This window comes from Sander vitreus, chromosome 5 (genome assembly GCF_031162955.1).
Source record: "Sander vitreus isolate 19-12246 chromosome 5, sanVit1, whole genome shotgun sequence".
Lineage (NCBI taxonomy): Eukaryota > Metazoa > Chordata > Actinopteri > Perciformes > Percidae > Sander > Sander vitreus.
In genome coordinates, this window is record NC_135859.1 from 9,838,753 (window position 1) to 10,415,468 (window position 576,716).

General features: G+C 40.9%; 5 protein-coding genes, 1 long non-coding RNA gene and 1 pseudogene across 15 annotated transcripts; 4 read left to right on the top strand and 3 right to left on the bottom strand.

Annotated features, from left to right (window-relative positions):
• Positions 1-10,269: 10,269 nt before the first annotated feature.
• LOC144517586 (uncharacterized) lies at positions 10,270-11,475 on the bottom strand. Its single transcript, XR_013501946.1, has 3 exons — positions 11,329-11,475; positions 11,043-11,135; positions 10,270-10,907 (listed from the first exon to the last, which is right to left on the bottom strand). It is a non-coding gene; the product is annotated as an uncharacterized LOC144517586 (long non-coding RNA).
• A 5,200-nt stretch (positions 11,476-16,675) lies between these two features.
• Positions 16,676-360,002, top strand: LOC144518011 (netrin receptor UNC5D-like). 3 transcript variants are annotated; one of them, XM_078250346.1, is made up of 17 exons: positions 16,677-17,078; positions 177,485-177,700; positions 221,254-221,397; positions 224,252-224,355; positions 242,748-242,928; positions 243,715-243,882; positions 261,277-261,441; positions 262,771-262,803; positions 264,639-264,824; positions 268,930-269,292; positions 281,142-281,226; positions 314,246-314,417; positions 331,985-332,212; positions 342,805-342,954; positions 348,120-348,284; positions 351,445-351,623; positions 354,924-360,002. In XM_078250346.1, exons 1-17 carry the CDS (start codon positions 16,994-16,996, stop codon positions 355,183-355,185), a joined length of 2,886 nt encoding a protein of 961 aa, XP_078106472.1. In that variant the 5' UTR covers positions 16,677-16,993; the 3' UTR covers positions 355,186-360,002. The 3 variants fall into 3 exon arrangements, with proteins under 3 accessions (XP_078106474.1, XP_078106472.1, XP_078106473.1); XM_078250348.1 differs by lacking the exon at positions 243,715-243,882 and having other exon boundaries at positions 16,676-17,078; XM_078250347.1 differs by lacking the exon at positions 262,771-262,803.
• Positions 89,209-122,056, bottom strand: LOC144517515 (uncharacterized; annotated as a pseudogene).
• A 7,774-nt stretch (positions 360,003-367,776) lies between the features above and the next one.
• On the top strand, positions 367,777-400,258 carry hdr (hematopoietic death receptor). 3 transcript variants are annotated; one of them, XM_078250349.1, is made up of 10 exons: positions 367,777-367,918; positions 384,624-384,777; positions 384,983-385,111; positions 385,240-385,351; positions 385,511-385,602; positions 385,800-385,898; positions 390,570-390,610; positions 394,416-394,679; positions 398,498-398,534; positions 398,852-400,258. In XM_078250349.1, the coding sequence occupies exons 1-10, from the start codon at positions 367,895-367,897 to the stop codon at positions 399,145-399,147; spliced, it is 1,248 nt and encodes a 415-aa protein (XP_078106475.1). In that variant the 5' UTR covers positions 367,777-367,894; the 3' UTR covers positions 399,148-400,258. The 3 variants fall into 3 exon arrangements, with proteins under 3 accessions (XP_078106475.1, XP_078106478.1, XP_078106476.1); XM_078250352.1 differs by having other exon boundaries at positions 367,778-367,918; positions 394,416-394,505; XM_078250350.1 differs by lacking the exon at positions 367,777-367,918 and having other exon boundaries at positions 384,657-384,777; positions 384,994-385,111.
• Positions 400,259-417,239: 16,981 nt separating this feature from the next.
• cyb561a3a (cytochrome b561 family, member A3a) lies at positions 417,240-421,709 on the top strand. Of its 5 annotated transcripts, none has more exons than XM_078250356.1 (7): positions 417,240-417,373; positions 417,914-418,051; positions 418,819-419,023; positions 420,589-420,797; positions 420,954-421,108; positions 421,206-421,353; positions 421,438-421,709. In XM_078250356.1, exons 2-7 carry the CDS (start codon positions 417,914-417,916, stop codon positions 421,462-421,464), a joined length of 882 nt encoding a protein of 293 aa, XP_078106482.1. In that variant the 5' UTR covers positions 417,240-417,373; the 3' UTR covers positions 421,465-421,709. The 5 variants fall into 5 exon arrangements, with proteins under 5 accessions (XP_078106482.1, XP_078106480.1, XP_078106479.1 ...); XM_078250354.1 differs by having other exon boundaries at positions 417,241-417,373; positions 417,911-418,051; positions 421,203-421,353; XM_078250353.1 differs by having other exon boundaries at positions 417,241-417,373; positions 421,203-421,353.
• Positions 421,710-429,001: 7,292 nt separating this feature from the next.
• loxl2b (lysyl oxidase-like 2b) lies at positions 429,002-491,251 on the top strand. The gene is made up of 14 exons (XM_078250359.1): positions 429,002-429,134; positions 432,073-432,432; positions 432,790-432,965; positions 448,390-448,601; positions 463,891-464,107; positions 471,997-472,180; positions 475,554-475,705; positions 476,986-477,153; positions 479,535-479,700; positions 480,194-480,434; positions 483,403-483,518; positions 485,009-485,145; positions 485,286-485,397; positions 486,936-491,251. Exons 2-14 carry the CDS (start codon positions 432,084-432,086, stop codon positions 487,004-487,006), a joined length of 2,301 nt encoding a protein of 766 aa, XP_078106485.1. The 5' UTR covers positions 429,002-429,134; positions 432,073-432,083; the 3' UTR covers positions 487,007-491,251.
• Positions 491,252-511,677: 20,426 nt separating this feature from the next.
• LOC144518015 (golgin subfamily A member 7-like) lies at positions 511,678-560,623 on the bottom strand. Of its 2 annotated transcripts, none has more exons than XM_078250361.1 (6): positions 560,535-560,623; positions 554,914-555,039; positions 538,801-538,953; positions 527,922-528,023; positions 523,249-523,301; positions 511,678-513,338 (listed from the first exon to the last, which is right to left on the bottom strand). In XM_078250361.1, exons 1-5 carry the CDS (start codon positions 560,541-560,543, stop codon positions 523,260-523,262), a joined length of 432 nt encoding a protein of 143 aa, XP_078106487.1. In that variant the 5' UTR covers positions 560,544-560,623; the 3' UTR covers positions 511,678-513,338; positions 523,249-523,259. The 2 variants fall into 2 exon arrangements, with proteins under 2 accessions (XP_078106487.1, XP_078106486.1); XM_078250360.1 differs by having other exon boundaries at positions 511,678-513,341.
• Positions 560,624-576,716: the final 16,093 nt, after the last annotated feature.

Genomic DNA, 576,716 nt, shown 5'->3' on the forward strand with positions numbered 1-576,716 from the left:
GAGAGGGGTTGCAGTTCGGTGGGCTGGGGATCTCATCGCTGCTTTTTGCAGATGATGTGGTCCTGATGGCATCATCGGCCTGTGACCTTCAGCAGTCACTGGATCGGTTTGCAGCCGAGTGTGAAGCGGCTGGGATGAGGATCAGCACCTCTAAATCGGAGGCCATGGTTCTCAGCAGGAAACCGATGGAGTGCCTTCTCCAGGTAGGGAATGAGTCCTTACCCCAAGTGAAGGAGTTCAAGTACCTTGGGGTCTTGTTCGCGAGTGAGGGGACAATGGAGCAGGAGATTGGTCGGAGAATCGGCACAGCAGGTGCGGTATTACATTCAATTTATCGCACCGTTGTGACGAAAAGAGAGCTGAGCCAGAAGGCAAAGCTCTCAATCTACCGGTCAGTTTTTGTTCCTACCCTCACCTTTGGTCATGAAGGCTGGGTCATGACCGAAAGAACAAGATCCAGGGTACAAGCGGCCGAAATGGGTTTCCTCAGGAGGGTAGCTGGCGTCTCCCTTAGAGATAGGGTGAGAAGCTCAGTTATCCGTGAGGAGCTCGGAGTAGAGCCTCTGCTCCTTCGCGTCAAAAGGAGCCAGTTGAGGTGGTTCGGGCATCTGGTAGGGATGCCCCCTGAGCGCCTCCCTAGGGAGGTGTTCCAGGCACGTCCAGCTGGGAGGAGGCCTCGGGGAAGACCCAGGACTAGGTGGAGGGATTATATCTCTAACCTGGCCTGGGAACGCCTCGGGATCCCCCAGTCGGAGCTGGTTAATGTGGCCCAGGAATGGGAAGTTTGGGTTCCCCTGCTGGAGCTGCTACCCCCGCGACCTGACCCCGGATAAGCGGATGAAGATGGATGGATGGATGGATATATATATATATATATATATATATATATATATATATATATATATATATATATATATAATAAAAACTATTTATAATATATTTAACATGCCGCAGCGCCCAAAATTTCTCTGGCGCGCCGCTCTCACTATGGAACCGGCAGGAATCAAGCGTGTCTCCCCTGGAGTTCTTAGTTGAGCCTGCCACTTATCAGCCAATCAAAAAAAGAAAGGGGATACACAATAGCCAATCAGAAAATAGCACTATTGTATCTGGGTAAGATTTAACGCAACAACCAAAGAAAAAAAAAGCATAGAGCAGCATACAGACACTTCCCTAAACGTTCGCTCATTCAGAGACCAGAGACCCAAACTGGGCTCTGTGTCTGTCAGAAGGTCTGAGATCTACCATATCAGCACAGCCATCACGTAATGCACAGCAGACTATGGTGCAGGTAGATTATTTTCTGAAATATAGTGACTATTATAACATTGTTTTTCTCAAAATATCACGACTCCTCCAAATCTCCGAGAGCACAGATATATTTTGAAGGTGCACAAAGTTTTGAACATGAGCAGAAATCTTGCTCAAACTTAACAATATTACAGTCCAGGGGTTTATTAATAAATTAAAATTAATTAATGTATCATTGAGGTGAATAATGCACGACGTTACTTCCTCAACAAAAGATACAAAAGAGAAGGGAAGAGTAAATGATGCTAGGTTACATGTGTGCTGACTCAGATATAATTAGAAAAGTCGATCAGGAGAATAAATAGATGAAAGCAATACAGAATGCCTGAGAGCCTTATTGCAATATATTCCATTATGTTTTTATATTTGGATTATAATCTATGTTTCCCTTTACATAAAGATATTTCCAGCATAAATTCATTCAGAAAAAGGTAGAAATAGGTGCATACAAATTCACCAGAATGCCGGAAATGAAGTGTTTAATGCTCAAACTTTTCTGGGGGAGGACACCCAGACCCCCCGCATCATTAGTCAGCATGCGGAAATGGAATAAATACTTTGTATTTGGTTGAATTGTCAGTGCCATGTGTCAAATCTTTTCTTCTGCAAGTCTGAGCAATTATTAACAAAAACACTAATAATAATAAACAACCCCATTCCCGCGATTCGTCTCCGTATCCGAATGTCACTCTTGCCTGTCTTCAAAACTTGAGAGCTCTGTATGTGTAGTATTTTATTGTGTTACCTCTCAGTTGAATGTTAAGAGGAAGTTATAGTAGAACAGGGCCCTATTTCAGGTAGAAGGTTAAACAAACTCTGAGTCTAACCCTGATGTCTGAGTTGATTTACTCTGAGATGGGAAACTCTGAGTTTTCAGTTTCAGAACAGCTGATATGAGTTGGTTCAATCAACTCAGAGTAGGTTCACGCGCATGCCCCACCACAATAAAAAGGCAGCATAAATGGAGCCATGATTCTACGATTTACCATGGTAACAACCACAAACAAAGGGTCGGCGGAAATACTCATGCGCACATACAGCGAGTTAAAAAAAAAAGCAACACAGTGGCTGCTGCAAAAGAGAGAGAATTTGCGTGGGAGAAAATTACTGCTAGAGTAAATGCGTATATTCCAATATAGTCCATTTTTTATCATAAGTAGCCTATAGCCTAACATTACTGGTGATATGGTATTGAACCTATAGGCCTAATCTATTTCATTTAGGTGCAATCCTGCGGGCGAAAAAGTCCTAGGTCTACTAATCCCATTCTGAGGCTGCAGCACCCTCATTAACAGAATTATAATCCATAATCTTTTATTTCAAAGGGTTTACATCATTCACCTGCAATACTGTGGAACTCCTTTTAACAACGTTTAAAACACGTTTCAGAGCGAGTCACCCTCTTCTGACGGCGCTTTGCTACAGTGGCTTTACTAATATGCTCCGCATCACCAGTGTTGTAAAGACAAATGCCGATGGCAAAAAAACGTAAGGCGACACAAATAATCTGCTGGGATGTAAGAGCATAGATGGGTGACGTTAGTGATATGAGGACGGTTGTATAAGGTTGTAGGCTACATAACTGATCGACTGGGAAGAAAAACGATCAAAAATGCTTAAATAGGAAGTTATCTGGAAATTAAAATGTCGGGGCTTCAATATCATCTCCCGACGTATGTTTAACTCCCTGTGAAGTAAAGCAGCTTCTTCATCAATGGGATCGTAGACAAAAGGAAATGCCATGTTTTGAGAAATAAAATATTATATATTATAGTCTGCCTAACATGTTTTTTTTGTATTCATGCCGATAACAAACTGCACTAAAATGCGCCTGATACAGACTGAATGAATGAGGAAATGAAAGGGCGCTGTGTCAGAGGGCGGAGACTGAGAGAAACTCAAGGTTTCTTGAAGAAAACTTGCTCCCGACCAGGTTAGGTTCACAGGCTCAGTTACCATAGTAACTGACTCTGTGAAGTTACCTCTCTTTCTGAAACAGAAAACTCAGTTTTTGAAACTCAGAGTTCACAAACTCAGAGTTTTCACTAAACCTGCTTTCTGAAATACCACCCAGGTTATAGTAGAACAGGTTCTACTATAACTTCTCAGGACTCAGGAGTCTAGGAATAGGGCTGCGTAAATGTTTTATTTCATCGTCTACATCGCAATGTGCGCATGCACGATAGTCACATCGCAGGACGTGCGATGTTAACGCTACACCTTTTTTGCTGCTTGATAGAAAAGTAAACTTTGACCGTTATGCTTTTACATGATTGTTAGCGGCCGACCCTTCCCTTTTAAGATGGGTGGCCATGTGGGCAACGTATGTGACGTAACATTAGTCAGACTGGGTTTGTTATGGGAAGTGAGGCTCTCCTGTGTGAAGAAAAGTACTGTAAGACACAGTGATGCACATGCTTTTCCATGGGTAGTGAACCTACAGTAGTGTTTTATGTTTGCTGCAAATACGAAATAAATCACCTGATTAATGCAATGTTATCACAATGTCTCCCAGACATTTTTCACCGCAGGGCTGCCAGAAAGCCACTACCATATCCAAACTAATCTCTATCACCATCAGAAACTTGTAGGAGGAAACACAAGCAGCCCAAGCTGACCAATCATAGTTTTTGCACTTTTTGAGGAGGGGCATAACAACTATGGCCTAGCCTACAACTGTTGGTTGGATGGTTTTGGTATGGTATGGTTTTTGTGTTTTGTCTTATTTTGGTAGTCTGTTTTTCTGTTTTGTATTTTGCTGCGTTTCCTGTTTTTCTGTTTTGTATTTTGCTCCGTTTCCTGTTTTATTTTGATAGTCTGGTTTTCTGTCTTGTCTTGTCTGGTTTTACTTCCTGTCTTGTGTTTTCCCGCCTTTTTTGATTGTTCTGCCCAGCCCTAATGTGTTTCACCTGTTTCCTTACCTCGTTACCCTGTGTATTTAGTCTTTGTGCTTTCCCTTGTCCTGTGTCAGATCATTGTATTGTTTTTCTGTTTGCTGTGTCTGTTGTTAGTCTACCCGTTTAGTCTCGGTGTTTTGGTTCCTGTAAATCCCGTTTTGACTTTTGATTTTTGGATGTTCCTTGCCTGCTGTTTTGCTGGACAGCTTGTGTTTGTAAGGATTTTTATTATTAAATATTCAAGCCTTTCTCTGCCTGCTGCCTCTGCCATTCTCCGGAACACAACAAAATGATCTGACCACAATATGGACCCAGCAGAGAGGCGTCTCTTTAAGGAGAGGGTGTCAGAGTTTGACCGGACTGTGGAGAGTCTCTTAAGTTCTAAACCAAACCAGCATGCCCCTATCCTTAAGAGGATTTCCACACAGCAGCAGTGGTTTGAGGAGAGGCCTTGGGTGAGGCACTTTGTTCCCAACCTTGATGTTCTCAAGGAGAGACTTGATCTTTTCCTAAAAACTAGCCATCATGACTCACCAACCAGCCTGCCTGTTGCTCGACCTTATAGCATCTTAGCTACAGGTTCTTTGTTTTTGACCCGGCCTGCCCCTTTGCCTGCTTCTCCCAGTCAAAAGGTTTCTCTACCAGGAGCAGAGCCAGAGACTTGTATGACCTTGTTTCAATATTTTGCTGTGTGTGCTAGAAGGACTGAGGAGGCCAAAGCAGCCAGCCTTCAAACTGGTAGAAAGAAGTCCAGTACCTTTTTAATAGCAGCTCCCCTGAACTCCTGTCTGTCGGATCTACTGCTACCTGTTTTGCTGCCCGCAAACCACCAGCAATCATTTGAGGGTACCCGCCTGGCCATATTCCCTGGGACCCGTGGAGGCCATAGACGGGGAGAAGGACGACATGGCTGCCGATGCCATGCACGACCTCTCTTCAGCCCTGAGTCCTCACTGTTCTGCGGTCCAGAGCCCGAGCTGACCAGTGTTCCCAAGCTGACCAGTGTTCCCGAGCTGATCAGCGGTCCCAAACCCCAGCTGATGTGCAGCAGTCCCGAACCCCAGCTGACGTGCAGCCGTCTAGAAGCTCAGCTGACGTCCAGCCGCCCAGAGTCTTCGATGACCGCTCTTCTAGAGTCTACGTCGACTTACCTCCCAGAGTCTACGTCGACCGCTCTCCCTGAATGTTCATTTACTGATGCCCCAGTGACTATGCCGGTGTCCCAGAGACTGCCCCTGAGAATTTGCTGGTCTCCGGTGTCCCAGAGACCTTGTCGTTGCCCGGATTTTCAGAAACTGTGTCCTTCCCCGGCATTTCAGAGACGGTGCCGGTGTCCAGCGTCACAGAGGGTCCTGTCCCCAGTGTCCTGTCTCTTCCAGAGAGTCCTCGATGTCTTGCCCGGCCTCCAGAGGGGTTTCGTCTTCTCCGCCAACCGTCTCAGAGTCCTCAACGTCCTGCTTGGCCGCCTGAGGGGCTCTACCTTTGCCAACCTGTTCGGCCGCCTGGGAGGCTTCGCCGCCGGCTGCCTCAGAATCCTCGACGTCCTGCTCGGCCGCCTGAGGGGCTCTACCTTCGCCAACCTGTTCAGCCACCCAAGGGGTTCCACCTTCGCTGTTGTCCGCAGGCCTAGCTGGCCGCAGCACCTTGGACCCAGGCCCCTCTGTCCCCAGTTCCCTGGGCCCCACTGTCCTCAGTTCCCTTGCCCCGTTGGCTCTTGTTCCTCCCTTCGCCCTCCGGGGTTGCCTTTCTTTTTGTTGTCCCTCCTCCGGTCCTCCACCACCCTCCCTGGGTTGGCTTTTGCTTCTTGGTTGCTTTTGTACATCTGGGATCTATCCCTTTGGGGGGGGGGCACTGTTATGGTTTTGGTGTTTTGTCTTATTTTGGTAGTCTGTTTTTCTGTTTTGTATTTTGCTCCATTTCCTGTTTTATTTTGATAGTCTTGGTCTGGTTTTACTTCCTGTCTTGTTTTCCTGCCTTTTTTTGATTGTTCTGCCCAGCCCTAATGTTTCACCTGTTTCCCTGCCCTTGTGTCACCTGTCTCGTGTTACCTCGTTACCTTGTGTATTTAGTCTTTGTGTTTTCCCTTGTCCTGTGTCAGATCATTGTATTGTTTTTCTGTTTGCTGTGTCTGTTGTTAGTCTACCCGTTTAGTCTCGGTGTTTTGGTTCCTGTTAATCCCGTTTTGACTTTTATTTTGGATTTTCCTTTCCTGCTGTTTTGCTGGACACCTTGTGTTTTGTAAGGATTTTTATTAAATATTCAAGCCTTTCTTTGCCTGCTGCCTCTGCTTTTGGGTCTGCCATTCTCTCATAACAACATGCCCTCTGAGCCTTTGTATGTAAATTGTAACCCCTTAATGCAAAGGTATAAATCCAGCTTCACTTTTCACCTTGTGTGATAAATAGCCAGCTTTTTTTTTTTTTTTTTTAAAAGGAGAATTCTCTCTGTGAATTGGCCGTTGTGTAGTGTATCTTCCACGGTTTGGCATTCATTATCTTAAATCTCAAACTTTGTTAAGCATACCAGTGCACTTCGATGGAGGGATCTGCTCTGATATCTTTCTTGTAGTAATCCCTTAACTTCAAGTATCTGTAGAATTCTTGTATCCCCAAAAATCCACATTTCAATGTTTTGTTTGTCAGATTCTGGAAACTCCCCATCTCCTCTTCTTTTTCCAGGGCACACCAGATTGTAACTGCTTATGCTGTCCATTGCTTAAACACTTTATCCTACTGAGTTAGTTTGGAGTTACAATTGTAGATTATGAAGATATAATTCAATGTATTGTATTTATAGTATCAAATCATAACAAGAGTTATCTCCAGACACTTTACAGATAGTGTTGGCCTAGACCACACTCTATAATTTACGAAGAGACCAACAATTCCAGTAATTCCCCCAAGAGCAAGCATTAAGTGGCGAGGAAAACTTCCTTTTAGGCAGAAACCTCGGACAGACCCAGGCTCTTGGTGGGCGGTGTCCGACGGTGCCGGTTGGGGGTGTGATGAACAGTGGCAATTATAGTCACAAAGATAATGGAACTTAATAATTTTAGTAGTTCATATCAGGGCACTGTAGGGCGTTGCAGGACGTAGCAGCACATAAGGACTCCGGGGGAAAAGAGCTAGGTTAGTAAGAGCTAGAAAGAGAGAGGAGAGAGGGGCTCAATGTGTCAAAGGAAGGAAGTTCCCCCAGCTGTCTAAAACTATAACAGCATAATTAAGAGCTGCTGCAAGGCAAACCTGAGCCAGTTCTATAAGGGTTGGTAGGTGAATCTGACGACTATGACGAGAAGCAGGTGGGCCTGGCTAGGCGGACACTGCAACTCCTCACTCCCTAACTATAAGCTTTATCAAAGAGGAGAGTTTTAAGTTTACTCTTAAATGTGGTGATGGTGTCTGCCCACCGAACCCAGACCGGAAGCTGGTTCCACAGGAGAGGAGCCTCATAGCTGAAAGCTCTGGTTCCCATTCTACTTTTAGAGACTCTAAGAACCACAAGTAACTCTGCATTCTGGGAGCGCAGTGCTCTAGTGGGACAATAAGGTACTATGAGCTCTTCAATATATGATGGTGCTTGACCATTTAAAGCTTTGTAGGTCAGGAGAAGGATTTTAAATTCAACCTGGATTTTACAGGAAGCCAATGCAGAGAAGCTAATACAGGAGAAATATGATCTCTTTTCTTAGTTCTTGTCAGAACACGCGCTGCAGCATTCTGGATCAGCTGGAGAGTCTTAAGGGACTTATTTGGGCAACCTGATAGTAAGGAATTACAGTAGTCCAGCCTGGAAGTAACAAATGCATGGACTAGTTTTTCAGCATTGTTTTGAGACAGGATGTTCCTAATTTTGGCAATGTTAAGAAGGTGAAAAAAGGCTGTTCTTGAGGTTTGTTTTAAGTGGCCGTTAAAGGATATATCCTGATCAAAAATAACTCATAGATTTCTGACAGTAGTGCTGGAGGCCAGGGCAATGCCATCTAGAGTAACTATATCTTTGGATAATGAGGTTTGGAGGTGTTTATGGCCCAGCACAATAACTTCACTTTTGTTTTTAGTTTAACATCAGAAAATTGTAGGTTATCGATGATTTTATATCTTTAATGCATGCTTGAAGTTTAGGTAACTGACTGGTGTTGTCTGGCTTGATTGATAATTATAATTGGGTGTCATCCGCATAACAGTGAAAGTTAATTGAGTGTTTCCTAATAATATTGCCTAGCACAATACCATATAATTGGTCCAAGCACTGTGCCTTGTGGAACGCCATGGCTAACTTTAGCATACCTGGAGGATTTATCGTTAACATTACCAAATTGAGATAGATCAGAGAAATAGGACTTAAACCAGCTTAGTGCGATTCCTTTAATGCCAACTGTTAAATGTTTTTGGCAAAAGATATTCCCCAAAATTATGCATATGCCTATTTTTGAAAAGTGCTGTAGTACAATCAGCAGAAGAGTAATTATCTGTGAGGTAAGTTTAGAGACACAACTCCATTTAATTATTAAAATATTAAATGTTTTTGGCAAAAACAATCCCCAAAATTATATTATGCTTATTTTTGAAAAGTAACTGCTGTAGTACAACCAGCAGGGGGCCTTCTATGTGCGGAGTAGTTTTGGAGACATGACTCTCTGTAATTATGACATATATTAAATTCTTCTGGCAAAAAATATTTACCAAAATTATGAATATGCTCATTTTTTAAAAGTAAGTGCTGTAGTACAACTAGCAGGAGGCAAGTTATAATTGAGGTAAGTTTGGAGACAAAACTCTATTTAATTATTAAAATATTAAATGTTTTTGACAAAAACAATCCCCAAAATTATATTATGCTTATTTTTGAAAAGTAACTGCTGTAGTACAACCAGCAGGGGGCAAGTTATAATTGAGGTAAGTTTGGAGACACTACCTTATTTAATCATTTAATTAATACATATTTTTGTTGTATCTCTTTTCGGTGTTGTAGTTTGTAGACGGTCCCTAAGCACTCGTCTTACTGCTGTCTCACCGCCGGGTGCTCGTAGAGACCAATGTTATTTCTCCAGGTTGGAGGATGGCTCATTTTGATGAAAATTAGTTTGTAGCTTGTTGTTAATCTAACTACGTTAGGAAAGATGTGTCGTTTGTGATTTAATAATATTTCACTAGAGTAATGATCCCGGAAGTTCGAATCTGTGAATATCTTTCTAACTTTGCGCACGTTTATAAAACCGAGGGAACAGATTTTTATTCTGTGCGTACGGTTTAGTTTTTTTTTCTCAGCTGATCCCAGGGGGGCTCCGTATGAAAAAGACGGGTTAACCAGTATTTTGGTCAACACAAAAACTGAGAGCTAAGTGGTGAATACACTATCACCAAACTAATTTGGAATTCATTATTTACCACAAACTAATTGAACCTGGAGTCTTTGGGACCCCTGAGGGTCTTGGGCCCCAAAGCAGTTACCCACTTTGCCCAGCTGTTAATCTAGTTTTGCTGCAGGGCCACTTCTATTCACATGGTCATGGTTTATAAAAATACATTAAATTATGACAGAAATCAAAGCATAATCTGTGCCCCAAATACATCTAAAGATTCTGTCATTTTTAATTATGACTGAAAAACAGAACAAGAATGCCAAGAAACACTTCTTACAAATGTACTTGGCAGCCAGGGGTATTGATGGCCAGTGTGTGCTCTGCTCTGCCTGCACTCTTAACCCAAATTAGTTGACTTTACTCGCAAATCGCGTGAAAACCCGTTGCCCTATCCCACTTTAGTTTTTACACAAGCTGAAACTAAACATGTTGAGTTGTATCAACACGGAACCCTAACTTTTTACCCAAGCTGAAACTAAACATGTTGAGCTGTATTACCATGGAACCTTAAGTTTAGTATTTATATTTATGTGTACTCAAAATCAGCTATTATGACTTGTTATTGCTACTCATCATTTATTACAATTACTGTATTTTCCTCTAATTTAATTAGCTTTTGATTTTTTTTTAAATATGGTATAAAACATTGTTTCAATTAAATTGGATGGAAAAAAATAAACACCTCTAAATGCTGGAATGCATTTTATTTGGCAAAACAGCTCAACATCAACAAGTCCAACCTAAAATGATTAATCTGAAAAAGGTAATTTCAAATCACTGAAACAATTATGTGTGGCTGTTGCCTATGTGTGGGTGTTGTCCGTGTTTGTTGTGTGCGTGGGTGTTGTTCGTGTCTGTGTTGTGTGTGTGGGTGTGTGTCTGCGTTTTACGTGTGTCTGTTCGTCTGCTTGTTTTACAGAAAATAAAAAGGTTTACCCCACAGGTAAGAAAGTGTTTTACTGGTGTGGCAAAAAAAATTGTAGTCAACAGCTTCTTACAGTAGACTTGACATCTCTTTACATTGCGAGCTGATTTTTCAAAGTCTGTAGCTTCGGCTTTAGGTCAGTGTGGCCTAACAAGAGCAATACCTGTTGGATGACCTGAAATGTGAGCTTCATAGTCTTGGGGTTGTTAAGATGGAGTGCATACATGAGTCCAAACAGAATGTACATTGCTTTTGGCAGATCTTGAATGTTGTCCATCACGACTTATCCCTCAATGATGATTTTCAATGACACTGGACTGAGATGCTGGGAAGATGTGAGCCCAGCACCTTCACGCTCAATGAGAAGTAGCCCAATGTCAAGGTCATGAAAAGAATCATCATCATCGAATTCCTAAATAAAGAATAACAAAAGAGCCCAATCATTACATTAGATTTCTCATTTGAAAAACAACTTTAATCAATATAAGAGTGTCATGGTGAAAAATAAATAATGGTGAAAATTATAAGAAAGCAAGAGCTTACTTACAAAGCCTGCTTTGAAGAAGTTTGTGGGGTTGTCCCCAAGGATGATAGGAAGCCCTCTGAGCACCTGTGTCCAGATCGCAGTTGGCTCTGTAGTCTTTTGGGATTTAAACACAGTACCACAAGTTAGCTAGATAGCTAAAATGAAAAACAAATAATCATCTATAAGAAAGCTTAAATAAACCAAGCAATGTTTGGATTGAATTATACAACTAATAGAGTAGCATTATATGATGTTTTTACAAAACCTGTGAAAAACAATGCCAAGTACATAATGTGTATGGACCTACATTGGTCTGTTGTGAAATCTGTGTCAACAACTGTCCAACATTCCCTCTCTTGGATCGAAATAACTTAAGGAGATGAGGACCGTGCAGGTCGTTGCTCTCATAGAATTCCTGCTTGAGGTTCTTGCCCACAATCCTGCTGAACTCCATGAAGACCTGACAAATACAGAGAACAAAAAAAATGAACTTAGATCAACTGAACTATACAAGGCCGCTAAGCCATCTGCAAAGTAGTGCTGAAAAACAAATATGAATGTCCTTTTTATATGATTTGAAATGTTGTTTAAATTAAAAAACATCATGCCCCAAATTAAAAATACCAATGTTTTCCTTAAAGAGGAAAAGAGTAAATGTGTACTGCGCAGGTGAGAAAGACTGCTTCTGTGCAGAAAAATCACATGACTGACAGTGAAAGGTTACTTGGGCAGTTTCACTCAGATGTGCACCCTGGGTTTTCTGGTGAATCTTTCGACCTTAACTGTTACCGCTCAACAGCTGTTGCGCATTTTTGAAAGCTGGATGAGTTTTCGCCGGCTTACTCGCTTCAGTTCGTCATGGATATCCTTAAGTGGTTGAAAAGCCCGCCAAAGGTCTCCTCTGCCAAATTGGATACGACACCGACACCTCCTGATGTTGTAGTTGGAGAAGGAGACCCTGGACGACAGTCTGAGCCTGATGCTAGTAGCTCCGTGGAGCCTGACCCTGGGCCTGGCAAGACCTGCAGGTCAAGTGCAACCGCAACTCGGGCAGCATTTGGGCCACAACTGCCTGTTGAAACAGTGTGTGTGAGTGACCTTGGCACGGACAAACCCAAACAGGTTGTGTTGAGGAAATAGGACAGCAGCCTCCACTCAAAGTACCGGTAGGTTCAAAGTCTCTGTGCGTGTGTATGTACGTGCGTGTGTGTGTGTGTGTCTCATGGCAATGCATATCCCTCTGTTGACTGCTTTAAAATGCAATGTTTGAGAGACGCTTCTGGTGTTACATCTAATATGTTGTATAGTCAAGTGTTTTATGGATATTCATAACATTGCTTCTATGTAATGTGGTGTAGGCAATAGGCTAGCTGGTCATATTGCTGTTGGTTATGTTTAACGTGATGATTACGTGCTGCGTGAATAGAGTATACGATTATTATAAATATACGTACTGTAGGCTAATAATAATTGTGCCCTCCCATGCATTTCATATGCCCCCCTTAAGACTGAGGTCTGGCGACGGGTCTGCTCACACCACAAGGATCTGTAAAAATATAAAACAAGAAAACGTTTAGCTCAGCGACTTAGCTCAACAATGTCACTGTTAAATACAACTAGAAAATGCATTTCCTGCAGAAAATGCGTGGGAATGCTGAATAGCTGAATTGCTAAAGCTAAACTGGATGAATAGCTTAAATCAGTAAGAAGAAGTTGAAGTAGAAGAGACAGAAGGAGGGAGGGAGAGAGAGAGAGACAGAAGGAGGGAGGGATAGACAGACAAGCGGGAGGGAGACAGAGACAGAGAAGGAGGTAGAGAGACAGAGAGAGGGAGAAACAGACAGACAGACAGACAGAGACAGACAAACAGTGACAGAGAGAAACAGACAGACAGAGACAGGGAGAAACAGAAACAGACAGACAGACGGACAGAGACAGAAACAAACAGAGACAGACAGACAGAGACAGAAACAAACAGAGACAGACAGACAAGAAGAAACAGAACCGGACAGACTGACAGACAAAGACAAGGAGAAACAGAAACAGACAGACAGACAAACAGAGACAGACAGACAGGGAGAAACAGATAGAGACAGACAGACAGAGACAGAGAGAAACAAACAGACATACAGAGAGACAGAGACAGACAGAGACAGAGAGAAACAAAAACAGACAGACAAAGAGACAGAGACAGACAGAGAGAGACAGAGAGAAACAAAAACAGACAGAGACAGACAAACAGACAGAAGTGGAACGCAAAAGATATACCCTAATGTTCATATTACTGCCAGAGACAGACAGACAGGAAGAAACAGAAACGGACAGACTGACAGAGACAGACAGAGACAGACAGAAACAGACAGACAGAGACAGAGACAGAGAGAAACAGACAGACAGAGACAGAGACAGTAAGAAACAGAAACAGACAGACAGACAGAGACAGAGAGAAACAAACAGAAATACAGAGAGACAGAGACAGACAGACAGACAGACAGAAACAGACAGAGAGAGACAGAGACAGAGAGAAACAGACAGACAGAGAGACAGACAGACAGAGACAATGACAGGGAGAAACAGAAACAGACAGACAGACAGAGACAGACAGACAGAGAGAGACAGAGAGAAACAAACAGACATACAGACAGAAAGAGAGACAGAGACAGACAGACAGAGACAGAGACAGGGAGTAAAAGAAACAGACAGACAGACAGAGACAGAAACAAACAGAGACAGACAGACAGGAAGAAACAGACAGACAGACAGAGACAGACAGACAGACAGAGACAGGGAGAAACAGGGAGAAACAGAGACAGAGAGACAGAGACAGACAGAGAGATACAGACAGAGAGACAGAGACAGACAGAGAGAGACTGAGACAGACAGAGAGAGACAGAGAGACAGAGACAGACAGAGAGAGACAGAGACAGACAGAAGTGGAACGCAAAAGATATAGACTAATGTTCATATTACTGCCTGTAGTATTCAATTCAACTGTCTGTGAAAGTGTTGTCATGGTATGTATGACCAGTGAAAACACCCTTTGAAGTCTGTGATGAGATCTCTTTGATCTTTAATCAGTTAACGACCGTGTCACCTGCTAAAACTGTCAGCTGTGCCACACTGCAGCTATTCAAAGACACAGAGCAAGCTCTCAAATAAAGGCTCAGACTGCTAAAACGATAAGGGGTATCAGTGAAATGATGTAATCGTGACCACCACAAGGCCTTTGTGAACGTATTCATGTAAAATTTATGTTGATAAACTTAAAAATGTGAGCATATCAGCTATTTAAAAAAGTGGTTCGCTCTGCGTTTCGCTCAGAAATGTGGAGAATGTTAAACAGGGTAGCGAATGGAGGAAGATGTGGAACTCTTGTCATTTGGAAGCTCACCGAGCCAAAAGTATAAGTCATATCGCATAACTGAATAAAAAAAAGCACATTGCCTGAAACTAGACAAAAATACCTACGTTTGGATGTATAAATTGTGTATGACAAGTAGATATTGTGGGCGTGAGAGCAACTTATAGAGAAGGGACAAAGATACTTTTTTAAGGCTCTGTGCTCTGGCGATGACATCACACACACTCATTAGAAACGCAGAAAAATCCTGAAATGATCACTAAACTTAAACAGCTTTTTCACAAAAACTGTAAAAGATATCAAACTGAAAGGATATAGCCTAATACCTGAAGCTTATGTGAACATTTTAAAGTTTGTTTGGTGTCGGGAGCGGAAGAAGATTTTAAGGATTTGAAGCATGCTCTCATTTACTTCAATGTTAAACAAAGTGTTAAAAAGCTTAATATTTTAAAAAGTATAAATAGTAGAAAAAAAGTTGAAGAAGTCCCATCATTAGCTGAAAGAGCTGAACATTTTAAAAGTTGAATGGTTTTAATAGCTGAACGTATGCAGAAGTTACGGAGAGCCAAAAAACGTACGGAATAATAAAAATGGCCGAAAGCAATAACAATAGTTGGAATGCTGCTGAATCAGCATTCCCACTAATAAGGTAATAGAACCGAAACGATGCCTGTGTTACAGAGAAAACCGGCATGTAAACAAGCGTGTGTGTGAGAGTGAGTGAAAGGGAAAAAGAGAGCGGCCATGGACGGGTCGAGTGGATCAATGCACTGCAAGCACCTCGCGGTGTCCACAACGTAAACACCTCCACAACGCCTGCTACACTCCTTTGCCCCGAGAGCGGTTGAATCGCTTTTCTATTGCGTAAAATGACGGTTATATAAATGATATAGTCGAGCTTACTCGCCGGTATGTGAGCCGTCCTCAGACTGTTAACACTAAGCTAACTTTAACATTCAGCTGACACTTTTTCGAGTAGCTAGTGTTAGCAATAAGCATGTATTAACACCATGCACAGGTTCAAACAGTAACATTAGACAGAAAAAAAGCTGCGTCAACAAATTATCTGCAAGCTTTTGGGTATTAAAAATCCGCACAAAGATAACTAGGCTACAATAGTAGTAGTAATTATTTTACATACTAATCATTCCACTTGGAGTAAGGTTGCTTCCTGGTCAGGGTACTGTCTGCTGCCGATGCCTGTGCAGCTCGTCCGGCCAGGTGTAGAGCCCTTTGTACGCACATTACAAGACGCTGGTCTTGTCACGTGACCAGGCAGGTTTTTGAATTAGCCCCCTCCCCTTTCTTATGAAAGTAAACATAGCAAGTTATCTCTGCTAAACCTGATTAGTGCAATGAATCTTTCAGCTAAATAGTACAAACAACTAAGATTGTTTAGTAATGATAGCAGGTTTTTACAAAACATAAAAGTGTAAGTAATGATCACTCGTAAGTTTAATTAGAAACAGAATCGGGGTTTACAGTGTGTGATTGAGGAGGAAATAATAACATATTATACTGACCACATATAAACTTTTCTTTTGAAATGTATCACCAGGTATGGACATTTTACTGGACTATCAGACACAGCTTTGTCATATTTATTGATTAAGTAAAACTAACTCCTTGCATACAGTGTTTCTACTTTGGCCAATAATCCCTAAACTTAACTGTATAGCAACGACCAGGGGCGATTCTAGGATCAGACCTTTAGGAGGGCTCAGCCCCTAATGAGAATGTGACATGGATACAATGCCTTGCAAAAGTGTTAACCGACCTGCTAAATCAGTAATTTCACTGGATAACAATGCATGTATGTATTTATTATTATAACAGAGGACAAATGCAAAATATTGAACATATGAAAAAACTATGAAAGTCCCTTTATGGACTACCAGAATCAAATGAAATGATAATAAGGTGTAAACAATAAATAAATAAAAAATAAAACTTTCCTTGACTGGGTTACAGGTGCATAGCATTGGCGACAGCGACACAGGATATTAAACCTGTTTGTCTGAACCTGTAATTGTTTGCCCTCTGTCACTAACAGACAAGTTTGCAATATCTCACTTGAAGCACTAACATTGATTAAAACATTTTTTTTTTATTATTATAATTTTTAGGGGGGCTGAGATGAAATTTAGGGTCTAAACTCGCCATGACCCTGCAGTCTTAGACTTATGACTGATGCATTACAGTTATAAGAAATGTTTGAGTGATTAGGCTTACATGTAGCCTACCTCTCGGTCTCCTCCTCTCTGCCTTTCTCACACTGCCATTGGTTAGCATTAGGCAGGCTCCGGGATGATGATGCCTGGAAAGGGGGGTAAACTCGGAGCGCACGTCTCTCCTGCAGCGAACACACGAACAGCAAAAGTGAAGTGAAGATGCTTCTTCCCTTTCGATTAACAGTTCAGCTCGTGAGCCAGTCACTTCTTCTTCTTCTTCCTTTTCTTCTTCTACCAGAGCGCCAAACTCTCCCCTTTCCAGGCTTACAGGAGGAACTTGTGCAGCCGGGCTCGTCCAGCTCGGAGGAGGCGAGAGGAGGCACCAGAGATACGGAGCATTGTCCCCCCTATAGCGTATCGCTGGAGAGCTACGCGTCGTTATGGGTGCGCTGACAAAAGGACGTTACCTCTCCATGACGGGCCTCCTGCTCCTTGTATATTACACAGTCTCAGTGTTCTCCAAAGGTAAGAGCTGTGTCAGTGTATATACTTGGCTACTTTCTGTCTCACAGGATTTAAAACGCCATTTCCTGCTGTTCTTGTTGAGCCATTACCGTGGTTACGCACCACTTGTCACGTTTTATTTGTGTTGGATATTCCTGAATGTTCGCAAATATACCACTGTGCACATTCAATTTTCAACGTGTTTTTGATTCATACTCGGGACTTAGCCTACTCGTCACAGTTTCAGCTTTCTCTTTATTTCCCAATGCGCAGCAGAGGTTCTGATATTGATTCATCAAGCCGCAGCTCACCCTGTCAAGTTCCCAATCTTTTTCATACACCCCTCAAATCGAAGATAATTGCCCCGTTTTCACTCAGTTCTCGCAATCTTTAATGAATCCAACATCATGACGGCGCTGCATTCAGTAGTAGGCTTTGATAGAGGCACGCCTGTGCAACAGGCATGTCAACGTATTTTTTTGGAGTTAAATGTGCTGATTCCTTGGATGTCTGTCTTCATTTTTAAAACTATCCACTCCCGTATATCCTGAACTGGATACACTTTCAGGGAAAATAAGGGAGTATGAAAAGCTGTTTTTTTCGGGGCAAAAGGACAGGCATTTATGTTATGTTCAAGCATAAAATAAGAAAAGCATTGCCACTGACACCATAAACGATTTTTGAAAGGAGAGGAGAGCTGGATATCAGTTGGGTGCCATGGATTTTGCGGCGGCATTGTGATAATTTGTCAAAAGCCATATGCCCATGTTAACAATACAGATAATTAACATGTTTTACATATTTTGTAGGTAGAAATAGGCCTACACTTGTGTTAATCAACATTAGAATAAACATAACATGAACTTGGCATGCAGCTTCAACTTCACTATAGCTGCCAGGAATACCAAGTTTATTTCCTGTGATCTGTCTGCTCATGGAAAGCCATGAACAGCCTCATGGAAGTGATATTTGACATTTTTTCATAAACAAACAAAATTTGGAAGTAATTTGATGTTTTCAAAGTCATACTATTAAGCTGCGACAGAATCCATGTTCTGTTAGCGGCACATTTGATCACTTGTTCACAGAGCACACACTTTGCATCTTCATTGTTCAATCTTCTGAAGTATTTCCTCGCAAAGCTGGTGGCAGACATTGTGTTGTGTTGGCCTGATTTAGATTGTAGAGCCTATATTAGATAATTTTTTGGTGAGCAAAAAGGAACCGTTGTGCTGCTGAGTTTTCTATTCCTTCCGACTCAGAAAATTGCATCCATGTGTGGAGGACGTAAAGGACTCACATAAAGGAATTAAAAATGTCTGCACTGATACGCATATTTTGTACATATCAGCCTATTTGTTTACGTCTAGAATGTAACTAGTTTGTTTGATTTGAAATCAGAGAATGTTTGGTATTTTTGCTTAAAAATTATTGAAACGATACTCAATAAAGATACATGTTCTGTCCATTGACCAATCAATCAATCAATTATTTTAGCTTCAGACGCAGCTGCATAAAAATCTCACTTAATGCTTGAAATCTTGATTGCATCCATCATGTCTGCAGGAATCAAAGTGGCCTTGCCATTCATCATGTCTGCAGGAATCAAAGTGGCATTGCCAGCCCCCTTATGTACAGCACAAACGGCTTCAGGGTTGCCATTTCTCTGCATGTCACATCATTCTCAAAGGCCATACATGTAACAACAGGTGTCACACGGACCCCACAGCTTGACTCTTTGAACCAAACCGCAGCAAACACAGCGTTACAGCCACAGCAACACTTGCCAGTGCTAGCTAGCTATATTTAATTAATTAAGCTCTTAAGGATCATTGGTGATTTCCGCAGGCCCCATTGGATGGAAACAAGACTCATGCGTCACGGCTGTGAGTAAGCATGGTGTGGCCCAGAGGGAAACTTTGAAAGGCTTTGCAATCGTGTTTCACAGGACAAGTCATGAAACATATTTTAAGATACAGCTTCCTAAGCAGTGATATTAGATGTGACTTTCTTATAGATCAGGTATTGATTATTACCATATACCATTTTCTTCCAATGAAGCCCTACTTAGAGATGCATAAAGGCTTACTGAATGCACTGATATGTAATATCCCTTATAATCTGGCTTTGGATGTATTTGGTACTTGATTTGATTGACTTGATTTATATGATGTGTAATTTAGCAAGCAAGCGGGTGTGTAGAGGAAAAGAAATAATAAGGAAATGGATGATCTGATATTTGATTGAGGATTGTTGTTGTCACCCAGTTCATTTGCCAGTTATTCAACATGCTCTGCTGTACGTTTTCCTAATGCTATATGTGATTATAAAAATATGTTATGAGATTAGGGTATAGAGCCGCTGATGTTTGCCTTGCTGGAAAGAGTCAGATTGCACACATGCTGGGACCCCTGGTGGTCACCTAATTTGATAAACATTAGAAGCAAACAGCATCTTCTAGCTCCACAGATGCACAATTATGTCAAGACTCGCTGAAGTAATTATCGCCACATGGTGTGTAATGCCGTGTCTCTCTCTTTTCTGACATGTGGACTCGTCAATTGTCCCTTAGGCTTTTGTACACCCTTGACCTTGCACTGCATATTGTACACAAGATGCACAAAACTGTGGCTACTTTTGTTTTCTAGAAAAGAAATCTCAAGTTTTTATTTTATTTTGCTGTGTATACGGCTTTCATGAAAACACACAACGGTCAAATCAGTTGTTTTCCCTCAGAAAAAGTTAAGGGGCTCTTATATTTTTCCCTGCCGATCCAAAAATGAATCATCATAGTCAGGCTGCCTTAGGTGACAACTTGCGCAGTTCAGTGCCCAGATTTACATTTAAATGAAACCAAATGGCTGAACATTCAGAAATGATATACAGTAATGATGATGGTAATAAAAACAAAGTCCTCTTTCATATTGGACTGGCTCCTGCTTGGGATTGCTGTCAATTGGGGACTTTGCAGGTACAGTCAGTGAGTTATGTATTTGCTATGTCAAGACTACTGTATTACCTTCACATTTCAACGAGTGAATTCATCAATGTGCTGCTTTGTAGTCAGCAATCAGCCCAGCAGGTCATTGTGTTCTACTGTCCGCTATGTAGCTGAATGGTACTTAAGACATTCAACTTTGTCCAGCGTCTGTGTGTCATCTGTAGCTGTAAATTTATGCTGCAAAGGCCCTGACACATTCAAGGTGTCTAATGACCATAGAGTGTAAAAATAGCGGATGTTGCCTTGAGTTTGGCGATATGGGCGTTGCCATCTTGTCTTTTTTGCAACTGGATGTGATGATTTATGATGACATGGTGGAGCTGGGGAGGATGATGCGGCCAAGCCGGTGTTATTTAAGGTTGCAATGGCGTTGCGCTAAAGCTCGCCATTGCATTATACTAAGCTTTTGGGTACTGCCACCATTCATCTGCATATACAGAAAATCTGCAAGCTTTCCCTCAAGTTACCAGCTAGCGGTAGCGGTAGCTAGCTAGCTTGGTTCGCATAACGCTGAACAAGACATTTTTAGATGACCAAATGCTCCAATTAACTTTGATGAAATGAAAACACACAGTGAAAGGGTCAACGTTTAAGACGAAAACATGGCCAACACAAGTTCACGGCGATTTAAATACACAGCGCCATAGTTAGCATTAGCGTGTAGCGACGCCCCTAGAGCATCCTCTACTTTATCATCAATTCTAAAATTAATGGGACCATAATTTACAAAATGTACATTGAAGACTTGAAAGTAGCAATTGAGGCATAAACTCGTAGAAGGGCAATTTTCCCATAGACCTTTATAGAAACAGATTTCTTTTTAGAACTAGTGGTGTTGCCCCTGCTGGAAATTAGGCACTTTCGCATTGGCTTTACTTTTCAGACCCAGAAGCTTTGTCCATTATTTTTACTCTCTATGCTAATAGTCTAGTTCCAAACCTGTGTAGGTGGGATCATCTGTGGATGTCATCTTCCTGTACCCAAGCAAGAAAACAGAAAACCCAAATGCCGTCGATAAGCTGTAGGTTGTTTTCAGTCAACTTACATAAATAAAAACTTAAAAAAATGACTATAATGTGAAAGATGTTTCTGGTAGTGAGGAATTCACATGTGCAAATATAGTCATTTTCATATTTTACAACAACACTAGTGTGTACAAGTCACAGAGGTGTGGGATACATTGATTAACAGACAGAATGAATGTGCAATGTTTTTGATAAACGATTAATCATAATTGTTTTTAACATTCAAGATTCTTAAATGTAAGGATTATGTCTATTATGTATCACTTTAAATTGAATATCTTCATTTTTTTGTTATTTCTTGAACTAGGTTGACCAATAAATTCCTCATAACTTAAGGTGTACTTATATTTTTTCCGGGCTTTAAACTGCATGTCACAGTCCTCCTCAACAGATGAAGTTTACCTAGACTGAGGAAAACCATGAGATGCAATTTAAATCTGCAGAAAAAGCTAGTAAGTGAACTTTGAGTCTAGATTTAATAGTCCAGAAATTTAAAGATATTATTAGTCTCAGCTGCAGATGGGACAAAACTGTTTTTGTGGCCTGAGGTTTTGGTCCTGATGCACCGCAGCCTCCTGCCAGAGGGGAGTGAGTCAAAAGGTTTGTGTCCAGGATTGGAGGGGTCGGCCACAATCTTTTAGGGTCCTGGAGGTGTACAGGTCCTAGAGGGTTGGCAGATTGTGAATGCAGTCTGCCCTTGTCCTTGGCAGCAGTGTATCAGATGGTGATGGAGGTGAGGGTGTACTCAATGATGGCAGTGTGAAAGTAAGCCATAAGTTCATCCTCTGTTGTGCTTTCTTTTTTTTGTGATGAACGATTTTTATTTTTTAACAACATACAAAACATATAACTCGCAACATGAACACACCCCTCCGCCCCCCTCCCCTTCGTCATCACCACCCACCTAGTCTATATCCACGACTTTCCACTTCCGGGATTGCTCCGGTGCCGCAGGAAATTCTGCCGGATGTCTTTTCAGCGATTCCTGTTTCCTTTCGCTTTATTTGTGTTGGAATATCAACTCCATCGATTTATGAGGACTATGGTTAACTGCTCTCCAGATCTCTGCATGGTAAATTGAGACAGCTAGCTAGACTATCTGTCCAATTTTAGTTTTCTGTTGCACGACTAAAACAACTTTTGAACGTACATGTTCCACCAAAACAAGTTCTTTCCTCAGGCTATTTTGCAGCGGCTCCGATAGGAGCTTAGCATCGCCCATGATGATTGTGATTGCTTTAAAGCAATGCCAATAAACCAGAGCACGTTTTTCTCCCATCCCGGAATGGTGTGTGGACTAGCCAGACCCTTCTCCGCAGCGCTGTAGAGGTAGTTCTGGCAATGCGAGACTACCACCCACCCAGACAAAAAGCAAGAAAAGATGACACAGTAACTACAATATTCAAGACCATTCAACAAAATAGTAACAAAATAAACAAACCATAAACTAAATAAACATATGTATAAATGACAACATCATTAGCCCATCATACACTCTCTCTCCCCAGCACAAAGCTTCTTAGGAGCCCTCCAGAAAGCTCAGGTACTTTACCCATTTTCTAGTATAGACATCTCTAGCCATCTCACAAGCCCACTCCTAGATGGATGTTTATGGTCTTAACCCCGCTTGCCTGCACTTCCTATCCGGGGAGCTGTGTTAATAGACCTCGGCAGTGCTGTTGTATTCGGTCTTGTCACAAAATCTACCACATTTTGTCTCGGTCTCAGACAAAAAGGACAGGATTTAACACCAAAACTGCGGAATATCACTTGAATGCCTGTACACTGATTTATTTGCATTTGCATTGCATACATCAATGCTGATGTCAGCTCCGACATTTGCCACCCACTGCGCGGTACCGCTCCCTCACTTGGGCGAGAGAGGTAATGTAGAGACGGCAGAGAGAGAAGACTGCTTCTTTGAAAAAAATTACGTATAGGCTGCTAAATATATAACTATTTACCTCATAAAAACAAATAGTGCTTGTGTGAGTGTTGTGAGTCCATCTGTCTCTGGCTCCCTCATCACTCAATATTTCCCACACTGGGTGTTAGATAGTTAGATACCCCCCCTTTAATGGAAGTCTTATCACTTAGATATTGAGTTCAGTGTAAACAAAAAAAAAGACAGAGAGGAGTAAGGGAGACCCTGTAAGGGGCTGAGGCAATAATAATGTTATAATTGACACTTTGTTTACATTTCTGAATGTGCATTTGTTAAGCACCATTCAATTAAAATATGACTGTGAACTAAAATAAAACAGCACATTGTGTGTACACTGTATGTATCCCCAAATCAGTAAAACAGTTAAAATAGGGAAATGTGAAAAATTGCGTTGCAGGTGGATTTAAGGTGTGTGCCCCTACATTTTCTGCCTGTGCACCTGAAAATGTTTTGAATGGAACCTGGGTCTCTGCAATCCGACGTAGGTTATCATCTATCCTGTATCATGTATAAAATTCCTGGACCTTATCACAGGACCATAGGACATGAAGTAATTGGCCGTCCTCTGTATTACATTTCCAACAATTTGGTGTCTGGAGGGAGTCCAACAGAAGCGATGCATGATTTTGAACTGAATAAGGTGCACCCTCACATCGTGTGACATAGTTTTAATATTCCTACAGATTCTGTCCCACATCTCATCATCCAGTGTAATACTCAGATCCCTTTCCCGTGTCTTTTTGAGGGCTGTCCAGGCTCCATCCACCAGGTTCTGCATAAGCATAGAATACCGAGAAGCCTCATGACCTTGTCCATTGTTGTGCTTTCTTGATGTTGCTGATGTTCAGCTCCCACTTAAGGTCCTAGGAGATGATGGAGATGATGGAGCCCAGGGTGATGATGATGCCCAGGAAGCGGAAGACTGGGAGGCGACTGGGGAGGCGACTGGGGAGTCAAACAGGGTGGAGGGGGCGGGAAGGGGTGTTTTCTTCTTAAAATCTTAAACCAAGTCAAGTCAACTTTATTTTTAATTCTGCAATATTTGCCTGACATACAGAGCAATTGAAAATACGTTTCTCTCCTACCCACGGTGCAATAAGGACACGTACAACAAGTATAATATAAAAGATAAGAAATATATACAAATAAAGATAAAACAGATAATATGTACAAATAAGATAAATAAAGATAAGTAATATATACAATACAGTAATAAATTCTAAATAGTCTTCAAAAAAGAGCGAGACAAGGTGCAATGTGTCTGTGATAAAGTTTATCGACATCTGTATTCATATTTCATTCAATATTTTTTATTTTTTTTACACAAATTTAGGGTAGCAATGATCCAATCTTAATTGTGTTTGCATTGTTAAGTGAAAATATAGCCATTAATATGAAGTGCAAGGGTCAAAACAACAGCCAGACAGCATTAGCAAAATATATTATATTGCAAATATCCATGGAATATTCATACATCATAAATAATAGATTAGAACAGCTAAGTAGAAAAAGTAGTTTTTCCATCCCTGTTTGGGTGATATTACTTGTACAACCACCTAACCACACACATAACCGTAATACATATACAAAACAGTGCTTAAATATTCATAGCTATTAATTGAAAAAACATCTTTATTTCTGTAATATGATGAAGGTTCTTACATGTGCTCCAAATAAACACTTTACTTGTACTGAGCAATTACTCATAAGCATTATAACAAGTAGTACACGGTCTTTATGAAAAAGCAGCTCTAATGTGTGTTTTTTTCTCACATGGTCTTTGCTGTAGAGCAAATGCTGGCACTACATCATTGCGGTAATATACTCCCAATTTAGAGGTGTCAGGTTGCACAGGTTCCATTAACTTCTTCATATCTGTGTTTACAGATGGTGCGCACCAGTGTGTGTGTGTGTGAGTGTGTGTGTGTGTGAGTGTGACTGGGCCCATAGTAATTAGGAAACTATTTTTTATTATATTTGATAGCATCTGGGTGTGAGCTTCCATAGAATCAGAGTCAAGTGATAGGCGAGGCCTCATCTCTTATCAAGTCGGAGAGAATTCAATATTGTTATCGAAAAACATGTCCCCTTGATGTATGGGCCATGGCTGAAATCTATGTCAGCTGATCTTAAGTAAATGGCCTTTTGGAGTTTTTAAGCAAATCTCACATAGTCTATCTTATAGAAATAAAATGGATAGAAATGCCATTGAACTGTTTGCCGTTGTCATTTGATTAGTACAAAACAAAATGACAACATGTAGGGTCGTAAAATGTGTCGCAGCTCGCTGGGAGGAGAGTGGCGAGACACAGCTCGAAAGATGTTTTCCGGAGCGGCACGGAGTGAGGATGAGGGACAGTTAGACCCAGAGGCAGTGGGGCAGCGAACCGTAAGACCCAGTCCACTGTTCGGCTCATTCTCTGTAACCAATGTAGCATGAAAGCAAGGCGGAACCAGCAAGCCAGCCAGCTGACGAGTTCTTAGTTGGCTAGCGCCCCCACACCCCACCTGTTACAGAAAACAAACCAAACAAAGCTGTCACTCTTCTGGTGATAGCAATGTGCTTTGTGTGGATGAAGCATTAAGTTCTTAAATTTGACTCATTTAGCGGCTGGCTCTCTGCCTCGTAATGTTACTACTCCACTGCTCGTTTTTCCGTTACTGCAAAACCTCACCACCGCAACTTTCCACAAGTCACTTTATATGGAAGATTATCCGTTGCCATGGCAATGGTACACATGGAAATAGCTGCCGCTCTGACCATTTTGCTACATTGATTTGAATGAAAATTGCCTTTGTATCCATTTCATTTTTATGGTCCATCCATTGGAAGATAAGGGAGTGTTTCTGTTCTGTGAGTGTGTCATTGTTCTTTATTTTGCATCGAATCAACCACTTTTTGTTTTCATTAGCCATGCTAGGTTTTTTTAAGGATATATTGTATTGGCAGTTCTGCTTTATTGGATAGTGATAGCTTGGAAGGAGACAGAAAAGGCAGAGGAGAGAGAGAGTGAGAGACAGAGAGCGATGATAACATGCAGCAAAGGGCCCAGACTGGAATCGAACCCATGCTGCTGCTGTAAGGACCCAGCCTTGATACATGGGCACCATCTCACCCACCCATTTTTATTGATAATTAATTAAATTATTGTAGAATGTGGCCGGTTAGCTCAGTTGGTAGAGCGGGCGCACATATGCAGAGGTTTATTCCTCGACGCAGAATGTCCAGGGATCGAGTCCGACCTGTGACGGCTTTCCTGCATGTCTTCCCCTCTCTCTCCCCTTTCATATCTCAGCTTTCCTATTGAATAAAGGCAGAAATGCCCAAAAAATAATTGTAGAATCCCTGCACTCTACTGTGGCTATTAGCAACAGTTGTTTAATATTTAAAAATAAGTTCTGGGCAACACTGTCATAAGGGAAAACTGATAGACCATGTTGATTCGATCTACTACAAAAGTAAATCCATAACTCTCTGAAAGTTTGTGTGCACATGGGCTCAGAAGCCACTTGCGTTAGAGAAGATGTGGTTGCAGGAGAAAGTTTGAAGAAAAAGTGTGGCAGTGGATCTCAGCCACAGGGTCAGGGGACAGAGACAGGAACATGCAGGGGAAAAGTAACAGAAGGGGAAAAAAGAAGACGTCTAGTGTTGTCTCTCCCTAAAGGACTTGGTCTGAGAGCAGTGTCAAAGATCACTCTGACCATTCCCTCATCCTAAACTTTATGACGTTTTATTCTCCTGAACTAATCTTTTCCTTTTGGACATTAAATATCCCTATTTTCAATACCCAAGTCTTCCATAATTGAAACCTAGAGATATGTAGCTGAATGTAGAGTCAGAATAATTTGGTGCATACATAAACAAACTACACTATTAATAAGAATAATGTCAGTCATGGGCCTTGTTGGTGAGGCTGACTGCAGAGGGGAAGAAACTATTTGTATGGCGTGAGGTTATGGTCCTGATGGAACGCAGCCTCCTGCCAGAGGTGAGAGGTTCAAACTGCTTGTGTCCAGGGTGAGTGGGATCGGCTACAATCTTTCCTGACTGCCTCAGCGTCCTGGAGGTGTACAGGTCCCAGAGAGACGGCAGATTGCAGCCAATCATCTCAGCAGAGCGGCAGTCTGCCCTTGTCCTTAGCAGTGGCTGCAGCATACCAGATGGTGATGGAGCAGGTGAGAATGGACTCAATGATGGCAGTGTAGAAGTGCACCATCATTGTCTTTGGCAGGTTGAACTTCTTTAGCTGCTGCAGAAAGTACATCCTGTGCTAGGCTTTTTTGATGAGGGAGCTGATGTTAAGCTCCCACTTGAGGTCCTGGGAGATGATGGAGCTCAGGAAGCGGAAAGACTCAACAGTGTTGACTGTGAAGTTACCCAGGGTGATGGGGGGCGGGTAGGGCTGTGTCCTTCCTAAAGTCCACAACCATTTCCACTGTCTTTGGAGCGTTTAGCGCCAGGTTCTTCTGACTGCACCAGGTCACCAAGTGGTCAATCTTCCACCTATAGGCGGACTCATCCCCACCAGAGATAAATCCAATGAGGGTGGTGTCGTCCGAACTTCAGGAGCTTGACGCACTGCTGGCTAGAGGTGCAGCTGTTGGTGTACAGAGGGGAAAGGATACAGCCTTGGTGGGAACTGGTGCTGATGGTCAAAGAGTCAGAGATATGTTTCCCCAGCTTCACATGCTGCTTCCGGTCAGACAGGAAGTCTTAACCACCTGCAGGTGGAGTCAGGCACCTACAGCTGGGACAGCTTGTCCTGTAGCAGAGCCGGTAGGATGGTGTTGAAGGCAGAGCTAAAGTCCACAAACAGGATCCTGGCATAGGTTCCTGAGGAGTCAAGGTGCTGTAGGATGAACTGTAGAGCCATGTTGACTGTGTCGTCTACAGACCTGTTGGCTCTATAGGCGAACTGCAAGAGATCCTGTCCTGACTTGAAGGAGGCTGGTACATGGCATGTCTCCAGTAGGGTGTTAAAGATGTCTGAACACACAGCTGATCAGCGCAGTGCTTCAGGGCGAAGGGAGAGACAGAGTCTGGTCCGGGTGCTTTGTGGAGGTTTTGTTTTTAAACAGTCTGTTGACTTGTCTTTCCTGAATAGAGAGTATTGTTGTAGTGGAGGGGGGCTTTTTTATTTGCAGTTGGTCTGAGCCCCTTCCAGACAGAAGCAGAGTAGTTAGCTGAAAACTGTTGTTGGAGTTTCTCAGTGTACAGTCTATAGCATCTCTCACAGCGTTGCTAAACCTGTATTTTTACTCTTTAAACCAGTCCCTGTCTGCACTCCTTAACGCTTCATCCTTTACCAACCTTAGCCGTCTAAGTGGTACGTATTGGTATACAGCTGTCCTCACAGAAGCTGATGTATGACATCACAGTCTCTGTGTACTTGTCCAAACTGTTGTTAGCAGTCCTGAAAACATCCCAGTCTGTACAGTCCAAACACGCCTGAAGATCCGCCACAGCTTCACTGGTCCACTTCTTAGATGTCCTCATAACAGGTGTAAAAAGTTTTAGTTTCTGCCTGTATGAGGGAATCAGGTGGATCATGGCGTGGTCTGAGTGTCCCAGTGTAAGGTATCTTTTACACACTCAGCTGCTGAGACATTTTGAAATGGTGTCGGCGCAATGAATTATGAGCTTGATTCCTGTGATCATTAACATCCTCTGCTCTCATGTTTCACCATAAAAAAATGAAGCATAGTGTAAGTTCTGGCAGGTCATGGAGTCAAGCTCTGCTATTACCTCAGCTCAAAGCTGACAGTTTCTAAGCCAGCACACCAGCTGATGACTTAGCTGAGTCCCTCTTTTGATTGGATTTCCAAATAGCGTGCTCTATTTAAACTGCTTTTCCCATCCTACCTTGCTGCATCTCTGCTAGCGCTTGCAACCCATCTCCACCCCATCTCGTCCTTTTAAATTCATGTTGTCTATGTCAATATCGTGGATGGGTAGCGTTGCATTTCCCCCCGACTCATTTCCTGGTTCTCCTTCTCCATAAACAACATGAAATCAAGGAGAGGGTTAACTTTTCCTGCTAAAGATTTCCCACCGTGGTCAGAAAACACGGGAGACACTTTGTTTCTCTCACTATGACTCTAGAGTCGGTACTCACTCTGAAGCTAATCACTCTCTCACTTCTCCCTCGCTCTATCATCCACTCCCCACACACACACATACACACGCCGGCTCGACACACACACCAGTTCACAAGTATAAACATCAGGCCACTTACGTAGGCTACGGCGAAAGCGCTGCGTGGAGCCACCGCAGAACCATAAAACAGGCTTTCCATACATGCACATGGAAGGGCAGAGAGGTGTGCTCTCCCTGCCTCATGCTTTCCACGTATGCACGTGGAAGTGCGGGGAGGCCCCAGAACAGAGCCATACCGCCAAATACAAATTGCAGGTAAATGAATATATTTTGACAAAGTGGTCCTGACTGAACTATATAAATAGAAGACCTCCGTGGTGTGCACCATTATCGGGCTGCTCCCTGGTGTGGACAGTTTCACTGATTAACAATGAACACAGACCTCCGTCAGTCAGTGAGACAGCAGAGAGACACAGAGAGACAGACGTGCAGCAAGAGCGGACAGCAGTTTTGGACGCCTGAATTAATTAAAGGTCCCATATGGTGACTCTGAATCTGTACTGTCTATATGTGTCTATTAAACACTAATTTAATAGTATTCATGTTTCCATCAAGGTAGTTTTATGCGCATTTTGAAGTATCGCATTAGAAAATGTTGATGGAAACGGCAAAATTTGTAAAACTTCCTCAAATTCGCAAAAAAAAAGAAAGAGTTAATGCACAAAATGGGAGATGGAAACAGCTTTGACGAATAAGTTGTGACGTAGCGAACATGTAACTCACATAACTATAGTCCCGGTATCCTTCAGATGGGGAAATGGGTCCCATCCAGTGCGCCGCACACCGCACTGTGCTATTGCCTGTGCCTCAGCCATGTCGGGTAAATTGACGAATTGGTTCAATAGCTTGAATCGTATGGCCCTGCACACCGCGTATACACAGCGGCTCTGCCACAACCCTGTATTCTGCACAGGTGGCCAACTTGTACAATGCTACCTCTCACCATTTAGCCAAAGAAATTAGCTTCTAAACCTTTTGATTTAGCAAGCGGTTTGCATCTATAACCGGACAGCAGGATGTTTCAGAGTGGTAAGTTGAATTTTTATTTTATTTATGCATGTACCGTTTTAGATCAACTCAGCTAGACAAGTAGATAGGAAACATTAGCATAGCAAGCTTCAAGCTTGGTAGCTGCCCAATACATCAATGTTGATGCCTCACTAATCAATGTGTTTCAATGTTCATGTGCTGGCTTGGCTTGACTCGGTTTGTCAGCCCAGCACGGCAGGGATATGCGTCTCCAGAAACAAGACTGCCGACTCTTACCCCCGGTTCTCCCCGGAGCTCTGTGCGCCGCAGTTGCCTGGAAAAGCGGCCGTGAGCAGCACGAACGTCCCCGGTGACGATAACCTTATATTTATTATAGTTTCATAAGTTTACGATTATGTAGGATGTAAAGACATTCTTGTTCTTACGTCGCAATGTCTGCTGTTGCTTTTAGGAGCCGGGGAGCCAGAAGTCAAAAAGGTCAAAAGGTGGATAATAAATGAGCCATTTTTTGTTTCTATGATAAACATTTCCTATGCATTCTCCAGTCAGTGCTAAATATTTGAAAACATGCGGGTCGAGCCTTAAAGTGAATTGTCCCAAAGACATTACTTTATTTTCCACAGAGAATTAAACGACTTTACGGTTTGAAAAGGAGACTACTTTTCCTGTTTCATGCTTCAGACGATGTTTAATGTTACTGCAGGTGCTCATGTGGACATTGCAAGCGGATGTTGTCATCTGAGGTGGAAAATGTGTGCTGCAGGGAGATACCTCAGGTAACGTTATTATTGTCTGGTTTATATCACTGCACCCACGTAAATAATAAAAAGGTGAAATAAGTTGACTATATGAAGCTTCTGCAGCAGTCCTCTACATTTAAACTATTTAGCCAGTGTTTTCCAACAGATCCTAAATGATAAAAAGTGATAAAATAAAACATTTTATTAGTCACCATTATATTGTCAGCCCACCTTATAAAGTTTAATCTAGTGGAACTCATCTGTGTGTAAATGTTTTCTTGATATTAAATCAAATTATCCAAAAAGCATAGTTTGGGCTTGTGCTTATACACATAAAACTAGATTAGACCAAATTACTTTTGAGGTTTTAATTATTGAAGCAACCAGAAAACTCTGTTGCACAGCACCAAGGAGCGCAAAGGCCACAGCAGAGCAACAATGGACAAAAGAAGCTTACAAATGTTCAATTTCATTTTATTTATATTGTCAAATCATAACAGAAGTTATCTTAGCCACAACATTAACATATATAGTAATTATATGAATATGACTAAGTCATAATTAACTAACAACTAGTCATTGTTGCTGTCGCTCCATCTCTGCTGCCTGCCTCCGTTATGTCTTGTATGTGCTTTCAATGTGGCCTCAGAGACTTTTATCCCTTCTTGTGATGGCCTAAGCCACACAGGTTAAACAGCCAGCAATGGTCCTTCCCGGTGCAGAAAAGGTGTGGCCAAGGGTGAAGGACTGTTATATACTATGGCCTGCCAATTGGGCCGTACCATCAGATGCCATGCTGGAGGGGGGATTTAGGTTTAGGTTGGGTTTATTTGTATTAGTTTCAATTATGTCCATTTTGGTTTCCCCTGTGTGTGTTATTTGGTTTGGCCCAGTTAGTATATATGTTCCCTTTTGTCTCATTCAGGGAGGGCAGTTTTTTTTCACATTTATTTTTGTTGTAGTTATGTTTGGTTTAAGTTATATTGAGTTGACCTATTTTAGAGGTTTATATATTAAGTTCTTGGTTTTATATTGTTTTGTGCATTTTTTGGGTAAATAAAAACCCATTATTTTCAACAAACTCCTGTTTTCCTAATTGTCTTACTGCTTGGTCCCTCACAATTGGTGGCAGTGGTGGGATCATCCAGTTGAGGAAACAGGAGTATTTTTTTTTTTCTCCCTCCCAACCCAAGAAGAGAAAAATGCCTCGAGGAAAAGGTGGAAAGAACCAAGGGGGACCGGCAGGCCTAACAGTTGCTCAGGAAGGGCAAGCCAATGAAGAAGAAAATGGAGCTTCTGGAGGGGTAGATAGCACAGAGGGTAAGGAGCCAACTTTGTCGGATGTGATGGCCATTCTTCATGCTCATATGGGGCAGCAGGAGGCCCGAGAGGCAAAGCAGAATGAGGTAACTGCAAGACAAGAACACCGTTTTAGAGCGATGTAACACCAATTTCAACTTCTGCAGTGTGAAGTTCAGACCCGAACATCTCCAGATCTTCTTTCAGTCGAGTCCGATCCTCCAGAGCAGGGAGTTCAAACATCCACCCTACACCCTCCGCCAGCCCAAACTGAGTCCATGGTTACCAATCAAACAGCGGCCTCTGCAGGTCAGGCTTGCTCACATCATCAGCCCAGGTTGGAAGAATTAACTGATACTGATGATATGGAACATTTTCTCATTACATTTGAACGCATTGCTGTAGCATGCAGGTGGCCAAAAACAGACTGGGTTTTTCATTTAATTCCATTACTGACAGGCAAAGCTAGAGGTGCATATGTGCACATCTGCAGTCCTTGCTAAATATGACATTAATCCTGAGACATACAGGCAGAAATTTCGCTCCCTAGAGGTCAACCCTGATGAGAGCCCCAAGGAGCTGTATGCAAGGCTCAAGGAGCTTTATGGGTATTGGATCCAGCCAAAAGGTAAAACCATCCAAGAAATTGGTGAAATGATCATATTTGAGCAGTATTTGAGAATGGTGTCCCCAGAGCTTCAGGTCTCGATCTGAGAACATGACACAGATTCAGCGATGGAGGCTGCAAGGCTGGCTGATGTTTTCGTGGCTGCACGGCAGAAGGGACAACCATGGAGCTACAACCTATGGAGAACAAAGGACAACTGGAAACCAGCCTACCAACCAGTGACTGGTGTGGGTAAGCATCCCATGGGGGAAAACCAGTCAGTTAGCAGAGCATTACAATCCTCAGGAAGAAAGCCAATCTGTTATCTATGTGGCGTAGAAGGCCATACAAAACCCATGTGCCCTAAAAACTCTGCTAAAATGACACAAATGTGCTTTGTACCACGCACTCAGGAAGAACCTGAGCTCAAGAAGGACCAATCTATTAAAATGACAAATATTGAAGTGAATGGAACAACTCTTAAGGCTCTGTTTGATTCTGGAAGTGATCAGACTCTTGTGCACAGGAAGTTTGTACCCCCCCCACATAATCAGCACCCAAGACATCATACCTATCTGTTGTGTAAATGGAGATGAGAAAAGATATTCAACAGCTGACATGTACATAAAAGTAGATGGGCAAACTTACCTGTTGAACGTTGGAGTTGTTGATTGCTTACCCTTTTCTGCTGTACTAGGGCGAGATCTTCCAGTGCTTTTTGATTTGTTGGAGTTAGACCAAAGCCGGAAATGTAATGCGGTTGTTACCAGAGCACAGGTAAATAAATCAAATGACCATGCTGAGACTCTCTGTGCACTGCCTTTCTACAATGATGAGATGGAGACAGCACCCGGAAAGTCTCGTAAAACTCATAGACAGAGACGGCAGGAGAAGTTCCAACACACTGTTGTGAAACCACTAACCAATCCTGAACCAGACTTACCCTTAGGATTTCAAATGCCAGTGAACATAATTGAGGCGCAGAAAGCTGATCCATCTTTAGTGTCTCTCTTTCAGAAAGCAAAGGAGAAGGAGCCAGAAGCTGAGCTGGACTTCAACAGAGATGAGTATATTCTGCAAAATGGCATGCTCTATCATCAACAGGGGTCAGTGTTGCAGCTAGTGGTTCCCCAAGCAGTTAGACCGAACATACTTACCTTGGGGCACTCTGTTCCCTGGGCTGGCCACCTGGGTAAGCACAAAACCACAGCACGTGTCAAACGCCATTTCCACTGGCCGGGTCTGTGCAGAGATGTAGCTGAATTCTGTAGAAATTGCCCTCAGTGCCAAATAACATCTGCTAAAACTCCATCCAGAGCTCCTCTCCAACCTCTACCCATCATTGGCACCCCATTTGAAAGGCTGGGAATGGACATTGTGGGCCCCGTTGAAAGGAGCAAAGCAGGAAACCGTTACATGCTGGTCATAACAGATTATGCTACAAAGTACCCTGAAGTCTTTCCACTTAAATCTATAAAAGCCAAAGCAGTTGCTTTCTGTTTGGTGCAGTTCTTTGCCAGAGTAGGTTTCCCTCGGGAAATCCTGACTGATCAAGGAACTAACTTCATGTCTTTGCTGCTGAAACAGGTGTACCAGCTACTTGGAATAAGAAGCCTGAGGACTACACCGTATCACTCCCAAACAGATGGACTGACGGAGCGCTTTAATCAGACCCTGAAGCAGATGCTCCGGAAATTTGTCAACAGCGGTACAGACTGGGATCAGTGGCTGCCATATCTCCTCTTTGCATACAGGGAAGTACCCCAAGCCTCTACTGGCTTCTCTCCGTTTGAACTTCTGTACGGGCATGAAGTGCGAGGTCCTCTCTCACTGATGAGAGAGATTTGGGAGGGAGGAAAGGTGAGGGGGGAATCCATTAATGTCATATCCTATGTTGTCCAGATGAGGGAACGACTGGAGAAAATGAGTGAGCTTGCCCAAGCACACATGGTGGAGGCCCAGCAACAGCAAAAGTCCTGGTACGATCGGTAAGCCCGGCAGAGGTCCTTTAACCCTGGACAGAAAGTGCTAGTGCTCCTCCCCATTGATGACAGAAAGCTTCTGGCAAAGTGGCAAGGACCGTTTGAGATTCTCAAGAAACTAGGGCCCACTACATACCAGGTGTCAACCCCAGGGAAGCCACGGTCAAGTAGGATACTACATATAAATCTCCTGAAGGAGTGGGTGCAGCGACCAGAAAGAAAAGAAGTGATGCTCATCAGAGGTGTGCAAGAGGAAGAGGAAGTGGATGAACAATACTTACCTTCAGCTGGGGCTCCAGTGGACCACGACCTTGACCACCTCTCTGAAGACAAGCAGCTCCAGGTGAGAGACATCTGTAATTCAGAAGTATTCCAGGAGAATCCTGGTAGGACAAATATTGTTGAACATAACATTATTGTTAAAGAAGGGGCTTCAGTTACAGGATCCCTGAACGCCTACTGGCTTCACTGGAAAAGGAGAGTCACCTGATGTTGTCCCTGGGGATCATCGAGACTTCAAGAAGTGAGTGGTGTCACCCAGTGGTGCTGGTGCCAAAGAAGGATGGCAGCATACGGTTCTGCATTGACTTCAGGTACCTAAATTCAGTTTCTCAGTTTGATTCCTATCCTACACCAAGAATGGATGAACTGCTTGAACGACTGGGCAAAGCAAAATACTTGACCACATTAGATCTGTGCAAGGGTTATTGGCAGGTAACCCGTAGGTTTTGCGGCTGCATATCTGGATGACATTGTCATTTACAGTACCACCTGGAAGGAGCATTTGGAACATCTGCAGGCTGTCTTGGACCATCTCTACTCTGCTGGGCTGACCATAAACCCATCAAAGTGTGTCTTTGCTGCTGCAGAGATGGCATACCTGGACCACATCATCGGAAATGGTGTGATACGGCCACAAGTCAACAAGATCCAGGCCATAGAGTCATGTCCTTTGCCAGAGACAAAGAAACTAATTCAATCTTTTCTGGGCATGGCAGGCTTCTACCACCGCTTCATACCGCAGTTCTCCAACAGGGCAGCTCTTCTCACAGACCTGACTGGATCCTAGTGTCCCAATCAGATCCTGTGGACAGAGGACACAATGGCAGCTTTCTATGACATCCGACAATCACTGAGTAAGGAACCAGTTTTGTACAGTCCAAACTTTGATGAACATTTTATTCTGCAAACAGATGCTTCCGACAGGGGTCTGGGGGCTGTGCTTCTCCAGGGACCACCCGGCCACCGCCATCCAGTTGCCTACATCAGCAGGAAGATGTTCCCAAGAGAGGTTCGGTATTCAACAGTGGAAAAGGAGGCCCTGGCTATCAAGTGGGCTCTCGACTCCTTGCGGTACTACCTCCTAGGCAGGGAATTCACCCTTGACATGGACCACAAAGCTCTTCAGTGGATGGAAAGGATGAAGGATAGCAATGGCAGAATAACCAGGTGGTACCTGGCACTCCAACCTTTCCGCTTCAACATCCAGCATATCTCAGGCAAGAACAACCTCACAGCTGACTACCTCTCTCGCAGTTCCAGCGAGAGTCCTGAAGGGGGGGCGTATGTGATGGCCTAAGCCACACAGGTTAAACAGCCAGCAATGGTCCTTCCCGGTGCAGAAAAGGTGTGGCCAAGGGTGAAGGACTGTTATATACTATGGCCTGCCAATTGGGCCGTACGGGGGGATTTAGGTTTAGGTTGGGTTTATTTGTATTAGTTTCAATTATGTCAATTTTGGTTTTCCCCTGTGTGTGTGTTATTTGGTTTGGCCCAGTTAGTATATATGTTCCCTTTTGTCTCATTCAGGGAGGGCAGTTTTTTGTTGAGTTCACATTAATTTTAGTTGTAGTTATGTTTGGTTTAAGTTATATTGAGTTGACCTATTTTAGAGGTTTATATATTAAGTTCTTGGTTTTATATTGTTTTGTGCATTGTTTGGGTAAATAAAAACCCATTATTTTCAACAAACTCCTGTTTTCCTAATTGTCTTACTGCTTGGTCCCTGACACTTCGCTTGTCTCCTTTGTATTGTATTAACTGCATGGACTGCTTTAATGCCTTTTCCATTATCTATGCTTGTTTGTTTGTGTGCCACTTCTTTGTATGTTTTAACACTTTTTGCTTAGGCCTGCTTTTATTATAGATGTAATGTAACTCATTTAAATGTTAACCATTGTATTTTAGGATGCCTATTATCAGCTGGCTGGGGACTACAGCTCGAAATTAGCCGTTGAGGCTAAAGCTGCTCCTTTTACTGTATAGTTAATTAACGGGGACTGTCCACGGCATTATAAACTAATAAACTAAACTAATTATAGCAGTGGGTCTAATAGAATGCTATGAACAGTAACAATAATAATAGCAATAACAGCAGCAATGGTACTAGGAATATGACTAATAACAATAGCAGCAGGCACAACCATTGCCGTTACTCCTTCTTGCACTCCTGTCGTTGAGGTTGTCGGTCCAGCTGAGCTCAGACTGGCTCCACTTTCTGAAGACAACAAAAAATGTACATGAAATATTTAAATATTGCTGTTTTAACCTGTAACCTGTGTAACTATGTAATAATATTTCCAGGTATTTGGTGCTGGGGTTTCCTGGTCGAAGGGTCAGGGTGGTGTATGCAGACGTTACCTACATTGGTTTTCAACCTGTGCTGGATTGAAGCGTGACACGTATCCTACGATGGCCTCTTCCATGGATGGCACAGAGAACTCAGCACAAAGATCATCTGGAACCGTGATCTTCTGAAGCTCTTCAGTAAAAGGTGCTGGGTCAGGGACAACACTTTCTAGTGTGAGGGTGATGGGTTCCTTTACAAAACCTGTGGAATAAACTAGTTATTAGGGTAGTTGTTTTGTTTTTACACTAGTTAGTTAGCATCAGCCTTTCAAAAACTCATGAAAATATTTTAAACTGACCGTTGTCGATCTGAAAAACAGATTCAGCAACTGCATAGCTTATTTCTCGCTTAAAATGTTTTCAGAAACACGTTTCGGTGAACTATTTTCGTAAAATAAGAGGTGTATTCAAAACAAGCAGACATTATGGTCGGTTTTGAAATCCGGGAGCCCCTCGTGTAGCGCTCGTCCAATCAGGTGCAGCCATCGCGGTTGTAGGAAGGTGTAGCTTGTTTTCTTGTCAGTGGTCAAAGTGAAGAGAAACAGATAACTGCTAGAGGCTGGGAAGTAATTCTGGGAAGCGGGGCGATGCCTGCCATGAAAACAAAGCTTATTTGGGCACTGTGTGAATCTTTCCTCCACCAGACAGCAGCAGTAGTAGTAGTCTCTCCTTCTTATCGCCATGGTTACATATGTGCGCCAGAAAGGCAGAGAGCGCTCTCTCTTCCTATTGGTAAATGTCAAGAAACACATCATAGAACATGTCACACTAGGCGGAAAAAGACAAAAATTCTGACATGCTAGACTTTCTGCGTCGTGGTTGTGAAGCGTCCCAGACGTTAGATGGATTTTTGATTATGTCACACAACGAGAGGTAAAGACACACTAAACTAACAAACATTCAATTTCACTAACCTCTGCTTCTGACATTAGTCCTCACAATGTCCCAGAATAGTTGGGTTCCAACAGGGGTAAGTCTGGCAGCCAATACTCCAGGCCTGGGAACAGGGTCTAATGGATCCCTAAGAATAAATTCAGATATTTTAGGGAATGGATTGGAGATAGGGTGGCAATATTAGTAGTTATAATCTAAGACAGTTTATTTGTCATTGTAGGCATATAACAAAACGTGTGGTAACTATCAGAGACCAGCAGCAATAGAACACAAGAAAAAAAAACAAGATAAATATGATAAGGTAGCATCCTTTATCTACTATAAATGATAAATAAATGCACTTGGATGAGGCATGTGACACTAAACAGTAGGGTTGGGCATCGTTTGGATTTTAACAATTCTGATTCCAATTCCAGTTCTTCCTTTCGATTCCGGTTCTTCTCAATTCTCGATTCTGATTTGAGGGGTGGAGATGAAACGGGTCACATGCCTATTTTCACAAATAAGAGGAACGTTTTATTTTGATTCAATGGTGGTTTGCAGTTTTACAGGTTTTTCAACGTAAAATAAAGCCACATAAGAGCGCCGCTTACTGTGCTCCAAGGCTGCAACACAACAAGCGCCTGGCTGCTTCGGAAACCAAAACTTGGGCATATTAAATTGGGAAGTAATGATCGGATTTGAAACCAAAACCTCCAAATGATTCCAAACGATTCCAATAAAGAAACGATTCCGATGGAATCGTAATTTTTGAAACGATTCCAAGTAGGAATCGGTTCTCGATGCCCAACCCTACTAAACAGTGACAGTGCAAAGTAACAGTGCAGTATAACAGCAGTATTTAACAACATTTTAGATACAATACAGATGCTATGTCTATTTTGGAACAGACATGTTCCATGTCAGGTTGGTTACCTGGTTTCTATGTAGCAAATACATCAAATTTTAATTGCCCCGTTTAGCTGGGAGGCGGTCTAGTTTTGTGGGGGGGGGGGGGGGGTGGTATCTGGTATCAGTACACCGAGCCACGTCTCCGTGAAGCACAAAATGGCAGATGAAGAAAAGTCACTGTTTTTCCTTAACAGTGTCTGTAGTTCCTACAGTTTATTGCACAGTGAACGCACGTTGGAAAGGAATAGCCCAGGTAGTGAAGTGCGAAATCCCCGTCTGCGCAGATGGGCAAGCGCTCCGGCTCTTCTTCCTCTCCTACAGCAGAATAACAACAATCAAATCATTGTAAACATCAAACCATTAAAAAACAGTCACATTACAAAGGCATCAATGCATTCATATATATATATATATATATATATATGTGCACCGATTACAATTTTCTAGGCCGATTCCGATTTCCGATTTTTCATTGAGTTTGACCAGCCGATACCAATTTTAGCTGATTCCGATTTCATTTTTTCTAACCACTTTACAGCACACACAAATATGTATTTTCTGTCTTTTCTTTAATAGAACATTTTACATAGAACATTTTGATAATAATAATAATAATAATAATAATAATAGATATAGATAATCGATCGCTATAAAATAGAACTATATAAATTACTCCTGGTGTGGGAAATTAACACACACATCTAAAGTGCAATGTTATGGAAGAACCATTTCCTTCTTTTCACATCCAATATCCAACAAAAAAAATGGATATATTTAGCAAACTAAACTTCTGTATGTATGAAAACAGGGAAAACAGGTAATGGCAATAAAATAATAAATAACAAATAAAAATAAAATAAATATAGCCTAAATGCATATATATATATATATATATATATATATATATATATATATATATATATATAATATATACAAGGGCTGTCAAAATAACGCATTAATTTCGATTAATTAATCTAATCTAATCTAGAGAGAGCGTTATTTTTTCTCAGATTAATTAATCGGAATTAACGCGTTATTTTGACAGCCCTATTAGGGCTGTCAAAATAACGCGTTAATTAGTAAAATAACGCGTTAATTTCGATTAATTAATCTGAGAAAAAATAACGCGTTAAAAAAATTAACGCAGATTAATCCATTCCATATTGATGTTTGCATACAGACGAAAATCTGGTGCCACTGATATGTCTGCGCTTCTCTCTGATGCTCTGAAACAGACGTTACAGGAAACACAAACACCGCTGCATGTGACGCTAGTTAACACAATACTCAATACAGCAGCTAACGTTAGCCTACCGCTAGCTAGTAGCTGGATTAAACACGGTTACAATGCTGACAGCTAACGCTAAACGGTGTAAAGTTTGACTGTGTTTTACTGTAGAGGATTCAACACTGGTATGTAACAATCTGCAGCTGCCGTCGGAGAAACAACACAGCCGGTGCATTCAATGAAACTGGTAAACTACAGCCTCGTGGTGCATTTGAAGTTATTGTAAATGTCCTTTTCCTATCTGGTTGTTGTTTTTGTCATTCAACAGCAATTTACTAGTGAAATAAGTTATTGTTATACATTATTATTAAATCATTTAATTTTGACCATATGGCCTAGCAATAAACAAGCCGTTCTTTAATGCCACCAACTGTTGTTTAGTACCGTTTTTTTTCCGTATTGTATCGGTTCAGGCACCGTTAATTATGTATGCGATTAATTTTGATTAATTAATCACAGAGTATGTAATTAATTAGATTAACATTTTTTAATCGATTGACAGCCCTAATATATATACACACATACACTACCGGTCAAAAGTTAGATCAATTAGAAATTTTCATTCCACTCCATTACAGACAGAATACCTGAGATCAGTTGCATTGTTTTTTTTTATCAGGGCAGCAGTTTTCAGATTACATTATGTGCTTATTTGCAAAAGGGTTCTCGACTGTTGTAGAGAGAAGTGGCTGATCTTTAATGCAATATATACATTGCCCATTATCAGCCACCATTCATCCAACGTTCCAGAGGCACATTCTGTTTACTAATCTGATATAATTTGAAAAGGCTGAGAAAACATTGGAGAACCCTTTTGCAATTATGTAAGCACATAATGTAACCTGAAAACTGCTGCCCTGGTTAAAAAAACAATGCAACTGATCTCAGCTGGTATTCTGTCTAAAATTTAAATTCACATGCTTGCTTGCATGGGTGTTGAATTAAATGTTTCCCCCTCCTCCTCTGAGGAGTACAGGGGGTTGGGACGCTATGCGTTGGAGCACGCTCTTCTCACAGCAGGACAGTGAGTACTTTTTAAACCCAGTTCAGACCAAAGATACGCAACGAGACAAGTTCAAACTTGCTACTACTTGCAACACACCGGTTGGCAGCGTTCTGAAACCTGCCAGTTTACACCATTGTGACGAGACGAGTGTATCATCCCCATAGGAAGTTAATGAATAATAAGAGATAAGATGTGTGTGTGTGTATTGGCTGCAGTAATGTATGTGTGACTAATACTACTAAATAATATTTGTGGTACTTACCATTATGGTTATAGGATGTGCAATACCTGATAGGGTACTGGCGCAATATTTTTATATATGTTTATGCTATGTTATATTTGATATGGTATTATGCAATTGGGCATTGCGCATACAGAAGTTATTGACCACAGATGGGAAATGTGCAATCATTATCAAAATTAAGTGCAATACGAGGGGGGAGAATGTGTTGTGGGTTCTCTTCTGTTCTGCGATTGTGAGGAAAGGTAGGGGGGTATGGTGTGAGGTTTAGTAGATGTTCATTGAAGCATTGGATGAGATAATGTATGATTATGTTTCTACGTAGGTTAACTCTATGTTTATTGTGCATTTATGTGCGATGGGTCGCCATTTCGTTTCTCTCGAATTTCTCCTATACAACAACATGACAATAAAGGTTTATCTTATCTCTCATCTTCCGTTCTAACTTCAGGTATTAAAAGGTCCCAAGGCATGAAAATTTCACTTTGAGGTTTTTTAACATTATTATGAGTTCCCCTAGCCTGCCTATGGTCCCCCAGTGGCTAGAAATGGCGATAGGTGTAAACCAAGCCCTGTGTATCCTGCTCTGCCTTTGAGAAAATTAAAGCTCAGATGGGCCAATCTGGAATCTTCCCTTTGTGATGTCATAAGGGGAAAGGTTACCTCCCCTTTCTCTGCTTTGTCCGTCCAGAGAATTTGGCATGAATTGAAGAAGAATTTGGCCCATGAGAAAGAGAGAGACATCATGGCTTGCAAACGAGTGAAGCATGGCAGTTGGTCAAGGCCACACCCCCACCCTCCACCTTGCGCCCCCCTCGCTCCTCCTCAATAGCATTTAAAGCTACAGACACAGAAATGGCACGTCCTAAGGAAAGCTCATTGTGGGACTGGCTCGTAGTGGCTGTAATTCTGCACCAAGGCTGAATTTCGGGAAAGAGACTTCAGATACAGTATTAGGGGACCACTAAGGCCTATATAAAAGCATCCCAAAAGCAGCATGTCATAGGACCTTTAATGGACTTTGGCGGAGGCAATGACAAGGCGTGAACACCTCGTCGGGCATTAACCCTTACTTATATACTGTACATCATTTCTTTCAGGAGTACCTGGGCTATCAGGATATGTATGCTGCAGGGATGCCACATGAATGTATAAATTGCTATATGACTATAAAGACAAAAGAAATAACTAAACGGAAATGGCATCTCACTGAAATGTATTGAAATCACACAGAACAATAACTAAACCTTTTGGCTTTTGAAAATTGTTTTAGGTGTTGGAAATCAGGGGAAACAAAAATGAACTGACTAACAAAAATATGAAACTATTTAGATTTTTTCCAATAAAAGTCCAAACGCTTTTATCCAAAAAGTTGTTTCATCTTCAATAGTAGGCCAATCACACTCATTTCAGCCTCCAGGTTTCATTCTGCCGTCTCTGTTGGCCTCTGTATTCTTCCAATACACACACAGCCCTAGTATATAAGGCCCTCCTCTAAGGGCTCTCTATTCACTGAGCAAACTCGATGAGCAAATTACTTCATGTGATTGGTCAACAGTGATGCCAGTAACGTGTTACTTAGTAACGCGTTACTTTAATCTGACCACTTTTTTCAGTAACGAGTAATCTAACGCGTTTATTTACTATTTCCAAACCAGTAATCAGATTAAAGTTACTTATCCACTGTGCGTTACTATTTTTGTCATTTTCCTTAGTAAAAATATATATTTTTGCTTTCTTCTTGCGTCTTGGGGAGTGAAGTAACGTATGCGACAAGTCACGTTTTCAGCATGTGGACAGTTCACTTGTACCACGCAGCGACACAAACGTATACAACAATGGAGGGAGGAGAGAGAGATGCGCGTTTTCTAGCTGGAAATAGTCACTATTTTGAGTTTGTCTCAGCTAAAGACGGCAATATTAAGGTTCGTTATACACTCTGTGCTGGTGGCGACAAAGTGCTATCTAGCTACAAAAACACTACGTCAAATTTGAAGAAACATTTGGAGTCGCAGCACTGCAGTCAAACTTACAGAGAAAGTCCCACCTGGTGGTGCGAAGCAGAGAGCAGGAGGTCTCCCACCACCCAAACAACAAAAGCTGGACCTCGGTGCAAAACCAGTAAGTGGGGGAGAGTTGAAGAAGTTGATCGGGCAGTATGTTGTAGCGGAAATGCTGCCCTTAACACGGTTGACTCGCTCTCTTTCGTGCCATAATAAACAAGATCCCTACTACTGGCAATGCCGAGCTGCCTCACAATAAACCGGTTGTGATTTTTATGTTGAGGCTGTGGGTGTGTTGTCGGCAGTTGTTCAATGTAACTAATAAAGTAATCTAACTTTGTTTCTTTTAAAATCAAGTAATCTCTAAAGTAACTAAGTTACTTTTTCAAAGTAACTGTGGCAACACTGTTGGTCAACGAAGCTGTCAGTCAATTTGCCACTATCAAAGATGGCAGCCGGGTTTCGTACAAAACGATGAATAATTACAGTAAATAGCCATTCAATCGTGGTATTGCTCTGTAATTATTGTGCAACATTTCCGAAAAGTCCCCGTTTTTTCGGCCGGATTACTAAGCTTCTGGAAGGGCAACGAAGACACAGAAGGCCTCTTTAAAAAGGGCTAGCTCTCGGCTAACAAGCTACGGCAAGACAATGGGTCCAAAAGTCGCACATACGCAAGTTGATTTTTGGATTCATAATTACTTATTTATGTTACAAAGACACTGTAATTCCATGATGGGTTAAAAAAGCTTCTGGATGGCCTACAATTGTCAGATGACCTTGTTGAAACGGCGGATTGAAGTGGAATTATTATCCTGAGTTTTCCACTACTGTTGACTGAGTCTCAGCTTAGTCCAGTTCTTGATGAGTTCAGAAACTCACCAAGAGTCATCAAGTTGTAATGTGTGAACAGTTAACTTCATTTATTATAGTATGTGCTGCTTTCTTTTGTGGGGTGCAAATGTTTCACCAAAACAAGTTCATTCCAGAGTCCTTTTTGCAGAGCCACCATCGCGGTGTCCTGAGCTTAGTGCCGCCCAAGACAATAGTGATTGGTTTAAAGAAATGCAAACAACCCAGAGCATTGGTTTCTCCTATCCAGTAATGGAATTGTGGGGCCAGGCCTTAATGGAGATAGGTCTGGCAATGCCAAACGAACGCTACAGTAACTAAGAATACTGCCAAGATGGTAACACAACAACATGCCTTTATTGACAGGCCAGTAGTTATAGTGAGTAGTAAACCTAATGTATGACCTTTGACATGCCAACCCTGATGGTTCTCTGCTTTTGCTGTACCCACTTTCACGGCCTTGGGTCAGCCGTTTAAACCTGTTGATCCATGGTGTAGCAGCGGGCCTACGGGAACAGAATAGTGCTGAAGGACAAATTGTGATGAATGGACTGCTAAGCTCCAGTCTCAGCTCACAGTTTCCTGTCCTGCTTTGAGGACCTCTCTGTCTCGCTGGTGGGTACATGTACAGTACAGTCATTGGATCATACTGTTTGTAACCAGTGACACACAGGTGCTGCTGAGGCCTGTACTACGAAGCAAGATTTGGCGTTAACGAGATAACTTCAGGTTCAACCCAGGGTTTTCTGTACCACGACGGTGGATCACTTGTTACTGGGTATTGACGCTAAAAGTCTCCTTTAGTGTTATATAACGCGCTTTAACTAAACGCGCTTGGTCGGGACTATTGGCGTCCCTTTTGACGCAGTTATGTTAAGGAAAAGGTCGTGGGTGGGCTTATGTTTCCATGACATGCGGGAACGGGACAGTTGAGTTTAGGAAAACACAGGACTTGTTACAATCGCCGTGGTAACTTATGCTGAACACCTAACCTGGTCGGGAGCAGGTTATGTTGGAGATTAGAGATCAACTGGTGTAAAAGCACCGCCTACTGACCAACACTCGACTGAAAATTAGGACGGTAAGATCAGGCGGAGCTCGGTGCGCGGAGAGGGGGAGAGAGAGGGAGAGAGGGATGCGCTCATAAAAGTTAAAACATTTAGAGAGCGACAACCCTGTTCCCTGTTTTTATGAAATATATAGATTTTAATGGGAGGGAATTACATATAGGCTATCGGCATCTTGAGCCGTGTGTTGCCAAATGCGCACATCGGTTTGAATTATGTTTTTATATATTTTATTTGCTCTCACGATCGCTTCCACTGCCAGGGTTGCAACTGAAATAATAGGCTAAAGCAACGGCAGTTTATGGAAAGCACAAGTGTAATTATGGTCAGATCTTGTGCCTGACTGATGGGGAAGATATTGATAAGCGTTGTGATTTTTTTTTTTAAATCTATTTGTTTTGCCAGCTTTCCTCCTGTTTTAGGAAGCAGCGACTGTATTGCGTTTTGCCTGCAAAACCGTGTCTGTGTTCTTCATATTTATGTAGAATTATAATTTGCTCTTCTTATATAAAATATGCGGCTCTGGTACCGTCGTGACACAGCTTATGTGGGACCGCGGTTGTTAGGGTTAGTGAAGCCGGGTAACTGAAATAAATCCAGGGCATGTTGATCTTGATTCAGAAAAGGCCAGGAAAAGGGTTAAATTGTTTGTTTTTTTTTGTTTTTTTTGTGTATGTGTATGGTGATTTGTTAATAATCCTTTGATATTGGGTTAGAACACAGTGTACCCCCAGTATGATGAACACAGCTATGTGAAAATAGTATAAAAAAATCAGATTTTGAATGTAGTTCATTTAAAAGCCCTGTATGTAGATAAGATAACCTTCTTAATCCCAATACAAAATTGGAGCTACAGCAGCTAAGTCGCATATTAATCACAAAACAAAGCAAACAACTTGAGGACATACCTCAAGTTTACCCTGAACTTTTACCCTAAAATATTACATTACACAGTCGAATATTGATGCCTTAAAGATTCTACACATGTATTTTCTAATATTTTAGAAAGCTCCCAGCTTTGCTTCCATCCTCAAAGGCACCTTCTTGACCGCCTCCCTGTGTTATTTGTCTGTCGGTATTTGACAGTCTGTTCCCTCACTAGCTACATTTCTTATATAACATTACTCACTGCAAGCATCAACCTAGATTGACAAATGATCAGTACCAGCCTCTCAACAGTCGCAGCCACTATGAAATGGAGGGTAATATGAAAATACATTTAAAACCTATCACCATGGCAGATACATCAGTCAGTTTACAGTGTGCAGTGTTTTTTGGTTGTATTTAAAGATGGACTTCTGGACAGGAAAACAAGGTAGCAATATTTTGATGACAGTATACAACTGCTGCTGTTTCGTGTTCCTTAATTGAAAGGTGATGAAACACCTGGTATGTGTTCACCCTCCAACCTTTCACTGGCTGTTCACAACACATTTTTTCACCTTATACATCATGACATTAGCCTTTGAGCTTAACCATATTAAGCCTGTTTTCACTTTGTTTTAATGAGTATGGAGTTACATGGGGGAAACAGTGAGCCATTTCAGTGGTTTTCTGTTGACCTAAGAGCTCCTGACAGCTCGGTTTGTGACCTGGTTAAGCATTTAGTATGTAAATATTCCATTGTACTCCACTGTGCTTTGTCTTGGCTGGTGGGTAGTGGCTGTGTAACTCTTCAGTTCCGCGTGTGCCTAAGGCATCCTCCTACTAGCTCCTTTTCATGCTTAAAATGTTCTCTCTCAACTCATTTTGGCTTTTGATACAATCTTAGAGTACTTTAGGGTCAGCACCACTGTGGATCACTTAACCCTTCCATGTAAACCCACATGCATTTAGCTCAACCTTGTTGGCCATGCTGCATCTTTGCTGATTTGCTGTGGCTTGTGCCCATACAGCATCCCGCGGAAAATAGTTCTTTTGTTGCCGTTTATTTTTTTTAAGTTGAATTACCGTTAGTTTGAAATAATAGCAGTTATGTAACATTGTGGCATGTACTGTACTATTGGCCTGAAGCTGCCTCTTGTTTGCTTCATGTCATGTCAGCCGCTGACATCTGTATGATTCATCATGGCTCTTCCTACAGTTTATGACATGAACTGCCATCCAGATGAATGCTGTCTGAAGATATTGTTTTGCTAATTGGATCATCAGCAGTGAGCAGTGTTCAGTCATGATGGCAGTCATGCTTCTCTGTCTTTCTGCAAGTACTTTAACATGTTTTATAAAGCGAGTCCCTCTGGCCATCACCTTTGATATGTTTGATGTATACTTTTTATTACCATGGCATGCTATTTGGGAACAAGTATAGTATACCTATGTTGTATTTGTGGCAAAGAAATATAGATCTCATTATTGTTCCTTTTATTTTAATATTATCTGAGTGTGAATGAAATATGCTGTAGGTGTTTCAAAACTATGAAAAAGATTTAACTGGATATGTATAGATCCATAAATAGAGAGACTTGCCATCAAACAGAGAACCTCAAAATTCCAAAAACTTAGCCTACATTTTCAGTTACATTTTCAAAATATAGGACAACAAGGGGTATACAGTATTTATCTATAATAACATTGCTGTTATGGCCAATAACCAACCGATTTTTACTTATTCCGATATGATCTGTATAAACAACCCGTTCTCACTCCAAACTCGTAAAATACGGACGTTTGGACAGTGGCTGTCAGCGCCTGAAGCGACAAAAAAGGCGTCCTTCAGCGTGTATAACGTACCGGAGAGAGCAGGCAGCTACACGGAGTTTAGCAAGTAGTATGTAAGGCCAAAATTCTGCATAGGGAGGTTGGATGGGGTGGCGGATCGGTCAAACACAGGACTTTCACCCAGGAGACCGGGGTTTGTCCCGTTCTTCCCACGTGCAACATGGCATCATGACTTTGCGTAAACATACACGCCACTTTCCTAAAGCCAAATGGCGTGTTATCTGTATGCATTTTGAGCTATCCACGTGTATGTCTACGCTGTATACAGCGGATGTAAACATACATACACAAAAAAAATTAAAGGTTGGGTTTAGGGAAAGAACATTAAAGGCTTTAGTAACACTCAAAAACTACAAAAACACGACGGTGACTAACGTCACACGCTTAGGAAAACAATAAACAGTTGGGTTTAGGAAAAGAACATTGGGGAAGGCTTTATTAAAAAAGGGTTGATAAACGCCACACGCGGGACGCGATCCCAGCTCTCCCACGTGAAAGTCCTGTGTTTTCCTAAACTCAACTGTCCCGTTCCCGCGTGTCATGGAAACATAAGCCCACCCACGACCTTTTCCTTAACATAACTGCGTCAAAAGGGACGCCAATAGTCCCGACCAAGCGCGTTCAGTTAAAGCGCGTTATATAACACTAAAGGAGACTTTTAGCGTCAATAAGAACGACAAAGGCACCTGACCAAGTGTCCATATTTTACGAGATGGGAGGGAGAACCTGTTGGTATAAAACAAGTTTCTATGATAATCATATTTTGTACATACTGAAAAACACTTGTAAACACTTTCGAAAAAGTATTGTCTTTTATTTGAAAGATATAAATGATAGAATTACTGCTTTTTTCCCCTCTCAACAGGTTACAGAGCCACTTTGAAAAACACAAATAACTAACAGTGTTAGTGTTAGGTTACTTTTATAACTTGTAGTAAGTGTATAACATAATCAAAATCCAGTTAACGTTTGGATATTAAATCAAGAACTAAGAATCTTAAAACAAAATATCCTGTTTAGGTTTTATAAATCATTAGGAACTGCTTTTGTTATGATTTTGGAAACCTAACTTCATATAGTTGCCGATTAGTCATTCAGATTTGCTTTACCCGGACTTAATAAACCTAAGCACACCCCATTTACTGATGGAGAATGTGAGATGCAGACAAAATCTCCAAATGTATGGAGTTGAGATTATTTTTTCACATATTAATCATTATGTTTAGGTTTTTCTTTCAAAAGTAATTCAGGTGATTTTGTCTGTTTATCAATGATTACCATGCAAACAGGAACTGCTAGTAGCTATCAATCGCACCGATTCACCAAATAGCTGTCTTGCCATGGAGACAGCTTAATGTCTTCACAACAACATTTTACCTATTGTATAAAACACTTAAAGAATAATGGGAACCCTGGTTGGAGAATTGAAGAACATATTCATCATACAAGAACACACAATAGGAGTGCAAAATCTATGAGAACTTGCCATTACTACGACATCCTTGGAACACTTCATCCACTTTTATCCATTCATAGATTTGCAGTGTTTTTAAAACCTGTAGACATACCGTGAAAATGACATATGAGAGGTAAAACTGAGCAAAAACAGCCAAGAATTCAAAGGGTTAAGGATTCAGGATGTAACAACTATATATAAAAAAAAAAAATGTCATACTGCTTAAACTGTCAATATATCCAGTACTAAGTACTACATGAGATTCTGAGCAAACTCATTTTGCAGCTAAATGGTACAATAAATGATGTTTCTGAAAACATTTGAGGTGAGAAATAAGCAATGCAGTAACATAATCTTGATTTATTTTTCATCAGCGCTGGCTAGTTTTAGGCTAGTGTGACCGCAGTTCACAAGCTGTCATTGACACTGTGTTAGAGACTCCTTGACTCTCCTTATGTCATTAGGAGAACCAAGAGGAGGCAGAGGAATGCCCGTTTTTCACAGATGTTTTTATTTATGTAGTACTGTCAGGACATAGTGATAATTTGAGCTAATATGTCAAAAAGTTATTTTTGCAGTGTTTTTAAAACCTGTAGACATACCATGAAAATGACATATGCGGTCACAGGTTGGGGCTGGGAGCAGCTGGGGAGCTCAGGGAGAACGGGGAGACAACAGGCGAGGAGCTCGAGGAAGGCGCTGGAAGCCGGGGGCCGAGGAGCGGGGAGAGGCGAGGCGAGGAGCGGAGGTAGTGTGGAGTAGGGAGCTGCGAGGAGGGGACTGAAAGATGAGGCCAGCTGACTGGAGACAGAGGGATGGAAGTAATGACTGCAGGGAGAGAACACAAAGAAAGGGATTAGGACAGAGGAACGGATAACGCAGGAATGCAATGGTGATCTTGAGGAGCTGGGAGCTTGTGTCACCGTGAGGGATGAAACAATGATCAAACGAAGATGGTGAGTAGATCCGGGGTAGATGTAGTAGATGGCTGGCAGGTGTGTATGGCGGGAGGAGTGATGGTGAGATGGCGAACAGGTGTGCACAATCAGCTGGCTGGTGCAGGCAGGGGGAGGGGGGAAAACAGAGAGACACAGAGAGGCAGGGCCGACACAGAAACTGACAGGAGAGCATAACAGAAAATAGCAAATAGAAAACAACACAGAAAATCACAGCCGAGAGGGCATAATGGAAAACAGAAATAACAAATACAAAACAAAACAGAAACTCACAGCCAGCCCAACCATCACAAGTTTGAGCTAATATGTCAAAAAGTTATTTTTATGAAAGATACCAGATGTATTATTTTTATGTATTATTGATGATATAAACAAAGAAAAAAAGAAAATATTTTCTTTTAAAATGCTGAAAACCTTTAGTTGATATAATTAATTGATAAATGACTCACTATGAATACAAATCATGAATATCATACATTTGTTCACTGTTTATAATTGATAAAACCAACAAATACCTTTAGCCCTTCTCTTACACATTCATTAGCTCAGATACATCTTAAAAAGTAAAAAAGTTTGATATAAAGCATCAGTCAAATTTGTCTCTATATAGGAGTAATTGCATCCTTACTGTAAATAACAACACCCTTGGTCTTTGAGAATGGCAATTTAATGTCATGTAATTCCTCTCTTTTCGCTAACTTTGCTCAGGGAATGTGACATTCTTATCTGCTCTGCAAGCCAAAGATCTCCTGCAAAGTAACAGAAATCACCTCCCAATACTAAAAAGCTTTTAACATCACCCGCTAGCAGGTCAAGGATGCACTCTACTATTAGTGTGAGTATTGAAATGGAGCCAGAGTTCGGGTAAGGAGTATTTCAACATGATTTATAGGCAATGGTACTTATCTATTAGCAGCAATATGAATTTCGAATGAAGCCTAATTAATGCAAAATCATTGATTGGAGCTGACAAATCCATCAAACAAACAGTGGGATTTACTGTATATTCAGTCAGAATTTTCACACCAGGTGGCATATCAGGAGAAATATCAGGAAATAAAGCCACTGTCATAAAATGTCACTACTGAGTGCATCCATTGTGAGGTAGCCTACTGTAACTCAATAGATGTATGCTGTATATGCAGACTGTGGAATAAATTGAAGTAGTCTATCACTACCTCAAATCCTTGAGTAATGAGTAGCCCACAGGGCTGTATGGAAAGCAGAATGGTAATTGCAGAATAGAATATTCCACATTTAGTTCTGCCTCTATCCACCACAGTGGAGGACAAGAATAGACAAACACATGTTTTCCATACAACAGAAGTGAAAATGCACAAGTAAAAAATAATAAGACAAATATCCAGTAGAGAATTAAGAGGCATTATGGATTAGATAAAATATAAGGTACAAAACCTTAAATCCATGTAATTTCTTATAATCCCCATAAGCTGCTTCTGCTTCAGAAATATCAAGTGTTACAAAATACACTGCTGCACTGACTAATAAGACGGAAGCTGACAAAATAAATAAATGACTCAAATAAATTAATACTCTATTAAATGTACCATAATAACATAACAATATCTGTAGGTATTAATTAATGAAATGTGACAAATTGATATGTTTTTTTTATTACTTTGTCTTAGTGCTGGGCGGTATGAATAAAGAATTGGTATCACGGTATTTTTTAAGATTCTGGCAGTATCACAGTATATTCTTTCTTTTGCATGACCGGGGTTTTACATTTTTTAATGGCTTATTCTACTATCAGGAGTGTCATAGAATAGATTTTATGAATATTGAATTTTTTTTTTTTTAATGTCACACTAACATTACACAATATATGAAGGGAATTAGAATGAATGAAACACAGAATGTAAACAAGTTTTATTGTGCAAACTGCAAAGTAGTTTAATAAATGAACTTAAATTAAAGGTCCAATATGTAATATATTTACTGTAATAAATCCAAAAATGACCCCAATGCGTCATCAGATATTAAGGAAACATGCTAAGTTGAAATACTATCTTTTCTGACAACAATGCTAATGCCAGTATTTTCTCCTTTTGAAATTTTCGTTCCATGACGGAATTTCTGTTTGTGTTTTGGCCTGTTTGTTGTTATCAACTGCCCAGTTTGACAGCCAGGCAGCCAGATTGCCAGATATACCTGTAAAAACTTAAACCCAGCGCGCTACAGCTGCAAGGTTAGTACAGCCATAAAAACAGCAAACAAACGAACAGGATCAACGGAGATTGATTTTACCCGACAAAAAAAACGGCATGTTTCTAATAGTTGCGTGACCAGAGACGTAACAAACCCGTCTGTGTAAATATTGGAGATGTATTTGAAAGATGGAGACAGCTTAGAGCCCAAAAGGACGCAGAGTTGGCTAATTTCCTCCTGAACAGGTAAGCATTAGCTTCAGGCTAATTTATCACAGCTACTAGGGACTAAGGCATGGATACCCGACCCGAGCCCGACGGGTCCCGACGGTACTCAACGGCCCGGGCCGGGTTCGGACAGATATTTAGAAATTATGGTCGGGTTCGGGCCGGGCTCGGTCACATCAGCGTGATAACACATTTGTTGTAAAATGGTGCTGCGGCTCCTTTAAGAGAGCTCATGTGTCTGTGTGTGTATGTGTCTATGTGGAAGCTGGTCAGAAGAGAGAGAGAGAAAGAAAGAGGAGCAGACGTGTAAATGCGACCGGAGCAGAGTTATTCATGTTATAACGGCGGCCCTGGAGGTACCGAGTCTCCCCTGGTTTTCTGATCATGGTCGGAAACGAAGCAAGCAGTGAAGGTTAACACATTTACACATTTTAACAGCTTATTAACGTGCGCTTGTTGCCCCGTGTGTGCTGATTCCTCATCTGTTGACATTTCTGAATGCCTTCCTACAGTTGTTTAACAAAAGCTTTCCACACAAACATGTTAACGTACATGTGTCATTAGTATGAAAAAAAATGAGATTTTAACTGTGTCGGGCTCGGACATAAATCTCTTGATGCCTGTCGGGCTCGGGCCGGGCTCGGTCACGGTTCTGTCCGACACGGGCCGGGTTCGGACAGAAAAATTCGGCCCGATCCAGACTCTACTATGGACGGGCAATTTATGTCATTTCAACATTTGTGTAGCTACTCACATTGAATTATATAGCTAGAGTACCCGAGTTGGTTACTCGCAAAAACAATTGAGACACAGCCGGTGAAGTGATCCCGACTGGTCCTGGCTAACGGCGCCATGCTAACCCTGCTAACTGCTAACCCTGCTAACTGCTAACGTTACCAGGACCAGGCAAGCAGCCACGGCTGTTTACAACGTGTAAGCGGCTGTAGCCGACAACGGTGAGTTATTTGAAGCCAAGAGAGGTGGGCTGTAAATCGGAAAGAGAGGACCTTGAGTTTGCAGTGTGTTTAGCGATTATTTCTGTAATTCTAAGCCAATAAAGTGTGTTCAGTCGGGTGGAAAAGGACAGCAAGGTAGTGGTATTTTTAGCGGTTCCTATCGTAATTCTAAGCCGAGGAAGTGTGTCTGTCTGGCGTGTGGAGAGGATGGCGAGGTTGTGGGATTTTTAGCAGTTCCTACGGTAATTCTAAGCCTAAAAAGTGTGTCTGTCAGTTGGGTACAGAGCTCCAAGTGAGCACAGGCTTTTATGACTGTCAATATAGCCAGCATCTAACGTTAGCTACTCCGCTGTGCTGTGAAGTAATGTCTGGCTATGTGAGACAAGCGTCTAGCAAAAGTATTGTTGTGGATGCTCCGGTATCAGCCTGGCAACCAACGTGAACTTCGAGTCTGGGGAGGAGGGGGCAGGGGAGACGACTCTCTCCAGTATTTTGAATTTGTACTGCAGTAACTATTTTAAACACTAGCTGTCAGTATTACATATTGCACCTTTAAATAAATACACATACTAACAACTTTAAAGTGCTTCCTTGTCAAAACAAAATATTGTAAGATAGTTGTCTAAACACTACCTTGACCACAGGTATGTTGTAGAAAAATGGGCGACTAAACAGTCCCTCCAGGGGCTTGCATGATTTCATAATCCCCGCATTTTCGTTGCAAAAAAGTCACATATATCTTAGCAGAAAGTTGAAAAATTTTGCGTTTACTTCACACAAGAGCAGCCATTTTTCCCCTGTTGCCATGGGATCGTTATGAAGTGATGTAATTACGCGACGTAAACATCATCAAAAAGCTGCAAACCCCGCGATGAAGCCATGATGAAACCACAGTTTTTGCAAGTTCCCGCAATTTTTGCAAGTTCCTGAAATTGCATTGTATAAAATTACATAAATATCCCGCATATTCCATCGCATTTTTTTAAGAAAACGTGCCACATAATCAAGGATTTTTGCCCGCAACAATCACAAATAAACTTTATTTTTACCCCAGCAAGTTAGTTGTGCATTATTAATTGTTGTGTTATAAAGTTACAACAATGACTGAGAAGGGTAAGCAGTTAACAGGGGTTCTGGTTTACCTCTGACGTAGTGCTCTCCGCAAATATGCTTCGGTGTAACGGTATGTGAAAAATTCATTTAATTCGGGAAATTAAACCTGGTATACGGTTTCAACCGGTTTACCGCCCAGCACTACTTTGTATTAATTCCCCTATTAATTAACGTTTGTATTTATTTTTCCCAATTATTTATTTGTATTCATTTGAAAAATAGGTTTGATTTAAAATGTAGTTATTTTTATTTATTCAACATTTTCCCTTTGCATATCCCGTCCTATTTATTTCCCAATAAATTATTTCTGTATTATTTTCCTTACACATTTCTTTATACATATCTTTATGCATGTCTTCTGATTATACAAATAAGGGGGCTGTCATTTAAATGTCATGTGGTCAACTTTTTCCTCAGTTCTCGAGCGATCTCTTGACCAGAGGAAGGAGATCACTTGAGAACTGAGGCACGTAGCACTGCGGTCAAGGCAGCTGACACCGTGGTCAAATCAGCCTACGCTACCCATATTCTGGTAAATGTCATCAAACGGCCCAGATTTCCCAGACAGGGAGAGCTAGCGACGGACTTGGCGAAGTTAGCAATGATATACATGACTACATCCAAAATATAGAGTTAACACAGGGTGTATACAAAATACATACATGGAAATAGGGCTAATTGGATTATATTCACAGGAAGTATAAAACATGTCACAACTGTTCCTTCATTCAAAATAAAAATGCAAAAATAAATGAATAAATAAATAATGCCTGAAGCTAGCAAAAACATTAGATTTAAGCACTTCAAAGGATTATTTTAGCAACCTATGTCTACCAGAGATGACAAGTTAGCTGATATATATAGCTGCTAGCTATGTGTTAGCAAGCTGGCACTCAAAAACATAATACTGCATTGCTTTCACTGCTTAGCTCAACTTAGCTCAACCTAAAACTGAAATATGTGATGACAAAATGTCAGTGAACAAGTTAACGTTAGGCATTCTGAATTTCAGAATCCCACAGTTCTCCCATTCTTCCTGCTGATGACTCACATCTTATTGCCTGAATCCAGTTCTGTACTTTTGCACAATCCATTCATGCTAGCTAAAAAAACTCCATAAACTGTCTTGAGCTCATGCTCAGATATGAATCTTGTTTGCTGAAGCTCTGGTCTGAAACAGTGCTGTATACATAATGGTTCTTCTGCCTGCAGACTTTGACAATTGACTAACTCCTGGAAAACTAATTGCTTTAGTCGCCTTTAGTATGTTGCAATAACTTTAGGTAATTTAAGTGCGCACAGAGGTTTGGCTATCTCACTTATCCTCTACTGCATCTGTCCCCCGAGCAGCCTACCATTTATCGTTCTATGTGCTTTGCTCTGGTTTGTTTATTTGAAGGAACAGTGTAATTTAATCTCCATTTGCAAAGAAAACAATTAATGTGGAACAGGGTTGCTTAAGAGTTGACATTTAATGGTATGGATGTTGTTGTTTTTATTGTTGAGTCCATGGCAGCATCAGTTTCAGCATCCAGTAGCTGTTACAAAGTATTACATCATCCTCCCAACAGCAAATAGCGTCAATTCGGAATCCATAGGTCTCAATTTTTCAGATATTTGCAACTTCGCCATCTGTTAGTGGGGATTTTTGGATCCAGAGCTTTACCAACGACGGCACCAGAATGTTTAAATAAGGTGTTGTTGAACTATGGAAAAGGTCATGAGGCTACTGGGTATTATTCTATGCTTATACAGAACCTGGGGGATGGAGCCTGGTCAGCCGTCAAGAAGACATGGGAAAGGGATCTGAGTATTACACTGGATGATGAGGAGTTGGACAGAATTTGTAGGAATATTAAAACTGTCAGGTTGAAGGCTTGGACCCAAGTGCAGGAAGGCGAGGAGTGAGCAGCAGTTGGAATAAATAATTTAATGAAACACAAAGAGACTAACAAACGTGTAAGCAGGAGAAAATAATCCAAAAGAAACAAGAACGGAAGGAACGGGGAAAAATCCAGGAGCACAAAAACACAGTAACAGCCCTCTTTACAAAAGACAGACGATGAATGATGATAAACCACCAACAGACACAGAAAGCACACAGACTAAATACACAAGTAAACGAGGGTGGAACAAGGGACAGGTGACACAAGGGCTGGGGAACAGGTGAAAGTCATCACGGCAGGGAAGACAATCTCAAAGGCGGGAAAGAAAGACCGGATGTAAAACAAGACATGACATGGGAGAAACAGGGAGACTACAAAATAAAACAGGAAACAAAGCATGAAACAAACACATAAGGAAAAACACAGAAGACAGAAAACATGAAAAGTGAAACAACAAGGAAACAGAACAAATAAACACAATAAAACAGGAAAAAACTACAACAGAAACCCACAATTGTGACAAAAACTATTACCCCGTTTACACGTACATGGTTATTTTGAAAAACGGAGACATTTTCCTTAGTTTGTGCCCTTCTTTTACACGCAAATGGAGAATTTGCCTCTGAAAACGATTCTTTCTAAAAACTCCGGCCAGAGTGGAGATTTTGGAAAACTTTGTTTGCACGTTTGCATGTAAACTGGGACAAACAGAGCTTTAGGCAGCCGAGGAAGTGAGGAAGAGAAGAGAGAGGAAGTGATTAATTGCTGTTGTTGCAATTTTCGGGATTCTGATTGGCTAACGTGGGCTTGAGCTTCTTGTTACACTGCCACCTACAGGTTTGCCACGCTCTTGACGGCATTGACAGCATATATACACGGGTAAGTAAACAAACACTTTTCTGAAAACTTACAGCTGTGCACAATGTTATTTTTTGAAAACGGAGAGGTTGAAATGTCAATGTTTATGAAAATAGCCGGCCATGTGTAAACGTAGCATAAGTCACGCGATGTGAGGTTGCGCCTCATCCAGTTCAATGTTATGCATTGCTTCTATTGGACTCCCTCCATATTGTTTAGTCTTGGTTTGAAAGACACATCAAATTGTTGGAAATGTAAGACAGAGGACGCTCAATTACCTCATGTCCTATGGTCCAGGAATTTTGGACGGGGATACATGATAACCTATGTTGGACTGCATGGACCCAGGTTCCATTCAGCCCAAGATTATTTGTTCTAGGAGATGGATCAATCCTAAGCGGAATAGATAAGCACATACAAAGTTGGATCCAAACTAGTTTAATGATTGATGAATGCCAGACAGATTCTTTTAAGATGGAGGATGGAGGAATGAAGGGGTGTACAGTACAGTACTTGAGTAAATGTACTTAGTTACATTCCACCACTGGTGTTAAGATTGTGAATTTGAGATGCAAGACTTGCAGATAGAGTAGAAGGAGAGCCCACAGTGAGTAACAATGTGATAGGAGCCAAAAACGCTCAGGAATGGCTTGGTGTAAGGAGGGTTAATAAAATGATGAAATAAGTAATTTAAAACAAAAGAACACAAATGCATTGGTCTTCTTGAACTTACATTCCCTTTGTTTGCTACCCCTTTAAAATACTTAAAACCAAGTATCTGCTGCAGTACAGAGCTTTAAAGAGGCACTCTAGTGATTTAGTTTTCCACAAAGTTGGGGGACTTGTGAGAGACAGATTAAAAAAAGAATGAAGCAGCAAATGCTGAGATGTTCCTACTTTTAGTCCCTAGTATAGACAAACCTAATAAAAACACTGGATTATACACTTCCAATAATGCAATTCAATAGTGTCTATGCCCATGTCTTTCAAACACCTCAACCTCAGTTTGTAATACAGGCTTTTCTTTTTAAAAAAAAGAGTGTAATTCCCAGACCCAGTCTGAGATTACCCTGGACATGTCACTGTGATGTAATTAATGTGTTTTGTTTTAGACTTCAAGGCTAAAGGGCTGTATAGAAAATATTGTCTCTATAACTTCAGATTCAGCCTAGTTACTAATAATTTGAGCCACCTGTTCACTGATAAAGAAAGCTCAGAAAAAGCTAGTAAGTGGCCATTTAAGTTTGTGCAGGTGTTTTATTTTGTATCAAAAGTAATCCAGGTGATTATTGTGTGTTTGTCAATGCCTGCTGGTAGCTAATTGAGCATGATTTTCTGTGGTACAGATTTGCCAAAGTGGAAAGAAATAAGCAAGGTGTGAAGCAATAAAAGCGACAAAAGCCATGAATATTAGCTTTCTTTGGATTTACACCATAAATATATATTTTTAGATAACTAAGGGTAAGAAAGCAGACTCATACAAGTGAGTCCAGCTCCAAAAACACTGGATCATACATTTCCCATAATGAAACTCAGTAGCATCTTTTAATATACCTTCCTTCCCTGTATAGGCAATGCGAATGCCAAAACTGTACATCTCCAGTTTGTAATACAGGCTTTCTGTTAAAAAAACAACCCTGATGGCATCATTATGACAACATCGGGGTTCATTTTTCAGACATTTGAAGTATTTATCAAAAGGTCCAAGAGACATTTTACAAAAAAATTCTTAGGCTGAATATATTGAGTTTAGCAAACTGAACATGATATGTAAAAGGAGTAGAGTCCACCTTCAATTTAATATCTAGGCTGGTGCAGATCTGTACTTTCATCAAAAGTTACAGTTTTGGCTTTTAGTTACATTTCATGAGGCTGATAAAGGTTCCCGTCTAGACAGGCAGTGAGATTTCAGATGATGTTCTAATTTAATAAATGGCATATCCCACTGTTGACAAATGTTACTTTATTGGGATTGTCCCTGGTTCAAATGCCTCTTTTAAAGGCCATGTTTGTCATAATCAGTTATTTGCTTCTAAATGTAGTAAACTGTGCTTATACAGGAGAAGACAGGAGCTTAAATGTCAGCCACAGACTGGGTAAGAATCCTCTGCAGTTTGGCAAGGACATCTTGTGTGGCTTTCTAAGGCAGCCGGCAACTTGAAGTAGTAATTGCTTTTTAGCATCACTGGGGTTTGAAGCCAGAGCGAATGTAAATACGATCAAATGAGATACTGATGGTGGTCTGAGAGGCAAAGGGGGTGAAAAGTAATAAGAAAAAATGATATCACTGGGGAGAACAAAGTGCAGTGATTACATTTATTTCCACTGGCCTATTACTGTAACACTGGGGGAAAACGAGCGCTGAGCTTTCTGTTTTTGCAGTAGGCCACAGGCTGTTAAGAGCCCACAGGCCTTTTTTATTCGTGACATGTCAGAAAAACAGCTCCCTTTACGGTGGTCCTTTGAGAGTTCTTGGATGATTTAGACTGAATTTATTTATGGGGGAAAGCATTTTTATGCTTCTAAATTTCAATTCTGGTTTAACATATCCAAATGTAAGTCGGTAGAGGATGAATGTTTAAATTATTACTGCAAATTACTAGTGCTAATGCATTATTAACGCGTTAACGCAAACCTATTTTAACGGCGTAAATTTTTTTATCGCGAGATTAACGTTCTTTTTGGCCTAGCAAACTTTGTAGTTTTTTTCACATGCTGTTGCAACAACTAGTAACGTTAGAAAAACTACAACACCACACTAGCTAGACCGGAAACAAAACAACAGGCACGCTGCACACACTTGTTTGGGCTTGCGAGCCGGCCAAAGAGTAGTAGGCTAATGTTACGTTTTGAGTGGAAGGCGAGCGCGAGACGCCGAAATGGATGCCAATAAGATTCTGAATGGAAAGTTTACTTTTAAAAAGTTGTCGAGGGGGGACAGTAGTTTCACGCATACACATCCTGTATGACACGGAGAAAGCAGCTCAACTGGAACTGCTGCAAAGTGCTGCAAACGCTGTCTCATTAACCGGTGATCACTGGACGTCACAGAGTAATCCAAATTATTTAGAAGTTACTGCACACTATACTGACTATGTATATCAGCATACGGTTTTAGGACTGTGTTGTTTGTATCGTTTTTTTTTTACTGTTTTTGTCATTTGGGACATTGTCCACCCCCTTTTCTGTCCAGGAGAATTGTTACATTCCTTATTAGAAAAACGTAAAGGTTACAAATGTCCTGCTGTGGCATCCGGTTTTTGGACCATTTTGTTTGTACTGTATAAGCAAAGTGTTAGTGTTACATCTCAGTTAGGTTAGGTACTTGTAGGAATTGTGCAATAATGACAGATTCACACATTTTTCTTTTGTTTACAGTAAATAAATAATAAACAAGATCTGAAAGTCAAGTTCATAAAGTAACTTTCTTGCATTAATTTGATTCCCAATTAAGATACACTGGTAAGAATGGCTTTCCATTGTTAATATGTACTTAAACTATTGAATTAACTATATAAATTTGGTAATAAGTTTGACAGCCCTACAAATTACCCCTTTACCTGTTATCAAATCTGCCAGTGGGATGAGTACTTGTCATCTATTAGGTCCTGCTACTCACCACCTGAAATAGACTCAAAGTGGTTGTGCATGTCTGAAAACTCTGAGGCCTAAATCAACAGTCAGGCCTCTTTAAGTATTTGCATTCTATCATGTCTGTAATAGGTATGTCATATTAGGTATTGTTAAAAAGTAACATTCGTCGTAATATTACTGAAATCCATTTTCAGATTTTAAGCACAAACAATAATGATTAATTTATTGCATCATACTGGACAAAGTAGTCAAAGTTTCTACATTTATCATCAGCTTATTTCCAGGTGTTCACAGTGTTATCCTTATTGCTCATGCACATCATGAGTCTGGGTGGCAGTAGCAGTGGCAGTTGCAGTGTCCCTACTGGCAGACATGATAGATACCCCTATATTATCAGGGCGTGCTTCTTTGCCCCTCACCCTGTAGAACCAGTGCGAAATGTGTTAATAGACTGCAGATAATTTCTAATAAAACAGCAGAAGTGCCACGGCTGCACCAGAGTTCTGGAATGACATACATACAAGACATGATGCATTGCCATTCCAATGCTTTCCCCTTTTGTCATAGTTTTACCTTTCTTGAGATTTTCTGCCTCTCAAGCAAGTGCTTTTTAAAGGCATGGTATTGTTTTGTGCACAGCATAGTGTTTTGAATTTGCATTGCTTCTCCCACATGCATTCTATCATGCTTTAAATATGTTGTGCAGTGTTTCTGGTCTTCAGCATCTGCACTGTCGGCCTCATTAGCTAAGCTGCACTTTACCATGCCAGAAATCCAATAGAAGAAGAATTTTACGATGATAACCACTTCTAAACCAAAAACTTCACAACCACACATGTTCCACTGGGAATCTGATCCAAAAATGGGGAGAACTCCACTGGGTCTTCACATACTCAGATGATGGGAGTATATAAGGAGTTTTCGGTTGGTTCTTGCAGCCAACAACAGAACAAGTAGTATGCTTTGCTTGTGCAGTGTTACCAGGTCTGCGATAGTGAGGTAGTTACAATTGTGCACAGCAAGGTCAATTCAGTAGGTATTCTGCGGGATGGGATAGTCACCTAGATGGTAGTTGGTGGTTCTATGGCAAACACACCCCATAGGATGTCATATCCAACTTCAAATTTTGTACATGTTTTTAATCTCTAACTGTAGCTCCACCCCAAGTGCTGCAGGCCACAGCGAGGGATACTGTCAGCTTTGGCTCATGATGAGCATGGGATTCGCTTTTTGTTCATTTCCTTATCACCTTTCCCATCATCCACAAAGTCGTGATGTTCCAGGACCTCCTGCCCATGCCTAGTGCCCTTTATGTCATTGTAAAATCCTACTGGAACACCTTGCCAGCACATAAAAACTCCTGTACTTTGCCAGGCAGAATAATGCACTGCACCCCTTAGCAATAATCTACTTACAACTGAGTGATATATGCATATACAATATTACACTTTGCACTTCCCTTTGAGTCATCATTGTTTGCCACTGCCTTTTTGTGGAGCTAGAGGGCATGACTCACAATCATGGCGGGTGGCTTTATTGTTTTGCCAACAAAATTCGTAAACGCAAAGCAGCACACAGGATGGGCCAGCAGCCAAGGCAGGAAATAGCTTTTTATTAGCCTAATATTCCTCCCGTGCATTGGCTCCTTTATATGCTCCTGTTTCTCTTGCCGAGGAGACAGATAGAGGCAGTGATAGGGATATGTAGCAGAACCTCTCGACCTTAGATTTAAACAATTTGAAATATTCCCTTCGTGCTGTAATAAATGACACAGATGTATTAGTTTATTCTCTATATATCTACTATTTGGTGTCCACAAGCCAAGGAGAACTTGATGAAACGTTTATAACTCTATTTTAGCAGTTTGGTTGGTTGTTGTACCTAGGGCTGTGATGATAACCGCATCACCGCAATACCTGCGGTGACGTGACACTACCGCGATGATGACATCATCAGCGCCATCACCGCATTTTTAATTTTTTAATTTTAACTTTTTGCTGGTGATAGTTATAGGAGAACAGATGTCGTGTAATATCAAATATAATGGAAACAATAATCATTGTTTAGTTATCCTCATTGACTGTCTTCTATCCTATATGCAAGAGATTATGGAGAAAAAAAACAAGTTGCTCATCACTTCAGCTTTGCACAAGAGGGACAGTCCATTAAATATATGGGGGATTTCTTTTGTGTGTCTGATTATTCTGAATTATTTCTACAGGAAACATTCAACCCTCTGGGGTCTGAGGGCGTTTTCAGACACACAGATGATTTTGGCGTGCTCTGATATTGTTGTAAATTTAAACAAATCTAAGCAGTATTTTCAAAGTACCATGCCTTTTTTATATTCAGCACAAGTTCAGCTACAATAATATCTTAGTAAAATGTATTTCATGATTGTACTTTGTTTTTACATTACTGGTAAATAAACAAGTTGTAAAAAGTAGTTTTAGAAGTTTGCTGGAATGTGTGAAAAAATATTACCTTACCCATTGTGGCGAACTGTTTTGACCACTTGAGGTGATTGTGTGAAGACTTTGGTATGTAACAAGCACAACCACTTTCGTTTTGTTCAATTAAAATATATAACTAATTTGCTAAAATCGAGGAAGGGATGAAGTGACCCTGCCCGGAGGAAGCCCGGGGCCCCCGTCTGGAGCCAGGCCCAGATGGAGGGCTCGTCAGCGAGCGTCTGGTGGCCGGGTTTGCCACGGAGCCCGGTCGGGCACAGCCCGAAAAAGCTACGTGGCAGACATCCCTCCATCCCATGGGCCCACCACCTGTGGGAGGAACCGCTGGGGTCGGGTGCGCTGCCACATGGGTGGCAGTGAAGGTCAGGGGCCTCGACAGACCAGACCCGGGCAGCAGAGGCTGGCTCTGGGGACGTGGAATGTCACCTCTCTGTGGGGGAAGGAGCCGGAACTTGTGCGGGAGGTGGAGCGCTACCGGTTAGATCCATTGAACCTGAGTGGACAATGTTCAAAGTTTCCATTGCTGAAGCTGCGGTGAGGAGCTGTGGTCTTAGGGTCTTAGGGTGCCTCAAGGGGCGGTAACCCACGAACACCGTGGTGGACACCGGTGGTCAGGGAAGCCGTCCGACTGAAGAAGGAGTCTTTCCGGGATATGTTATCCCAGACGACTCCGGAGGCAGTTGCAAGGTACCGAAGGGCCCGAAGGGCTGCAGCCTCTGCCGTGAAAGAGGCAAAGCAGCGTGTGTGGGAGAAGTTTGGAGAAGACATGGAGAAGGACTTTCGGTCGGCACCAAGGTACTTCTGGAAAACCGTTCACCACCTCAGGAGGGGGAAGCGGGGAACCATCCAAGCTGTGTACAGTAAGGATGGGACGCTGTTGACCTCAACTGAGGAGGTAATAGGGCGGTGGAAGGAGCACTTTGAGGAACTCCTAAATCCGACTAATACGCCCTCTATGGTAGAGGCAGAGCTGGAGGATGAGGGGGGATTGGCATCAATTTCCTGGTGGAGGTTGCTGAGGTAGTTAAACAACTCCACAGTGGCAAAGCCCCAGGAATTGATGAGATCCGTCCAGAAATGCTTAAAGCTCTGGGTGTGGAGGGGTTGTCTTGGTTGACACGCCTCTTCAACATTGCGTGGAAGTCTGGGACGGTGCCTAAGGAGTGGCAGACCGGGGTGGTGGTTCCCCTTTTTTAAAAAAGGGGGACCAGAGGGTGTGTGCCACTACAGGGGTATCACACTTCTCAGCCTCCCGGTAAAGTCTACTCCAAGGTGCTGGAAAGGAGGGTTCGGTCGATAGTCAAATCTCAGGTTGAAGAGGAACAATGCGGATTCCGTCCCTGGTCGTGGAACAACGGACCAGATCTTTACTCGCAAGGATCCTGGAGGGAGCCTGGGAGTATGCTCCAACCAGTCTACATGTGTTTTGTGGATCTGGAGAAGGCGTATGACCGGGTGCCCCGGGAGATACTGTGGGAGGTGCTGCGGGAGTACAGGGTGAGGGGATCCCTTCTCAGGGCCATCCAATCTCTGTACGACCAAAGCGAGAGCTGTGTCCGGGTTCTCGGCAGGTTCTCGGCAGTAAGTCGGATGCCAGGACTAGAGTGACTGCAAGTCTCTCTTGTAAACTTACTGGGTTAAGATGAATTATTTTATGGTGAATGAAAGGCTTGAATCCGACAAAGTAGGTCATTGAATCGTTGTGCAGACATTCTGAAGTATTGAAAGTAGGGCTGTCAGCGTTAACGCGGTAATCGCGATGTGATTAAGGGCCATCGCGATGCGATTCATTTTTTTTAATCGCATTAATCGCATACCGGCATTTATTAATCTATTTTACACTTCACTCGGCTTCGCGTCGTGCTACTATTTTGACCCTTTGCAGCACCGTTACTTATCATCAAGCTGCCACTTCCTCCTAACACATCCTGCTGCTGCAGGCTGCAGGCATGATGGAGAAACACAGCAGCAACACAATCTGAATGGAGCTTTTTATTTTCCAAAACTCCCAGACGGCTCGTAGACAAGTCGAAAGCCATATGCACGTTGTGTAAAGCCGAATTAAAATATCACCGAAGCACGTCAAGCTTGAGCTACCACCTACGGAGCTAAGCATAGTAGCACAGTTAACGTGATGCTACCCGCTAGCATGCTGGAGAGTGCTACTTGCCGACCTGTGGATGAAACCAAATCCCAAATAATTACTACAGCTCTTGCGAAACGGATGGCAACTAACTGCAGACCTGTCAGCATCGTAGAGGACTCGGGTCTTAAAGATGTACTACGGTTGGCATGTTCTGACCTGTTTCGTTGCCGTCGAGGGAGACAGTAGTTTCACCATACACAGCCTGTACCACACGGAGAAAGCAGCCACACTGAAACAGCTGCAAGGTGCTGCAAACGCTGTCTCATTAACTGGTGATCACTGGACGTCAGTGAGTAATCAACATTATTTAGGAGTTACTAAACACTGTATTGACTCTAGTAAGGATAGGGATTTTTAGTTTTTTAGTTAGGTACTTGGAGGAATTGTGCAATAATGACAGATTCACACGTTTTTCTTTTGTTTACAGTAAATAAATAATTACAAATCTTAAAATCAAGTTCATAAAGTAACTTTCTTTGCATTCATTTGATTCCCAGTCAAGATACACTGGTAAAAATTGCTTTCGATTGTTAATATGTACTTAAAAACTGTTCTGAAATGCAAAATAATAGAATTTTAATCATGTGATAAAATATGCAATTAATCACGATTAACTTTAGAAATTCAGCGATTAATCGCGATTAAAAAAATTTAATCGTTTGACAGCCCTAATTCAAAATGCTTATCTTCGTGTATCATCCTCATTTGTTTCACGAGGATCTTGAACTCACCATATTTATGTCTGCCGTTATTCAAAGGACGAACATTCTACCTTCTTTTTCTTCGTTTCTTTGTAAACAGGCTAAAAAAAGAAGCGACTGTTGACATTGACGTCAATGCTGCTGCCAGTTCTGCCATTGTATACCTTTTTATTCTTCTAGTCCGTAGAAAAAGCCAAGTCTGTAGCCTTTCCTCAGTTGCGACACCTCTGTTCAGGAGAAGACTGCAACTAGTGTCGCGACCACCACGCGCGAGTATAAATACTTACGGCACTCCCATGACGTCACACTGTCGCGCGACAGGTCGGGAATGGCGAGTATACCGCTCGCTTTAGAGTGGCACTGAATATGCAAAAAGGTTTGCAGCTGATCCCAGGTAAATGGGGCCGGATATTTCCCTGAGCTATTTTCAATAACATAAATCATATACTTCCTGATATTAAAATACTGAGTGAAGTTTATAAAGATGAAGAAAGCAAACATTATGATGACGTCATTCACATGCATAATAAGTAGCTATGTGGACAACGATGATTTGTTCACGGCAGCAGCTAAGTGTACAAGAAATTTCAAGATTCGTGGGAAACAAACGTAAACAGTTAGACTACAAAACGACAGCTTTTGTTTTAGACTGTAAAGATTCGCTAAATTGCAGACAAGCATGGTGTGGTTGTGTAACAGTGTGGCAATGAGAGAAGCTGATTGAAATATTGCTTTCTACATGTTTATGCATGTTGAACAGGTAAGTAAGTATTGATAAGTATTGGCTTCTTACTCACAAAGGTTTTGTTGTACTTACAGTAACAAGCGTAGCGTTAGTTCATCTGCTCCAGAGCTGTGGATAATCCTCTTTGTATCGTTCCAAGTAAGGTACATGTGCTGCGTGCTCTGTGTGTGAAGCGCGGACATCGGCGTTAAGAATCCCGTCTATCTTCTGAAACACAACACTAATCGGCATCTGAATAGAGATGCAGATACGGGAGGCTGGGTTTGCGCTCTCCTTGTGGAGTATTACCTGCTGATTAGAAAATCTGGAGGCCATTTGACCAGTTTGTAAAACAGAAGACATAGGGGAGCTGCTACTGTGATAGTGTCATATAATTTGCTTTTTGTTTTTTGATTGTTGTAATACGGCAGAGGTCGAGAGAGACATTTTGGTGTGGGTTGGGCCAGAGGGGGGGGGATTTAAATTGTAACTGCAATGAAAAATGTATAAAATCATTGTTAAAAAAAAAGACACTTAAACCACATAAACCACGCACAAACAGGAACTGCGTGGCCTCGTAAAATAGGCAATGGTTCATATACATTTTTGGTCATTTAAGATATTTAATTCAATTCAATTTTATTTATAGTATCAAATCATAATTAAAGCTGCAAGCAGCGATGGACAGGCCCTCGCTCCTCTGCGCACGTCGGGGTTACTGGCGTTCGCCGCTCCTTGCTACCGTGCAGGACACTGCATCATCACTAATGAAAAGGGAACTCCCTGCTGAGTTCAATGATACCTCACACAAGACTCTACGTCATTAGCTGTGACAGGGGGCGTGGCTAAAGCATAGGGGGCGGGGCATCATGACCACTGAAAAAGGAAGTCTCTGCTGAGTTCAATGATACCTCACACAAGGGTCTACCTTAAACGGTTCAAATGTTATGAAAGGGGGCGTGGCCTGATTACGTGGGTGTGGTTAAAGTATAGGGTGCGGCTCAGTATCCAATGTCGATCACACATTGTAAGTTTAATGTAAATCGGATGATGTTTGTCATATAAGGCGCATTTCCTGTTGCCAGCGGGGGGTGCTATTACCAAAAGTAAATATTGGCCTGTAGATGTCCTCAGACCTGGACCCTTGTCAATCGTGAGAAATTTCGGGCAGATACGACAACGTACATTCAGGTTACAACAATTTAGTTGTTCATCGCTAAACACTCAAAATGTCCGCCACGCCACGCCCACACCGTTTGACGAAAAGTTTTTCTTTTAATAACTTTTCATCTTTAAGGTGTTGAGGTGGTACAGACCAAATTTGAAGTCCACCGGATGAAATCTCTAGGAGGAGTTTGTTAAAGTATAGCACCTTGACTTTTAGGCCTACTTCCTGTTGCCACTATGGGGCGCTATGACTTTAAGTAAATATCGGCCTTTATTTGTCCTCAGGGTTGGACTCTTATGAATCCTGAAAAGTTTCGAGCCAATTGGACAATGTACACTCAAATTACACCTACTTCCTGTTTTGATGGCGAAACGCACAAAATGGCCGCCCCGCCACGGCCACGCCCTATGACGAAAAGTTTTTCTTTTAACAACTTTTCATCTTTAACGTCTTAAGATGGCACAGACCGAATTTGAAGTTGATCGGATGAAATCTCTAGGAGGAGTTCGTTAAAGTACGACGTGGAAATGGCCAAATCACACTAATTTCGAACTTTTAAATCACAATGGCAGACTTCCTGTTGGGTTTAGGGTATGGCTCCAATGAAGTTTTTTTGTACATCTTGACATGTTACATATGTTTCCCAAGTTTCGTGAGTCTGCAGGGGCTCAATTTCTTTATCTTTGTAGGGGGCGCTAGCGAGCCATTTTTGTGCGCCTATTCCCGAAACCCTTAAAATACGTAAATTGTCACGAGACTTGATGCGACCGCCAATTTTGGTGAGTTTTTGAATATGTTAAGCCCCTCAAAAAGCCAATTTATTTGCCGTAATAATAATAATAATAATAATTCCTTCAGTTTCAATAGGGCCTTCGCCGCTGTCGGCGCTCGGGCCCTAACGAGAGATATCGTGGGACACTTTACAGATAGAGATAATTTACAAAGACCCAACAATTCCAGCAATTCCCACAAGAGCAAGCATTTAGTGCGACAGTGGCGAGGAAAAACTCCCTTTTAGGCAGAAACCTTGAGTGGGGCGGTTGTCTGCCGGTGCCGGTTGGGGGTATGATGAACAATGGCAATTATAGTCACAATAAAGATAATGGAACTATGACTAGAAATAGTAGTTGTTGTAGTAGTTCATGGCATAGCAGGGCACTGCAGGGCGTAGCATTGTTTAGCAGGACATAGCATGACATAGCAGGGCGTAGCGTTTACATTTGTTGTCCTGAGTCCATGGCTGCAGGTACCTGCGTGCTTTGGCATAGAGGGTTGGATGTCTTTGTTGGAGAATCATGTACTGCTGATAGGGAAAAGGCTGAATTAACAGCCACCCAACGTTAAATTATCTTTCTAATCTTTATAACGTTATACAGTCTATGGTCGTAACTACTTGGCACTTGTTGAGGAAAAAGTGACTCAGGACTAGGTGTCTGGTTTGAAAATGATGGCTGAACTTGAGGTGATTTCTTTTCCATGTGTCCCTCACAACATCTTTTTGTGACAAACATAGGTAAACAGCTCAATTTTGCCATTAACGGAAAGCAGGCTGCCGAGCCTGGGCCACCCACAGCTAGCAGTCCTAGCAACTGTCTGTAAGACCTTCCAAGTTCATAAATGGCAGGTCTTAGACACATTTGTCTTTGCATATATATTTGCCAATAGAATAAACTGTGACATTCAACTCTGCCAGCTTGCTAACCCACTCTGAAAACTGTGCTTCAATGACTGCGCCCATGGAGGTTTAACTTAAACAAAGAAATGAATTGTGCCCCCAGAGCAGCTCTGCCTCTGAGAAATATGTGGATACCTAAAACTCCAATCTACTGTGAGAATACAAATCGTAGTGTTGTGTGATTCTAGCTTGAATTAAGTTGATTCATATAGGCATATAAAATTATGTCTTTTCTTACTGTGGAAATTGATAAACATGTAGTTAACAGGGGATGTTATACTGCAGGCAGACACCTTTCTATGATAAAGCTGCTCTGGGATATTCCAATTCTTAAGACAAAGGGAGTTTAATTGTCAAGATAAACAGTACATGAGCAATACTTCACTAAGTTGCATTGCTTAGTTAATGGATTGTACTTTGCAAATTGGCTTATGCGTTTTGCTTAAATGGTTCCTTAGCTTTTATCACTAACCTAAGAACAGTAATCCTAATTACAAGGCAGCTTGTGTAGCACAAGCTGCCTTTCTGTGCTACACTGTTCCTAGCTCTGCATCTAACGAATCAGATATAATTAATTAGAGGGATAGGTATCTGTGTGCCTAAAAGGCACAAAGGCTAGGGTCCAATGCTAAGGCTAGAGTTGGTAATAATAATGCAGTGTCTTTGTATACAGTTGGGTTGAATTCCCTGTGCTTCCCAGTCTGGAAATAAACATTTCCTCACTGATAATGTCTAAATATGTTCTTCGTGGGTCTGTGGACAGGTCTACAAAAAGTGGCCAAGTCAAGCAATTAGACTCAAAAGAGAGTGAGGGAAGTGACATTACAGAAGCATCATTTGCAGAGCTCGTTTCCCCATCTGCTGCAATTGGATGTGAAAAAATTCTTCAAGAATTACAGTGTGAGTAGTCTCACATTGCCAGAACTATCTCCACAGCACTGTGGAGTAAGGTCTGGCTACACCACAGATACAGTCTAGGATAGGAGAAAAAAACAGTCTGAGTTGTTTGCATTTCTTTAAACCAATCACAATCATCTTGGGCAGCACTAAGCCTTGAATGCAGCGACAGTGACTGCAAAATAGTCTTGGGAAACAATTTGTTTTTGTGGACAATTGCACCCCACACAAAAAAAACCGCCACATAAAATATTAAATGTTAACTGTTCACACAATACAGTAATGAGAGCTTTTTAAATTATACATATATATTAATTAATATTAATAATATATATTGATACATGGTTAAATGTAACAGTCAGGTCTTGACATTAACTTTTTTGCTCACCAGCTACTGTGGCTAGTGGTCTTCCAAAGCTACTAGCCACTCAGCATCTTCACTAGCTGCTATTTTGTGGAACATTATGTTTTATTCAGTTTTATTTGAATATATTTGACTATAGTGTGCTAAAATTAACTTCAAGAACCAGATTAACAACCCTTTTAAATGTAAGTGAGCACTGAAAACACCCAAATCAAGACTACATAACATATAACAATTCAGTCATCAAATATTCAGCTCTGATAATGTGTGTAAAGCTCCTTTTTGTATGAAAACATGCAACCGAATAAGACACAGACATAAAAAGAGTAGCTTCCTATAGGCTAGGTGGTGCAGGGGTGTAGAAGATTAGTTGAAAGTAGTTGAAAGTGATTTGGAGCGCGCTCGCGTGTCACTTAGCAGCTGGCACGCGCCCTCAGTGAAGGGAAGCGGAGCGCACAGACCAAATGTCCTGCTAAATTGTCCTGTTGCACGCACTCTCTGTACTTCTTCTACAAACCTATACCTTTTACAGTCTATGACCTATACAGACGCAACTGTTGCCTCGGCTCGCCATGTCACGTGCGCGTGGCTCGATGGTGTTTTAAGCCCCCAACGTCTCCTTCCAGGCAGCGCTGCGACCGTTAACTTCAAGGCACCTAACCCTAACCTTAACCCTAACCATAACCATAACCATTGCCTAATCTACTTTAAGGCAGCGCTGCGACAGTTGACTTCAAGGCATCTAAGCCTAATCTTAACCCTAACACACTTGGTCACAGCTGTGTTCCTGTGGGGCGGCGGCACAGTGGCACAGTGTTCCAGCCACCAGTGTTACAATATAAAGGCATGCCACCCGTCAAAGTGACTAGTGAGAGTGACTGTGTTACCCGCCACTGCCGAAATCTACCCCACTTTGGCGGGTTGGTGGTTGCTAATGTCAATCCCTGCTTACAGTGTATTGAAGTTTGTTTTTGTTTCCCAAAGCGAATGGATTCTGAGAACGGCAACACACAGAGAGCAGAAGGTGAGGGACATCCAGCGTCTATGCCACGTGCCGGGTGTCAGGCTTTATTATGGGCTGAAATATGTGCCACCAGAAATTGAATTTGAATCATTTATATTTTAATTTGAATTGCTAAACTTGAATAATTGCATTGAAAAACTGAATTTGAATCACATAATTTGAAATTGTATTGTTTAATTTGAATCACTGCATTGAAAAACTGAATCTGAATAGTATAAAATGAAGTCCAATAAAATTTGATCCTCACTGAAAATTCAATTATATCTTCACATTTAGTTCTCACAATTCAAATTCAGTTCTCAAAATTCAATTTCAAGTTACTGTGACAGACATCCGGGTAGTTGAAGGACGAAGGAAGTGCAATCGAGCGCAGATCAGAGTTCAGTGTCGCAGATACACAGGACTCTTCTGCGGCCAATCAGCACCTACGTTTTGGAGCACAGTTCACGTTCCCAAATCACCCACAATCCTTTGCCGGCTCGTTAAAAAAATAACAATGGCGGACAAAAGCGGAGTCAGAGCGGCATCGCTGATGGCACAATAATCATTTAAATGTAAGTATCTTTAGTGTTTGCCGTACATTTGTTATCCCCGTTAATGTCTTACATCAATGTAAAGCTAATGCTGGTACAAATTGCTATTAATAATTAGGTAGATACATCCCGAGCTAATGTTAGGCTAACTGAACCTATCATTTAACATTAGGCTGTTAGCTGGGTTGCTGTCTTTTGTGCCTCTTGTGTTTGTAAAGTTTAATGTCCAGTGGCATTTTCATCTCTTTTTATATGCTGTTACTGTATATGCGTAACATTAGCAGAGATTTAGAAATCGGGGGGGTTTATCAGTTGTAGCTGCAAGATGGGAGGGAAAGCTGCACCTTGTTAACTTCACTAGCAACGTTAAATGAAAGCTAAAAAGTATGACGTTACGTAATGTGACGTTATAGCATTCATAACGGTAAACATCTTTTTCTTGTGTTTTGCTGTCTTTAACAGGGACTAAGGAACAAACGGAGGCGGTCACTGAGGATGGAAAAACCACAGCAGCAAGTTGGCCCTGGTTTGTCAACATGGATGACGCATGAGGGCAGTCTGCAGCAGTCTGATTGCCCCGATCCAAGAGGACAAACCAGGGCCAAGTGCTGCACTATCATAACCAGAAGGGAGAGATGAGGAGGAGAGGGAAAGCAAAAGACAAGAGAGTAGGGAGACAGAGGCCAAAGAGAGATGTTGAATAGATTATTTGCTATAATCTAGAGATCTAGAGATTGACATAAAAAAAAAAAATGCATTAAATTAACTGTTTTGTCTGTGTCTTTAGGTTTTTGGGTGTGTATATAATATAAACTGTTTTTCAATGTATATTTTTCCATCAAATTATGACCTGGACATAGGAAACTTCTAACTGAATAATTATATTCAGATGCTACCTGTTTTAATAACTTCTTAGGTATACAAGCTTTAAAAATACATTAACGAAACGTGTATATTTATTATAACATTTATTCAAACATTACTAAAATATATATACTGTACACAAGTATATTCAACATGAAGCGGCGGTCTGACTTAGCTGCCGATGATGGTGTTGCTTCAAGACTGCAGATAGAAGGAGAAAGCTTTAGGTTAGTCCAGTAGGTATCCAACCTGTCCTGCTAAGATTTGAATTGTATTACATGTATATTTAAGCATACTGTAACATGAAGGTACTTCATGTAACTGTGTGGTGGTGTAGTTTCTTCATCATGGTCTTAACTGACAACTGTTGACCATTTAAAGGAATATGCCGTTTGTTGAAATAGGGTAATTCACCGTCTCCTCTATATTTATATAGGTGGGCAAACGCATTTTTGTCTCAGTGCATGCATTGTCTTAGTCCGGCAGCGCCGCCGCTAGCTTAGCTTAGCGTAGTGAATGGAATCCTATGTTGCCGGTTAGCATGTCGTGCGTAAAAGTGACCCAACAACAACAAAAACAAAACCTAATTATTTCTTGTGTCCTGCGTATTCACGACGAGTACAAATAGCAATGCAGATTAAGACTAGATGATTTCCTAGGCAGATATTGACTTGGGACTATATTGGGTGGAAGTAGGCTACAGCTGAAGCACTGCTACTTGGGCAGAGAGATATGCAGCACCTGAAAACCCCCAACTTCCGTCAACATACCAGCGTGAATATTAGCTTGCTATTTTCCTACAGTAGACAGTGAATGGCGATGAACATGGCGGATCGATGCATTCCTCGACTTTTTTTTCAGTGCGATAAAGTCAACTGGAAACAACGCCGAATGGACCCAATAAAGCTTTTGAACCGTTTAAGGTAGGGTCTTGTGTGAGGTATCATTGAACTCAGCAGAGAGTTACTTTTTGATTGGTGATGGTTTGACCCTCCCCCTATGCATTAGCCACACCCATTTTCATAACTAATTACCCGTTGAATGTAGAGTCTTGTGTGAGGTATCATTGTACTCAGCAGAGAGTTTGTTTGTCATTGGTCGTGGTTTGGCCTGCCCCCTATGTTTAGCCACGCCCCTTTTCATAACAGGTGACCCATTTAAGATAGACTCTTGTTTGAAGTATCATTGAACTCAGCATAGAGTTCCCTTTTCATTGGTGACGATTTGCCCCGCTCCATATGTTTAAGCCATGCCCCCTTTAATAACAAATGACCCGTTTCTTGTACACTATTGTGTGAGGTATTATTGAACTCAACAGAGAGTTCCGTTTTCATTGGTGATGGTTTGGCCCACCCCCATATGCTTAAGCCACGTCCCCTTTCATAACATTTGAACTGTTTAAGGTAGAGTCTTGAGTGATGTGTCATTGAACTCAGCAGAGAGTTCCTTTTTCATTGGTGATGTTTAGGCTCGCTCCCTATGCTTCAGCTACGCCCCCTTTCATAACTGGTGGCCCATTTAAGGTAGAGTCTTATGTTAAGTATCAATGAACTCAGCAGAGACTTCCTTTTTTATTGGTAAAGGTTTCCCCCGCCCCCTATGCTTTAGCCACGCCCCCTTTCACAGCTAATGAACTGTATGACGTAGAGTCTTGTGTGAGGTATCATTGAATTCAGCAGGGAGTTTCCTTTTCATTGGTAACGATTTGCAGTGTCTGAGTGCTGCGCAAATGCACGGTCGCAAGGAGCACCGTTTGCCAGTACCCCGACGGGCGCAGAGACGCAAGGGCCCGTCCAACGCTGCTTGCAGCTTTAATTAGGGGTCCAAGCCCGAGTCTGGAAGAACCGGCGGTAGCAAGAGCTACGCCGTTCGCACAGCAGGGCTGTGGAACCCTATTGTTTTTTCTAAAGATTGTTAGGGGTCCAAGCCCGAGTCTGGAAGAACCGGCGGTAGCAAGAGCTACGCCGTTCGCACAGCAGGGCTGTGGAACCCTATTGTTTTTCTAAGGATTATTTTTAGGGGTCCAAGCCCAAGGGCATGGTTCACATCTCCAGCGGAGCTGTGGAACCCTATTGTGTTTCTACTGATTATTCAGCATCACCATTTTTATTTTTATTCTCCGCCTAAAACTCCAACTACAGCCTAAACCATACATGGTGGGGGGTTGCCATTTTCAGGACTGGTCCGAAACTCCGCAAGGACCTCAGGCGCCACAATTGACCCACTTACACCACTAGGTGGCGCTATAGCAGGAAAAAACCGTGTTTGTCCCTATAACTCCCACACCTACACTAGGGGTGGAACAATACACAGAAGTCACGGTTCGGTTCATACTTCGGTTCAGACATCACGGTTCGGTACAATGGAGGGAAAAGCAAAACAAAAATGCAGAAGGCAATTTTTTTATTGTGCATGTCTCAGGCTGTACCACCTAGTTTCATACAGTCTCTCCCCTGAGCTAGCTGCAACAGCCTGAGTGTATAAAGTATGATGTAAACAGTAAGTACCCCACATCATCTCCAGACTTCATCTGGAACTTGTAAACAAAATAAGACAATCAGCTAGCTAGTAGTGTGATATGGGAGACAAGCGCTGCTCTCATATGTGAATGTGCAGAGCAGGGATGTTAAAAAAAGCAGCTTTGGTTACACAGAGCAGTTGACGAGTTTTGGCGTTAGCTTAACAGCCGAGCTAACAGCTAACAGTGGAGCTAACAGCTAACGGGGGAGCTAACAGCTAACAGCGGAGCAAATAGCGAAGCAAACGGGCCTGAAGGCCATTTGTGCTCGAGGCAAGAAGGGATACAGCTACGTCCGTGTTTGGTTTGGAAGGGACTAGTTTGCCTCATGTGGCCCATGGTGTGTGGATTCACTGGACCGACTCGACATGTAGGTAGGCATGGATGTATTGTAGGCGGAGCTCGGGAGCTTCAGAGCTAAGGGGGGGGCTTCTTTAGGTGTCCCTAAAGAAACGCATATCTAACAGTCGTTCCGCATTACATTAATTCATTTGCACGCAAGTTTTATTTATTTTTATACCATGTATTCTCCTTGTAAATTCATGTCCCGAACTGAGACGCCCTTACCATTTCGGTTCAATACGAATACATGTACTGTTCCACCCCTACCCTACACCGGACATTCAAAAACCATACATCTACGCGTTCCCTGGATGGAACTGAATCACGTGATATAGGCCACGCCCATTGCCGCCTAAACTTTTAATGCGTGAAAAATCGCGATTTATCAAAAACCTACCTTTTCGATCTCCTCCTAGACCGTGTGACCGATCTGCACGAAATTTGGCAGGCAGCATCTCCAGATGGCCTGACAAAATGTTAATAAAAAGAATTTTGATAGGATAAAAATTGCGCATATTATGCACAAACAAATTTGTGTAGCTAACTATGAAAAAAACAACTTTGCCATATCTCGACCAAAATAAATGCTATCAACGCCAAACTTTAGATTCTTCTTTGCCATGGCCCTCTGGAGGTCCCCCACGCGTTTTACAAAAATTGGTCACTAGGTGGCGCTACAAGTACAAAAAGTTTATATCTCATGAACGGCTCATCTGATTTTTACAAAATTTGATGGGTACCATCTAGGGCCACTCCTGAGGCCAACCCTTGAGTGGGGTACTGAGGGGTCAAAGTGGGCGTGGCCTATGGGACCCAAGTCTAGATTTACCACTTACACTAATGTGAACAACTTTAAATTTACAGTGTAGATGGACAATGGACCCTGGACCACACCTACCAAAAATTACACATGTGGACCACTAGGTGGCGCTATAATGTTTTTTTGCCTTTAACTCCCACATTACACATCATTATCATTAGAAAACCGCACATCCACGTGTTCCTTGAATCAAGCTGAATCACATGATATAGGCCACGCGCATTTCTGCTTAAAATCTTTTTCGCAATATCGTGCAATGCGCAAAACCAAGTTTTTCGAACTCGTCCTATGCCGTGCGACGGATCAGGACGAAACCTGGTAGGTAGCATCTCCAGATGGACCTGACCAAAAGTTATTAAAAGAATTTTGCTACGTTGTATGTAGTAGTAGTATGCACATTTGATGACCAAACAAAATTGCTATCAACACGAAACTTGTGATGCTTGTTCGGCATGCCACTCTGAGGCTCTGTACCAAATCTGGCGAAGATCAGCCATTAGGGGGCGCTATAGTCAAAATTGACCAGTTTTGGCCCTTTTACTCAATCAATGTTAATGGGATATTTGCAACGGCAACGTACCGCAGACCTTGCGGCTCATGCCCTCGATATTTCCCAGCGTTTGCCTCCACACCGTCATGCTTTGGGTCCCGCTTTCGCGTGCTCCCCGGTTGTTGGGGGCAACTGGCATTGGGGGCGACTGGCGCCGGGAGGCTTGGACCCCGTCATAACTGCTTGCAGTTCTAGTTGTTATTTTTTGTTCAAAATAAAAAATAAATAAATAAAGAAAGAAAGAAGGTATATAACAATGTGTCATTAAACAATCTCATCTCATTCAATGCATAACAGTCACTAGAACTCAACAATAAAATATTCAAGGATTTTATTAAAGGTGCTCTAAGCGATGTCACGCGTTTTTAAGGCTACAACATTTTTTGTCACATACAGCAAACTATCCGCGAGCTGTCTGTCCCCTGGGGATGAGGGAAACTCTGGGTTTTCAGAAAGGGAGGTTAATCAAACCTGAGAGAGAGGGGTAACTCCAGCCCGTTTCAGAAAGAGAGGTAACTTAACCTCAGAGTCAGTTACTGAGCCTGTGAACCTAACCTGGTCGGGAGCAGATTTTCTTCAATGAACGTCGAGTTTCTCTCAGTTTCCCCCCAGTCTCTTTATTTTCCTCATTCATTCATTCAGTCTGTGTCAGGCACATTTTAGCGCAGTTTGTCATCTACATGAATAAGAAAACAGGGTTGGATTATTAACTGTGAAAGACTATGAAACATATTTTTTTCTCGAAACATGGCATCTCCTTTTGTCGACGATCCCGTTAATGAAGAAGCTGTATTATTCTCAGGGAGTTAAACACACATCGGGAGATAATATTGAGGCCCCAACTATAGAGTATTTTCATTTCCAGATACTAGCCTATGAGCGGTATCGTTTTTCTTACTAGTCTGTCGGTTATGTAGCCTACATAACCTTATCCGTCCTCAAATCACTAACGTCACCCATTGTGAACATGCTCCCATGATCACAACACATTCTTTGTGTCGCATTACGTTTTTTTGCAAACGGCCGCTTTCTTTACATGGTGATGCGGAGCATATTAGTAAAGCCACTGTAGTAAAGTGCCGAAGAGTGCGACTCGATCGCTCTGAAACGTGTTTTAAACATTTTTGTAGTGTTCCCTGGACGCAAAACAGTAAGAGCCATTAAAAAGGAGTTCCACAGTATTGCAGGTGAATGATATAAACCCTTTGAAATAAAAGATTATGAATTATAATTCTGTTAATGATGGTGCTGCCGCCTCAGAATGGGATTAGTAGGCCTAGTACTTTTTCGCCCACATGATTGCACCAAAATGAAATAGATTATAGGTTCAATAGCATTTCACCAGTAATATTATACTTAATATTTAAATTAAATATTAAATATGATATTAATACACTATATTGGAACTTACGCATTTACTCTAGCAGCAATTTTCTCCCACGTAAATTCTCTCTCTTTTGCAGCAGCCGCTGTGTTGCTTTTTTAACTAAATATATGTTCAAACTCGCTGTATGTGCGCATGAGTATTTCCGCCAACCAGTTTGTTTGTGGTTGTTACCATGGTGAATTGTAGTATCAAGGCTCCATTCATGCTGCCTTTTTATAGTGGTGTAACACACGCTTAACTCTGAGTGAACCTACTCTGAGTTGATTGAACCAACTCACATCAGCTGTTCTGGAACTGAAAACTCAGAGTTTCCCATCTCAGGGTAAATCAACTTAGAGTTCAGGGTTAGACTCAGAGTTTGTTAAACCTCTTTCCTGAAACGGGCCCCTGAACACACTGTAAAAAAACGCGGTCTGTGTAGACAGCCCAGGTTCCACAAACGGCAACAGAAACAAACTGTGCCAACCTGCACCACGAAACATAAAGTGTTCCAGCCAATAACCAACAAGAAGGATTTGGGGGTGGGGGTTGGGGGGTTAGTGTGCGGAAGGGAGAGGGAGGGGACAGGATGAGGAGGGAAAGGGGCGAGCTAGCCTCCATTTTGTTTGAAAATACTTCGACCGTCAACAAGAAGTGACATCACCCAACATCGCTTAGAGCACCTTTAAGTATAGTAATATCAGTCTTACAGTACAGTACATTAGCAGGTGGCTGTTTAAAATCTATTCACATGTATTAACTACAGTACATGCGGTATATCGACCTACAGTATTAAATGAAAAGATCAAACATTTGACATTTCAGTTTTAAAAGTTAGCATTTTCAAATGTGATTTTGTTTCCTGGGTTATGTTTCAGAAAGCATGGTTAGTAGTAAAATCAACTCACATTCAAACTACATTTTGAAGCTGCACTACGATCCTGCTCAGTCAGAAATATTAACATATAATCGTCCAATATTATAGTAGTTATGTTCCATCACTAATCACATCATGCAGAGTGCATATAAACCAAAAAAGGACATGTAGCCTACTGTACAGGTTTTATTCTATGTTACTTCCACTGCCTGCAGTCCTGTACACGCACCTACTGTAACTGCTGCGGCTCTGCACTGCGACATATATTGCTCAAGTTTCTTAAACAATTCACTTTAGTCAGTCTCTGACAAATGTTAATGGCGTGAAAAAAATACTATAACATGAAGTTAAGGTTATACTTCAGTGTCTTTTCGACCTCATTTCAGCTAACGCTAATTAGTGTTTGACAAATAAACGCACGATTAACAGATTTGGCTAACTAGCGTTGGCTGAAATCAGGTCCAACTTTGAAAAATAATGGAGTGGCCTATAGCAAAAGATCCTCTATAACATATTTAATTTCTTACCGTTAATGTGGTTCCATAGCTGAATTAATGTGATGTTTAAGTAAGGTTAGCAGGTCTACCAAAAGAAAGTCTTGTGAATTTCATTCATGGGTTGTCAGAGTCATGGGTTTATTCTTAAATCCTAATATCCTGTCAACCATTCTGTCAACAGGAGTTAAGCATTCTGCTGCCACCTACCATCCAAGTCACCAAGTGCATTTTAAACTTAACCCTTGTTCACACGAAGGACAATACAAGGGTTAATCCCCTGTTTACCGTTGCCGCGGCATTGCTGTAAGGTGGCAGCAAGGTCATTAAATAAAACCTGTGACATCTGTATAAGTGTTTTTCTGTTTGTGCTGTGGCCCTGATGTGAGTAATTCCAATAAAACTTGGAATTTTGTTTTCATTGGCTGTGTGAAATAATTTGGTACTATAATGCAGTTGACTTCTTTTATTGCTGCACAAATCCTTTGAGTTGCGTGTACTTCTCTTTTGACGGGGCGTTGGCTTGTCTAACATCTGACTTGAAGTTTGTCTTAGTATATCCTCCTAACAATAGAAATACAGTTATTTACAGTTAAAGATACAGCAGCACCTAATGTAAATTTAGCTCTGGAATTCAAGGAACGTGTTATTCTGAATCATTATTTTTAATTGTAGATGGTGCCATTTAACACAGCTTAAAAATAAGAAAATAAGGGAAATGAATTGATGTGACCATAACCTTGAAACAGTCAAGCTTCACACCCCTTTAATTTTACTTTTAGACCAACCTTGAGGTAAATATCCTACTCTACAATTCAACCAGTGTTCGTAAGCTCCCTCTGCACTGCAGAATCCATCACTCCACGCTGTAACGCCTATCATTTCAATGTGTCACATATAGGAAGAAGGGTGATACATAACTGTTAGCTGCCATGTCAGGACGTTGTTCATCACTCAGTGTGAGTAGTGAGAGCTGTTCATTCTTTTTGGCATCTCAAAAAGGGACCCTGTGCTTTGATGTTCCTCCCATATCCCTGAGGAGAAATGAACACTAATAAAATGGTATGAATGGAGACACTGGCTTTGCGTTAAATGTGTAGGTGTATGAAAAAGCCTGTAGAGGATGATGCATTTGTCTGAGGGCACTCATTGGTTTTAGCTGTGAGTGAAATTCGCCCTCAAGTGCACAAAGCACCTAATTGAATCAAGCATTTTAGATGGCCGTCGTTGACTTAACAGGTGGTTTTCCACTGACAAATATAGCACCCTTGGTATAAAGTAATTATCATCCATTTAGATAGTCTATAGTTTGCTGCATCTCAGGTGAGAAACCCATGAATGAAATGTAATGAAGTTGATGGGTGTCTGAATCTGTTTTGTTTTCCATAATAAGCAGTTTTTTTGTTTTGTTTGTAGAGATAATTCTTGACCTTCTCTTTTCTTAAAATAGTCATTTGTATCACACAATATTTACTGAGCAATATACAGGAAGACATGCTGCAGTATGTTGTCGAATTTATGTGAAAAAAGATTGTTATTTTGTGGCTTGATGAGAGACCTCCTTGGCTGTGGGATTGTATTACATTTCAGTGAATATAATGAGAATTAAGGAAACCTTTAGCTAAAAGGAAGAAAAAGTAATGTTTTGAACACTAATTATTTTTCTATGCATATTCGACCAGCATAAGTATTTTAACTGAGAGGCAGATTGAAGATGATAAAGGAGGAGAAATTAACCCTTTGGGTCTGATTAACATTTTCGTGATTAACATAATATTCTCCACTTGGATGTCACATCCTATTTGGCTCTTTTTTTAAATTAAACATCAAAGCTAAATTGGCTTGGAGATATCCCAAGTCTCCCAATTTAGTGAGAAGGATGCAGACCCCGAGGACCACCATCAGAGACAATCAATGATGGGATAATGAGGAAGAGGAGGTGTCAAAGGCTCCAAAAGGTCCTGCATTGAGAGATTATTACTCTAATGGCACAGCTTTCTGCCCACTGAAGATTCATCCTTTAGTCATTTTTCAGACCAAAGACAGTTTGTGTTATAGACCTCATCGTTTTCACTTCTGAGAACAGTCTGGGGCCTGCTCTCCTTCAGGAATATATTGAATTTTGAGAGTACAGTGGGCTCTGGTGTCACCGCTTCATCAAATAACAGTGCTAACACTGGGATTTATACTGACACTGAATATATGTAGACGAAGTGCAGTTTTTCTAACTGTAAATCTAGCTCTGTCTACTGGGGCTAGACTGATGCATTTGCCAATATGTCAGGTCAACACCAGCTGGCCATCCAGCTCTGATATGATGAATATGGTGCAGATGGATTGATTCCCCAAAACTACACTGGTCGTCTATGGGAAGCCCTTTTCCTGAATTGATCAAATTACATGTAAGTTTGCATGAATATTAGGGCTGAACATTTGCAATAATATCGCAATATGTTAAAACGCGATTTCCTAATCGCAAAGGCTGCAATTTGGTCACGTGACTCACGAGAGCAAGTCACGTCTGCATGCCGCAGAGAAAGCATCAACTTAGCACGCTAACGCTACGCCGTACCTTGAGCAGATTTCTGTCATTCAAACAACTCTGAGTTGTAGTTTAAAACTTTTACAGCCATTTTAATAAAATGAAGGGTTTTATTCGGGCATGAGTCCATACATGCAGTTAATGGATACAGGCACGCAGAACTGAAGGCTTGGTTAGCAACGATTAGCTCTGATTAGTGGTTGCTCCAGTTAGCTAGCTCCGTTATAAAGATATGGAGTGGAGGAGACTGCCACGGTGAGGGGTAACAACCAGACTCTGATAAATGACGTTCGGGGAGCTTTCACAGCAGCGTGGCTGCGTTGTTTCAACGGTTTTATTAGTACAGTTAATCCCACGACAAGACCAGCAGCACCATGCTACTACTAACGTAACGATAGCCTCTCTGAGCAAGTGCAACGTTGACGCTGTCATGCACGCGGCACGCAACTTCATGAGGGGAGGGAGGGGCTGGAGGCAGCTCCTCCGTGTGCACTGTAAAAAAAATACACTGTTGTATATACTGTATATACTATATTTTTACTTATTTAACTGTCTAGTAAAGTTCAAAGACAGTGTTTAAAAAGTGCAATCCACATGTTTACATATGTTTATTTACAGTAAATAATAATTAAATAATCTAAATATTACTAAGTGTGGTAAAGCCACATATTTGTTTTTATATTTCTGCAATCTGCACTTTAGTTTGTGTGATTTGTTTCTGACTTAAATATGAATGTTTACACCAGAAAGAGTGCTGTGCTCAATATACTACTGTGACTGAAGTAGTTAAATAAAAGATGTCATTCATATAAATTCATGCATCACCTAATTTCATCATCACATACAGGCCTGGCCTTCAGGAAAGAACAGTTTGTTTAATCTATCTAATATTGTGTTGTTCATACTATACAATGATTTATTGCTTGTCTTTGTTGAATAATACAGAAGACAAAGAGCTTAAAAAATAATCGCATATTAAATCGCAATCACAATAATTTTGAAAAAAATTGCAATTCGATTATTTTCAAAAATCGTTCAGCCCTAATGAATATGGACACAGCCTTATTAACCTGCTTGGGAGTCCTGGGTCAAACATGGACCATAGTAACCCTTCTTTCCAGTATTACACAGCTCCAGGTTTACTCTGTGGTAATTTCATTACAAACAAATACATTCAGGATTATGCAACATTATTATTATGGATTATGCTTAGTAGCATCTGAAATATGAAAAGTATTTTTCTTTTTGGTTTTCACATGGCCCCTCTTCAGGACAGGGGATAAAGCAGGACCCACATTAAAGAGTAACTTCATTTTTTTCAACCTGGACCCTATTTCCCTATGTTTTTGTGTTGGAGTGGCTGATGGGAACAACAATCTTTGACATTGGTCCAGTATTAAATAAGATCGCTGCAGTCGGCAGTCAGCGAAACGAGCTACAACGTAAGTTTTGGGCAATCGTGCACCTTCAGTTTACATCCACAAAAGTGCTTGTTTTTCCATTGACATGCTCAGATTACTGTTCCAAGTGTCTGACAACATTATGAAAGGATTCCTTCAGAGTGTAATGTGTAATGTCCACCAACATTAGCGATGTCATGTACTGATGCCTTTTTGGCTAATTTGAGCAAAGCTTTTTACTACACTATGAAAACTATTTATTATAATTATTTATTATTTTATATAAATACCAATGCAATGGTACAAGTATTATTTAACGTTACCTCTACATGCTTGCACAGATTCGAGATTTTATAAGCTGCTAGTTTGGTCTCTTTGGGCAAACACAGCTTACACTGCATAATAAAGCTGTTGCCTTTCTTGCACCTAAAGATGAAGTGGTCGCTCAAATATGGCCAGGGCTATTGAGACAAGCGTCTAGCAATGGATCCTGTGGTCTCACACAGAAAAATCAGCATATCCAAATTAACACTGTCAGATTTAATTTCAACACTTTTAAAGTGTCTATATGGGTCCGCGCCACAAGTGTTTATTTAACTGTTTTTGGAGTTAATATTTAACACTTCTTAACACCAACCAGTGTTAGACATTAACTCTCTCAGAGGATCATTTGTTGACTATACAAGTGTTAGCCCCATAACACTTAAAAGGTGTAAATACAGCTCCTCCTGGAAATTATATTTAAATTAAAGTTTGCTGAAATAAAGGTGGACGTATCTTGTGTTTTACAAATAAACATTTATTTAAATACTTGCACCACAAAAAACTAAAATTACATTAAAAAATGTAACAATATGGAACAATATATGTCCTTTCACTCTCATTAGAGTATTGCTTCTGAAATGGTCTAAAGTAAGTTAACTGGTCAACAAAAATCAAAGCATGTCCATTATTTTGTTCCTGTATACAGTATGCATGAAAATGTTCATCGAAATAAAATGTATCAACAGTAGAGGCTATAATTAAAGCACGCTGTTCATGTAATATTATATTACAGATTTTGTTGAATACAGGTAGGTCATTGGATGTTCCAGTGCATACAAACAAATCAATCTGGTACTGTGCCATAATTTCTGACCCAACTTGCAGTTGAAACATCTGAACATGGATCCAAACGTAATGTTTGACTGAGTAATTCTCCACCTTCCAAGCTATCAATGCTTTTAATTTTCAAAGGACCAATCTGAAACCGCTTAAAATAATAATTTTCGTAGTAAAATGCCAGTTGACGCTGGTGTTGCTTTACAAGAGATTTTGTAAGATTTTTTTACATTTTTAACAGACTTTTTAAAAAAATTGTGTTTTGCTTCAAATCGCATACACCACATATGTATAAGAGGGCAAATTGTTTTGATACACCGTGGATCAAAACAATTTATCATTAAGTGGTATTTGGGAATCAGTTTCTTATCAGGGAACAATGTTTTGAACATGTTATGGGTGGTCACAAATCAAATGTTTTAGGTAACATATCATGCCAGCAGTAAGGACAGGGGAAAATACTATATTGACAATTTGTATCAAGAGGAGAACTAAGTTCCAGTGATTGTTGTTTCTTTCGACCGCATCACCAAAGATAAGTGGGGTATTTTGGAGAATACACCATGATTGATTGCCGTTTAAACCTAAGTGCTTGCTGTTATCATCCATTTTTAAGCCACTTGGTTTGTTTTTACGTTCCAGATGACCATAATTAAAACTGTATATCCTGTCTGACAATGTGTTCAAAGATATGTATCCATTTTTGATCAGGTACTGAAAAAATAGCTTTAACTCATACTGCACGATACCCTCTAACAAATCATGCATGATATCCACAGCGAAATTGTCAGTGCTGTGAAAATATTGTAATGTATTGAATACACAAGGTTTTTTAACACCATAAACAGCAGGTAGAGAAGGATCTTCACTATGTTAAATATGAAGCTCTTTGGAGCGTAGAATTAGTCCAGGGTTATCCTCAGTAAATAAAGACTGAATTTCTTCCGTATTTGTCAGACAGAACATACAACTTTGTGCTGCACTGAAAGATTAAACAAAACCAAGCAAGCCATTTAAAGCAAGATTATCTCCTGTAACTTGAATTACAGAGCCAAACAATGGTTCATCAATAAATGGAAGTTGGATTCCTTTTGTTTCTAAAATTCTCAAATCGTCAATTAGAGGCTTTAGTATTTCTTCGAAACCATAAGTTATTAAATCTTGTGTATAGAACAGAGTTGCCAGATGCACATTCATGAGTACAGAGTTCAACTTAGGTGGGAGATTTTTTTGTGTAAAATAAACACAACCAAGTTTGTGGGTCCCCTTCTTAGAACCTAAAGGGTTATCCGTTTCAAAATCATCATAATAAAGCAAAATCTGTAGAGCATGCCTCTGTTTTGAGAAAAGAGGATGGTTTTGATAATATAATCCTTCATTAATATCTTTGTATACCCCATTTTTGCAGTATTTCTTTTGTAAGAAGATTTCACTGTTTTTGAAAATGGATTTCAATGTACCTAAAATGGGGACATACGTGTACTTGTCTGTGACAGGAATTTGACTATATGCACCTGTAGTTCTATCTCTACGTGTATCCATTCTCACACCAAGGACAAACTCTTCAGTATAAAATTCAAATTCAAACTCAAAATGTTTTTGTGAGGCCACTTCCTGGTTAGTATTAACTGGTTAATCATTATGAACAGTGTTCGGGTGCTTTCTGAAGCCATTGTACGTACAAAAAGATGAAGGACATCCTTGCTCTCCACATTTCAAACGAAGGTTTTTAGCTGGATATAATCCATGCTGAAATTTTAAATGTTGACAATGGACTGAACAATTTTTGTGGTGCATTTTACAAACAAAACATGTGAACATACTCAGACAGTTTTTCTAACTGTGCTCCAACCTTTCTGAACTGGTTTCCCTTTTAATGGTCTTGTAGTAGTCGTGCTCTCAGTTCCTTGATTCGTGGGGTTTCCTTTGCATTTCCAACATCGATGTTGTACACTGTCATTTGGATGAAAGTGTAGAATGCGGAAAGCGCTTCATCATAGGAGAGACTGAAGACGTAGTGAGCTTTGAATAGCACATAAAAAGCAGCCACTGATGTCTGAGCCTTGCATGGGATGGCTTTCTGGTCCACAACAATGCAGAACCTTTGGATTTTCTTCTTTTGCTCTCCGGTGCAGAGGAGGAAAGGCTGTCTTGCATCAACTTTATCCAGGAATGTAGTGAGGCTGGCTCCTTCCTGAAGTTTGAATGACACATTTATGCATATACTTAGCACAACATACTAGATTAGCAGCAAGAGGGGAGGAATAAGATGAGAAGAAGCTAGGAAGAGAATGAGAAATGGAGGAGGAAATAAATAGCATGTACATTCAAAGTTTTTCCAAAACATTATGTTAATTCCAAACCATTACCATGCCTGGAAAACTATGTTTCTAATTTCATAACTCTTATGGATATTTCTTGACTGTGGGAACCCTGGTGGTAGGACAAAAAGCTAATGGTACTTACCTTAAGAAATCTAAGAAGATGGTTGGCTGCCTGTGCTGAGCTTATCTTGGGTGTTATTTTCTGGCCTCTTGATGCAGAAGATGCAACAGCAACAGGATAGCAGACATATCACTAGCCCAGCCTAGGAGACAATATTTGACAAAGAACATCAACAAAAGCATTAGAAAAAACTATTATTTCTTGCTACTGCAGCTGCCATTTAGCTAAAACAGCCCTGTGATTACTATTCCCTTCAAGAAAGAATAAATGAGGTTTTTGTTGATTAACAAAATTCTACTTAGTATTTTATTATTAAAATGACTAAAGAGCTTAATTTATTTATTTCATTTATCTAGTTTTGGTCTACTGTTGCCTGTTGGACTTGACAATGACAATGGATTGTATTTTGGATAAAGAAAAACTTCATATTTACCATAGTCATTCTTCCAAAAAACTTTGCCAATTCCCAATCTTGGAAAAATCCTGTTCAATCTTTAAACAGAGGCACAACACCATATAAAGGTTATTTAAGTACATTTTGAATTTTGAAGGAATCCGTTTTCAAATAGTATTTCTAATACTAGTAATAATCTCTACATATCCTTACCAGTCCAGGTATGTTAAGAAAGAGAGGGAAGACATCCAACACTGAAGCTGTTGTGTCCTAGTCACGAACCAGCTTCTGTCTGTATGCAAAGGTGGCTCTCATCTTCTCTTCAACCAGGGCTGTATCTGTTGAGTGGCTCATTATAGAGAGAGCCCCCTTGCATTCTTCACCAAAGAGCTGTTCACCAATTACCAGAGATTCTTGCTGGATTGTTGGGCTGTCCTGGAAATTAGGCCTTTAATGCCCATGGACGCCATTATAGGTGTTGCGTTGGACTGTCTTGAGTCTCCAGGCAAGATAGCCAGAATTGGCCTCAGGATCATAGAAGTGTTCCTGGTAACACATGCACACACATTATTAACATAAAGTAGGGATGTTCAACTTAGGTTACGGACATAGCATCACCATTGCATCGAGCACTTAGTTGAGTATTAGGGCATAATTGAAGCATCATTTTATCAGCTTGTCATATTGACAAAAAATTCCATTTAAAGCTATTATTAGCTGATATTAAGATTGTGCTAATAATATTGTGCATTCCTAATATAAAGCAGAAATATAGTCTAATACAAACACTACAACATATTTTCGGACTACAAAGACACATTAAAACTTACATATCCATGTTTTGAGTAAGGATCTTGGAGATATGGAAAAAGGGTCACAATTCCCAATGCACACTTCTTGCTGGAATCCTCCTTTTAAAACAAAATATTTATTACATTTGTGTATTGTTGGATTTTCTTTTGTCATTTCATTAAATGATTTCTTACCCATATGATTCTATCATTTCTGCGACCAGAATGTTGACCATTTGTTTGCGTGTTGCATCTGACAGCGTTTTAGTTTTGTCATACTCTGAAGATTTCTTCACCCTTTGGATTTGTGCTCAGAACACTTAGAACCTTCTGCAAAGACAACATTTATTTTTCAAAACTATCAGCTTCATGCTTTAAAATTAATTTTGTATTGACAGCCATTTTTGTTAAATTTAGTTTAGTTTGACTCATTACATCTAACTGGTATGAGTTCCATTATAATGGTTCTTTAGATAGATAATTAGATAAGTGCTACTTATCTAATACAAGATGGTTCCAAGGTTTTCCTGTTTTGCTTCATTGCGATCCAGCTCTGTCATGGCCCTCTTCCTGTTCTTAGTGGTTGAGAGGATAATAGTAGACTCTGATGAACAGGAAGAAGATGGTGATGCTGTTGAAATGTCTCGCAGTGAAGCTGACGATACTGGGGGGACAGGAGTTGATGCTGGAGATGCCGATGGGTCTGGCTGTACAGATGATTCTGACTCGGATTCAACCAAAAGAACAGCAATATCTAAAATTGGGCACAGAGGAATAAATTAAAAAATATATATATTTTATTGATTAGTGGAAATATATCATTACAATATAACCTTACCTGTTACTAGGTGCTTGTGGTATCCAACTTTGAAGTTTCGCACCCCTGATTTGATAAGCTCATCAAATATGTCTGCGTAAACCTCAATATCTGATGTGTCAGTCAAGCTAAGGACAGTCACAAGTTGATCCTGCGGACAAAACTTTAGGTTACTGGGAGAAATAAAGAAATTAGATTAAGCTATATAATCAACCATGTCATTTTGTCAACCCCCCCCAATCTGATGCAGCATAAAACCTGAAAAACAGAGAGAGAGACATAGTGTACATACAGCAAAAATGTATATAATAATAATAATATAATATGTGGAGACAAACCTTCTTGAAGAAACTGGCTGAAATCAAAGTTTTCATCTGTTTGTGGAACTTTTATATACTTTATGACTCCTCCATATTCCACCTTTGCCAGCTTTTCTGTATGAATTTAGTAAATTAAAAAGAGAGGGTAGCTTACTGTACAATTTATATCCACTGTAATTAAAATAAATAGTCAATGAGAGTCAACTTCTTTAATAATCTATAAAGTATCTTACCACAAGAAATGCCAGAGGCCATTAATCAACTGTATTTTTTAAAGTCTTTAGACAGAAAAATATTTCATGTTAGTCATTTACGGTATGTCATCTAAAGGTTTAAGATGTCACAAAAAAATAATACTTAACTCTTTACAAAAATGTATGTAAACAATGCAAAAAACAAACAAAGCAGGTAATATATCAATATTACTTAAAACACAAACAATATCAACTTTAAAGATAGGTTTAGCTCAGCTATTGTTAACAATTAGCCAGTAACTGGCTAACTGTTAGAAACATGCAGGTTTTTTTTTTAGGTTGGGTAAATAATTTCAAAAGGAGAAAATACTGGCATTAGCATTGTTGTCAGAAAAGCTAGTATTTCAACTTAGCATGTTTCCTCAATATCTGATGACGCATTGGGGTCATATTTGGATTTATTACAGTAAATATATTACATTTTGGACCTTTAAGTTCAGTTTCAGCAGAATTTAAAGAATTTTTTTTTTGTGGCATTTTAGGCCTTTATTTAATAAGATAGCTTAGACATGAAAGGGGAGAAAGAGGGGGAATGACAATGCAAAAGGGCCGTAGGTCGGAACCAAACCTGCAGCCGCTGTGGCAAGGACTAAGCCTCTACAAGGTGAGCTACCCAGGCATCCCAATTTCAGCAGAATTTAATGGGGTTTTACTTTTAGCTTGGTCTGCACCACTGGTGTCTGACTTGTCCGTCTCCATTCTTCTTGTGATTTTAGCACTAGTAAACACAAACTGGTGCTGCTATCATTCACTGCAGTAGTTTACAGGCACAATCTTTTCCTTTACATTTTTTTTTATCTCAGTAACGACTGTGATTTAAAATGTAGCTAGTACAATTCTTCAACCATAACATACTTCGGTAAAAGTAAAAGTACAGAATTTAAAAACTAGTACAGAAAGTACAGAAATAAACTACTTAATTACAGTAAAGTAAGTAAGTAAGTGTAAAAGAGTGAACTTACTTTCCACCTCTGCATACAATTGACTGATTTTCAAGTGAAAATATGCTGGCTCTATACACCCTTAAAGTATTGTTTATTTAGTCTGGTGGGTTTGGCGATAGCGCTCTAGGGCTGTGTCTGGTTAAACAAAGAGGATTTTACTCTTTAAGAAAACACTTATAATAACAATCTGAGCATCTCAAAAACAGCTCTTTTAGTGGATGGAATGGATGATGCATATTTGCATAGTTTTTGTGCCTAAACCTAACCAAACTGCGACTGTTTCACAAGTAAAGGATGTGTTTAGTTGTAAAAGTGTTTTTTACTGTGGGCCCTCCCACTATTTTTTGTCTTACTTCTTAGTTCCCATAATGCTTTGGGAGATGTAAACAGTAAATCTAATAATAATGACATCAATAACAATAATACATTTTATTTGGAGGTGCCTTTCAAAACACCCAAGGTCACCTTAGATAATGTTGCTGTGAATTCAGTGAGTAGGCTGTGGGCACAACTTAAGCCATGGGGCCTTTCCCAATTCCAGAATTTGTACCTCCTCAAATGCACCATCATCCTCCGGCTGTTGTTACCCAGAAATCATTCTCAGCACACCATCTTAAAGTGCCCATATTATGAAAAAAACACTTTTTCTGGGATTTGGGGTGTTCTTCTGTGTCTCTGGTGCTTCCACACGCATACAAACTTTGAAAAAAATCCATCCATGCTGTTTTGAGTGAAATACGGTTTCTGAATGTGTCCTGCCTTCAGTCTCTGGGTGAGCTGTTCAAAATCGGCACGGCTTGTGATGTCACAAGCCGAAACGAGCTGGCTAACCACAACTGTTAGCTCGTAGCCTAACGCTAGCATGCTACCTCATTCTCAATAGCAAAGCACTGCTACAACACACACAAGTTCACCATAATCTACAAAAGAACTACTTACATGTGCACCCTCATTTAGAAGTCTTCCAGCTAATCCTGCCTTGTAACTGACCGAAGTTGGAGAAACAGCCATTCTTTTACTGTCTATGGAGCTAGCTAGCTGACATGATCTACATCTGAGCTACTGCGCATGTGCGAGTGCAATCAAAGATAGTACAGAAGAAGAAGAAGAAAAGAGGTCTCACTCTGTAGCTAAAACAGAGACCAGGTGAAAAGAGGATCTGCAGCAGTGAGAGAGAGCTGTGCAGTACAACAAAATATGGTGTTTTTTGAAAATTAAACCATGTAAACCTTTTCTGGTACAACCTTAAAATACAATTATGAACCTGAAAATGAGCATAATATGAGCACTTTAAAGCACGTCCATAGTCCTAAATATGCACATCGAGGCGAGAGGGCACTCGCCTACGGAGCTATAATCGAGGATGCACTGATGACTCAGCGGAAGTCTTATCACCCGTGGCATGTAAACAAAGAGAGAGAGAGAGAGAGAGAGAGAGAGAGAGAGAGAGAGAGAGGAGAGAGGAATAAAATATAGTTATATCCACATGGCTAATCCATGGATCGGGCTGGTTGGATCATATAAATTAACATTCTGATTAATAGTGGGTGAGTGAAATAATACATAATTAATGAGGAAAATATTAATGACATTCTCCACAATGTGAATAATCAGAGCATCAGCATTCATTATTATTATTTCAGAAGCGAAAGTTTTTGTTCTGTTTCCTCTGTCAAGTTTATAACTACACTGTTTAGTTTTGCTGCTTAAATGTCCCATGTTATTAGCTGTAGTGGCATTACTGCACAAATGGGAACATTTTACAAGCAGTCTCTTGAAAAAAACAAACACTTACACATCAATACAGTACCATCATTTAAAAAAGCAGTGTAGCCTACAGGCGTAGAGGAGCAATAAAGCGTCCATTTGCATCTCTAAATGGAGAAAATCATTAATTTAGAGTGTGTTTGTGTGTATATCAGAGGTGGGAGTAAATCACACATGTGCAAGTCACAAGCAAGTTTCAAGTCACTGTGTTGAGAATCAATCAAGTCAAGTCAAGAGCCTGTTATAAGTCAAACAAGTCACAAATCATACAAAATTCTGATGATCTACCTCAGTTTAAAAAACTATCTAGGTAATTTTAACCCAGCCAAATTATTTATTTAAAAAGACACATTCACGTACCTTTCTTTTTGGGTTTTGTAGTGACGGATGAAGTTAGATGTTGTGGTGGTCGTGTCCATGATTTTTTTATTATTTTATTATATTTTATTTATATATGACGGCAACTTACTAATTACTACTTACTAAGTTAACAAAGCACAATAATAATTTAAAAACAACAATATAGACAGACTAACGTTACATTACTAATAACACGTAAATGTTCTTCAGCTACATTTACCAACCTAAAAGAATGATAAAAAAAAAACAATCAGTCTGTTGGCTGGTCTTCTGTGGCAAATTTACTTGAATGTTTGACGTTGGGCCAACTGCTCAATATCTTGAAAAAAGGCAAATATTACTTTGTATTACATTATTAAAAAGTCAAGTCTTTTCGAGTCATCTGTCTCAAGTCTAAGTCAAGTCTCAAGTCTTGATTACCAAGTCATAGTTAGTCGAGTCGTTTATTAATGTCAATCAAACAAGTCTCAAGTCCTCAAATTTGCGACTCAAGTCTGACTCAAGTGAAGATTTGCGACTAACTCCCCCACCTCTGGTGTTTATAATATGTATATGTATATATATATATATATATATATAGTTCTTTTCATACAATTGTAGTTCTGTACAAAAGTAATTATAGCCTTTAAGGCTATATATGTATAGCCTTTATACTATATTAATGTACAACAAACATCTGTACATTCTTGTCACATCTTGCCACGTTGTGAAATGAACACTCTTCTGCTAATCTGACAGAGATCATAAAATACAGCGAATGACTAAGATGTGACAGCAGATGCACGTCATATTAATTAAGGTTAATTAAGGTCATTTTAAAATGACGGCTCCGGGGCAACAACGACGCGAGGACAGGAGGTCGAGGAGAGGAACCGTAAATGCACAAACTGGGAATTGGGAAAGGGCCATGTTGTTTAGCCTATATTTGTTTACATTTTGGCAAACTGGCACAATTAAAATTATGCTGAATTAGCTTTTAGCAGTTCCTGTTTGCAATATACCCATGTATTTACAGACAACTACAATTTAATTACTTTGATACTAAAGAAAACTTAAAACGTTTTGGAGGTATAAGGTCTTTTTTTTTTAAATGAATTCTATACCAATTTATGGAATTTTTTTCATGATGTACATCAAAGATAATGGTATCTTTGGAGAGTGTAAGTAACCCTTATTTAAAAATATGTGTATTGTGTTGTGGATTCAAATTTGATTGTGTTATGATTCACGGTTGTTGACGCAAATTGTGGTAATCAGGCACAAGTATCTTGTATCTTAAGTATCTTGCCTCCATGAGCTGTGTGTCAGTCAGTACTGTGAGAACTAACTTGCCATTGTTTTTAGAACACCGGCATAGACCTGTCCTGACATCAAAACATCTTTCTCTCACGTCTCTCCCTCTGCTCCCCCACTGCAACTCTCCCCCCTTACAGTTTGAAAAGGTCAGTTATAAGATTTCAAAAATCTCCTCCCCAAATCACTCCATTCTGTCTGTGTTGAATCTGATAATAACAGACTGGAGTTTTGTTTTATTCTGTTCTATTTATCCATTCATCTGTAATGTGTTGACATGAAACTTTTTAAATGATTTGAGCTCAGTCATAAGGGAACGTGGAGTTACATGTTCTAATTTAGTTAAAATCCCAGATGTTAAGTGCAGGGATTGCCAAAACAACACATTCTCACTCCCAGCTCGTCCGGTGCCTTTGGCATTTGTTATTGAAGCAAAAAGTCTCCTTTAGCGCCGCGCCCTTTGGCGTCATATTCAGACGCGCTTGGTTGGGACTCTTGGTGTCACTTTATGGCGCTCTGGGTCAGCATCACTTTTTTAAGCTCTGGGTCGGGATTCTTGGCGTCACTATATGACGCTCTGGGTCGAGACTTACGTTTAACTGACGTGGCACAAAAACACGACAGTTAGGTTTGGGAAAAGATTGTGGGTGGGGTTACAAAATGTACGTTTCAGTTGGGGACAAGAATGGAACATGAACCCCGCTCTCCTGGGTGAAAGTCCTGTGTTGACGCGGATTTTCGGTCTTTCATCTCATATTAATGTAAGATAACTTGGATTTATTCTCCAGCAGATAGTTGACTCAAGCTGTTTTCCAAATAAAGTCTGAGGCATTAGGGGGGAAATTTTGTTAGCCTCCCAGTTTGTGGCTCTGCTGTATGTCAAGTAAGCAAGCCTATACCACTGACTCCTGGCAATATTCATACCCCAGCACCTCCACTTATTTATTAAGCTCATATATTAGTTATTCCTTAGGTCAAGACCTTATTGCTTACCTTTTCCCTCACCCCCTCCATCCAAATGTGATGGCTGCCATGCTACAATACGGCCTTGACACTTTGACTCCGGGGCTGTTGATATGGAAGGTCTTGCCTGGGTAGTGAGGACACAGCCATCTGCAGATTTCGGGGGGATGCTATCTATCTCAAGGTGAGAGATGTACCCTTCTGCAAGGTCAACCTGATAGGTTGACAGAGGAGGATGTAAGCTGTTATGGAAGGAGGCAATGCTCTTTGTTCTAGCCTGCCAGCGTGCTTTGCAGTCCAGCCGGACTGAACAGAGCTGTCTGCTGGGTCTCTGTGTGCAGTAATCAGTTGCACTGGGAATCCAAGGTGGTGTCTCCTTCAGGTATATGATTGATGCATCATGACATACACGATTGATGCAATTAGTCACAGGTAAAGTGGTAAATATCTAATGTAATTACCACTGCAGTGTAAAACTACTGGGGATCAGTTTCATAAATTTTAAGACATAAAAATGGAGTCCGTAAAATGCGAGTGTTCCACAGTTGCAAATGAAAGAATAAGGCACACAAAACCTGATCATGATATTGTGCCCCTTGTATGGAAAAATAGATTTATTTTCTTTTCTGAGATAAATGCCCAGTGGTTTGAAATATAATTTGCCAAGCACATGATGGATGTGTCACATGGCCTATTTGACGAGTTAATTGAAAGCTGTGCTCTGTCCTCGACTAGATTAAGTGCTCCAAATGACGGGTTATTGTCATTGAACAGGACAAATGTACCAGCCATTCAGTTAACTGGAAAATCAGTCATCAGAGTTGCAAAGGAAATTGTTCCATCTCAAGAATGCCATTCACATAATTCTGTCAGTTGCTCCATTTGCTTAATTTGATTCACATGTAACTTATTCATTATATTGCAAAATAGCCTGCAGTTATCTAATGTTGACTCAGTGAATATTCTGTATCAAATTGGGATTAAATTATTAACTACGGTTATTTTCTGTGGAGAGTTTGGAGAGTATTGGCTGCAATTTCTGTTTTTTTTAACGGCATCTGTGCAAGGTAGACATGAATTACAAAAAGATGTCTATATGTAGTATATTTCTGCCTACAGGAGTTGCTGATGTTTCTTTCTCTTGTTTCCTTGAGTGCTTCTGAAGTCAATTTACTATATGGTCCCCCATGAGCAGGTACATTGAGCCTCCAGCAAATGTATAGAGCGCTCCATGGAGAGCCGGTGCAACTGACAGACTTCCGATAGCCAGCCGGCATAGAAACCCATTACAGCCTTCAGTCGGTACTGGTGAAATCCATTATATGATCACCAAGATCAATCCATAAGGTAGTTTTTTTGATGTCTAAATTTGAAGCAGTCCAGAGTGATGAATGATTTTAGCCTTCGGTTTTCAGGAACCTGTTTGAAATTCCACCTTTTTCTCAGATTGGCTAGTCGATATGTTCTCAGAAGCCGCAGCTCCACATCAGTGTGTCTAGGTGGAAGCGTAGATACAATACTATTGGGAGAAAAAAAAGGAAACCATGAAAGCATGTTTTATGAGGTTCAGGAGATGGCAAACTTATTATGGTCCACCACTGCTTTCCTCAACAGACAAAACAGTCTCCTCATTGAACAACTCCATTACCATAGCACTCTCAGCATAAACATATTTTCTTCCCTGGAATGTATTGACATGACATGATGGATTGCCAATGAAAATCTGCCATCCATCAAGCCCACACAAGCCTGTATTATTGGGGTAGTATTATGACAATATTTTATTTCTCAGAGTTTAAATGCTTTTATATAATTGGCGGCATCACAGGCCATTATTTTTCCCAAATATCCAAGATACCCAAGTCTCCCATTTTATTTTTATCTTAATGCATTTTACTGCAATATAAGGTAATTCACATATGTCTCTGGTGATGTAATTGAGCAGCGATGTAAATGCATGTTGACTCCTCTGATTTGGTGAGTTGTCACACTCCATAAAAGGTATAGTAAGAATTATTTTTCAATATAAAAGCTTCAAATCAGACACGGTTATTAGTTCAAACTCTGACATTATCCAATGACTTTACATTGTTCAACAACCTGGGAAGAAACCTTTAAAAAAATCATTGTCCAGAGTAACTGCAGGGAATTGCTAACTGGAGATGACTAAGAATTCAGCGAAAATTGCCTGTTGTAATGGCTTTTTGCAAGAATTGCTGTGCACCATAATCATTAACATCGAAATATCCCTATTTGCTGAGTGTGGAAAGCCTATTAGCCACCAGAGTCAACCCCAGTCCTCCTGCTATGTGCATTGCCGTGCAGCAAACAACTTGTGTGGCTCTTGTAGCACTGTCTAATGACCCTACACAAATGAGCTAATGGGAATCCAGCACAATACCTCTGTCCTACCTCCAGGCTTCATCATGCATAGCTAATTGCCACAAGCCTAATGACCACCTAAATATGCAAAATAGAATCTGGACGTGTGTACATGCTAAGACCGAGGGGAGCAGTGGGGATGGCATGGATTTTCACACAAAAACACATGGACCATAGACAAACGGGTGCCATGCAATCCTGCCAATTTGTCTGTGCTGTTTGGTTAGCATGTCAAGCATCCCTTTGACACAATGTGATGTCCAGATTGATTATTTCCAGCTCGGTGCCACGACGAGACCAATCTTGATGTATTTCTCACTAGGTAGCAGCTTTCCCCACGTTTCCAGCAGGACCCCCTCCTTTGTGCTGCACTCTGAACCAGAACCTATTGCTATATTCAGTTTGCAGAGCTGGTCAGCTGCAATCTCTAAAACAATAGCAGTTATTTGTATTTGTTTGTGGTCCCTGTCCCATTTTCTGGCACGCTGAACCAGAACTGAACCAATATGGTCTGTTGCCAGGTGCCACCCAATGTTCTTCCCTTCTTGAGTGTAATTCGATATGGTGCTATTAATCTGGGTTCATTCTATCTCAGATCAGTGGGATCTATAGGAGATTTATTATTGACTCTTTTTCATACTTCGGAGTGCCTAGAATGGCAATGAGAATAATGTGCAATATTGCATTAAGAATTTGTTACACCTGGCTTATCAAGACCACCATAGACAGAGCAAAATGCTGTGATCAAAATAATAATCACACATCAATGTGACTGTAGAACAGTCAAAGCTATTGTTTTCTCTGAGGTACACCACCAAGGTCATTATACGCTGGATATTAACATTTTGTACATTTCCAAATTACACACTCACATGCAGATACATTCTTGTTGTTTATAGACAGTGCAGTGGTAATGATGTTTAAGATGCATTTGAGTTGTGCCATCTTTTAGCCATAACTACACTGATAAAGCGCATTTTATACAATGCACGCACAGAGAAAAATAACAAATGAGAGATGCAGACACCCGAAATCAGTCCTCTTTCTGCCCTTTAGTGTGCCAATTAGCATATGATAATTAGTTATGGACAATTGGCCTCCTGGATGGTTTCATTAATTAGTATCACACTGGGACCTCATTAGCACGCTAATATAAAGGTGAACTGTTAGACCTGTCTTACTCTGGCTGGATCTCGTTTAAACTGGAGCAGTGTGATCAAGGCCTGAGACATTTGAAGTCTCCTGTAAGGAGTGTCAAGTGGTGCGTTTGATTTATTCATGTCTTAACTTGTTTTTTTAAGGTTTTATGAATAACTGAGCATTATGTAAAATGTTCATAGAATGTTCATCATGTGCTCAATATCCCCGGGCGTGTAATTATTCATGGTGAATTGACGGCCACCTTGATAAGCAGAGCCAGGAGAAGACAACAAAAATGGTGCTAATTTGAAAGAAGTCAAACATGATGCCTCCAAGTCCCCCCCTGCTTCTTTTAGCATCTGTCATTGATGGAAAAGGTTACTGTCGCTTGCTGCCAGCTGTGGGGGATGCAGAGAGGGAGGGAAAGGAGTCTCCCTGGATCTTATCTCTGAGCCTTTGACAGCTCTAGGTTGTTCCACAATAAACCAGAGGAGGCTGAGCATGGAGAGTTAGAAATAAAGTCGGGTAGTGAGATGGAGACGGTGTTGGCAGCACTTCCTAACAAGATTTGTTTCATAACAGGGAAGGGGGTTGAGCTGTGAGATGAATTATTGATATGAACTCGACGGTGACCCGCCACAGATCAGGGCGCAAAAGTTCAGTGCTGCAAATCCTTAACAGCACTCATTATAAGACTGAGCCAGCTGCAGCAATATGCCCCTCAGTACCTTTGTTGCTCTTCAAATGTTATTGGGTGTCAGATGGTAAAACCAGTGCAACAACAGGTAAAAGCTAAAGCTGCTAGAAAACACTGAACTCTGTAGTGCAAATTGCACAACAAAATCTGAATCTGAATGTATTATTATTATAGCACTATGGAGGTGATTTACTCTAAGATTTAAGCTACTTGAAGAAGCCACACAGGCTTCGGAAATATTCTTTAGTAGCTCCACAAAGAAAAATGGCCTTATGTGAAACTGCATAGTCAAAAAAAAAAGTCTTATTTTTCACAATTATTTTACTTAATTCCATTTAAACTGTGCCATCTAAGTCATAAAGGCAATGGTTGCTCACAACAGTTTGGAAAATGGATTATTCATGAATTTCCTTTACTGAGCACATAGCATCGACTGCATCCAAATCTTGCAGTAATGCCATCAACGTTGGCCCCTCTGATTGAGTGCTGACTGTGTTTAGCTGGGAGCATAGCACATCTAACTAATAATCACATTCTCTGTGATGAAACAGAAACAGCCGCACGGAGAGTGTCATTATTCAAACTAATACAGTGGATGCATACTCAGTAATCATAAGGCAAAGCCCTGCCAAGATCTGACTGATCAGAGCAGCAGAAGACAATGGCATCTATCATGTTAATTTCAGATAATTGTCTTACTTATTAAGTCACCAGTAAAGTGGCTGTGTAAATGTAATTGTCTGACCTTAACCCTTGACCCTTGGATATGCTTTATGCAGCCAGGCTGGACATGATAAAGTACAGGAAATGCAGAGGAGGGAATTAAGGAACTCAAGCTAAAGGCAATAGTGGCAGAAAGTGCAACACAGCCATTCATAACAGCAAGTACTGCACTTGAAGTAAAAGTGGTTTCCAGGACTCCGCATAATGGAAGTCATGAATAAAATCTAACACTCGCTGTGTGCGATGTACTGCTGAAAATACAAAAGACTATAGGCCTATATACTGTATATATGAAATCCCAAGGGAGCTGATATCCTTGTGCCTAAAGCAGTGAATTTTAACAGCTTATTTTATTTACACCCAATATAACCAAATCAGTTTAAACTTACAATATGTAATTTTCTGCCGCTAGTGGTCTCTCAATCGAAACCATGCATGTACAACGCAGACTTTTGATGAAATTGTGAAGTTGCGTGGGATCATGGGAGTCGTCTTCATTGTTAACCACCATTGCCAATAAAATGTTTCTGTTCACAGACAAGTTATTATAGTTTCATACACATTACATGTAATGTTTATTCATGTCATTTTAATGAAATGGCCGCAGTTTTTCCCACATAACTACTCAGATTCTATTTCTGGTAGGAGCTGACTGGTTATCGAGCAGCTAAAACCACAACATCACAGTATATTTCACATCAGTGTCCCCTCTCAAATGTTTTTAGCCCCGTGGGGAAAAGGGTTTGCTGTAGTTGCTGGCTGGGGGCTAACTGTGGCTGTGTCACCGGGGCTGTTCATTCTGACTCAAGTCTCTTAGCGCTGGGGAGTGAGGTAAACAGACCACTAGCTGGCTAACTTAGCATTACATAAACCAACTACCCATACAGCTGACGTAACATGGCAAATTTAACCGTGGATTAGCCCAGCTCTGTTAACTGTGGCCAAAACAATTAAACTACATAAAAATTATGAGTGTGTTGAAAGTTGTAAGGTTTAGCCACCAAGCATTAGCATTAGCCACTTGTCAACGTCGCACATTGTAGTAGTAAGCTGGGTCGATATTGAAATATTATATCAATAAATTAGGTCTCTACTGTAATACTATGTTGCAAAGTGACATATAATGAATTGACATTATATGATTTACAGTTAGTTTCGAATGTATCATCTGGTGTTTTTCCGTGTTTCGCTGGAAGTTAGATCAACTAGAGGGGTCAAAGCTTATATAACGCCATTGACAGGCAACTAGGATGCAGTCCGTGTCATTGATTAAAATTATCAAAGTTCTTGGGCGACCTCTAGCTCACCCAGTAGAGTGTGCGCTCCATGTAGGCTGAGTCCTTAGCAGGGTTCGAGTCCAGCCTGCTGCCCTTTGCTGCATGTCGTCCTCCCTCTTTCTTCAAGCTATCCTTTCAATTAAAGACCATAAAAGCCTAAAAAATAATCATTAAAAATAAGGTATAGTAATTTTTAGACATTTTATTGCAGAAATATTACATATATCTTTAAGGCTTTGATAATCATTTTATATTGAGGAGCTAAACTCTATTTATGTCTCTCTCTTTATTTTTGACAAAAGGACACATTGTGGGCTCCTATTAAATGATTATTCAAGTTTACTACAACATGAGATTTATGATTATAGTTTTGGACATCCTTTCTGTCAGTATTAATATCATTGTACTCAAGAGTTAAAGGAATAATTTGACTTGTGGGGAATACCAACGTTCCGTGAAATTACAGCTTGTGGTTTTTACAGATTCTGTTTTTGTACCTAAACAAATAGATAGGTGTATGTTTTGAACTTTGGACAGAGCCAAGCCAGCTGGTTCCCCACTGCTTTCAGTCTTTTTGCTAAGCTAGGCTTATCGCACACTGGCTATAGCTCCATACTTCACATAGATGTGAGAGGGGTATTGCTTTTTTTCATCCAACTCCCAGCAAGTATAAGTAATAAATGAAACTGATTACTGAAATGTAGCGATGTGGCACCGCTGCTGTGACGTTAGATGGGGAAATAAACACAAGCAGAAGAGTTTTAAACAAACCTCCAGGTCAGCCAACCTTATTTGGAAAGTGAATGTCCATTCTTGACCTTGGAAATAGGACTTTGACAAAATAATCTTAATAAAAGGCCCACGGTCAACTGCTAGCTTTTTCCAGATAGAGTTGGCAAAGCAAATTCCTGAGCTGACCCACTTTGCTGATAAAGACTCACTAGCAGCTAAATACAACCAGCAACTGCCGCTTGGAATTTATTGTTCTATGGCACTATAGACTGTTCATGTTACAGCGCTTTACTTAGTATAAAATACTTCTATTTTAGGTAGGCTATACAATATATGGTCTGTTGGTGAAGTAGCAATGATTACTTTGAGGGGGGGTACATTTTGTCCCCACCGGGGATAAAAATAATTCAGCAGCCCAGAAAGGGGTAAATCCCACCCTGGAAAATTGCACCCTATATATATGACCAGTCACTGTTTTTTTTGCCACATAGGACTTCTTTGTAGCTTTGTTGCATTCCCAAATTCCAGCTATTGGTAATGATGGTCAAGAAAAAAAGTTATAATAAACCTTAATTATGCTTGAACCCAGAGGAAAATTTGATTGCTCAAGGGTTGCTGTTCTACAGTTCAGGAAACAAAACTGACTCTCAGTTCAGCCTCGTTTTAATTTCAATTTTGTCTGACCCATTTCTTATATGTTGCTCCTAAAATTCACTAGGAGAAATAGGTGAGACAGAGCAATATTAGCAGGAGTCATAGTTGAGGAGATAACTTGCTCGTTATTGGCTCATTTTGTTCTCCTTAGGAAAAGAAAATGAGCAGTACCAGAGCTAATATTGAGCAATATATAAGTCATATATATATATATCTATAAATGATATCAATAAAATCAAGGAAACTTTCAACAATGGACCCTTTATTAAATGTTAAAAAGGATCTTACTCTTTGACAAAAAGGTCTCTCTGTAGGGATCCTTCCCATAATGTTGTCAGACTCTTAGAATAATAATCTGAGTCTGTCAGCGGAAAAAAAACAGCACTTTTAGTATTTATAGTATGTGTTCCTGTTTGTTTACTCCGAAACAGCTCCAAGATCTCTATTGCCAAACCCTCCAGTAAATAAACGGCAGGTTTAGTGGTATAGAGCCAGCATATTTCCACATGTAAATGGGTGAAATAAGGCTTTATTTCAACCAAACCAGAGTGGTGATTGTTGAACAGTGGAAAGATGAACCAAGACGGTATAAAGTAACAAAAGATAGCCGGTGCAACACAGATGTGAACCAAGACGGCTTTTGATAGTTGAATGAAGTGCGTTTTACGATGATAAAATTACTGTTTATTTAAATGAGTTTGGTGATGGTGATTTTGGGGCTGTTTCATGTTAAACATAAAGGATCTCTTTAACAAAAAGTTCTATCTCTGTAGGAATCCTTTCCATAATGTCAGACACTTTCAAAAACAGCACTTTCAGTTTACGCTAACAGACACTGAACATTTGCAGCAAGAACTTCTGAAAATCTGAACTCAACATATGTCCACCTCTCTGGTGTGTTACTTTCAAGAATATATATTGTCTATGTCTTTGCAGTCCTCATGCTGCATTTGGTAATCAAGGCTTTTTTGACCTTGGCCTTCTCCACAGGTGTCCATCCATCTAGAGTTCCACAGCGCATGATGTAGGCTGCAAGAATAAAAGAAAGCACAAATTAAAGACAAATTCCTCTTGCATACTGTAACCATGGTGTGGAAAATCCTGTCTAAATTGTTACCAGGGAAATAGTCAATGTCCAGTTGTTGCCCTGATATACCTCTCACACACACACCTTTTAGGGCTGAACGATTAATCACATTTGCATTAATATTGCGATATGTTAAAACATAGTAAAGGCTGCGATTTGGTCACGTGACTCGCGAGAGCAAAGCAGTCCGCACTCCGCAGAGAAAGCATCCACTTGGCACGCTAACGCTACGTTGTACCTTTGATCTGTTGTCCAACGTCAACAGATCAACGTCAAAAGTCCAACGATTTCAGTATTAATAACTAGGTTCAATGCTGCAAATCAAGTAGCTTTTTAACTTGTATTTATAATTAATTTAGGCTTTCAGGTAGTGTGGTAGTCAGTTCATTGTGGCCCTAATCCTAGAAACTAAATATAGATTATTATCATATCATCAAAAATAAGTTAAAATTAAGAAATATTTATTTAAAGAAATAACATTACATTAAAAAGATGTGCAGTAAAATGACCATCCTGGTCATCTTTGGGTGAGCTGTATCGTTCATACAGTCTCATCTTCTTCGGTGGTATGCGTGCTCTTTTAGGCTCATCTTTTTTAGAATTCTCCTCTTGGCAATCCATTCTGTGACATACATAAAAGTACAGCCCATGTAAATGAAAACGTAAATGCAGTTCTAGGTTACTCGTCGTCTCAGAATATTTGCACTGATACCCTTTGTGACACAGTGCTAAATTTAACCATTTTACAACACTAATTTTACAACAAGAATTGATAAACATGCTCAAATATACTTGAAAAATACCAAAATAAGACACCAAGCACTTAAGGAACAACTAAGAAAAAATCATTCTGTGACTTGATATCAAAACGTTTGACAATTGATGATTTTAGAGTATGATCTGCATTTTTAACTTCATGGGGGAAAAAAGAGCATTTACTTGGGTTAGCTTTTACCTAATACTGCATGTTATTAACATAAAAAGTCTGCAAAGGGGCGACAATGCCAATTTCTCCCTGCCAAAGTATAACTTTGGAAAACAATTTATCCCCATGACAACCTGCTAGTCTAGTTAGGTTTAGCTAGGAGCTGTCTTAAAATATGAGCCCCCTGAGGTAGTTAAGATAGCTACCAAATAGTTAGCGTTAACATTTACAAGTGCATAGGCATTTGGTCTAATGCTAACTTTAGCTAACCTTTGTAACGTTATGTGCCTTTGGCCGAGGTCGCGGGTTTCCCCGTGGTTTTTTAAGAGGTTCATAGCTACTTAATAGTTAGCTAATGTTAACATTCTCATGTTGATAGCCACATAGTCTAGCTAGGTTTAAGGCTAACGTATGTGCCATATACAGTATGTGGACCATTTTCTTCAAAAGGTTTCCTAAACTATTTCTGAAACTTACTCATTTCCAAATAAATACCTTCTAACTGTTACAAAAGTATACTTAGCAAAGACGTATTTTACCTTTTGCGAGTGCTTTTCTCCTCCATGTGGTGTTTCTCCTGGCCGTTCTGTGCTCTGTGTTCCCCTTACGTTAATCAGCCCACTTTTCATATTAAGCAATCACGATGCAGCATGTGTAATTGACAGTGCTCTTGTCCAATGAAATGTCCTGATGCTGGTTCAAAGTTCACATCTTTTTGCGCTAAATTTGTTCAACCACAAAAGTGGAAGTGGATAAAGCTTGATATTGCTTTGACCAAAAATAGATAATTTATTGAGAGTAATCACATGTAATTATGAGCTTACTAGAAGAGGACAGTAGTTGCACTTGAAAGTATGGTTTATTGATTTGTCCTCAATGCCTGGTAATCGTGTTTTCTGCACATTTCCCCAACAGACTTGAAAGGGACTGAACATATTTTGAAGTCAAAAGGAGGTCATATTCTGAACAGAAGAGCCCATGATTTTTGCAACTAGTTCAGATTTCCTATGGAAAATGAGAAGTCTAAGTTGATAGACAAACATGACATATTTGTATTGTGACAAACAAATAATAGTGATCTCGCAGTGGTATTATTGTAGGCATATGTTGTCACAAATAAAAGGTCACTTTTGGGCCCTGTATGATAAGATAAAAACATCTGAATATACTACATTTACACCAGTTATGAACAAGTTCTAAGATTTTGGTCCATTTTGCTCAGATACAACTACAATGCTGTCTTGTCCTTGTCTAAAATGACTGCATGACATGAAAGTGATAATTTTATGAACTTGAAAGACACTTGGAGCTGAGTGATATTAATGACAGACGAACTGGTTATCATCCTCGTTACCAGTTAGCTGTTTTCCATGTCTATTTGTCCTATTCAAGAGCAAGTAATATTGATAGATTATTGATTTTGAAATATGCAGTGAAAAATATTGTTACATTTGCTTTTGTCTGCATTATGTAACCCCAATTTTCACCATGTAAATATCAAAACATCTGTTTAAAATGTCATGGGAATTTGTTTTTCGTCATGGACAAGCATATGGGCAAGTTGAGTTCATTTTCTTTTATTTTTAAAGAAAACAGTAAATCTGGATGAGAATTCAGAGAGTGCTTGTGGAGAGCTCTTTGTTTGCTCTGTCTGAGTGCAGCATGAGATGCATGAATTAGACTAGGATGTGAATAGATTGAGTTTATAAAGAGAGCTCTCTGATATCTCTGCCTGAGATCAAAAAGAGCCACAAAACTTAAGAAAATCTGAGACTTATTTCAGAGCTTGATGAGATCTATTTTGAAACTCAAAAGGAGACTGATTTGAGATTTTGTGAGGCTTTTTCTCAGGAGAAAAACATGAGAAACAGGAGAAATAAGCCATAATCTCGTTTTGGTTTCACACATACCTCATTGTTGTCCACGAGAAATGCATGAGACTATTTTGAGAGCTCTTTTCTAGTTTTCTTTTCCTCTGGGAAGCTCCCTGTTATTATGAACTTGTATTTCCTTTGGCTTCAAATCACAGACTAGCCTAGAAATATTGTCAAATACGGTTTTGATGTATTTTGTGGTGCTCCTAAAGTAATTCACCCTATTCTTTTTCCTCAACAAGTATTAGTTGGAACAGGGATTTTGATTGGCTACCCCACAGAAACACACCCGATTTACTTGGCAGTTAAACATGCATCCCATCCCGATGGGATGGGCCCTGATCGCTGGTCAGACCGAGGAATGTGAAGGAAGTATCAAGATACTTCAAGTTTCATTCCCAGTGAACATGAAAGCTGGTCATGAGCAGAGACTTTAAAAGCTCTTCTGAAAATAGAGCTGCTTTGTGATAGTCTAAATGGGCTTTTCTTGTTTGCTAAAATCCTTCTGCTCTCAGGTGCTTCAGCTTTGGAGAAATTTGTGCGGATGCAGTGGGACGTACACCCCATGGATCTTTGCACTTTACTTTGTGACTTTATTGCTTCAAATTTGGATCCTTTGAACAGTTTTTCTTGCCAGTTGGTATAGCATACACAATCTAATTGTGTCTTTACTTAAGATTCTTTAAAATGTTATCAGTGGTCACATCAGATATGATCCATATATTATGCCACAAAACTTTAAGACTTAACTTTAAACTCCCTGGCTTCTAACATGGAGTACCAAAGTGGTTTCTATGTACATTAAAAAAAACAGATTTTGATTAATGTATTCTATGGAGTGCTTTTCACAGAAGCTTGTTGCACCATATGTAAATTACTTAGACTATTATGCAAATTAAATCACTAACCAATCTGACACTTTCTAACTGCTGAACTGGACACCAAATCCCAGATGAGAGTCTCAAATTATCATACAGATTGAAGTGATTTCAGCTGTGTGATTTTTCTGATTTCCAGTACATAAGCTGGAGGCAGGAGGTCTGGTAACCCTGAATAGCTGGTGATCAGCTAAAGGATGCAGAGCTGCTGTAGGAGAAACCCTGCAGGATCCTGGCCTGAGAGGATTTTTTGGTGGTCAGGGTGACATGCAGCAGCAGTTATGCAAGGATCACTGGTGGTCACTGACCGGTCATTAGAGGCAAAGAATAATTAATGAGGCCAGGAATCACCTTCCCCTTAATATTACAGGAGAGAAAATACGTTTTCATGATTATGTTATAGAAGCTCCAAGACTGTGAAGAGTGAAACATTTCTAGCTGGTTGCCTTTTAGTTTGGTTTGGAAAATGGCCTAACTTTGGAACGTTATTATATTTAGCCCCCATATGAACAAGCATGACATGGTTGATATCAATGGATTCCTTAGATTGTCTAGTTTCTTATGATACCATTTACATTCACTAGCTTTACAACTAGGCCCACTAAAAGTCAGTAATATCGGCCGAGATCACCGATGGATTTAAGCAGTGCTAAATAACATTTTAGACTGCCCATTCCATATAAAAGACCAGTACAGGGCTGACTTTAATGATAGCAACGTTAGCCCAGCTGTTCAAGCTGTACAAGACTGCTAATGTCAGCATGCTCCAAAAAGTAGCAAACTGTGACTGTCGCCATGAGAACACAAAGTAAACTGCAAATACACTGCAACAATGATGCTGAAAACTTACATGTAATTTATTAGACGACAAAGTGGTAATAATATCAACCTACCAAGCAGGTTGTAGGCCAACCATCTCAGACACATGTGACAAGCATAGACAGTGAAAGAAATGGACACAGCGACGCCATAGACTTGCCCCCCAATTGCCTGCGAGCTTCTTCTGACTATATGGTAATTCCTCTACTGTGCGACAGAAAGTCGTGTGGTTATGACACAATCGTTAGCCTATTTTTACAAAAACGGCTGCTATGGGGCCATAACGTGAGATACAAGGTAATGGAGCCTTTTATACATTGTTGTGTTTCTTTAGAAATAAACAATGGACAAATAGAGTCTTTAAACGCTTCAGATGTAAAGTTATTCACTGTCAAAGTGACGCCAAAATGAATGGGAGTCACTGGAATGATAGCGGAAGGTGATGGCTTGTTAGCCTCAGAATTTCCCCATAGGAGGTACGCTTTCCGGATGCTCGCTTACCCCCTTGGTGACAAGGCTTCGTCACCTTCTTCATGTAGTTTAACTGTGGATGGCATCCATAATTGTTGCATTACCGCCATCTACTGGAGAGCGTCAGCACTTCACTTAAGATAAAAATTGTTTGTGACAAACGGCACGGAAAAACAGTTTCAAAAGAATCCACACAAATAGGAGGTTTACAAATATATTTCCATTGAAAAATACTAAGTTGATTTACAGATGAAATTAGAGACACAGATACAACACAGATTTACAGATACAAATCACTCTGCATTCATTTGTGCATTGTGTTTACACATACAAATCACTGTGCATAAATTGTGTTTACAGATACAATGCATGTATTTGTGCATTGTGTTTCAGGAGTTTCAAATTGATATGAGACTGTTTTAGCACCATGGTAATTGGGCAGACTTTCATATGCAAGACAATGTTCATGTCCTGTCACAGACCTGCAAAAGACCTTTGCCTATTCATTTACTTGTTTGTTATGTTTTAGTTGTTTTACTGGTAGTCCAGGGTTATTATAAACTCAAAAAAATAAGCAGTGAAGAATATTTTTAGTAAACTTCTCGTGACATTAAACAGAAATTGAAGGAATTTGAAATGAGATGGCGCTGTTTCAAATTTGATTAGGAGTTAACTAATTAACTAATGGTTCACTAGCAATTAGTTCCTCATTCATTTTTCATTTGTTCCTTGGTAACTACTCAAGACGTGTACCTTATTGTAAAGTGTTACTGAAAAAAGGTTGTTGATGGTTTAACCATATTGTGTTTGCCATATGCAAAAATGGTAGAAAGCAAGAATGTTTGGCACCACCAAAGTACATCGACCATACTATTATTGTTAGACCTATCATTCTTCAAACTTTTGTTGAATATATATTTTTGTTAGCTGGTTTTTCATTGTGTCTTATGTGCTTTCACCGTGCTCATATTTCATGTCTATTTTTATGCTTAGAGGCCAAGTTGAGGCAGCAAATAAACAACCATGCTTGTTCATTTATTTTTTGCTGAGATTACAGCAGGCGTCTTTCAGATTTTCTGTCCTCTGCGCCGATTCCCCCGACAGTCATTTAGATGATGCGTGTAAAATATTTCCATCAAACCCTTTCCCTGACCATACCTAAAACTGGACCAGTCATACAGGATTAACATGTTGACTTATTTTGCGTAGTCTGAACAAGCAGCAGATGCGTATATTCTAAGACACAGGAGGTATTGGACATGATTTATGTAACTTCTTGCCAAGAAGCCAATGACAAAAGCCCCAACTTTGTTCAGAACACTGGAAATTAAGTGCTCTCCGTTTTGCTGCCATCTTCATTCCCATTTGTTGTGTATTGTTGAATGGAGGGAGGGCTGTAGGGAGGTAGCTGTAGTGTAGTGTAGTTCTGTGTTTCCACGCCAATGTTTTTCCTGTATATTCTTCCTGAATAATCCCAGGGAATGAACAACGCAGAGTGATGAAACAAACAATATTGATTAAAAAACATTTTCCATCTTTCCTTATTTCTTTACTTATACTAGCAGGGATGAAGATGAAGAGGTTATACTAAATATAAATGTTCAAGCACTGGGTGTAACATGCTTCCGTCAGCCAATACACGTAGCTTGTGATTTCCTTTCTTTAAATTATGTCTTGACTCTTTTACATATGCACATAATTAATCCGACTTTCTCAATGCTGGGATCTCTTGCCTTAGGTAACTGGATGTTTTTTAATCGTCGCAAACCCAGACATTTTGTTCCTGACACCCATGAGAGTCTTTTCTTTTGCATATTCTTCTCAAATACGAAACAGACACCTATCTCCTCTGCCCTATTTTAGGGTCTATTGCTAATACTGTTAATCTCTCTCTAAAATGGAATATGATCATATTTGTCTTTTCTCTGAGCTGATCTGGGATTAGCGTGGCCTTTTAAGTTATGAATGAATACTCCTGGGACTTAGTGAGTCAGCACATTAAGTAGTTTGAGACACTTATCGACCGATTTACTGGGGAGTTTCAGTAGACGAGTGACTGTTATGACCACAGCCAGATATTCCTTTTATTAGCTTTATAATTATTAACTAAAATGTAACCTAGCTACCTGCTTAGCCTGTCTCTCCCTGTAATTTGAATATGCTTTGCAAGGTGTTTATTTAGCAATCCACATTAAATGGCCCATTGCCTTCTTTTATGTTAATGGTGATAATGATCATGATAAAAGCTTCAATTTCTGAAATGGCGGTCGCCGTTGGGACCACCACAAGTGGCTAGCTAATTAGACAAGCTTCTTCTTAGCACCTCATTTTGTACCTTTGACAAAGTTAGATAGGAGCGTATCAAATGGAAAGGAAATAGGGAATTGCTCATTAAAAGTGAACCCAGTCAAAGGGAACGTAACTACAACATAACTAATTCACTTGAGGATTTAATGGAGGACTTAATCATGCAGCCTAACCAACATGCATGTTCACTTGGGTGCTTTTTGTCAGTCCTGCCGTAACTGTGAGGCTACGGCAATTGAATCAAACACTTCTGCTACATTTGGCAGAAAAAGATTTCAGCTAACAACATTGACATTAACACCTTTTAAAATCTGTACAGAATTAAGGCATGGTGGAAAGAGAGAGAAAGAAACATGGAGGGAAACAGAGCACATTTAATTACTCTGAGCTTCCATGTGGTGTAATAGCCGCCTGCTGTTCAAACAACTAGCAGAGCCTCTTCAGCCTTCCAACAATGAAAGATGCTGATGCCGCAGCTTTACTCCCATCTAGAGTCTTTGCTCTCAATCTCTTTTGATCAGGAACTACAGAAAAAACGTGTAAAGTATTGCATCTTTCAGAGCCTTCAGCAGGAGAGGATAGCCCATGATATTCCAAGTAATTCTGTCGGTAAATTACCAGAAAAGGAAAAAAAGCTAGGCAGTAGGGATGTAACGGTATGAAAATTTAACCTCACGGTTATAGTGACCAAAATTATCACGGTTTTCGGTATCACGGTATTTTTAAAAGTGTGTTCAATATGTTCAGAAAGCACTGCTAGGCCTACACAAGCTGAAATAGTTTCAAAAAGTGTAACAGTGTTTATTCTATTACAAAAATATAGGCAATAGGCTTGTAAAAACTATTGAAAACTGGCTGCTGAATCACTGGCCCGCTGTAGGGTGTCCGGTAAGAACTTGAACCAGAGATGTCTGACTTTGAGATCCAGGAAGATTTATTTACAACTCGAACATGAAGTTAACTATGAAGTTGTATTTGACGTTACATGTGAAGTTGGATGTAGTTCTAAAATATAAGCAAATAATAACGCACATTAATAAGCATCTGACTTACTATGAACATTATTTACCAAAACTAAATGTTATAGCCACCAACATATAATAAGAAACAATACTAAGAATGTCATAATTTCTCTGTAATAATTAACATAAATGCATATTGCTCAGTAACAAAAACTGAGACTAAGCCACATTTATTACAGCACACATATCCATAACAGAGCAAACAATGTAATACACCTTTAATAGCTAAGAATGTGGCTCCACAAATGCTAGTTTGTCCCTATTTATTGTATTATATCTTATACTGTATCTTAATAATTGTGATGTATTTTGTTAGACACCCAGCTAAAATCATTATTCAAGAGTATTATAACTTATTTTCAGATAATAACCTTGTCCGTGCACTGCAGATTTAAATGGTGATGTTACATCAATCGAGGGCAGTTCTTCCTTTCAAGATAATAGACACTTAACAGTAAGACAAGTCTTCTCCTCGACAGATAACTGAAAAACAGCACTTAAGATGTTCAACCTTGAGAAGACTTTGGCTTATGTACTATGGTCAAGAACATCATAGTAGCCTTTCAAAGTCAATTGAGTTTCCACTGAAGAGTTAGGTGGTTCTTTTTTCCCAGCTCAATCTCCAAGGCTATTTTTATCCATCCGACTGACAGATCAAGTGGCACTGATCAGCACACCTGCTTCTCTGTGCTGAGGGGGAGAGGGAGCAAAATCTGGAGCTCATACATCAATGTGTCACCGGCCAGGACTGTCCAGCAGGCCTTTGGGAGCAAGCTCCTACCTCTAGGTCATGACCAGAGACCCACCCAAACTCGCACATCCAGACTGTGCTGGCCTCAATGCCACAATAACTGTGAATTTGAAGGTGGGCGAACTGTTAGCTGCTGGCTTGACCAAGGTTTTATTTATTAAGTGGAATTTTAAAAGAATGTGAACAAACAGTTGGGGCACCCTGAGATGCCAATGCAGTTTTGATTAAAGCTCCTCAAATGTATTGCAGTGGCTGTTGGCTACAGTGGCCGTTTATGAAGAGTGATATGACAGTGGTAGTGCACAGGTCTGACAGATGGAGGACTTCTGACTCCATCCCCTGCTGGACAGGTGAAGCCTTCTAATTGGGACCTGCAGAGGCCTTGTCACACCATGGCTGAGTGCTGATGGTACAAATGTTACAGCAGACAGGGCAAGATCGAGCAACAAAGGGCTTTCAAAGCATTGCTTGTTACATTACATTGCAAGAATACTGCTGCTTAGTACTGGATGCAGATTCTTAGTGCCTGAGTCACAGAACCTCAGTTAGATTATATAGCATATTTTTAAATTGGGAGTCATTTTTTAATCTTGAGGCTGCTTATGTGTTGCAAATGTTACCAGAGATGGGGACTCAAGTCTGAGACTCGGACTCGAGTCGCACTTAAGTCGCACATACAGCTGACCTCAGACTTGACTTGTGACTCGACCCAAAAGACTTCAGACTTGACTCGGACTCGAGCTTTGAGACTTGTCAACAACCTGTTTTCATGCAATTATTGCTTTTTAAATCTAAATTTATTCATGTATTTCTATTTTTTTTTTATTGGCGCATATACGTTGGGGAAACGTATGACGAGCTGCATGTCCCCTGCCCTTTGCCATAATGTGCAATGTAACGCATGCGCTATGCCTATGTGCGCGCACTCACATATCAAAAAATGCATTGACGATGGCGAAGCTTGGCGAACCTTGAAAGGCTAGCCGGGTGCTTCAGTTCAATGTGCCGTTTCAGGTTTGCTGTGGATGTGACTGAAGTGCGGATTTTAATTTTGAAAGCGGGCGGGCAAAGTTTGCACAGAAATATAAGATTTTTCTCATCCTCACCGACCTTGTCATAAAACTTGTTTAAATGATCATACGACGCCTCCTTTCTGCTTTGTCGCCTCCATGCTGCTGTCGCCTCCATACTGCGCTTTGTTTTGATGACGCATGCGGCGGTGCGACACTGGTGGCTGGCGTTGCCAGATTGGGTGTTTTTTCCGCTACATATTAAGGCCTGTTTACGGTGTGTTTTAGCCGGGTTTTCACCTGGAAGGCTCTATAGAAATCTGGCACCCTATTGAACGAAGTTAAACTGAGAGAGCGTGCCGTTCACAGACACCAGAATGAACGAGTTCACAGTAACGTTCATCAGGCAGTAATACAGTACGCTCAGTTCACGTTCGCCCAAAATATGAACGAGTTCATGAACTATCGTTCAATGAACGTGTTCAGGCACAACACTGACCATCGCAAAGTGTTGTGCTAATGCTGGGAACAGGCAAATTGTATCTTTATAGTTAGTAGTTGCTGAGGAGGCGGGACGCAGGGATCCATCTCCCCAGGAACAAATGCTGTGTCGAGTGGGCAAACTCATGTGATGCATAATTGATCCGTGGATGATTTGTAGACTATTAAATGAACAAGGTGTACCCGGTCCACCAAACACTGGGCCGTCTTGACTGTCACTGTGCACATATTTCTGTTAGTCCTATTTACTATTTCATTATTTCATCCATGCGTGGCGCAGCGGATCCGTGCGCACTGTCACCTGCCGTGGAGATGCTGGCTAGAGGGATGTTTTAAGTAGACCCCATAAAGTTATCCCACAACTGACTTTGATACTGTACTGTATGGATGGTAGCTACAGGACATGCTTTGAATTCATAAGATTTAACAATACAGTGTTAGGGACAGATCAGATGGCCAGAGACTTGAGACTTGACTTGGACTCGTTGCAAAAGACTTGAGACTTGACTTGAATTTGCCCCTCAAAGACTTGAGACTTGACTTGGACTCGAGCTCAAAGACTTGAGACTCGACTTGGACTTCCAAGAAATGACTTGTGAACATCTCTGAATGTTGCTAATGTATTTTTTCTCTTCTCTTTCCACTCTCTGCTGCTGCACTGTGTCGTTATCCACCGATCTGTCAATCAGGTGAGTAAGCTTTACTAGATATTGCTGTTAACATACATACTACAGCTATTTAGGTTGTTCAGCAAAAAGCTGCTTGTCCAAGGCTTTTAAGATAAAAGTCTTTACAATGTAATACATTGTGTGACATTACTAAATTGTGCTGCCTGAGATTTAGAAGGAAAAAATCTCATTCATCTTGACATTTCAGAACTACAAACAGTTTAATCTAATTTCAATAGTTGGAAGTACCCTTTGAAGGTACAACAGATTTTCCTCATCTTTATTGTATCACTCAAGCACGTACATGATGTTGTTTTAATTGCCAAAGGCAGGCTGCTTTTAATATTTCAAAGAGGAAACCTCTAACATGTCGGAACACAACAGCTAAGTACAAATCACTCTACAACCATTTCCAGTGCCTCAGCCTAATTCTGCACCCCACTCCCCCCATTAATTTGTTGACGGATAGTTATTTGATCAGTGGTGTGCACTCTATAGAGTCACTTTACTAGGATAGAATGTCTTTGTGCATTCCCTTGTGGTCATCCCTAGCTGAGGTCAAATTATCTGGTCACCTCTCAGCTGACCTGTTATACTTCCTCCGATAAAGCTCAGTGTGGACAAGGCATAAAAACTCCCCATGGTTGCCCTCTTCTCCTGTTGTTGTTTTTGCTGTTGCCATGATGTATTGGCCTAATAATCAGTGCTACCAAGTCGACCAAGAATATATTGTGAGACAGCTGGCGGTGCCTTGGGAGAATCTGCTTTATAGTCAAGAGTACATTACATATTATTGAAAGAGTAGACAACATGCACCTTGAGGCTTGTTGCATCAGACTTGGGGGACATATAAATCTGTTCAGCTTGAAGAGAATTTTCGCATATAGTATATTGAATCCTGATCTTAAATTACAATCTACTCCAGTCTATCTGAAAACTGGAGTTCAAACAATATGGCTTAAAAGAGCTGCACATGTTTTTTCTGTGAAAGGAAAAATGCTGGTGCTTGTGGGGTTGCTGTGCATTTGAGTGTGTGTGTGGGTGGGTGTGTGCGGGTGTGTGCGTGTGTGTGTGTGTGTGTGTGTGTGTGTGTGTGATTGGTTGTCAGTATATTGTACCAAATAGCTAAACTGTCACCACTAACACTGGCACAGATTTCCGATTACTCTGAGAGAACAGAGCAGCATATTGGCTTTTTACTGCATTGTGGATTTGGCTCATAGAGACGGTTTGATGAATGTCTTGACACATCTGTGACCATTATTTTAGAACACTCCATAAAAATCAATAGTGTTTTCTCCGGCTGCCCAAGGCAATGATACCCATGAATGCTTTATTTACCTCTTTATGCGTGAAGATTTGAAGTGCTATGCAGTGATGACTAATGAATGAACTGCCCTGCTAAACACTCCAACTATGGTGCACAAGAGTATCTAATCACCTCCAAATGTCACTCTGGCTGTCTCCCATTCATATTCCATTCACCCTCAACCTCATCAATAATAGGTAAGGAGTACACTTAGTGGGGATGCAGCGGGGAGAATGTGTGTGCCTGTGCCCCCGTGAGGGCCCACGGAGGCCTGGAGGCGAGGATAGTCGCTAGCCTTCTCCTCCAGTTTCTCTGAGTTAACGAGGCAGATGTCAGTTAGGCCAAAGGAGCTCCTCCTCGGTGCATTGAATTTAGAACCAAATCAGGGCCCACATCTATAATTGGCACCTGATGTGTCAGATGAGCTCATTGTGCTGACATTCAGTACACTTTATAATGCACTCTAGGTTTTATGCACCCCTCTCTAATCAGCTGTCTGCCCACAACCTAAATGCCATTAGGCTTCACAGCCAGGCTGTCAAGCATTACTTTTGACACAAGTCATCTGTGGTGGAGGAGCATGCAAGAGTAAGTTATTTGTCCACTAGACTGTCCTGCCTGCTTGGCCATCCATCACTTCACTGAGCTGGAGAGAGCCATGTTCGGCTAAAGAGTGATCTCCTCCAGCCTGATGTAGTTATACCCAGGGTACAGGCAACCCTTTCAGAAGAATGTATGATTATGGCTGGCTGTCATATGGGCAGCATCAAGACAGCCTTATCGGGCTGAACCTACCATCATCAGGTGTGCTACTATTGAGCCATGTTGGCTCCTGCTGTCAATCAGAGCCAAGTGGACCGATGTCCCTGCCAGGACGCCATCGCAAATGCCGAATCCGGAACACTCTGCTGGCAATACTGGACCAGCCTGTCCTCTCCAATCAGGCTTGAGTTCCCCAGTATTGCTGTGTGTGCAGGAAGTGTGTCTGGGGAGAGCAATGCTCCTTCAGCTCAAGGATCAGGCCCTGCTCTGCTGGAAAAAAAACACAACCGTCTCCAATTCTGCTCTTTCCACACTTTCCGGGCAGGGCATGAAGGGGGGATAGTGTGCTAATAGTGTTACTTGTCACACACTTTTTTCTTGACCTGATATGTACATAAAACATATGTGTAGCTTCCTGCATAGTATAATCCTTAAATGGTATGATGAACACAAAGAAAAATGTGATTTTTCCTTTTTATATCATCGTATTATTTGAGTAGTGCACTTGGATGACAGGTTTTTGTCAATTCAGTAGCCAGCGGAAGAGATTCAAGTAGGCAAAAATGCACCAAGTAGCACATCAATAATTTTTTTCTCTATCTTTTATCTTTTAAAAGCAGCAACCAGTAGGTACTGAACTAACCACTGGTACTCTCCTACTGTTACCCCTTTTGAGCCTGAAAAAAAGGATGCTGAACAATGTTGGAACTGAGACCAACTCCAATGCCATAAAGGATAACGATGCCAATCAATCTTGCCAGCTCTCCCATCCTCATGGAAAAGTCAAAAACTCACCATTAGAAATATGCAAATTCTGTGCTGAGCACTAAACACCGAAAGCTCCAGATTTAGTGAGAGACAGCCTGCCTCTTTGTATTCGCATGTCTTTTTGCAGTGTGAGGCTACTGTGCAGCTGCATGGACTGAAACTCTCGGCTATGTCTGCTGAGTCTGACCAGACACTGATTCATTGTCAACATAATATAACTCACTGTATAATCGGCACTATTGATAGCAGAAGTGAGGGATTTACAAAACAGGTGTTTGACTCTGGGTGTATAAGTAAATATGCATGTTACAGACATTCACTGTTAGAAAACAGGACAGACCCCATACACATTAAAATACCAATGCTAACACCACAGCTAGCATACATTAGAGGTAGGCCTGCTAAGATAAGCTACTGGCTAAAGATAAGCTTCAAACTAAACCCCCATTCACATATTCCGTCTCAAAGTAGGTAATTTACACACTCACAGCTATTTTCTCCCATAGCTGCTATACTTATGCACAACTTAATTTCTAAGTCCCAGTAGCTTGTTTGAGTGATGATACCATATTGAATAGAGAAGCCTTTTATCCTTCTTTTTTTCAGGATGTGCTTTTCCCTTTACACTGATGTAACATAATTGGTAATGATCAAATGATGTACATGATGTGGAATTTCTCTCTAACCTGTTATGAAATATGAAGGTAGGTAACTATGAAATGGCTTGTAAGTCATCAACCCGGTCTCACACCAGTTTGTGAAATGGTCACGTTATTTTGATTTATTGATTCATGTACAGGTCACGATTTTCTCGTTTATTTCGTGTACAGGTCACGATTTTTGAACGTGACCATTTCACAAACTGCCATGACACTGGGCTGCTACACACCAACGGGGAAACGAAACGGCACAACGGGGAAATTAAACGCCACACGCCGGTGACAACAACGGGACGGACCGCCACACCCGGGACGCAATCCCCAGGCGCAGGGACACGATCCGCGGTCTCTATGGCACACAACAACGGGGACATGAAACGCCACATGCCTGCCACAACAACAGGACGGTTGTGGTTAGGAAAAGAAGAACGGGGAAAGGTTGTACGCGATTCCCGGTGTGAAAGTCCTGTGTTGTTTGACCCATCCACTACCCCAACCAACCTTCCAGTGCAGATTTTCACCTTATCAATACTACTCGCTACGGTAATCGTTCTGTGGTCACAAAATAAGCTTCCTATTGAAATACATTACTTTAAAATTTGTGCTCACCACACAAAAATTACGACATTAACTTGTTCAGTACACGAATAGATTCATCTATAAATCAATAGATTCAATAACGTGACCATTTCACGAACTGCCATGAGACTGGGCTGAATTGATACGGTATTGATAATATAGCTAAATACAAAGAACTTTTGTCAGCAAATCAAGCAGAGTGAAATTAGGAGGGATCTAATGATATTCATTTACCCTTTCAATAATGAAGCCTCATGTGTCTCAGCTTATGAGAGCACAAAATGAATGCAAGACTATAATCATTTCCATTAACTGATTGTGCAAGAATAGTATATAATCACACTGTGGCTTTTTGTTTGATCATCAACAAGCATTTAAGTTTATTGCACAGACTAAACCTGACAAAGGATTTAATAGGTTTAATCATTACCAATTTATTTTAATCTGGGCTTTTCAGAAGGAAAATTCCTTGCATTACAATGAGGCATTATGTATTTATTCATTAGCACAGCAGTGAGTTAAATGATAGTCAATCGTCTTGTAGGATCTTTGAGGGAAAGAAATCGGATGAATTTTTGTTTCTGATATTGAACTGCACAATAAAGGCTGTCAGCAAATTCTAGGCAAAGTGGAGCAGCTTAGATAATGATTGGTGTTTTATTCATCTGCAGGAATGAATGCTGACCAGTGTTTGTTTGTGTTGAACTCATTGTGTTTGCAGTCAGAACTGTGAATTTCAGAATTTCAGAACTTTGTATTTATTCTTGTTGATGAGGTGACCAGCCACAGAATCCTTGACTGGCAAGTTAACTTCTTGTGTTGTTTTACAATACATGTCATTTAGCTGACACTTTGATCCAAACGACTTTCGATAGGTACAAACTCAGAATAGCAAAAATCACATAGCAGTTAGCTACAAACAAATAAGCCAAACTACAAAGACCCACTTGTAAGTGCAACATGTAACGGCAAGTTTAAAAACAAATTATTGTTATTTTATTTATAACCATCATCTTCTTAGCCAAGGAGCAGTCGGAATAGATGAGTTTTTAGCCTGCGCCAGAAGATGTGTAGACTTTCAGTTGTCCTGATTTCAATGGGGAGCTAGTTCCACCATTTTAGGAGCCAGGACAGCAAACAGTCTTTTTTTTTTTTTTTAGTGATTAGGTGTCCCTCACAATGAGGAAGCAGCAAGCAGATTGGTTGCTGGGGTGTAAGGTTTAACCATGTCCTGGATGTACACTGGGCCCAATCCGTCTGCAGCACTATACACTATACTACACAAGTACTAGTGTCGGATGTGGGCAGCAACTGGTAACCAGTGAAGGGAGCGGAGGAGCAGTGTAGTGTGAAAGAACTTGGTCGAGCTGCTGCATTCTGGATGAGCAGCAGAGGACGGATGGCACATGCAGGCAGACCAGCCAAGAGGGAGTTGCAGTAGTCTTGGCATGAGATGACAAGAGGATCAACCAGAACATTAGCCGACTTCTGGATTAGAGTGGGGCGTATCCTTCTGATGTTGTGGAGCATGTATTAACACGATCGGGTTGTTGCAGCAATGTTGGCAGTAAGGGAGATTTGGTTGTCGAAAGTCAGTCGATAGTCGTTTAGAATGTTTAGAGTCAGTTGGTCGTTCCAGCTTTGGTTCAGACTAAAACAACCTAATAACTCTTTTTAAATGATTTGCCACCATATAGGGTGTTGGGCGATTCCCTGCAACTTTCCTAGTGTCTGTATGAGGTTTGTAATGTCTTGACAACATTTGGGTGGATTCCCATGAAAGTTGGTTCAGACATTTAATATCTTAATTGAGACTATACCATGGTATCTAGCAGGTATCAAGTCAAAGGTTCAATTTGGCCAACACTTAAGCTAAATACTTTCCCATCAGCCTCCTCCCTACGAGGTTGCAAAGGCAGAAAAAGAGTGACATAGATATAGGGCAGTCCCTATATCTATGTCACTCTTTTTCTGCCTTTGCAACTGAAAAACAACATTCCGGACCACAGGAGGTTAAAACAAATGACCAATGCTGAAGTCATTCAACAGGAAATGTTGCGTTTTACAAACTTTTACGAATAGAAAGTCCAAGAAAAAGATGTGGCAGTAGGCCTACTACTACAGTCTTTGATTGACAATGAATCTCTGAGGAGGTACAGTGCAAAAACACCATAGTGTCCAACAGAACGATAAAGACACCTAATTAAAATGATGTAAACACATTTTCCCCATGATAAAAAAATCAGTTAAAAATCAGTATTCCATAATCAAGGCAGAGTAAGTAAAACGTATTTTTTATCTTACATTTTCTTTGGGAATTTTTAGGCATTTATTCGACAGGACAACTGAAGACAAAAGGCAGAAAGGGCTGCAGGTTGGAATTGAACTTGCAGCCGCTGTGGCAAGGACTGAGTCTCTGTATATGGGGTGCACGCTCAACCAAGTGAGCTACCCAAGCACCCCAGATTAAGTAAATCATTAGCAAGACTGGTCGTTGTTTAATGTTTATAATATTTGGGTGGTTTAAATGTTAATTGTGCAACAAAACAGATATATAATTTGTATTTGAGAGTCCTGTATATGGTTACATACCAATGCAATTACCTTTTAAGCACCCACAATGTTACCAAAATTAAGAAGAAAAGAAAGCAGATTGTAGAGAAATAATTGTTAATTTCCTGTTATTCGTGAAACATTTCCGTGCTATGTATTTTTATAGGTGGCTGCACAGGACAAGCAGCCTACATGAAACAGCCATGCCCTCTGTGTACTTTTGCCCTCTGTTAAACTTGGCAATGAGCAGCACTTTCAAGTCTGCTGAATGTGGGTCACACAGCTCTCTGCTTGTGGTCTCTGTGGTCTTGCATAAATAACAGCACATCAGTAGCTACTTCAAACAAGCTCCACATTGCTGAGACAAGACTAACTATGCCAAACATTGGTGTAGACTTTCTTGTTTCTTCAACTCAGTCTACCAAAGGCTTGCTTTTGGACACATTGCTAAATTGTTGATATTGGCCCAAACTCTGTCTGAGTGAGACGTTGAAGTCTTGAATTAAATCTGAACTTGTCATTGGGTATGCTGCTGCTCTAATTCCACCTACATCAATTATAATACATGTTTAGGATATATAGATATGGCATATTTTTCAATCCAGTCCGGCGAATACACATCATCTTTGGTTTGACAGTCAAAGCTATAACCTGTCTTCCCCTCATGCTGTATCTTGCTCTTGAGCAGCTTCTCTGGAAGATAATGAGGCCGCCAGTGGAGAGGTAATGTTAAATAAGTGGGATCCTCTCCTGGATCTTGTTAAGTGTCAGTGAAATGGAGTGAAAACATTTGGCAAAGCTGTCCACACCAACATGAGATGAGCATATTTTTATTAAGGCATTTTAAAGCCCTGTCTTGATAACATTTTTGTCTGTCATGGTAGAGAAATTCCATTCACCTCTTAAACTGCTTTAAAAGACAGACACAGTTTGTTCATCACAGCACGTCTGCCATTCTTCATGACATTAAGTAGTAAGTTGACCTGGCGTAAAGGTTAAAGATGACAACTTCAAGATGAAAGTTCAGTGTTTCCTGGTGGACAGAAGCAGCTTTGGCAAAGCAGAGAAGCACTTTAAACAAAAGAATCAAGATCAAGATCACATAGCAAAGTAAAGAAAACTGCATTGCCAACAATGATTGTGATAATTAGTTCTCTTCAAAACATACTGTTATCCAAGGCGGCATGCTTCCCCCACATATACCGTGGTGATATGATGCAGGATCGTTCACTGCAGAATTGCATTTTCAAATAATAGCCAGCTGTTCGAAATTTACTGAAGGGAACAAGTTCTCAGATTAATGACTTCTTATGCATGTGCAATAAGTTAGCTTCACAAAAACGTGGCATGGAGTAGAGCTTAAGATCTTTGCCCGAACCCGATGGGACCCGACAGGAGCCGATGGGTTCGGGGGGATAAATAAAAGGGTCTTTTGAATGGCAAGTTGTATTTCAAAGACCTTCCAGATGATTAGTTATTTGTATGTACTGGCGATGTGAACCAGTTACCAACAGAATACGTCCAGCCTAAATACCACTCAAGCATTAAAAAAAAAATAGCCCTTTAAAAGTACATTTAGAACAGATGCAAAATGTGCGATTATGTGATTAATCGTGATTACAATCTTTTAATGGATTGACAACCCTATAATTGATTAATTGCTTTAAGCACAAACACATTTTCTTGTGTGGCTTCTCAAATGTGAGGATTTGCAATTAATCTCTTTGAATGTCATTGTAAAATGAAGCTGTTTTTGTAGTGGTCCATGACTGGTCAGACAAAAAAAAGATATTTGAAGACCGCAGGCTCTGGAAAAATTGTGAAAACATCCACTTGTATTTCTTTTTTAATCATTTTATGGCTATAGATATTTCACTGTGACATCATTAGAGGTCACCTGAGAGCCTGCAGCTCACCTGTCTTTGCCCAGGATTTGATGCATGATACTTACAAACAAATTAAGTAGATTACATGCTCATAACTCAGCTCCTGATCCACTTGTTTAAAAGGGTATAGGGTTGGAGGGGTAGGGGATGTTAGTAGGATGGAATTGTCGGATAGAATGGCATTTTTTAATGTTTCAGTCCTAAATGTGGGATATCAATTAAGAAAGCAAACTGCAAAAAGCTGCACTTCTAATCTTCTTGTGGCATGACAAAAAGTCAGCTTTCTTCTATTTCTCTTTACCAGATTTACTCTGTCTCTGTCTTGTCATTCTATTCTGTGCTGACTCGGCACTCCTCCTCAGAGAGTGGAGACATCAACAGATCCAGATCCGGGTGTTCAGAGAGTGCACCCCACTCCCCGTATCTCTCTCTCTCTCTGTCAGCTTTTCTTTCTTACTTTATGTGTGATGCAGGAGCATTGTTTAATGCCTAGATTACACTACGCAACTTTGGCCCTGCTATCAGCGTGGGCTGGCTGCTTGCAAATTAATGCACTGTGAACTGTTCAAAGATACAAGTCTCAGATGCATCGCAGACACATAGATGCATCCCATAAAACATATTTAACACTGCAGAGAAAAACTCAAGGTGCTTCCACCACAGTCACACAATCACAGTTAGTGACAGAACACTGATAGTTTCTATTCATTAATGCAACCCTCTCACTTGACTGAAATTGTGTAGTTTCCACTGGGGCAAAACAGTAATTTGAGCCTGCTGTTTTATAATCTAAACATTTTTGTTTTTCAGGGTCATTGTGCTTGAGCCTATGAATCAGAATCAGAATCAGAAAGGGTTTTATTACCAAGTACGTTTTTAACATACAAGGAACTTGTTTCGGTGTTGTTGGTGCACGGCACACATTCTCTAAATGGAATATTAAACAATATAAGTATAGGTATAAACAATATAAGTATATGTACACAGTATGTATTACATTTAAAATAATAATAATTATATTGATAATAATAATAATAAATATTAAGCATATGGCCAGTCGGCAACGGCCGGCCTTGTCCCGAGATGGGCCAACCGACCCAATCAGAGGTTACTCAAATTGGGACGTTCAGTCAAAATCAAGCACATCATCAGAGAGAGTGCAACACGAGCTAAAAGCTGGTTGTCAGTAAAAGCTAGATAATGGACCGTAAAAAGAGAAAAGGTGTTGCAGAAAAACTTTGAGAAAGCAAAAAAAAGGGCTCTTAAAGCAACACTAGAGAATTTTTCCCGCTTCAGTCCCCCTACAGGTTGAAAGCGGAATTGTCCATTACATTACATTATGCAAGTTTGCCAGATCGAGTAGCGGATCTGTAGTTCAAATGAACTGGACAATGTAATGTAATGGAGAATTCCGCTTCCAACCTGTAGGGGGACCGAAGCAGGAAAAGTTATCTAGTGTTGCTTTAAAGATGCAGTAGGTAAGACTTATAAAACTAACTTTCTGTTATATTTGCTGACACTGACCCTATGTTTGAGTAGAACTACATTAGGCAGGTAATTGAAAAAAAAAATCCAGCTCCTCTGGCACCACCTACAGCCTGTAGTACAATTTGCAAAAATCCACCGCTCCCTGTTCAGATCCTCCAATCAGGGCCAGGGGCATAGCTCCCTGGAGCTATGTTAGTAACAAGCATTTCTGTGACACGAATACACACAGATGGAAAGAGAGAGGAGAGAGAAGCTCAGTGTGTCCAAGGAGGTACTAACTATAAACTATAAAACTATAACCGCATAACTAAGAGCTGCAGAGAAGGGGAGATAGGGAGGCTGTGTTCCATGATTGTGACTACACACCTTCCCCTGCCGGTCTAGGCTAATGCTGCGACTCATTACTCCCTAAGTATATGTAAGCTTTTTATGGGGAGAAGCAGAGATAGGGTGGGGGTGCGCCATGACTGTACACACCCACCCCCGCCGGTCTAGGCGAACGCTGCAACTCTTCATACCCTAAATATAGTAAGCTTTCTATGAAGAGAAGCCGAGTTAGGGAGGCGGTCCGTCATGACTATGGCTACACCCCTTCCCCCGCCGGTCTAGGCGAACACTGCAACTCCTCACTCCCTAACTATAAGCTTTATCGAAGAGGAGAGTTTACTCTTAAAGGTGGTGACGGTGTCTGCCGCCCGAACCCAGACTGGGAGCTGGTTCCACAGGAGAGGAGCCTGATAGCTAAATGCTCTGGCTCCCATTCTACTTTTAGAGACTCTAGGAGCCACAAGTAACTCTGCATTCTGGGAGTGCAGTGCTCTAGTGGGACAATAAGGTATTATGAGCTCTTCAAGATATGATGGTGCTTGACCATTTAGAGCTTTGTAGGTCAAGAGGAGGATTTTAAATTCAATCCTGGATGTTACAGGAAGCCAATGCAGAGAAGCTAATACAGGAGAAATATGATCTCTTTTCTTAGTTCTTGTCAGAACACGCGCTGCAGCATTCTGGATCAGCTGGAGAGTCCTAAGAGTTTTATTTGAGCATCCTGATAATAGGGAATTACAATAGTCCAACTTGGAAGTAACAAATGCATGGACTAGTTTTTCAGCATCGTTTTGAGACAGGATGTTCCTAATTTTGGCAATGTTACGAAGGTGAAAAAAGGCTGTTCTAGAGGTTTGTTTTAAGTGGGCGTTAAAGGATATATCTTGATCAAAAATGACTCCTAGATTTCTGACAGTAGTGCTGGAGGCCATGGCAATGCCATCTAGAGTAATTATATCTTGGGATAATGATGTTTGGAGGTGTTTAGGGCCCAGCACAATAACTTCAGTTTTTGTTAAACATCAAGAAATTGTAGGTCATGATTTGATATCTCTAATGCATACTTGAAGTTTAGCTAACTGACTGGTTTCGTCTGGCTTGATTGATAAGTATAATTGGGTGTCATCCGCATAACAGTGAAAGTTAATTGAGTGTTTCCTAATAATATTGCCTAGAGGAAGCATATACAAGGAGAAAAGAATTGGTCCAAGCACTGAGCCTTGAGGAACGCCATGGCTAACTTTAGCGTACTTGGAGGATTTATCGTTGATATTGACAAATTGAGATCGATCAGAGAAATAGGACTTAAACCAGCTTAGTGCGATTCCTTTAATGCCAACTAAATGTTCCAGTCTCTGGAAAAGGATGGTATGGTCAATAGTGTTGAATGCAGCACTAAGATCTAATAAGACAAGTATGGAGACAAGTCCTTTGTCAGCAGCAATTAGAAGGTCGTTATTAATTTTCACCAGTGCCGTCTCTGTGCTATGATGCTTTCTAAATCCTGACTGAAAGTCCTCAAATAGACTATTCCTATGTAAAAAGTCACATAACTGATTAGCGACTACTTTCTCAAGGATCTTGAAGAGAAAGGGGAGATTAGATATAGGTCTATAGTTGGCTAAGACCTCAGGATCGAGGGTGGGTTTTTTCAGAAGAGGTTTTATCACAGCTACGTTAAATGACTGCGGTACATAACCTGTTAATAAAGACATATTGATCATATCTAGTAATGAAGTGTTAACCACAGATAACACTTCTTTAAGTAGCCTCGTTGGGATGGGGTATAATAGACAGGTAGATGGCGTTGCTGAAGAGACCTTTAGCATTAATTGTTGAAGGTCTATAGGAAAAAAGCAGTCTAAGTATATGTCAGGTCCTGTCGTTCTTTCTAGCACTCCTGCTAGAAAGAACCGTTAGAAATTAAGGGCAAAAAGTGATGAATTCCATCCCTAATTGTTATAATTTTCTCATTAAAGAAACTCATGAAGTCGTCACTACTCAGAGCTAGGGGAATAGATGGCTCAATAGAGCTGTGGCTGTCAGTCAGCTTGGCAACAGTGCTGAAAAGAAACCTTGGGTTGTTCTTATTTTCTTCTATCAATGATGAGTAATAGTCTGATCTGGCATTTCTGAGGGCCTTCCTATATGTTTTCAAACTGTCTTGCCAATCTAAATGAGATTCTTCCAATTTGGTGGAACACCATTTACTTTCAAGTTTTCGTGAGATTTGTTTTAATTTGCGAGTTTGGGAGTTATACCAAGGTGCTAGTTTCCTTGCTTCATCATCTTCTTTTTGAGGGGAGCAACAGAGTCTAAAGTCGTCCGTAGGCAGGCCGTAGCACCGTCTACAAAATTATCAATTTGGGAGGGACTAAACTTAACATAAAGGTCCTCTGTTATATTAAAGCACGACATTGAGTTAAATGCTGTTGGAATATTTTCCTTAAATTTAGCTATAGCACTGTCAGATAGGCATCTAGTGTAGGTTTTATTTAATTTCGTATAGTCGGGTAGTAAGAATTCGAAAGTTATTAAAAAATGGTCTGATAATAAAGAATTCTGTGGAAATACTATTCAATCTTCAATTTTGATGCCATATGACAGCACAAGGTCGAGTGTGTGGTTAAAACAGTGCATGGCCTTATGCACACTCTGACTGAAACCAATTGAATCTAGTAGTGAGTTTAAGGCAGGCTATTGCCGTCAACATCCACATGAATATTAAAATCACCTACAATAATTATTGTATCTGATTTTAGGACTACACATGACAAAAACTCTGAGAATTCAGATAAAAATTCAGAATACGGGCCTGGCGCTCGGTAAACAACAACAAATATAATTGGCTGTAATGTTTTCCATATCGGATGTTCAAGATTAAGAACAAGACTTTCAAACGAGTTATAATTAAGTTTAGGTTTACGATTGATTAACAGATTTGAGTCAAATATGGCTCCAACTCCCCCTCCTCGGCCTGAGCCTCTAGGAATTTGAGCATTAATATGACTGGGAGGAGTGGCTTCATTTAGACTAACATATTCTTCATGTCCCAGCCATGTTTCAGTAAGACAGAATAGATCAATTTGATTATCTGATATCAAATCGTTTACCAATATTGCTTTAGAAGACAGAGATCTAATATTTAATAGTCCACATTTGATTCTCCTATTCTGTTCTATCGTTGCAGTGGTTGTTTTAATTCCAATTAGGTTGTTAAGTATAGCACCTCGTTGGTTTACGTTTGATTTTACCGATCTCAGTCGGGGGACAGACACCATAGTTATGGGATTATGAATGGGTGGCTGCTCCAAAGGAAGCACAGAGGAGTGTGTAGCGCTGTACCTGTGATTACTGATATTATTGATTCTTACTGGAATGATATAGCTGGTCTGTGGGTTAGCAGAGTTATTTGTAAAGGAGTGAGAGCTTATGGGAGAGTGAGACTGGGAAGTGCCCTTGTGCGTGTGTTTATGGGGTGCAAACAGTCAATCAAAGGTCTTGGTCTGCACGGCGTGCCGCAGATTCTCACATAGCATCTGGCTGCTGCGTCTATTGGGATGAATCCCGTCCCTGCTGAACAGGGAGCCACGTTCCCAAAACAGATACAAATTGGATGTTGCATGTATGCTGGAGCCAGGTGTTGAGGATGAGTAGTCTGCTAAAAAGGCATACTCCGCGACCTCGAGATGGAAGTGGGCCCAAAATAAAAATCTTCTTCCCAGTGCTTTTTAAAGCTTCAATGAGAGTACCAAAGTCTTTCTTTGTGCGCTCACTCTGCTGATAGGACATGTCGTTATGTCCACAATGGCCCACGATGCGTTTAATAGAGGTCGGGAGTGAGGGTATCAGGTCCACAGCTTTAGCCAGGATGTCTGCAACTTTGGCTCCAGGAAAGCAGTGTGTGACAGCATTAAAAAAACGTATATCCCGGGTGATGGAGTCACCAATAATTATTGTGGTTGGGTGGAAGAGCGGACGAGGAGTGGGGGGGCGTGAATGGCCGGTGGCAGGAACAAAACAGCCAGTATCGGTTTCAGATGGACAAGGAAAAGAAGAGGAATATTGCTTACCATTCGGTGGGGAAGATTGTTTTTGAGGAACGTTGTCATTTGGCCAGTTCAGGCAAGAGAGGCCATCCGTCTGACTACCGCATCCCTCAGAAGTTTTCGCCGCGAGGCAGCGGTCCTCTCCTGTAACGATAGCTGGTCAGTTGGCTTTGAAGCGGGGCGAGTCCGGGTAACCACATCAGCCGTTACTGGGGGAACATTCGGCTTCGACAGGGCATTGAAGCGACTGGAGAGGCTGAGGGCAGGAGGCGATGGAGCCCTACCCGAGGCTCTCTTTCGGCCGCAAACCACTTTAGTCCAGGATGGCCTGATGGTCGGTGTCGAGCAAGAAGATGGATGTGGGCCCAAAGCGCAGTATCCTGGAAAGCCGCTGAGAGAGTTGTGATTTTGAGCGATTGATTTTGAGCAACGTCCAGGTAGGCTGTTAACAAGGCATCTTTGGTTTTTAAGTCCTCTGAGAGCCGAAGAACTTCTTCCCTAAGTTCAGAAATTTCTTTGTTTGCATTTTCAAGCAACGAGGAAATCCTGTGGGGAAATGGGGACTCACCAGGTGTGGAGGTAGCCATGGAGCTAGCGTTAGCCTGAAGCTAATGTTTACTACTCGTAGAAAATGTGCGGTCCTCCACGCACAGGTACGTAGATTTGCGTAGATGCTGGCTCTTTCTAGAGACTAAAGGCTACCAGGGGGCTAATAAGAAACAAAAAACTAAGCAACTAGTACAACATTTTTCTCGAAATAATACTGTTTTCCTCCGTCTGTCTTCTCTCCCTCCACACTCTCACACTGCATTACCTTCAAAAAGCTCAAAGTTCAAAGAGCGATCCAGCAAAAAATTTATCGACAACCCTTCTGCTGTTATTAAAGACAACGCTCATACACAGGAAGCTCAGCCTGCTGTACTGCTCAGCTGTCGAATCCAATAACTTCACTCCTGGAACATAGCAAGTAGTTCTAGTTTAAATCAGGTCTGCAACAGGGGATCCGGGACCCCTAGGGGGTCCTCAGGGTTACTGCAGGGGGGTCACCAAATTATTGTTCATTTATTGAACGCATTTACAAAGGCTCAGTCCTTGCCGCAGCGGCCATGGGTTCAATTCCGACCTGCGGCCCTTTGCTGCATGTCATTGCCCCTTTCTCTCCCCATTTCCTATATACAGCTGTCCTGTCTAAAGGCCTAAAAAATGCTTTTAAAAAAGTTTATAATGTCTTAACATAATTTCAACATATTATTAGCTATTATAAATCAGCCTATTTGTCTGAACTGGATCCATATCTAAATACTTCATCAAGTGTTATTGGTAGATCTCCCTTTTTTACAGGGATTGCTTGGAGAAGGGAGTCACACTGGGGGATCTGTATCTCAGTGGCAAATTTAAATCCATTGACGATGTGGTACAGCAATGTGGAATCCCTAGGTCTCAATATTTGAGATATTTACAACTTCATGTTGGGATGGGATGTGGGGATTTTTGGATCCAGTTCTTAAGCCCAGAATGCACCAGAGTGTTTAGATAAGATGTTATGAGGTCATGAGGCTTCTGGGTATTATTCTATGCTTAAGCAGAACCTGGGGGGTGGAGCCTGGACAGCCCTCAAAAAGACATGGGAAAGGGATCTGAGTATTACACTGGATGATGAGGAGTGGGACAGAATCTGTAGGAATATTAAAACTATGATATGCGAGGGTGCGCCTCATTCAGTTCAAGATTATGCATTGCTTCTATTGGACTCCATCCAGATTGTTTGGAATTGGTCTGAAAGACACACCAAATTGTTGGAAATGTAAGACAGAGGACGGCCTTCAATAACTTCATGTCCTATGGTTCTGTGATGAGGGCCAGGAATTTTGGACTGGGATACATGATAACCTATGTCTGATTACAGGGACCCAGGTTCAATTCAGCCCAAGATTACAGTACAGTGGGGCAAAAAAGTATTTAGTCAGGCACCAATTGTGCAAGTTCTCCCACTTAAAAAGATGAGAGAGGCCTGTAATTTTCAGCATAAGAACACTTCAACTATGAGAGAGAAAATGAGGAAAAAAAATGCAGAAAATCACATTGTAGGATTTTTAATGAATTTATTTGCAAATTATGGTGGAAAATAAGTATTTGGTCAATAACAAAAGTTCATCTCAATACTTTGTTATATACCCTTTGTTGTCAATGACAGAGGTCAAACGTTTTCTGTAAGTCTTCACAAGGTTTTCACACACTGTTGCTGGTATTTTGGCCCATTCCTCCATGCAGATCTCCTCCAGAGCAGTGATGATTTGGGGCTGTCGCTGGGCAACACGGACTTTCAACTCCCTCCAAAGATTTTCTATGGGGTTGAGATCTGGAGACTGGCTAGGCCACTCCAGGACTTTGAAATGCTTCTTACGAAGCCACTCCTTCGTTGCCCGGGCAGTGTGTTTGGGATCATTGTCATGCTGAAAGACCCAGCCACGTTTCATCTTCAATGCCCTTGCTGATGGAAGGAGGTTTTCACTCAAAATCTCATGATATATGGCCCCATTTATTCTTTCCTTTACACGGATCAGTCATCCTGGTCCCTTTGCAGAAAAACAGCCCCAAAGCATGATGTTTCAACCCCCGTGCTTCACAGTAGGTATGGTGTTCTTTGGATGCAACTCAGCATTCTTTCCCCTCCAAACACGACGAGTTGAGTTTTTACCAAAAAGTTCTATTTTGGTTTCATCTGACCATATGACATTCTTCCAATCCTCTTCTGGATCATCCAAATGCTCTCTAGCAAACTCCAGACGGGCCTGGACATGTACTGGCTTAAGCAGGGGGACACGTCTGGCACTGCAGGATTTGAGTCCCTGGCGGCATAGTGTGTTACTGATGGTAGCCTTTGTTACTTTGGTCCCAGCTCTCTGCAGGTCATTCACTAGGTCCCCCCGTGTGGTTCTGGGATTTTTGCTCACCGTTCTTGTGATCATTTTGACCCCACGAGGTGAGATTATGCGTGGAGCCCCGGATCAAGGAAGATTATTAGTGGTCTTGTATGTCTTCCATTTTCTTATAATTGCTCCCACAGTTGATTTCTTCACACCAAGCTGCTTACCTATTGCAGATTCCTGGTGCAAGTCTACAATTTTGTTTCTGGTGTCCTTTGACAGCTCCTTGGTCTTGGCCATAGTGGAGTTTGGAGTGTGACTGTTTGAGGTTGTGGACAGGTGTCTTTTATACTGATAACAAGTTCAAACAGGTGCCATTAATACAGGTAACGAGTGGAGGACAGAGGAGCCTCTTAAAGAAGAAGTTACAGGTCTGTGAGAGCCAGAAATCTTGATTGTTTGTAGGTGACCAAATACTTATTTTCCCGAGGAATTTGCAAATAAATTCATTAGAAATCCTAAAATGTGATTTTCTGGATTGTTTTTTTCTCATTTTGTCTCTCATAGTTGAAGTGTAACTATGATGAAAATTACAGGCCTCTCTCATCTTTTTAAGTGGGAGAACTTGCACAATTGGTGGCTGACTAAATACTTTTTTGCCCCACTGTATTTGTTCTGGGAGATGGGTCAGTCCTAAACGGGATGGATAGGCACATAAGAAGCTGGGTCCAGACTAGTTTAATGATAGCCAGACAGATTATTTTAAGAGGATGGAAGAATGAAGGGATGTTGTCAATCCAGCAGTGGGCTTGTGAGATGGCTAGGGTGGCGGCGTTTGAAAAAATGTCATATAAACGGTTTGCCAGGTTGGTCTATACTAGAAAATGGGGAAAGGACCAGAACTTTCTGGAGGCTCCTAAGACGCTTTGTGCTGGGGAGAGACGTGTTTGATGGGCTGATGGTGCCATTTATACATACGTTTATTTGGTTTATTGTCTATTTTGTTACTATTCTGTGAAATGGTTTTGAATTTCAGCTGAGGTGAAGATACTCAACACTACATGTAGACAGAAAGCCAGCCGGCTCATCCCCACATTCCTCAGCTTGCATGTGGGTAGGGCATTTTCAGTAAACACTCAAGTATGCATTCTGCATTTTTATCAGGTGACACATTCTTTGACTGCTGTGTTAGAGCAACAGCAAGACGTGATGCAACCTGTTTAGTAAACTCAACAAGGTCGACGTGCATCCGAAGACAGTTGCTTTATTTAAAACTATACATTAAGAAATCATTAACATACCTGGTATGTTTAAAAGTTTGGCTCCCACACCGAGCACTCAGTGCTGTGTGGAATATTCACAGCCAATCAGAAGCTGCCAATTAATTTCATGTCCGTCTGAGCTGAGCTGGCCAGCATGTTGTCTTTGACGGGAGACATGGGCTCACCTTTCTTACAGGCAGCCATCTTCTGGGGATCTTTTTTTAAGCTGAAGTTCTTCCAGAGGCTGCTGATGGTGGCCTGGGCTCCAGGGTTATTCTCGTTATTGGACAAAGAGGTTTTCCTCGCAGAACCCACAGACTTCCTGCTCAGTCCACTGGCCCTGGCCGGGCCCAATGTTCGCACCTTGGCTGCTGGACGCTGGCTGCTGGACTTCAGCTTCAATAGACCTGAAACCTTTGATCTCAGCATGCCAGGTTTCGTGTCTGCTTCTGTTGAGTGTGTGGGACTCTGCTCTAGCTCAGAATCTTTGCTTAAATTCATTTCCAATGCAGCATCCTGCTGGTGGGAGGAAGGCTGGGACTGGGAGAAGTAGGCGCTGTCCTGGGAGGGAGGGGAATCTGGGAGGTCATCCTTTTCCTCCACACAGATCACACTTACACACATACAAACATGTAGCTGCAATGTTTACATCTTATACTGTGTTCATTAACTAGGATGCTGCTGGAATCAGTACAGCCAGAGACCCCTGGTCTTCCAGTACCAATGCTGTGAGGAAGGATGCTACTGTAGGCCTAGCAGAGACAGGGAGGAGTGTGATAGAGATAGGAAAAAACCACAGTAACACACAAATGTACTTTGGGTTTGTAATTAACTCTACAGTAGAGGGGAACACATATGACAACAATCCTAATGATGTCTATTAATAATTATTTAATTATAATTGCAGAAGTTAGAGAGAGTTAAACGGATGAAAAGATGGAGAATCAGACAGACAATATGTACAGTGTCAATAGAGAGAAACATACTGTAGAGAATGACAGTAACAGCATAAAACGGCATAAACAGACAGCACACAGACTCTACAACATCCTCAGATTCTTTTCTTTTGTTTTTACTGTATGTGTAAATTTGTTATAAACATGTGCTCTTTAAAAAGTAGTAAGCATTATTTGCCTGTCACTTACATTAAATGTTTAAAAATCTGTTACATAAGGTACTGCTTATATCATTTCACCATCTGTACACAAATGTAATTAGTGAATGCATGTGTCATGCATGGGCGTGGTAATGTGGGCTGGTGTGGCTACAGTGCCAGGGCAGAATTTTTGTCCCAGTCCACCCCTGTCTATCCTAGACATTTTAAGTGGTTCAAGTCTTGTATGTCTTTGGATTGTAAAAGAACCCTACAATCACATGTGCACATATAAAACAAAAATTAATAGATGACAGTACTAACCACCACAGTACTTGTTTCATTTGGTCCGGACCAAAGAAATAAAAATTATACATTGTTTTAATCAGTTAGATATTCACACTAACTTATTAGTAATAATGAGTGTGATCTTGGAGGTACATGGACTGACCAGTAACTTGTTCAGATGTTTAAGATGTAATCCTGCATCTTAACTATGGACCTATTATAGAACATTAAATCAATGTGTATTCTATTTCGTATAGGCTTTGCCCTCTAAGGGCTGTCGCTATTGGGTTAACCCCTTCGTGCATGCGCAGTCGTGAAGATTTCTTTCGCGCCCTGTGCCCCGCACGGGCCTCTCTTACGTCCGCAGATATCGTATATTACAGTGGCGTGACCAGAGATCTGTGCCGGGCTGGCACCCCGCCGGCAGTTCTGCGGTCCTTTATCGCCAGAGGAACTGAAGCAGCAGACGATGGCAGCCGAGCGGACAGTCAATTAAGGTAAGGATACCACCAGCGGCGACACCCACACAGCCGGGAAGGGGGCCTCTTTGGCAGGCACGAGTCCGCTGACTCAATCCCCAGAAGACGGTTCCCTTGCCGACCCTCCCTCCCTCCTCCCTACGGAGCCCTGCTACGGCAACTGTCTCCGTTCCAGGAGAGGAGCACCACACCAGCGGCTTTCTCCGTCTTGTTCTCGACCTGTGTGAATGCCGAGTAGCATTCCCCTAACCCGGGAGATGGACGGCGGTCCCGCCACGGCGGCAGAGCTGGGCCTCCATCCCACTTCCGACAGCCCCTTTTTTCGGCCGACGGAAGCCCACACTGCCGTCCCCCCCCGAAACCAGGTCCATGCTCACTTCACTGACTGCGCGTACCAGTGTACCGCCTAGGTGGCCGCGGCGCTGAACAATACCGTTTTGCTAGCATGACTGCTAGCTCTGCTGTCTTCGCCATGACCGCTAAGCTTTGGCTGTTCTCCGCTGAGGCTGGGGCAGCCACGAGCTGTAGGTAGTGGAGGGGATTCGGTAACACACCTCCTAGAGAGCAGCGCTTCGGCCACAACAGCTACACCTACGGCGGCGCGGTCATGAGGTCCGGCGGGCAGCACCGACCTGGTCCATCCCACTCGCCGAGCCGCAATGGCAGCGGCAGTGACAGTGACGGGGCACCAGGAACGCGTGTCACACTCCAGCTAGAGTTGGAAACGTTTTTAAGGGACACACAGTTCCCTTAAAAAGCAGTTTTTCCCTCTCGGTCAGTCCGCCTTGTCTCTCCTGAGCGTCTTGCGGCCGCTGGACCTCATGTTTCACCTCACACACACTCAGAGTGCGTGTTTATAGCCTACTCAGTTTTTTTCTCCACCTACCAACTGATTACGCAGAATGGTGAGAATGTTTGAGTGAACGGCTTCTGAGAATCGAACTACCACCTTTCACAGCGGCGCGGGGGGGCGATACTCACTGCTGTGTAAACAGCCGACACACAGGCATGCGCGTGCCGCTCTCTCGGTCACGTTCTACCATGGGCTGTTATGACCGGGCACTCGCTCCTTACAGCGTGGGAAGGCTTAGCGCTCTCTGTTGCTATGGCAACAAACAACATATACGCCTCAACTCGCCAGCCTTCCCCCGGCTCTTACCGGCGTGGTAAAAGCTATCATGCTATCTCGAGTTCAGATAACAGCTCTGACGCCTTGCACACAGGTGGTGCCGTAGGCGGAGCCCGGTCACTTCCGCACTGTGTAAACAGCGGGAGCGAGCGCCCACTCAGTATGTGCATGCTACACAGTCACTCCTCCCCCCGACCGTCTAGCGGGATGGGGAGAAATCTGACTCAATGACTGCCCCGCCATGCATCCACAGAATATCGCTTTCTGTTGCTATGGCAACATACAACACACGGATGTGCGCCCGTCCGCCCTCGGAGCAGGGCTCAGTGTGGGAAAACTTGCCACCCTGGAATGCATGGCTGTCAAAGCTTATCACAAAAAGGCTATACTCCCCAGTTTACCAGCCCTCCACCTCCTTTTCAACGGTGTGTTGGAAACAGCCGCGTCATCTCAGGGGACGTTAAAGCTGGCAGAGTTTATAGACAATAAAAACATGGTAAAAATAATCAATAGAAGAAAATACAAATACAACAGAAACAATGATCAAATAAATAAAAGACATAAGCTACCCAAAAGCTAACCTGAACAAGTGAGTCTTCACTTGTCCCTTAAAACAGTCCACATTCTCAACAAACCCAATGCTGGTTGGTAGTGCATTCCAGAGTCTAGGTGCCATAGCCTCAAAAGCTCTATCCCCACATGTCTTCAGACGAGTGCGTGGCGTGGATAGCAGATTTTGATTAACAGACCTGAGAGACCGGGAGGGGGTGTGTAAGTGAATTATGTTGGCAAGATAATCAGGGGCCTGACCATGTAGAGCCCTATAGGTTATGGTGAAAATTGAATCCTGTAGGTTACAGGAAGCCAGTGAAGGGAGTAGAGTAAAGGGGTGGTATGGGTGTGCCTGTTTGATCTAGTAAGAAGCCTAGCAGCAGCGTTTTGAATGGATTGCAGGCGGTGAAGGACAGATTTATTGAGTGAGGAGAAAAGTGAATTGCAATAGTCAATACGGGAGGAAATGAAGGCATGGATGAGCATCTCCAGTTCTGACTGAGAGACCACAGCCCTTAATTTGCTAATATTGCGTAAGTGAAAAAAACAGGATTTGGTCAATGATTTGATGTGAGTTTCAAAAGATAGGGATTTGTCAAATGTCACCCTGAGGTTCCTTAGACTGGGCCGGACCGTAGATGACAAAGGCCCAATGTTCTGCTTGATCAGAGGAATAGCACTGTCTGGCGCTATGATTAAAACCTCGGTCTTATCTGGGTTCAGCTGCAAAAAGCTTTCAGCCATCCAGTTGTTTATGGCGTCTATGCAATCTAGGAGCCTAGTAAGTTTGGATGTCTCATTTTGCCTAAAAGTAAAATGGAGCTGTATGTCATCTGCATAAAAATGATAAGAAATGTTAAAATTGCGAATAAGCTGACCTAGAGGCAACATATATAAAATGAATAATATTGGGCCCAACACTGAACCCTGTGGAACACCACAAGACAAGGGCGATGATGCAGAATGGCAATCCCCAATAGCGACATCAAAAGTAGCATGCAAACCAGTCCAAGGCCACACCTGATATGCCCACCCATTCATGTAATCTCTTAATCATGATATGGTGGTCGACTGTATCAAAGGCAGAACTGAGGTCTAAAAGTACTAACAGTGAGCATAGACCTACGTCTGAGGCCATCTGAAGGTCATTATGGACTCTCACCAGGGCCATCTCAGTAGAATGTCTCTTCCTATAGCCTGACTGAAATTTGTCATATATCTCCAAATTCTCTAAAACAGCTGTAAGTTGATTAGCCACAGCCTTTTCAAAGAATTTTGGACAACAATGGCAGCTTTGAAATGGGGCGATTAAATTAGGCTTCTTTAATATAGGTTGGATAGTGGCATGTTTAAAATAGGACGGGACACAGCCTGTGGCCAATGAGGAGTTGACTATAGCCACTATACTAGGGCCAATGGCAGGAAGTGCTTTTGAAAATAATGAGGGTGGTATTATATCCAGTTGACAAAAGGACATTTTCATTTTCTTGGTCAAGTTTAGCAACTCCTGGAGGCTGATTGGTTGGAAAGATTCAATGGTAATAGGCCTAGGTGAAGAAAGGCGGTCTACATGGAGGTGTGGCCCAGGCTGAATATTTGATCTAATAGACTCTACCTTATCAATAAAAGTTACAGCAGCTTATTACTGTCATCTTGCGAGCATATTGTTGTCACAGTGGCAGGAGGAGAGACAATATTATTTATAGTATCAAATAAAACCTTGGGGTTTCTCTTGGAAGAAGAGATTAAATTAGAAAAATAGGCCAACCTGGAATTCTTAACTAAATTATTAAAATCCTGCATAAGCTCCTTAAGATACAGACGGTGTACTTCAAGCCCAGTGGATTTCCACAGGCGTTCAGTCCTACGGCACCTCCTCCTTAGACAACGCACATCGTCCATCATCCAAGGCGAGGCGTTACAGATGGGCTTAGATTTTAACTTTAAGGGAGCCACTTCGTCCAACACAGAAGAGCAGAGGTCATTAAAAGATTGCATTAAGAGCTCAACATCATTATTACCCATAGTATTAAAATCACAGCCAAACCGGGAGATAAATTGCTCAACAGTTGTTTGAGTAATAATGCGCCGACATGTCAAACGTTTCCGGCAGGGGGGATCAGCAATGGTAGAGAGATTAAAAAAGATACACTTGTGGTCACTAATCAACATGTCCTCACAGCATATAGAATTAACCTCCAGACCTAGTGTGAAAACAAGGTCTAATGTATGACCACCAGCATGTGTGGGCCCGTGAACATGCTGCTTTAGAGTGTGTGAGTCAGTAATACTAAGGAAATCTTTTGCAGCATGGTTATCGGCAACATCAGTGTGCAGGTTAAATTAAAAATAGCTTTTAAAATGTAATAACAGATGACATAAAGTCTGTGAACTCAGATAAAAACTGCCCAGCAGGACCAGGGGGGCGATAAATAAGAATGCAATAGAACGGCTTTATCCGACCAACTCTAGTGATTTGCAGTCCAAGTTTTGTCTTACAAACAGGTCATTCAAAACATGCGCCTTGTTCGCCACTGAGCGGGCATTTAACAAGCACATATTCACAGATGCGATAACTGAATCTTCAGAGGTAGAAGAGGATGTGTACTTGATAATGCTGAGCGTAGGCAGGCCACAACGATCCCGGCCAAGGTGTAGGGGAGGTGGATCCCTGTTCAGCAATCCACCGGGCGCATCCGGAAACACTGCCCGCAGGTAGGATGATTTGGCGGGGCTCCGTGACCAGGCAACGCCTGGTTGGTAGAGAGATGTGAGGTTACAATCCAAGAGCAGACAGTCCGTCCAGTTGCCAGCATGGGAATATTTCCATAGGCGGCGATGTTTAACTTGGAGGCCCGCTCTAGTCCCTCGCCTCCTCCGTTTACCACGTTACTTGGGCGGGTGTGCAGGATTCCTTCTCCAGTCAAGGTGCAGCGTGAGGTCGTGGCCCGGTAAGCACAGGCGGACACAGGGTGATAGTGGGGGTGGATCACCGATTCCCATACAACTGGACATTTCAGCTCTAATAAGCAACAGCATTTGTCGATCATAAACCAGCGCCGCTGATACATTTGTGGACAAGAATAGTGGCATTAAAAGGCATATTACAATAAGTATCTGAGACCGAGAGACAGCGAGGGCAGCGGAAAAGCCAAACACAGGTGCCATTGCCAGAGCGTCCAAGTGAGAGAGCGTGTAGTGAAGAGTCAATCTACAGTTAGTGCAAGTTACAGTCTATTAAGTGATGTAGATCAGTAATAACACTGTAAGCAGTAATCAATCTATATAAATGCCACAGGATGTTTTTATGTTAGTTGAGGGCAGTCAACTCTGGGGTGAACCAGGGGCTACACCTACTCTTGGTTCTAAACTTTTTAAATGGGACATGCTTATTTAGGACAGATAGGAAATCAGTTTTGAATGACATCCAGGCATCCTCCCCTGTCGGGATAAGGTTGATGTTCTCCCAAGCTACACGGTTCAGGTCAGTCAGGAAGGCTTGTTCACAGAAGTGTTTTAGACAACGTCTGACTGAGATGAGTGGGGGTCGTTTGACCGTGGACCCATTACGGATGCATGTAATCGGGCAGTGGTCACTGAGATCCTGGTTAAAGACAGCTGGGTGGATATAGAGGGCAGGTTGGTCAGGACAATATCTATGAGGGTGCCTTTGTTTACGGATTTGAGGTTGTATCTCGTGGGTTTGTTTATAATTTGTGTAAGGTTGAGGGCATCGAGCTTAGCAAGTAGAGTGGCTGGGGGGTTGAGCATATCTAGGTTTAAATCTCCTAACAATAAAAATTCTGCTGTTAGATGGGGGGTGATTAGTTCGCAAATGGTGTCCAGGGCACAGCTTGGGGCTGAGGGGGGTCTGTAACAACCAGCAACAGTGATAGCCTTATTTCTAGAGAGTTGAATTTTTAGAAGTATACGTTCAAATTGTTTGGGTACGGACTTTGATGACAGAGCTATGTAAGCTGTCGCTACAATATATTTCAACACCTCCCCCTTTGGCGGTTCTGTCTTGACGGAAAATGTTATAATTGGGGATTGCTATTTCTGAGTTATTAGTAGATTTCCTGAGCCAGGATTCAGACATGGCTAGAATATCAGGGTTGGCTGAATGAGCAAGGGAGGTGAATAAATCTAGTTTAGGGAGCAGACTTCTGATGTTAAGGTGCATAAAGCCGAGGCTTTTGCGGTTGCAGAAGTCAGTGAATGAAAGCGCCTGGGGGGTGGTGAGGGCAGTGGGGCCTGGGTTTAGCTCTATGTCTCCTGAAGAGCAGAGGAGAAGGAGGATGATTACATGGGCCATGGTTTTAAGAACTGGTCGATTAGTCTGGTTAGTAGAATGAAATAAAGTTATGGGCGTGGAAAAGAAAATTCAGGGCCGCATAGGAAGCTAGGGGGATAACGGGATGAGTGGTAAGTGCGGGTAAGCCAAGGTGTTTAGTAACAAATAAGGATATTACTGGATAGAAATTGTAAACAACAGGAAGTCTCAGAGGGTACGTGCAGTGGGGCAGTGGGGTTAATAGTGTTAGTATTAAAATGCAAGGAGCTAAGGAATCTGCATGGAAGTAAGACGATGGAGGAGAGCAAAAACAGCAAAACACGAGTCATGATTTTAGATGTAGGAAAACAAATAATCACCCAGTGTTCAGAGCTTAGCTTGGGCCTGGCTAAGTATATGGACAGAAATACCGTGAGAGACTGGTGTCCAGTGATAGAAGGGCTGTGGTGTGACGGTGTTGTGGAAGATGGTAGTCCGAGGAAAAACACCAGTGAAAATAGCGAACGCTGTCCGGCCGTTGTGGCTAGCAATAGCTGGTTCTGCTGGTGACTAACAGCAGCTGGCTAGCCATCAGAGCGAGAGTGACAACAATAAATAGTCCAGAGAGGGATCAGAGGAGCAGCAAGAAAGTCATCGAGGTAGTCCAGTGATTAAAGTCCAGTAATACAGCCGACGTTGTCCGGAGGATGAATGTTGTCCATCCTGTTTGGGCCTGAGGACGATGAAGCAGTAGCTAGATTAGCTAACTGGCTAGTCAGATAGTGAACGGTGGGAGCAGAGAAGATCCAAGGCCGGAGCCGGTAGATTCCTCGCCAGCCACAGACGACTACAGTGAGTTGAGCAGAGCAGAATGCCAGGTGGAAGTTTGCACAGAACTGGAAGCCGGGATAGACGAGAGTAATAGACAAAAACAAAACAAGTACAAAACAAGTAAGTCCGGTGATACAGCGGACGGAGTCTGGGGAAGATGTGGTCCGCCCGAGAACAAAGGGGAGCAGCTGCTAGGAGAAGCTAATGAGCTAGCTATCCAGCTGGAGCTCCGAGGTGCGGGGAAAAAAGTTGCAAAAAGTTACGAAAGTGAATCCGTAGCCTACCTCACGGTACAACAGACGTTACATGTAGAGCAAACACAGCAATATGCCAGAAAAAGTTTGCTCGAAACTGGATACCGGGGAAGATGAAAAGACACTATTTACAAATATAAACACGGGACAGATACAAACACACGTCCGCATGCTACGCCATCTTGGATTCTCTTTGCAGGCAAAGGTTGCCTTTTTCCCCGTGTCCCTCCAGTAGAAGAGAACAACGTTTTTTATTCCCGTTACTTCTCACACCGGGAAAGACGGATGGAATGAGACCCTTCTTGACCTGTCTCAATTTGACTGGTGCATTATGAAGCGGCCATTCCAAATGCTGACGATCAGAGATACGCATATTTTCCACGTTCTCCAAATGCATGGAGACAACGTTACAGCCGTTACGCAGAAAAGGGATCAAAGTCCTTTTTATTTGGACGATTTAATCATTATGGCTCCTTCCCAGGAGAGGGCTGTGCTCCACACAATGGAGTTCGCGCAGCACCTACAGTCACTGAGCTTTGCCAAACTGGCAAAAGAGCTCGCTGGTCACAGACAACCACTATGGGAGCCAAACTGTCAGCGCCAAGGCTGGACACACGCATCACACCTCACACGACAGTGTCGGCACTGTGTCTCCTAGGCATGATGTCTGCGAGTCACATGGTGGTTCCTCTGGGTCTCCTCCACATGAGAAAGATTCAGAGATGGTCCGGTTGAATGCACCTAGACCCGATACGGCATAAGCGGCGTATGCTGACCATCCCTCTCTACAGTTGGACCTGGCATATTGGGGAAACCCCCGGACCCTGTCATCCGGTTTTGCCCTGGGGAGAGTGACGTCACACACATTACGGTGTACACAGACCTTCAGCTGGGGAGGCATGTGCGAATTACAGGTGGTAGGGGGGAAATGGCCAGTTTCCCTTCTTCCCCACATACTGCCTGGAGCTGTCCATGGTGCTGAAAGTGTTGCAACATTTCGCCCAAGTGGTGGCAGGGAGGCATGTAATCGTCAGAACGGACAACATGACTGCGGCGACGTACATAAACCGTCAGGGTGGCGTGTGCTCGGCTCAGCTGTTGGAGATAGCCCTGAGCCTTCTACTGTGGGCAAACAGTCACCTGCTGTCACTCAGAGCGGTGACATCCTGGGGGTTTTGAACCGCACAGCAGACCTAATGTCGAGGGGGCGTCCCCTCTCAGAGCGAATGGAAATTGAATCCACTCTTGTGCAGAGGCTATTGAGCAGGTTCAGGAGAGCGAAGGTGGATCTGTTCGGATCACGAGAAAATACACAGTGCACACTGTGGTTTTTCTGTGAACACACAGGACAACCCACCTCTCGGGGTTGACGTCTTTTCTCACTGACCAGGGCCCAGGGCTCTCCTATACGCTTTTCTCCTGGACCCTCTGATTCCTCATCTCCTGGCACGCATCGAGGAGGAGTGTCATTATGGTGGCACCGGAATGCGCGAGGTTCCCGTCCCTGGTTCAACTACTGGTGGGGCCCCCATGGCATCTGCCGTGGCAAGGGGATGCACTGTCGTAGCTGATCGGTGCGATATTCCACCCCCCGGTGATAAGCCAGCGGCTATGGGCCTGGCCGCTAAGCAAGAGTGCTTGGAAAGGCTAGGCTTGCCCCCTGCCGTTGTGCGCACTATCCAGGGTGCAAGAGCAAATCCACCCCCCCCACCCAACTGCGGCGTGTTACGCAGGGTGGTGGGTCCGCTTTCCAGCGCTGGTGTTAACTACCTCCAAACATTGGTGGATAATTATTTGGTTCCATCTACAGTTAAAGCCTACATAGCGGCCTTTTCGTCCTGCCACGAGGGCTATGGAGAGAGGTCAGTTGTTGCGCACCCCCTGGTAAAACATTTTTTTTAGAAGACGGAAACCTGCTGTGCGCTCTGTCACACCTCAATGGGTTTTAGCCCTGGTGCTCTGAGCTCTGGGGAATCCTCCTTTCGAGCCTCTGGCGCAAGACCCTCTCAGGCCCTGTCCTCACTGACAACAGTGCTCCTCCTCGGCTTTGACGTCGGCTAAGAAGGGGAGTGATTTATGCGCACTGGCGGCCACTTTACAACCAAATCCATCATTACACCAAAAGTTTTAACAATCCTTTTCGGGCGTGGGAGTTTTTCCCTCCGCCTCATAACAACGACGCAGAGGAGGCGTCTCACCGACTTGCTCGGTGCGCACATTATTCCAGTATGTTTTACGCACGGCAGACATCAGACGAACACAGCGGCTGTTTGCTCACTACAGAAAAGAGCAGACCCGCTCTTTTGGAGCAGCATCTGTCTCATTGACTGTGTGAAGCTATCACCCAGGTCTATAGCACGGAGGGAGTGGAACCCCCCTCAGAACATTCAGGCACACTCCACGAGAGCAGTGCCAGCGTCCGTGGCCTCCTCAGAGGCATGACGGTGGCCAACGTTTGCGCAGCAGCTTCCTGGGCATCCCCGTGCCTGTTCATCCGTTTTTATCTTTTATCTGCGTGGTGCGTCTGAGTCCCCCATGACTCACACAGTTTTACCCGCACTTGATGGCAGATTTGGTTTTGCTGCTGTCTCCATCCTCCTGCACTTGAGTGGCTTGGAGGAATGCAGGGTTTTTTGCAGTTATTAATTTAATTAATAATTCATTTTGTGTCACCATAAAACAGTTTCACAATCCACATGACATGAGCCTCACAATCAGTAGGCCTACTCATGATGATGACAGGGTTTTCTCATCAAAATAATTTGTTTTGATTAATTAAACCTTGTTCAGTGGGAATAGGAAGACAATTAGTCTATGTTCTGCTTGTGGACCTTGTGTCGCAGGTGGCATTGACTACATCAGCTTCGCCCTAACCCAATAGCGACAGCCCTTAGAGGGCGAAGCCTATACAAAATAGAACGATAGTTACGTATTGTAACTCCAGATTCTATGAGTATAGGCGTAGCCCTCTAAAGTTCAGGCCACCTGCCCCACTAACATTGGCTGAAGAAAAATGCTGATGTTGGGAGCAGATCTCTGGTCGCGGCACTGTAATATACAGTATCTGCGGATATAAGAGAGGCCCGTGCGGGGCACAGGGTGCGAAAGAAATCTTCTCAACTGCACATGCGCGAAGGGATTAACCAAATAGCGACAGCCCTTAGAGCCTATACTCATAGAATCTGGAGTTACAATACAGTAACAGTGTATGCTGCACTTTGCTCTGCTTGAATCCTTTGTTTTTTTCTCTGGTGTTCACAAAGAGCTCATGAAGAAATGTGATTGGAAATATTATAAGTTGAAACTGCAACTAAACCTCATTGGGAATAAACAATGATGGGCAGGTGGAAACGGTTGTCTTGTACCATAAAACATCTTTTTTTTGTCATTGAGGGATGTCAATGTGTGTCTCAGTATCAGTCATTCAGTTTATCACTTTGGTCCAGACTACAATATCTCAACAACTACGGGGTGGATTAGTATGATTTCTTTTAAAGACATTCACGGTCTCTGGGAAATTAGTTCTACTCTCTGACTCCCCTGACTTCTATTCTAGCACCACTATCAGGTCAACGTTTTTATGTCCTTTGAAATATCTCAAAATCTACAAGAATAGGCACACACTTTTTGTACAAACATTCATGGTTCTCAGAGGATGACTACTACTGATGTTGGTAATCTTCTGACTTTTCCTCTAGCGCCACCATGAGGTTGACCTTTGTGCTTTTTTATTACATTACATTACATTTAGCTGACGCTTTTATCCAAAGTGACTTACAATTGCTATATATCAGAGGTCGCACGCCCCCGGAGCAACTACGGGTTAAGTGTCTTAAGGACACATTGGTTAATGTATCACAGTGGTAATCAAACCCAGATCTCCCACACCAAAGGCATGTGTCATATCCACTGCGCCATCACCACCTTGAGTGAAATGTCTCAACTACTATAACAAAAAATGTTCATGTTCCCAAGATGACCCCCATCTCAGGATGAAAAATTACTTTGATGATCATCTGACTTTAAATCTAGAGCCACCATCTGGTCAATATTTTAGCTCAAAGCACTGCTGTGCCTAAATATAGCCTCACAAAGTTGCTAGAATGTCTATAGACTCTTAGTCTTGTGTAATGAAGAACTGTCAAAATACATGGAGTATGACACACATCTGTTTAAACCCCTCTTTACTTTCTGATGTATCAGGGAAAATCCCTGCACTCGTGCTGATATGCATATAGGGGGCAGTAGCTCAATCCGTGGGGAGTCAGGGAACCGTAGGGTCGCTGGTTCAAGTCCCTGCACGGACCAAAGTACGGAGTGTGGACTGGTAGTTGGAGACTTCACCTACTGGGCACTGCCAAGGTGCTCTTGAGCAGCTGCTCGGGGCGCCTGTCCAGCAGTCGCAGCCCCCTCACTCTGACATCTCTCCATTTGTGCATGTATAGAACCTGTATACTGTGTTCTAACTAAGTATTTATTATTATTATTATTATTATTATTTATTATTAATTAATTATTTTTTTATTAATTATTATTATATGTAGTAACCAAATGATCTTACATAATTAAATACATCACTTGAAGTTCCAATTATCAGTACAGAAATTGTGCAAATGTAGTAGTTGTTGCTGTTCGAATTTATAACGTGATATGTCTAGTATCACATAATCCTGTATGTGGTCCAGTTTCATTTGCACCATAAAGGAATCAAACCAAACTGGAAGCATATGAAGAACAACCTTTTCAGCCTCTGTGAAGTGTGATCCACACCAAAGTTCCAAACCTAACCCTGTAGCACAGGTAGAGAAGAGTAATACACACTGACTCAGTAATGTCGGTTTCACAGCAATATCTATCTTAACTTTGCTAACATCAGTTAGCATTAGCCTACAGAAGTTACTGGTAATGCCAGACTTTATTTATAAAGCAGTAGTAGAAATCGTCAGTGTTTTGAATTGAGCAAGGGTACATTTTATAGCTTATACATTTAACTTGTCATTTGCATGATGATATTTAATCTTTTTCTTCTTCCAAAAGTTGCAAAGTGTAACTTTAATGTTTGCACAGTTCAGGGGCAACCTCTAGCTCACCCAGAGTCCTGCAGCGGCGCAGGGTTCGAATCTGACCTGCTGCCCTTTGCTGCGTGTCATCCCCCATCTCTCTTCCCCTTTCATGTCTATCCACTTTCAAAATAAATGGAAAAGCCCCAAAAAAAATCTTAAAAAAAAATAAGTTTGCACAGTTGTAGATCATGCTCAAGAGATCATGCTGACCCATGATTATGGAGGTTTCTTCAGCAGCACATACTGAATAAATGGGTATAAATTCAAATTCATCTAACAGTTGGGAGGGACAATAAACATAACATTTCTCAAGAGCTTCTTTTGAAGGGGACACAAATAATACAGCGGGATATGTGTAATCATGGAACTCCAGTAATTAGGCTGCCAAGGCTATTTTATTCACTTTAAACATCAAATGAAGTGATTGTTTTCATTAATACAGATGATGCTAAGTAAATTAGTCATGACAAAAATATTACAATAATCAATGTATTTTTTCATGAGTCCACTATGTTAGTGAATATAACATTACCTAGCTTGTATAGCTTGTTTAACAGCTTGTTAGATATTAAGTCATCCACTAAAACGTGAACATGTGTAAACTGATATTAGGCTTATATTGTAGATCTATAGTTGTATTGGGTTTTGCTCAATATGATGTTAAGTGGCAGTTCAGTGGGCTTGCTGCAGTTTCATATATATATATATATAATATCTAACGTCAAGTAAGAGACGTCCTCCATTTTGGTTCACTGAATATGACAAAATGACAGAGAAAGGAAAAATTAACATGAGGTCATGAGGTCCATTTTTATTGGTCATTTTCTCTGGCCAACAACACAAAGCGATAGTTGTTTAAATATGAGTTAGGTTCATAGGATCACCATGTGGTCATATTAAAATTAATCAATTATCTTGCATCCTTCACATAAAGATTAGGTTTCGTCTGGACAGAGTACAGCAGACTCATGGAAAAATACATCGGTTATCATAATTTTTTGTCATGAATAATTTATTAATGACTCAGCATTATCTGTATAAAAAAATCACTTCATCCAATGTTTACATTGAACTTCGTAGTTTGTTCTCTCCCACCGGACTTGTGTGTGTAGGTGACGTAAAGGGGGAAAGCAGGCAGTGGACCAAACCATTGCCTGGGATGGGTGGACTCAAAATGTTTCTAAACTTAAAAAAACTAAAACGCTTAAAAAAATGTTTTGTCCTGTTTGCAATGGTATATATGTTTTTTAATGAAAATTTAAGGGGGGGTGGACAACCCTCAGATGGGGTAGGTCCTGACTCCCCCGACCCACCTGTGATTTCCGCCTATGCCTGTATGTCTTCCTCAAGCTTAAAAGAGCAGCAGGGATGTACTGTTGTGCCCACTGAAATGTCACATCTGGAAGTAAATCAGAGGAATCTGGTAACTTTGGCTTGAACATAAAGATAAAGGAAAACTTAATTTGCTCCAAAAGCCAATATGCCAGTCTCCCTGCAACGAAGCATTTTAAAGCAGCTGTCAGCTTCATCCCATTGATTTATGAATATATCATTTATCAATTGATTTGGTTGTTTGCTGGAGGCCCTTGTTAATATTTCACTTGACCTCTCACCAAATTTGAGTTTATCATATCTGACAGATGACTTGGCTGTCTGAAGGAATGTGAGATGTGAAATGAAAGATGTTGCTCTGCTCTCCATTTCATTAAAAATGCAACACAGAACCTGCTGGAGGTGAGGCATAATGAGTGGGAGCAGGCACCTGGGTCCTCAATGGGTCCTATTCATAAATGCTACCACACCGCTTTGTCTGGAAAAATGTTCCATGCTTCATCACCAGGGGTTAGCATATATCTTTCCTGTAGAAAATAATTAAGATCCAATTGGCAGAACACTTTGCATACAAACCAATCATATTTCATTGACCTTTATATTTAACAAAGAATATCTCTGAGTGTTCAATGTACTGTATATGTATTTATGCGCATGTCTATTTTATTATGTAATAAGTATGAAATATAACAAGTAGTACATCAACGTACAGTACATGCCAATGATATGTTATCATACAATATTTAGCAGGACTTATGTAATATAAAGGCTGGGTGCTATCATATCCATTAAAAAGTGGATAATTCAATCTTCATTACCATTCATTATGAGCATCATCACATTATAATTTTGTAAAATGAAATCATAACATGAGGCAGGAGGAGGAAGGGGAACTGATAGGCCTGTTTTGAAGTGCTCCCCCCAGCAGGGAAGGGATGGTTACAAGTGGGAAGATATTATCTCTTCTGACACCCATTGTGCAGCTGACTCCTGCTTGCTTCTGCTGAGGCACAGGCCTGGAAGCATTGTTGGAATTGATTTAGTGAACGGGGCCCAATCTTTGGACACTTTGCTGTTATTGACTGTGGCTTCAAATCAGAAATTCGAACAGAACTTAGTCGGGGATTTAATTAAAACTCAAAAGAGGGAATGACTGACGTTGTGGACAAGGTATTGCGAGAAATCAATTGTGCAATGCAAATTAGTATCAAGTCCCCCCCTTCGCCTTCTACTATAATTATTTATTCATCTTTTTTCTCCTCGAAGGCTCTGTGCTGTATTCCTAACCTGGGACACCACTCTATCTTTAAACAGCACTTAAGAAGATAAGCAAATGGTTTTAGGTGTATTACTAAAATGTGCGGCATTATGATTGAATTTCCACCCCATTTTAATGTCATTGAAAAAAGCTTGTCTAATATCCAATTACTGCCAATATAAAAAGGAGAAATCCACCCTTAACCTTTTCCATCGCCCAAAATGGCTATTGGTATTGTATCATGGGTCCGTTTTGTTGCTTGCTGGTGTATTTCTTTTCTTTCTTTTTTTTTTAAGATAACCAATGTAAATTAGATGTCAATATATTTTGAGGACAGCTTCTGACAGCAGAACATAATTCAGCTATCTCAAACATCAACAACAAACATTTTGATCTCAGTCCCTCGAAATGAACTCAGTAGGTAAAGTTGTCTAAAAACTATTCAGGGAGAAATCTATCCTAGACAGGTGCTTGTTGGGGAGGGGGGTATTGCTATACCTAACTATTCCTATTACATTCTCCACATTGGAAACCACTTGAAGAAGAAGTAGACAAGGCAGGCTGAGAAAAAGGGAGCACACCAAAAAGGCCAAAATTACTGTCACCTGGCAACGCCAACCTACAATTTTCGCTTTGCTTATTGTAGTCTGGCAAGGCTGAATAGGCATATTGCTTGGGAGAGAAGTAATTTCAACTCGGCTGTACAGAGAGAGAATGGATGATGGACATTTCTCTTTGCTCAAACAACAGCAGCTTGCCATTGGTTTCTGCTTTTGTCAGTTTAGTATCTTAACATAACCCCCCCCCCACCTTTTTGAGTTAGTCAATTACATGTACAGTCACGATAAATTAATTGTGTCAGGGTTCTAATGCATTTTTTTTTAATTTGTAAATGGAATACTAAAAAGTAAAATATTCTGATTCCATTTTAAAATGTATTAATCAATTCATCATTTAAAGAATGAATATAGAAAACCCATAAGCCATGCACTCTGAGGGATATTTTCTCTTCCTCCAACATTTTTTTTACAGGTGCTGTTTGTGAATATTTATATTGCAGTCATGAATTGATGTTATGTTCTCTTTCTCTGCTGTGTCAAATAGTAACTGAAAATGAATATGCAATGAAAATGCAATACAATATTTACATTGTTAAAATGACAGAACAAGGAAATCATTTATTAACTGGACAATTTAAAGATTTTAATGTTTTTGATGTATAATTTAAATGCAAATGTTATTCATCAATTCCTAATAATATAATATAGTAAAATATTTTTTTTATGTATTAATTCTTTGGAATTTAAAAGTAATTTTTCCCACTGCCACACTGTTAGGCTCAATTCATTATCTATGGATATTTTCCAGGCAGAGAGACTACGGCAGATGTAGTGCAATAAATGTAGAGTAACTACATTGTATCAAAAATAACTTGAATGACTGCAATGAATATCACTTTGAAGTCTAACACTGCTTGGCTTCAGAGATCAGAAATAAATGACAGAAATTCATCGATGTTGTTCATGTTGGTGTGATCAAGAATAAAAATATGACTACAATTCAGTGAGGTTCCTGCTGGTGACCCATTTCTAGCTCAATGGTTATATCATAAATATGTGGGGAAAGTTAGCTTCATTGCTATGACCATGAATGTGATTTCTACTGAATAATGTCCAGTGAAAAGGGCCAGCCTTGACCCTTGTCACCTTCCCAGTAGCTAATAGTGCGTAATTATTGATAATTGGCAGCCAGGAGCATTTACAAAAGGGCCAGTGATTAATGCTAATTAGGAATGGAAAATGTGTGTGTAGTGTGGGTGTGTTGTCATGTGGGAATGAATACTTGTGCATTTGACCTTGCCTGTTCTCAGAGTCCCAGCAGCGGAGTTCAGCCCTAACAACCAGCATGACGCAATTAAATAAGGTGTCTGGGCTGCAACCTGCTTGCTTATGCCTAGTTCACACTACACAGTCATCAGATCGCAGTACTGTTCACACTATTAGATGCCTAGATATTGCCTAGATATTGCCTAATAGAGGCCTAGCTACTGTATGGTAGAAAAGTCTGTCTACCTCTTTGGCATGTTGGTAGCGTCTTAGCGGTTCTGGTACAGCATTGTGTGGGTCTGTTATGTGTTGAGGGAAAAAGTGGACCCAAATGCAGGAAAACGTTTGAGCTTGAGGATTTATTTAAACGAAGAGTCAATACGAACAAAAAGAATCCAACAATCCAGCAGGCAAAAACACAAGGAGTCAAAAGAAGCAGGCAAAACTAAAGTCCAAGAATAATGACAAAAAACACAAGGAAAAGGCTGATAACCAAAACAGAGACTGGAAGAAACTAACAGCGAAAAAACTTACAGAAACACAAGATCTTAGGGAGATTCAGACTGCAGGCACAAGAGTGAAACATGCTGACAAGAACAAACTGACAAGAACTAACACAAAACACAAAATGTCCTGACACCGGACAGGGAGAAGACAAAGACTAAATAAACAGGGTAACGAGGAAACACAAGACAGGTGAAACACATTACGGCAATCACATGGGAGGGAAAACACAGGAAGTAAAATAAGACAAGACAAGACAGAAAACCAGACCGTCAAAATAAAACAGGAAACAGGGCAAAAATACAAAACAGAAAAAACAGATTACCAAAATAAGACAAAACACACCAAACCCATAACAGGGTTTGTGTTTAAACGTAAATGCTGGTTTGCTGTTGTTGTGGGTGTGTGTGTGTGTGTGTGTGTGTGTGTGTGTGTGTGTGTGTGTGTGTGGATCTGACTTACTGGCAGTTATGCTCTAATATAATTTGTTGGTGACCCTCGACTACAAAAGTTGTTGTGTGGTACATGCCCCATCAGCTTGTGTAATGGATTGTATTTATCATCATCTACAGATAGCAGACTATAAATGGAGGAATCTCTGTGTGTTGGCCGGGAGTTGCTACACCAATGGAGGGTCCAAGAATATCTTCGCAGTGGGTCTGGTGTCGTGCCAAAAAGTGATCATCTGCCAAAAACTGATTGCTGTCTACCCTGCATACAAATGATGAAACAAATCGCACACAAACACGTGTTAGATGAACGCCCAGGCTCTTGGGCTCTCCAGCACGGTTTTGTTGCCGGTGGTTGGGTACATTTCTCCGGCTGTTCTGCAGGCTGTAGCGGATTTACCAGCAAGCTGAGCCGGGTTCCCTGCTTCCTCCGCCAGGGCCACATCACTACCTGGATGTGTGACGGCTATACGAAAAAAAGGAGACACGCTGAATCTCTAGATGAGATGCGAAGATTGAAGTATGTGTTACAAGAGAAGCTCAGAGCGAGAATATCTTAGAGTGAGAATGGCAGGTGTGTTGAGTGAGTGTGTGGTCAAGCTAGGAGAGTGAGCGGTACCAGAGTGAGAGTAATTTAGCGTATGAGTGCGGCTGTGTGAGAGAAAAGTAAGAGGGAAAAGAAAAAAGCAAAGATAGCAAAGACGTAAGATGTAAAGTGAGAAACAAGTTTCTCAAGACATGGTGGCTTCATCTGTTGTCAGTACTGCAGGTACAGTGAAGGGTGTTACCCCCGAAGGAGCATCGGTCCTGGAGGGAACGTCTCCCCTGTACTTCCTGACCACAGTCTGGGAGCCTAAAACACAAGGGGTGTAACACACGTTTATAATTAGATAAAGTTGTGGGGAAAAAATACTGAATAGATCTACTTATTATGTAGATCTATTCTGTCTATGAAAGTTGTGTTATGCGAGAGAGAGAGAGAGAGAGAGAGAGAGAGAGAGAGAGAGAGAGAGAGAGAGAGAGAAAGAGAGGTGACCCGTACAGGGATATGAATAACCTGATTTCCTCATAACCAGAATATTCATTTTGTCGGGCTAAAAATACAAAAAATGTACAGTGCGCTGTAGGCATATGCATTGGCCATTATTATTCACAGTTCTGTATACACATGTTCACTGTAATGTTCCACTTATGAGTCGAAAAGAAAGGTTAAGTTCTTACATTAACCGGTTCATTAAACCACTCAAAACAGTGACAATAAAACTTACAATAATATATTTTTCCAAGTGGACAAATTACATTATTATCATTAGATGTGTTGCAATGTCTCATAGAAAAAACGCACAGTGCGTACAGGAATAGGGCTGCCGGCACCAATGACTGCCACACAGAAAGAAACAACTTAATGTCATACAGTATGTATGCCAACTTTACAGCAAGGCACAAATAATTATGAATTTGTCGTAGACAGTGTTTCACAAAATTTACAAGAGAACTGTCACTTCCTGAAACGCCACTCACTTTAACTCAAAGATCAGAAATAAACAAACTTTTTTAAGCTGTGTGGAGGTTTGATGTGGTCATTAAACCCTCTGTAGCACAGAAATTGCAATTGCAATTGCAAATTTTCCATTTAAATTCATTAAGTTATTGGCCAAAACGCCTTTACACTGATGATAGCGCCCCTAAAATTATTTTGCTTACTTTTGTTTAGGTCCGTCTGGAGATGCTACATGCCAAGTTCTGTGCAGTTCAGATGCTTGACCTAGGAGGAGTTTGCACATTTTGCTATTTTGCGTAAAACTTCTTTGTGGAAAAGAACATGGCTTATATCATGTGATTCAGCTCGATTTAAGTAACGCATAGATGCAATGTGTAATGTGCAAGTTATAGGCCAAACCGCGTCTACGTTGATTATAGCGTATATACTGTACATCATTTTTGGTATGTGAGGTCTTTGATGCATTGTACATCTACCCTATTAATTTGAATTTGTTCACTTAGTGTAAGAGATTAATTAAAAAAAAAAAAAATGTTGTGGTGTAATAGGCCACACCTACAATAGTGTACCGAATAGTCAAAATGGGCGTGGCCTAATGTATATTTTGGGGTATTCAGAAATGTCCCTAGATGGTACCCTCTAAATTTCGTAAAAGTCTGATGAGCCCTTCATGACATATAAACTTTTCGCATTTGTAGCACCAATCTTCGCCAAATTTGTTGGCCAGCCTGAGAGTGTCATGCCAAACAAGAATCTAAAGTTTTGCCTTGAAAGCATTTATTTTTATTTTTATTGGCTAAGATATGCCAAATTTCTTGTTTTCATAGCTGGCTACACACATTTCTTTGTACGTAATTTGCGCATTTTTGAACCGATAAATATTCGGGTTAGGGTTAGGCTTAGGGTTAGGGTTAGGGTTAGCAGGAGATTTAGCAGGTTTAGCAGGTTTAGCAGGTGATTCAGCTCCATTCAGGGAACGCGTGGATATAAGGTATTTAAAGGTGCGATGCACGGTATGGGAGTTATAGGGTAGTGCATCAATTTTTATGTCAGAGGTCCTTCTGGCAGTCCTAAAAATGGCACCGCCCCACCATGCACGGTTTAGGCTGTAGCAACACTTTTAGCAACGGAAAAATAAGAAAAATCGTAATAACCACTCGTACTGGGATCCGCGTTGCCTTGCATACGCGGGATCCTAGCCCCCTTGGGCTTGAACCCCTAACAATTGAATCAGGTAATACAACATTTCCCTAAGGGTACACATGTATATACAATACAGGAAAAATAGAATTTGGGCTGCACATAATTCATACAAATATATATTTACATTTTAACAATGTAACTGGAATGTAATGGAATGTAACTAAGTACATTTACTCCAGTACTGTACCTATGTATACATTTATGGTAATGGTACTATATTTCAGTCTTTTCTTTTCATGCCACTTCTACTCCACTACATTTCAGAGAGAAATATTATATATAAATATTATAAATTATTAATATACTATAAATATAAATATTATCTTGTATATTATTAGTGTTATAAAGTTTTCTCATACATTTCAGTTCACTGAGAAATGGCTTGTTAGCATTGTTAGCCGTCCTAAAGGATACCGATGGTTCTACCAGTAAGCCGTGGGCTCATCAGCATTACATTTGGGTCTCATGTATAAACATGAGGGGTCTACAGTCCTAATCCTTACAATACTGCTGAATCAATCCACCCTTTATTTGACTTCAAGCCACTATAGAATTGTTGTTGCTGGAAATACTGATGACACTGATTTACATATTACTACAAAATCTATCCCTGGCATGGATTGTCTTGTAGCCGAGCTTACCTTGCATTTATGGCTCATCAGATACAAAATTAATCCCAAGGCATAAAACAGGAATAGACAGGTCTGGTTGTCAGGTTGTTTGACCTGTAGGCAGCTGACACAAGCCTTGTGCTTTGAAGAACATGTCTGGTATATAATCTTACAAAGCAAATCAAATTCATTTTATGTTCAAATGTCTTCTGTTTGATGATCCAAGGTGTTTAAAGAGCATTTGGTAGCTAAATTAATTTGCTTCTAGTAATTTCTCTCAGTGAGATGATAATCAAAGACTACCAATGTTTTAGAGAAGGTAGATTTATACTTGCTGGAAAAATAGAAAGTATTAGGGCAGTGACACATTTTTGTGTTGGCTCTACTGCAGCATACTAGATTTGAAAAGAAACAATCACTGTGAGGTTAAAGTCCAGAAATGCTTTATTTTAGTTTCTTTACATGCTTTTATTTGAGTGTTGTTGCATCCAATGCTCTTTTTGTACAGTACCCCCCAAATCGAGGGGACAGAATGTAATGTGACAGTTAAGATACACTTGCTTGTTCTTAGACCTTCAGTCTGGTCAAGGAGGGAAAAACGTGAAAATTGGATTAGGCTTTGGTGACTAACTTTGCTAGTCAAAACCATTACAGCGTGTGTAGCATCAAGGGGTGTCACGATTCTCCAAATCCTAGAAGCGATTTGACTTTCTATTTTAAGATTCAGTTACATTTTGTAATAATTACATTTTAAGGGGGCAATCTTGAAATAAAAATTATATCAAATGTTATTCAGTTACTATGAAAATGAATCATGACATTTGTTTTTATAGTAATGAGTTGGATTTTTGTTGGGTCATTTATATATTCCCCATAATGAAATAATATGTCTAGCCTAAACACTTTAGGATTCCATATTTGAAATCCTTATGGGGTTGCATGAATTCTGCCTTTGAGTCACAGAAATGTTTTTTTTTCTTCTTTTAATGTGTTGATCAACACTGAGCCGCTGCTGCTGGAGGCTGTTTCACAAAAGCAGAATTTATAAATCCAGGAAAACCGATAAAGTGAGGCTTGACCTAGTCTAATTTGTGCATCCTGGCTAGGTGCGTTTCACAAAGGCCAAGCCAGGCTGAGGAGGTGTGACTAGGTTGAGCCAGGATGAAGTAATTTGGATAGATGCGCATTCACGGCTTTCTTTAACAGACCGCGAGGTCGATCACAGATTTACTGATGCTAAAGTGTAGAATACGCATTGTACATACTTTACACAGAATGAGCAGCAGCTTCTTATGGAAGTATGATAACTTGAAACGGACCAGATCTTCACTCTCGCAAGGATCCTGGAGGGAGCCTGGGAGTATGCCCTACATGTGTTTTGTGGATCTGGAGAAGGCGTATGACCGGGTCCCCCGGGAGATACTGTGGGAGGTGCTGCAGGAGTATGGGGTGCAGGGATCCCTTCAAAGCGAGAGTTGCGTCCGGGTTCTCGGCAGTAAGTCGGACTCGTTTCAGGTGAGGGTTGGTCTCCGCCAGGGCTGCGCTTTGTCACCAATCCTGTTTGTAATATTTATGGACAGGATATCGAGGTGTAGTCGGGGTGGGGAGGGGTTGCAGTCGGAGCTGGTTAATGTGGCTTGGGAAAGGGAAGTTTGGAGTCCCCTGCTAGAGCTGCTGCCCCCGTGACCCGACCCCGGATAAGCGGACGAAGATGGCTGGATGGATAACGTGAAACACATTATTTGTAAAAAAAAAACAAGCCGCTGTAATGAAACAACAAGGAAAGCATGGCAGACGATCTCAAACCGACTGAATGCGTAAGCAGCCTAAATATATACATTAACTGACCGCTGCTCTGAATTGAAACGGTCATAATCATACCATTCAAGGATTAGGCTACTAATCATTTGCACAAATTAACAGTTGTACTTTTTGCCTTAAAAGTAAGCAGAAGATAATGTTACTCAGCAAATTTACCATGAAGATCCATTTTCTCTCTCATGGGCTAAAATATAAATTACCTAGGTCATATTAATTCCACTGCTCGCTTTTAATGCAAAGTGTACAACTGTTCGTTTTTGCAAATGACAAGTGACTCATTGAATGCTTTCAGTTAAGAGCAGTAGTTCATAAATGTATATTTTTAGATATATCATTCAGTTGGTCTGCTATTATCTGCCACGCTTTTTCTCACGTTTTTTCTTTTTTTTACAGAGGCCGAATTTCCTTCTTTACATATTATATGCTTTGCTCTCTTGTATATATGGACATAGAAAAGAAAGAAGAAGACTGAAGAAATTGGACTCTAAAATCTAGAAACTAAAGATAATTAAGTGATAAATTCCATGCACACTGTAAACATGAATGTAACAGAGTGATAATCATCAGTTATTTCCCCCCAGCAAAATATAAGGTCAAAAACCATTGGGGTGTCCTCTCCCTGTTGTCACATGAATGTACAGTACAGTAGCCTACAACACTAGATAGGTAGTGGTCCAGTGAACTAAGTCTATAATTTGGGAGGATTGTACAATTAGAATATGTAAAATGATAAAATCCCAAATTGTAGTCCCAGTTTACTGGACAACACAAATGGTGTGCTAAGAATGCCAAATACAATGCACATGGTAGCGGAACAAACATAATCCTTTATTGTTAAAGAATAAAAAAAATGAATCAACTAAAATAATTCAAGGTGCATTGGTCCACTATAAATAGACTATGAAATATGGGCCGTTTTACAAAAATGTATGGCTAATTGCAAATTTGGTTTGACTGTGTCGGAGTTCAGATGCTCAGACACGGACAAGAGGCATTTATTTCCCTGATCGTTTGTTTAAATAACTCAACACACATATCCATTATAAGATTAACTGGAACCTGTGGTTTTTCGAAGTTATAATGCTCCACAAGAGATTGCGGGCGTAACAAGCTCGCTGACTCGCTATCCCCCTTCTGATCAGTGCTGCTGTATATAGGAGAAAGCAGAGAGGGGAGGGGCTGCTCCTCAGTCAAAGAACAGAAGAAAGAACTGACTGTTTTTGCGGACACAAGAGATAAATACCTTTGCGTGCTCGCAGGACAATACTGGCGTCTTTTCTACAGAAAGTCGCCAGATTTGTCGCTAGTCGCTTTTTTGAAAAAAAGTCGCTAAGGGAACTTGTTACTCTGACATGTTAATAATTCCTCAAATGGACTGCAGCTTGTGTTCATTTATATAGGGCAGGCAAAACGGACTGACTAAAATTAACATGTGAAGGTCCACTGTAGCAGGGCTCAAGCACTTTGAACATATTTAAATCCAGTATTTTCTATGACTTAGTGTGGTCGCATATAGGCAGGAGTAAACAGTCCGTAGCTTAGTCATTACTTGGGCATGGTGTGAATTTGCAGTGGTAGGCTGCCTGAAGGCTGTGGGGAAAAGGACTCGATTTTCAGTCTGTTTTTCTTTTGTTCCGCTAAACGACAGATTTAGCGTAGCTGTGGTAAATAAAATGTTTCCGTCCAGTACCGAAATGGTTCAGGAGGAATTAACGTACCGTGACAACTTGGGCTGTCAAACGATACATTTTTTTTAATCGCGATTAATCGCTGAAGTTCTATAGTTAATCGCGATTAATCACATATTTTATCACATGATTAAAATTCTATTATTTTGCATTTCAGAACAGTTTTTAAGTACATATTAACAATCGAAAGCAATTTTTACCAGTGTATCTTGATTGGAAATCAAATGAATGTGAAGAAAGTTACTTTATGAACTTGATTTTAAGATTTGTAATTATTTATTTACTGTAAACCAAAGAAAAATGTGTGAATCTGTCATTATTGCACAATTCCTCCAAGTACCTAACTAAAAAACTAAAAATCCCTATCCTTACTAGAGTCAATATAGTGTTTAGTAACTCCTAAATAATGTTGATTACTCACTGATGTCCAGTGATCACCGGTTAATGAGCAGCTCATTTCTGCACAAGTCCGTGTTAACACAGCCCGTCTCCACTCTTACCTGGCGACAGAGAAACAGGCTGGATAGTCCGGTACACTGTTGTTTCCACAACAACAAAAACACAGCAGTCTCTGAACTCGTGTTGGGAGTTTCGTTGAAGTTGGATGTAGTCCAGTTTTTGTCTAATGAGCGGACACTTGCAAGCAGGATTGATGGAACAGGTGGCCGGCAAGCGTTAGCTTTCCACCTAGCTAGGTTATACTCCAGCCCCTGTTCGCGTTTAACCACTGAGCATGTCCCCCCGTGATCGCCCACTCCAGCTGCTGCCCGCTCCGGCCACCGCTGCTGCCCCCCCCGGCCACCGCTGCTGCCCCCCCGGCCACCGCTGCTGCCCGCTGGTCAAACTAACCTGTACGGCGGGCCACAGCAACCTCTTATTTCCGAACATTCATCTCTCCCCTGCCCCCCCGAGGGCCGGTGGTCTAGCATCATGTTAACTGCACTACTATGCTTAGCTCCATAGATGGTAGCTCAAGCTTGACGTGCTTCGGTGATATTTTAATTAGGCTTTACACAATGTGCATATGGCTTTCGACTTGTCTACGAGCCGTCCGGGAGTTTTGGAAAATAAAAAGCGCCATTCAGGATTTCATTGCTGCTGTCTTTCTCCATCATGCCTCCAGCCTGCAGCAGCATGATGTGTTACGAGGAAGTGGCAGCTTGATGATAAGTAACGGTGCTGCAAAGGGTAGTAGCAAATAGTAGCCTGTTAAGCACGACGCAAAGCCGAGTGAAGTGTAAAATAAATTAATAAATGCCGGCATGCGATTAAAAAAAATGTATCGCATCGTGTCGGCCCTTAATCGCATCGCGATTAACGTGTTAACGCTGACAGCCCTAGTTACAACCCATAAGACTATAGAACTGTAAAAAATAGGCTACCTCAAATTATTCCAAGGGAAATACATAAGGGAGTCCCAGATATATTCTCTATCTGGTAAGGTTTCCTTGGCTGAAAAAAGATTTACAACCTCTGTAATATACTGTAGATTCCAGGTTTAAATGCCTTAAGCTGTTTGACTGCACGTCCAAGCCATTCTATTATAATACTAATTGTGTTGTATTTTGTCCATTTGTTTAAATAATGCTAGTTGTTAATGGTGTGGCTGGTTGAGTGTTGACATTTACAGCAAGCGATGGTTCACCAGTAATGTCATAGTTAATGGTATACCACACTAGCTTTCAGTGAAATTGCAAATGCTCACTTACTTGCATTGAAAAAGGCTTGCAATATCAACAGCATTAAACTTGCCCTCAGAGAGCTCCTTCTTTTGAAAGCATTGCCAATATGTATTGGACACTGACTGTGTTCTCAAGTATCAGTCCCATAACCCATTCCTCTTCTCCAACTCAACCTTCAACTCAAACCAAAACACAAAAAAAAAAAAAAAACAGCTTTGGTAGGCCATGTGTGCGTAACGTTATTTCCTGCAAATTACAGATTTTGTTATTTCCTATGTCTAGTTATTTATTAAAAGTCAGATTTCTGCCTTTTGCCCTTAAACAGAACCAAAACCGACATAATGAGGCATTGTGTTTTACAGCTATCTCTTTAATGGTACAGTTTTTTTATACATTACAGTTTGTTGTTTTGTTGTTGTCTGTATTTCAGGAAGGAGCTGTGTGAAGTCTGATAAATGTCCTCAAGTGATATCACTTGAGTCAGTGTCGGTTGGGTCTGAAGACTACAAGTCTGAAAATGGAAAAACACATCCCTATTGACAGGACATTGCTGTTTTAAAATTAAAACCATTTTCTGATCTTACACAGCTAGGCACAAAACAGACTTGGTTAGGAAAACATTGTGGTTTGGATTACAATTACTACTTTGTTAAGGTTTGGACCTTTGTCATTATGGTTTCAAGTTAGGGGACGACACCAGTCAATGATAACTGTCAGTGGAAAAATGGAAACAAACAGCAGTTCCCATGTCAAAGTCCAATGTTTTGTTGACCCACCGATACATCCAACCTCCTCCCTATACAGACGTTGTTGCTCTGTCATAACATCACCCAACTTTCCTAGTTATAATTACTACAGCCATGAGAGGACGTTGTCATTGGAACGTAAACATATGACTTTTTTGGGCATTTGCTGAAACGACTGATGCTCTCCTTTTTTTGCAACAGCAGTCTATTTTTCATAGTCACAATTTCCCAAGTTGACATCTTTAAATAGCTTGTTTTGTCTGACTCACAGCCCATAATTAAAAGATATTCAGTTTACTATCACATAAGGTGAAGACAAGCAGCAAATGTTGAACCTTAAACTAGGTAACGTTTGGCATTTTTTCTTGAAAAATTACTCAAAATATTCGTCAGTTATCAAATTAGTTGCCTATTAATTATCTGTCAACTGACTAATTGATTACTCGATTAATCATTTCGTTTCCACGTTACTTCAAATCGTGATATAAAGAATAATGAATCTAAATTGATTCTCAGTTTTGTCTTTTGCCATATTTCTTTTGCCTATTTCTGCCAGAATTTACCGCTGACCCAATCTCAGAATCCATCGTCTATCTGTCTGACGATGATTTAGTCTCTGGGGGCAGCGGCCAATATTTCGAGGGTTCCGGTGTAGCCAGCGGATATCTGGGCTAAGACTTCCTCTTCTATGCACTGGCCATTGTTTACAGTCTGATAAGCAACTTGAGGTGCGAGAATGGAGTTGGGTTAGGGTTAGGGTCAGACACTCAACTGCTGTTATTACACACATTTGAAGTAATCACAGATATTTGCCTCATTCATGGACTCATGGCAGTTAATGACCGCCAAAGTTAGCGTTGAATGGCAGCATTGCTGTCTCGTCATTATTATTTTTAACGAAATTACTTAACAAATAAATAACGAAGTCGCATTCAGGCGGCAGCCCTAGTTTATTTACACAAAAGTATGTCAAACGATAATACACAGTGGCCTCCATGTTTTCTTCCTTACATTAGTGTACTGCGTGTAACGTCTTTGTTATTGTTCTTTTGGGCATGCAAGTTGGACAGAGAGCCAGACAGTAAGCAGGACAGAGAGAGATTTGTTCCTCTTCTAAATAGGTTTGGTCACTATTAAAGGTACAATATGTAACTTTTCTGCATTAAAATGTCTAAAAACAACCTTTTTTAGTTGTGTAGTTACACTATCCCAAATGTTTCCATCAAATGGCAAACCCAGAGAAATCTGTTATTTTATTTTCAGACACGTCACGTTTCATTTAGTCGCCCTGTCAGTGGCGTCATATAACCTTTCACCATCTAGTTACTCGTAACTTCCGTCAAAACATGGGCACCCAGATGATACGTTCAAGAGTAATTGTAAATCATACAATGTCAGAGAAAGAAATACTTGTAACACTGCTTTTTCTGCCAAAAGGCATCATTTTGTGATTAATTGCATGCCACTTTGCAACACAGTAATACAGCAGAAACCTTATTTATTGATACATATCAATACATATACATAATATTAATCCATTTTAATGTTACTACAATGTATGTGCTGTTTGACAAGTAGCTAACATTAATGCTAGCTAATGCTTGGTGGATAACATGATAGGGTTACAAGATCGTTCATCACGCTCATGAAGTTATTAGTAGTATGATTGTTTTGACCATGGATAAAAGCAGCACTGCGCTAACCCACGAATAAGTTTACTAGTAATGTTAACGTTAGCTGTATAGATAGACGATTAATCTAATGCTAATTTAGCCAGCTAGCACACCCCGGTCTGCCTGCCTCATTCCCCTGGCACAAAAAGACTTCATTCGGGATGATAGCTGACAACACAGCCGGGACATGTAGCAATAGCTAGTTGCCGTGTGCTTACGACGCTAACGTCAGTTTAATGAAGCATCGGGAAACAGAGAATAGCAGACCCAGGCATCCTAGTCACAACATCGGCGATCCATAATGTTAGCTAGCTACGTCTCCGTTAGCGTTACCGGTGTTTGTACTGTAAATCTCCTCCCTGCCGAATTTCTCCCCCCTTTGCGTTTAGCTGTCTTTACAGTTAGCTAGCTAAATTAACCCGACAAAAGGTGGGTTAAGCAACAAAATAGCATATAATAGAATAGTTAAGATTATAGAAAAGTGAAGGGGGAGATCGGGCAGCTGGGAGATGTTCTCATGCTACTGACAACAGCAATCGCCGTCCTGGAGAGTCCCCCTGCTATCCCCACCCACACCCATCTCTCAGCCTCGTTGAGTAGCTAGCTAGCTAGCGTTACAACAAACCCCGTCCGCCCGGTAAAATCCAAAAGGTGACATTGGCATGTGAAATATACTGTGATAGTGTGGTTTGCTAACGTTAGCCACTAATGTTAGCTTGCTGGTTCACTAGCTAATTGGTCAGCTAGCTACCAATACAGATTAAATCAAGAAAAACATAATTATGATTGGGAAACTGCAGCTATTTTATTAAAATATAATTCATGACATGAATAAACATTACTAAACGTAACGTGAATAAACTTGAATGGGTAAACTCGTCCGTGAACAGATGCATTGTAATCATAGACAGTGTAGTCGACGATAGCGTTTAGCAATAAAAACTCCCATAATTCCACGCAACTTCCCTACGTCATCAAATGTCTGTGTTTATATCCATTGTTTTGGTTGAGAGACCCCTAGTGGCAGAAAGTTACATATTGTACGTTTAAGACTGGTTCAAACTTAGTGCAGGATTTTCCCAACGTATTATTTTAGTAAAGGCAATGAAGCTGTTTGGTTCTGACATTTAATTATTCTAAACAAACTGCTGTATATATTAAACATATCACTGTCTGAGCAGCAGAGGATTTTTCAGTCAGCAGTAAGTTATATCAGCAAAATTAGTATTTAATCATTTGGAAAAGTTGCTGTAAATGGATGAATGGTGTAAAATGTGCACACTTTGTATTGCTCATATATTTGGCCATTGAAGTAGAGTCTCAGCAGACGATATCATAAGTGGCAGATATTTAATAAACAGCCAATATCGACCCATCAGTCCATAAGAAACACCTTCAAATAATATATAGGAAAGCATCCCACTTCAAGACTAAGTAGAAACCGGATATGTGAGCAGCCCTTACATGGGGATTTGCTTCCCAATCTCTCTCCCTCTCTCTCTGTTCCCCTTTCTGGGAAGTGCAGCAGCCTGTCAATAACTGTCAGAGGCTGTCTCAGTCAATCAGGCCTGTAAGGCAGTTGGGCCTCTGGTGTAACAGGAGGATCTAACAGAAACAACCTATAACTGACACAGCTCCAGATCTATGCTCTGTAATCACTGGGGAGTCCACCTCTCAAACTGCAGCCTTGGCAGCTGCCTGACAGTGGACACATGTGCCGTGTAATTGCTTTTCGTACCATTCAACCTTTTAAAATTGATTACAGGCTATGTATTAGGCTTCACTGAGAAGCGTACACCTTGGGGGTGGTGGAGTTAGAATATTGCTTGACAATTTCATGGTACAAAATGTGCATCTGTAAACAATGTGACCGGCTCCTCTTTCATGCAGTGAGGCTGCACGTATTGAGCCATCACCCACAAAGGTTCTGATCCCCTCAGGCCTTGACAGACCAACTAGCAAATTAAAAAAAGCAAAATCTCTTGCTTCTTTAAGAGTTTTTTTCTTCTCAATTAGAAGCAGCTGCAGCTGCTCAGCGCTGATGTCTTTGTGCAAGTGGGCATGGTGGTGTACATAAAAATATGACTGTGTACATCCTTTGTATGGATACCTGTATTACATCCTGTGTATGGATACCTGTATTTGTGCGTGTGTTTTTAGTTGGGTCAAGATGGGTTTGTGTGCACTTCTGTATATGCTTATTATGCAGCTGTTAGTCATCAATAGACTAAGAAGCAAAATACTGCAATGCACACATTGATGATCCTCACTTTATTAAGGGTTTGGACTGTCTTTATGGCTGACACTAGGATGACATTTAGGTTTGTGTCACATGTTGCTTACTTTCATACCATTGGTATTAATCTAACTATATATCGAGGAACCTCTCTGTGTGTGTATTTGTGTGTGTATGTGTGTCTTTCAAACGATCCCGTTGCGCAAAGGTCGTCACACGCAGCATGCTGACTGAGGAGCAGCAGCAAGCCTACAGGCGCGTCATGTAGTGGGACAGCGCCTTGTATGGTAGCTATGCCACCATCGGTGTATGTCAATGGTCGAATGAGAGGCAAATTGTAAAGGGCTATGTCTGGAAAAGTAGAAAGGTGCAATATAAATGCAGTACATTTCGGATGAGTTGTTCTCAAGAACGGGCACACCACCCGAAAACGCTGCATGCAGCATTACTAGGTGCCAAGCAATCGGCCTGTTCCGAACAGGCACGCGCAAGGTCTTTCTCTCTTGCAGCCGCCACAGTCGGCAGTCCGGCCTAAAAAGGAAGGACATCCGGCGGAACCGGAACAGTCCCATAAATGAAACATTGTCGATATAGACTACTTCTAATTAAATCTCTAAAAAAAGTTTTGTTTCTATATCTACTTTATTTTACGTTTCATGTTCGCTTAGGAGTCATGTTAAGTTACTGCTGATGAATACCCGGCCTAATAAGTAATAACATCCATGACACAAAATTCACTCTCAGTGGGTTGTTTTTTGACATAATAAATACTTTGAATGAATACACAGTTCTGCTCACAATTGAGTAGATAGTCCTACATGTGGCCCTGGACACACGTACACACTGCTGTAAGAATGTGGCCAATGCTTCCTTTTTTGCATTCACACCTGACCTGTCTACTTGTGATACGATTACTCCGATCGGATTTTAATACCAGGTCAAATAGGGGCCATGACTGTAGGCTTCATTTGGCCTGCCCAAGCTCCATCCATGCTTCAGCTCTTTGCCCATTACCTGGGAAGTAAACTTTAGAGACCAAACCCATTTTTTTTGTACCAGGCTACATGTTTATTTCAGTTTTTTAACATTGAGGTCTATTATGATTGACTCGCCTCAATTGGCCATTTGAGGAACTGCAGTTTAGCCCCGGAGCTGCCGCTTGAATAACATACATGACAAACATAATTTTCAGCATCTTACTTATATATTACTTAAATAAAAAATACTTTACCTGACATAAGCTAGCGTTAGCTTAATTTAGGATCAGGAATGTAACTTAATTTTATGTTAGCTTAAAAGAAGGATTTACGTTACCTCTTGTGGTATTAAAATTCAACATGTTCGTAACAGTATTATAATGTCAAATACCTTTTTCCATGTTGCTTAGCTTTTGCATTTCTTTCACATGAACTTCCAAAAGCATTACAAAAGCCGCAAGTCGTAAGAGGGCAGTGATTTAAAAAAAAAGGCCATTTTGAAATAAAAATGTCTGGAATCAAATAATAAAATCCAGTAAAACAGTTATAATAAAAATGGTTGCTATTTATTTCATAATTATTCCATTCCATCTCCTTGGATTATTGAATATTGGTCTTTGGGGTTCTATACTTTACAGCAGGTCATATTAAGATCAGAATATATGTCACAGTATATATTTTATCGGATAAAAAAAAAAAATAATATCCATTTAATTGTTTTTGGTTACAATGCCATTTACACCTAAGCAGCATGTCCAGAATGCTCCAAAATGTAAAGATATTGAGTTTACTATCAGGCTAAGTAAAGCAGCAAATATTAATATTTGACATGCTTGAATCAGTGTATTTTTAAAACAATGACTTAATTGGTTAGCAAAATATTTGCCAACAAATCTTCTGTCAGTCAACCAATGAATAATTGAATGTTGTCTCAGATCTACATCTATGATTTGAGAGTAGGCCATCAAATAGAGACACATTCATGAGCCCTGTCAGAAAATCAAACTCAGAAGACTAACAATAAGTAAAAATGGATTTCATAAGTGGCATACTGTGAATTTGGTCTTCTTGTAGGGTTTGCTTTTGGTCAGCCAACTCATGTCTCAAATGTTGCTGTTTCCCATAACTTTGTGAGCAATTAGTGAGAATCGTTACTGCTCACAACTGCATAATTACGCAGTGATACGTGACTTTGACTTTAACAAATGCAACTAAATGCACTTTTATGGATTACTGTACCTATCTCAAGCAAGTCTGTTTTATACTATACTAGAACAAACAGTAACAAGAAGAAGCCTGCAAAATAAGAAATGTATCTTAAAATAGATGGTAAGCTTTGGGAATTGGTTGGCAGTAATGTAAAGTATACACAGCTAAGCATACAAAACTACTGTTCCTTCGAGATTTGAATCTGATTTCTCTTCGAGTTCATGTTGCGGTTAACGTGTGAGAGAATGTCAGTGAACAAGTAGCACAAATGGGAGTGTGTGTTTTTGAGTCCTGTCCTTTTAGTGTCTCCAGCACCTATTCTCGAGTTCACTCAGCGGTCTCCTAGTTCTGGCGCATGCATAGCCTCTTTTTGCATTTTAGTTCAGCCAATCTTAGTGTCAAGGATTAGTCTGACACCTCCTCACTCTCTGCCTTTCAAATGAGGAGCTGCGAGGGTTCTCACCATGTAAAGCACTCACACTGCTGACGCTCCTCATCCTTGCCCTCCGCCTATCTCAGCTCCTGTAAAAAATTCCATGAGAAGTCCCCAGTGATTCTGGAGATGGGAGAGGACTTTGGCTGTGGAGTGGCTGTGTGAAATAGTAATGTCCAACTCAGTCAGGAGGCCCAGCAAGGAAAAGCGTATAGTGCTGTCAGCTTGATCTTTCGGGAACCCTTCACTTCCAGTCAGCGTTTTCGTTATCTTACCCTTTTTTTTACGGGGAAAATCTGTTGAAGTCTGACATATCTAAAACTCTCTGGTCATAATATACAGTGAAAATAATTTGATTTACCATCGCTGTGATTACTGTTAATAGGGTTCCCCTCTCAATACACTACACAGTTTGTACATAATGCACTACTAAAAAATATGTCCTGTAGGTCTCAAGAGCTTGCACTCAACACTGCACTTCCTTGGGTCCTCAGCCAAGTGTAAAGTCAATTGGATGAATGGTTGGACGGACAGACGGACTCCCAACATTAAATTTTATAATTTCCATTTGCTATAGCAAATAGGCTCAACGCTAACAACAATACAGTTGCCATGTTTTAAACTGCCTATATTTGGAGCAATTAATTTCTTATGTACCACACATTTGAATCATGAAACAATGAGATAATGGCTTGCAATATAAGTTCCCATCTCTCTCAATAAGGGGTACAACGGATAACAGAACTCACGGATCGGATCACGGTTTTGAGTCATGAATCAGATACATTTTCGGACCAGCACAAAAAAGGGGGGAATTTAAATGATTATTAAAAATGTAATAATAACTTTTAACAATAATTACTTCTTTCACCAGCAATATTGCTGTTAAAAGAGAAAAACAGATGAGAAAAGGGTATTTTACAATAACTTTGAATGCACCACAAGGTTCATTAAACGCAACATTAAGTCCTGTCTGTTTTGTTTTTCCGACAACAGCAGTGACCAGTACTAGTTTGTGTCTTTTTGCTCATAGCTTTAGCGGCAGACTGTTGTACGTCCTGCTGTTGGAATCCTCTACAGTGAAATACAGTCACACTACACCGTTTAGCTGTCAGCATTTTAACCGTGTTTAATCCAGCTACTAGCTGACATTACCTGCTGCCAACGTGATATTAGTGTTTACTAGCGTGACATGCAGTGATGCTTCTGTAGCCTCTAACGTCTGTTTCGGAGCATCAGAGAGCAGCGCAGACATTTAGATGGCACCGTAATGAGGCACCGGAATCCGCGTTGCTATTCCGTCCAGTAGATACCGGGCACCGGTGCCATATTAGCACGGGATTTTAACATACGCAGAACAGAAAACTGCATTGCCTGTATCTTTTCACGGCAAACACGCGTATGGAAAGCTGTGTCACAACAGCTGAAATATTGTGTATTGTGCAAACATCCAAATAAAATAGTTACTTCTTTTGAAATAAGATTTTCCAGTATTGTAAGTTTTGACTTGTTTTTATATATTAAGAAAAACACAAATATTGAACAGGTGGTTGCCAAAAGGGCAACCAGAGGCCACGAAATGGTTGCCAATTGACTCAGTCTGGTTGCCAAGGGCAACCATTACTGTCGAGCCCTTGCTACAGGCAGATTTGTGAAATATTTATTTTATTTGGGAAAATGAAAAAATGGGAGATTTCATGGCTTTACAAAAAAGGTCTAGATCAAAAACCATGATATGTAGACAAATCTGGACTAGATTGTCCCAGAGAAGCCAGAGAAGCTTTAGACAGTTTAATTTTTGTGAAGCCTTTATGGCCTTTGTTGTTGTTGTTGACTCCATTTCATTTCGGATTGCCATGAAGATCTCGTCTTTCTCACTTCAAAACAAAAGTAGAAAAGTTATTTTTACCTTTTGAAAAACAATCAAAACATCTCCATAGGCATTGGTCAGTTGTTTAATTTACTCCTTAAATTCTTCTTTCAAAAAAGAAAAAAACTATGGTTGTTTTCTCACCTTTCCTCTAACTGGGGATTAGTTAGTTTCCTCACTTTTGTCAAATCCTTTACCAGGGCCTGTGTTTGAAGAAGGGGTTGAAGTGGGCTGGAACAGTCCAGAACTATGTTCTGGCACCTTCAATTAACAAGTAAATGTATCTGATTGGCAGTTTAATACATTGGTGTTTAATTCTGCACCGGCACACTGCCGTTCATCATGTAAGGAACGTGTCTATCTATCCAACAGTTGTCGTGACAGTTCATTAAAAAAATCTGATGGCCTCAGAGGAACATCATTGTGATTAGGATTCGTCCTCTGGGGACCATTAATATCTGTACAAACGTTTGCGAACTCCTTCCCTTTTGAACACTTCTCACCAAAATGCAAACTTTTCACACAAAACATCTAAAGCCTTGTGCAAAATTTTTTTGCACCAACTGGACTGTCTAAACACATTTTTGAGATCTGAGGCAGACAGCCCTGAGATGATGCAGAATCTGTCACAATGGGTCGCCTGGTTCCAACCTCTTTGAGAAAAGTCCCAGTTTCTATTGCTGCTTCAGATGTTTTTCTTTTTTATTGTATCAAAATCAAGATGACCTTGAAGTTTGAGCACCTTAGAGCAGTATCCAATAACTGGGGAAACTGGTCAACTTATCAGTACAGGACCTTGTCTGAGATCAGTTGTGTAGTTTTTCCACCACTACACCATCATGACATGCAGTTTTGCATAGAGATTGGCTGAGCATATTTAAATGAAGAACCCCATGACCTCAGATTCAACTTCACAAACTTGTCAATATGTTGTTTGTGGTCCAACACCTTTGTATTGTGGGATGTAATGAACATAGCAGCCTCTAAGGCCCACTTGAAGAGCTTGTTTCCTAAGGAATGGTTTTGCAGTCAATATTCCAAAAGTCCAAAGCTGCTCTGACTGTACACGCCACCATTGAAATCTGCACTGTCTCAATCTGCACTGTCTCAATCCTTCCTTGCATATCCAAACAGGCCATGTAGTGCATATTGCCTGGCATGTCTCTTAGAGGGTGTTGATTTTAATCTGTTTTTTGTTCAACATCGTCCCCTGGCTCCCAGGCATTGTCAGCTTGCCTGAGCCAACAGTACCACCGCCATGTAATCTTTGTCCCTGTATGCATATTGATACCCAGGGCATTCATCAGCTGCAGGTCCCCTGCACTGAGCCTCATGTTAAGTCAGGTGGAAACCTGTGACTGGCAGCAGATAGGATGAGAGAGCATTTTAGAGGCCGTGTTAAAATTAACCAGCGTAATGAGGAAATGACTGACTTATTGGTGGCACAGTCATTTCCTTCATTAAGGCTGATATTTATGAGCATCCATCACGAGTGGAGCAGCGAACGCTATGGCTCCAGGTTTATGGAGCGTGGATTGTCACCTTGTTCCAATTATCTGCTACCTTTGAATGTGCTGAATGTTTAAACATTCAGAGAAAAGGACATGGCACATCATTAGTTGTTGTGCAGTGTGATAAAGAGTGAAAGGAGAGGCCCGTTTTGGCTCAGTGGCGTTGGGTTACTTTATTCATCATAGCATAGCATATCATTAGCTTATTAGAGTAAGGATGCTCAATGGGGAGGGCGGTGTTGGATGGAGGAGAATTACATGCCCCAATCATTAAATGTGTTAGTGCTTTAAGTTATGTTGAAGCAGCGTTTATTTCTCGTTGAACAATTTCAGTGTTATTAGCAGGCTTCCATATACATTTGTGAAAGCAAAAAAAAAACTCTTTTATTGATCTGTAGTCAGCACTGGCATTCATGCTTCTGTTTCTGACGTCGGTAATTAACAGGCTAAAGACAAAAAAGAGGTTTGACAAAACATATTTTATAAAACAAAAAAGACTGGTTACTGGTGGCGCCTGTTTTTCAAATTTACTGGACAGTAATCCTCTAAAGATTAGATTGACATGAATCTAAAGCTTTTGGTATCTTAAAATGAGGATGACATTGCAAAAAAATTGGAGTCTCAAGGTATGACAACTCATTAAAAAAGAATTGATTGGGTTAATACAATGTATTACATACAGTATATACTGTAAACACCATTGGGTGAAAATGTAAGTAGAATGAATAGCATTCTCCCAAAAGATGTTTCGTCACTTGGTTTTTTGATGATGGTGGTGGTTGATGATGGTGGTGGGGATACCTGTCTTTTTAACGCTTTAAAACCTCCCATAGGTGTTCAACTGATTTGTGGTCTGGTGATTGTGAAGCCCATTGCACAGTGGTTCCCAAACTCTTTGACTTGACCCCTTAAAATTAAGCAATGTCTACTTGTAACCCCTCATCACAGGTTGCATAAATTTTATTAATCTAGCTAGTTCAAAAACTTCCTAATCCACGGAGAAGTATATAATCCAACATACAGTAAAATTATAACATAAAAAAGACAGGGACCATTGTGTGAATGTTATTTTCTTGGCCTGTTCTGTAATCAACCACCAACCCAAACCCTGTGAACTGGAAGAGGATAATTTGTGTACTGTCACTGTCAAGGAGATTTAATGCTCATTGTTTTTTTCAAATTGCATTTCAGTTAATAGTAGCCATTATTTATCCACACTGCTTGTAAGTATTCCACTTATATATTTATATAGCAAAATTGAAATTCAACGTGATATACTGAATGATATACTGAGATCTAAATATCTGTTAAAACGTGATGCATAATGCAGCACATGTAAGTGTTGTTTTGGTTTTCTTATTAGTGTGCGTTAGGAAGACAAACGTTGCTCTTTTGGAAAAAATGCCTCCAAAGTCTGCTGGAGTCACAGCCCAGACAGGCACCACCGATGTTCCTTTGAAAATAGCTCTCCCACAGATATGTGTTAACAAGGCACATGTTGCACCAGGTTACACAAAGTTCTTACATTCTTTGAGAATTCAAGTTTGCCTAAATATGAGAATGCTAATTACCTGCCAGGTGTCATAATAAACTGTTCATTGTAAAAAAGAAAGACAAAAAGAAATATTTGATGCAGATTATGCTTTAATTTATACAGCAAAGAGCTGAGATAAAGACAACCTCAGTGTGTGGGGAAAACAGCTTGCAGCTGGCATAGTAGCTTGCCTCCACATGGTGATATATGGACAATACTGTTCCATGTCATATACCTGCTTTTACAGCAAAATCTTTCAGCATGCAACCAATGAAAAAAAAAAAAAGTTTATTTTTAAACATAACATTTTTACATATATCACCTAATGAAGATTTTATCAGAATAATTTAGTTTATTATTATTACTTTATTTGACAGTGACATATTAATAACATTCCTGAAATAGGCCAGAGCTAGCCAGAAAGGCAGATTTTCATCTGTAGTCCCCGGGTGGGCAATAGTTAAAAGCACAAGACGTTAAGAATAAAAGCATTGAAAATACAATCAACAATAAAAGCAGTGAAAAATATGCAGACACAAACAGAACCTGCACTTCATAGACACAAAAGAGACAGCTCTTATTACACAGAATCAACAATAGCATGACAACAATCAATCAATAATCATGTCCTGTTTGAAAATAAAAGTAAACAAAGTTTTTGTTAAACTGCGTCACGCTCTGTGTCATGTGCGTAACCGGAAGTTAAGAATTCTAACAAATGTAATGGTTTCAACCCAAACCATAACCTTTTTCTAAGTAGTTGTGTTGCTTAAACCTAAACCATTTAGTTTTTGTGCCTAAACCTAACCAAACTTTGACCGTTTCGCAACATTAACGATTTGTTTAAAACTGCAATCGTTACGTTTAGCTATGATGAGGGAAAACTCTCCTTTGGGTCGTATTTTTTGCCACCGCAGAGGGCGGGGTCTCTGCACAGACACACTCAGTGGGTCAAACGTGATAATTGAGAGGAATTACTTTTGTATTAGTCTATACATTATTTTTTAGGAAAATCCTACATATCATACCTAACATATAATGTAATTTATCATGCCAACTAATGGAGGATTTTATCAGATTACATCAGCAGCAGCCCTGTTAGTGCCTTGCTTTTTTCATTATTCAGGAAGAATTGAACACAAAGGAAACAGGGTATAATGGACGTATGAATAGCTAAAGGAAGTGTGTCTAGTAGCAAAATGTTAAAGCCATCTACCTGTTCTGCAGTAGGTAATGTCAGCATATTATTTACATTCATTCACCTTCCTGCCTGTTTGTTTTATATGTGGCCTCTCTTTACACCTGCATCCATTCATTTAGCCATTTAACAAGGACAACATTGATTGAGAGAGTTGGTGAGAGGACCGATTTGATTTCAGGGGAGAGAATTGGATTTGATGGTGGGGCATAATAGCTTTCATGGGCTTTTACGGCACTGAATAGCTTAGCTGCAGCTGCCTTGATGGGACTAAGGTGTAATTCTGAGAAGGATACTGGGCAGTGGTGTAGTCTAGTTTTTTGTAGTGAGTATACTGTGATTTCTCCCTCCCAGCTTCATTCTTGCCCATCCCAGAGCGACACATCCCAGAGCGACACGTCCCAGAGTGACACCCGATGCGCATTTTGTATCGATACTGCGTATAGCATCAGCCTCATCTGGCTCATTTTCAATATTTTCTGAACATTAACGTCTGCTGCAGTGTCACCTGAAATGGCAGTAGCTTCATTGGCCGGCTGAAAGAGTGTAGTTGAAGTTCGCTTTTGTTTTATATGTCCTATATTCTATAGTGATTCACTTTAGTTAATTTTAAATTTGCACGGAGAATGACCGCCAAGCAACTGTGTTGTTGTTCCTAAATGACTCACAACACAGATGGGTGAATTTATGAATGAAAGTGTGATAGTTATGTCACAAAACAATCATCGTTACCTATCCTCAGGCTTTTGTAAGTGGGTATATGGAAATCCTTGACCTTTCCTAGTGGGTATACGGCGTATACCTGCGTATCATGTAGACTACACCACTGATGAAGAAAGGGGGTAACCTGCTGTGAATTGTCGTTTAAGACACGGTGGCACGTTGGCGACAGCACAAAGGCTGTTTATGTGTGGACCAAAATCCGGGCCTTGTGGCTGAGATAGGATGTATTCCGAGTCCACAGCCAGAATTTAGGTAATCAGTCCCTCCTTATTCCTCGCTACTTGATCCTCTCTGATTTCATTCATCTGCAAATTGCTCTGAAGAGAATAGTTTTGCAGTGTGTCCTTTGCCTTTCTAGAAAGTATAATATATTCACTTTTGAATTCAAAACATTGTCCACTGAGCAATCATTTCAAATTTGAAAGCAGTTGCTGTTATACTGTTGTTTGTAAAAGAAAATGCAGTTGAAAGTAGTTTCACTGCTAAATTGTGTATCTAACTGAAAGGTATTTGGCTTGCCTTTGTTTCTGCCTTCATCTAAGACAGATGTGGGATGATAACCAAGGTGTTGGTTTGCAGGTGCCACCGGTGATGCTCAGCCTGATGCACTTCCCTCAGTGCAGGGCACCTTGCCACACTTCATCCAGGAGCCAGAGGACGCCTACATCGTCAAGAGCAACCCCATTAAGCTGCGCTGTCGAGCCGCACCCGCCTTACAGATATTCTTCAAATGCAACGGGGAATGGGTGCACCAGAATGAGCACTTTTCCCAGGAGTATAAGGACCTCAACACTGGTAAGATAAAGTGTTGTGGCCTTCTTCCAGCAATGCTAACATGTAACATAAGGATAAGGTTGTGCAGCCATCTGATGATTTGATATGATACATAATAGAGGTGTCACAGCTAGTGTTGGACACGAAGAACTGAAATGGCAGTTGTTTGATCCTTGTCAGAATGTACTCAATTTTCCCAGGAAAAATATATGCAGGAACCTGGGATTTTTAGCATGTGCTTGTTTAGTTTGACATGCTTAAATGATGGTAATGTAAGTGAATCAACTACTCAGCTGCAGTGGTTTCTTCTAATTCATTATTAATTAATACTTCCAACAAATGGAGTGCAAGATCTGATAACAAAAATGTAGGTGGCTCACCTGACATTACAACTAAACATCCAACCACAACTCTGCTGGTCTTCAAACCACAGAAACAATACACGGAAACGGATGCATTCAATGGATTTACCTTCGCTGCCACTGCAGGTTAGAAATGTTTAAATGGTCATATGCTTCCATAGACCTACTTAGACTTTGGTAGTTAGCAGAGGATATTCTGAAATTCAGTTTGGTTGGCCTTGTAATCTTTCCTCTCCAAAGATTTTAAGACTTTTAAGAAGACTAGTGAAGAAAAACGTATGTGTTTCTTATTTGTCTATTAAACAAACACCTTGCTTTTCAGATCCTTATTTTCATAAAACTAAACAGGAAAAAACTAAAAAAAATTGTGAGGTTTGGCCTCCAGAAGATCAAATGTCCAAACTTGGTTGGGTTAACATCTATGAATAATAAAGAGGTCACAGTGTTTTCATGGGTTTCATAAATTGTGAAGGACCTTTTTTTCCGCGATGATAAATATGTTTAGTTGCATATCTCAGTTCAATTCCTCATTTGAATCCACTGAAAAAACTGTTTTCTATATCTTTGACTAGTTAAAAGTTATTATTAGAGTGCAGGCATTGTTTTCTCTGTTAACACCTACTTTCACTAACAAGGTGAGAAGTGAGATTGTAATTCAGCAGCACAGTATAATAACATTTGGAGAAAGCATGTGTCATTTAGTATCCTTGGGAAGTGTATGAAGGCCACAGGCTTTTATTCTGTATTTGATACAAATATTTTGTCCACTCACTGAAAACACACAAGATAATTTAATTTCTGCATTCATTAATGTGGCATTTCACTCTGCATGTAGATGGTTTCAGGCCCTGACCGCAGCTACTTAGACTAACCTTCAATAAGAATATCACTATGGCTTCTGATGTTTTAAGTGTAAAAGCCAACAATGGCAAAGCAGCTTCAGTAATCATCGTTAGGCCAAGCAATATGTGCAGTATGTGCTCATTTTAAGCCCCTTACATTGCTAGATGGAGGGGGATACTGTACCTCATCAGCACAAATTCAGCTAGTTTCACATGAGTCGTCACTAATAGAAATGTATAGTACTGATTTTCAAATGCGTCTCTGTTATAATCACATACACTGGTAGTTCCTCTCTGACTGCAGCACAAAAACATCTAGTAAAACTGCAAGTTTATTGAACATTAGAATATATTTCAGCTCCAAAATAACATTTTCTAATTAATTTTATTTAATTAAATTAATATTAATTTTAGGGTAGCTACCTTAGACCATTACCAGTGAATAGGTGTTATGGGTCACCCTGCCTTAAAAAGCCTACCCCTAAAGAATGTCATAAGTGTGGGTGGAGAGTGTAGATTTTCATTAAATTCTGGGAGGGAATATTGAATACCTCTTAGTTTGACATGCAAATAGAAAACGGACACTGACACATTAACTGCAAAATTGGTACTGGTTTAGCAAGTCAAAAGCCCACTTTAAACCATTGAAGAGAGCACAGTCAAAACAGCACAGAGAGTAATCTGTAATATGAAATATCCCAACACTTTTCTTACTTTGTTTATGTGGGATAATCTTAGGGAGAATGTTTGGCTGGATAGATAGATGGGTCAACAAAGCATGTGATTTAGACGTGAAACGTTAGCTGTTTGTTGCTGGTTTCCTACCAACAGTCAACTTTGGTTTCCTTTTATTGACCTTTCCCAAACAAAAGAAAAATATTTCTGACACGGTGCTTTAACTCTGAAGTACCGTTTTAGAGATGGAGAAAAAGCCATCTGCACAACACTGCAAACGTTTGATAGAAAATCTAGATATCAAGGGCAATGTTGGGCAATTTATGTCTCTTTTTACGTATTACTTTCGTAAAAAAGTAATAATATTACATTACTTATTACTTAGTATCAAAAGTAATGGTATGTTACTCTTTATATTACTATATTACTTTGGCGTCCCCCCCCCCCTCCCCCAAAAAAAAAAAACACACACTAAAAAAAACGCATAACCTTTTTAGCCTGCTCCTTTAGAACTCAGTCCAAACTCTGCCGCACTCTAAATTTGGCCAAGCGTACACGTCATTATATAAGAAAGCCTACCTAGGACAAAAAACATATCACATTCTGGTAAGGCAGTAACGCAGCATTACTGGTTTTCTAACTGTAACAGTGTTTTCCATACATAGGTTCTACTTGGGCGCACCTCCCAGGTAAATTGAGATTCGCCCAGGTAGATAAAATCCGAATTCAATTTTCTTTCCGAACAACGGTGTATTTTTTACAACGCCAGCTGCCTCCAGGGGCGGTGTGTTCATTAGGGCGATATGGGCGACGCACTGCCAAACGGCCAATTCTGTCATGGCAACAGTCATTATCAGTGTTCTAATCTAGACGTTTGACCCCAGAAGTCTCTCATAGACTCTCATGTAAAATAATTTTTTTTCAAATATCAGAGCTTTCAATACAATCTCTATGGGTTCTGGGAAGGCTTGCACTTACGCGCTTTCGTCATACGTAACTAAGAAAAGAGCAGCTTCAATCAATTCACATACTACTGTCAAGATGGCTAGCGTTCAGTGCAACTCGATTGTCTGTTTGAAAGAAGTTCCTTTTAGTCTGCAAACGAATCACGATAAATTGGCAACGAAACAATTAGGACCTCCCTGACCAAATTTAAACATTCAACAGGTTTCTACTAAGGGGGTGGAAATCCTACACCCGAGGATTTTCCAAAAATTGATACGAACAAATAACCTAGCTAGCAGGCTGCTGTCCGTCACCACAACAATGAGGTGAGCAAGAACCGCCACATCCTCAACCGGCTAATCCAGTGTGTGAAGTTTTGCGAGTGTTTGAATTAGCTTTGGGAAGCAAAGATAAAACTGAGGGCTCCACCAACCCTAGTATTTTTCTTGGACTGGTCAACTTTGTGGCACAGTTAGATGAGGTGTTTGATGAGCATCATAAAAATGCTAAAGTTTTCAAGGGCACATCAAGACAGTTCAAAACAAGCTACTGGAGCGTATGCTAGTGGTTGTGAGAGAACATATTGTGGAGGAGGTGAAGTTGGCGAACTATGTAGCCATCCAAGCTGACGAGACCACGGACATACCCACACAGACACAGCTGGTGCTTGTGCTGAGGTACATCGGTAGCAACCATAACGTGCAGTAACGCTTTTTTGAGTTTCTGCTCATCTCGGAATCATCTTTTAGAGAGACTGAACGGTCTTTTTGCAGATGACGAGAAAGTCATTGCGCAAGCTTACGATGGAGCCAGTGTGATGAGGGAAGAGAAGGCTGGAGTGTAGCAAAAGGTGCATGAGCATTTCAAGAATGCCCATTTTGTGCATTGCTATGCGCATCAGCTGAATTTGATCATGCAGCAAGCTACTTCTCGCATCAAAAAAGTGAATATTTTCTTTTCCGATCTGAGCGGGATTGCAACTTTTTTTTCCCGGTCACCCAAACAGACCAGCATTATTTACTGGACTGTTGCACGAAGACTGCCCAGAGCTTCATCCACACGGTGGAACTTCAACAGCAGAGTCGTGAACACTGTCTACGAGAATCGAGACAACCTCATAGAATGTTTTGAAGCCATCAGGATGGGTTCATTGGGTTTATTTGACCTGTGAGAGAGGCATCTGGCTACGTGAGGATGCTACATGATGAAGATTTCTTTCCTGTGGCTTTTTCACAAAATCATGCCCCACGTCAATATCCTGTACCAGAATCTCCAGAAGAAGGACATCGATGCTGTCTTCATCAAACGTGCCCTCGACAGCTTCACAAGCAGTGTGCAGGCCATAAGGTAAGATTAAACAATATAATTTGATCGTTCTCAAAGCAGAGCTTTGTCATTTGAAAATGTATGCATGAAAGGAGACTGCATTTGTGTTAGAAATTCTTCTCATTATATATGGCCAGTGGTGTAATCTAGCTTACTTGATATACTGAGTATACTGTATACTGTGCTGAACATCCAGGCTAGGTGAGACACAAAGGCTAACTTAAACACTAAAGACTTTATGCATCCCTGCCCATTTTAAGTGGGTATACTGAAATCTTTGTACTAACATCTGAATGCACTGGCCATGCTTTCCATGGAGAGGGAACTAGTCTTCAACATGCCTGATTTCAATGAGAAAGTTATTGACCGCCTTTGCTACATTGAAAGAGAGAAGAGCACAGTTTCAGTACAAGTAATGTAGCCTCTCTCTCTCTCTCTCTCTCTCTCTCTCTCTCTCTCTCTCTCTCTCTCTCTCCCTGTTTGTCTGTCTGTCTCTCTTTAACGCACACACACACACACACACACACACACACACCTCAAATCAGTTCACAGTTGATGTTGTTTTAAATAGTTATTTTTCATTCATTAAAAAAAGATTCTGTTCATGTTCATTTTTACAAATCTATACAAATGGCCAGAATATGGTTGTTTATTTTTTACAAATCTATGCAATTGGCCAGAATATGGTTGTTCATTTTTACTAATATATACAAATGGCTAGAATATGGTTGTTCATTTTTACAAATCTATACAATTGGCCAGAATATGGTTGTTCATATTTACAAAGCCATACAAATAGCTGTGTTTACCTTTCTAGAAATTATTTTCAAATGCTGTTTTCAGGCAAAATGTCTATCACTATTCATGTTCATTTTCATAAATCTATACAAGAGGGCAGAATATGAAAGTCTATACAAATTTCTTAATACCAATAACTTGCATCAATGTTTTCAGTAGCCTCTATCAAAAGCTCCTGCTCGCTTGTTGTGAATTATTCTCTGGTGCACATATTTCCAATTCAACCATGAGGCCTTTTTGAAGTAAGTAATTAATGTGTATATCAGAATTTTTTAGTTAAAGTTAGCAGCACCTCATCGTTGTGGTTTGGTCTTCAATGTGTAAAGCCAAGATGCACAGACCACACTAGGTCAAGCCTCACTTGTTCATTCACTTATTTGGGATGTTACTTTGCTTTTATTAAGTAGCACATTGGTGATATCCTACATTCCAGAAAATGTAGTTCTAAAGATCCACTTCTCTCAACAATTTGTCTACTTGTTATTGCCATGCTGTTATTATTTATTGTTTAAAGTGTGCACTTCCCTTTAATCTAAAAGATTATTAGGCTGCACTACCTTTGGAATGTTGTAAAGGTGGTTAAAGCTCTTGCTGATCCTGCAATCTGAACAAATACCAAGATGCTGTATTTTCAGCTGATTACATATTTCATTTGTTTATGGAAATGCAGATTGTTTATGCAGTGTTGAGGAATGTGAAATAACACCCTTGATTATTTGTATTTCTATATACCACTGTGATAACTTATTTTGCTTTTGTAAGCCAATACTTTCGAGATCAGTCAATAAATGCTTCTGGTATTGACTTATATGCTGTCTTTATGTTGTTCCTGGACATATCTTTTTAAAAATGTGTCCTGTTTAGCTATTATACATCACACAACATTGGATTAATGTAAGTAATGAATAAGTGGAATAATTCATTGTGGAGCCATGTCATTTTTGCTTATGAAGGCTCCTGGATGCTAATTTCTTACATAGCTTTCCACCTGTAACTTATGTAGCTAGAGGGGAAATCTTTCTGTTGTGTGTTGCTATCTAGTGGACACAAAAGGTATCACTGTATGAGTTAATCATCTAGTAACTAATTAAGTAAGTAATTAGTATTGTCTTGCTTAATGTACCCATTGAATGGGTCACCTTAATCATTATCAGAAAAATTGCCCCCCCCTGAGATTTTTTCAGGAGCCGCCACTGCTCCAGCCCCTCCCCCTCGTGAAGTTGCGTGCTGCGTGCATAACAGCGTCAACGTTGCACTTGCTCAGAGAGGCTATTGTTACTTTAGTAGTAACATGCTGCTGGTGGTCTTGCAATGGGATTACCTGTACTAATAAAACCATAGAAACAACGCGCCCACGCCGCTATGAAAGCTCCCTGAACATAATTTATCAGAGTCTGGTTGTTACCCCTGTCCGTGGCAGACTCCTCCGCTCCATATCTTTATAACGGAGCTAACCACTTACGGAGCTAATCGTTGCTAATCGTTGCTAATCGTTGCTAATCGTTGCTAATCTCCGTAGCTGTACCCATTAACTGTATGGACTCAAGCCCGATTAAATCCCTGGCTGTACACATTTAAACTACAACTCAGCAGGGACGTGCACAGGTACGGGCTATTGTTGCCCGGGCAACGGCCCGTTTGCCCTGATTGGCTTAGTTGCCCCTCTGGTGAAAGATCCTAAATAAACTTTTCTTTCTTTTTGCTGTTGTGGCTGCATTAATACGATAATACGCCCATGATTACTAAAGTTAAATCAAATGAAATCGCTATATCATCCAATCTTGCCCTCAGCGATGCCCTCTGCCCCCTGTAGCGTGACTTCGTTTATATTCTCACACACGAAGCACCGCAAATGAAAGAGGGAAAGCCAAGCCCTTCTGCCTTCACGCGAGTTTTTAACGTTATGGAGATTATGACAAATGCCCTGTGAATAGTAACCAAAAAAATCCACTTGAGCTTTGAATAATGTGCAGCTTCAGCTTTTAACATTTGCATCACGTCGCGCAGCATTGCCTTATATTAAGGTAAAATGCTATGTTATCAACCAAAGCTAATGACATAACGCATATTGCAGCAGCAGGCTAACGTAGCTACGTTACGTTACATTAGTGTGTTCTGTAGAGAAGAGACAGGGATGTGATGGTTTGGGCTCTTGAATCATGCTAGGTTATACGTTGTTTACAGTCACTATGATACGTGAGTTTTCAACCAACAATCAGATGTGACGTTAGTGAAAGGCGCCTTATTTTGTTATTAGATGATAAATTAATGTCCCAGTTGGTAAATGTAATAAACTTTGTATTTAAAAAAAAAGAAGCAGCTAAAAGATTTGCAACTTTGCAGAGCTGGATTAAAACTGCTGCAGGCCAACTGTGAGAGAAGCATTTGATAATGTCAAGCAACCATCCTACATTATTCCTTTAATGTGAAGTTGGCCTATTTTATCAGAAGCATTTTCTTTAAGTTGGAGTAGGGTAATAACTCATTAAAACAAATGTTTCATTTAATAATAAATGCACAGTAAATTGTGTCTGTGCCGTGTATAGCATTGTGAATTAGTTATTATTTTATGTATACCAAAGTTCCAGTTCACAGAGCATTTGAGAACCCTGGGATCGTGTAAAATACTTTTAGCTTTAGTCATGTTGTAATTGTTCTTTATAATAATAATAATAATAATAATAATAATATATATATATATATATATATATATATACATATATATATATAATAAGCTTTAAAACACAAAAGTTCAAAACTTTTGTCAATATGGACATGCTGTACAATATGACATGCACGTTAGATTGGTTAAATTCGCTGCAATTCAATCATTCAGTTCATTTTATTTAAATCATAAGCACCAAAGCATGATTCATAATCTTAGAAAAAAAAGGAAAAAATGATGAAGCTTCCCTACTTGTAGGCTGTCCTAAATGCTGAATCAGGGTCCAAATCTATTATTATTATAATCTATCATTTATATTCCTCTAGTCTAAGTGTCCATAGATCAAAAGAATCACAAGGGTTTTCTCAAAAGAATTAATCAAGGTTATTAATATTGTCCTGTAGAGTCCATGCTAATTGTCTGCTAACTTCATTTGCCGATCTTGTTCTGACTGAAATAATATATTTCTCCATGCCCTACACCATGTTGTTTGTTTTCTTCAGGTTGCTGCCTAGTTTTCACCCCGGGGCACCCCCCGACGTCCAGCAAGCGCTCCCTGATCCAGCAGTCACATACAGTTGTGTTCAGAATAATAGCAGTGTGTTTAAAAAAGTGAATAATGCTCAAAATCCTTAGAATAGCTTTTAATTCCATAATATCAATGCAATCGGAACACTGCACATTCAATTCCAAATCAAAACATGACCAAAATTGATCAAGTTTGTGTTATACCTTTACAGAAAGTGAAGAAAAAGGAATATTAGGCTGTTAAAAAAAATAGCAGTATTTGCATTTTTCTTTACAAACTCAAACATTTACTGTATAAACTGAAAAATGTCTCAAGGGTTTGCTTTACTTTGAATCACTGCACTAATATTTAGTTGCATAACCATTATTTCTGAGAACTGCTTCACATCTGTGTTGCATGGAGTCGACCAACTTCGGGCACCTGTGAACAGGTATTCCAGGCCAGGACGATTGAACTACATTCCACAATTCCTCTGCATTACTAGGTTTTGCCTCAGAAACAGCATTTTTGATGTCACCCCAGAAGTTTTCTATGGGATTGAGGTCTGGGGATTGGGCTGGCCACTCCATAACATTAATCTTGTTCATCTGGAACCAAGACTTTGCTCGCTTACTGGTGTGTTTTGGGTCATTGTCTTGTTGAAAGACCCATTTCAAAGGCATTTCCTCTTCAGCATAAGGCAACATGACCTCTTCAAGTATTTTGATGTATTGAAACTGATCCATGATCCCTGGTATGCGATAAATAGGCCCAACACCACAGTATGAGAAATATCCCCATAACATGATTTTTGGAACTTTATACAGGTATTGTTGACAAGGTGAGGAAAGCATGTGTTGTGTTCTGCATTGTGTGGCACAAAATATGTTATGTTAAAGTTATTATTGTTCAAAAATTAAATTTTCTTTAGACGGGGACCAAAATAACTATTTTGAACTATGTTTGAACTGCTGTAGTATATTGTGTTTAAATCACATACTAATCAAGCACATTTTCAGAAATTAGAAGAATTTAGGTTTCAAATGAAGCCTCATACATGCATTTTGGCCTTGCAGTTCTTCTGTTATAAGCTTTACCCTTTGGTAAAGGGAAATAGGCAAAAATCTGTATTTTTAGATTTTTTATGTTGAATTATCCTGTGAAAAATATTGTTATATTTGCTTTTGTCTGCATTATATAGCCCAATTTTCACCAAGTAAATATCATAACATCACTAGAAAGACCAGCATTCCATTTACTCCTAAAACTGCAGAGCGATCCGTCGGGGAAACAGACCATATCGCCCCAGGCATCCGAGTCTGGCTGGCCTTTAGCAGTCTTGTTTACAGTTAAGTTTGACTAACAAATGGTGACTGTCCTGCGGCAAAACGGTTAGGTTTAGGCACCAAAACGAGTTTAAAAAAAGGTGAAGGTGGGGAGAATTCCGGCAGCGACACCCGCCAGCCATCCCATGGATGTAAACGTATCCACGGCTGCAGAGTATCTCCGGAGCCGAGGCTCGGCCAGCCCAGAAGATACTCGGTGGCCAGCCCCAGCCGTGAAGTAAGTCTCTCAGTGGTGTTGAGTAACGTTACAACAAACCCCCGGTGCTGAAAACATCCAAAAAAGTGATACTGACGTGAAATATATAGTGATATTGTTGTTTTAGCTGCTAGTTAATATTAGCTTGCTTGCTCGCTAACTGGTAAAATCAAGAAAACGTGGGGGAACTGCAGCTATTTTGTCAGAATGAGATGAATAAACGTTACTGAACATTACTAAACACAACGTGGATAAAACTGTAATAAAACCTATCCGTGAACAGATTTATTTTAATCGGCAATTGTGTTAAACAATGAAACTACAACTCCCATAATCCCATGCCACGTCACAACGTCACCAAAAGTCCGTGTTTACATCCATTGTTTTGATTGATAGACCCCTAGTGGCAGAAAATGACATATTGTACGTTTAAAATAAAATAATGTTTGAATACTGTAACAACAAGGTCTACAGTCAATATTGATGTGAGTTTCAGGTCGAGGTTGTGACTTGAAGTGTGAGGGAAGCAGTGGCGGACCATACCAATTAGTTCACATAAGTTTTTGTGTTAATTAGAAGACCTGACTGAGGCCTCCTGAAGGGATTTCAGGCAAACAACAAAGCCAATGTGACACCTCGGCTGGAATGCTCTGTGATTAGAGGCTGTGAGAAAGGCATCTTTCTTGTATTCATGAAGGTCCCTCCACAGGAAAGGGGCTTTAATTGCTTTTGAAAGTTAATTATAGTGTGATTGCTGTGCTGTGTCATAAGCTTTATACTTGCAAAATGAAATTTAGAACTTTAGTTGTTTGCTGTTTTGTGTGCAGAGGAATATTACAAGAGGAAGTTCACTTGCTGGTAATCATCGGATCACTTCATATGCCACATAAACACCCAGCATCCAGCAGGAGGGAAGCTAATCAGTGGATTTGACAGATAAGAGTTTAAAACTCTACCAAAAGCCTGCTTTGCGTCAAGGCTACAAAATGCAGCTGCTGTGTTAACAAACCGCCAGTAAAATCTGACATTTCTGAATTAGAAATTAAAGCAAGACCATGGAACCTTTAAAAATATCAAATAACACATTCTTCCTCTTATCATTTAAAAGTTTGATTCATAATAAGCAGAGGTGGGTAGAGTAGCCAAAAATTGTACTCAAGTAAAAGTACTGTTACTTCAGAATAATATGACTCAAGTAAAAAGTAGTCATCCAAATAATTAACTGTTAATTATTTAGTAACTGTTGAGTAACATCTGATTTATTTTTTTAACACAAGCATTCAATCATACAGACAAAAATACAAAATAATCATCTTTAGGCAAAATAAATTAAAATGAATTAATTAATTACAAAATAGCTTAAATTAAAATAATCCAGGTAAATTCAAGTACTTAAAATAAAATCAATAAAATAATAAAAAATTAAATAAGCACAAGTAACACAAATTTCCAAACCTTTATACTTATTTTACCAGGCTACTAGAACTAGAACAAAGCAGCCCATAAACTCTCATAAAGTGTGTGTGTGTGTGTGTGTGTGTGTGTGTGTGTGTGTGTGTGTGTGTGTGTGTGTGTGTGTGTGTAAACATGCAGAAACAAAGCAGTGAGAAATCATTTCTGTGGTTCTCTAGTAAGTCTGTGTACTTAGTTTGTTTGTTTGGGGTGAACCCTCTGTGGATAAAAAAAAAGAAAAAATCTGTGAGGCTACAGGGAGATCAAGACATTAAAAGAGACTTATCACATCAAATTTGGATGGATATATAGATATACATATACATAGGAAATGTTTAAAACATATGTAGTAGTCCTAAAAGACAAACATTCGCCTATCCACAGCAAAAGAAATAAACAAATTTAGGAAACTTAGAGTTAGATGTTGAGTTTTTGAATGCTGAAATGTCCATTTGTTTTGGTAGACACAGAAGACACCGCATAATGTAGCTGCTGTTTTGCACTTTTACTAAGGTAAACATGCTTTCAATATGAGGCCAGGGATGTTCCTCCTCGTCTGTGTCTGCACTGCCGACGGTTAATTCTGACATTTTTGTTTTGCTACGACTGTAAAGCTAACCCGTCCCGCCGCTGAGATTGAGTATGGTCACGTGACGGGACTGAACAACTACGTTTGATTGGTGAAACACAGTCACATGGTAGAGCCTTTAGCGGAAGTCTCTCTCTCTGTCAAAATACATAGAAAACATAGAAATGAGGCGTACGCGGGGGGGATAAAAACAATGACCCGTAGAATACCAAAGAGGTAAAACTTACTCAAGTAAATGTAACGGAGTAAATGTAACTCATTACTACCTACCTCTGATAATAAGTAAAACACACCCTTCAATAAACAGTTTTTGCTGCCATGGCTGTCTGGCATGACCACTAGCTTAGGGCTAAGTGAGAGAATGTTAGCAAACTTTAGAAAGATACTGTATTGCTGTGTAACAGACATTATTGGGTTTGCTGATTTTATAACTCTCTTACTCGTGCTACTTTTACAATATGTTTCAGCATGTCACAGATATACAAAAAATGTGTTTCGTAAAACCAAAACAATGAGCTGAAAGATGCTAAAACGTTCTGTAGATCTGAGGGGAGCTGCAGAGTTGGTGATAATTCTGGCTGCATTTATTAATCTAAGAGACCATTACACAGACGGGAAAGAAATTCACATTTGCGGCTGCCGATCTACAAAGCATGCCCATGAAGTTTAGCAGGTTAGTGCAATTTGCCCTTTCTTCTGAATCTGATTGCAATTATTCATGTGGAAAAGTATAAAGTTTGCCTTGACACCAAAAACACAGTAGATAGAACAATGGCATAGAGAAAAAGAAAAATTACATTTTCAGACCGCGAGCTACAGGTCCTCTGCACCTTGTCCATCCTCAGGCTAGGAATTTAAACGTGGCAGAAAGAAACTGCATTTGGTTGGCTGTTAGAGGTGCATTTCACCCTTTGCTGGTGCTTTGAGAGTTACACTTCACCTTTTTCTGGTGCTTTTAGAGTTAAACTTCACCTTTTTGGGAGGTGCTTTGAGAATAACAGTTTGTTTTGTCTTACTTGTGCAGGTAAAGCCACGCAATCATTTTGTAAATCTGCCTGATAGTCTTTTAATGCATTGTCAATTCTTTAAAGACAAACTGGATTGTTATTCAATGCTATTTCAGCAGGTTCTGAGGAACACCATTTCGTACACAGGGCTGTCAAACTTATCACTAGTTCAACAGATATGTCAATTTCTCTGGTTCTTACGTGGTTCTGACATAAGCAAGAATGCTTATGCAAACAAAAAGCATCTTTAATTAATCATCTGATATGCCCAATAATAATAAGTCCAGTAAGGCATTACTCTAAATTGTTTACATGAGGACGGTTCTATTAATATTCCTGTTTCCATGCTACAGAAGTGTGATTAATGGCTGAAACACCAACTCTAGTGTGATACCCTTGTTTCTATCTTTGTGCAAATACTGGTAAACTGTGCTTTGGGTAATTATTTTTCTACATAGGGTGGAATACACACCAGTCTGTAAATGGACTCCATAGCACCACAAAAAGTTAAAAGAGATAGCTTTTATCCTCTTATCTACACAATAAGAAAAAACAATGAACCACAATCGAGGGACAATGCTGAACGTGTTTGCCTTTTTTTTTTTTTTTTAAAGAAAGACATGTTTAATTACAATGTATGTTTTACTTTTTAGGATAATTTTTTGGGGGCAAATTTAGGCCTTTAATTTTTGACAGGAGAGCTTAGACAGAGAGAGAGGGGGAATGACATGCACCAAAGGGCTTCAGGTCAGAACCGAACCCGCGGCCAATGAATCGAGGACTGAGCCTCTGTATATGGGTGTGCGCTCTACCAGGTGAGCTACCCAGGCGCCCAATATAATGTATGGTTAAAGATACCCATTTAGGTTAAAACGTGACCATGATAGCAATGGTCAAACTGGGCAGTTGATAACAACACATAGGTCAAAACACAAACAGAAATTCCATCATAGAACAGAAATTTCAAAAGGATAAAGTACTGGCATTAGTATTGTTGTCAGAAAAGATAGTATTTCAACTTAGCATGTTTCCTTAATATCTGGTGACGCATTGGGGTCATTTTTGGATTTATTACTGTAAATATATTAAATATTGGACCTTTAATAAAGACTGTTCCTCAAAATAAGGTGCCGGGACATAAACCTGACCAGCTGAGTGGAGGGAGGTGGGACTAACAATAATAAGAAGCATATTGTAGCTTACCGGATAAGCGGACGAAGATGGGTGGATGGATGGATATTGTAGCTTCAAAACCATGTAATGTGAGGCTGATTTAATTTTGTCAGTTAATATGGGTTATATAAAGGTGCATGACTAATACTGAAATTGGTGAGTGAATACATTACGTTCTTTAGCATCTTGTGCAACAATAAATTCAGCATTTTGCATGCATGCAACGTGATCTCAAGCAGGAAAACACATTGTATAGGTCTTTTACACAAGCAGAATAGTTGCACAACTAGAAGGACAGCTGTAAAAATGAATGTGGAAACAATTGCCTTCCGTATCTAATAAAGCTTGGAAAGCTTTGTATGCAATCAAATGGAAATTTGTAAAAAATAAATATCCCCACAAGAATTTGGTTAAACACCAATAATGCTTTATGGAAGCGAAATCTGGGGCCCGATTTCAAAACCAGAATTTAAAAACTGAAATAAAACTCCCACTGAAAAATTACAATTGAAATTCTGTAAAATTATTTTAAAAGTTTCCCCAAACAATGCATGCAGAGCTCGGTATATTCCCTCTGAAAAATAAAATCCAAAAAAGTTCAATTATATTTTGGCAGCATTGTAACCAAACTGATAAAAGTTCCATTGTCTAAAAAGCTCTCCTGAGCAATCAGCAGTCTTCAGATGTCCACCCTCTACCAGCTGGCTCGGAGGTACTGTTACGGCCGACCTAGAACACAGAGTATCACAACACGGACACAGAGAAGAAGTTTTAAATGTCTTTTAATGAACGTCGCCAAAAAAACTAAGCAGCCAAGGACAGTTAAGCTGCGCTGGTGGATGAGACAGGACAGCAGCGGGGGCGGGCTGTGTGGTGTGTCCGAAAACTCTCTCAGGAATCCGAGCAGGGAGGTGGCACGACAGAAGGGTGATGGGCTGGCGGAACAGCAGTCAACGGCAACAGGTCTAGTGGTGTAGGTTTTAACACGAGGAAAAAAAGTGAGGCAATAAACTGACAAGATCAAACAACGTAGTTTTCAACTGGGAGCCAAGTTACCACATTGGTAGCTGTAACGATCTGGCGCCGAAGGCAGGTTCCGACCGGGTCTAAATACTGCAGCCTGGTTAGTGGAATCTGCAACAGCTGAGCAGATTAAGATTGCAGAATCGCCGTGCAGGTAGGTAGATCGCCCGGCCACGCCCCTTGACCTACTTTCCGCCGCTCCTTATGTATAGGTCCCAAAAATACAGAATTCAGAACCAAATATTTCCAAAAAAATTTAAAATGTATGTCAGGCTTCACTGCCTTCACGGAGGAGAAAAAGCTTCCTTTTTTATTAGATGAAGATAAAAGTACGACATGGCTAGCAGCTAAATATCCTGCCACAAAATAAGGCAAAATAAGTAGATAATTGTAGATTAATTGTAGATTTTTTTTAAACTAAGAACTAGACAAGTTAATGCTTGTGAATGCTGAAAAGCTAATTTGCTAAAGCTAAACTGGATTGCTGGCTTTAATGCGTAAGAAGAAGGTGAAGTAGTGAGAATACTGTAGTAGGAAAAGGGGAAATGGTTTAAATTAAAATAAATTTCATTGAATGTTAAATAACACCAAAAATGTATGAAACAAAATAATATATTAAATGGTTCCACTTTGAGTGACCGAGGTAGAGATGGAGTGACCCTGCCCGGAGGAAGCCCGGGGCCCCCGTCTGGAGCCAGGCCCAGATGGAGGGCTCGTCAGCGAGCGTCTGGTGGCCGGGTTTGCCACGGAGCCCGGTCGGGCACAGCCCGAAAAAGCTACGTGGCACCTATCGCTCCATCCCATGGGCCCACCACCTGTGGGAGGAACCGCTGGGGTCGGGTGCGCTGCCATATGGGTGGCAGTGAAGGTCAGGGGCCTCGACGGACCAGACCTGGGCAGCAGACGCTGGCTCTGGGGACGTGGAATGTCACCTCTCTGTGGGGGAAGGAGCCGGAACTTGTGCAGGAGGTGGAGCGCTACCGGTTAGATCTGGTGGGGCTTACCTCTATGCACAGTCTCGGTTCTGGAACCATACTCCTGGATAGGGGTTGGACTCTTTTCTTCTCCGGAGTTGCACAGGGTGTGAGGCGCCGGGCGGGTGTGGGGATACTCACAAGCCCCCGTCTGAGCGCCGCTACGTTGGAGTTTAACCCGGTGGACGAGAGGGTCGCCTCCCTACGCCTGCGGGTTGTGGGGAGGAAAACTCTGACTGTTGTTTGTGCATATGCACCAAACAAGAGTTCGGAGTATTCGGCCTTCTTGGAGACCTTGAGTGGAGTCCTGCATGGGGCTCTAGTCGGGGACTCCATAGTTCTGCTGGGGGACTTCAACGCGCACGTGGGCAATGATGGAGACACATGGAGAGGCGTGATTGGGAGGAACGGCCTCCCTGATCTAAACCAGAGTGGTTGTTTGTTGTTGGACTTCTGTGATAGTCATGGATTGTCTATAACGAACACCATGTTCGAACATAGGGATGCTCTTAAGTGTACTTGGTACCAGAGCACCCTAGGCCAAAGGTCAATGATCGATTTTATAATCGTTTCATCTGATCTGAGGCCGTATGTTTTGGACACTCAGGTGAAGAGAGGGGCGGAGCTGTCAACCGATCACCATCTGGTGGTGAGTTGGGTCAAGGGGTGGGGGAAGACTCTGGACAGACCTGGTAAGCCCAAACGGGTTCATGTTCAAAGTTTCCATTGCTGAAGCTGCGGTGAGGAGCTGTGGTCTTAGGGTCTTAGGTGCCTCAAGGGGCGGTTACCCACGAACACCGTGGTGGACACCGGTGGTCAGGGAAGCCGTCCGACTGAAGAAGGAGTCTTTCCGGGATATGTTATCCCAGAGGACTCCGGAGGCAGTTGCAATGTACCGAAGGGCCTGAAGGGCTGCAGCCTCTACCGTGAAAGAGGCAAAGCAGCGGGTATGGGAGAAGTTCGGAGAAGACATGGAGAAGGACTTTCGGTCGGCACCAAGGTGCTTCTGGAAAACCGTTCGCCACCTCAGGAGGGGGAAGCTGGGAACCATCCAAGCTGTGTACAGTAAGGATGGGACACTGTTGACCTCAACTGAGGAGGTAATAGGGCGGTGTAAGGAGCACTTTGAGGAACTCCTAAATCCGACTAATACGCCCTCTATGGTAGAGGCAGAGCTGGAGGATGATGGGGGATTGTCGTCAATTTCCCTGGTGGAGGTTGCTGAGGTAGTTAAACAACTCCACAGTGGCAAAGCCCCAGGAATTGATGAGATCCGTCCAGAAATGCTTAACGCTCTGGGTGTGGAGGGGTTGTCTTGGTTGACACGCCTCTTCAACATTGCGTGGAAGTCTGGGACAGTGCCTAAGGAGTGGCAGACCGGGGTGGTGGTTCCCCTTTTTAAAAAGGCGGACCAGAGGGTGTGTGCCAATTACAGGGGTATCACACTTCTCAGCCTCCCCGGTAAAGTCTACTCCAAGGTGCTGGAAACGAGGGTTCGGTCGATAGTCGAACCTCAGGTTGAAGAGGAACAATGCGGATTCCGTCCTGGTCGTGGAACAACGGACCAGATCTTTACTCTCGCAAGGATCCTGGAGGGAGCCTGGGAGTATGCCCAACCGGTCTACATGTGTTTTGTGGATCTGGAGAAGGCATATGACCGGGTGCCCGGGAGATACTGTGGGAGGTGCTGCGGGAGTACGGGGTGAGGGGTCCCTTCTCAGGGCCATCCAATCTCTGTACGACCAAAGCGAGAGCTGTGTCCGGGTTCTCGGCAGTAAGTCGGACTCGTTTCAGGTGAGAGTTGGCCTCCGCCAGGGCTGCGCTTTGTCACCAATCCTGTTTGTAGTATTTATGGACAGGATATCGAGGCGTAGTCGGGGTGGAGAGGGGGTTGCAGTTCGGTGGGCTGGGGATCTCATCGCTGCTTTTTGCAGATGATGTGGTCCTGATGGCATCATCGGCCTGTGACCTTCAGCACTCACTGGATCGGTTCGCAGCCGAGTGTGAAGCGGCTGGGATGAGGATCAGCACCTCTAAATCGGAGGCCATGGTTCTCAGCAGGAAACCGATGGAGTGCCTTCTCCAGGTAGGGAATGAGTCCTTACCCCAAGTGAAGGAGTTCAAGTACCTTGGGGGTCTTGTTCGCGAGTGAGGGACAATGGAGCGGGAGATTGGTCGGAGAATCGGCACAGCGGGTGCGGTATTACATTCAATTTACCGCACCGTTGTGACGAAAAGAGAGCTGAGCCAGAAGGCAAAGCTCTCAATCTACCGGTCAGTTTTTGTTCCTACCCTCACCTATGGTCATGAAGGCTGGGTCATGACCGAAAGAACAAGATCCAGGGTACAAGCGGCCGAAATGGGTTTCCTCAGGAGGGTAGCTGGCGTCTCCCTTAGAGATAGGGTGAGAAGCTCAGTTATCCATGAGGAGCTCGGAGTAGAGCCGCTGCTCCTTTGCGTCGAAAGCAGCCAGTTGAGGTGGTTCGGGCATCTGGTAAGGATGCCCCCTGGGCGCCTCCCTAGGGAGGTGTTCCAGGCACGTCCAGCTGGGAGGAGGCCCCGGGTAAGACCCAGGACTAGGTGGAGGGATTATATCTCCAACCTGGCCTGGGAACGCCTCGGGATCCCCCAGTCGGAGCTGGTTAATGTGGCTCGGGAAAGGGAAGTTTGGCGTCCCCTGCTGGAGCTGCTACCCCCGCGACCCGACCCCGGATAAGCGGACGAAGATGGATGGATGGATGGATGGATGGTTCCACTTTACTTGACTTCAAGGATATTATTCATGACACCGTCATATAAGCATTTCATGATGAAATCAAACTTCATGACAAGGCCCAAATTGTTTCACTTTACTTGAAGGAAAAATATTCTTGACACAATTATAATGCTCTCACGACAGCCAATTTAAAAACAACCTCTTAATGACAGTTTAATGTAATGTTAACACATAAAGCTAAATAGTTTATTAAAGTTTGATATTTGGGCCTGTCATGACATATTTATGACAGGTTGTCTAGGTTAATGTCAAGTTGTCGTTACAAACACATTGACAGGTTATATTGTCTAGTTTAATGTCAAGTTGTCATAACAAAGACATCTCGGATGATGCTAACTTTGCATTAAAAGTGTCATAATTTACTGAATGACATTTAATGACAACAGTCATGAATTCTCAAAATGACTCCCTCATGTTCATGACAGGTGTCATGCCATAATAATGATGGTGTCATGTCAGTCTTATGCACACCTCTTCAAATAAAGTGTTACCAATGTGATCCAACTGGGAGATTGGCAGTCAGCTCCTTAGCTCGAATTAGATACTGTACGTATTTTCTTGCCATTGTTTTAGTAGTTGTGGGTGGTGTAGCTTTGTCTGCCTTACGTTTACCTGACAGTCCTTTCACAAACATGTCCATGCTTTGCTAGAAGTGCAGCAGAACCATGCTGGGGGTGGCGCATCGCCGCACCCCCCCCTTCCTGTTATAATTACGGGCCCCACCTTGGGAGTGCACCCCCCAGTTTGGGAACCACTGTACAAGAGTGTCTTTTTTGATACAGTCAATTAGGGCACCAAAGTAATAAAATAAAGATCCTTTATATAAGGGGCTTTAATTCAAGTTTAATTCACTGGAATTATCCAAATTAGGTAGTCCCTAAAGTCTATAGACTAATGTGTGTAACATGAAACTAAACACTGACTAGTTATTGCATATAATTTCCTCTTTATTTTGTTGTGCTTATAGGAGATCATTTTAAAAGGGAAATTTAATGCATAGTTCATATTCATTAACTCGAATTAGGCTTTCTCATCAGCGTTGCCATGGCCGCTCTTTACCAACTGACTGACAGCCCAACCTCCCCTCCTTTTCTTAAGGAACCTGTTTCATTACCCGTGCCACTCCACTATCTCCCATTCCCATTTAAGGAAGTTGAAAAATTAGAAGCCATTTAACCTCAACCGAGTGGTTACCTCTCACTACAGTCACCACACTTAACTGCCTGTGGCACTGCCAGGCCAGGTGAAATCTCCTCGCTATCTGCTGGCCCAAGTGGATTCGCAATTAGAAGAGCCTGAGGATGTCCTCGCCATAACCCCTGGCATAGGCCCGCCTTATAACAGTAGTAAATGCAAAACCACAGATAAGGGCGGTCTTAACGGGAAAGCTTTGTCCTGGCTCGGTAAAAAGACAGCAACATTGTGTATTTGATTAGTACAGCTAATCACAAGGAGATCAGTGAAGAATTGGAATGTTATTGATTAGGACATGGGCTCTCAATGCCACCTGGAGCACCTGATAGCATCTCTTATTTACCAACTAGCCTGATGAATCACTATGCGCTGATAAAGCTGACAATGCCCTTGAGTTCCCAGCAGCAGACACTGTGCATATCTGCATGTGTGCTGTACAACATCTGAGGACAGGCAATCCTGTAAAGTGTGTGCATAGATATTGATTGCATTGTTTTACAGATTATTCTAGTCCCATCTATAAAAACATTGTCAGCAGCAATTTGCAGATTCAATTTTAGCAAGTTCATTTGAATGACACTTTGAGGAATGCATGTTATTATCATTGTAAATATGGCTTGTTATTGTAAATTTTGGGTTTTAGACTGACCCACTGAGAAAACCAACATTGCCATCGCTAGTGCCACACCGCTAGCATTGCTGAATTAATAACGTATATATGTAATGGATGTTTGGGCACATTATTCATCAAGCCTGTTGAAGCTTGGATAACTTGGTACAGCTGTCTAATTTTTACAGCTATCATTCATGCCTTCTACTCTACTAATAACTCTGCTGATATCTACTCGAGACATGAGAGTGAGAAATATGAAGGGACCTATATGAAAACAATATTACCAAGGCTTAGACAAATATGGGATTAGGATTTGACTCAACAGTGTTAGATATGTCTGCCTGTAAAGCCTGTAATTTAATCTGCCTCACCCTGCCATAAGGAGCTGCAGCCAAAGAATTTCATTAGTCTGTCATTCAGTGGGGAGCTCAAGTGTCCCATGATGATCACAGGAATAAAAAACCTGCAGGAGAATATACAGACTATTGTCAGGTTTAATCTACAGTTACTTCTGTGACAAACCTGGACACACTTATTGAACATGAACAGTAATGGAGCATTCAGATTAAATGGGATACAAGATTCATAGAAAGGGTAACTGCACCCATTTATTTTCTATTGAACAAGTGAATCACTTCTCAACGAACTGTGGTATAGCAGGAAACACAGGATAGACCTCATATGATCTATCTTAAAAGTGGAAACATTTTAACCTTATGCAAATCAAAGCAAAATTCCTTTAGAAGGTCCATGCTGAAACCCTGAAAAATAAATAGTCATGCTGTGGTGAAAAACATCTGTGGAACAGATGTGCATTAGGCTACTGCGGACTCTGGGTGCCTCTATGACAATGGGCTCCAAGATTACGGTTTCAAATAAATATGTGGCATAAAGTCACAAATGGTTGCTTGCTTACATGGCTTACTAAGACAGAATCTACACTATGTGAGCATTTACCCTGCCCACAGCAACAAGCTAATAGATGGTGTCATTCAATTTTTTCACATCTAGTTAGTATTTACTGTTATTCAAGAAAGTGTGTTTGTGCAGTCCATGTTATCTCACCTTCAACAATGAATGTACCAACTGTACAGACTTTAGCTGTAGCTAACTTGCAGTGTACGCACCAATCATATGTTGTTCCACTTGCAAAATGACCTGAAATATGCTAAAGTGCTCCATAGAGCTGAGGAGGACTGGACTTTTGGATTATAATTCACTGTGGGTCTGCACTGCAAGTGATTATTTTACTTTAACAAAATCTACCTCACTTATAAATAAAAACAGCTTAATCAAATAAAAAGGTGCAATTATTATTTAGAGTTCATGCATGTAAAACAGTGACAATCTATTAAATAAAATAATACAATTAGGACCTTCAGTTTTTGATCAACATACAGCAAGGTAATCATCATCAACATCCTAATTCTTCAAACATCAGTTTGATGTCACCGTAATGCTAACCAAGGATTTCACATGATTAAGATGGGGCCTATGTTCCATGGATCCTCATTGTAAGAAAATTGGTAAGGACCACCTCCACAGTTCCAATTACAAAACAACAAAAGGGGATGAACATTTAAAAAGCAGTAGTTAAAATTCATTCAGCCGCTGTAGAAATATCAATTTCTTAGGTCAAGAAAACTGTCTGTCCACAAATTTGAGGGCGTAGGTTTCAAGGAGTATAACATCAGCTGTAGGTGGGTGACATCAACAAAAGACCCAGGGAAAAATACATACATACCTAGGGAAAGAAGCATTGCTGAGAACATTTGAGGGCTCTTCTTCATTAGTCATACATTATAAAGAAGATATTGAGCTGGGGAACATAGCTATAGATATGCTCCCATTAAGATCCATGTCAGCCTAAGTAGATTAGTAAACTGAAGTCCCTTTCACACATGGCAATGCAACCCTAAACTTAGACAATAAGACCTGTACGTAGTGTTCGCACAAGGTGCTTGAAATGCTTGAATTTTGAGGATTTTTTTTTCAGGAATACCTTCATAGTAGCCCTTTTTTAACAAAGTGCTTAAAAAGTCTTTGAAATATAAATGAACCACATAATGCTGACATATTTTGACTAGTTTGGTTCATCAAGTCATAATTTAAATGCTCAGTATCAGAAATCATGCAGCTTTTTTTATTCTGCTGCATCACTGTCTTGCGCTCTGCTGCACTCTCTCTTTCTTTTCTTTCTTCCTAGCCTTGATGAGCCGCTTACCGAAAACTAGCTACTAGGAGTGAGATTTTGAAATTTTTGTAAATGGGGGTGAACAATGCCGTAATGGATTTTTAAAAACATCTGTCTATGCACTTTGTCTTCTTTCTTCGTCTAAAAGTTATTAAGAGTTGCCTGGTAGAGGCAGGGGCTCGCAGTAGGATACTTGCTAGGTTAATAGTAAAACAAAATTGCTGCAATTCATAAAGCACTTACTCTTGGAACTATTTTGTCCTAACAAAGTAAAGCGGCGTTTACAGAACTTCAGCTAATAATCACTGTGAAGAGACAGTGTGACTGTGAGACACACTGTCACGTCACAGCAGACATGCAAATTCATTTAGATTTAGATTAGGATAACATTTTTCTTTGCTTAAACAAAATACTTTTTTACTTAATTTATCTTAATTTTTCTTAAAAATATAATTTATGTGTTTGCAAATTATATTTTTCTTTTCTCCAAATCGTCCTTTGTTTGCTCAAGAATGTGGCACAGATATAATGCCATAATTTATGAATCTGTGTACTCTTCGGGTCAAATTTGACCCGCTTTCAAAATTTGAAAGGAAAGGGGGGTATGACATACAATAAAGGTCCCCAACTTAAAAAAAGCCAAGGATGTTATGTGGCATGTGTCTTAACCATTAGGCTGCCAGAAAGGCCCCAAAGTCCCCAAAGGATCACTGCTTTCCATCCATTTATCTATGCATTTTTGCCTCTTATCCAGGTCAAGCTCTCAAGGCCAACATACTAAGCAAGGTAACCCATACATCCTTCTCTCTAGCCACTTCTTCCAGCTCTTTTTGTGGGACCTCGAAGGACTCTTCGGGTCAAATTTGACCCGCTTTCAAAATTTCTATCATTTCTATCTATCAGAAATATGGGTTTCTTTTAACTACCTAATTGCAATTACCCAAAAATAACATGGATGGATGATTACACACATCACGCTTCGCAAGTACAACAAAAGATCGGATCTCTACTTTCATTGAATTTTGGGTGTTTTATAAAATTTTGTAGCATTGGATTTTCTTTTGATTTTTTTTTTATGTTTCTAAACAGTATCCTCACTGAACATTTTGCTTTTTTAACTCAATGATTAGTTTACGAGTGTAAAACTGGTAATAAGTTGGCGTTAGTGGTGGATATAAATGGTAGTGAAAAGAAGCATCAAATGTCGAAAAAAGCACCAAAAACATTGTTGAAAAAAGAGACAAAACCGTCAGAGAAAGTGTTGTTCTTCAATCCTTTTTTGGCCCGGGGGGGCGACAAGTGCATGGTCCAATGGAAGACAACACAAGGGTTAAGGGAGTCCTTGACACTGAAAAAAGTCCTTGAATTTCCTTTTGTAATGTCTGTCTGAACTAGTATGTGAGAACGCAAATGTCCAAATCAGTTGGACCGGACATTAAACGGACTTCACACTGCTAGCTCCTTAGTACAAAGTCTGTGTAATGTGTGATTGAGCCGATGTTTGAAGAGTCATTATCCAGAGAATTTACAGTGAGCGAGTGGGCGTGTTTCTATCATGCAGCTGGTGCAAACCAGAAGAATGCTAACATCCAAGGGTGTAGAAGAAGGGTCATTTACACGAAGACGCCAATGAAAATGTCTAACTGGAGAGACAATGAGATTCAGGAACTTTTATGGCTTTTTAAGGGCCAACAACTCAACTTTGTCCCCTGAAATAAACTCCATCCTATTTCCTTTTGTAAAAACATCTTGAGCATTTACTCCTATTGTTGGCATGAAAACCTCCCTGTCTTAGCAAATCTGGGAGACGCTCAGTGGGGCGCCTACAGGGAGAGCAGACTGATCTCCTGGGTGCTGGGTGTAAAGTGGTTCCCTCCCACCCATATGTGCTGAACAGCGGGGGGAGCCGTCACTCATCGGCGCCGCCTCTCTTGGCACTTCCCTAATCATGATTACTGCCTTCAACCTGGGAGTGTAAGAGGAAATCAGCATCCACTTGACTCTATCAGGGGGAAACTCTTTATCCTTGTTTGTTCTAAAAGAGGAGAACTGTTTATGCTGTTAGGACGCGCATTCTCCTTTATGTGATTTTAATTGAGGCAGTTAAGCCTCCCTTGGAGGAATCTATTAAACACTTGCATGCAGTTGCACACAAACATGTATCTGTATAGAATCCCGGTGTTCAACAGTTACCGATGACGGAGAAGGAAAGAGAAGGGGTGAAAAAAATCATTGACCTTTCTTTCCAGCATCTGTGGAGTGTGAATGTTATCATCAGTTAGCAGCATGTGGACAAAGCCTGCACCTTTATACACTGCAAAATCACGTGGAGGTGTATATTTATGTCATATGGGATATGTTAATAGGCATTGTGTTTGTAGCAGCCATCTGGTTATGTAGTTAGTTCATTATTTGTATTGCCTGTATTGGTATTGCATGTACGCATATGTACATAATGAGATTGTGTAATGTGTGTGTTTGTGTGTTTGTGTGTGTGTGTGTGTGTGTGTGTGTGTGTGCTTGATATAAGGATGTGTGTGTGTTGAGGTATGTGTTTTTACATATTTATGCATGTGTTGGTTCACATATATACTGTATATTTATATTGTGCTTTAGTGTGTGTCTTTGCATATTTTAGAAGGTACAAATGTTGAGTTAGGGTATTTGTTTGTTTGTGTGTGTGTGTGTGTGTGTGTGTGTGTGTGTGTGTGTGTGTGTGTGTGTGTGTGTGTGTGTGGCGTGCGTAGGCCTGACTAAAGCAGATAAACGGCCTCAGTCCTCACCTGCCAAGTAGCCTAGGGGGCTTGTTCGAGCTGTGTGTGTGTGTGTGTGTGTGTGTGTGTGTGTGTGTGTGTGCATGTGGTCAGGATGGGGTTTTCGGGTAGAAGGAGGGGTGGGCTTGGCAGTGAGACCTTAGCACCCTTCGAGCTACGCCATGCTTTTCCAGGACGCCGTGTATATCTCAGGCTGAAACATAATGGCCTCTAGAGCTGGAATTGATGTTATCTTTTCCCCGGGGTTGCTTTGTGAGCCAGTTAATAGGGTTGTTAACCGAATGTGGCCCGGACAATACATTTCACACACACATATACACACACCTTCCTACCACCACTATAGACTCCTGGGGGCAAAAGAGGGGTTATAACTTTTTCCTAGATATTTTATTCAGCCTTACCACATGTTTGCTGCCAGGGCTGAGAACTAGGCTGTAAAGGTTTTCTATTTTATGAGGGATAAATAAACCTTTTGTCACTGCTGATGAATCAGCAGATTTGGTTATAATAACTGAGCCTCCACAGGAGTATTGATGCATGCATTAGTGTTTTTATTTCCAATTTTGACCCTTGGGAAGGTGCTCAGTGAGACTTACCCAAGAAAGTGAACATGCAGAACAACTCCTTGAGCTGATCAATGCTGCATGATTTCAGCAGGACAAAATTTAGGATACCATACAGGAATTTAGAGGAAAGGGGGATATGACATACAATAAAGGTCCCCAACTTAAATCAAGCCAAGGATGTTATGTGGCATGTGTCTTAACCATTAGGCTGCCAGAAAGGCCCCAAAGTCCCCAAAGGATCACTGCTTTCCATCCATTTATCTATGCATTTTTGCCTCTTATCCAGGTCAAGCTCTCAAGGCCAACATACTAAGCAAGGTAACCCATACACCCTTCTCTCTAGCCACTTCTTCCAGCTCTTTTTGTGGGACCCTGAGGCGTTCCCATGTCATCATGGGATTTGTCATCTTATAGCATGTTCTATGTCTGTCCCTCTATGGCTTCCTCCCAGTTGGACATAACTGTAATACCTCCACAGGGATGCATGCTAGGGGTCCTCACAATCCAAAAGAAACAATCCACCATTTCCCCCGGAAAAGTCCATGGCCTCAGAAGTGGAGGTGTAAACCCTGATCCTGCTTTACACTTGGTTGCAAAGTACTCCTGCCTCTTGTAGCCAGCAGAACCAGGTCCTAGCAGAACCAGGTCTATGCAAAAAGCAGAGATGCAACCCTGAGACTCCTTACTAGACTACTCTCCACACCTAGGCTGCTCCTTGAGATTCTGTCCGTGAAGATCACAAATGGAATTGGTGAGAAGGCACAACGCTGGCAGAGCCTAAAGACCACTTTTAACACATTTAAATTCCTGCAGAAAATTCGGACAAAGCTGTTACCCCGGGTTATACGTGGACCATATCTCCCCAGTCCCCAACACCCATAGCTTCACTGTTTCCCTACTTGCTCATTTGGTAGCGCTGCACCACAGAAATAACATAATAGCTTGCATTTGCAGAGATAATGAAGCTAATACGGATGTAATTTGGGACAAATTCTGCTCTCAAACACAAAGGAACGTAGTCCTAATAATTAGAATTAATGTGCTCAATATTGTGTAGTAAAACACATTTTAAAGATGCCACCTGAAGCAGAAACAGAAAGGGATGAATGTGGAAACTAAACTAAAACACCACCCACCTCCTCCACTCCCTGCTGTGTGCTGTGTTGCAGAGAAAATACTGAAGTTACTGATGATTTTTTACTTGAGTGGGCTGACTTGATGTATCAATCTGCATTTAGCGCCCCATCCAAACACAAAACCTCTTTTCCTTGTTCTTTGTTTACGAGCCACTGTAGTTCTAATTGCTGAAGTTTTCCACCATTGCTGTATAGTGTCACTTCTGTTCTTGCCGTTTCATAATATTGCAGTTGTTAGCGGCATGTTTTGGGTTTGTCAGGCTTGATTTCATGTTTTGCAGGCTTGAAATTGGGTATCATTTCAAGGAGACAGCTGTGGGTTGGGACTATCTATGGTTACAGTGCTAAGAAGTGGGCAAGGGGCCTAATGGAGTTGGGAGATAAAAGTTTCTCTATTCTGGGAGGGATAAGAAATGATGATCAAATATCCTTCCCCAAAAATATAGGTGAAATAGACTCTGTGGCTCTATGCACATGCATATGTGTGTGTATGTCTGTGTGTCTGGTCTCTTGTGTGCGAGTCAGTTTTGCTGGTATGCAATATGAATGTGGGTAGAGTGAAATGGTGCATAATTTGGGGATTTATTTTGAACAAAGCCTCAGTACTTCAAGTGCTTCGGGAACTGAACAGCATGGATGATTTTTCAGAACAGTACCTGAGGATTCTTCTGTCAGCATTAAGCCCTACTTGGCGAGCTGGAGCGGACGTAATAAGACCCTGATGGAGGCGACACTAATGTGCTAATGCTGTTCTGAGATCTAAAGTGTAGTGTATCAGTTTTGCTTGAATAATTCTGCTGTGTAGGTGGCACATAAGTGCAGGCAAGCACGTGGGCAAGGCAGATAAAACAGAATGATTATTGGTTATCATGCTTTGTCAGATAGGCCTTTCAGTATCAAGATTTTTCTACTAATGACGTACAGTAGGTAAAAATTCTATGAAAATTGGATTCAGTCCACTGAACCCCATCACTTCGGGACAGAAAGGTATTGTATGTGGTTGTTTTAATGACAGTAGTAAATCTGATTGGATCTTGATATGTGATTTTGAACACTTGCATTTAACCTTGTATGAGAATGAGAGAAAATCCTCCCATCTTTAGGTCATTATAGTATATTATTTAAACAGAATGATACCATTATATTAAGTCATTTATTTTGAAAAGGCAGCACAGCAGGGCGTTTCTGTAAAGAGTATGAGTGGACTGATATGTTGGAGTATCAATATCAGCATCACATAAACATATTTACCAGTAGTAGTTTTTTGTGATTAAGTTATAAACAGATAATGGTAAAGGTTTAATGTTCGGTTTTAAGGTTTTAAGGTTTGGTGGTAACAACATTTTTTTCAGAAGTAGCCCATAAATGATGAATTGACTTCATAAACCCTTAACTCTTAAAGACTGGATCGGTATGCAGCCAAGTGGGAAGCGCCTCAGTCATCGGGGGGTTGTAGCGCAAATGTCACTGCATGTAAACAGTGGTTGCTGTCCATGTTTGTTTTGGTACAAAAACAAGTGAGAAATAGTGTTCTTGCGGATTTGTGTCTTCTACCTCCTGAGCTCCAGTGGTTACTGATCAGTTGTTCTAGTGTATTTACCCAGTAATTAGGTGTATCCTAATCCATCCTGACTGTCAAATACTAAAAAAGTGGAAATGTGAATACTTGGTGGAAACAAGCATGTGTGGTTTGCCCAATCTTTGCAGGTTTCAACTAGTCTTCAGGTTTGTCAAAATATTAAGCAACACAATGCCAAGAGTTCTGCTTCTGGTGCCATTACTACAAAAGATAAGGAGAGGTGGTCTGTAAAAAAAATATTGGAAACACTTTCAATGAAGCCTGTCTCTATAATGCATTAATCAGCTTATAACGCTCAGTTATGAATAATCATAATGATTTATAACTATAATCACAACACATTATAAAGCATTTTTATAATGACTTATAAGGTCAAGTATCATAATACTCTATATTACTGGTCAGTTTGTGTCTATAAAGCATTACAAACACATTTATAAAGAGTTTATAATCTCCTTATAGCGATGTATAAGTATAGTCATAAGCACTCGTGAATAATCATGATGCGCACTTGTGAATAATCATAATGCTTTGTAACAATATTCATAACACATTATAAAGCATTTTATAATGACTTATAAGGTCAAGTATCATAATACTCTATAATTGCTCATCACTGACTGACTACCTTATTCTTTCCAGGATCATAGTGTAACATAATTCTCATAATTTTAATACATTATAATCATTTTATAATGCATAATAGTCACTGCTATAAGGCACTTACATTACACTAAGTGGTCATTGGGCGCTTTAAGTAAAGTGAAAAACATATTTAAAGTTATGCAAGAAGAACACAGACAACTTTGTAAAATGTATTTATATGTTTACTGGTCATAACAGAAATTGAGAACTTTTTGGTACAAAACAACTGGATGATGGACCTTTCACTAATGCAATGTAAAGACTCAATTTACTCAAATTATAGCTAATACCTGAAACCATTTCTACTTCACCTGTGAAGTGAGGTTATCACTCACTGACATTTTTTGTTGCAAAGATCATAGTGTATTTCTCATGGTTGTAATACATTGTAGCATAATATTTAAAATCAATTTGGTGTAACTGAGTGACAGAAAATGGTTAAAATTGCAGGGTACCCGTGGGGTCTTAAAAGTCTTAAATTCAATATTCTAAAAATAAGGCCTTAAAAGTCTTACATTTGATTCACAAAGTATTGCATTAAGTTTAAAAAGGTCTTAAATTCTTTCTCGTCCTTTGTAGGATTAAATAAATACCGTAACGTCATAAATAAATGCTTTGTGTGTGTGTGTGTGTGTGTGTGTGTGTGTGTGTGTGTGTGTGTGTGTGTGTGACTTTACAATTTACTCCGTGCAGTGTTGGGAAGGATACTTTCAAAATGTTACAGAATACAGAATACATGCCCAAAAATGTAATTTGTAACGTATTCTGTTACGTTACTCAATCTGAGTAATGTACTCTGAATACCTGGATTACTTGCACATTGAATTGCATTTTATGAGTGTAGGAATGCAGCCATCACATACAGCTTACTAAACAGGCCTATTCTGGTGCATTCTTCTGTTCCAACTGGCTGACTATGTACCTGAACAAGCAGATAGATTTGTAGTATTTGTAGTCCCGAACTGCATAACACAAAAATCTAACCACAGTCTAAGCTACCATGAGCTAATTTTAGCTAAGGTTAGCTAACATGTCAAATGGGGCTAGTTAGTCTTTCAACGGCTCTGGGGCTAGTAAATCAGCACGTAGGAGAATGTAAAGTCGCACGTCAACTATAAAATAGCAAGATGACCAGTAAAACTACAGCAGACGACTACCCTTGGCTAATAAAAACATACTTTAAGATGCTTCTTCAGGTTGGAGTTGGAGTAATATGGACGCTGAAAGGAGGTTGGTTGCTGGCAAGCAGAGGTTGCACTCCACAGTTATATTGCGTTCTCCCTGTTCTTTTTTTAATGTGAAATACTGTTTGAATTTCCAAGATAGAAACACATTCCTGCCCTGGCTCTGTTGTGCCGGTTCCGGCTCCATCTCTACCTCTATCAGTGATCATGCAAATAGCTCATTTTTTTCGTTTTCATATTGTGGCTTCTGGAAAATGCATGGAGTTGCCTTAATTTATTCAGAGAGTGAATAAACTCATGAAACAGAGAAGTATCATCATGTAACCCATTGATTTCAACAATGTAACTGTACTGTAACTGAATGTAACATTCTAAATACCAACTATTTAAATTGTAATTGTAATGGAATACAGTTACTCATAATTCCGTTACTCCCCAACACTGACTCCGTGTGACTTTGATGTAATACAACAGTACAGTAAAAAGTACTGTTTTTAACATATAAGTTGCAGGAACGTCTGTCTGTATGTCTGTATGTCTGTGTGTATGTGTGTTATGCGCATATCTCTTGAACCGTTAGTCCGATGGATTCCAAACTTGACAGGTGTTTGACGTTGTTTGGATTAGAAATGCAAAATATATCGTTAAATATATATTGGAAAAAGAAGCACACATTGCCTTTTGCCGCTCTAGCTGCTGGCCACTCCCCCTCTCACACTACACACTGACTGAGCACAGCGCAGGACCAGAGACAGAGAGTGTCGAAGAAAGCAGCAACATTCACCACTTCTAACCAGAGGCAGAATATAAAGTAATCTCGGAGATTTTTCCTTCACAGCGCTGTGCAATACGAGAGAATCTCAGAGCTGAACTGGGCAGACACAGCACTTTCCATCAGACTCACCCTGGGTCAGGTTAATTAAGTATACTGCTAACTAATAACATTACCGTCGCCAAAATACCCCCACGAATCAAATCCCCTACTTCACCGTTAACTGTCAAGCCACTAAACCTGTATGGACATTAACACCTCTGCTGAAATGTTAAATTCGTTAACGATCATACGACAACACCGTCTCTCTCTCTCTCTCTCTCTCTCTGCGCACACAAATATGATGATAAAAGCCAGAATGGAGAAACTGAGTTGATCAAAATGTTAAAATGCTCATCTGAGTCACCTTCAGTTCAGGATTCGATACTGGAATCAGATTCAGTAAAAATCTAATCCTAACCCTAGATTTGCATCATTATTTATATGTATTGTTATCCTTGTAACCCTTCTTTTTTCCTTAAAATTTCCCTTCAGTTCCACACTATATAATGATTCTCTTGGATACCTTATCGAGTCTAAATAGGTTTAGCTTTCAACATTAGAGGGGTGTCACGTGGCCGGCTGGACAAGATGGCAGTTTAGGATATTCGCTCTCGCCTGACTCTCCCTTCTTGACTAATTTATCCCATTAAGTTTGACTTTCTCAACAGTCCTCAGCTTGTGGCCAACTCAGTGAGGAGAAACAATGCAAGTGGAGCCTCTGCGAAGACAAATAAAGCGCAGCGCGGTGGTGAGCTCGGCGCCATTACAGATGCACTATTGGAGAAACAGATGGAATATCTGAATTTAATCTCGCTTCACTCAGCTGAATGAGTTGGCCAAGGGCACAGACAGTAAGCTGGATATCATCCGAACTGAACTGGCATCACTCTCAGGGAGTATTGGCTTAATTAAAGCTGAAATGTTGACCATAAAAGTTGCTGTTGAAGAAAACTCAAAGGCCATTGTGGACCACGCAACAGCCTTAAGTACCCTTGAACTTAAAATGGCGGACATGGAAGACAGGAGCCGGCATTGCAATTTACGCATTATCGGTTTGAAAGAGGGGGCCGAGGGCTCGAACGCTGTGCAGTTTCTAACACGATCTCTGCCTGAGTGGTTCCCGTCCCTCCAGACCGAGCAGCTGGAAATCATGCGGGCTCATTGGATTTACAGTGGCTGCTCAACAGGGGACAGACCCCGTACTCTCATTTTCAACACCCTTCGTTATTCGTCCCGCCAGGCTGTTCTTTGGGCCGCAAAGAAGGACCCAGTTGTTATTGACGGCAAAACTGTGAGGTTTGCTGCAGACTACAGTAACCATACAATCAAACGCCAACAAGCTTTTGGCCAAGCGATGGACACAGCACGGAAAAGAGGCATGGAATTTTTCCTATTGTACCTGGCGAGTCTGAAAATTAAAAACGGATCGGACTACCGTGTGTTTCACCATCCCTGCGAAGCTGAGGACTTCCTTAACTCTCGGCCGATGTCTACGCGGGAGAACAACCGACGGGCTCCAGAGACAGGCGCAGCCGGGGCCCGCAGCTCCAGCCCCTCGGAAGCGGAGGCTTTTTGCATTCTCCGGATGGTCCGTCATCAGGCTAATAAAGCAGATTTGAGACTTTTTTGACTGTACGGCTCTCTCAGTTTTACCGCAGATTATACGCCTATCCTTGCCTTTGATTTTGGCCACAGGACTCATTTCTTTTTCACAGCTGGTCATGCTGGATGGTTTCTTTCTCTGCCACCTGACTTTTTATTATTTGCATGTTCCTGACTGTGATGTGGAACTTTAATGGTCTCTGGTACAAGGTAACATGCACACCTTCCATTCATCCTATTTGGGTTAATCTGCCGTACTCGCTCATATGTTCAGCCTTTAATTTGTATAATGGAACTGTGGTATATTAACGCACATGTAATTGGTAATTTTTCTTTTAATTAACGGTTTTACCTCATGCACAGCATGAAAGCGCCTTCCCTGCATGTTTCCGCTTTACTGGCAAGAGCTAGACTTTACGGCACTATAATTCTTTGTTCATTTCTTCTTTCCTTATACTGTACCGTTAAATGTGCTGTGTGTTGGGCTTTTACCATGGTGGTTTGAAGATATTGGCTTTTACTTTGTCACTTGTGATGCGATCTGAGCCACCATACTTAACCTTCTAACACTGTTCCGGTAAAAAATGACCGATTTACACATTCTCTGTACCATAAATATGGCATTTTTCATCAGATTGCCTCAAGCCCTTATGATATCCTTCACAAAAGGCATTTGATCACATAACATTCATTGTGACTACTTTCTTTGAATTTTGAGTGATTTATTCAAGTTAGTCACACTTCTTTTGTTTACGTTAAAAAATTAAATGAATGGTAAAGAATATAATTTTCATCCAGGAGATAAAAGACATCTCCAGACACACACTCCTACAACTTTCCTGTGTTTGTGTACCCATTCACAGGTGCAAAGCTTCCATTTGCAACGGACACTGCACCATGAGTGCAATTTGCCATTTGTGCCTGTGAACCACCAATGTTCGCACACACATGCATGCACGTACACACAGAAACACACACACTCACACACAGACACACAAACAGACACACATACACACATGTACACCCACTCACACACACACATACTTCATGTGTTCAGTTCATGTTGTCATGTTGCCACTTGTGCATGTGAACCACCAATGTTCACATCCATGCATGCACGCACACACAGAAACACACACACCCACACACACACACACACACACACACACACACACACACACACACACACGTTGTAGATGTTAATGTTCTAATAAGGTTCTTTTACAATAAATATTTTATAAAAAATAATTTTTGTCATTTTTATTGGCATTTATGTTAAAATAAGAGCAGTTAAAACTGTCCGGTCACATTTGATCGAAAACAGTAAATTAAGGGGGGTAGCAACAAACATGTGTTTAAAGGTTAATGTTATCATGTCTCAGTTGACTTGTACAAGACTATTACTAAATAGTTTTCTGATTGTTTATCCATCCATCCATCCATCTTCGTCCGCTTATCCGGTATTGGGTCGCGGGGGTAGCAGCTCCAGCAGGCGACCCCAAACTTCCCTTTCCCGAGCCACATTAACCAGCTCCGACTGGGGGATCCCGAGGCGTTCCCAGGCCAGGTTGGAGATATAATCCCTCCACCTAGTCCTGGGTCTTCCCCGAGGCCTCCTCCCAGCTGGACGTGCCTGGAACACCTCCCTAGGGAGGCGCCCAGAGGGGAATCCTTACCAGAACTCCTTCACTTGGGGTAAGGACTCATTCCCTATCTGGAGAAGGCTCTCCATCGGTTTCCTGCTGAGAACCATGGCAGAACCATCCCAGCCGCTTCACACTCGGCTGCGAAGGTCACAGGCCGATGATGCTATCAGGACCACATCATCTGCAAAAAGCAGCGATGAGATCCCCAGCCCACCGAACTGCAACCCATCTCCAGACTACGCCTCGATATCCTGTCCATAAATACTACAAACAGAATTGGTGACAAAGCGCAGCCCTGGCGGAGGCCAACTCTCACCTGAAACGAGTCCGACTTACTGCCGAGAACCCGGACACAGCTCTCGCTTTGGTCGTACAGAGATTGGATGGCCCTGAGAAGGGACCCCCTCACCCCGTACTCCCGCAGCACCTTCCACAGTATCTTCCGGGGCACCCGGTCATACGCCTTCTCCAGATCCACAAAACACATGTAGACCGGTTGGGCATACTCCCAGGCTCCCTCCAGGATCCTTGCGAGAGTAAAGATCTGGTCCGTTGTTCCACGACCAGGACGGAATCCGCATTGTTCCTCTTCAACCTGAGGTTCGACTATCGACAGAACCCTCCTTTCCAGCACCTTGGAGTAGACTTTACCGGGGAGGCTGAGAAGTGTGATACCCCTGTAATTGGCACACACCCTCTGGTCCGCCTTTTTGAAAAGGGGAACCACCACCCCGGTCTGCCACTCCTTAGGCACCGTCCCAGACTTCCACGCAATGTTGAAGAGGCGTGTCAACCAAGACAACCCCTCCACACCCAGAGCTTTAAGCATTTCTGGACAAATCTCATCAATTCCTGGGGCTTTGCCACTGTGGAGTTGTTTAACTACCTCAGCAACCTCCACCAGGGAAATTGACAACAATGCCCCATCATCCTCCAGCTCTGCCTCTACCATAGCATAGTAGTCGGATTTAGGAGTTCCTCAAAGTGCTCCTTCCACCGCCCTATTACCTCCTCAGTTGAGGTCAACAGCGTCCCATCCTTACTGTACACAGCTTGGATGGTTCCCCACTTCCCCCTCCTGAGGTGGCGAACGGTTTTCCAGAAGCACCTTGGTGCCGACCGAAAGTCCTTCTCCATGTCTTCTCCGAACTTCTCCCACACCCACTGCTTTGCCTCTTTCACGGCAGAGGCTGCAGCCCTTCGGGCCCTTCGGTACCTTGCAACTGCCTCCGGAGTCCTCTGGGATAACATATCCCGGAAAGACTCCTTCTTCAGTCGGACGGCTTCCCTGACCACCGGTGTCCACCACGGTGTTCGTGGGTTACCGCCCCTTGAGGCACCTAAGACCCTAAGACCACAGCTCCTCACCGCAGCTTCAGCAGTGGAAACTTTGAACATTGTCCACTCGGGTTCAGGGGCCTCTTCCAGACGTTCCCAATTTACCCGCACTACCCGTTTGGGCTTACCAGGTCTGTCCAGAGTCTTCCCCCACCCCCTGACCCAACTCACCACCAGATGTGATCGGTTGACAGCTCCACCCCTCTCTTCACCCGAGTGTCCAAAACATACGGCCTCAGGTCAGATGAAACAATTATAAAATCGATCATTGACCTTTGGCCTAGGAATGCTCTGGTACCAAGTACACTCATGAGCATCCCTATGTTTGAACATGGTGTTTGTTATAGACAATCCATGACTAGCACAGAAGTCCAACAATAAACAACCACTCTGGTTTAGATCAGGGAGGCCGTTCCTCCCAATCATGCCTCTCCATGTGTCTCCATCATTGCCCATGTGCGCGTTGAAGTCCCCCAGCAGCAACTATGGAGTCCCCCACTGGAGCCCCATGCAGGATTCCACTCAAGGTCTCCAAGAAGGCCGAATACTCCGAACTCTTGTTTGGTGCATATGCACAAACAACAGTCAGAGTTTTCCCCCCCACAACCCGCAGGCGTAGGGAGGCGACCCTCTCGTCCACCGGGTTAAACCCAACGTAGCGGCGCTCAGCCGGGGGCTTGTGAGTATCCCCACACCCGCCCGGCGCCTCACACCCTGGGCAACTCCAGAGAAGAAAAGAGTCCAACCCCTATCCAGGAGTATGGTTCCAGAACCGAGACTGTGCATAGAGGTAAGCCCCACCAGATCTAACCGGTAGCGCTCCACCTCCAAGTTCCGGCTCCTTCCCCCACAGAGAGGTGACATTCCACGTCCCCAGAGCCAGCGTCTCCGTCGAGGCCCCTGACCTTCACTGCCACCCATGTAGCAGTGCACCCGCCCCCAGCGGTTCCTCCCACAGGTGGTGGGCCCATGGGATGGGAGATGTCTGCCACGTAGCTTTTTCGGGCTGTGCCCGGCCGGGCTCCGTGGCAAACCCGGCCACCAGACGCTCGCTGACGAGCCCTCCATCTGGGCCTGGTTCCAGACGGATGGAGAGATGGAGTGACCCTGCCCGGCTTGTTTTAGCTCTTTGGGGTTAGAAAAGAGGTTTTTGTTTTTTTATTCTGTCTTTCGGTTCTATTTGTTTTTTCTTATATATTTTTTATTTTTATTTTTTTTATTTTTTTTGGGGGGGGGACCCTGGTGGGCTGGAATGGTTATCTGTACTGATTATGTCTGATGTTCGCGGGTGCTGCACTCAAACGTTACTAGACGCTCTGGTTGGGACCAAAGGTCTAAATTGTGTAAGAACTTAACATCTTAAGTTGGAACTGGTTGGTGGTTTGAATGCCCCCCATAAAATGGTTAGCACATTAGGGTTGTTATGGAAGAAGAAAGTTGACATTGCATTATTACAAGAAACGCATCTCTTGAGTGGGGATGTCAGGCGCCTAGCTGATAAGTTTTTGGCCAAGAAAGAACTTAAGGGCAAGAAAATCGCTTTCTGATCTGCATACGCACCAAATTGTTTTGATAGAAATTTTTATAGTGACATGACCAATATTATGCTGGAGTTATCTATATACTTATTCATAGTTGGGGGGGATTTTAATGCAGTTTGGGACCCAGCTGAAGACAGGTCTGGCGGTTCAGAGACTAGGGACCAGGAACTAGCGACCTCTGTGTTACGGTGTTGGGTAAATGGCCTTGGGTTCACAGATTTGTGGCGTGTGACTAACCGGTCTGCGAAAGACTACACCTTTTTCTCTGCTCGTCACAAGTCCTCCTCTAGAATTGACTTTATTTTGCGTCCCCGAAGCTTCTCCGACACTTACATAATGTTAATTTTACTACCTATAGCCCTCTCTGATCATAAACCCGTATTCTGCACAGTGGTATTTAGTTGTTTGTCTTCTCGTGTACCACAATGGCGTTTCAACACCACTCTGCTGAAGCAGGAGGGATTTAAGATGCAGTTTATGGAGAAACTCCAAAAGAGAGTTTTTAGGTTTTAATGTCAGCTAAGTTGACGACCCTAGGATATTGTGGGATTCGATCAAAGGTTTCATCAGGAGTAATGCTACATTATTTTCCTCCAATCAACGTAAAGTTCGACAATCTAAATTACAAGAACTGGAAAATACTTTTGCCAATTTAGAAAACACTTTATCGGCTAGAAGAAAGTAAAAAAAGAAAAGAAAAAAAAAGGGTACTAAACAACAGTTGGTGACATTAAAGAACGGCTTGTTTATTGCTAAGGCCATATGGTCAAAATTAAATGTTTAATAATAATGTATAACAATAACAATAACTTATTTCACTAGTAAATTGCTGTTGAATGACAAAAACAACCACCAGATGGTAAAGGACGAGGCTGTAGTTTACCAGTTTCATTGAACGCACCGTCTGTGTTGTTTCTCCGACGGCAGCTACAGATTGTTACATACCGGTGTTGAATCCTCAACAGTGAAACACAGTCAAACTTTGCACCGTTTAGCGTTAGCTGTCAGCATTGTAACCGTGTTTATCCAGCTACTAGCTAGCGGTAGGCTAACGTTAGCTGCTGTTGAGTATAGTGTTAACTAGCTAGCGGTAGGCTAACGTTAGCTGCTGTCAAGTATAGTGTTAACTAGCGTCACGTGCAGCGGTGTTTGTGTTGCCTGTATCGTCTGTTTTGGGTAGTAAAGTTTAATCCTGAGCTCCCACTTTCCCTCTCATTTAGAGCCAATGGCCCATTATTTTGGGTTTGCCGTCTAATGTTAATCTATGGTACTGCAACCCATTTCCATTTTACCTTTGTTGAATGGTTAACAGAAGAGAACCGGAGGAAATATGTGGTGTGAGTAAAGGATCACACTGCACATTCAGTTTTCTTCCGAACTCATGAAGTTGAAACCTTTTAAGCAGAAATGATCCTACAGCAACATTTTAATGAAGTTCTTGTCATCCACATCCAAGTTAATAAGCTAGACTATGACACTCTCCTATTCCCTGGAATCAGAACAGCCAAAACTTAGTTCTTATTTCAGCCATCTTGCCAGCCTTTCTCTGAGTGATTCAGCCGTTTTGGATGGATTTATCAAGTAACTCAGGAAACTGCGAAGAGCAAGGAGGGAATTGGGGAGGAGAACAGATCAAGTTGTTCACTCTAATGAGCCCTGTCAACAGTATTCTGCCTAAACAAATAGGGCTGCCAGATGACACAGTTGCAGCACTCGTCTCTGTCTCGCCGGCAAACCACTTGTTGACGCCTGTTTGGACTCCAGAAAATGTGTCCCTCTGTCGAAAAAGCTTACCGCTGCCTTTTCTCTCTCTCTCCACCAGTCTGTCTTTGCTCTCCTCTAAAACGCATGCTGACACTTTTAAGGGCATCATGGAAAGTCATTAGTCATTATTTTCTCTGCTGTCTCTCCTCCCAAACATACCCTGTCACTTGCCAGCTCTCTGCCGCTGCTCGAGAATATATGAATTATGCTTGTGTCTTACTCTCTACAGGGGCTGTGACTAGGAAGTACCAACCATAGAGCTGCTGCTTTGTTTATTCCTCTTCTCAAGCGTGGCTTCTTTTCTCTAGGCCTGTCAATCTTGGTTTATACTACTCCGGCCACCAAACACACTGCACTATTTTGAGATGAACCACCTAATTTGTATCAGCTTTTCACAACTTGTCAACCGTGTTTGGTGTAACAAAAAGGAAGAAGCCCACTTTTCTGTTGTTGTCATTTATACCCAGTACAGTGGAGACCGCCCGCTACGAAATGCTCTCTATTTCTTAATTTTACCATGAATGCCAGCATGGATTCACTGCTGTAGCCCTGCTGCCATTCACTGGCATTTAATTCATTCGAAAGCCTGCTCAGGGCTCCGCAAGCTGTGCAGCCTCAGTATGAGGCTGTTTGACTTTAGTAAGAGCATGTCAGATTAAAGTGTTATTCATCAGAGAGAGTGGATGCACAAGAGCCTGAGCCAGAAAAGTCAGGGGTGGAAAAGTTTGGGTATTGGTCTTTTTCAGTCCCCAGAATATTGCACATCTCTTTAATCCAGCTGTTGGTATAAGGCCTGCAGGCTGCAAAAGGCTCTGAGGAGGGGTGAGAAAAGACATGTGGCAGGCCTTAAACCCATGACTCAGATTAAAAATGGTTGCTGTATACCCATCTGAAGCTATATGACAGGGTGACAAACATCTCCAACCAGGGACAGCGTGTTGCCTAAGAGGATTTTCAAATAGTTATTTTCTTCTTCTTTAATGCATTCAATAGAATAGGAGCATTGCGCAAAGTGCTGTGTTGGCATGCCTTTTGTTTTACATAATATGGTATATTGCCCTTGTGTCGCTTGAATACCGAGCCTACATATGCTATTTGAAGTGGTGAAGTGTAGTTGAAATTATTAATGCTAATACTGTTACAGCTGATTTTGCTCTCCAGCTTTGAGCGCATACATACAAAACATAAAGTATAGGCCCCTGGGGACTCTGTTTTTGCCAATTTCCTTAGTGATGCTCTCAGAGCTTAGCAGACGGGGATAATACACTGATTTAGGAAGTATGTTAGCCTTTTACTAAGAATGTATGCACAACTAATCCTGTAATATCCAATGATTGCTGATGCAAGCTTGTAGACATATCAAGGAATAGGTTAAGGATTCCACTTCTAGAGTTCGTTTTCCCCCTTTAGCGGTTCGTTTGGGCATGTGTGAATGCAGCAATTCACACTTGGATGCAAACTAAAAGCGGACCAAACAAGCGTACTGAGAGCTCATTGTATTCTTTCAAGCAAACTCTGGAACAGTTCATTTGTGGTGAGAATGTGATCTGACATCAAACATACCCAACTGATGGAAGAACTGCACATTTGTGGACTAAACCAGCTGCCGTAGTCAGCTGCGCTGTGCTATGATGACCAGGGCTACAATTAACCTGCGCAGTTGTCTCTCTATAGTAGGACTTGCAAAAGCGGCATGTTGTCTGCTGGCTTTTCCTCCTCTCTTGGTTTACTTAGTTCAGTTGAAATTTTCGAGCATCTTAATTCTGACCAATCGAAGAGCAGTTGAGGAAATAGGTTTAAAGTAACATCTGTCCAATGATGTGAATGTTGTCACGTAACTTGTGTTGCTGCATTTCGGTTTGTTTTACTAACTCATCAACTGATTCAGACCAGAGCAAACAGTGTGGTGGAAAAAGTAACCTAAATGGCTGAAAAATGCTACAATGTATAATCCGGACCAAATGAACCAAACTACAAATGTGAAAGCACTAGTGTGCTTTCACATTTGTAGTTTGGTTCATTTGGTCCGGATTTTGAACCTCAACCAAATTTGAAACCCCATCTCAACCTAAGGTCCTAAGTGACTGTTCATTTTTTATTAAAGGGGCTACTGGAGGAGTTTTGGGATCTTTAGTTAAAATAGACTTCGCCAGCAATACATTTTTCTATGACCCTCCAAAATGATTGGGAAAAAAAGGCATGACCCTCCCCAACAACTTAATGATGCCTTCTGTACTGGTTTGCGCTTGGCAAAGATGTACAAAGAACCACTTTTTTTTATACAACCATGACATACATGACTTATCCTCTGCTTTCTCATCTTATACACCACACTCCACTAATATGGTGGCCATTTCAGTAGATTTAGTCACTAACATTGTTGTGGAAACACAATAAGCATGGAAACTAAATGCACACTTACTGCATTACTGCATTACTTCAAATACTAAGTTACTCTTCTAGTAAACTAGTATTCACATGAAATAAAACAATAAAACATTGAGCCCATTCAACAAAGCACACTGGGTAACTCATATTGACAGCTGGCCTGCCCAATCAGAAATTCAAAGTTAAAACACTAGAGAACTTCTACCGCTTCGGTCCCCCTACAGGTTGTCTCATTGGAACTACAGCTCACGCTACGGTCCCCCTACATGTTGTCTCAATGGAACTACAACTGGAAACTTTATACATTGTTCGTCTGCTATTTCATTACTAAATTCACTTCCGATTTATGTTTTCCTCCGTGGGGTGCACGCCCTTTAAAAAAAGAGTAGTCAAAAAATGTTTGCATTTCAGAACCTTAGGAAATGGACAGCGGCCGACACGAACACACATGCCTATTAACTTGATAATAAAGCTGTAAAGTAGGCTATCTTTCAACTTAGGACAGCACTACTTCTCACAAATACAGATAGGATTGGAGATGAGAAGTTTAACTGACACGTAACGGAGATCAGTGCTCACACGCTCCACTTAGCAACAACTGCAATGTTTAATTTTGAATGAATGTAGCTTACTAGCAGTCTGGCACATGTGGATGCTCAGTATTTTCCGTGGGTGCTCCAGCTCGATGCAACGTGAAACCTTTCAGCTAGTCAGCTTCATTATATTCCATTTTCATGTCAGTGACGATACTTTGGCAACAGGTGGCGCAGTTAGCTATAGGTTGCATATGTGTTGCTGTCATGTGATGCAATTTTTGTTGGGTCAGACCCATCTGCTAGCGATGGGGGGCCGAGACTGAGATTTACATGGAAAGGTATGCACCAAACAAGCCACTTTTCAAATTTGGCTGTTTTCATGAATACAAACGTTGGGTGACCCTCCCCTCAACAAAGAATAAAAAGACATGACCCTCCCCTATTTTCCTCCAGTGGTCCATTCCATAAATACTGAACAGTCCCTAAACTACATTTTTGCCATGCTCATGGCATGGCTTTTGGGATGGCAACTACTGGACATATTGAGATGACATTTTGTACAGATATTTATGTCCCCTTCAGGATGAATTGTAATTACTTTGGTGTCCTCTGACTTTTTTTTTATCCAGCGCCATCATCAGGTCTAATTTAAGTTTTCTGGTTCATATGCAAATTAAATAAGCAAATGTTAGCATTCTTCACTTACGTATATTGCATTCAGCTCAAAGAACAGCTGTACCTAAGTACAGCCTAAACGAGCCACTAGCATGGCTGTAGACTCTTAAGGTGCATCTCACTTCCCTTGAATAGCATCCCCGGCTCCTGCACTTGCTTCTCTCCCTCACGTCTTAGTCCGTCCCACCAAGGAAGCATGGGAGAGACGGAGGAAATCATGTGAGGAGAGAGGAAACAAGGAAATGTGTTTTAGAAGGATGAGACGTCCTTTCATCTAAAGCATTACGTTAATTCGTCAGCTGTATGGGCGGAGTTAGCAATGGCTTTCAGCTACATGGCTTCTTGTATATCCTCGCTCATTACTCCTCGGGGCAGGAATAAGAGCTTTGAGACGGCTCTCACAAAGAAGGGCCAGAACAACTTCCGATTCAGTCGAGGACTGCGGAGAGATGAGCTATCAAATAATGGAACTGAGATGCACCTTTAGTCTCATGTATTATTCCTCCCTCAAAGACAAGGTAATGTGCTTGCTTTGGAGAGACAGAATATAGCATTTCTAAATGAATTTCATTGAAAATAGTGTTATGCAACACAATGGCCAAACCTGACCCAAAACTCAATACATTTTTGGGAACCAAAGGGTTATTTAATAATCAATCAAACTAACCAAATCCAAACCGAAACTTTGTGTATAGTTTCTAACTATCTTGTCTACTTTGTTGTCCCAGGGCTGAAGGTGCGTGAGGTGATGATCAATGTGTCCCGTCAGCAGGTGGAGGATTTCCACGGCCCTGAGGACTACTGGTGTCTCTGTGTGGCTTGGAGCCACCTGGGCACCTCCAAGAGTCGCAAGGCTACTGTCCGCATCGCCTGTGAGTTTAGAAACTTTATCACAAAGCTTCTGAATTAGCTATGGTGCAAATGAAATGTAATATAGAGACATATATAAGTTCACTAGACACAGTAGGCTTAAGTTGTGTTGCTGAACTTATTTGTTTTAAAGACCAGGTGAAATAGAATGTCATGTTTTTTTATACAGTAAGCTACAGTATGCACATCTGCTCTATGTCCTGCTCTGCTATACAATAAAATCAATATCCAAAAAGGTTAGGTGACAGTGATATATGACATAAATACCTAGAATAATTGGCCTTATTACTCCTTGTACCCAGTTGTTTCTTGTGACCACCAAAGCAGAACATACATTCAAGAGAATAAACAAAAAAAAATTAAAAGCCTTCAAGTGCAGTCAAGTACAGCAGGACTGACAGTCAGTCCCTGGCAAAAAAACAAAAACTTTAAATTTTTCCCTGGAGGTCCTAGCTTATCCAGAATGACAGGACACTCAATGTAACAATGTATGTCCATGTCTGTTATTTAACCAATAATAGACTGGACCTTAATGACAACATGACCATTATTTAGTTTGATTTTGGTTAGGAGCCAAAACTCTGTGAGCACAGCAAGCTGACTTAAATCCTAACAGAAAATTAATCAGATTTATCATTGGTTAAACAATCTAGTCCAAGAAATGTGATTGTATCTGTTCTAAATGTACAGTACTTTAAAAGAGATATTTTTTTCTAAGTTTTTAGTTCTCAAGTATTTGAAACTCAACTATTCTGCTGGTAACTCAGTTACATCGACAGTAACGTTACATGCAAATAACTATAGTCTTGTGGAGAGAACAATCTGGAAGTGCTTTGAAACTTAACTTGCCATTTAAAAGTCCATTTATCCATTTCCATGTATCCATTTCTGCTCAAGGAGCTTTGTTTCAGCTAGCCATATACTCCCGTTCATGACTGTATAAGACCCGCTCCCGTTCTGCCGTTTTGTCTCCCCCCACCCCTACTGACTGCCTGTGCAGTGCTGCTGCTCAATAAGACAGAAGGGAAGAGAGCAGCGCTGTTTAGTGTTTAACAGAGGATCTGTGGACTGCATGCATGGGAACTATGGAAGTAAATCTGTTTCATCGGATTTTGAAATTAAAAAAGCCATTGAATTTTTGATTGAAATTATGTATTTTCTACAACTTATTTTAGTTCACAAATTTAGAATGAAAATTTCAAAAATTCAATATACCAAATTCAGATGCAAAATACAATGTATAAAATTCAACTAATATATTTTCAACTTGCTTGAATTCAATAGGCTAAATTCAGCCGCAAAATGTAATGAACAAAATTCAGTGTTAACATCCGGAACCAAAGGAAAAGCATTCAATTCTAGATTCTAGAATTTTTCTCGATTCTAGATTCAGACCAGCAGTCAGAGGAGAGGGAGATTAGCGTCTGAAAGGGCAGAGAGATACGTCTCGCTTTAATATTCTTGTAAAAGATAAATAATGGCATATGTTATTTAGACTTAAGGGGAGACACCAAAGCTTATAATTTTCATTCATTATTGGCTTATTTAAATCAGGGACAGTGTACAATAAATGTATTGCACCAGATATCACAATGCTAATTCCCATTTGTTGTCTCTGGGTATGTATAAGTGCACATCTATGTAAAAATATATATTTCTACAAAACACTAATGTACACCTGTACTCTAGGACAGACAAGTGTGTATACATTCAGAATGCACCTGAATGACAACATGACTCTAACATTAGTTTTAAACTGACTGTTTTGTTCGTAATTTAAAAGTTTGAGCAAATGTTGGCAAGCAATGTTTTATATAACAGTCTCCCCTCATTAAAATAAAAGTATGTTTAAGAGAGACATATTTCTGCCATGTCAGACGCTGCTCTCTCTTGCCTCTGACTGCTGCTCCGTGGTCAGTGTGTGTGTGTGTGTGTGTGTGTGTGTGTGTGTGAGTGAGTGAGTGAGTGAGTGAGTGAAAGCCGACCAGCGAGCTCATTAAGCCCACAATCGCTCGTGAAGCTTTTTAACTCTGATAAGGCAGATAACCACAGGTTCACGTTAATCTTATAATGGATATTTGTGTTGTGTTATTTAAACAAGCGATTGAGGAAATAAACGCCTCTTGTCCCCCAGTCTCTTGAACAACCTCCAGCCAGCTGACAGCAGGGTCTGTGAGCATGACAGGCCGGGCAGCCAGCGAACGATCCCGGCAGGCACCAGTTGTTATGTTTAATATATCTAATATTGTGTTGGTCATACTATACAATGATTTATTGTTTGTATTTGTTAAATAATACAGCAGATAAAGAGCTTAAAAAAAAATTTGCAATCGCAATATTGGTTAAAATCACGCAATTAGATTATTTTCCTTAATGGTTCAGCCCTAATGTGATGTCAAACTCTTTCTCTGCAAGATCATTGTTTTTTCCTACCTGCCAGCTGAACTGGGGTAGAGTTTCCGTCCTGTACTTAGATCCTTTATATGCAGGGAATCTCTCATGACCCTAGGGTACATGACACCCATTCATTACCTATGTTGAAATAAAAAAAAAGTTTTAAAAATGGTTAGAATAGGATCTGTTTGTATTGTATGCACATTAATGCCCAGGATGATCAAAGCAATTTTCGTGCACTTTTTCCATCCATTGTATCCTCCAAAACCACCTTGTCAACAGATTATGTAGCACAGGGCCATGGGATCCGTCTATCCGGATCTGTATCCTATACTGACTAAAGGGTTTTGAAGGTTGTGGCGTGCAGAGCACAGGGCAGGCCGCCGTGTTAGCTGTTAAAGAGAATTGAGGCCAGGCTGCCTGTAACAATTGACACCTGACAGCTGAGTCTTATCTCCCCAGACCTGAGGAAAAACTTTGAGCAGGACCCCCAGGGGAAGGAGGTGCCAATCAACGGGATGATCGTTCTGCACTGTCGCCCCCCGGAGGGAGTGCCTGTGGCGGAGGTAAGGCTGCAAAAGCTTATACTCCCATTGAGCAGATAAGATCTGCATCAGAGTGGCCATCATTATTCTGGGAGAGTAACTCTATGCCGATTGTACCTTCAGCTCTGCTTTTTCTGACCTTTAAGAGATTGATATAGTGTTGTTACATACCAAGTGCATATACACATTTAGAAGTAAAGGTGTTGGTTCCAAAGTGAGATGAAGAAAATTCACGACATATGTTTTTATTCAAATCTTCTCTTCTCTCTTTTCAAATTCAGTTTATAGAATCATTAGCTTTGAGGGTTGATGCTATGAGTCCAGTTCCCACGGTGAGAAACATCTGGTTAAAGTGGGTCAGGCAACAAAGTGAATGGTCCAGTTACAGCTTTGGGAGATGAGTTAAGGGAGTGGGTATAGCGAGAATGTTACTCTTTCTCCCATTGTAGTTTGATCTATCAGCAGTTCCTACTGTGTTGGTGAAGACATAAAAGTCATGAAAGGGAATCATCACTGTGTCTGTCGCTTGCAACATGGACATCTAAAACTGTGAATGTGCATTGCATCTAGGGGTGCAACAGATCACAAAACTCACGGTACGGATCAGATCACGGTTTTGAGTCACAGATCGGATACATTTTCGGATCAGCACAAAAAAGGGGGGGGGGGATTTAAATGATTTATTAAAAATATAATAACTTCTATCACCAGTAAATTGCTGTTAAATGACAAAAACAGATGAGAAAGGGGTATTTTATAATAGAAAATATATTTTATAATAACTTTGAATGCACCACAAGGTTTACCAGTTTCAAGTAAATACTACATGTAGTTAAGTCTGTGTTGTTCTTCCGACAACAGCAGTGACCAAGTGCTAGTTTGTGTCTTTTAGCTCATAGCTTAAGCTGCAGACTGTTGTACGTCCCGGTGTTGGAATCCTCTACAGTGAAATAGAGTCACACTACACCATTTAGCTGTCAGTACTTTGACCGTGTTTAAGCCAGTTACTAGCTAATGGTAGGCTAACGTTACCTGCTGCCAAGTGTAATGTTAGTGTTAACTAGTGTCACATGTAGCGATGCTTCTGTTGCCTCTAACGTCTGTTTTGGAGCATTAAAGAGCAGAGCAGGCATTTAAGTGGTACCAAAATGAGGCACCGAAATCCGCTTTGCGATACCGGTCGTTTAGGCACCCTTGCCATATTAGCAGTGGATTTTAACATTGAAACCTGTTAACAAAAAATTGCATTGCCTGTAACTTTTCACAACAACCGTCCATAGAGACTTGTCAGCTTACTTTAAGAAACTGCGACAGTAAAAATGTATTTTACACTATTATTTTAGTTAAACTTTGCAATTGATCCGCGCTTCACATTCGTTCCGAACCGTGAGTTTTGATCTGTATGGACCACAGATCAACTATGGTCCGTTACACCACTAATTGCATCATTGCATCCAAGATATCATCCATGAAAGATATCCAGATGTACTTTACTAGTCTTGAATCCTGAATCATATATGGACAATGTTGGGAGTAACGCGTTACAAAAGTAACATAATTACAGTAATGTATTCCTTTTTGCTGTAACGCAGTAATATAACGCATTACAAATACAATTTTGGTAATATTATACCCGTTACTATCTCAGTAACACAAGTTACAATGCATTTTAACTCAACATTTAGTAGTTTTTGTTTTTTTTTATAATTTAATAATTCACCAACATCGCGAAACATATTGGCACAGAAAAAAAGTCTGTGTTATTTTCTGTTACTGGAATTCGATGGTTGAGATGACTGCAGAGACAGATATTTTTGCGAGATTGACATACTCCCATTATTTTCAGGAGTTATTACGCTGTGTTGAAGCTAGGTGCTGTCCCGTCACTGTTCCAGTGGTCAGAGCCAAAACCAGAGACGGTAGGCTACGGACATCTGAGTCCTGTCAGTGGGGGCAGCAGTGTGTCCGAGCAGCTGACAGATATAAACATGTCTGGAATTAATGTTTAGGCTTGTTACATGTAATAGCATTACATTTTATCAGCAGTCGAAAGTAACTATACCATACTTCAATACAATTGTTAGGTACTTTTGAGTATTTCCATTTTCTCCTACTTATACTCTACTACAATTCAGAGTCAAGTAGGCCTATTGTAGGCCAAGTCATACTTCTGCGATAATGTTGGTGAAAGTAACTCAAAAGTACCACAAAAGTAGTGTCAAGCATTACAATTCAGAGACAGTAGTCCTATGTGTAAACAGGCCAAAGTATCCCGGTTTCTGTACTCTAGCTAGCATTTTTGGGTTTGTCAAAATCAGAATAAGGGCTTATCCTGGTTTCTAAACCACAATATTACCCCATCAAACAGACACAGTGACATGAGTCAAACCTGCATTAGCGGTCGATCTGAATGGATCAACATGTGACCCTCCATTGCAAGCTGTCCTCTGGCCAGGTTTGGACACAGTCAGACAGTGTCTGACTTTAGTGTAGAGCTGAAATTTGAAGTCTCAAAAAGATTTGCAGTATTACTACTGCAACATGAAAATTAATCAACTATTTTACAAAGATGTGCAAAACCTCTCTGATTCCAGCTTTTCCATTGTGAATGTTTTGAATATTTTCTGTTTTTTCTGTCGTCTGTCTTCTTTCTGTCTTCTATTATAGTAAAGTGAATATCTATCAGCCAATTTACTTTAAAGGCTGAGCCAGTGATACTCATACTTACAGTATACTCCTAAGCAATGGACTGGTTTTCTTTCTGATTTTTGCGGTAACACTTTTGATCTATGTCTCACCTGCTGTGAGGCTGTAGTGGGAACACTTTATCACAGCTTGGCTTGGCATGATTCGGCTAAAGTGGACCAACCTAGGCCCATTGAAAAACCCTATAAGATACAGTATTTAACAGTATTTATCATCAACATCAAGACGTGTTGTGATTGCTTTAAGCAATTAAATGCCAACTTAAACAGTGGCTCCCAGTAAGATGGAGAACAGATTCAGAGATCAACCTGAGATCAACCTGAAAGACTGACTTGTGGGGCAAGTATAGCATTTACTCCTCTCTAAATGCAGAATGCCTCATTCTATATATATAATAATCAGCATGAACAATGGATGTGTAATTGATGTGTGCAAGGAACAGATTTAAGTGGAGGTCACCCTCTGGCCCTGTGCTGTATGAATGATTCAACATGGAAATGGAGGAGTGATGTCATTCCGGCGCCACAGAATCCACAGTGGGGATAAAAATTGTTGAATCTGAGCAGTACAGAACGAATCACAACCTACCATCTAGTCCTTTGTCAACACAAATGAGCCCAGCCACAAGAGAGGGGAGTGAATAATGTAGAGAGCACAGGGCAGATATCCTCAGCCCAGTCGGTATCAGCGCACCTCGTCCATAAAATATTGAGGTGGCATCCATGAGTGTGGTAGTGTGAGGTTTCCAAGATGGATGCTACTGTAGCAAACACAGGGCAGGCCCAACAGAATGTGAGCCTGTGGTTGAAGTGCAGCACAAACACTGCACTTCTGAAAATGTTTGTTTGGAAATCACCCTTGTCAGCAAGGATGCCAGGGTAAGCTAATGAGTCCCAAATCACTCAGTGCAATCATTTTGTATTATGAGGTTACAACAGTTTATTTAAGCAAGAGTCTGACACTTAGCAGGAACCCCTCCTTAACTCTGGAGGACTTTATTTGCACAAGATAAGTGCCTAGTACTGCCATTTTACCATCCAATTAACTTATCCCATTAGTGTTTTTAAGCAACATTTTACATGTTTTTCTAGTGCTTATTTCACTCTCAGGTTTAGTTGGAGTCCATATAAAAATAAACTGGATATAAGATTATCAGCACTTTTCCTTTAATTGATACTGGGGTTAGAGCAAAGACTGTAAAAATAATGGATATAGCATCAGTGACGTCACCTATTGGTTTGTAGAGTGCCGTTTTGAAGCCATGAGTTTGCATTTCAGCCGTCGCTATCGCCAGCCAGAAGTGACCATTTATAGTAAAAAGGGCGTAGCTGGGGGAGACGACACGTCGGAAATGACAAGCCAGTGTTTCATGCTGCTTTGCTAAGCTAAACACCAAAGAGGGAAAGTCGCCGATTTTCAACCCTTCTGACGCTAATCATCAAGCAAAGTTTTACTGGCAGGTAAACTTGGACCTCCGGGTACTGGTGCCGTTTGTCAGCGTGTACAGCAGGACAGACAGGAGGAATGATTATAGCAAAACAAACCTGTTTCAATGTTTATATGGGCACCTGCCTATTGTTTTTAGTTTTACTTTTTTTTTATTGAAAACCTGGAGTCTGATGGGGTTTGGCAATAGCGATTTTGGAGCTGGTTAAACAAAAAGGATCTTATTCTTTAACAAAAAGGTCCATCTCTGTATGGGTTCTTTCCATAATGTCGTCAGACACTAAGAATAATAATCTCAACATGTCAGTGGCAAAAAAGCACTTCATTGGACGTAAATTGAAGGTGCGTAATTGCCCAAAAACTAACATTGTAGCTTGTTTCACCGCTGCCAACTGTAGCAATCTCACTTAATGCTGGATCAATTTCAAAGATTGTTGTTCCCATCAGTCACTTAAACACAAATACATATGAAAATACTCCATATCCTTCAACAGATGAACTTTCAAACTCTGCACATACATCATTCTGCACAGTAAAGCTCAAACATCCCAATCAAGGAGCAATAAGCAAAATACATTTTTGAGAAGAGGGCAACTTTAGAAAGTGACTGCATTTATTATTCAACTATCAAAATACTTGTTTGTAGATCAAGAACTCAATAATCAACTAGTCAATGCACCTTTAATACAGTTATACATGTTACATTTTCAAAAGTAGCATCTCAGAATATCCATTGAAAATGCCGTCTTTAATGCCAACATACAGCATGGATTTATATAAATCGGAGGGAATGAAGCTACAGCTAATTCCATTACAAGTCTGAAAAAATATGAAAAAATGCAAGTGATCTGAATACACTGCAGTTGCTGTGGCACCAGGGTGTAATTTTCAAGGGATGGACATGTCCCCCTCACTATCCACAATGGTATTTTCGCCCCCCCCCCAATCTTTCAGTTCTAAGTTCTAAGGCCTACCATACTCTAGAAGACTCTGAAAGTAGACTTTGAAAAGACTAAAGTCTGACAGCATCTCACATCTAAAGACAATCTGTCATAATGTCACAGAGTTTTTAGTCACAGACTATATTTTACTACCAAGACTCAAAACTTAGGATAATATCAAACACGTTTGATTTTGTTGGAACGTCAACATGAGAAAAAGACTGGATTAAGACAGCTCAAACTGAATTTTATGACCATCTTGCACCAAACGATTATGACGACGGGAGCGCGTCCCAACTCTAGCAAAACTCTCATTCAGATATTTAAAATGTGTCTGCGACAGTGGAATCGCTTGAAAAGTCGTTTGATGTAAGTTTGGCATTAATTTTATGCTTACTGTCCAGCCGCCAAAATTCACAAAAAAAAGTTCACAAAAATATTTATGTATACATATAAAATCTTTTTTGGCCTGGCAACAAGTAGTATTGGAGAAAACCTTTCCACTGCATGATTTATTGGACAAAAAAGTAGTCACTAGATTTGAGTCTATAGAATTAAGGAACTACAGCTATCAGACATTTTTAGGCAGTGTCATGGAAAATGGTTGCACTGAAAAGCAATATAGGGCATTTAATTTGTGCAATTAAAGATAGCTACGGTGGCCCTGAAGGGCAAATCACAACAGCAAATAGAAAAACGCAACAGCAAATCATAAAACACAACGGCAAATAGGAAAACACAACGGTAAATATGAAAACACGACAGCAAATAAGAAAATACAACAGCAAATAGGAAAACACGACGGCAAATAGGAAAACACGACGGCAAATATGAAAACACGACGGCAAATAGGAAAACACGACGGTAAATAGGAAAACCCAATGGCAAATATGAAAACACGACAGCAAACATGAAAACACGACAGCAAACATGAAAACATGACAGCAAATAGGAAAACACGACAGCAAATATGAAAACACGACAGCAAATACGAAAACGAAACGGCATTAACTTCTACCGGAAAAGGTAGGGCCTATCTAGCAGAGGATGGAGCCTCCTGAAAGGACAGACGGACTGTCTCTCTGTTAAAAGTAGGTGCTTTTCCGTGTTTTTCACCTCTCCTTCCTATTAAAAGACAGACAGTCCGTCTGTCCAATCAGGAGGGTCCATCCTCTGCTAGATAGGCCCTACTTTTTCCAGTAGAAGTTAATGCCGTTGTGTTTTCATATTTGTTGAAGTGTTTTCCTGTTTGCTGTCGTGTTTTCCTATTTGCCGTTGTGTTTTCCTATTTGCCGTTGTGTTTTATGATTTGCTGTTGTGATTTGCACTTCAGGGCCACCGTAGATATCCCATAGGAAGAGAAAAGAAAAAATTGTTTAGCTCTTACTCTTTAGCTTTACTCTTACTTTAATATTTTTGCAGCCTTAAATGTAAGCATTGTAGGGCTCAGGAAATCAGCACACTTAATAATTGTAGTAATTAAGGCCGTTCTTAACAAGTAAAGTACTTAATCACAAAACCTGCTCCCTAACAAACCCATTCCACTGTCTTTGTGAGCACCCCCTGCCAACTCTATTTAAAAGTATTGTATTTGAATTTTGCAAAACTCATCAACAAATTTTACACACATTGTACTAGAGGTGTGAATCTTCACTGACCTCCCGATTTGATTACGATTATCAGGTCAGCGATTCGATATCTTGATGCATCATGATGCGTCAAAAAAAAAAAATTCTATTAATGCCATATAGGATATTTGACTTGACAAACTTGCATTGTCAAGTGCAATGCCCAAGCTGCAATAAGTAACTTTAGACTGGAATGATGAAGTGTTTGGGTTCATTTCTTTAAGGTAGTTACCACGAAGGTTTACCTATTTTGGATTAGTCATATACCATCCTACTTTTAACCAGCAAATCTATTGTGCTGTATTGGAATAACTGACCCCAGACAACTCTTTAACAAAAAAGGTATTGTTTACTGAACGATAACTTAAATGTACAAATAATATTTAACCGTTAGATTGAATAACAAAAAAATAAAACAGAACACAAATCACACCCTTCAAATATGCTAACTGCAATATTTCTTCAAATTATATTACACACAACTACCCCTTTACCAGTTTCTCTATCAGTTTCTACTTACAACACTCCAGCTACACAAAATGATCCCTCCTTACAGCAGTTTCAATGTGAAACTTACTCAAACCCTATTAAACCACTGTGTTACCACTGTGTTGACACACACACACGCCAAGAGGAAGAAAAAAAAAAGTTGTGGGCCTGATGGTAGCTCGTGTGGACGTGCAGGACGTTATCTTCAGTGAAGCAAACACACAGACATCCAACTTACAGTTAGCTGTTAGTCCAAGAAACACAGCTCAAACACGAAAACCAGTCACCAGCTACGGCAAAGTCCTCTTCAGCAGGGAAACACGCTGTCGTCCTCTCCGGTCCAAAATCAGCGTCCTCCGAATCAGCAACTCTCCGCTGTTAGCTCCAACTTTAGCTAGTCCGTTAGCTCCAACTTTAGCCAGGCAAACTAGCACAACGTTTGTTCTAAACCACTGCTATTAGACAGGAAAAGTGCCATAGTGTAGCTACACCTCTTCAGCTTCGTTATTCCACTTAGATCTTCTCCAAGCTAGCTAGTGTCTCTCGATGTTTCTCAGTGTTTTCTTTCCTCTTCTCGACTTGCAATTCTCTCCACTCTCCCGTGTCTCCGCTCAGCCGTTTTGCGTGTGTCTGTGTTTGTTTGTTTGTGTGTCTGTTTGTTTGTGTGTCTGTTTGTTTGTGTGCATGTCTGCCTGTATCCGTCTGTCTGTCTGTCTGTGTGTGTGTGTGTGTGTGTGTGTGTGTGTGTGTGTGTGTGTGTGTGTGTGTGTGAAACGGGTTAGGCTACTGAGAATGTTATTTTTCATTTGAATGTTTATGCCGCGGCCGGAAAATTAACGAGCGACGTCATTGCGTTATAATTGATTATGGTGGGCCACTGCATCCATGCAGCATCGTCCATGTCCGCATCCCAATGCATTGATAATCTGATTAATTTCAACACCTCTACTTTGTAGAACACCACAAGGCCTTTCCATGACAGTAGAATATTCTCACTGGAAGACATCTCAGCATAACTGACAGGTTTGTACTAGAGTTGTATGTTTTTTTTAGATCATGGAGAAAAAGAAGGAAAAGCTGCTCTTACCTGCTCCTCTGAGCGGCTATGCCTGTTGGAGGGCCTGCTAAAGGGCTGTCATCCCCCACACCTTTAACTATCTCTCCGCAGTATGCAGTAAGTCCAAGGTCTAAATCACTTCTGCGCCACAACAATGGGAGCAAATGTGACAGCACGTAGAATCGAGACAGCATTTTAACAGGCTGAAGTGACAAAGGTTGTAATAACGGAGTTGCACTCAAAAACACATTCAAATAAGAAAAGAATAAAAAAGAAAACACATTTCAAGCTTGGTTGCGGTCATTAAAAAATGGAAACCACAGTTGAGCAATAGTGAAGATGTCAACATAGTGAATAACCAACCCAGTCTCACGGCAGTTCGTGATATGGTCACGTAATTTAATCTATTGATTCGTGTACACAAACACGTTTATCTTGTTTTTTTCGTGATGCTCAGCACTTTTATTAAACTAATGTATTTCAATGGGAAGCATCTTTCGTGATCACAGCACGATTCTTTCTGCCAGTCGGCTGCCGCAGAGAAGCTATATACAGCTTTGCTATTATTGGTATTTTTAGCCCAATAACCATTGTTTTAATCAACATTTATTCACCAGATCTTATCATGGTTTATATGTATTTCTTTTAACATTATTATTTCGGTCTATTTCGGCCAGGGAAGCTGGATTGCTTTGTTGTTTATTGATATTTTTTAAACTATAACGCTACATCCATCAACATTTATTTAGATGTTATCATGGTATTCATTTCTTTATTTTAATAATATTATTTCGGTCTTATTACGAGTGAAATATTACAGTATACTGTAAGACAGAACAGTAGGCTACGATATGAGCCGAGCTGGACGCATTCAAAGCCGATATCCCACAATGCAATGCGGGCATTCATATCAGAGAATTGGAAAGCGATCAGCGGGTCTTTAACAACAATATGGCTTCAATGTACATATTTAATCATCAGTGGTTTTGTCAACAGCAACAATACGTTGTAATAGCAAAGCTGTATACAGTTTCTCTGCTGCAGCCGGACTGGCAGAAAGAATTGTGCTGTGATCACAAAAGATGCTTCCCATTGAAATAAATTAGTTTAATAAACGTGCTGAGCATCACAAAAAAAACGACATAAACACGAATCAATAGATTAAATTAGGTGACCATATCACAACTGGTTTGGAATAACTCAATAAAGAATAACCAGTATTTTTCCAGCTAAGAACAAATCACTTTTCGCCAAAGCATTAAAACCAAGTCTTTTATATTCATAAACCACCAAAACAACTTAAAAGCTTCCCTAATAAATATTTTTTTTATGTCAACATTGGAACAAATGAGTATGTGTAATGAGAAATGTGTCAAACCCACAGAGAATTATAACCAGCTCTGCAGTTCCCTCAACTGCTCTGCGCCTCCCAGCCTTTTTTAGGTCATTGTTTTGTTTTCGGGCTAGCAATCTCTACTGTGGTAGAATTTCCGTCTTACAAGCTCATGCTGTGTAGTTTAGACAGTGATACTCATTCAGGTCAGTTTCCAACATAGTCTCACATTGCCAGACCTATCTCCACAGCGCTGTGGACTAAGGTCTGGCTACACAACAGATACATTCTAGGATAGGAGAAAAAAATGCGCTGGGTTGTTTGCTCTTCTTTAAACCAATCACAAGCATCCTGGGTGGCGCTAAGTTCCTGACGCAGCAATGGTGGCTTTGCAAAATAATCTTGTTTTGGTGTAACATTTGCATCCCTTAAAAGAAAAAGCCACATAAAATATTAAATGAAGTTAACTTTTCACACAATACAGTAACGTGAGCTATTTAAATTAGCTAGATACATGATTAAACATAATTTGATTTTATCAGTGTATTGCCGTGTGTAACTTACTTTGTCTACAGCAATCCCGCCGATTGGTTCCAAGATGTCCCAGTTAGATAGTACATTCTGTAAATATATATGTAAATCTTTACAATCATTCAAAGAACCAAGCAGGCCTGCCTTATTACACGATCCAATTTTTTTATAAAACTTGCTATTTTTACCGTGTGGTTTGATTTTGAGAACGGCAACACACAGAGAGCGGAAGGTGAATAGATTCTTCCTATGATCCAGACTATGTCCAACATAACAGCAGTAGGTCATAACCTGTCTCAGGCAGAGTAGTAGTTGAACTCTTTCTCAATAGATGACGAAGACGTAACAGCTGAATGATAAGATAGTGATGCCTCAAGCACTCCCATCCCTCTCAGGGGATTAACACACATTCATACACACACACACCTAAGGATAGGCTCTACTGCAGTATGGTCAGGCTGACATTGTGTTCAGTCTGTGTTCAGTTGGGTTCATGATTTAGGAGAGCATATGTGTTTACGGCACCAGCAGCATCTTTGTTTAGATTGTGGGTTTAGCTAAACTAAACACCTCCAGCATGAATTTAAATACACCTTCAAGAAGAGAGGAATTTCAGAGTTGGGATGGCACTACACAGAACTACACTGTGGTTAAACTGTATTACTAATCTTAATTTCCCTTTGTTTGAGATTTCATTAAATGCTTCTGTGTAAGTCATCAAAGTCTCCGCAACCTTCTTCATGTATTCAGAGTCAAGCTGCTCCTGAGTTTTTTCAAAACATCATCAACTAGGGGCGATTCTGGGATCGGACCTTTAGCGGTGTTCAGCCCCTAATGAGAATGTGACACGGACACAGTGCCTTGCAAAAGTGTTAACCCTGCTAAATCAGTAATTTCATTAGCCGGTAATCTCTGAGCTAGCTACTGAACAAAAACGTCAGTTTACGTATTTTGACACTATTACACTATGATGGAACTAAACCTGACACTTTATAGGTCACAGTAATAACGACCAATTTGACCCAATGTTCTAACATTCATCAATTTCAGTTGCTTACGTTTCAATTTGGGTTCTAATCTGCGCCATGAAATTACCAATTTCTTCTCTGGGGACTACCAACGTTAAACTTCACAACCACACTTCTGTTCTCCCTCTGACAGATTAGATAGAGACTCAGCCAAAGGCGGGAGTCTGGCACAACCACCTCCGATTGGCCAACACTACGTTTCTGTTAACCCTTTCCTTGACTGGGTTACTACTGCTGTACACATGGAACATACTACTAGTACTGCTGTACACAGGGAACATAGTACTACTACTGCTGTACACAGGGAACATACTACTACTACTGCTGTACACAGGGAACATTCTACTACTGGGTTACAGGTGCATAGCATCGGCGACAGCCACATAGGATATAAAACCTGTTTCAAGCCCTTTGAACCTGTAATTGTTTGTCCTCTGTCACTAACAGACAAGTTCGCAAACTCTAACTTGAAGCACTAAAATTTATTAAAAAAAAAAAAAATTAAATATAATTTGTTTTATTGTTATAATTTTTAGGGGGGCTGAGATGAAATTTAGGGGGGCTTGAAAAGGGTCTAAAATCGCTAATGTCATCAACCTCATTTTCATGCTTAGCAAATGCTGTAAGCATAGGAGTATAAATTGCAACAAGCAAATCCTCAAGATTTACAAACACACCTTCATACATCGTATCCAAAGAGCAGAGACTGTAATTTGCCTATGGTTGATAGAACGTAAGACCGGCTTTTTTGTAATTTAGTTTCAGTACTCCCGATCCGAAACCAATCCCCCACTTTTACTTCACAGATATCAGGGGGTGTAAATGCAGAGCAGATCTTTTCACTTGGGCAGAAAGGAGTCCATGAGAACCCTGTATAATGAGTTTCTTTTGAGAGGTTTCTCTGAGAGAAAGTGTGAAATGAACAGCCAAACTGAAAGCTAATTTCAATTTACCTGAATGAAAGCCTTTAATCCGAGATGAATCCCCTTGATCTACACTAGCTCGGTAGACAGCTCGGGCCACGACACAAAAGGGAATCAACTAAATGCTTCTGCACTGTGATACAAGCTGTTCTCTGTTGAGCTTCACAAAGACATTGAAATGCTACTCCAAAACAAGTAAGAATTTAATTCTGGGTACGTCCCATAGCACTTAATTTGACTCCTCGAAGCTTCCACCTGCACTCCCTTCATGGAGAGAGGCAACGAGCAAATGTGTTTTAGAGGGATGAGACGTCCTTTCCTCTGAAGCATCACATGAATTCGTCAGCTGTTTGGGCAGAGTTAGCAACTCCTTTAGCTGCATGGCTTCCAGGAAGGCTGCCCTTCGATGCTCGGTCCTCAGGGCAGAAATAAGAGCTTTGAGACGGCCTTCACCGAGGAGGGACAGAACTACTTCCGGTTCAGCCAAGGACCGAGGAGTCGAGGAGCAATCAAATAAGGGTGATGAGATTCAGCCTAAAGGCCGTTTTACAGTTGCCGTAGCCTGCCAGTCGAGCGCCAGTGTGACGTCATGGGAGCGCCGTAACTGTTTATACTCGCGCGTGGTGGTCGCGACACTAGTTGTAGTCTTCTCCTGAACAGAGGTGGCGCTAATGAGGAAAGGCTACCTACTTTGCTATTTCTATGGACTAGAAGAAGAAGAAAAAGGTCAACAACGGCAGAACTGGCAGCAGCATTGACGTCAATGCTTCGATTTGATTCGATGACCTACTTCGTCGGATCAAGCCTTTCATTCGCCATAAAATAACTAATCTTAACCCAGTAAGTTTACAAGAGAGACTTGCAGTCACTCTGAGGGTCCTGGCATCCGGTTACCCTCAAGCTCATTCAGACTTCCTGTTTCCGCTTTGTCGCGCGTTCGCTGAAAAAAATAGAGTGGTGCGCACCCTCTGGACTCAAAATCCTGGTGCGCCAGCGAGATCTTGGTCATTTTGATGTCACATTGGCGCGTGCCAGCTCGGCTATGGCAACTGTAAAACGGCCTTAAGTCCCACCTTCTGCTTCCTCTGCACTTGTTTCTACTTTCTGAAACAAGTGCTGACGAGCGCCTCTATTACTTTCTGATAGGTCAGAGAAAGTCTGCTCCATAGAGAGCTTTATTTTCAAGCCAAGCAATTACACCCCCCCTCCTCCCCAGCCCAGGCCGAAGCTGGGAGCTCCCTCAATTTATTTTGTTAAGATAAGACAGTTCGTGTGGAATAGTAATGCAGTGCTACATAGCTTGGAGGGGAGAAGAGGTGGCATTTGGGAAGCAACGGGGACGCGGATGGGCGACGTAGGCCCACTTTGTGTTCTCCCCGTATCTTTTCTGATTAACCTCCGGAGCGGGAGAGCCAGCTGAGCCACAGATAACTCCCTCCGACTCTACCTGCTGCTGTCAGGCTTGCCGTTTATATGAACACACTGAGCCATGCTGAGTTCAAAGTGTCTGCGGGTATCTGTGTGTATGGGCAATGAGCATGCCTTTCTTGATGTGTGCTGTATGTGTGATTGGTTGCGGGGGGAATACATCGGGTGGATTAGCTTCATGAGCGGCAGTGTCGCTTCTGATATGCTGCTCAGCGGGTCCCACTGGCGTCCCCTGGTCCCCGGGGTAAGCCTGATGGAGACGTTTAATTCATGTAATTGTGTTGATGAGATACTCAGCAAATTAAAAAGTTCTGCCGCCCACGTCGGCTCCGCTACAGGCAGCTGAGAGCTGCCCAAAGGGGAGAAGATCATGCAAAACTCTGACATCTAAGCATGACTCAGCAGTCAGATTTTTCTCCTTATAGCACTGCGTCACCTCGACATAAAATGACCATTAGACCTAGGAGTGCTGCTATGAGGCACACAAGCACAGGGAAAAATGTGTCAGCTGGCAAGGTCATGATCAGCGCTCTTCTCATAAGTCTTGATGATTGCTGCTGTGTCACCCATTACATTGCTCTTCTTTCCTCTAATTGCCCCTCAACTACCACATTTCTCATCATTTAATCATCAGCAAATGTCATCTGAATGAGCTGTGTGTATGTGCATGTGTGTGTACTTAAGTAGAGGAAAGGACCTGGCCAGGGCTGGAGGAGGTGACCTTCAGGGGCGGTCCGGGTAATGAAATCACAGGGAGGAAGCCCTGATGTGGGGCCCCGCCTGGAAACCCTTCCGTCAAGGCTGACACTGATGACCACATCCTAATTGAAACAAATGTGCCAATTAGGCAGTTCATTTCTCACATCCTCTGCCACACACTTGCCAGGCTAATTTGTATTTGTCCCTTCATTTTCTTTTCCCCTACCACCTCTTCCCCCCCCCCCCCCCCTCTCTCTCTCTCTCTCTCTTGAAGTCACACATTTTCCAGGCTAAAATTGAAAGAAATACATAAAGAGTCAGAGGGTGGGGATGCCACTACTTCTATAACCATTCAGTGACAGATGACTATAATCATTGGAAAATTAGACTCTGCCCCCGTCTTGTCTCTCTATTTTCTTATCTATCAATATTGCTAAGCGTTTTACCCCTGATGAAAATCCACACTAAGGGCTAGCTTTTAATTGTAGAGAAGAATCTGAAGAAAATGGGCTTTCTAAGTTTTCTTCAAGGAAAAGAAAAAATGGGGGCTTCAGCTGATGTAATTGTACTGTACTCCTCCGAAAAAGAAAAAATTCCACTACGGCTGCACAACGGTGGTACAATTGACTCAAATAGGTGAGAAAAAATACAGACTGTGAGAAATGATTACTGTGTTATGATGTTCATTATCATTTCTATTTGTGTCAATATATACCTGCAATCCATCATCCCTCGGGTCTGTTTGTCATTTCTATTTACCCATTGTTTGCATGCCCACAGGCACTTCCTATTTGCATCCAGCCTGAGTGTTGTTTATTATAATGGGTGCCTGTGCGCTTCCTATAAATCCATCAGCCCGGCCCATTCTGCCACACTTTGAATGTAATTTGCAAACGCAGCGATGCAGCTCCTATACCAGGGTTGAAGCAGTAAAGCATCACTAAATTTGTAATTTATAATTAGTTTTCCTCTCTGTTGCTGGCAATTGGTTATAGTGCTTCTTTTGACTGTCTAATGGCTTTAGTGTTGGTGGTTGTGCTGCCTAGCTGTGGTTATACATTAGGGTAGGACTTGTAGGGTGTAGTTGACCAGCGGTTATGTGTGTTACTGTACATTTTTAAGGGGAGTGAATCAAAATATGAGATCAGCATGTTCTGAGGTTAGATTTAAAGGTTTAGTATGCCTGAAACAAACTAGTTTGTACATAGTGTTATCCAACCACGTCTAAAGGCAAACGTTTTTATACCTGTGTTGAATAGTAACACTCAAAGTTGGGGCAAAAAGCCTGGCATCATAGCCTCCTCTCGACTGCACTGCACTGCCTCCCTGATCTCTCTCCAAGAGCTCTGTCTTTTGTGTGTATTTGTAGTCTAAGTACAACACTCAATGGTGTTGTACTTAGTCTTACACACAGAAAGTGACAAAAATAGTTCTGTCAAAAATGACATTTTAACTTGATAGGGAAGTTAAAATCTGGCCTACTAGCATTATAGGGGGAGGTTGGGCATACAAATACTTAATGTCTTTTGTCTGTGTCAGATCATTGTTGCTGTTTCGTGGATCTTGCTTGCCTTTGATAGTGGATTGCTTGCTACTGTTTCTGTGTTTTGCTTGTTCCTGTTTTTTGGGATTCTGCCTGTTCCTGCTTTTGTATTTTACCTGTGGGTAGTTCGTAGTCTACTCTTTTTTGCCTGCTGTATCCAGGACTCCTTTTGTTTGTTTGGATTTTCGTTAACGTAATCCTCAAGCTTACTCGTGTGTCTGCCGTCTCTGCATTTGGGTCCGACATTCCCCTTTTCGACGTGACGCTACTTACCTGTAGCTTACATTACACCAGCCCGTTTGATGAGCTCTCATTAGACCTATATGTTAGTGTTATTATTGTTCCGTCTATTAAATTTGCAAAAACTTTTTTGACTTTTTCAATTTTTACAAAACAGTCAAATTTCATACTGAGCTGACAAAAAAGGGAAACGGTACAACAAGCAAATCTTCCACTTTAAGATACAAATATGTTTGTCTGAATGGGATTTGAATTACAGGAGTTTTCAGAAAAAACTGCAGGTAATTGCAGAAATTATCTCATTTGCTGTCAATGATGCATTCTAAATCCATCATTTGTGATTCCCTGACTTTGATAGTTTAGGTCTGAGTGCACTGGTATGCCAGCAAACTAAATGAGACCAGCTGTGTTAAATAGACCACCTTTGAAATTGACGAATTTGATATAGACAAACTGATATCAAAATTTGAAAAACAATTTTATCATTAAATAACCTCTAAACAAGAACAAGACAGACACCTGACACCAGAATGTTATTTGGACAAACCAAGCAAATTTGTAATACTACAGTTGTGTGAGTGAATGCTGAATGAAGAGCCTATAAAGTCATGACTAGTTGACAAACAGATATTTCAGTGGTTTAGTACTCCATTCATAATTGTTATAATTGCCACTGTTCATCATACCAACTGCTATAATTATTATGAATCATATTTTGTTATCTGTGTCTCTGTGTCCCAACCGGCAGCGGCAGATGGCAGCCCACCAAGAGCCTGGTTCTGCCTGAGGTTTCTGCCTGTTTAAAGGAAGTTTTTCCTCGCCACTGTTGCACCAAATTATAGAGTGTGTTCTAGACCTACTCTATCTGTAAAGTGTCCTAAGATAACTTATGTTATGATTTGACAATATAAATAAGAATTGATTTGAAATGATCCATCTTCATCCGTTTATCCGGGGTTGGGTTGCGAGGACAGTAGCTCCAGCAGGAGATCCCAAACTTTTCCGAACCGCATTAACCAGCTCTGACTGGGGGATCTCTAAGCTAGGCCAGTGTAGAGCTCCTCCCAGCTGGACATGACTGGAACACCTCCCAGGGGGCATCCTTACTAGATGCCCGAACCACTTCAACTGGCTCCTTTCGACGACTGAGAAAACACATTTTGGCCGCTTGTACCCGCGATCTAGTTCTTTTGGTCATGATCCAGCCTTAATGACCATAGATGAGGGTAGGAATGAAAACGGACCTGTAGATGGAGAGCTTTGCCCTCTGGTTCAGCTCTCTTTTCGTCACAACGGTGCCGTAAAGCAAATGCAATACCAGTAATCCTCTTCTGTAAAGTTGGGGGACTCGCAGGAGAAGAAAAAGAGAAATATAACAAAATATACCACAGAAAGAGATTTGGTGACTTTTTTCCCTAGTATGGGTCAAAACACCAGATCCTACATTTCCCCTGATGCATCTTGTTAGCATCTTTATTTCGACCATCCCTGCCTGACTAGTCTATATCCATGACGTTCCACTTCCGGGATCGCTCCGTTGCCGATGGAAATTCCGCCGGATTTCACTCATTTAGGCCGGATATCCGTTGCCTTGGGCTTCCTTTGTGTTGCCGTTTTAAACTCCGGTCGATTTATGAGGACTATGGTTAACCTTTTCTCAGATCCCTGCAAGGTAAATCCAGACAGCTAGCTAGACTATCTGTCCAATCTGACTTTTCTGATGCACGACTAAAACAACTTTGAACATACACATGTTCCACCAAAACAAGTTCCTTCCCGAGGCTATTTTGGAGAGGCGCCCAAGACGATTGTGATTGGTTTAAAGAAATGCCAATAAACCAAAGCACGTTTTTCTCCCATCCCGGAATGCTGTGTGGACTAGCCAGACCCTCCTCCGCAGCGCTGTGGAGGTAGGTCTGGCAATAGGATACTACTACCTGACACACTGCCACTCAAACTCCATGCCTCCAGTTTTTAGTGCAGGCTTTCTGTTAAAAACATCCAAGACAAGATAACCAGAGATAACCCCAGTGACATCATCGGGGAAGTAGTCCCCATATAGGACAGCAGTCAGACAGTTAGCCAAACTTAGTTGTAAGAGAAAGCAAAAATGAATAGCAAAACTACTACTTACTATTATTGCCAACATTTCAGGTGTGCTCACCTGTAAGAGTTTACCTCCAAATAAGTGCTCTAGTTAATCTTGCTATACTTTTAGCTTTACACTCATTATCTTTTTCTTGTCCTGTCAAACTTTGTTTTGTTTTTTCTACCTCAATTTCAGTAATTACAATGAAACTAAAAACATAGGGCCAAAGTTGTAATGAAACAAATGATCTTTTAATATTTGATTAATGATTTGGAATGGATATTTGATGTTTTTTTCCACAAAGTGCATCATATCTCTGTCCTCTTGTACAGGTGGAATGGCTAAAAAATGAAGAGTTGCTGAGCTCCCTGACCGATGACAACATTGACACCCGTGCAGACCACAACCTCATCATCAACGAGGCGCGACTGTCTGACTCGGGCAACTACACCTGTCTGGCCAGCAACATCGTGGCTAAGAGACGTAGTGCCACAGCCACTGTGATAGTCTATGGTACGCTGTCCTCTCAGTTGCTGTTATTTCCTGTTACAATAGATCAGAGTGTACTGACACACTGTTTACATGGCGCTTCAGATCAATTTGTTTGGTTTCCTGCAATCCTACAGAAGTGATTAAGACACCCATCTCCATGTCTCCACTGAATAGCGATGTTTCCTCTTTATTTCGATGGATGTATTATTCAAAGACTCAATTTACTACCTCTCATTTAAAATCAATGTGTACTTTATGAAAAGAAATAAGCCACTGTGTCTTAATCTCATTTAAAAGGAGTGTTGCTTATTAAGTATTTATTTGATGGAGGCCTTCCAGCAATGCAGGTTCTCCAGCTTGGATAGGGCTGTTAAACATTTAGTTTCCACACACGTAAGACAAAGAGATCATAGAGTAAACCTCTTCAGTCAGAGCGCTAAGTGGTTGACTCCAACCTGTCGACCAGTAAGAGTCAACGTCGCCTTTAGAAATGGCAATTCCTTTTTATGAATGTTTTCTTTGCTTTCACACAGTTTCACGTCTTTATCTTAATCCAGGAGCAAGGAACATTGAAAAGGCAATTAGGAAAGAGGGAGCTGTATATCCATAACAATGAATGTGCTGTGCTAAATCAGCTCAAGCCGTTTTGCATTGTTGCCTTGCATAGCCTTGGAGACTACATAATAATTATTAACCCCAGCTCTTGTTAGAGTATTTAACTATGCCAGAGTTCTGGAAAAGTAAAATGTGTTGTTGTGCACTCACTATACCTCTTCTTACTCTCTAACTTTGTTGAACTCCTTCCAGTGAACGGGGGCTGGTCCCTGTGGACAGAGTGGTCACCCTGTAATGTGCCATGTGGGCGGGGTGTCCAGAAGCGATCTCGTACCTGTACTAACCCGGCGCCTCTCAACGGCGGTGCTTTCTGCGAGGGCATGTCTGTACAGAAGATCACCTGCAACGCACTCTGCCCAAGTCAGTTGCATTTCAAACTCTGAGTTTCTGCATAGAAATAATACGTACAACTTTATGGAGTTGTACAAATACAAAGTTACCTTTATCTAGCTGCCAAATGTTATTAATACTTGGTTTAGAATGATTAAGCTTGCATGTTAATGATCATGACAGTCTGCCAGACATGTAAATACAAGCTGCACAATATTGGAAAATACATTATCATGTATTATAAATTAATAATATAATTATATATTAATAAATGATCATACATTATCCATTGCTGATATCCACAGTGACTGATGAGCTAATATCCCTACCTCTTTAGCATTACAGACAACCAATTATAAGGATTGCAGCGACAGATCCATAGTGACCATATTGACCTGACAACATTCCTGTACCACTGTACTTATCATGTGAAAGAGAGAACTGCTGCATGGCAGAAATAAAAAGAACATGGAATTGATGATGCAAAATAAAGTGACTAGAAGAAGCAGCCATGAGAGAGGAGATATGACTCAGTGTACTGTGTGATTTATGGGAAAAAGGTGAGCTGAGGTAGCTCTTGCTGAAATGATTTTTTTTACCTTACAAGAGCAACCAGAGAGGGACTTTCTTGTTCTGACTAGAAGGGTAATCACAGAGGTAAGGCTTATCTTGTAGTGTGAATGTTGGATACATTCAGGCCCATCAATTGACAGACAATTCTGCAGACAAGAGTTGTATTTCCACAACCGTTTTCTTAAAGACAGGGCTGCTATAAAGTCAAAAACAGTATTATTGGTCTGGTTACTCACAATAGTCAGAGGCAATACAAATAATTGCTAGCAGCTCTGTGAAGCTGTATGCACAACAGAGCATTAAGCTAAATGCTAACATGCAGCACATAAGTTTATCATGTCAACCATATCACCTACAGTATACATTTATATACTCCAAATTTGCAGATATGGTCAATATAAATATCTCCTCCCTATGTTGATAAAAATGTTCTAGGTTTATTTTAAAATATATTTGCTAATGCAAATTTGTTGTATATGAAAGTAGTTTTAGGGCACGTTTACTCTAGGAAACAGTTGTCCTTTAGCTCTTTTCAGATGGTACTCGACACTTCACCTGCATACTAGTTTGGATCCACAGGGTTTTACTGGCTCCTCATGTTAATAGACTGGCAGACTCCATGAGGAAGCACCAGGTGCTCAATGCGTGGTAACCATGGGGCTAATCACACGTTGAGTAATAACAAATGGCAATACTAGACTTTGCTAACCACTTATTGTTCATAGCTAAAGTTAAATTAGCATAGTCGTAATTCTAAAACCTAATTTCAAATGTAATGTTACCCAATACATCCAGTCTTTAGCCGAAGCCCTGCCATGCAAAAACCCTACTGTTCTGATAGTCTGGATCAACGGAAGTACATTTCCAGGATAATTGCCTGACATTCAACATCCGGCACTCGAGCCACGCTCCGGATGTCCCTCACCTTCAGTTCTCTGTGTGCTATTGTTCTCAAAATCCCTCCACTTCTGGAAACAACAACAAACTTAGAGCTAGCAAGCTATACACTGAAAATGGCAGGTTTTGAAGAATATTTGGATTGTTCAATATGGCAGGCATGCTTGCTTCTTTCAGGGAATGATTGTAAAGATTTACAAAGAATATGTTTACGGCATTTACTCTCTGGCACATTTTGGGACCGATTGGTGGGATTGCTAAGGATAAAGTACACACGGCAATACACTTGTGAGAGCAAATTACATTTAACTATGTATCCAGGTAATTTAAATAGCTCATGTTACTGAGTTGTGTGAAGAGTTAACTTAATTTGATATTTTATGTGGCGTTTTGATTTGCGGGGTACAAATGTCTCACCAAAATAAATTATTTCCCAAAATCCTTTCAGAGTCACCGTTGCTGTACTAGAAGCTCAGCGGACAATTCTGATTGGTTTAAAGAAATGAGCGTGTTTTTCCTCATCTTGGAATGTATGTGTGTTGTAGCCAGACCTTACTCCATAGTGCTGTGGAGATAGGTCTAGCAATGTGAGTTATGTTTTAGGAAAATCTCACAAACAGTAAGAATCAGTCTCTTATTTATTGATTTGCACTGTGCCTCGCCCACGTAGGAAAAAGTTAAAGACAATTCAATTAATCTCTTGCAGTGGGCGTGTGCCAAGCACGCCCGCAGCAGTTTCACAGGATTGCATCCGCTTGTCGCTTCTGCTGTCAGGTTGCCCGCAGCCCCCTACCTGCCCGCTCGCTTTCCTTTCATTGAAAATAAATTGCTAGACGTGTCAATGGCTCCCTGTCTGAAAAGACCTTAAGTCAGGCAACAACATTCTTTATGCCTAAAATATGTATGTAGGCTTAAATCTAACATCTGGACAGCTCTAAACTTGCAGGAAAAAGTCAGATATAATATAGTAAATGGCTCCTAACTGCATCTGCATCAGACGTTTTCTCTGCTGTGTACATTCAGTTGCGAGATCGGTTTTATGAGGGAAGAGAATAGGAGATTATTGGAACAAATAAAATGCTTTCAAAATAAGCTTTTTTGCTATCAATTTAAAAAGAGACATGCACAACAAGAGACGTGCACCACTTAAATTAAATTCATACTTTTGTCACTCTTTGTAGAGCAATGCCAGAAACAACTGACTCATAGTTTAGTCATCCAATCCAGTGCAAAGTCCACCATTGACCAAATGAGATGCTTGAAATTTAAAAAGAGATTTCTCACTTATACAATTAAATGTGGGCCTTGCCTAAACATCTAGTGTTGTTGTGTTAAAGGAATGCATTTAGAAATGAGGTTAATTGTTGTAGGGTTTTCCTAGCCTAATCAGCCTGTAGTGCGAGAATACAAAAAAAAGGACATAAGGCTTTAGGAAAAAGTGGTTAACATATTTAGCAGCAGTCTTTCACATTGACACATTGCATTAATGTGTTTTCCAGAATGCACTCCAGTCTGCATGTCTATATGCATTATCAACATCTGTGAAGTGAACATACGTTGAAGGTCTATAATGCCTTGTCACCTCTGTGCAGATGTTGGGCCCCTGTAGACCTGGCAGTCCCAGCACATTGCTGCACATCCTTTATACAAACGTTTCCATATTGTCTTGTTTTACAAAGAACTTGGAAGCTTGACAGCTGGGGTTCAGAAGCCAGGTCGTCCAATTTCTGCAGTTTGCAAGGCTTTAGACTGCCAAGGTGCAGATGGGGACAGACAGTCAGGTCTAGTTTAATGCATCAGGCAAAGCCAGAACAGGATGAGAGAGATGTGAAACTGGTAGAAATGTCAGATAGAGGGAATTAGGAAGAAAGCTTGCATGAAAAGTTTGTAAATGAAGTTGAAAAGGTGATTTTTTTTTTATTATTTTGGAGCAATGTTTTGATGAGTGGGCCCCTTATTTGTCTTAGAGACATGCACAAGGAGGCACATACATGTGCGTAACATGCACATGATAACATTTCCTTGCCTGTTTGGCGCTATTCCTAAGATCAACAGTCAGTGGCAGTAACATGCTTAAAAAAACCTGGCAATGTGCCAACAAAAGGCAATCCGCAAGAATCCAAACCTTTTTATTGGTGTAGCGGGTGTGTGTGTTGTGTGACAGACTAAGCCGTCACTCTTCGTTGGCTATCAAAGCCGTTTATTCTGATAAACAGCAGAATAGTGTCTCACAATCACATTCATCACTATAAAGAGCTCCAGTTAGCATGAAACAGGCTACTGCAGACTGGTTAACAGTATCACACATGATATTAATAAAAATACCAATATGAAATCACAAAAGTAAACAACTGTACCAGGTAAACAGCAGAATAGTGTCTAAACAATCACATTCGTCACTATAAAGAGTGTCACGGTTTGTCAGGAATGACTTGGACCCAAATGCAGTTTAGATGATTTATTAAACAAAAATGAAGTACATACCAAAAGTGTCCAGAAAGCAACAGGCAAAAACTAATTCCAGAACAAACAGAACAGGATCTCAAAAACCGGAACTCAGAGACGAAAGGTAGACTCCAGACACGAACACACTCACAGAACACACAGCAACAGAATACACGGCAAACAGAATGAACAGCAACAGAAACATAATGCTCCCACACAAGACAAAGACAACACAGATACTAAATACACAGGTTAACAAGGACTAACAAGAAACCGGTGACACAACAGGTGAAACAAATCAGGGCAGAACAATCAAACAGGCGGGAAAACAAAAGACAGGAAGTAACCTAGATAGGACAAGGGAGACAAGACAGACTTCAAAATAAAACAGGAAACAGAACATCACAATCATGACAAAGAGCTCCAGTTAGCTAAAATGAAAATTATTCCGTTTACGGTTGCCACGGTTATATTATAAAAGTTAGGTTATCAAGCTAGGCTAACCAGACTAGCAAGCTAGCACAACGTGGTGAGCTTTTTCATTTAAGCAAAAACAAAAGAAACAAAACTGGTCTCTAATATAAAATTTGAGACCTCCCGTGTGGATATACTACATGCACATCATATACTACATAACATATTATCACAATTAACACATTTACCTAACTATAACAGTGGAGCTCAGTATATGCGACTTACCATGAAACAGGCTACTGCAGACTGCTGATAGTGTGTAGGAATTTACCCTAAAGTCTGCAGAATAGCACCAATAGATGGCACTCATGTTACAGAAAAAGCCTGTCTTATATGGAAACTACTAGCCAAATGAAAAGTTACCTTTTAATGGCAAGTGGAATTATTAACTCGGCTACATTGGCACCCCCATTCAGTAGTCAGTAATCCAAGACCAGTATTGAAGTAATCTTTTTTTGAATAGTCATACAGCTCACAAATTAGTGACGATTATGTGATATATTGCTAACAAAATATGTGTTTGTTTTTTGTTTTTTGTCTACTTTCTCATCTAATCTTAAAATGCTTTACCTCCCTATTGATGTTAGGGTCTACCAGCTTTAAATTATTTGTACCAGCCACATAACCACATAAATAATGTACTTTTCAAAAAATATATGTTTTTGTCTAGCTCTTGGCTTTAGTGCTAAAGTTTTATTCCTTTAATCAATAAGGGTAAATTACTGTCATTTTCTTATATTGTGTTGTAACTAACTTGTACACCCAAGCTTTATATTTTTGTACATGTTTTGTAGTAAAAATTACCAGCGACATGCATCTTTATATGAAGGTGGCAGAGAAAATGACACTGTCAGCCACCTTGGATTTCTGTGCAGGAATAAGTCTGATGTCGTGGGTGATCAATAACACTGACTCAGCTTTTTCTTTTAAAGGTGCTGTAATGTCTGCCTTTTAGAACTTACTGTCTGGCTCCTAGCCTGAAACAAAAAATAGAATTTTTAGAAACTGCATGATATGTAAGGATCAAAGTTTTCAACTAGCTACCGCTGCCAATTAAAGCTGTCAACCTTTGATGTGGCCTTGAGAGTGGGAGAGGGTATATAATGTTTACAGTGTGACGTTCACATGAAAAAACAATCTAGTGCAAAAGAAGAGGAAAAGGAAATTCTTACTTAAGCAGAGATAAGCAGACCTGTGCCACCACCGTGGCCTGGAGGCCTCACAGAATGACTGAAGTAGCATGCAGCGGAGATGAAGGCCTGTTATCAGGGCTGATCCATGTCTTCGTGGGAGGATGCAGACAGTTGCGATGAACCCAGCTGTCTAAACTGCTGACTGACAAACCCGTCCAGTTCTGACAAGCCAGCCCAGAGCACTGCCTTAATGATCATCTGAGTAGGGGGGCGCTTGTGCGCAGTGATAGAGTAGACTTGTTTTTGGAATGCTCCGTGCCATCTCCTCACCTTTATTTTCATAACATTGCACTTTAACATTATTTCACACTGGCTTGCCCTTAAAACTGTGCTGTAGCCTGTTGGAAGTGGGTTTATGTCAACATGCCCAAGAAAGACGATAGTCAGAGGGACACATCCAAGACGAGTTCGTCGGCCGCTAGCAACGATGCTATATTAGTGGGTATTGCTAACCACGGGGCTGAGCTTCTGAAAATCACCTCTCTTGTAGATGGCTTAAAGAAATCTTTGGATGGCCGCCTCGACGCAATTGAAGCAACGCTATCATCGCTTCAGAAGAAAAACTATGAAACTAAGCGCCGCTTTGATGATTTTGACGAGGTCATGTCAGCTAACGACAGTCGCATAACAGCTCTGGAAGCTACGTGCAACGAGCTACAGGTGGCTAACGGTCTCCTCAGGGCTAAAGTGAACGATTTGGAGGGCCGCTCCCGCAGACTCAATGTCAGGATTGTGGGCATTAAAGAAGGGGAAGAGAAAGGCAGCCCTACTGATTTTGTTTCTAAGCTGATCCCAGAGCTACTCGGCCAAGACAACTTTAGCGGACCCGTAAAAATAGACCGGGCCCACCGTAGCCTGAGACCGAAGCCTCAGCCTAATGAGCGGCCGCGGCTCATCATTGCCAAGGTCCACAACGACCGAGACGTGATCGACATACTACGACTCAGCCGTCAACAAGCACCCCTGCACTACCACGATGTGAGAGTCTCCATTTTCCCCGACTACACAGCGGAGGTCTCGGCACAGCGGCAAGCCTTTACAACCATGAGGAAGCGGATAACCGAAGCTGGTGCTAAATGTTGCCTGTGTTTTCTAGCCAAGCTCCATGTCGACTACAACAACACATCGAAGATGTTTGTTTCACTAGCTGATGCTGAACGGTTTGAACTCTTTAGCCCCAGCGAATTACTCCTAAATACTATATATTATATATTACTATCATTGTGTGTATATATATATATTCGGACTGGATATTTTCCTATCCAGCATTTTGATAAATGTTCAGGTCTAACTTTTATTTTTAGCTGATCATTGATGCTGCATAATGTACCGTTATATGTTTAAATAGCGTTTCACACACTGCTTTCTCGGGTGCATAAATCTAGCACCGGGACAATATTATTTTTTACCTTCAGTTTGTATTAATATTGATTGATACTCCCGGTTATGTGTATTTATTTAAGCGTTCATCCATCCATCCATCCATCTTCATCCGCTTATCCGGGGTCGGGTCGCGGGGGTAGCAGCTCCAGCAGGGGACCCCAAACTTCCCTTTCCCGGGCCACATTAACCAGCTTGTACCCTGGATCTTGTTCTTTCGGTCATGACCCAGCCTTCATGACCATAGGTGAGGGTAGGAACAAAAACTGACCGGTAGATTGAGAGCTTTGCCTTCTGGCTCAGCTCTCTTTTCGTCACAACGGTGCGATAAATTGAATGTAATACCGCACCTGCTGTGCCGATTCTCCGACCAATCTCCCGCTCCATTGTCCCCTCACTCGCGAACAAGACCCCAAGGTACTTGAACTCCTTCACTTGGGGTAAGGACTCATTCCCTACCTGGAGAAGGCATTCCATCGGTTTCCTGCTGAGAACCATGGCCTCCGATTTAGAGGTGCTGATCCTCATCCCAGCCAGTTCACACTTGGCTGTGAACCGATCCAGTGAGTGCTGAAGGTCACAGGCCGATGATGCCATCAGGACCACATCATCAGCCCACCGAACTGCAACCCCTCTCCACCCCGACTACGCCTCGATATCCTGTCCATAAATACTACAAACAGGATTGGTGACAAAGCGCAGCCCTGGCGGAGGCCAACTCTCACCTGAAACGAGTCCGACTTACTGCCGAGAACCCGGACACAGCTCTCGCTTTGGTCGTACAGAGATTGAATGGCCCTGAGAAGGGACCCCCTCACCCCGTACTCCCGCAGCACCTCCCACAGTATCTCCCGGGGCACCCGGTTATACGCCTTCTCCAGATCCACAAAACACATGTAGACTGGTTGGGCATACTCCCAGGCTCCCTCCAGGATCCTTGCAAGAGTAAAGATCTGGTCCGTTGTTCCACGACCAGGACGGAATCCGCATTGTTCCTCTTCAACCTGAGATTCGACTATCGACCGAATGCTCCTTTCCAGCACCTTGGAGTAGACTTTACCGGGGAGGCTGAGAAGTGTGATACCCCTGTAATTGGCACACACCCTCTGGTCCCCCTTTTTAAAAAGGGGAACCACCACCCCGCTCTGCCACTCCTTAGGCACCGTCCCAGACTTCCACGCAATGTTGAAGAGGCGTGTCAACCAAGACAACCCCTCCACACCCAGAGCTTTAAGCATTTCTGGACGGATCTCATCAATTCCTGGGGCTTTGCCACTGTGGTGTTGTTTAACTACCTCAGCAACCTCCACCAGGGACCCCCCTCATCCTCCAGCTCTGCCTCTACCATAGAGGGCGTATTAGTCGGATTTAGGAGTTCCTCAAAGTGCTCCTTCCACCGCCCTATTACCTCCTCAGTTGAGGTCAACAGCGTCCCATCCTTACTGTACACAGCTTGGACGGTTCCCCGCTTCCCCCTCCTGAGGTGGCGAACGGTTTTCCAGAAGTACCTTGGTGCCGACCGAAAGTCCTTCTCCATGTCTTCTCCGAACTTCTCCCACACACGCTGCTTTGCCTCTTTCACGGCAGAGGCTGCAGCCCTTCGGGCCCTTCGGTACCTTGCAACTGCCTCCGGAGTCGTCTGGGATAACATATCCCGGAAAGACTCCTTCTTCAGTCGGACGGCTTCCCTGACCACTGGTGTCCTCCACGGTGTTCGTGGGTTACCGCCCCTTGAGGCACCTAAGACCCTAAGACCACAGCTCCTCACCGCAGCTTCAGCAATGGAAACTTTGAACATTGTCCACTCAGGTTCAATGCCCCCAGCCTCCACAGGGATGCACGAAAAGCTCCGCCGGAGGTGTGAGTTGAAAGTCTGTCGGACAGGGGCCTCCTCCAGATGTTCCCAATTTACCCGCACTACCCGTTTGGGCTTACCAGGTCTGTCCAGAGTCTTCCCCCACCCCCTGACCCAACTCACCACCAGATGGTGATCGGTTGACAGCTCCGCCCCTCTCTTCACCCGAGTGTCCAAAACATACGGCCTCAGATCAGATGAAACGATTATAAAATCGATCATTGACCTTTGGCCTAGGGTGCTCTGGTACCAAGTACACTTATGAGCATCCCTATGTTCAAACATGGTGTTTGTTATAGACAACCCATGACTAGCACAGAAGTCCAACAACAAACAACCACTCTGGTTTAGATCAGGGAGGCCGTTCCTCCCAATCACGCCTCTCCATGTGTCTCCATCATTACCCACGTGCGCGTTGAAGTCCCCCAGCAGAACTATGGAGTCCCCGACTGGAGCCCCATGCAGGACTCCACTCAAGGTCTCCAAGAAGGCTGAATACTCCGAACTCTTGTTTGGTGCATATGCACAACAACAGTCAGAGTTTTCCCCCCCACAACCCGCAGGCGTAGGGGAGGCGACCCTCTCGTCCCACCGGGTTAAACTCCAACGTAGCGGCGCTCAGCCGGGGCTTGTGAGTATCGCCCACACCCGCCCGGCGCCTCACACCCTGGGCAACTCCGGGAGAAGAAAAGAGTCCAACCCCTATCCAGGAGAATGGTTCCAGAACCAAGACTGTGCGTAGAGGTAAGCCCCACCAGATCTAACCAGTAGCGCTCCACCTCCCGCACAAGTTCCGGCTCCTTCCCCCACAGAGAGGTGACATTCCACGTCCCCAGAGCCAGCCTCTGCTGCCCGGGTCTGGTCCGCCGAGGCCCCTGACCTTCACTGCCACCCATGTGGCAGCGCACCCGACCCCAGCGGTTCCTCCCACAGGTGGTGGGCCCATGGGATGGAGAGATGTCCGCCACGTAGCTTTTTCGGGCTGTGCCCGGCCGGGCTCCGTGGCAAACCCGGCCACCAGACGCTCGCTGACGAGCCCTCCATCTGGGCCTGGCTCCAGACGGGGGCCCCGGGCTTCCTCGGGCAGGGTCATTTCATCCCTTCCTCGATTTTTCATAGGATTTTTGAACCATTCTTTGTCTGGCCCCTCATTTAAGCGTTCACCTTTTCATATATACACAGCGTGTATTCAGAATTTTGCTTAAACTGAGTACTTTCAGTGTCTGCAGTAGTTAACGTGTTGGAGATGCGCACGGGGCCCCGTGGTAAGTGGGCTTTTCTGTGTGTAGTTTGGCAGGCTCTGTTACCCGGTAGCCTCCTTGTTAGCTATTGGGATGTACCGCTTAGTTCTTTTAGCAGGTTTGGGTTTTGTGGGGGTTTTATTTGTTTTTCTTCATCTGTCATTTTTGTCACTTGATGTTTTGCCAGCCCTTTTTATGTTACGTGTCAAACTCCACCTTATGTCCCTCCGCATAGATCTATGTCATTTACCCACTTCGGTCAGGGATGAGTCACATCACTTTTACTACTTGGAATTGTAGAGGTATGGGCAGGGCTCTTAAATGAGGTAAAGTATTCTCACATTTGAAGTCCCTGTCGTCTGATATTGTTTTTTTGCAGGACACCCATATCCAACCTGCCAAGCAGAGGCGCTTAAGATCTGTGTGGGTGTCTTAGGTGTATCAGTCCACCTTTTCCTCCACGGCGAGGGGGGTTGCCATTCTTGTTCGCAGAACCATCCCATTTGTATTCAAATCGCAGACTACCGATCCAGGTGGGAGGTTCATATTTGTCACGGGTACGGTCAACTCAGTCCCTTTAGTTCTTTTAAACATTTACGCCCCAAATTTCGATAAACCCAATTTTTTCTGTAAAATATTCAACCATGTCACAGAATATAATGACCACAATATAATTATTTTCTTTTTTCTCCCCGTGCATGGCAGTTTCACAAGAATTGATTATATGCTGGTTGACTCTAGACTTATTTCGAATGTAATAAGCTCAACTTACAATAGCATCTTAATTTCCGACCATGCACCCCTCTCATTGGTGATTGACTTCAAACTTTATGCCCCTCAATATAGTTGGAAATTTAACCCCTCTCTATATTTAGATGACACGTTCAGTGGCTACATATCGACCAAGATTGCAGATTTTCTGCTCATTAATGACAATGGCGCTGTCTCAGATTCTATTTTGTGGGAGTCGTTTAAAGCCGTGATAAGAGGGCACATCATCTCGTATCAGTCGTCTCGCAAAAGGGCCAGGCTCAGGCGTCGCACTGTTATTGAGGCTGAACTAGCTGAACTGGAGGAGGACTATCGAAACACAGGTTCTGAAGATACACTTAGCTCTATTCTGAAAGTGAAGTATGAATACAACCATATTCTGGGCGAGCAGGTTGGGAACTATACCTTTGACCAGGTAGAGTGGAGATACATGTTCGCTGCTCTTGACAAATTTTGTTTTGGGTCGAAATTTATGAATATATTAAAAATGCTGTATGCTGGTCCCCAATCTTCTGTTCTAACCAACCATGAAAAATCCCCTCCATTCCCGTTGCACCACGGCACCAGGCAGGGCTGCTGTCTCTCTCCAATGCTTTTTGCATTAGCTCTTCAGCCGCTGGCCATAGCCATTAGAGCCAACCCCCAAATCTCAGGTATAAGGTGCGGCACATCCGAGTGTACCATTGGTCTGTACGCAGATGACGTAATTCTGACCCTTTCAGATGTAAAATCATCTTTTATGATGTTGTTTTTATGATGTTTTTATGCCTCTGTCTAACGGTCTCGACTCCAGTTTTCTTCTCAATTTGCCCTTCAGAGTCACCCATGACCACTTTTCTTACCTGGGGATTAACATCCCCAGAAATCCAAAACTTCTCTTTAAACTTAATTATATGGATCTGATTGACAGGCTCAAGTGTATGATAGATAAATGGAAACTTCTCCCCCTTTCATTGATTGGCCGTGTCAACATTGTTAAAATGGTCGTGCTCCCTAAATTTATTTATTTATTTCAGAATGTGCCCATCTTCCTCACTTCTTCCTTTTTTAAGACGTTAGACTCTATTATCATGCCCTTCGTCTGGGCCTCCAAGCCCCCCCGTATTTCAAAGGCCCAATTACAGAAGCCCACTGTGGAGGGTGGTTTAGGCCTGCCTGTTTTTTGGCATTACTACTGGGCCTGTAACGCCAGAGCATGGGTTTTCTGCAATCAGCTGGGGGTGTACAGGAGGGCGGACCCGGCCCTAAATGGCCTGAGATTGAGCTTAGTAGTGCTGTGTCACTTACTGGTGCCTCCTTGCCAGCCATTATATTCTCAAATCCTGATTTTAAGATTAAATCGCTTCGCAATAATTTCTTATTCTGCATCTCGATTAAAAATTCAGCAAATTAAGGGAATTCTGAACCTCCCAGAAAAGTCAATTCATGCCCCCATATGTCAGAACCCCTGTTTCAAGCCTGGTTTGATGGATACTGTCTTTAAGCACTAGTCAGGGATCTCTACATTGATAATCATTTTGCATCTTTTGCCCAGCTCCAGGCTAAGTTCAAACTCCCTTCTAATCAGTTTTTTTTGTTATCTACAAATTAGGAATTTTGTCAAGCATTCTTTTTCTCGCCTAGATGCGACCCCCATGCAACATGACTTTTTTGATATTATGACCAGACCTCCCACCTCCAAACATCTGATCTCTCGGTTTGTTAACCTCTTCGTTGTGGCAACCCCCTCTCTTCATATTAAAGAGGCGTGGATCAAGGACATCGGCGAAGTAATATCTGACGAGCTATGGGCGAAAGGGTTAAACAGGATAAAAGCATGCTCTATTAATGCTCGACTTCAGCTCATTCAGTTTAAAGTAGTTCATAGGTTGCACTATTCCAAGACTAGACTGAACAAAATTTTTCCTGCTGTCTCCCCCACTTGTGATAAATGCAAATTAGCTGATGGAACTCTTGGGCATCTTTTCTGGTCCTGCTCTAAACTCTCAAGGTTCTGGGTTGACATTTTCAGTTTGTACAGTGCTGTTTATAATAGACAACTGGTTCCTGACTGTCTCTTAGTGATACTGGGCTGTTCCAACGGTTCTTTGGCTCTTCCAGCCGCTTTACAACAAGCCCTCATGTTTGGTATGACCATTGCAAAACGGGTTATCCTAAAGGAGTGGAAGTCAACTTCCCCTCCTTGCTTCAAGAGGTGGCTATATGATATGGTTTCCTGTTTACATCTTGAAGAAATTCGGTTTTCCATGTCTAACTCTCAAGATAAGTTCAAGAAGATTTGGGGCCCTTTCATAGAATACATCAGGAAGGCTAGACCACAAACTGGGACCTAAATGCACAGCACTGTTTTAGTATTTTTTATTTTTTTAACTTACGTTAGTTATCCATACTGAGCCTTTGCCACTCCCCTCCGGCTCAGGCCTCCTTGACTCAATCTGTGTGAGTGGACTTTCTGGGACATCTGTTCAGTGAATCAACATGTATATTTATACTTTTTCTTTCCATATAATGAGTAAGTACTGGCTGTGTGTTGTTTTTTTTTTTTTTTTTTTTTTTATTGTCTGGTTTTCTGTCTTTTTTTTTTGTATTATGTGCGCCTGTATAGATAAAAATCTGCATAAATAAAATTTACAAGATGGATTAAGTCATAGGCTGCACCTTGACAGGGCACATAGCCACTTAACAAGAAACTGCAAAGGGAGAAGAGAATACTGATAGAAATTAAGCTCATATTGTGGAAATTAAATTGCTAGGAGAGAACAGATGATCAAAACTAAGTCAATGCAGATCTTGTCCCACTGCGTATTTGTGACAATGACATCTATGTCTAGTTAGACATCAGTTAAGTGATCTCTGGCTCCTCATGTATCAGTTACCATCGTCTCATGCACTGGGAGTAACAGTAATATGAAGATAATTTTGGGATATTGCAATTAAATTTTAAATGTATTTTATTTTTAAAACTAGTGCAGTACCTGTTCATAACGTGCCTGTTTGGAACGGGAAAGAAGAACCACTCATCCAAACAACTTCACGCTCAACACTGTGCTTTCTTGGGTCCCGAGCAATACACCTGCCATGAGATAGTTGTGTCCCCTAGCAATGCTAGAGTATATGCAAATGGATAGCTATTTGGGACCAGGCTATTTCTGGGAACAAAAGCAATCATTTTACATAGCTGATGCTTGACATTTTTGAGTTTGCTACAATGTAACATCGTCTCTCATTCTTTTTGAAGGTACTGTAGCGAACAACCGAGAGAGCAAGGTGTACCCAGCATGCCATTCGACGGAGTAACATGGATGACTATGATTTTCACATCTGTCACATACTAAGTAAATGACAGGAAGTGATTTGTGAACTTACTGTATCGCACTGCCACAGTGGCAGCAATTTAGGCAATAAAGTACAACAGAAGTACAACTTTTGCTTTGTTTTATACCATATACAAGATGACTTTGACCTATGGCGTCATGACAAAGTTTCACAGGGGCAAATACATGTACAGACCAGTGAAGTGTCTACTTCTCCTGGCTCTAGATCTTAAATATCATAGTTCTGTAGCTGAAAGAGATAAAGCAGGAAATGATGTTTCTTTAATTGGCTCTGCAAACTAATGAGACTGAGTAAGACCAGGTTGCCATTGCAGAGGCTTAAAACCAATACACACTGACAGGTACAATCATTAGTTCTTACAGCTAAAGAAACCATCTTTTTTTATTTACGTTGTATATATAAATGTCCATTGAGTTACTATCTATTGCAAGTTTATGTAACATGACAGGGGTTAAACCTATAGCTAGTTCATGAAAACTTTAACATGTCACTTCTTTTTTAACACAGAAGTTTGTTTTGTAGAAAATTAATGTTTTGGTTTGTTTGGAATTAGATTAGACCAAAACATTGGCTGAACTAAAAATGATAGGGCACATAAATAACAAAGTTGCTTAGCTGCAAAAATAACACCAATACAAATAAAGAAACTGAAGAATGCAGTGAGCAGCAAAAAATAAAAAATAAATAAATAAATGAAGCTTGGATTATGGAAAGTATCCACCAGGTGTTAAAAGTGCAGTCATTACAGTTTGTCAGACTGTATCTATTGTTTACCAGTAGGCAGATGAGCTCATTCAACAGAATCAGAGCAACAAGTCATAGGGGAACTGTCAGGAGAAACAACATGCATACACTCACTAGCGACTACGGTCAAACTCCGAAGCACTCAGCATTATCTCTGCAATATACAAACACATAATTTGCATTTCAAGTAGCTAAGAAGAAACCACAAACAAATGTGGAGTGTGGGTAGGGCTTGTGGTACATCACAAGGCTGTATTATGGGCATAACAACTGCTGCCAAAAAATCTTCAGGCGCCATATGGTCTCCCAATATTTGTTAAGCTAAGCATGATGAGCTTTTCCTTGATCAAATGACGTCCAGCAATTAGCATGCAACAGGCTGTCTTGGTTTCATAGCTTTGTATCAAATCCCATTATATAAACAAGCCCAGGGGTTTATTGCGATAAAAATGACCAAACGGGAAACATTTACATGTTTAATGCAATATAATGCACCAATATGAAAGTTAAGACAGTGTCTGCAGTTACTTTATTTGAAATCTTGACATAAATATCATTATCTTAAAGAACATTTTAGGAAATGACCTTATATGCTTTCTTTTCAAAAGTAAAATAGAGCAAGATGAACCTCATGTCTGTGTCAGGATGTGTTTAAGCTAGCTTGTCTTAAACAGTGGAGTCAGGGGAACAAAAGGTTGCTGTCAATCTTTTTAGTGAAAAAAGCAAATAGCATAGTTATCAAAATGTTGAAATATTCCTTTAAGTTTCTTAAGATATCTCATGTGAATGTTAATCAAGCTGTGATGATTTGCATGCCTCCTCCTTCTCCTTGTCTTTCTTTTTGGTATCTGCAGACACATACTGTATGCAGTTGTGTTCAAAATAATAGCAGTCCAACATCTCTAACCTCATAAATCAAATTTTTTGGTAGAAGTGATATTTCCACATGGCAAATAATCTACTAGCAAGTGTTGTATAGTCATAGAAAACTAACAGTCATGACATGCATGCTGTTCATTCTGTGTAATTGAATCTGTAATTGAAAGGGGCATGTTCAAAATAATAGCAGTGTTGTGTTCAATTAGTGAGGTGATTAATTCTCTGAAGAAACAGGTGTCAGTTATGGCCCATATTTAAGGAAGGAAAAAAGCAAATGTTGTGCATGCTGGTTATAGTGCATTTCACACTGAAATACTCAGCAAAATGGTTCGTTCCAGACATTGCTCTGAGGAACAGCGGACTTTGATTAAAAAGTTGATTGGAGAGGGGAAAACATATAAAGAAGTGTAGAAAATTATAGGCTGCTCAGCCAAAATGATTTCAAATGCCTTGAAATGGCATCCAAAGCCTGAACGACGTGGGAAAAAACGGTCAACTACCATTCGAATGGATCGAAGAATAGCCAAAATGACAAAGGCTCAACCAATGATCAGCTCCAGGAAAATCAAAGAAGACTTAAAGTTACCTGTGAGTACTGTTACGATCAGAAGAAGGCTATGTGAAGCAAAGCTATCAGCTAGAAGCCCCCGCAAAGTCCCATTGCTGAAAAAAAGACATGTACTGAATAGGTTGAAATTTGCCAAAGGACACATTGACTTGATTCTGTGGACTGATGAGAGCAAAATTGTTCTTTTTGGGTCTAGGGGCCGCAGACAGTTTGTCCGACGACCCCCATGCATTGAATTCAAGCCACAGTACACTGTGAAGACAGTAAAGCATGGTGGTGCAAAAATCATGTTATGGGGATGTTTCTCATACTGTGGTGTTGGGCCTATTTATCGCATACCAGGGATCATCTATCAGTTTCAATACATCAAAATACTTGAAGAGGTCATGTTGCCTTATGCTGAAGAGGAAATGCCTTTGAAATGGGTCTTTCAACAAGACAATGACCCAAAACACACCAGTAAGCAAGCAAAGTCTTGGTTCCAGATGAACAAGATTGATGTTATGGAGTGGCCAGCCCAATCCCCAGACCTCAATCCCATAGAAAACTTCTGGGGTGACATCAAAAATGCTGTTTCTGAGACAAAACCCAGTAATGCAGAGGAATTGTGGAATGTAATTCAATTGTCCTGGGCTAGAATACCTGTTCACAGGTGCCAGAAGTTGGTCGACTCCATGCAACACAGATGTGAAGCAGTTCTCAGAAATAATGGTTATGCAACTAAATATTAGTGCAGTGATTCAAAGTAAAGCAAACCCTTGAGACATTTTTCAGTTCATACAGTAAATGTTTGAGTTTGTAAAGAAAAATGCAAATACTGCTATTTTTTTTAACAGCCTAATATTCCTTTTTCTTCACTTTCTGTAAAGGTATAACACAAACTTGATCAATTTTGGTCATGTTTTGATTTGGAATTGAATGTGCAGTGTTCCCAATGCATTGCTATTATGGAATTAAAAGCTATTCTAACGATTTTGAGCATTATTCAATTTTTTAAACACACTGCTATTATTCTGAACACAACTGTATCTGTTAATATCTTTGTCCCCATTTGTCCTTATATTGCAGTTGATGGAAGCTGGGATGAGTGGAGCGAATGGACCCTATGCAGCAGCCAGTGCGAGAAGCAGCGGAGTAGGGAATGCAACTCCCCAGCACCCAGACACCGTGGCAAGATGTGCGAAGGAAACAGCGAGGCCACTGAGAACTGCACAGATGGACTGTGTACCCAGAGTAAGGCCTTTCTCCCTGCTGGGCATCATTATCACCATCATCATTATCATTATTGTAATCACTTCCCTATCATTATCACCATCATGTATACACTCACAGTAACATGGCAAATCATCACAAGCATGTTTGAACAGGAGGTGTGTGTTGAAAAGAAATCACACTGTGGATTGACACATGTCCAGTGCATGTTAATGTCAGCGCTCTTTCTCCTGTGTGCTGCTCACTTGACATATCGTATGTCATGCAGAATCTGCCACAGGGTAAGAAGTGTAGACATTAATTCTTGAATGATGTGTGACGTTTGGAATGAAATTGCCCTGTTTGGGTCATGCACATGCAATGACTTAAAAAGTTGAATTATTTACTCACTAGTGTGAACACTAGTATAAATAATGAGTACACTATAGGCTGAACGATTAGTTTCAAGAGTGAAATCTTCAATTAACAAGGGGCACAAATTTGTTTATAGCTTGTGTCTAAATAAGTTGTAGGGCGACCAATGCTAGCAAATGTATGCAGCCATAGGCGGCAATACCGTGGGTGCTCCGGAGCTCGAGCACCCACGGAAAATACTGAGCACCCACGTGTGCCAGACTGCCAGTAGGCTACATTCATTTAAAATTAAACATTGTAGTTGGTGCTAAGTGGAGCGTCTGTCATAGTGTGATTGGTTATGTCGGTGCCATTGATTCTTAATTTTCCACAAAGCTGATCGCAGTTACGTGTCAGTTAAACTTTTCATCTCCAATCCTATCTGTATTTGTGAGAAGTGGCACTGTCCTAAGTTGAAAGATAGCCTACTTTACAGTTTTATTATCGAGTTAATAGGCGTGTGTGTTCGTGTTGGCCACTGTCCATTTCCTAAGGTTCTGAAATGCACACATTTTTTGACTACTTTTTTTTTTAAAGGGCACATACACATACAAACATCATTTATAGGTTTACACTTATCAGATATAGAATATGTATATAAAAACATTTTTTTTATATACATTTAGAGAAAGTCTGGTAGAAAAGTGTGTGACTTCATCCCTCTTAAATAAATCAACCATGTGTTTTGGACTTGTCTACTTATTAGCTCACTCAAAGAGTCGAGCCTTTGAGCAGTTTGCAACTCACCACCTTTATCTATAGTGATATGAAGGCAGTAATTATGCCTGATTGGCCATTTTCAGATACTGTATATATCGTCAATGAGCACAGTCAGCAGAAAAGCTCCTCACTACTGTTGGATCTGAGACCACACTTTTTAATCACTTCACCGAGGCTCGGACTTTAATCACCACTTTCCTCTCCTCTTTGTCTTATTCTATCTCTCTGTCTTTGCAGATCGAAAGCTGCTACATGATGTTAAGCCTCAAAGTGAGTCTTCCTCTGTGGATTTCTTTCATCTTCAACTTCCGAGCCCCACGACTGCCATATGTAATGCCCGGAATTCTGGGGGAAAGAGATGATATTTAAAGTTAAAAGTTAGCAAAAAAAAGGAATTACAGTCGTTTGCTTTCTCTCAGTACATACTCTGGAAACATCAAGAATTACCACCATTTAGTTCACTTTCACCTGAGCAACTTCTGTTTTAACACAAGTGCTCATTAAGCATTCATGTCATTATTCAGTGCCTGACTTTTATGGACAAGCGTGACATCACAGCTGTGCTTTTACTTTGTGCCAGGAGATATATTGGTTGTGACAAGTGAACATGTGCTATGTTGCGGAGGATTAATGGGTTGTAATCATTGCAAACGAGCTAATTTGACCAAATTACGGCGTTGTCCTCACATTCCTGTGGTGGCTTTCAATCACTTGCTGGAGTAAGCTTGGCTAAGTGATTGTCAGTGTTAGCGTGAGTGCTTTCATTAACCTGCCACAGTGTAAATGTCATTCCTCCTGCTTACTTCGCAGGCTTTAAGGAACACTTGAATGATTGAATGGGGAGTGCATTAAGCTGGTATCTGGCGAGTGATCACCCTGGTAGGAATACTCTAAATTAATTTTCCTCTGATTGGTCTTTGCAACAACTGGTGACCACCGGCTACACCGCATGGGCTCCAACTGCCTGCACTGTGAGATATCTATCATAGCTATTGGATATAGACCGGTGGGTCTAAAGGCAGTTAGACTAATCACCCTCCATGTTAGCAGCTTGAATGTGAAATGTAACAGTTTAGAGTAACGGTGCATAATGTAGCATAGAGAGATAAGACAGATGGTCTGCTCCATCTTATCACTTTCCATTCTTCTTGTTTCATTGCCATCCTGGGGCCAGAGTAACACATTGTAACTCTTGCCTCTTTTTGACCTTGAATGTCTACATAATAACAGAATTGTCTCCACTGCTTTTCTTCCATCTCCTCCTCCCTGTTTCTGGGTCTTTATTAAAACAACAAAAACAAGGCACTTTTATGTGAAACACTTAAAAAAGCCTTTCTCTTTTCTGGCAATGCTGCCCTACTCACATTGAAAAAAAGGAGTGTGTTATTTGAGAAATCTCAGAAGAACACATTTACATTCCGTAAATTTGGCCTTTCCCTGTTCCCTAGTTAATGCAAACTCAAAACTTCCTCCATGTTTACCTGCTGTCTTGATACATTTAGCATGATGTATATTTATTAGGCACTAATTCCATCAGAATTGCAAGAGTTATGTCAGATGTTCCATTTTGCCCCCCTAATGGAGCATTGAGTTGCTAATGTAAAGCAGAGATGAGGAGCTTGAGGTCTGGAAAGATCACATCCCCAGATTTTTTTCATTTGGTGTCTTAGCTGAGATGATTTGAGGCAATTTATCAGACTTTGCTAAGCTCACCCTGGAGCCACAAAAACTTTATATTTCATATGCGCAGAGGCACTCCCCAATATTAAACAGACTTTGTTCTGTTCGGTGTAGTTCCCCTTTATATCGTTCAGAGAGTACGACAAAGACAAAATGACTGGAATTAAGTATGAAGGATCAATCGTATTGAATTGATGCGGTGGAAATGGACAGTATACAAAATTTGACCATGTGAGCTGTTGTCAGACGACAGGTGATTCCACCCCTTTTAAGGTTTCCTTTAACCGGCCTTTATTAGCGGTTGAGCTTTTATTAATTTTGTGCTGGCTACACACCCAGATATTCTTTGAGCCATTATTTCAATACTGTTTTTATATAAGAATTTACAGAAGCTCTCCTTTTTTCATATGTCTCCTGTGCTTCAGGTATGGACAACTCCAATGATGTAGCCCTGTACTCTGGCCTGGGAGCCGGCATCATTGCCGTGGTAATCCTTGTAATAGCCATCATGCTGTACAGGAAGAACCACAGCGAGTACGGTGAGGATGTCATTGACTCCTCTGCGCTCACTGGGGGTTTCCAGTCTTTCAACTTCAAGACCACCAGACAAGGTAAGAGAGAGTGCTATCAACTCCACGCTGACACGCGCCGACAACCACAAGGCCAAAAGGCAGCATCATCAAAGGCCTCTGTGACAGGGCCACCCTGGTGATTGATGGCATTTGTTTGCAGCAGCATGGCATACAGCCTCCCTATATGCTTAGGATTTATACTTCTAAAATCAGTGAAAGGACCTGTCCTTCTATTTTGACAGATCTGCTTCTCTGTTATTGTGAAGCAGGAGATAATCAATCTGATAGAGATCGCTCCACACCCTCCCTGCGGACCACACATTTGACTGTCAGGCAACCAATCTCCTCCATCAGATTACACTGGACTAAACCACTGATGGATAAATGTGAGGTGTATGGAACAGTGAACATCAATTCCATTTTTGTTGTGCACAGCAATAACTTCTGTGGGTTATGTGACTGCAGCTGTCCCGGCCAGCCTCGCTACAGGCATTCATATTACTGTCACTGACATTTCTGGGTTAGCGCAAGTGATAGCCATTGTGGCGATGGGTGATCCATTCTTGCCTCAGTGACAGCACTGTGAGAAGCCCTGCCGGAGCCCTTACTGTGCCCCCGGCTCCCCCAAGGCCTGCGAGTTGGTCAAGCCCCACCCCTCGTCATGCCATTGGAAGGGTGTGAAAAAAACAGGGGGCTGGTAGGAGCTGGGTCTCCATTCAGCAGGTCATCAATCCTATTTAAATAGGCCAGCTTTCCCCGCAGCCTGCCTGCTGTGCCCTCCACCGGCCACAATCACTCCTTTCCATTTTCCTCTCTATCAGTCCGGCTGAGGTTCCACATAAAATGTAGAACACTTCCTCAGCCCCAGTTTGCTTTGAAGAAAGTTGTTGAGGCATTTTATATTAACCTACTTCTGCCGTGATTGCATTGTTAACATTTAACCAGTCTTTTCATAAACAAAGCAGGAAATTAAACAATTCTTCTAGGAAGGAAACACTTCTAAAATTAAAAATAAAAGTGTGTTTAATTGCAAATCAGTAGCTAAGAAAAAAAAATCTTAAATACTTAAAGGAGTTCTTAAATGCTTTCGGATGGTTCTCTGCTGCTGGAGCGGCTGTAAGGCAGAGGCCTGAATGAGTCTTTGGACCTGACCCTGTCTCTCCACATTACTTCTCCTGAGTGATTTTTAATCAGAGGCCCAATTCCAAACCTATCCCTCAAGGTATTCAACCTGAGGTACATTTCATTAGTTTCTCTCATCTCACCACTGCCATTCCATTTTCGCCCGCGCCATTCTTAAAGATGCACACCCAAGCGGTAATCAGATCATTCTCCACTCGACCGGAGGGGAGAAAATTTAGCAGTGATCGAATGTCAGTTGCAGAAGGGTAATGCCCACTTGGCTGCAGCTCTGAACATGAGCTGAAATATCTGCAGTCGCCTGTAGGTTCACTGTCACTATTAACTGTTTAGAAATGAAAAACGCATATTTAAATTTTTTCATAGAACATTATCCTTTTAGTAATCTATATCCTTGATGTTCCACTTCCAGGATTGCTCGGTGCCAAAGGAAATACCGCCACATGCATGTATGTCCATTTCCTTCCGCTTTCTTTGTGTTGGAATTTTAAACTCTGGTGGATTTATGAGGACTATGGTTAACTGCTTCTCAGATCTCTGCATGGTAAATTGAGACAGCTAGCTAGACTAGCTGTCCAATTTCAGTTTTCTGTTGCACAACTAAAACAACTTTTGAACGTACACGTTACACCAAAACAAGTTCCTTCCTGAGACTATTTTGCAGCAGCTCCGTGCGGACCTTAGCATCGCCTATGACGATTGTGATTGGTTTAAAGTAGGGCTGTCAAAATAACGCGTTAATTTCGATTAATTAATCTGAGAAAAAATAATGCGTTAAAACAAATAACGCAGATTAATCCATTCCATATTGAAGTTTGACCCGGAGCCGTACTAGCCACCATTCGACTGTCAAATGAAGGAGGGAGACGAGAATGTGCTGCCTGGATCATTGATTGGAACATTTACTTATAAAAATCTTCTTCCTGAATAGGGTTGGGTATAATACGGCACCGGTGCCTTAACGACCGGTATCTACCATCTGCTCTTGGATGCTCTGAAAACGGACATTACAGGCAACAGAAACATCGCTGCACGTGACGATAGTTAACACTATACTCGACAGCAGCTAACGTTAGCCTACCGCTAGCTAGTAGCTGGATTTAACACGGTTAAAATGCTGACAGCTAACGCTACACGGTGTAAAGTGTGACTGTATTTCACTGTAGAGGATTCCAACACCAGGATGTAACAATCTGCAGCTGCCGTTGTCAGAAAAACACAGACGGTGCGTTCAATGAAACTCGTAACCTACAGCCTCGTTCAACTATTGTTAAATGCCCTTTTCCCATCTGGTGGTTGTTTTTGTCGTTCAACAGCAATTTACTAGTGACATAAGTTATTGTTATAGTTATTACATTATTATTAAATCATTTAATTTTGACCATATGGCCTTAGCAATAAACAAGCCGTTCTTTAATGTCGCAGACTGTTGTTTAGTACCCTTCTTTTTTTTTCTTTTTCTTAACTTTCTTAAAAAGTATCAGTTCTGGCACCGTTAAGGCACCGGGCAAAAATTATGTATGCGATTAATTTAGATTAATTAATCACAGAGTACGTAATTAATTAGATTACATTTTTCAATCGATTGACAGCCCTAGTTTAAAGAAATGCCAATAAACTGGAGCACGTTTTTCTCCCATGCCATAATGCTATGTGGAGTGGCCAGACCCTCCTCCGTTCCACAACATGTGGATGGTCTGTCAAAGCGACACAATTCTTTTAGCAACTATCTGAACATTTTATTCCATATTATATCTTCCTATTGTTTGTATCATTTGTAATGCAGATGCAATCATGCAACATGAGCATTACCACATGCAACAATATTAATACTATATACATACTATATATATATATATATATATATATATATATTGTATATACTAAAATGAAACTTATATACTCACTGTTAGGGCTGAAATGATTAATAGATTAATGGATTTGGTTATCAACAACAAATGATTACCAAATATTTGGATAATTGATTATTCTTTTAAATAATTTGTCAAGTAAAAAGGGCATGCTTATCTTTGTTTGATATCATTGTAAAGTGAATATGTTTAGGAAACTGAAGTGAAATGTGTAACAGTTTTAATGATTAATTAATTAATCAAGAAAATAATCAACATATAAATTGATAATGATTAGCTATGATTAGTTTCAGCCCTATTTTCTGTAATTTAATTTGAATAGGAGTGCAGTTACTAAAAATGTAATACATTTCTGGTCATATTCCATATTGTGACGTGTCAAGAATTCTGTTGGAAAGACAACAACAACAGGAAAAGAAGAGTTTTGAAGAACAAGCAAAACCAACACCCCCCAAAATGCCCCCGGTAATTAACGATTTCCCTAAAAATAAAACAACATTAGCCTCCCGCCTTGTACCCCTCACCAGGCAACAGCTGGGCAGCAAGGACTCAATGACTTCACTGTTATCTTGGCACGTCTTGTCCAGGGGCACTGCACATCTGAGTCTGCCAGATCGATGCGGCATGCTCCTCGCTCTGTTTGGCACCGTCGTCACATCTAATGGCCACAGATTTAGACCCCCCTCCACAGGCTGTTGGGTCCACACTGGGAGCTGAAGGGCTCCTCTCATTTACAGAGCAGTCACCTACACCCCTCCTGGCCCTCCCTTCTGTCCTTCATGAGGATGACTCGTTGTCCAGAGGAGCTGACTCCAGCAGATGGATGATGGAGATCAAGCTGTGTGTGTGCTTGGTAATTAAAAAAACGCTCTGACTGTGGCTCTGAGCCCTGGACCTTCTGTCCAGGTTGTGCTCCCTTACCTCTGATGCAGTGGTTGCCTGCCCGGACATGTTGTTTTAATTGGAGCTTCACTGGTCAGCTGCAAGAAAACCAGATATGTGGCTCTTAAACCTTGAACTAGATTAATGTTACCTAAGTATATCCAGGAATTTGTATTAATTCTTGAGATTAAAGGTGATTTGAGCAGGGCTTTAAGTGACTGTGTGGCTGTTCTATCTCTCCATCTCTGTAGGCAACCCACTACTTCTCAACTCCTCGATGCAACCTAACTTAGCAGTGGGACGGACATACAGCACGCCCCTCTGCTTCCAGGAGAGCACAGACAAAGAGCTATTTGACCCCCTGCCAGACATCAAGGTCAAAGTTCAGAGCTCCTTTATGGTTTCACTAGGTGTGGCCGAGCGGGCAGAGTTCCACGCCAAAGCCTCCGCCGAGACCTTCCCGCGGGATCTGAGCCAGGACTACAGCATTACCACTCATAGACGCAAGCAGGGCCTGCTCACCCTCAATGGGCCCTTCAGCACCGGAAAAGAGCAGCTGAGGACCAACGGCGTGTTTGGCCACCCCGGAGGACGCCTGGTGGTGCCAAACACCGGTGAGCTTTACAGAAAGTAGATAAAAGCACAGACTGGGTCTGTTAGTAGAAACAGCACTGCCTCTATCTTTTTTTGTGTTAATAATGAAAAATAGCTTTCCTACTATGCTCTTGGTTTCCATAATGAGAGACTGCAATAACTGCTCATTATAGAAGCCATCATCTGTTTAGTATGAGGTGCAGCCTTCCCAGAGTATCTTGCAACACAACATTTAACATTTACCACCATTTCTTCTTCACTTTCCTGGTGCTTGTTGTTAAACGATCTGCTGTGTGTGCATCAAGGCACTTTATGTTTCTGTTACAACTGTTCTCAGCTCTAGAAGGTGTTACACCAGAGGCGTCGTTACGCCTGGGCGTCCCCGGCTACAGCACCGAATGTTTCATGAATAGCCCCGGATCTCGCCCTCTCTTATTTTTATTTTTTTACAAAAATAAGTATAATAGACTAAAAAAGCCCCAGAACGGCACATGCAAATAAGAAAACAAGTATTTTCCAAAGCACTCGCAGTTCTTAAATTTTTTTTTAGAACTCATGGTAGAACTGCAACTTTGTCCAGCATATTTTTCCAAGGCGAATAGAATAGGCAGCTACTTGCAGGGTCTGACCAACATGTTTTTGTTGCTATCACCTGCGTGAGGAAAGCTGTGAAAGGTGTAATTTTCACAGGAATCATAGCCAAAGTTAGCTTAGTGTCCACTCTCGCAGATTAAATAAAGATGAGCAGCATGCCTTCCGTGGTCTGTTCAGCTTGCTGCGGCAGACGTGACGCGTTTGTGCTCCGTGTATTTCTGCCGTATTTTCGGTTTTCCAACTCCGATGTATAGCAGCGTACAGCCACTTCCCTAAATTCAGAGACCAGAGACCCAAACGGGGCTCTGTGTCTGTCAGAAGGTCTGAGATCTACCATATCAGCAGAGCAATCACGTAATGCACAGCAGACTATGGTGCAGGTGGATTATTTTCTGAAATATAATGACTGTATTCTTGTAATAGCCTATTATAACTTTATTTTTCTCAAAATATCACAACTCCTCCAAATCTCAGAGAACACAGATGGGATGAGTTATATTTTGAATGTGCTCAAAGTTTTGAACGTAAGCAGAAATCTTGCTCAAACACATCTGAAATATTACGGTCCAGGGGTTTATTAATGCATTCAAATTCATTAATTTATCATTGAGTTGAATAATTGTCATATGCACATTTAAGGAGATTACATCTCCAACAAAAAAGGAAGGAAGGAAAAAAGGAAGAAGGAAAAGAAGGAAGAAAGCAAGGAAAGAAGGAAGGAAGCGAAGAAGGATGGAAGGATGGAAGGAAAGAAGAAAGGATGTGAGGAAAGAAAGAAGGAAGGAAGCGAGGAGAAGGAGGAAGGAAAGAAGGAAAGCAGGTAAGAAAAGAAGGAAAATGTAGGAAGCGAAGAAGGAACGAAGGATAAAAGAAAGGAAAGAAGCAAGGAAGTATTGGGAATTGATAGGATACAGATTCAATTATTGGCAATTTATCAAAGATGTTTTATCAATATTAATACAGTTATGAATATGTGTATTCATAACTTTACCAAATTGACAAACAATCAAAACGGGGCACCACCCTGGAATCAGGGACCAATAACGAGCTGTGAAACTGTGTCATAAGTGGTGTTCCCTTTAAAATACAGATCTTAATTAATGTGATTAATTTATCTAGTAGACCTATCTTTAAAAGGAACAAAAGAAGGGTGAAATTCGAGCACTGACCTGTTTAACCTGCAGTTATTACAATAGATACACAAATAATCACAAACAACTGCTCTTTAAAGTAAAGTATAATAGAATTTATTTAACTTCCAAATTATTAATTGTCCATCAATAGTTCTTCAATCAATAAACCTATATACTTGTTACACACTACAACAAAGCAAAACAGACATGTAGCAGACATGTCTGTGTGTGTGTGTGTGTGTGTGTGTGTGTGTGTGTGTGTGTGTGTGTGTGTGTGTGTGTGTGTGTGAGTGTGAGTGTGTGAGGAGGAGGGGGGAGGTGACGAGACCTTGGGGGTAGCTAAACCACACAATATCATGGTGGCGGATGATACGCCGCAAGATTTGAGTTCTTTGTAGTTCAGTACAAAGACTACAGAAATGGCGGTCGGGGGGACCGCGTGGCTATGAGTTGTTGAAAATTTCTTTATTAGGAGTAACCCCTTGAGATGCAGCATCTCGTTTTCAAGGGGGTCCTTAACAATAAATAAATAAACGGTACAATCATAATTAGACACAACAAAATGAAAACAGACACAAAAAAACAACAACAAAAAACAAATTAAAATATGTCATAATCAAGTTTCAGGCAGAATAAGAATGAAACTGGATATTCATAATATTAGAAGAGGTGATATCATGGTATCGTAGAGGATTATGGACAGGTACAGTTGGTACTGTAATAGGAAAACAGGGCATTTTTAAAGGAGTGGAGAGATAGACTGAATCGAATGTTTACAGGTAAATTATTCCAATCTGAGGGGGCTTTAAACCTAAAGGCTTTCTTAGCTGTAGCGAAAGTTACAGCAGGGACAGAAAAAAAGAATTGTGTAGAGTATCTCAAGTAGTAAGTAGAGGAAAAGCGTACCATAAGCTGTTTTAGATAACTAGGGTAATTGAAATGTATAATAATAAACAACATTGAGAGGAAGCAGATTAGTGCTGGGTGCAACCTGATATACAACATCAGCATAGTCCATAATTGGTAAGATAAGTTGTTGCACAAGTTTTTTTCTAACAGTAAGAGAGAAGCATTTTCTAGAGCAGTAGAGAACACTAATACCAAAGTTGATTCTTTTTAAAATATAATCAATATGATACAGCTTTTTGCAATGAACTACCATCAGAACATGTAATTACACACGTGTGAACTTTTAATTTGATGGTCTGTGGCATTCCAAAAATCATAATATGAGATTTGGTTTTATTAAGTAGTAATTTATTTCTTATGAGCCAGTGTTGTAGACTATCAAAGTCATTTGCATCCTTGTATCATAACACATTGTTTTCTGTTATGGAGATAAGAATTGAACCAGAGTAGTACATTACGTGACAGACCAGCAGAGAACAATTTATCTAAGAGCAAGTAGTGATCAACTAAGTCGAAAGCTTTTGTCAAATCAATAAAAATTGCACCAGTTAGTTGACTGCTATTAGATGCGGAGAAAATATCATTTGTAAGCTTTAATAGTTAGCGCATTAGCTGTTCAAACTAACGTGTTACAGACAAAAGAGCTACACCAAAACAGGCTACTTAACCCCCAGTGGCTATGGGCTAGCTGTTTAGCTGTTCAACGCACATGTATGCGTGTGTGTGTGTGTGTGTGTGTGTGTGTGTGTGTGTGTGTGTGTGTGTGTGTGTGTGTGTGTGTGTGTATGTGACTGTCGTAGCTAGCAAGGCCAGCTGTTCACACCACGTGTATGCATCTGTGTGTGTGTGTGTGTGTGTGTGTGTGTGTGTGTGTGTGTGTGTGTTAGGTTTGTGTGTAAAAGAAGAAAGGAAAGCACATTTTAGAGAAAGAAGAGACACTTTGGATCTTGATAGGGATGTTTTTTATACAAACTCTGGTGAGCTAAACAGTTGATTTTCCGTGGAGACAATACAGCTCCGTTTGCCTACACAGGCCCGCGAGGTGGCGGTCTCGTCACCTCGCAGGCTGTAGTCAGACTGACCAACGGAGCTTATTATCTCGCTGAACAGTAACTAACTTCTCCGCAGCGGGAGAATAGCAATTGTAGCATTACAGTTTAATAAGCTACATATCTAACACAACATATCAAACATGCCCTGTGATCAGTGGTGCTTTCACAGCAATAACTTGGACTGGGCAGTCCGATCACATTAATGGCAAAACAAGTGGCAGTAATACCCTTCACCTATTAATAAACACACATATATTCTCTGCCCAGAAACCTCAAGCCTTCTTACTGTGTGCAGTCCGTTCGTTTTGTCCATAGACTTTCCACGGTAAAACAGAACGAAGTACGGACACACTCGTCAGTGATTCCCGGAGACGTTTATCTCCCCAATGGGCAGTGGGGACAAGTCAGTCGACTTTGAAGAAAAGTGGTGTCCGATGTCCGATTTCTTTTTTATTCATTTAGTTTAGCTCCCCTTTCTCTGGTCTCAACAAGGGAAGGAAAAAGGAAGAATGGAAATAAGTAAAAAAGCAAGGAAAGGAGGAAGGAAGCGAGGACAGAAGGAAAGAAGGAAGGAAGTGAGGAAAGAAAGAAGAAAGGAAGGAAGGAAGGAATGAAGCGAAGGAAGGAGAGAAAGAAGGATGGAAGCGAGAAAAGAAAGGAAGAAGGAAGAAAGCAAGGAAATAATGAAGGAAGCGAGGAAAAAAAGGAAGGAATGAAAGAAGGAAGGGAGTAAGGAAGGAAGAAAGCTTGAAATTGACGTCAATCCCCCATCATCCTCCAGTTCTGCCTCTACCATAGAGGGCGTGTTAGTTGGATTCATGAGTTCCTCTAAATGCTCCTTCCACTGCCCAATTACCTCCCCAGTTGAGGTCAACAGTGTCCCATCCTTACTGTACACTGCTTGGATGGTTCCCCGTTTCCCCCTCCTGAGGTGGCAAACGGTTTTCCAGAAGCACCTTGGTACCGACCGAAAGTCTTTCTCCATGTCTTCTCCGAACTTCTTCCACACCCGCTGCTTTGCCTCTTTCACGGCAGAGGCTGCAGCCCTTCGGGCCAGTCAGTACCCTACAACTCGTCCTCTGAGATAACATCCAAGAAAGACTCCTTCAGTCGGACGGCTTTCCTGACCACCGGTGTCCACGATGGTGTTCGAGGGTTACCACCCCTTGAGGCATCCAAGACTACAGCTCCCCGTCATAGATTTAGCAATGGAAGCTTTGAACATTGCCCACTTGGGTTCAATGCCCCCAACCTCCACAGGGATGCCCAAAAAGCTCCCTGTTGAAAGTCTGTCAGACAGGGGCATCCTCCAGACATTCCCAGTTCATCCGCCCTACCCGTTTGGGCTTACCAGGTTTGTCCAGATTTTTCCCCCACCCCCCCGACCAAACTCACTACCGGAAGGTGATCGGTTGACAGCTCCGAACACAAACTTCTTCACCACAATAAGGTCATGGTTCCCGGAGAGGTTACCATGATACCGCAACCGCAAAGGTTATGATTAGAAAAAAGATTGTGGTTTAAAACACCAGCCCCCTTAAGTAGTATTCCCAGGACACGACCATGCGTTTCCCAGATGAAAGTTTTGTGTTTTCCCCAGGACACGAACTCCGCTCCCCCCCTAACTAATCTTAACGACTAGAAAGTACTGTGTTTTAAGACCCAACCACTGACCCCGACCACATCACTATGCGTTGTTTTGCGCTCTTATACAGCAGCAGTCAATGGGGTGCATACAGTATTAAATACGTGGAATACATACGAATTACAGTGCATTACTTTTCGTAGCTATATGTATGAATGGTTCATGAGAACAGCCTGCTAAAGGTTTATATTTTTAAAGGCCATGCCATCTGTAGAAGGAATACTTAAACAAGCAAAAGTCCTGCTCTTTAATCATGGATCCATTTATTTACAAGAACAATAGTAGAAGAAGAAAATGATTTAACAAAATGAGATAGTTGACCCATGGCCCCATCCTACCCGACAATTCCCAGGATTCTGTGTTGGAGATTTTAGAATCATACATGTTTGCTGCACAGCCTCCACCAGATACTACCAAAAAATGAAAAGAAGTTAAATGTGATCTTAGATGAGAAAAACACAGAAAAATAAGGCATGTACACAAGTATTATTAATGTAACTCAGCTTGTCAAAGTTTGTGCTTTACTAAGAAGTCATGTTCTTATTATATCACACTATTAATACATATTCACACTCCTCAGCTGTTGCTAACATTCATCAGTGCCGTTGCCATCTTCACAGGCTCTCTCAGGCAAACAGGGTTCACGCTTTCATCATGTTCCGCCCACACAAATGCAGCAATTGGAGAAGTTTGCATGGACCGTTATAGTTGTCACCAGGTTAACAGTCTGTGCAAACCGTAGTCCTCTTCTGTGGTAACATTCCTTTTTTTTTTACTTTAATAAGCCTATGTTATGAGATATCTGATTGAGATTTCCGCCTCGATTTCAATACAGTGTATATTTGAATTGTTAATGGTAATTACAACGGTGTAACTTTGGTTGTAGAAGTTGGGGGGACACAAAAAACCCCGCCAGTTCTCCAGCAGAAAAATGTTTTCCATTTGAATCCCATTTTCTGCATTTCTACATACATTTGTAGGGACTATGGTGATACAAACTCCAGGAAATAATTGATGAAAAGTTGATGAATTCTGCAAGAAAGAATAGTACTAACCTATGTATAACAAAAATATGTCTTATTGTTTAATATATTGGCTGATCGCCAAGACTTGAGAGAATCATTTCATAAAGTAAAAAATGTTAACAAAAAATTTCTGAAAAAAAGTCACACCCATGAAGCATGGTAATGAGACAGGGTTTAGTTCACAAATGGTCAAAACACAAAATCGACTAGAGCATACATTTCAGTCATCAAAGAAATATATATATATATATATATATATATATATATATATATATATATATATAACAGGTAGAGGACAGGGATTGATCAACATGACAAATTTCAAGGGACAATAAGGATGTGACGTTTACCTATTCTATTCTAACTCTCCCTACATCCCTATTAAACTTGGCTCCTTCAAGAAGAACATTTAGAAGCACATTACATTTGATAATATTCAAACTGTATTCACTACTTATCATGTACACTTCTTCCCTTCTATCATCAACAAATCAAAATCACCTGGCCCTTCATACAGCACATGACCTTCCTGTAACATTGTGCTGCTACTGCTTCTCCCTGTCTCTGCTTCTCCCTGTCAACTGAGTTATGATCATATTGAGTCTAACATTAAACTAGCAGCCAGAGTCTGCTTAACATACATTGCTGACAGAAAATGCTGCGGTTTAAAGTGGACTAGTTTCATTTTTATTTTTACGAAGTGCCGCAACCACGATACCTGCTCACCTTCTCCTTAATCTGCTGGTATGGGTCCATTACTGTAAAATAAAAAAAAGTCCCTTTCCAGGTTAATTAAGGTGAGCAGCTACATCACAGGTTCTAAGCAGAAAGGCCTGGAGGAACTTTATCAGAAGCAGATGCTAAGAAGGGTTGAATCTATCCTGTCAGATAGTTCTCATCCCTTCCAGGCTGAATTTCAGATGTTGCCATCTGGATCACGCTTTAGGGGGCTTTCACACCTACCTTGTTTGGACGGACTTTCGGACCTTTCAGTTTCAAACTGAACCATGGTCCGGTTCGTTTATAGTGTGAAAGCATTTTTTGGATGGTTCAGATGGTGGTATCTTAGTCAAGTTTTAGTCGACTATAAGTCTCGTCATTTTAGTCTAGTTTTAGTCAAAAGAAAACTCAATATATCTTAGTCAAGTTTTAGTCAAAACATTTTTTTAAATAACAAATTATTTCTGAGATTATTTCTGATAACCATTTCAGTCAAATAGTTATAATGACACTTTCAGATTTTTTGTAAATATCATTGAACGTAAAATGCGACCAAATATCGAGGCGCTTCCTTATTTCACCAGTAAATTCCTGTTAAACGACAAAAACAACCACCGGATGGGAAAAGGGTATTTTACAATAACTTTGAATGCAGCACGAAGCTGGCGAGGAGAGTTTCAAGTGAACACAACATCTGTGGGTTTTTTTTATTAAATTAACTTAATTAATTACATTTTTAAATTAACACTATAAAGAACCATAGATAACTTATTGGCTTACTAATTATTGATTGTTTACTGTTTTTTCTATTGTTTTTAACTATGCCTGCAAGGTAGGCAATCTCTGTATTGTGTGTGATTTGTACTATACTATCTGCTGCACAACAAATTGCCCCATTTAGGGACAAATAAAGTAACTTGAACACTTGTTGTGTAGGTATGCCGTGTGCCATAAATCCTTGGGTGCAAAAGCGCGAGGTAGGGAGCAGAGTAGAGCAAAGTTTAAATAATTTGATCTGTGAGCGCAGTGCACGGTGCAATTTCGAGTGGTGCGCGACGCCAGGGGTAGTGCTGCACCTAATTGGGTAGCACTTCCCATAGGAAAACAATGAAATGGAGTTTTACCGCGGATCATGTGTAGGCGGCTTTAGGCTACCATTATTTTTGACAAGGGTCTCGCTCTCTCTCTCACTCTCTCTGTCTGTATCAGTCTCTCGCTCTCTGTCTCTTAGAGCTAGATTAAATGAATGATTGATATGTTATTTAATGGCCTTATTTTTATATGAGTAATATTCATATTGGTTTAAATAAACGATTTCATTGTATTTCACATTTTTTCTGGCCAGAGTTATATGTGAAAGGAGCTAAATGTCTATCCCAAATATACGAGCTTGAGTTCAGGGATTGAAGCCACGCTCAGGCTATCAACTGCAGTTTTACAGTACTTAAGGTTGCAGTGCTCTGAGTTGTCATGGCCGCTGTGGGGAAGTGAGAAAATACGTTGTTTTTACTTGTGTGAATTGACCCTTTAAATAGTGCAATACTTTTAACACAACACAATAAATCCAGTTGTTTGACTTACTCTTGGCTGACATTTTTCACATCTCTCAGTTTTCTCCATCACTGCTGAGCAGCCTCCACTACATGTAACACAGAATGATTATTTAATGAAAACAAACTGCTTAAAATGCACACTTCAGAGATGACTGGGGTATTACAAAATATTCCCTTTCCATAAAGCTGCCAAAACCATCTTTATCTGTCAGCTCCCACTCTGCTCCTCTGAACCTTTTATTTGTAAAGCTGGGCTTTTATATGCTCTCATCTCTTCAGTGTGAATGCCTCTCCATTCACACAGAAGCAGATAAATAGTGTCAGGCAACAGTGACAGGGCAGTGTTGCTCTGCAGAAATCTCCACTTGCTTCCTAAAAAATATTGCATAATCAAAAGTGTAGGGAGCTGGTTGGGAGATCAGAATAAATAAAAAGGTTGCTTTATTATTTTAAGATAGTATCTTAGTCAGAAAAACTGTGTTTACAACTGAATTCGATTCAGATATTGATTCATGTGCCCATTTATTCTATTCAGGCCGATCAAGTGAACCTTGACTGGGATGAATTGAGTTGTTTGTTTCAGATTCTGTCTTGTCTAATGTTGGGAATTGGTAAGGGTACAAATTCAATTATTGGCATTTTATCAAAGATGTTTTATCAATATTAATAAAGTTATGAATATGTGTATTCATAACTTTACCAAATTGACAAACAATCAAAACGGGGCACCACCCTGGAATCAGGGACCAATAACTGAACTGTGAAAACTACAGATACAGATCTTAATTAATTTGATTAATTTATCTGGTATCTTTGAAAGGAACAAAGGAAGGGTGAAATTTGAGCACTGACCTGTTCAACCAGCTGTTACTACAACATTTACACAAATAATCACAAACAACTGCTCTTTAAAGTATAATAAATTGTATTTAATTTCCAAATTATCAATTGTCAATCAATAGTTCTTCAATCAATAAACGTATTTACTTTTTACACTACAACAAAGGCAAAAACAACAAGCAGACATATGGTGAGCACGTGTGTGTGTGTGTGTGTATGTATGTGTGTGTGAGAGAGAGAGGAGGAGGGGGAGGTGACGAGGCCGCGTGGGTAGCTAAGCCATGCGGTCAAGATGGCGGATGAGACACCGCGAGAATCAAGATGGCGGATGAGACTCCACGAGATGTGAGGCTCTTTGTAGTTTTAGCACAAAGTTGGCTACGCAAAGGCTATCTAACCCCAAGATGGCGGGTAGTGGAGCTGGTTGTAGCACCATGTGGCTATGGGCTAACCGTTAGCTAGTTTGTGTGTGTGTTTGGTTAGTGTAAAAGAGGAGAGAAAAGCACATTTAGAGAAAGAAACACTTGGAGTCTTGATATTCAAGGTTTTGACCATAACCAACCTCTCGTTCACTCAGGACTCTAGCCTAACGTAATGTTATGGCCAGAATCTGAGAAGCTTGCTAACGAGGGGATGTTTATCTCTCTCTGCTCTACACAGGGCTACGAGGTGACGGTCTCGTCACGTTGCGGTACCGGTGGTTCGACTGACTAACGGGAGGCGATATTACCTCGCTTGTACAGTAGCTTCTCCGCGGCGGGAGATAGCAATGTAGCATTTACAGTTTCAAACAAGCTACATTTTTTAACACAACATCAACAATGCACCGTGATCAGTGGTGCCTTCACAGAAATAGATTGGACTCGGTGGTCCCATAATCAGATTAATTGTCAGTAGTGCACCAGTAGCACCTATCAATCAAATCACATTCAATGTTGTAACAAAGTTGCAGCATTAGCATTACTGACATTAACGAACACACTATATTTCTCTGCACAGAAACCTCAAGCCTTCTTACTATGTGTCCTCGTTTGTTTAGTCCATAGATCCCACGGTAAAACAGAACAAAATCCGGCTTGCTCGTCAGCAATGCACGGAGAAGCTTGTCCCTTTCAAAGGCAGCAGGAAAGAAGCTATGTCGACTCGATGAGAAAACGGTGTTTTGTCTTCTGCAGGAATAAAACACCAGGTGCGTGCTTCTTCAGGATCCAAAGTGACGGAGAGGAGAGAGTGACGGGAAGTTTTACAGTTTTGGCCAGCTGGTCACGGAACCCTGTTGCGTTCAGGTTCCGCCAGCCAATGGGAACTCCAGGCTCTTTGACCCTCGGCCATTTTGAAACCTCTTTCCCTCATGGTTTGAATTCCTAGGCTTCTAAGATTACATGAAGGTCGCAAATCCTTTGTCTGTGGCCACATGTGTTCCTTTGTCTCTCAGAGGTCAGTTTAATCCCCTTTTTTATGGTCCCAACACTAAATTGATTCAGGTCCTTGGTAGTCCTTATAACTGGTCAGTTTTAGACATTTTTGATGAAATGTTCCTTAACTCCAGAGTGTAAAGTCACCTTACTTCCTGCTTTGCTCCTGTCATAACTGATGTCCTGTACAAATGTTTCTGTCCTTATGTACTGTAAGTTGTGTTTAATGTTTTATGTTTCTGCAGAACAGGAACCTGCTGGAAACCAGTTTTTAAACTGAGTCAGGCCCGTTTATATTGTAACTTAACGTTACTTTCCTGTATAATAAATGAAAGAAAGAGAAAGAAAGATAACTACTACGACCACTAGTCATAAATATGTAAATATGAGTCATAATTGCTGCTTGATTAAAACACTTTTGGGGGAGCATAGTCTCAACCATAGATATAGCAGGTCAGAAAACATATAACTTATTATTTGTATTGGCAACAGGTTTTGGAAGACAATCTATGCATTTTTTTAATCTTCTTTTATTTTGAAGGACATTCAGAACAATTAACATACCAGAAGCAAACATCATTGTTAACAGCCAATTGTAATTCAGAATCCCATACAGTCAATGCTAATGCTATGCCCAATCCTGTGTAACTATTTTAGTTAAAAAATGATCTAACTCCTGGTGCTACAGCAAACTAACAGCTATATCCTCCTTCACTCTGTAAAATATTTAAGATGATCAGTGTTTCCATGTGCTAAGATACGTTTAATTTTTTTTATCATGTTTCTAGTAAAAATTTATATTGGAACACCTAAGTTTAGTTCACTTTATGCTTTTATATGCCACAGTTCATTCAAGTGAAATTAAGCTATCATAAATATCCCCATAACCCCTGCATGTAGGACAAGCTGTAAGCCCTTATTTTCACCTACACTGTCAGGCTGTTGGAGTTGTTGCTGTTGACACATTTGTGTGTGTTTTCCAGGGGTCAGCCTGCTGGTGCCTCATGGAGCCGTGGCTGAAAATATGTCCTGGGAGATGTACATGGTGATCAATCAGGGAGAGGCAAGGTGAGGCCAGAGTTTACCTAAATATCATTTCAACCATCTATCTGTCTGTCAGTCTCCCCCTATCTTATCATCCATCTCACTTGACACTCTATCCTTTGTCCTTACTGTGCTGTTTCTCTCTAATTATTTACCATCCTCTGGTACTTTAATTACACACATTTCACCTTTTACTATAAAGTAAACACATTTCACAATTGAGTTAAACTATAACAACTACATTTAACCAACATTTACTACTTTAATGGCGCTGTTCTCTATCATGCTTGACATTAGTGCATTCACCATTTTGTGTAATGAGCTAGAGTTTACGATACCATTTTTGTAGCTTAGACCAGGGGTCTTCAACGTTTTTTAAGCCAAGGACCCCTTAACTGAAAGAGAGACGGAGCAGGGACCCCCTACTACATATTGTATAAAATGAAGTTGCATATTAAACTGGGCCTACAATAAAATGTTGGGCAGTCTAAAGCCTTTACATACCTTTTTAGTGCATATAATACTAAGCTATTAAAATAATAATTGTCAGCCTGATTTTGTAAGTTACACAAACATGTGGCATAGTGAATCCTTAGGATTACCTGTATCTCTGGATGGCTACCTTAGTGACTACCTTACCTGTAGGCCAGTAAGCCTATCATCACTGGGGATTTATATTTGCTAATAATACTGTATGTTGGATTCATGTTAAGACATTTAATTTTTTTTTTACTTTCAAAGATTAACAATAATTTGGAGGCCCCAGTGACTCTGGAGACCCCATAGGGGTCCCGGACCCCCCTGTTGAAGAGTCCTGGCTTAGACCATAAAAACACAAATATGTAAACAGCAAATATCTTCATTTGGCTACAGATAACCAGAAATTCACTTCCTGCATTGAAACTGTTTCATTAATTAAAGGAATATGCCACAGTTTATTGAAATAGGGTTATTCACCGTCTCCTCTATATTTATATAGGTGGGCAAACGCATTTTTGTCTCAGTGCATGCATTGTCTTAGTCCGGCAGCGTCGCCGCTAGCTTAGCTTAGCGTAGTGAATGGAATCCTATGTTGCCGGTTAGCATGTCGTGAGTAAAAGTGACCCAACAACAACAAAAACAAAACCTAATTACTTATTGTGGCCTGCGTATTCACAACAAGTACAAATATCAATATAGATTACAACTAGACGATTTCCTAGGCAGATATTGACTTGGGACTATATTGGGTGGAAGTAGGCTACAGCCGAAGCACTACTACTCGGGTGCAGATATATCACACAGCAACTCTGCGTGAGTACAGGTCTAATAAGGGTCGATCTATCCCGTAAAATAACCATGCATCATGTTTACAATAATCACTTACTCTGTGGACAGCTGTTTATTGGGTCCATTCGGCGTTTTTTCCAGTTGACTTTATCACACCGAAAAAAAAGTTGAGGACTGCAGATGGATCAACGGCGAGAAATCCTCGGTAGCTGTGACACAACTGAAGCCACGCTCATTTCAGTCGGCATAGGTTGGTATATTCCCCCCCACACTCACACCACCAGATCGTGTTGGCTCTCATCCTCACGTCCTCAGGCTGTTGAGCGATCGCAACCTCCTCCTCCTGTCGTTCTATTTCCAAAGCACGCAGCTCCTCTTCTGAAAACTCTGGTTCGTAGAGGTATGCTTCTGGATCTGGACTGTCTGAGAAGTCATCCTCTTCGTCTCTCACAAAATCCGCCATGTTCATCACCATTCACTGTCTACTGTAGGAAAAATAGCAAGCTAATATTCACGCCGGTATGTTGACGGAAGGTGGGGGTTTTCAGGTTCTGCGTGATATCTCTGTGCCCAAGTAGCAGTGCTTCGGCTGTAGCCTGCTTCACCCCAATATAGTCCCAAGTCAATATTTGCCTAGGAAATCGTCTAGTCTTAATCTACATTGCTATTTGTAATCGTTGTGAATACGCAGGCCACAAGAAGTAATTAGGTTTTGTTTTTGTTGTTGTTGGGTCACTTTTACTCACGACATGCTAACTGGCAACATAGGATTCCATTCACTACGCTAAGCTAAGCTAGCGGCGGTGCTGCCGGACTAAGACAATGCATGCACTGAGACAAAATTGCCTTTGCCCACCTACATAGAGGAGACGGTGAATAACCCTATTTCAACAAACGGTGGCGTATTCCTTTAAGTGCATAATGCTTTAAGCGCGTTAACTGCTGCTGTTTTAAACACATAGTTAAAAATGTGAAAAGGAACTAGTTAAGTTTAGGCAACAAAAATACTTAGGGTTAGGAAATCATCAGGGATTGGCCAAAAATTGCGCCCACTCTTCCTCTCTATGCCGCAAGTGTCTGTCATCCGGCTGACTTTATTGCATGAAGGTGGCTGTTCATGTGATAAATAAAACGCAGCTTTATATCTTTTTTTGGAGAGCTGAGCGATTTAGGTAGAGCAGAGTGAAATCTGGGTTGAGTGCGGAGCAATATTGAACGTAGCAGCCAGGAGTGGCTTTAGGCGGGGGAGCGGAGGGAACAAACAGCCCTGTGAGTGAGGAGCGGAAATTTTAATGCATTAATAAAAGAAAACCTGGACTGCTTACTTTGCTAACTTAATTGCGTCTTCAAAAAGAAATCCTAAGATTTTATATGACACCATTAATAATATTGTTTTACCGCCACTCTCTATATTACCATTTTTTTCCACAGATTATTACAACAAGTTCCTTACCTTCTTAGTCGATAAGGTAATGTCTGTTAGGTCCAGATTTCATCCTAGGACTTGCCTGCCCAATTCCAGCCCCTCTCAATCACTAACTGTTCTGGACATTTTTTAACCAATCAGTTTACAATTTCTTTTTAGATTTGATCAGGAAAATTAAGCTATCATCTAGCACTTTGATGTAATACCATCTTGTCTATTTTTTTAAAGGGATATTTCACTGTTGGAAAGATGAATATATCTTTAAATTGGGTCACTTATGTAGTAGAAAGTTTTTAGGATTTTTTAGAAATTGGTGCCTTCTAGGCCGAAAAAAGCCAGAAAATGTGTTTTTGGCTCATGTGGATGAAAGATACCAAATCCCAGAATGCACTTGCTTCACTGCTTTAGAGTCCACTCCCAAGCCATGCCTACCGTTTGCAGACAGACAGACAGTGAGGCAGCATTCAACTCAACTCAAGTTTGTTTTATTGTCATTTCAACCATAAACGAAACATTTCACTGTGGCTCCAGTGGTGTTACACATTTAAAATATATAAAAACGACATTATATAAAAACGATATATATGAAACAGGCTACATTTAGTGCACACACATTATAGGCTCCGTAAAGTTCAGCTAACGCATACTAGCATTAGCGCTTAGTGGGCTGTAAACACTGAGTATAAACACAGCCGTAAATTTGCGTGGAATGTAGAATGGTCAGTCTTTAACAGTCAAAAACTCCACCAGCAGTTAGCTGGATACAACGATTGTAAATTCCTCCTTGTCGACAAAACGTGTCCTTCCTATTCTAAGCATGCTACCATTCAGCCCATAATAAAGAAAACCAACTTAGATACTGCTTTGCCTATATCTAAACTCCCAATTTTGTCAAAAATCCTAGAGAAGGTTTTGGCCAATCAAAAAAACCAACAACTGCTGAGTTGGAGATGCACAATATTTATAAAAAGTTTCAATCAAGTTTTCAGAAATAGCAGTCTTTTGAAAATGCTCTTCTGAAGGTTTTTAACAATATTTGAATGACCGTAGGATGCAGGAGATTGTTCTGTGTTGGTACTTCTTGACCTCAGCTCTGCATGCCATGATTGGGTGGCCATATCAGGCATAGCTTTATACTGGTTTTCATTGTATCTCACTGACAGAAGTTTCACCATCTCTATTGGAGGCTTGGTTGATTCCTCTAAACTGTCCTGTGGTGTCCCGCAGGGCTCGGTTCTGGGGTCCCTGTTATTCTCTATATATTTGCTGCCTTTGGGTCAGATCATAAACAGATTTGATATTGCAAACCAGTTATACAGTATGTGGATGATATCCGGCTTCATTTCTCATTTAAACCCAGCAAGGCTTTTATTATATGTAGTCTTCTTGACTGTTTGAACGTTATTAGGGGCTGGTTAGCAGAACATTTCTTACAACTCAATGCCCATAAGACGGAGGTTCTGGTTGTTGTTCCAAAAAAGGTTGTCCCTATGTCCTTGCAATGGATTGGGCCTCTTTCCTCTGCTGTCCTCTCCAACCTGCGTAATTTAGGGGTAATATGTGATCAAGCCTCTTCGTTCAACACCCATGTTAAGCAGCGGACCAGATCTTGTTGTTTACACTTAAAGGTACAATATGTAACTTTTCTGCATTAAAATGTCTAAAAACAACAATACCTATGTTATATATTTTTTTGAGTTGTGTAGACACTATCCCAAATGTTTTCACCAAATGGCAAACCCAGAGAAAGCTGTTATTTTATTTTCAGACACGTCACGTTTCATTTAGTTGGCCGTCAGTGGCATCATATAACCTTTCACCATCTAGTTACTCGTAACTTCCGTCAAAACACGGGCACCCAGATGCTACGTTCGAGAATAATTGTAAATCATACAATGTCACAGAAAAAAATACTTGTAACACTGCTTTTTCTGCAAAAGGCATCATTTTGTGATTAATTACATGCCACTTTGCAACACAATAATACAGCAGAAACCTTATTCATTGATACATATCAATATTAATCCAGCTTAATGTTACTACAATGTATGTGCTGGTTGACAAGTAGCTAACATTAATGTTAGCTTAGGGTGACCAGACGTTCCCGGTTTCCGGTCCCCGGTTTCGGTGACCTGTCCTTTCCATAATGTTGTCAGACACTTAGAATGTTAATCTGAGCCTTTCAGTGGCAAAACGAGCACTTTTATGAACGTAAATACAAGCTGGACAATTGACGTCCTATTAACTTACATTGTAGCTTGTTTCACCGTTGCCGACTGCAGCGATCTCGTTTAATACTGGACCAATGTCAAAGGAAAATATTTCCTCAATAGTTTTAATTGTATCCAATACTCAATGAGCTGTTGCAGAAACAAGCCCAGCGTGAAGCAATAAAGCAAAAGCTGTCAGATAAATGTAGTGCAGTAAACATTACAAATTTCCCTCTGAGGTGTAGTGGAGTACTTATGAAGTAGCAGCAGGGGCGATTCTAGGATCAGACCTTTAGGGGGGCTCAGCCCCTGATGAGAGTGTGAAAGGGATATAGTGCATGCTAAAGTGTTAATCTGCACCATGAAATTACCATCTTCTTCACAACCGCACTCCTGCTTTTCCTCTGACAGACAGAGACTCAGCCAAAGGGCCCAAATTATAATGTATTCTCATGTAAACTATCTATGTCAGCACAGGAATTTTTGTAAATTGCTTAGCTACCATAATGGTTATTATATTGCCAGATTCCAGACAATCCCACTTACTTATGTATATGTATATATATATATATATATATATATATATATAAAACCCACTTACAAATATGAATATATATTTCTACTGGTATGCTTCCTAGTGACAATAATGCAAAAATATGAAGAAAAAACTATTCCACCTGTGTGTGCATGGTTATAATTCTGAAGTGCAAAATAGTTCACGCTACAGCACAAATATTTCCATCCATAGATAAGAATAATCTAGTCTAACCTCTAGTCTAAATTTCTTTTCAAAGTGCACCAGATTGATGCATTTAAACGTTAAAATAGACAACTTTTTCTTACAGGGGAGCATGCCCATGGATCCCCCTAGGGGGGCTTGTGCCCCAGTGCAGGTCTAGGTCTAGTGACGCCCCTGGAGCAGTGTCCCCATTTTAAGTTTTACAAAGATAACAACATTACCTTTTTTGGAGGTATTTATGCTTCTGAGCTGAAAATGTCCCTGGATTTTGTTTCAGAAATCTGGTCACCTTATGCTAGCTAATGCTTAGTGGATAACATTATAGGGTTACAACATCATTCATGACGCTCATAAAGTTATTAGTAGTATGATTGTTTTGACAATAAATAAAGGCAGCACTGCGCTAACCCACGAATAAGTTCACTAGTAACGTTAACGTTAGCTGTATAGATAGACGATTAATCTAATGCTAATTTAGCCAACTAGCACACCCCGCTCTGCCTGCCTCACTCCCCCGGCACAAAGAGACTTCATTCGGGATGATAGCTGACAACACAGCCGGGACATGTAGCAATAGCTAGTTACCGTTAGCCCCAGCCGGTGCTGTGTGCTTACGACGCAACGGCAATTTAATGAAGCGTCGGGAAACAGAGAATAGCAGACCCAGGCATCCTAGTCACAACATCGGCCATCCATAATGTTAGCTACTGGTGTTTGTACCGTAAATCTCCTCCCTGCCGAATTTCACCCCCCTTCGCATGTAGCTGTCTTTACAGTTAGCTTGCTAAATTAACCCGACAAAAGGTGGGTTAAGCAACAAAACGAATAGTTAAGATTATAGAAAAGTAAAGGGGGAGATCTGGCAGCTGGGAGATGTTCTCATGCTGCTGACAACAGCAATCGAACAGAGGAGAGTCCCCCTGCAATCCCCACCCACACCCTTCTCTCGTTGAGTAGCTAGCTAGCTAGCGTTACAACAAACACGGTCCGCCCGATAAAATCCAAAAGGTGACATTGGCATGTGAAATATACTGTGATAGTGTGGTTTTAGCTGCTGGCTAATCATTAGCCAGTAGCTAAAACCTGCTAACGTTAGCCACTAATGTTAGCTTGCTGGCTCACTAGCTAACTGGTCAGCTAGCTGCCAATACAGATTGAATCAAGAAAAACAGAACAAAACAAAAACGTCCGTGAACAGATGCATTCTAATCAACGATAGTGTAGCAATAAAAACTCCCATAATTCCACGCAACTTCCCAACGTCATCAACGTCTGTGTTTACCATCCATTGTTTTGGTTGAGAGACCCCTAGCAGCAGAAAGTTACATATTGTACGTTTAAGAAACATTAGTAAACTGAGATCTGTAGTTTCAATTATCAATATTGAGTTGCTTATACAGTACATGCCTTTATCTCATCTTGCATTGACTAGTACTGTAACACACTTTTCTCCTGACTTGGTATGACTGCTCTTCTTCACCTTCAGTCAATCCAGAATGCTGCATGAAGCTACTCACTAGGTCAAATAGACGGTCTCATGTTACCCCTGTTCTTAAGTCTACTGCACGGTCAGGCTCATGCTTATGTGACTGAACAAATTCACCCATACTCGTCAGCTCCCTCTCTTAGGTCTAACATGTTAATTTTACTGTCTGTCCCACGCACTAGGCTTAAGACCTGTGGTCATCAAGCTTTTGAGTCTATAGCTCCGCAACTTTGAAACACTCAAAGTACGGTCTACAGCCTTTGTGGATCATTTTCAAAGGCAGATAAATACTTAGTTTTCAGGCAGGCATTTGGAAAACCTGGTAGCACCTGGTCTGCACCTCTGCACGTTATGTATTCTCATTTGTATGGTGTTCTTAGTTTTGTACTTTTTAAACATACTCACATGGTCATTTTATCTTGTATGATTGTTGTCTTGTATTTTGTGTTATGCCCTGTAAAGCACTTTGTGGCTTATGTCTGTAAAAAGCGCTTTAGAAATCAATTTGACTTACTAACTTACACACTAACTAAAGGTATTTATTTTTAAGGGTTCTGTTATTCTACAGTATTGAATAAACAAAAACAAAATCAATAGCCTATCAGAATCCCAAAATTGAAACCTGAATACCTACCCAAACAAACAATGTTCTCTGCACGTGGAATATGTACTAACAATACAGTTAAGATTACAGTAATAGCTGCCAATCAGTTGCCATACCAGTGATGTAACCCTTTAGAAGCATTTATATTGAAATTTTAAGATAAAGGAATATACCGTGATGTATACCGTTACTGTCTGTGCTTCAAATTATACTGTGATAAAAATGTTAGGCCATACTGCCCAGCCCTAACTCCAGCCTTATCCTTTAACCATTTATAATAAATCATTAATAAAAACGATAAAAGATCAATTGGTGACGCAAGTAATTATTAGTTGCCTACGCTTTTGGCTTTTGGGGTGCCAAATGTAAAAGTTCGGTTACAATTTTTTAGCTGATACATTTTCAACATTTAGCTCACTTTCCTCACATTTAGCGCATTTTCCTCACATTTGAGACAGAAATTATATATATATATATATATATATATATATATATATATATATATATATATATATATAAATCTAAATGTTATATCTAAATCTAAATGTTAAATCTAAATCTAAATGTTAAATGTTACATCTAAATGTTATATCTAAATCTAAATGTTAAATTTATATCTAAATGTTAAATGTTAAATCTAAATCTAAATGTAAAATCTAAATCTAAATGTTAAATATATATCTAAATGTAAAATGTTAAATCTAAATGTTATATCTAAATCTAAATGTTAAATCTAAATCTAAATGTTAAATCTAAATCTAAATGTTAAATGTTACATCTAAATGTTATATCTAAATGTTAAATTTATATCTAAATGTTAAATGTTAAATCTAAATCTAAATGTAAAATCTAAATCTAAATGTTAAATATATATCTAAATGTAAAATGTTAAATCTAAATGTTATATCTAAATCTAAATCTTAAATATATATCTAAATATTATATCTAAATCTAAATCTTGAATACATATCTAAATATTATATCTAAATCTAAATCTTAAATATATATCTAAATGTTAAACGTTAAATCTAAATGTGTCGCCAAGTGTAAAGCTAAATATTTAGAAAATATTCAAATCTCCAAGGAAACCACGCCCACTGCAGTGGCTTCAAATCGCGCTGCACCGCAATTTTCAGTCAACACCTGTTAGTACAGTAAATACTGACTACAGTGGAGCTGTTTGACTAATGTTACTGGATTAAAAAACATTTCGGTCAGTATTCTGTATTATTGACTCATATCACAGAAATGTCTTAATATTTGTGTGTACTATAATGCCGTTGTTTTGTTTGACTCATATCTCCTTGTGTGTTTAACGTTAGTTTGACTCATCCTTCACAAGCAATCTAGCTCACACACTGCAGCCGACACGTCATTTGAACAGGCCTCGCAGCACTGTAACTAGCTAAGTTAGCTAGGTCTCGCAATGCGAGACTGAACAGCAGTAGGCCTATCACACTATAGCCACATGTAAGTAGTTTTCAATACTTTGGTTACATTACCGTATTTTATTAACCTGAATTATGTTGCTATATTAGCTTGCGAAGGAGCTATCCGTTGCTAACGCTAATTTATCTCAAAAAGCAGAAACGTTAGCCAACTACTGCCAAGATATGATTTCACTAGAGACCAGAGAGGTGTTGTAAGACTCGTCAAGTGTTATGTGTTTACACTGCCTTACAATGAAACCATATCTTGGCAGTAACATTAGTTTGCTACTGCTTTTTGACATAAATTAGCTAGCTAACGTTAGCGTTAGCAACAGATAGCTACTTTGCAAGCCAATAAAATATAGCCTTGGCAAACAGAATTAAAGTTAATAAAACACGATAACTAGCTATGTAACCAGTATTACAAACTTCTTACAAGTGGCTGGATTGTGACATATTAGTTGTGTTCGGATGAATATCTTGGATGCAGAGCTGGACTTTATCCATGCTGGGCTAATGTTAGATTGCTTGGGAAGGATGACGTTAGTCACACACGGAGATATGTAATTCAACCAACGGTATTGTGATTAACACAACTATTAAGGCATGTCTGTAATATACCGGTCGGTCAATAATATAAAATACTGTAGATCAGTGCTTTCCAACCCTTCTGGTCTGAGGTTCCCCCACAGCCCTGTCATGTAAACTCGCATACCGTGCCCTATCAATTCCCAATGTGTTCACACTATTTATCATATTAAAGTGAATATTCTTACATTTTCATGCAATTGAACTGTAAACATTTAGGTTGGTTTGGTCAGGAATTCTACTAACTAGACCTTTTAATTAATTAATGTTTCAAAAGTCATCCATTACTTTTAGCTAATCATTTCAACTGTTAGCTAAGTTAGTAGACCACTTTTAGCTATTTTTTTCTACCATTGATTACTTCGCTATATGTTTTAACATATGTGTTGAGCTGTTTTACCTGATATATTGTTTTAAATCAATCATAATTCAATTATTATTTTGATTAGTTAAGCTGCTCCACAATCTTTCCAAGTACCCACTGGCTACAGCAGAGATACCCCTTGCTGGAGCATCACTGGGTGCAGCGCGATTTGAAGCCACTGCAGTGGGCGTGGTTTCCTTGGGGATTTGAATATTTTCTAAATATTTAGCTTTACACTTGGCGACACATTTAGATATAACATTTAGATTTAACATTTAACATTTAGATATATATTTAAGATTTAGATTTAGATATAATATTTAGATATATATTTAAGATTTAAATTTAGATATAATATTTAGATTTAACATTTAGATTTAGATATAACATTTAGATTTAACATTTAGATTTAGATATAACATTTAGATTTAACACTGAACATTGATATATATATACATATATAATTTCTGTCTGAAATGCGCTAAATGTTGAAAATTTATCAGCTAAAAAATTGTAACCGAACTTTTACATTCGGCACCCCATAATCAAATACTGGTAAAAAACATTGACTATGGGCAGTTTCAATGCAGTCATCATTAGTAGAATAAAAAAAAAAGAATAAAATAAAATAAATAATAAATGTATTTGTGGGCAGTAGTGCAGGCAGACATACAGAGGGTAGATGTGTGACCCTCCCCATGGCCATCCTCATGTCACTGTGTGTTTTCCAGGCTGTGTGACAGATGGGCCCAGGGAGCACCACATATTTCTCCCACTCCCTATAGGAGTCCTCCGTTCTTTTCCTGCAGCCCCTCACAACCTGCAGTGGTAGTCTGGACTTTGATGTCCCAGCTGCTGTGGGGAGACTCACATTCACGGCGCATTACCATGGGGGCTTTGTAATTGAGTCCTTCATTTAGCCAACTGACTTGTAGGAACCAAAGTCCAGCCTTCAATCCTCCAATCTCTTTTTTGTCCCTACTACTCTGCAGAGAGTCAATATGTAGTTATGTACTCCACTCGGTGTCAACAATGTGGCGCTCTGGGAGAGAGTCACGACCCAGGAAGCTTGTTTAAACGATGATGAATGCAGTGATGAATAGAGCAGGGTGCACTGATGGACATGCACTGCGGAATAGAAGGTGCAGACGTCTCCCGAGGCCTTTCATCTTGGCAGTACAAGCATTATGTATTCTGATCACAGCTAGGTAATGACCCTTGGATGGACTGAGCTTCTCTTGAAGGGGGTTTTGCACGCTCTTCCCTGCAGAGAGCCACCAGGATTTCCCGTTTCCTCTGAAATGTCAGTGTTTATTCACACTGCTCCGCTTGAACAAAGTCAGGCAAAAAAGAGATCCCACAAAATGCACACACATTAGTGGTAAAAATGGGTTTATGGATCGCTTTGACAGACCACTGAAATAATAAGATGTAAACAGTATGGAGTGAGCTGTGCCTGTCATGAGAGTTTTTGTATTTGAGTTCAATTTTGAAAGCAGTCAGTCAAAAAAAAGAAAAGAATTGTGTTTTTACTTACTCCAAAGAATGCAGAGCAGCTCTACTTCATTCTGAATGGGGTAACAATATGCTTTACAGTACATAGAACCCATGGATTACTAGCTTTTGCAGCAAATCCTCTTCAGGCAGTGTTGTTGAAATGCATAGTGCATGTGTAATCCATGACGCCTTTATAAATCTTCACAAGGTCTAGCGCTGCCTTCATGGATGTTATACATTCATACCTGCCAGCATAAAGTGTCTGGTGTCTCCCACTGGTCCACCCAGCGTAGCGCAGCTATTTTTATTTTGGCGCCTGTCTGAGTAGGCCCACACACTGCAGTGATAGTTTCTGCGTCTCCTCTATTTCCTGCGCGATACACAAGCGGATGTGTCAAGCCAGGCAGGTAATCACATTAGAGGACGGATACCCGAACCCGGTTCGGACAGATATTTAGAAATGATGTTCGGGTTCGGGTCGGGCTCGGTCACATCAGCGTGATAAGGCATTGAACATTTTAAATTTAAAAAAGCTTATTATGTAGGTGCGCGCCTGTGTTAACATGCGCTTGTTGCCCCATACATATATAGGCTACAATTTCCACAATTTTCCCCACTCCAATCCTGTCTCTTTCTAGAGAGAGAGAGAGAGCGAGAGAGAGATCCGTGACCGGTGCGTAGAAATACGTGTCTAGTAAGAATGCCCAAGCGCATGATCACGCATGTATCTACGCTACCCTACACTTACGCATGCGGTGTGTTCCAGCTGTGATACATCAAAAAGTAATAATTGCTCATCAAATAAAATACAAAATACTGTTATGAGAAAATGTATTTTTACTCACAAAGATTTTATTGCACTTACAGTAACAAGTGTAACGTTAGTTGTCATCTGCAAATATGACAACTAACTAACTCGGCAAAGAAGTCTCCCTACAGTGGGAGCGGATCGACCAATTTCACCCACCCAACATGCCTGGTTACACTGGTTACTAATTAAACAAAATTGTCACTCATCTGGCGATAGCAATATGCTTTCCTACGACGTGACAAGGTTGTGTTATTTTTTTTACATTTTACTAATTTAGAGGCTGGCTGGTAAGCTAGCTTGCTTGCTTTTCAGCATATCTATTATGTTTTTTATATTAAATATCACAATATAGGATATTAGTTTATTAACGTTAGTGTGTAGGTATGGAAAGATCTTTTAAAAGACATGTTTTCCTTGGATTGGGGTGGTTCCAGCTGGTTGCAGCTGCCGTGGTCTTGCTCAACGCCCTGCTGTGCCCCGCTACACCCTGCAATGCCCTGCTATGCCCCACAACACCCCTCTACGCCCTACTACGCTCCGCAATGCCCTGCTGTGCCCTACTATGCTCCGCTACGCCCTGCTATACCCTGCAATGCCCCGCAACGCCTTGCTACGCCCCGCCCTGAACTGCTACAACTATTATTTCTAGTCATAGTTCCAATATTTTTATTGTTACTATAAATGCCACTGTTCATCATTCCAACCGCTTTAATTATGAATCATATTTCTCTATATCTGTATATCTGTATCAGTATCTGTGTCCAAACTGAGCCTGGGTCTGTCCGAGGTTTCCTCACTCTCGTTTTCAAGCTGAACAGCCAGATGAATTGGCTGTTCGGCTGACACCTGACGATATCGAAAAAAGGCTGACGCATGGTCGCTCACCGTCGGCCCAACTAGGTTGCCTTGGTGTGTCGTGTCCTTTAGGTCCACCCCAAAAAAACGAAACTAATCGAAATGTGAATAGAGATGCAAATATGGGGGGAGGGGGCTGGGTTTGCGCTGTCTCTGTGGAATGTTACCTGCTGTGACTGAGTAATGTAAAAGTTGTATCTAATTTACATAATTTAAATCACATATTATTTGGCAGTGGACACATTGGAAAGTGTAAATTATAAAGGTTTCTGTCATAAGTTTTGTTTTGCTTGAATGATAAAAACTCGTAAAGCTATTTATCTAAATATATGACAAAAAGTGAAGAAAAGGTCAAGTACCCAATTTAATTAGGCTCACATCACAATTGATGACAATTGAGTGATTGGGAGGAACGGCCTCCCTGATCTAAATCCGAGTGGTTGTTTGTTGTTGGACTTCTGTGCTAGTCATGGATTGTCTATAACGAACACCATGTTCGAACATAGGGATACTCATAAGTGTACTTGGTAGCAGAGCACCCTAGGCCAAAGGTCAATGATCGATTTTATAATCGTTTTATCTGATCTGAGGCCGTATGTTTTGGACACTCGGGTGAAGAGAGGGGCAGAGCTGTCAACCGATCACCATCTGGTGGTGAGTTGGGTCAAGGGGTGGGGGAAGACTCTGGACAAAATTGGGAACATTGGGAACATCTGGAGGAGGCCCCTGTCCGACAGACTTTCAACTCACACCTCCGGCTGAGCTTTTCGTGCATCCCTGTGGAGGCTGGGGGCATTGAATCCGAGTGGACGATGTTCAAAGTTTCCATTGCTGAATCTGCGGCAAGGAGCTGTGGTTTTAGAGTTTTAGGTGCCTCAAGGGGCGGTAACCCACAAACACCGTGGTGGACTGGTGGTCAGGGAAGCCGTCCGACTGAAGAAGGAGTCTTTCTGGGATATGTTATCCCGAATCTAACGAACTCCTCCTAGAGATTTCATCCGATCAACTTCAAATTGAGCCTTCGCTAAGCCATGCCCGAAAACCGCCACAGGCCAATCGTGGCTTAGCAACTGTAACTAGGCGCGGGAGGTCTGTCAAGCTTTCGAGCGAGGGAAACACCGTATGCTGAAGCGTTTTGCAAATCCGATACCCGGTATCCTAAAAGTTTGGACGGGGTGGTGGAATTTTTCCCTTCCCAAAACCTAAAACCCAAGGGGAGAAAGGCCGGGCGTGGATCAAGCAGTGTGGGAGGCCCCATTCACAACTAGCTAAATGTCGACAGTATTAACAAAAACACATACGTTTGCTCCAAGGCAAGAACACGCCAATGTTAGCTAGCTAGCTAACTTAGCACAGCATTGCTTGGAAATAATGACGGTTCTATGTTTATAATGCATATATTTGAACGTAAAATAAAGACAATTCTGGCGCAAAACGAACCTAGGGGTTAAATAACAGATGTGTACCCACTCAGTCGCTCTCTGGGACATGTTTTCAAGCTAGCGCGGGCCACTGATTAGCTTACAACTCTAGTATTCGGGGCACAGGGAAAGTAAAAACAAATCGCTATTTATACCACTAAAAAGGCTCAAAATATCACCAAACTTCAACGGTAGCATAATGAGGGTCCCTAAATGTTAACTGAAGCATTGGGAACTTTGTAAGTGTACAGACAGTTTATTAAAAAGATAGATTATAAAGACAGTCGCATTCTCGTATACAGGCGGCCACCGTCTTGGGAGCTACTGTCTTTCTGCCCCGAATACTAGCGTTGTAAGCTAATCAGCAGTCCGCGTTAGCTTGTTCCAAGCTCCAAACACATTTGATTAGCATGAAAACATGTCCCAGAGAGCGATCGAGTGGGTACACATCTGTTATTAACCCATCCTTAAGATGATTAAAGGCAAGACTGAGGCTCACTGGCATATTTAAAAAAATATATATTTCAGCATTTGTTAATCGCTAAAAATATAAGTAGGAGAATGTTATCATTGCAAAGTGTTCAAGCTAATGTCTTGTGTTTATTCCACAAGATTTATGGATAAGCTGTTTGATTTATAATTATTATAATTATTAGATTATTTTCAAATGTCACTTACCCTGCTGTGCATGAACATAGCTGTTCCTCAATTTGTGTGCTTCCCATTTGAATGGTCAGCATATGAGGCGGCTCACATTATTGCATGACCTATAGGCTTTAGCTTTTAATTTTGATGAAATTATTCTCTCATCAGTTGCATATTATGTCGTGGATATATCCCTCGAATGTATACTGCAGTCCCTTTTGTCTTGCTCTCTCAGCTATTTCACCTGTTCGCCAAAAATTACAAATTATCTCCTTGGGAATGTCTGACACCAGTGCATACATACTGTAATGGACGTGCCAGGCACGAAAGCTTGACAGGCGTAGCAACAGTAACTAAGGAGGGCGGGGCTTAGCGAAGGGTCAATTTCGTCTGTGCCATCTTAAGACGTTAAAGATGAAAAGTTATTAAAAGAAAAAACTTTTCGTCATAGGGCCATTTTGTGCATTTCGCCATCGAAACAGGAAGTGGATGTAACTTGAGTGTACATTGTCCAATTGGCTTGAAACTTTTCATGATTCATAAGACTCTAACTCTGAGGACATTTATCGGACAATATTGACTCAAAGTCATAGCGCCCCCTAGTGGCAACAGGAAGTAGGCCCAAAACTATATGTGCTATACTTTAACGAACTACTCTGAGAGATTTCATCCAATCAACTTCAAATTCAGTCTGTGTCATCTAAAGACCTCAACGATGAAAAGTTATTAAAAGCAAAACTTTTGGTCCAACGGTGTGGGCGTGGCGTGGCGGCCATTTTGAGCATTTCTTGATGAACAAAGACGTTGTTGTAACTTGAGTGTACGTTGTCATATCTGCCCGAAATTTCTCACGATTGACAAAGGTCCAGGCCTGAAGAAATCTACAGGCCCCCCCTAATCTTTAACCACGATCATGTACTCAGGCCACGCCCCATTTTATGGCTTTTGAACCGTTTAAGGTAGAGTCTTGTGTGAGGTATCATTGAACTCAGCAGAGTTTATTTTTAATTGGTGATGGTTTGACCCGCCCCCTATGCTGTAGCCACGCCCCCTTTCATAACTGGTGACCCCTTTAAGGTAGAGTCTTATGTGAGGTATCAATAAACTCATCAGAGACTTCCTTTTTTATTGGTAAGGTTTGCCCTGACCCCTATGCTTTGGCCACGCCCCCTTTCACAGATAATGAACTGTATGACGTAGAGTCTTGTGTGAGGTCTCATTGAACTCAGCAGGGAGTTCCCTTTTCATTGGTGATGATTTGCGGTGTCTGAGTGCCGCGCAAATGCACGGAAGGAGCGGCGTCCACCAGTAACCCCAACACGCGCAGGGGAGCGAGGGCCCGTCCAACGCTGTTTGCAGCTTTAATTATTATTACTATTGTTATTAGTCAAGTCCAGTGACTATAGTGGATGGGATGCTGAGACACAGGGTGACTCCAGTCACGGTGGTGATGAGCATGAGAAAAAGGAGGAAGAGGAGGAAGAGGAGGAGGAAGACAGGCAGGAGGAGTATGGAGCAGGAACCAGCAAAGAGACTGTGAAAAGGTGTGCAGTGCAGTGTGCCGGGCTGGATAGACAATTGTTTTATGAATAGAAATAAACACATATAGAAAGAGTTGTATGATTATGTTTTAAATGATATAAAACAGAAATTAAGAGAACATCCACTATTACCTTTTTTGTAATGGCCTGCTGAATTAGAAATCTTACTTTAATACTTTTAAAAGAATATTTTTCAATGGTTAGTTGTTGATAATTGTATAAGTTAGTAATTCTCTTAATAACACAAAGACTGTGTTCGTTTTTATTGTATTACATCTGTATTACATTATGTAGTATTATTATTACTATTAAAATGACTTCCCCAAAATGTTTCATGTGCGCTCTTCACGCGCTCTCATAAAAGGCAGCGCCATCCCAAAGTCCCGGGCCAAATATTTGTCCCAATTCATCCCTGGGTGGAGGCTATATACGACGCAAGGCATTTGCTCAAACCGGAGTTGCCTAGCCGCTGCAATCATGTTGCGTGCATAACAGTGGTCAGTGTGCTGACTTTATGTTCAATGTCCACTGTCTAGCTACTTGCAGAAAGTGCTCGGCACACGCGTCAGCGAAATGCCTCCCCTCTATCTTCATAACAGTCAAAGCATGCGACCGAAGATACCACTGTGGGTCAAAATAATGTGCTGTGACCCCGAGGTAACTATGATTACTGTGATAAGTCCAGTAGTCTCTGGTGAGTGCAATGGTGCTGCATTGCTTCCTGATTTCCCAAAGTACGGCGTGACACAAGGCCCAAATCATAGAACGTGCATGCGTTAATTGTGCGTCAAAAAAATTTGTTAACTCTTAACCTAATAACTTGCTATTTTGACAGCCCTAAATTACTGTAAATACTTAATTTAATTAGTAATATTGTAAATACATTTAATTAAAATACTGCCCATCTCTGTATCCACCTTTGAAATACAATAAAATAATGCAGGCTCCAACCTGACCAGTATGGTTTTGATCACAGAGCTTTTTTCCGTCGCTCTGTGTGAGCATGTGGTTGTTTACTGTAGTCACCCATATTTCTCCCAGTGGTCTGTTGTGCTTGTCATCTCACTAGCTGTCAATCTCTGTCTACATCCTGGCAGGCCAAAGGACATGCAGAGAATTGTATCCTTTCTTTTCCGCTGCAGCGTCCAGCCCCAATCCCTGTCCAACCTACTTCTCCACACGCTGATAGAGTTCCATTAAAGCTTCTTTTTTTTAAAGATGTGTTCTTGGAGCTTTTCAAAGGCTCATCTAAATCTTTTGAAGACACGGTTCTGCTTAGGTCAGACATATTCCCTTTGCCTCCAAGGTTTTATGGGCGCTTTGTATTGAAAAATAAATCCCTCAATCTATTGAAGCAGAAACAGCTTTGTCCTAGTGGGGAAAAATATTTTAATGATGAAACTAGTTTCCATATGTGTGCTTTATGAAAGAGGCCTGGCTGGCCATTTGGGACATAATACTGTATGTTATTTATTGTTGTCTAGACACTCCCGGTTAGGTATTATAAATCACAAAGTGCATTGCATTGCAGAATCTGTTCTATAGACTGCTAAAATGCATAGACTGTAAAATTAGTGGACGTAGCATCCGTGACGTTACCCATTGGTTTGTGGACTGCCGTGTTGAAGCCTTAACTTGGGTTGTTTTTGCAACTGGGTGTGACTATTTTTGATGAAAAGATGGAACTGGGGAGGATGACAAGCCATTATGGTTGCACTGGCACTGTGCTAAGCTAAACGCTTAAGAGGGAATGTTGCTGATTTTCAACCCTTCTGAAGCGAGTCATCCAGTGAAGGTTTTCCCCGGCGGATAAAAGCAGACATCCAGGTACTGCCACCATTCATCTGCATGTACGGCAGTACCGAAAATCCGCAAACTTGTCCTTAAGTTACTAGCTAATGCTAGCTTTGTTAGCAGAATGCTGAATAAGGAATTACTAGGCGACTAAATGTCCCAATTAACTTTGATGAAGTGAGAGATTTAGATTAAAACACGGACAACACCCAAAAACAAGTTCACCGCTATTTTAATGTACACAGTGTCATGGTTTGCATTGCTAGGCCTTTGTCCTAATTGACATCCCAATAAAGTATGTTATATACATAGAAACATGTACACGTAAGTGCAGATATAATGAGAGGGTGACATCACATAAGCCACACAGTAAAACAGGCAAGTAGAAGGAATGTCTTTGTCCTCAACATACTTGTAAATTATTATAATTATATAAGATTACTCTACATCTGGAACAGTCAAACATTTCAGATTAGGTTTGGATCTCAGTTTGAAGTTTGACAGCTATTATTTCTAAAGTGTAATGTCACCTTGGCGGGGACATAGAGTTGTGTGCTCTGGACTGAAACCATGAGCGATGTGTCCATCCAGAGAAATGTGCTGGGAGATCTATGGACCATGAGAGCTGATGGCTTAAAGCTGGAGCTGCCCTGGCTCTCTATCCAGAAAAACAGACCTATACATACATACACAAATGGAGAGATGTCAGAGTGAAGGGGCTGCAGCTGCCCATGAACAGGCGCCCCAAGCAGTTTGGTGCCTTGCTGGCACCTCTCCAGTCCACACTCTGTACTTGGTCCATACAGGAACTTGAACCGCAAACCTCCAGTTCCCAAGTCAAGTCCCTACAGACTGAGCTACTGCTACCCCCTTGTCTATTTTAAAACAAATAGGACCATCATTTACAAAAGTAACATCATGCTGTATTAAAGAAGACTTGAAAGTAGCTGTTGATGCCACAACTCAGTATGAAAATGTTTATTGAGGTAATAAATCAAGGGAGAAGGAGTGTCATTTCCCCACGACTTCTATAGAAACAGACTTCTTTTTGTAACCAGTGGAGTCGCCCCACTGCTGGAAATTAGATAGAATGCAGTTTTAAGGCACCTTTCACGTTGGCTTCACTTTTCAGGCCCGGAAGCTTCGTCCATTATTTTTTACAGGCTATGCTAAAATGATAATCTAATATACATGGTTGTCAGTACAAATGCACCAGTGCGTAGGATGCTTGACCCTCTAGTCAGAGTACAGGCTGCGTACAGTGGCTGACCCAGCTGATCTGTTTTATTGGATGGAGAGCCGGGGCAGCTCCAGCTTTAAGCCATCAGCTCTCATGGTCCATATATCTTACAGCACATATCTGGATGGACACATCGCTCATGGTTTCAGTCCAGAGCACACAACTCTATGTCCCCGCCAAGGTGACATTACACTTTAGAAATAATAGCTGTCAAACTTCAAACTGAGATCCAAACCTAATCTGAAATGTTTGACTGTTCCAGAGGTAGAATAATTCATCTATCCATTTACAGTATGTTGAGGACAAAGGCATTCCTTCTACTTGCCTGTTTTACTGTGTGGCCATGTGATGTTGTCACGTATGTATGTCACCCTCTCATTCAACACTTATCTTTTGTGTGTTTTTATGTGAATAACTTACTTTATTGCAAACATGAGACTGAAAACACAACAATTTACACTCATCATACAAACTGACATAGTGGTCCTGGCCATTATTTAAAAAAACAGGTTTACATTAGCTTATTTCCCCTGTTTTTAATTTTATAAAATTTCAGTAAAACATTTCTCGGTTTACTGCTCTGCGCCCATTAATTTAGCTGTTAATTGATTTGATGCTGTTAGCTATTTGTGAAAACTTCCTCCTCCTTTACTTATTAGTCAACTGCGTGGGTAACGTCATCTACACTTATGTCTCACTTTCGTGGCATCACGCTCATCATCTGTAAATCAACCATGTCGAAACATGCACATGCTGTTGCATGACGCTGTTGTTACCATGTTACTGTGAAAACCTCAATGTTGCAGTCCATGATCCATTCATGAATCATCAATCAATCCTCAGCCGGAGTTCATTTAGTTTGCTATCAGTCTGAAGCCCTGATACACCTGTATCTTGGCAAATGTGGTAAGTATACATGTTTCTATAAACGTCATACTGTAGACAGTCAACTGTTACAAATTTTATTTAGACAACAGAGGCAGTACAATGTGTGAACCACAAACATGTATCTCTAACCAATCCACAGAAGAAACTGAAAACAAACACCACTGTAGATGTTTCTAGTGACTACTTAGATTTAAGTATTTCCCTGTGCTAATACAAATAATCACATCATCAGTAGCGGTTTTTGGCACGGGTGAAGTGGGCAGCCGCCCAGGGTGGCATTTTTTCATGACACATGGGGGGCGGCACGAGCACTTAAAATAAAAAAATCCTCGAAGCGGTTTTCTACTGTATTATCTATCATTTCACCGTGTGGGGAATTGGCAAATTGGCACCCCTGCTTGCTGAGAAGGTACCGTGCACACTGTACAGAGAAGCTGTGAGAAGGGGAAAGGGGAGGGGGGAGCGGGGGACAGTTCACCTCTGGGTCGAACGGGTTGCTGGGCATAGGCGCCCATACCGTTGGTGCTCCACTAATACTGAGCACCTACGAAGCTGATCGCGGTAATGTGTTAAACTTTTCATCTCCAATCCTATCCTGAGTTGAAAGAGCCTACTTTACGGCTTTATTATCGAGTTGATAGGCATGTGTGTTCGTGTCGGCTATCTGAAATGCAAACATTTTTTGACTACTTTTTTTTAAAGGGCGTGCGCCCTTGAATCACCCACGGAGGAAAACATAAATTGGCGTATATGTTGCTTGGTCTCCCAAATGGAACGGTCCGGACAAGGGGGGGAACAGGGGATGATAATGATCTATCAGCGATCTACCCCAACTTTTGGACTGCTCTCAGGATTGCACTTACTCTGCCAGTCACTGTGGCTCAAGCAGAGAGGAGCTTTTCAAAACTAAAGTTGATCAAGTCATACCTGAGGTCAACCATGTCCCAGGAACGGCTCACTGGCCTTTCCGTCAGTATCAATCATTCAATAGGGGAGCAGATTTCAAACGATAACACCATTGATGATTCTGCATCAAGGAAGGCCAGAAAGGTCAAGTTTTAGTTTTAGTTTTAGTTTGTATTTTCTGTTCTTAGTGCAATAGTGTAATAATTAGAGTCTCTTTATTGTTTTCACATTTGTGTGATGAAGGATTTGTGCTATTTAGAATATTTATTCTATATTTCATTTGCATATTATTCTTAATATTTTATATTATTGTTGCTCTCTGCTCTTGTTCAATTTTTTATATATATCTGATTGTATTTTTGGCATTATATATATATATATATATATATTTTTATTATAACAACATAAGTGAAAGAGAAAATTATATTTCTCAACTGCAAAAATCCTTCATTAGCTCGAAGGGGATCTTGCCCGGGGTGTAATTCAATGTAGAACCGCCACTGCACATCATCAAAATTCAAACTTTCAAAATTTGTAACGGCAAGCTTACATCCAGAATTGAAATCCTGTAGGGAGAATGAATGTGCTTATTAGATTTTAATATATTCTGCCCATTAGATTTTGTACAAGGGCAGATTTTGGCCCAATATTGGTGCTAGAGGAACCAAGTGATCAGCCTACATCATTGTCTGAAAACCATGAATATTAACAGCAAATTTCTTAGAAATATGAAAAGATGTTGCAATATCTTGCGAGTGCAAACAGATGGGCCGACTGCTCAACATCGATTGACATTGCAATCCCTAAGGCCCCACCACAAAATCAACCATATCTTCAAAATAAGACCTGTATTAATGACATAACAAGGTTTTATTGCTTTATTTTGAGGGCAATATCACCTATGAAAAATTTGAAAGTTTGTATTAAAGGGATGGGGATATTGATATTATTGATGAACTCATTAACAATTACTACGAAAAGTTGTAATGACAAGGTGGGTATATAGTACATGGAGATGGACTCTGAAACGCAGTTAAACCAATAGACACTGAAATTTACATACTGTCCATGGCAAAAATTACATATTGTTATGATGACTTTTAATAGTAGTAGTAGTAGTAGTAGTAACAAATGGTTGTTAAACATCAGCCAGCAATTGGTCCTAAAAGTGTCCAACATTTTATTTCATGTTTTTTCTAGATATGATTCAAAAATCTAAAGCTGCAAAGGTTAATTGATTAGTTGTCATCTATTAAATTAATCGCCAACTGTTTTGATAATCGATTAACCGGTTTAAAAATGCTCTGATTACAGCTCCTTAAATGTGAATATTGTCTAGTTTCTTCACTCCTCTGTGACAGTAAACTGAATATCGTTAAGTCGTGGACAAAATGAGACATTTGAGGATGTCATCTTGGGCTTTGGAAAACACTGATCGACATTTTTCACCATTTTCTGACATTTTATAGACCAAGCAACTAATCGAATAATCGAGAAAATAAACAGATTAATCGACAAAGAAAATAATCGTTAGTTGTAGCCCTACAATAATCACTGTCTGCAGTACAAAAGCAAGAAAATACAAAATAATACCTCAACTTGGCAAAACATACCAATTGTATGCCAATTGCACGGGTGCTTCAAGCATTTATTCAACTTGTTCTGTAATTCCAGACATTATTTGTTGTTATTTAAGTAGCACTCTCAATGATATGGGACCAAATAGCATAGTCAGTTGTTTCAAGTGATTGCCCATGTTGCTTACCTTCATTTTCCCAGTCAAGTGCACTCTAAAAAAAAAAATCACAATTTTACAGTAAATTACTCTAAATTTTTACAGTACTTTTTCCGTTTTTTAAAAATAGTATAAAAAACAGTAAAATTACAGATATTATCTATAAATTAACAACCCGCCTGTTATTTTACGTGTTATGCCAATAATGACAAACTACAGTTATTTCCCATTTTTTTTAGAGACAAATTACTGTAATAATTATATTTGCCTGTTATTAAATGTTTTGCTCGTTATATAAAAGGTTTATCTCCATGCTGACAATTTAAGATTTTCATTTTCTAACTTTTTTCTTCTTCTTTGTTATTACTGTTATATTGACAACAGTCTACTTGTTTTAATGACAATTTCAATTGACACAAACTTATTGATAGATTGATTCATTCATTGTGATTAATTACTTATTGACTGAGATTGATTGTGACTGGGATTGTGATTGAGTCAATCATAGTTACAGTATTACAAACAGTATAGATTATAATTATTTTATTGTAAATATTGTTTTCTAATATTTATTAATATTTTTAAATCCAAACACTTGCTTTAGCAATATGTACAGTGTTAAAGCCATTTGATAAAGCCATTTGAATTTGATTTGTATGATTGGTCAATGTGGCTGTCATCCAGGAAACTGGCCAATGAGCACTGAGCTCGCCTTCATTTGAAAGTAGCTACGTCAGTTTGAATGCTGCAGGACTTCAGCGCTACTCTGTTGCTCCACTCCTAATGAATTACATGGATCATTACCTGGATTATTTTACATCTGCATGCCAAATTATTATTTGAGTTAATTTGAGTTGTGGGATTTCAACGGCGAACAAAACAACAAAACAAAAATGGGAATATGGACACAGTGGAAGAGTCAGGATCTGTTTGCTCTCCTAACATGAACTTCACGTTATAACTGTTATCCTGGCGATATCAGGTAAGAAAACATTTCCCTGTTATTTTTCTAAGTTAATAACCTAATGTAATGTTTGTGTTCATATCCATAATTTAGACTGTAACGTTGTCAGATTGTTAGGTTAGCTAAATGCTGAGTAATTAACGTTAACTGATGTTACAGGTAACTTAATGTGGTAACATTTCTAACATTAGCTTGTTAAGCTCGGCATGATTCATGTTGGCAAAACACAACGTTAATATTGAGTGTGGTTTTAGTCGAGATGGTTTGCTTGTTCTGTTTACAGGCAGCAACTATTTATAATACCATTAACGTTATGTTACTAACATTACAGACACTTGTTGCTGAGTCAACCTAATGTACAGCTCAGTAATAGCGTTAACTTACGTTACGTTGTTTTAACGTAATTGTATTTGCTTGTGTAATAACGGTAGCAGTTTTGGTGAGTGGTAACAGCCTTACTGCATTCTGAAAATATTAATTTAAAAGGAATAATGCAGCCTAACTTCTGGTCACAATGTGTGTGTGTGTGTGTGAGAGAGAGAGATGACTGGTTTAATGTAATGTTATGCTCATTAGAACTAACTGGAATCGATAGTTACGTTATTGTAACTCCAGATTCTAGGAGTATAGGCGTAGCCCTCTAAGCCACGCTATGAGTTTATCCCTTCGCGCATGCGCAGTTGTGAAGATTTTCTTACTACTTTTTAATACTGTATATAAACTTAGCGGACCCGTTGCTCTGCTCCCACTTTTTCTTCAAGCAAGCAGTATGAAGAAGATTATGAAGACCTCCGGCTCCAGCGGCGTCCGCTTCTGCCCCTCTTGCGAGACCGGCTACATCTTTTCGCTGGACCTCAACCCCCGCTGCGAGATCTGCCTCGGCGCCTCTCACGCCGGCAAGGCTCTCACCTCCGACGCCCGCCTGCCATCTAAAGAGCTCCAACGGCGGGCGGACGTTTTTCTGGCTTTTGAGGTCGACGGAGAGGGGGACGGCAGCTGGGCAGACCGACGTGACACCGTCGACGCCCTGGAACCGCTGGAAGAGGGTGTCTTCGACGGGCACGAGTCTGATGACTCGTCTCCCCCGAATGACTATTCCCTCACCGGTTTTCCTTCCTCCCCACTGAGAGGACTGGAACTCCTTCCCACTACGGCTCTACCCGTCTCTAGAACGGCCAGGGGCGCCGCCTCAGCGGTCTTCCCTCTGCCGTCTGTGGCCCCACCCTCCACCATCAGGGCTCTTTTTCTGGACCTGCCGGACATCATTAAAAAGGCGGCGGACCAGAGAGGCATAGCGCTCCCGGCGGAGCTTCCAGCACCCACTCACGGCCTCCTGAGCGGTGACGTCTACTCTCAGGAACCGCCGTCCAAACGGGCTCCACTCTGGCCGCTCTTTACGGAGCTTCAGCCATTCGTGGAGGAGGCTCTCTCGGGAGCAGACCCGTTGCTCTGCTCCCAACATAAGTTTTTTCTTCAGCTAGTGTAACTGGAGCAGGTGGCCCGGATCTTAGAGGGCTACATACATACATTATATATATATATATATATATATATATTCCATATATATATATATTCCAGAGACGGAATCTGAATACAGGAGATAATATGTGAACACAAGCACTGGGAAGCACAAACAGAGCTAGAAAGCTGAGATACTAGGAGTGGAATCACTAGTAGGTTACTGAGCCACGTTACCACAGGAATGGTTGAAACGAACTGGCGCTGAAGAGCTGAACAGCCCGAGTAGATAACTGTTAGGTGATTAGTGGAGATGTGATGCAGCTGAGCTGGAACCTTCTTATATACTGTCTATGGCTGGAACAGGGCAGGAGAGAATGACCACGCCTCTTGACCTAGATTCCCTGGGACACGCCTCTCGCCACAGCAGGTAGGGACAAACACACAGACAACACAGGGAAAAAGGAAAGAGGATAACGGGCAGGACAGGGAAACAGACACAGACCCATGACATTTAATTTCTGTATTGGTGTTTGATGCTAGTGTTTTTACTCTCAGTCTCAGTGAGGATTGTTCATAGTGTTTCGCTGCACTGCGCCTGTGTAGAGACGTGTGAAGAGTTGTGTTGTTTGGAATGAGTTTTGCAGGTGATGTGTACTGTTAAAGGTGCACTATGAGTTCCTGCATGGTTTCAGCGCAATTTAATTTTTGTCTCAAATCGTAGGCATCTCTCCTTGATCCGCTAGCTGCCTGCCCCCCTGAACACTGTATACACTGTGAAAAAGCCTGGTCTCGGGAGACAACACAGGGGTCGTAAACGTCAAACACTAGAGGCACAGGCTGTGCACCTAAATACAACAAACCACTCCAGCCAATCACCAAGATGGTTGGGGGAGGGGGTGGGGGTTAGAGACAGTAAGTTAGTCATGACAGTTACGGAAACATGGGGGGAGGGGTGAGCTTGCTCTGTTTTGTTTGAAATTTACTTGGAACATCAACAGAAGTGGCCATGCAGGAACTCATAGTGCACCTTTAAACCTACATTGTGTAATTTTTTGAGTTGATTCTCAGCAAAAACCCCTTTGTTCTTTCACAAATACTATGTGCTCATTCATGTGTAATTACTTCCACCAACTAATCAAACTATTCTTGTAAGCATAGAATCTGCCATTTAGAATCATTCAGAATACATATGAGCGAGTCACTCGAATGACGGCAGCCATCTTTAAAATACATTAGCCAAAGAGGGACATACCTCCACTTTTCGCCCTCTTCAGTGGCACCGTGACGTATGCCATGGGGAGATTATTCGCCAGGGAAGCAAAAAAGAGAATTAAAACGCGACAGACAAAGCAACAAGACCAAAGTTAATATTGGAGTGGCTAGAACAGCTGCATGTAAACAATGAAGACGCTAAGAGCTAATTTCGGGTTTTTATGATGATCAAAGCAGGAGAACTAAAACAGCATGTCTTTGCTAGATACAGTGGGGCAAAAAAGTATTTAGTCAGCCACCAATTGTGCAAGTTCACCCACTTAAAAAGATGAGAGGCCTGTAATTTTCATCATAGGTACACTTCAACTATGAGAGACAAAATGAGAAACAAATTCAGAAAATCACATTGTAGGATTTTTAATGAATTTATTTGCAAATTATGGTGGAAAATAAGTATTTGGTCAATAAAATAAAAGTTCATCTCAATACTTTGTTATATACCCTTTGTTGGCAATGACAGAGGTCAAATGTTTTCTGTAAGTCTTTGGGGTTGAGATCTGGAGACTGGCTAGGCCACTCCAGGACCTTGAAATGCTTCTTACGAAGCCACTCCTTCGTTGCCCGGGCGGTGTGTTTGGGATCATTGTCATGCTGAAAGACCCAGCCACGTTTCATCTTCAATGCCCTTGCTGATGGAAGGAGGTTTTCACTCAAAATCTCACGATACATGGCCCCATTCATTCTTTTCTTTACACGGATCATTCGTCCTGGTCCCTTTGCAGAAAAACAGCCCCAAAGCATGATGTTTCCACCCACATGCTTCACAGTAGGTATGGTGTTCTTTGGATGCAACTCAGCATTCTTTCCCCTCCAAACACGACGAGTTGAGTTTTTACCAAAAAGTTCTATTTTGGTTTCATCTGACCATATGACATTCTCCCAATCCTCTTCTGGATCATCCAAATGCTCTCTAGCAAACTCCAGACGGGCCTGGACATGTACTGGTTTAAGCAGGGGGACACGTCTGGCACTGCAGGATTTGAGTCCCTGGCGGCGTAGTGTGTTACTGATGGTAGCCTTTGTTACTTTGGTCCCAGCTCTCTGCAGGTCATTCACTAGGTCCCCCCGTGTGGTTCTAGGATTTTTGCTTACCGTTCTTGTGATCATTTTGACCCCACGGGGTGAGATCTTGCGTGGAGCCCCGGATCGAGGCAGATTATTAGTGGTCTTGTATGTCTTCCATTTTCTTATAATTGTTCCCACAGTTGATTTCTTCACACCAAGCTGCTTACCTATTGCAGATTCAGTCTTCCCAGCCTGGTGCAGGTCTACATTTTTTGTTTCTGGTGTCCTTTGACAGCTCTTTGGTCTTGGCCATAGTGGAGTTTGGAGTGTGACTGTTTGAGGTTGTGGACAGGTGTCTTTTATACTGATAACAAGTTCAAACAGGTGCCATTAATACAGGTAATGAGTGGAGGACAGAGGAGCCTCTTAAAGAAGAAGTTACAGGTCTGTGAGAGCCAGAAATCTTGCTTGTTTGTAGGTGACCAAATACTTATTTTCCCGAGGAATTTGCAAAGTTGCATAGTTGAAGTGTACCTATGATGAAAAATTACAGGCCTCTCTCATCTTTTTAAGTGGGAGAACTTGCACAATTGGTGGCTGACTAAATACTTTTTTGCCCCACTGTAATTGCAACTATGCAAGAAGCTTCACCTCTAGATGCCTGTTTGAAAAATGTATCCATGCACCCCATAAAGTGTCTGCATCAACTTAAAAATGGACAAAAGCACAGTGGGACAAGCAGGTGGGAGACTACAAGCAAATAAAGATGAAGCTAATGGAGCGTGCTAATGTGTGCATTTATTAAGCCCGCCGTCTCCTCTCCTGGCCCAATCTGCCACTTTGCACGGCTCCCCAGGTCCCCAAGGAGTGAGTCATTCCTCACTTTAAATAATGCACCTCATCTAGGGCCTTAAGAAGCTGCCGTATAGTAGAATGGAGAGAGTCTGCTAACCTTTTAGGTTGCTACCGGACTGTTGGGCTGAGTTACAGGAGCAGGTAATCTGCTCCTTGCCTACACTTTACATTATATGTGTGATCAGGCTCAGCGCTGTTGGCTGAAGGATCGAGAGCTCTCTTTTGGCCAGTCTTGAGGACATAACAGAAAAACTGACTGTGAGCTTAGAAACATAGGGAAGAGGGTGAAGTGGTTGTGCAATGAGATGGCATGTCAGATATTGAGGCAGTAACTGGAAAGTCTGGAGAGGATGTCAGCAGCCAGAAGGAGCATTTACTTTGACGCAAAGTGTGCACACACAGCTTCAACACAATCATAAAGTTGATGACAACACGACCGTCATCAGCCTGATCACCGACAGCAATGAGATGGCCTAAAGAGAGGAGGTCAGAAGTTTATCGGTGTTTTAAGCCCCCAACGTCTCCTTCCAGGTAGCACTGCCTGGAAGGCACTAGGATTAGGCAATGGTTATGGTTAGGTTTGGGTTAAAACACAACGCCCAGGATAGGGTTAGATGTTAAGGTTAGGGTTAGGTGCCTTGAAGTCAATAGTCGCAGCGCTGCCTGGAAGGAGACGTTGGGGGCTTAAAATACCATCTTAGTGCCAAGACAACAACCTCCATCTCAACGTCAGCAAAACAACTGTTATGCAGCAGGTATGTAGCCTATATATTTGTCTGGCATCTGGTTCCGCACAACTAGACTCACAGCTTCATCCCACAGGCCATAAGACTTTTGAACTCTTGAGCTCTGAGCTCTCTCATCACATGTCACTTTACCCTTAAACCATCAGTTTGTCTTTATATACCTTGCTTAAGAACTGTGTACACCTGTGTATTTGCAATACTGTTTACACAAATTATATTACTTAATTTATATATATATATATTTAATTTATATTTTAGCCCTATATCTTAACCTGAAAAAATTGTGCCATTTAAAATGCAGTGCTTTGGCCTAAATATGTATGCTAATGTTTTGTTAATTAGCACTTAACACAAAGTACAGCTAACACTGATGGGGATGTCATTAGTTCTGGAGGCATTTGGTTATAAACCAAAGTATTCATTATGGCTCATCCTCTGGGGACTATAAATATCTGTACAGAACAATTACGACAGTCCTTAGAGTAGATATAGAGATATTTCACTGGAAACCATGATTTGCATGACAATACATCTAATAGTTATTGAGATATTTCAGTCTGGACCAAACTGATTGACCGACATCACTATGGACCGACAGACTAGCATTGCCATCTCCTGGAGCCACACTTGCTTGAATAATAAACACAAGGGTGCCATTATAGTTTATTTGAAGGTTTTATGAATTGTGTGTTATTATTTAATTATGAAAGCCTGTAAGTGCGCCTCATGCTGCTGGTGCCATAATCTCACGTGAACGTTTTTTGCAATTATAAAGCAAATAATGTTGTAGAGACGGAATTGCCGGGGCCAAATTTTTGTCCCAGTCCGCCCCTGCCAGTGAGCCAATGAAATACAATCTAAGAAAGACAGTTTGAGTTAACAATTTATTTATAGTACCTGTCTTGATCAGATGTCACATAGTGCTTTACTATTAAAGACAAACGCAAAACAAGAAATACAGACACTGGACGACGTGTTTTTCGTCAGGAGCCTTCTGCCAACTAATTTTTTTCACACAGTGCTACTGTCTTTCTGGAGATGGCCCGTACCTCCAAAACAAAGTGGTTGATGATCTGGCTAAACTGTTTGCAATCTATGTGGTCATCTGACTGCTCATATATCTTGTTTCTTTCATGTTTCTTTCTTGTTATCATAGATAAACTGATAGAAATGATGGTCAAAATACAAAAATTAGTTGTTATGAACTAGAATTGTTTTTTGATATGCAGACTCTCTTACAGCAGATTGTGTTGAATCTAAAACTATTTTGATACTACATCATTAGGCATGCAGTGCCTTTTTCACCTGTGCTGGAAAAAAATCCTGCAGCCTGGCTGTGTAGCAATAACACATATTCGAGGAGTAAGAGTCCACAATACATTTCTTATGTAGCAGCAGCAACAACAACTCAAAGAGAGATATTAAACACATACAGTATAATGGTTCTGATAATAAATAAAAAAAATGTTAAATATGGAAAGTTATATGAAGATCAGAGCCTACAATCTTAACAATGCACACAGCAAGAAAGGAGCTGCCATGGACAACACCAGGCCCAATGAGGCTGATCTTCAGGCTTCATTAAGCATTTCACACTAATACAACACACACACTGACGCATTTCACACTGTTGTATACTCATTTATTGCACACATGCTTAGAGTGCAAAGAATGTAGTTGTGCAGGAAACTCAATGCCATGCAATTTTTTTACATACCTGCAAAAAAATGCATGGTGATATGATGCTGAAAAGCCAACCCGTTCTCACTCCCAACTTGTCAAATACTGGCACTTGGTCAGTGGCCATTAGTGTCAGATACCGATTCACAAAGCACTCTTTGAAGTAGTTTGGGGTGGTGAACAACATAGGACTTTCACACAGGAGACCGGGGTTCTTGTCCTGTTGTCCTGCGTGCCACTTAAACGTACATTTTGTTTACCCACCATCAGTGTTGGGGAGTAACGGAATACATGTACCGGCGTTACGTATTCAGAATACAAATTATGAGTAACTGTATTCAGTTACAGTTACAATTTAAATAGTTTTATATAGTATTTAGAATACAGTTACATTGTTGAAATCAATGGATTACATGACGATACTTCTCTGTTTCACGAGTTTATTCACTCTCTGAATAAATTAAGGCAACTCCATGCATTTCCCAGAAGCCCCAATATGAAAACGAAAAAATTAGCTATTTGTGTGATCACTGATAGAGGTAGAGATGGAGCTGGAACCGGCACAACAGAGCCAGGGCAGGAATGCATTTCTATCTTGGAAATTCAAACAGCATTTCACGTTAAAGAAAGAACAAGGAGAATGAAATATAACTGTGCAGTGCAACCTCTGCTTGCCAGCAACCAACCTCCTTTCAGCGTCCAAATTACTCCACCTCAAACCTGAAGAAGCATCTTGATGTAAGTTATTTTTTTAAATTAGCCAAGGGTAGTCATCTGCTGTAGTTTTACTGGTCACCTTGCTATTTTATAGTTGATGTACGACTTTACATTCTCCTAAGTGCTGATTTACTAGCCCCATAGCCGTTGAAAGACTGACTAGCCCCGTTTGACATGCTAGCTAACGTTAGCTAAAATTAGCTCGTGGTAGCTTAGACTGTGGTTACATTTTTGTAGTATGCAGTTCGGGACTACAAATACAAAAATATATCTGCTTGTTCAGGTACATATTCAGCCAGTTGGAACAGAAGAACACACCAGAATAGGCCTGTTTAGTAAGCTGTATGTGATGGCCGCATTCCTACACTTATAAAATGCAATTCAATGTGGAAGTAATCCAAGTATTCAGACTACGTTCCATTTTTGGGCATGTATTCTGTATTCTGTAACGAAATACGTTTTGAAAGTATCCTTCCCAACACTGCCCACCATCAATCTTTTTCTAACAAATTGGTTTTACCCCTGCACGCCAAGGGGTCCTGACCCAGAGCGTCAAAAAGTGACATCAAGGGTCCTGGCCAAGCGCGTTGAAGAATGATGCCAAAGGGGTATCCAGAGCATTAAAAAGTGACGCCAAGGGGTCCTGACCAAGCATCAGTATTTGACAAGTTAGGAGTGAGAATGTATTGGTGGGAAAGCAAGAAGCAACCATCAAAAGGCACAATTACAGGATGTCTAAACAGAGTAATTCTGCTGACATATCACCACGTGTAAACATAGGCTGTATCTTGTCTCTGCAGGTCCAAAACTTCTTTTAATGTATTTTTTAAATGTGTCTCATTCTCTCTGTGTGCCTGTGTGTGTGTGTGTGTGTGTCTGTCACGGTGTGTTTAGTGTCCAAACACTGGAAGGCTGTGAAATCCTCCTGGGCCCAGAGGTGATGTATGCTCCTCCGGGCCTGGACCTCTCCTGCCCAGTGGCCATGACCATCGCTCACTGCGCCAAGGTGGACACCGAGAACTGGAACATCCAGCTCAAGAGGAAAACACAGGACAGCAAATGGGAGGTGAGAGCTGCAGGCCCACACATGTCAAGTACAGTACAGCCCATCAAGATCTTCGCTTGAGTCAGACATGGCGCTTCGCTCTCCTCTGTTGTCCTTTTCCTCAATGGCTCTATTCTTCTTTGTAGCTAAATGACAACAGGAATAAAGGCAGGGTAAACCCATCAAACGTCAGTGTTTCCACTGCTTATGATTACATTACAAAGCATTCTACACCTTGAAGACTAGATTATAAATGAAACTGAAGTGCAGATTTTGTAGAAAAAGTAAACACCAAAAAAGACCAGTCACAGCATAAAAGTAAAAAAGTATATGCACTAATGATTTCACCATAAAGTGTCACCATATTGAAGGCTGTAATCAATGCATGGCTCCATAAATAACAGTAGCTAACCCTTTGTTTTTACCTGATCAGGATTTAGATGTAGAACCTTTTTCCACCCACTGACCACCTGTCTTACATGTATGTATGTATGTGACCACCATACTGCTCGTTTGTTGTTGTTTACATGCCTTAAAATAGCATGTTGCTCTATGCAACTGCAGCAACATCTGGATCTAGCAACCTGGTAAAAAAAAGCCTATAATGCTAAGATGACAAAAGAAAGACAAATAAACTAAATCAGAAATCAAATAAGTAGCAGCGGACCCGTCAACACATCATAGAGACCTGTATGCCTGTATGCTTTCCTTTCAGTTTACCCATCTGTTTCTTTATTAGCTTATGCAATTACAGCAAATATCTTAACCAGCGGGTTGATTGTTGGCTTATGTTGCCGTAAACCTTAAAGCTGCACTTATCAATATTTGTTATATTAACAATGGATGAAATGACCATCTATAATGTGAAAGGAATTGCTTATAGTGCCAAAACTACGTCAGGGATAATGTGGAGCGAGGCGGTCGTTATAGCGCAGTGAATATGACACATGCCTTTGGTGTGGGAGACCTGGGTTCCCACTACGATACATCAACCAATGTGTCCTTGAGCAAGACACTTAACCCCTAGTTGCTCCAGAGGCGTGCGACCTCTGACATACATAGTAATTGTAAGTCGCTTTGGATAAAAGCGTCACCTAAATGACATGTAATGTAACCCCGACAGGGTGATGCAGGACCCCAACGCGAAGTGGAGGGGTCTTAAATCTTTCTGCTTTTATCCCGCTTATTACATGGCTACTTACCAAATAAATCAATAATTTGACACAAAATATTGATTTAAAAAGGATTTTATTGATTTAAAAACTATTGTATTGCTTCCGTGAAAGAAAATAGTCCGTTCCATCTCTACGGTTGGAACACTGCATCCATAGCAACGTAAACGCTGTAGCTGTTTCATGCAACCTTCCGTCTGTCACTCAACACCACAGTATCTCCCCCTCCTTGCTTGGCATCAGACTGGTGTGTGTGTTGTTCCAGCGACGAGCTCCCCAAAAGCCAGCTGTTTGCAGCCAATACATTTCTGGCAAAAGCCTGTTATATTTTACCTTCAAAATGAGTCGGACTGTGATGGTGTGCTGCCCTGCTGTTGCTAGCTAGGCGGACAAATTCCTTCAACCAGCTTGCTGTTTTAATCGATGTGGGTTGACACATTAGCTGAGGCGTCTTTAAGTGAGCTAGCGGGCTATCAAAGCTGCTCTCGTGGTCATTATAATTCACATGAAACTGAACATTTCCGTTGATGGTGAAGTGACACAAGGTGAATGGGACTTCTTTGGGAATATTTAAGTTGACGTTTCTGTCATTCATCTTGTTTCCTTCTTGCACAGTCGCTGCAGTTGACACACCTGTAAACACAATGTTGCAATGTAACTAATTCACTTTGTTGTCCCTACAGCTGAAGTTACGGCTTAGCGATCATAGACTATAGGCTATATGAAGATGTAGCAAAAGGCGCTCACTAGATCTGCTGTCATTGCCTGAATTGGAGGACAGGATCTTGCTCCACGTTTCCCCACTTTTTGCCACAGATTTAAACAACAAATTACCCGGACTTCTTTCAGCGGATTGATGGAAATCCTCCAACGTGATCAGAACTCCGTCCATGGTGACGCTCTGCTATGCATGGCAACAGTCTGTTAGACTTAGCAATGTTCTGTTATAAATAATTAGCAGACGGCAGAATGCCGTTTTATTCAATCAAGCCGTGTAATAAAAAGAATTAAGCCCCAATTCTGCAGTTCCCTTCACCTTAAGTGAGTTCAGCCGCTTTTAGCTTGTTGTTTTGGTTCTCTGACTGTAAAACGTAATTCAAACATCCTTGTTTCATGCAGCAGCTGACAGCTATTAAGCAAAACAGCTCCATACACTCAGCATCAAACTGCAGACAGACATAGTTAGCGACAAGAGGAAAATGCTAAATTCTAATGTTAAAATGTAGGGCTGTCAAACGATTATTTTTTTGTGATCGCGATGAATCGCTGAATTTCTATAGTTAATCGCGATTAATTGCATATTTTATCACATGATTAAAATTCTATTATTTTGCATTTCAGAACTGTTTACATATAGTAAATATTAACAATGGAAAGCAATTCTTACCAGTGTATCTTGACTGGGAATCAAATTAATGCAAAGAAAGTTACTTTATGAATTTGACTTTAAGATTTGTATTTGTTTAGTATTTATTTACTGTAAACAAAAGAAAAATGTGTGAATCTGTCATTATTGCACAATTCCTCCAAGTACCTAACTAAAAAACCCTATCCTTACCAGAGTCAATATAGTGTTTAGTAACTCCTAAATAATTTTGATTACTCACTGACGTCCAGTGATCACCGGTTAATGAGACAGCGTTTGCAGCACATTGCAGCAGTTCCAGTTGGGCTGCTTTCTCCGTGTCATACAGGCTGTGTGTGCGTGAAACTACTGTCCCCCTCGACGGCAGTGTATAAGACGGGTCAGAACATGCCAACCGCAGTACGTCTTTAAGGTCTGCAGTTAGTTGCCACCCATTTCGCAAGAGCTGTAGTAATTTTTGGGGATTTGGTTTCATCCACAGGTCGGCAAGTAGCACTCTCCAAAATAGTGCTCTTCTTGAGTGGGTAGCATGCTAGTGGGTAGCATCAACCTGAGTCACATTAATTAGCTCGTAGGTGGTAGCTCAAGCTTGACGTGCTTCGGTGATATTTTAATTCGGCTTTACACAATGTGCATGTGGCTTTCGACTTGTCTACGAGCCGTCCGGGAGTTTTGGAAAATAAAAAGCGTCATTCAGCCCTATTAAAATGACAGATATGTTTCTTAAGAGTTAATGGAGACCAAAAGTAAAGCTAGCTAGCTAAGATGAGAATGAATATTGGACAAAAACACAACTCCAAATTAATTTAAATGAATTACAACTTCTTACACACATTTGAATGGCATTTGTCAAATAATGTCTAGAGTAAACTTTTGAAATATAAAACTCTTTTAATTTATAAAATGTAAACTCTGTAGGTTCATTTGATCCAAAGGAATGCAATGAAATTCAACATTTGGTTTAGTGCTTCTTTCATTTTGCAGATTTTTACACAACAGGTGTGTGCATATTTGTCTGATTAGATTATCTCATGTGAAATGCATCGGAATGACAGCAGGACTAAGCATAGTTTACAGTATTTTCTTCTTGCCAGTATGACAGCTCATTGTCTTTTAACATCAAGATCGGTTGTCTTAGTTTCCCTGTTTTTTTTAATTTTTACTATTCTATACGGTATGTAACAGATGGCACTCAGTGTAGAGCAGTGAGATTTGTACATGGACGTTAAAGTCATGTTCCTTGACATAAGATGCCATGGGTTGTTGACTCTGTTATCTCCTTCTGTTAGCTGACTTTTATATATGGGCTTTATGTGATAAAAGGTCCTGTTAGTCACAATGACATGTGTCAGGTGAGTTATGTTTGAGCCATAAAAGACTACTGGGGCTTTGTGGGTGAGCTCATTGATTCCGCCTTATGCTCTCTGTGGGTTCAGAGGGTGACATAAGGCCACATGAAGGCAACACTGCTGGTCCAGCAGGAGGATATTAAAGAAACAATTACAGCATGTAATGGCCAGGAAGAGGCATGGACGCTGTCATTCAGTAGGGAAGTGGTGGTGGTTGCAAGGGCAGTATCGATTTCTGGATCAGGAAAGACATGGCATGGTGAATTTAGATGTTAGGAAATCAAAAGGAGTCGAGGAGATTGTTTCTCTACTGACCATGACTCTCCATTTGCCTCCTCAAACATCTCCCAACCCCCATTACACATTTAACATCAAAACACACACACACACACACACACACACACACACACACACACACACACACATCCACGCACACCATCAACACCAAACAACCAAGAGGTGCAACTCACGCAATATTTTGTGTTTCTTGTTAGCTTCGCTGTAATGCTTGGAACAGGACACATGTTTTTTCCAGCTCTTTATGTGTATGTGTTGCAACAATGTCCCCTTTCTGGATGAAGTCCCAACAGCTTAATCCCAAACCCAAATGCATAACAAGCCCAATCGCTGTTGTCACTTTGCATTATTTGCTTTTGTTTTTGAGCAATAACTGGCAAGATGATAACAAGACAAGAGAAGGGGTGGAGGAGGGATAATGAAGAGAATATTCATTCATGCGGTAATGTAAATTTGAATCTGATGTAAAGATTTGGCAAGCCGACTATGGGTCAGAATAATGAATTCCACAGGTTTACCCCTGGCTGGATGTCAGCGCTTAGAAGAGCTTGGTATTTAGAGGATTTGCCTGATTTCTACATTATCTGCTTTTGTCCTGAAAATATTTTTTCTAAACAATGGAGATGTCTGATATAAAGAATAGTCAAGAGCTGCAGCAGCCTCTGCATGCACAACTGTTTTACTACAAGCAAAAATGCAACATAAAGGACCTTCATCTTCAGTTAATGAAACAGCTTATTTCTGACAGTCATTAGAAGGTTTGCCAGATGTGGTCCTGGTTGCAATTATCATTTTCCCCCCTTTTTAAAGCAGTCGTCCAGTACAAAATGCTCAGAGCAGACACGTGTTTTTGGTGTGTGGGCATAGAGAGCATCTTGCCATACTGTAGCCTCACTTGGTCCAATTTGTTGGCTATAAAACATTATTATACAGTAGCAAGACCATTTCCCATTTTAGTAACCATCTTATCTATATTTTTCACCCATGATAATCAGTGTTGGTACAAAAGTAACACAATTACAGTCATGTATTGCGTTTTGCTTTTATGCAGTAATACAACGCATTACTAATAAAATGTTATAATAATATTATATAATATTATACCCGTTACAATCTCAGTAATGGCGAGTTACAATGCATTTTAACCCAACATGAAGTGGTGTTTTGTTTTTTTAAGAATTCACCAACATCGCGAAATGGCATTCGGCACCAGAGAAAAAAGAGTCAAAGAGTAAAAGAGCAACATTATTTCCTGTTGCTAGAATTTGATGATTGAGATGACTGCAGAGACTGATTCTACATTTGCGAGATGGACCTACTCCCATTATTTTAAGAGATTTTAAGAGTTATTACGCTGCCTTGAAGCAAGGTACTGTCCCGTCTCTTGCCCAGTGGTCAGAGCCAGAACCAGAGAAGGACAACATCTGTGTCCCAACAGGTAACGGTGTTGCGGTTGATCCCGTGGTGAAATTCATAAGCTACCTGCCAAGCCTACTTCCGTGGTTATTTTGGTGAAAGTAACTCAAACGTAACGCTAAAGTTATGTAAAGCATTACCATTCAGAGAAAGTAATATTGTAATATAACTAATTACTCGCAAATGACAGTAAATAGTCATCTATAATGTATTACATTTTGGAAGTAACTTGCCCAACACTGATGATAATTAGGGCCCGAGCGCCGACAGCGGCGAAGGCCCTATTGGAACTGAAGGAATTATTATTTTCCCGTTAAATTAATTGCCTTTTTGAGGGGCTTAACATATTCAAAAACTTACCAAATTTGGCGGTTGCATCAAGTCTGGTGAACATTTACGTATTTTAAGGGTTTCGGGAATAGGCGCGCAAAAATGGCTTGCTAGCGCCCCCTACAAGATTTAAAAAATTGAGCCCCTGCAGTACATTTAACGTAGACTCACGAAACTTGATACACATATCTATCATGTCAAGACGCACAGAAAACGTCATTGGAGCCATACCCTAAACCCAACAGGAAGTCTGCCATTTTTAATTGAAATTTCCAAATTAGTGTGATTTTGGCCATTTCGTGGCCCTGTCGGGGCGGCCATTTTGTGCATTTTGCCATCGAAACAGGAAGTGGGTGTAACTCGAGTGTACATTGTCCAATAGGCGATATGCACAGGCGAGCATGACATATTTGCAGTTAAATCTCAGGATGGATGTAAACCTCTGGTTATCGTAGAATGCTGTGCTACCGTATGCTAGCATTGAATGCTTGTCATCAAAAACATCCGAAACGGTTAATTTTCGTCGTTGTTGTTGTTTATCTTAATGTTTATGTTAATGTTTTTACTTGTAATATTTCGTCTTGACTTATAACACGATGACGTGTAAACGTACGAAAGTGTCCTTTCAAAAACGGGATGACAGCTCTTCCAGCCATCACTGCTGTGTGCCGTAATGTACAGTGTCTGCCAGATGCAATTCTTCTGTTCGTTTTTTTACTTTTCCCAAAGACAGTGAAATACATAAACGGTGGGTTATTAACATTCGACGAGTCAACTTTCTTACAACAAACACACGAGTCTGCAGCCGACACTTTCTAAGTGAAGATATGATAGAGGCTCCGACTCCAGCTGGGCACAGACGTCTGAAGAAGGGAGCTGTTCCAGTGCTGTTTCAATGGAACAATTTCAGTCTTCCAACCCCACGGCCCAGAGTTTGGGAAAGGACCGAGCGTCCCAACACAGAAACCATGAATGATCCGTCTGTGGAATTGGACTGTCCTCCTGACCATGACTACTGCAACAGTACTGAACCTGCTGCGCTGGATATGTCCCTTGACCACAATGAAGAACTTATTGTAGAGATAGCAAGGCTCCGAAATCAAATTGAGGAGATAACTATCAGCAGCAAGTTCTGCTTGGAGCGGTTTGCTGGATCTGATGATGACATAAAGTTTTTCACAAGGTAAATTAAAATGTCCAATGTGTTTAATATATAGGCCTATGTATTTGAGCTGTCAACAATGACTAGTATTATTATCTGTTTAAATGTTGCATGTGTGATGTGTGTTGTTGTAAGCTACTGGAAACCTTGCATTTCCCTCAGGATGAGAAAAGTATCTATCTAAAACTATCTAGATCTAGGCTATCTACTAGCACATTAATTGTATTTTAAAATACTGAGAAGAGCAGTAAGCAAAAGGACTGACGTGTGCGTGGTCCAGTTTCTGACCTTAGTGCCAAATGTTCTAAGATGTTGTATAACTGTCAATAAGGATGCTAACATGCTTGCAATTTAATGTTGTGTATGGACACTTAACATATAGAAATGTAACACGTATGTCCCACAGGTTTGCAAGTCATGCCCACCTGATGGCCTTTTGGAAGCAGATAGAGCCAGCCACCCGCAAGATCATACGGGTGACAAGAGCACGAAGTGTAGCAAAGACTGATGAGGTCCCTCACACTGGCAATGCAACGGTGAATATATTTTACAGTTGTTCTTACAAAGCAAGATATAGTGCATCATCTTATCATATTGAAAGTTAAGCCAGTAACAATCTATTTGTGTAATGAGGTAATAATGGAATTCTTTCTCTTTTCAGGTTCTTCAACCCACTGATGAATTTTTTCTCTTCATGAATTACTTGTCATTGGGTCTGATGCAGAAGGATCTGGCCCACAGATTCAAAATCCACCAGTCAACTGTAGGCTGCATCAGAAATACATGGGCTAACTTACTGTATACTGTACTAGGGGCTGTGGGTATTTGGCTGGATGAGGAGACTGTCAAATCTCACATGCCAGAGGTTGTTCAGGGTTACATGAAATTATTTTGGACTGTACCGAAATACGCTGCCAAACACCTAGTTCTCTTCTCCTCCAGAGTGAGGTGTTCTCAAACTATAAATCACACTGTACATTTAAAGGATAAATTGGGATGGCCCCTCACGGCGCAGTAACCTTTGTGTCGTCTCTCTATGAAGGTGCCATCAGCGATAAAGAGATTCTGAAGCAGTCTGGCATTGTGGCTATCTTAAACCCATCTATGGCCATAATGGTTGACAAGGGTTTCCTTGTAGAAGACTGTGTGCCCTGCAAGGTCCACATACCTACCTTTCTGTGTAAGAGAGCACAACTGTGAGCCAGAGGTCAGGAAGACACAATCTATTGCCAGACTGAGAGTCCATGTTGAGCAGCTCATTCGCAGGGTTAAGGAACATAAATTATTCAGTACAGTAATCCCTCTTTCATTGACGGGCAGCATCAATCAACTTTACACAGTTGCCTGTCTTTTGGTCAATTATGAAAATGGGCCCTTGGTTAAAGCCTGGGCAACCAATGGCTAATGTTGGCAGCACAATCCTAAAATGAACACTCATGGATGGCTATGGAACAAATAGGCTGTGATGAAATATGTTATGAAATTCATGTCTTTTTTTTTCAAAAATGTTTTTATTGAGCCACAGATTATCGTACAGACAGAAAATTAGTCAAGTCAGCGCTCACTTTTTTAGAACGGTAATAGTGAAGTTACAACTATTAATCTGTATACATATAATATAAAGAAAAAAGAAAGAAATAAAGAGAAAAAAAAATAGAAAAGAAAAAAAAAGAAATAATAAAGAAATGAGGATAGAGAAAAAAAAAGGTAAGAGTGCATACAAGAAAGTCTCATTATTTGTATGTTATAATTTGATATGTTACAATTTGTATATGTGACAATTAAAGGGGAACTATGCAGCTTTTTTTAGCTTAATTTACCTTAACTGAACAGCTTTAGAGTAATTGGAATGGTTATATGACTTTTTTCAAGTTGAATGGTGGTTGTGTCCCTTCCCCCTAGCGCCTGTGAGTGGGAAAAACACCTTTGCAACTTTTGGCCGGCGAGCCGCCGTCCACAGCGTCAGGAAGTATTGCGTGATATCAGGTCTCGCGATGTAACGAATTGCTTCACAGCACTGCACATATACGCCCATTCAGGAACCGGGCTAACAAGGTAGCAATGGAGTTTTTCACACTATCGTCATGGCTGAGCCGGCCAAAAAGGAGCAGAAAGCTAGGAAAGCATTGTCGGAGGAACAGAGAAAGAGGAAACGGCAGGCTAACGAGCGAGGAGTCAGACACAAGTAAACATAGGAGCTGCCAAATATCTATATGTAGGGGGAGCTCTATAGAGAAAAAAGCGAAGAAATTACCAAACTGCATAGTGCCTCTTTAATATTACAATGTTGTAAATAAGATGTTGTAAGTTGACAAAATACATTTTAAAATGATTGTATAATAATTCATGTGTCTGTTCAGTTACTTTTCATAGAGAGGTATTTTGACATGTATGTGTTAAAGAAAAACAAATCACATCTCTCTTTCAGGGAGTAAGCTCCCTGAAAGAGAGATGTGATTACAGTGCTGACATTTTCAAATGCGCTGCACGAAAATGTCATCGTGGGCACAGACAACAAAATCACACCATTCCATGCCTGTGATGAGTAACTGTCCCTGGACTTGCCAATAATAACAATGGCTTTCCTTCAATTTGTGTAGGCCATGGTCAAATCTCAGGAACTTGCAGTCCATGTAGCTGGCTACATTTGGGCATTTCATTTCAACTAGACCAAATGATGGTCGCTCAAGTGGGTCATATACCAACCTGTCAGGCGATGCACCCAGCCAAGGTGCATCCGTATGCACGTATGTCCGTATGCACGACTAGCCCACACTTTGTCAGATTAAGATTTTTTAGAACTGCATAGTCCTTCAATGCACCTGCTTCCATTTCCAGCCCCCTTTTCATTAGTGGTGTTTGTCTTGTCCCTCTGATAATTCTTTCTGCCAACTTTTCTGCTGTGCTTGTACCTCTAACATGGCTTACCTCCCGGAAATGTGAAGCAGTCACTCTCTCCTTCCTCAGTGAATGCCACTCGGGTGTTTCACTTTGGCATCTGGTTACTTCCTCGATCAGGTGTGACTGTGACAAAGTCACAGACAGAGAACTGAGGTGAAGCTTTTCTTGATCCGTCATGATCTTGTATGAACTGTCTGTTGGTTGTAAATGGTAACTGTCCAGTGGCACTTTTGGGAACGGTGGTGCATCCTCATGGATGACAACACTGTCAGGTGGAGGTGGTGGGTGTTGATATGACAGGATACTGCCAGTTTGTACCTTGCCAAAAATGGAGTCCACAAGTGGTTTGTCAGATGTGATGTTCATTCTGCAGATAAGGGGAAGAGAGTCTGGTTCCATGTCAGCATAGGGTTGAGGGTTGATGGGTCTGGTAGCTCACCGCTGTAGCCCTTGTAAAGTGTAGATCTGGAATAACAATATCAGGAAAAGTAAAGGGTTCACTAGGAAATACACCAGAATCTAACAGCGATTAATAACATTTATTTCGCAACACATTGTAGTCTGCCTATTTAATTGGACTCTGCATACCTAATTCCGCTTGCCGGAGTATCATCTGGTTTGGGCTTCACTACAACCATGGCATCCACAGGTCCTGGCTTCACTCCCTATTTATTTATGAGATGGTATTAGGAGAGATGCTAGTATGCATGTGACACAACTGTCTGGTATTGAAATGATACAAACCATTGTTCGTGGTTTATGCCACTTCTGCTCTGTTTCAGTGTACGAAAGTACGGGAGGGACGATAGACATGCCACATTCAGAGTAATGGGCAGTCTGATATAGTAATGCAACCAAATTATTGCATATCCCACACCCAGCCACACAGGAACAGTAGCTTTTAACAAGCACTGGCTGTGAATCACGCAATGTCATCTGAAATACACAGAAGCATAATTTAATGGGTTTTGAAAGACGAGGGTCTACAGCAGCAGGAGTAGGAGCAAAACTTGTTCTTTCTACTTTTTACTGGTGTAAGCAACTTATCTACTGTCTCGTGTCACTTTTGTGCTTTCTGCATCACTTTCCTACTGTCTTGCACCACTTGGCTATACTGTCTCCCACCACTTACCTATTGTCTTGTGCCATTTACCTACCTTCAAACAGTATTGGCAGAGCAGTAGGTGAGTGGTGTAACATTGTAGCCTAGTACCAATAACAACAGTAGAGTGAAGGTTTTGCTCCTAATTCCTCTTGAAAAGTAGAAACATCAAGTACAAAAGCAAGGAAGTTGGGCCATATGTTTATAAAGAAAGAAGTAAAGATGACAGGACAGTTTTGAGTAGAACATCAGCAGTTTGAAGAATAGCTGAGTGGAATATGTTACTGTCATTGCAGTCATTAAGTCAGGAAAAAGTAGTAATATCATTATTGTTTACATTTCAAACCAAACTCCAATTTGTTTACAACAGACCCAACAACAAAGCATGGCAATTCCCACTCAGCTATCCTGGTCTGTATTAGGCTACCACTGTTCAGCTATCATGAAAACCACTAAAGTTCTAAAGTGTTCTCTTAGCAATGGCAATCAAAGCTGTGGTAACATTAAACGAGTAAAACGTGTTGAACGGAACCTTGAACAAGTTCAACAGAACTTTGAACGTGTCACTTAATCTAGTCCTACTCTCAGCTGGTGTGGTGGCTTTAGTTTATTCATTGAGCGGTAGCAATGGGCTCTCACATAGATCTCATTTGTAGCCCTGTTTTTACCTGATACTTTCATAAAAGTACAAACACATGTTAAATTCCCATAGAGGCAGGCAGATTTTTATTTTTAAAGGCCAGTTATTTCATGGATCCAGGATACAGGATATCCAGATAAAGTTCCCTTGGCCTTTGGAATTAAAATAGTCCCACATCATCACATACCCTTCACCATACCTAGAGATTGGCATGGGGTACTTTCCATAAAATCATCTCTCAATGCAGATCAAACCAGCTATTAGGCTAACTGAAATAAAACCATGCCAATCTCTAGGTATGGTGAAGGGTATGTGATGATGTGGGGCTATTTTAATTGCAAAGGCCAAGGGAACTTTATCAGGATGCATAGTATCCTGGATCCATGAAATAACTGGCCTTTAAAAATAAAAATCTGCCTGCCTCTATAGGAATTTAACATAGGGGTGTACTTACTTATGCCCCCTGTATTTTAAGGAAGAACATTTATTTATTTACGATACATTATTCATTCACAAAGAAAATTGGTGTCCTTAAAGATTGGATTTTTCCTCATTTTTTTAATTAAGGCATTAAGATCAATTTCCTAAAGATGATTTTTGTATTCCTCTTTTTAGTCAACTTTAGCATGGGTGTCCTAATTTGTTCACGACTGTATATACACATGATTAAACTGAAGCAGGACGGAGTCATGACTTAAAACACCAAAGCAAGGCTCTAGCTCAGGCTAGCTAGCGTTAGCATATTACCTTCAAAGTTGCAAAGAAAAGAAGAAACTTAAAGTCATAGCGCCCCCTAGTGGCAACAGGAAGTAGGCCTAAAAGTCAACGTGCTATACTTTAACAAACTCCTCCTAGAGATTTCATACGATGGACTTCAAATTTGGTCTGTACCATCTCAACACCTTAAAGATGAAAAGTTATTAAAAGAAAAACTTTTTGTCAAATGGTGTGGGCGTGGCGGCCATTTTGAGTGTTTAGCAATGAACGAGAAAGTGGCTGTAACTACAGTGTACATTGTCATATCTGCTTGAAATTTCCAACAATCAACAAGAGTCCAGGCCTGAGGGCATATACAGGCCAATATTGACTTTTGGGCATAGCACCCCCCGCTGGCAACAGGAAGTCAGCCTTGTATAACAAACATCATCCGATTTACATGAAACTTATAATGTGTGGTCGACATGTGATACTGAGCCTCCCCCTATAAGTTAACCACGCCCACTTACTCAGGCCACTTCAACAGCATTTCAACCGTTTAAGGTAGACCCTTGTGTGAGGTATCATTGAACTCAGCAGGGAGTTTGTTTGTCATTGGTCATGGTTTGGCCCTCCCCTATGTTTAAGCCTCGCCCCTTTTCATAACTGGTGACCCATTTCTTGTACACTATTGTGTGAGGTATCATTGAACTCAACAGAGAGTTCCGTTTTCATTGGTCATGGTTTGGCCCACCCCCCATGATTTAGCCACGCCCCCTTTCACAGCTAATGAACTGTACAACGTAGGGTCTTGTGTGAGGTATCATTGAACTCAGCAGGGAGTTCAGTTTTAATTGGTGACGATTTGTGGAGTCTGAGTGCCGCAAATGCACAGTTGCAAGGAGCAGCATCCGCCAGTAACCCCAACGCACGCAGAGGCGCGAGGGCCCGTCCAACGCTGCTTGCAGCTTTAATTTATTTTTGTGTTTCCCAGTAGCTTCGTCTTTTTTACCTTCCAACACCTAATCTATGTAGAGATTGAGCATACATTTTTTGCCTAGAGAAAATATTGTTCCAAATACAATGTTGCACACCCAAAGCTTATTATAACTTATCCACGCAACCACAGATTTCAACTCCCCATTTAATTCAGAGTTTAACAACATCGTAGACGTGTATACTGTCAAATCATCTGCATACACTGAGATCTTGGTTTATTTTAAAACACGTCTACCTGTTCTATCTGAACTGAACGTGCTTGAGACAAGGGTTGGCCATGCAGCATAGGTTACCATGTTGATGTAAAAGTTAGCTAGCTTCAAGATACCCAAGTCAAGCCCAAAGGCTTACGTGACATACGTAACACACAGACAGATGGATGCCAAAACACAGAAACAGAAGTTGCTCTCTTCCCTTAAATGTTCTATCTTCTTCCATGTCCACCTTTGTAAAATTACAAACCTTGTCGACTCCCTTCAGGTCATTCAGTCAGAGATTAATGTTGTTTTGAAGAGCTCTTCTGCCGACATCTTGTTTGCTTGTTTGTGATTCTTCCTTCTCCTTTGAGTTCAACCTCATGTTTACCTAACCTTGTATTTTATAAGCATTCTGGGTTTGCTATTGTGTGACAAAAAACTATTTCTTTTCAGTGTAAAAGGGCAATTTCTCAAGATGTACCAGTGTTGTGAATTAGAAAGGGAAGGAGACCGGAGGGAATATGAATGAATACAGTCACGTCTCTTTGCGATTTCACTCTATTATTAAAAGGGTGCAGAGATCCTCAGAGCTTCTTGCTTCAAAATAATGACTTACCATTGAGGTCTAACCTAAAGTTAGAGAGAGGAGGGTTTTGACAACGCATAATACCTGCAAATGCACAGTGCTATTAAAATTTATTTCAGCTGTCATTTGAATACATACTACCCACAGAACACTCCTCAGGACTCCTAGCCACAGTATCTTGTTATTCAGTGCCATATTGCAGTGTGTTAAGCTGTCCTTTTGAGGATGTAAAAAGCATGTACAAAATGCATAGTAAGTGCATAGCAAGTATTCACAGAAGGAATCCAAACACCTGATATGAAAGTGTAACTTTTCTCACTTTATGTTGCATCTCATTGAGAGATACAGTACCAGTATTTGCCAACAGAAAATAAATTGGCCCCAGTGTATTGTGTGTATTTGAAAGGGGGAAGACATGAGGCCGAGATACTGTGAGATGAAAGGGACAGGTGTATGCTGGTGGCCTAAAAACAACACAAAGTTAGTTATTGTATTTCCATGTTGTTGCAATAATTTCCTATATGTAAAAACACGTTAGGATTATGAGATAAGTCAATAAATTATAAAGCGTGTGGCAGTTATGTCGGTGTTCTAATGCAACCCAGCAGTGAGTGAACAGGTGGGCGTGCTGTCTTGCAGAAGATGATGGCTGGTAAGAGGACTTTTGATTGGCATACTGCCAGTTAACTTGTGATTATTTGTGAGGGAGTAAATACTGCTCCTCAGGCTGTGCTTTAGCATGCTGTTTGGTCTCACAGCTCTTCATTAAATTGTATAATCACATGTAGTTCATGGATTATAACTGCTTGCTATGAAGCTTGCAACATACTGTGTGACCATATTGTGAGATGGTTTGGATGATGAATTTGTTGCACTTTGCCTTTCTCTGCTTGGTTTATGTATCTCTGTATGTTTGTTTGTATTCTCTGTATGTTTATAGTGGTAATGGCAGCACCACTATGTGGAACAATAAAGTTAAAGTAATAAAGTATCTTATCTTTATCCTTATGCAGAAAAACATCACCTTTAAGATTCAAAGTAGGTTAAAACAAATATGTAATAGTCATACAGTGTACAGTCTCGCATTGCCAGACTTTCCTCCACAGCGCTGCACAGGAGGGTCTGGCTAGTCCACACAGCAATCCGGGATGGGAGAAATACGTGTGTTTCTTTAAACCAATCCCAATCATCTTGGGCGGTGCTAAGCGCAGAGCCGCTGCAAAATAGCCTCGGGAAGGAAGTTGTTTTGGTGGAACATGTGCACGTTCACAGAGAGTCTAGCTAGCTGTCTGGATTTACCCTGCAGAAATCTGAGGAGCAGTTAACCATAGTCCTCATAAATCGACCGGAGTGTAAAATGCCAACACAAAGAAAGTGGAAGGTAACGGGACATCTGAAAACGGACATCCGAAAAGAGTGACATCTGGCGGAATTTCCGGCAGAATAAGAGCAATCCCAGAAGTGAAACTTGGATATAGACTATACAGTGTATTATATATAATTTGCAGGTTTTGTTCAAGTACATTTTCCTTAAAGTTTGGGATTTTTACTGCAACTGGTGATATTATTTAGGATTTCCGTCATGAAAATAAGCTTGACAGAGAGGGTACTTGAACAGCATTTGTTTGAATGAGCTGGCTCATTTGTTGCAAAAACACACATTTTTTATTTCTTTCAGAAATTTCCTTGAGCTTCGGATTACTAGGCATAATAGAACTCCCCTTCCTGCTGGGTTTGTTATAATGTCATCCTTTCACTTTCTGATGATTGAAAGGAAAAGAAAGGAAAAAATGATTAAAGATTAAAGATTCCTTCATTCCACTTGGAAATAATGTAGTGGTGGCTGGTGTTGTCATCTCATAAATAATGAATGTATTGTTCATAATGACTATTGTTTGGTTTGCTATGTTCTAAAACTATCAGTCATGTTGGAAATGGTTTTTTTTTACATTCTCAAGAGACTGCTTACAACCTGTGTGGATTTTTGCTTTGTGATTTAAACTAGTGTTATATTACCTACACCATTATTCAACAGCAGTGTACCAGAACTCAATCCATAATACATTCTACTGTATACAGAAGTTCATTTGCACATATTTCTAGCCATATCTATGTAGCTCCGGGCATGACTATTTAGTTCTACAATAGGCTTCAGCAACAGACTGTGCTGCTTTAAGTAGCACAGTCTGGGAAGTCTCAAACATTGTGTAAGATAATGTCTGACTATTTAGCAATAATTTGATCCCAGATTTACCTATTAACAAACAATGTGAGTTTTAATCACCTGATTGTAATAAATTCCCTTTAAGGAATTACATTTGATGAAACTTGAAATCTTAAATAATAATAATATAATATAAGAATAAATAATGATGGTTTTGGGAAAAGTACCTGGAAAGACATACAAGATATGTCCAAATTTAATTAAATCAGGTAATAGAGATGGAAGCTTATGGTTCACGCCAAGACAAGAGTCAACATCCTTGATCACCACTCCTTGGCTTTAACCTAAAACATTATCTGGTCTGGACACCCTTCTGTGCTAATTCTCTCTTTTTGGCTGTTGCTCAACCCTAATCTCTACATCAGCCTGAAGTTTCTGCTGAACTGAATAGAAATACTGGACATGGAGTAATGATGACTGAATGATTGACTTTTGTGCAAATGTTCAATATATATAAATTTACTGACACATTTGTATGAAATAATGTTTTTAATGGCATATATACCATCAATGGACACACTGCTTCCTTTGTTCTTGCATACATTCCCAAGAACATTCATGGTGAAATATATGAAGTGGTCCATGTACATTTTGTGTTTGAATAGTATGAAAGAACCTGCTCTGATTTTACCTAATGAAGAGCTGAGAACCAAAACATTAACAAAGTGAGTACAGGTGATCGACAATGCGCGCAGGAGTTTTTGGTTCTTTCATAGTCAGAGTTCATGATATAACCATCTGAATCTAAATGGGGTGGCATTAGCTCAGTCCATAGGGACTTGGCTTGGGAAACGGGGGGGTCGCCAGTTTAAGTCCCCGTACGGACCAAAGTACGGAGTGTGGACTGGTAGCTGGAGAAGTGCCAGTTCACCTCCTGGGCACGACCAAAGTGCCCTTGAGCAAGGAACACAACTGCTACTGTTAACTAATATTAACCTTGCGGGATCAATAAAATATATCTTCTATCTAGATTGCAACTTTGTAGTGAGTGTTTGAATTTTATATTACAATGCAGATAATCTTTTTAGTCCTTTTTATTCTCAGCAGTAAACGGGATACAAATAGTTAGATGATGTTTAATGTAACATGTTCTAGCTGAGAGGAACTTCATGAAGTGTCTTCATTGGGACCACCTCTGTGCTTTATTGCAGGAAGTGATGTCAGTGGAGGAGGAGTCCACTTCCTGTTACTGTCTGATGGACTCAACAAGCTGCCATCTGCTTCTGGACCAGCCGGGCTCATACGCCCTGGTGGGCGAGCCCCTTACGCAGGCTGCCGTAAAGAGATTGAAGCTGGCTGTGTTTGGGAGCATGGAGGCCTGCTCCATGAGCTACAGCCTGCGGGTGTACTGTGTGGATGACACACCACACGCCTTTCAGGTGGGTGAAGGACACTGGTTAATGTAGGTGTCTAGCTCATTGTTTTTCCCTTTTGTTTATCCAACAAAAGTTGAGTCATGATTGTTTCCAGTAGCATTGTGTCTTGCAGTTCTCCACAGTCTCTTGTATTAAAAAAGGGAGGATGTGGCCAGTAATATTGGCTTAAGTAGCAGATACTTTCACTTTGTGGTGCTCACAGCTGAAAAAAATGACTTTTAGTAAATTCAACATGTTCTTCCAGAAAGTGTCCTCATTAGCCTGGATAATCTAATGGGGACAATTTCTTCCCTATATAAACTGACAATGAGGTTTGTGGATTATCTAATGTAAGCAGGACATTATTTCTCAAAAGACACTTTGCTTTTGAAAGTCATTTTTCAAAGCTGGGAAGAACTCCCAGCAATTTGTAAAGCACACATTAAATTTAATTTATCTCCGTTGTACTTGGGTTGAGGCAGAAATCCAGAGACAAATATCGCAAAATATGAGCAAATTACAAAAACTATCTGCATTGATGTCACTTGAGAAAAGTGAGAAAATATGTTTTTGTGAACAGGTCATCAAAGACTGCTACACTAGGAGGGATTTGATCTTGTCTTGATCTACTGTTGGCCAATAAGTGACTTTAATGTCTCTATTGTTTTTTGTTTGTTTTGTTTTTCATTTGATTTTGAGAGAGAGAGAGAGAGAGAGAGAGAGAGAGAGAACTGGCAAATTCAGTAAAATTGTACCTCTTTCACAAAAATGTGAGGATGCACATTTTCACTTTAGCCATTTCTACTCTATTCGGAAGTAGATATTGTAGGTCATGGCCTAGATTCAAGCTGAACATCTTGTGTGAATGTGTTTTTAGCCTGGGCTGTCTGAGGCAGCAGGGACCTCAGCATGTGCTCTCTACCGGTTAAACCATGTGAGTGATTGCAGACTCATTGCCACTGCCACTAAAAACAATAGTGCAGAGCTGATATTGGGGACTCTGTAACAGCCCTCTTCCAGAGGTTTTATTAGACTGAGACAAAGGCTGCCATACTGTAATCACTGCCATTCAAATGTTAACCAATCATTCTTTTTTTATTTTGTTAGACTTGATTATCCTTCAGCGACCTATAGGGTTTTTAAGCATTGAGATCTCATCAGTGAACATCAGGGAAATCAAGCTTCCCGTCCTCCCCAGAGAGACTAGACTAACAGAAGAGCTGAGCCGAGCTGAACAGAACACCGCAAGCCTCGTGACTGACTCTGCCTCCCGACCGCCTTTCTGTCATGTCGCAGCCGTCAGCAGCAGCTGGCTTTAAAATGCATTCTGGATTTGGTTTATGAATTTCCAGCCTGCTGAGCAGATGCCAGACTTTTGCGCGTCCCTTGTGCTCCTGTCTGTTAGCAGCACATCTCTGCTGTGTGTTTTCCAAGCTCGGGCACAATCACAGACTGGATTGTGGATCAACAGGAAGCCTGATGCAACACAAACACTTGTAAAGAGGGAGACATTTTCTTCAGCTGAGACCAAGGAAGGGTTATGATTGGCAGTATTCTGATATTTTCTGATAGTGCACAATGCTGCTGTTTCTTTTAAAATAGGTCCTCTTCAACATGTCACATTTCCTGAATATTAATATCCAAATGGATGCACTTTTTAAGGATTTCCTCATTTTTTTGTCTTCTTTTTTGAATTACCAGATACACATTCAGTAAAGGTCTTAAAATCACCCCAAATTGTGTGATTTCTTTGTGTCAGCATCAAAGACAGAGAATGTTTTGTTGCGCGAATGGGCCTAGGTAATTCCCCTCCACCAGCAAGTCCTTTTCTAAGGTCACAGCATTCAGTATAGGAGACAATATTGATACAAGCTATCTACCTGAAAATATATATTATATTATATAATATATATTAGTATTCTGCTGGCGGATGTTGCCCTCCACTCTGAATGCTACCAGAAAATACCGTTCACCACAACCTTTAGCCTTTAGCCTTGGCAAAAGATCATTTCTACAATGTCCCAAATTCTAGCATCATCAACAAACAGTCTGTTTTCAAAATGATAAACAATGGTTTTCATCACATTTTGTGATTCAACTATTCTACCTGATGGATTTCTTATTTTGACATTGACTTAGCTGTAAAAACACAATGTGCCATGTGTCAAGCAGATCAGGAACATTTACAGTCTACAGAAAACTTAAATGGCAACATGATAGCTTCAAGCTTCAAATGAGTTAACATGTCAACATCATACAAGCTAGCTTCATGTGAGGTTATATGGGAAAACCTAAGAAATACAGCTTTGTGTGGAAGCTCACCTGCTAAGTTCTAAAATAGCTACATGCTGTACAAAAAGACTAGAAAGTACTTTTCACCTCTACCCAGGTCACAACCAGAGAGTTGCAATGTGATAGGAGCTGGTTTCTGAAGCATTTCCCCTACTGTAAATTCCCATTTCAAAATGTTCTGATGTTTTAATTGTTCATTAACAGAAACACTGGAGCCTCGTGGATGAGATATGTATATCTAGTACGTTTACATGCATGTTTTGGCCATCAGTTGTAATTTTCCAACTTCCCCTCTGACTGCGTTTTACATCAGTTTGGCATGACAGATGGCTCTGAATACTAGGATACCCTCGTGGCTCTGCACACAGTCATGGCTGGTAAACTGTTCAAATGTACCGACTGAACTGGGTTGTAGGTGGAAGTAAACAATCTGCCATTACTTCAGTGGCATCTGCCCCAAAACACTGTAATTTATGTGAAGGAATTTACTCGAAGTAAACTTTAACTGCTTTTGAGCAGCTTTTTGCTAAGAAATATGTCTGGAAGATCCTGAGTGACATGTAGTGTAGTAATCAAAATGCCATTAAAATAAAAGGTAGTTATCTAAAAAAATGGAATGTTCTCAACCAACTATAGTGTTAGGCTATGGTTCAAACCCAGCACACAGAGAAAACAACCACGGACTCAGAGTGTAGATAAACAAGTGATTTTAATGAAAGTTAAGTTCATCAAGTAACGAAAAAATTAAAATACTAAGTAGGTCGGCTCCGGACTTGAGAGGGACTGAGGCGGGCAGGCAGTGGAATATCCAGACGTTTCTTTTGCAGGAATCCAAACGAGGTGGTGGAAAACTGGAGGTGAAAGAGCTGGAGACACGGAATGCCACGGCAGCAGGTTGAGTGGTGTGGGTCTGAGCGGAGCAAAAATAAAGCACGTTAGCAGGAGCAAGAGATAACAAGGAGACAAAACAAACGAGTTAGCTAACTGCAACTTGGGAGCCTAATTACCGCACTGGTAGGTGTAATGATCTGGCGCCGATGGAGAGACATGCCCAGGAATAAATACTGCCAGGTTGATAGTGGAATTAGATGCAGCTGCGCAGGAAAGAATCAGTGGAAGCACCCGCAGCTGTACGGAGAGGTAGATCTTCCAGCCACGCCCCTTGACCTACTTTCAGGCGAGTCTGCCATACACACCGGCAGACACCACAAACACAGTGGGAACACACACACCACCGACAAAGCGGGGACAAAACAAGGGAGGAAAGGGACACAGAATGGGGAGAGAACAGCCGCCCACATAACAGTACCCCCACCTCAACGGTCGCCTCCTGGTGACCCACCAGGCTTGTCCGGGTGGTCAAGATGGAAATCCATAATCAGCTGTGGATCCAAAACGAAACGTTTAGGAATCATGTCCTCTCCTCTGGTCTATAACCTTCCCAGTCGACTAGGTATTGGAGGCCCCTACCCCCCCTCGAGAGTCCAGGAGCCATGGACCGTGTAGGCCGGATGGTCGTCGTCAATAAGCCGAACAGGAGGGGGATCCGCTGGCGGACACAAAGGGCTGGAGGACACTGGCTTAAGTTGAGAAACGTGAAAAGTTGGGTGAACCTTCATGGCTTGTGGCAACTTCAAACTAACTGCAGAGGGGTTAATAATGGACTCCACCACAAACGGACCCAAATACCGAGGCGACATCTTGCGTGACTCGGTCCGAAGAGGGAGGTTCTTCGACGTCAGCCACACCTCCTGGCCAGGATGAAACACGGGTGCAGGAGTCCTGCACCGATCTGCTGTCCTCTTGTTCCTCTCGGTGGTCCGAAGCAAGGCTTCCTGAGCATCGTGCCACACCTTCTGGCAGCGGCGAAGGTTCTCCAAAGGGGGTTGATAACCCAAGGCTGCCTCGAAAGGTGAAAGGCCGGTGGCAGAGGTGGTCAGGGAGTTGTGGGCATACTCTAGCCAAAGCAGATGTTTGGCCCAGGAGGTTGGATGCTGAGCTGCCACACAACGAAGGGTCGCTTTGAGGTCTTGATTGGCTCTTTCCGTCTGCCTGTTGGTCTGGGGATGAAACCCTGAGGACAGACTTACAGAAGCACCCAATGCAATACAAAAAACTTCAGACACGATGTCCACAGGTATTCCATGGGGACGGAATACATGTTGGACTAAGAGGTCCGCTGTCTCACTGGCAGACGGTAATTTTGGTAATGCTATATAGTGGACAGATTTAGAGAATCTGTCCACGATGGTAAGTATAGTATCATTACCTTCAGACTTGGGTAGGCCGGTGACAAAATCCAGAGCTATGTGGGACCAGGGATGGCTGGGAGCTGGGAGGGGTAGCAACAGCCCAGAAGGAGACTGATGGGAGGCTTTACCCCGAGCACAGGTTGAACAGGCTGCCACAAAAGCCCGGCCATCTGCCTCCACTGATGGCCACCAAAAATGTCTCTTTAGCAACGTCAACGTGCATCTCATCCCAGGGTGACACGCAAAGCGGGAGGGGATCCACTGTAACACCTGAGACTGGACTGTCTCAGGAACAAAGAGTAGGTTGGGAGGTCCATTACCCGGTCCAGGGTCTGTGGCGAGTGCAGCCTTCACTAGGGACTTGATTTCCCACTGTACAGCCGCCACAACGGACGAAGAAGGTAGGACTGCCTCAGGCTCCCCGGTCTCTGAGGGGTCAGCAAACTGGTGGGACAGAGCATCAGGTTTAATATTTCTTGACCCTGGTCTGTATGTTAAAATAAAGTTAAACCTACTAAAGAATAGGGCCCATCTGGCTTGGCGAGAGTTGAGTCTTTGTGGCTTGGATGTATGCCAAGTTTTTGTGGTCAGTCCAGACCATGAACGGCTATTCAGCTCCAGCCAGTGCCGCCATTCTTCTAGGGCAAGTTTGACCGCCAGTAGCTCCCGGTTTCCAACGTCGTAGTTTCTGTGGGAGACAACTTCTTGGGGGGGGAAAAAAAAAAAAAAAGCACAAGGGTGAAGTTTTTGGTCAGTGGGGGAGCGCTGGGAGAGGACTGCTCCCACACCTGAGTCTGACGCGTCCACCTCCACAATAAACTGCAGTGAGGTATTGGATGCAACACGGGGGAGGTAGAAAACAGTTCCTTCAAAACTCCAACCGCCTGCTCTGCTTCAGGGGACCACAGGAAAGGGACTTTAGGGGACGTGAGTCTAGTTAAGGTACCACCACTTTACTAAAACTCTTAATGAACCTACGGTAAAAATTTGCAAAGCCCAAAAACCGTTGAAGTTGCTTACGGTTGGTGGAGTGGGCCACTCCGTAACTGCTCGGATTTTCTCGGCGTCCGCCTTCACCTGCCCGCTCTCAATGATAAAACCAAGGAATTATGTTGACCGTTTGTGGAACTCACTTTTCTGCTTTGACGTACAGCTTATTCTCCAAGAGTCGTTGAAGGACTTGACGAACGTGTGACTCATGCTCCTCGGGGGACTTGGAAAAAACAAGAATATCATCAAGGTAAACAAAGACAAAACGGTTCAAAAAATCCCTAAGAACATCGTTCACCATGGCTTGGAAAATGGCAGGGGCATTAGAGAGCCCAAAAGGCATGACTAAGTACTCAAAATGTCCCAGTGGAGTGTTGAATGCGGTTTTCCACTCATCTCCCTTTCGGATTCTGACGAGGTGATAAGGCGTTCCTGAGGTCGAGCTTGGAGAACACTGTGGCGCCATGCAGGGGTTCAAAGGCTTAAATGACGAGTGGAAGGGGATACTTGTTTTTTACGGTGAGGTTGTTTAAACCCCGGAAGTCGATACAGGGGCGTAAAGTCTTTTTCTACAAAGAAGAATCCAGCACCCAAAGGAGACGACGAGGGACGGATTATGCCAGAGGATCCCCAATATACTGCTCCATAGCCTCTTTCAGGTCGGGACAGATTGTATAAGCGGCTAGAGGGCAAGGGAGCACCAGGAAGCAATATGGGGCAATCATAGGGTCTATGAGGTGGTACAGACAGCGCCTTGTCCTTACTGAAGACCTCAGCTAGGTCATGGTATACCTTGGGGATAGATGACAGATTGGGAGAAGCAATGGGAGGAGTTGGGTTATTTTTAGTGGGTGGAACAGCTGACCTAAGACCATCCGAATGGCAGTGAGTGCTCCAACTGAGAATGGTGTGATGAGTCCAGTCAATTTGTGGGTTGTGAAAAGCCAGCCAGGGGTAGCCAAGGATTATGGGGGTAGCTGAGTCGGACATGACTCTTAACTGAATTCTTTCAAAGTGGTTGCCAGAAATCACCAAGGAAACAGAGGTGGTTTGATGAGTTATCTCCGCAAGGAGGCACCCATCAAGGGCTGTGACACGAAGGGGGGTTGGTAGTGGCTCAACGGGGATTTCAGCTTGTGTAACCAACTGGTGACTAATGAAGTTGTCCTCAGCACCTGAATCTATGAGAGCTGAGAGTGGCAGGAACTGATTCTGGAAACATAAAGTAACTGGAACTTGTAACCGGGGAATGGTGGGTTCAGGATCCAATTCAGGGCTCGCAAGTAGACCCACCTTTACGAGCGAGCCTTGTCTTTTGGTCTCTTGGCATGTTGCCAGAATGTATGTGGCGTCCCCACAGTATAGGCACTCACCCGCCTGGAGGCGTTGTTGCCACACTGTAGGAGGTAGCCGAGTTCGACCCACTTGCATTGGTTCTTCCCGGTCCTGGGGATGAGGCCTGGAACAGGAGGCAGCTGAATCCGGGGAGGTGAGGCTTGGGAGGTTGAAGGCTGGGAAACTCGAGGTGTGGCTGACCGCCTCTCTCCCGACGCCTTTCCCGCAACCTGTTGTCAAGCTTAATGGACAGGGAAACGAGAATGTAAGTCAGCTGGCTCGTCACGGGTAGCCAGTTCATCCTTAATTGATTCATTCAAACCGTTTAGGAATGCCCCTTGAAGTGCCTCTTCGTTCCACTTGGAATCCGCTGCCAATGTTCAAAACTCAATTGAGTACTCCGCCACACTGTTAGAGCCCTGCTTCAGATTAAATAATCTTTTGGAAGAATTTCCCACATGGTCAAAAACAGTCTTCAATTTGGCAGAAAAATCAGCAAGAGTTAGTCCAGTCAAAGTTTGGTTTGAGCACACATCCTCAGCCCACACCAGAGCTCTCCCTCTCAGCAACATAATGTACCTTTGATGAGTCAGTAGAAAAAGACAGTGGTCTCTGCCGAAAAAAAATCAAGTCACACTGTAGCAAAAACCCCCGGCACATGTCCATCTCTCCATAGAACGGCTCTGGCGACGTGACAGGGGATTCTCGATGGAGCGAAGTCTGCGCCATGTCCGAGGTAACCACTTGGGGTGCGAGAAACTGGGGATCAGAGAGAGATGGAGAACTGACAGACAACTTTGAAACTTAAGCGGTTAGCGGAGTCACCTGATTTAGCAGTTGGTTGTTTTCCAATAACGTCCGAATCAATTGGTCATGTTGTCCCAGCAAAGTTCCTTGAGCCTGGATAGCTCGCTGGAAACTTTCCTCGTTCACCTCGTGTTGTTTCTCTGTAGGGTCCATGGCCAGATCGTTCTGTTAGGCTATGGTTCAAACCCAGCACACAGAGAAAACAACCACGGACTCAGAGTGTAGATAAACAAGTGATTTTAATGAAAGTTAAGTTCATCAAGTAACGAAAAAATTAAAATACTAAGTAGGTCGGCTCCGGACTTGAGAGGGACTGAGGCGGGCAGGCAGTGGAATATCCAGACGTTTCTTTTGCAGGAATCCAAACGAGGTGGTGGAAAACTGGAGGTGAAAGAGCTGGAGACACGGAACGCCACGGCAGCAGGTTGAGTGGTGTGGGTCTGAGCGGAGCAAAAATAAAGCACGTTAGCAGGAGGCGCTTGGCTTGCCTAGTTAGCGCACTGGTAGGTGCAACAATCTGGCACCGATGGAGAGCCATGCCCAGGAATAAATACTGCCAGGTTGATAGTGGAATTAGATGCAGCTGCGCAGGTAAGAATCAGTGGAAGCGCCCGCAGCTGTACGGAGAGGTAGATCTGTAGGTCTGCCATACACACCGGCAGACACCACAAACACAGTGGACATACACACACACACATACAGACACCACCGACAAAGTGGGGACAAAACAAGGGAGGAAAGGGACACAGAATGGGGAGAGAACAGCCGCCCAGCTAGAAATCATTTTACCTGCTGGGCTGTGCTGTAATCAGCTGCTCAAAACCATACATTTTAACTTCTAAAAAAAACACGAATTGCAAAATCCAAAAGTCTCTGCTCCATTAAACTTCACTTCAATTTGCAGCTGAAGATGAGCGGCCTGCCTCCGTAGGGCCGGTGGTGAGTCATAAAGTCTGTGTCACCGTGACAACCCATATATCTTTTGCTAGCAGGGTATTTTCTGCATGTTTCCTGGCTGGAATTATTACATTTTTATGTGATGATGTAACGATTTAGATTGCAAGTAATGTGGCTGGGGGTTGGTAATGTGATTTTTCTAACCAATTTCACTCTGTTTTGAATATTAATGAATATTCTTTCACATGAACACAGGCTACCTTCATCTGTCAAAGATGGCGATTTTACATGCAATCACATTTAAAGCTGGTAATTGGATTTTTATTACATGAAATGCATTTTGGGAGTAGTTCACTTCTCTCCTTAAGTTTGAATTTACACAGACTTGTACTTTAAATCTTTTATCCAACCAAATCATTTCTTATTCAGTTGCTCATTTTTTGTACTGATGATCCAAACGAGAGACTTTCATGCCCATCCAAGCCTATGTTTGTAATGTCATAATGAAACTGTTTACATGTATACATAAACATATATACAAGATGATAAAGAATTTACATGGAAAACATTAAATCAAGCTAAACATACTTGACTTTAACTAGGTTTATCATTAGCTATTTTTCAAACTGCTATGAATAATACAATAATAAATATGATATGATGGTTCATATTTATTATTGTATTATTCATAGCAGTTTGAAAAATAACTAATGATAAACCTAGTTAAAGTCAGGTATGTTTAGCTTGATTTAATGTTAATGCATATGTACCGAGTAATATTTGCGACTCGCTTCAAGAGAGAAGAAAGAGGTCTGCCCAAAAAGTTGCTAGAGGGCTCTTAAAAGTCCTAAATCTAAGGTGGCACAATCTAACATTGTCTATGCAGAAGATTATTTTTTTTAACTTTTAGAACCCTGGACTCCCAAAATAACTCCACCAACCTCTGTTTGGAGTTCTCATTCTTGGCTGAAATTGCAACACTCCCATAGCTGTAAATAATGATCTAGACACATCAATTGTGTGTGATGTGTCAAACAGCAGATCAGCAACAATCACAGTCTACACAAAACTTAAATCATGACATCTTGGCAGCTTCAAATGAGTTCAAATGAAATAACATTATCACAGACCCAAGCTAGCTACATGCTACACAGGAAAACCAAAGAAATTCAGCGTCATCCAGCTGCTTAGTGTTAAACCGTTTTGAACAACAGCAGCAGATGGCAGAGAGGAACGTCATTATTCAGGTTGCCTGCTGCCACATTTGTTTTTCATATGAATGTCTTTCATCTGCATTTTGCCAACAATTAATTGTTTTCACACCTATAGCAATATCATAACCACCAGCACGCTTTTCTGCAAACACATGCGTAAAGGTGCATACACACACTTAACCATACACACACAGACACATGTTAAACCAAGCTGTTGCACACACAGACACTTAGTCAGAATCTATCAGCGTTGCCTGGCATTAGTCACAGCTCTGTTCCCTGTCTTTTCCCTTTGTGATTGAGATGGCTAAGGATAGACGGGCCAGACAGAACCATCCCACCGGGACACTGAACAATGATGACAGATGAATACCTGCTAGCGACAATCAAAGTGCTCTTTCATCATCACAAATTCAATTTGGGAGATGGACGTTTGCCCCCCTGACACACGCGTTTCCACAGCATTAAAGTCAAGCTTCAATCTGTCATGTTGAGGCTGCAAATGTGATGCTAATGTGAGCACGAGTTGTTCAGTGGAGACTTAACGTCACTTCTTTGGCCGTCTTTTTTTGTGTTAATATTTGTAATGAGTCAATTAGTGGAAGTGACAATGGAAAGGATTTGGAACAGGTGTTGGTGCTGATATGCAAAGGTAGTGTACCTTCTCTCACATTCATCTCATTTCCCTTTTTTCCCCCTCTCATTTTTTGTTTCCTTCTATATTATCTTTCTCTCTTATCCCCCTTTTCTTTTTGACCCCTTTCCTTCCATTCTCTCCTATCTACTTCTTACGCTGTCCCTGTTCCTTTCCTTTTCCTTTCTCCTCCAGGGAGTGGTGGCTGCAGAGAAGACCAGAGGTGGTCAGCTCCTCGAGGAGCCAAAGATGTTGCCTTTCCAAGCGAACACCTTCAGCCTCCAGGTGTCCATTCAAGATGTTCCCCAGTTCCTGTGGAGCATCAAACCCTTTACCACATGTCAGGTAACCATGGCAGAGATATTAAATGAAAACAGAGATCCAATACTAAAGTGCTAATTGGCAAGATCCTGTTTTTGATGCTAAGAGGTCATAACTATGGTGTTTGTGTCCTGCTTTTCCCATGGGTCACCAGTCGAATAAACTATGTGAGAGGTGCTGTGTTGTGTTAGTTAGAGATTCTCCAGTTGGCCCAATTTACTTTGTGTATTGTAGGATGTATTTTTCTGTAACTTTAATATGGTACCACTCTCTAATAAGGCACTCGTGAAGAGCAAGATCATTCTTAATTTAAATTTCACACACAGTTCAACTTCGTTCTTCCAAATCAATATACCAACACTTTTCAGTATATTAACATGCAGTATACTTTCTTTAATAAATGATTAAAAACAGACATAATTTTCTGTAAAATAATCATATTTAGATTGTTTTCAATTAATAAAGGGTTATAATCGTCTTACTTTCGAATAAGTTATCAAGTCTGCATTTATAATTATGTAGTCGTTAGTATGGTCTTTTTCATTTGAAAAAAAACGTAGATCTATCATTGGGCTAATTCCGAATTCAATTTTAATAATTTATTTTACAAATAACTGATTCAGCAGTAGATTGTTAGGAGACAGTTATTATTATTGTAGGGGCCAAATGTTCTACGCTATAGCAAACACTTTCAGAAAGAGTGTCAAAGTGTCCTATTTTATAGCATTTTCAGGTTCATACTTGTATTTTGCGTTTGTACTAGAACATGTTTACATGCTTTAATGTTAAAAAAAAATGTTTTCTCATACTGCCCATGGCTGCTGCACCTGTTACGTTAGGCCGGCACATACAGGTACTTTGCTAAATGTCAAGGCCGCGCCCCCTTTTGGGGGATAGAAAACAGACGCTCCCATAGAAGTCAATGCAATTTGACATGTGTTTGGACCATAATTTTGACAAATATGCACAGATTTATTTCTTGTTAAACAAATGTTTGTTTTATACACATGTCTAATGTTTATTTTGTGACCTTGCCTGAACTTGAGAGTTCCCGATACCTTAATAAATTAAGGTTGATCGCTGTCATGTCCCCTCAGTCTTCCCCCGTATCAGTGGATCAATGACCCAACACGGTGGCCGCATACTGCTTATGTGGAAATACATATCTGATTAAATCACTGTTGTTAGGCTGTGTCATCTGTAATTATTATAAGCAAGTGTTCAATCTATAGGCTGAGATTTAGTTGGAGACGACAGTCTGATGCTGCTATAACTGTTAGCAGCCTCCCACTTAAGCTAACGTTAGCTATCCATCAGTAGTAACTGTCACCAGCATCATTTACCACACTAACTGAGAATATTCACTTATCTTATGAGCCTCATAAATCAATGTGAAAGTCTTGATTAACCCTGCTACACAACAGCTTTTTGGCATTTTCCTGTTTCTCTCCTGATGTAACAGCGCGATGCCGGTCTTGTCTATAGCCTATCATATATATATATATATATATATATATATATCTCAGGATCTATTTTAGGACATTGCAGGAGGACAAATCGGAGATCAGGGTTTTGGGATGTATTGTTGGTGCAACCAACTACTCAGCAACTTTTGGGCATAGTTATTAATTTAAAACGGTTTGTTTAAAGTTAAAATTTGGAGCGATGTTAAACTTCCACTGTTGTTCACTGTGTTCTTCAAGATTACATATTTTACTGCCGTTAGCATGTAGCTACTATAGTTAGCTGTGGACACTAATAGAATATAGCAGCACTTTCTACAGTAAAAAATCGCAGATAAAGGTTTTTAAACCAAATACTACATAACCAGAAATGTTTCAGGAGTAATGTGACCCGGAATTGGGAAGAATTTAACAACACTGGAAGCCAAGATTACATATTTTACTGTTAGCATGTAGCTACATGCGACAAAACACCGCAGTAGCTAAAAAAAACCCCACTCCAGTCTTGCCTACCTGGAGCAGATGACCAATCATAGAAGGCTGGCTTAGAGTTGCGTGACACTTAGCCAAGAGTAGAAAAAACTGTTGAAACCAGAGCGTTTAGAACAGTTGAAAATCTGAACGTTTTAGCTCACAGGATTTCTCTAAAATACGTTTACCTCATTATTTGAATTTTTGGGCACGTTTAACATGAAAATCCGGCATTATAACATTGTATATATGACAGAAAACACGGAAAAGCAGAATATGTCCACTTTAAGCAAGATACTGAATCCCTAACCGCACCTGATGTGTTGTAAAGCGAAGGCTTTAAGTGGTCGGTAGACTACAAAAGCACTATATAAATGCAGTCCATTTACCAAATAGAACCAATCACAATGTTTGTATACAATACATTCCGGGTAGAATACCCCTGCGTCACATGCATACAATTTAGCAGCGTTGATTTTTGATTGATTTATTTCAATTGAAATACATGTTTGATGCTTTCATATGTCATTAATAACAACACTTTCACTAACGAGACATAATTTACCTTTTGGGCCAGTGAAAAAATGACAGCTTGAGTTTACCCACAACTACCCTGTAGAAAAATCCATCCATTTTGAGTTTGATACGGTTTCTGAATGTGTCCTGCCTTCAGTCTCCGGGTGAGCTGTTCAAAATTGGCACGGCTTGTGACGTCACAAGCCGAAACAAGCTGGCTATCCGCAACCGTTATCTCGGCTAGCATTCTACCTCGTTCTCAATAGCAAAGCACTGCTACAACACACACACAAGTTCACCATAATCTACAAAAGAACTACTTACATGTGCGCCCTCATTTAGAAGTCTCCCAGCTAATCCTGCCTTGTAACTGACCGAAGTTGGAGAAACAGCCTTTCTTTTACTGTCTATGGAGCTAGCTAGCTGACATGATCTACATCTGAGCTACTGCACATGTGCGAGTACAATCAAAGACAGTACGGAAGAAGACGAAGAAAAGAGGTCTCACTCTGTAGCTCAAACAGAGACCAGGTGAAAAGAGAATCTGCAGCAGTGAGAGAGAGCTGTGCAGTACAACAAAAATATGGTGTTTTTTGAAAATTAAACCATGTAAACCTATTCTGGTACAACCTTTAATATCTCTACAATCCACAGAAAGGGAAACGACAGTGTCGTTGACAGTCAACGAGAGAGAGAGAGAGAGAGAGAGAGAGATGCAAGCCACAGATAGCTGTTTCTACACGCCTCCCCCTGCTGATTTTGACAGTTCAAAAATATTTAGCGCTCTGCTAGTGCTATGTTCTTATGTGAGTGCTCTGAATGATGTGTTTTCTTTGATTTTGAAACAGTAGCCTTATGATGTTGTTGTTGTTATTTAGCCTTACTGAGGCTAACAAAGTGATGAATCTCCCACAAATTGCAACAGAAAATCTGACAAATGTTTATTATTCATAAAGATGTGTGTGTATATATATATATATATATATATATATATATATATATATATATATATATATATATATAATGTATGTGTTTGTAACATGTAAAAAGTCCTAAGAAATCCAAGTGGTGGAAAGTATTGAAAAATACTTAAATCAGTGATGCCAATTTCCCATTACAGCCCATGTTAAGGTGAGACACAGTAGATAGGGAAATATTTCCCTAACAGATATCTCTGTGAAACTTCCCCAGTTGATTACTTACATTAAGACAATACATTGTTTTACAAGTTTTCTGAACTTGTATGTTTAATTATGCAAATGAGGCATTGTCTAATTAAATATGTGCTGATTTGCATAAATAATGGTGTTTCAGTATTTTTCAGCTTGGACCCTATTTTCCCATACATGGTGTCTAAGTGACTAATATGAACCAAAATCTTTTTGAAATCTTTTAAAATCTGTGGTCCAGTATTGAGTGAGAATGTTGTAACCAGCAGCCACAAACCGGGCTGCATTGGAAAATGCACACTGTCAGTTTGCGTCCACTAAAAGTGTTGTTTTTGCCACTGACAGGTTCAGATTATTATTCTAAGTGTCTGACAACATTATAAAAAGGATCCCTACAGAGATAGACCTTTTTGTTAAAGAGTAAGATCCTTTTTGTTTAACATTAAACAGCCCCGAAATCACCATCACCAAACCCACCAGACTCCACTCAAAAAAAAATGAAAAACTGGTTTTGACTCACTTCATATTTGTGTTTGTGTGCACCATTTTGTGCTTTAAAACTGCTCTTCTATCGTGCATCCTGCTGTCAGCCCACATTCAGAGAATTATAACGATGGACGTGACTTGAGATTAATAGCTTTGTGTTTGTTTTGCTTGCAGGAGCATTCAAATGCAAACAGTATGAGATCGAACACACCGCAGCAGCCAGTGAATGCTGTTTTGTATCTGTTGTCATTTGCAGAACAGCTGAGCTGTGTCCCCACTGTACGCTGTTATTGCTTAAAGATCTGAATGCAGGGCGAAAGCTCTGTTTCAAAGACACTCACCCTCTCCACAGCCTTATTTATGAGGGCCTCGGAATGGCAGGCAGGCACCGCGAACCTGCTTTGGTGGAGCAGGTGTAGAATAATAGCCGAGCATGGTGCCATACATCAAATCAGCTTTTAGTGCTAAAGAGCATCCAAGCTTTCCGCGTCCATCACCTCCCCCTCCTCCTCCCCCCATCGCTCCCAGACTACATTATCTGCTGCTGTGAGCTGCAGTGGGCAGCCAAAATCAAAGCCACAAGGGTTAAGTCATCAGTATCCACACTGGCCGCCACTTTTAATGCCACGGTCTTCACTAAGAATCGTTTGCAGGTCACTTTTAATATGGCAGAGACGGAGTCTAGCAGAGGTCAAGGACGTTTCCCCACAGATGTGCCCACTCTCTTAAAATTAATTATACATCAAAGGCAGTCTTTTCCCTGTTCCCTGTATTCCCACATATATAGCTTACAGTACTTAGCTCGAAAGCTGCTTTTGCAATCAGAGTTACTGTCCAAGGGGAGCTGTATTTGTAAATGGATAACAATAGTTATTTCCATGCATAAATATATCAAGCCATGGAATTATTGAGACTTCAAAGCCAACTCTTATCTTTTATCTTGCCGGGTGTAAGTGGCTGTGCATGTGCCAGCGTGGTCCCATGTAGAACGGGGAGCTGAGTCATCTCATTTAGAGCATATGTTAACACTGCTGTGTACCGTGTTATGTTTCTGATGTCCCTCTTTTTTTTCCTGCATGCTCAGGAGTTTTCCTTCCCCCAAGTGTGGTGCAGCAACCAGCAGCCCCTGCACTGTGCCTTCTCTCTGGAGAGATACAGCCCTGCCACCACCCAGCTCTCCTGCAAAATCAGCGTGCGCCAGGTCAAAGGCCAAGAGCAGATTCTGCAGGTGTACACAGCTGTGGCCGAGGTGAGGCTCTTGAGCTGCAGGGGGATGTTTCACTTTCTCGCTCAACCTTTATGTAACCTTCCTGGAGTGTGTCCATTGACAGCAGGGCCAGCTCTCCTGAGCTTGCATTATGTAATAATAGAGCAAGGAGGACACTCTTACTTTATTTTTTTCTTCACAGATTTATGCTAAACACAGACAACAAAGATCCAGCTGTTCACCACATTACCTGCACATATTATTTTTTTTACTTTTATTTGCTCAGGGAGACAAGCAAAGAGCAAATAGCCTGCATCACATTCACATGCATTAACACCTGGGAGCTGCCCAGTGTAACAGCAGTCTTCTGTCAGCCGCTGAGCAGCTCCACTGGAGCAGCTAGGAGTTAGAAATCCTCACTCAAGAGCACCTTGACAGTAGTTGTTAAGCCAGAAGAGAGTGTTACTCATTGATTTTACCCTACTGCTTTTTCACAACCAGTCACAAACATACTTGTCCTACCTCAAGGCCACCAACACTATTTAAACTCATTGTATTGCAGTCAGACGCAGGTGAAATATTATTTGCAATTACGTTTTATGGTTTTACCTTCATGATTAGTTAGGGTTTGACAGGTAGGAAGAAGAAATAAGTGTTTATAGGAGCTGTGAGTAGATTTCAAATCATCACCACACACACACACACACACACACACACACACACACACACACACACACACAGAGTACAGTAAACAGACATGACCATTTCGAGGAGAGAGTCTATACTGTGTTTTATACTGTGGGTCACCAGGTTGGAACAATACAATTTTCATACAGAGCACCAATACAGCAGCTTTAGAGGTGTTTTACACCAACATGAGCCATTAAGTTTCTATCACAGCACACATTTTAACCAAATTTCTAGAAAATTGGCTAAAGAAAATGTGAATGAATCTGGGTTGCTGTTAAACATTAGGAGTTGGTTCATTAAGATAAACAGTTGGTGGCATTAATTCTCCAGTTGGGTGCCATTAAATCGGTGAAGAAGAGGAAACAAAGAAGAGCTCCAGTCGAACCTCAAGCAATGGAAAACTTGATGGAAATATGACATTTATATTTGTCCCTTGTATTAAATTTAGTAGTAATTTTTTTCACACCTGTAGTTCGTTTGATTTGGTCCGAATCAGTTGGTGAGTTTGTAAACTTGGAGCGATTTGCCCTCGGTTCGGTTTGGTTTGGTTTCACACCTGGAAAAATCCAAGCATACCAAAATGTGCCATTACAAATCACGCAAGAACGTCCACTCCTCTTATTGATCGGATGTGTCTGGGGGCGGGAGCAAGAAAGTAAATACAGAAAGAAGGTCCTGTGTTCTGGACTAGTGCAAATTTTTTTGCATCTCCGTGGTCAAACCAGCTCATTTCATTAAAATGATCAGACATTGTTTCGTGAGAGACGTTACTACATCTGCTCTGGTCAACGAGACTTCGCTCTGCTCTGCCGGCGTCTGTCTCCAATTTTAGCGGCAGCTGGTTTGACCACGGAGATGCGAGTGACGGACAGCAAGCTTGACCGCTGTCTATTTATGTGATAGTAATACTGCAAGTTGCTACAGTTTGCTGCTCTGCTGCATCGCAGATTGCTAAACACACCTGACTACAGGAGACATTAGCTCAGACTTGCGGAGTATATATAGTTCAAGGTTGGATCACGTTCTCACCGCAAATGAACCGCTCCAGAGTTCAATTGAAAGCGTACCGAGAACACCTCTTCAAGCAGGTCTCGGTACGCTTGTTTGGTCCGCTTTTGGTGCGCACCCGAGTGCGAATGCCGCGTTCTCACCTGCCCTGACGAACCGCACCAGCGGGACAAACAAACTCTAGTGCGATTGAACCGAACTAAACGAGGCAGGTGTGAAAGCGCCCTAAGAAACGTCACAGTCTCCTATCAGTCCACAGAGACCTAGTGTAAAATGTTTGTGGCAATGTTTCCATGTTTTTTCCTGAATTCCCAGCATTTCCACCCAGGGTATTTCTTGTGCAAATTGAAAATTTGCATAGAAACGCATATATTGTTATCATGTTTAGGGCTGTCACTTTTTTAAGTGTTAGTTCAAACTAATTTAAAGTGATTTATTTGAATTACAACACAACCCACATAACCTAAACTATATTTTTTTTCCACCTATGGTGTTGAATCCAAAATGCTTCCTCACATTATTTCTCAGATTGTTTGCTGTAATGGCTATCAGTTCAGCATGGCCTGCAGTAAGCGAGGCTAATAATAATTATTATAAGACTAATTATAATTATTATTTTTTATTTTAATTTAATCATTAATATGAATAAAATTCAATGTATTGCAGATGATGAAATCTTGCATATTTATTTCTTGCAACAAATAAAGTTATTTAGGCAGAGTCCAGGAAGTCATACTGTGTATATATAGTGTTTGATGTTTTAAAATTTTTTAAGGTTTTTATACACATGCAAAATGAAATTATATTGGTGGGATGTCGAAGTTGGAATCTGATCCAAATCGTACCATACCATATCCTGGCATAAACCTAGTAACCCCCACCCACTAAAAATAAAATCTTTTGAATTTGACATTTTGCATGCAGATGAGAAACACTGTCATTGTGTTTATTTGTCCTAGTGACAGATGACAGACAGATGACTTCATGTTCACGAACAAAAATAGACATTTTTGACTTTCACATGTTTAACTGTTACTGTAAATGCCACAGCCACCTTAGCAATTTTACCACGCCCACCCCCAACTACCCTGTTCCAAATTGAGTACTGAACTGTTGTGATCTGAATGTAAACTGAACACAGCCTCTGGTGACCCAAAGGAGCACACTCCAAAAATGTAAAGCCACATTATAAGCCCACATGGTGGAGCGTTTGATCATCAAAAGATAAATTTGGGGAGGTGTATTGCTTTAATTCTTTTTAGAAATGCCTGTGCTAACTGCACTACTAGTGGCTACCAGATGTATTTTCCTTTGTCGTATTTTTTTTTTTTACAGTCTATGCACTGATGTTTTGAAATGTTAAACATACCTGTCTGAGTTGCCCTGACCCAGGAAACCCCATTCATCTGGCTCCCCAAGCTGGTTAAAACAACCACAAAGCAACATTTGTAAATCCTATCTGACACTGGTCTGATTCTAGTCTGTTTCTGTTCTGTTCTTCCAGACTGAAAAGGAGTCAGTTCCATTTTTTATGCAGACAGACTGCACCATCACGTCCCAGACGGGGCCCAAGGCCTTTAAAATCCCTGTGTCCATCCGCCAGAGGATCTGTGCCACCTTTGACACTGCCAACGCCAAGGGCAAGGACTGGCAACTCTTAGCCCAGAAGCTCCACTTAGATCGGTGAGCGTATGATGTGCATCCTCTCTGAGAGTGCATGACCTGTGCATCCTTTTCTTTGTAATGGTCTCGCCGTGAACATACGCTGACGAAAAGGATAACTTGCTGTGAGTGTTGTTCACCTCATGCATCTGGCTTTATATGCAGCTACCTTTTGTTCTTCATCTTCTCTCTCAGAAGTAGGAGGCAGGACTCATATTTAATTGTAGAGCACATAAGTGATTGTGTTGTCTGTTGAATGCTGTGGCTTATGTGCATTGTGGTTTTGTACTGGCCTTATTATACAATTTCCTTGAAAATAAAAATGTTATTAATCACATGTAATTATTAAATGGAAATATGCATTTATTATGAGACACCATACTAATATTTACTCCATCCAGTTGTTGTCTTCGGTTGGTCTGATCTTTTGGCAGCTATAATCTCCTGTTAAGTGCATGATTCATGAAACCCTGGTATCTAAGAGTCCTTTGGGATTCCAAATTATCCAGATAAGCTTTCCTCTCCAAGTTGGGTGGCTTTGAACTGAGCCTGATGTGACCAATGGTTGCAGCCTTATATGTTGCTTGATTTTTTTTGTCTCTTGTAAAGCACCAAGGCGCAGCAGTGAAACACTGCCCCCAACTGGATTCAATGCTACATGATACATAAAGACATTGCACTGGCATAGCAACAAGGCCTCTTTTCTTTCATTTTGGCAGCACCTGTTAATTAAATTCAAACCACTGGACTGTGTTTGCCAGTAATTACTGATCATTTGTGATGGTACTATTTTCTTTATATTTTTGATAGTCTTAAAAGGTCTTAAGAAACCTTTTGTTTTACCTACATAAAGAACTAGATGGTTTTTGGTTAAAGCACCAAGACAATTTGTGTTAAATTAATTTTCAGTTACAGACAGTACATTTTATAATAGGCAAGTTAAGGTTAAGGTTTGGGTTTCGTTTAGTTAGTGGTTAGTAGTTGATTTAGGAATTTAGAGTGAGGATAATAATGTGGATAACTGTTCTTTATAGAGTGCATTCTCTCATTAGGTATACATTCTAATATATATCATTTTAATAACATGTTTTCCATTTCGCACAAGATAATGGAGCCATTGTACAAAATACAGCACAAGGGTCTTGGTTACTCGACACCTAGGACCTCCCAAAAGCCTAAAAAACTAATGTTTGGGGTCTCAAACACCAATTATTTTGCATTTATCTACACTGTAATGTTGTTTTTTTTTTTTGCAGTAGTTGAAATGTTTAATTTTATCGATAATAAAACAAATTATAATACCATTAACAGAATGTAATTATAATGGTGGTATTTAAAAATCAAATCACTTAATCACCCATCTGGCCTAAATCACTCTTAAAGACATTAAAGATATTGCTTCCATAGTAGAAACGATATGGCAACATCTCTGACGATAGACACATTTGTAAAGTTTGAGGATATACATTGTCATATCGCCCATCCCTACGAGCCACATAGCAGGAGCTATTCCTGTTAGCATGTATATAGTCTATAACCACGACGTTCGCCTTCTGGGATTGCTCCGTTGCCGCCGGAAATTCCGCCGGATTTCACTCTTTTCGGTCGGATGTCCAGTACCTTCCGCTTTCTTTGTGTTGGAATTTTAAACTCTGGTGGATTTCTGAGGACTATGGTTAACTTCTCCTCAGATCTCTGCAGGGTAAATTTACTACTTTATTTATCTGTCCAATCTGAGTTTTCTGTTGCACAACTGAAACAACTTTTGAACGTCTAAATGGTTCCACCAAAACTTTCTTTCCAAGGGCTATTTTGCAGCAGCACCGTGGCTCTGCCCGGTGGTTAGCACCACCCATGACGACTGTGATTGGTTTAAAGAAATGCCAATAAACCAGAGCACGTTTTTCTCCCAGCCTGGAATGCTGTGTGGACTAGCCTGACCCTCCTCCGCAGTGCTGTGGAGGAAGGTCTGGCAAAGCGAAACTAGCAAGTATATAATACCGGCACAACCACCATATCCAGGCCAGGCCCAACCAGAGCGCTAGAAGCATTTCAAATAATGCAAATGGTCTAGGACAACATACACTCACATTTAGTCAGTAGATATTTCTTGCATTTCTGACCTGTTTTATAATTTCTTTAGGGAAAATATGTTAAATATGGTGTTGTTGTAAAGCTAATTTAATAAATGTTCTCCAGTGAGCCACACTGTTGCAATGGGTGTCCTTCATTACCATGAACACACCCAGTTTATAATATAAAATAGTTTATTTTCTTTGGCCCCATTTGCACAGGACTAGAATTATGTAGGGCCCTCGTGATTTAGAAATGACTCCCGTCTATGTTTTGAGTAGTGCATTTGCACACGTTAAGCAAATTTTGTTTTTACACAAATTTAATTCATTATCCCCTACATATGATGTCAAGGCTCTGTCAAAACCTTTATTTATAATTGCCAACACAGCCAATCCGACCCCGAATCACAGAGACGTTGATTAAAATTTTTACAAATAACTTAATGGCAGATTCGCACAGGACTAAGATCATAGACAACCTCCGCAATTATTACAAAGTAGGCTACTAGAGTTCCCCAGGTAAATACTAGTGCCGTGCGAATAAGGCTTTTGACTCAATCCTACACTCCTGCTCACTAGAATCAGAATCAGAAAGGGCTTTATTGCCAAGTACGTTTTTTACACATACAAGGAATTTGTCATGGTGTTGTTGGTGCATGTCACACATTCTCTAAATATAAGAAGGTTAAAAGAATTTAAACAATATAAGTATAAACATATACACACAGTATGTATTAATAAAGAAATAGAATGTAAAATAAAATAATAAAATAAGTTAAACAGTAATAAAAAGGAACGCTACAGCAGAGTATTACTCACTAACGCACCAAATGTGCTCCATGTCCATGGCTAAAAATAGTTCAATAATAAGTTCCTCCTGTTTAAGTAATGTTCGCTAAATCTACTGCCCAGCTGTTTTAGGAAATCACTTTTTAAATGGGATTTGTTTTAAACAAAGAAACATCTGTTATAACATGAGCCTTATCCTTTACGGTGCACAGTTTTAAAACTACTGCCATGTTTTCTATGCATCACAATCACACTCAACACTCTTTCTGAAAGGAAATTAGAACAATTTCAGTTATTTACCTAATCAGTCTTTTACAAGATAGATAAATGCATAAATAATCAGCAAGGATACAGTCCATATCTGAAGCAAACATTAAACATGTTCCCAGTGTTCTGTCCCTGAGAGTGCCTTCTTCCTGTGCAGTTCATTAATCCCGCTTTGTGTGCTCCTCTACAGAAACCTGGGTTATTTTGCAAAGCAGCGGAGTCCGTCGGCAGTCATACTGAGCCTGTGGGAGGCTCGCCACCAGGACACTGCTGACCTTGACTCTCTAGCCAGCGCCCTCGAGGAGATTGGCAAGATCCACTCCAAAAGCTCCCCCAAGGACCAGGATGAGCCGGCGTCTGACCTCAATCACATACAAGCGGGCAGTGTGTGTGGAACGGGCAAAGTAACAAATCAGACAAGAGAGGACTCTGCTCCTGACTATACAGGCTGAAAGAAAAGAGAGTGAGTGAAACCTGACAAACTAAGGCATATATCTGTGTGTACATACACAGCCAGTGACGGACAGCACACACTGTAGTGGTGTGCCGGAAGGTCATGAGGTTGTGAGTAGACAGTGCGAGCAGTCAACATGCCGACCAGTTTCAACAGATGGAGGTGAGCCGGTACCTGCTGTGGATATACCCCTCTCTTTTAAGAATCTGTCTGAGGATGGACTATAAATTGTTTTCTGCCTCTCCACTCACATCACATCTTACGTTAATTTTAATGTCTTTGTTGTATTAAGTTAAAATATGTCCCTCTGTGTATATACATTTTCCAGCTCAGAGGGTGAGTGGGGTATTTCCTGAACTCTTGTGCACATTATTTTCTGAATTTGTGTTAAAAGAGATGGGAGCTCCTTTTTTTCCATACTGCCTCCCCTCCTTTTCCCAGTGGTCCACACGGCAGCTGGACATATTTGCATAGAAGTTCTTCTATGCAAATAGGGTGATACAACTGTGGCGACATTTTAGAGACACCTCATCTAATTTCATCTAATTTTTCCCCCACACCACATCCTTGTGTCAATGAATGAATGAGGACTTAGAAGCTACTTTTTTGACGTTCAATATTATATTTTTCAAAGAAGGCTTAAATGTTGTGATTGTGAACTTTCAAAGCCAAGTATCTTGAAATTCTTCCATTTTCATCTCCTAAAAATTTTCAAAAACTCAAGTCTATAGGAAGTTTAGCACCAGTATTGTATCATTTATACAAAAGTTGCAAAGAAACTCCTGCACACTGTCTAACTTGCAAAAATAAATTTAATAGCTGGCAACGTTTCGGTACTAGACCTTCCTCAGGCAAAATGTTTTTTTTGTTCTTTGCCGGTCAGAGTGTAACGTCTTATGTGTTATATGGAAAAAAACATGGTTGTGGTGTAATGTGGCAGAGTGAGATTTGAAACTGTTGCACAGGAAGCTGTAAAACATAATTTCCTGGCACGGCAGTGAGCGCATCGTTGCAGCTTATCATCCAATTCCCACCATTAATACCCGTCACACAGACCTCATATCATTCCCTGACACACCCGACTGCCCCCACCACTACCTAACCCCCAAAACACATGCAGACACAAATACTGACATTTCATGGCTACAGAGGTCATGTGCACATGGACTGGGAGTTTGCATATAACAAAAAAGAAATACTGATGGTGTTAGTGTCATAGATACAACATGCAGTTGCATATCTGTTCAAATCATACTAAACATATACCATACTGAGAAAAAGATGAGGGAAAGGATGTCCTGGGCAAAATCCCAACAATTAATGGTAGAGTTGCTGGCCTATATTACTGTATGACCTTTCAAGTTGAATCATTATAAATGAAGAGGCCACCGAGATAAACAAAATCAGAAAACCATTAAACCATTTAACTTCGAAACGTAACACACTCCCGAATTTTGTTATTGTACCCAACTGAACCAGTCAGAGCTTTAGTCAGTGTTTTAAGGACACTCATAGTCATCGATGTAATAATTTGTGGAACTGAAAACTGATGAAATTATATACCAGTTTAAATAAATACATGAAAACATGTAATTCACATTTGTATGAATCATTTTTACAATAAAAATATATTCCACCTTCATGCTGCAGAGGTTTACATACTGCATCCATGCTGTGAAATAAGGCCAACTACATTACACAAGAACACATAATCTCACTTAACCCAAGTGGTATAAGCACAGAGTATTGTCTGCCTCTGAGATTTCTGACTCTACCTTAGGTGAATGGAATGTCATTTGTGGTGCTCACAGTATTGAAAGATTACATTTAACAACATTAACAACAACATCATTCCAGAAACAATGTCCTGGTTACACTTGAAAATTCACAGAACATACTGTGTTCATACGGACTAGGTAGAAAACAGCCCCACAATTGAAATTTCATTCACCTCCGTTGTACTCGGGTGGAGGCAGAAATATCCGTGGCAGATATCTGATCACATGGACAAATAAAAAAAGTATATTAAGAGTATAAGTATATTCTGGTTGTCTAATGTGGTAGGCTAAATGGCAGACTAAGAAAATAAGATTGAAGTTTCTGAATGCCATACATACACTAAGTCACACAGCTGTACTTTTGTCTTAAGTGTTTGCTTCATGGAGGCTAGCCTCATTTGTGACCCCAGCACTCCGTATTTTTCTCTGTGATTACGTCACGCAACATTGCACAATTTTTTTACGTGTCTCTCTGCCAGAAATAATACATTGTTTGTGTGGGGTGAAACCACCATACAACACAGACTCCATTTAGCTGCTGCCTCTACTTGCCTTGACCTACTGTTTCACTTGGACTCCTCCTTAAGTAAAGATAAGAAAAAACATGCCACCCCCTGGTTTGTTCGGTACAGCAATGACTCATACAGCTTCATTCACTTATCATCAAGGGGAGTTTTTTTTAAAATAATAACCATCAGTGAACCTTGTGGTTTGAGTCTTATGACCTTTCTCACCAGTTACTAAATTTAGGAAATAAGCTTACTAATCACAGTAGCAGTAACCATGTAAAACAGAGGAAAGTGGTACAAATGAAAAATTGAAAGCGTATGCTTGGAGCTGCATTTTCCCTTGAACGAGCTAGTTGATTTTGTTGTGGCACCCAGTTGAGTCAATCTTTGCTTTTATCCAGTCCTTAGTCTATAGTGCCCACAAATCCCACATTATCTCCAATCTTAAGCAGCGAGCTAGAAGGACATTTTGGGATCTTTGGCACAATATTGGATACTATAACAAAATCAAAGACCATTTTTTCATCTTGAAATTGGTTCCTCTAACCATGACTGAATACATCACTGACATTATGTACTTTGTATATGTATTTTGAATATGTCTTTCATCAGGAACAATGCATTCTCATGAACGGGTTGGTATAATAACGTTAAGAAAATGCATGCACAACAATTGGTATGATATCCTACTAAAATTACGGCGACCACGTTTCAATTCAATTTTATTTATAGTGTCAAATCATACATTTTAAGGTTATTCTTAAATTTGGAGACTGTCTGCTCTGGCTCCCATTCAACGTTTAGAGACACTGGGAACCACAAGTTACTCTGCATTCTGGAAGCGCAGTGTTCTAGTGGGGCAATAGGGTACTATGAGCTCTTAGACAAAGTATGATGGTGCCTGAGCTTCGTAGGTCAGGAGAAGGATTTTAAATTGAATTCTGGATTTTACAGGAAGCCATGCAGAGAAGCTTATACATAAGAAATATGATCTCTTCTTTTCTAGTTCTTGTCAGCACACGGGCTGCAACATTCTGGATCAATTGGAGAGTCTTTAGGGATTTATTTGAGCAACCTGATAAAAAGGAATTACAATAGTCCAGCCTTGAAGTTACAAATGCATGGACTAGTTTTTCAGCATCGTTTTGAGATGGGATGTGCCTAGCTTTGGCAATGTTACGCAGGTGAAAAAAGGCGGTTCTTGAGATTTGCTTTATTTGGGCATTAAAGGATATATCCTGATCAAAAAAAACTTCGGAGGTGTTTGGGGCCAAGTACAATAACTTTTTGTCTGAGTTAAACATCAGGAAATTGTAGGTCATCCAGGGTGTAATGTGCATAATGCATGCTTGAAGTTTAACTAACTGATTGGTTTCATCCGGCTTGATCAATAGATATAATTGGGTATCATCTGCAATTTCCTGGGTGAAAGTCTTGTGTTTTCCCTTAAACTTCTTCTGGGACACAAATTCCACTCCCCCGCTTGAAAGCCCTGTCTTTTAGGACCCATCCATCAACCGCGACCTCCTCCCTTCACGGATCTTGGCGCTCCAACGGCGCTCTTATACAGCAGGAGTCAATGTGGTGCATACAGTAATAAATTATAGTGCACTACTTTTCGTAGCTATATGTACGAATGGTTCATGAGAACAGCCTGTCAGGATTAATATGGTGTATACTAATACATCACTGACTATTTCTGACCTGACATACAGTATGTGAATGGTTTCATCCTGGCATGATGACGATTTTTTTTCTCTGCATCATCTCTATGTATTTATTATCAAATTATATTCATCTTTTATATAATTTAAGATGGCAAGTGAAGAATGTGATAGGTCATCTCTTTTTCCTCTTGACATGATTGTTTCTTTAATTGTGTAACTTTATTTGCCCTTTCATTCCTGCAAGTAAAGAGTTTCAAGAATGGAAATGTGTGCTTTTGTAACGCTTAGCTGTGGCTTAAGATTCATCAAGAGCATCACACTCAGCAATCACCTTCATTCTGGATGTGTTTCAGCTATGTCGACTGTATCTCATAAACATGTTGAAATTCCGTTTGTTTTTTCAAAGTGAGCTCACACACTCACATACACAAATGTATTCTCACTATGTATAATTCTTTGGTGTAAAGCTAATCCTGAGATTAAAAGTTCACTGTTGCGTCCATGACTTTCTGTCAACTAAATTGGTCGGCCCCACGCTCTTTTTTTTTTTGCTTTACGCATGGCCTTCGGCTTCATATCACTATTCTTGTGCCTTGTAAATGGTGAATGTTGTAAAGTACAGATGCAGATGAAAAAATAACAATTAATCATACTGACATACATTTAAAGGTATTAGTTGAAAAAGTATTTAAGATTATAATATCAAATTGGCTGCAGAGCTTTTCTAGTGCTGAACATCTATGTTTGGTAATGCCAGGGCAGCTTTGTGGTATATTGTATCTATACTTATGGACATTTTGGATGTTTTCTGTACAGTAGAATTTGCAAATGTATATGCAGCCTTTTGAAAATAAATATACAGTTGAAGAATCTCTTGTCCAAACGCTAATTATTTTACATCAGGCAGTGCAACTATCTATAAATTAATATTTTTTTACTTTTTAACTATTTATTTAAAATAGACTAACGATTGTGTCATAACCACGCAACTTTCTGTTGCATAGTAGAGAAATTACCGTACAGTACAGGAGAAGCTTGCAGGCAGTTTCAATTTACATTCAATTCAATTTTATTTATAGTATCAAAGACACTTTACAGATAGAGTAGGTCTAGACCACACTCTATAATTTACAAAAACCCAACAATTCCAGTAATTCCCCTAAGAGCAAGCATTTAGTGCAACAGTGGCGAGGAAAAACTCCCTTTAGGAAGAAACCTCGGTGGTGAGAAAAACTTCCTTTTAGGGAGAAACCTCGGACAGACCCAGGCTCATGGTAGGCGGTGTCTAACGGTGCTGGTTGGGGGTGTGATGAACAGTGGCAATAATAGTCACAATAAAGATAATGGAACAATGACCAGGAATAGTAGTTGTAGTAGTTCATGGCATAGCAGGGCACTGCAGGGCGTTACAGGATGTAGCAGGGCACAGCAGAGCATAGCAGGGCGTAGCAGGACGTAGCAGGACGCAGCAGGATGTAGCAGGGCACTGCAAAGTGTAGCAGGGTATAGCAGGGCAAAGCAGGGTATAGCGGGGCACGGAGCAGGACAACAGTGACAGCTGAATCCATGATTTAGGTGCCACCCTAATCCAAGGAAACATGCTGGAAAAAAACATAAGGACTCTGGGGAATAAGCTCCCCAGAGCCAAGTTAGTAACAAGCATTTCTGGGACAAGGATGCACACAGATGAAAAGAGAGAGGAGAGAGAAGCTCAGTGTGTCAAAGGAAGTCCCCCAGCAGTTTAAAACTATAACAAGGTAAAGAGAGGAGCCTGGTCGGGCTAGAACTCTCCCCTGCCGGATCGGGCTGTACTGGCCTGCCTCCCTCTACTTTGATTATATCATTGATTATATGGTAGATTAATCTGACGACTATGAAGAGAAGCAGAGAAGAGAAGGGATGCTGCGTCTGCAGACACACACCCTCCCCCGCCGGTTTGGCTGTACGCTGCAACTCCTCATTCCCTAAATATAAGCTTTATCGAAGAGGAGAGTTTTAAGTTTACTCGTAAATGTGGTGACGGTGTCTGCCTCCCCAACCCAGACTGGGAGCTGGTTCCACAGGAGAGGAGCCTGATAGCTGAAGGCTCTGACTCCCATTCTACTTTTAGAGACTCTAGGAACCACAAGTAACTCTGCATTCTGGGAGCACAGTGCTCTAGTGGGACAATAAGGTACTATTACTATGAGCTCTTCAAGATATGATGGTGCTTGACCATTTAAAGCTTTGTAGGTCAGAAGAAGGATTTTAAATTCAATCCTGGATTTTACAGGAAGCCAATGCATTAGCTGTTTAAGTTTAATTACTAATGTTAACTAGCATTTTAGTTAGCAATAATTAGCCTGTGCCTACGCCCTCCGTCTCTGCAAGATTCGGAATGATTGAGATTTCTCTTGGCACAGCTACCAGAAGACTTACAACTTTCAGACAGGTTGCTCACGTCACATCTACGTCATCAAGCTCAGTTGGAGGCTGCGCAGTAACGCTCAGCCATCACCGGAAAAGTGTTTCTAATAGACTTCACTGCTCTCCCGTGGAAGTCTACGGCGTTGCTTTGTCCATTATTGTTACTGTCTATGCTCTGGAGACACAAAAAGTTTTTTTTCCTCATCTGCAGTAGTACTCCCCAACACCTGTAAACAGACTTTGATGTGTAAAATCAGTGGAGTTCAGCTTTACTGTAAACAAAATGATCTTGTTCTCTGCTTACCTAAGTCCATGAAGGAAGCTCACTGGTATACCTGAATGTATGAGTAATGCAGCAGTAATGCTTGTGCAGTGTACTGTAGGTGTGTCCTACTAGATTTTTGGAAGCACAATAAAAACATTACACAAACAGTGATGATACATACAAAATAACCCGTGGATTGAAAAGAAAAGACTTGGGTTTGTGGCTTTTGAGTGGATCAAGGTAATTTAAGTGTATTAATGTTTCTGAAACTGTGTAATGTTTCATATAATGATCATAAATGACTTGTAACAGCAAACAAGATTAACATTGTAAAGAACGCTATTTTTATATAGTTTTTATTAATGCCTTTTCCCGGGTCCGATTTTGCCCACAAAGGCGTTCCTAGTCTTGTTTTGCCAGACCATCCACACAGCATTCCGGGATGGGAGAAAAAACGTGCTCTGGTTTATTGGCATTTTTTTAAACCATTCACAATCGTCATAGGCACTAAGCTCCGCACTGAGCCACGTGCGAAAGAACACTCAGATTGGAAAGATAGTCTAGCTAGCTGTCTGGATTTACCCTGCAGAGATCTGAGGATCAGTTAACCATAGTCCTCATAAATCCACCGGAATTCTAACACAAAGAAAGCGGAAGGAAACAGAAATCGGCGAAAAATACATGCATCCGGCGAAATTTCCTGCAGCACAGGAGCAATTCCAGAAGTGGAACGTCAAGGATATAGACTACAGCGTTCCCAACGTTGGGTGGTAATTTGGTCCAAACTCCAGGTCAAAACCAAAAGTGTTACTATCTCCATATAATCAGTGACCTAAAGGATGAATAGTGCCAGCAAGTTACAGCACTAACAAAGACTGTTATTTCAAATACTTACCTTCGGTTGTATTTTAATGGGCTGAAGACATTGACCAGTGTAACTTTGATCTTTGGTGAGTTTACATGTGGAAGGAGCCTGGATGTTCTTAGATTGTTGCTGTTGCGCGCTCACCTACAGAGACATCAGAACATTTTAACATTTAAATTAGAGGGTTTTTACTCTCATTGTTCCTACTCCCCAAATACACACCACTCATCAAATCTGTCAAACCTTCAGTGAGGACAGTTAAAAGTGACGGTGGTGTGTGAGCTACTCAGGCTGACCCATCAGTGTCGCAAGGTCATTTTTCCGGTGCTTCAGCCCCAAATGTTTTGACGGTAGCCCCGAATGTAAATTTAAATGTAGGCAACACAAAGTTTAGGTGCGCAATAATATTGTTAAATTTTGTTTGAAGTTCTTGTGACTTGACGTTTACAGTCTATGGTTCAGTCCCAAACACACAAAGCTCTTGTCGCTTTGTGTCCAATCTCTCTGTAAAAATAGAGATGAGCAGCGCGGCTTCCGTGGTCTGTGCAGCTTCAGGTCGCGCTCTGCTGTGGACATGCTGCAGCAGATGTGCCGCAATTGTGCTCCATGTATTTCTGCCGTAGTTTCGGTTTTCCACCTCTGATGTGAAACAGTGTTCAGCTGCTTCCCTAAACTTTGTCTCATTCAGAGACCAGAGACCCAAACGGGGATCTCTGTGTCTGTCAGAAGGTCTGAGATCTACCATATCAGCAGAGCAAGAACGTAATGCACAGTAGACTATGATGCAGGTGGATTATTTCCTGAAACATTGTGACCTAATTCTTGTAATATTATACAATTTTTTTCTCAAAATATCACGACTCCTCCAAAGCCAGAGAACACAGATGGGATGAGTTATATTTTGAATGAGTTTTGAACATGAGCAGAAATCTTGCTGAAATGATGGGCCCGCTTCCCCACTAATGGCAGTATCCTCCCTTCACCCTATATTTAAAAAACAAGTAGCCTATTTTATTTTGTCCCCGTCGGTTCAACCAATCATTAAAAATGGACATATATTTTACTAATATATAAAACCTGGAGAAAACACCAGTCCAGTCAAAGCACACTGAAACCCACCTGGACCAGGACACCTGAACCTCTAAGACACAGAAGGGCCGATTACTCGATTGCTCTCGCTCTGTGGGTCAAATGATGTGTTGAGTTAAACGGTGCAGACACTCTGCGTTTTTATTCATCATGGATGTTCGTGAAATAGTCAGTTAATTTAATTTATTGATTTGTGTACACTGATGGTCAGTGTGTTTTTTAAACTAATGTATTTCAATTGGAAGCATCTTTCGTGTTCACAGCACGATTCTTTCTGCCAGTCGGTCTGCAGCAGAGAAGCAGTATGGCTTATTATTATTATTGGTATTTTTATCCCTATAACTGTTGTTTTAATCAACATGTATTCACAAGATCTCATCATGGTTTATATTTATTTCTTTTAGTGTTATTATTTCGGTCTTATTACCAGGGAAGCTGGGTTGCTTTGTTGTTTATTGTCATTTTTAAAACTATAACGCTACATTAATCAACATTTATTGACCAGTTGTTGGTTTTCAATACTTTCTTTTGATATTATTTCAGTCTTATTACTGGTGAAATATTACGGTATGACAGAACACTATGCAGAGCAGGGCGCGTTCAAAGCCCATATCCCACAATGCAATGTGGTCATTCATATCAGAGAATCAGACAGCGATCAATGGCTTTTTAACACCAGTATCGCTTCAATGTACATATTTAGTAATCAGTGGTTTTGTATCCAGCAAACGTGTGACAAGTTTCTTAGTTTTTCCAGTAAGTTATGCATCATAATAATGTGTAGCCAAATTGCGGGATCAGGGGCGTAGCACAAAATTCTAGGCCCTGTAGAAAGGCATTTTCTATGGGCCCCTCCCCGCATCCACAGCTATTCATTCTAGCATCTTTTTGGGCCCTCCTCACATGAGGGCCCTGGGTACTCAGTCCCCTTTTACCCCCCAGTCCGACGCCCCTGTGCGGGATCCTCTTAAAGTGACGACACAATCACACTCCACGGATCCAAAAGAAAATATAGGGGGGAAAAAACACAAAATGCTGTGAACACGAAAGATGCTTCCAATTAAAATACATTCATTTAAAAAACGTGTTGGCGTCACAATAAAACGGGATAAATGTGTCTTTGTACACAAATCAATAGATTAAATTACGTGACCATTTCACAAACTGCCATGAGACTAGGTTGGTGTTTTATATGTTTCAACCTCTCGCTTTTAATCTTCTGAGTTGGGGGACCAAACTGACTTTCTGAATAAGAGAGTAAAGCAGCAGCTGCAGGAGTATAAAGCGTATGTTTTACATAAAAACTGAAGTGTAATCACTGAAAGGAGTGAAAGTGAAAGTTGAAGTATGTGTGTTACAATGTGAGTTTCTAAAGCTGTTTGACCATCTGACATGCAGTTCTGGAGTTTAAAGTAACTATATGAAACTTTTTAATTTTTCTGAAGCTCTGTCATTTTTTACTTGAGTTACTTGAGTCAGTATTGCTGAATCGCCAAGGAAACTCAGTCCTACTGCGCACCCACTTGCCACCTCATGCAGCTGCTCACAGGAGAGCCATTTAGTCACAAGAAAGAAAGCATTTTGAGCCAGACTGTTTATTTATTGTCTTAACTTAGTGTAGCCTAAGCAATGTATAGGCTTTCAATGCACCAAACCTATAACCTATAAGCATGTTATTTCAGAAGTGAAAGAATGGCTTTTGTTGTGGATTTGCTCGACTCAAGGAGAGACTTCACTCGCTCGTCTGCTATAGATCCACTCATGACAACGTAGGCGGCTGATTCCCGCGACTGACTGACTCACTTCGAGAACTCATGAGGAAATAAAATCACAACTTAGAAAACTGGTTTAGAATCTTTTTTTCATTTTGCAACAGTCTGATTATTTTTTCAGATGTAAAAAAAACAAAAAACAAACTAGAATATACCCCTGCACACTCAACGCAACATGTTTGTTAACATGCAGTTATCTCTCCCTGCTGTGAGTTATCATTTATTGTGAAAGTTCAATATATTTCCCATGAGTATTAGCCTAAATAGGTCCTGTCAAAGACTCATGTGGTATGTAGTTGTTAAATACTAAGTTGACAAAATAACTGTAGTATCATCTTTACTAACGTTAAATTGGCAAGGTGTTCAGATGTTACTGTGCAGTGGAGTAATACTCTATCTTAGGAAGTGGACAGAAAACCACAGGAACATGTTTGGGCTGGGAATCGCCAATTATTTCCCGAATCCATTCGATTCCGATTCACAAGGTCCCGATTTGATTACATTTCCGATTTGAAATCAATAAGGTTAGGGAAGTTTCACTTACAATACTTGCTTGTACATAAAAAAAGATGCTCAGATAACTTATGCTGTAAATTGTACAAGCAAGAAGAAACCCACAAATATAAAAAAAAAAAATGCATCACATTAATGTTCACATTAAGACTTGAAACCCAAAAAGATGGTCAATACACACTACACATACAATACTACATACACAACTAACGGTTGTTTTCATTATCGATTAATCTGTCGATTATTTTCTCAATTAATCGATCATTAGTTGTTTTGTCTATAAAATGTCAGAAAATGGTGAAAAATGTCGATCAGTGTTTTCCAAAGCCAGAGATGACGTCCTCAAATGTCTCTTTTTTTTTAAACAAAATTTCCCAAATCGATTATTAAAAAAAGGTTAAAAAGAAAATGTTAGACAGATGTCACTAAATTGTATTGCTTTTGACAGGTAATCAAAAACTTAGTTATCAGGACATAAACAGTGGACATTTTGCTTGTCAGAGCATCTGCACAAGACTGGATTTATTGTGTAGGGTTATGTATAATTTGAACTGAAAAAAGACCTGTTAGTCTAACTGATATCCAAGATATCATTAGATAATAAATTGCATTGCTTTGACATATAATCAAAAACAAAGTCACTGCATTCAATGACTAATTGTATTAATGAATGACAGTACTGTAGTGGATTCTTTTGGATAGTATGTATTTGTTTATTAGCTCATTAGCAGACCCAAACGGAATCTGCAGATTTTTTTTTACAGTTTTCAGTGGTGATCCAGAATGAAAATTTACAGAATTTAGCGGACAGTTTTTCTGCTTGGGGTGGAGACGTGTTAACATATTGAGTTTTATTTTTTGAATCCCTTTCAAATCTGCTGAAAATTGTGTGTGTGTTCCGTGTGGCCCTGCTTATATGGTTTGATACTATAATGCACACAAACATTTCATGTCACCTAAACTTAGAGCTCTAGTCAGTGACAGACTGGGATAAAAAAAACAGCCCTGACATTTGCAACACACCAGCCCTATTTTTGTCAATAACCTAGCTTGGAAATTATAACTCTGCCTTCTGAGTGAATCTTTCCACGCACCTCGCCTCAGTACAATCTTGAATATCTGTGGCTGCATGCATAAAATAACTTTTAACCAAAGACATACTATATTATCAGTAGTGGTCCATAGGGGTCCATAGGGGTGCGGCCCTTCTGGAATTTGCCCAAATTCCAGATGGCCAGTCCGTCACTGGCTCTAGTCAGTGTGACTGTGTATACAAATGGTTGATACATCAACTGTCTTGACAGTAGTATGATGCATAACACATTCTGTTGACTCAGAAGCACTTTTTCCCGTTTGTTTTTACACCTTATACAATACTTTTTGATGTCACATGTGCTTCTTAATGTAGGCTAATTTTGTGTGGCTTCATGCCCTAAAGGCTTGCAGGTTCCCCTGGATGCAAAATGAATGTATTATCTTGGTAAAAGTTGCTCAGAGGTTTTGGCCTCTTTCCTGGCCTTATCATCTAAAACAGAAGTTCCAGCAGCATACAGGGTAAAGGCCTATCTGTGTGCGGCAGACAACTGCTCATTAGATATTGGTAAACTGACACACACAAGGAGAATGATGTTTGCTAAAAATGTCTGTCTGTCTGTCTGTCTGTCGGATGGTGGCTCTAGGATAGGCTACTGGGTGGGGTACCGCCCAGCCGAAGTACGTCATTACACCTGCGCTAGACTTTGGGACAGTAGCATATAAAACGCCTGCCAAAGCGCTTTGCCGCAAATGAAACTTTGGAAATGACTCCCTATAATTCTGTGGATTTAGACATCGCTACTAAAGCATGACACCATTTCTACAATACATGGTAAGTGTCTTTTTAATCGTACACCGCTCAAAAGTTTGTTTTTGTAGTTGGCCCAGCTGCTGCCTCTGTTAAGAGTTACGTTGTTAAAATACTTCTGTTTCGCTCCTACAAAGATGGTATTTTCTGAAAGTAAAACACAATTCATAAATGGTTGCGTTGAGTCATTCTCCATTGAGCGCATCCGAACTTTTCAACATGTATTAGCTATCGGAAGTCTTTTAAAGGGGGCTATTTTCTGTTGTAGTCTATTGGTTGAATATTGACTATCGAATATCGGTTTGGCAAATATGGCCACTAGGCAAAATAGGAAAATTGTATGGGATTTTCTGGTAGTTAGCTAGTTTGTGTCTACAAGACTCTTCGGAGAATGTCACATTCATCCGTCAAAGTCCCTCTCAGTCTCTCTGAGCCTGAGTGCGAAATTCCTCATAGTCTTCAAAAAGTAACAAGTTCATTCAAGCTGTTTTCCCCTCATACACGACAGTGAGCTGCTCTAAGTGCCTATGTTCGATTGCTCGGGGTAAATTAACAATGAGTCTTACATTAGTTATGTAAATTAGTCATAACATTCACGAATAAAACCTAGGCTACAAGCCCTCTAACCATGTGGTGTATCCTTGTTGTGTTTATGAATACGTCAATTTAAGTGCTCTTAGCAATTCCCATGCGTATATATCCTAGATTCTGGGCCAAACTGTATTTTATGAATTGTTAGTAATCTCTCCTCAATTCGGCGGTGAAGTTATCCGCAAAAACAACGTTACTTAGGCTACTTTAAAATTCCAGTCTTTACATCTGACATCACGCACTTAACGTTATCCCTCTACATAACGTTACTCGGCTAACAGAAGTGACGGTGTAACCTACCCCAGGAAGTTGATATTTTATCTAAATAATGGATTATAGGCATGCCGATTTAAAGCGCGTCTCTTAAAGATTCAATAGATGTATTACTTTTGTAGTTGAAATGTCTTATGTATTTCTGCGTCGTTAAACAACGTCACTTTCAGTTTGGCATGGAGGTTTGTATGGTTTGTTTTTTCCTTCATGGAAGGTCTACCTGGCTTGTTCAGACTAGGTGTTCCTTAAGCAAACTAGGGGAGCGTGGGTAATGTTACGAAATAGCCATGGGTGTGGACAGCAATCTGGATGCATGATTGCCTTATTTGGTTTTCCCCCTTATAACCTGGCCAAGCTATTGACTGTATTTGTACACACTGTTTTTGTTAAGATGGCATGAGTTTGAGTCATTTCTTTTAACCTCCTTAACAAATGGCTGCATTTTTCAAGCTTTTTGGTCTAAACATCATACCCAAATTAAAAGTGGTACAGCTCCCATATACTTTGACACTCAGGGATGTGCCTGGTATCATTGGAAAGGAAACACTCAAGTTTTTGTTACAAGTGTCAGGGTGATTCTAGGCCTTACTGACACAGAGTTACAGAGGCTAGAATGGAGGGTTTTTATTTCCATCCAAGTCATACTTGTCATCTGTAAAATTATTAAAACACACTGCTGTAAACACATCTAATGAGTTACAGACAACACAATGTCATAGCCACATGTCTCAGCTTACTACAGAAAAAAATCCAGAAGCCAAAAGACTCAAAAATGGATTTTATATGAATTTATTTCTACATATGCGTTTTTCTGATTTCCATTTGAAAAGTGCAAAGAAAAAAGCCAATAAAGTACAAAATAAAACACTTCTCAAATACACAAACACACCCACATCAATCATACACATACTTGAAATAACTATATACATAAATATATAGAAATAAGTAATTCTACATTTCACAGGGTGCCATATCCTTATAGGAGGCCCTGTTTTTTCTTTGACACAGCTCCAGCCATTACAGGGTTAAAACTTCAATGGCATATTTGGTATCTATCGACTTGTCTGCTCATTGGCTAAAAATGTAGATGGGTCTTATAGCATTTAAATCTAACTGGTCCGAGCAAATGTCGATCGTTTGCACGTGGGCTCAAATCGCGTCAGAGGACTCTTCAGCTTTCCATTGGTGTATCACAGGCAAACCTGCACCGATTGGCTTATACCAGGTCTCTATGGAAACCTAAGAAGTCAGTGAATACAGTGACGCCCACATCAAGTTGGTAGGAGCCTCAGGAGAGACACGAGGAAGCAATACAAATACGGAAATGAAAAACAGTTTAGCGATTTTTCCATTAAGATTCAGCCAGAAACGTCAAGATTGTGAGGCGAACAGCTCGTTTTGGATATAATGGCTTGGATATTCCATTTCCTTGGACTCTTGGGGATTATTTTTTTTTTTTATTATTTTTTTATTTTTTATTTATTTTTTTTATTAATATTTTTGACTGACAGTACAACCTATGTCACCATCACAACTAACGAGACATCTATATCATCCACTCTCCCGTTTTTAAGTACAGAAAAGAAGAAAAAAATAAATAAAACATGTGCCTTACATTGCATTACATTATTCTACCAGTCAAACGCCACATTGGATTGGATCAGAACAGGTGCCTTATATTCAGACAGACAACCCCTCTATTGCCATCAGGAAGGAGCCTCAGACTTGATTAAAGATATCCTCTCTCCCCAATACTCTGTAAGTGACTCGCTCATACGTAGCCGTTCTTGTCATTTGTTCAGTCCATTCCATAAAACAGCACAGAGTAGATGACTTCCAGTGCCGCAGAATTATTCTACATCCTGTTGTAGTAGCCAGACGTAGCCATAGCCTTTGTCTTCCGGTCAGAGTGTTATTGTCTGGCAGCAGACCCAGAATACACAGCGCTGGGGTCTTGGTGAGTTGTAATCCGAATAGATCATTCAAGAAGGTAACCACCCTATCCCACAAATGTGCATTTTTTTTCACAAGAATACAACATGTGTATCAGAGTACCCACTTCCTTCTCACACCTCCAACACGTGTTACTGTCCTTAAGTTTTAGTTTGGCCATTTTACTGGGGGTCCAGTGGTTTCTGTTAAGTAATTTGTACTGAATAAGCTGAGATTGTGCTTCACGTGAACAGTTATGCCAGGACGCAACCAACTTCATCCATCTATCAGCTGAGATCTGTTCGCCCACATCTTTCTCCCAGCACAGTCTCAACCCTTCCATGTGGGGTGGACAAGCCTCCCTGAAAATCTCATAAAATTTAGAGGCTCCACATTTTTTTATATTTAGATACCTGGACTAACTCCTGAATCCTGGTCACGGTGTCAGGGTTCTTCCCCCGAGTAGCGTTAATGCAGTGCCCAATTTGTAGGAATTTCCAAAAGTCCTCTTGTGTAAGGTTATATTCTTGCTTAATTTCATCAAATGACCTCAATCCATTTTCGCTAAGCAAGTCACAAAGCAAGTTTATTCCAGCTTTTGCCCATTTCTCCCACATAATAGATTTTTTGCCAATTAATACTTTTTTGTTATACCAAATAGAAGATTTAGGGGTAAGATGCGGGCTACATTTTATATGTTGATGAGCACTCATCCAGGTTTCCTGTACAAAGGTCAAAACTGGGTCCTTAAAGTGTACTGGTCTTCCCATCTGAGTAAGAAACGCCTCAAGGGAGGTTGGAGCCACCAGTTCCCGCGAATTATTTATTTTAGCTAACTGGGAGAGTGAAAAAGCATAATGATACCACTCTATTTTAGACATTGATAAGCCTCCACTTTCTTTTGCCGCATATAATGTTGATCAGTTAAAGCTTGGTTTTTTGCCTGCCCATATATAACTCTCCACGACAGTATTGTATAGTTTCAAGAGGCTAGGGGGAAAACTTAATGGAAGCATGTACAGAATATATTGGATTTTCGGGGAGATGATCATCTTGATCAAGTTAATCCTACCTAACAAAGATATATTCAATTTAGCCCAGTTTTGTAAGAGAGGCTGAATAGCCTGAATAACCGGAGAAATGTTAGATTGCATCATTTTGTCCAATCCTGGTGTCAATTTGATCCCTAAATAGGTCAGGCCTGCTGGCATCCACTTGTACTGCCATGATTCCCTAATGTCCGGAGGACATATTTTAGAGATAGGCATGGCCTCTGACTTAGCCCAGTTAATTGTGTAGCCAGAGATTTCTGAAAATGCGTCAATAATGGAAGAGATCCTGGATACTGCTGTGTTTGGGTTACTTGTAATCAAAAGAATGTCATCAGCGTACAAAAAAAGCTTATGTACTTCACGGCCCATTTGAACCCCTTTAATGTCTTTACTTTTCCACAATGCAATTGCCAGTGGTTCCATAAATAAGGCAAATATCAGCGGCGACAGGGGCAAACCCTGTCTGGTGCCTCGACTAAGTTCGAATGGAGGTGACATCACACCATTAGTAACAACTGTAGCCATCGGCTCTGTATATACTAGCTGTAACCACTGCCTAAAGGATGGACCGAACCCGAATTTCTCCAATGTATGAAAGAGGAAAGCAAATTCAACTTTATCGAAAGCCTTCTCCGCATCTAGGGAGAAGGCAACTATGGGATCTATATCATTCCTGGTTTTCCACATTATGTGTAATATTCTGCGGAGATTGTCAGCTGAGCACCTATTTTTCACGAACCCAACCTGATCAGCATGTACCAGACTAGGAAGCACCCTTTCCAGCCTGGCAGCAAGCACCTTGGAGATAATTTTTTCATCAATGTTAATTAACGAGATTGGACGATAGTTTCTGCAATATTGTGGGTCTTTCCCTTTTTTATGGAGTAAAGTTATAACAGCTGATCTCATACTCGCTGGGAGTTTACCCTTACGCAAAGCATCCTGGTAGACCTCTAACAATCTTGGGGCAAGATCTTCCACAAATTTCTTATAAAAATCAGACGGAAATCCATCATTGCCAGGAGCTTTGCCTAACCGAACACTGTGAATTGCCTGTCTAATATCTGCTAATGTAATTTCTCCTTCCAATAAGTTTCTTTGTTCCTCCATTAGAGTTGGAATTTTAATGGACGAAAAAAAGTCCATCAATTTCCGTTCTTCAATGTTTCCTTGCGATGTATATAAGTTTTGGTAAAATATTTGAAAAACTTAATTAATCGCTTTTTTGTCTGTTATGAGCTTGTTATTGTGATCAAATATGGAAGGGATTACGTTAGAGGCTTGCCTCTGTTTTACCCTATGTGCTAAAATCTTACCAGCTCTCTCACCTTGTTCAAAATATTTTTGATTGGAACAAAATAGTGCATATTCAACATTTTTCTGTAGATTATTGTTTAACTCATATTTTAACTTAATTAACTTGTTCCAAATTTCCCTCTCAGGGTGCTGCATATGTTGTTTCTCAAGTTCCTTGATATCTTGCTCTAGCTTCTGTAATTTATCCCTCTCCGCTTTTTTAAATCGAGAACTATATTGAATGAGACGCCCCCTTACAAAGGCTTTAAAAGCATCCCAAGTTATGCCAATATCATCAATTGAACCCTCATTAAACTCCCAAAATTCCTTTATTACAATTCTTATGTACTCACAATATTCCTCACTATTTAGTAATAGATTATTCAAGTGCCACCTCATCATAGATTTTGTCTTTTCTGTAATAGATATGGCTATATCCACTGGAGCATGGTCAGTTAAAACTATGTTGCCAATCTTGGCACTAAGAGTCTGACTCACCAGTGAGCGGGAGATCAGGAAATAATCAATTCTGGAATAGGTTGAATGCGGGTGAGAGTAAAATGTATAATCTTTTTCTTGGGGATAGAGTAGTCTCCACACATCCACCAATCCCAGCTCTTCCATCATCACATCTACAGCACCACATGCTGGGTCATGAACTGGCCTAGGTTGGGAGGATTTATCCAAATACACATCCCTAACCTGGTTAAAGTCTCCTCCAATTATGATGTTATCATTCCCTATACTCCTTACTATATTGCAGACATCATGAAAAAACTCTGGTTGTGATGTGTTAGGCGCAGGTTTATTTTCTGACCCTCTAACACAGCATCCACAATTACCCATCTACATTCCTGATGAGAGTAATGTTTCAGTACTCGAAAATCTATGTTCTTCCTAACCAAAATTATCACCCCTCTTTTCCTATTGGAATAGGTGCTAAAATAACTTGACCCACCCAATCCCTTTTGAATTTTACGGATTCATCATTTAAATGCGTCTCCTGAATAAAAGCGAGGTCAGTTTTCTTCTGTTTCAAATAGGTGAGGATCTTTTTCCTTTTCACACCATTGTGGCAACCTGCAATATTCCATGACACTATTTTAAACAAAGTCATCTGGCAGTGCTTTATTATATCTGTCTAAATAGGCAGCAACGCCTACAGAGCTCTGTCTGTCCAATCCATGTAGAATTATATCTAATTTCCTGGTAAAAATCATTGGTCAAAATTGTACAACATTGTAGGCACAATAAAACAAACAGAAAAGAAAAGAATAGCTGGAACCGTTGGGCTAAACTATAACCCAATAAACAAGATTTCTGCAGGTCAGCAGTACTCAAGGATCCCATTTATGGCTCCCCTACTAACTCCCCCATTCCAATCCCCCACTCATTCACATCACACAGATTATTAAATTCTTTGTTTACTTAGATCACCCTGAAACTGCGGGAGAACTATAGCTAGGTCTCAGTCCGAAAACACTCCACCCCTATAACATACGTTGACACCATCACACATACAATATATTATTGTTGGGAGTTATATGGGTGTATAAAGTAAATTAAATCATATCTTCATGAATCAGATTATAGGTTTAGATTAATCCACACCAGACAGATTCAGCCTTTTTCGCCGGTGTTGAGTGGCACCTGTCCCCCGCCATCATCAGCTGGACAATCCAATGCTTCCCGGCCGCTGAGAAAACTCTTAACCTCCGCAGGGGGTGATAGATAGATAGATAGAGAGAGAGAGCGAGATAGAGAGAGATATATATATATATATATACATATATATATGTGTGTGTGTGTATATATATGTGTATATATATATGTGTGTGTGAACGAACTCCTCTTTTTATTGTATCTGCTCTTAGAAAAGACACTTCCTAAATGTAGAGGAGTTTGACCACAGCAGGCAAAAATCAAAAAGCAGCAACTGCAAAATCAACAATTAATGTCAGTAGGCAATAATTGATTATGGTTAATTTCAACACCCCTAAAGTTTAAGCATGTCTATAGGAAATCCCCCTCTCCCATCATATTCACCTGCCCAGCTCTCATCTTGTGGCCTGATCAGAAGTGCATTCCATTGGTCGGGCACAGTCATATGTTATTTTATATTTTATAAATATTCATATATTTTAATCCATAAAACTAGTAAAACTGTTTACAGTATCTGTAGGTAAGCCATTTCCTGTGATGACTGATGTGTTTTATCATCATCAAAGTAATAGGCACCATCGAAGGAGTAGGCTATCAAATACACAAATATCTGATTAAAACAGTCAGGAGGAAATCAAGTAATTAATGCCTGCTACATTAATATGCAAAATAATCATTTTAAATGGTGGCGTCTGTTGGTAGCTTTTCTCATGTCAGCAGTATTGTTCCTCAAGTTTTATTCTCCTGATTAGAGCTCCAGCCGGCTCACAGTCAGACTGTGGAGCTCTTGAAGTCCGACAGAGTCTGACCAAATTTGCAATTAGCCGTGTGTGTGTGTGTGTGTGTGTGTGTGTGTGTGTGTGTGTGTGTGTGTGTGTGTGTGTGTGTGTGTGTGTGTGTGTGTGTGTGTGTGTGTGTGTGTGTGTGTGTGTGTGTGTGTGTGTGTGTGTGTGTGTGTGTGTGTGTGTGTGTGTGTGTGTGTGTGTGTGTGTGTGTGTGTGTGTGTGTGTGTGTTTTTTCCAGGGCTTATTCACAGGGTTGCATTAGGGTCCATAGAACAGCACCCGGGCCATACCCTATATAATCATTCTATCACCCTTTTAAAAAGGACAGTGATCGAACATGGCCGAAAACACGAGTCAATCTTGATCCGTCATTCAACAGGAAAGGATTCAAAAGCGATCCTGAATTGGCCCTCTTCCTCCTATTTATTTATGAAAGGGAATGCGGTATCTGGTTATACATTAATAAATGAATTTACATTGGTGGCGAAAACAAAGCTAGCCAACTGGCTCATAACGTAACATTTAATGTTGGCCTTGCTTCCGAGCTATATCTTGCTGTTGGCTTATTATGAAGAAAACATTACAAGCGAATGATGATAACTTTAGCTTTATCCACGAAAGCACAGGCCAATCTCACGGCAGTTCATGAAATGTTCACGTAATTAAATCTATTGATTCGTGTACACGGACACGTTTATCTCGGTTATTTTTCCGTGATGCTCAGCACCTTTTGTAAACTAATGTATTTCAATGGGAAGCATCTTTCGTGATCACAGCGCGATTCTTTCTGACAGTTGGGCTGCAGCAGGGAAGCTGGATTGCTTTGTTGTTTATTGATATTTTTTAAACCATAACGCTACATCGATCAACATTTATTTAGATGTTATCATGGTATTCATTTCTTTATTTTAATAATATTATTTCAGTCTTATTACCGGTGAAATATTACAGTATGCTGTAAGACAAAACGCTACAATATGAGCCGAGCAGGGTACATTCAAAGCCGATATCTCATAATGCAATGCAGGCATTCATATCAGAGAATTGGACAGCGATCAGCGGGTCTTTAACGCCAGTATCGCTTCAATGTACATATTTAATCAGTGGTTTTGTCACTAGCAACAACACATTGCTCAGTTTTGTTCCAGTAAGTTATGCAACGTAATAATGTAAAAATCAGCAGAATACTCTGGAAGTGACGTAGTAATTACTGCTCGGCGGATAGGAAAGATACAAATACATAATTTCCTAATATTGATGTTTTTGTCTAACAATGTATTTGGAGAGTTAAACAATAAAGATAACCATAAAATACAGCTTCATGTATTTGTCTCATGTACTGTTTGCTCGGCCGGCCGGCGGGCAGCGGCAGTCTGAAATGGAATGAAGCCCATTCACGGCAGACAGCAGAAAAACAGGAGCCAAACAAGTCCACCCACCCACCCCGGAAGAACTACAAGTACACTAGCTTTGTAACAGGTTCTGTGGCGCGTTTCTAGTGGGAGTTGTAGTTTTAAAATATATTGGTATATTTCTCATGAGTAGAGGTTGGCAGTGTAGAATTTTGGATACACCCTGGATTTTTTTGGGATGGGGAACACACTGGTGTCATCAGATTTTAAAAATTGAATCGTTAAATAGGTGAAAATAGCTTATTACCATATTTAACAGTGCTTTCAATTTTATTTATAGTATCAAATCATAAGAGTTATCTCCAGACACTTTACAGATAGACTAGGTCTAGACCACATTATAATTTACAAAGACCCAACAATTCCAGTAATTCGCCCAAGAGCAAGCATTTAGTGGCAAGGAAAAACTCCCTTTAGGAAGAAACCTTGGGTGGTCAGAAAAACCTTCCTTTTAGGGAGAAACCTCGGACAGACCCAGGCTCTTGGTGGATGGTGTCTGACTGTGCCGGTTGGGGGTGTGATGAACAGTGGCAATAATAGTCACAATAAAGATAATGGAACTATGACTAGAAATAGTAGTTGTAGTAGTTCATGGCGTAGCAGGGCACTGCAGAGTATTACAGGGTGTAGCAGGGTGTAGCAGGACCACGGCGACAGCTGCAACCATGATTTAGGTTGGCATGATCTAATCCAAGGAAAACTGCTGGGTGAAAAGGACTCCGGGGAATAAGCTCCCCAGAGCTAAGTTAGTAACAAGCATTTCTGGGACATGGATGCACACAGATGAAAAAAGAGAGGAGAGAGAAGCTCAGTGTGTTAAAGGAAGTCCCCCGGCAGTCTAAAACTATAACAGCATAATTTAAGAGCTGGTGCAAGGCAAACCTGAGCCAGTTCTATAAGGGTCGGTAGATGAATCTGACGACTATGAAGAGAAGCAGAGAAGGGGTGCCAAGTCTGAAGCTATACACCCTCCTCCGCCTGTCTAGACGAACGCTGCAACTCCTCACTCCCCTAACTATAAGCTTTATCAAAGAGGAGAGTTTTAAGTTTACTCTTAAATGTGGTGATGGTGTCTGCCTCCCAAACCCAGACTTGGAGTTGGTTCCACAGGAGAGGGGCCTGATAGCTAAAGACTCTGGCTCCCATTCTACTTTTAGAGACTCTAGGAACCACAAGTAACTCTGCATTCTGGGAGCACAGTGCTCTAGTGGGACAATAAGGTACTATGAGCTCTTCAAGATATGATGGTGCTTGACCATTTAGAGCTTTGTAGGTCAGAAGAAGGATTTTAAATTCAATCCTGGATTTTACAGGAAGCCAATGCAGAGAAGCGAATACAGGAGAAATATGATCTCTTTTCTTAGTTCTTGTCAGAACACGCGCTGCAGCATTCTGGATCAGCTGGAGAGTCTTAAGGGACTTATTTGAGCAACCTGATAGTAATGAATTACACAGTGATGGGAATAACGGCGTTATAAATAACGGCGTTACTTTTTTTCAGTAACGAGTAATCTAATTGATTACTCTTCCCATCTTAATAACTCTGTTACCGTTACTGCCAAAAAATGCAGCACGTTACTATATTTGAAGCTGTTTTTTTCATCAGACCAACTAGATTTCTGAGTCTGAGCCGAGGCAAATACTTTTTTTTTTTTTTTTTACTGTTCTTCCTTGGTTAGTGGGCAGTGCACGACGCAAGCGCATAAATGCTGACGATTGGCTGAGGTTGAGTAAAATGTCATGGTGAGCCAATCAGAGGTAGAGTTGGGCGGGTGTTCGAAAGCACACATACTCGGACACACAAGACATGTTGCAAGAACAACACAAGCGAGTCAGTCAACAAGAGAGAGACCGGTATGGCGTTATGAAATCAAGGAGAGTGTTAACTTTTTCTGCTGCAGATTTTCCACCATGGTCAGAAAGAACAGGAGAGACACTTTCTCTTTTCTCTCATTATGACTCTAGAGTCGCTACTCGCTTGAAAGCTAATCACCGTCACTCTCTCGCTTCTCCCTCGCTCTATCACCTACTCCCCACACACACACACACACACACACACACACACACACACACGCCGGCTCGACGCACACACCAGCGCACAAGTATAAAGATCAGGCCACTTACGTTATTTGCACTACAAAGAGTGTATACATTTGTTATTTATTTTTGGTATAGTGCTTAACAAGCATAATTTAATTTTGCCCAGTAGTGGCCTGTTGAGGTGTTGTGTTATTTGTATCAATCCACTATATAAACATAATATCTACATACATGGCATTTGATTGGCGGCTAGTCTCACTTTGTCCCACAGCAACATTAAAATAGTTTAGATTTGTGTACATTGTTTCTGTTAATGTGTTGTATTAAGTGTCCATTACATTATAATATTCAGATTTATCAGAAATAATTTAACATGCACATGTATTTTAAGTTTCACTAAAGAGGGGTAGGTGGAGGTGGGGTCACATTTGAGCGTTTAAAAATGTACTTGAAAGTAAGGCAATAGTTACTTTCTGAAGTAACTAGTTACTTTTATAATTTGTAACTGAATAACTAATTTAATTACTTTTTGGAAGAAGTAACTAGTAACTGTAACTAATTACTTTTTAAAAGTAACTTGCCCAACACTGGAATTACAATAGTCCAACCTGGAAGTAACAAATGCATGGACTGGTTTTTCAGCATCGTTTTGAGACAGGAAGGTTAGATATAGGTCTATAGTTGGCTAAGACCTCAGGATCGAGGGTGGGTTTTTTCAGAAGAGGTTTTATCACAGCTACTTTAAAGGACTGAGGTACATAACCTATTAATAAAGACCTATTGATCATATCTAGTAATGAAGTGTTAACCACGGGTAACGCTTCTTTAAGTGGCCTCATTGGGATGGGGTCTATAAGAGACGGGTAGATGGTAGAACTGGGCGATATGGAAAACCTCTAATATCACGATATTTTATTGACCAAATACCTCAATATTGATATTGCGGCGATATTGTAGGGTTGACAATTGGTGCTTACAAAAAATATTTACACAATAGATTTTTGATAAATGATCATCATTAATGTGTATATAATAACTAAGTGGGTAAAGGCAAATAATAGAAAATCTGGAACAGTCTGGCAAGTTACTTTTTTATTTTTTTTTTACTGTAATCCAGCCATTAAAACCAGGGACAGATAACACTTGTGTCATATCACGATATTACTATATCCAAAATCTAGTGATATCCAGTCTTATATCACGACATCGATATAATATTGATACATTGCCCAGCCCTAGCAGATGGCTTAGCCGAAGAGACCTTTGACATTAATTGTTGAAGGTCTATAGGATAAAAGCAATCTAAGTATATGTCAGGTCTTCTCGTTCTTTCTAGCGGTCCTGCGTTTAAAGGTGAACTGTTAGAAGTTGAGGTTTTGAATTTTATCTCTAATTGTTGCTCATGAAGTCGTCACTACTCAGAGCTATAGGAATAGATGGCTCAATAGAGCTGTGACTCTCTGTCAGCCTCGCTACCGTGCTGAACCTTGGGTTGTTCTTATTTTCTTCTATAAGTGATGAGTAATAGTCTGATCTGTCATTTCTGAGGGCCTTCCTATATGTTTTCAGACTGTCTTGCCAATCTAATCGAGATTCTTCCAGATTGGTGAAACGCCATTTACTACAAGTTTCGCAAGGTTTGTTTTAATTTGCGAGTTTGGGAGTTATACCAAGTGCTAGTTTCCTTTGCTTCATCATCTTCTTTTTGAGAGGAGCAACAGAGTCTAAAGTCATCTGTAGCGAGGCCGTAGCACGGCCTACAAAATTATCAATTTGGGAGGGACTAAAATTAACATAAGAGTCCCCTGTTATATTAAGGCACGGCATTGAATTAAATGCTGTTGGAATATCTTCCTTAAATTTAGCTATAGCACTGTCAGATAGGCATCTAGTGTAGAAACTTTTATCTAATTTCGTATAGTCAGGTAGTAATATTTGAAAGTTATTTAAAGAATGGTCTGATGATAAAGGATTGTGCAGAAATACTATTAAATCTTCAATTTTGATACCATATGCCAGCACAAGGTCGATGGTGTGGTTAAAACAGCGAGTGGCCTTATGCACACTCTGACTGAAACCAATTGAATCTGGTAGTGAGTTGAAAGCAATACTAAGGCTATCGTTGTCAACATCCACATGGATATTAAAATCACCTACAATAAGTACTTTGTCTGATTTAAGGACTACACATTCAGATAATTCAGAAAAGACCTGGAGCTCGGTAAACAACAACAAATATAATTGGCTGTAATGTTTTCCATGTTGGATGTAGAAGATTTAGAACAAGGCTTTCAAACGAGTTATAATTTAGTTTAGGTTTAGGATTAATTAACAGGCTTGAGTCAAAGATGGCTGCAACTCCCCCTCCTCGGCCAAAGCCTTGAGGAATTTGAGTATTAATGTGACTGGGAGGAGTGGATTCATTTAGATTAACATATTCTTCACGGCACAGCTATGTTTCGGTAAGACAGAATAGATCAATTTGATTATCTGATATCAAATCGTTTACTAGTATTGCTTTAGAAGACAAAGATCTAATATTTAATAGTCCACATCTAATTTTCCTATTCTGTTCTATCATTGCAGTGGTAGTTTTAATTCCAATTAGGTTCTTAAGTATAGCTCCTCTTTTGTTTACCTTTTGATTTAACTGATCTGAGTCGGGGGACAGACACTGTGGTTATGGGACAATGAGTGGGCAACTGCTCCAACGGAAGCACAGATTATACACCGGATTACTAATCTCAACCTTGGGTTGTCATGGTTTATGACCGATAATAGACTAAGTCAGATTTCTTGATATGAGAACGGCTCCATCCAAAGTGGGATGAATGCCATCTCTCCTAATCAGACCAGGCTTTCCCCAGAACGCCCTCCAGTTATCGATGTAGCCCACATCATTAGCTGGGCACCACCCTGACAACCAGCGGTGGAAGGATGACATGCGGCTGTACATGTCATCGCTGATCAGGTTTGGCAGGGGTCCAGAGAAAACTGAGTCTGACATTGTCTTTGCATATGCACAAAGTGACTTAACATTCATTTTAGTGATCTCCAATTTGCATAATCGGGTATTTGCATAATCGGGTATTACCACCTACTTGATGATCTTACTGTATTTACGGTTATCTTTAGCCAGCAGCTTTAGATAGGATTCCACATCGGCCGCTCTGGCCCCAGGGACGCACAAGACCGTGGCCATTGGAGCCGCCAACCTCACGTTCCGCAGTATAGAGCTCCCAATAACCAGAGTTGGCTTGTCAGCGGGTGTGTCACTGCGTGGGGAGAAACTGTTAGAAAGGCGAAGATGTTGGTAGTTAGCCATAGGCTCCAGTTTAGTGCGACCGCCGCCATGTGTGCGCCTACAGCTAGCGCTATGCTTCCTTCGGACAGTCACCCACTTTCCAGGCTGCTCGGGCCCTGCCGGGGGATTGTTTTTCTAAACACTCAAGTGTAGGTTTTTTTTTTGTTTTTTTAAATAGTATTTTTCTGCGACAAGGCAAATCAAAGTGCTTAGCATAAAACACTATTTTTTTTAATTATTGGTATTTTTATTGTATACATTTTCACGTACAACGTGCAACAATCTTTCAGACGCGGCACGGTAATTACTATGTCACTTCCAGAGTATTCCGCTGATTTTTACATTATTACGGTGCATAACTTACTGGAACAAAACTGAGCAACGTGTTGTTGCTAGTGACAAAATCACTGATTAAATATGTACATTGAAGCGATACTTGCGTTAAAGACTCGCTGTCCGATTCTCTTAATATGAATGCCGGCATTGCGTTGTGGGATATGGGCTTCGAATGCGCCCCGCTCGGATCATATCGTAGTGTTCTGTCTTACAGCATACTGTAATATTTCAATAAGACCGAAATATCATTAAAATAAAGAAATGAAAACCATGATAACATCTAAATAAATGTTGATAGATGTAGCGTTCAATTTTTTAAAATATTAATAAACAACAAAGCAATCCAGCTTCCCTGGTAATAAGACCGAAATAATAACATTAAAAGAAATACATATGAACCATAAAGAGCTCGTGAATAAATGTTGATTAAAACAGCGGTTATAACAGCTTCTCTGCTGCAGCCCGACTGGCAGAATATTGCTGTGATCACGAAAGATGCCTCCCACTGAAATACATTAGTTTAAAAAACGTGCTGAGCATCACGAAAAAAACGAGATAAACATGTCCGTGTACACGAATCAATAGATTAAATTATGTGAACATTTCATGAACTGCCGTGAGACTGGGTTGAAAATCATTACCAAGCAACCAAATCTGTTAGTTGAGGCTTACATGTTACCATCATAATGTGTATGAACGGTACTAAAACAAAGTTTACAATGTTATACTATCATCATATTACAGGTATTAATCTTACAATTTTAGCCAAAAATAAACATCACCTCATCACTATGCAAACAGCTGTGTTTGAAAATGAAAAATATTAAAAATGTCTTTCTTTAACTTGTTTCCAAAAAAAGGCACGCACTAGCCAGATAAAGAGCTTTACAACATGACGGTGCTCATGGAAACACTAACGCTTTGTCCACAGTGGCTGCCAAACTCAACACCAAGTGTTCCTACTAGTTGCTTTAAAGCTTTAGTGCGTAACTTTTTTATAATAATGAACGTCCGTTACATTCAACCCATTGCCAAATGAGTTGATACAAAGCTAAAACTCACAAAACTCTCTGTATTTCTCAGCATGGCTGTGTTTAGAATTTGGTGTCGTCTGGCGACTTTCGTGCACAGAAACTCGAGTGAAGATAATTACCTCTTCTGAAGAGTCCATGGTTTTTTAATCCTGTGTCCTCCTTGGCTACTAGCAACTGTGTGGAGGAGGGGTGGGGGTGGTGCACGATCACGAAAGGCTTGTATCATGTGGATGCGCCGACAGAATTGTTGTCAATACTTAGACTCATGGGGCAGTCAGAAACTACGCACTATAGCTATAATGTAATAAGAGATACATACTGTAGCACCTTTTTTTTTTTTATAAAATGAACAATTTTATTTATAGTTTCAAATAATAAGTTATCTCAAGACACTTTACAATAGAGTAGGTCTAGACCAAACTATAATTTATGAAGACCCAACAATTCCAATTATTCCCCCAAATGCAAGCATTTAGTGCAACAGTAGCAGGAAAAAGCAAAGATGCCAAAGGGAACAAAAACAAATAGTTGGGGTTGCAATCTTTGAATCTGCTGTTTGTTTTCTCAATTGATTTGATTTGACTTTCCATGCATATCTATAACAATGTCCCAGAGTCCAATGTGACTCAAATACCATCCCTTTATTTGACCAACAGTATTCAGTTTACTATGATCTAAAACGGAAGCGCATAGTCAGTTTTACTTTATTATCAACAACAATTACGGGATTATCAAAATGAGGGCTGCAACTAATGATTATAACCATTATTGATTACTCATCCAATATTTTTCTCTGTTAATTGTTTGGTCTATAAAATGTTGGATATTTTATTAATCAATTCTAAGTGGAAGTTGAAAAATATAAATGCTGGAGCCAATGAATTTTAGAAATCTTTGTGTATACTACACTAAATGTTCAATAAATTGATTCTAAAACAAAAAGAAATCAACCAGAAACTACAATATTTGTTGTTTTTAACATGTTGACGTCCTAATTTTTTTTTCCCCAAAGGCTTTTTTGACATTGATCTGGCACCTCAAACCCACGGGGGCATATCCGCAGTTTGGCCTTGACTTGGTAGGCAACAGGACAAGGCGGGATGTCCACTGCAGACCTGACCTGGAGTACCTGAATGGAAACATCTGCTGTTTATACTGTCCAGCTGGTAAGATGCATAGAGCCACACTTGATTTAGTGCACTCAGACTGAAGTTCTGTCCCCAGATCGAATCAATAAAATCCATCACCAGAGCTATGAAGCAGGTGGAGCTTGATTGTGATTGGTTATTATTAAAGTAGAGCGAAGGTTCAGTCGAAGGCTCAATTAAGGTGTATAAAGTGTGTGTGTGTGTGTGTGTGTGTGTGTGTGAGGTACACATAAGATATCGCCCTGCACCAGAGCAGGAGAGAAGGGGAAGTGTGAGGAATGCGAGGATGGGACATACACTGAGCACGCTAACGGACTGCAGCTGTGTCTGAAGTGCACACAGTGTCGCTCAGGTAATTCTGCTTGACGGCTTTACACTATCAATTGGAATGACTGGAAGAAAAATCCATATTCAACCTTTTCAAAATGCTCTGAGCATAAACTCGGACTTAACAAGATCTTTTTCATGTTGCTTTCTCAGATCAGGAAGTTGTAAGGCCATGTACTCCTACTCAAGATACTGCATGTCAGTGTAAATTGGGAAGATTTTGTGCTCCTGACCAAGCATGTGAGGTATGCAAGACGTGTTCAAGGTGAGTCTATGCAGACCAAACAGGACACACTTGATGCTTGGTTTATTTAAATGTAGTGATGGAAGAATAATCCTTCTTTATGTCACTTATATCTGAATTAGAGACAATTGTTCCTAAGACAGCCTCACTCATTTTAATTCCTTCATGTTTTCAATTCAGATGTGAAGAAGATGAAGAGATGGAGAGGAGCTGCACCTCTACTTCCAACACAGAGTGCAAGAAAATCCAGACCAATACTGCCTCTACCTCAGGTACACAGCACAGTGGAAGCTAATGCCACCTGAAAAGCACAACATTCTATAGACACCAGTCATCACTGAAGACATGCTTTTTTTTTTTTTTTAAAAAGACCAAAATACATACGACTTTACATATGAAGCTGCAACATCAGAAAAGCAACAAAGTATGAAATGTATTGGTTGTCAATATTGCTTCTTTTTTTTATCAGCAAAGGCCTCTGTGATTGTGCCACTTGTACTGATTGCTGCTGTGGTTATTGGTGGGATGATCATTGCTGTATGCACAAGGAGACATTGCAAAGCAACAGGTAGGTAAAAAAACTATTTCTAGGAAATATACTGGCTGGGAAATATTTAAAATCCTTAATTTCAGTTTACTCTCAAATCAGACAAAAAAGAACTTGGAATGTTTGTCCTCTTATCAAAATAGTTGCTGATTATATGAACTTGTTGATTTAATCTATTAACTAATTGTTTCAGCGCTAAATGGTTCCAATTTGATTTTTAAAAACGATGCACATATAAGGAAACATTATGTCAGGGCTCAAGCACTTTTTTATTATTTTTTTATTTATTTATAAAGGACAACACACATTAATTAACATGTCTGTAAATGTGCCAGTGTTAGCCAGCTGGCTAATTTTTCACTGTATTCCTTTGGAAAGATGTTTTGAGACCAGAGCAAAAGCTTGAGCTGTGTTCTCCTAACATGCCTTTTAGGTCTCTTATCTGTAGTAATAAACACCTCTACAGTGCTTATTGCTTCTACTTCTTAGGTCTTCAATGCTGATGGGAGCACTTTGTTTTTCCCTACTCTAGTAATCAATGTACTCAGTTGATGCTGTTGCAAAACGGTAAGCATGGCTTCCAGAGACCTAGCATTAGCCGGATTTGGTTGAAGAATCAGAATCAGAAATACTTTAATAATCCCAGGGGGAAAATTGTTATTGTTACAAACTCCAGATATACAGACATACATATATTATACAGACAACATGTATATTAAAAACAAATTTACAGTAGTAATATATAAAAGATCAAATGTACATTATTAATGTGCAAAGAGTGCAAAAAAATGATTGTCTATGTTTGAGAGAATTACAGAGTTTTGAGAGAATTACTAGCTCAGTCCAGCTTATTATTTCAGTACACCCCCAGATACTTGCAGTCATGTGAACAAATTAGGACACCCATAGTAAAGTTCACTAAAAAGAGGAATGCAAAAATCATCTTCAGGAAATTGATCTTAATGCCTTAATTAAAAAAATGAGGAAAAATCCAATCTTTAAGGACACCAATTTTCTTTGTGAATGAATAATGTATCGTAAATAAATAAATGTTCTTCCTTAAAATACAGGGGGCATAAGTAAGTACACCCCTATGTTAAATTCCCATAAAGGCAGGCAGACTTTTATTTTTAAAGGCCAGTTATTTCATGGATCCAGGATACTATGCATCCTGATGAAGTTCCCTTGGCCTTTGCAATTAAAATAGCCCCACATCATCACATACCCTTCACCATACCTAGAGATTGGCATGGTTTTATTTCAGTTAGCCTAATAGCTGGTTTGATTTGCATTGAGAGATGATTTTATGGAAAGTACCCCATGCCAATCTCTAGGTATGGTGAAGGGTATGTGATGATGTGGGGATTTTAATTCCAAAGGCCAAGGGAACTTTATCAGGATGCATAGTATCCTGGATCCATGAAATAACTGGCCTTTAAAAATAAAAATCTGCCTGCCTCTATGGGAATTTAACATAGGGGTGTACTTACTTATGCCCCCTGTATTTTAAGGAAGAACATTTATTTATTTATTTATTTTATTTATTTATTTAGGATACATTATTCATTCACAAAGAAAATTGGTGTCCTTTTTAAAGATTGGATTTTTCCTTTCCTTTTTTTTAATTAAGGCATTAAGATGAATTTCTAAAAGATATATATATTTTTTTTTAAATCCTCCTTCCCGTCAACTTTAGCATGGGTGTCCTAATTTGTTCACATGACTGTATACTCCTCAGCAGTGTCCACAGGGACCTCCTGGATGGAAACAGGGGTCCCAGGTGATTTCGCCCTCCTCAGATCCACTACGAGCTGCAGATGGTTCAGCTTACTCCAAGTGACAAAGTTGCCCACAACAGTCCTGTATTCATTCTCATCCCCCTGTTCAATGCAGCCAACTATTGCTGAGTCATCAGAAAACTTCTGAAGGTGGCAGGACTCAGTGCAATGGTTGAAGTCTGAGGTGAAGAGGAAGGGAGAGAGGACAGTCCCCTGTGGGGCCCCAGTGTTGCTGACCACCCTGTCAGACACACAGTGCTTTAGGCGTACGTACTGTGGTCTGCCCGTCAGGTAATCAACAATCCAGGACACGATGGGGGGCCTCCACCTGCATCGCAGTCATCTTCTCACCCAGTTGAGCCGGACGGATGGTGTTGAAAGCACTGGAAAAGTCAAAGAACATGACTCTCACAGTGCTCGCAGGCTTGTCCAGATGAGTGTAGACTCTGTTCAGCAGATAGATGATGCTGTCCTCAACTCCCAGACTGGGCTGGTAGGCGAACTGTAGTGGATCAGTGAAGAGCCAGACCATAGGCCTTAGCTGCTCCAGGACGAGCCTCTCGAAGGCCTTCATGATGTGGGACGTTGGAGCCACCGGTCTGTAGTCCTGTGGGCCGCTGGGATGCGGCGTCTTTGGCACAGGAACGAGGCAGGACATCTTCCACAGCACGGGGACCCTCTGGAGATGCAGGCTCAGGCTGAAGACTTGACTTAGTACTCCACACAGCTGGGGGGCACAGGCTTTAAGCACCCTGGGAAATACACCGTCTGGGCCAGCAGCTTTGCCGGAGTGGAGTCTTGTCAGTTGTCTTCTCACCAGGTCAGGCGTGAAGGACACTGTAGAGGTGACTGTGGGGGGAGGGGTGAGGTCCTCAGGTTGTAGAGGACATGGTGTAGAGCAGGGGTGGAGTAGGAGGGTGTGAATTGAGGTGGTGAGGGGCAGACAAGGGGTCTGTAAGGAGTAGGAGGAGGTAAAGTGGCAGTTTTTGTTGGGCAGCCAGCAGCAGAGTCTTGTGGGGGATGGGCCGCAGTATCAAACCTATTGAAAAATAGGTTCAGTTCATTGGCCTGGTCCACACGGCCCTCCAACTCCATGCCACCAGTCTTCTGGAGCCCAGTGATGGTTCTCATGCTGATCCACACATCCCTCATGTTGTTATGCTGGAGTTTACTCTCCAGCTTTCTCCTATAGCTGTCTTTAACCTCCCTGACTTTGAGTTTGAGTACCCCCTGCACTCTCCTCACCTCATCACGGTTGCAATCTCTGAACGCCCTCTTCTTTTCATTCAGGATGGCCTTAATGTCCTTGGTGATCCAGGGTTTATTATTGGCGTAGCAGGGACATTGCAGTCCACACAGAAATGAATGTAGTCAGTGATGCACTCTGTGAGCCCATCAATGTCCTCCCCCTGGGGCTCACAGAGTGCAGGCCAGTCCGTCACTTCAAAGCAGCCCTGCAGTGCCTCATAAGCCTCCTCCAACCACTTCCTCACTGTTCTTGTGGTTGTAGGCTTCCTCTTCACCAGAGGCACATAGCAGGGTTTGAGGTGAACCAGGTTGTGATCTGACCTGCCAAGAGGGGGGAGAGAAGAGGAGATGTATGCATCCTTAATGTTAGCATACATCGGGTCCCGGGTCCTCTCTTCTCTGGTAGGACAGCTCCGATATTGTTTGAACGTCGGCAGAACTCTATCCATGGTGACGTGGTTAAAGTCTCCCGACATGATGATGAGGGCACTGGGGTGTTGAGTCTGTAGTTTGGAGATGGTGGTGTGAATGATGCTGCAGGCAGATGTTGGGTTTGCAGAGGTAGGGATGTACACGACAACGATGATGACATGCGGGATCTCTCTAGGCAGATGGTATGGACAGAGTCCAACGGCCAGCAGTTCAACATCTGGGCTACAGAGCTGTTCTTTAATTGTGATATGACCGGGATAACACCATCTGCTGTTTACTAGAACGGCGAGCCCCCCACCTTTCCGCTTACCGCTCTCGGTGCAATCCCAGTCCGCCCGGACAGTGAGGAAGCCATCCACAGAGACGTTCTGGTCCGTAATGTCCCTGTGCAGCCATGTCTCCGTGAAAAACATCAGACTGCACTCGCACTGGAAGCGGCGTTGATAAAAACGACACGAAAAAAACACCAAAACTCTCCAGAGCAACCTCGTTACAGAGGGCAGGACTTCAGAGTTAAAGTGATGAAACAAGAACGAACAAAAAGAGAATGAAAGTTAAAAAAGCAAACTCAAAGGCTGGAGCACGTAGCATGCAGCTTTCGCGCATGCACACTAATTGCTTAGAATGTCTACATACTGTTTTTATCCACTTGTTCTGGCTGTCCAGTGAGGCATGTCATCAAGCTCTGGCTTCTCATTTGCATTTGACACACATGGATTAAGCTACAAAAGATGTGCTATGCAAACAGGGCTAGCATGGTTTAGTTTAGGTAAAACAAACAATGGACCAACTGTCAAAACTTTCAGGTAGAACTTGCGTTTTTAAATGTATGTGACTAGGCCTGAAAGACATTCATTCAAGACAAGTCACTGATTCACAGGGCGTGATGTTGGGTAATGAATGTTTTAGGATGAGTAGTGATATCACTGCAGGCTTTGTGTCTTTGACACACATGGGCTGTGTTCCACACAGCCTTTCCAACATGCTGCATGATTTTCTGTAGCAATATATAGCAGGTTTCAGAGCATACCTATGAAAATAGCTCTGACACCACTGATTGGTGTGGTCAGAGGTGCTGCAATAAATGTTTGAACCCAAAAAGAGCAGCAGCAGTTGTCTGCCCTTTTTAGTTAATGAGTGTTGATTTATCCATTAAGGGAAATTCAAGTCACGCATACATGCTGTAAAATGGCTCCTTTTGAATTGCATAATTCTTTCTCGCATCCTTTTTCAGACACTCGGAGAAATGTACCTGACGGGCTAAAAGCTGGACTGGTGAGTCAGTGATGATATTTTCATGTGCAGTGGCTTCAGCATTGGGTCTGGACGTTTTCTCCAGAAATGAGTGTGTTACATATATTGTAAAAATAAGTGTTCGTAATTGATCACACATTTATTCTCTCTCTCGTGTGCATGCTGTCCAGAGGCAATACACAATTACAGCTATCCAAACTGATGTGGTTTTTTGGGGGGATGATGACAGCCTGAGTCTCCGCCTGCATTTGCATTTGCAAAATCAATATGTGCACCGTTAATCAGAAATGTTACTTTTTAAGCATGCAATGAATGCTATTAGCGCTACTGCAAACCTGCGCCCTGGTTTTTTTGCTCATCAATCTACTCAGTAACCCATAATGACAAAGTGAAAGCATGTGTTTGCAAATTAAAAATCAAAACATGAAATCTAATTTACATAAATATTCACTCTTAATTCAGAACTTTGTAGGAGCCCCTTTGGCAGCAATTACAACTTTGTTGGGTAAGTCTCTACAGGCTTTGCACACCTGGATTTAAAAAGTTTGTCCCATTCTGCCTGGCAGCTACACTTAAGCTCCGTCCGACTGGATAGGAAGCTTCTGCGGACTGCCATCTTCAGATGTCTGAACTAGAGATGCACCGATTACAAATTTTAGGCCGATTCCGATTTTTCATTAGTTTGGCCAGCCGATACCGATTTTAGGCGATTTCAGATTTAACTTTTTCTAACCACTTTACAGCACACACACATATTTATTTCTATCTTTTCTTTAATAGAAAATTTACCATTTTTCATAAAACATAGAACATTTTTTGAATAGATAATCGATCACTATAAAATAGAACTATATAAAATTACTACTGGTGAAATTCACACACATCTAAAGTGCAATGTTGTGGAAGAACTATTTCCTTGTTTTCACATCCAATATCCAACTAAAAAAATTTGATATATTTAGCAAACTAAACTTCTGTATGTATGAAAACAGGTAAGGGCAATAAAATAATAAATAAATAACAACAAATAAAAATAAAATAAATATAGCCTTGCAGTATAAAGATATTTCTGAAAACACACACACAGGCCTGTTTGAACTTCAACAGTAACGTTACCTGAAAACAGCGTGTAGTTCCTTTTTTTTTTTTTTTAGCAAGTTTGCTTTATTTGTCATTGTGCATAAATATGAACAATACCGTTGCGGTCAACAGGCTTATCTGCTGCTAACATTAGCTACCGGCGGTAGGTTTTTAATGTTGGTTTTGAGCACTATGCATCCCCACTAACCTGGAATGCGTTTTAAACAGTAACGTTAATACAGCGTGTCGGAGGAATACAGCGTCTTTTTTTTTTTTTTTTACACAGCGGCCAGCGGGGCGTCAAAGTCAGTGTGCCCAACGCTATTTTCCGATAAACTGTAGCTGTCATATTTCATGTGACCCGCGTGAGTGTGGTTTTCATGTTCCGGTTTTTCAGCCTCAGAGGGGAGAGAGTGGCTGACTGTTCACCTGAGATCAGTAGAGCAGACGGCTCTGCAGAACTATGTATAATTACGACTTGATGACATTTCATAAACGGCTGATTGAGCGGCAGTGCGCCGCTGTTACATGCATATAGCGGAAACACTGTATGTGCACGTGTGGTGCTGATGTTGCGCGATGTAAATCATGTGCCTCCCGAGTGAATTTGACCGGCATAAAATCGGTATATGTCAGACTGACCGGCAGGTCGCCGGTCATGGCCGATGACGTGAAAATCTGCCAATTCCGGTCACCAGCCGCTCAATCGGTGCATCTCTAGTCTGAACAGATGTTCTTGAACAGATGTTCTTTGGCTGGGTCACTCAAGGGCAGTCAGAGAATTGTCTCGAAGCCACTCCAGCATTGTCTTGGCTGTATGCTTTTGGTCATTGTCGTGCTGAGAAGCTTCACCATAGGGATGGTATTACCAAGGTTTTGAGCAGACTCAGTGCTTAGAGTTCTGCCCAAAGAGAATATTTTCCCTCATGCTCCTTTTAAATGCCGTTTGGCATACTCCAAGCGGCGTGTGGCTTCCGTCTAGCCACTCTACCATAAAGGAGTGATGCTGAGGATTTTCGAAGTTCTCAGAGAGTTGGGTTAGCCTAGATGAAAAACGACATAATGTGAAGGAGAATTCATAAGGAACTAGGAAAAACAACCCAGGTGTACAAGAATCTGACTGCACTTGCACTGGGCTACGTAATTATGTGATGGCGGCTGTTATTGACGTGGGTCTGCTGTGGTGAAACTACAGAAAGCATATCTGAATACTTCTCCCTGTGCAAGCTTTTTAATGCAGGCTCTATAAACATGCACAACCTGGTGGAAAATATTCCTTCATTAGGGACCGTTCGGTATTTATGGAATGGACCACTGGAGGAAAATAGGGGAGGGTCATGTCTTTTTATTCTTTGTTGAGGGGAGGGTCATCCAATTATATATATTTTTTTTTGTCTAGTGGGGAGGGGTACCCAACTTTTGTATTCATGAGAACAGCAACATTTCAAAGTGGCTTGTTTGGTGCATATTTATCCATGTAGCTCCATGTAGCTCTCTCAGTCTCGGCCCCTATCACTAGCAGATGGGTCCCTCCCTATTTAGTCAGCCAGACAATTTGAACTGTAGCTTTAGAGACCGTGGGATTTCCCAAACTGAATAAATCCCGCTCGCACATATAAACACGAAAGTGCTTTGCTAGCTCCATCGTGTTGTAACTAAGACATCTGATGAAAAAATAATTGTATTCATTAGCATGATTGCCGTACTGAGTTCAAAAACATCCAAAACACCTTACAAAAACATAACGGACCAGACACTTTTATTTTGAAAAGTCAAAGCTTGTGGACTACACCAAGCCAGGAGGGCATGAGACGGGAGTTCTCCAGGCTGCAGACATACCTGACTCAAATATCCTTTCGGTCCCGGTGATATTATATATAAATGACAGCCTTTTCAAAGCATTTGAGAAGGAAGGAGTGGTAGCATGCAAGCTCCCAAATTGACGCTCGTCTGAGAAATGGAGTTTTGGATAATGTTCAACTTTGGCCACTTTACCTATGCTAAAATATACAATGACTGAGGAAGCCTAGTGACAAGTCCATAGCAATCAGTGTTGAATTTGTTATTGCCCAGTGTGCTTTGCTGAATGGTCTCAATGTTTTATTTCATGTGAATACTAGTTTACTAGATGAGTAACTTAGTATTTGAAGTAGTGCAGTAACAGGAAGTGTGTAGTTTCCATGCTTGTGTTTCCACAACTATGTTGGTGAGTAAACCTACTGAAATGGCCACCACACCATAACAGAGGAGTGTGATGCGTAAGATGAGAATGCAGAGGTTTAATCGTGCCAAGTGCAAACCAGTACAGAAGGCATCAATAAATTGTTGGGGAGGGTCATCCAAAATGTATTGCTGGTGAAGAGAGGGTCAGGTCTATTTTGACTAAAGATCCCAAAACTCCTCCGGTGGCCCCTGAAATAAATAACAAACAGTCCCTTACCACTTTGTCATCATGGGTTCTTGACTGGCAAAACTCTACAACACAAAATGTGCAAAAGTGAAGGGGTCTGATTACTTTCTGCAACCACTGTATACTTCAGAATGTATTTAAAACAAGGGCAGAGCAGTACAATAAAGTGATAGCTGAGACTAAAGTTTCCTCAGATTTTATACAATGAATAAAGATGAAAACAGAAGCCCATACCTAATGTACAGAGAAATATATAAAAGCTGTTTTAAAAAAATGTCCCCTTCTTCAAAAGGACATAAATGATGTCTGTTTGAAAATGTTCCTCATCCTCTCTAGCATTACAGCCGAAACTGTCCCACTAAGGAAAAGAGCAACGGAGAAACCCCAGGGCAGAGCTGCTCGAATCTGATCCTGTCCCGGCAACTGGTGAGAGCCAAATCCTCGGCCGGCATTGAGGAAGAGCGCAAAGTGCTGTGTGAAAGCCTCTGCAGCAGCTCAGCCAGTAACTCCCAGCACAGTCTAACTGGCCTGCCCTGCTCTGCCTTCCCCGCATATCCCCCGCCAGCCTGCCCCATGGTCCCCACACAGCCCAACAGCAGGGTGAGACCCAACAGTTCATTTCCACCCCTGGCTTCTATCCTTGCTTCCCTTTTTGCTTATTTCCTTCTCACCTGCTTACTCCTATAGAGTAATGCTTTGCTGTCTTAACAGCAGACAACCTCCGCTGTCTGGTTACACTGGTCTGACTGTGCTCCTCCTCCAGTTTCCCCGCTTTGATTCGGAGATAACAAAGTGCATGAAAATGCATGTTAATATCACAAATGCATAAGTCTATGTGAGCAACATTGACTTTTATTTCAAAATTAATATTGACCATTTACTGTGTTCACCTTCTAATTTTATGCAGTTTAATTACATGTTTATGCAATATAATTGTTGACCCACCGAAGTGAATCACTGCTAATTTACTGTGCCGCTGCTAGCCATTTAGGTGCCCTAAGCATAATTTCTTTATGATGCCCCTCACCCCGCCCCCCCAAGTATTGAGAAGTGCATAATATATTATCAAAATAAACCAGATTTTCCAAAATCAATAAAATAAGAAAGGCAGAAGAAGTGCTTCAGATATCTCGATACCAAAAACACAATAGCAGCATCACAGTATAATACTTGAGAACAGTAAGTAAAATCTTCACAGCTTTGCTGACTTTGTAAACATATTGTGTATAATAGCCAACACACACTACGCATTTGAAAGTGCAAACTTTTCTTCAGTAAACAGAATTGTATCAAAATAAACCAGACATGGTTTTCCCAAATTTAATGTTACTTTGAATAAATTACATTAAATAATCTTCATTAAGTACAAACCAGAATATTAAATCTTCTTAAATAAAACAAAGATTTAGAGGATGAAAAGTCACAACTTTACTTACTTTGTAAACACAGTAGGGTATGTAGAACAGCTAAAACACACTTTCAAGTAAAGTGAAAAATCTTCTTAGACCAAATGTTATCAAAATAAACCAAAGACATAATTTTTGAGAGACCCATAATGCAATTCTGTATGGATCAAGCATTTCCACCAGTTTTGGGAGGCTCTATAGAGGCACACGTCTGCATTTCCTCGCTGTAAAATCACTAATTAGGTCATCATATGACAGCTTCTGAGCCACTTCACCATTGATGCTGATGACAGCAAGACCACTTAGACGTTCCTGCCCCATTGTTGAACGTAAGTATGTTTTAATGAGCTTTAGTTTTGAAAACTTTCGCTCAGCAGAGGCAACTGTAACAGTTAATGCAATTCGAAGAGCAACCCAGATATTTGATACACCTCTTGAAGGCAATTCTCATGGAGAAATGTGAGCAACTGCAAGGCAGTTGTCTGTGGCAACAGTTGAGGAAGGTTGATGATTTCCTGAACCATCTCAAGTCCATCAATATCAGAATTTCCTTTCTCAGTCAGTGTCTTCTGCACTTCAATGCAGTTTTTTTTTTGTAAGTCCTCCTTGGACATTCCGTGCACTCTGCTGAAATCAAGCAGCACTCCAAATTTGTCTCTGACCTGAGTCATGGTCTCAAAACGCTCCTGTAGTGACCTCAAAGCTGAATCCACAACACTATTGAAAAATGCTTCCTCAAGCTTTTTGAGGGCATCACTGAAGGGCTCGTCAGCAGCCTCATATGCAAACTGCCTTTTTGTGTTCCTGAGCCTTTTCTCCTTGAGCTCTGGCTCTGTTCATGGCCTCGCAAAGGTCCTTGGCAGTTGCCACTGCCTCAGCAAACCCAGAGTGCCTGTATCTGGAGTGGCATTGTCAATGAGCCTGACAGCAATGTCAAGCTGCATTGAACTAGTCTGCAGAAGCTTGTTTACTTGGTTAGTGGTCATAAGAATTTCACACCAGACAACAGATCAGAAATCTAAAAGAGGCCACCTCTTCTGCCAGGGCTTGAGCTTCTATTTTTGCGACTGAGTCATTGACAGTTTCCCTAGCCTTGATGAGCGCATTTCTGATTTCTTTAATTTGGCTTCTGGCAGCTGTGACACTCTTAAGCCTGCTCTCCCACCTCACATCACTCCATGAATTCGTCAGGTTGACGTGTTTTGTCAAGATGCTCCATCGCTGTGTAGCCCCTGAGAAGAAACAAAATAGCTTCTGCAAATAGCCAAAAAAGCCAGTGGCATCCCTGGATGACTTGGCAGCACCAGCTATGACAAGATTCATTGAATGAGCTGCGCAAGGAACAAACAACACCCTTGAATTAAATTGTAGCAGTCGGCCTGAACTCCTTGCTTTTTCCCCTTCATGTTTGCTCCATTGTCATAGGCCTGTCTGCGGTAATTATCAAATGGAATGTCGAGTTCCTTCAACTTGTCTAGGACAGTAGACCGGTTCAGGCCACTTGTTTCAACGATATACCCAAGGAAATACTCCTTGATATTTGGCTTTGGCACCAAATCAACAATGCACACGATGAGGGACATTTGTTCCTTGTGGCTTATATCAGGTGTACAGTCAAGAATAATGGAGAAATATTTCACTTCCTGAATCTGTGTCTGGATTGTTTGTAATGTTTTGGTGGAGATGATCTGTATCAGTTCATTTTGTGTCTGCTGTCCAAGATAATGCGTTCCGGAGGCTTACATTGTATACATGTATATCTTACCTACAGGAATAAAAGCAAAATGATACACCTTACACAAGACTACATTTCTGAATCTTAAACATTATTTTTCGCCAGCAGCGAGAGCATTTTGTCTACTACAAAACGTTTTCTATTTCACCCGCAGATGTCGTCCATGCCTTTGCATCCTAACATAAATGCAATCAAAACGCCAGTTCATTTTGTCATGTATCTTTTGTCACATTCAGATGTAGCTAAGCTAGCTGTAGCAGTAACACTAAAAGTCTGAGTTCTTCAGACTTCACATTATCAAGAGGCATTTTCTGTCCCACTGCACAGCCGACACCTCACCTAATTTGTGTGAGAGCCTTTAGCCTACATTCTGCTGAATTCTACTGAATGACAATCCTAAAGATGGTCGTGGGTTTATTATGCGTTGCAAATACACCCACGACTAATATGCGTTCTCAAATGACACTATGCTAGGTAAACTTTGCTAAATGCCTGGCTAAAGACTATTTATTGCATGCTACACGGTAAGAAATGGTCTAGCCTACCTTGTGCACTGACTGCTAACTGTTACTGAGAAAGTATTGACCACCGTCACGTCAAAATAAACCATAAACTACTGCTCAATATCTAAACTAAAGTAACAGCTAGCTGGCGTCAGTTACTTGTAAAATGCATAGATTATGTTAAACAGTAAAATCTCAATTTAGCTTGCACCTAAGTTATAACATATTTGAGTTTGCTGACATTAGCAATAACGTCAGCTAGTTCGACGTGTATGCATAGGCTAACCATTACATTAGCAGCACATTTCCCGTATTTAAGAATGATTAAACATGGACTTACCAGCAAGTGATGCACGGGCATCATCTCACAGTTTCTTCTTTCTTGTCTCTGCTCCTGACTCCTGCTGTCTTTTCGAGGCCATTTCCAAAAAAAGTTGACTTAGCCTACTGTCAAACTTCATCTTCGTCTGGCTATTTTTGGTGCCCCCTCTGCACTTGGTGCCCTCCGCACAGCGCGTGATGCACGTGGTGGGAGCGGCAGCGCTGACTGTCACTGTGTCAGTCATTGTGAAACATGCCTTCTGTAGTGTCATACGTCTGTGTTGTGTTGATATTGTTACTAATGATAACATGTGAGTCATCTTAAGAGGGATTTTTGGACATGCCAAGTAACTGAATAATCGAGTTTTATTCACCAGGACTGACAATTTCTGACTCATTAATAATTTCAATAGACTTCTTTGATTAATGATTGTTCTCTCTTTTGTCATTTAGGAAGATAAGCAATTTCCCAAGCTTGTTCCTGTGAATGGTAAAGTGTCTTTTACTTTCATTCCTTCTCTCAAACAATTGACCCCTCCCCCCCCCTTATGTTACTCAGATGCACAGTGACAACACTGGTACACCTTTGTTAAAAACCACAGTGGATATTTCAGTTTTTCATGCTGCAAAATTCTTGTTGTCGCAGCCCTGCTTTGTGACTGCTTTGAGTCCCCTATGTCAGGTGTAGTTATGTACAAGTTCTACATGTTCAAAATCACTTAATAATGAAGTCTATAACAACAATGGTGACTGCATACCTGAGAGGTCAGGATGGTGTTTAATGAAGGTCTTTATCTTTGTTTGTAGGTGAAGAGTCTCTGAGGAAATGCTTTGAGTATTTTGAAGAAATCGACTTCTACTACCACAAGAGATTCTTCCGGCACCTTGGGATAATGGACAATGTGATCAAAAGCAAAGACCACCTTCTCTATGATGACAAGATCCATGAATTGCTGAATATTTGGATGGAGAAAGAGGGCAAAGAAGCCACCTTAAATGACCTGCTAAAAGCATTGCTTGATTTGAATCAAAGGCGAACAGCTGAGACTGTCAAGGAAAATGCTGTTCTCAATGGTCATTACTTCTGCGATAATGAGAGGTGAATTGTTCAAGAAAACCCCTTGCAAACAGGTGAAGAAGATGACCTCTAACCTGTTACCTTGAATTTTCCCTCTCTCACCCCCAAATGTGGACAGGAAGTTGTTGGGGGTGTTGCTTACACTTACAATGTGAATATTTTACTGAAGCTGCTGCTACTTCAGTAAGGGCATGCAGGTAATGCAGGGCCTTGTTTAGTGGCTTAATTACAGGCATACTTGACAGAGTCCAAAATGAGCATGAATTCAGTTTTTTTTTCTGACTTTCCTTGGCTCTACATGTTGATAATGGAAGTATTTAATTACAAGAAGTGTCTTGTTTATCAGGTGTGCAAAACATGTTAACTTAAAATGAGACCAAATCTTAAACGGGTTGATTGTTTCACATAGTGAATGTGATGTTCATCAGACCTTAGGAATGAATGTCTTTATGGGGTTAGCAATGGAACATATGAAGCAATAAACGAAATGCCTTATGATCAATTGCTACAAGATTATATTATTATGCTGGACAGCAGTTATGTTTGGTTGTAAAAAGTGTGTGCTCTGGCTGACTATTGTAAAATTGTTGATCAAAAGTGTTGCCCTAATCAGGGTTCAGCTTGGTTGTTGATTTCCCAAAGCATGTGTTAGATAATGATTAATTGATTTTTGTGTCTATGTTGTATTTCTGGTCTATTGTTACAGTTATACCATAATCCTGAGCACAATGACCTTTTAAAAGTTTACCAAACCACAAAAGGTTCTACTGATGTGCATCGCTTTAGCTTAGTACTAAGTGCCTTGCAATACCAAAGTGCCTTGACTACCTTTTTTATAGAGGTGAGTCACAATGTTACATAATATCTACTTATACTTGTATTACTTATACTTAATAGTCTTCTCTCTCTCTCTCTCTCTCTCTCTCTCACTCTCTCACACACACACAGCCTGTAGTGTTTGTCAGCCTATTGTTTCTGATATTAATTTACTTTTTAACCTATTTTACAAACTTAGTCAGGTGCTTTTTTACAGAATAATTGCAAGCTGATAGGCTCTGACAGATCAAATTCAAAAATTGGGCTTCAGAGCAAAAGTTAAAGTACAACTTATGTGTAAATAAAATGAATCAACACTGCCCCCTTTCTCTTGTTTTCTTTGTCTGAAATTACATGTTTTGTGGTATTCTTCCAATATATAGTGCACTGGTTGGTTTTTGTGGGGAACTGTGCACTGATGACAAATTCCAAGACTTGAATTGAATATAATTTAAAATTGCTGTTATACTGTGCATTGTAAATGGTGACGGCCTGTGAGCTAGCTAGAAAATGGGCCACACCCTTGTTTGTGCATGAGGAAACAAGTCAAAATGTCCAATGTTCACTTAAGATAACTGCAGAATGGAATATGTGACATTCAACGCTTTATCAATTTATTTAAATGGGATATCACTGCTTTTATGGAGAATATAATAGATAATGCTGATATCATATAACAAACATACACGAACACATTGAGTATGGTTTTTTTAAAAAAAGATTTAGTGTTACGTGTTGGCAAACTGGTCCGTGTACGTTTTGATAATTTGTTTTTTCGTTTGAACCACAAAACAATAACGAGGAACCACCTGTTCGTTTGTCGTTTCAAACCGAAAACAAAGACATGGTAAAAAAAAGAGCCGTTCTCCCGTTTTTGGTTTCTGAATCCAAAAACGAAAAAGGACTAAACCAAATTCAAATAACGGTCCGATTTTCGTTTTTTAAAATTCCTTTTTTCATTTCTCCGTTTCAATATCTACATTAAAAGAAAGACAGGTTGGCCAAGTGACCCGGAAGTAATAGTAAATATAGCCTATAAAAATAAAAGCCAAGCTTTTAGAACTGTCATAATATGCAGCACTAACGTTATACCAGAGTAACGTTAGAAGAAAAAAAATCAATCGATAAATAGGCTTATATAAACCTGGACCGAAAGGAAATATGTTAGTAACAGTAGTTTATTACAGTGATTTAATATCGTGCCTATCCACGTACACATCACCAGTCACGTTTAATGAGCGCATTGTTTGGTTCAATACAGTTGGTAATAGTTAACCTAAGAACTTATTGTGTGTGCAGAGTTGTTACTGTTAGCACTATATTATATTTAATGTGGTTTCCACCATAATGGACCAAACTGTTCCCCCTTTCTACCAGCAGATGGCAGTATTTAAATGACTGACTGTATTGTGTCTTTGGTAACTGTTTTAAATCAAGATTACTGATACAGATTGTATTTATTGTTGTTCATTTCATTTGGTTTTTGATTTTGATTGTATTTGCAACCTAGTTATCATCATCATCATTCACCCCCAGCCCAGAGTTAAACCTGCATGCCCTTCTGTTTTAACCTGATTCTAACATTGCTATCAGCTTCTTAGCAGCTCAGACAACAAACTCACATCAGAAACTTGGAGACTTGGACGAATCTTTGCCCATTCCTCTGTACAGAACAGCTTCAACTCTTGGATGTTGGTGGGTTTCCTCACATGAGCTGCTTGCTTCCTCATCCTTCCACAACATTTGAGTCATTTTAAGGTCAAAACATTCACTTTACTCTTCTTTAAGGTAGGTGGGTAGATTTATTTTGTCACAATATAACATGTTATATAGTATAAAGTATAAATTGAGTTTGTAACTCCCTTCAATATACATTAATATAGAAGCAATTATATAGAAGCAATTATAAAAATCCATCCATCCATCCATCTTCATCCGCTTATCCGGGGTCGGGTCGCGGGGGTAGCAGCTCCAGCAGGGGACCCCAAACTTCCCTTTCCCGGACCACATTAACCAGCTCCGACTGGGGGATCCCAAGGCGTTCCCAGGCCAGGTTAGAGATATAATCCCTCCACCTAGTCCTGGGTCTCCCCCGAGGCCTCCTCCCAGCTGGACGTGCCTGGAACACCTCCCTAGGGAGGTAAGGATGCCCCCTGGGCAATTATAAAAATGGTAAACAGAAATAAACTAAATCAGTGGAGCAGTGCTGAGGATTAGAGTTTAAGAGTCTGATAACTTGGGGTGGAAAGCTGCTCTGCAGTCTGGTGGTGCAGCAGCAGAAACTTCTATATCTCTTCCCAGAAGTATAGATCATCGAGGAGGGATCTATAGGAGGAGGGAGCCATAAGCGAGGATACACGAGAGCAGCCTTCCCGGAAGCCGTGCAGCTGAAAGGGTTGCTAACTCCTCCCACACACAACTGATGAATTCATGTGACACAGGACGTCTCACTCTCATCCCTCTAAGCACATTTGCATTGTTTCCTCTCTCCTCCCATGAGTTTCTCGCGTCTCTTCCGTGCCTCCTCGGTGGACAGACTTCCCAGGTAACAATTTTTGGTTCCCAGAACGTTCTGGGAACGTTCGTTTTTGGTTGCGGGAACGTTCCCTGAAGGTTAGTTTTTGATTTCCATGGAAAGTTTTCCTGGCATTTAGCGAACGTTAGTTTTTGGTTACATCGATTGTTCTCAGAACGTTCCCAGAACGTTCGCCTAACGTTGCAACCTTTAGAAAACGTTCCCCTATCGGTGCAACCTTTAGAGAACATTCCCCTAACGTTCCCCTACCGTTCCCCTACCATTTTAACCTTTAGAGAACGTTCCCCTAACGTTATTTTTTACATTCCCCTAACCTTTAAATAACTAACGACTGTGGTACCAATTTTATTAATAGTTTAAACTGTCTGTGCATGAGCAGGAATGAATTATTATATATTGGCAGGAATGAATGAACAGGCAACAGGCAAACTTGATGGGATTTAAAACTTTAATATAAAATTAACAAAATACAAAAAATATAAAAGGCCTAAAAAAATAATATAACAATCAGAAACTATACAAATAAGAAAAAAAAACAATGGAGTGGGATGTAGAGTGCAAATGTAGTGTGCAAGATGCATATTGGAATGATAAAGTATGTAATGGGTAGGTGAATGGCCAAAGTGGGGATAACCACCCCTGGTCGAACCTCCAAGGGTTGTCAGGAAAAGTTGCTGTAAAACATATAGAAATACAAATTTGAATTTATGCAATTATATAGTGTTATTCTTAGGGCAGGGTAGGGCAGGACTATGGCCACTTAATTACCATTTTGTTGACAGAGACTCCTGTCGGAACTCATGCAGCTCGGTGACTGTCGAGCAGGGCGACAGCAACATGTCATCAACTGGAGCAGAGGGAGGTGACTGGGAGCTCCTTAAGAGCATGAGCAGCTCATCCAGCTTCTCATCAAGGCTATGGAAAAATGAATGGTGTTAGTTTTAGTTGTAATACATTATATTATTATATACTTGCATATGTGAACAACTTAAGTGAGTCTTCTTACCTCTCATTTCCGTCTCCTGTGTGATGAGTTCTGCTGTTTACAACAACAAAAAAGTTAAGTTACTCTCAAGTTCCTTGTCATGAAATTGTATTGAATTGAAAATGGAAAATTCAAAGCCACTGTACCTTCAACCAGGTCCCAAGATGAAGTGGCAGGCCGAGCTTGCGTTAATAGACCCATCCAGCTCTGGGCGACTGGCTGGTTTCCTGTGTGGTGTTGACTCATCTAAAAAGAAAGTAGATATGAATATTGGTCAGTTCATTTATGGTAGGTTTCTTGCACATGCCATTGCAAAAGATGAACCTATGCTGTTACATTAGACATCGTTAAAAAAAAAACTTACATGCAGGTGGTGGAGGCAGTGATGTCTGCTGACCTAAAAAAAGGCAGGAAGAGACAAACACATCAGAACAGTCATGTGATATGCACCAGGTTGAGTGTCAGTAGTTCCATGGTAGGAAATATGACTCTGGTTTCTTAAACGCATGCATACATGTTAACTTCCGGACAGGGCTTCCGGACACACGCTCCGTCCTGGAATGCTTTCTTGCTTGTGGAACGGATTCATCTGAAATAAAAGACCATACAATTTGTACTGATTGCAAAAAGAATATTTGAATTGTGTAAATAAAGTAGTCTGTACTTAAGAGGTCTTACCATTACCATTATCTAAATAAACGATAGATGTATTTAGACAACCAAGGAGGTGTAATCATTATGTCGTGCTAGGTTAGCCTGCAGTTTCGTTAACAGAACTTCTCTTAATACATCCATGGCTTTATCTCTCATCCACGTTACAGGCTTTACAGCATACAGCCCTCGGATGTATCGTAAGACATAAGATATTACGTTAACGTTAGCTAGCTACCTAGCTAACTAGCTCCATTATTTAGCTTGAGCCGATAGCCCCGGCAGTTTTGGGAAACGCTAATGATGTTACATCCATGTAACAGGCTTTACAGCATACATGCATACATCCATACATCCCTCGGATGTATCATAAGATAATACCATGGCTGTATTAATAGAACACATGGTGAGTTACAGCCTCCAATTTGGACGTGCTGTATAATGCTGGCAACCATGTCGGAGATTTCTTTAAGTTTAATTTCTTTTAAGTTGTTTACCAAAATCTCCCACCTTGTTGTCCAGGTAAAACATGTCCGAGGGAAGGCTCAGTCTCTGTCGCCAACTTTATTGTATCCATAGGGCTAGCAGCGCTCACGGCATAGCTAGCTGTGGAAAGCTAACTTGTTTCCCGCGTTAGCATTCGGGCTAGTAGTCTTGAGCGTAGGAAAGTCTTTACTGTTGACAGCCGACAATGTCTTTCTTGGTATCTTGTCCTACCTTGTGTTATAACACTGTCGGTGAAGTGTAGTCAGCATATGTTTTAGTCAATGGCAGTATTTCAGTTCGAATTTGGGACCAAACGAACGGATCTTAAAACATTTTGTTTGCCCTGTTCACCAGGTGTATACCGGTGTTGTATACGGAAGTCAGGACAGGACTTCAATCGGTCACCTGAAAGCAGAGGCACTGTCTTCCCCCTACTGGCATGGGGGTGTAACAGTTGGATTTGTAAACTGAACTGAACCACTTGTTAGTTATAAGTGAAATGAAAGAAAAATCGTTCTATTGATAGATTCTTGTTTTAAGTATTTTCGCCTAATACAGTTAAAAAAACAAAATCAAGCACAAAAGTATTGTTTTTAACAAAATGATCAGCCTAAAAATAAATATATTCTCTTGCTATGTTGTTTATCTTACTTAGATTTTATAAGACCAATAATTTTTGAGTGAATGTAAATCAAGTTACTGCAAACCTTTTATATGCTACTTCAAAAACTTAAATGGAGCTGGTTTAAATAAACATTTTCAAAAACGCACTCAGAACATCCAAAAACAACCAAAAACAACCAAACGGGAACGTTGTGTGAAGGTACAGTGCTACCACAGGAGAACATTTCATTTGGTTGGATCCCTTAACGTTTAGGGAACGTAATAACCATGAAGGAACGTTCCCTAAACGTTAGTTTTTGGTTTGGTTCGAACTAACCTTTTAAGGTGGTGACACATAGAGCCGATTATCGGCCGTCGGACCGTCTGGCGAGGTCTGTGACTCGAGTTTGTTCGGTGTGTCCCGTGCCGTCGTCTGTCGGAGGAGTCGTCTGACGACGGTTGGGCCGACCCGACATGTTCAGTTGGAGACAGGGCTGTCGGGACTCACTCGAAAATGGCGAGCGGATGAGCCTCTCAAAATCTGACGAAAATCTTTTAAACTAACCTTTGTCGATCTGAAATGAAGACAGATTCAGCAACTGCATGGCCTATTTGTAAATGTTAAAATGTTTTCAGAAACACGTTTCGGTGAACTATTTTAGTAGTATAGTAGTATACAATATGAGATCGTATTCTGAACAAGCCGCCATGACAGTCTGGCTGTGAATTTCCAGAGAAAAAAGAACCACGTGACGCGTTTGTCCAATCAGCTGCCGGTTTTCATTTTCTGGGAAACAATACAGAGCAGCGCCGCCTGCTGTTATGGAGACGTATTACATTTCGCGCACGCGCAGAGCGTATGCTCAAGTCGGCGTCTCTTCGATATGTTCCGAGGCACTTTTTGAGCCTCAGGGACCTGACTGATCAGTCCGACTGCCTTTTCTGCCGACGGTTGGCCATTTGGTTGGTGTTTAACTACCTTTAAGGAACCAGAAACTAACGTTCACCAACGTTCCCTAAACGTTCTGTGTTAGTGGGGTTAGACGTGAAGAAAGGAGGCAAGTGGAGGATTCAGGGATGCAATTTAAGGGAACTGAGATGTACCCAGGGACTCAGCAGGGAGCTCGTAGGCATTAGCACTTCCTGCAAAAGGCCAAGGTTGATGGGTGGATGCTCCTTTCTCTGCCGTGTTTGAGACAATTCCAAAGGTGTTCTGAGGGACAGGTATCAGGGGATTGGCCAGATCTTTAACACCTTTTTAATCTGGCAAATGTAAATTCTACATCCACACATTAATCTGTGTTCATGAGCTGCTCAGACATTCCTTCATTTGCCAATAATTTCTGCAGTTTGCTGCCTCATTTTCTCCATTCCACATTCAGCAGGTTGTATAACACGCTGCGCTAGCTGTTCATTCACTCTGTATTTGTCTTACATTAACATTATGAATATTGATGGGATAACCATGCCCGTCAATCCAGAAACTAGCGCTACAGTGTGTTCTCAAAGCCAGAGCATTTAATAGAGCTGTCGCAGAAACATGCAGCTAAATGATACCTCTGTTGTAACAAATCAGCTGTCTGACTCTCATGCATCAAACTAATGCTCTCTGAGAACATTATGTTGCAGCCGTCTAGTATATCAGCCAAATAACCACTCAGGAAAAGGTGATTTGAAGGTACGCATCTATTAAATATCTGAGAGCTCGGCTGTTCTGCGGCCATAATATACTTTGTTACATTAAATACAAATGTGTTTGACTTTTATCAATGTTGAAAATTGAAATTAGTCTGTGCTGTTAAAGAGCTCGTTTGCAATACAAAGTAGTTTTCAAGATGAAAACTAATTTATTAAAATAAAAGCTGTTGATACATATACCTTGTATCCAGTTTAAATGCTGTTAGATACTATGGGGATGTAAACACATAACCACTATTTCCGTTCACAATGAGTGGTTGTGAAATCAAAACTGAGGAATCCAACCAGCAATCCACATCTAAGAAATCACACCTGCGTCAAACCAGGTGTAACTCCAAAACGTTAATTCCTTACGCATTCATATCTTAATCTGAGACTGACAGAATGTGATTCATAATATGTGAATCACATATAGTCACAAAGTAGTCAAAAAATGTTTGCATTTCAGAACCTTAGGAAATGGACACAAGTGGCCGACACAAACACACACGCCTATTAACTTGATAATAAGGCGTAAAGTAGGTATCTTTCAACTCAGAACAACGCCACTTCTCACAACTACAGATAGGACTGGAGATGCAAAGTTTAACTGACACGTAACCGCAATCAGCTTCGTGGGAAATTAAGAATCAATGCCACCTGTTGTTATTTTCACTAAAGAGGCGTTTTCATCCGAGAGACGCTGTGATTGGTGAATAGGATATGGAGACTGACAGCGACATAACCAATCACACTATGAGATGCTCCACTTAGCACCAACTGCAATGTTTAATTTTAAATGAATGTAGCCTACTGGCAGTCTGGCACACGTGGGTGCTCAGTATTTTCCGTAGGTGCTCCATATCGGTGCCTATGAATGTGCTGTAGCGAGGATTCAAAATGTGAAGTTGCTCAATATCAAAGGTCTTCGGTCCAAGCTTACAAACTTTCACTTTCACTTATGTCAGTGACAATGCAGCATCTCACCTGAGATTGTTTAACAGAAACATTAATCTTTAGTTAGTTAGCTGCTCTGTGAGGCTAAAATGCTCTTGTAAAAAAATCCAAATTAGTTTTCAGTCCGAAGCTTGTTTCTGAAGTGCATGTAAAAATTGCCAACATGCACACAATGATTATTTTTATTATATTTTTACCATGTTCATCTTTTAGCATGTTTATATCAGCATGTTGGCATGCTAACATTTGGTTATAAGCACTAAACACAAAGTACAGCTGGGGCTGATGGGAATGTTTTTAGTTTTGCAGGTATTTGGTCATTGACAAAAGTATTGTAGATATTCAGAGAAGAAAGGTCATTGGAACACCCAAGTCATAAGGATTTATCATCTGGGAACCATGAATGTCCCAATCCATCCAGTAGGTGTGGAGATATTTCAGTGGGTAATTGAAGTTTTGATCTGATGGTGGTGCTGTATGAAAAGTTGGGGATTAACAAAGTCACTAGGAGTCAAATAACAACCAACTGACTGACATAGCCACCCCTAAAGCTGCGTCATTAGCATGGCAAAAACTATTTTAATCGTTGCATTTGTTGAAATAAAGAAATATCTACTGCTTGTTTGTTGTATGTACTTAGAATGACCATAACGTCAATTCTGATTCTGCTTGTTCCAACACAGTACAAGTATTTATTGATGTCTTCAGTCAGAATTGTTAGTATTTAGCTGACGGTATAGGAATCATCTTGATTTAATGATAGTAAAATGCTTTGAAACTTCAGAACCACAGCTCAGAGAATTTTAAGACAGTGTCTAATTACTGGAAATGCATAATAATGTTGGTGTCCAGCACTTGGGCTCTAATCAGACACCAATTCACTGTCAAAACAGTGTTTGTCAGGTCATCATCAATATAAAACCACTGTCAATGATAGAGTTGTCTTAATCCACATCAAATATAATGGAGCAGTTTTTTTTCTGTGGGCATTTTAGGCCTTTAATTTCATAGGACAGATGAAGACATGAAAGGAGAGAGAGAGAAGGGGAGTCAAACCCGTGGCCGCTGCATCGAGGAGTAAACCTCTATATTGCGCTTGCTCTGCCAACTGAGCTAACCTGGCCACATAATGGAGCATTTTAATGAATATAAACCCTGGAATTTAATGTTCCAAAGCCTGCCAGTTTGGTACTGCACAGTATTCTGGCCAAAAGCAGCTGAATAATACAAAAGTCATATTGGTGTTTCTCTTATCAGCTTCCCTAATTGGTAAGTCATGACCAAACTCGGTTTGAAAACATTGACCTCTAGAGCCCATGCACTGTATCTCTGTGATATACACTCAGAGACAAAGAGGCCAACAAATGGAAATAAGATGTGCATGTTGGCTGTAGAGCTCAAGTGCAAAACTGAGAGGGAAGCCCCTGCTGATCCGTCATCTCAGAGAAAAAGCACAGGAAAATATAGCAGAGACTGCGACTGCGAGAAAACAAAGGAGTAGGGGCACAGTAAGAAACCAAGACTTTGATGACTGAGTCATACTTTGATTCTGACTTGTTTTCATCAATGTAATTCTGTTCAATTAAAGGAACTGGATTGCGCCACTGCAATAAAAAGGTTGAGTTGTCAGGTAGCATAATTGTGCTTTTAGATCTTTGTAAGCTAATTTAGGGAAACTTGCCATATTGAAATAATACAAGAATTACCAGATTATATGGTGAATCCTTAATATACGTATTTATACATATGCCTTAAACCAAATTGATCCATTGTTAATATAAAGATACTGATTTCAGCATTTTGATGCACACAGTATACAGTAAATGTATGCTGCTGCAGCTATGTGTAGATGTAAAAAGTAGACAAAACCCACAGATAATGACTGCCAACTGGCACCCTTCAGTGCTATGGTGCTTTTCTTTAAAGTGTATTTTAACACATTGTGTTGTGTGGGAGACAGAACGGACCCAAACGCTAGGCTCAGCAAAAACAGGTTTATTGAGGAAAAAGGTAAGAGGGAGGAGTGGGGAGGCGGAGAGATACCCGTTTCTCTTCGGGAGACTTTTTTAAATTATGACATAGGCTATATACATTAGATGTGGTATTTAGTTCATACTTTTTTATGTGTGTTTGTTTTCTGATTTATTAGAAGTTGAGTATGAGTCTGTATGATAAATGAACAGTTGTACATGAAGTGGTAACATGCTATGACATGTTATGTTGACTAAAGGGGAGACACCAACCTTTAAAATTTGAATTGCTAATTTCCATCTGTTGTCCCTAGGCATATACAGTGCACTACAATAATATAGAAATGATAATTCCACATAACACTAATAGGGACACCTAGGACACGCCAGTGCATAGGCCTACTTCTTTTTATAATTTAAACTGACTTAAACTAATATACTAATAGTCGGGATCGCGTTCCACTCTTTTGAATAAGTTAGGGGTGTTTGAGCTAAACCATAAACAATACAATTAAAGCTCAATAAGTTTTATTTTTCAATATTATTGCAATAGTTGTAACATTGTGAAGTTTTCTTGTCCGGAGATTGTATAAATACAAAGTGGTTATAATGTTGTGGTTTATATTTCTAGCTGGTATTTTGGAGCACTGCAGGTAGCCTCTGTGCTGGGGGTGTTGCGCAAAACCAGCAAGAACGCATCATCTCAAACTGTTAACAGCGTTTTCTGTGCTCGTGAACTTGCGAGTTCATTCTTCCAACAACAACCAGCAAGAACGTTCCCCCCAAGTCCGTTCTTTGCATTCTTGAGATTGAGAAACGCCTGTGGCATTTCTCAATCTCAAGCATGCAAAGAACTTATTGAGAACTTATTGAGCTTTAATTGTATTGTTTATGATTTAGCTCTAACATCCCTAACTTATTCAAAAGAGTGGAACGCGATCCCGACTAATAGTGTATTAGTTTGTCAGTTTAAATTATAAAAAGAAGTAGGCCTATGCACTGGCGTGTCCTAGGTGTCCCTATTAGTCTGATGTGGAATTATCATTTCTATATTATTGTAGTGCACTGTATATGCCTAGGGACAACAGATGGAAATTAGCGATTCAAATTATAAAGGTTGGTGTCTCCCCTTTAATCTACATAAGAAGTTGAGTTTGATAATAAACCGATAATAAAGCCGTAAAATAGGCTTTCAACTCAGGACAACACCACTTCTCACAAATACAGATACGATTGGAGATGAAAAGTTTAACTGACACTTAACCGCAATCAGCTTCGTGGGAAATTAAGAATCAATGCCACCAACTTAACCAATCACACTATGACAGACGCTCCACTTAGCACCAATTGCAATGTTTAATTTTAAATGAATGTAGCCTACTGGCAGTCTGGCACATGTAGGGTGCTCAGTATTTTATTATGATGTATTGGCGTGTGTGTGTATGTGTGTGTGTGTGTGTGTGTGTGTGTGTGTGTGTGTGACGGCCAACCAGTGAGGTTGTTAATCCTGCAAGCGCTTGTGGAGTTTAACTCCGAAAATGCAGCTAACCACAGGTTCCCGTTAATCTTATGAATGACATGTGTTGTGATATTTAAACAAACGATCCATCAACGGCGAAATAAAAGCCTCTTATTTACGGGACCAGTCTGAGAGACCTCCAGCTTAGAGCGGGGTCTCTGAGCATGACTGTCTGAGCGACGAGCTAGCGGCCCCGGCAGGCGCTAGCTGGCTGTCGCGTCACTTTATGGAGCTACTCAATTCCGAAAACTTTGAAACAAATTGTCAATTCAGCAACGATTTTCGCAAGACTGCCTATGTTCGAAATCTAAAGAGTTCATTTATCGCCTAAAACGTACTCAAAAGTGAATTTAGTGATGAATAAAATGGCAAAAATTGTTAAAATTGTCCTGTTGTTGGTCTGTCTATGTACCGGAAACGCCAATGGTTGAGGCACGTGTGCATCACTTAAAAGTGTCCCCTGGAAACACTTCCGTTGTGGTGTGGGCTATTTGCATGTGTTGTCTTATTGTTGCGTGCTGTGGTTTATTTGCATGTGTTGTCTTATTGTTGCGTGCTGTGGCCTCTCAGGGCCACCGTAGGAATCGAGGCGGGGATGGCTGGAAGCTGGAGCGGATGCAGGGTGAAACAGGAGCAGAGGCAGGGTGGAGCAGGGAACCGTGATTGCTGATTGGAGGTACTGGAAGCGTGTGGAGAGAATGACTGTAGGGAAGAAACACAAAAAAGGGTCAGCGACGGACAAGGACAGGTAAGTACAGGCGTTTTTCAGAGAGCTTGTATTGCGTGTCACCAGAACAACTGAAGCAACGATCAAGCGAAGATGATGAGTGGATCCGGGGTTCATATACTGGGCTTGATTGAAGATGGCTGGCAGGTGTGTACGGTGGGAGAGGTGATTGTGGAATGACGAGCAGGTGTGAGTAGTCAGCTGGCGGGAGCAGGCAGGAGAAAACACAGGGGACACAGAGAGAGGCAAGGCAAACAGAGAAAACTGACAGGGGAAATGAAATAGGCACTAGGAAACAAACAAAACAAAACAAAGACTCACAGCCAGCCGACCCCAACCATAACACATTGTTTACTTTTTTGATTCAGTCTCACCACTCTCATCAGTATCGTTTTCAGTTGTTTCAACAACAAATCTCAAAAAATTGACTGATACACTACCTGCACAGCACCAAAGGCACAAAGACAGACAGCCAAATCCAAATTAATGCTAATATTGCTCAGTATCTTAACGTGTAAATAACCCACTCTTGCTAACACATTTGTCATATCAACTTTAGAATGTCATAAATGTCAATTTTGCCAACAATCAATTGATGCAGCTTTAAAATACAATATTATCAAGCCTTCAAAAGCAATCTGACTCTCATTTGCTGAAACACCCTACACCTTTTGATTCCTTTTGCATCTTCTGTCCCTATTTTAGCAATTTGACTGCAGTTTTCTGTAATTATTGGTAAGACCCCAAGAAGCCCAGCTGCCACTCCAGAGAATTCATACCCATTCTGTGATAACAGCTCCATTGGCTCTCCACAGCTGCCAAGGATTTCATGGAGATGAAGGCAGAGACCCAAAACCTCTAGTGTGTGTGTGATCGTGAACCAAAGTGCCCTTTGGGATCACATTGATATCCAGTGGTGATATTACTATTGGTTCCCTTTGAAGAAAGCACTCTTGGGTTGTTTCCCCATTGCTACAACACAATACCTATAATAAAGCACTGTTCAGTTCGCATCCCTTCAATTCAAAACTACATTTTCATGACCATTGTGTCTACATTCATTTATTCAATAATAAATGACTTACACACTTCCTGTCACATCCATGTAAGTGCTGTTCCAACAGGATTCTGGATACTTCTTATGTGCAATTTTGAGTGAATGGGGCCTGCTTTTGATGAAAGCTGTAATGATCACTCATTCAGGCCAAGTAAGAAGGAGATAAAACAGCTTGCCGGTCTTTATACTAAGAGCTCTGTTAATCATTGTTGAGAAGGGAATAAAATCTTACTTTTTTGGCCATCTGAATTTGTTATACTGATGTGCAATTCTGCAGAGAATGAATTTTAAGGTAGAAAAGGTCACGTTGACAGAATTCAGGATGACTTTTTCAGAAAAAGGAGTAATTTCTTATTCACAAAGTTAGCCCTATTCACTGCCAACAGAATGGCTCCACACTGTAGATCAGGATGACATCACAGATTTGAGTCTTGCCTCTTCAATTTGGTCTAGGACAGAATCATTAATTTAATATATTCCACAGCATAATAACCAAAATGTCATTTTCATTGGGATTCCCTGCGGGAATCGTACACTTTGTCTTTGAGGTCTTTGAGCTTTCTGACCTGAACTGCTGCAAAAACAGACAGTTGACACAGCGTGCATTCAAGGACAAAAAAGATTTGAATATGTAAATATTTGCAAATTACAAAAGGAGGTCAGAGCATGAGTTAATCTGAAAACTGAAAATAATCTAAACCAAGTGTTGTTGCTGTTTTTTTCAGAATCCATCCACCTGTAGTAGCTCTGCACTAAACATCTTTGTATTGTGTTTGTTCCTTGATTCCTATTATGGTGTTCCTGGCCAAAATTGGCTGGACTGTTTTAACATAAAGCATAAATTGTTTTACCAACTGCATTCCTAGTCATTATTACAAATTCTACACTTTATTTTGTAATATATGGTATATAGACCTCAGTGAGCTGAAATAATACCACTTCTTTCAGTAAAAGGAAAACAATATACATATTATTTTGGCTATAAGACCAGTGGAAAACATATTTAGAGGTTATCACAGACTGGTATCTGTTCAGGATACTGTTTAGAAACCATCCAAAAAAAAATTATTTGTGCCATAAGCGACATCTGTTTCTGATCAAAACTGACTGATGTGATTTTATTCAGAAAGGACATTCATGACAATAATTTTTTTAAAACAGATTCAACCCCCAAAAGCAGATCATAATAACATAAATATACATGTATGTGTGTGTATGTTCATGTGTGAGGCTTGTGTGTCTCTTGGGACACAGAGCTGGCATTTCTTCCTTTTACCCCCTCTTTCTTGGAGGGTAAGGGAAGCTGCTGGGGCTTTTGAAATCCTCACCAGACAGGCACGAGAAAGAGATGTGTTCCCATAACTAATATTATATTGTTTTGTCTGGAAGGTGTGGTTCCCATGGCATGATGAGGCAAGAACGAGGGAGTTTTCCATCTGCTGCTTGAACATAATAAAGTCTCGCACATTTATTTCCTATGACCCGTCGTTTTTGACTGCGAACACCACAGATGCGTAAAGTGAATCAAACCGGGAGCAGTAACTTCCTGAAGTTTCCGCTGTTTGCCTGGTAAACTCATGGTGACAACAAATGAGTCCATTGCTAACAATCCCACAATGCAGTGTGCCGCATTTTATAGATGCAAAAATAACCGTAACCGCACAATGATGCAGTAACTTTGTTAAGTAAGGTGTTAAGTAGCAAGCAAGCTTTAGAGATTCTGGTGGGCGGATTTTGTCAACTTTAGAAAGAACCAGGCTTTTTCCAGTCTTTGTGTTAAGCTAAACGAATTCATCCATCGTCATCCGATTATCCGGGGGTCGGGCAGCAGCTACAGCAGGGGACAGCAAACTTCCCTTTTCCGAGCCACATTAACCACAGTTATGAGAGTGATTTTTATCTGCTCGTCTAACTCTCGAAAACGAAGTGAAATATTTAAGATTTCCCATAATTTTCCTTGATTTGAAACACTATGATGAACCTAAAAGTTATTTCAATAGGTACAGGCATTTTTAACCTCTGTATGAGACGTTATACCCTCTGTTTAAGAATCTTAAATTTAAAAATGTTTCCATTTGCATGTTTTGGGTTACTTTAGGAAGAGTCATCAAATTTCGGGACTAAAAGAATGTCATTGACGGTGTTTTTTAAAATCTTGCAAACCTAATGACATTTCCATCATGTCTCAGCTGTACTTTCTGCATAGTGGTAATTATCAAAATCCAGCATTCCAGGCAAATTAAGCTGGTGAAGATGGTAAACATTATAGCCTACCTGCTAAACATCAGCATGTTAACATTGTCATTGTGAGAATGTTATCATGCTGACATTTGCATTTAGCTCAAGCGCTGTGCGCAAGTACAGCCTCACAGAACCTCTAGCATGGTTGTTAACTGTATGGTCTTGTTTTACCATTAGTTTTTACTTACATACTTTTCATCATTATTTTTTGTGAGTACTTAAACTTTATATTGAGTTGTTTAAAAAGCTTTTCAGAGAATGAAGACTTGGAGCTAAGCCTATACTCAAGTTCTGCATCTCTGGCTTCAGAAAACAGAGGGAGAGAAACCACCGCAGGACTGTAAAGATGAGACAAAGTCTATGCCATGCCAGAATCCAAGAAGGAGTAAAGGAAATATAGCACATTAACTCAGATGTCCCCTAACAAAAGCCTGAAGCTGTCCCACCGTGTCACACAGCCAACTTTGCCCACTCTACTCAAGCATCTTGATCCTCAATACTGTGCTGCTGAGGCCGGTCACACTGAAAGGGGGGTGGGATAAGGATTTGAAAACATCACTTCAAGGAATCTGTCACAGGATCTGTTAGACTTTGATAATATAAGGCAGGGACTTGCACCCACTGACTGCTTAATTCTTGTCTGTTTTAGAGAACAGCGCTGGAGGAAAGTGGCTCAGACCCTCTGTTTGAGATATATTGATGCACATTCCCTCAACTGTAGTGGCTTTTTCGGAGAACTGCTGTATGCATTACTGCTGTTTTGAGGATGAAACCAAATTGTGGCTCATATGAAAATAATAATAATTTATACTTTTATTGATCCCCTGGGGAAATTAAAAAAAAATTTTTCACTCTGTTGTTAGACCACACTACACACAGGCCTTAAATACACACACATGCTCAGGTCCTATACATGCACAAATGAAGAGATGTCAGAGCGAGGGGTCTGCGACTGCTGGACAGACACCCCGAGCAGTTGGGGGTTCGGTGCCTTGCTCAAGAGCACCTTGGCAGTGCCCAGGAGGTGAACTGGCACCTCTCCAGCTACCAGTCCACACGCTGTACTTTGGTCGATACGGTTCCCAACCCAGTTCCCCACGGACAGAGCTAGGCACTGTTTTTCTTGCACCCTCCGTTGCAGCAAACCGGATTTCCAACGGACGGGACAATGAAGACTGAACTGAATCACAGTAACATATAGCCTGATTATTGTCTATTACAATACATATGATACTAATATTCAACATAATCCAGTCAGTAAAACATGTATATGTTTTTTTGACCAAGCAAATGAAATACAGACTAATACTGCCTCCAGGTGGAGCTGAAAGACAACTGACAACCTTCAGGTCAGCCATCATGCAGCCATAGCCCTCTTCCTTTAGTAGGATCCCTTAGCTTTTCAGTTCAACACATAATGTGATCACAGCCAGCTACCACACAGCCTGAGAGGCCAAGCAGTAGCAATTTCATCAGTAGTAATTCATACTATAGCCTATGCTTATATAACCTCAGACTTGTTTAGTGGCTAAACAGTTTATAGCGTTTTATTTAATTATTTCCCTTGCTTTATTGATTGTTTTTCTGTATTTCATGTGTGTGTGCTTAAATTCTATTTTGATTTTTCCTTCTAACTCCTAGTTGATCAATAAAGTTTTTATCATCTTATTTTATCACGGAGGCTGGAAGTTCAGAGCTGAAGAAAATAGCATCAAAAGAACTGGAGGGCAAAGCATCAACTTTGAGCTGGAGCATCAAAGCGCAGGACTTTGAATTATTCAATTTAATTGAAGAATTATAGAATCATCGTTTTATAATGTGGCGTGCTGCGGGGTACGCTGGTGACAAACAAAACTACATTTCCCACAAGGCCCTGCGTTGTCAATAAGGAAATGTGTTATCTCTTCCTGAAATGTGTTTAACCCATAGACAGTATATAAGAAGGTTTAACCTTTGTACGCAGCTTTTATCCTCGAGTTGTCAGTCGTATAACGTAAGATGTGGAATGTAGGCCTATGTAAATGAGGTACACGAATATACGCAATTTAACACGTGAATTATTCAGACTTTTTGTGTAGCCTATGTTAGCAGCGGTAACGTTACGTCACGTTAATTTTTACAAGACTTTTTGAAAGACAAGCTAATCTAATGTTGCCCTGCTTAAACAGAAACGCACCCTACGACATGAATTGTGATACTTAGGAATGTATTAACGACACGCTTTAAGTTGCTATACTTAAAAATGTTGTCAATGTAAAAATGTAAGTTGCAAAAGTTGAAATAGTTTGCTGAATGGGTCAAAGTTACACGAATGTCAAACTCAAGATTTAACCCGGCGTATGTATTGAGTCGTGTTCCTTTGCGAAAAAGCAACTGGGTAACTTTATCACGTTTTAACTTCACTTAATCTTTTTAAACTTTTTTTTTTTAATATTTTGTAGCATATATTTGTTTGACAGAAGAAGATGCTGTTTTTAGTTGGCTGGTTGGATGTTTCTAATTGCTTTTACGCACAAACTGATTAATGTGTCGCACTCTCACTTTCCATCTTATTTATGGGCAGCAGATGCAGCAAGCTGGCCCCTCATCTCCCAGCTGTTCTTCCACCTCTGACTGCTTCCCCCTCAGCCACCGCAATACAGCTGAATGTGGAAGTGAGACTTCAGCTGGACCAGAGAAACACGAAGTGAGAGCAGATAACACTGTGAGCATTACAGTAGTTAAAGAGTAACCAGGGGAAGTCACGACATAAAGCATTAACTTCTACATGATGTGGAGTTAAGTATCAGTATTGTAGAATAGTATAGGGTGTGCTGTGAGATACAGCACAGCATCTGTGGACAAGGTAAGGTGTGCAACACTGGTGTAGCCTACATTTCTGATGATACTCAAATGCCCAGCTTGTGATAAAGTGTTGAGTTTGATGTGATGCTGAAATAAATAGCAGTTAAAGGTTAGAAGAGATGTAACAATGATTGATTCAACCACTTTAATTGTAATTTAGTTTTTTCTAATGGAAAAGTTGAGATTTTTAAAAGGATTTTAAGTGAATTGTCACACGCTCTTATGTGTTTTTATTGTTTCTAGTACTAATTGAATTTAACATTCCATTTTGGCAGTTAGCTGCTGCATTTATGAATTGCAACTGAAAAAAAGGGTGAACAAGAAGGTGTTTAACATTGATTTGGGGCATAAACTTTAAACTGGGCTTTGTAGGTGCCATATTGTCATTGTTTCAAAAGCAGTTGAAATGCTGTTGAAACAATGGCTATAAGTGACCCCAGATGTCTTAAAAAAAACTTTTAACCAAAGTTAGCCCAGGCTTAATCTAGACATTTAGACATCATTTGAACTGCAAATGACCAATCCAGTGCTTACTGGGCAGCGACTAACTCATTTCGGGATTAAATCATCAACATGACACCTGCCATCCTATTTTTTTTCTGATTTTGTTCCTTTTTTATGGTTTAGCTTACATTTCTGTCCAGAATGAGGTCCATTGTGAGCTTCTACATATGCTACCTGCTGTGCCTGGGTCTGGGCCTGGCCTGCGTGGTGTGTGTATGCTTGTGGAATAGCCGGTGGCGTGGCGGTTTTGCCTGGGACGGCTCGGCACTGCAGTTCAACTGGCACCCTGTTCTGATGGTAACAGGTCTTGTTGTGCTGTACGGCAATGGTGAGTGCTTTTTCGTTTTTGGATCAAACTATTTCATTTCTGTTTCTCACTTCTGTTTTTCCTTGTGACAGTCTATTAAGATAATTACACATTACAGGTTGCATAGAGACCTAGCATATAATTTGATGCATCACTTTGGTATCATAAACATGAGGTAAAGTCCACAGTGACTGTTTTGCTTTAAGTGCCACACCTCAGTGATTGCAGTCACAGTTTTTTTTGATATAAATGAAAGAAGGTGCCTTTCAGCAAGAAACTGTAATGTATCTTCAACATGGTACATGATGAACTGGATGTTAAATTGTAATAATGATGGGTACTGTCTCTGTTTGGATGCCTTTATGTGAACACAATCAGTCAATACAAGGTAGGAGCTTCACACTTCTGCTAAGCGATTGCATTAGATTTTTGAGCCCGTTTCTGCCTAAATGTATATATCAATGTGTGGGAAAAGGAATACTTGATAATAGATGCATTTGGTCATTCCTCACCCTTTTTAAGTGTAATACAAATATCAATGTACAATGCACACACCTTGCGGTATGCAGTCAGGTTTAGGCCTGCCTCAGAGAAGAGGACGCCTCTGTCATGCACAGTACACCACAGGCACCGTTGGAGGTGCGACAGGCCTAAGGCCCAGCAGAAAGACCACCTCGCTGTAATGAATAATCAATGTACAATGCACATTTAGGGCAGCCCCTCTGGATATTAAATGGTGTGAATGGTTTTGAAATTGGAGGCAGCAGTGATGTGTTATATGCACACACAACATGTCATAATGTTCCACGTGTGATGAACATTTGTGAAAGTATTTGACTAAATGTCTGTGTCCACTGGTGGTTGTTATTTTTTCCGAGTTGTATCTCTAAGATGTTGCTGATTTTTTAAACTTTAAGGATAGGATACTACCTCATTGAAATGTATTAAAATACATACAACATGGTATTTTCTTATAAACTTTATTGTAAGTATAAGTGACTAATAGACACACCTTTCCGCATTTTCCATTCACATATGACATACTGATCATTTGTATGATATTACACGTGCATATGATTAGTAATGTTTAAAAAAAAGTATTGCCGTTAAAAGGAATTTGTAGTAACTCATTAATTTTGACAGCCCTTCCAAAAGATCAATGCAGACTAGTGTATTTGCGTTTTCACTTTTTCTTAATGGGCTACTCGAGTGATGAGTATTTATCTTTTGTATTTATTTATTTACTTTAATAAAGCGGTTATATATCTCACCTTTCAGTCCCTAGTATGATTCAACCTCCAAAACCACGAAATCTGACATTTCCTGTGATGCAACTCTGTAGCATTTTTCATTAGACTTCCCCTGCCATGTAAATACAACCAGGTATTTCAAACTCCATGCCTCCAGTTTGTAACACAGACAAAAAAAAAGTCTTAAAGCCAAAATCAAGGGAACCAAAATGCATTTATGACCCTGGTGAAATTATCAGGGTTATTTTCTCAGTGCGCTCCAGAGCCACAAACGACATTGACTATAATGTACAGATGAAACGTAGCATCTTTCCTCTTGTTCTTTCCTCCCTGCAGGAGCTGTGTTGTACCGCGTCCCCCTGACCTGGGGTCAGAATAAACTCCCCTGGAAGCTGCTGCATGCCACACTGATGTTCCTTTCTCTGGTTCTGTCAATTGTGGGTCTTTGTGCTGTGTTTGGCTTCCACAATGCTAAAAACCTTCCCAACCTCTACTCTTTGCACAGCTGGATTGGAATCGCTGCTGTAGCTCTTTTTGCCATACAGGTATACGACTTTACATGCAGTATATAAATCGCTTTATTAGACATGTGTAATAAGGTGTTTTCTTTTTGTCTTAATTTGAGACATGGTTGAGCTTTGGTTATCAGCCTTTGTGTTTACTGTGTCTGTGGATGTCTGTCCCTGCATTCATTATTTCAGTGGGTAGTAGGTATGGCTGGCTTCCTTCTGCCCTGCTCCCCCATATCACTACGTGCACTCCTGAAACCTGTCCATGTGTGGATGGGAGGCAGCATACTGTGGCTCAGCATCGCTGCATGCATTTCCGGAATCAACGAGAAACTCTTCTTTGTTTTGTGAGTGCCATGTTTGTGAGTTATGTTTTAGTAATATTTTCCTTAAAGATACAATAATTAAATTGCTCTCTTACATGTGTTTTCTTTCCCACAGCAGTGGAACGTATGCTAACCTTCCATCCGAGGCTTTGTTAGGAAATTCATTAGGAGTTTTAATTGTAGCCTTCGGCATGGTTGTCCTTATGATTTTGTCCAACCGTAAATGGCAGCGACCAGACTCCAGTCCTGAGGTTCTGGCTTACACGGTGAGAATATCAGTGCAGTTGATGAGATTAGAGGATTTATTTTAATGAAGTATCATAATTATCTTTATCTGCTCTCTCCCACAGCCATTGCTTCAAGAAGAAAATGAATGAAGGGAAACTGAAAATTGTTGCACGCATCAAACCCGTCCATGCAAAATCAGTTCAACCATTACAGATCACAATTCCTCTTTACAATCCAAACGTTCTACAAAGATCTACTTTGAATATACAAGCAGCTTTCTTAACAGTGTGATAATTATCAGTGTCTGTTGTGGGTGTAAATATTTATTTGAAATTATATTTAAGATCTTTGCGATCTTTTGCCAAAGAATAAAAAAAGTTTTCATTTCATCAAAGCTCTGACATTTTCCTCATAAGCTCTCCCATGATGCAGTGTAGCTAGCTAGCTAGCTAGCTAGCCAGCTAAGGGAAACTTGAGTTTTATATTTTACCACAGATATGTGTTCCTAAGGTAAAATCTCTAAACTAAGAAATATCCGAAGCAGGAATTTGATGGTATCCATTGGTATATAATCACCTGAAACTAAGAATTGTGTTTTTGTAAGCTTAGAATGCTGGACCTAAGGGTGACTCATAATGTAGTGAGTCTGCAAATTTCTTTATTGACGGAATAGTATTTGCTTTCTTGCAGAGAATAAGATGAGAAGATTAATGCTACTCTCATGTCTGTCTAGTAACTAACTAACGTAGCTAACGTTAGCTATGTGTCCCTGGGGCTGTTGTCCGCCCTCATCCCAACTGAAGTCTCTTAGCACTGGGGGAGTGAGGCAGACAGACCTTGCTAGCTGGCTAAGGTAGCATTAGATTAGTCTATCTATATAGCTAACATTACGTAGCAAACTTAATCGTGGGTTAGCCCAGTGCTGTTACAGTCATACTAAAAATAACTTTCTGAGATTAGCTAACGTTACTTGTCAACGTAGCACATTGTAGTAACGTTAAGCTGGATTGATTGATATTGAAATATATCAATAAATTAGGTCTCTGCTGTATTACTGTGTTTCAAAGTGGCATGTAATCAATGAAAAATTCTGCTCTGTGGCAGAAAAAAAGCAGTATTACAGTTACTGAGTATAACTTTCTGTGACATGATTTACAATTACTCTCAAACGTATCATCCGGGTTCCTGTGTTTTGACGGAAGTTAGAATAACTAGAGGGGTCAAAGGTTATATGACGCCACTGACAGGCGACCAAACAAAACGTCCCGTGTCATTAAAATGAAATTACAGATTTCCCTGGGTTTAAACATTGTTGGAACCATTTGAGATAGTGTAAGTACACAACTCAACAAAATGTATAACATAGGTATAGTCAGTTTTAGACATTTTAATGCAGAAATATTACATATTGTACCTTTAAACAGGGCACCCTTTTTGTGATTTACCAATTGAATTATGAGAAGGGAATCCACTTCCAGTGGTGAATGAACTGACCAACCAGTTACTGTGGGGTTTGTGCCGAGCTGTTTCTTAACTGGGTGCAGGGACTTTCTAGCTTGGAAATCCAGACCCAAATCCGAAAGATTAAGGGTCTGGCAATGAGTAATGAAAATGGCCCAACTCGAGGGGTGGCACCAAGCATGCATTTGAAAATCTCACTGCACGCAATTGGATAACACTACGACCAATCACAACAATACACAGGGTGACGTATCCAGAGCCCCATACGCTTAGCTACCAGCGGCGCTAACTGGTAGATTAAACTCTTGCCGTATCCGGTCGGCAAAACAGCAAAAACGTCCTTGCAAAGGAACGATTCGAGCACCGTCTTCTGGTCCTCTTTTAAGCTATGTTTAGACAGAAACGATCTGAAGAGAAAACACAAAAGTGGCGTTGCATTCTCACTTTTTATTCCACGTTTAGACGAGCGTTATGGTGACGCAAAAGTGTGTGAAATGCGATCCACCAAGTCCGCACGCCGACGTAGAACCTTCCTTCTACTTGTCTCCCTCTCTCCTCCTCTCCCTAGTAGCGCGACGCGAACAACAAACGCTGACAATTTTGTCTGGACAGACGAGGAGGTGGAGTTATTGCTCCAAACAATGCACACACAGACACACATGCGGCACAAACCCACACACACGCGGCATACACACACTCACACAGTGCGTTTTTACCCTTTAGACGGGAATGCAACGGTGGAGCGTTTTTAAGATTTCCACTCTGGAGGGTGGTTTCACTTTTTTGCGTTTTTAAGCCCCAACAATGCCGTCGCCGTCTAAACGAAAGGCTCATCTGATAAACATGTTTTGTCGTTTTCACCCGCAAGCGTATTCGTGTAAACAGGGCCTTAGATAAAAAGCCAAGTCTAACTCGTTCATTGTAACGGCCAAAGCCATTTCAAACAACTGGTGTTCATCCATAGCCATCTTGCAATGTTTACTAATGACTTTGACGTCGCAGCGCTGTCGTCATCTGTTTAGCTCACCTCTATATCAGATACACCGATGTGATTGGTGCAGCTCGGCTACAAGGGCATAGTTAATGAGCATCATTACTGAATGCCAGAGTGACTCGCTAAGCAAATTCAAATTGTGCTCTCGCGAGAACTCTGGATTTCCACGGTAGGGACTTTCTGGAATCGTGTCATCATTGTGAGCTTCCCCGCTAACCAGTTTAGCTCCTGGCCATGAAATAGTCAGGCACATAACCCCTCCATTAAACCACAACTTGTCATTTATTTACACTTCAAATTTGTCATGACTCTCAGTCAATTTGTTGTTAATGGCTTCCTATCATTGTTTTCAGTTTCTGTTTTCATTAGTTAATCATTTTGAAGGAGACAACAGATGCAGCAGACACAGGTTTCCTCATGTGTTTTATTTTTGTTTCACACAATGTTCAAATATCTGTTTTTTTCCTTCAGATGACATTAATTACATAACTAATGACGTTTTGGAAAAATCAACATTTTGCTATGATGGTTGTTTCTTACAGTTGTTTATTCTTGGGGTCCCCAGGAACCCTAGTCAGTAGTTCAGATATGTAGAATGAGGGTTAAGTGACATTGCTGATAATCCTGATTTAAATGGTAAAATGTAGTCTCTCTTTGCCAGACCCTCCTCCAAAGCACGCTGGAGGAGAGTCTGGCTACTCCACATAGCATTCGGGGATGGGAGGAAAACGTGCTCTGGTTTAATGGCATTTCTTTAAACCAATCACAATCGTCTTGGGCAATCGTCTAAGCACCGGAGAAAATCTGCGGTGCCGCTGCAAAAAAAGCTCGGAAGGAACTTGTTCTGGTGGAACGTGTACGTTTAAAAGTTGTTTTAGTCATGCAACAGAAGACTCAGATTGGACAGATAGTCTAGCTAGCTGTCTGGATTTACCTTGCAGAGAGGTTAACCATAGTCCTCCTCATAAATCAACCAGAGTTTAAAATGCCAACACAGAGGAACGGATATCCGGCCTAAATGAGTGAAATCTGGCGGATTTTCCGGCGGCAACGGAGCAATCCCGGAAGTGGAACGTCAAGGATATATACTAGGTAAAATGTGACAACTCAGCTATGCAGAAATGAACGTGGGAAGATGAAGTGAGTTCATGCAATACTGATCACGATCAGTCACTGCTTGGTGTCTCATCTTTGTCTCAGAAATGAAAGCACTGGCAGCAGTGCAGTAACAGTGTCCACTGACGCTGTAAAGGATGATAGTGAAAGTAAAACACATGATCACCAAATGCCACAAACACCTCAATAAAAGCTAAATGGTCAGAAACCTGCCTTATAAAAAGGCATGACAAGCACTTAAGACGGCAACAATAGCCCCTTGTCTTTCCTTGTCTGAAACTTTCATATGACTTTACGACACCTTACATGAGTATTATTGAGGCCAAAAGGTTGCAGGAACACTTTGTAATTGTGCAACAGCCTCAATCTGTATTGTATTGTTTAACACAACCACAGCTATCCTCACAACACACTGATTTCCTCCCTTTCACAAAAAAACACCAATACACTGCCAAAGCTGCACCGCAAAGTCACTAATGATCCGTCTGGTTTATGTTGAGAGGGAAAAACATCTTTGAAAAGAAGGTGACCTGTTGCACATCTAAGACCTAAATGCATAATTTTATAAATGGAACATAAGTGGAACATGCTGAATTTGTAATACTTGTGTTCAGGGGTGTTTCTAGGTCTTGAGGAGGTTCGGGGCTTAGCCTGGACCCATTTAACTAAACTGAATGCAATGCAAAACGGGGATTGGCTTGCCCAGCTTGTTAATAGCCAGTGCATGTTTATTTTAGCTGCCCAGTTTGTAGATGTTAGTTAAATAGCACCAACATTTGGCCTAATCAAAACTGGCCTGGCAACCCAAAGGCCAAGGTTTTTTCTCCAGATTTGTGTGGTGACTTATGACGTTGGGGATCTGAGGGGCCCCCCCCAAGAAAAGTTTGAGTATAAAACGCTTAATTACCTGCATTCTGGTTAATTTATATGCCCCTATTTCTACTTTTTTCTGAATCAATGTATGCTGGAAATATCTTTATGTAAAGGGAAACATAGATTACAATCCAAATATAAAAACATAATGGAATATATTGAAGTAAGGCTCTCAGGCATTCTGTATTGCGTTCATCTATTTATTCTCCTTTGGATCGACTTTTCTAATTATATCTGAGTCAGCACACATGTGGCCTAGGCATAATTTACTCTTCCCTCTTTTGCATCTTTTGTTGGGGATGTAACCTCCTTAAATGTGCAAATGACAATTATTCAACTCAATGATGAATTAATTTTAATGAAATAAACCCCTGGGTTGTAATATTTCAGATGTGTTTGAGCAAGATTTCTGCTCATGTTCAAAGCTTTGTGCACAATCAAAATATAACTCATCTCATCTGTGTTCTCTGAAATTTGGAGGAGTCGTGATATTTTGATAAAAAATAAAGTTATAATAGGATATTACAATAATAATTACATGATTGCTCTGCTGATATGGTAGATCTAAGACCTTCTGACAGACACAGAGCCCCGTTTGGGTCTCGTCACAGGAACTTCAAACAAAATAATTAGTATTGCGCTTCTAAACTGTTAATGGCATCAATGTGTTAGACTGATTTGGCTATGATTCCTCCGAAAATTACACCTTTCACAGCTTTCCTCATGTAGAGACGGTTGCTAGGTGATAGCAACCAAAACAACATGTTGGTCAGACCCATATAGAAGGTCAGACCCCGCACGTAGCTGCCCGTTCTATTCGCTTCGAAAAAATACACTGGACAAAGTTACAGTTCTACCATGAGTTCTACAAACAGTTGTAAGAACTGAGAGCATAGGCGCCGATACTGAAAATACTTAACACCCACGTGTGCCAGACTGCCAGTAGGCTAGGCCTACATTCATTTAAAATTTTGTGGAGCGTCTGTCATAGTGTGATTGGTTATGTCACTGTCAGTCCCCTGCTGATCGCGGTTACGTGTCAGTTAAACTTCTCATCTCCAATCCTATCTGTATTTGTGAGAAATGGCGCTGTTCTGAGTTGAAAGCCTACTTTACAGCGGTGTTTGTTTGTCTCGGTCGCCGTCCATTTCCTAAGGTTCTGAAATGCAAACATTTTTTGACTACTTTTTAAAGGGCGTGCGCCCGTGAGCACCCACGGAGGAAAACATAAATCGGCGCCTATGACTGTGAGTGCCTTGGAAAATACTTGTTTTCTGTATTTGCATGTGCCATTCTGAGGCCTTTTTATTCTATTATACTTATTTTTGTAAAAAAATTAAAAACAAGAGAGAGGGCGAGAGATCTGGGGCTATTCATAAAACGTCTAGGTGTCCCCGGCTACAGCCGGGGACACCTAGACCTAATGACGCCTAGACACCCAGACCTAATGACGCCTCTGCTTGTGTTTCACAAAGTTTGCAACGTTGTTGGAAGAAAAAATGTCCCGTTCTGTTTTACACAAGGTGGCAGCAGAGTAGAGTCCAGTCCAGTGACGGGTTTTTTAACACTTTGAGGATACTTATGCTGCTTTCTTGTGATCAGTGCTAAATTACAAGAATGAAGACAAGATCGGCAGGCAAAAATCCTCCTACACATGACAGGTCAAAGTTGATGTCAATATCTTGTGCAACACATGTATAATAATAAACAATACCAATACATTTTTATAATGAGTTCATTATTTCCCTCTACCCTCAGGCCAGTAGGACCACCCCTGTCTTATTATTACTGTTTTTAATGCATAGGCCTACATTGAAGGAACTGACACATTATATTTCACTGAAATCGTATTCTTGTATGATTTCACGTAACAAAGAAATACATTGATTAACTACATGCCTGATGGACATTTGTTCCTCTTCATTTTGAAGTAGCCTACATCACAGCTCTGTTTCTTTTGTTTCTAAAATAAGAACATACTCATCGTAATTTTTCCAGAAAATAAATGATCTCCCCATTTACCTGATTTTTTCATGGCTGTTTAGTGATCACTTGGTCGTTTTTTTTTTTTAAAACAGTTTTTCGACAGTGTTTGAAGGCAGCATTGTCACTTTTCTACGGTGGCCCTGAAGTGCAAATCACAACAGCAAATAGAAAAACGCAACAGCAAATCATAAAACACAACGGCAAATAGGAAAACACAACGGCAAATATGAAAACACGACAGCAAATAGGAAAACACGACAGCAAATATGAAAACACGACAGCAAATATGAAAACACGACAACAAATAGGAAAACACTTCAATAAATCATAAATCACAACGGCAAATAGGAAAACACGACACCAAATAGGAAAACATGACAGCAAATAAGAAAACACGACAGCAAATATGAAAACACGACAGCAAATATGAAAACATGACAACAAATAGGAAAACACTTCAATAAATCATAAAACACAACGGCAAATAGGAAAACACGACAGCAAATAGGAAAACACGACAGCAAATATGAAAACACGACAGCAAACATGAAAACACGACAGCAAACAGGAAAACACGACAGCAAAACATAAAACACAATGGCATTAACTTCTACCGGAAAAGGTAGGGCCTATCTAGCAGAGGACGGACCCTCCTGATTGGACAGACAGTCTCTCTGTTAAAAGTAGGCGCGTTTTTGTGTTTTTCACATCTTCTTCCTGTTAAAACACAGACAGTCCGTCTGTCCAATCAGGAGGGTCCGTCCTCTGCTAGATAGGCCCTAATGCCGTTGTGTTTTAAAATTTCTTGAAGTGTTTTCATATTTGCTGTCGTGTTTTCATATTTGCTGTCGTGTTTTCCTATTTGCTGTCGTGTTTTCCTATTTGCTGTCGTGTTTTCATATTTGCCGTCATGTTTTCATATTTGTTGTTGTGTTTTCATATTTGCTGTCGTGTTTTTCTATTTGCTGTCGTGTTTTCCTATTTGCCGTTGTGTTTTATGATTTGTTGAAGTGTTTTCATATTTGCTGTCGTGTTTCCCTATTTTCTGTCGTGTTTTCCTATTTGCCATTGTGTTTTCCTATTTGGCGTTGTGTTTTTTGATTTGCTGTTGCGTTTTTCTATTTGCTGTTGTGATTTACACTTCAGGGCCACCGTACTTCACAGGTCGGATCCGCTATTTCCACTTCCCGGGCCGTCTCCGGTGAGGTCATCTTAAAGGTGGGCGTCAGTGGGCGGGGCCACTGCAGCTCCGGTCCAAAGCCAGACGTTTGCATGAGAAGGAGTGAAAGTTTAGAGAGAAGGAGAAGAAACAGCTGACTTTGGGCTTTGGTCTGTACACAGTGTTACTGCAGCCTGCAGGAGCACACAGCCTCAGGAGGGACAAGAAAAGTAAGTTCTACTAGACTAGACTAGAGCCTGAAAACATGCGAGAGTTACCTTAAGAATTTTAACAATCAGAGTTAAAACCTTTGTCATTAAGAGTTAGGCTACTGTGTCTGTCTGATAGTAAGTTGTGTTGTTTCCCGCGATGTTACTGCAGGTTTTTCATTGTGTTTGACCTGGCTACAGCATGCTTCAAAGTTTTGCCCTGCTGTCTTTCTACATTTGAGCACATGTACAGTAGTTATTAATCAATTAGTCGATCGTCAACAGTTTTTTGTGTTTTATATCATACATTGAATACATTTGGGTTTTTAGTTGTTGGTCAGACAAAATGTAAAGATGTCATGGCATCTGGAACTTGTAATGAGACATTTTCTGTTTTTTTTTTGGCATTAAATTACCTAAACGATGAATAGATTCAGTGGTGGAATGTAACTAAGTAAATTTACTCAAGTACTGTACTTAAGTACAAATGTTGAGGTACTTGTTGAGGTACTTTACTTGAGTCTTTTCTTTTCATGCCACCTTCTACTTCTACTCCACTACATTTCAGAGAGAAATATTGTACTTTTTACTCAGCTACATTAAGCTGACTGAAGTTTAAGTTACAAGTTACTTTACAGATTAAGATTTTTGCATACAAAACACATGTAGTTTATAAAATATGATGTTTTATTATAAATTAAACTACCCAACAATATATAGGACCACATTCTGTAATTTAAAAAGACCCAACAGTTTCTCAAGAGCAAGCATTTGGTGCGACAGTGGCAAGGAAAAACTTCCTTTAGGCAGAAACCTCGGACAGACCCAGGCTCTTTGTGGGCGGCATCTGTCGCTGCCGGTTTGGACACAGACACTGATACAGATATACAGATATAGAGAAACATGATTCATAATAATTACAGCAGTTGGAATGATGAACAATGGCAGTTATAGTAACAATAAAGATAGTGGAACTATGACTAGAAATAATAGTTGTAGCAGTTCAGGGCGATGCGGGGTGTTGCGTAGCGTTGTGTAGCATAGTAGGGCACAGTAGGACGTCGAGCAAGACCACGGCAACATCAAGCATTTTTAGGTGGAATCCAAGGAAAACAGCGAGGCGAGAAAACATAAGGACTCCGGGGAGCTTATTCCCCAGAGTCCTTATGTTTTCTCGCCTTGAAGTTTTATAAGTTTTGAACCAAAGCATAGTCCACCCCTCTCCAACAGGTGGGACCTGACTTCCGTGAAGGTGAAAGCAGTTTGTAATTATATAAGACACAGAAGCCCTTCTGCCCTTTCTTACAGCATGAATACACTGGCATTAAGAGTTTCCAAAGGGGTTCATCTGCATTCGTTTGAAAATATCCTAATGAGCATGATTTCATTCCATCTGTTCATTCTGTAATGTGTGTGCTGTTACTAGCTTGTGCAACTACCGCCACGTTATGAGAAAAGTAGAAACCCTGCAGTTGAAGGATCATCTGGTTTCTGTCAGATGTTTTTACACAAAAGCGCAAGATTTTGAGCTTTCAACATTAAACATTTAATGGGTCGTGGAAACAGCTGTTGATGAGCCTGTGGAGAATTTCAGTTGTGTGCCAATTTTCGAGACCCATTTTGTCCGACCATTGACTTGATTATATCAGTCTGACTTGGAATTGTGATTTATTCTTTGTCTTTAAAGGTAGGCAGAAGCAAAGGCCTAGTTGTTGCCTGTTTGACATTACATCACCCCGCAGGTCTGTTTCAGGCTTGAGTCCAGCTTATCTTGGACTCATTTTCTAAACTCAACTCAAAGAAAACTATTGGATGATCATTTCTTCACACAGTAATTTGAAAGATGCAAAAAGAAAATCTTTCCATTTGCTGCAGCATTTTGAGAAAAAAACAATCTCTGTCCACACAAGATTTTTAGCATCAGTAGCAGAACTAATCTCTGTTCATATTAATACGTCTGACAACGCATATCACATGACCATTCCAACACGGTCTCACGGCCGTTCGTGAAATGGTCACGTTTTTTTATTTTTATCTATTGATTCGTATACTGGACACGATTATGTCGTTTTTTTCGTGGTGCTCAGCACGAAATGGGAATGGGAAGCATAATGGCAAGCATCTATACGGAGGTTGGGTTTAGAAGAACGGGTAAAGGACACGTCACACGCCGAGACACGACCTGCGGTCTCTGGGTGCTCAGCACGGAATGGGAAGCATGTTTAGGAAAAGAAGAACGGGGAAAGGACACTCCACACACTGAAACAACCCGTGGTCTCTGGGGGACACGCAACAACAACGGGACGGTTGTGTTTATGAAAAGAAGAACCGGGAAAGGATACGCAACAACGTAGTTTTCAAACCAAAACAGGGACAGCAGTGTTTGGTACATTTGGCACCTTTCACACGCTCCACCGACATACGTAAATTTTGTCATGCAGTGAAAAACAACTGTATAACTGATATTGTTGTGGCGCGAAAAGAGGACACTGGCAGTGCATAGACAGCACAACAGCAGCACCGTAAAAATGTTCTGTGGGATAGTCACCCCTTTCACATCACAAATTCCGAGGGAAACAAGCATTCAGCATTTATAACTATAGGGGACAAGAGACAGATTTTTAAAAAGTGGGGGGAAAAAACTGTAAAAATCAAAGCACCAGGGGCAGAGATAATACAATTGATTGTGTATTTTTGTCAGACCCTCCCTGCCTGGTTAATGACCACTCCCAAACTATGTTCCCAGTTTGTAAGACAATCTTTCCGTTACACATTTGTAGTTTCCAAGCCCAAGTCGAGAAAACCCTGTTGAGATTATAGGGGGTTCTCAGACTGTTAAATCAGTGTTCCCTCACATACTTGTTCTTCAGTCTGATTCCTCTCTAATAAACACCAAGAACCATTTTGAAAAACCATCTGAATTGTAATAAGTGCCTGTCTCTTTTGGTCTTTTCATCAGCTCCAACCAAAATGCTGCCCACCCAGTGTCTGCCCTGCTGCACAGTCATTCTGTTAATGCTATTCGAGCTGGCTCTTGCCCAGTACGAACACCTCGGCTACCCACCAGGCTACCCTGACCCAGAACAGGAACACTACATCGCCCCACAGCTGTCGCCAGACACGCCCAGGATTCAGCTCCGATTAGCGGGGGATAAGAGGAAACATAACGAGGGTCGCGTGGAGGTTTTCTACAACAATGAATGGGGCACTGTATGTGATGACGACTTCACTATCCATGCCGCTCAGGTGGTGTGCAGGGAGCTGGGCTACCTGGAAGCCATCTCATGGTCACCATCCTCGAAATATGGGAAAGGACAAGGTATGTAATGCAAAACACTGTTACTCTTGAAAGTGTGGGAACACATTAAATACAACAACAAATGTCATAATATTTCTCACAATAAAAATGGATAACATCTCATTTTTAATATATAGCCAGTACTGGCTGAGGATGCAGTATTTTGATGGAAACCCTGTGCATGATTTTATAATTCATGACTTATTTGTACTATTATTATTATTCATTGGAAACTGGTTCATGGTAAATGCTTTACAACTTTTGAGAAACCAGGTTAGCCTTCAAAAGAAAAATCTTTTTTACTCCTTTGTTTCCACTACTAAAGGGAAACATTCCTCCCCATGGAAGCACTGATCAATTTCTCTTCTTTCTCGTCAGGACCCATCTGGTTCGACAATCTTCACTGCACTGGCAAGGAAAAGACCCTTGCGCTGTGTCCTTCCAACGGGATCGGTGTTTCAGACTGCAAACACAGTGAAGACGTGGGCGTGGTGTGCAGCGACAAGAGAATCCCGGGATTTAAATTTGTCAACACCCTGCCCAACCATGTAGAGGTAAACTTGAAAATCTGTTAAAGTAATGGGGTTTTATCATTCAGACAAAGGTGTTTGTTACTGTACGTAAATCTTAGTTATGGCTTTATTCAGACAGGAACGTTAAGGAAAAAGTTTCAATGCTCATACTAGCCTATATTTGACACCTGGTGCGCAATAGTTAACTTAAAGCAGCTGGATATCACGAGATCACGCGAGAATCGTGGGATCACATATAATGAAAATCCATCTTGTCAGGCTCCAACCTAACAGCCAAAACACACCGCAGGTGTATAGCAGGCGTTGCGTATAGCAGGCCTCTATTTTTTACGCGATACGTGAGCGTATGTGTCAAGCCAGGCAGGTAATCGCATACAGGAAGACCACAGTACAGCTGGATATTTTACAAAAATAAAACACATTTCAAAATAAAACATCTAGGTTCATGGGGATTTTGGCTGTCTTGACTTCTCACAGCGAGACACGCGATCAGGCACACAGAGAGAGAGAGACCGACGGATGGACAGAGAGAGTGACTGACACACACACACACACACACACACACTGCCACGTATAGGCTACAATTACCACAGTTTACCCCACTCATCCTGTCTCTTTCTATCAGGGAGAGAGAGGGAGAGAGAGAGGAGAAGAAGGATCGCTTTGTGACCGACGTGTAGAAATATGCGTACAGTGTGAAAGGCCAGGCACACGATCAGGCACTTATCTACACTACGCGACACTTCCGCGGGTGGTGTGTTCTTAGTGTAATGCTTATTGTGTCCGAACTACCATCTTACCACATCAATCACCATCCGGTCAGGAACCACTGGTAGCTATGGGCATGGCTTAGATGTGTGACAGCCGCGACTGTTCAAAATAACAATGGCTGACGTGATAGACAGATCACGTGCCAGGTATTTTTTTTTAAGTGCCTGCCCTTTCCCAAACAGTTTCCAATGGTTCTGTGTTAACAAACCCTCTGGCATGCCAGGTTAACACAAGAGGAAGTAGTGGCACAGCTGGAGAACAGTGGTATCGCCGCTATTCATCAAGAAAACTTTCTCTCACAGACTGTTATCAGTGATGGATTTTAGAACTTATTTTGCTTCTAATTTATTAGCAATGTGAGGGCAAGGGACTGGATCCTACATTTCCAATAATGCAACTTAATAACGATTTTTCGTTTGACCCTTTTTGCGTGGTCAATGCCAACTCTCTCTCAAACTCCACACCCCCAGTTTGTAACGCAGCCTTTCTATAAAAATGTGTAGACGACTAGCTGAGATAACCCTCACCCTTGAGTTTTTCTTTCAGACATGACAGCTTGACAGACTTGGCAAAGCTCCTCCAGAATCACAGAAAACATAATACGTTTTCTTTTTTTTTTTTTAACAGGCTTAGTGATACTCCTAAAGCTCCTTTCAATAATCAATGTTTCCTTGGGTTTGGCTGGAAGCAGTTCTGTACACTTAAAGTTAACCCATAGGAACTCTGTTTTTATTACAGTCCTTTCTAACTAGCCTGCAGTGAAAGTGTGTCAGCAAAAGTGAAGTTAAACTGGTAATTGTTAGGTGTTGCACTCGTAACTGTCGGAGTTGTCTTGCCGGATCTTTGAAAAGCTGAGCTGAACATCGCCTTCTGGACCAGCCAATGAGCTCTAACCTAATTGCCACCAAAAGCAGAATGTTATCTTTCTGCTCACTGTGCAGGCCTCATGAATGCACATTCCAATGTTATGAGCAAACTGCAAACCAGAGCTAACTCTCTGCATCTGTCTCTCCGTCTGACCCACTCTTCTGGTTTGTTGGAGAGCTTAAAAACTATAATGTTATTAATATGCTATATAGTGTTTTTCATAATGCCCTCAAAACATGTGTGAACAGCTCAGCAGAGCTTTTCTTTTACAAAAGCAACTGTCAGGATTAAGGTTTATTTTACAGCTGACTTGAATTGAAAAACTAACTGAAATGGGGAAGGGGCTGCTTATAGCAAAGAACCTCAAGCGAATAATCACCTGAATCTGCAGCTACTCTTGGCTTTACGGAGTTTCAGCTCATTGTTTAGCTGTCTGGCCCACAACTTTACTGTTTTGATTCACTTTCGCTCTCATAGCATCGTTTCGGCCTCAATAGGCAGCTGTTTTCAGCAAAAGAAACTTTAAAGACCCACTGTACACTACCTGCTCAGTACTAAACAGTAGCCAGAGTTAGTGACTAGCTAGAAGATCCTTCCCGAGACGATTTCAGAGAGGCACGGTTGCTGTGTCCGGAACTAAGCCCCGCCAAGACGATTGTGATTGGTTTAAAGAAATGGAAACAACCCGGAGCATTTTTTTTATTCCTATCCTAGAATGTATCTGCGGTGAAGCCAGACCTTACTCCACAGCATTGTGGAGATAGGCTGATGCGAGCCTATCCACAATATAACTCAATCGCCAACAGTTCCGGTCAGAGATTCTGGTTATGCTATTAGCGGCTAATGTAGCCTGGAGTCTCTAGTCACCAGCAGAGACGAGGAACAGGCTACAGAGGTCTGGTAAGATAACTTATTTCCAACTACAGCACCCACAGTTTTTTTTCTTATTTTTAAAGGGGTGATAAAATGCAAAACCGATTTTACCTTGTCATAGCTGAAAAACGACAGTTTGGAGGGTAAATAGGACATACATAGAACCTCAAAATTCCATTGACACCTCTTTCCTCTGCAACTCTCAAAATTTGAAACTGCTGCTGAAAACAGAACTGAAACTTTGCGTTTTGTCTCGCCTGTGTGTGCGTGCGTGTGTGTGTACGTGCGTGGTTCGCTCAACCAATCGGCGCACAGCTCAGCTCAAATATTCATGAGCATACCATATTTGGAAGAAAAGCTGTCGTTCCAAATAGGGCCACAACACAGGGATGCATTAGGACCCATAGAATAGCACCTGGGCCATTTTCAGCCCAACCAATGTTACATACCCTATTAGTAGACCTTAAAGCGTAACTCTCGCCAAAATGCAACCTAGGGTCTTTTTGTGAATGTACCTGAGTCAAACTTTCGTTTAAAAGCATATTTAGGACGGAAGCGCCACTTTTAAGATGTACCTTATTTTTGTTTTTCAGTCAAATGGTCTTTTGAATGGGAGTAATAGGGGCACTTTTATGCTAGCCTCAAAAAAGCTATTTTAAAACACTAAGAAGGCTCGACACAACATGAAACTTTGCTCGAAGTATCACTAGGGGCTCTACACCTTAACTACACAAGGGATATATTAAATCTGTGGCTACTTGTTTTGATATCGACTCGTTTTGACTGCCAAGGTGGCAGCAGCCAGAAACAACAAGAGCTATGGTGAGTTGTTCAAAACCTCTCTTTTTAGTAAACTCTGGGTACACAAACAATATTCTCAATGCTCGAGTTCATGTGTAGAGCCCCTGGTGATACTTGGAGCAAAGTTTCATGTTGTGTCGAGCCTTCTTAGTGTTTTAAAAATAGCTATTTTGAGGCTAGCATAAAAGTGCCACCATTACTCCCAACGAAAAACGAAAATACGGTACATCTTAAAAGTGACGCTTCCGTCCTAAATATGCTTTTAAACTAAAGTTTGACTATCACCCCTTTAAACTCGTAGTCTTCAGACCCAACCGTCTGTGACTCAAGTAACATCACTTTTTTCACATAGTACTCCCTAACAGGTGTCAAAAATATGCAAGGCTGCCAGGGCCGAATTTTTGTCCCAGTCCGCCCCTGCTAACACCTGTAAACTATGTGTAAAATCGGTGGAGTTCCCCTTTAAAGCTGCATTGTGGTAACAGATACATCTAGCTGACTTCCTGCAGAGACGTTTACAGAGACAAATGATAAAGATTATGATTCTCTAGCGAGCACGGCTGGAGTGGTCTAGACGTCTGGAGTCAAGCGGGGATAGTAGCTGCAAAAAAAAATCAGACTCAGCTTTTCCATATAGTAAAAGAAATCACATGGGCTCCAAGCATGTAAAACACAGCCAACCAGGCTCTGCTGCCACACAGCCAGGCCTAGCTTTATCATCTCAAAGTGGTAATCTGGTGATTCACCCACACATATTCTGGTGTGTAATGGCAGCCATGACGACATGTTGTGGGGGGTTTTGCGGTATGGGATGATTAGGGCTTTCAGAGTGCTAAGGAGCCTGCATGTAAAATAACTGCCTCCTCAGGTGATAGTAACCTCAGTTCAATGGCCAGCCACTTCACCACAAAGGAAATACCCAGAGAGTGAGCTAAGAGGGAGGTGAAACACAAACCCTTGCATGCACGTGTTACTGACCTTTGACATCTGGGTTCAGATTCCTCTCTGTGACCGCTTTGTCTTCTCACATTGTTGAAATTGTGAGTGTTGCCGGGGTTTTTTACCGACTTGTAAACATGCAACAAAAAAACCCATCTTGTTCCTTGAATTTGTTCTTTTGTGGTCAGCTGAGTTCATGGGTTTGCATGGGCTCCAGTAACTGTATATTTAGCGTTGTGTCTCAGTCAGCTGCACAGTAAACAACACAGATTGACAACCAGTGTTCTCTGGAATATTTACAGTCACATCTCTCCACTGTTTATGTATTCCTATGCTTTGAGGAAGTCTGCTGCAGAAATAGCCACAGAGATTTACTGAGGTCAGACCTGTGATCATGTGCATGCATTACATTCCATTTCAAACCAATTTCAACATGAAGAAATTCCAGGGCTCATGAAGTGTGATGTTTGGCAGTGCCCGTTTCCACCCTGGTCCAACAGGCAGCCTCATTTATCCAAATTATATGAACAGTGATGAAGTCAGATTTCTCAACCAGATTTATTCAAGTCAACACTCAGAAAGGGACACAAACAACAGTTAAAAATGTCTGAGGAGCAGCCTGTGAAAGAGGAATATTCTTAGTCACTTGACTTAATATGGAAATGTCAACTGATGTGGAGACTGGCTACACAATGGAGCATTATAGAAATGTCTGTCAGCAGTGAAGAAAAGCTGGAAAGATGTAATTAGGGCTGAGTATTGTAATCGTAGCCATTTTTGGTGCAAACGTCCTCAATTATAAGTCATCAAAAGCTTTTGAAAATGGGTTATAATGTTGGACTCTTACAATATATTCTCGCCAACAGGTCTGGTTCCTTCATAAAGACATCTGCTTGTGAAATATATTACTAACCTCGACTTTCACTGGGGAACGTGTCTCAGTGACTTGTCAAAATCCTAATTTCCCTAAACACTCTTATTGTCCAGCTGACATAATTAATCACCAACTATTGTGATGATCAAATAATCTTTGAAGCCAACAAACATTACATAGCTTCAGCGTCTCTGAGTTGATGTTCTTGACTTTGTCTTAACGGGCTGTAATGAAATGTGATATGAAACCGAAATTGCGACACTCAGATCCACAAACCTGTGTGTGAGAAGGCAGAATCACGACACACCCCTTCCAACTCCCATAGTTATCCTTTCCGTCCAGAGCCAATAATACCACATCATTAAATTACTATTAGTATTAGTCGTTTTGGTGCCTTATCCCCCTTTTGTCGGGTAAATTTAGCTAACTGTAAAGACGGCTAAACGCGAAGGGGGGGAATTCAGCACGAACACCGGTGACGCTAACGGAGGTGTAATGTTACGAATGGCCGCTGTTCTGACTCGGGTGCCTGGGTCTGTTTACCGACGATTCAGTAAACTGCCATTAGCGTCCTTAGCACCGTAGTTAAGTGCTGACCGGGTTTGGATTGTTGTAATGATAGTGGCTGGCTGCTAGCTGGCTGGGGGCTGACTGATGATGTGTCCCCGGGGCTGTTGTCAGCTCTCATCCCGACTGAAGCCTCGCAGCGCCCGGAGAGTGAGTCAGACAGACAGGGGTGTGCTAGCTGGCTAAATTACCATTAGATTAGCCGTCTATTTTTACAGTTAATGTTACTGATGAATTTGTGGGTTAGCCCAGAGTTGTTAACCGTGGTAAAAACAATCATACTAAAAATAGCTGAGCGTGTTGAACGATGTCGTAATCTTATGTTACCTATCAAGAATTAGCTAACGTTATAGACCAAGCATTAGCATTAGCTACTTGTCAACCAGCACCTTTATAGTAGGCTAACCTTGAAGCAATACCAAAGCACTTTTCCTATTCGGTCCCCCTACAGGTTGGAAGCGGAATTGTCTGTTACCGTTACCATTACCATTATTCTTATGTTTAATTTTTCGAAACATTATTTTAAGGTACAACAGAATCTTTGGTGTTGGATCAATCGATATTGAAATAAATAAATATCAATAAATAGGTCTCTGTTGTATTACTGTGCTGCAAAGTGGCATGTTATCAATGACAAAACAAAGCTATGTAGCAGAAAAAAAGTTGTATTATGTTTACTGAGTATAACTCTCCTCCACCCACACACAGCATTCTGGGATGGGAGAAAAACATGCTCTGGTTTATTGGCATTTCTTTAAACCAATCACAATCTTCTTGGGCTGCTCTAAGCGCCGGACGGAGCCACGGTGCCGCTGCAAAATAGCCTCGGGAAGGAACTTGTTTTGGTCGAACATGTACATTCTAAGGTTGTTTTAGTTCTGCAACAGAACACTTAGATTGGACAGATAGTCTAGCTAGCTGTCTGGATTTACCCTGCAGAGATCCGAGGAGCAGTTAACCATAGTCCTCATAAATCTACCATAGTTTAGAATGCCAACACAAAATAAGCGGGATGTGTGGGACATCCGGCCTTAAAAGAGGGAATTTCCGGCTGCACCTGAACATCGTCGTCGATATAGACTATAAATACAGTGATATTTCATGCTTGTATTTCAAGTTTGTATTTCTGTAATTTTCAGGGTCAGTGCATCAATTCTACATACATGTAGTCCACATTTGTAAGACTTCTGGAAGGCACAAATAGTAGTTTTTTTATAAGTTACATTATTATAATGTGTTATTTGAGAAGTTACTATAAATGGTTATAGATTAATGGAGCCCCCCTCCAAGCACTTAGAACCAACACTTTCCTCTCTATTTGCATAGATCTTTACTCTTTTTCTTCTTTACTGCAGCTTTTCTCTTATTTTCCCTCCTTGCTCTTTCTCTACTGCTCTCCCTCTCACAAGTAGATTACAAGCAGGCATGAAGTCACCCCAAGCACAGTTTACAACTCCCATTTTACTCTCTTTAGTCATTTTTTCCCTCTGAGGCTTTAAGGTCAAATCTTCCACTTTCCTCCCTGTAAATCTTCAACCATGTCATGGCAGGGCGCCATAAATTGCCTTGTCAGCCCTTTAGCACGTTTGCACTATGCAATTAATACATGGCTGCACTTTGTGTCACAATCTAAAAATGGTTTCAACTATTTTAATAATTTTTCACATAGCTGTTAGATGTTTCTGCAACTCTGTAAAATCTTTCGCTCCGAGGCATCACATTCCCACAGTTAAACGACGGATGTTTTGCCTCTGGAGACTCGAGAAATGAAGTGCTCCATCTGACACTAGTGTGAATGGAGGATCTCACTCGGGGGAGAGCTTGCTTTCACAGACAATGTGATTTCTTTGTCATGTTAAAGTAAGAAACGTCCAATCTGTTCTTGAAGGCTGACAAACATGCACCAATGTTAAAGGAAGTATGCCTTTGATTATTCTGACTGTTCTGCTGTTTTTCTAGCCATGTGCAGAACAGATTTGTCACATTTAATCGGCTGTGTTGTTGAGGAGGAATGTAATGGTGTCATATCTGCAAGTTCCTTTTTTGGCTCTTCTCCACAGCTGGAGACATTCTCTGTCACAATGTGTAACGTGTGTCATGTGACAACAGAAAAATACACTTGCTATCTGACCAATGTGTATAGTTTAATAATATTTAAAACTAAACTTTAAAGTTCTAACCTGACGCGCCAAATGTTTTTTAACACAACCACCCAAAAGAATACTTGGCAGGTGACATGAAAGCATTAGGTTTGAGCCTGACAAGATGGATTTTCGTTTGATACGTGATCCCGCAATTCTTGCATAATCTCGTATTATCGCGAGAAAATCTAAAAAATTGTTTGACAAAACATTACCAACTCAAGGTCTAGTATTTTATGGAGCTTTTAAACATGCCACACAATCAGTCAGTGAATGGAGTTGTCATGGAGATGGAGCTGTTGACATGTGAGCTCAGTAGCTGCACTTTTAGTATTTCTCGTCCATGTTGGCTTAAAGTTTAAGCATCAAAGATTATTTTTGACCTTGGAAACAGGACAAAACAATTCCAACTCAAGGTCCGCTCACTAGCTTTTTGTGGAGCTTTCAAATATATCACATGGTCATTATGAAGACCGGACAAACTATGGTAAAAGTAATTTTCCACTAGTGTGGCTCTAGGAATGGTAGTGTCAGGTGGTCAGTCAGTCATTTGGTCCACCACTTTGGTCCAGACTGAAATATTTCAACAACCATTTAATGGATTGTATTTATTTTGTGTACAGACCTTTATGTTTCCCAGAGGATTAATCTTAATAACTTGACTTTTCCTCTAGTGTCACCATGAAATTGACATTTGTAGTTTCATGAACCGTTGGTTGGATTGCTATTTCATTTGGAACAGACAGACATAACCCCCTCAGGATGTACTGTAATAATAATTTGTTTGTTTTTTTGTCTAATACTTTGTTTTATAAAAAACTGCTAATTAACAAATGTTAACAAGCTAAAACTAAGATGGTATACATGGTAAACATTATACCTGAAAACGTTGGCATTGTCAGTGTGAGTATGTTAGCTGGCTGATGTTAGCATTTAGCTCAAAGCACTGTTGTGGCCAAGTAAGACCTCACAGAGCCACTAGCATTGCTGTAGACTCTGTAGACACATTATATGCTGAGCTTTTGGGATATACACCTGCTAAAGATGTCTAAAAATGTGATCCAGGCTACTTGCCCAATTTATATTTTTCAGACACTGTATAATATGATCTATACGTGTTTGCAAATGTCAGAAAGTACATTTGAAAAGACAAATGCAACTACAGCAGTGCCGGAAATGGGCCAGAACTCACCGGTACTGAGTACCGGCACTTCTGAGTGAGTGAGTAGGTAGGGGATCCCTTGAGCCCCCCTAAAAAGGGTCTAAATCGCCACTGAATAATTGTATTGGCTAAACATATTATATATATTGTAACCCTGATCGCTTGAGTAGGCTACTGTGCCGCTGTCCACCGCCTGATGCAGGAGCACAGCCGTGATCCAGTGCGCAGCCCATGTGATCACCAAATCCTGCACACCAGACCAGCAAGCCGTGGCGTTATGTGGCAACAGTTGCCTTTGTGGCCGAAAAACATTATGACAAGAGGATTGTAAAAGAAGTATAGAGCGCACGCAACACGACAACAGACTTTTGCATGGTGTGCCCCGCTTCTCGTCACCGGGGCGCATGCCAGCTGCTGACTCCGCTTGAGTGACATGCAAGCACACGCTCCAAACCACTTCTAATTAATCTTCCACACCCCTACACCACTTACGCAATAAGCTACTCTTTTTATGTCTGTGTCTTAATCGGTTGCATTTTTTCATACAAAAAGTGCTTTACACACAACCTTATCACAGCTGAATATTTCATCACTGTAGCTACAGTGGCTGGTGAGCAAAAAAGTTAATGTCAAGCTCTGAACGTGTGCAATGAAATGCATACAAAAACACATTTTATGTGATGTATTACCAAGACATGCCTATAAATATAAATACAGTATATCCAAGACACATTATCATGTCATGCAACTGCTGAATTAGTTTTTTGGTCCAATTAAGGCACTGAACTACGGTCATACATTGCAAACAAGTGCTCTTTGTGTATGCAGGGTTTTTATTTTTGCAAATGGAACCCTGTTTTTATATATCAGTGCCAACTGTGTGTGCACAAAGGTTTTGGGTTTAGGCTCTGTCTGCACCAACAGAAAACCTTCCACATATGGCTCATCTAACCTGCCATACCTTTACATCAGGGCAGAGGAACAAATGAGAAAAACACAACAGCAGTGTAGATTTATTTCTGAATATATATGGTACATTTGTCTAAACTGCTGTATTTAGTAGGTTTATCACCTTCTACCTCTATCACTCCAGAGTGTGTCTTTCTTTTCCACATTTTAATGCCACTTTAGCTTTAATGCCATATAAAAGCAGTTCATTTCCATTAAATCATTGTCTTTGTAATTCACGCTCCACTTCAGGGTTTGTCACAACTTTGTGAAACATCTGCTTTCTGTTTGTTAATATAGGCTCTTTTAAATGGATTTTAGAGGAACTGCACATTGCGACACACTGCATTCTGTAAACACTATCTCTTAAAACACAGAATGCTCAATTTGCGTTGCAGCTGGTGGAATAATCAGCTCTCAAGAAAGACTCGGTATTGTTCAGACATGTTTTAAAGTCCAGAAAGGGACAACAGAAATACCTAAAAATGGCACAGCTCATTAGAATTCTCAGAAAGAGACATGCAACTAAATACCACATAACATGTGAACTCAGTGTCTTGGTATTTTGCTGTGGATGTGAGGTGATTTCTGCTGGCTGAGAGACTTGTTGAAGACCTCTATTGAAACCACATGTTCCAAAGTTCCAAGCACTTTGTTTCTTTTTCCGGCAAATGCAGTCTCTACTCCACTGTGTACTGTAAGAAAAGAAGAAGTCACACACAATCGTATAGTACAATGTAGTGGAAATCAATCTCACTTGACATTGCGAGTGTGGGGTTACCCCCATCACCTTGTTAAAACTATTCTATCCAGCCACTGACCTTAGATTGTAGAATAACGATAAAGAATACAGGCAACTGGGGATCTTTTTATGTCATTCCTTAATCTGAAACTTATATTAATTTCTAAATTCCGATTTTGCTCCACTTGCCCCCAAATGACCTGTTGCCCCTTATTACATGACCAGAGTGTAGTGGTATTTTCAAATTGAAGAATTATCTCTTGAAGCAATAAAGGAAAATCATGTTTTACAACCTCGAAGTAAACTCTGTTAATTAGAGCTGAGTTGCAACAGATTGAGGCCCCTTCACCTCTCCCATACATCTCATCCCACTAATGGCTTTTCCATCTGTGCCACTTTTTCTCCTGGACAAGCAAAGACTCAGGAAATATCTTTTTTTCTGCAGTCAAATGGCCATTTTTTTCCACGTGAGGACCATCTGATTTATAAACCGATGGGGAAGGGGGCAAACCAAGGAAAGGAACAAATTGGGTTTTGAAATAAACAATTTAAAATAGCTGTTTTTTTCAGACTCTTGTGTAAGTTCTCTTATATGCACACATAAACATTTAGCATGGATGTTGTTTATCTCACCAAGATTTATGATCAATCTGTGAAAGGAGGTGGGTAAAGTTATCTTAACAGATATTCAATCTCAATATTTAAGCACCAGCATGCATTTAGCCTTCTTTAGTCTTTATCAGTACATCATTCTGTTTGGTTGAATGTTTAGTCAGTCTGGATTTCCTTGCTAACCAACGTTTGGCTCAAACTAGTTTTTTTGCATGTCTGCCACAGTCATGTACTATATACCCAGTAAATCCCTACAAGGTCACCATCACCACATTTCCAGTCATCATTATGTTCCATGATTTCAGCCACAGTACAGTATATCCTCTGCAGTCCAGACCACGTTGCCTCTGACCAGAATGATTAATGTGGTTATCTTTGGGAGAAAATAGCAGAGGGTAGAAAGACTGATGGTTTGTACCTTTCACTCTGGTGGTATCTGCCCTTCCCTGGAGGCAAATGCCAATTAGGAAACCCTACTTTCTCATTATTTGATGTCAAGGTTCTTCTTGGCTGTATATGAGAGAAGTCTGGTCCTGCCCATCTGTTAAGCAAAGCAACGTATTCCCCCCAGCCAGACTGAGCTCCCTCCCCTCAGCCTGCACTGTCACGTAGCACAAGAATGTGGGTTTGGCCTATTGGAGAGGAAAATGTTTATTTAATCCCTGCAAATGGTCTGAGAGGAAAGGTTCTGGGCTGATTTTTGACAGCCTCACACTGCCTTTGAGCTAACAAGCCACTGACTGAGTTTTGCTGAAATGTAAAACTGTTGAATTGGTCAAAATACCTAATCAAAACAGACGACTAAAATCATCCATGTTTCTAGTAGACTGATGCTAACATTTTATACATATTTACAGTATAGTGAAAGTAGACTCCTTGCTAACACTCTAGCCATGTGCACCACTGGGTGAGACCAATGGATGTATAATTAGACTTGGATACAGGAGCCCCGTTCATTTCTATGAAAGTTGCTCAGCGGCGCATGAAGCCATAAAAGCTCTACTTCCACATATAATTACCCGGATGATCTGCGCTGCTTCTGCACTATGGGGTCCATAGAGCAAGCGCACTAGAGACCTCCCCTGGCCGAGCAGGCTACTTCTGGTTTAGCACGCCACTCACTTGGATGGGGATTAAATTATTTAATTGTACGGCTCTTTTAGACTTTCCAAATGTTATCGGACTGAATGGATATTTGTTAAAGGCAAAATAAGTGACCATTCTGAATTTAGTATTGTGGTGCTGCAGAGACGTCCCAGCCTACAAATTGTATCCTACAGACCAAAGAAAAAATCTTTGTTTGGTACAGATCCTCGCATAAATCACACTATAATCATTTTAATATTTTAAATTTTAATATTTTTCAAAGAAAATGAGATTAACGATACAAAAATAATCATTCCCTACAATATCGTGAATCATATCGCAATCGCAATATCAGTCAAAATAATGACACAAGGGTCCAACACTTAATTACATGCTTGTAATTCATTATAGGCCACTATCGGTTTTTTTTCAAATGTGAATTTGTAGCAGCTGAAACGCTTAATGCCATTCACATTTATCTGACTCTTGAATTTCTCTAATGTAGATTTGTAAAAATGTACACAAAATAATTTGTAAGTAATGTAGACTCACAGTTTGAAATAGCAGTAACCTCCTACCCTGTCGCATGTAGTGGAGGCGGTGGATGATAGAAGATTTTGTAATTAAAGCAGCATCAATTTATTCTCTTTGGCCACTTAATGGAGAAATCTGGCGCAAAATGAATCTAGGGGTTAATAACACATATGTACCGAGTCGACTGGGATTTGTTTTCATGCTAATCGAGTGACCAGTTTTAGCGCAAACCGCTAATTAGCTTATAACGCTAGTTGTCGGGGCACGGGTAAAGTAAAAAGAAATCGCTATTTCTATACCACTAACAAGGCTCAAAATAGCACCACACTTCCACGGTAGCATAATGAGGGTCCCTACATGTAAACCAAAGCATTGAGAACTTTGTAAGTGTACAGACCGTTTATTAAAAAGATAGTTTAGAAAGACTGTACCGTTCACGTATACAGGCAGGCGCCATCTTGGGAAAACAGTCATGACCAGTCAAATGACGAACAGCGTTGTGTGTTATTAACCCCTAGGTTCATTTTGCGCCGGATTTCTCCTTTAATGACAACAGAACAAGCTGTAAACAGAACACTGACATAATATCGCTTTATAAAGTTGGCGAAAGTGTTAGCAAACAGTTGCCTATATACTAGTCTCACATTGACAGGCCTATCTCCACAGCTGTGTCAGCGCGGGAGTATGGTCAGGTGTATGGAAAAAACGCTCTGGCTTGTTTTGGGGTGCCTGCAGCTCAGGTGGTAGAGCGGTCGCTGCCAATTGGAAGGTTGGTGGTTCAATCCCTGGCCCTCCAGTCCCACACCATCGGTGTGTGAATGTTTACTATAAGAAGGTGGCACATTGTACGGTAGCCTCGGCCACAGTGTATGGATGTGTCTGAATGGTTCCCGTACTTTTGTAAAAGTACAGTGAAAGGGCATTGAGTAGTCGAGACTAGAAAAGCGCTATATAAATACAGTTCATTTGTCTGTATTTCTCTAAACCATTTACAAACATCCTGGGTGGCGCTAAGCCCCAGATGCAGCAACAATGCCCTTGCAAAATAGAAAGCAGAAATAACATCAAGAGGTAGTACATCAGGCTTTATCTCAGCAATGTACATCCGTTGAGCGAGACTACCTACACACAGAACAACATTAGTAATCTTTTGGAATCCTGTTTCTGGCACCTTTCTCTTGTAAGCCACATATTCACTCTCCTTGTAGCTCTTTTCTTGGTCTCAAACAACTCCTTGGGGAAAAATCCTGGCTCTTTGTTTTTTACTATATGCTTGTTTGCCTTACATACCACACCTTACTATTTATATTTTCTGTCTCCTGTTTGGTGTTGTGTACGGTTATTAGAGCGTTTTTGCTGCTTTCTGCTGTAGGAAACAGCAATGATAACAGCATTAAGAATAAACCCAACAATAAAGTGCCATAAAAAAACAAGCCCAATAGAACCGAGGGGAACTAGAGTTGCGTTCATTACGAGCCACCCCTCACTCACATTAAACATATTATTTTGATCAATTGTTAATATAAAATATTTACGAGTGCAATGTTAATTACACAGCAAATAGTTTCACCCTGGGTTGCTCATATGGGACTGTCCAAGGCCTGTACTGCTCAAGTTTGTGGTCGATGATGATGTAGACGTAAGTCTGGAAAGAAATGGCAGTCTCCTACTGCAAGTGTACTCACAATGCTGTTTAGCCAAAAACCGTTGTAAGAAACAATAGGAATTAATAAGATGATACACTGTAAATATGTTTGAGCAATCTGGAGAAGATTTAAAAGCAGCGCACACAGATCTGAGTGGCTGTAGGTGAAGTATGGACGGGAGGTTGAGGGTCTTTGATTGCATGTTATGTAACACAGGAAATGCTGTTTCTAGCCAGATATAGCCTGTTTACATCATATCAGATTTCAGATGTCTGTCTAGCCAGAAAATAAAAACGGAATACTTTTCATGTCCTCTGTGCAAAACTAATATTTCTTTGTCAATTAGGGGTGGTATGGTTCACAAAATCCACGGTTTGGTTCGTATCGTATTCAAATGTTTTCAAAAACACTTTTCGGTGAACTATTTTCGTAAAATACAAGATCGTATTCAGAACGAGACGCCATGTTTTGAAATTCGGGAGCAGCAAGAACCACGTGACGCGTTCGTCCATTCAGCTGCCATGTGTTGCGTTCGTCACGCTCATCCCGCTCGTCGTTTCCGGTAAGTGTTTTAACATAAGTGTCGAAAGTGGGCACTACGGCAGTAAGTGGTTAGTGCACATTAACAGTGTACTGACGAACCGTGCGACGCACACACACACTCCGAACCGAGCGGTTCGGATGTTTTTTCATGAACCGTACCACCCCTATTGTCAATTATACAGAAATGGACCAAAATGTGTTCGGAAATGAATTACACATAAACACATTCTTTCTTTGACAATTGACAAGTCAGTAAGATAAACAGGCATAATTTGTCGCTAGAAAATATGTGAAGTTTCTTGACGTATCTGCACATTTATCTATTTTTTTTGTCCGTAGAACCTTGATATTCAAGTTGAGGACGTGCGCATACGAGCCATCCTGTCGTCGTACCGTAAGCGAATCCCTGTAACAGAGGGCTATGTGGAGGTCAAGGATGGCGGTAAATGGAAGCAGATCTGTAACACCGAGTGGACCGAGCTTGACAGCAGAGTCATCTGTGGCATGTTTGGCTTCCCCGGGGAGAGGAAGTACAATGCCAGAGTCTACAAGTGAGTATTTCACTACTGTATGTGTATCCTGGGTAACTCAAAGAGCAGAGAAGGATTTAGGGTTTGATTCACAAATGGCCACAGAAATGTATGGTGTTATAAGGTATTTTGCAACAATGTGGCCCACCAGTTGAATGCTGTAAGTCAGTGGTTGTTTTCAGATAAGCTCTGAGTAGCCAGTTTATGTCATTTAATTATATCTATAGAGAAATAGAAGTATATTCATCCTCCTTTCAGCTTTGTTTTGGTCTCCACCAACTTCTAAGGGGAAAATATCTGTCTCTTTAGCTGCTAAATGCTCTCCTGTGTCTGTTTGCTGTTCGGTGCTGAGTAGGTGGTGTACAGTGGGTTTATCAGAGCTTTTTTGGTTAAAACAGCCTGATTTGGCTGGAAAACAGGTTGATGAGAGCAGTGAAACTGAACCAAACCAGTATGTCATGGCCATTAAACCCAAACAATGAGCTGAAAGACGTTTAAATGCTTTGTAGAGCTGGGAGGAACTGAAGCGTTGGATGATAATTCTCTGTGGTTTCATATGAGCAACTCCTCACACATTACTTTTACTTTTAGATAAGTGCAGCTTTAAGAATATACACCATGTACACTCAATGTCACAATAGCACAATGATCGATAAATTGCAGGAATGTCTGTCTGTGTGTTATTCGCATATCTCTCGAACCGTTAGTCCGATGGATTTCAAACTTGACAGGTGTCTTGCTAGGCTACATGAGTAAGTGCAGTGCCAAGTTTGACGTTGTTTGGATTAGAAATGCAAAAGATATCGTTAAATATATATCGGTAAAAGAAGCACTCATTGGCTTTTGCCGCTCAAGCCGCTGGCCACTCCCCCTCTCACACTGCACACTGAGTGAGCACAGCGCAGGACCAGAGACAGAGAGGGTCGAAGAAAGCAGCGGAGATTTGGCACCTAAAATGTGAAATACACCTCAGACCCACAAAAATGTGCAAAGTAGCACTACTTTGGACTGTTTTTGACTTTGAATAAACAAACGACAATATCCGAATTTAAGGACGTTTCAGAATCCCACATATGCAAAGCACAACCAGCTACAGACAACAAGTGGCAGACAGAGTGTGATGCCACTTACAGGCAGGCTATCTATCTAATAAAGCGAGACGTATCTGTATGTATGTATGTATGTGTGTCCGTGTTTGGGGGGGGAAGGTAACCTGCACATCACACGCAGACGCCACATGCAGAACGCTTTACTGTTGTAAAGCGTTCTGCGAGGGGGGTGGGGGTTGTTACAGCCTTTGACTCTTTTCCTGCTATTGTATTAAGTTGCTGTGAGCTGGCAGAACACAACGTAATCTCGGAGATATTCCTTCACAGCACTGTGCAATGCAAGAAAATCTCAGAGTTGAACCGGGAAGATACAGTCTACTGCTAACTTACAACAGTAATAACATTACCGTCGCCAAAATACCCCCGCGAATCAAATCCATACTTCACCGTTAACTGTCAAGCCACTAAACCTGTATGGAAATGAGCACCTCTGCTGAAGTGTTAAATTCGTTAACGATCATACGACACAAGTTAACGTCTCTCTCTCTCTCTCTCTCTCTCTCTACACACACACACACACACACACACACACACACACACACACACACACACACAAACGGTCTGGTTCTGGTGGTTGATGAACGCAGATATGTGCTGATTAGCTCTCATAACGGGCCAGGTTGGTAGCGCACTGCCATGAGTCCATGACGCTAATGTCTGATTACTCCACATTGTCATTGTGATATTTTGTGATTACATTCTGATTCTGCCCCGTTCTCTATCAGGTAAATACAGTATCACAATGTCTTCCTCTGATGTAGACGCAGCCTACACTGTAAGTCAGTAGTAGGCTATACAGTTGAGTTGCATATTAAGTGGTTTGGGGTCCTTCTGTAAGTAATTTTGGGGTACAATTTGGTTTTGAAGAATTGTACGAGCAATACCACAGGCCATTCCAAATTTTCAACCGGCATTGAAAATCTATCTTACTTTCCTTCTAGGTAACGTTTTTATTTCTTACTGTAGCTATGTTACTTCATGTTACTTTATACACGTATTGACTCACTCTTTTGTTACTCATATTTTACCTTGAATTTGACTGTGAGCAACTGCGACTAAACAATTTCCCTAAGGGGATCAATAAAGTATTCTGATTCTGATTCATCAGCTCATCAGGGCCCTGAACTTAATTAGTTTATGTTAGTACTGCATTGTTTTAAACTTTTACCACCATCTATTCTGCCATCAAGACGCTAGCACTACATCTTCCATGGACTGCTAGTTTTTTAGACCAATAATTAAAATAATCATGGTTCAATTCAGTATACTAATATATATATATATATATATATATATATATATATATATATATAACTGAACCCTTGAAGATTTTGAGTCTCTATACCTTTTAGCAGTCCAACAGTGTAAGAAATCTGTAAAAACTAATGATCAAACATAGTCCATTTGTTGAAATCCATTGAAATCTAACCTGACTGTATATCCAACATGAGTGCATTCCACAATGCTTAATGTCATAACATGTGAGTGACTACTGAGGGATCTAAATCTTGATGACATGAGGAAGCAGCCAAACGGCCACAGATTAATCACAGCCTACTATAAAGCTTCCAGCACTCAAGTTAACCTTGAATTTACTGTCTGTGCCTGGGCTGGAAGTTTCCTCTGCGTTAGGTAACCACAGCAGAGCACGACAGCTCCCTAACTTTCCATCTACGTGTAAGCCTACTCCCGCTTTCAGCCCCATGAAACGTGTTTTTACAGGCAGCCGTTTCAAACGGCGATGACACAGAGCCTAGCGCTGCCGGAGTTTTATAATCCTGAGTTTGCTCCTGTGCTGATGCTCCTTTGTAGCTTAGCTTCGTCCAGAGTCACTTTGAAAATGCCAGATTTAAATTAAAATGGGTAAATATGGAAGTGAAGAATTTGTGGTTCCCTGTAATGTGTGTGTGCAGAGTTTTCTAAGTTGGAGACTTTCAGTTTCATGCCACACAATTACAAGTATTCAGTGTTTAACCCAAAATATTATTCAATTTAATTGTAAATTCGTATTATATTGCTTATTATTATTAATTATAGTGATTCTGCACTTGCACAGGTTGGGAGTCGTGTGAGAGATAAAAACAAAAGAGTCAAAAATGCAGAAGGAATAATTTAGATAACTCATTACTTTGGAGTTACTGGGGGATGTATATCTCCTCTGTTAGAGGAGGCTAGCTGCCTTTCCACACCTCTAGCCCATTGCGCTACGCTAACATGACAAGGACTCAGACAGAGTTGATATCAAGTATGACATCTAACTCCAGTAAGACTGCAAACGGCCAACCCCCAAAACTTTATCATAATGGATCCCTACTTAAATTAGTATTCATTCAATTGCTGAACTTCAAACTGTAATCCCTTGCACTCATTACTGAAAACAAAACGCTGCTCTACCCTTGTCCTTAGTATGGGTCAAGTTCCAAAACACTGCTACACTTCCAATATGCAATGATATGCAGTAATTTGTCAAACTTTCCATGCCTGGTAAATATTCCAGTCTTTCACAATCCATGTCCCAAGTTTGCAACCAAGGCTTTCTGTTATAGATTTGAAGTCTCCAAGCCAAGCTGACTGATTTGGTGTTACTCGAGCGCCTTCAGAGCCACAGAATTACATAACTGTGTTCACATGCTGTATTTTAAAAGCCCACATTGGTGTGCCTTTTCATAAATTATTAAGTAGAACGTTAGTAAAATTAGTAGACATTCAAGTTGTACTGAAAAACAACTTGGGTATGAATGTGTTACCATATTTAAAGCTAGGTTAAGAGATATTGGTGAGAAGTCAAGCTTCACAGCCTCAGCACGGACAATTTATTCAATCATCGCCGTGTTTGAACAGTACTGATATGCATCACAGCTGTTTTTAAATTGCATTGAGGAGATAGCAGAGCCAGTCCTCCGGCTGCGGCTTAGAACATTAGTTTGGGATAGCTTCCAGTCTGCAGCTTCTCTCTCGCCAGCTCCCAAATGAAAAACAAATGCTGCTTGTCCAATTTGATTACATTGTTTCACGTACACCTCAGACATGAGACACAAGGATAGGACATGCCACACTGCTAATGAGGCTTATTAAAAACAGAATATGGGCACAGTAATAAATAGGGAGGAAGAGATTAGCAACCCAGCAGGTTTGTTTAATTTAATATGGGACTCTCCAGCTGTTAGCTAACCTTTACTTTTATGGTGTCAAGATAAAGCATTGAGGTACATCCAGTAGTTTAACCCCAAATGTTGATAAATGTAATGCATTTCTCGAACAGTAGACCTAGAATTTCAACTGCAGTTCTAAGTGCCGTTTGTCAAATTAATTAAATTCTATTTTCTCATCCCCTCACAAATTTCAGGGTACTTGCATGAAATGAAAAAGAAATGTATTAAAGTGAATTGAGAAAATAATACAGACAAAACGTGCAGTAATGCATTTTTTTTGCCATTTGGTCGCAGAATTTACAAGATGGACATCACAGACATGATTGACATATGACCTTACAAGTTGTTATGCTAATGCATTAGCAAAACAGTTGCCTATTCACACATGCACACACCAGCAGACTCCCCTTTAGCTCTGTTTTTGGTCTCAACCAACTCCTAAGGGAAATATCTGTCTCTCTAGCGACTAAATGCTCCTCTATTATGGCGTTATATATATGTGTCACATTCCTGAGTGAGTAATTATATGTTTTGAGCACAGAGACCTATATTTTGCAAGCGCATTACATTGCATTTAGAACAGAAATTAACACTCGCAAAAAATAATTCAGTTTGAGTAAACAAAAACCTATTTCGTGCACAATAAATGCACATGTCTTTCTCTGCTCGCAGGTAGACGCTGCTGCGCTTCGGTCATGTCTCCCTCGCTCTCAACCTCTTCTCTCCGCACGCTCAACTCTAGACACGCTCGCTCAGATTTTCACAGCGTTACAAGTGTGCCACAAAACCAACCAATTGCAGAATCTAAAGGTCAATTCTGATTGGCTGTTCATCTCCAATTAGATCGCAAGTAGCAGGAAAGATATATCTACAGGGAAACAGTCTTTGACACAACACCTTCCATGATGCCCCAGCAAGGGGTATCTCTGCTGTAGCCAGTGGGTACTTGGAAAGATTGTGGAGCAGCTTAACTAATCAAAATAATAACTGAATTATGATTGATTTAAAACAATATATCAGCTAAAACAGCTCAACACATATGTTAAAACATATAGCGAAGTAACCAATGGTAGAAAAAAATAGCTAAAAGTGGCCTACTGACTTAGTTAACAGTTGAAATGATTAGCTAAAAGTAATGGATGAATTTTGAAGTTTATATGACAGGGCTGTGGGGGAACCTCAGACCAGAAGAGTTGGAAAGCACTGATGTAAAGTATTTTCTATTATTGACCGACCGGTATATTACAGACATGCCTTAATAGTTGTGTTAATCAGTCCCTCCAGAAAAACGTGATTATGCGATTGCAGAATTCAATGTATAATCAGCCAAAGTCTGCATATTTATGCGGGGGCCGCATTTTTTCAAATACGGCGCACTTTCGCCGCATAAATTGCCGATTTCTGCGCAAAATATGCAGGGCTTGCATGATTTCATAATCCCTGCATTTTCGTTGCAAAAAAGTCACATATATCTTAGCAGAAAGTTGAAAAATGTTGCTTTTACTTCACACAAGAGCAGCCATTTTCCCCTGTTGCCATGGGAACGTTATGAAGTGACGTAATTACGCGACATGAACATCATCGAAAAGCTGCAAACCCCGCGATGAAGCCATGATGAAACCACAGTTTTTGCAAGTTCCTGCAATTTCATCGCATAAAATTGCATAAATATCCCGCATATTCCATCGCATTTTTTAAGAAAACGTGCCGCGTAATCAAGGATTTTTGCCTGCAACAATCACAAAAAAACTCTGACTGAATGAGAGTGCTCAAAAGCGCATAAAGCAAACATGGAGCTCGGATCTTCCGCATTGTTGGCCCATGACGTCAGGATGGACACGCGCACTAGCAACAATTTGTTTGTGTTGTCTTAGCGACCGGTAGCAACACGCTCGTTCATGAGCTTATCTCTCGTGTCTCTTACAAGTGGCGAACTCATGAACTCGCCGTTTTCATTGTCTAAAATATTCACTAACATTAAACATTGTGTTTTCGTTGTTCCCGATCGTTTACATGCTTAGCTAAATAAACTATAGATGTATTTAGCTAGACAACCAAGGAGATTTAATAATTATGTCGTGCTACTAGCTAGCTAGCTAGCTAATAACTAGCGCTAGCAGTTAGCCTGCAGTTTCGTGAACAAAGCTCATCCATGGCTTCAGCTCTCATCCACATTACAAGCTTTACAGCATACGGCCCTCGGATGTATCATAAGAGAGAACCAAGGCGATGTAATCACTCTGTAGTAACGTTATGTAGGCATATAGCTAGCTATGTAGCTATAAATCTTAATACAGCCATGCTAGCTACCCCTGATGTTAGCAACTAGCTAGCTAGCCAATAGCCCGCCAGTTTGGGAAATGCTAATGACGTTACATTCACGTAGCTAACAGGCTTTACAGCATACATACATCCCTCGGATGTATCATAACTTCATAAGATACTACCATGGACATATTAATAGAACACATGGTGAATTACAACCATTAGCTATATCCATTATTACAGCTAGCTACATGACCTCGGGAGAACCAAGGGGGTAAGCGTCTCCTCACAACCCGAACCTCCTATGGCGCCATTTTGATGCTAATAAGCACTCACCCCCCGTTAACATTCCATGAATTAACATTCATTTTGACGTCACTTTGACAGCGAATAACTTTACATCTGAAGCGTTTAAATTGTCTTTAAATTGCGACTTTATTTGTCCATTGTTTATTTCTAAAGAAACACAACAATGTATAAAAGGCTCCATTACCTTGTACCTCACGTTATGGCTCCGTAGTAGACGTTTTTGTAAAAATAGGCTAACGATTGTGTCATAACCACGGGACTTACTGTGGCATAGTAGAGGAATTACCGTATAGTACAGGAGAAGCTTGCAGACAGTTTCGACTTACATTAGCTGTTTAAGTTTAATTACTAATGTTAACTAGCATTTTAGTTAGCAATAATTAGCCTGTGTCCATGTTATCTCTTTACATATACCTACGCTCTCCGTCTCTGCAAGATTGGGAATGATTGAGATTTCTCTTGGGACAGCTACCAGAAGACTTACAACTTTCAGACAGGTTGCTCACGTCACATTTACGTCTTCTCTCTCAGTTGGAGGCTGCACAGTAACGCTCAGCGCTCACCAGAAAAGTGCTTCTAATGGCCTTCACTGGCCTCCGTCCAGAGCAACGGGAACTATTGGTCCATTCTTATATACTGTCTATGGGGAGAACAGTCATGTGAGCGAGCGGGCGCAGTCCCGCGGCTCTGCTCGCGTCCATTATGCGCGTTCATCATGCCTAATTTAAAAATTCTGGATTCGCTACTAGTGAATGTTAAAAATTTTAAAAACATTTTAAACAAGGACCCTTTAATTGTTCGGGCTGGTAAGTTGATATACCCCGAAACAAATGATCCGCTGAAATATAGACGTTTCTTTCACCATGCAAAGTCTATGTGAAAAGTCTTTCTGGGCCATGGGGTGCAGTACCACCGTTATCCGCTAAGCCCATGGTGGCTTTTAGACATGGCGCTCTTCCTGGGGGCTTGGTGTTGATTGAAAAAGACTGTTCCTCCTAGCTACATTTTTGTTTCCTGCTACTTGCGATCTAATTGGAGACGAACAGCCAATCAGAATTGACCTTTTGATTCTGCGATTGGTTGGTTTTGTGGCACACTTGTAACGCTGTGAAAATCTGAGCGAGCGTGTCTAGAGCAGTGTTGCCAACTTAGCAACTTTGTCGCTAGATTTAGCGACTTTTCAGACCCCCTTAACGACTTTTTTTCAAGCACATTACATTGACTTTCTGTAGAAAAGTCGTCAGTATTGTCCAGCGAGCACGCAAGTTATTTCTCTCCTGTAGCCGCCAAAACAGTCTTCTGTTCTGTGACTGAGGAGCAGCGGAGCAGCCTCTCCCCTCTCTCCTCATGTGCAGCAGCACTGCGCACAGTGTGCAGGTAGTTAGAAGGGGAGGGGGGGACAGGGTGTGCGGGGGCCTGTGTAGGTAGGAGAGACAGCGGGACGCGACGGGAGAAAGACGCCGCTGAGCTGGCCTGGACCTGGGCAAGCCAGCCTTCTTTGAGAATTCTTTATCGATCTTTTTCCCTCCCTTTGTAGAATTTCTTTTTACTTTTAAAGATAGGCTACCTAAGTAATAATTATAAGGTAAAATAAATTCCTGTATTTCATTTGTGATTATTTGGCTAAAGAGTTCTATTTCTTTCTATCTACCTTGCTGACACAACCTCTAAGCTTTATACAAATGATTGCATAATGACGTCAAAAATATGCAAATGAGCGTATGACGTCATCTGGCGACTTTTAGCGACTTTTGGAGCTTGTGCTAGTGACTTTCATTGGAAAAGAGTTGGCAACACTGGTCTAGAGTTGAGCGCGCAGGGAGAAGAGGTTGAGAGCCAGAGAGAAGAGGTTGAGAGCGAGGGAGACATGACCGGAGCGCAGCAGCGTCTACCTGCGAGCAGAGAAAGACATGCAAATACATTTATTCAAGGGTGTAAATCCCAGGGGACCCCCCCCTCAAGGGTTGTCCCCCCCCTAGAAATACCATTAAAACAAAATGCACGAAATAGGTTTTTGTTTACTCAAACTGAATTTTTTTTTGCGAGTGTACATTTCTGTTCAAAATGCAATGTAATGTGCTTGCAAAATATAGTTCTCTGTGCTCGCTCAGGAATGTGACACATATATAACACCATACGCTATGTTCACAAACTAGTTGCTTTTATTGCTAAAACAACTGCATGCTACAGCTAAAACGAGGATGAGTTGGATTACACTGAACCCACCATTACAGTTCTGGTGCTTTGTAAAAGCACTTTACATATACAATTTATTTATATTCTTTTTCTTATTATTATAAAGTTGCAAGCCCTGAAACCAAAACAATTAGCTCAAAGATAGTTAACGACTATAGACGGGGGTCGGCTAGAGAGCAGCGCATAGAGTAGACATGCTTTTAGGGGCTCTTCCTTGCCAAGATTTAAAATTGTTACTTTGACAGTCTCGTACTTAATTTTATCAGCCTCGGGAATAACTTTACACATGAGGGGCTTAACCGGTTAAGTGTATGCAACGATATGCCGAAGAAGCCGTTCAAAAACGTCGAGTCATCTCGACCACCCTCAGCTTCTGCTAACACTAATTCTAACAGTGCTAGCGGTAGCCCGCCAGGTCATGACGACAGCGACAGCGACACGGCACATCTGCCGTTAATCTTGGACCCTGCGGCCGCCGCCCACAGGGTCCACTTTTATGGGAGAAGGAGCTCATACTTTGTCTCCGGAGGGAACGACAACTGGAGTACAAAGCCAAAAAGGTGCTTATTTTCCCGGACTACACGCCAGAGGTGATGCGGCAGCAGCGTGAATACACCGAGGTCCTGAGGATGCTACGGGAGCTGAAGGTGGAGCACAGCCTACTCTTCCCAGCGAGGCTCCGGATAAAACACAAGGATCGGTTTAAGGTTTTCAGCACACCGAGTGAGGCAATGACTTTTATGAACACTGACTTAAAGAACTGATCCTAAGGCTGTTGTGGTCCCTTAAAGTGTACCCTTAGTGTATACTTACACGGAGGGCTAATAGCACTATTTTGATGCTGCTTTTCTCATTTAGATAACTGTGTTCAACATTTTGAGAGACTGTCAATTTGATTTCTCTGACTTCGGTCAGGTATGCTAGGCAAAGGCAAAGTTAGCTATCACAGCTTTAATAGCGAGTTACAGGTTTGAAAGCGAGTTTCAGCCGTGCGTGTAGCGGTCCCGGGCATGAAGGGATGTCTGTGCTTCGTTTGGGGAAGTGCTTGTGGGCGCCGGGCGGGTAGGGGACATGTTCAGGTTCATGGGTTTGTTTGAGTGTGTTACCTCAGGTTACAAGGTAGGTTCTTTATGTGTCTTGTTTTATTGCGTTTTGTGCACTTTTGAGAGGATACCAGATTGCTTTTATTCCAGAGATGATGTCAGTATCCGATAGCATAACCCATAGCAGTATAAATGATAAATTTACATTGGTCTCATGGAATGTAACAAGTCTATCAAGCACCTTTTACCCGCAAGTCTAGGGGGGTTGCTATTCTTCTCCGAAAAAATATACCATTTCACCTTGATTGTATGACAGCAGACCCATATGGCAGGTATTTGATGATATCTGGGCATATAAACTCCCTTCCGATAACGCTGCTCAACATCTACGGTCCGAATATTGACAATCCTGACTTCTTCCGTAAAGCATTTGATTTGATACCGGCTTCTGCCTCTAATGTTATTATTGGAGGCGACTTCAATTGTTATCTTGACCCGGTCTTAGATGGACTTTCTACAAATCCATCTCCTGCAATAACCTCGGTGGGAATTCTGAATGATTTTAATTAAGACAAGGAATGTGGTTGAAATATGGCGACTGCAGCATCCTACAGAATTTTCTTTTTATTCTCATGTCCATAAGTCTTACACTAGGATTGATTACTTTCTGATAGCTTCTGAATTATTCCCTAGTGTTACTAATTCTACTTATCATAATATTTTAATATCTGATCACAGTCCAATTTCTCTTAATTTCAAAAATATCCTGTCTACTCCAAAATATAGCTGGCGCCTCAACCCTCTTCTTCTTGAAGACCAGTCTTTTATTGAGCACATGAATGCACGTATAGACAAATTTCTTGTTACAAATGGTAACGGAGAGGTCTCTGATTCTATTTTGTGGGAGACCCTCAAAGTAGTTATGAGGGGCCACATTATTTCATTTGAATCAGCCAAGAAAAGAGAACTTAACAGCCGCTTCAAGGACTTGAAAAAAATGCTTCCAGTAGGCCTACTGGAAGAGGCCTATAGATCTTCCCTCTCAACCACTGATTACAATAAGATCTTGAAATTAAAATATGAGTAAAATACCATTCTTAATAAGCGTGTTGGTAGTCTTCTATTGAAAATTAAACAGAAATATTTTGAACTTGGAGATAAACCAGAGAAACTGTTAGCTAGCCAACTTAGAGGTGGAAGGGCTAAACAGGCCATTCACAGTATAAAGTCCAAATCAGGCAGACTCCTAACCAATCCAAGAGAGATAAATGTCTGCTTCAGGGACTTTTATAAGGAACTGTATTCTAGTAAAGTAAAGGCCACTGAAGCAGATTTCTGTAACTTTTTTGCCAATTTAAACATTCCCTAATTAGATAGTGCAGCAAGAGATGACATGGAGGCCCCGATTTCTAAAACTGACCTTTTGAATGCTATTCAAGCCTTCCCCTCGGGAAAAACATCCAGTCCAGATGGCTTTGGCTGTGAATTTTATAAATCATTTCATGACAAAATAGTTCCGCTCATGCTGAGAATGGTGAACAATTCTATGAGAAATAAGACGCTTCCCAGTTAATTATATGAAGCGAATATCTGCTTGCTTTTGAAAGGGGGAAGGGAAGAGGTTGATCCGGCAAGTTACAGACCTGTTGCTCTCTTAAACTGTGACTTAAAAATACTAAAGTCTTGGTGACAAAATTAGTTAAGCACATTTCCACAATTGTACACCCTAATCAGACTGGATTTATCCCGGGTCGGTTTTCTTTTAGTGATGTCCGTTTGCTTTTAAATACAATATATTCAGTGCATGGGAAGAATACACAGGCTGCTGTTTTATCCCTTGATGCCAAGAAGGCATTCAATCAGATTGAATGGCCTTACATGCTGAAGACACTAAAACAATTTGGATTTGGGGGAAATTTCATTGAATGGGTGAACATAATTTATCTTAAACCAGTATCCTCTATTCTCACTAATTCAGATAGATCCCAATCTTTTGAGTTGAAGCGGGGTGTAAGGCAGGGCGACCCTCTTTCTCCTCTTCTTTTTGATATTACCTTGGAACCACTTGCAATAGGCATAAGGAGTCACCCAGGTATTCATTGGGTAAAGTTTGGTAATGTTGAAAGCCTTGTTAATCTGTATGCTGATGATTTATTGATCTGTTTAGGCCTAACAAAAATAATTGTTTGGTTCCGGTTTCCGACCGACCCTGTCAATTTATGTGCGACCCAAATTTATTTTATGAGCTTGGGGAAGAAATGATACGAATTAAATAAATACCCAAATCAAAAGTTTGAGGCGAACTATAATTCCATTTTTGTACAGCACTCTTGCGATGCAAGATGCCTGTTGTCCTCCAGCAATGCTGGAAGAGGACCCGATGTCGCTGCAGCGGCACTTAACGTTGCCGTGTCCAGTTTTATGGACAGTTTTACGGCAGCAGCGTGAGGACAGTGCCTTCAAGCAGCCCTCACCGGCCAGCTACAACGCTACTGCGCCGCTGGGGAGCTTCAACACGTTAAACAGGGCAGACGAAACCACTCAGGAACTGTTGTGTTTAATGTTGTTCAAGAGGATGGCAACGTAGCAAGCAAACACGATCAAATGAAAGGTAAACACCCTTTAGAGTGCTCTAACGTTACAGCAAGTCCCTGTGGCTCAATGGAGGTGGCTAACAGCAGTAAAGCTAATGACAACTTCCCAACACAATTCATTTGGATACAAGTGTTGCATTATGGAATATAGACGGGATTCTGAACAGCGATGCCCGCGTTGCACACACACACACACACACACACACACACACACACACACACACACACACACACACACACACACACACACAGCAGAGCCGACGTACTTAACGCAGCACATGTAACTGATTTGAAACGATACAGATTATACATTATTTACTGCCGCTGGCGCAGATTAACTAACGCTACACTCGTTACTGTAAGTAGCCTACAATAAACCCTCCATGATTAAAAAGTCAATACTTAGCCTATCAATACACCTACCTGTTCTACAGACATTAACATGTAGAAACCGATATTTCAGTCTGCTCTGTCTGCGCTGTCCACTCTTGTCCACCGCGCTGTGCAAACACAGCTCTACTCTTATAGCGACTTTTTACAAACAAGCTAAAATGAAAGATGTCAGTTTGTAGTCTAACTGTTTATCTTAGTTTGCAACGAATCTTGAATTTTGGAAAAACTCTTGTAAACGTACCTGCTGTCTAAACGAACCATCCTCTCTGCTGGAGCGGTAAACCATGTATTATAAGACCAAAACAGATACATGTGGCTACTTAATATGCACGTGAATGACGTGAATAAAGGAACAAAAAAAAAAACTACCTATCCCTTGCTGCCACTGGGAAAAAAATAAATAAATTAAAAATAAAATAAATTCCCTACCGACCCTTGACCTCAACTGACAACCAACCAGAACCAAACAATTTGTGGGGTCCTCCTTAGGATGACTTAGGGCTGGGCGATATGGAGAAAATCAAAGATATGTTTGACCAAATACCTCGATATCAATACCACAATGATATTGTATTGTTGACTATTGGTGCTTTCACAAAATATTTACACAATGAGATTTTTGATAAATAATCATCAGTAAAGTGGATATAATGACTTAGTGGGTAAAGGTAAATAATAGAACTGTTACAACAGTCTGGTAAGACATCACTTTACTGTAATGCAGACTTTAAAACCAGGAAAAGACACCACTTATGCCATATTACGATATTACGATATCCAAAATCTAAGACGATATCTAGTCTCATATCACGATATCAATATAATATCGATATATTGCCCAGCTCTATGATGACTGTTCCTCTCCACTGTGTCTAAATATTGAATCCATGTCTGTGTCACAAACCTCACTCCCAGCGTTACTCTTTTCAAAGGCACAACTGTCTCACAAGTTATTTAGCTACAATTATGTTCTTAGTAATTCTTTGAAGATATTGAATCAAATAAGAAAATTCCTTGGATTACCAAATGTTTCGGTTATCACTGCCTTTGAGACACCAGCGGGTACCAGTCATTTCAGGGAGGCATGGGCAAAAGAACTGGGAGTTCCACTGTCAGAGGAATTATGGAAGGAGGGCTTGTCCGGTATACAGAAGTGTTCTATAAACTCTAGATATCGGTTAATTCAATTTAAAGTCATACATAGACTGCATTATTCCAAAACTAAACTTAATAAAATATTTGAATCAGTGTCTCCCATGTGTGATGGATGTGGCGGAGCCGAAGGTTCACTCTCACATTTATTCTGGTACTGCCCAGTACTGGACAACCTTTGGAGTGACATATTGGTTCTCTAAGCAATATAAAGTAAACATTCAACCAGACTGTAACCTGGCAATCTTTGGCTCCTCTGAAAGGACATCGACCCTCCCTTCCCACTGTAAGCAGGCATGGTAGAAATTGATTTTACTCAACTGGAAGTCTCCATCATCTCCTTGCTTTAAGAGGTGGCTCAACGAAATGGTTTGTGTTTCTAGAATAGAACAGATTTGCCTTAGCAGAGGGGATGCACCAAACTATTATGAGAAAGCGTGGAAACCATTTTTGGCTTTACTTGATGAGACCTAAATGACGAACATATAAAACAGGCTTTTATGTATTTGTATGGTTTTATTTATTTTTTTCTCTTCTCTTTTGTATTTTTTCGGCACTGACTAAGTGTTTGATTCTCCTCTCTGGGCCTTATTTTTTTTCTTTTGTGAGTGTGTGTGTGTGTTGTGTGTGTGTGTGTGTGTGTATTCTTTTTGTTTTGTTTTGTTTTCTATTTATACTCCTGACGGTATCATGGGACAGGAACACTGGACTACTTTGGCTATTGTGTATATTCTCATATAGCCTCTTGTCTTTCTTTTATTACTTGGTTTACTTCATGTAACTATGTTAGATGCTGTATACCCATCTTGTATGTAGGTTTTTTTCTATTTTTTGTAAAAGTTTAAAAAAGATAAAATAAATAAATAAAAGACTATAGACCAAAGCCTGGTGATAATTTTCTGTGGATTCATCACTAGTAGCAACATCTCACACATTGCATTTCACCCATTGTTCATATGAAAATATTGATTGCAGCTTTAACTTGTTGCTTTTTCCAATGGCACTTGGCAAATTTAAAAAAACAAACAAAAAAAAACCTCTCAACTGCTTGAATACTTTATAAATCTCCTTTCCTTCTCCTGTCCCCATCTGTCCAGGATGTTTGCTCGCCGGAGAAAGCCCACATACTGGGACTACGCTGTTAATTGCACTGGCAATGAAGCCCATCTGTCTAGCTGTAAACTGGGTCAGGTTTCATCACTGAAGTTGAATGGGACCTGTGCTGGAGGGTTGCCTGTAGTGGTGAGCTGCGTGCCCGGTAGAGACTTTGCCCCAACGTCCATGACGGGATTTAGGAAGGCCTTCAGACAAGAGGTAAAGTCTATTCTAACGTGAATCTTAAATACACACACCCAGCTATTGATACTTTGTTGTTTTCAACAAGTAATTCATTTTGCAATTGTACTCCAGCAATTAAGACTGGGGCTTTTCTCAGACATGAAAAATAATTGAACTTTCAGTACACTCATTTTAGAAAAATAATTGTCCGAGCCATTGTAACAGTACGTTCTTACAGTCTTCTGTCAGTGGCAAATGAAATATGTGTGATGTCTATAGATGGTGTCAGTAAACTGAAATGGTAAACAAAGCTAATGTTAGAAATAACAGAACTGTCAGAACTGCACTGGTTCAGTTCAGTTCAGTTCACTGGCTCTGATGTAGAGGGAGGGCAAGTCAATGTTTTGTTTGGACAAAGGGCCAACACTGACGTTCGGTACTCAATGTCACTTTGTAAGCTGCAGCTGTAGCTGCTTTGGACACTTCTCATCAAAATGAATTAGTTTCATCTTGGGGTTTCAAAGATGACATGATGGAAGGAAAAACATGTATCTCCAGAAAGCAACGCCAAAGTCAGTTAACTTTTATTCTTCTCAAATGTCCTTGAAAATAAAACTAGGGTCCAGAGTCAGTAAAGCTGCATCAGTTTTTACACATTTTACACTTAGGTGCTTAAAAAACTTTGTTTTGTTCATTGAAGAATATGGGAAAATGAGATACGGTGCAAACAATTCTTCCGAAAGAGCAGTTGATAATTGAATGCTCAGATTGAGTTCATGAGTTATTGTTATTTACATTCTCTGTCAGATGTACTCTCTTGAAGGGACTTACTCGTCATGCAAAGCTATAGTGCGCAACTAATTTATATTACTGAACGTCCATTACATTCAAGCCATTGCTAAATGAGGTGTTAGCCATTGGCTAATTAAGCCTATCAGCTCCAAAAAACTCAAAAATCAAAAGTCACATGTTTTCATTTTAAACAAATTGGATATCCAAATACAATCAACATTTTCTATAGGCTCAGACTATTAAAAAAAACAATTCCAGTGCTGGTTCCATAGTATCAGAATTTTGGATAGTCGTCATGGAAACATTAATTGGTCATGTGACAAGGGCAGGGGAAATTGGCAGAACAGGCAGCCAAGTTACAGTACTTTGATCCAATGAAAATAATTGTCAGATTGACAGCACTCTAGCCCAATGTATTGGGGGCACCAAGAGGGGGGGCAATCATATTTCAGGGGGGGACGTACCACCCTGTGCCCCCCTTTTTGCCCCGCCTCTGCACATTAAATACAATATACTCCTGAGATCATATTGGTTTGTTATTTTCTCTGACTTGTTACATTACCATGCTGAAGTTTGATATTTCTCATATGTATTTTTGTACATATTTTTTACATGTATTTTTTGTGATGTATTTTCTTTTCACATCCATTAAGGTTATTAACATTAGGGTGGCAACTAAAGATTATTTTCAGTATCTATTAATCTGTCTATAATTGTTTTAATTAATTGATGTATTGTTTAGTCTATAAAGTAGGTAAGTAAAACATTATTTACACTTTAAAACTAGGATTAAACTAGATGATGACCTAAGACGCATATTGGGGCAATATGTGCTCAGCAACTCATATGGTGGAGCCAAGTTGTTAAAGTCTTTAAAAGTAATTAGAAGGATTTTGATTTTAAACCTAAACAGAAAGCCAGAGATTTAGCAAAGCCAGCAACAGGGAACTCTACAGAGTTAGGTCTTTGGTTTAAGTCAGAATCAAAATTTGGTTTATTGCCAAGTAGATTTTCACTTAAAAGGAATTTGCTTTAAAAAAAGAATATAGCATCTTACAATAGTCAAGATGAGACATGACACAAGACTTGAAGATTTTTTCTAACAGGAATTAATAACTAACTTCATGACTTAAGTTGGTTGCCAAAGAAATGCGAAATCTGTGAAATTATCATAATACAATTTTATAAAGTAGTAAAAAAATGCCCCTTACAAAGGTGATTTTCTAAAACTGCTTGTTTTGTCCAACCAACAGTCCAAAACAATATGTTATATTGAATATTACAATGATTTATTGTAAAAGCTAAAAAAGCAGCAAAACCTAACATTTGAAAATTTTGAATCAGACATTACTGCTCCATGAATCACAATTGATATATTATCAAAATTGTTGTTGACCCATTTATTAATCAACTAATCATTTTAACACTACTGTAGATAAATATTTCTTTTAATATAGATAACCGAGTAGTGCTTTTATGAAAATTAACCTTATCTTTATGAAATACTGACAAATGAGTTTCAGTGTCTCAATGTAAATACAATTCGTATTGTACTATTTTATAATCAAGCATCAATGCCAGTATGTGGAGGGTGTATACAGCGGAGTAAGGATTGTATTAGAGCGCACACAGAGCTTTACTTTGTGAATACCAACAACATTATAGACCCTTTGCAAACACGAGACCACGACCACGTGACGACGCCATGACAGACGGCGGAAGCACAGGCTAATAGTAGACGAGCGGAAAGTTTCATAGTTTCAATCAGTTTGAAATACATAACACTAAATAAACTGTATTTATGGCTTCTTCTATTGAACAACAAGTTGTCATGCCGTTATCGGTCGAGGTAGGGCATCTGGTAGGTGCTCACAAAGAGCAGTATTTGGAGAAGTTGGAGATAGCAGGATTGGATACCGACCCTTAATTCTTTCTCCCTCCGTTTTCATAGACCTCATTAAATCACCGAGTCTGCCCGACTTCAGTCCACACGATCTGCACCACTATGTGGTAAACGGGGTATCCCCATATAGGTTATGGTGCTGATCTCAAAGCTTATAAAAGTCTGGATGCTTACCAGTTCTTTGTAGCTGGCTGGGCTACAGGTACGCGATGCTCCGCTAACGGTGGGGGGAGGTACCTCATAATGGCAAAGATAAGACATCAATCTAGGGTTTATTTTGTATTAACATCTATTCTTTACTTAAGTAAAGATTTATATAACACGTAGCCTATGTTTTTAGAGGACATGGTCGGTCGTGGCTACCCACATACCGTTGTTCACTGGGTGTGCCAATGCAACTTCCTAATGGATGCCTGAACACATCCCAACTTTGGGAAGTGCAGTCATTAATTATCTATCACACGTGAATCCATGCAAATCACGGAGTGTCGATGATCCGTAGTAACCACACATAATTGTAACATCTAGCCATCTTCTTATCTGTGATTATATTCGCTAGCCTATGTTAAGATTTGACCGGTGGATATTACGACGCGATGGGCAGCAGCTAGCGAGCAGTCCAAAGCTAGCTGCAGCTAGCTCATCAGCTAGCCGGGGTAGGAGCTCCGCTGACCCGCAATTAACTCGTTTTTTTGGCCTTTTTGAAACTAGTTTCCGTGCCATGTCATCTTTAATTTAACTGATATTTTTTGTATGTGTGTTAAGTTAAATGATCAAGGGAACGGCTTTCTTTTTTGGATATGTAGCTAGGTCAGTGAATAACCGATGTTAGCTAGTTATGTGGGTCATCATCATGATCAAGGGAACGGCTTTCTTTTTTGGATATGTAGCTAGGTCAGTGAATAACCGATGTTAGCTAGTTATGTGGGTCATCATCGGGTTGGTCCTGTTAGCAGGAACAGCTGGTTAGCACGGCAGCTAGCTGGTTGAGGATCATTTTATTTATCACTCATTTAAAACAGAAAGGCAATACATACACATGCTTGTGTTGGTGAGGATTACTCTGCATGCTTGTGTTGGTGAGGATTACTATGCAGATTGTGAATGTGAGAACACAAACACGAACGAAAACGTACGAGTTTAGCCTGCCGTCCGTCTACAGCATAGCTCTTCCGTCGTCCGTCATGGCGTTCATAATTCGCGCGAGTGGAGCGTGACGTCACGTGCCCATGCAGGGTCTATATCAAATAAAAAAGAGAAAGTTCTCTTTGCGCTTCTGCAGACCACAACAATCCGGTGCAACCAAGGCAGGACAAAAACGGTCTAAAGTAACAAAAAATAGCCGGTGCAGCACAGATGTCTTCTTACTTGACAGTTTTATTACTTAAGGTGCAAAACAGTGACTAACGTTTCGATGTAGAGTTACATCTTCATCAGAGTCCAGATGTAAATCTACATCGAAACGTTAGTTAGTCAAATGTTAGAACTGCTACTAATGTGTTTACTTGTAAAATTAAACACTTCCATTTTCTCTTAACAGTTAATGGGAGAACCGCCGAGTCAAACCGTATCATCGACGCTACAAACACGTACTCTAGTTTATTTACGTTCTACACACACTCGATACTCAACCTACCCCAGTGTCTCAGTCATGGTAACCCAACAAATGCAAATAAACATGAACACTAAATCAAGACTAAAACCCATGTAAGATAAATACGTAACGAAAACACTAACATAACATCATTTACACACTTAAACTACGACAGGAACCGTTAATAACATAGTCCTATGATCCTTTGCACTGCAATGCAGAACAGTCATTACAACGGCATCCTGCCCAGCCGCTACAATATGTCTTATTTAATATCTCCAGATCAATACAGTTGTTTTTTTTATAAGCAGAGAAATGTGCCGTTTCATCAAGGTCCTCTGACAATTGCAGCCCATCCAGAAGCTTTTTTAATCCATCATTTAATTACAGTGTCTTTTAGTGTCTTTGTAACATAAAAAAATGATTATGAATCCAAAAATCTACTTGCGCGTATGTTTCGTTATTTTTATTATTTATACTCTTTATTGATCCCCAATGGGGAAATTACAATTTACACTCTGTTGTTATTACACACTGCACACAGGCCTGAAATACACACACACACACACACACACACACACACACACACACACACACACACACACACACACACACAGGTCCTTTTACATGCATTAATGGAGAGAAGTCAGAGTGAGTGGGCTGCGACTGCTGAACAGGTGCCCTGAGCGGTTCGGGGGGGTTCGGTGCCTTGCTCAAGGGCACCTTGGCAGTGCCCAGGAGGTGAACTGGCACCTCTCCAGCTACCAGTCCACCTCCGTATTTCGGTCCGTACGGGGACTTGAACCAGAGACCCTCCGGTTCCCAACCCTACTCCCTACGGACTGAGGTACTGCCACCCCTTTTTTTATTTTTTTTATTTCGCGAACTTTGGACCGATCGTCTCGCTGTAGCTCTAGCAGAATAGCTGGGAGCTAGTCCTTTCCACAGACCTCTTGTGTGTCTTCATAGCCCTTCCTGTGCGGAGACTATGCACGCAGGTTCAAGAGCGATAAATCCACAATTGAACAGCTATTTACTTTTTGTACGAAACAGCGATCTTTTTTTCGTTAGCCGACTGACTGACATCTTTGTTAATCAATCACATGAAGTAATGTGCTCAAAGAGTTTGCTCAGCAAATAGAGAGCCCTTACAGGAAGGCCTTTACTAGGTCTTTGTGTGTGTATTGGGGGAATACAGAGGCCTGGCAGGCTGAAATGAGTGTGATTTGGCTTACTGATGTCAAATAGCAGACAGATAATACATTGAAGATGACACAACTAACCTTTTTGGATAAAAGCATATGGATTTTTATGGTATTTTACCTAAATAGTTTAATATTTTTGTTAGTTACAGAGTTTATTTCTTTTTCCCCTGATAGCCAACACCTAGAAGAACGCTTTTCAAAAGCCAATAGTCTTGGCCATTATTGTTCTGTGTGATTTCAATACATTACTGTGAGAGTTCATTTCTTTATGCATATGCATATCCTGATAGCCCAGGTTCTCCTGAAAGAAATGATATATAACGTGATTGTGCATAACAGGGTTGAGGTTATATAAGCATTACCACCCCAATCTCTGTGAGGGAGCACGTTGTTGGACGGGTGCTCCTGGCAGTGAACCCCAGGAAGGCTGCCGGCCCAGACGGAGTATCTGGCAAGGTGCTCAGGGCGTGCACCCACCCGCTCGCCCTCATCTTCACCAGAATCTTCAACCTCTCCCTAGCCCAGGCAGTCATCCCGCCTTGCCTAAAATCAGCCACAATCATCCCAGTGCCGAAGAAGTCTCCCATCACCAGCCTAAATGATTATTGTCCTGTGGCCCTCACTCTGGTAATCATGAAGTGCTTCGAGAGACTAGTTCTTACACACATCAAGGACTATCTCCCCCCAGACTTCGACCCCTATCAGTTCGCATATCGCACAAACAGATCCACAGAGGATGCCATCGCCGTAGCTCTCCACTCTGCGCTGAGCCACCTGGAGCAGCAGCAGAGCTACGTCCGGATGCTCTCTGTGGATTACAGCTCAGCTTTCAATACAATCATTCCGGACATTCTCATCACCAAACTGGTCACTCTGGGCCTCCCCCCTCTCACATGTGCCTGAATAAAGGACTTTCTCACCAATCGGCCCCAGACGGTGAGACTGGGCCCCCACCTCTCCTCCACTTGCACACTGAGCACCAGCTCCCCACAGGGCTGTGTGCTGAGTCCCTTCCTGTACTGTCTCTACACCCACGACTGCAGTCTGGCCCACAACACCAACCTCATAGTCAAGTTTGCTGACAACACCACAGTGGTCGGACTCATCTCAAAGGGAGACGAGGCAGCCTACAGAGAGGAGGTCCTGAACTTGGCAGCCTGGTGTTCAGAGAACAACCTGGCTCTCAACACCAGGAAAACCAAGGAGATCATTGTCGACTTCAGGAAGAACAGCACCGACCTAGCCCCCCTGTACATCAATGGCGAGTGTGTGGAGAGGGTCCACACCTTCCGATTTCTCGGCGTCCTTATCTCTGCTGACATCTCCTGGACAGACAATGTCACAGCGGTCATCAAGAAAGGCTCAACAGCAGCTACACTTCCTGAGGGTCCTCAGGAAGCACAACCTGGACTCCAACCTGCTACTGACCTTCTACCGCTCGTCCATCGAGAGCCTGCTGACGTACTGTATCACAGTATGGTACGGCAGCTGCACCGTGGCAGACGGGAGCGGCTTCAGAGAGTAGTACAGGCAGCAAGGTCATTGGCTGCTCTCTACCCTCCCTGATTTACTCATTTACACCTCCCGCTGCCTCAGCAGAGCAGAAAACATCACCAAGGACAGCTCCCACCCTGGCTTTGATCCGTTTAACCTGTTGCCCTCAGGGAGGCGCCACAGGTGCATCAGAACAAGGACTAACAGATTCAAGAACAGATTTTTTCCAAAAGCCATAACCACTCTGAACTCACACATGCACTGACTTTACAGACTTCACAGTCTAACACCCCCAACCCCCGGACTTTCTTCTACTCACTACTGTGCAATATTTAATATTGAATACTATTGATAATATTGATAATTACTGTGCAATTCCATTGCTGTGCAATACCTGTATACTGTGCAATATCATTACTCTCATTGTCCAATATTTATTACTCATTGAATATGATCACCACTATTGGGCAATATTCAAATAATGTGCAATAACCCACATTGCATATCACACTGTATATAAAACCATACTTATTTTTTTCATATGTATGTAGTGTCTCAACTGTGCACTTTTTTTTTTGCACTACTTATTTTATTTCATGCTGTTATATGTTTTACGTATATGTTGACACTGGGAATGGAGTTGCTTTTAATCTCATTGTACATGTGTATAGTGACAATAAAAGGCATTCTATTCTATTATTACACAAGGAGACCAGGAAAACAAAAGATGGAAAAAAAGGGCTTAGACCGCTGAGGGTTAATAGTGTGTTCTATAAACATGAAGCCAACCAATCTGCTGCCTCAGCTTTCTCCACACAGAAAAGGAAAAATTGAGGTTCCAAACTTTCACCTGAGTCTATGATTTTTGAAAGAACCAGAATAAATAAAATATGTGGTTTTAAATATGTGGTTTTAGAATTTGAATTTTCCTTTTCAGCAACCGTTGGTTCGTCTTCGTGGTGGAGCCATTGTAGGCGAGGGCCGAGTGGAGGTGTTGAAAAATGGAGAGTGGGGCACCATATGTGATGATAGCTGGAACCTGCTGTCTGCCACCGTAGTGTGTCGAGAGCTGGGCTTCGGTACGGCCATAGAGGCCCTGTCTGGAGGTCGCCTGGGACAAGGTATACTAGTTTTACATTTTTACTGTTATTTGTGTAAGACAAGTTAACTCACAGTATTTCCAGCTGCTCCCTGCTACATATTCACATCTGGAGGCAAACCGTAAGGAAATGGCAAACGAAACTTGATTTTTATGGGCTTTTTGATTTAAACTACATAATTAAGCCTAATCTAAACAAGAGTGCTGCTCTCTCCTTCCTCCAACACCTTATTCCTCTGAGCAGCAAAAGTCTGGGCTAAGTACAGTGTAGACCTGAAACCCAGGTCATTGAGCTCAGAATGACTTTATTGTTGGAAGAACTGTGCATGTATATTTCCAACATGGCACAGGATGGAAGGTTATGACTGTGTAGCAAAACCACATATCCCAAACATTTCAGGCAGTAATTCTATCCTTTACTATCCTCCTCATATCACCCCTGTGTAGCCACTGAGCAGAGTATCATGAACTCACAGACCTGATGGTAAAAGTGATTTAACTCAGTAGAACAGGATTAGTTACAGTGTGCAGGTCTGTGAAGATAGGAATCCGTTCCTGAGCTGGTATGAAATCAGATATCTTTCTGTAAGGATATATGAAAATTCCTGTGTATTCAATTTAGAAGTTACTTTACTGAGTTAGGAAGAGATAAGGCAAGCCTATTTCAGCTGGTCTGTGGACAGAGCCCATGGTGATTGGTGTCTGTAATGAAACGTAAACTTCTAACCCATTACTTTCTGTTCAGATCCTGGGAAATAAAATGTGGCTTACCATTTGGATTGGATTAAACTCTATCTATACAAAAGTGTTTTTACATTAAAGCTGCATTGTTTTATTATGTGAAAAAATGTATTATATAAAAATGAAAGGATAAATATAAAATATTACAGAGGTATAAAACCTACTAAGAAGATTCAAAATATTCATAATATACCATTGAGGAAAATTTACACAGGATTCATGGATACAGTCATTAAACTTTGGCACAAACTCACATAGAAGTCTTCCTGAATGAACTTGCGCTGAGCTTCACATAAATAGTATCCTCACACAAATAAACTATGTAACACTGCCACACACATCTCTGCTTACAGCATGATACAGTATAAGTTGCCAAAGACCTTTTTTCTATTTTGTGAAATGTTTTGCTGTTTATCATGATGTACTACTACCATCTGAGGTTTTTTTTATTTCCATCTGAGTTTTGTTTTTCTCCATGAAAGGTTACAGAGAGCCACTGATGAGAAATGAAGATGGGAAATGATTTTGGAACAGGAACATTCCCTCTGTTTTAACATTTTTCATGTCTAATGTTACTGGAATGTGCAGCATGTCCCTGTTTATGATAAAAGGAAACACCTTCTATACAGAAGTACCATGCTGTATGTGATTCTTTTTGCCAGTTATAGGTACGCCCTTAGAGAAAAATGTACTTCTACAAACTGAATTGATGCAACAGGCTAATATATAAGCAACACTATGGCTGTAAGCAACACTATGGCTGGTTGCTGTAAGTTGCAAATAAGCTGTAAACACAACGTTGACATTACAACATTACATAGTTGTTATGGTTATGTATTAGCCTGTTTCATCAATTCAGTTTGTCTATTAACAACTGTAATTTCAATATTCTCTCTCCTTTTAGCTCTGTTTTGGTCTCCACCAACTCCTATGGGAAATATCTAGCTATTTAGCTGCTAAACTTCCAACTTTTGGTTGAACAGCAGTTGGTTGTCCACAGGTTAGTGAAGCTGACTAGTTCAGACTGCAGCAGAGGCTTTCTATCACAAGCTGCATGGAGAGTTTTACAGCAGGTTTGGAAGTTAGGACCCCCCTACCCAACAAAAATGTGCCACTGACCTACTATTAAATTACACACTCACCAGATCTACCTTGTTATACAGTGTTTATAAGCATTATTGTTTAATGTTTAAAGCCCAAGCTCACCTGTTATCAAGATATACAAAAAGTACATTTTTCTCTAAGGGCGTACCTATAACTGGCAAAAAGAATCACATACAGCATGGTACTTCTGTATAGGAGGTGTTTCCTTTTATCATAAACAAGGACATGCTGCACATTCCAGTAACATTAGACATGGAAAATGTTAAAACGGAGGGAATGTTCCTGTTCCATTTCCCATCTTCATTTCTCATCAGTGGCTCTCTGTAACCTTTCATGGAGAAAAACAAAACTCAGATGGAAATAAAAAAAAAACCTCAGATGGTAGTAGTACATCATGATAAACAGCAAACATTTCACAAAATAGAAAAAAGGTCTTTGGCAACTTATACTGTATCATGTTGTAAGCAGAGATGTGTGTGGCAGTGTTACATAGTTTATTTGTGTGAGGATACTATTTATGTGAAGCTGTAGATAAGTTCATTCAGGAAGACTTCTATGCTTCTTCATTCTCCTCTTCTCTTTCTCTCTCTCTCTCTCTCTCTCTCTCTCTCTTCCCCCCCCAACCTAATCAGCTGACTCTGGGCACTCTTTCAGTTTAACCAACCAGATGTTTCTACGATCTGTGAGCCAATCACTGTGTTTCATTGAACTTTAAATCTATTCTCCTCTCTGCTGCTGTCAGTTGTCATTCCAAGCTTCTGGGGATATTCCTGTCTATCCATGGCCTCTCTACCCCTTATAAATTAAACATAGCGATGGAGTCTAATCGCCAAAGACTCTCACATTTCAACCTGTTGTGCACCATGTTGAATTATTATTTTCACCTTCTCTCCTGATGAAATGTGTCATGTTAAGGTATCTTTTGTTCTCATGTAAAGGTCATATGGTCATAGGTAATCATAATTTGGTACTTGATATAATGTGGTGACTATAATGTTGTTGTAGTATTACTTGTAGGGTTCTCTGATTAACTGACTACTTGTTGTACAGTATGAGCCTCTCTTTTAATGTGTAGTCTACTGTTATTGCTTGCTATCCTTTCTTTCACCTTCCCTTAATGAACCATATTGGCTTTAAGCCTTATAACTGTTCCTGACATCCTGATTGTTTTACCTTTATAGAGGAATTGGTATTTTGAGTCGGTATGTTAAATGTGAAGCTACAGCTGGCTTTTAAAGGACTCAGGTGATGTGAGCTCCGGTGCGGGACTGGGTGAGCAGACGAGAGAGTTTTGGATGTATTGTAGTTTGTTAAGGATTTTGGTTGGTGTGCCTTCAGTTTTAATGCTAAGCTAAGCTAATAAAATGTTGAACTAGTCCTTTTGTTTTGACTTCACACCAGAACTGTATTTTTAAATGGAAATGGTGAAATTACATGAAATAATGACACAACACGGACATCTCTCAGCCAAAACCATTTGTTTTTCGTTCTCATGGACCCTCTCATATGGGAAGCAACCTTTCAAAACTTCTTTTGTCTATATTTTTCAGGAATGGGCCCAGTGCATATGAATGAGGTGCAGTGCACTGGATTTGAGAAGTCCATCACAGAGTGTGTCTTCAACAAGGAGGCTCTTGGTTGCAGCCATGAGGAGGATGCAGCCGTCAGATGCAACGTTCCTTCTATGGGCTTCCAGCAGTCGGTGAGCCTCAGCGTTGTTTGCCTCAGCGTTGTTTCAATCAAACATAACAGCAACATATTCTCACTTAAAAACACGATTGTTTAATTTGTACCCACTACAACGGGATGCTAGATTTGTCTTTTCATGTATTTCATGCATATGTATGGCCTTCTGCAGACCACGTAGTGTTAACAAACGTTGAGGATATGTTGCACATCATATATATAGTCATCAGCTTTTATATCCAGTGCTCAACTGATTTTTCAAAAATCCTTCCAGATCTTGGCCATTTTTAAGTTTTGTTCAGAGACTCAATACCGCTTTTCCAAAAAATCCTTCAAACAATACAACGATATTAGTCGTTTATTCCTATCCTCTAATACAACACACAGAAGCGTTTTATAAATTAGCTCCCCTAGCAGAGGCAGAAAATAAGACCTTATATCTAAACCAGCGAGCGTAACTCGTGGTTTTAAACACGTCGTTAACATTGTGATACAGTCGCATATGGTTAGGTTTAGGCACAAACACTATTCAGTTACATTTAGAAAACGATTGTGGTTTGGGTTGAAATCAGACAGTACTTGACTTCCGGTTACGCATGTGACGCAGAACGTGACGTAGCTCCGTTTGTTCAGTAAAATAAAAAGAAACTTGCTGTAACAACTACGGCCACTAGAGGGTGCGGTCACTATAATCGTAAATATAAGTCTTAATTGCTACATGAACAAACGACTTATGTGGGTGTTTTTCGGGGGAGGACAGTCTCCTTTTTTTACGCCATTGATATCTTCAACCAGGTCCTTGGTGTCCTCAATGCTAGATACGGCGATGCCTGAGTTGCAAAAGCTTCTTACATCAACAGTTCACTAAAGGAATGACTAAAACCTGCATTTTTAAGTAGGCTGGGAGGAAAGACAAGGTCCTTCTTCTCCTATACTGCCATCTTGAGCGGGCGAAGAATGTGACTCCTATTTTGTTTTCCTATTTTAACTAATGATATGTAAACATCCTGCATTAGTACTGATCATTTCACAGTTTCTCACTGCTATTTTTTCGGCATTCTTTACTGCATTCATTTTGCACATCCTTGTAGTGTTTCAAGTCATAATAATTTTTTTATACTGTACATATCATGCATGTATTACCTTTTAAAGTTTTTACCAAAACCTTAGAATATGTTGTCATGTATGCTGGGTTTGTTACTTTGCAGTAACTTGTTACTATTACCAAATATCCTGTCAAAATGATTCAGGTAGCCTTTAAGTCGGTGCCTTCATTGTGTTTTTTCGTGCCCATAGCTGCGTCTGAGTGGAGGTCGTAACCCCTATGAGGGCCGTGTGGAGGTGCTGGTGGAGAGGAATGGTTCCCTGGTGTGGGGGACGGTGTGCAGTGAAAGCTGGGGAACCATGGAGGCCATGGTGGTCTGCAGACAGCTGGGCCTGGGCTTTGCCAGCAACGCTTTCCAGGTACGAGATGCAGCAGCCAGGAGGTGGGAATCAGTCTGGGTTTGGGTTTGTTCTAAAAGTAACAGGATTTTTCTTCCTTCATTTCAAATGTTACAACCTTTGAAGTAAATATCTGAAATGTTTAAGAAGAAAACCAACACATGTTGTATATTGTGTTTAATGTTCTTCCAGTCTAACTAATCAAACCAAGACAGTACAAATCTGAACACAGGATCTTCCGCAGGAAGTCCCAGTTTAACCCTGATTTGTCATTGTGCTTCACATTTAAAATTATTATTTTCTTGCTACATACAGACATCCCTAGTCTTGAAAATGCACTTTTGCATTTGAATTTGAATCATGTCTTGTTTTTAAGTCATTTCTAATGAAATGGTAAAGGCCTTTGTTGGCAAAGGCCTTAATCATTGTCATTTCTATAGTTGATTTGAAAGATTTCACAGAAGAAGCCTGACAGAATCGTGCCATTATAAAAACAAATCATTTTCATTAGAAACAAGCTAAAGTCAGGACATAATTCAAATGCAAAAATGCAGTATGCAATTTATCTTTCATGGTTAGGTTGTACATTGTCTGTCCAGTCCAAAAATAAATCAAAAACAAATATTTTGTTATCATCATTGCTGTGTTATGTTTAAAAGTACACTAACATTATTTCTCAGTGTTATCATTTTGCCAGTAATTTTCATGTAACCTTTGAAAGTGTTTACAGAGCGATGGAATGAAGAGCAGAGTTTTATGAGTGGAAATTGTATAATGATGGTTTCTGTATGATATGATAGGAAGTCAGGTTTACCTTAAGGCAGAAGTGAGAAGGACTGTCTGTTGCAATATGGGTAGATTACGGTATTATGTTAGGCTCATTTCCTTTTTCTAGCAGTACCATCACTCATATATGGCAGTACCATCACTCATATATTCCAGTCATATGTATATGAGTTGCACAGGCCTTATTTGGCAGTTCAAGAAAAACATTATTATTATATATGAACACAATATACAGTAATTGCCCATCCATGATGATATAAAAGGATAGGGTGTGCTCTCTAGTGGTCAATGTAGAGAATCACCTGTCTTCGCAACAATATATGATGTTACTGTGAACGTGTCCATTGATATCCTCAAAAAAGGACCACATGGTTGCTTGGCATCATCAGAGTTGAATATTTAGTGGGAATACAGTAAGCTTGTCTTTGGTATCAGACAGTTCTATGATCAAGTGATATGGATTGTTTTTCAGCTGTTGCTATCTCACATTTCTGCAATTATCCAGCTTCTTGAAATCTTTTTTCCATTAGTATTATTTAAAGTAGAATATGGACCTTCTAATACTCTTCAGCAGTGGTGGAATGTAACTAAAACATTTACTCAAGTACTAGTTCAAAAGGTACTTGTACTTTACGTGAGTCTTTTCTTTTCATGTCACTTTCTACTAACACTCCACTACATTTCAGATGGAAATATTGTACTTTTTACTCCACTGCATTCATCTGACAGCTTTAGTTACTAGTTACTTTACAAATTGAGATTTTTGCACACAAAACATATGTAGTTTATAAAATACGATGTTTTATTATAAATGAAACTACCAATACATATATATAACAGTCTACAAGTACAGCTGAAATGATTAGAGCATTAAACACTTAGTTGATTGACAGAACTGCTTTGATCGTTTCTGGTTTCTAAAATAACTTTTACTTTTAATACTTTAAGTACAATTTCCTGATGATACTAACTTACTTTTACTTAAGTAACATTTTCAATGTAGTACTTTTACTTGTAACAGAGTATTTTGACAGTGTGGTATTAGTACTTTTACTTAAGTATCTGAATCTCTAAGTATCTGAATACTTCTTCCACCACTGCTTTCAGTTAGAGCCATACCAGTGAAATTGAAGATTTGTGAGGTACTATTTGCGAACAGCGGTGGAAAATAACTTACTGAAGTAGTGTACTTAAGTACAGTTTTGAGGCACTTGTACTTTTTTGAGTATTTTCATTTTCTGCTACTTTAAAGGTGCAATATGTAATACTGACAGCTAGCGTGTAAAATACTTTTACTTCCTTACTGCAGTCCAAATTCAAAATACTGGAGAGAGTCGTCTCCCTCGCTTGACCACATATTTAAGGCTATTTGATTCCCTGTGGTCTGTATGTGAAGAATCATACAGATGTTTTAAGAGGCTACCATAAACCTAGCTTCGTACTTCTGCTCCACTACATTCAGAGGCATTTTCTTCATTTCTTACTCACTACATGTAAAATTATTTCACAAATAGCATAGTTACTAGTTACTTTACATATTTTCATAATTGTCATCTACAAGATGTATAATACCTAGTAATGTCAGCTGTAAACCATGGGTCCTGTTATCTTAACAGGAGACTTGGTATTGGCCAGGAGAGGTGAGTGCCGACAATGTGGTGATGAGTGGCGTTCGCTGCTCTGGTACTGAGATGTCTCTGTCCCACTGCCTGCACCACGGAGCCCACCTCAGCTGCGCTAAAGGAGGCGGACGCAACGCCGCCGGAGTCTCCTGCTCTGAGAGTAAGATACCCACATTCATACTGTTCGTTTTTTTGTTGGTGAATGCTTTTGAGAGGTCAGGTTTCTGCCTGCTAAAAGGAAGTTTTTCCTCACTGCTGTCACACCAAATGCATGCTCTTGGGGGGGAATTGTTGGGTCTCTGTAAATTATAGAGTGTGTTCTATCTGTAAAGTGTCCTGAGATATGTTATGATAGTTATGATTTGACACTATAAATAAAATTGAATTTAATTAAAATGTGTCCACATTTGCTCTTCACATTGAGTTTTAATCCAACAAATGAAATTATTTCTGCCTCTGGAGAAGCTCTGCCTCTGTGAAAAGTTTGCATAACCGAAACTCCAATGTCCCTTTCTGAAACACGAGGGCTCATTTACTTCATGTGCCAGAGCTTTTCTGTTTATTTTGGTAGCAATGACAGGGCCATATGTTTCTAAATATGTGTTGTCTCTGTCTGCTTCTCTGTGGTTTCTCCTTCATCCTCCTGTGCACAGCGGCTCCTGACCTGGTGTTGAACCCTCAGGTGGTGGAGCAGACCACCTACATGGAAGACAGGCCTATGTTCATGCTGCAATGTGCGCACGAGGAGGACTGTCTGTCCTCCACCGCCAACCAGGTGCCGGCCAACTCCTACCGCCGCCTGTTGCGCTTCTCCTCCCAGATCCACAACAACGGCCAGTCTGACTTCCGGCCCAAAGCTGGCAGACACTCGTGGGTGTGGCACGACTGTCACAGGTTAGTGTCACAGAGTACAAGGGCTCTTTTATATGTCCTTGGCTTTTATCCCAGATTTCACCATATGATAATTTTACAGTAGCAATCTTTTTTAATTTGCTGGACACCAGAACCAACTCTACAGAAGAGGTTTAGGGCCAATGTGAAAAATGTATTTGAGTTCTCAGGGTTTAAAGTCAGAACTTAACTACATTTTTCCTAACCGTAACAACTAACCCCGTGCAAACCATGTCTTTGCTAATGGCGGTGAAATTATCTGTCATTCTGTTAAACTTCCAAATATTCTTCACTTTGCTTTAGGAAAAGTTCAACATTTTGGGAAATATGGTTATGGAAATAGGTGTGTTTTGCTTTCTGCCTGAGAGTTGGATGATAAATCTGTGTGTGTGTGTGTGTGTGTGTGTGTGTGTGTGTGTGTGTGTGTGTGTGTGTGTGTGTGTGTGTGTGTGTGTGTGTGTGTGTGTGTGTGTGTGTGTGTGTGTGTGTGTGTGTGTTAGGTACAGAGCAAAGCCAGGAGGCGAATAGCTTAGCATACACCAGCACCTCTAAAGCTCACTTGTGAACGTGTGATATATTGTTAGTTTAATCAGTACATAAACAAAGATGTGTAAATGGCAGTTTATTGTTTTATGGGGAGTTACATTTAGTTCATAGTTTTTCTTTTTGATGCTGCCTTTTTAAATCAAGTAATTGTTCATTTATCACATTGCACTGTAACTTTAATTCTTGTATTTCATACCTGCCTTATTCTATTTTAGCTGTTTTTATTTTAGCTGTTTTCTCTTTAATTAAGGTTTTTAATTGGTAACAGCTCTTTAATGTTTTATGTAGAGCACTTTGAATTGCCTTGTTGCAGAAATGTGCTATATAAATAAAGCTGCCTTGCCTGCCTTACATGATGGAACTATTTCTTGACGACCAACAGCTGGACACAATGATGTCACAAGTTTGGTACCATTGTTCCTGTACAGAGACATATACTAAAACCTGTGATCCTTGACTATATCTGGCAACTTGCGCTGTAGCCATAGACGCTGCATGGAAGTGCTGGATGGATGGATAGTGTAGGTGTTGTTCGACAAGAAATAGTTCCAGCATGTAACTTCCACTCAAAGCACCAATTGTAATTTTTGCATTTCTCTTTGTATACAGATTGAACAAAGAAAATATGAACTATGAATCATTGATCATTGTTGGTAGAGGTAATTCTTAACTTGAAACTTGATTCCCACACTTCCGTAACCTTACTTTTGAAAATCGCATCAATCAAATCACCCGAACTGCATGCACCTCAAAAACATTGCCTGTCTGTGCCTATCACTCACCTTCTCTGCTGCCGAAACACTCATCAATGCATTCGTTGCATTTCAGAATCAACTACTGCAATAGCATTCTCTATGGTTCATCTGCAAAAGCCCTAAATAAACTTGAATACATCCAAAACTCTGCTGCCAGCTTCCTTACCCACACCAGCTCCCGAATCTCCACCGGCTCCCTGTTTTCCAACGCATCCAGTTTAAAGTCCTCCTCCTCACCCACAAAGCCCTCCATAAGCAGGCTCCTTCCTACCTCACATACCTGCTCCACCGCCACAATCTACCCCCCCCCCAACCTCCGCTCCTCCGACAGAATCCTCCTCTCCACATTACTTAGGACCAAGCACCGAACCTGGGGTCACCATCGCAGCCCCCTCCCTCTGGAACTACCCATACACATCCATGACTGTACTGACCTGGACACATTCAAAGACACATTTAAATCACTTATCAAAACATCCTTCCCAATAATATTACATTTCAACTGCTGTTATTTGCTGGTTGATTGTTTCACTTGCTTTTAATGTGCTTAATGTACTGGTGTTATTGTAAAGTGTCTTTGAGAACTTTTTTAAAAAGTGCTTTTTAAATGTATTATAATAATAATTATTATTAGTAGTAGTAGTAGTAGTAGTAGTAGTAGTAGTATTAACTAGCATTATTAACTAGCCAGGCTAGCCATTTCTCCATTTCTCCTCGTCTTTATGCGAAGCTCCAGCTCTGTACTTAACACACAGATATTGAATGATCTTCTTACATAAGTCGCAGAAAGAAATGTGTGTATTTCCCAGAATGTTGAGAGGTTTCCTTATTTAATAAACTGCTAGACCAGCTCAAAGAAATTCAGGATGGCATGTGGAAAGTTGTAATGTCCCGCGGTGACGTCTGTGCTGTTTCAAATCTTTTTTAACCCTCACAAGAAACTTGTAATAAAATATTGAAATAAAAATATTTGAGTGATAGGAAAATGTTAAGATATTTAAGGACACAATAGTGCAACCTTTTTTTACAGAACAATGTGCCTACTGAAATGCATGTGGCATTTATAATACAATATAATTTGTGGAAGCAGTTGTAACCAGTTTATATTCCAGGAACATAAATCGCAAGTTAATTATAAATTTACAAGCATTTCCTTTGTAAACCTCATAGTAGAATAGGACATTTGAATGATTCAGAAATAGCATCTCAAATTAGACCTAATTCAAAGAGAGACAGATGACTCAGCCCCAATCATGTTTCTGGAGCAGCTTTACCCTTCCATATGTTGTTTCGCCCTGTAATTGGCCCTGTGCTGTAAAATTAAGCTACTATACAAAAAGTCCCACATTTTTGTGGTTCCTGTGTTGGCTGGAGGAACAGTTCAATATTGGCAGCTTCCCACAGCTACCAGCTTTCCACATGTCAAACCTTTGGCACTTTTGAGTGGCAGAACTTGACGGAGCTTATCAGGCCAAAATCGAACCATTTACAAGAAATGTTTAACATTGCAGATGACAATTTGCAATTTTCTTTTTTGAATATGTCTTTTTTTCTTGGTGCTCTTTCGTCAGCAGACTAGAGCTACAATAGACAACAAGAAGTGCCATTCTTGTACTTGACATTTTGAGCCTGACTTTAATAAAAATACATTTCTGTCTGTGTGTGTGTAGGCATTATCACAGCATGGAGGTGTTTACCCTATATGACCTGTTCTCCCTCAATGGAACCAAAGTGGCAGAAGGACACAAAGCAAGTTTTTGCCTGGAGGACTCAGAGTGTGATGAAGGTGAGAACCAACAAAGTATTCCTACTTTGATTTCACAATGTGAATAAACTTTGACTTTTCAAAAATGTGGCAGAAACAATCCTTTTTCACAGTCAATAATGTGTTTTTAAAGCTGCAACAATCAATATTTTTACTTTTACAATGGATATGACTGTAATGTAAAAGGGGTCACTTGTAGTCACAAATGCACAGAGAATTATCTCCCTAGTCTGCAGTTCCCCTCAGATCTAGAGATGTTTCTAGCATCTTTCAGCTATTTTGGCTTTATGACTTTACTGTTTTGGTTCACTCTTACTGCTCTCCTCAACCTTGTTTCTAGCCAAAAGGCAGCTGTTTTTTGGCAGTTCTGATAAACCCACTGTACACTACCTGCCCAGCACCAAACAGCTGACAGACAGCTGCTAAATGCTCCACTATGTTTACCTACCTCTAAAGGGTAAGTATTGGAGCATTTGGTAGCTTAAGAGCCAGGTATTTTTTTTCAGGTGTTGGTGGAGACCAATACTGAGCTAGTCTCTGTCATTGCTAGACCTATCTCCACAGCTCTGCATACTAAGGTCTGGCTACACAACACATTCCAGGATAGGAGAAATAATGCATTTCTTTAAACCAGTCGCAATCGTCTTGGTGCTAAGCTCCGGACCAAGTAACAGCACCTCTGCAAAATGGTCTCGGGAAGGAACTTGTTTTAGTTGAATATTTGCACCCCGCAAAAGAAAATGCCACATACAATATTAAATGAAGTAAACTGTTCACAATACAGTAACGTGAGCTAGCAATCCCACCAATAGGTCCCAAAATGTCCCAGTTGGACAGTAAATGCCGTAAACAAATCCTTTGTAAATCTTTAAATCATTCCCTGAAAGAACCAAACAGGTTTGTATCGACATCGAAATTCTGAAGCTATTATCGATGATAATTTCGACAATTTATTCCTTTTGATAGGCCTACTTTCTCCTTTAAAACATTCTACCGCGTGTGTAGTCACATGACTTCGCCCGGTCCAGTCAGCCGCATGGAAAGCATAATGGAGGATAACTCAAACACAGAGTCCGAGTCAACTGAGCAACTTGTGCCCAAAAAAAACAGTGTCCGTCGTCTGGAAACATTTTGGCTTCAGAAAAGATGATTTAGAACAACGTGATTAATTATCGTTCATTTATTGTTAACGAGGTAAAATGTGCAATTAATCGTGATTTGGATTTTAGGTCATATCGTGCAAACCTAACTCATCAGTTATTCTGAAACACGATAACAAATAAATGCTAATGCTGCTCTGTGTCTTTAGGGTGTGTAAATGAGCAACTGTTCACTAACAGTCATGATAACATCTTCATTAGATGATAATATGTCAATGTTGTGTTTACAGCTTGTTCCACTGCCCCTAAGTGGCCAAAAAAATAATAATTAATGCAGCTATAACATTTTATAAATCGTTCTCAGAGGGGTTTTTTGCCAGCATTTTTTCATTTTGAAATTTCTTATTGCAGGTATTGAAAAGAGATATGAATGTGCTAACTTTGGAGATCAAGGCATCACTGTGGGCTGCTGGGATACCTACAGGCATGACATTGACTGCCAGTGGGTCGATATAACTGATATCAAACCTGGAGATTACATTTTCCAGGTAATGTTTCCCATGTTCTTTTGTTATTTTTTCTCTAAATAGAAAAAAAAAAAAATAGAGTGAAATGATCTACACTCTGCAGCCGTTAGTGCTGGCCTTTCACAGCAATCCCTGACGTGTACATGTTCTCCCTCTCACAGATAGTAATTAATCCAAACTATGAGGTACCTGAGTCAGACTACACCAATAACATCATGAAATGCAGATGTCGATATGATGGCCATCGTGTGTGGATGTACAGCTGCCATAATGGTAAGACCTCACAATTATTTGGAGGAATAGCTACTGTCCTTTTAATGTTGATAATCAAATTATTTAAAGAATTATTAATTAGGTTTATTTTTTTTAAAACCTGCACCCTGTTTTCCTATTTTTGTGTCTGAGTGACTGACGGGAACAACAATCTTGGACATTGGTCCAGTATTAAAGGTGCTCTAAGCGATGTCACACGTTTTTTAGGCTACAACATTTTTTGTCACATACAGCAAACATCTCCACACTATCCGCTAGCTGCCTGTCCCCTGAACACACTGTAAAAAAAAAACGCGGTCTCTGTAGACAGCCCAGGCTCCACAAACGGCAACAAAAACAAACTGCACCAACTTGCACCACGAAATGACAAACAGTGTTCAAGCCAATAACCGACAAGAAGGATTTGGAGGTGGGGGTTTGGGGGTTAGAACACGGAAGGGAGGGGACGGGATGAGGAGGAGGGAGGGGCGAGCTAGCCTCCGTTTTGTTTGACAATACTTTGAACGTCAACAAGAAGTGACATCACCCAACATCGCTTAGAGCACCTTTAAGCAAGATCGCTGCTGTCGTCAGTCAGCGAAACAAGCTACAATGTAAGTTATTGGGAAATTGCGCACCTTCGTTTTACGTCAACAAAAGTGCTTGTTTTTCCACTGACATGCTCTCATTATGTGTCTGACAACACTAAATGATTCCTTCAAAGGTCCACCTTTCTTTTAAAGAGTAAGATCCTTTTTTTTATCGCTAAACCCACCAGACTCCATGTATTTAAACAGTCATTTTATCATCATAAAATGCACTTCATTCAAAGCCGACAGACACAAACAAAACTATGAATAGCCATCTTGGTTTGTCTTTCCACTTTTCCAACAATCACTACTGGGGTTTCGTTGAAATAAACACATAATTTAACAGTTTACAAGTGAAAATATGTATTATAACATGTATTGTTTATTTAAATGAAGTCCAGTGGGTTTAGTGATAGCGATCTCAGAGCTGTTTCTGGTTAAACAAAGAGGATTTTACTCTTTAAAAAGGTCTATCTCAGTAGGGATCCTTTCCATAATGCTGTCAGACACTTATAACAACAATCCGAGCCTTTCAGTGGCAAAAACAGCACTTTTAGTGAATTAAATTGACGATGCACATTTGCCCAATAGGATTACATTGAAGCATGGCTCACGGCTGCCGGGTCTCGCTCAATGCTGGACCTCGCTGAGATCCGTCATGTATTGTCATTCACTATTTATTTTACAAAGTTATTTGTAATTATATAGTTCGACAAAAAATTTATTTAACTAAAGGTCCATACAATAGCTTTTTCTGAAGCTTTCGGCCCTATGTCATGGTCTTCATCTGTAGATCGGAGTTTGCTCAGTTGTCATAACAGTTGTCGGTACAGTTGTCATAACATGACCTGTATGAAACTTTTGATCACATGAGAACAGGTAATCATATGGTCTTAGTGTGACTCCATGCTCTGAGCAGGGCAGAAATCCTCTACATTTACAGGTGGTAACTCTCTCTGTCTCTGCTAGGTGGCTCATTAAGCACTGAAACTGAACAGACGTTCCCAGGCCTTCTCAACAACCAGGTGACCCACAGGTAAAGACAAAGCAGAGGAGAGGAGTCGACTGGCCGACCCCCCGCCACCCCTCACCTTGACACCATCTGAAGCCCACCAACCACTACACATCTCCCTCTGTGGTGGATTCCACTTGCCAGCTCTGCCCTGGTACAAACCAGCTTTTTATGTTCGACCCCACACCCTCCTTTCCCACCCAGCTGAAATAATATATGATTCCCCCTACTGTCCAAAAAGTGGCAGCTACAGCCTTACCAACACTTCCAACCTCACTGGTTAAGATCAAGAGTGGCGAAGCTCTCCTTCTGCCCTGTGACTTTTGTTTGTGATGAAATATACGTGCCAGAGGCAGGTATTTTACAAAAGGTACAGCATTGGGCAATGTCATCAAGAATGTGTCTTCTTTTGAAGTGCAGCACTTTAACAAGACCCTGCTGCAACAGTTTTTGTTCAAAGCTCATCCTGGAGAGGTTGGATGACAGTGCCAGGATTGAGAGGAATCATCAAAAACAACAGTGGTGGTTTGTCTTTGGAAATAAATGCAGTATTATATCACTTTTTTAGGCGTTTCATAAAGGGCCTTTTACACACTAAAGTCCACTTACTGTACACTGAGTTTGTTGCACAGGCCAACTGAGCATTTCTTTTGCATGTCTGTTATTTAAGATGAAGTTTCACATCTTCATTGAGGAATTTATGCAAATAAAGCTGTGGCACAAGCAAGTCCTCAAAAAGCAAATTACAAGTGCTAATTGCCCGATTCAACCGTAAAACTAATCCACCAAGGCTGAAATATTACATGCTGATCTTCAAAGTGCCCCAAAGCTTTCCTTTATGTAACTGGGGCATATATTCTCTGAAATTGCTCTGGAAACTACTTGGACAAGACTGCATACAATCTGAATTAGGTGAGTTTCGATACAATCCTTTGAGGGCATTGGTGTCGCAAAGTGTGTAGGAAGCAATTTGAGTTAGTCCAGAAATTATTATTGAAAAAAGTATTTGAGAAAGATTTAGCTCACAGATTTACCTATATGTATGCATTACAGTATGCATTGTCATTGTTTGACCAGCACTGTTAGATAGCTTTCCAGTTGTTTTGCACACTTAGCAAAAAAATACTGATTTAAAATTGGGTTATGTCTTCCGTTTGGTAAATGGGGCCTTTTCGAACTGACTGAGATCAATTTCAGTTCCAAGACATTGTCTTACGCTTTCCTTTTTATGATATGTAGCAATATTTTGCTTTTGAAGCGAATATGGGACCTCACATTTCCTTTTTCTCATGTTCAGTGTCTTTATGCTGAACAAGGAGGAATCTCTCACATTCATTACACCTACCATCTTTAAAGAGCAATTTAACACCACCTATAAATCTTGAACATTAAAGAGAAAATAGAGATGATCTGCGGAAGTATGACTGGCTAGCACTTCAGCGGTTAGCTCCCCAGACAGCTACCAACTAGCCCTAAGACTATAGTCACTACGTCACTAAACTTCTAGAAAATTTCGCTAATCGATTTTGCTGTACTACTTTCTGGTATGACTAGGCCTTAAAGCAGTAACACCACTGTTCTATCACAGGCTAACAGCCAGTAGTTGTATGCTAGCACAAATAGACTCAACTTCAGCTTGCCTGTATCCAAAGGCAACGTCTAGGAAAGCTGTTCGAAGTGTAGCTCTACATTACTTTGGCACAATTGGGAAATGTGTGATTGAAAATCTTTTAGATAGCACAAAGCTACGCTTTCTAAACTCCGAGGAACTCTTCTCCCCACTCGCGTTTCACACTATTCATCCGTGGTTCCACATCGCTGTCTTCCGGCAAGTCACCTTGCGGGATTTTAGAATGAGACTTCACCATCTTCTCATAATGTAGTCAGACACTTATAATACCAATCTGAGCCTGTCGGTGGCAAAAACAAAACATTTTAGTGGACGTACATTTACAGTGGTTTCATTGCAGCCCGGTTTGCGGCGGCCAGTCACAGCATTCTCGCTCAATACTGGACCAATTTCAAAGATTTTTGTTCACATTAGACACAAAGTCATGTGCCAGTGTTGAAAACAGGCTTGTGCAAAATTCAGAATTTCACAATTGGCCTCTATTCAATTCATGAATTGGAATTTGAATTGAATTGACCCCGCCCCACAGGAAGTTGAATTTGAATTTGAATTGGAATGACAGGAAGTGGAATTCATGGCAATTCAAAGAAATTCCACACAGTCACACAACAGTAAGAATGTGTTGAATCCCACATGCATTCAGTGTTAGGAAGGTTACTTTGGAAATGTAATTGCTTACTGTTATAAGTTACCCATTATAAATGTGGTTTGGATTACTTTATTTGGATTACTTTATCAATGCAAAGCAATTTCCTTTTAATTTGATTAGTAACTAATTGAATTAAACATTTACCTCAGTAATACAACTAAATACAATTACATTAATTTTGTAATTTAATAACATAATTGCATTACACGTAACTAGTCACTCCTCAACCCTGCATACCTTTTGTTCCAAAATATAGATCACTCTTTAAGAGAACAAATATTTCTATTAATTCCACAATTGACAAGAATTGTTTTCTTGATTTACAATAAGTAATAAGTAAACAGTGTGCTTGCATGCTTTTAAACACATATGATATCCAGTGTTGGGGGTAACTCCTTATTAAGTAATGCCATAATATAGTCACATTTGGCTGTAACTAAGTAATGTAAATATTAATGTTACTGTTGTGTTGTGAGTTGAAGGTGTGTTTAAGCCCTTTATGAGCTATATGCCAGGCTAATGCTGTGTTGCGCTACAGTAATGTAATGAGTTACTAGCCATAGAGAATAACAAGTAAGGTAATGCATTATGTTTTTTTTTTTTTTTTTTAAAGTGAATAATGTGTATTACACGTTCTTGAGTAGTGACCCCAACACTGATATTATCAAATATCAGTAGCATAATACCATCAAGAGATGGTTTTCAAAATAAATTAAAAGACTGTCTGTCTGTTAACTTACTTGCCTTTTGAAATTTGAAGTGGCCTTGATGGAGCCACAGACTGGAGCACTGCAGTGATTGCATATGGCTCTGTGGTTTCCAGGTGTTCTTGTTGGAATTGGTTCTTCAAAATTAACTAGTACAGATGACCTTTTAGGCCTGCTATTATTTTCCATGTCGCTGTTATTACTGGTGTCAAATCTATAATCGTTTGTAATCTGAAGTTGTAAGGGACTTCTGAAACGTAAAAGTCCAACGTTGACCATCAAATTGTGTAGAAAAGAAGCTTTCAAACAAATGTCCACCTCATATTGTTTGGCAACCATTTAAAATACTTGGTTAAAGTAAAGCATTCTGGGAAATGGAGTCATGTTCCACAAAATGTTTACACAATTACAATAAATCAAACTTAATTATTTGTTCTGTGACTAGAGCTTTTAACATTCATTGCTGGGGGAAACATTTCCTGTTAATGTAATCTGTACAAGTAGTTCAACTAATATCATTTATAGAATATGTAATGCAATCATATCTGACATATATTGTAACGCTTCACCGTTAAACACTTTACTTAAATTATGTATATGAATTTATTTGAATTTTTATTGAATTGCAATTCTGCTTCCTTTTAATTCAAATTTGAATTGTAATTCTAGATCCTGTTTTTGACATAAATTCAATTCAAATTCAAGAATTGAATTGGAATTTAGGAGTCATTCTCAATTCAATTCTGAATTATGCACAAGCCTGGTTGAAAAATACCGAAATTCCACTTTAATACACTTCAGTCTATATGTTACTTAAGTGTGTCTTAAGTCTCAGACAGTGGCACTCTACAGGAGGATCAGAGGACTGTTCTACAGTAACATGCTTTCAAATAAAGGAAGCTTTCAGCGATTACCTCACTGCCATATATGTTGCTTTTACAAGGAAACAGAAGAGCACAGATATCTTCTCAGAGAAAGCTCATGAATAACATTTCCCCCATGTTAGAGTTGCCGATATTAATTACTTACTGTTATTGAAGTTAGTTTTTTTAAGTTTTATTCCTTTAAAAAAAAAATACGTTACGTACAATATTATGTGTGAATCCTATTTTATTGTAGTATGTTTTATAATGGTGCTATCAAACTGGTCCTCTGTTTTCTGAGGGTACAGTACATGTTGAACAGCTACATTATGTATACTATCAGTATACTTGAACTGAGTGTAAGGAACAATTTGCTTTGTGTGTTAAACTATAATAAATGTCTGAGTTAAGGAGCAGCCAAATATTTGCTGTACAGTGTATTCATTAGTTTTCTTTTTTTTATGTGCATGTACTGTATGCATTTTTCAACATCATGATATCTTAACATCAAATAACATTTACATCTTTCCCTGACTGCATTTAAACCATTGTGTGACACTAAAAAAACGCCACACTCAAGAGAACTTGAGTGAGAACTTGCTCACCACACTGCCATCATCAAAGTAAAATATTTTCCTTCTTGTTGCAGTCGATTTCCCAAGAGACAGCTTTTTTTTAAACAATCAGTCATCTGTGGCAGCATTTACTGCCACATGTGTGATTTTTAACCCACAAACATTCTGCTCCAAAAGTACCTTTCAGACTCCATACCTTGTAAAAATTGGAACATGGGCGTGAATGTTTGTTAACTAACTGGAGTCTGCGATTCTGGAGGATGATTGTTGACATTTAAATTCAACACTCAGACTCATAGACTCCTTCCATCTGTGCTCCTTCAGAATTACCCTTCAAACACTGCCTTTCTCTTTATAAATCCATGGCCTTTCCCCTGGGCTGTGCACAAGCATGAACGGAATAGTGTTTGGTCCAAGCCACTTTGTTTGTTTCCCATTTACAGAGCCCGGGCTGTTATGAAAACCGTATTTTCTTCGGCGCACACACAGTATAGACAGCTGGCGGACTGTGAGGAGATATTCACTGAATTTGACACACAGTGTGTTGGTATAGAATCGCAGACTTCACCTTTAATAAAAACAAGTAGTGAACAGTTAATCACATAAACAACATGGCAAGCAGACACTTTCACACACGTCATTTGCTCCTTGCATGTACCATTTGACAGTGGTGGAATGTAACTAAGTACATTTACTCGAGTACAGTACCCTGTTTAAGTACAATCTTGTATATATTTTTTGTGCTACTTTATAATGTTTAACTCTACTACATTTTGAGGCAAATATTGTTCCTTTTACACTGTGACAACATTAGTTAGTAATCATGATATATTATTATATGTTAAGTTACGCAACAGTATATAAAGTAATTAAAATGTGCCCCACCTTTACAAGCTGCAATATATATGATATGATATAAAATGGGCCATACTGCATAGTGAGTACTTTTACTTTTGGTACTTTATATTTTGGGTTCAAGGTACATGAGGGTGGGGGGCAGTGGTGGAATGTAACTAAGTACATTTGGCATCCTGGCAGTGTGGAAAATGCTTTGAAACTAAAAATTGGGAAATCACATTTAGTAGAATTATAAGTAATTTTCTTGAGAAATTGGGGCTTTTAGCAACCTAGGGGGCGTTTATATTCTAGAATTAAGAACATGCTGTATACTGGAAAAAAATAGAATTTGTGAAACAAAATAAAGACAGTCGTAGACTAAACCAAGTTAGGTTTTTGTATTTTATTATAAACTTGCAAGTTTACAAGGAAGCACACAGTTCAAAAAAGGCCCGCAGTGCTTAATGAAAGGTCTGTTCAACGAATGAGAAAAAGCACACAGTATATATGCATCTCCAGTGAGATAGAAAGACATGCCCCCCTTTCTAAACATGACTCAACATTTCTTACAATTAAACATAGTCAGACATTCAGGAGCCACTTCACTTCTTCCCCTCTGTATCACTTTCTACCCAAAGGTAGATAGAAATTAGACATCTCGTTTATCTCAACTATGTGAGAAGTCTCAACTATCCAGGGAGAAATAACAGATCAGTTCAGGGTGACCTTGTAGCCCCTATCTGTTCAGCGTACACATTACGTTCCCAGACTTTGTGGCTCTTACTTTCAACATGCAAGGAAAAGAAAAACTCACTTTCAGCATTGTGAGACAAAGTAAAACAGAAATAAAACAAGAATATAAAGAATCATGCTTAAAAATAATATTGCCATCACAATACACATAATGGGCATTGATATGGCGATTCCAGTATTTTCAGACTTCATTATTTTCTGTAAATGTTTTCAGGCCAACAAAAAAGTGAATCAATAAATATTTTAATAATTTAGTAATTCTCCACCATGGTTTTATTGCTAGCAGTGTGGAGAAGGTTTTGAAAAAGCATTTGGACACTAATATTGGAAAACGTAGTGGAGTACAAGGTAAATAAAACTTAGCTTCAGGCAGGAAGCCTTCTCCTTATTCTCCTGCTTCCCATTATCAGCTGATTAGGAGTGTTTACTCTTTTAGATAAACTGACCAGATTTAGGCACAACCTCTAACAGCCAATCCCATACTTGCTGTCAATATTTAAATGTTCTCCTCTCTGTTGCCTCCATTTCATCATTTCCAGCACCCAGGTCTGAGCTCACCAGTGCTCGCTCCTCTTCTCATTCATCCAGATCTCAGCATCCATTCATCACCATTACCACCCAATGCATATCCCACTCATAAAGAGGCACAAAAAGGAAACGATCGCGGTGAAAAATGTGACAAAAGACGCGATTGAGAGACTGAAAGACTCGTTCGAAAATACGGACTGGAAATAGTTTTTTGAAAATAGTGCCAAGGATTAGAGTCCGTCTGTGGGTATATCAATTTTTGCATTGATGTGGTTGTACAGGAAAGGAGGGTTAAGGTATATGCAAATTGTAAACCCTGGATGAATGCTGAAATTAAAAAGCTAATTAATGACAAAAGGAAATCCTTTGCTAGGGGAGACAAGAATACACTGAAAAAGATCCATAAAAAACTTAAAAGGGAAATAAATAAAGAGAAATATCGGTATAAATGCGAAATAGAAAATTATTTTAAAGAGAATGATATGAAGAAAGTCTGGGAAGGAATGCGGTTAATGAGTGGATATGCAGGGAAAGGGAAGGGGAACAGATCCCAGTTAAATGGCACAAGGGAATATGCTAATAACCTAAATCATTTCTAGAATAGATTTGACAAAATAGACTTCTCTGATGAAAGCCAAAGACTTAAGGAAGTGATTGGGAGCACAGAGGATGATGACTATACCCTGCAAACAAATAATCAGGAGGTATATGGTATGTTTATGAGACTGTCTCCAAAAGTATTAAAAGGCTGTGCTTTTCAGTTAGCAAGCATTTTTTCAAGTATTTTTAATTATTGTTTCTCTTAAGTGTTACCTGATTTATGGAAACAATCTAGCATTATACCAGTACCTAAAAAGAAAACCGTTGAGTGTATGAATGATCTAAGACCAGTGGCTCTAACCTCCATAGCTATGAAGGTATGTGAGAAAATCGTGTTAAATAGTTTGAAGCCTCATGTGGAGCAGTATCGTGACCCCTGCCAATTTGCTTATCAGAAAGAGAGAGGGGCAGAGGATACCATTGTCAGTAAACTGGACAGTGTCTATGCTCACCTAGATGAAGGGGGATGGTGTGTGAGAATTCTTTACTATGATTTTATCTCAGCGTTCAATACTATACAACCACACATCATTGTAAATAAGCTTTTGATGATGAAGGTTCCAGGGGTATTTATCTCTTTCATTCTAAATTTCTTAGAGAACAGGTCTCAATTTGTTAAGCTAAATTCAAAAGTTAAGTCAGACAAGATCATGACAAACACAGGTTCACCTCAGGGAACTGTTGTATCACCCTTTCTTTTTACCATTTATACTGCAGACTACCGTCCACAGCAGGCAAGCTGTCAAGTTTTAAATTTGCTGACGACACAGCGCTCATTGGGTTAATTGATCAAAATGAGATAAAAGATTTTGTTGATTATTGCGACACTCATTTCCTAGAACTCAACGTTAAGAAAACTAAAGAATTAGAATAACTGATTACAGGAGAAAAAAGATGACAACAAAAGACAAAAAAAGACAACTGAGGCAGTGGAAATCAAAGGTTCAGTAATAGAAAGAATGAACACATACAAGATTTGGGCATTGTTTTTAATGATACATGGTCAGATCATGTTGACTTATTGATGAAAAAATTAAGTCCACGTGTATACTGTATGAGGAAGCTGCAGTCCTTTAGGGTGCATACTGATGTGGTGAGAATGTTTTTTATGTCAGTGATATGTAGTGTTTGGAGCTACTGTGTGGTGGGTTTGGGTGGGAATGCTGGGATAACCGAGAAGGCCAGGATTGATAGAGTGACTAAAAGGGCTGGAAAAATGGTGGGACAGTTAAATACAGTGGATCAAGTATATGACGACCGTGTGGCAAAAATGACTCAGAAAATAACGAGGGACCCGGGTCACCGTCTCCATGGTAATTTGACTGGCAGTTATGGAACGTAGTGGTAGGCTAAGGCCCCCTGTGACACGAACTAAGCGGTATGCTCTCTCTTTTATACCTCAGACTATCAGACAGCACAACAGCACTTTAAACGTACATTTTTATAAATTCTGTACTGTATTTATGTATTGTATTTATTGTATTGTATTTATGCTCTATTTTTTTTATGGGCATTAAGGCGGGTATGAGCACTGTAATTTCCATTTTTAGGGATGAAATAAACTTGACTTTGACTTTGACTTTGAACGGGTCCGTATGATATCCATACGAAAATGTATGCACACAAAAACTTATGATATACCACGAAATTAGGAGACCGCTGGCTGGTCACATGACGCTGGCTGGTCACGTGACGCCAGCTGGCTATGAGCTCCATGATGCAGCGCGGCAGTTGCTAGTTGTTTAAGCCGCTACAGAGCTTTGTGACGCCGGGCTACAGACTTCCGTTGTATCAGTGGTAGTTGGTTGTTCAGTTACCTAAAAATAGGTGACTTTGAGCCAGGTACAAAGCACTGCGAGCTGCCTTTCGTTTCGGCGGACATTACGGTTTAATTTAGTCCACAAAAACGAAAGTTAAGATTAGGCACCAAAATGACCAGTTAAGATTAGGAAAAAGATTGTGGTTTGGATTAAAACACTCCTAAGGAACACGCATTTCCTGGGTGAAAGACTTTATTTTTTTCCTGGAAAAACTCCGCCATCTGGCTTGAAAGTCCTGTATGTTTACGCCCACCCATCCTGCCTGACCTCTTCAACACAACACAAATACAAAAGCCACAACACAAATACAAAAGCCACAACACAAATTCAAATGTTACAACACAAATACAAAAACCACAACTCAAATACAAAAGCTACAACATCTATCTATAAATTGCAGGAACATCTGTCTGTGTGTGTGTGTGTGTGTGTGTGTGTGTGTGTGTGTGTGTGTGTGTGTGTGTGTGTGTGTGTGTGAGTGTGTGTGTTATGCGCATATCTCTCGAACCGTTAGTCTGATGGATTTCAAACTTGACAGGTGTCTTGCTACGGGCACGAGTAAATGTGGTGCCAAGTTTGACGTTGTTTGGATTAGAAATGCAAAAGATAGCGTTTAATATATATCGGTAAAAGAAGCACACATTGGCTTTTGCCGCTCTAGCTCCTGGCCCCCTCTCACACTGCATACTGACTGAGCACTTTGGCAGCTAAAATGTGAAATACACCTCAGACTTACAAAAATGTGCAAAGTAGCACTACTTTGGACTGTCTTTGACTTTGAATAAACAAATGACAATTCCTGAATTCAAGGACGTTTCAGAATCCCACACGTGCAAAGCACAACCAGCTACAGACAACAAGTGGCAGACAGAGCGTGATGCCACTTATAGGCAGTGTTGGGGAGTAACGGAATACATGTACCGGCATTACGTATTCAGAATACAACTTATGAGTAATTGTATTCCGTTACAGTTACAATTTAAATAGTTGGTATTTAGAATACAGTTACATTGTTGAAATCAATGGATTACATGATGATACTTCTCTGTTTTACGGGTTTATTCACTCTCGCAACTCCATGCATTTCCCAGAAGCCCCAATATGAAAACGAAAAAATTTGCTATTTGCGTGATCACTGATAGAGGTAAAGATGGAGCCGGAACCGGCACAACAGAGCCAGGGCAGGAATGCATTTCTATTTTGGAAATTCAAACAGCATTTCACATGAAAGAAAGAGAAGGGAGAACGAAATATAACTGTGCACTGCAGTGCAACTTATGCTTGCCAGCAACCAACTTCCTTTCAGCGTCCAAATTACTCCACCTCCAACCTGAAGAAGCATCTTAAAGTAAGGTATTTTTAGCCAAGGGTAGTCGTCTGCTGTAGTTTAACTGGTCACCTTGCTATTTTGTAGTTGACGTGCGACTTTACATTCTGCTACATGCTGATTTACTATCCCCAGAGCCTATTTTGACAACTATTTGACATGTTAGCTAACGTTAGCTAAAATTAGCTCGTGGTAGCTTAGACTGCGGTTAGAGTTTTGTAGTATGCAGTTTGGGACTACAAATACAAAAATCTATCTGCTTGTTCAGGTACACAGTCAGCCAGTTGGAACAGAAGAACACACCTGAATAGGCCTGTTTAGTAAGCTGTATGTGATGGTCGCATTCCTACTTATAAAATGCAATTCAATGTGGAAGTCCATCCATCCATCTTCATCCGCTTATCCGGGGTCGGGTCGCGGGGGTAGCAGCTCCAGCAGGGGACCCCAAACTTCCCTTTCCCGGGCCACATTAACCAGCTCCGACTGGGGGATCCCGAGACGTTCCCAGGCCAGGTTAGAGATATAATCCCTCCACCTAGTCCTGGGTCTCCCCCGAGGCATCCTCCCAGCTGGACGTGCCTGGAACACCTCCGTAGGGAGGCGCCCAGTGGGCATCCTTACCAGATGCCCGAACCACCTCAACTGGCTCCTTTCGACGCAAAGGAGCAGCGGCTCTACTCCGAGCTCCTCACGGATAACTGAGCTTCTCACCCTATCTCTAAGGGAGACGCCAGCTACCCTCCTGAGGAAACCCATTTCGGCCGCTTGTAGCCTGGATCTTGTTCTTTCGGTCATGACCCAGCCTTCATGACCATAGGTGAGGGTAGGAACAAAAACTGACCGGTAGATTGAGAGCTTTGCCTTCTGGCTCAGCTCTCTTTTCGTCACAACGGTGCGATAAATTGAATGTAATACCGCACCTGCTGTGCCGATTCTCCGACCAATCTCCCGCTCCATTGTCCCCTCACTTGCGAACAAGACCCCAAGGTACTTGAACTCCTTCACTTGGGGTAAGGACTCATTCCCTACCTGGAGAAGGCACTCCATCGGTTTCCTGCTGAGAACCATGGCCTCCGATTTAGAGGTGCTGATCCTCATCCCAGCCGCTTCACACTCGGCTGCAAACCGATCCAGTGAGTGCTGAAGGTCACAGGCCGATGATGCCATCAGGACCACATCATCTGCAAAAAGCAGCGATGAGATCCCCAGCCCACCAAACTGCAACCCCTCTCCACCCTGACTACGCCTCGATATCCTGTCCATAAATACTACAAACAGGATTGGTGACAAAGCGCAGCCCTGGCGGAGGCCAACTCTCACCTGAAACGAGTCCGACTTACTGCCGAGAACCCGGACACAGCTCTCGCTTTGGTCATACAGAGATTGGATGGCCCTGAGAAGGGACCCCCTCACCCCATACTCCCGCAGCACCTCCCACAGTATCTCCCGGGGCACCCGGTCATACGCCTTCTCCAGATCCACAAAACACATGTAGACTGGTTGGGCATACTCCCAGGCTCCCTCCAGGATCCTTGCGAGAGTAAAAATCTGGTCCGTTGTTCCACGACCAGGACGGAATCCGCATTGTTCCTCTTCAACCTGACATTCGACTATCGACCGAACCCTCCTTTCCAGCACCTTGGAGTAGACTTTACTCTACTCTGTGTTGAGGCTGAGAAGTGTGATACCCCTGTAATTGGCACACACCCTCTGGTCCCCCTTTTTAAAAAGGGGAACCACCACCCCGGTCTGCCACTCCTTAGGCACCGTCCCAGACTTCCACGCAATGTCAACCAAGACAACCCCTCCACACCGAGAGCTTTAAGCATTTCTGGACGGATCTCATCAATTCCTGGGGCTTTGCCACTGTGGAGTTGTTTAACTACCTCAGCAACCTCCACCAGGGAAATTGATGCCAATCCCCCCTCATCCTCCAGCTCAGCCTCTACCATAGAGGGCGTATTAGTCGGATTTAGGAGTTCCTCAAAGTGCTCCTTCCACCGCCCTATTACCTCCTCAGTTGAGGTCAACAGCGTCCCATCCTTACTGTACACAGCTTGGATGGTTCCCGCTTCCCCCTCCTGAGGTGGCGAACGGTTTTCCAGAAGTACCTTGGTGCCGACCGAAAGTCCTTCTCCATGTCTTCTCCGAACTTCTCCCACACACGCTGCTTTGCCTCTTTCACGGCAGAGGCTGCAGCCCTTCGGTACCTTGCAACTGCCTCCGGAGTCGTCTGGGATAACATATCCCGGAAAGACTCCTTCTTCAGTCGGACGGCTTCCCTGACCACCGGTGTCCACCACAGTGTTCGTGGGTTACCGCCCCTTGAGGCACCTAAGACCCTAAGACCACAGCTCCTCACCGCAGCTTCAGCAATGGAAACTTTGAACGTTGTCCACTCGGGTTCAATGCCCCCAGCCTCCACAGGGATGCACGAAAAGCTCTGCCGGAGGTGTGAGTTGAAAGTCTGTCGGACAGGGGCCTCCTCCAGACGTTCCCAATTTACCCGCACTACCAGGTCTGTCCAGAGTCTTCCCCCACCCCCTGACCCAACTCACCACCAGATGGTGATCGGTTGACAGCTCCGCCCCTCTCTTCACCCAAGTGTCCAAAACATATGGCCTCAGATCAGATGAAACGATTATAAAATCGATCATTGACCTTTGGCCTAGGGTGCTCTGGTACCAAGTACACTTATGAGCATCCCTATGTTTGAACATGGTGTTCGTTATAGACAATCCATGACTAGGACAGAAGTCCAACAACAAACAACCACTCTGGTTTAGATCAGGGAGGCCGTTCCTCCCAATCACGCCTCTCCATGTGTCTCCATCATTACCCACGTGCGCGTTGAAGTCCCCCAGCAGAACTATGGAGTCCCCGACTGGAGCCCCATGCAGGACTCCACTCAAGGTCTCCAAGAAGGCCGAATACTCTGAACTCTTGTTTGGTGCATATGCACAAACAACAGTCAGAGTTTTCCCCCCCACAACCCACAGGCGTAGGGAGGCAACCCTCTCGTCCACCGGGTTAAACTCCAACGTAGCGGCGCTCAGCCGGGGGCTTGTGAGTATCCCCACACCCGCCCGGCGCCTCACACCCTGGGCAACTCCGGAGAAGAAAAGTGTCCAACCCCTATCCAGGAGTATGGTTCCAGAACCAAGACTGTGCGTAGAGGTAAGCCCCACCAGATCTAACCGGTAGCGCTCCACCTCCCGCACAAGTTCCGGCTCCTTCCCCCACAGAGAGGTGACATTCCACGTCCCCAGAGCCAGCCTCTGCTGCTCGGGTCTGGTCCGTCGAGGCCCCTGACCTTCACTGCCACCCATGTGGCAGCACACCCGACCCCAGCGGTTCCTCCCACAGGTGGTGGGCCCATGGGATGGAGAGATGTCCGCCACGTAGCTTTTTCGGGCTGTGCCTGGCCGGGCTCCGTGGCAAACCCGGCCACCAGACGCTCGCTGACGAGCCCTCCATCTGGGCCTGGCTCCAGACGTGGGCCCCGGGCTTCCTCCGGGCAGGGTCACTTCATCCCTTCCTCGATTTTTCATAGGATTTTTGAACCATTCTTTGTCTGGCCCCTCACCTGAGACCACTTTGCCTTGGGAGACCCTACCAGGAGCACAAAGCTCCAGACAACACAGCCCTCAGGTTCATAGGGACACACAAACCTCTCCACCACGATAAGGTGATGATTCCCGGAGAAGCCAATGTCAATGTGGAGGTAATCCAAGTATTCAGAATACGTTACTCAGATTGAGTAACGTATTCTGAATACTGTTTTGAAAGTATCCTTCCCATCACTGCTTATAGACAGGCTACCAGACACTGTTTTTGAGTCACATCGTTGTCTGTGTTTGGAGGCATGTTTGGTGGGAAGGTAACCTGCACGCCACATGCATAACGCTTTACAACGTACAAAGTGCCAGCTAATATAGTGCCACTATATTAGCTTATCTTAGTCTTCCAAACAGCAAAAAAACATAAACAAAACAAATCACAACTACCTACAGTCATACCCATCATGACCTTAACCATTGTGGTGTTACCAGAGGTGTCAAAATTATTCACATTCATTACTCATATAGAAGTATAGATACTAGGGTTTAAAAAGACTTCTGTAGAAGTTGAAGTATCAACTCAAGTTTTTTACTCGAGTAAAAGTGTAAAAGTACTGGTTTCAAAACTACTTAAAGTATAAAAGTAAAAGTAAAAAAAAATAATATCAATATGCTTTTTCAAATTAGACAGCGAGTTTTGGAAAGAATTAGCTCGTGGTACTTGGGTGCGCAGAGCTTGCAAGCGCATTTGAAAGGAGTTGTTTTTGCATCCAACCATTTTGAAAAATTCTTCCAGGGATGTAGAAGGGTTAGCTACCAACCTCCTCGCTGGTGCTTGGTTGGGACATTTTGCTCAAGTTCTCTTGAGTCTCTGCCACGGACATCTTCATACTAGGCTACATATGTCTGCTATTTCCTTGCTGGAGTGTGACGTATATATTTATCTGGATATTTTTTGGTTTTTGAACGATGACAAGCCAGAATGAAAACAAGCCAAACTGAAATAGGAGTAACGAGGCTATTTTTAAAATGTAAGGAGTAGAAAGTACGGATAATTGCGTGAAAATGTTTAGAAGTAAAAAGTCTGCTGTAAAATAATAATAATAATGTTTAGAAGTAAAAAGTCTGCTGTAAAATAATTACTCCAGTAAAGTATAGATACCCAAAATTTCTACTTAAGTAAGGTAACAAAGTATTTGTACTTCGTTACTTGACACCTCTGGGTGTTACAAGTTATGTGGTCAAATTAGAAAAATAAAAGCTTTATCCCTGGGAGCTATAGGTTAGCAGAATGGTCCACTCCATTAGCTATTGTGTAAAAAAAAACGAAATCCGAGGGCAACCATGCCCACAGATTACAACTCTGTGGGCACAGTTTACAAAGCTGAGGGCACCGTTTCTTAACTTCGCACAGAGATTTGAAACAATTTGGAAATGCTCTTTATTTTCTCGCTGAAACCGCTTCGTAGACAGTCATTTCTGTTGCCACTCATTTGTGTTGTAGCTTTTGCATTTGTGATGTAGCTTTTGTATTTGTGTTGTAGCATTTGCATTTCTGTTGAACCGTCTCGGCCACCGTAAACTTGTACTTGAGTACAGTAATGTGCTCATTTACTTTCCACCACTGCCAGACGCCTTTGACTTACTACTTGGTCTTTCTTCTCTATTATTTAATTTTTTTTATCAATTTAAGCGTATTGTCTTCAATACTTTACCAGAGCATTCTAGTAAAAGTACAAGCAGTACAAGTAGTAGTAGGACAGTAGCCCAGATTTTCGAAATACTGAAGTCATAAATCCAAGCAGCCTCTCTACCCCCAGATAATTTTAAAGAGACCTTAAAATCTGTTAAATATTCTAATTCTAATTCTTTAAACACCCGTGCATTTAAACAGTTATATGTCCCAGAGTTTCTCCATGTGAGGGTCTTGTGAGAAGCTTTCTAGGAGTGTTGTCTACTCTAAAAGTAGTAGTTCTTCATTATTTTTGGACTGAAAAGTGCTGAATTAAAAAAATATTTAAATCTTGTTTTGTTTTTTACAAACCTACTACGTGTAATCTTAAATTATAAAATGTAAACTACACTTTAGGTCCCCAAATTCCCAGAAAAAAACAGTCCATGATTTTCTTAAGCACAATTTAACAAAAGACTAAAATGGTGCAGCACTGACCACTTGTGGCTCAAAACAAACATAGCACTTTTTTCTCTGTATTCTCAAAAGTCAAAAGCACTTATCTTCAAAACTGTCTGGTCTACATTAAAGGTGCTGTGTCTTAGAGAGTGCATATGGACATACTATATATGTATAATATGTATGTGTAATTCTGTATAGGTATTTTCACAGTAATCGACATGGGGATAGGGGTGAAGGGAGAGCTGCTGCCGTTTTTTCCTTTTCTGTATGTGTACTTTATTATGTTTGTGTAAAATGGTTATATGTTAAAAATAAATGAAAACTTAAATGACAAAAAAACACTTATCTTCTTCACTGTCATGGGGTACTGGAGCCTATCCCAGCATGCATTGGGGGAGAATAGGTTTCACCCTGTTACAGGATTTTCAGAGAAAACACTTAAAATCCGACCTACAGGTAGTCTAGAGTTTCTAATCCACCAATACTGCATGTTTCTGCACAGTGGGAGGAAAACCCACACAGACATGGAGAGAAGATGCAGCTATGAGCCAAAGCTATTTTACGAAAACAATAGGAGTGGTACATCTTCATACCAAACAATCTTATGTTTCCCCATCTGCCACAGACAGATCTCATTTCAAAGCCCACGGGCAGAGGGGAGGGATGTTTACAGTAAGGTCCTATTATACTTTTTCTGCCATAGTACATCCAATAAACCATAAAGCCCATGAATTACAGTTGTCATAAGCACAGTCATTTAGAACTGAGACGATAAGCTGCCCCAAATCTTTATGCGGTCTTTAAATTACAGCTGCTTTCTCTGTAGGAGAACACTAGCTGTGGATGTTGGAGAGAAGCCAGATATTTCTCTGTTTGGGCAATCTGTTGTACTGCAGTGTAAACTGAGCTACGAGGACCTGTGTGGGGTGGGGACTCGCTCTAATGCTGCTGCTTCCCACAGAGATGTGAAGCCCGTCAGGCCCAGACAAATGTGCAGTGTCTCTTCTGTAACTGTAGCATTCACACAGAAAGGAAATATCTCTTGTGATTTCCAACGACTCTTATGTCCAAACTAATACATTTTTATTTTACAATGGCATTTTAAAAGGAAAACGATCTCCATCCACACAAGCCTTTTAGCAGCATTTAAGAATGAATCTGCGTCCATACTAGCACGCTAGTGATGTTAAAGCATTTACACACCGGGCCGATTATCGGCCGTCGGACAGTCTGGCGAGGTCAGTGACTCGAGTCTGTTTGGTGTGTTCCGTGCCATCGTCCATTGGAGGAGCTATCGGCCTTCATTTTTGCCGACTTGACATGCTCAGTCGGAGACAGGGCAGTCAGGACTCACCCGGAAATGGCAAGCGGGATGAGATGAAGCCCCGGAAAATCTGATGAAAATCTTTTAAACTGACCTTTGTCGATCTGAAATGAAGACAGATTCAGCAACTGCATGGCCTATTTCTCGCTTAAAATTTTTTCAGAAACACGTTTCGGTGAACTATTTTAGAACAATATGAGATCGTATTCTGAACAAGCTGCCATGACAGTCTGGCTTTGAATTTCCGGAGAAAACAAACCCACGTGACACGTTAGTCCAGTCAGCTGCCGGTTTTAACTGTTTTGGGCGACAATACAGATTGGTGCTAATCTGTATTGTCGCCCAAAACAGTTTGCTGCCTGCTGTTATGGAGACGTATTACGTCTCGTCGCTTTGGTGTGTTCCGAAGAGGAGCATCTCGCTGCAGCCTGCGGGAAATGACTGACTTGGATGTGGGCGGGGCTTGACATCAAGCCCCGCCCACATCCAAGTCAGTAATTTTTTTTTGCCTACGTCACTCCCCATACGCTCGAACGGACCAAGACGGTAGCGAAGCTGATATAGCCTCTTGTTTCACATTAAGTGATAGACACTGATGTAGGCTAAACACAAACGACATTTCATGCAACAACAGTGAACTGTAATTGGGCCTGTGTACTTTTTCGTTCATTTGATTTCCGATTTTGAAACGAAAAGAGTGGTTCGGGAATAACGTAAGACTGCTCCGGTGAAAGCCTTGTTTTCATTGACTTCTGGGGCTAGCTGCTAACTAGCTTGGAAGGTAACATCTAGGTTGCTAATTAGCCAATGCTAAAAAGTATGGAAGTACTAGTTTCCCCTGCTTTCTTTAAATATTCCTCGGTATTTGTCTCTTGGTGTAGTTTGCTAACATGCTCGTAGACATGTAAATTAACTGTTTGCGTGCTAGCTAGTTAAGTCAACGGTCAACACCTTTTATATTGCAATATTGTAATAAAATCAGGCTGCATTAGCTTCAGCTAAGCCACAACAGAAACTTGCACTACCCCATTAGAATGCAACTTCAACTGTCAGATATAATGGTAATCACATAGCGATTTTACTGTCTAGACATCTGTATGTGTGTTCGACCTTTTGAAATACTTAAATTAGGTGTGTTACTGTGCAGGTCACTGAGTGAAGCCAAATATCCGAGGAGCAGTAACCCTTTGCAGGTGTTTTGGATTAATTAGCTGATTAGAGTGGGACACTTTGAGCCTACAATATTGGACCTTTTCACAATATTAAAATTTTCTGAGGGTTTTCATAAACTGTAAGCCATAATCATCAAAATTATAACAAATAAAGGCTTGAAATATCTCGCTTTGCATGTAATAAGTCTATATAATATATTAGTTTTACCTTTTATAAAAAGTACACTGGACCAATTACATTAACTACATGAAAACTTCACTGTTGCATGAAATGTTGTTTGTGTTTAGCCTACATCATCAGTTTCTATCTAATGTGAAACAAGAGGCTATATCAGCTTTGCTGCCATCTTTTTATTTATTTTTTCAAAAAACTTTATTATTCAAGTACAGATACAAACACATTGAAAACATTAAATTCATACATACATACACGAAAAAGGGGCGCATGAAATTTACATTAAAGAGGTGTTAATTTTAAATGTTCAGAGTCCAGATGGCTTTCTTATTTGTCAGTCGTTTTAAAGTTTCAAAATATAAGTTTCAAAATTGATGAATATTCGGTTTTCTTTCAGAATCATTTACATTTATGGATATCAAATTTTCAAATAAAATTAAAAGATTCAAAATGAAAACATGGCATTTATCCAAATAATTTCCTTCATAGTAAAAAATGCTACCAGGCTGTCTTGGTTCGTTCGAGCGTAAGCAAAGAAAAATGACTGACTTGGATGTGGGCGGCCTTCCCGCAGGCTGCAGCGAGATACGCTTGGTTCCGAGGCATTTTTTTGACCAACTCGGGGAGAGTGATCAGTCCAACTGCCTTTTCTGCCGACGGTCGGCCGTCTGGTTGTGGGTGAAACTGCCTTTAAATTCGCAAACAAATCTTTATTTTTGAATGACTCTTAAAGAGGTATGAGGTAACTTGATTTGCAAGCGGAAGTGAATCCAAAATCTGTAAATCTGCTTCTGTATGGTTCAATTCAATTACATAGTGTCAAATCATAACAGTATCATAACAATAATAAGGAGTTATCTCAGGACACTTTACAGATAGAGTAGGTCTAGACCACACTATAATTTACAAAGAACCAACAATTCCCCCCAAGAGCAAGCATTTCCAGTGGTGAGGAAAAACTTCCTTTAAACAGGCAGAAACCTCAGACAGAACCAGGCTCTTGGTGGGTGCCATCTGCTGCTGCCGGTTGGGACACATACAGATATACAGAAATATGATTCATAATAATTATAGCAGTTGGTATGGTAAACAGTGGCAATTATAGTAACAATAAAGATAATAGAACTATGACTAGAAATAGTATTAGCAGTGCAGGGCGTCGAGCAGGACCACTGCAGCAGCTGAAACCACGATTAAGGTGCCCCCCCAATCCAAGGAAATCTGCGAGGCAAGAAAACCTAAGGACTTCGAGGAATAAGCTCCCTGGAGCTAAATTAGTAACAAGCATTACTGGGACATGAATAGAGCCCTGCATGGGATAAAAATGTTGATCCTAGCCCGGCCCTGGCCCGAGATGTCAGGCCCGAGCCCGACCCTTGACCTACAGCTTATTAGAATTTTTGGCCCAAGCCCAACTGTAGCCTGTGTTTTTTTCTTCTCCCAATACACAGCCTATAGGCCATAGTTCAGTTTTGTTTATAATTGCAAAGAGTTTATATCTTGTTTTGTTTCTTCATTAAGTTAATTTAGAAAAATGTTTGAAACATTTTTTTGTTTGTCTAAGTAATGTTTTTTTTTTTTTTAAAGTGATGACAGCGGCCGACAGTGAGTAGTTTGTTTGGTTGTTTGATCAATTTAGCCTCTTAAATCAACACTTACAGTAAGATCCATAAATACTGTATAAAACACTTAAGGCATATCAAAATGTTAAACGTTTATTAGCAGTAAAAAAACAAATAATAATAGCCTAAATAATAAATATATAATACAAAAAAGGTGTAGGTTGTCTTACATTACAGTTACAGTATGCATAAAAATAAAGGCTTCACAACAGAAAATTGCCAAAAGCCCCCAAAACGAAAAACAAGAGCCTCTTGTAACCGTAGAATAGAATTAAGCTTATGAAGCGTAATGCAGAAAGAGCAGAGCATCAACAGTGGAGGGTTTTAATCCCATCCTACTCTCTTCGATTACCCTTCCAGCTGCGCTGAAGACACGCTCGCTACTGCTGCTGCTGGCGGAGACACTGAACACCATGCGTGCCAGTCTTGACATTCGCAGTAGCATGGTCCCGTTTCATTTCCACCAGCGCAGCACATCTCTTCCATCACCTTCCATGCTGGGATTGAGGCGCAGGTATTGTTACAATAGGTAGTATTATGAAACTTTCACGGTTTCATAACAGGCAAATAAGGGGAAAAGCGGCCTCCCCAATGGCCTCGGTAATCCCACTAGCTGCGTTAGCACTTTTGACCATGTTAGCACGATTAGCCACGTTAGCTAGCCTCTGTCTCTATCATATTCATGGATGTATTAGCTCTTAGCTCATTAGCTGAACTTAGACTAAACTGTGTGGACCGGAGCATATAAAGGCAAGGCTCTCAAGTTTTGAACAGAGTTCAGAGTGAGATTTTGGCGGCAGAGTTTTGGGTGGGGATGGAGTCTGATCTGATAAATGACACATCAATTCGTACAAATATTTTTTTTAAATTTAATTCAGTATTTCTTTGTGTGTGTGTGTGTGTGTGTGTGTGTGTGTGTGTGTGTGTGTGCAATAATTAATACTATGCATTGTCTGGATAAAATATAATGAAATAGCCTAGGCCAAAGGTTTTCACAATGGGGGCCGGGAGGTTGTGCAGTAACAATAAAAGGAAAGAAAAAGAAGAAACTTAGTTTAGAAAAAACTTAAGTTAAAATCCAGGACATGCTTTTATAAATTTGTTTATTATTTAACCACTGTATCTTACAGCCTTTTTACAAATTATACAGTCAAGTCAACTTCTATTGTCAATTCTGCAATATGTGCCAGACATACAGAGCAATTGAAAATACGTTTCTCTCCGACTCACGGTGCAATAAGGACACGTACAAGAAGTATAATATAAAAGATAAGAAATATATACAAATAAAGATACAAAAGTGGCCAGTGCAGATCTTGATGGGGGGGTTCAGAGTTCAGAGTTCTTGGGGGCAGAGGGGAGGCGAGGGAGAGAGGGGAGGGTGTTGAGCTTCCTGACAGCCTGGGGAATGAAGCTGTTTGCCAGTCTGGTGAAACAGGCTTGGATGCTCCGGTACCATCTAGAGGCTGAAGAGGCTGTGTGAGGGGTGGATGAGGTCACCCACAATGCTGGTTGCTTTGCGGGTGAGGCAGGTTTGGTAATTGTCCATGAGTGAGAGGAGTGGGACACCAATGATCCACCCAGCAGCCTTCACTATGCGCTGCAGGGTCTTTAGGTTGGAGGCAGTGCAGCTCCCGTACCACACAGTGACGCAGCTGGACAGGATGCTCTTGCAGGAACAGATGATGCATGGGGGGTCTCTTGCTCTTTTCAGTACAGCTTGAGATCTCTCCAGATTCTCTGGATCTTTTGATATTATGGACTGTAGATGATGAAATCCCTTAATTCCTTGCAACTGTACGTTGAGAGACGTACTTAAACTATTGGACTATTTGCTTCCGCAGTTGTTCACAAAGTGGTGAACCTCGCCCCATCCTTGCTTGTGAACGACTGAGCCTTTTGGGGATGCTCCTTTATACCCAATCATGACCAATTAACCTGGTCACATGTGGAATGTTTCAAACAGGTGTTTTATGAGCATTCCCTAACTTTCCCAGTCTTTGTCTGTGTGACCCGAAGGACAACACAAGGGTTAACAAGGTAAAGGAGAACGCAAAGCCCCCTTTCCCTGAAACAGAAGCTAACCCTGCTAACGTTACGGCATGGATGTATGGATACAGGGCCAGGCAGCATGACAGAGACAACAGCAGGACAGAGAACACTACAGGAAGGCTTTCACCGGCGACCCGATAGCTGCTGGTTAGTACATACGCAGGAACACCAAAAGTTCGCCACTTTACTCGAACCAAAGTTGAAAACACCTGTTCATGTCTTCTTTAGTCTGTTGGCTATTTAGGTTTTTTTCCTGGAACACGTCACTTACACATTTTGCACTTAATGCGGGGTCTTGTTTACATATTTATGACCATATGTAGGCTACATTTTATGTACTGGTGTTATTGTTCAATACATTGTGAATACATATTTCAAAAATTGTATGATGTTTTTGTTTTGTTTGTTTTATTATTACACAATACTTTTTCTGACCTTTTTGAATCCCCCGACAAATACCCATATTACAAAAAAAGACTAAAACTAATAAAAACTAAACTAAAACTAAGCATTTTCAAAAAATAAAAACTATACTAAACTAGCAAACCCGCTTTAAAAACTAATTCAAACTAAACTGAATTTGAAAACAAAAAGTCAAAACGAAATAAAAATAAAAACTAATGAAAAATGCAAAACTATAATAACCTTGATATGCAGTCGATAGTGTGTACTATGAAGATTTTATCTTGATATAGTTTAAAGTATCTTCCTAGATGTTTTCTTTCTTAGCAAATCAAATAAAGTATAAGAAGCCTTCTTCTTTGCTTCAGAAATGAATAGGGTTTCTTAGAAATGTCTTAATTCAAAAGAACACTAACACCACTAGAAGCCCAGTCACTGGAACAAGATAAAAACTGTATCACAAGTTATTACAATTTTTTCAATTAACTTGACCATAATCAGGGTCAAAAGAACTTGTTATTGCTCTCAATTATTGAATATCTTTGGGAATCTTACTGGTACGTTTATCAGGCTTGTTCCCACAAACATGCATGTGGTTTTCATCTTTTTGGGATACAATCTCTGGTATGAGTTCAGGTTCAAGTGTATGTATATATCTTTGTTTAAAAACCACACTGAAGAATGTACAACAACATAAAACTACAAAGGTCAGACGTCAAAAAAATATAGACAAGCACTGGGGAGTGGTGTAAAAGTCCCATCTTGCCCACACGCCTTCTGCAGGCTGTATGTTTGCTAATCCAACAGCTTAACCACTGGTTCACAGAGCTGACAACCCATTCTCACTCCCAACTCGTAAAATACTGACGCTTGGTCAGTGGCTCTCAGCGTCAGATATCGACACAAAAATCACCCTTTAGCATCTGTATGGGACGCACCGGGCAGAGCAGTACCTCCACCGCGGTGCTGTAAGATGATGTAATATGAAGAGTGACAATGGTAGTGAGTAGTATAAAACATGGGCAATTTTAGACCCTTTTTAGGGGGGCTCAAGCCCCCCTATATTTCATCTCAGCCCCCCTAAACATTATAATAATAAAAACCTTTTTTTTGTTTTTTAAATCAATTTTAGAGCTTAAGTGAGAGTTTGTGAACTTGTCTGTTAGTGAAAGAGGACAAACAATTACCATTAACAGGAATGCAGTGTTGGCCAATCGGAGGTGGTTATGCCAGACTCCTGCCTTTGGCTGAGTCTCTATCTGATCTGTTAGAGGGAGAGCAGGAGTGCGGTTGTGAAGTTTAACGTTGGTAGTCCCCAGAGAAGAAGTTGGTACAGATTAGAACCCAAATTGAAACGTAAGTAATTGAAGAGAGCGCGGGCCGGCGCACGTATTCCTGAATTTTCCGTGTCACATTCTCTAAAGGTCTGATCCTAGAATCGCCCCTGGTATAAAAGACCAAAAATCCACATGGACTTTCACCCAGGAGACCAGGGTTCATGTCCTGTTCTTGAAATGTACATTTTGTAACCCCAAACACGATCATGTACGATCATCACGCATGTCAGTTAAACGTACGTCCCGACCCAGAGCGTCAAAAAGTGACGCCGAGAGTCCCGACCAAGCTCGTCTATAGGACGCTATGGGAGACTTTTTGCGACATTAACAAACGCCAATGCGTGAGAATGTGTTGGAGCTGAAGGCTGGCCTCCGAATAGCACCTCATCTGGTCAGGGTGACCAAAGTGAGAAAAAGTGAACCTCTGGTGAATTCAGGATAGCTTTCTTTCTACATAACTATTAGAGACAACACAAAATATTGCCTTCAAAAGAAAATCAATTTCTTAACAAACCAAGTTCTTAACTTCTTGTCTCTAAATCATAGCAAGCACCAGTGTGTCTTGTTGTGCATGTGTCAAAATCTGAAATATGTATTAACTCTCAACACCAACATAACACCAGAAGCCAGCATGGTGTAAAATATGTACACATTTTATTTGTTAGCATACAAGTTTAGATTAATAAAACATTGGATTTCAACTGAAAAAAAAAATATAGAAAACTCCAGATAAAGTATGAGCTAAATCAAAAATCATTCATGACATTTTATTTACATATTTAGAAATCAAGATAATTGATCCATAGCTATGGCATTCAGAAATATATACTTGTACATGTAGTTCTTTCATAATTTAACATTACCAGTCATACGTACTACAGCATATTCAACCTTTGTTAAGGTTACATACATATCATAATCTTAGGTTTTAGATGCTTGTTAGCAATAGGTGGACAAAGCCAAGATCTGACTGACATGAGTTCACAGTTAAGGTCTGGTCACACCTGTAACTGGTGCAGTAAAATGTTTCTGTTCCGTCTTTACAAAGTATTTGGTTCTAGAAGCTTGGTGACTGTACTCACAGGGCTAATGCTGTAGCTGGCAAGCTAAGTGCTAACTCTGGTGCTAGCCCAGCCAGCTGGAAATATTCCCTCTACCCCTGGTGTTTACACCATTTCAATCAATAAAAAAAGTTATTAAAGAGGGAAAAAAAGCTCTTTGAGCTAAAAAGCTTGTTAGCTTAGCACTACTGCTAACAGGACAATTCGTAGTCAAGGAAGCTGGCTATTGGTCAAAAATGCAAATTTGAAAGTCAAATTCACAAACGTTAAACTTGACGCAAAACATTTTAATGGAGTTACTTTAGCCCCCATGAGCAAATTCACTTGTAGTCATTGGAATGAATTGAAATCTCTGTTCAATTTCACCGTTTTAAATCCTGGTGTGAGCAGCTCCTTAGACTTTAACAAAGGCAACGTTCAAAACCATTACAGGCACTGTCAACTAACAAGAGCACTTTTAATACTTCGGTCAAAGGCAATCTACCGGTATGAATATATGCTTATTAGACATGAGCCAAAGCTCAACAGTAATCACCAAACACTATGCACAGCACAGTTTATAAAAATAAAATAATTTTTTTTTTTTAAATCAAAGATATACATTAAGGTCAGAATCTATGACATTTGACTGGAATGTTTGGATCCTGACAAAGTTCAGTGTTGTCAGTTAACTATAAGGTCAAATGCTTCAAAGTAAACATGCAGGGAAGATGATAAACTACCAAGCATCCTTGCAAGAATACATGAATAAAGCCAACAAACTGTGTGCACATGCAACAAATCACACTAATAACCAGAGTTCAGTTTCTTGATTACATTAAAGCCTCAGTTCAGCCAAGACAATCAATTAAAGCATGTGTGTGGATGAGTTCCATAGTCCTTCATAAAAAAATACCGTCTGTTTATTATTCAAAAAGGAGTGTTGAAAAACCAAATATACAGTTCATACAGTTGTTTTTAGTCCAAGATAGAGGATAATTACTCATGGTTTGAAGAATGCCAATACATTGTGTAAGTGAGTTTGTTTTCTCCAACCAAATACAAGGATATACAGTAACAAGCCCTTAATTAATGCATGGGGAAAAGATACTCTGAATGGGACATGCACATGATTAGCAGAAAAAGACAGATTGTAGAGACGCAGTATTAAAGGTGCAGGTCCAGGGGGTCCTCAGGGAGCTGGCCACTGGTGCTGGGCTGCTGCAGACTTGTACCTCTGCTCAGCCAAACAGCTGCTACAGAAACAGAAAGATTAATAGGTGCGATTAGACTGAGTGAGTATTAAATAAAATTAGGGCTGTCAATCGATTAAAAAATGTAATCTAATTAATTACATACTCTGTGATTAATTAATCACATACATAATTAACGGTGCCTGAACCGATACTTTTTAAGAAAGTAAAAAAAGAAAAGAAAAAAAACAACAGTTGGTGACATTAAAGAACGGCTCGTTTATTGCTAAGGCCATATGGTCAAAATGAAATGATTTAATAATAATATATAAAAATAACAATAACTAATTTCAGTAGGAAATTGCTGTTGAGCCATCAGATGGGAAAAGGACATTTACAATAACTTCAAATGCACCACGAGGCTGTAGTTTACCAGTTTCATTGAACGCACCGTCTGTGTTGTTTCTCCGATGGCAGCTACAGATTGTTACATACCGGTGTTGAATCCTCTATAGTACACAGTCAAACTTTACACCGTTTAGCGTTAGCTGTCAGAATTGTAACCGTGTTTAATCCAGCTACTAGCTAGCGGTAGGCTAACGTTAGCTGCTGTCGAGTATAGTGTTAACTAGCGTCATGTGCAGCGGTGTTTGTGTTTCAGAGCATCAGAGAGAAGCGCAGACATATCAGTGGCACCAGATTTCGGTAGCCAGGGTTGGCAGGAAGAAGGTTTTTACAAGTAAATGTTCCAATTAATAATCCAGGCAGAACATTCTCGTCTCCCTCCTTTATTTTACAGTCCAATGGAGGCTAGAATGGCTCCGGGTCAAACGTCAATATGGAATGGATTAATCTGCGTTATTTTTTTTTAACGCGTTATTTTTTCTCAGATTAATTAATCGAAATTAACGTGTTATTTTGACAGCCCTAAATAAAATACAAACTTAGGCAGAGACACACTTGAACTGACAATTCTATGTTCATCTCTTACTCATTAGCTGCTTTTCATCTCATACTTTCAGTGATTATCTTTTAAGCCAAGTGCCCTCTCTTTTTATTTTATACTTTAAAATGTTTCTTCTTTATCACATTACTTTTTCCTTATAGAAGTCTAAGTTTCCAATTTGGATACCAACACTGGAGTGCAGTGGATTATGTTTATATAAGAAAAATGAAAATAAAAACTTTTTTAAAAATACATATTGTTAGGTGAGATTGTTTTTTTTAAATTTACAGACAATGAAAAGAACACCACCACCATTTGTGCATTTGCCATGTCCAACATTCCCCACTGGCAATAAATAATCTCATGTGTGCTGCCTAATTTAAAGATTTTTGGCATGCCGTGGCGAGGCAGCGAGTTTGTACGCAGAGCCAAATGACACCTTATCAGTAGCAGAATGTCTTTTGGACGAGATGCCAGGACACCGACTTGGCGCCATCTGCCTCTGAATGAATGCTCAGTCAGGAGCTGTGCCTGCCAAGTCTGGTTTTCCTACAGTGCAGTCATCCCACTAGAGTCTGATCCATCATGCTGTTCAGGCTTTCACCTGGGAGGCTCCCCGCCAAACTAAAAACGCTGCTTTAAGCCAGCTAGGCTTTCAGCCATAATGGTGAGGGAGAGAGGACAGCTTGATAGATACGTGATGATGCTTTAAAAAAAACAAAAAAAAACAAGTACAACGCTCAGTTTAATTCTCTATCAGTGTCTTCAAAGCTCTCCAAATCATGGGACACATACAACTGCACTGATCAATAATCTCTATTCAATTATCTATATATCAGGGTTTCCGCTATATACATTTAGCAGCGGCGCTCCTTTAGCCGTTTATGAAAAGTCATAAATTCGTTATTACACGACTCTGCAGAGCCATCTGCTCTACACTGGACTCAAGCAAACGGGTATCCGCTCTCTCTCTCCCCTTTGAGGGTGAGCAACTGGAACAGTGGCAGGACGTCATCACTCGTGAAGTCATGGCAACCAAATAAACAGCGCGAGTATAGCAGTTTCTCAGGCAGAGTGATAAACGGAGACGAAAGCCTCGACATGAAAAGCGCACTCATGGACGCGGGTCCCGTGGAATATGACAGCTACAGTTTATTGGAAAATAGCGTTATGGACACTTAATTTAATGAATTTACTGTTTAGAAGAAGCTAACGTTAGCAAATGCTGCGGTCCCTCTGACTCCCCGCTGCAGGAGACGTATTCCTCCGACACGCTGTATTAACGTTACCGTTTAAAACTTTTTCCAGGTTAGTGGGGGTGCATATCGCTCAAAACCAAAATGACATGTTTTTTTGCTAAACTGTGTGTAAAATGAGAGGTGACGTTAAATCACCCGATTCAGGTAACGGTATCCTAGGGTACCATCTATTTGCTGGATTTTCTGTGGGTAATGGTAGTTAACGTAGGGTGACCAGACGTCCCGGTTTGACTGGGACAGTCCCGATTTTGAATTGTGTCCCAAGTCAACAAAAGTCTGTCGGGACGCTAAAATGTCCCGGTTTACACCAGGAGCGGCGTCAGCTGATTTTGCTGGGGCTTCAGCCCCGAATGTTTTGAGTGTAGCCCCAAATGTAACTTTTTCCAAGGTGAATAGAACGGGCAGCTACGTGCGGGGTCCAACCATGCTGTATTTGTTGCTATCACCTAGCAACCGTCTCTATGTGAAGAAAGCTGTGAAAGGTGAAGTTTTCGGAGGAATCATAGCCAAATCAGTCTAATACATCGATGCCATCAACACAAAGTTTAGGAGCGCAATACTAATGATTTAGTTTGAAGTTCCTGTGACGTGAGGTTTCCAGTCTACGGTTCAGACTCAAACACACGGAGCTCTGAAGCAGACCTGTGCGTCGCTTAGTGTCCACTCTCGCTGTAAAATGCAGGGCAGCTTCAAGTTTATGAATGCGCTCAGCTGTGGACATGCTGCGGCAGATGTGTTGCGTTTGTGCTCCGTGTATTTCTGTAGTAGTTTCGGTTTTCCACCTCTGATGTAAAGCAGTGTTCAGCCACTTCCCTAAACTTTGTCTCATTCAGAGACCAGAGACCCAAACGGGGCTCTGTGTCTGTCAGAAGGTCTGAGATCTACCATATCAGCAGAGCAAGAACGTAATGCACAGCAGACTGTGGTGCAGGTATAGATTATTTTCTGAAATATAATGACTTTATTCTTGTAATAGCCTATTATAACTTTATTTTTCTCAAAATATCACGACTCCTCCAACTCAGAGAACACAGATATACTCTATTTTGAATGTGCACAAAGTTTTGGACATGAGCAAAAATCTTGCTCAAACACATCTGAAATATTACAGTCCAGGGGTTTATTAATAAATTAAAATGAATTAATGTATCATTGAGGTGAATAATTGTCACTTCCGGAACAAAAGATGCAAAAGAGGAGAGAGGAGTAAATGATGCCTAGGCTACATGTGTGCTGACTCAGATATAATTAGAAGTCGATCCAAAGGAGAATAAATAGATGAAAGCAATACAGAATGTCTTACTTAAATATATTCCATTATGTTTTTATATTTGGATTGTAATCCATGTTTCTCTTTACATAAAGATATTTGCAGCATAAATTGATTCAGAAAAAGATAGAAACAGGTGCATAAGAATTCACCAGAATGCAGGAAATGAAGTGTTTAATGCTCAAAACTTCCAATAAATCATTTTAATTCTTTTGGTTTTATTGGAATAAATAATAATAAATAACACAATCTCAACATAAATCTCACACTAAACTGAAAAAGGCTGTTGCTGCAATTTTCTTAATTTTACAGGAAAAAACACTGTTATTACGACGCATACGATCAAAATAATGAAGTTACTGTCTGTGTCTATGTCTGACCTGGGCTGGCACATGTTCACGTTAAAAAGCGTGTGCGTGCACAAGCACTACGGTCACGCGCAAAGTGTCCCGGTTTTAGTTCGGGGAAATCTGGTCACCCTAAGTTAACGTTGTTTAGTAGGTTAAGGTAGTTTAGTAATGACAGTAGTAGTGGTCATAGTGAGTGGAAATGTGATGTGAGATGCACATTACAAAATGTGTTATGTATATGTAATTGTTCATTAGCTATGTCTGTAAAGTTGATTGGACTCACAGTAGTAACATTAGGCTAAAACAGATTTTATTCTGATCCAAAATATCTTTGAGACACTCTGTGAGAAAGGACAGAAGGGACACATACATTATATCCTGGAATGTAATTGTAAGACTTTTGAGAAACGATTGCAAATAAAGCAAACTGCTGCCAAAAAGGAACTACACCCTGTTTTCACTTAGCTAGGTAACGTTACTGTTGACGTTCATTCCCCTTTGTGTTGCCAGATCTCGCGAGAGTTTGGTCCTTTGACGGAAACAGGTTTCAAACAAAGTTAATTTTCTCCTGATGTGTCCGTCTCAAAAATGCCATTTTAGTGTCAGAATGTTGTGGATATGTGGCTTGTAAAGAATGGGTTTACTTTAGTGACTATGAGGAGAAAGAATCTAAATTCCAATTCAAATTTATTAGTCACATACAATTATACAGAGTATATGTAGTGAAATGCTTTGTCCACTGTCTCCATGGCTGTGCAATGTGTAAATATTAAGGAAATAAATAGAAAAAGAAGAGAAGAAGAAGAAATGTCTAGAAAAAGAAGAGAAGAAGAAAGGTCTAAAGTGCATGAGGTGTTTCCAACATGCTTGTGCTCCTGTTACGGGTCCTCATTCAGTATCCGGATAGCTTGGGGATAAAAACGTTTCCGCATTGTCTCTGCGTTGGCCCTCAGGCAGTGATAACATTTCCCAGAGCGTAGGGCAGAGAAGAGGCAGTTGTTGGGGTGACTGGGATCTCTGGTGATTTTCTTTACTCTGGACTTTACTCTCCTGATGTATATTTCCTCTAGGTTGGGTAGTGCACTCCTGGTGGTATGTTCAGCTGATCTCATTACTCTCTTTAGGGCTTTACGGTCTTGCTGAGTGCTGTTTCCATACCAAGCTGTTATGTTCCCAGTAATAATACTTTCAATGGTGGCTCTGTAAAAGTTCTTAAGTAATTGCGGAGGTAGCCTGAAGTACTTCAGGCGTCTGAGGTGAAAAAGACGCTGGTGTGCCTTTCTCAATCGGTCATAATCTGTGTTCACGGTCACTTCTCCTATTGGAATCAATACATTCAGGACCTGCCGCTAGTCTCCTAAAGAGGCGTGGCCGAGCCCACGTGACACAGATACAGGAAACTACTCTGAGTTGGGGCGTTACGGTTCTAGAGACAATAGCAGAATTGGTTGCTACGGCAATGCAGGTCCATTAATCTGGGGGGGTGTTGTATTTGTTTGGCAGTTGAGTTCAAAAATCAACAATCTTTGCGCAGCAGCGCTTACTGCACCTTTAAACGCTCTGTAAAGCTGAGGGAAACTGCAGAGTCATGGAATTGCAGGGCTCAACGCTAACTTTTTAAAGTGGTTGCCAGCTTGGCAACCAGGCATCAGCTTTTGGTTGCCGAAATTGACAATATGGTTGCCATGTTTTAAACTGCCTATATTGGAGCAATTCATTTCTTATGTAACTATACCACACATTTTAATAATGAAATAATGAGATAATGGCTTGCAATATAAGTTCCCATCCCTTTCAAATAGGGGTGCAACGGATCACAAAACTCACGGTTCGGATCACAGTTTTGAGTCACGGATCGGATCAATTTTCGGATCAGCACAAAATTATTATAAAAAATGTAATAACAATAACTTTTAACAATAATTAATTCTTTCACCAGTAAATTGCTGTTAAAAGACAAAAACAGATGAGAAAAAGATATTTTACAATAACTTTGAACGCACCACGAGGTTTGCCAGTTTACCAGTAAACGCAACATTGAGTCCCGTCTGTGTTGTTTTTCCGACAACAGCAGTGACCAGTGCTTTGTGTCTTTTAGCTCATAGTTTTAGCAGCAGACGGTTGTACGTGCTGGTGTTGGAATCCTCTACAGTGAAATACAGTCACACCTTTACACCGTTTAGCTGTCAGCATTTTAACCATGTTTAATCCGGTTACCTGTAGCTAATGGTAGGATAACGTTACATGCTGCCAAGTGTAAAGTGATATCAGTGTTTACTAGTGTGCCATGCAGCGATGCCTCAGACGTTGGAGGCTACTCCAACGTCTGTTTCGGAGCATCAGAGAGCAGTGCAGACATTTAGGTGGCACCGTAATGAGGCACCGAAATCCGCGTTGCTATTCCGTCCGGTAGATACCGGGCACTGGTACCATATTAGCACCGGATATTAACATGCCCCGTTAAGCGCGTGTGTTGAAAGCGGTCGCACAACAGCTGAAATGTTGTGTTGTGCACGAACGTAGTGTTTTAACTTTACAGAGACAACCAAACAAAATATTGACTTCTTTTGAAATAAGATTTTCCAGTTTTGGTTTGTTTTTATATGTTAAAAAAAACACAAATATTGAAGAGGTGGTTGCCAAAGGGGGCAACCAGAGGACACGAAACAGTGGCCAACTGACTCAATCTGGTTGCCAAAGGCAACAGTTACTGTCGAGCCCTGAATTGTTACTAAAAGCGACAGTTTTCGCATAACCACAGTCGTGATCCATTTTTGCATATAAAAATACTAATAAAAAATAGCCGCTTTAAAATAAAACCTATTACTGAATAGGTATCCTTATAGTAAAGACTGGGAGTTTTCATTGCAGATTTTACAGATGTGAAGATGGTGAACTGGCAAAATAGGAAATGGTGTATCAAATTGTGACAGAGCATATTGACAATTTAATGGCCGGTATGAGTTTTAATAAAAGGTTGATGTTGGCTTGATATGGCTGTGTATTAGTCTAAGCCTGCAGGAGACAGAAGAGAAGAGACCCTGGCAAGATAAAAAAGGCTTTAACACTGGGGGAATGATGGATATACTATGTGTGTGCTCAGTCTGCTTGCTGGCTGTGGTTTATCCTGTCTTTGACCATGGCAAAGCTCCAACTCACTCTTCTCTCAACAGCTACTTATAAAAGTCCTGGGTTTACATTCCTCAATAGGACATGTTTATGTATCGAGAAGCGCAGCAGGAATTTCAAATGAGAAGATTAATTACTGTATGCTTCTGTACGGTAATAGGGCCATGGTTTATCCATCCACAGGGGTCTATGGTCTCAGAAATGTTGCCAAACACAACATTCCCCATAGGTAAAATATTTATGTTTTACTCTGCCTGATGGTACAGTGCAGACTGGGCTCTGTCCATTGTCCATATACAAAGTACTTTTCAGTAGGATTTGGGCCCAGCACATCCTAGGATGACACTATGAAAATGAACTTCCCAGCCTTTTTCAGTACATGAGGAAAAGAAGGGATTACTGCGACAGAGATTGAAATAATTTATGGGATATGTGCTCTTGAGGCAAAAACTGTGAGGTGTCTGCCAAGGTGAAAGATCTGCAGATATATAAAAGCCATCTGTGGCTGATGATCACACGGTGCTGTCTCAGAAAGTCTTAGCATTCAAATGACACAAAGTGCGTTGCAGGATGGTACATACCTTCTACGGAATGATAACTGTTGAGGAATGCTCTATAATAAATCAAATTGTACAATGGGGTAAATAAGGAAGCAAATATTTTCTTTGTTGTAAAACATTTCCCAGAAGATTTCTCCTTTCAAATCCATGACCCACTGTCATATTTGAATAATTTTTAGATACTTTCTGTACGACTTGGCCTTAATAACCTCTCATTTCCAGTGTAATAAAAGCAAGGGACATGAAAAAAAGAGTGCAAACAGAGCATTAATGCTTGGCCTTTATGCTGGCAGTTGAGAAATTCTATATGAAGGTGACATTGATACGCAAACTTCCAAGAATTGTGACAAAGCAGGAATAGCAGCCAGTACACTGCTGCTGTGAACAGACAGCAGTAGTGTTTCAAATCAAAGTGTTTTCTTTTCTGAGATGGACAGCTACAAAATGGGGTGCGCATCATACCCAGTGTGGACAAGGTCTGCTGAAAGTGGAAATAAACCAGTGTTGATTTTGTCAACGAATGCCATGACGAAGTATATTTGTTGGCAACCTTTTTTTCCACAATATAACCAATACCAAAACTAAATAAAAGTAATCTTTTAAAGGAGGACTTATACAAACTAAACGATAATTTGTCTCATTTAACTATCTGTCTATCTGATGTGCAGAATCACACACTGTAGCCTGGCTCCTAACTAGTAAACAGTATCCTCCTCCGCCCAAAACATCTCTTATTCCGATGTTAGATTTATTGACCGAATTCTTCTATAATCCACTGAGAATTAGACAAGAAGCAGGAACAAAACAGCTGGGATAAACTGAAAACATGCAGGCAGCACGCTGACATTTATTAATAAAAAAAAAATAAAAAGGTAAGTTAAATGTAATTTAAGTCGGCTATCTTTTGGGTTGTTATTTGGGTTGTTACCGTAAGGAATAAGTAGGTTCCAGAATTAATGTTGGCTGTCCACCATCTCAATGATAAAAAGCATGCACACACTTAAATCTGAGCATCAATCTTTTTACGTGTTTGAGTGAGTCAATCAGCTCCTAATTGAACATGCTGCTCTGTAGCTGTGGTAATGCTAGGTGAGCCAGAACAGTGACAAAGCGGTTCTGTTCAAAAAACAAGAATTTAGGAATGACAACTGCATTTACTGAGAGCTGTATTACTGCACAGCAGATAGACATGTACACAGTGTGTATGAACAACTAGTCTGTGCCTTTTCCAATAACCTCACATAGGCAGGAACAAACCACCAAAACACCTGCCAAATGGTTGGTTCAAATCTCGGTCATAGGCAAGCTGATCTCATGGAAACTGTAGTTGTTTTGCTAACTAAAAGTGTTCTTCGGCTATCTATTACCTATTGCCTGAAGGTGAAAGCAGGCATTTTAATTAGTATACGCTGAACTGCTCAAGTACTGCGTTCACATCTAATATCAAACATTCAGTACCAACTGCTGACTGGAAAGAATCAGTCGCATTAACAATGTAGGAAATGGGCTATTTGAACTAAATGTTAAATTGTTTGATTACAGCTACATAAAAGACATGTAACTGACTGGTGTGTGTGGTTGTGCTGAAAAGACAATCACTTTTTGAGTTCAGCTGCTGGGTTTGGCCCGTTCATGTGCTCTGGACAGCAGCACTTCAAGAATATTTCATGTCCACTGAGTGCTATACAACATGAAGTTATAATGTAAGTAGAAAAATACTTTAAATTCTTTATAAAACAGCCCTAATATTTTTCACAAATGAAGAGGCTTTAAACTTTGATGTGGGATTTTTCATCATCATTGCTAGCGACAGATGGGGGTGTCCTGAACAAATAGTTTTTAAATAGTTTAGCCAGCTGTGTTTTTTTTTGCTGCCTCCAGCTTCTTTTGAAACAAAAATTTTCTTCTGGCTGTGGCAACAGCCACATGCCGAGAGTCAAAAAATACACACCTTTGACACGTCTCTCCAGGACCTGTACACCTCCAGGACGCCCCCCCCCTCCCCTCCATCCATAGTCACTACACTTTGCATTAACCTTCATTCTGGACTTTACATCTGCCCATACTATATGTTCTTTGCAAATTCTGCACTAACCCATTCAGCCTCTTTTTTCTTATGCAACAATTACTCTTTATGTATACATTTGTTTTTCTGTATTTATGGTTTGTTTGTTTATGTGTGCAGCTTTCACCAAGGCAAATTCAACATAAGTGTACTTATTGTGGCAATAAAACCTTTTCTGATTCTGAAAAGTAAGAGGAAAATGTGTTTTGATAATCTAAAATGGATTTGTACAATTTAAAATTGTGTGTATTTGTATGTCTGTGTTGTACATACTTAATAGACCAGCATCAAATCTGTACTAGTAAGAAAGTGTAACTCCTCAAAATATATATAAATAATACTCCTATACTCTATAAATATTTACACATGGAATATTAATTACAAGACTCACCGTGGCAGATTTTATCTAGTCAGGCTTCTGTCTTCAAAGATAGTAACTTCGATCTTAATAGGATTCAGTCAAGGAAAAGCATTTGAAGCAAGGTTGGATTCATTTTACATTCAATTAAACACAACTGAAACTTGAATTCAGGAGTATGGTTCCAGAACCAAGACTGTGCGTAGAGGTAAGCCCCACCAGATCTAACCGGTAGCGCTCCACCTCCCGCACAAGTTCCAGCTCCTTCCCCCACAGAGAGGTGACATTCCACGTCCCCAGAGCCAGCCTCTGCTGCTCGGGTCTGGTCCGTCGAGGCCCCTGACCTTCACTGCCACCCATGTGGCAGCGCACCCGACCCCAGCGGTTCCTCCCACAGGTGGTGGGCCCATGGGATGGAGAGATGTCCGCCACGTAGCTTTTTCGGGCTGTGCCCGGCCGGGCTCCGTGGCAAACCCGGCCACCAGACGCTCGCTGACGAGCCCTCCATCTGGGCCTGGCTCCAGACGGGGGCCCCGGGCTTCCTCCGGGCAGGGTCACTTCATCCCTTCCTCGATTTTTCATAGGATTTTTGAATCATACTCCTGGATAGGGGTTGGACTCTTTTCTTCTCCGGAGTTGCCCAGGGTGTGAGGCGCCGGGCGGGTGTGGGGATACTCACAAGCCCCCGGCTGAGCGCCGCTACGTTGGAGTTTAACCCGGTGGACGAGAGGGTCGCCTCCCTACGCCTGCGGGTTGTGGGGGGGAAAACTCTGACTGTTGTTTGTGCATATGCACCAAACAAGAGTTCGGAGTATTCGGCCTTCTTGGAGACCTTGAGTGGAGTCCTGCATGGGGCTCCAGTCGGGGACTCCATCGTTCTGCTGGGGGACTTCAACGCGCACGTGGGTAATGATGGAGACACATGGAGAGGCGTGATTGGGAGGAACGGCCTCCCTGATCTAAACCAGAGTGGTTGTTTGTTGTTGGACTTCTGTGCTAGTCATGGATTGTCTATAACAAACACCATGTTCGAACATAGGGATGCTCATAAGTGTACTTGGTACCAGAGCACCCTAGGCCAAAGGTCAATGATCGATTTTATAATCGTTTCATCTGATCTGAGGCCGTATGTTTTGGACACTTGGGTGAAGAGAGGGGCGGAGCTGTCAACCGATCACCATCTGGTGGTGAGTTGGGTCAGGGGGTGGAGGAAGACTCTGGACAGACCTGGTAAGCCCAAACGGGTAGTGCGGGTAAATTGGGAACGTCTGGAGGAGGCCCCTGTCCGACAGACTTTCAACTCACACCTCCGGCGGAGCTTTTCGTGCATCCCTGTGGAGGCTGGGGGCATTGAACCCGAGTGGACAATGTTCAAAGTTTCCATTGCTGAAGCTGCGGTGAGGAGCTGTGGTCTTAGGGTCTTAGGTGCCTCAAGGGGCGGTAACCCACGAACACTGTGGTGGACACCGGTGGTCAGGGAAGCCGTCCGACTGAAGAAGGAGTCTTTCCGGGATATGTTATCCCAGACGACTCCGGAGGCAGTTGCAAGGTACTGAAGGGCTGCAGCCTCTGCCGTGAAAGAGGCAAAGCAGCGTGTGTGGGAGAAGTTCGGAGAAGACATGGAGAAGGATCTTTCGGGTCGGCACCAAGGTGCTTCTGGAAAACCGTTCGCCACCTCAGGAGGGGGAGCGGGGGAACCATCCAAGCTGTGTGCAGTAAGGATGGGGACGCTGTTGACCTCAACTGAGGAGGTAATAGGGCGGTGGAAGGAGCACTTTGAGGAACTCCTAAATCCGACTAATACGCCCTCTATGGTAGAGGCTGAGCTGGAGGATGAGGGGGATTGGCATCAATTTCACTGGTGGAGGTTGCTGAGGTAGTTAAACAACTCCACAGTGGCAAAGCCCCCAGGAATTGATGAGATCCGTCCAGAAATGCTTAAAGCTCTGGGTGTGGAGGGGTTGTCTTGGTTGACACGCCTCTTCAACATTGCGTGGAAGTCTGGGACGGTGCCTAAGGAGTGGCAGACCGGGGTGGTGGTTCCCCCTTTTTAAAAAGGGGGGACCAGAGGGTGTGTGCCAATTACAGGGGTATCACACTTCTCAGCCTCCCGGTAAAGTCTACTCCAAGGTGCTGGAAAGGAGGGTTCGGTCGATAGTCGAATCTCAGGTTGAAGAGGAACAATGCGGATTCCGTCCTGGTCGTGGAACAACGGACCAGATCTTTACTCTCGCAAGGATCCTGGAGGGAGCCTGGGAGTATGCCCAACCAGTCTACATGTGTTTTGTGGATCTGGAGAAGGCGTATGACCGGGTGCCCCGGGAGATACTGTGGGAGGTGCTGCGGGAGTACGGGGTGAGGGGGTCCCTTCTCAGGGCCATCCAATCTCTGTACGACCAAAGCGAGAGCTGTGTCCGGGTTCTCGGCAGTAAGTCGGACTCGTTTCAGGTGAGAGTTGGCCTCCGCCAGGGCTGCGCTTTGTCACCAATCCTGTTTGTAGTATTTATGGACAGGATATCGAGGCATAGTCGGGGTGGAGAGGGGTTGCAGTTCGGTGGGCTGGGGATCTCATCGCTGCTTTTTGCAGATGATGTGGTCCTGATGGCATCATCGGCCTGTGACCTTCAGCACTCACTGGATCGGTTCGCAGCCGAGTGTGAAGCGGATGGGATGAGGATCAGCGCCTCTAAATCGGAGGCCATGGTTCTCAGCAGGAAACCGATGGAGTGCCTTCTCCAGGTAGGGAATGAGTCCTTACCCCAAGTGAAGGAGTTCAAGTACCTTGGGGTCTTGTTCGCGAGTGAGGGGACAATGGAGCGGGAGATTGGTCGGCGAATCAGCACAGCAGGTGCGGTATTACATTCAATTTATCGCACCGTTGTGACGAAAAGAGAGCTGAGCCAGAAGGCAAAGCTCTCAATCTACCGGTCAGTTTTTGTTCCTACCCTCACCTATGGTCATGAAGGCTGGGTCATGACCGAAAGAACAAGATCCAGGGTACAAGCGGCCGAAATGGGTTTCCTCAGGAGGGTAGCTGGCGTCTCCCTTAGAGATAGGGTGAGAAGCTCAGTTATCCGTGAGGAGCTCGGGGTAGAGCCGCTGCTCCTTTGCGTTGAAAGGAGCCAGTTGAGGTGGTTCGGGCATCTGGTAAGGATGCCCCCTGGGCGCCTCCCTAGGGAGGTGTTCCAGGCACGTCCAGCTGGGAGGAGGCCTCGGGGGAGACCCAGGACTAGGTGGAGGGATTATATCTCTAACCTGGCCTGGGAACGCCTCGGGATCCCCCAGTCGGAGCTGGTTAATGTGGCCCGGGAAAGGGAGGTTTGGGGTCCCCTGCTGGAGCTGCTACCCCCGCGACCCGACCCCGGATAAGCGGATGAAGATGGATGGATGAAACTTGAATTCTCTTCACTCTTGACATAAGGAAATATAAACTGCAGCTATTGTGCATATTTTCCCATTCATCAACAGAGAAACAAACAGTTTTTGGACAGGTTTGTGGAAACAGCGTCTCGCCTTGAGGCCTCTCTGTCCCATATCTGACCCTCTTCCCATGGCAGTAGCTGACTGACATTAGACTAGATTCTTGGCATGATTTTCTTAAAAAGGAAAATCTGAGTTTCTCTCTAAGATAAGGAGGACAGACTAGCCATCTTGTAATTTTGGAGCCAGAGTCTGCGCAGTAGTGATTGGATGTTGGAGCTGCCTAATTGAAGTCCCGCCCATACACCCACCAGAACAATAACAGCTGTCATTCAAATAACTAATTTAAACCAAAATGATTAGAAAGAGTACCCATTGAATAAACATTTGTGGTATAAGAACTACTTAATATGAGAGAAACCATCTTTGGGTTAAATTTATTTAAAGGTGCACTTTGATTATTTAGCTTAGCCCATCCCCCAACCCGCTAACATGGTGGGGGCGGGATTTATGACCTAAACTGCAGCCAGTCACCAGGGGGCGATGAAGATGTTTTGGCTGCTCTTATGCAGTCTATGCATCAACCCCTGAGTTCAGCGGAGACATTCCTGTCAAACTCCCAATGCTCCCGTGGCCAAAGTAAGCACAGCCGCCCGACCGTGTCGGAGAAAGAATCCAGATCACTGCCACTGCTACAGAATCATAGGCGAGAGAAGGAACAAAGCATATCTCCCATTGCTGCCCAGTTACAATTAATTGGGATGTTGAGTCTCTCTCACACGCACACACACACGCAGATCTGATGCAGATGCTTTGGTGTTTTTACAGGGTTATCCCTACATAGCATTGGATTTCCTGTAAAATGCCCGGATTGCTGCTTTCCATCTTCATCCAGCAGTTACAGGGAAAGATGTGGTAGGGGCAGAAGGCCTATTACATCATTGTGAAAGCTCCTTGTTCTACTTAAAGCTGTGGTGTGATTACATTCACATTTCCTGATCTCAGGGTATGTTTAACAAGTTAAAGTTACCCAAAATATTTAACGTATCATTCCTCTTTCCTCTTCCTCTTTAAAATATTGTGGCTTTGACCCTTGACTGTGTCTCTAATTTGTTTTTAAGGTTGGCAATCTGAGTTTGAGTCAGATAAATGCCTAAAAATGTATCTATTCATTGTTCCCAGTTTATTTCTAAGCAGTTGAGCATGAGGAAAATTCCAGCTGAGCGAAGAGAACAGACAGTTTTTCCTGGCTACAGCACTACGACTACTACTGAAGGGTAGGATACGACTCGCAGGCCTCTCTCGATGGGATCGGTGAGCAGGAGGCCTCGTGGTGCGTAGATCTTATCATTCTGCTCCTGAATGTACTTTGCAAGCTTCTTCAAAACCTACAAAAAAGGCACAGCAATCACAGTTTCAGATTTGGATGTCAAGCCACAGTGTAACAGAGTCCCACCCACTGTTTAAAGTAATTAGTTTAGACCCCCACTTTTACCATGTTGACCATCAGTCTAGCCACACTGTGTTCTTTTTAAATCCACTCCGCTTGCCTATTGAGAGAAAGGCCAAATCAATGAAACTCCGTTCCACATTTTCACTGCTACTTAGCACCCAGCCAGCACGCTCACACATACACACGAGCGCAAATTGGCTTCCAACTGCCTCCTTTTGTTACAAAGTCTCTATACTGACTGTGAAATGTGAAGTTTGAGTGCTCGTTTCCCAAGGAAATAACATTTGCTAGTGTTTCCGTTCAGGTGTGTTCAGGGTGTCATTTTAAAGCACAGACTTTCTATTTTTTTGCGAAAACAACCATGTTGTGTCACGTTTTGAACTTCTTATATTTAGTTTGTACTTACGAATTTTTGTTAAAATACTTTGTAATAAGACAGTTTCGACTACAATTGGTTTATGGATTTTGAATGCTGAAGATCTAATGTTTTCAAAACAGTATAACATTCATATCTTCTATAAATAGGCAATTATAAAAAAGGGATTTTTCTTAACTACACCGTGGGATGTCCCCCGGTACTGGGGGCTCTCGGGTTCAAGAGGTTAACAGAAATTGCAATAGCATGCTAAATAAAATGATCAAGTTAAAATAAACGAGAGGTTATTATTAAAGACAGCTTTGAATTGGTCATCAAATCAATTTCTGTACCTTTCGTTTTTTAATATCTTCAAATACGTGAATAGGGGCCAACCAATTCAACAGGATGAAATTACAAAATGTACCCTTAATTTTTTTCTCATGCTAATACAACCAGATAAAAGTCAAAACCACCTGTTAAAAAGGTACCGGAATACAGAAAATGACATCTGCTCTGTTAAAAGACGTTCTGGGAACAAGCTTTTTAAAATAAATCTTTGTGCAGCAGAGCAAGAGGTGAAACATTGTTTCAGCAAAGCATTTGAAGATTACTTGAGACTCCTTTGCATCATTTCGATGAGCAGCCATTGAAACATGGATTTAGGTCTAGTTGCAAACCCAAACACCAGCACCTCTATTTGGCATTAAACAAACAGAAAAAGTGAGCAACGTGAACAGGAGTTTTAAGAAAATGCAGAAGAGCGGTTACTCATTACAGTGTGGACCTGTTTCAAGCAGTAAAAGGAAGATATTGAAGGGTTTAGAGCTGCCCGTGTGTTCCAGTAGGGCATGTTCATGTTTGGGGTTAGGGAAATTCTCTCTGTTTATCATGGTACCAACTTTATTCATTAACCTTAACGTCTTCTTGTTTTATCCTCCATGGCAGCCTCAAAACATGATGAAACATTTAGAAAGAGGAGGGTCACCAATATGCACAGCAAAACAAATTTTTCATCATTTTGGTTATTTCAGCTTTCCTATTGTTACCCGCTGTAAAACATGGCAGATATTTTAATTGAATATATTTCATGGAACTGTAGAGGCCTGCATAAACTGACTTTAGACCAGGTTTTTGTTGGTCAATGGCGCGATCACTTTCCGCAGCCTCAAGATAGCAATATGCCAAGAATGCACCTGAACACACCTCCCTGTAAGACCAGCACGCCCATGGGCACACAGATGAGCACAGGTGCATTTGCTATTTAAACAATGTGGGCGCTAGATGGTAATTGACAACTGCGTCGGTCTTAAACTAGCAAAGACGCTTTCACAAGTTAGAGCCGCAAAGGTGTCATTATATTAATACTAGGGCTGTCAATCAATTAAAAAATGTAATCTAATTAATTATATACTCTGTGATTAATTAATTTTGAAATGACAATAAAACACACTTGAGTTGAATGCTGCCTCACTGTCTGTCTGTCTGTAAACGGTAGGCGTGGCTTGGGAGTAGACGCTAAAGCAGCGAAGCTCATGGTGTCTTTTATCCACATGAGCCAAAAACACATGTTCTGGCTCGCAAATCACATTTCTACTACATAAGTCACCCAATTTAAAGATATATTCATCTTTCCAACGGTGAAATATCCCTTTAAGAGGTTGTACAAAGTAACTGTAACGTAACTTAATTACTAGTTATTATATTACACCCATCTTGGATGTCATCGTTTATAAGGGCATACAAAATGTATTAATTAAATAAGAATTTGTAATTGTTAAACTTTCTAAAATATTAGGTTATTTAAAATAGTATTGCACCTTTTTGTTTATGCATTTGTTTTTATGCTTGTTTAGCTTTGTATGTTCAAGTTTAAAAATACAACTTTCAAAATTTTAGTAGCTTATTTTCTGCATTTTCCTTGATAATCAAGTAAAATCATGATGCCATTATATCGCAATCGCGGCATTGTAAATCGCAAAATGAATTTTTCTCCACATCGTGCAGCTCTACTAGCCAACCCACCACATTCTTAAGCTGAAAAGCTTAACAGAAATTCCACTTTTTACTTTGGTAACAACCAGTCAATTTAAATTGCATGACTTTATGAGTACTCATAAAACCCAAACCAAGCCAAATGTTTTCTATCCCCGTTCACTCCTGTCCACTAATTCTTAGAATAGCAAAAGACCACTGACATACTGATCCATTTACATTCTATATGAACTGGGCCAAAATTCATTTCAAATCATTTTATTTTGCTAGCTCTCAGGTCATAAAATTATTGATTTACAGCCAAGCTAAAAGATTCCACACAGCAGCAACACAACATCATATTACTAACTAACTAGGGGTGTGACCACACACCCAGCTCACGAGATGAGACAAGATTTTAACACTATTTTACAGAAAACTTCAATGAAGAAATAAGGCTCGAAAAACAGCCCTTTATTCAAATGAAAGTCACAAAATGAAAACCAAGCACTGAAAGGTGTTGCCATAAACTCAAATGACTGGCTTCTCTCCTGTATAACTAACAGTTACACTGTTACTTATTCCATATGTATGGTGGAGCGACATAACTAAGTGTTTGGCAGTAGTTGAGACCATTGAGACCAAATGTTTTGTACTAGTAGACAGAGATAAATAAAGCTTATTTTACTATTGTTTCACATTGATTACGTTGTAAAGCACAAATAAATTACCATCACTCAGAGCGAAGACAGCTCTTTTCTCCTCTTCTGCATTTTATTAATTGCAGCACTAAACAAGGAAGTAGGCTACTTTATTATCGATTTATGACCATTATAGGACAAAGGGAGAACATTTCTCTTTGTTTAATATCATTAAAAGTAAAGTTAGGTTTTGCTGCCCGCTTCCCGACTCATTTAAACAGAGCGTGGTCCCCCACTAACACAGAACGTTTAGGGAACGTTTCTGGTTCCCTAAAGGTTAGTTCAAACCAAACCAAAAACTAACATTTAGGGAACGTTCCCTCAGGGTTATAACGTTAAGGGAACCGACCAACTGAAACGTTCTCCTGTGTTTGCACTGTACCTCCACACAACGTTCCCGTTTGGTTGTTTTTGGTTGTTCTGAGTGCGGTTTTGAAAATGTTTATTTAAACCAGCTCCATTTTTGAAGTAGCATATAAAAGGTTTGCAGTAACTTGATTTAGATTCACTCAAAAATGATTGGTCTCATAAAATCTAAGTAAGATAAACAGCAGAGCAAGAGAATATATTTATTTTTAGGCTATACATTTTTCTAAAAACAATACTTTTGTGCTTGATTTCGTTTTTTTAACTGTATTAGGTGAAAATACTTAAAACAAGAATCTATCAATAGAACAATTTTCACAACTAATAAAATTCACTTCTTTTATTTCACATTTTACTTCTAAAGTGGCTCAGTTCAGTGTACAAATCCAACCGTTCACCCCCACACCGGTAGGGGGAAGATAGCGCCTCTGCTTTCAGTTTCAGGTGACCGATTGAAGTCCTGTCCTGACTTCCGTGTTGTGCTATTTGTACACACACACCGAAGTCCCTCTGGATACACAGAACTTGCCTGGGAACCCGTCTTCTTTCAGTGGCTTTCAGGTAAATATTTATCATATTGCCATTGTTTCCGGCGGAGATGTTGTTGTTCACTGCGCCTCTATTGTACCTCCTAAGTTGCCGTAGCTTCCGTCTTTTACCTCCGTCGTCTTGTACTGTACTGAGGTAGGTTGCGTGTAAAATGCTGCTGCGCTATTTTATTGTTTTCTTTGAAAATTGTGTTGTGACCCTTCAATATTTAGTGCCTCAAAGCTTATACGATATTAAGTAAGCTGTTTAGTGTCGTTTTTACGGTTAAAAATAAGTTTTAACGATGCTTTGTTAACTCTTTTTCTTTGCGCGCCATTTTCGTTTCTGTGCAATGTAATAACGGAGGCTCTGCAGCCCAGTTTGAGTCTGTAAATTCTGTTATTTAATGTTTAGGAGCAGAGGTGCAAATAAAAGGAAACAGTAGACCAGAAGCCAAATAATGCAGGTATGTGTATTTCTTTGTTAGACATTATACTCTTTTTGTTATCTGTGCAGTCACCCAAACCCACGGACTGTTTAACTTTGTCCACTGAAACTGTTGAAAAGTATAAAACCTTGGTTCTCACGTTTGTCACATAGGCTATATAGTTATAATTCAAGTAAGGTTTTCCCAGTATACTCTAATTTATTCTGTTGGCTAGCAATGTGCATATTAAGAGTTGAGTGAGATGCTATATTGTGATGTGATTTTTGTGTATGTATGGTAGAAAATGAGATCACCCTCACAATACCGTCTTGTATTGCTGAGAAGCAGCTTTGAAATTTCCATTTCCAATTAAATACAATTTCATGACCAGGAACTTGAGAGTAACTTAACTATTTTGTTGTTGTAAACAGCAGAACTCATCACACAGGAGACGGAAATGAGAGGTAAGAAGACTCACTTAAGTTGTTCACATATGCAAATATATAATGTATAACAACTAAAACACCATTTATTTTTCCATAGCCATAAGGACAACCATTACCCGCATGGCACAGCGGATGGATGCATTTGAGGAGAAGCTGGATGAGCTGCTCATGCTCTTAAGGAGCTCCCAGTCACCTCCCTCTGCTCCAGTTGATGACATGTTGCTGTCGCCCTGCTCGACAGTCACCGAGCTGCAGGAGCTCAACAAAATGGTAATTAAGTGGCCATAGTCCTGCCCTACCCTAAGATTAACACTATATAATTGCATAAATTCAAATATCATTATAACTGAACTGACTTCTCTTACAAAATGAGATTGTACAAGCTCTCCACTTTGTTCTACATGTATAATTTGTATTTCTATATGTTTTACAGCAGCTTTTCCTGACAACCCTTGGAGGTTCGACCGGAGGTACTGCCATCCATCGCGTGCTACTGCGAGTGGGAACCAATGACGTTCTAAAACCGTATAGCCTGCGGGGCAGAAAGGCAAACAAGGCCTTCCAGGATCTGACAAGCTGCAGGGTTATAACAGGCAGGTGTTAATGTATTGTTCACATCAGTATATGCTTAGCTTGGCTGGTCAGAGGTTTTAATTTGACTTGTAACTTTGCTTCATTTTGACTTCTACTCTAGCGGCCTCCCAGAAAAACTTCCCCGTGCTGACTGCAGCAGATGTGGAGGACCCCACAGTGGTCACCCCCCCACACAATATCCAACAGCCCAGTGTCAAAGGTGGACTCATTCAAGTTTCTGGGCTCCATCATTTCCCAGGACCTGAAGTGGGAGTCAAACATCAACGCCATCCTTGAAGGCTCAGCAGAGGATGTACTTCCTACGGCAACTGCGGAAGCATGGCCTACCACAAGAGCTATTGGCCATCTTCTACACTGCTGCCATCCTCCTGCCTCCTCCCCTCTGGCAGGCGCTACAGATCCATGTACAGAAAAACAACCAAACACAAGAACAGCTTCTTTCCCACTGCCATCACTATCCTGAACTGCTGATAAGTGGGGTCATCCCCACTTTGGCCATTCACCTACACATTACATACTTTATTGCACACTACATTTGCACTATTACTTTGCACTCTACTCCATGTGTACTTGTATTGATATCATGTCTTATTTGTATAGTTGTATTTTTGTATATATTTGTATATTATGTGCCTATATGTATATTGTTGTCTCTATTGTACAGTATGTGTCTATATGGCCAATAAAACGGATTCTGATTATTATATACATTTTTTATTTTTTGGTACCATGAAGTTAAGTTACGTTAGGGGAACAGTAGGGGAACGTTCGGTAACCAAAAACTCCCAAAAAAACAAAACGTTCCCTAAACGTTAAGGAAACTTTCCATGGGAACCAAAACGTAACCAAACCATAACCTTCAATGGAACCATAAATTGTTAGCTGGGTCTGCGCAAGACAGCGCCACAGGGAACTGCACGCTGCAGACGCGTGTGTGTAGGCCAAGAGAGAGAGAGAGATAGAGAGATAGATAGAGAGAGAGAGAGAGAGAGAGAGCGCGGCGGTACTCTCTAACAATGGGTTTCACAGGCAGCTTTTTTCTTCCACTATCGCTCTGCAAAAGTAAACTCAGAGTCAACTTTGGAGAACGGCCGGGGGATTTTCTATGCTAATTTCAAGGCTGCTGCTCTGCACTTGTGTACTGATATCACGAGACACTTTTTACCTCAATGAGTAATCTCGTCACATTTAATCTCATCAAACCTCTAGTACTAACCCATTTTAAACATCTTCAATGCCGGGGACTTCCGGTGATCAGCGCAATGGAGCTCCCATCTTTTTCATCTCTAACCTTCTTTACAGTCCAGCCAAAGCGCTGCTACTAGCCACTTATACTTAACTATATTCAGCAGCATTTCGCCACGTCGAGAGGATGTCCAACAAGTCGAAGAAAGAAGACAAGAAAAGGGGTGACTCGATGTCGGGTGCTGCGATAGCCACGCTAACAGCTATGCTAGCTGAGCACAAGGCCTCGCTCGACTGAATTCAAGACCTTTTTCCAGGCTGAATTCAGCACGGCGTTCTCCAAACTCGAGGTGAGGCTAGACAACATCCAGATTACTATATTGGATCACCAACAGCGTCTTCCGCCCCGTCTTCGCCAACACCACAAGCCGGGACATGAAAGCTAGCTTCGGTGTCTGGGGAGAGCGTTAAGCTAAGAGCTAAACTCATCGATCTGGAAAACAGAAACCGCTGAAACAACATAAGGATAGTTGGCCTCCCCGATAACATTGAAGGTGCTCAGCCGACAGCTTTTTTTACCCTCAACTTCTAGTTGAGGTTTTTGGCGAACATATACTGGATTCAGCCCCGGAGCTGGAACAAGCTCTTTGCACGCTAGCTCCAAAACCAGGCCCCGGCGAGAAGCCTAGGGCTGTCATGATGCGTTTCCAAAGATTTCAGATCCGGGAGTTGGTTGCGCGCGAGGCTTGAAGGCTGCGGAGCAAGCTGAAATACAAAGGCTCCCAGATCCTTTGAAGATTACGCTCCCGAAATAGTTGAGAAACGCTCCGCATACCAAGACGTGATGAAAGAGCTATACAACCTGGGCCTTAGGCCCGTCCTGTACTACCGGGCCAAGCTGTTTATTACGCCCGGAGAGGGACTGAGGTGACTGCTCATTTCCCCTGAGGCTGCTCAGGACTTCATCTCTTCTCAGCGCCGACGCAGCTTGGGGCCCATGGAGGATTGATCTTGCCTGACAACGTAGCAGCTACGGTAAAACTGCCCAGATGGTTTTTGCTAACCCCACGCCCAAACGACGGGCTAGCGTAGCTTGATGGCTCTCGGCAACAGGCCACTGTTAGCACCTGGTCTGCCAGGACATGCTAGCCCCCTGCTTCGCTATGTAATGATCTGGTAAGACCACTCCAAGATTTGTAGCTGCAGGCTGCTAATGTTACCTCAAGCTTTTCTTATGGCTGTTTATGTATTCACGTTCTATACTTTGAAGATTTTACTTGCCTTAGCTGACGTGGCTGGCGTTCAGCTGGCACATTTAAATTGACTCTCCCGCCATTTCCGGCCTGGACAGGGCCGACGTGGGACTCACATTTTTTTGACTAGAGTTTAACTTTGCTTCTCCTGTTCAAAGTTGTAGCAGCAACGCAAGAATCCTTTTTTGTGAACCTGCACTCTCAAGTTGCAGGGGATATTTCAGTAAACTCTCCCACGCTAACTTTTTTCACGCCCTGGCGACTTAGTGTGACACCTTGTCAGTACTGCGATCTTGTCCTTCTGCTTTTCCACAATGTCTTTACTTTTATTGTTATAACTGCCCATATAACAGTACCTCTTTTTTCCCCTTTCTTTGACGAGGTAGAGACCCCGAATGCTGTACCTTACACACATTATGCTGCCAATCTGATGGCTTGTTTGTACTGTTATTGTTCTGGTATTGGACTGATCTGTTGTTTTGGGAGTTTGAGAACATTTGGAACCCATGCGGCTGTCACACCGCTGTGCAATGGACACTCAAGGTTCAGTTAGCTACTGGGGATCTTAGGTCAGGGGACGCAGGTCTGCTCGATGGTTACGTGATGCCTTATCCTGCCTGTCCTATGTGTGTGTATATTGTGGTTGTATCGTTCGTGTCTTTGTTTTCTCTTTCTCTCTGACATGTTCCACAAAAACTTCTTACCTCTGGTCGAAAAAACTGAAAGTGATTTGGACCGCTGGTCGGTCTTACCGCTTTCCCTTGTGGGCCGGATAAATTTGATCAAGATGGTTGTCCTCCCCAAATTTCTTTATCTTTTCCAGCACATCCCAGTACTTATCGTTAAATCTTTTTTCGACAAGCTGGACAGGGTGATATCTAAATTTATATGGGGCAGCAAACCTGCCAGACTTCAGACCATACTACTGGGCAGCTAATTTGCAGAAACTCCTATACTGGATGAGTGATGACTGTGCCTCACTACCTGTCTGGTCATATTTGGAAAGGGCGAGTTCACACCTTTCACTGCAGTCGGTCCTCTGTTCTCAACTCTCTCTGACTTAAACATCTGTGGGAATATGCCCGACTGTATCCCTCTCGCTCAAGATCTGGAGTCAAGTTAGGAAAACCTTTGGCTTACAAGGCCCTTCCGTCTTGACCCCACTGCTTAAAAACCATGTCTTTACACCTTCAGGTTCAGACCTGGCATTCAGGGCCTGGCACAGTAAGGGTATCATCAGTGTCAAAGACCTATTCAAGGATGGCATATTTGCATCCTTCACAGAGCTCTCTTCCCTTTATGATTTGCCTAAGTCACACCTCTTTCGCTTTTTCCAGATTAGGGACTTTGTCAAGAAGACATTCCCCCACTTTCCAAACCGCCCCCCTGAAACCCTGACTGATTCCCTCCTGGCGATAGATGCCGACCGAAAGAAATGCGTTTCTGCATTGTACGATCTATTATGCTCGACCTCCGTGAACCCTCGCACTTTGACAAAAGCTGCATGGGAGGGTGATTTGTACATGACTATTACGGACCAACAATGGGACCTTGCTCTGGCTGTGGTTCACTCATCCTCCATATGTGCTCGTCATGGCCTAATCCAATGCAGGGTCCTTCATAAAGTCCACTACACAAACGTAAAATTGTCTAAAAAATACTTCACTGTCCGGGACGCCTCTAACAGGTGTAACCAGTCTCCTGCTAACCATACTCATATGTTCTGGTCTTGCCCTAAATTAACAACTTTCTGGATGAACATTTTTGACACCATGAGCAGAGCCTATGAGCACAGTATCCCCCCTAACCCTTTGTCAGCCAGTTTTGGCATTTCTCCTGACGCTAACCTCCCTGTTGCACTGAGGTGGGCCCTGGCGTTTACATCTCTGCTAGCTCGGAGACTGATCTTGCTCAACTGGAAGCTTTCCCGCCCCCCTACACACAACCGCTGGTTTAAGGAAGTGCCGACAATTTGAAGCTTGAGAAGCTTAGATCTTCTTTGAAAGGCTCTATCTCGACATTCCTAGAGACATGGAACTCTTTCCTAGAACTCGTTGACTCCCTCAGCTTATCTCCTGACTTGGAGGACTGAGCTCCTTCTGGACTGCTCCATTTGACGCCAGCTGGATCTCTACGCTGTCTTACCAGGACTTTAAGTTTGAAATGACCATATAGCCAAACCTAAAACAACTTCAACAACTACTGTACATAGTGAACAGACAGACCACCAATAAAGAACAAGACCCTCAGTCAGAACATAAATCAGAAATATTACCTCTCCTGTTCTTATTTAAAAGAAAACAATCATTCTGTTTCCCAATTTAGGTGTGTTGTTGCAGAAAAAGTGATCTAACCACTTAGATATGGTAATCTTGAAATACTACTGTTTCACTGTGAAGCTTAGTGCATTTTGACATAGAATGCCATGTCTCCAATTAATTAATGTCTACTTTCCTGTAACAACTTGTATTTACACTTTTTCTGAAGCTTAATTTTGACAATAAAACTGAATAAACAGTTGGTTAAGTGTGTTGTTTTTGACTACAATGCTCATACTTGGTCTTGACTGAAACTTGGATTAAATGTTTACAACTTTTTTGACAAATACCTTATTCATGACTAAAATGCAACGAATACATTAACCGTTTTTGTCGATGAAAATTTAGTAAAATGATTTTAGCCCACCAAAAATAACTCAAGACAAAAAGGATGATGTTGACCAAATATGACAAAACTCAGACTTTTGATTTCATGACCACAACTAAGACTAACTCTAAAAAGAAAATTACCTAATGTTGTATGTTACCAAAAGAGCAGTGCAGTTCAATATCCAGCCCTATTAATTTTTACTGTATGCATCTATGCAGGTGAAATGTCTCCCACCTTCTCATAGTGAGTCTCCATACACAAGAAGATGGTGTACGCTGTAAGGCAGGCCAGACAGCCTTCAATATATGACTGGCTTCCCAGTTTCTCCGCTTCAGCGTACAGGTTATTCAGTGTCTGCACCGTCTCCTCAAACTGCTGCTTGTCAATCTGCCATGGAAAGAAAAAAAGATCATTAGACCATGCACAGAGCCAAGTGTAGATTTGGACAGATGTGTGCGAGAGCGTTCTGTCTCTGTTGGGATATATTATCGTTTTCTCCCATTTTTTTCCCCCATCTCTAGATAAATGAGGGGCTGTATTTTCTTGGACTGGTCATACATCAAGGGATTGCTGGGCCACCTTCCCACATTGAAAACACCTCGTGAAATTATTAGGATGCCTTGGCCAAATGCTCTGTGAATGTTTTCGGTTAATAACAGGACAAACGCACTGAAAGCAGGACACACACAGTGGCAATCCAGGTGGGATTCTTGATGGTTTCTCCTTCTCCAATGGCATAGGTACAACTTGAAAAAGATAAAGACCTATCTCAGCTGCTCTGTACACTGCAGACAGCTTCTGGGATACAAACTGTAACACAGAATGGCTGATAATCAAAATGGTGTGTCTCAAGAATTCCTCAAATGAAGGCTTTCTGAAGGGAAGACTGATGGAGAGTGGAGAACTGCTGGACTCGAAGGCTGCTTTGACTGGGGTGTCGACACTAGTCCCATGCTGGAGTCCAGAATGGATCTGGTGATCTCTCTATGATGCTGAGGAAAAAAGGAGCCTCCAGACCAGATGAGGAGCCAGCCAGGGGCCTCCTGAGCCTCTGTAAACCCTCCAATGTTCTGCTCCTTTGTGCCTGAGGAATGCAACAACAAGCTCCAACACATCAGTGGTCTTAGCCGTGTTTGATTACCGCCATTGAGAGCCTTTGTTCTCCTCCTAATTTTTCAATTCAGAGGCTGCGATTCAAACCACATTTCTCTGCCTGAGCGTCTTTCCATTATGTCTGATGCAGCCATATTAGCATATCATATCTAGCTGCCAAATACATTTAGAACACGGAGTGCTTTCCCAGTTATAATGGTATAATTCTCCAAAAGCATTAAAACAGGAAAGAGGTACCAAAAATAATAAAGCCCACAGCCTAGGATAATTATCTGCAAGAATGTGATGTTACAGCGTGCAAATCTCTGCAAATGAAGATCTGAACTGCATGGCAAAATCAAACACGTGGGTAAAAAATGTTGGCTGAAAGGAACATAAGGCTTTTTTTTAACATTAGGATTTGCAAACATCCTCACAAATGACAAATTACTGTAAAAATGGAAGCCACTAAACAGTTTGGCATTATATTGCATATTTCATAAATTGGGATTACAGTAAAAAAAAATACATATGTGGGAAGAACTTTTGATAGGGGACCTAAGCTTTTACATCCCAGAGAGGAAGTATTCTTCATTGGTCTAGCAGTTCTGTGTGACTATGTATGTGTGTGTGTATGTGTGTGTGTGTGTGTGTGTGTGTGTGTGTGTGTGAACTGAATCCTACCGGAAAACATAGGAGACCACCCAATCGAGAAGGAAGTGTCAATAAACCACCAGTGAGTGGTTCTGAGTGAGTGTTGTGAAGCTGCTCTTTTGTGGTGCATGCATTTTAAAACTGAAGCTTTCTGTCCTTAGAACTCTGAACTGTTTGGCTGGCACTGTCTTTAATGTGGCTTGGAGGCTGTTCAATCTCAGTGGCCTGCTCTTCCTCCTTCACATCATTACCGGTGCCTGCTCTTAACCCACTTCCACCGTGGTTCACATAAGGACAAAGTCCAGCAGGGTTCCTCTGGAGAAGTTGCTGACATTGTTTTTCACTTTCGGCGCCATGTTTACATTGATTTAGTATGATACGATAAGATACCGTGTTTGCTATTCGATGTGCATCTGCAGGTCTGCCATATTGGAGCACTCAAGATCCACAAGCTAACAAATACGATGTATTGAGAGATGCAGACATATCTACAACATGGACTGTAATAATTAATTCTGAACCGTTTTCTCATGAAATGTGGTTTGCTAGAGGCGTGAGAAATTGAACACGATACTGGTTACTTATTGGAATTAATTAACTTACTTGGAGCTGATCTAATCAGCTCTATAACAAAACATTATAATTGACTAATCAAAAGAAATAATCGATAAAAAACTATTGGTAGTTGCAGCCTTAAGACCTTTTCAGACGGGGAGCAATTGACACGCCTCATAATTAATTTTCAATGAGAGGCGAGATATAAATATACAGTATTGACCCAAATATAATTTTTTTTTTTTTCTTCCTATGAATATATCTGAAAAAGAGAGGGTGTCCTCTATTCAGGGTCTAGACTTTTAAACACCAGTATACATTCACAACAGCTGGTGGGGCCAAATAGCAGTAACCTGAATGTGCCCCTCATGACCGGAGCCATCAATCAAATCTCCCAACAGTGCCGGGGGGGTGAACGATGCAGAGACACGGTGACCGTCCTGAACAAAGCGGCTCAATAGATAGCAAACAAATGAGATGAAGTCCTGATGCTAACTTTAAGATGGTGATAAACGCAGAGTCGTCAAATACCTGCCAAGCAGCAAAGAAATATGGTGTCACAGAATGTAATGTGGGGAGAGGGTGAGCCCAAAAAGACCGTCTTAAAAATGCCAACAGTCAAGAAAAGCATATCGTGGTCCCCAAACTGGCTGCTTCCGTGAAACTGACCAAAGGGTGTGAATATGTGATTGAAAAATGAAATGAGGGACTGCCCATCACTCGTCATTTAAGTGGAAGTCTTGGAAATCGTCAGAGAGTTTAAACTCTAGAGCTGAACGATTAATTGCATTTGCAATGAAATTGCGATATGTTAAAATTTGATTTTCAACATTGTCAACTATCAAGTAAGCGAAATGCCACCCGACAGGGATTACTGACCACGTAACTCCACATGAACATACCTCAGTAACAGAACGTGGAAATTACTCAAGCAGTAAAAGTTTATCGCGAAAGAAAGGATGCGCCTCAGTACTGTGACCAAGCCTGGGCTGACGGCTTTGATAAATACACTGGATAAGCTGGATACAACATGCCCTCCACACATATTTTAGCCAGGTCGCCATACCGAAGCTAACATTACACAAAAACTGTAAACAGAGAGTCGCAGCGGAGCTGAAAAAAGGATTTTTTTTTCGCTGCTACAACTGACGTGGTCAAGCCGTACGATCACTATGGCTGCCACTGCCATACTCGGTGTGCACGTATACATATTTAAACTGTCCAGTAAAGTTCACAGACTGTGTTTAAAAAGTGCTTTTCGGCAATCTGCGCTTTAGTAAGTGTGATTTCTTACTGACTTTAATATTAATGTTTACACCAGGCTTATTTGTCAGTGCTTTATGTTATCATGGTAATTATTACATGTCATTGTATTACAAGGCTGGACGTTCAACAAGTCAGTCACTGTGATTAAAGTAGTTAATAAATAAATAATGTCATTCATATAAATTCATGCATCACTTAATTGAATCAATATAATAACAGTAAAGGACAGTTTATGTTTAATCCATCTAATATTGTGTTAGTCATACAATCATTTGTTTGCCTTTGTTAAATAATACAGCAGATGAGCTTAAAAAAATAAATTGCATTTTAAATCGCAATATTGGTTAAAGAAATTGCATTTAGATTATTTTCCAAAATCGTTCGTTGTCCTATTATCGGGGTGGAAGGATAAGCTCCTGCACGACATGCACCATCGAGAGATGGAAGAAGTGGCTGATGTCGACAAATCATACCAGTGGCTGGAAAAGGCTGGTCTGAAAGGTAGCACAGAGGCACTAATCATGGCAGCACAAGAACAGGCACTAAGTAAAAGATCAATAGAGGCCGTCTACCATACCAGACAGGACCCCAGGTGCATGTCGTGTAAAGATGCCCATGAGACAGTCCTGTACACAGGCATAGTGTACAGAAACATCTGTGCCGAGTATGGGCTGGAAGTCCCAAGGTCCAAGTGGGAGGTGCCTCCAAAGGTGGCCGAGAATGACAGAGCTAAGATCCTGTGGGACTTCCAAATCCAGACTGATAAAATGGTGATGGCTAACGCAACGGACATTGTGGTTAGGGGTGCATGATATATCGACTCAACATCGATTGTATCGCGATATCACGTTGCGCAATATTATATCGAAAGTGTCGCGATAAGTATGCAATATTTTGTTTATTTTTTGGAGTGCTGCTTCCCGTCCATCGGCTGTGTGGCTTAGTTGTGTTTTATTTAGAGCCCGCTTGAAACGCTATAATGATCATCATTTCATTGGCCAGTTACTGTGCCACTTGCACGTTAGTACAGGTCAGTGCACGGGTCCACTACGTGACAAACCCTACGTAGCACGTACCACGTGTGTGCATATTTCGACAGAGTGACAGTGTAAGTGAAGAAATAGATGAGAGAAAACAAAAAACGGAATGAATCAGAGAAGCGAAAGAAAAGTTGTGTCCTGTTCTCTTTATTTATTTATTTTATACTGTCCAACCATTAAAACATGTCCTGTTCTGTAGACATGGTCGTTATTTATTTATTCATTCATGTTGGGGTAAACGTACCCATTAAGCCCAGGCACCATTTAAGCCAACTGGGGGATGTCTTCTGATAATCATTATTTTATCCAATCTAACAAGTAGTTACACGTCAGTTTTTGTTGAGAACCAATCACATTTGTCAACGTTGAGTTAGGCCAGCCTACATCCATGCAGTCTCAAGGAGGCTCACATAAAGTTGCCTCAAAACTTTAGTGTTTCGGGACCCCTCAGAAGGAATCTATTTTCAACAATTTACAACCACTAATTTGAAGTACATCCATATTATGTAAATTGAGAGATTAATGATTTGATTGTTGTGTATTATCAAGAAGTTTTTTGTCAATTTGTACTATTTGATTTCATTTGGAAAGATGAGTTTTGCTAGTTAGCGTAGCGAGCTAATCACAAGGTCAAAATATAGCCATACTGATATATACACTGCTTAAAAGGATTAAAAATGTTAAGTATGTACACTAAATGTTTTCTGATTCATTTTACATCGATCTACAAATTAAGACAATAAATGGTTTGGGTGGGCTAAATATTTTTTTCTTGAATAAATGCCTTTTTTTCAAGGTGGGCTTAAATGGTACAGTGACCTAAAAAGCAGCTAGCGCAAGCCAACTTTGAATGAAAATACCTTGATAATTCTGAAAGTTTGGCAACAGAGGGATAACTATAATGGCAAGTTTACAGCATATTTAGGCTCCAGGCATAGCTTCATCAATATATTTCATTTTGGTGTGAACAGTTACAGTTACAGTTACTGTTCACACCAAACTGTAGAACCATTTAAACCCAGCATGTTCCATTTTAAGCCCATATAATGTGTTTCAATAGGAAATTCCTGAAATTATGAGTTTGATACATTTTCACTGTAATCCTGTGACTTTGATGTTCTTTTACCTTACTGACTTCATTAACAACAGTACATCACAGATCACACACTGGCCAGAAGTATTGTTATGTAACCTAATTTGCATAATAATTTATTTACAGTAAGAACAATGACAACAAAAAAGGAAGAATTACAGTAGTTAGAGATATGTCATGAAGTTTCTTGACTGAGGCCCAAACAATAGTTTCAATCTGCCTACACAGGAGAAGGTTGAGGATATTGAACAGAGGTTCATCCTTTGCCGGGCTAACCTGCAGGGTGCTGGCCCTTTTCACCTGGCAAACCACCAAGAAATTGAAATGCTGTGCAAAAAGAAACTAAAAGCAATCAAAGTAGGCTAGGCTCTTCTTTATGAGCGGTTTTTCAAGTCAAGTTTGATATCTGATGTTAAATCGTTATTAGTGCAGGTGATGAGTTGGCAAAAGCATGCCAACAAACTTTTTTTTAAATACTTAATGTAATGTAACGTAAATGTTAATGTAAGACAGGTTAATGACTGTTTCAGTGTCAGTGTTTTTACTACATTAAAAGTTATATTATCAATATTTAAAAAAAATAAATAAATAAATAAAACCTATGAATGTAGCTTACCAGAATAATAATTGTAGTCTTATTTCTTGCTCACGAGCTGCTCCTCAAGTCGTGTTTGTGGTTTGATGATGGTCGTTATTGGTTCAGGTGACAAATTGGCTAAAGCATGCCAAACATAAAATGAAATGGTTTTTTTTTAGATACTTGTTAATGTAAGACATATTACTGAATAAATGTTTATTGTGTTTTCACTGCATTTAAAATACATATTTTTTAAATATTTTGTCAATCATTTTTGTGGGCTTAAATGGTGCCATGGTACCAATTAAGCCCATGCCAGACTTTTGACTTTATTCATAAAATATCTTTATTTTATATGATAAAATATACACAAATAAATGAATGTATTTTTTTATGAGAGATTAATCTTACATTTTAACAAATGATTGTTAATAAAACTATGTCAGTATGTATTTAAAATAACTGAACTCCGATTTTGGTGGGCTTAATGGGTACGTTTACCCTACCAGTCCAATACGACTGTCAGTTGAAATAAACCTTGTGTTGTTAGAAAACTTGTTTAATTTGCTATAAATCTATTTTGATGCATTTTCCCATAACTTTTGTAATTTGACATATCTTGAAAAATATCGAAATTAATATCGATATCGCAATATTACATTTTGTCAATAGCGTGCAACCCTAATTGTGGTGGTCGACAAACAGCAGAAGGCAAGCGACAGCGACATCAAGAAAAAGTAACAGAAAATGAAATGCCCATGGTATTGAAAAATACCAAGGGCTTAGAGGTGCTAGAAATGTGGAATATGGAAAGTGTAGGCAATAGGGCTGTAACGATACACATAACCCACGATTTGGTTCGTATCACGATTTTTGAACCACGATTCGATACAAACCTTGATTCTTTTGGGGAGGGGGTTGGAGGAGAAAAAAAGATATTTTGAGGAAAAAAAAAAAGATACTTGTATTAAAGGTCAAACGGCAAACGGTCACCAATGAAAAGGGAACTCACTACAGAGTTCAATGATACCTCACACAAGAGTCCACATCAAACGGGCCATTAGTTATGAAAGGGGGCATGGCTAAAGCATAGGAGTCGGGGCAAACCTTTACCAATAAAAAAAGGAAGTCTCTGCTGAGTTTTGATACCTCACATGAAACTCTACCTTAAACGGGTCACCAGTTATGAAAGGGGGCGTGGCTTAAGCATAGGGGGCGGGCCAAACCATCACCAATGAAGAAGGAACTCTATACCGAGTTCAATGACACCTCACACAAGACTCTACCTTAAACGGTTCAAATGTTATGAAAGGGGGCGTGGCCTTAGTAAGTGGGCATGGTTAAAGTATAGGGGCCGACTCAGTAACACATGTAGACCACATATTATAAAAGTTTCATGTAAATCGGATGATGTTTGTCATATAAAGGCGGATTTCCTGTTGCCAGCGGGGGGCGCTATGACCCAAAGTCAATTTTGGCCTATAGATGTCCTCAAGCTTTTAATAACTTTTCATCGTTAAGGTCTTGAGATGGCACAAAACGAATTTGAAGTCGATCAGATGAAATCTCTAGGAGGAGTTCGTTAAAGTATAGCACTACAGACTTTTAGGCCTACTTCCTGTTTCCACTAGGGGGCGCTATGACTTTGAGTCAATATCGGCCTGTAGATGTCCTCAGAATAAACTTCAAGACGTGACATGACCTGTCCTCTGGAGGACATAGCCACACCACCGCCGCTCCGTGGATTTTTATTGGGATGATTATCACAGAAGCCTGTCTGAATACACTCACCGGACAGCTAGCAGCTAACGGCTAACGGCTATCAGGGCAAGCTAGCTACCGGCAGGATCGAGACAGGGACCAGGGTAGGTGAATTTAAACAATGTCTGAGTTGAAAACGCATCTTGTTGACACGTAAGGGCCCTGTTCATGTGGCACAGACATATTAATTGCATTTTGTGTCTGTTAAGAGGCACAAAGGCACTCTAAAACTTGCCCCGACCACTGCCGTTTTAGCTCAGGGGACGCTTGTAGTACGTAGCTGCAGCTTCTCCGTGTTACCTGCACTGATTCGGGTCGGGGTTTTTTCTATCGAAAGTACTCGCGTAGCTATAGCGATCAAGATTAACGTAAAAATTGGCCGGAATTCTCCTTTAAAGAAGGTGGTCACTCTGTTAGATAATCCAGTCTGCAGAGTAGTTCATACGCTTTGCTGACAAACCAGATGATTGTACAGCAGCAGTGGTCTTCATGATCAACCAAAGTTTTTGTATCATGTCTACATTTCTACATTTCTGTCCGTACTCGCACGCTTTTTCTCTCTCTCTTTCTATCTCTTCCCGGAGGAGTACATGAGTATGCTTAAAAGGGATACTTCGCTGATTAGCATTAAGCTTTTTATCAGTAGAAACCCGGCAGTATTTTCGAATGACCGTGCTTCCCTCCCTCATGTCCCCCTGAGACGAGCCGTCTCTGGATTGTGTGTCTGGAAAAATGTATCATCATTTAGCGTCATCTGAGGCATTTTTGGCCTGAGGCTATGGACTACAACCACAGTACAGCCAGCTAGTTCTGCATGTTTTCAACCCACCCATAGGGGGTGGGACCCATGGATGTATTAAGAGAACTTCAAAATAGTGTCAGCCATCTTGAAGCTAAGCTTACAGGCTATTGCTCTGTGGAGAAAGCTGAGTAATTACCTATACTTTAGTAGGCTAACCAGGATGGCGGAAGGCAGTTTTGAAGATGATATGGCAGAAGGGGATAAATGTAAGATGTTTGTCTGGCAAAGACTTTTTCAGCAGCAACCTTGCAATTATGTGCATTCAAACTACCGCACGTGTACCACTGGGATACTGGTACAGATCGGAGAATATGCAGGAACTTTATTACAGACGGAATACTCGACACACTACGCAACGCAGACCAGCACCTCAGCCTGCGGTGACACTTGATGCCGCTAGCCGGGGAAGGGGACATCAAAAGCGGTGTGCGAGAAAGCGGAACGAGGGCAGGAGTTCGAGCTAGGTGGAAAGCTAACGCTAGCCGGCCACCTGTCCCATCCATCCTGCTTGCAAATGTCCGCTCATTAGACGACAAACTGGACTACCTCCAACTTCAACGAAACTCCCAACACGAGTTCAGAGACTGCTGTGTTGTTGTGGAAATGTGGCTGAACAACAGTGTACCGGACTCCGCTATCCAGCTACCAGGCCTGCTAGCCTTCCGAGCAGATAGAGATGCTGCTCTGTCGACGGGTAAGACTCGTGGAGGTAACACGGACTGGTGCAGAAATGCAGTGCTTGTATCCAACTACTGCTCACCGCTGGTGGAGTTTGTGACTGTTAAATGCCGACCATTCTACATTTCACGCAAATTCACGACTGTGTTTATACTCGGTTTTCACATCCCACCAAGCACTAATGCTACCAATGTGCTGAACTTAACGGAGCTATCATCCATCCGGATGGACTATTTATTGTTGCTAGTATTTTCAATCATGCAAATCTCAAGAAAGTTCTTATATTCTACCTTCACCTCACGGTGAATAGTAATTGCACTTTATGTATAGTCTATAATGTGTGTGCACTAAATGTAGCCTGTCTCGTATGTCGTTTTTATATATTTTAAATGTTTAACACCGCTTGAGCCATGGTGAAATGTTGTTTCGTTTGACTATATGCAATGTATATGGTTGAAATGACAATAAAACCTACTTGACTGTAACCGGTAGGTGTGGCTTTGGAGTGGCCTCGTAGGGAAGCAAAGCAAGTGCATTCTGGGAGTTGTTGTCTTTCATCCACATGAGCCAAAAATACATTTTCTGGCTTTTCTCAGTCTAGAAGGCACCAACTTCTTAAAAAAAAAAAAAATTCACATTTCTACTTAAACGATTTTTTTTTTTTTTTTTAGTTAATCGCGATTAATCGCATATTTTATCACATGATTAAAATTCTATTATTTTGCATTTCAGAACAGTTTTTAAGTACATATTAACAATCGAAAGCAATTCTTACCAGTGTATCTTGATTGGGAATCAAATGAATGCAAAGAAAGTTACTTCATGAACTTGATTTTAAGATTTGTATGTAAGAAAAATGTGTGAATCTGTCATTATTTGCACAATTCCTCCAAGTACCTAACTAAAAAACTAAAAATCCATATCCTTACCAGAGTCAATATAGTGTTTAGTAACTCCTAAATAATTTTGATACTCACTGACGCCCAGTGATCACCGTTAATAGACAGCTGCCAGGCACCTTGCACGCAGTTCCAGTGTGGCTGCTTTCTGTGTCATACAGGCTGTGCATGGGGCTGCTGGGCCTCGACGGCAATGAGACGTGTCGGAACATGCCAACCCTACGGCCTTTAAGACCCGAGTCCTCTACGATGCTGACAGGTCTGCAGTTAGTTGCCACCCATTCTGCAAGAGCTGTAGTAATTTTTGGGATTTGCTTCATCCACAGTATCGGCAAGTAGCACTCTCCAAAATAGTGCTTTGCCTGAGTGGGTAGCATGCTAGCGGCTAGCATCAACGTTAACTGTATTACTATGCTTAGCTTGTAGGTGGTAGCTCAAGTTTGACGTGCTTCTGTGATATTTTAATTTGGCTTTACACAATGCGCATATGGCTTTCGACTCTGTCTACGAGCCGTCCGGGAGTTTTGGAAAATAAAAGCGCATTCAGAGTTGCTGCTGCTCCTCTCTCCACGCCTGCAGCCTGCAGCAGGAGGAAGTTTGGCAGCTTGATGATAAGTAAAGGTGCTGCAAAGGGTCAAAATAGTAGCCTGTTAGGCACAACGCAAAGCCGAGTGAAGTGTAAAATAAATTAATAATAGCCGGCATGCGATTAAAAAAAAATGAACACGTTATGCTCGGCCCCATTTCTACTACATAAATTACCCAATACATATTCATCTTTCCAGTGGTGAAATATCCCTTTAAACATTACATTAATACACTGCCAAAACGCCAACATTTTGAGTGAGCTCTAGTTGCCAGATCTATTTTATAGTCAATATCTATAACCAAATCACACATCCTAATGTACCAATTGCCTACAAGTTTCAACGTACAGTTACCATTTGGACTCTGTAGCTGACTGGACTGAACTTTTTTCATGGGACAGTCTGTTAATTGGATCGAGTGGAACACTTGAAAAATGTTCTCTAAAAGACCTCAATGTTTTCGTACGTGATAGAGTCTGCATCCAAGGAATCTAATAATGGATTTATACATATTAGGGATTGACTGATTATCGGGCCGTTTTTTGGCAATTTGAAAATTGTCTGTATCTGCGTTTTATTTGACTGATAACCGATACTGCTAACTAACTAACTAATTTTCTGCTGGAGTTGTTTGCGCTAAACTCAGAAGGTAAGGGCTGCAGGATTTTCCTAAAGTTATTTATTAACATTAAAACCACACTGAACTTGCAAAATACATGATCTCTTTCCATAATGACTTGCCTGCCCAGTTATATCACTTAAAAAGCCTGAATGATTAACGTTAGTTTAAGCTTAATTTATGGTCGCCGTGGTGTTCTAGGCGCGCGGTGCGCACGCCATAAAATGAGGCCGTCATTTCCAGCACGAAGGCTCCGCAAGCTATCGCAGCGCGTGGTTGTGCATAGGGCTGCAATAACGAATCGATAAAATTCAATTATTAAAAAAAGTTGTCAAGGAATTTCATTATCGATTCGTTGTGTCGTGCAACTATTACGCCACTCAGTCGCAGAGATAAACTATTACGCCACTCAGTCGCAGAGATAAAAAAAATAATAATTGAGTCGAGCTCGGAGCGGAGAAGCGCAGCAGAGAAGCGCAGCGCAGAGCAGCGCAGCGCGAAAGAAAAGAAAAAAGAGCAGAGCGGGAGTAGAGGAAATACGGAGAGAGACCGCAGAGACCCGTAACGTTGTTCTAAAACACATGGCGGAGGCAGAGAAATCAGTACGACCTAAGTCATCCAAGGTGTGGGAGTATTTCACACTACATAAAGCACCTAAAATGTAAACATGTTGGAGTCCTTGATGAGGAGGAAGGGAGTTCAACAGCAAGGTAAAGTCACTACAGAATCTTACTTTTGTTCCGTTTTGAAGTGAGGAACGTAACGTCCCTCCAGTAGCTCTTCTGGTGCTGGTGTGGTGTTTACTCGTTATCCAGGTTGACAAGAATGACAAGCTAGCGTTAGCTCGTTAATAACAGTAGTAAAGTAAAGTAATAATTTAATGAATAAGCTTCAAGTGAATGTGTGTGTGTGTGTGTGTGTCTGTCTGCTCTTTGGGTTACTTACCTTTACACAACTATTAACTAAAACAACAAGTATGTATGCAAGTATGTATTGAGTTGATGTAAATTAATGCTTTTGTTTTTTTATCCGATTCATCGATTAATCAAAAAAACAATCGACAGATTAATCGATTATTAAAATAATCGTTAGTTGCAGCCCTAGTTGTGCACCTCTGAATTTTTGTAACTACGCGCCCACTGCGCTTTCAATTCAACATGGTCGGTTGGGAAGAGCAGGTTCGTCTGTACAAACATCTGTATGATCCTCCATGTACAGACTACAGGGAGTCAAACAGCCTTAAATATGTGGTCAGAGAGAGACACCACACTGGGAAAAGAAGAAACATTTTGCTGGAGAAGTGTGGAAAAACATGAGAGAAAGTTTTGTCAATGCTAAAAAACGGCTTCATGGAAAGTGTTCTTAACAGTGTTACAGGCAGACAGTCATTTCGATTTGGAGGTAAACGACAGTCATGTTAATTAGGGCTGCAGCTATCGATTATTTTAGTAATCGAGTATTCTACCGATTATTCCATCGATTAATCGGATAAGAAATACTTTTGTTATATTGAAGAGCAATAATATACAATAGTTTGGTTGAATTTTCAGAAAAAGCAACATTGTTATTGCCTACATTGCTTACAATATCATCCCTCAAAAAACTAAACATATTAAGTGCCATATTACATTGTTTTTAAAGAAAACATTTTCTGAAATGCAATAACAACCTCAAACTACATACAATACAATACATTAAAACATACATAAACATTACCTTAAGTTGTGCAACTTAACTTTCAGAACTACAAGTTTCAACTTGAGACTGATCTGTATATAGGCCTATATGTAAATATTAGTTCTACTCAACCTATTTTCATTTATATATTTGATTACAATGCTACACTTATGCTAGTAGATCGTTGATCAGCTGTTTCTCCGTGAAACGCCGAGAAAATGGTGCGCAACAATCAGCTGTTTTTCCGAAGGGAGAGTCAACAAGTCGGCTCTTTAGATTAAATTGTGGTCACCACTACGTATTTTCTTGTCTTTGTTTTTGGTAGTTGTTGTGTTTGGTAGTTTCATCGTCCATACGACTCGGATTTACTTTTGTCGGGTCCGCTTCGTGGAATGGAGGATTAAGTTAGACTCAATGTTTTCTGTTGAGATGCTGAAGCATTGATGTCGTGCTATTATTGTGGTAAGCTAGTTCAATTTTGCAGTAGACACACTGTGCAGAGTTTTCATTTTAACTACGTTTGAACTGATTCCAAACTTTGGACACTTTCTGTCGTTTTCTCCAGCCTGTCTCTTCTCTTAGGCCGGCTACACACTGGCTGCGTCGCATCAACGTGTCAGCTGCGTTTATATTTCGGCTCCCATGTTAACAGGTTAGAGCTTACACACTGCCTGCGTGACACGCACATCTCAGAAAACGCCTGCATGCTAGAAATAGAACCGACGCCTATTTTTCACGCGACACGCAAGCGTGTTGGAAGCGTTTCCAGGCAAAAAAGAATAGAAAAATATGTTTATATGTCATTTTGACACGAATACATATTAATAAATGACATGTTGATGTTTGAAAGTCTGTAGGTTTTGATATAAATGCAGATATACATTTTTTTTTCTTGGGCCGTCAATACTGCCGATGTTGTCTTTGCTGTAATCAGATCAGTATTTCAGTCACCTTTATTGCTGTTGTAAATATCCATCTAGTTTAGTAATAAGGTAGCCTAGGTTTTTTGAATAACAGGTTTACATCCTCTCACATGTTGTTTATCTTTCATTTAAATAACTTAAACTCACCAGCCAGTAGCTTCTGAGGCTACTTCAAGGGCTTGAGTGGCCAGAGAGCTAGCCCTTACAAGTGTTATGCATATAATAAATTAAGCTAGTTGTGAGTTAACATAATGACTACAGCTTCACTTTTATTTTCTCACTGTCAGTGAGAGTGCAGTATGAGAGTATTTCTATTAAACAACACCAGGGACTCAAGCCTTGATTGTTTATGTTTACTTGATTTACTGTGTGTGTTATGTTGAAAGTTTCAAACTCATTCATTAATTGCTTAATGCATTTAAACTAAGTTTTACATTAGAGTTTGTAACATTCCAAAATCTTGTCACATTCAAGAGCTTCATTTTTACTGTAAATGCACATCGGTTATCGGTTTCATTAACTACTAATAATCAGTATCGGCATTGAATAACCAGCATCGGTCGACAAAACTACGAAAATCCTCTTTCCCTCCACAAATACTTGAGTACTACACATATTGCCTATGAGAAAGGGAAAAACACACTATAGTTTTAACACTAGGTTTTTTACTTTTTAATCAATTGATGAATTTTATATTATCTGGTTTTAGGAGGTGCTGCAGTCCCTACTTCCCGTATGTACATTAATAAAAATATATATGAATGAACACATTAACAGATACGAGTACAAATTTACTGTGATAAGGTCATTGAAAATGACTATTTTAACTGTATTTTTGTATGCTCCGTGCCCCGCAACACAGAATTTGCATAGTCTCAAACTACAGTGGACTTACTTGATACTTTTATACTACATACATTTTTTGTGGCCTGTGCTACAAAACTTCCAACCTCTGTAACACTATTGCTATGTGCAACAGCCCTGTAGTGTGCAGACTTTTCTGCTCTCTGTGCTGAAACGGGTTATTAAAATAATTCTCCATGCTATAGTATCCTTATTAGAAGCATGTGGGACTGACAGTCAATAGCTGTTAAGGATGACCGGTTTTCTATGAATATGCATAACAATGACAATCTGTAGGTGGTGCGGGTCTTCTATTATTCTTTCTTAACTTTCACACGAAGACCTAATAAATAAAGGTTTTAATCATGTTGTCATCTTCCTGCATTTAAAAAAAACAACAAAAAAAAACAGGAAAAATCTTACTAAAATTGAGAATCGTCCCCAAGAGATTATTATTTGTTGGTCATATTGCCTAGTCCTACCCAGGGTTATCCTTAAATTGCTTACACACCAACCAGACGGCCAACCGTTGGCAGAAAAGGTAGTTGGACTGATCAGTCTCCCCGAGTTGGTCAAAAAAATGCCTTAGAACACACCGAAGAGACGAGATGTAATACGTCTCCATAACAGCAGGCGGCGCTAATCTGTATTGTCACCCAAAAATGAAAACCGGCAGCTGATTGGACGAACCCGTCACGTGGGTCTTGTTTCTCCGGAAATTCAAAGACAGACTGTCATGGCGACTTGTTCAGAATACGATCTCATATTGTACTAAAATAGTTCACCGAAACGCGTTTCTGAAAACATTTTAAGCAAGAAATAGGCCATGCAGTTGCTGAATCTGTCGTCATTTCAGATCGACAAAGGTCAGTTTAAAAGATTTTCGTCAGATTTCGAGAGACTCTAGTCACGCTTATTCCGCTCCCCGTTTCCGGGTTAGCACTCTACCAATCAGATGGGTCATTTGAGTCCGACTGCCGGCAGTGCCCGCCCCGCCGATTATACATGTCAAATCAGCCAAAATGAAGGACGACGGCCCCTCGGACGAACGACAGCACGGAACACACCGAACAGACTCGAGTCACTGACCTTGCCAGACTGTCCGATGGCCGATTATCGGCTCTGTGTGTCCGGGCCTTTAAACCAGTCTGAACAAGGCCACAAGACAAGGGAGTGTCTTATGGATGTCATGGAAACATTAAGCCATCATTTTACCAATTCAATGTGTTACTGTGATTGAACAAGTCATTCTGAACAGAACAGTGAAGGGGTGTATCATACCCGGGTCTCCAGCTCAGAGGGGAACTTGGTTTGGAACTGGCACACAGTGCCTTTGGTATAATCTCTCTGAATGAAGACTTTGGCAGCAACGGCTGCCTGTTGCCTCATGTCCTGCAAGCTGTGGGTCTGTGAAAAAAATGAGATTACAATACAGGATCATACATCGATAACCCTCTGGAGTCTGTCTATTCATGAGTGAAATGTTTTTTAAATAATAAAATGAATGATGGCTAAATTCCATTTAGGGATAATTTTTTTGTTTGGTTCCGGTTGGTTGTCAGTTGAGGTCATGGGTCGGTAGGGAATGGATTTTATTTTTTTATTTTTTTCCCAGTGGCAGCCAGAAATAGGTAGGAAATTAGATATTATCGGCCGATATTAGGCCTTTTCCAAACTATCAGTATCGGCATTTATAATGGCCAATAAATTAATATTTAAAAAATAAAATGAAAACTGACGAAACACCCTTCAACTATGTTCTGAGTGTTGGCGTTGCCTAGTTTGTCCACCAGAGGGAGCTCTACAACATCCTAGGCTAACGTTATGAAAGGGGATAGTTTTATTAGCTAGAGTAGCCTACCGAAAGTTATTACCTGTTCATCAGTAGCTGTTGATGCATCTAGAAAGACGGATGGAACCGCATTCGTTGTCAGTGACTTGTGGTCCTTTAGATTGCGGGGTTTTTCAAAGTTGTCTGGTCTAAAATGATCACTACATATTTGCCACTTGAGTAGGGTCTCTGCTGGTATCTTGATGTCCAAGCCAGCAGCTACTAGTTTCCCGACTGGAGTGCGCTTCTCTGTTTACTTTTCGGCGCAGTACAACTAACGTAAAGTAAAATTACACCACTGCTGGGAAACTAGTCCCTCAAAATGTGATGCGATCACTGAGATGCAAGGGTAGTTTTATTTCTAACATTATTTTATCAACAGAAATTTACACCGATAGTAGGGCTTTGGCTTTTTCCCCAAAATCATATTCGAAGTTTGTTTGTTTATTAATATTCGAATATATTTGAATATTTATTAATAATATTTTGACCATTAAATGCCTTCAGTAAGACCTAGACCTATATTGGTATAAGTTGTATATGTTCTGTCCACCAGAGGGCAATGTCAATAGGCAGGCAATTATGTTTTCAGAAGAAAAACACATTTTTTTAATGAAAAGTCAGACCCTGGAGTCTGGAGTTCTCAACAGTCGAGAACACAAACAGTATGCTTTCGACAGGAATTTCAGAGCTTTCACCGTAGCCTACGTAAGTGGTCTGATGTTCATACTTGTGTGCTGGTGTGTGCATCGAGCCGGCGTGTGTGTGGGGAGTGTGTGTTGTGAGAGAGTGACGGTGATTACCGGTAGCTTCAGAGCGAGTAGCGACTCTAGAGTCATAGTGAGAGAAACAAATCGTCTCCCCTGTGTTTTCTGACCACGGTGGGAAATCTGGAGCAGGAAAAGTTAACTCTCTCCTTGATTTTACGTTGTTTATGGAGAAAGAGAACCAGGAAATGAGTCGGAGGAAATGCGCTACCAAGCCGCGGTCGAGGGACGTGCGTCGCCACGACGTGTAGTTACGTTTTGAAATTCGTGAAAAAGCCTCGGAATCTGAATTGAAAACAAGGTTTACAAGCAAACACATTTACAAAAAATAATGCCCATAACAGGTTAGAAATTCGAATATTAAGGGATGCCTAATATTCGTTCGAATATCATTATTTTTTTAAATATTCAAATTATATTCGCATAACGAAGTTCGGAGTCAAAGCCCTAATCGATAGTCTGGCATTATAATTTATTTGCCTCGGGTGTACTGTGGAGTGGGTAAGCCTGTTTTTAGTGGCAGGCTAGCAGATACTGTTGACTTGAGCTAGCCTAGCACCAGCGAACTCTGCAACTGGATGAAAAGTGTTGAAAACTGTCTCCACTGATAAATAACACACTGGCTAACTTGGAAATGAGGTCCTATGTCCAAAATTCTGAACCACCCCTTTAAGTTTGTGTTTTTATACATTTTATTTATCAGAACTTTAATATATTTTGATGTTCCTCTGTTCTGTTGTGACAATAAAACAAACAAGTTTATTTTTAAACTGTTAATTAACTGTTACTAATGTAGGCTAATTAAAAACTGACCGGAGCCCGTCGCTGGACGCACCGGAGGCCCAAGACACAAAGTAAACACGCCTCTCTGACCGGTACCGGGGGGTTAGCAGTTAAACTGAGTGGAGGACAAAGCTCAAGTTAACAGGTTAACGGCTTATTAGCTTGCCAAACACTGAGCAGTAACATCTGCAAAGATTGGATCTGTGAACGCATTAATGTGCTCGGTGTGCGTCTTATAACAAACATAGCGAGTAGCCACCAAACTCTAACATCTGGAGGAGAGTTATACTCAGTAAACGGAACATAGAGACATAGAGATATCACGCACACCCCAGAGCGTCAAAGTATATGGGAGCTGTACCACTTTTAATTTGGGTATGACGTTTAGACCAAAAAGCATGGATTTCAAGCGTTTCTTCAGCCACTTCTGTCTACAACAGTCGAGAACCCTTTTGCAATAATGTAAACACAATGTAATCTGAAAACTGCTGCCCTGATTAAAAAAAACAACGCAACTGATATTCTGTCTGGAATGGAGTGGAATGGAAATTTCTAAGTGACCCCAAACTTTTGACCGGTAGTGTATCTCCGGTGCTAAGGACGCTAATGGCAGTTTCCTGAACCGTCGGGAAACAGACCCAGGCACCCGAGTCAGAACAGCGGCCATTCGTAACATTACACCTCCGTTAGCATTACCGGTGACCCCCCCCCCCCCATTTTAGCTGTCTTTACAGTTAGCTAAATTTACCTGACAAAAGGGGGACAAGGCACCAAAACGACTAATACTAATAGTAATTTAAAGATGCGGTAGCATTGGATCTGGACGGGAAGATAACTCTGGGAGTTGGAAGGGGTGTGTCGTGATTCTGCCTTCTCACAGGTTCGCGGAGCTGAGTGTCGCCATTTCGGTTTCATATCGCATTTCGTTACAGCCCTAATATTTTAACAAAATAAACACATTTCAAAATAAAACAGCTAGGTTTATGTCTTATCTTCTCACAGCGAGACATGCAATCAGGCACACAACACCACACACACACTATGTGATTCCATATTACAAGTCAAATTTCATTAGGAATCAAATTTCTTGAATGAGCCAACAGATTAAAACAGATTAGCACATTGTTATGAATTATACAATTCTAAAGGGTACAGGACACATCGCCTTATCCAAATAAACACCTATAGTAGTTGAGAATGAACAGTACTTGGCCAACACGTTTTAGCTAGCCCCCCCCCCAATGCACAGTCCAGCCTGCGTACATGACCTAGACTACCAAATACTAGCATAATGAGCTTGCATTTGTACCCAAGGTTCTGAATGGTAGATAGCAATGACTGATATTTTAGGGTCTTAGAACAGTAAGAGGGAGGGAGAGAGAGAAAGAGAAGGATCGCTTTGTGACCGGCGTGTAGAAATACACGTCTAGTGTGAAAGGCCAGGCGCACGATCAGGCACTTACTTATGCTACGCGACACTTATGCGGGCGGTGTGTTCCCAGTGTAAAGCGTTCATTATACTCGCCATTCCCAACCTGTCGTGTGACATTATGGGAGCGTTGTAACTATTTATACTCGCGCGTGAAAAAAGGTAAGAAGAAGGTAAACAATGGCAGAACTGTCAGCAGCATTGACGTCAATGTCAACAGAGGCTAAGATGATAATGGAGTCAATGGATGAGGAAGAACAGCTGCTTTTGAGCCCGCTTGCAAAGAAACAAAGAAAAAGAAGGTGGAATGTTCGTCCTTTGAATAACGCCATGGTGAGTTCAATATCCCCGTGAAACAAATGAGGATGATAGATGAAGAGAAGCACTTTGAATACTTCAGAATGTCTGCACAACGATTCGATGACCTACTTCGTTGGATCAACCCTTTCATTCACCATAAAAGAACTCATCTTAACCCAGTAAGTTCACAAGAGAGACTTGCAGTCACTCTGAGAGTCCTGGCATCCGGTACCAGTCAGAATGCAGTTGCTATTGGCGCACTTGCTCGGAAAGCTTGCCCTCGAACTTGTCCATGCTTCCCGTTTCTGCTTTGTCGTGCGCCGCTGAAAAAAATAGAGTGGTGCACGACCTCTGGTGGCACTTTAAATCCTGGCGCGCCAGCGAGATCTACGTCATTTTGACGTCACATTGTCACGCGACAGGTCGGGAACGGACTGTAGCGGTACAGATCCATTTGTCCGACACGACTGAAGCGTGGTGTCGTGACGTCATACATCAATGGTTGATGCTCCACGCCCTTGACAGGCAGCTGATTGGACGAACGCCTGACGTGGGTTTGGCTTCTCCAGAATTTCAACAGAGTGTCATGGCGGCTCGTTGAGAATACGATCTAGTATTTTACGAAAATAGTTCACCGAAACGTGTTTCTGAAAACATTTTAAGTGAGAAATAGGCCATACAGTTGCTGAATCTGTCTTTATTTCAGATCGACAAAGGTCAGTTTAAAAGATTTTCGTCTACTTCTACTGGATAGTCGCGTCGCGTTCAACGGATTAATTTGCATAAAGATGAGCATCGGCCAGCTTTTGGACGCGCAGCATTTTTTCAAATGCAGCGGCGCCTTCCCGGAATGCTTTGCGGGCGCGTTGAAGTCGCTTGATACCCATAGGAATAGAGTGGAGCGGCGCGACAGAAGCGTCGCACAGTCAAATGGATGTGTACCGTAAAGAGGCCTTAACACTGCCATGACTACTGGGACAGAGCAGACATACAACAGAGCTATTGTCATAAACACCTGTACTTTTCCTACTATGACAAGTCGCACTAAATGCTTGCTCTTGTGGGAATTACTGGAATTGTTGGGTCTTTGTAAATTATAGCGTGTGGTCTAGACCTACTCTATCTGTAAAGTTTCTCGAGATAACTATTGTTATGATTTGATACTATAAAGAAAATTGAATTAATAATGTCTGATGTTCATAAGACGTTACCGTCAGAAGATCATTGCAGCACACGACTGTCACTCACTAGCGTTTCCATCTTTACACTGTCAGGAGGCAAATTGTTGAAGATGTAGCTAGCTACCCAAAATGTAGCCAAAGCCTTATTATTTCCTTCCCCTGGAGCCAGTATCTTGGTCTGTGGTTCAGTTGTGTAGCCAGATCTGAGCACACTGCACACATTTGTAAATGCAGCACACTGCAAAATACTTATCAAATCTAACTATCTAACTACTACGCCGCTTCGCTCTCTTAATACATCCATGGTTAAAATAAATAAAACACGTTGCCGACAATGGCGCATATGAGTTTTATAAATACCCTAGCTTGTTAGCAATAATACAACTAACGTTACTAACGTTCCTAGTAAACATTAGCTACGTTAACGTTACCCGTCAAGTTAACGTTACCGACTGACCAGTGAGCTATCAGGCTAACGCTAGCCAACTTTCCTCTACCTGTTTTTTCAATCAGACATACTCCTAGAAAACACGAATAAAATGTGACATTAGAAATAAATTGTTCACATACAACTGACGTACGAAAAATAAGGTTCATCATCGTTAGCTTACCTCTGCCATGTTGAATACAATGGTTGAATACTATTTTACTTCCCACTAACAGCTTTTAGCATGTACTACGAAATAACCATTCCGGGGGGAACGTTTAAGTAAAAACAAGGGTTCCGGTTGTAGAGGACTATTAAACAAGTCCTTAAAGCTTGGGGAGGCAGTTTATTTTTAACGTCGTTGGGCAATACATAGTCTATTTGTTTGTGATTCATCAACAAAATCACAATATTACAACGAATACAACATACAAGCTTATGTCATTGTCAGGTGGAATACATATATGGTAGCTCAACAAATGCAGCAAAGAAAGGTTTAGAGTTTCTAAATCTGCATTTATGAATATGGTATTTGTCAAGAAGAAAAATAAGATTTATAATAAAATAATGATTAACCTCCTGCTTTCTGAAATCATAGAAACCAAGAAGCACATGTTTATAGGTGAAGGAGAAATCAACAATGATATGTTCTTGAATGAAAAAAAGGACATTAGACCAAAACCTCATAGTATGAGCACAATTCCAAAATAGATGCAGAGCAGTTTCAGGCACGTTAGACCAAAAGGAGCAATCAGTATCAATGTCATTTTTAAGCCTCTTAAGATATACTTTAACAGGATAAAATCTACAGTATAAATCAATTTGTAGGACATTTCTCTCACTTTGTTAGTTAACATTTCACAAAACAAAACAACATTTAACAAAACAAAACAACATTTTACAAAACAAAACAACATCTCAAAAAACACAACAGCAAAAGCAGTATGGGGGGTATTGTATGCACTTTGTGCAAAACAAAGTCTGATTGATTTATAATGCTGAAATAGTCATTAGATAGTTGCATGCCTGTTCTCATTTCTGAAGGTTTGAAGTATGGACAGCTACTCAAGATGGGCTTCTCTCATGGTCAATCCGTGGTTGATTACATGATGAATAAGTGTGGCCCTGAGGCCTGTACTACGAATCAAGATCAACATGCCCTGGATTTATTTCAGTTACTCGGCTTCACCAAACCTAACAACCGCGGTCCCGCATAAGCTGTGTCACGTGTGGTTAAAGGTCCCATGGCATGAAAATGTAACTTAATGAGGTTTTTTAACATTAATATGAGGTCCCCCAGCCTGCCTATGGTCCCCCAGTGGCTAGAAATGGCGATAGGTGTAAACCGAGCCCTAGGTATCCTGCTCCGCTTTTGAGAAAATGAAAAGCTCAGATGGGCCAATCTGGAATCTTGCTCCTTATGAGGTCATAAGGAGCAAGATTACCTCCCCTTTCTCTGTTGGCATGCATGGCCCACCCATGAGAGAGAGACATCATGGCTTTCAAACGAGCAAAGTGGCAGTTGGTCAAAGCCACACCCCCACCCCCCTCTCTCCTCCTCAATAGCTACAGACACAGAAATGGCACATACTAAGGAAAGCTCATAGTGGGACTGGCTCTAGTGGCTGTAATTCTGCACCAAGGCTGAATTTTGCGAAAGAGACTTCACATACAGTATTAGGGAACCACCTAAGGAACCACTATAAAAGCATCCAAAGAGCACCATGTCATGGGACCTTTAACAACTAGTTCAATCAACCCAGGGTTTCCCAATCCAGTGTAAAAGCAGTTGGGAAAAACTGTAAATCCCTGCAGCATCTAGACCAATATGGCGATAAATCCGAAGCCTCTGAAGTGCTGGGTCAGAGTGCAGTGCCGTTACGCACATACAGACCCTAACACGGTCAGTAATAACTCGATATTCTGCTTTTTGTGAAGGAGATGTCCAGTTACCATGGCTCATCATAGCCTCTTTTCCAACTTTCTCTTTACAAAAAAGTAATTTATCCTTGAAACACATTATTGTGAAAACGCTGTTGTGTAACATTAATTACCGGTACTATGTGACCATGTACAGTACATGTACGAGCTGAGATAGAGTTATTGAACTGCTGCACAGCAATTTAACGTTTTACTTGATTTTATCATCCCGATCTGTGAGGCAGCAATGCACTGCAAGGCACAGAGTCGGCCCTTAAATCTGAAGGAAAAAGAATAACTTCTGTTTATCACAGACTGACAGCCAGTGCATCTAATCAGCAAATAGGAATCATTGTCCAATATGTACCTACCTTTTGCGGTTTGGGTCTCACCAAATGTCATTTAGTTTTTTGCTTTTGCTGTTGTGTTTTGTGAAATGCTGAAGATGCAACGCAACAGACACAAACCCATCCCTTTTCACCACTCCTGTGTCGTTCTAGCACAGACCCTAAAAAGGAGCCTGACATGTCCAAGAGATAAAACCTTATGAACGGACAGGACGTAGACCACAGCGCTGGAGTACATCAGACCTTGACACTCACCCCACCGAACAAGGCCGCCGACACTATCACGAGTGTGCATGGACCACAGTGGGATGGTGTCTTCCAGTCTGCCTGTAGGCTGCGGAGATGCACTCACAAACCCATCCTGCAAGATGCTTTTTGGACAAGGCTCTACTGAGCACACCATCCCCGAAGCACACAAACGCTATTCAGTGCGTCTGATGGGACCTGTGTGTTCCACATAACATGCCAAAGCACAAGCTGGGCAAAGCAGATCTAATTTTGCTTCCCTGACCCCCGCATGGGGTGGACAGAAAAAAGCATCTCACTGAATAACTCTCGACCTGAACAAACTCCTCTAGTTCTTGGTAACAAAGGAGGGCTTCGGTCAGAGAGTAGCCGCACTGCAGTCACCGTGGAGCAACAAGCCACTTGGGTGCACGGACAGGGCGGTCAGTACACACACCCTCTTAGCTGAGGTCAGTGCAAGCAGCAAAGCTGTCTTGAATGACAGCGCCTTCAGAGAGGAGCACCCCAGAGGCTTAAGGGGATTACTCACCAAATCCTCGAACACCAATTGCAGTCCCGAACACATCATCGCCAGCTCGTTTGTAAAAGACGCATCAGCTGACATCATGTCACCGTGATATAATAATACTGGGGAAATCATGCTATCGGCCCGTTCCGAACAGGCACCCGCTCCAAACGGGCACTGCACTAGTCATACAAAATTAAAAACTGTTTCTATTTAAAACATTACATCATACAAAACATGATTGGTTAATGGACACATGATTGGTTATGTTTCAGCCATGATTTCAGTTGTGATTTAAAACTAGAGAGAGTAGAGCATTGTCTGATAGTGCAGGGTATTGTGTTCCAAAAGCTTGTAGCAGACAGGCCAAATTTAGTTGACCTGTCCGGTAGCTACACAGTCGCCTCTGGTAGATGCAGACAGATGCTGTTTGCCTGATGTTATCTGAGAATAAGTGAAGCAAACTCAGTGGAGGATGAGCAAGATTTGGGGTTATTTTGTACATCAAGCAGGAGTTTGCAAGGTGGACAAAATTATGAATGGTCAAGACGTTGTACATTGTAATTATATGACAGACTTTTTGTCCAATATTTTGAGAGTTGTTTGTACAAACTGTGCAAAAGCCTAAGAACGTTTTACCTGCTTGGGATCATGGGCGGTAATCATAAACTATGACAGGTGTGGGAAACTCATATTGTCACATCTTACTTGGTGAATTAAGGATTTTTTTCGACCAAGCCAGAGTTGGTGATTGTTGGAACAGTGGAAAACTAAGTTTTAGTGTGTTGAATCTGAGTTTGAATGAAGTGTGTTTTGGATGATTTAAGGCAATTAATATGGTCTTCCTTAGGTGAAGGACAGAAACTTGATTTAGCAAAATAGGTTTCCTTTTTTGACAGTGTGTGAGTTTATTCTGTTTATTTCTTAGACTAAAGTGGAACGAAGCAAACTCGTCCCTCAAACACATATCACAGCTGACCAAAGAGGAAGGGGAGTCGCTACAGCCACCGCTGCACTCACCACGGCGAATATATTGGCAATGGCCACCGCCAGTTGCTGGGCTGATCGTGGCCGGTTAGAAAATTTGAACATATCACCCAACCCGGTTACTTTTGACAGAGGGCTTTTTGCCTGCATAGTGGGTACACTGACTTTTATACTTTAAGTAAATTGTTCTCCTGATACGTCTGTACTTTTACATAAGTAAAATTGATTTTACAGATCTGTATTGCTACTTTCAATTAAGTAAAGAATTTGGATATTTCTTCCACCTTTGTTTTATATATATATATATATATATATATATATATATATATATATATTATAATATATATATATATATATTATAATATATATAATATATATAATATATTAATTATAATATAACCTTGTGGCCATAACAACAATTAAACAACAGTTTTGCAAGTTGACCAAAGTTGAAGGCACTGAAATGAATGAACACCAATGGTGGCCAGCATTCTTTTAAAATGGTTAGAAATTGGCCAATGTACTAGTATTAAAACAAATGCACAAACACTGGTGTTGTCCTTTAATAAGACATGACCTTTCTATGCGACTCAGATGTTTTTCTTGTTTGAAAATTAAGTCTGAGGACAACATTGAACTCAGTTTGGGTTTCTGTTTCCACAACAGCATTACGCCTTAATTCCCAAGAGAAGCAAATGTTTCTGGCTTTGGACCATCACAGACCCCAAAAGCTGCAGTTGTGCAAGCAGATACATTTGTAAATTTGAGTAAGAATCCATCTTTCATAAGGGCCCCAGGCCTAGAAACAAATAGGCCCCTGTGTTTGAGAAAATACAGAACACAAAACAAAATATTATATTACTTTAATTTTTGGAAAACATATTGGGACCTTCCAGATAGGTTTGTTGTTTGAGAGTCTTTCTACTAAAGCCCTCTAAAAACACAATGTCTCTTAGGGAATTAGAGCAACAGTATAACAACTTTAGCAAAGTCAAGACAGATTTTCACAGCCTGTCAGGAGCTGGTGTTCAGTTTGGAGATCTGAGTGACTTGCCCATGAAGAATGCATTTTTCACAGCCATCCCATGCATCACAAGGCCTAATCCTGGCTTTCAGGGGGTAATTATTGGATCTGTATAAATGTAAAAATCCAACTATTGCTCCTGCACTGGGCTTGTTTGTCTCTTGGCAAGGGGGTGGGCCTTTAAAGCCCCTCTCCTCTGTGATGGCTGGTGTGGGAGAGACCACTAATGAGCACCATTTGGGCTATTCATTTACAACACATGCTGGTTAATAGCCCACGACAGTAGTTTTACTGCTGCTCAGGCTGCTCTTGCTGAAGTGGCTCTCTAATGGAACACTATACATCCTCCCTAGATGACCACTTTTGCCCCAGTCTGCTATTATTAGAGAGAAACCGCAGATGGATCATTCAGCCAGTAAATGTCACTCTTAGAGGGACTATATAATACCAAAATCATGTCAAAACTGATGAACAGGTATTCAATTCAATTTTATTTATAGTGTCAAATCATAACATGCTATGCTGGCCACTGCAAACAAAAGGCAGAGCATAGCACTCACACTGAAGGCTAGGTGTTTTCCACTGGGCCAATGCAACAAAAAAAACATGCACTCTCATACCGCGAAGTGGAATGAAATTGGCAACCAAACAGCATTGTGTGAACATTAGTGGTAGAGGTTAACCTCAGTCTGTAGGAACTGAAGGAAAATCTGCTCAATTACAATTTTATTTTTTTCTGGCAATTTTTTGTTTTGATGACTTTGCCTGAAGTGCCTGTGTTTAACCATAATTGCTCACACATTGACTCAAGCATTGAGCATGTGTCACTAAAGGTAGAGACAAATTAAACACCTTACTGTGCACAAAAGAGTAGATGAAGCACTAAAGATAAAAATAACAAAACAGAGGTTTTTGTTGTTGAAATTGCCATTTTAAAGCAGTGAACCCCATGTTCAGACAGACTATACAAATGCTGTTCATTTTAACAAACTCAGTGTATCACACTTGTTTGTAAAAACTCAAACATCCAAGTCAAGTAACAATAAGCAAAACACATTTTTGTGTGGAGTCTGACTTTAGTCTGAAGTAAGTTAAGTAACATTTTCAGTTCAGGACTTACTTGTAATGGAGTAGTTTTATAATGTGGTATTGGGACATTTAGTTATGTAAAGGACCTCAATACTTATTCCACCACTAAGCATGTATACTGGCCTCACTATTCCCACTCATTTTGAAGTGATCCACATCACGGTGAGGCCTTTTCATGCCTCATATGACTGACTAACAACTAAGGATCTACAAGTGCAATGCATTGCCATGTTTCTGTCCTTGACAGAAAGTTATAGCTTCTTCTTGTGCTGCTAATTGAAATACTTGTATCCCTTAATGTACTCTCTGGCCCCAAAGCTCAAAACTGCTTCCCTGTGAACATGCAACGACAGCCAAGTAGAAATAGCAGCAGCAAAATAGTGCTGAGCTGTTTCTGACAGCAGCCAGCATGCACATTTGTTATAGTTAACTGATGACATTCACATTGTAAAGAGGTATCAAGGAATCAGCGCCTTTTAGGGACCTCTATTGGCAGCCCGTAGGAACCGCAGCAATTTGAATAGATCTGGCACGTATTGGCATGGAACTGAACAATGAAGTCACATTTTCAGTGTGAAGACGAGTGAGACATTAGAACAGAGCTTATTATTTTGTTTTGAGTAAAAGGTTTTGTCGACCATAAATGACTGTCAGTGTCACTCAGGAAGTACAAAAAAGACAAAATACATAAATAAATACAAATGGAAATGTTGAGATATAGAAATAACTAAATATGGTAATTAATTAATTAATTAATTAATTGATAATGGCCAAATAAATATGGCAATTTATGAATAAAAGAACAAATGCTGAAATCAATACAGCAAGAACAAAATAGATACGGTATTTCATAAATTAAAGAATAAAAGGCTGAAATCCACACACAAATACATAATTCAATGCCTAAATGTTGGCAATTCCAAACCAGGCCATGTCTTTAACTTATGTCTATATATATATAAATACATGTAAATATATATATATATATATATATATATATATACATATACATGTATTTATTTATGTATTTCTACATTTTTATTATTTATTTATACATAGCTATTTCTACCACTTTAAGTTAAAGTTAGTACCTATTGTATTAACATATAGGCCTAGACACAAAATAAATAAATAAAAGTAGAATTGTATTTATTATTTATTAATGGCCATGCTTATTTCTATGTTCTTGCATTTATTTATGTATTTGTTTATTTAAAAAAAAAAAAAATGTTTATCCTCCACGGTCAGCCCCTATTGCTGAGCAGTTGAAAATGTCAGTATGTGGAGGAGTGTGTTGAAATTTCAGCAAGCGTGGACTTTTGGGTCCAAATCAGGAAAATGAGAAGCAGAAATCTCAGCACCTGCCCACATAACTATTTAGTCATTGGCATTTATCAACAACCACATTAACCACCATAGACAACAAGCAGTTTAACTCCAGGTTAATCATTTCATCTTATAATTTAGGCTTTTAACATTATATTTAAAGAGCTGGGATATTCTTCCAAGCTACATATAAATTAAATTAAATAATTGAGAAATGTGCTGTATTTCATGCATGAATGCGCCATTTACACATGGGTGTACCACTCAGGAGTCCTTCATGCCACCCCAAATTACTGGTCTAATGACATGACGTTATTACCTCACCCCTATACGAGTCACTTGCATCAGTTGTGGTCGACAGCATGCATTCAACAGACCGTGAAAATTCAAACAATCATTTTCCTCAAGATGCTTGGGAAGGATTTAAAGGGAAACATACATGCCTCTAAATGTTTATTAGCTGTTTAATATCCTGTTTAGGGTGTCTTTTATCAGTTTGGTGTTATTAAGTCCCTTGGTTAAGTCACCGTTTCCTGTAAGGTACCAGTGTTCCCCTCCTCCTTTGTCACTCTGTTTCACTGGCCCTTGAAGAAATACAAATGATCTATCACATAATTCACATAGCATGTTATGCTGATACACACAGTCTTTGCACCAAAATTAACATTATACAACTTGTTTTTTTGCTGGCAAAAAATGCAAATCTCAAAATATGACACAGAATGGCAAAAGCTCTCTATTCAAAGCAGGATGTGGGTTGCCCTCATGTTGGGCATGTTTTGACTGGGATCGGGGAGTCAGATTACCTCATATTTCATTCAGCAGTCTGAGAGGCATTAATCATCCCGTTAAATCGAGACAGTTTTATAGTGTTGTGTGTGAGAGTGCTTATAACCCACACATAACTCTACTGCTCACTTAAGACCTATGTACCCAAATGTCCAACTTAACAAGCAGAAATCTTTGCAGCTGGGCATTCCTTCACAGTTCCAATGACCAAAACTTTCCTTCACAAAAGCAGCAGCCAAAACGTTCTCACTAATAAAGTCATTTCAATTCTGTTTTGTGTGTGTGTGTGTGTGTGTGTGTGTGTGTCTTGCTTGTCTGGTTTTGTTGAATATAAAGCAATAGTAAGGTGATTAAAAGTATAGAAAAAAGATCTGAAACAGTTGGCTACTGATTCTACCATCTGCTAACTGAAGAACCATACTGTAAATACTGTCAGAATAAAACTTTGTTTCCAATGCACTGCTTTAAAGTTGGCAGTGTTTTCAGGGTCTAAAAGCCATGTTAGATGACAATGCCTATAATTCATTTTTCAAAATGGGGAGGAATTCCCCTTTGAATGCTTCACATAGGGGGGATTTATACACTTTGGGGTGGATACCACTTCTTACCTCAGATTGCATTTTTTTGCTCTCTTCCAACTTTGGCCATTCTGAACTATGTACATTGCTGTGATTTGTCTCTTTCTCCTTCTCCTCTCTTAGTGGTCAAATCTTTGACCTGCATCTTAATCTTTATTTTATCTCCTTCTTCTCTCTTATCGCCAAGCTCTATTCTTTCCCTGTCCTCTCTGTCTCATCCCCTTTCATCTTCTATCTACTAATAACTTTGTTTAAAAAAAAAAAATCTTACTTCTCTCTTCTCTCTCAAACAATGTGTTTATGTTACATGTTTCTGTAGCTTAAAATGCCTCTCTTTTACCACATGCAAGCTTATATAAATCAACTATACTGCCATATTGCTGAACTGACTTTTAACAATTTAAAAACATTTGGAAAGAGAATTTTTGGTTTGATCAGAGGGTTACAATATAAATATTGCATTTGAAGTTTACAGTGTACACACATGTGCTGCAGGACAGAACTCATAAACTGGAAGTACTACTGCAATTAGTTCAAAAGAGAAGGCAGAAATGAGAAGCTTTGGCAGTGTATCTCAAGGAAGAGACCAAACAATAATGTGGTGCTGATTGGTTAGATACACACACATGTTTTACATAAATGTTGTCGCCTATGGCAACATGCTTGCCCTCCCATTTAACAAAGCAGACTTTGTGCTATAACTGATTCCACTTTGAAAAACATATCCTTAATCAAAAGCTGCATTGTCCCATTAAATGTTCTATCGGCAACAGAAATGTCTTGTTTGTACTGTCTCTTTCACTTTCATTTAAAATGTCCAGCAGTTCCCTGCAGCAGGTAACATGACTGCATATTTTACAAAATGTCACTAATATAAGTGTGGGAGTTTCTTTGCATGTTTAGTAAACCAATATAGCAAGGAGCTTAATTTGTTATAATACGCCTGTTTTTGCAATACCACATTCCACATCTATCCTTGTGTTAGTCCAGCATTACTATCTTTTTTAGCATGCCATTTACCATTGCACACCTGCACTGTACTGAGTGTACTATGAATGTACTGTTCTGTGTACGACACATTGGACATGTGGGCATCTTTACTTTTCTTAGAAGGAGTGGAGCTGCCACAGCTCCACTCCTTCTGTAGACTGTAGAAAAATGTGGGCAAAGCAACTCAGACGTCACATCTTATTCATCCAGAAAAACTAAAGATATGAATGAAAAGGCATTGCCTAACTCTTGTATAAGAACTAAACCTTGTTCACTTTCTATGTGCAAACAGAAGATCAACTGGCTAGTTATTTTCTCTCATGCATCCACAGAATGTAGGCTTCGTGCATGTTGTTCCCCGGTTGGCCGTCACTGTAGTAGTGTGTGTAAACACAGGATGTAAGGCAACAGAAAGTGTTTGATCAATCAGTCTTTGTCTGCAGTAGTTTATGGCCAGGTTGCTGTGACAGCGCCTTTATTGATGATGGAGATGTGTGATAGTGTTAAAAGGGACAAGACTAAAGCTCTCACCATGGTCCGTGTGCAGAGCCATGCAGCATCTCCTCTGATGTGCATGTGCGTACTGTACGCAACAATTAATGTGCACATGCATTTGCAAGCCACACCCTTGTTCGTGTAGGAGTTGCCATTGCTCTTAATCTAGATAGTGGGCATCATAGACACATCTTTAGGAAAGCCACTGTAGAAAAACAAAACAGGCAAAGCCATATGTGACGCTTCTTTGTAAATATTCTATAGCGACTGTATGTTGCCATTGGTTTTGTGATTATCTGTGTGTTTTTGAACAAGATGGAAGAGGAAGTAATTAGGTTGGGGGGGTCACACGGACCAATGAGTTGCATGCAGTCGACCTCAATGTTTAAAATAATAGGATTACATAATTGCAGAGGTTTGCGGGTGCACCGCCATGTAGTCTCTATCGACGACATTTCATTTCCGGGATTGTTCCGGTGCCATCCACCGGATGTCCCTCATTTCGGCCGGATGTCCGTCACCTTCCGCTTTCTTTGTCTTGGCATTTAAACTCTGGTGGATTTATAAGGACTATGGTAAACCGCTCCTCGGATCTCTGCAGGGTAAATCCAGACAGCTAGCTAGACTATCTGTCCAATCTGAGTTTTCTGTTGCACGAATAAAACAACCTTTGAACGTACACATGTTCCACCAAAACAAGTTCCTTCCCAAGGTTTTTTTGCAGAGGCACCGTTGCTCTGTCTGGTGCTTAGCACCGCTCAAGACGATTTTGATTGGTTTAAAGACATGCCAATAAACCAGAGCATGTTTTTCTCCCATCTCGGAATGCTGTGTGGACTAGCCAGACCCTCCTCCGCAGCGCTGTGGAGGTAGGTCTGGCAATGCGAGACTGAAGGCTGTTTTATGCTTCTGCGTCAACTCCATGCTGTAGCTATGCCGTCGCTCCTACGGCGTCGTGACCCTTTTGGAGTTCTGCGTTGGGGTTGCTTTGCATTGCGGTGCATTACAGGCGTTTCGGCGTCATTCCATAACGCTAGGGGGTGATAAGTCTGAGGTTATTTGCGAGGTGTCTGCCAGCCAGTTTATGTTATGTTAGCAAGCAAACTTTAGCACAACTGCCCACAAAGTACTGCTTGCTGGTGAAGTGCTAATTTCAAAACGTTACTGACATATAGACACTTTACAAACGGATAACCCCGTCATTGTAACCAAAATATGTCTGAGTTTATTTGCAAAGCTTATGTCAGTGAACTAGCATGTTGCTACTCCCCAGTAGGCTGCTTGAAACACCGACTATCAACACACAGGCTGAGTTGACCAATCACAGTCCTTGCGGTCTGCGTTGTCTCGATGCAAAGTTTCACATTTTTTGAGGTGCACATCGAGTTATGGCGGAGGGCTCGAAGGGGGGTTCGCAGCGATGCAGAGGGGTCTGCGGGGGTACGCCGTTGATTCGACGCAGAAGCATAAATCAGCCTTAACTGCCATGCATTGACTTAAAGAGTCTAAAGCTAAGCTAGCAGCTCTGTGCAGCTGTCCTTCTGATATCAACATGCTCACAGTGACAACCCTAACATGCTGATTTTTAGCAAGTATAACTCTTACCATATTCCAGTTTTACAGTAGATTATGTTAGTATGCTCACATTTGCTAATTAGACAGTACAGCTGTGTCTGATGGAAATGTCATTAGTTTTGCACGTATTTGTAATGTTTTAATTTCAAGGCAATCTATTCAACATATATTGAGATATTTTAGTCTCTAATGGAGGAGTGACCAATTGAATGGCATTGTCATCCCTAAAAATAAATAATTAGAGCTAGCATGGCTTAACATTTTTTTTATTAGAGCACAGAAACGCATTTACAAAGAATTGCGTCTTTTGTCTCACAGCAAGCGAAAAGGCTTTAGCTTTTGTGCCCCAATCTAAAAAAAATACAGCTCCTATTTTATCTATAGTTGGTCTGTGGTATAAATCAACTAATGGGATTACTTTGGCCACCAAAGCAGTCTGTTTGTAGAAGTACAACGTCAATCTGTCCTAGTTTACCCTCAATACCCCAATGCTTTAACCACTCATACTTTATTTCTGTCCTTCATCAGATGTGACGGACTGAGAACATTAAGCCAGCACAGTAAATGTATACCTGTTGCACAATCTGAAATACCACAGGGGAATAATTGCACTGTATTGTTTGGACTTCTCACTGCTCTGTTTCTACTCGTACCAACTGCAACCACTCCAAAAGTTCTCACCCCTCTCAGATAGAAAGAATTAGACTGATCAAAGCAACCACAGTCTTTGTACAGATCTCCCTCCCAACACTGTCGTAATTATGAGCTCCATAAGAAACATGATAGACAATCAGAATGAGTAACTTGCGCAAACCAAGCTGTCTAGAAGACCGATTGTGTTTATCCCTCAAAAACCGCGTGACATCACATGGTCCAAGATTGAATCATCTTCTCACCACTCTGGCTTTCATTACCTCGCCTTGGAACGCTTGAGTCTTCTGTGGGGAAATGGTACGTTCAATGTAATTTCATGCAGTGATTGCCAAACAATAAGGTGCTGGAAAAGCCTGGTGTCGGAGCGCCCTCACTTAGGGACTATTGTTATAAATAACCCCCCTTCAAGAAGCCCCTCTTTATCTTGAGATTATTTGTTTTTTTCATTCCTATTCATTAGTGACGTTAAGAGTACTTAAAGACAATCTTCTTTTTTCAGTAACAGTTTATTAGATTCAATAGAGCACTTGCTCTATTGAATCTAATAAACTGTTACTGGTAATTCTAAGGTACAGCCATGTATCCTAATATTTACTGCTCCACCGTGCTTGAGCTATGTTACTGGTTACTGGTTGCACGCTGTGCGTTGTTCGACTGGTCATGACTGTTTTCCCAAGATGGCGCCTGCATGTATACGTGAACGGTACTGTCTTTATCAACTATCCTTTTAATAAACTGTCAAAGTTCTCAATGCTTCGGTTTACATGTAGGGACCCTCATTATGCTACCGTGGAAGTGTGGTGCTATTTTGAGCCTTGTTAGTGGTATAGAAATAGCGATTTCTTTTAACTTTACCCGTGCCCTGACGACTAGCTTTATAAGCTAATTAGCGGTTTGCGATAAAACTGGTCACATTCGATTAGCATGAAAACATATCCCAGAGAATGGTCGACTCGGTACACGTGTTATTAACCCCTAGGTTTATTTTCCGACGGATTTGTCCTTTAAGAACACAAAAGGTGTCCAGTGGGATGATATGCAGAAGTTCAGAGAGGTTCAACGTCCTCTGACGTGCGGGAATGACCAACAAATGACAATTGTGCTTGTTTTCATTCCCTTGCGAAACAGATGCGAAATTACGTAACCACTTAAAAGTACTTTGAACAACATGAAAGAAAAGCAGATTGTTGCCATTAATGGCTTCTTAATACTCCATGATGTAACTTTAATGAGCTATGAATAAGACAAACTCTCTGCAAATGAACCACTTTATTGTGCATCAGTGTAAATAAATGACGTGCTCATTGCGAACACGCCCACAAGCTTTTTGTACAAAAATAGGTTTGGTTTTATAACAAAGTAGTTTTAAAAAAATCCCAATTAAAATAGCAGGGGTATATTAGTAAAATAATAAATTAGATGGCAGATACATTTGGTCTTACTCTCTTCAAAGTAGGGAGGTCGGGTCAGCGCGCCCAGGGAGGCAGAAAGAGGAGACAGCACCAACAAGGCCATGCACTACACACTTATTTCTACACGATTCGCTACAACATATCATGCAAGATTCACTACAATATATCATGCAATATTCACTACAAAATATCATGCAAGTCACTACAAAATATACAGTGTCGAGGCTACATATACATCGCAACAGAGTGTCACCCAGTGCAGTCTCACCACAAGGAGGCAGTGTGTTGACACAGACCAGCCTTCTACAGATTCAGGCTGTGGATATACAGAGAGAGGAGAGCAACCTGTGTTAAAACTATTATCAAGCACAGTAAAGCATCGACAAAAGCAAGCAAACAAAAGATACAAAATGGTAAAATAACCGTTGCAAACAGTGACTGGACTGGTCCCCCTTTGAGAAAGCAAACAAAACACATTAGTTGCCAGTCACAAAGTTAATGTGTCTTGCAAATAATTATTAAAACATTGATAAAAGGAATACAATATAAGCCCACATTGCAAGAACACACAAACTCCTGTAGCACAGTAATGCAGGAGGAGGGAATTTCCAATGCTACAGATAAAAGAACACATTGTAAATATCACGAAGTTCAAACTCAATAAAATACCCAAAAGCATGTATGTCGTTTACCAGCATTTTCTAAAGCTCTCCAGTCACAGCAACTCGTTGGTAGTCATGTTAGTGGTAAACTGAAACATACAAAGAAACTTTACTTAACCCAGCGAGAGGTAAGGGACTAATGACTGAATCTGGTAAACTTTTTATCACTTCCTGACTGGCGACAGGTCAAATGACCATGTGATGCGACTACCTATGTAACAAAATCACTTTGGAGAATGTGGGAAGCTTACTGTTTTGTTGCAGGTAAACTTTTGTTGAGCATGGGCGTAACAGTAGACAGTATGTACCTTATAGGGAGCAGTTAAAAAGCAACTCAGTGGTCGACAGGAAAGAGAAAAGTCTCATTGATTGGTGAATGGTTATGGAAATGCCATTTACAATGACCCTGAGATCAGCCACCCTCAAGCCCCCAAACAAATCCATGGGGTCTGACTAGCGGGAGCTGGATAGAAGGCAGGGGGAGCAGAGGAGGAGGGGGGTTATATCCATGTGAAACCAGCCCAAACAAAGACTCCCTGTTTCTGGGGCCAGACAACCCCCACCTCTCCAAGCAAGATAAATAAATAAATACAAATGGAAAAAGAAACCATATACGCCCACTGAAAAGGCCTGTAAGAGAGTGACTGACAGACAATTGAAAAGACAAATTGTTACATTGTCTTTGGGTGGGGGTGGCTAAGGGGTTGATGCGCAAAGGTAATTACAAGGAGACGTGGACCAGGGGGTCAGGGGTCGGAGTATGTGTCTGACCCCAAGTTTTAGGCCATCATTGGGGAAGAAAGAGGCTCTGAATTGGGCCAATGTCTCTCTAAACCTTTAGCTTACTCCTGCATTGGTCACCCGGTGACACAAAATGTCTTAGCTCTCTTTTAGAGGGTTTTCTTTTTCACTTTCAATACTCTTTCTTTCAATACCCCTTCTTGAGAGAAAAAAAACAACAAAACACCAGTTTTTCTTTGGCTGAGCTGAAAAATGCTGACGAGGCATTTGTCCTGCAGCTACTCACCCATGTTTGATTTAATTGCTTTTCCACCCCTCTGTGCCACAGCTCTCAGCAGCCCTCTGAGGGACAGTGCTGGAAGCCGGAGGGGAAGGTACTGTTATTTTGACAGTCAGGCGAGGAGACAAGGTTGACCTGACCCACGCTCACTTGGCTGGCTTTCCCATGGTGCTGTAGGGGCTGGGAACTGGATGGCTGGGAATAGCTCCAGTCATCCCCATGTCTCTGCCTCTGGTACTTGGATTTAAAGGGCCTCTTTAGGTTAAAGATAAGCTTGATTTAAGTACAGAGTACATCAACATTAAGCTGTCTTCGTTTGCATCTTCTCTCTGTTTTAGCACTATAGCTGATCACACAGCATGTATTTCTGTATGTTTCATCAAATGACATTATGATCATAAAATAAGCACCACAGTGCAGCAGCCTGGGAATATCTGCCTGCACTAATAGGTAGCATGTATGTGTGATTAAATTACTATTTCATACTGGTTCAGTTGCCCAACAACAGTTCAACAACATCATCATCTTGATGAGTCACACCTTTCATAGGATACATAGTAATTTCATTGTTTCTATTGTTAAAATAAAAATTGGAGCAGCTTTAATGCAAATAAAGAATATGGATTGCATGTGATGAAAGGCGAAAAGTTGCACTTTTATTAGGCATGAACAAGCACTGCTTTTGATGTTCGATTGATCGTTCACTTAAACAACTTAAACTGCTAGCAAAGACCTGGACCTTGCAG

Coding starts and splice junctions, on each gene's coding strand:
- LOC144518011 (XM_078250346.1), top strand. CDS start 16,994: ATGGGTGCGCTGACAAAAGGACGTTACCTCTCCATGACGGGCCTCCTG. Junction 269,293..281,141: donor CCTGGTGGTGCCAAACACCG/GTGAGCTTTACA, acceptor TGTGTTTTCCAG/GGGTCAGCCTGCTGGTGCCT. Junction 342,955..348,119: donor AACCCTTTACCACATGTCAG/GTAACCATGGCA, acceptor CTGCATGCTCAG/GAGTTTTCCTTCCCCCAAGT.
- cyb561a3a (XM_078250354.1), top strand. CDS start 417,914: ATGCAGCAAGCTGGCCCCTCATCTCCCAGCTGTTCTTCCACCTCTGAC. Junction 418,052..418,818: donor AAGTGAGAGCAGATAACACT/GTGAGCATTACA, acceptor TTTATGGTTTAG/CTTACATTTCTGTCCAGAAT. Junction 419,024..420,588: donor TGTTGTGCTGTACGGCAATG/GTGAGTGCTTTT, acceptor TCCTCCCTGCAG/GAGCTGTGTTGTACCGCGTC.
- LOC144518015 (XM_078250361.1), bottom strand. Junction 528,024..538,800: donor TGGAGACTCACTATGAGAAG/GTGGGAGACATT, acceptor CCTTTTTTGTAG/GTTTTGAAGAAGCTTGCAAA. Junction 523,302..527,921: donor TCGAGAGAGGCCTGCGAGTC/GTATCCTACCCT, acceptor AATCCTATTAAG/ATCGAAGTTACTATCTTTGA.
- loxl2b (XM_078250359.1), top strand. CDS start 432,084: ATGCTGCCCACCCAGTGTCTGCCCTGCTGCACAGTCATTCTGTTAATG. Junction 432,966..448,389: donor CCCTGCCCAACCATGTAGAG/GTAAACTTGAAA, acceptor TTTTGTCCGTAG/AACCTTGATATTCAAGTTGA. Junction 483,519..485,008: donor GGACTCAGAGTGTGATGAAG/GTGAGAACCAAC, acceptor TTCTTATTGCAG/GTATTGAAAAGAGATATGAA.
- hdr (XM_078250349.1), top strand. CDS start 367,895: ATGACACCATTTCTACAATACATG. Junction 367,919..384,623: donor CACCATTTCTACAATACATG/GTAAGTGTCTTT, acceptor TTTTCCCCAAAG/GCTTTTTTGACATTGATCTG. Junction 385,352..385,510: donor GTATGCAAGACGTGTTCAAG/GTGAGTCTATGC, acceptor TTTTCAATTCAG/ATGTGAAGAAGATGAAGAGA.